Below are 527,619 nucleotides of genomic sequence, written 5' to 3'. Positions count from 1 at the left end.
GTAATCTGAAATCATATGTATACATATACGTATACATATGATACATACACACATATATAATAATTGTTAAAGTGCTAACATAATACAAAAAAATTCATTCTAGATGTCACTGCAGTAGACCAGGCAAACTTTCTTACCCTTTATGCTTGTTTGTATACCTTGTAAAGTAAAAAATTAATTTTCACCTAGAGGACTCACAGCTTTATGAAGGAGGTGATGTAAAGCAAACTTTTAAAAATGACTACAATTTTTATTCATCCATGCAACGAATATTTAACTGAGTATCTTCTATATACCAGACCCTGTGCTGGAAGCTGAAAATGTACAATGGATACAACAAACAGAATCCCTGAATTCAACGAGTTTATATTCTGATAGAAGACAGAAAAAAGGTGATAATACGGAGAAAAATGGTACTGATGAACCTATTTGTAGGACAGCAATAGAGACACAGACATAGAGAACAGATTTGTGGACACAGTGGGGGAAGGATAGGGTAGGATGAATTGAAAGAGTAGCATTAAAATATATACATTGCCATATGTAAAATAGGTAGCCAGGGGAAATTTGCTGTACAATGGAGGGAACTCAACCTGGTGACCTCTTACAGCTCAGAGGGGTAGGATGAGGTGGGAGATGGGAGGGACATTTGAAAGGGAGGGGACAAATGTATATGTATGACTGATTGATGTTGTTGTATGACAAACCAATACATTGTAAGGCAATTATCCTCCAATTAAAAAAATTTTTTTAAGTGAACCCTAAAGTTAAAAAAAAAAGATGACAAGCTATGTAGGCAATAAACAACTTTGGGATGGAGAAAAATAGAAAGGATCACTTGAGTGAGGGTGGTAAGAGAAGACATGTCAGAGGAATGAGTGAGAGACTTATGTAGATAAAACATTCTAGATTAAGGAACAAAGGCAAAGACCCCGAGACAGGAAAATGATTGCTGTGTCCCAGGAAATTAAAGAAAGTCCAGGCAGGTGAAATGAAATGATAATGAGAAAAGAGTCCTCAACTGCAATGGCCAGGGGATGCCCTTGTCAATTACAAACTGGCGCTTGCCAGGGGCATTTGCCATCTGCCTCTGTGGAGATTGAACCCTGTGCTGCTCCAGCTGTTGACCTTCGACATGCCCTGAAGGGAGTCCAGGGTGGAGAGTGAGGCACTCTGTGCTCCAGGGAAACTAGTAGAACAGGTCTTTAGAAAGTTAGATATATTCAAGAACTGCTTTCATGATCCCAATCCTTGCATCTCCTCGTATCTGTCACTGTTGCCCAGTCATGTCTGACTCTTTGTGACCCCATGGACTGCAGCACACCAGGCTTCCCTGTCCTTCACTGTCTCCTGGAGTTTGCTCAAACTCGTGTCCACTGAGGCCATGATGCCATCCAACTACCTCATCTCTGTCACACCCTTCTCCTGCCCTCAATCTTTCCCAGCATCAGGGTCTTTTCCAATGAACTGGCTCTTTGTATCAGGTGGCCAAAGTATTGGAGCTTCAGCTTCAATATCAGTCCTTGCAATGAATTTTTAGGGTTGATTTCCTTTAAGATTAGCTGGTTTGATCTCCTTGCTGTCCAAGGGACTCAAGAGTCTTCTCCAGCAACACAGTTCGAAAGCATTAGTTCTTCGGTGCTCAGCTTTCTTTATGGTCCTCATATCTAGAAAAGCACTAAATCCCTTCGTGATGATATCAGCTCCTCATGACTAGAAGAAACCTCTTGTAAAATAGGCACTTGATTGAATTGATCTCCCCCTTTGCCAAAATTTTATATTGACCTTCCCCCACTACCTCTTTGGAGCAGTACCTAAGAACTATCTGAGGTGCTGTCTCCCAGGCTGCAGTCTTCATTTGGCCCAAATAAAACTCAACTCTCACATTGTGCATCTTTTTAGGTTGACACCTTTCATGTTTTATTCCCTGAAGAGCCCAGAGAAGAAAATAACAGGAGAGAAGATCACAGAGACAGGTAGGAATTAGATAGTTCAGGGCCTTGAGAACATAGTAAGGAGCTTGGATTTCATTTTAGAAGCTATTGATAAAGGTAAGGACCCAAAAAAAGAACACATTTTGATTATGTCTTTTGACCTTAAAGACTTAAAAAAAATCCTTACCTTTTTACATATTATCTTACCTTTTTAATATGCAAATTTTCAAATATATAAGACATAGTGGTATGTTAACCCTCATATACTTGTCACCAGGCTCTACAATTATAAACTATGGCTAATCTTGTTCTTATTTCATTTATACACTCACTCATTTCCCCTTCATATTTTGAAGCACATTCTAAATACCACATTATTTTACTCATTTATCACATTATTTTACTAATTGACAGTTTGGTATGTATCTCTAAGAGAAAAAAGACTTCTTAGGATATTTTGACCCTGCCCTTTGTGGTTTTTTAAATATTTATTTCCCTTTCAATATTTATTTTATTTATTTGGCTTTATGGGATCTTCGATCCAGCATGTGGGATCTCTTAGTAGTGGCATTTGGGATCTAGTTCCCTGACCAGGTATCAAACCCAGACCCTGTGAATTAGGAGCCTGAAGTCTTAGCCACTGGACCACCAGTGAAGTTCCCCTGCCATATGATTTTTGCATGGAATAATTAAAAGTTCTGGAGAAATTGGACAAGCAATGCAGTCAAGCAATCTTTGACAGTAGAACTATCCTGGATTATTTGAGATCTCCCACTATTTTCTCATGAATGGTCCTTGATCCAATTAAAATGAATATCACTAGTAGAAATAATTTGCATGACATATACACAGAATGGGCATCCCTGGTAGCTCGGACGGCAAAGAATCCACCTGCAATGCGGGAAACCTGGGTTCCATCCCTAGGTTGGGAAGATTCCCTGGAGGAGGGCATGGCAACCCCCACCAGTATTCTTGCCTGAAGCATCCCCATGGACAGAGGATCCCTGGCGGGTCCCAGTCCATGGGGTCGCAAAGAGTCAGACACAACTGAGCAACTAAGCACAGGATAGCAGATACCCAGGATGGCTACAATTGCACACAGTGAAATTTAACCCAAGAATTGCATGTGGTGAAAATCATGGCCACAAAAGGATAGTAATAGGAAAAGATAAACAAGAGACTGAAAGAAAAACCCTGATAAGTAAATCAAATTTCCTTTGTAAAATTACTAGAATTTTTCCCCAGTGGAAATAACTTTATTAAAATAAAAGTGAAAATAGTAAAATTGGAACTGGTTTAACTCTGCAAAGTAGAGAATAGATCAGATAATTAATTTGACTAAATAGTCTGTCCTAATAAACACATTTGCCCTAAAAATTCACTGAAGTTGGTATAATTCTGATTAAAATACTAGGGCTCACAAACGCTGAGGTAACATGTCTATATATATATATATATATATATATATATATATATATATATTTTAAATTTTGTGGTGGCCACATTTTAAAAAGTTTAAAGAGGTGAAATTAATTTCTATCTTTTCTTTGTACTCTTTGATATCCAGTGTATATTTTTTAAAAGACTTTTTTTTATGTGGACCATTTTTCAAGTCATTACTGAATTTATTACAGTATTGCTTCTGTTTTATGTTTTGGTTTTTTGGCCCATGAAACATGTGGGATCATAGTTCCCCAACCAGGGATCAAATCCACACCCCCTGCATTGGAAGATGGAGTCTTAACCACTGGACCACCAGGGAAGTCTCTCCAGTGTGTATTTAATGCTTACGACATATCTCAATCCACACTAACCACATTTCAAGTGCCTAGTAGTCCATGTGGCCAGTGGCTATCATACTGGACAGTACAGGTCTGAAGGAAAGACGATTCTAGTGGAAAAAGTGGTTTAAGCAAAGGCGTGGAGTTATAAGTGTGGTAGGCAAGCAAGTTCTGGAAACAAGTGATTCCAGAGTAGATGAAAAGGAGTGTATTGGCATGTGAGAGGCGGATAGGAGGAGGGTGAAGGAGTGGAGAGGGAAGAGGGTAGAAATGTATGGACTGGAAGGACTGGACTGGAAGATTTCAAGTATTTTGATCACTAGTCTGTCCTGTTTGCTAATGGGATGCTTATAGTCATCTTTGTGAAGTCCATAAGTGCCTTCCCAGGTGGCTCAGATGGTGAAGAATCCTCCTGCAGTGTAGATCTGGGTTCAATTCCTGGGTAGGGAAGATATCCTGGAGAAGGTATTGGCTACCCACCCCAGTATTGGGGTGAGCTACCCACCCCACTCCACTCCCATGGGAGTGGAGACTTCCATGGACAGAGGAGCCTGGCACGCTACCGTCTATGGGGTCGCAAAGAGTCTGACACTACTGAGCGAACAAGCACACACAGACCATAAACCAATAACCTTCATCTTCCAAAGAGAACTTTTCTCTCTTCAGTGGTGTCCTCTTTCCTCCTCCCAGTTGTTCTTCCTACTGTCCCTTCTTCCCCTATTGACAGGGCAGAGAAAGGCAGAACTGAGTTCCAGGTCTCTAAATGATGGTCCAGGAAAAACCACTAATGCTAAGTTACATCAAGACAGACCCTACATCATGGTTTTTATGCTTTCTTTTTTTCCAAAGCTTTTTTTTCTCAAACAAAATATGGTACAGAATGCACATATACATGTAAACTAAAACAGAATTTCCCTGTTTGTAGGAGTTTGGGGGCACAAACTGACACCCTCTCTGACATACCACACCAACAGGACGAAATGTCGGTCATCTCACTGTGCATCTGTGACAGCATTCAGAACTCACACGAGATTCTTCATTTTATTTATTTATTTTTTGGCCGTGCTGCACGGCTTGTGGGATCTTAGTTCCCTGACCAGGAAACTTAACCCCTGACCCCCAGCCCATGGCAGGGAAAGCAATGAGTCTTAACCACTGGACTGCCAGGGAATTATGTATTTCTTTACTTAAAAAAAATTTAGCACGTTAACTCCATCTTTCTTTAAAGTGAACAGATTGTAGCTACATATCCAGAACTTTCTATTTTTTCCTGGACCACAGTGCACAGTCCTTAGATAAAGATAATATTCTTTTCTCTATAATCACTTTTGACACATGTATATTTAAAAGTATGCAAAATTTTGTTCCAAACTTATTCCTTATGAATTGGAGACTGTTTTAAACACCTGTGCATCTTCTAGGGCTTCTAATGGGAGCACTCTCACAGGTGAGACGGTAATTCATAGAGAACAGAAGGCCCATTTGTCCCACAAACCTCCACATGTTTATTTGTGAGTCTACGTTTTTCTGTGTCACTAGATATATGTTTATTTCCTTATTTCATTTCTTTATGACTTATCCCATAGCAAAAAGAAAATGGAAAGTTCAGAAAGCATGAAAAGAGAAAGTCACAAGTAATCCCACAATTCACATATAACCACAGTGAAAAAATCATATGCACCTTTCCATTTTTTTTGCAGATATTTAAGTCCTATTTTTACAAAATTGGTTTAAGTGAAGTTTTGAATCTTAATCGTTTTTAACTGAAGGCTAAAAAATCAACATTTTCCCATGTCATTAAGCAGTCTTTAAAACGCAATCTTTGGGATCGGGATGGGGAATACATGTAACTCCATGGCTGATTCATGTCAATGTATGACAAAACCCACTGAAATGTTGTGAAGTAATTAGCCTCCAACTAATAAAGAAAAAAAGAAAATAAATAAATAAATAAATCACATCACTAGCTGAAAAAATAAATAAATAAAACACAATCTTTTCAAAATTAATTTTTATTGGAGCATGGTTGATTTCCCTGACGACTCAGCCAGTAAAGAATCTGCCTTCAGTGCAGGAAACATAAGAGATGTAGGTTCGATCCCTGGGTAGGGAAGATCCCCTGGAAGAGGAATTAGCAACCCACTCCAGTTTTTTTGCCCGAAAAATCCCACGGACAGAGCGACCTGATGGGCTACAGTCCCAAGTGTCATAAAGAGGGGGACACAACCAAGCAACTGAGCACATACACATAGTTGATTTACAATGTTGTGTCAGATTCTGCTATACAGCAAAGTGACTGTTATACATATATATATAGCCACTCTTTCTTAGATTCTTTTCCCATATAGGTCATTACAGTGTATTGAGTAGAGCTCCCAGTGCTACAAAAGCACCATCTTTCAGTGGTTGCTAAATTGCCGGTCATTTAGTGTTTCTCACTCTTGGCATTTTGGATAGAACAATCCTTCATTATTTTTAAATATTTTATTAAACTTTTTATTTTGAGATGATTGTGGATTGACACGTAGTTATAAGAAATAATAGAGAGATCCCTTACACCATTACCCCTTACTCCAATGGTAACATCTTGCAAAACTATAGTATAATATCACAACTAGGATATTGGCATTGATACATTTCCATCAATAAGAGGATCCTCCATGTTGCTCTTTTATAGTCACAGCTACTTCCCTTAATTGTCAGTTTAAGAATGTTATATAATTGGGGACTTCCCTGGTGGTCCTGTGCTAGATTCAGTCCCACATGCTACAACTAAAAAGGTCCTCCATGCTGCAACTAAAGATTCTACATGGCTCAACTAACACCTAGAGCAGTCAAATAAATAAGTAAGTAAATAAATAAATATTTTAAAAACTAACTAAATCTTAGATGAGATTTTGGTTGGAATTGCATCAAATATATATACAAAATTTGGAAGAATTGATATCTTAATATTAGTCTTCCAACCTATAAAAAATGGTGTATATCTCTATTTATTTGTATCTTCTTCCACTTCTCTCAGTAGTTTTCAGTTAGAGGAAATTACATATCTTTCATCAGATTCATTAGATTTATTTCTCCATATCATGGTTTTTTTTTTTTAATTTTGTTTTGGGAGGCTGCATGCAGGATCCTAGTTCCCTGACCAGGAATCAAACCCACACCCCCTGCATTGAGAGCACAGAGTCTACTAGACCACCAGAGAAGTCCCCATATGATGTTTTTTAATGCTATTGTAGATATTGTTTCGTTTTACAATTGCTTAATTGTAAAACAGTTCCTCTGTAAGTATACAGAAAAGCAATTGATTTGTATATATTGATCTTGTGTTTAGTAATCTTGCTAATTCATTTATTAGTTCTAGTAGGGCTTTTTTGGGTAGATTCCATAGTGTTTTCAACATGCACAATCATGTCATCTGCAAATAATAACAGTTTTTCTTCTGTCTAATCATTATGCCTTGTTTCCACTATTAGGGGAAAATGGTCCACTATTAAGTACCATGTCAGCTGAAGTTTGGTTCAGATGCTCTGTATCAGATTAAAAAACTCCCTTCCATTTCTAATTTGCTGAGGTTTTTCAAAATCATTAATGTATAGTTTTGAATTTTGTTAATGCTTTTTTGGGGCATCTATTGAGATAATCATATCATTTTCTCCTTTATTTTGCTAATAAGATGAATTATATTTTTTTAAATGTTAAACCAATGTTGCATTCCTAGTATTAACTCCCTTGACACTCTAAATAGTTTGTTTTGTTTGAACTTTTTACCATGGGCATATATACATATTAAAAATTAATCATTAAAAAAAATGTAATGTATGCAACTGTAAATGAGCAGGGTTAATTCTGGGCATCTATCTTAAAGGGAAAATAGGATAAATGCACAACTATGTGTCTATTCCAGGATATTCATTGTTGCTTTTTTAATAATATCAAAAAAAGTATAAACAACCCATTCACCAATAAGGAAGTGGCAAATAGATTAATTTATATCCAGGCAATGACATAGTAGTCATCCATTAAAACTCATAACTTACATCCATACATGAGCATAGAAATATGATTAGGATAGTTTTTTAAATTTAAAAAGCAGATAACAAACCATATGTGTAGAGTAATCCTGGTTTTTAAATACATACACAGACACACAGACACATACCCCAAGAAAGAGATCTAGAAGAATGAAGTAGGTCAATAGAAATATTGACATTGAGAAATCTGCAAGACACATAAGTAAGTGAAAAAAATCAAACTGCAGAACAATCTATGTAGTATAATCCCATTTATGGCAAAACAAAAACATTGTATATAAATATACAGTTTTATGTGTCAGGCTTCTTAGCTGGTTAACAACACAAACAGATTGGCTAATTTAAGAAAACAACAATAGAAAGAGTTTATTGAGTAATCAGGTTCCCCCCTTAACATTAAAGAAAATGTTAAGAATTGGGTCTCAGTAAAACAGAAATCATGCTGCCCAAGGGAACTGCTGAGAAACGACCAATGGGGTAGGTTCCTCATGTTACCGCTTTTGGAATTAACACAATCCAATAGGTGTTTTCATTTTCCAAATCAATGTTCGAATTATAGAGAAAGAGATTTTTGATTGGCTGAGCTTGGGTTTGTGAACATGCCCATCCTTTGGCTGACAACCCAAGAGACTATATCCATTATGGATGGCTCTTTGAGCAGGCAAAAATGGGATGATCCCTTTGGAATACAAATACACACTTTTCTCTGGGGAGTGCACAGCCTTTCACATAAACTATGAAGACATGGCACTCCCTGAATTTGTGCAGTTCAGCTGGTATGGAAAGGAAATTTACACTGATTACTTTTGAGCTTCTATGTTATCTGAATTTTATTACAAGGAGAATGTGTCTTTGTGTTCTCTGTGCTGATTGGGGCCAGAGCTGCCTGTGGCTCCTGTCTATGACAAATGCCAATAGGAGAAAACGAGTCCCACACAGGAAAACTGACACAGACAAGAAATAAAGAGAAGAAAGAACCTGATGGACTCTACATTCTGAGTCCAGTCATGACTGAGGTCACATCCATCGCTTCCCTTTTTAAGATTTAGAAGTGTGAGCCAGTAAATCACTGCCCCCTCCCATAATTTTTCCTCTTAAATTAGTTTGAATTTGACTTACAATTAAAAGAATTGCAAGTGGGAATAAGGAAAGATATCAATGATGTTGGTATAATCACAGTAGTAAATAAGTTGGTCAAAAATAACATTGACAAAATATAGGCCAATATTATATAGAGATATAGTTATGTATATAGTGAATAGTAATTATATAGTGAAAAGTTAACCTGTGAAATGGGAGGAAATATTTACAAATCATATATTTGATAAAGGGATTAATATCTAAAATATATAAAGAACTCCTACAACTCAGCAGTGCAAAATCAAATTACTTGAGTTAAAAATAAACAAAGGAGGACTCCCCAGGCTGTCCAGTGGTTAACACTTTACCTTCCTTGCAGGGGGTGTCGGTTTGATCCCTGGGTAGGGAGCTAAGATCCCATGTGCCTTATGGCCAAAAAAAAAAAGCATAAAACAGAAGCAATGCTATAAATTCAATAAAAGTCTTTAAGAAGATGGTCCATATCAAAAATTCTTTTAAAAATAATGGACGAAGGACTTGCATAGACATTCTTCAAAGGTTATATATAAATGGCCAAAAAGCAGCATCACTAATCATCAGAGAAATGCAAATCAAAGCAACAGTGAGATATCATCTCACACCTACTTGGATCAGTTCAGTTCAGTTCAGTCGCTCAGTCATGTCCGACTCTTTGTGACCCCATGAACTGCAGCACTCCAGGCCTCCCTGTCCATCACCAACTCCCAGAGTTCACCCAAACCCATGTCCATCGAGTCGGTGATGCCATCCAACCATCTCATCCTTTGTTGTCCCCTTCTCCTCCTGCCCTCAATCCTTCCCAGCATCAGGGTCTTTTCAAATGAGTCTGCTCTTCGCATCAGGTGGCCAAAATATTGGAGTTTCAGCTTCAACATCAGTCCTTCCAATGAACATCCAGGACTGATCTCCTTTAGGATGGACTGGTTGGATCTCCTTGCAGTCCAAGGGACTCTCAAGAGTCTTCTCCAACACCACAGTTCAAAAGCATCAATTCTTCGGCACTCAGCTTTCTTCACAGTCCAACTCTCACATCCATACATGACTACTGGAAAAACCACAGCCTTGACTAGATGGACCTTTGTTGGCAAAGTAATGTCTCTGCCTTTTAATATGCTGTCTAGGTTGGTCATAACTTTTCTTCCAAGGAGCAAGAGTCTTTTAATTTCATGGCTGCAATCACCGTCTGCAGTGATTTTGGAGCCCAGAAAAATAAAGTCAGCCACAGTTTCCCCATCTATTTGCCATGAAGTGATGGGACCGGATGCCATGATCTTACTTTTCTGAATGTTGAGCTTTAAGCCAACTTTTTCACTCTCCTCTTTCACTTTCATCAAGAGGCTCTTTAGTTCTTCTTCACTTTCTGCCATAAGGCTACTATCAAAAAAAAAAAAAAGAAAGAAACAAATACTAAGTGTTGGCAAGGCTGTGGAGAAATTGGAACTTGGAAACTGTGCCTGTTGGTGGGATTGTATGACGCAGCCACTATAGAAAATACTGCAGTGATTCCTCAAAAAATTAAAAATAAAACTTCCATATGTGGATGCTCAGTCACTTAGTCCTGTCCGACTCTTTGCGACCCCATGGATTGTAGACCACCAGCCTTCTCTGTCCATAGTATTTTCCAGGCTAGAATACTGAAGTGGGTTGCCATTTCCTCGTCCAGGGGATCTTCCTGACCCAGGGATTGAACCCATGTCTCCTGAATCTCATGTGTTGACAGCTGGATTCTTTATCACTGAGCCATCTGGGAAGCCCCTTGTGGTTTTTACCATAATAAAAACATTAGCGTATCAAATCTAGACAGCACATTAAAATAATAACACTATGACCAAGAATGATTTATTCTAGGGATGTTAGAACTGTTTGACATTTGAAAATGTATTAAAACAATTAATCACATTAATTGAACCAAAAATGAAAACTATATGGTCATCTTGATGGGTGACAAAAAAGCTTTTAATAAAATTCAACAAGCACAATAAAAATCTCCAACTGAATAAGAATCATAGGGTATTTCCTTGACATCATAAAGAATGTCCAGAAAACAACAACCAATATTAATTGAAAAGTATTTGATGTTGCTATTAAAACCAAGAACAAGACTAGGATGTCATTTGTTACTACTCTTATTCTTAAAATTCTAAGCTAATTCAACAAGATATAAAAAGAAAAATGTATAAAAATCAAGAAAGAGGAGACAAATTAATTTTCACCCTTTATAGAAGAATAAATGCTCATTAAAATATTTAAACAACATATAAGATTAAAAGTAAATGTTTCTCATTATTCTGTCAATTCTTTATCTCAGAGGTAATCATCTTCAATAAACTTTTTTATCTGTATATTTCTGAGATTTATACTTGGATTTTGAAAAATAAAATTGGGGTAATATATTATTATCTTGCAAAATATTTTTTAAAGTTAGCAAAATAGTGTGGACAGGAAGATCTTCCTTATCAGGAAGATCCCCTGGAGAAGAGCATCACAACCCACTCCAGTATTCTTGCCTAGAGAATCCCCATGGACAGAGGAGCCTGGTGGGCCCCCAGTCCATGGGGTTGCAGAGTCAGACATGACTGAGGGACTAAGCACATAGACTTCCAGGTTGGTACTAGACATTTATCTTCTGCTCTTTAATGGCTTCACAGTATTTCATAGCATAAATGTACATAATTTAATCATACCTTAGTGATAAATTTTAAGTTGTTTAAATTTTTTGCTATTAAAAATGCTTCAATAAATAACTTTATGCACCTATCTTTATTCCCTTATGAAGGATAGTCTTTTAGAATTGAATTTGCTAAGCCAAAGGATATGCAATTTGAACATTTTTACAGATACTCTCAAATTATCCTTCAAAAAATACTTACAGTCACAGGGTTTGAGCACACCCACTTTTCCATATTTTCACCAACAATGACATATTATAATTCTTGGCACTTTTGCCCACCTGGTAAATTAAATCTCCCCTAAAGTCATTATGTGTATATTATATGATCATTTTCCTAGAAAAAAGCAAGAAGATAAGCTAGATAAAGTTTAGACTAGAGGGCCTGTTTGTGAAGGAAAGTACTTCATACCTGGAGGAAGTATGAATTGCACTCTGGAGGGCAATTTCTCTGCATGAGTGAAAAATATTAAATATATGCATCTCTTCTGACCCAGTAATCAAAATCCAGGATTTTTCCCCTTGGGAAATAAGGAAATGTATAAAGATTTAGCTGCAATAATTTTTACTGATGCATGGTTTATAGCTATTAAAAGTTGAAAACAACCTGAATGTCCAATAACAAAGGACAAGTTAAAGAAATGATGGTTCATTGATATAGTCACACACAACACACCTGTGAGAAGTGATATTGTAGATTAAAATAAGTTGATAAATTAATATTTTCATGTTATAGTGCTCAATGAAAAAGACCACCAAACAACACATACAATATGATGTTAATAAACATATATATAGTGCTGTATTATCAATCAGATTAATTTTGGTCAAATTCAATTTGCTCTAAAGGTAAATTCATTTTGAACCTCAAGCCAAAACACCAACCCAAATGTAAGCTGAGCACCTGACATCCTAGCTAAGTTAACAAGAATGGATGCAAATATAAAACTCAGAGATAATCTGGACATCAAAAGAAATGCCTGTTCTGGGACCTGAAAATGAGGTTTTTTAATGAAATTAACAGCTGTTTGAATAACCTCTCTCTGTTTACAAAGAACACAAACTCTGCCAGCATATCTCAGGATTGTTATAAGCGCCCCTGGGGACCCTGGGGACCCTACACTGCACCTGTCATTTAGAAGCTTATCCACTGGTTGGAAGAATCCAAACAAGATGCTTTCAGCTCCACATTGCAACGTCCTCAGCAAAAAGGAGGGCCAGTGTTTGCTCTGTGACAATTCCCTGTTTTCCCAAACCATGAATCAACCCCATTGTCCCCACCCGCCTCTGTGCATCATTCATTCTGTTCATCACAGCTAATGGCCAAAGCAGGAACACAGCAAAGAAACCCAGACTCTGGACAAAGGAAAAAACACGAGGCCCCAGTATTTAACTCTGTTTGTAAAGAGAGAATCAAGATTTCACAAGGGCCGCTTCAGAGAAATGGCTGGAAATGTGTCAAAAGGCTAACTAATTTCACAGAGAGTATCTAATTTACAAAATAATACTTGGCAGTGGACCAGCATTTTTCATCCAAAGGTGGAGGTGTTTCCAAATGTAATGTGAGTGTGTAAAGATGTTCTGGGCACCACACCTTCTTAGACTTTTCCTTACTTCCTTCACTGGCTTCCCTTCTACTCCAGTTTCTTCCTTCACTCCTTCCTATTCCTTCCCAGTTGGAAACAAATGCTAGTTGAAGCTGGGTAATACTCTCTCTTGTTCTTCTTATACAAGCTGTTGTTCACTCAGCTGGCCTAATCCTTTCATGCAATTTATTTTATAAATAACAAAAGGGGAGAGATTTTTTTGTCTCCCAGTTATAGCACCCATTGTCCAAAAAGTCAGTTCTCTTTTTATTTTTTTTTTATTTTTCAGCCATACTGCGTAGCAGTAGGGATCTTATTTTCCTGACCAGGGATCGAACCCAGAGCCCTGCATTGGAATTATGGAGTCCTACTCCAGTATTCTTGCCTGGAGAATCCCATGGACGGAGGAGCCTGGTGGGCTACAGTCTACGGAGTCGCAAAGAGTCGGACACGACTGAGCGACTTCACTTCACTTCACTAACCACTGGACTGCCAGGGAAGTCCCCAGCTCTCTTTTTAAATCCACATAAGTCAGTTCAAGGCCAGGTCTTTCTACTCTGTGGTAACTAAATTTACCTCCATTGTAATAGTTAGGACTCTTGGGTTGTAAGTAACAGAAACCCAGTTGAGCTAGTTTCAGGTAAAAGGGCAATTTTTAAAGGACAGAGAGGTGCTTTCACTGCACCAAGACAGATAGGAAGCGAGGCCACTGGAAGGGTCTGGAACCAGGAACAGTAAAGCAGTCTTGAGCGCCTACCTCTCCCCTCCCCCGACCTTACTCCTTTTCTCTCTACGTATCTGTTTTTCTTTCTCCTTTGACCCACTTAACATGTGGGTTAATAAGGCTGCTGTATAGCTCCCAGTCCACACGTTAAAATTCCAGCCAACTACAGAATGACGATCTGTTTCAGTCCAGTCCTCAATTCCCCAAAGAAACAATCTCACTATCAACAAGCGTGGCTTGTCCCCTTCTGGTACAAACAGCCCTGGCGGGGGAGGCAGAGTCAGGTGGTAGCAGAATGGCTCCTAAGGGCCCCCTCCGATGATGTGCTATGTGGGTGTGCTTCCCAGGGGAAAAGGAGTGGCTAGTGGGCAGAAGAAATGACCAAAAACATAAGCCAAATCACTTTATTGCTTTGCTCTTAAATTATTTAGTGACAGATTTTTTTTTTCTTGTTGAAGCTCAGCAATATACTTTTAAAAAAAATCTCTAATTACATTTTCATACAATGAAGTTTGCATGACCATGGCCAGTTCATGGCTGGGTTGAGACACATGACTGCTTCTCACGGGTAGTCCAAATGGCAGTCCTCCTGGATCTCAACTGCACCAAATGACTTTGTTTCTCCATTTTCCAAGGACCAGTGAGCTCAAAATGAAGTATTGAGTATAGACTTTTGCTTCCTGTGCTCCTGAGTACCAGGCAGATTTATGAAACTAACCTGGATCCTGGAAAAGGCAGCTCAGTGTTTACCACAGGTCAATAATGTTTTGAAAATAGCATCAAAAGCTTTGTCATCTTAGCTGAATGCTTAACTTCTCTGAGTCTCTTTATCTGTAAAATAGGAGTAATAACATTTTTATTTCTACTTTTCAGGGGTGACTATGAGTCAAAGAGATTATATAAACAAAAGTACTTTGTAAACTATTAAAAATAATAGTGCAACTATGTCATGTATAACTCCCAAGTATCGCTAGATGTTGGTACAAATAAGGGAAAGAGCTCTTATATACAATATAATATGGCAATTAAGAACAGGGTGGTTCTTAATTTCCAGCAAATGGTGGAAATTTGCTGGAAATTTCCTGAAATTCCACCATTCAACAAAAGGTGCGGGAAAAACTGGACATCAGTGAAAAAGACTGAGTGACTAAACAGCAACAATGCAAGAAAGAACCTTGATCTGTACCTTGAGCTCCACACCAAAATGAAATGAATCATAGACCCAAACATAAATATAAAGCTATAAACCTTCTAGAATAAAAATAGAGGAGAAAATATTTGTAACTTTGTTGTTGTTATTCAGTCGCTAAGTCATGTCTTACTCTTAGTGACCCCATGGACTGTAGCCCACCAGGCTCCTCTGGGCTATAGTCCGTGGGATTTCCCAAGCAAGGATACTGGAGTAGGTTGCCATTTCCTTCTCCAGGGGTTCTTCTCAGACCAGGGATGGAACCCTTGTCTCCTGCATTGGCACACAGATTTTTTATCGCTGAGCTACCAGGCAAGCCCTTTTGTGACTTAGAGTTGGGTAAAAATTTCATAGATAAAAAGGACAAACCATGAAAGAAAAAAATTGATAAATTATACTCATTAAAATGAAAACTTCGGCTCTTAAAGAGTCACTGTTAAGAAAATGAAAATGCAAGACTCAGACTGGAAGAAAATATTTGCAAAACATCTAATAAAATATTTGTATTAGACACAAAAAGATTTTATTCAGGTCATATAAAGAACTCTCACACTCCATAAGATGAAAACAACCCATTTTTAAAATGGTCAAATAATTTGAACAGACACTTTACCAGATAAGAGGAAAAGATGGTAAGTAAGCATATGGGGAAAAGTTCAACATCATTAGCCATTGAAAATTGGCTTGGGTTGCCATTTCTTTCTCCAATGCTTGAAAGCAAAAAGTCAAAGTGAAGTCACTCAGTCGTGTCCAACTCCTAGCGACCCCATGGACCGCAGCCTACCAGGCTCCTCCGTCCATGGGATTTTCCAGGCAAGAGTACTGGAGTGGGGTGCCATTGCCTTCTCTGACTATTCAGTAATAAAAAGGAGCAAATGCTTGATACACTGACATGGATGGATGAATTTTTAACAAATTGTTCTGCCTGAAAGAAGCCAGGCTCCAGTGATTCCATTTGTATGACAGTCCGAAAAACTCAAAACTATAGCCCATCAGTTGCCATGGTCTAGGGGTAAGGGTTTGGGGTAGACTGCAGAGGGGCACAAGAGGACTTCTGAGTTGATAAAACATGTTGCTCTATCTTGATTGTGGAGGTAGATACATGACTGTGTGTGTTGGACAAAGCTCGTGGAACTGTACACCTAAAAAATGAATTTTACTTTGTCTGAAGTATTCCTCACTGAACCTGATTTTTTTAAAAAAAGAACACAGTTGGTCAGTTCCTCAAAAAGCAAAGTCAGCATGTGACCTAGCAATTTCATTCCTAAATATATACCCAAAAGAAATAAAAGCTGGGACTAAAACAAACACAGCCACATGATTCATAATAGGCAAAAAGTGGAAACAACCCAGATGTCCCTCAAGAGATGAATAGATAAACAGTATGTTGTATATACAAACGATGGAATGTTATTCAACCATTAAAAAGGAATGAAATTCTGATTCATGCTACAATGTGGATGAACCTTGAAAACATTATGCTATATGAAAAAAAACACATACCAGAGGGACTCTGTGGCAGTCCAGTGGCTGACTCCATACTTCCACTGCATGGGGCCCAGGTTAGATCCCTGGTCAGGGAACTAAGATCCTATGGCCAAAAAATATATATATATATACACACACATATATCTCCTCTATCCATTCATTCGTTGATGGACACTTGTTTCTCTATCTTGGTTATTGTGAATAATGCAGCAATAAATGTGAGTGCAGAGGACAGGTATTGTATGATTCTACTTACATGAGGCACCTAGAAAAGGAAAATTCATAGAGACAGGAGGTAGAAAATGGTCACCAGAGGCCAAAGGAGAGTGGAATGGAGAATTCTTATTTATTGAGTACAGAGTTTCTCTTCAGAATGATAAAGGAGGTTCTGGAAATGAGAAGTGGGGATGGTTGCACAATATTGTACTTGTACTTAATGCCACTTAAAATTATACATTAAAACAAAAATTGCTTCTGTATTTCTCTGGTGGTAGAGTGGATAAGAATCTGTCTGCCAATGCAAGGGACAGAGGGTTTGATCCCTGATCCATGAGGATCCCACTTGCTACGGAGCAACAAAGCCCATGCAACACCATTGACCCTGTGCTCTAGAGCCCACATGCCAAAACTCCTGTCTCTTACATCTCCTGCATCGGCAGGCACGTTCTTTACCACCAGCATCACCTGGGAAGCTATGTAACGTATTTTGCCAAAACTTTTAAAAAAGAACACAAGTGGACTTGGGTGTGAATCCTGACTCTGTTAGGTAACAGCTGTGTCCTGTTAGGTAAGTTACTCAGACTCTCTTGTATATGTGAAAGCGGTCAGGTTGTTTTGCAATTAAAACCAAACAAACAAACAAAAAAACACTGAAATCTTGGTAACATAACAGACAAAGATTTATTTCTTATTTTTGGTGTTTATCTGACATGTAATGTTGGTTGGTGGGAGAAGTGAAGGACTCTGCTCAAAGCACCCGGCCGATGCTGAATCCACCGTCCCATCTGGACACTGACCTTTTGGGCACTACGTAAGGGGAGAGGAAAGCTGGAGAACCATGCATGGGCTCTAGTCTACCAGCACCTCTGGTCCCACCCAACTGCAAGGGACTGGGAAACGTGGGGGAGCCAGGTGGATGTTGCATAACTCAGTACGTTCATCTGTAAAATAAGCATAGGAATTTTTTAATCTCAGGTTGCTGTGAAGAATAAAATGTTATAAGTAAAGCACTTAGTACATATCGTGAACCCTCAATAAAATGTTATGTTTCAAAAAATGAAAAATAGAACTACCGTATGATCCAGAAATCCCATTTTTGGATATATATCTGAAGGAAATTAAAACAAGTTATAGAAAAGAGATCTGCACGTTCACATTTATTGCTGCGTTATTCACAATAACCAAGATAAGAGAAACGAGTGTCCATCAACGAATGAATGGATAAAGAAGATATTTGTGTGTTTGTGTATTATTCTGTTTTTGCAGCCATGAGAAAAAGGGAAATCCTGTCATTTGTGAAACAAGAATGGACCTTGAGGACATTATACTAAGTGAGGTAAGTCAGACGGTGAATGATAAATACTGTATGATATCCCTTATATATGGAATCTTAAAAAAATAAACTCGAAAAAGCAGAGAGTGTAATGATAGTTACCAAAGGCTAGGAGGTAGGAGAATGGGAGAGATGTTGTTTAAAGGTATATACTTATAACTAGTAAACAAATAAGTCCTGGAGACCTATAGTATAGGGAATATAGACAACAAACTTATACTATAAGTTTAAACTTTCTAAGAGACTAGATCTTAACTGTTCCTGTCACTAGTCACTAGAAGAAAGGATAATTATGTGATATAATAGAGGTGTTAGTTAACAATGGCAGTTGTATTGAAATGTAAATATATGAAATCAATCTGTCATACACCTTAAACTTACACAATGTTATATGTTGATTATATCTTCATTAAAAAAAATTGTTATAGTCCATCCAGTTCCAGCATCTTATACCAAGGATCAAGAGCAAGATGTGGAATTACTAGATCTGTTTTTGAAGATTTTTTTTCTTTTGATGTGGACCATTTTTAAAGTCTTTATTGAATTTGTTACAATATTGTTTTTGTTATTATGCTTTGGTTTTTTGGTCCATGAGGCGTGTGAGATCTTAGCTCCCCGCCCGGGGATGGAACCTGCACCCCCTGCATTGGAAGGTGAAGTCTTAATAACCACTGGACCACCAGGGAAGTCCCCTAGACCTGCTTTTTTTTAAGATGTCTGATACTGGACTCCACACAAATAAAAGCAACCATTTTGCCTCTGTCTCACTAGTGTTGTGTTCTAGTCAAAGCTCCTTCAGTTGCAAGGAGAAGAAATAGCTAAAGCTAGATGAAAATTTAGTGTAAAAAATAACTCAGAGAAAAGTACAAATGAGCCAGCAGCCTCGAGGAAGGGCAGGAGCCAGTCATTTTGGGACCAGTGATCCTCTGAACCCCTCTGTGATGGTTTATCTGCTTCTGTAGGTACATCTGCTCAGCCTTCTAGCTCCCTTGGAACTGTCTTACTCTGGTCTAATTTCTTCCCAACTCTGGATTGCATGTGCCCACAAACATACTACCCCATCTTTGATTCTACCTGGCGTTTCCATTAAATTGACTGTTGGATTAACAATTTCCTTCTAAGTTATTTCCTGAGAGGACTCTGTTAGGTAAAGCTGATCTTTTCCAAACTGGCCACATAAACCACAAATAGCTGACCTGCTGGTGGGTTTACTCTCTTCAGATAATGTTCCTTCTTTGGCTAATCAGCTTTAGTGCCTTACATTTTCTAGTTAGTAGAAGTGAATATTATCATAAAAATCTACCCTGTTAATTTGACATATGAAAAATGAGATTCCACTTTGATTTGCATTTTTTATTAGGAAGACTGAACATTTCCCCCTCTGTTTCTGTATTTGTAATCTCTTTTCACTTGCTTAATTTTAATGTTCTTAGTGTATTTTTCTGTTGCTCTTCCCATCTTTCCCTTGTTGATTAGTAAGACTATTAACCATTAGTCTATTATATGTACCACAACTATTTCCCCCAGTTTGCCATTTGTATTTTAACTTGGTGGTGGGATTTGGCATTAAAAAGTTTTTGGTTTTTTTTTGTAGTCAGAACTGTTAACTTTTCCTTCATGTTTCCCACCCTTAGGGTCATATTTAGAGAATCCCTCTGCTCCCCAAGATTACAACAATACTCATTTACTTTCTTCCTGGAATGTTTATGGTGTCATTTTGTACATTACTTTGCATGGGGGATAGGGTGGATATAATAATAGCTAATATTTAAGAGGCATGTTTTGTATGAAAGGCACCATGTTTTTATTTTCTAACACCCATTATCTCTTTTAATCCTCATAATCATATGAAGTTGTCACTTTTATTACCTCATTTTTAAATATGGGAGAAATGAGGCTTAAGGAGGTTAAATATCTTGCCTACAATTACACAGCTAATCAGTGGCAAAAATGGCATTCAAACCCTATGTATATTTTCTCATTTCCTCCTGGAATCATTAGTCATTTGTTGTTAAATCCAGCATTTCCTTCACTGATTGAAATGCCACTCTTACCATCTAGTAGTTTTCGCTAAGTTCTTGGGTCTATTTCTGCCCTTTCTTTTCTGTTCTATTGATTGTTCTGTCTATTCCTGTGCCAGTAACATACTGTTCTAGTGACTGTTGCATTATTTATATATTCTATTATCTGGGAGGCCAAGTCATTCTTAGATGGTCCTCTTTTTCAAAGTTTTCTTAACTTTTCTTCATTATTTTGCCTTCCAGTAAAGCTTTAGAATTATGTTGCAAAATCCTCAAGACTTTCCACTGAGATTTTTGCTGAAAATGTTGGGGGCTGGGGGATATCTTGCATGCTGAGTTGAGTTCATTAGATTCCTCAGTTCAGAGTGAACATGGTTCTGTAAGTAAGGCCATTGCTTATTTTAACCTCTCCCTAGGACTTCCCTGGTGGCTCAGACATTAAAGCGTCTGTCTACAATGCGGGATACCTGGGTTCGATCCCTGGGTCGGGAAGATTCCCTGGAGAAGAAAGTGGCAACCCACTCCAGTACTCTTGCCTAGAAAATTCCATGGACGGAGAAGCTTGGTGCAGGCTACTGTCCATGGGGTCGCAAAGAGTCCGGCACGACTGAGCAACTTCACTTTTCACTCACTTATCCTTGGTATACAACCTCCATCCTCACTTATCCTTGGTATACAACCTCCATCCTCTCCCACAGAAACACCCAGAGTCGTGTGTTTGAAATGAGCCCTTGGATATGTATGTATTCTTATAAAGCACATACTGCCGCTCTTATGTGTCTTAAATTTACATAATTGTATTGGTCTAAGGATCTTTTTCTGTTTCCTTTGTTTCGGTACTCAGCACACACTGCTGCATGTACATCTAACTCATAGATCCCCCTGCTGAGCAGCACTGCACGGGATGCACCCAAATACTCCAAGAGTGATGGCACCACGGATGACCTCAACGCCTCATTTTCACAACATAGCTTCAGTGAACATCTTTGAACATGGTTCTTTATGGACCTGAAATCTCCCGGGAGCACATCCCCCAGGTTGGGATGGCTGGTTGTTGAGCTTTTGCATCCCTGACGTCCCCAGTTCTGCCAGATTTCTTTCCAGAACATCTGCACCAGTTGGCTCTCCCAGCATGACAAAAGGATTTTCATTTCTCTGATTCTCCTAATCACCTGCTAATTTCTAACTCTCGTTTTGTCCCTCTGGTGGATATAAAATGATATCTCATCGCTTTAATTTGCCTTTCATTGATTACCGGTGAATTTGAGCATCGCTTCTTACTTTTGTGAGTCACCTACATTTCCCCTTCTGGGAATTACCCACTGACAGTATTTGCCCATTTTTCTAGTCCATTTCCTTCTCTTCCTCCCTCCCCCCATGGTCTCTTGTCTTTCACATATAGATATTTAATTCTTCTGGAGTGTAGATTAGTGTATGGTAGGTGATAGGAATCATATTTTATTTTTCTCCAAATAGTGAGATAGTTCCTCTGACATCATCTACTGAATAATTTGTCCTTTCCATATTGATTTGTGGTGTCATCGTCATCTAATATCAAATTCCCATAGATATATGAGTCTATTTCTGAGCTCTATTCTGTTCCTCTGGTTCATGTATCTAATCTTGCAGCATCACTATCATGACTTTATGACTATGGCTTTATCTTATAGCATAAAAGTTGATTGAGCTAGTTCCCTCTTGTTCTGTTTCCAAAATGAATTTAGTTACTCTGAGAAGAGTGAGTTTGTCCAATTTCTCAAAAAAAAAAAAAACCTGATGGTATTTTGCATGGAATTGCATTTAATTTATAGATAGACTTTGGGAAGAATTGATTTTTTAAAGTAATATCAGTGCATACATTTAAAATAAATTAGAACTACAAGGCTTATAATAAGGTTCAGCAATCCCTTGCTCTATCCTCGAATCTCAAGCCACAGTCCCCACAAGCCACCACTTATACCCTCTTAGCTCTTTCTTCTGGTATTTCTCTCCACATCTCTAAACAAGATGGTTACTCTGTCATTTTAAAAATGTTCCTACTTTAGAGATTATCTATTGCTTTCTTGCTATAGAAATAGGATTTTGCTCTATTTTACTGTAGATGTAGACACATAAACACATCCTTTCTCATCCTCCCAATATAGTTTTACAATTTTGAAAAATGGGTACTTGGGGCTTAACTTGTTACAACCATGTAATACAGCTGAGTCATGTAGTAATATGCCACGTTGATGTATCCTTTCTTTAACAACTTTCTCTTTTCCCTGACATTAAAACGACCTTGCTTTGCTCCGTTGGTTGGTTTTCCGCGTACTTATCACATGCTCAAAGTCTGCACCAGCTCTCAAACTGCTCTCAGAGAACAGTTTAGAGAGAGTCTAAAACTGTTCTCGGCTTAGTCAAACACAGCTGTCTTGGCGATGTTGCCTCTGAAGCTTTCCATCCTCCTGCTCCAAAATAGATTAGTGATTCTAAGGATCCACTGAAAAACTGGATGTCCTTTCAGGTCCATCCTTGGTCTCTGTTGGAGCCCCTGTTACACAGACCCACGGCATCATCGTGATGGTGGAGATCATCCTCCTGGAGCTTACTGAGAAATTTCCTTCCATGGGAGATATGTTTTTGGAGGTCATGCATATTCAAATGTTTTTATTATCCCTTCACATTTGAATTACGGTTTGTTTAGACTTTTAGTTTGGAAATCAATTTTTCATCAGAATTTTGAAGGCGTTTTGCCACTGTCTTCTATCTGCCAACATTTATGATGATAAATTTAGTATCATTCCAATGCCTGACACTTTGTGTGTGACCTGTCTCATTTCTCTTAAGATTTCCATTGTTTCCAGTGTTTCAAAATATCATGAAGATTGGCTTGAGCTTGGGTCTTTCCTCAATAATCATGAAGGGCAATTGGTCAGCACTTTTTGCTTGAAAACATCCTTTAATTCTCAAAAATTACCTCATGCTTTAATACCTTCTTCCCAATTATTATTCTCTGTTCTCATACTTCCTGAAACTTCTATTATTTAGTTTTGGACCCTTTAAACCAGCAATTTTTCTCTTTCCTCTTCTTAACCCCACCACTCCCTGCCTCCATTTTTGGAGATTTCTTTAGCTTTACCTTCCAATGCATTCTGTTCATATTTTTTTAATTTAAAGGAATGCTTCTTACTTGCTAAATATTCCTTTAAAAAATCATCCTGTTCTTATTTCATAAATGTGATATCTCTCCAAGCACTTTGGGAATGTTAATCATAGTTGGGTTTTTTGTAAAGTATCTTATCTGCAGTATCTCTGTTTCACTGGAGCTCCACCAAATGTCTGATCCTTGTCTATCTCTTTATTTCTAAGAGTGAGGCAGAGACAAGGTCATTAGGAATTCTGTGAGGAAACAGACTCACAGACGTAGAGAACAGACGTGTGGTTGCCAAGAGAGTAAAGGGCTAGATGTTTGGGGTTAGCAGATGTAAGCTCCTACATATGATGTATAAAAAACAAGGTCATTGATTTTCTATTTGGTCTTATTGCTAAATTCTATTTACCTCTGAGAACTTGTTGATTCTGTTGGGTTTATATATAGATGATTATACCATCTATAAATAATAATAATTTGGTTTCTTCTGTGGTGTATTGGTATCCTATTCCTGCTATAACAAATTGCCAAAACTTTCATGGCTTGAAGCAACTAAATTTATTATCTTATTACAAAGTTACACATTTTCCTCTATTTATTTATTTATATATAAATTCAATATATATTAATATGTAAATTCTCCATTGTTGATTTAAAAGATACATCTATTTTCATTCTCCTTTGGTTACCCGTAAATAGTCTAGTGCTGATAAATATTTAACAACTGAGGGGTGGGGGAAGCCCTTATTTGTAATGTTTTTCAATTTCCATGATGTAAATATTTTCATCATGGCCAATTCAAAGCTTCCAACGTGACATCATTGGACATGGAGAAGGGAAGAGAGGAACGACAGGACACAGTTATATATTTTTATCATGCATATTAAAATAGATGTAAATAACCTCACAAGCATAGATAATAGTAAAATGTAGTAAAATTAGTTTTTAGTATTTTTTACTTTTGTTTTTAATATAATATAACATCATAATAAGGGTATATAAATTCATTTGAATGATGTTTGCATTTAACAACTGGCTTACTCAAAATATAACCATCAACTCTCACAAGCTGGGTGAGGCAGTTCCAGCACACCGCTGTCCCTAGATTAGTAAAATCTAAGCTTATATTTATATTCCCTATCAAATTTTTGACAGATTTATTGAGGTATAATTGACATACAATAAGATGCACATATTTAAAGTATGAAAATTTATAAGCATTGACATATGTATATATCTGTTAAACATTATCGTCATCAAACCTGTTTTAAGTCACGTTACTTCCTGTGTATCTCAAAGCTGCTAGAAGTATTTTGTTATTGTTGCTGGAATGTTTCATCCAGGGATGTTTTCAAGGAGACTTTTTTATATGATGAACATCTGATGCTTGATTCTTCTACTGGCCTTTCCTGGAGTCATTCATCTATCTGTAGTCATCTGAGGTCTTAACTGGACCGAATGGTCTAAGATGGCCTTATTCATATGCCTGGCAGCTGGCCAGTAGGCAGGCTGCTGACTGGGCATCCTCAGTTCTCCTACCTATGGCCTCTTCATCGAGCCAGCGCAGGCTTGTTCACATCTTGGTCTCAGGGTAATAGCCACAGCCTAAAGTGGGTAAGCCCTTTTGCACAAGCACTTTTCAAGTCTCTGCTTGCTTCATATTTGCTAATGTCTCATTGATCAAGCCCAGACTCAAGAAGTAAAGGACTAATTCCCATTCTTTGATGGGAGGTGCAAAGTCATTTTGCAAACGGACTTGCATGTAGGGATGGGAAAAATTATTGCAGCCATCTTTGTGAACAAATGATCACTCCTACCAGCTATTCAATATATTTTTATTTAGTAAATATCATGTGCCATATGCTAGGACCCATGTATAAAAAGAAAACAGGAATATTTTCTGTCCTCAAGAAGACTTGGGGCTTCCCTGGTGGCTCAATGGTAAAGAATCCGCCTGCCAGTGCAGGAGACTCAGGTTCGATCCCTGATCTGGAACAATCCCACATGCCGTGGAACAACTAAACCGGTGTGCCACAACCATTTAGCCTGTGCTCTAGAGCCTGGGAACTGTAACTGCTGAGCCCACATGCCACAACGGCTAAAGCCTGCGTGCCCTAGAGCTGGTGCTCTGCAACAACAGAAGCCGCTGCAATAAGAAGCCCAAGTACCACGGCTAGAGAGTCATCCCCGCTCACCTCAACGAGAGAAAAGCCCACACAGCAACCAAGACCCAGCACAGCCAAAAATAAATACAATCATAAAAAAAAAAAAAGAGATGTGATTTGGCGAAGTAAACAGGCAAACCAACATCATCCTCCGGTGAAGCTGGAGTCGCAACACAGCTTAGAGGATACTATGCAAGTACATGGGAGGCCACATGATTCCCACGGGGTGGAGGACATAGGAAGGCTGCCTGGAGAAAGTGACTGGTGTAAAGAGTCTGGAGACCCTCTCTACTTTGCCTTCTCAATGAGTAGAGAGGGAGGGAATGGAATAGGAGAAATGAAGAACAAGCAGCCTTAAAAAAGGAAAGGAAAAGAAAAAAAAGGGACTTCCCTGGCAGTCCAGTGGTTCTCTCCACTTCCAGTGCATCGGTTGCAAGTTCGATCCCTGGTCAGGGAACAAGGATCCCGCGTGCTACAGGGTGCAGCCAAAAAAAAGAAGAACCAGCAGCCTTATGCTATAGCACAGGGAACTATATTCACCATCCTGGGATGAACCATAATAGAAAAGAATCTAAAAAAGAATGCATAACTGTGTATAACTGAGTCACTCTGCTTTACAGCAGAAATTAATGTAACATTGAAAATCAAACTTCTATAAAAAACAGATTAAAAAAAAAAGGACTAGTAGCTTTAGTCAGGCTTCAGTCTCCAATCATCCTCCTTTTGCACATAAGTATGGAATCATGAAATCACCATGAAAGTCTGAAGTCAAGCAGAACCAAAGAAAAACACAAGACCTTTTTTCCTGGGGCTCCCCAGTCTCTCGAAGTCTCATCAGATTACATTCTCCATAAAAGATCCTTTGTCAAGGTGACTTTCCCAGACCAGGCTTGTAGGCAGAGTGGCCGCTGCTTACAGCTTTGGGTCTGGAGACAGTCTTTGCCGCTCGTTCTCAGTGATGCCACTTGTCCTAAGTTTCTGCAAGAAGGCATTACCAACATTACAGCCATGATGCCCTACAGTTCTACAGAGGAGGGGGGTTGAAAATGTAACAGGGGTACAGAGGACATAAATACTTTCTGCTTGATAAATGATTGTTGAATTTTTTTTGAAATATTTAGAAGGAGGAATATATACCTAAAAATTATATATTTTATGTGTTTATCTCTCATCTTGTCGCCAGAGTCTAGGGGGAGCAGGAAATCTCATGATTTCCTATATTTGCTTCTTTGTTAGTTGAATGTTTTACAATCAGCAGAGCATACTGCTAGTACTTTATTTATTTATTTATTTTACTGCTAATACTTTAAGTTAAAACAATTTTGGGGGGTTCGCACGGCTGGTGGGATCCTAGTTTCCCGACCAGGGATCAAATCTGGGTCCCCAGCAGGGGCAGCACAGAGTCCTAATCACTGGATTGCCTGGAAAGTCCCATCTTAGTTTAAAAACTTTTTAAAAAGTCACAGGTCTGAAACATTTCCAACCGATACTACTATTAATACCAGTAATAACGCTTTAAATGAATCCTTGGTATGTGTTAAGCATTTTACAAGTATTGAGCATATAAATAACTCTGAGTTAGATACAGTGATTCTTCTTGTTTTATAGATTAGGAAACAGAGACTCATGATTTCCCCCAAGATATCATAGCTAAGAAGTGTCAGAGAAGAGTCTGACTCTGTGCCGTTTGGCTTAAGAGTCTATTCAAAAACACTGTGATACTAAAATACCACTCTCATCCGGGGAATGGGACAGAGATTCTTGGAAATTGGAGAGTAAGGCCCAAAGAAGTAAATATGATTTCTTTAAAGCTTCCCATTTTACCCTTAAAATGCATCAGAAGTTACTTTCTGTCTCCTAAGACAAGAAATTCATTTAAAAATAAAAGCATGAAAATCATTTCCCATCAAGTCAAGCAAATGCTCCAGGCAGATGTTCTTTGTCTGTCCTGGGGCTTCAAGTGTCCTGGACACACTACTGCATATTGAGAATTGCTTGCCCGAGGTTGATAGACACAGACAAAATCGGTTCTCTGTGTCGCTGGCATTCTCTGGTAGATCAACAAGGGCAGAATGTTTCCCTAAGATCCTGTTGTTGTTGTTGTTTAGTGGCTAAGTCATGTTGACTCCTTTGCAACCCCATGGACTATAGTCATCAGGCTACTCTGTCCATGGGATTTCCCAGGCAAGAATATTGGAGTGGATTGCCATTTCCTTCTCCAGGGGCTCTTCCTGATCCAGGGATCAAACCCACATCTCCTGTACTGGCAGGCGAATTCTTCACCATTGAGCTACCAGGGAGGCCCTAGAAGGGATCAAGCATCAGTTAACTCTGGTTTACCCAGTTCGGAGAAAAAATTCTTCCTCATAAGTAAAGCACACACCAGATGACCCATCTGGTGGCAGCTGATGGATTGGCAAACCTGTTGGCTTGGGTGAAACATTCCTCAGGCTGGCCCCAGCTGTCTCAGACTTGGTCAACTCCTCCTTGCAGCCCACAGCCCACTTTCTAGGAATTCACATACAGTGACTGCTGCAATGATACAGTGCAATCCAACAATCGGTTGTTAAATGATTAACAAGTGCAAAAGTTCAACCTTAAAAAAAAAAAGAGAGTTATATATTGGTAATGGTTGCACAACACTGTGGATGTAACTAAAACTAAAGCTACTAAACTGCACACTTAAAAATAGTTAAAATGGGAGAAGGAAATGGCAACCCACTCCAGTATTCTTGCCTGGAGAATCCCATGGACAGAGGAGCCTGGTGGGCTACAGTCCATGGGGTTACATGACTGAGCACACGTGCATGAGGGTGGAGGGAGATGGGTTGCTAGCAAAAAACTGATAGAACTAAAAAAAAAAATAGTTAAAATGGAAAATTTTATGTTATATATTTTCCCACAACAGTAAAATAATAACAAAACAAAAAAACAAAACCTAAACGTATCCACAAGTAAACAACATTTGGTTCTGGCTTCAAGGAAATTCTGGGGTTGTGCTAAGTCACTTCACTTGTGTCCAGCTCTTTGCGACCCTATGGATTGCAACCCACCAGTCCTCTCTGTCTGTGGAATTCTCCAGGCAAGAATACTGGAGTGGGTTGGCATTCTGGGGTTGAGGGGATGGGAACTATATTCCAGGTGAATATAGTTCACCTGGAATTTGCTGGGGGAGAGCAAATCTAATCCCATAATCCCTCACCAAAACCCCTTCAATGGCTCCCTATTACTCTTGGGGTAAATACCAAAAGCCTTAACTGGCTTATGAGACTCTGTGACGGTCATCTTTCTGACCTCATTTTGTGCCACTTCCCATTTTGCTTTTTCTATCCCAGCCACCCCACAGACTGTAACCTGCCAGGTTCCTCTGTCCGTGGGATTTCCCAGGCAAGAATACTGGAGTGGGTTGCTGTTTCCTTCTCCAGGGGATCTTCCTGACCCAGGGATCAAACCCACATCTTGGGTGTCTTGTGTCTCTTCCTTTCAACATACCAAATTCCTTTCCACTTTGGGGGCTGTGCATGGGATCTTCCCCTTGCTTGAAAATCTTTTCCATTCCACTCTCTTCTTGGCTAACTCAATCCAAGCATCTCTTCCTCTAAGAAAAACCCAGCATGTTACATCTTCTTCTGGAACTGCTTATCTTCCTGCAAATATAGGTGCAAATCACAGAGTTGCATTTGTTTAGAGAAAGAAGCTCTGATTTAGAGAAACTAATGTTTTGCTCAGGGTCACACGGCTGGGAAGGAGCAGAGTGAGGACTCGAACTAGACTCTGGTTCTGATGTCAGTGCCATTAACCATCGCTCAAGTCTGTTTCAGGACAAGACTGCAATGGTAAACCTCATCTCCCCTATTCCTGCCTATCAGTCTCAAGCTAGCTCAGCATCTCCCAACGCAGCCTTGGCATCTCCAGACAGCTCAGTCTAAATCAACACATAATCTTCCATTATAACTAAACCTCTGACATATGGAGAAAGACTAGGAGAGAAGAGGGGGAAAAATCAGTGCTCACATCCATTAGAGTGGCTAATATTATGGGACTTCCCTGGTGGTTCAGTGGTTGACTCTAAGCTTCCAATGCAGGAGCCGTGAGTATGATCCCTGGTGGGGGAACTAAGATCTCACATGCCACGTGGCACAGCCAAAATAAAAAAGGCTGTTAGTGAAAAAAAAGAAAGAAAAGAAAAATCAGAAATAACACATGTTGGATGGGTGTGGAGAAGCTGGGATCCTTTTGTTATTGCTAGTAGGAATGTAAAATGATGTACCTGCTATGGAAAATGATATGGCAATTCCTCAAAAAATTAAATATAGAATTACCTTGTGATTCAGCAATCCCACTTCTGGGTATATACTCAAAGAAAAGTGAAAGTGAAACTGGAACAGATATTTGCACACCCGTGTTCATAGCAGCACTAATTATAATAGCCAAAAGGTGGAAGCAACCCAAGGGTTTGTCGACAGATGAATGGATAAACCAAATGTGGTATATATGTATGATGGAATTATCATTCAGCCTTAAAAAAGGAAAGACTTTCTTCAATATGCTAAACACGAATGAACACATTATGCTAAGTGAAGAAGCCAGTCACAAAAGGACAAACATTGTATGAGTCCACTTATATAAGGCTCCTAGAGTAGTCAGATTCATAGAGACAGATAGTAGAACGATGATTGTCAGAGACTGGAGGAGGGGAGAATGAAGATGGATGGTGTGATAGTTGTGCAACACTCTGAATGTACTTAAGGCCATCAAGCTGCATAATTAAAAATGGTTAAAATGGCAAACTTTATGATACGTGTATTTTCTCTCTCTCTCACACACACACACAAAATCAGTGTTTCCCAGTAGGACTCCTGGGCTAGGCAAGAAAGTGGAGAAGCAAGAAGGGAGCTCTTTGGAGTTGGAGGGAAGTTCAAGAGGGAGGGAATATATGTAAACATAGAGCTATTCACTTTGTTGTACGGCAGAAACTAACACAGAATTGTAAACCAATTATACTCCAATTTTAAAACATTGGAAAAAAAATTTTTTTTAAAAGCAAATTTCCTTTACAAAAAAAGAAGAAAAAGGGGAGCTTTGTCCAGGTACCTGGTCCTGTCTTCCTTAAGTGGTCTGCTTCCAGCAGGGTCAAGGCAAGGACTGGGGGGGGGGGGGGGGGGGGGGGGGGGGTGGAGACAGAATGGCTAGGTGGAAGTTGTGAACTTGTCCAGGTCCCTGGGTTCTTTAGCAGAGAGCCAATTGAACACTAGGTCCTGTCTGTCTCCCTGAAGCTCTCCCACCTCCAGCTGCAGCTGGCTCACCACTGGGCCCCAGTGGGACACGCAGGGTCAAAGTGATGAGCTAACAGAACCACGCCTGGGCTCCTTCCGTCCTCTAGTCTCCGGCAGTGTCCTCTGGCCTACGGGGTCCTCCTGAGGGTGACTGTCCTGCTGCTGTGTGAGCCTCAACCATTTGATTTTTTTGTGTGGAAAGGGCCTCTGCCACGTGGCCGTCAGAGCCACAGGGATGTGTGGGGGAGTCCTTTCCCGCCCGCTTAATCATTCAGCCTGCATGGGCGAGGTGTCGCGTCCTGGTCACAGTGCCCAGCAAAAATGTGGCCCAACCAGGCTGAGAGCAGGAAGCAGGGATCCACTTGACATCACTGGGAGGAGAGGAGCCGAGGTAGCGCCACACCTGTTTTCTGATCATCGAAGGGAATTTTAAAAATTCTATTAAAATTTTTATCTATGATAACATATGTACAGAACTCAAAAGCTAAAAAGTCAAATAAAAGAAAAAGGCCTAAAGGTGAAGCAGCAGTTCTCTGCTCCCGTACTCTCATCCCAAGTCTAGCTCCTCAGACCCAACCACTTTTAATCCATTTCTGTGCTCTGTCAGTCGTGTCCGACTCTTCGCGAGCCCAAGGGCTGCAGCCTGCCAGGCTCCTCTGTCGATGGAATTCTCCAGGCAAGAATACTGGAGTGGGAAGAGGAGTTAACTCTTCCTTCACCTCTTCTCCCTCCTCAGTGTTTTTTTAAGCCAATTTTGGTTAAAGCCATACCTCGCGTCTTGATTGTTGTGATTCTAAATTCCATTCCCTGACGCCCCGCCCCGTTCCCTGCAGCCGGCAGCCCCTCCCCACCTGGACTGGTTGCCCTCTGGGCCCCTCTGAGGCCCACTTCCTGAGGCTTTCCTTTGCTGACCTCCTGGGAACTCCGAAGAGAATTGTTTTATAGCTATTTTTAAATGATTTCAAAAGGCCTACTCATTCACTGTAGAAGTTTTTTAAAAGCCCAAGAAAGAAAGATAATATATTCTTCTACTTAAACATAACCATTAACATTTTGGTGTATATCTTCACAATCTTTCCTATATTTCTCAATACATCAAAGAGGGAGAGTGCTGTTTAGAAAATAAAGGCCACGACTGTTGCATTTCTACCCCTAGGAGAGTAGCTTGATTCCTATCTGAGCGATAATTCTTCCGTGGAGGAAAATAGCTTATTGGACCCCATGAATCTACAAACATAAAAAATGCCACCTCCTCCTGCCCCACCAGAGTATGGTTAAGAAAAGGGAGAAAGTATTTAAAAAACAAACAAACAAAGTGAGCAATAAAATGGTAGGAATTAAGGACTGTAAAATTAAATTTGAAAAAATTAAGGCATGGATCAAATTGAGACGAGAGAGTTTGAGAGAGGAAAAGAGTCTAGAGCCACGTCATCCAACACAGTAGGCACTGGTCACACGAGGCTATTTAAATTTAATAAAGTTAAAAATTCAGTTCCTCAGTTGCATTTGCCATGTTTCAAGTACTCAACAGATACACATGGCTAGTGGCTACCCTACTGGTCAGCACAGAGAAGGATGTTTCCGTCATCGCAGAAAACGCTATAGGATAGCACTGGTCTCTAAACAAAGAGCAAAAACTTGGAATACATAGGCCAAATTTAGTTCATAGCAGAAAAGCATGATAGTTTAAGAGGGTGGTCTCTAGAGCCAAATCGTGTTCTGCCATTTATTATCCATATGACTTTGAGCAACCTAACCTCTGCATCTCAGTTTCCTCATTTGTAAAGTGGAGATAATGATAGTAACTACCTAATAGGCTGTTATAAAGACAAAATAATTAATACCTATAAAGTAATTAGGGGACTTCTCTGGTGGTCCAGTGGCTGGGGTTCCCTGCTCCCAGTGCAGGGGGCCCAGGTTTGATCCCTGGTCAGGGAACTAGATCCCACATGCTGCAACTAAATATCCTGCCTGCTGCAACTAAGACCTGGCTCAGCCAAATAAATAATTTAAAATAAATATATATTTTTAAAATTCAATATATTGATATTGAATATTTTAATATTTAATATATTTTTAAATATATTGTTAAAAATAATAATAAAGTGCTTAGGGAAGTACCTGCCATATAGGAAGTACTTAATAAATACCTTGATTTGCCTGTTAGTTACTAACAAATGAAGTTGAGGATTTCTAAATAAAAATCTAGGTTTCTGGCTTTTTTTTTTTTTTCTGTAATGCCTAGCAACCCTGGCTGGAATTCCTACAATGCTGCAATCAACTGGAATGGAGTAGCAATTGCCCAGTTAAGATGGAGCACAAATCTCTAGTTGCCCACATGTTCTTTTGGGGCATGTTTTACATCAGCTCCACTCAAAGCAGGTATCTTCCTCTTATTCACACAAAGGCACATGGAGGCTAGTGTGCAGCCCTGGGGGAGGTGGCAAACACATAGAGATCAAGAAGTGTATTAAGGAAGGAGAACGCACTGTTGTGTAATGTTGGATTTGGAGCTATCACCCAGATTGTAGAGTGATTCTAAACCTCACATCTTTAGTAAAAATCTGCTGCACACAGTTTGAGGTTGGCGAAGCAGTGTTTTTGGAGAAATGAAGGAATGAGGTGGTTGAGCAAGGAACAAAACTGGGGGTGAAAACAAAGCAAAGATAGAATTTTGCAAGTTTTCCAGGAGACTAATGAGCCGCTTGAAAAGTCATAGGAGTTTTTTTGAGGATGGTCACTAGAGGACATGGAACAGAGGCTGGAGTCATTCTATTTGGATAATCAGGAAAGCATGACTCTTGAAGGCTGAAAATAGAGGCAATCTCTCGAGGCAGACATCTGGGTTATAGACTCAAGCACATTAAGGAAGGAGAGCAGAAAATCAGACTACAGTATTGGCAACTTTGTAATTTCCTTTTATCTCTTAGTGTATCCTGAACCATGTCATTATTCTTTTACATCAGTAATTTTCAGGAAGGCAAGAGGTCATATCAGAATTAAACCATATAGGTGCTTCTTTAAGCCACACAGCTCTATCAGTCAGGGATCAGGTGAGCAAACACAATCACTTCCAGTACTTCCCTGATAGCTCAGTTGGTAAAGAATCCGCCTGTAATTCAGGAGACCCTAGTTCGATTCCTGGGTCGGGAAGATCCACTGGAGAAGGGAAAGACTACCCACTCCAGTATTCTGGCCTGGAGAATTCCATAGATTATATTGTCCATGGGGTTGAAAAAAGTTGGACACAACTGAGTGACTTTTACATCACTTCATATATATACATATATATATATACATATGTAAATGTGGACCATTTTAAGCAACTAATTTATTTATTCTAATAAGGAAAAGCATTTATTGCACCATTTTCAAAAGCTATTATTGCTATTCAATTTCTGATACTTACTGCAGTGCTGGGTGCAAAGTTTGAAGCAGACCATTTTTAAAGTCTTTCATTGAATTTGTTACAATATTGCTTCTGTTTTATATTTTGTTTTTGTTCGTTTGGCTATGAGATATGTGGGATCTTAGCTTCCTGACCAGAGATTGAACCCACAACCCCTGCTTTGGAAGGTGGTCTTAAACACTGGACTGCCAGGGAAGTTCCCTCCAGTGTTTAAATAGAATGGATTCAGTAAAAAATTAGCAATAACCAAATCCCTGGATGGGCACGTGGAATAGGCTCAGGGGGAGTCAGTCCGTCTGTCTTCCTTTAGAAGGGTGAGTCCTAGGACATACTTCTCTAGCTAGAATCCAAGTACCAGAAAGCTGAGACCACAGGGCTGTTGCTACTCACCCCAATCAACCTGGACACTGGAACGTGGAATTCTGCCATTGTTGCCCCCACAATTTCCTCTCAACATCTTTGAACCTGGAGACTGGATGTTGGCATCTCATGGCTTTGTTTGCCAGAAACAAACAGTCCAAAGCAACAAGAACATGGCATGACTTCCGCGTCACTTCCGCTTTTCAAATCTCACAGAAATGCATCTAAGTGACAGGGCTTAATTTGTACCCAGAATCCTTGCTGCATACAATCTGGGAAGTAAATGCAGCTCTGGTTTTTCAGCCTCTGCAACAGAGGAAGGACCACTGGAGTAAATGCTGAAGAGTCCATCAACCCTATCTAACACATGGTCATCTCTAGAGACTCATCAATGTCTCTGTTATGGAAAGAGCTATTTTTGCCTGCCCTACTGTCTACTTTCCCCAATTTTCCTTTGGAAGATCACCTCTCTCACTTTCAATCCATGTGGCTGGGTGAGGCTGATCTCAGACCTCAGTCCCAAAAAAGGTACATGAACTAGCCCTGGGCAATGAGACTATTGCATCTCCTGCTCTTGCTCAGCATGTAATCCTTTAGAGAATATTTGAAGGGATGTGATATCATATCCCTAGAGACATCGGAAAAAGAAAGGACAGTCATTTATATTGGATTGTGGAGACATATATCAGCCTAGAACCTGGAGGCAGAATACTGACTTGTTATTTTTCTGTGCTATGATTTAGCAATTGTCTGTCCTTGGTGATACAGATGAGCAAATCACTCACACGTATCTTTCAGAGTTTCAAACTATCTACAAAGAAAAGAATCTTGATTTCAAACATTCTGCCTTTAATTAAATGAAGCATTAGATCACAATCTCAGTAATATTTGAACGAGGGACTTCTGTGGTGGTCCACTGGTTAAGACTCCGACCAAGCTATCAATACAGGGGACACAGGTTTGATCCCTGGTTTGGGAACTAAGATCCCACATGCCACTCAGTGTGGCAAAAAATGGAAAAGAAATAATAGTTGAAAAATATCGTTCCCATAACACCTTCAGATTCAGCCTAATTTTCCTCCCCAACACACACACATGCACACTTATCCTAGCTCTACTTCTTATCTGCTCTTACTTCTTTCTTCCTCGTTTGGGATCTGCCTTCCTTAGCACCACTATCCACACAAGCTAGGTCATTTATCTTTCCAAGAATTAAAGACAAGGACATGAAACTAAAGGAAGGAGGAAAAAGAAATGGAGAAGAGTTATCTGTTTAAGAAGTTCCTGTTGACTGTGTGTACCTGGAGACACAAGTCTGCTTTCTGTGGGGTCCAGTCCTGTTTGGCTGAGGCCTGGGCAGTCTGTGGTGGAAACAGTTGTGAATGACACCAGGGTTCTGGCTCCAGACCTGCACAGCCAAGGGATCCTGAGTAATCTCTCTGGGGGAAGAGACAGTTAAGGAGTTTGGGATCAAAACATACACATTGCTATTTTTTTAAAATTTCTTTTCTTTTTATTTATTTTTAATTGGAAGATAATTGCTTTACAAGATCATGTTAGTTTCTGCTGTATATCAACATGCATCAGTCATAGGTACATCACTGCTATGTTTTAAATGGATAACAAACAAGGCCCTGCTGTAGACCACAGGGAACTCTGCTCAATGTTATGTGGGAGCCTGAATGGGAGAGGAGTCTGGCGGGGAATGGCCACACATATATGTATGACTGAGTCCCTTTGCTGTCCGCTTGAAACTCACAACATTGTTAATCTGCTATACTCCAATATAAAATCAAAAGTTTAAAAAAATAAAATGACTAGATTGTACTCACTTATTTTCTAGTTTTGGTGGTTCAGTCTCATACTGAGTCAGTGTTGATTTGAGGGTAAGATGACGCAAAGCACAACAGTATTCTTTAGAAATACCCCATTTGCAAAGGAGACAACCAGTACTACAGTGAAGCCAGAGTTCTGAGTTAGGAGTCAGGAAAGCTGGGCTTTGCTACCTGCTGCATCATACACTGAGTAGCTCTGGGCATGTGGCTTGGCTTGTCTGTGCTGCAGAGGGAGAGACTTGGAGCAGGTGGTATCTAAGGGCCTTTCTAACTCCGTGGCCCTATATGAGCCCACTGATCTATGGTCAAGAAGATATCACCCCTAACATTTCACTGTGAAGCAAATCAGAAGGGAAAGTGAATGCCCTCAGCTGGGGGAAGAGGTTTGATGGCCCCCTGAGCTTGTGGGACGCTTCCCTGCTGTTTGTCCCCGCCTCAGTCCCAATGTCCAGATTAAAGGGTAGGGCTGGCCAGCTAAGTGAGCAGGACTTTGAGTTCTGCTGAGTCCTCCCATGACTAGAGTCCAAGGGTTGAAGACCAGGCCTTCTCAGCGACTTATCAGGACCCATTAATGGCCCAGCCCAGGTGATTAGTTGACAATGAACTTTGGTTGATCTATTAAGTGCCCCAGAAGTGCCACTTTGGCTGGCACCCTTGTTCACGCCAGGGCCCCACAATGCAGAGGACTGTGACCTCCAAGTCTGGCTGCAGTGAAGGTCAGTTAAGGGCAACTGTCCTTGGAGATTTTCCAGGCTGAACCACTTCAGTGAGGTATCACTTGCATGAGGTATCACCACTTCTGAAAAGAACATGGAGTAAAGAAGCCTGGTGGGGACAGAACAGGGGCCTGTGGGAGGAGGCAGAGGCAACCAGAGAGGGGGAACAAGGGTGGGGGATTCCGGACTTAATGCCAGAGGAAGATCAGGGCTTGAACTGAATGAAATGGAAAAAAGTATGAAGTCCAAGGGAACTTCCCTGGCAGTCCAGTGGTTAAGACTGCACTTCCAATGCATTGGGTGCAGGTTCTATCCCTGGTCAGGGAACTAAGATCCATATGCCATGGGGTGTGGACAAAAAAAAATAGTATGAAGCCCAAGAAATTAGTGCAGATAGATTCCAGTGCAGATAGGTCATTATGTGAATAGCAAATTAAAATGTATACAATAACATGCCAAGTGGCCTAATTATGTATGCTAGCTTTCAGTGTTTATTTCCCTTGATTTTATTTTTTTTTCTTTTTTTTTCTTCCCTTGATTTTAAAAGTAATGTAATTTAAGGTAAAAAATATGGAAAAGAATAACCAAGAAAAGAAAATAATTCCACCACCTAGTGATAACCACTACTAATATGTTGGTGTGTTTCCTTTTGGTCTTTTATTTTATGCATATGTACACAATGTAAGGAGCTTCCCTGGTGGCTGCTGCAATGCAGGAGACTTGCGTTAGTCCCAGGGTGAGCAAGATCCCCTGGAGAAGGAAATGGCAACGCACTCCAGTATTCTTTTTTTTTTTTTGCACTCCAGCATTCTTGCCTGGAAAATCCCACGGGCAAAGGAGCCTAGCGGGCTACAGTCCATGGGGTGGCAAGAGTCGGACATAACTAAGGAACTACACAACAACAACACAATATAAATTTAAAAGGGATGATACTATGTAAGATTTTTTTTCTAACCTGCTTTTTTCAATGTGCACTATATCTTGAATATATTTTCCTTCTCAGTCAATACTGATTCTTGTCATAATTTTTATTTTTTATTTATTTATTTTTTTAAATTCTTGTCATAATTTTTAATGACTGCATGATGTTTGATCATACAGATATAGGTTTTTTTTTGTTAATAATCCTTTATCGTTAGATATTTAAACTATGTTTACTTTTAACTATTATACACATGCTTTTTGAACCTCCTGGCACATACATCCTGTATATCTAATTATTTCTTTCAGATAAATTCCCAAAAGTGGAGTGCTAGGTCAAACTGTGGTACATATATTGACATGTTGACAAATTTCCCTGCAGAAAGACCGTACCAATTTATTCTTTACCGCCAGGGTCTGATGCTTGATCCCCTTTGAGTTAACAGTTTTACACTTTTTGTATTAAGACATCAAATTATTTAACATTGGAATTACACAAGTTTTATCCTTTGATGCAGTAATTTCACTTCTGGGACAATGTTTAAAGGAAATAAAAAACAAATAAACAAAAACCAAAAAAGAAAAAACCAAAACATCTAAATCACATACACACAAAGGGTTTATGTAGATTGACTGATGGATAAGTGAATGACAGATTGTCAGGAGCAGGGACTGCCTGAATAAACTAGTTGTTTTGGATAATCATCATGGGCCCACACACCTTAAGCCTTCTCCTGGTCTTTACTCACTGAGGGAGGAGGGGCAGGCAATTACTCATAGTTCCCGGGATGGTACCGCCATTGTTCCAAGGGTGGACCATATGTTTATATCTTTCTCTCCACCCTGTTCTCCAGAACCTCCCCTTGTCTTCCTTAATGACCTCAGGCCTTCATTCACACCTCCTCCACCCTGTCTGTCAAAGGTGCCATGATGCTGCCCCAATATTTTTGCAGCATTATCATGAGGCAGGATGATAGTGTAAAAGCATAACTGGTATGTTCTTTCCCTCCCCCCAAATCCCTTTTAGTCCAACAGCACCATCCCTCCATTTTTTTTTTTCATCCTCACCTACCTCTGCTCCTCCATTCCTCAAGTTTCACTTGAGGACACCTAGAAAAAAAAAGAGTCCATAAAATATTGGCTCTTGGGGATCCCCTGGTGATCCAGTGGTTAGAACTCAGTGTTTTCACTGCCATGGGCCCAGGTTCAATCCCTGGTCTGGGAACTAAGATCCCGCAAGCTGCACAGTGTGGGGCGGGGAGCTGGCTTTTAAACTCAAGTATAAAACCAAAAAATGAAGGAAGAGACATGACAAACTACAGTCACCTCCACATTAGAGAAAATAAGACCTATTTAGAGAGGAAAGGCAGGTGGAAAGTTTGAAGAGGAAACAGAATAGCAGGAACTGTGTGTCTGACCCCACCTGAAGTTCAGTAAACCTCTTTTATTGTTTCTGAGGCAAGGTTTAGGCAGGCAACAAAAAAGCCTTAGTAGGCAAATCTCCCTCTGTTATGGTGCAGACACCATGGAGTTGAAATGACAGCTTTGGGTGTCTAGGCTTGGGACGGGAAACAGATTCTCCCAGCTTCTACACCCTACTCCTGGCAGGGGTGGGTGGTGGGGACCCCTGGCTGGGTTAGGAGAAGTCACATGGACAGATGAGATGTGGCTACACGTCAGCAGGTTGTCAGGATACTAGGGGGACCCTTCCCAACTCCCATGGGCACAACACCACCACTGCCCCCTGTCTGTGAGTGAGGCAGGGAGGGCTCACCTGTTACAATGGAATAGGGACAAAGCAGATGAAGATGAAGGAGAGGTTGGCCCCTCGTCGTTTATTCCTTCGTGATATTTGCATAATTCCTTCTGAAGCAGAGAGGTGAAGAACAAGAAAGAGTAGAAAGATTCTGATTATGACTGGGTTTACCTAGAAATGATTATGATTACTGATTATGTTTTTTGTTCTAGAGAACTGGGGTTTAAGAAAGAAATTTAGATGGCTGATTCATGTTAATGTATGACAAAACCCACTACTATATTGTAAAGTAATTAGCCTCCAACTAATAAAAATAAATGAAAAAAAAAATTTTTTTAAATAAATAAATAAAAGAAAGAAAGAAATTTAGTTCAGTTATAGGAAAATAAAGGAAGTTGTATTTTTCTATACTTGAGTTCATGCAACTGTGAAATTTGAACCTTCTTTTACTTTTTACAATAGTGAAAAATTGCAAAACCTGGAGTATTCAACAAAAGGGGAACAATTTCAGTGTTGTGCAATCATTTGATATTTGTATTATTATACAAGTACTGTATAAATACTGTATAATAATATAAAATGTTTATGATATAATAAGTGACAAAGCAGAATATAAAAATATATATCTTTTTGATCACAACAATGTTTAAAGGAAAAACTTTATAGCACAGGAAACTATAGTTACTATCTTGTAATAACCTATAATGGAAAATAATTTAAAAAGTAATATATGTGTATATGCATAACTGAAGCACCCTTTCTGTGCACCTGAAACTTCGTAAGTCAACTGTACTTTAATAAAATGTGTATATTAAGAAAAATTAAAATAAAAAAGAGATAAACCTCATAACATATAGTTGAAATCAAATTCAAGAAGTAAATATACAAAAAATATTAAGTGGCTGTCTTTGGATGGGAAAGCAGTTGGTAATTTTTTTTCTTCTTTCTACTTTTTCTTAATTCTCCTCCATCAACACCTTCTTCTTACAGTGAAACTTATATATCTAAATACACATACATGTGTGTATTTTTTTAAGCATGGCTTCTTCTACAGCCGAGAGGCTTAAAGAGATTGGAGAAAAGAGGGGGGAAGATAAAAAGGATTTTCCAGGCCTTGTTTAACTGTTCTGCTGAGTGACTGAATAAGTCATGAGTTGTCTCCTTCTTCTTCCCTGGGAAGTAAATGTTGGCTGATGTCATAGCCAGAATGAGCCAAGAAATGACGGGCCATGATGAATGTAAGTCTATGTTCATGAGAAATACAGGAAAATTCATATAGTCTCTGTTTTTTGTCAGTGGTTCTCAAAGTGTGATCCACAGATCAGCAGTCTCAGCTCTGATGATTAGAAGCACAATTTATCTGGCCCGACTCCAGACCTACTGAATGAGAGCTCTAAGAATGGGGCCCCATAAGGTATATTCCAACAAGCTCTGCAGGCGATTTTGATACCTGCTAAAGTTTGAAAACGGTTTTCTTCTTTTAAGTTTTATTTCCATTTCTTTTTTAAGTTGTTATTTTTTGGTAAAACTTTGAATAGTTTTGGGTTTACAGAAAAACTGCAAAGATAGCACAGAGTTTCTTTTTTTTTGTAGCACAGAGTTTCTTATGCCACCCCCTTCCCACCTAACATCTATTAGTTACATCTTACATTAAAATGGCACTCTTGGAGAACCACTTTTCTAGTGAATACTCACCAAACAGCTTGCTTTAGATTCCTCACTGGGGTAGGTATCAGTCCTCAGGCCAGAAGGAGCTAAGAAAGGTGCTTGTCAACACCATCACCTTTGTTTACATTTAAAATATGTATATTTTAATGTAATATTTGTTAATGTTTAATTGAAGGATAATTGCTTTACAATATTGTGTTGATGTCTGACAGACATCAAGATGAATCAGCCATAGGTTTCCACGTATCCCCTCCCTCCTGGTTATTTCATTTGATCCTCAATAGAAGTCTTAAAATGGGCCAAGGAAGTTCCCTACTTTACAGATGAAAAACACTGAAGCTCTGAAAGATTAAATAATTTTCCCAAGGGACTTCCCTTGGGAAAGGGCAGTCCAGTGGTCAAGACTCTGCCCTTCCACTGCAGGGGTCACAGGTTCAATCCCTGGTTGGGGAACTAAGATCCTGTATTTTGAGGGTAACAATATTAAATAAATAAATAAATATATAATTTGCCTAAGATCAGCAAAAAAACCCCACAAAATCTGATATTTATTGAACTGTTCCAATGGGCCAAGTCTTACTGATAATATATCAAGAGTGTCTCTATATGATTTCATTTAAACCTCACACAAATTGTATAAGTACTACTGCTGTATCTTCATTTTGTAGTCAGAGAAACTAAGCATAGAAAAACTACGTAGCTTACTCGTGAACACACAGCTTGAAATAAAGGAACTGTGTGTGATTCAAACCTGGGAAGTCTGACTCTAGGGCCTGAGTCCATAACCATTAAGCTATACAGTAAGTACAATGGCTTTGGAATGCATTAACTTTGCTGGGCTGAATTGAATCTCCCAGAATTCCCTTTCTGGTATGTTCCCAGTTAGCGTGGGCCACCAGGAGCTTCTTGTAGTAGATTTGGAGGGTGGAAGTGAAGCAGCAGCCACTTTGTAGCTGACACATCTTGCTGGTTACCTGCTGCCTCGCCTCATCAGCAAGAGGCAGAAGCCATGTGTGTGACGGCCTCACCTTCCCCTTCCTCTTCCTTGAGCTTCTCTGACTCCTGGGTCAGGTGTGTGCATTTGGTTCTGTGCAAAAAGCCCTGGCTTCTGCAGAATGCCTACACCATCAACATTTGAGGCAGTAAGAATCAACATGGACTTCAGAGGTCCTTGTGGGCTCCAGCTCATGTTGTAAGTTCTAGCTTAGTCTTGCTCTCCTCCACATGACAACCACTTTCCCCTTCCAACTGCCTGCTCTGTGGACTTCAAGCTCCAGCATCAGACGTGAAGACAAAAGCCTTCCAGAAACTGCTTAACCAGCTCCCAAGATTATGTAAGTCCAAATCCCGGTAATAAACCTATACAGACAATCTCTGCTTTGCATGGCAAAGCAGGACCATGAAAATGACTGTGAAAGCTGAAATCATGCATAGCAATCTTAATAGTCAGTGAGAAAAAACATCAGTGAGAAAAAGTATAATTGTTCTGTGACCTTTAATTAGTTTGATTAAAACATTAAAAACTCTACTGTCAGTTATAATTGTTTGTGTGTGTTAGTCGCTCAGTCGTATCCAACTCTTTGCAACCTCATTGACTGTAGCCCATCAGGCTCTTCTGCCCATGGGATTCTCCTGGCAAGAATACTGGAGTGGGTTTCCATGTCCTTCTCCAGGGGATCTTCCTGACTCAAGGATCAAACCCTGGTTTCTTGCACTGCAGGCAGATTCTTTACCATCTGAGCTACCAGGGAAGCCCATTTTAACTGTTTAGGAAAATGAAAAAAATAGAAGGAAAGCTAACATTTACTCAGTACACTAATTTAAAATACTAGAAACATTGAAAATTAAGATGGTTTATTTCTTTGTAAAAGATTATCAGTGTTTGCCTTCTCATATAATTTGTGATACAAGGCAGGCACATTTTCTATGACTTGGCCAATTGTTATACCCCTTTCTAAGTCTGGATCATCTTCCTACATGTTACCCTTTAAATGTTCGATGTCATGAGATAACCTTGAGACTTCCTTTTTTTTTTTTCAAGTTGCTTTATTTACAATGCCAACTTTAAAAGTCACTGAACTAAAATTAAGTGGACAATAAACTAGGCAGAAATTGCTTTACAAAAAGGGAAAGCCCAAAATACCACTTTCTATAGGGAACCCACAGTTCAATTTTATTCAGAGCAAAGAAAAGAAACTTTCAATCATACTAGAAGAAACTGGGCCGTTAAGTTTGGGAACTGTACTGAAACTACACATGCAATGAGGACAGCATTCTGCTAATACAATTGACTTGCTGCTGCATTTGTTGACTGTTTTTCTAATATTAACAATTATAAACAAAGCAGTGCAACTAGTATTTGGAATAATCCTTACAGTGTTACAGCGTTAGACACGAAATTTCACTTCTCCTCACACCACTGGTTCTCTTTGTGTACCTGGGCTTCCTCTTCTTCAGTAAAATCATTTTTGATATTGAATGTCTTTCGAATCTCCTCAGGAGTTTTCCCCTTGATCATATTAGCAACAGTCTTGCAGGTAACATCAAGCAAACCTTTGATATCTAAGTAGTTTGCTGCCAATATAAGCTCAAAGAGTGTCCCTTGGTCAACTTTCAAGAATTCTTGATCCCAAACAGGTATATCATCTGTTCGTTTTTCTTTGTTCTCATCATCCTCAGGAGGAGGAGGATCATCCTTGTGGTGGGTGCACCACTGAATGACCTTTTTTAATATTGCTGCATTAACATTTGGCAAGGGGACTGGATCATCATCTCCTTCATCATCTATTCCCAAATCTTCCAACATAGTCTTGATGGTCACAGACTGTTTTGCAATTTCAACATCAACTTCGAATATCTCTCCATCAGAGCTCTGCAACTTAATTGAAGGCATGGTATTAGGTCTCACAGAGAGAGAAGGCCGGAGGCTGAAGTGAGCAGGGAGGTGTCGTCAAACTGCAAAACCTAAGAGCGGAGAACAAGGCCAATATAACCGAGACTTCCTTTAATGGGACCAGCCAGCTAACCTCCTCCCAAATTCATAACCTACAGAAACTGTGTAAGACAATAAATGTTTATTGTTCTTTAAGCTGTTAAGTTTTGGGTAATTTGTAGTGCAGCATTTGATGCTTTTGAACTGTAGTGCTGGAGAAGACTCATGAGAGTCCCTTGGACCGCAAGGAGATCAAACCAGTCAATCCTCAAGGAAATCAGTCCTGAGTATTCACTGGAAGGACTGATGCTGAAGCTGAAGTTCCAATACTTTGGTCACCTAACTCAAAGAGCTGACTCATTGGAAAAGACCCTGATGTTGGGAAAAATTGAGGGCAGGAGGAGAAGGGGAAAGCAGAGGATGAAATGGTGGATGGCATTATCGACTCAATGGACAGGAGTTTGAGCAAGCTCTGGGAGATAGTGAAGGACAGGGAAGCCTGGCCTGCTGCAGTTCATGGAGTTGCGAAGAGTCAGACACGACTTAGCAACTGAACAATGGATAAAAACTACAATAACAATCACAATTAGACTAAACACTGCAATTAAAAGAATAAGATTCTCAAACGGATTAACAAGGAAGCATATGCTTCTTACAGTAGGCACACCTTAAATATCAGGATGCAGAAAAGATGAATATAAGATAATCCCAAAAGGTATACTACTCAACAACAACAAAAAAACCCCAAACAACCCAATTAAAAAATGGGCAAAGGACTTGAGTAGGCATTTTTCTGAGTAAAATATACAAATGACCAACAAGCTCAAGAAAATGCACTCAACATCATAACCATTACAGAAATGCAAATCAAGAGTACCAGGAGAGATAACCCTATATGCAAAACAGAAAAAGAGACACAGAAATACAGAACAGACTTATGAACTCTGTGGGAGAATGTGAGGGTGGGATATTTCAAAAGAACAGCATGTATACTATCTATGGTGAAACAGATCACCAGCCCAGGTTGGATGCATGAGACAAGTTCTCGGGCCTGGTGCACTGGGAAGACCCAGAGGAATCGGGTGGAGAGGGAGGTGGGAGGGGGGATCGGGATGGGGAATACGTGTAAATCTATGGCTGATTCATAACAATGTATGACAAAACCCACTGAAATGTTGTGAAGTAATTAGCCTCCAACTAATAAAAAAAATAAATTAATTAAAAAAAAAAAGAGTACCAGGAGATACTATCTTACTATCATTATGATGGTTACTATTAAAAAACAACAATAAAAACAAAAACACCCAGAAAGTAAGTATTGGTGAGAGTTGACTGATTTTTCAGTAAAAAGAAGGAGGGTTTCACCATGCATATGCTAACAGTAACAACAAAAAACCTGCCAAAGGTAAATTTTTTTTTTTCAAGATGCTACTTTATTTTATTTTTAACTTTTTAAAAAACCATCTTGCTTGGACATTATGCTAAATATACTTTATCCCTTCTTTCCGAAGTACAGATGAACAAGTATATATTCTTTAGCTTTTTCTTCAGAATATAGGGTCATAGTGATGAATATTAATTAATATTCATAGTGATGAATATTGTTAGCTCAGAGAAATCAAAATACTTATATTTATTTGCTTCTACACTAATTAAATCTTTCTAATTTTCTGATTTCAGGCTGTTTGCAAACACCTTGGGTATTATAAATGTGTTTTCTTAATAGCAACATTTCCCATTTTGAAATGTACTCTTATTTTTTCTATGAGTCAAAAAATGAGACTCTGAGGTATGTTAGGATTGTGCGAAAACTGTGCTGTGTGGTGTGCTGTCTGCTCAGTCGCTCAGACGTGTCCGACTCTTTGTGACCCCCATGGACTGCGTGGAACCGCCAGTTTCCTCTGTCCATAGGAATTCTCTAGGCAAGAATACTGGAGTGGGTTGTCAAGCCATCCTCCAGGGGATCTTCCCAACCCAGGGATCAATCCCAGGTATCCCACATTGCAGGTGGATTTTTTTTACCACCTGAGCCACCAGGGAAGTGTGTGTAAATTAGGAGTAAATAAACCCTGATGAAAGGAAAGATGGAAAATTTTTGTTAAGATATTAACCTATGCATGTACTTTCTCCTTCAGTCAAGCAGATAACAGGTCTTGTGCTAGTAGTCTCAGGGAGAGTTTGTGACTCCCTCTGAAGAAATGATGCCAAGCAGGGTCCTGTGGGACTCCTGGGCATGGAAGTCTTTTCATCCCCCTGTTCATGGCAAGACTCCAGCCTCCATGACCTTCTCTCAGTTCCAAAGGCAGAACAGTTGCTAATCAAAGAAGGAAAAGCAATGAAACTACCTGCAGCAAGACTAAAGGACCAGAAAAGGAAGTGAAAGTCACTCAGTCGTGTCCTACTCTTTTCGACCCCATGGACTGTATAGTCCATGGGATTCTCCAGGTCAGAATACTGGAGTGAGTAACCATTCCCTTCTCCAGGGGATCTTCCCAATCCAGGGACTGAACCCAGGTCTCCCGCATTGGAGGCAGATTCTTTAGCAGCTGAGCCACCAGGGAAACCCAAGAATACTGAAGTGGGTAGCCTATCCCTTCTCCAGCAGATCTTCCCAACCCAGGAATGAAACCAGGGTCTCCTGCATTGCAGGCGGATTCTCTACCAGCGGAGCTACCAGGGGGGCCCCTGGTTCATCAGGATTAGGAGACTAGACCACCGAAAGCCATTTGTTGTCATTGTTCAACCACTCGGTCATGTCTGACTCTTTGCGACCCCATGGACTGCAGCATGCCAGACTTCCCTGGAATGTTTGCCCAAACTCATGTCCTTTGAGTCAGTGATGCCATCCAACTATCTCATCCTCTGTCGCCCCCCTCCTCTTCCTGCCCTCAATTTTTCCCAGTATCAGGGTCTTTCCTAAGGACCTCCACACACCCTAATCTTGTAGCAACCCCACCCTTTAATATTTTGCAGAATATAACTGTCACTGCACATACACCTGCCTGACTATAAAACCTTTCCCTACTCACCGGGGGGGCGGGGGGGGGGGTCACAGTTCTTGAGGCTCTAGCCTGCTGTGTTCCCCCGTTGCCTGGCAAAGTAATAAAGTCACTTCTTTCCTTTTCCTCCATGACTCTGTCTCCACGTTTCTATTTGGCACAGAGAGCCAAGATTTTGGCAGCGGAAATAAGGATTGAGAAGAGATGAATTTCTTACGACCAAGGTTTCTTATGACCTGGGACCCTTGAACTTGGATGGGAAAAAAATTACATTTTTTATTTTCACTAACCTGTATCTGAAAAATAGCATTTCCTTCAATTATAAGTGTAGGCCACAAATTGCCTTCATTACCAGAGAAATGAGCTATTTTCAGATCTTTTTATGATTATTGCAATATGTTGAAATATTGTTTATATATATCACTACCTCAAAAGTATGAAATTATTAGATCTGCCACTAGATCTCAGTACTTCATGTGTTTTTGAGAAAACCCATATGTTACTCTATCATGAGTCTTCTAAAAAAATATTTTAATAATCGTACATCACTATTTCCCCTCGGGCTGGTGGAAGGAAAGAAGGAAAGAGCTGTGAGACTGAGACCAGGAAGGCTGGGTCCCTGGGGAGGTTGCAGCCGCTCACTGCATCCAGGGACAGAGTCCCAGGTCACCAGGTTGGAATGGAAACAGTTGACAGAGCCACTTCAACCTGTGGGGATCAATGCCTGAGGACCTGGTGGCTCCCCACCCCCACCCCAACAAAAGCCTTCCCCAAACTGTACTTGGGAGTTCCTGATAGCTCAGCATTAAACAATCTACTTGCAACACAGGAGAGGCAGGTTCGATCCCTGAACTGGGAAGATCGCCTGGAGAAGAAAATGGCAACCCACTACAATATTCTTGCCTGGGAAATCCCATGGACAGAGAAGCCTGATGAGTTACAGTCCATGGGGTTGCAAGAGTCAGATATGACTTAGCAACTGAACCACATCACCGAACTATACATAATCTGTGGGAATGGGAGACTTCCCCAAAACTGAGCTCCAGTTCTAATACAATTGAGTTTGAGAGCTGAAGTCTCTGGCAGCTACAAAGACTTCTCTAGTGACTGAAAGGCATGGCTTCAGTTACAGGACTTCTGTGCACTGTAGACAGGAATGGCATAGAAAAGGTTAATACTTTTTCTAGATCTTCAGATTGGAAGATCTAGGGCAGACTTGCTGTGTATACTGTAATTTTAAACGAAAAAAGAACTCCCTTTTGTGCTATAGTCATGTATGACAGCTGAATAATTTTTAAAAAAATAGAAGAGAAAAAACAACTTCTAATTGGATTGATGAGTGCCTTTGCTGGAATTCCTGAATAGGGCCTCTGTTTCAGACTGGGGCTGAAGTATGGCAGCCTGAATGAGTCCAGGGCTTGGAGAGGCTGTGCACAACCCCGGCCTCCATATTTGCTGCCTCATGGGTCAGGGGGTCAGACTGGGACCCCAGACATCTTTGCACCAAGTCCAGTTTCCACTGCCTCCATTAGAGTCCACGCTGGCAGCCTCACAGACCAACTCGGCTCTCTGTCTCACCTCCTCCTCCATTTTGAGATGGAGAATGTCTTAACCTCTCTCCCTTTTGAAGATAAATTTTCAACTCATGGAGTGAAAGCAGGACCAGGCCAAAAGCTTCTTCTTCCTTTCTACCTTGTCCACAAATTTCCTCCCCCAAATAGAAGACCCATTTAGGGGTGAGGAGGAGGACTAGACCTGCCCACTTTAGCTCACACAGAAAGCTTGCTTTTCCCACTCCTGTTCCCTCTCCTCAGGTCTCTTTTACCCTCAATGTACCACAACCCCTGCAGGGAGTAGGAAGTAGGATCTGAGGGAAATGTAGAGGTAGTATTCACACTTTTTTTTGTTGTTGCTATACTTCATCTTAGTTGTGGCCTGCAGACTCTTAGTTGCAACATGTGGGATCTAGTTCCCAGACCAGAGATTGAACCCAGGCCCTCTGCATTGGGAGCGTGGAGTCTTAACCACTGGACCACCAGGGAAGTCCCCAACTCTTTTGTTGTTCCCTACAACCTGACCCATCCTACAGCTGAGCCTGATGTGGGAAGGAGAGTCTCAGGCCTCAACTTGCCAAGTTGTGCCATGGAACCAGCTGACAGGTGAGGCAAGCTCTTCCCGCCCCCAGATAGTGTTAGTAGTTTGAAAAGCAACATCTTCTAAGGTTGAACACCTGGACCTTGGATGGAGCTGGGGCAGGGCTAGGCAACTGGCTGTAGGTTCCTCCTGCCACACCTCTGTGTCTCAACAAGTATCAGGGAGGCAAGGTCATGGAGAGGTACGAGACCTGGGTTCTAGGTACCTGCCAATTAAATATCCCTGGTCCATCCAGCTCTCCTCCTCACCTTCAGCTTAGTTTTTCCATTGAAGACAAGTGGGTGAAACTAGATGAACTTTAACATCCTTTCCATCTTTTAATGGTTTCACACATTATCAGCATCCCCAAAGACAAGACTCTCTTGGACTTCCCTAGTCCAACAACTAAGACTCCAAGCTCCCAGTGCAGGGGGGCATGGGTTCAATCCCAGGGAAGGGAATTAGATCGCACATGAGACAAGGAAGAATTCCCATGCTATGACTAAAAGATCCTTTGTGTTGCAATTAAGACCTGCTGCTGTTGCTAAGATGGTTCAATCGTGTCTGACTCTACACAACCCTATGGACCGTAGCCCGCCAGGCTCGTCTTTCCCTGAGATTCTCCAGGCAAGAATCCTGGTATGGATTGCCATGCCCTCCTCCAGGGGATCATCCCAACCCAGGGATCAAACCTGTATCTCTTCTGTCTCCTGCATGGGAAGGCAGGTTCTTTACCACTAGCGCCACCTGGGAAGCCCCAAAACTAAGACCTAGTGCAGTCAATTAAAGAATTTAAAAAAAAAAAAGAAGAAAGAAGGAAATCTTTGGGGACTTCCCTCATGGTCCAGTGGTTAGAATTTCATACTCCCCACGCAGGGGGCAGCGTTCAAATCCCTAGTCAAGGAAGTAAGATCCCACATGCTGTGCAGTGAAACAAACAAACAGAAAAGTCTATCTTACAGGCAAACCAATAGGATCTGTGAAGATAAAGGGCCTACCCCAGTCAGGTAGGAGGAAGATGGGGCACTGAAACCCACCTAATCCATTCAACTGCTTTGGTCAAGGCAAAACCTCCTCTCAGGAACTCTGCCCTCTTCTGACAGATGGGTGGTCTTTGAATTAGGAAATGTGGCAGAAGGAGAACAATCAAGGCCTTGGAGAGTTCCAGATGTGCTGAGCTCACAAGCAGGGAAGAAAGGAAGAGAGAAAGCGCCTCATCAGGGACGCAGAAGGAAGCCTGGAGAAGCAGACAGATGTGAAACCAGCAGATTCAATAGAGTGGCTGCTAGGGATGCATTTAGATAAGAAAAGTAGGTGGTAGGATGGCTTGCTTGTTTAGAAGAACAATGTCCCAAGTATAGTCCTGCTGTCAGCAGAGAAAAAATGCTCTATTAGCTAAGCATGGAGTCAGCCTGACCAAGTCTGGAAAAAAAAGCCATTACTTAGTGATAGACACAGTCTATGAGAAACAGACTGGGAAGGGGCAGAACAGGGGCTTGCCCTGGTCTCCGAATGGTGAGATGGAAGTGGGTTCCTTTGGTCTCTTTAGGCCTGACATCTTGCTTTCTGGTCTACAGTGCCTGTTGGAGGAGAGATGGGGGGACCCAAGAATTAAATAACCTTGAGAGAACACAGTAGTGACTAGAGGATTTCATCTTTCTCTTCATTTTTAAAATTTCAAGATGTTTGATATGGCCAAAAGAATATACGTTATAGAGTCATATATGCTAAGTCGCTTCAGTTGTGTCTGACTCTTTGCAACCCTATGGACTGTAGCCCGTTAGGCTCCTCTCTCCGTGGGATTCTCCAAGCAAGAGCACTGACATGAGTTGCTATGCCCCCCTCCAGGGGTTCTTCCCGACCCAGGGATAGAACAAATGTCTCTTATGTCTCCTGCATTGGCAGGCAAGTTCTTTGCCACTAGTGCCACCTGGGAAGTCCCAACTAAACAAATATGTAATATTTTTAAAAACAAAGAGTTAAATCCCATCTTCTCATGACCCTTCTACTTCCCACTGTACCCCAGGGCAGTAGGGATAAGACCACTTAAATTGTGGCATCTGTGTGGACCAGATGTGCATCCCACCACTGTTTACAGTAAAGAGAAACTGCAAATGGCTGCCTGTTGGCAGAGGCCCAGTTTCATTGTAGTACGTCTTTCCAGTGGAATGCTATACAATTATTAAGAGTGACTTTATGTCTTTATCATTGCATCTCCACTTTAATGGAACTGAAACTAAGTATTCAGACAAAATCTTGTGCAGGAATAGTTCAGTACTACTCACAATAGCCAAAACACAGAAACAACCCAAATGTCCATCAACCGATGAATGGGTAAATAAAATGTGGTATATCTGTATAGTGGAATATTATTGTTCAGCCATAAGAAGAAATGAAGTATTGATACCTGCTGCAACATGGATAAAGGTTGAAAACATTACCCTAAAAGAAAGATGCTAGGCACAAAAGGTCACATATTGTATGATTCCATTTATATGAAATGTCCGGAATAGGCAAATCCATAGAGATGGAAAGTATATTAGTGGTTGCCTGGGGCTAGGGGCAGAGGGAGGTGAGGAGTGACTGCTTAAGGTTATGAGGTTTCTCTTGGGGGTGATGAAAATGTTCTGGTAATGGATGTACAATATTGTGAATATAATAAAAACTGAATTGCAGACTTTAAAATGGTCAAATAGCTTTATGTAAATTTGGTCTCAATAAGGACACGTTCAATTTAACACCCAATTCAAACTGACTTAAACAATTAAAAAAAGATGTGTTTTGAGTTGAAGGTACTTAAAAACAACCCGATGTGCCCATTTAGTTCCATTCCTCAAGGGCCGCAAACCCACTTTGCTCCAAGACCCTTGCTCATAAGCTCTGGAGAGGTGCTGTGGGGACAGCACATCGTGGAGGTAAATAGATGCCTGAGAGCCAGATGGTCTGGGGTTCCAGCCCTGGTCCCACCACTAACTTACTGCCGCACCTTCTGCAGAATTCTTAGTCTTCCTCCTCTCTAAAATGGGGCAATCACAGTCCCCATCTCATTCGATGCTTGTGAAGGAGAAGAGGGAACGTCTTTGAAACCCCAGACAGCGCCTGGCCGTAATAAACACCTAGATCAGCTGTTTAATATTAGTAGAGGACAGCCTCCTGAACGTAGACGAATGGGAACGCCCCTCCAGCTCCCAGAGTGAGCAGTTTAATTAAGCCTAATAAGCAGAGCAGGTAGGAGAGGATTTCAGAGAAAAGCAACATGAGCTCATCTTTTCTGAGCGCTGTCTCAGCGGCAGGTTCTCAGGCCCTTCCGCGAGTGAGCTCGTCTCGCTACCCACCCCGCCTGCCCACCCGCCCCCGGCAGAGATGCGCTAGGGACCAGAGACGCGGGCGGCCGCGGCCCCGCCCCAGCGGCAAGGAGGGGGCAGGCTTGGGGCGGAGAATTGCGGGCAGTGGTCTGCGGCCTTGCCGGCTTTCTGGTCCCGGGCCGGGCGGCGGGGGTGGGCGAAGGCCGGGGAGAACCAGAGGCCTTCGCCCGGCGCAGCGCGGTGCGGCCTGCGGAGAAAACCGAGCTTAAGGGCCTGGAGGACGCGGGAGCTGGAGGAACTTGAGGAGGACCAGGCTGAGGCGGGAGGGAATTGGGGGATGCCAGGGCGCGGGGCGAAGGGTGCCGGGACATGGGGGGCGGGGCGGGGACGAGGAGCCGGAGGAAGCGGGGACCCGAAAGAACCCGGGGGGTGGGGGTGGATTAGAGGGTTAAGCGAACCAAAGGGGAGTTGGAATCCGCCGGCCCCGCCTCCACGAAACGCCCTTGACCGAGCTCTGCGCCTTTCCCTTAAAGCCCACACTTTGGGCTTCGTGCGAACCCTCCCTGTTCACAAGGCTATGATAACTCACTTGTCTCTTCCACTGGTCTGCGATTGTTTTCGAAGTTGTTTTTATTTCGTTTTAAACAGTGCACACAGGATCAAAACTGTGTCCCTTTTCTGCACTTCAGCAGAGACCTCGGGGCTCCTTGAGAGCAGGCCTGGTCTATTTCTACAACCCCAGTGCCTGGAACAGGGTAACCTCTCCGCATTTGGTGGTTGAGTACATAATGAATGGTTGCCTGATTGAACTGCCTTTGCTGGGAGGCATATCGCACCCCTGGGGCCCTAGAAGGAGAGGTGGAGGGACTGTGGGGGCGACCCTGGCTCAGAAGTACTAAGAGCTGCTACAATCCCTTACGTGTGTGTCGTTCAGTGGCAAAGTGTCTGACTCTTTGTGACACCATGGACTGCAACACACCAGGCTCCTCTGTCCCCCACTATTTCCTGGAGTTTACTCAAACTCGTTTCCATTGAGTTGGTGATGTCCTCTAACTATCTCATCCTCTGCCGATCCCTTCTCCTTTTGCTATCAGTCTTTCCCAGCATCAGGATCTTTTCCAATGAATTGGGCTTTTCGCATCAGGTGGCCAAAATGTTGCAGCTTCAGCTTCAGCAATAGTCCTTCCAGTGAGAATTCAGAGTTGATTTCCTTTTGGATTGACTGATTTTGATCAATGGCGAGGCAGTAATGAGCAGTGGTGTGAGGTGTGCTCCTACTTTTCTGCTCAGGAATTGAACCTGGGTAGCCTGACTGGTTGGATGGCATCACTGACTCGATGGACATGAGTTTGAGCAAGCTCTGGGAGTTGGTGATGGCCAGGGAAGCAGCATGCTGCAGTCCGTGGGGTCACAAAGAGGCTGACGCTACTGAGCAACTGAACTGAATTGAGCCTGGATGGAAACCAGGAATCCTAGCCACCAGATGAGCAAGGGTTAGAGCGTAGAAGCTATTTTCCCCTGGATCTTTGTCCCCAGTGAAAAATGCATTTATCATAGAGGCAAAAATTGTAAATGCAGGTACAAAGTTTATTACTAGAGACAGAACAAGTGGGAGAGCACATGGACAAACAATTTGTTAAGATAGAAACAAGACAAAGATGCACACCTGGAGAGAAAGGGTATGGATGTCCCCTCTAGTGAGGAGGAGCACCGTAAAGAGGCTGTTAAGTCATTTATACAGGTCAGCTCTTCTGGGCCTCTGTCTTCCTTTAGGCCAATTATCTATCTGGTTTCTTTTCCCCTGGGATCCTCTTCTGGGTGTGCACGCACCCCTCTGCCAAGATGGATCTTGAAGTGAAGGCTTCTGGAAGGAGCAAGATTCCTGATGGCCTGGCATTATCCCTTGACTTTTTACCTACAAGGAATCTTTCTGCACATGTATAGTGTCTCCCTTGTCCCAAAAGAGGGAGGAGTGGAGATCCCTTAATCCTTTACTCAAATAGGGTTTTGCCCCTCTTTGTCCTTGCTATGACTACTACCTTAAGGTGTTTGGAAGAGATTAAACACTGGCTATTTACCCTGTTTCTGTTGTTACATCCATTTTGGAGATCAAACAAGAGGCTAATTGTAAATGCCTTAACTGGAGCCCATCTATCTCTTGTTTCAGGAAATGCTAACAGTTGTTAAGTATCCAGCCTGGAGCCCACATCTTCATGCCTCCTGAAATGCAAAAAGGAGGCCAGTTGTAAATGTCTAACCTGGAGTCTCTCTATCTCCCCTCAGCTTGATTTCCTTGCTGTCCAAGGGACTCTCAAGAGTATTTTCTGGCAACACAATTTAAAAGCATCAATTCTTTGGTGCTCAGCCTTCTTTATGGTCCAATTCTCACACACCTGTTCATGACTACTGGAAAAATCACAGCTTTGACTAGGTGAACCTTTGTTAGAAAAGTGATAGCTCTGCTTTTTAACACATTAAGTGTGTGTGCTGGTGGACAATGTCAGAGCACACTCACTGTTCTTCCCTCTTCTGAGCCTCACACTATCCTTGGGGAGCAGGTATGGCCAATGCTGTAATTCTCATTTTACAGGTGAGGAAAATGAGGTTTGGAGCCAGAAGTTAGGTAGAACCCAGCCTTGCCTGCTTTCTGAGGCCAGCTTCCTAGAGCTCCTGCACCAGGCTTGTAGCTACTGATGCCAGGAGGGCTGGCATTTCTCCTGCTTTTCCTTTCGCCTGCTGCAGATTTCAGGGCTGCAGGGTGCAAAGAGGGGGCCCTGGACTGGTGACTATAGTCAATAGTAGGTGGAATGTTGGTAAAGATATTAAAGTAGAGCAAAGTTGTCATTTAATACCCGTTCAAGCTTGATTCAATGCAGGTGTACTTGCCAACACTTTATAGGGCTATATACTTGGGGAGGAGGGCGGGCTGATGAATGAGACATAGGACTGGCATTCAGGGAGCCAAAACTTGGTAGGACATTAGCTTTAATATTTATATTTATTTATTTGGCTGTGTTGGGTCTTAATTGCAGCACTCAGGATCTTTAGTTTTGGTATCCCCATTCTTGGTTGCGGCATGTGGGATCTAGTTCCCTGACCAGGGATCAAACCCAGGCCACTTGCATTGGGAACATGAAGTCTTAGCCCCTAGACCACCAGGTAAGTCCTAGGACATTAGGTTTATATACAGGATATTTAGGAATTCATGAGGTTTATCTAAAAACAGCTGTTCTCAACCAAAGGTACACAGCATACCTGTGGAAATTTTTAAGAATATCTGTGCAGAATACTGTTGTCAGTCACACCTCAGACCCACTGGATTAGAATTTCCTGGAGTGTGATCAAGGTATGTGGATTTTTTAAAAAGCTTTCCCTGGATTCTGATATGTACTCCTAGATAAGACCTGTTGCTTTAATACAGTTTTTATTTTTTTAGTGATACATGGAATTCCCTGACAATCCAGTGGTTAGGATTCTGCCCTTTGACTGCCAGGGGCCTGGGTTTGATCCCTGGTGAGGTAACCAAAATTCCCCAAGCTGTGTGGGGGAAAAAGATAAATAGTCACTGGACCTCCAGGGAAGTCCCTATGCTAAATATTATATATATATATATATATTTTTTTAATTTATTTCTCACAGCAACCCTATGAGATTTGCACAATGAGCAAATCAAGGCTTAAATAGTTTTAAGTAAATTGTCCATTATCAAAGGGTTAGTAAGCAGTGGGGGCAGAATTAAAGCCCTGGCTTTAATTTAATTTAAATCCCTGTCTGCAGAGCTATGATCTTTCTGGTTTGACCCACAAAGGAGTTGGCAATCTGTTTGATGCTAACAGAGAAATTCACCAGCAATCCACTTTCAACTTTACTAGCCATACTTCCAAGGCCATTTTCTGTTTTTACCTTTCCAGAAGCAAGCACTAGATAATTTAAAAATAAAAAGTCACTACCAACTAAAGACTTAAAACTTTCTGTAGTATTCTGTTCCACCGGGGGACCCAGTGAACCATACCTTCCAGTACTGGAAGGTACCCTGACATAGTCCCCTACTCCTGAATTTGGGCTGGCCCTTTGATTTGCTTTAACCAATTGAATATGGGAAAACACCAGTCCTGAGGCTATCTTGCAGCTTCCACTTTTGCCTTTTTTTGGAGGCCACCATGGGGGGCTTCCCTGGTGGCTCACTGGTAAAAAATATCCACCTGCAATGCAGGAGCTACAGGAGACATGGGTTTGATCCCTGGGTCAGGAAGATTCCCTGGAGGATGGCATGGCAACCCACTCCAGCATTCTTTTTTTTTTTCAGCATTCTAGCCTAGAAAATCCCATGGACAGAGGAGCATGGTGGGCTACAATAGGGTCGCAAAGAGTTGGACATGACTGAAGCAACTCAGCATGCATGCATGCAATCCAACACATAAGAAATCTGGCTACTCTGTTGGACACATTATGTAGAAAAGTCACATGGAGAAGGAGAGAATTTAAGTCTACAGGAAGAGAGAGGCCCAATCATTCCTGCTGAACCAGTCCCCAGCTGATGCTACGACCTGCAGTAAGGCCAGCAGAAAAATGGCAGGGCTAATCCCAGACTAGATTCCACAGTGAGCTAATTATATGGTTGTTGTTTTAAACTTTTTTTTAAACTGTCACTGTTTTTATTTTCAGTTATGCTTCTTTCTAGTTTTATTTATATACATACACACATTTTTCACAGTTGATTTACCAGGCTATTGACAATCCCTTTTTCTCCACAGTTAACACTAGAACATAAACATTTTCCCACATCATTTTGAAACATTCTCAGAACACTGTTTTCATGGCTGCATTACCATGTCCTACCTAACTGGTCTCCATTTACGACCGATCCAGTTCCCTTAGACAAAATATTTACAATGCTATTTTAATTTTAATTTCTTTAAGATTGATTTGTTGTTGTTTAGTTGTGAAGTCGTGTCTGACTCTTTTGCAGCCCCATAGTCCACCAAGTTCCTCTTTGAATGAGATCTGCCAGGGAAGAATACTGGAGTGGCTTTTTTAAAACAATTCTATTTATTTATGGCTGTGCTGGGTCATCATTGCTGTGCACTGGCTTCTCTAGTTCTGGGCAAGTGGGGGCTACTCTTTAGTTGCCTTACGTGGGTTGTCATTGCAGTGGTTTCTCTTGTTATAGAGCATGGGCTCTAGGGTAGACAGACTTTAGTAGTTGCGGTTCCTGGGCTCTGGAGCACAGCCTCAATAGTTGTAATGCACAGGCCTACTTGCTTCCTGGCATGTGGGATCTTCCTGGATCAGAGATGGAACTCATGTCTCCTGCTCTGCCAGGCAGACTCTTCAGCACTGAGCCACCAGGAAAACCAGGGTTATTGTTGGTGGATAACCAACAAAAATCTATTGTATAGCACATGGAACTCTGCTCAATGTTCTGTGCCAGCCTGGATGGGAGAGGGAGTTTGGGGGATATTGGATACATGTGTATGTATGGCTGAGTCCCTTCACTGCTCACCTGGAAGTATCACAGCATTTTTAACTGGCTATAATACCCCAGTACAAAACTTTTGGTGTTAAAAATAAAAAGTTTTAATTAAAATAAACTATATGTTTTGGGGTGTTTTGTTACACGACAGATAATGAAAACACTTCCTAACGTCTCCTCTAGTGACAACTGATACATTCAGTTGTGCATGAAGTTGAAGTCTTCACTGTCTCTCTCAATTGTATTATTAATACAACAGTTTGCCAGAAGTTTTCACATTAATTACTAGGACCCAGGAAAGCTTTTTTTCAAAAGAAAGAGGTACTAGGTAGGGGTCCAGAAGCTCAGCCTTTGGCCCTACTTTTGTTACTAGTTGCATGCCTTTTGAAAGTCATTTATCTTTTTGTCTCAATTGTAAAATGGGGAGACGAATGCTCACTCTACTTACCACAGGAGGGTAAAAATTAGTAAAGCCGAGTTGAAAAGTAAAACGAATTTTCAAAATATACACACATCTCAATATAAATATACCCAAACAACTCAGTCAAAAAATGGGCAGAAGATCTAAATAGACATTTCTCCAAACGATACATACAAATGGCAAACAAACAACCAACAACAACAACAAAAAACACACATGAAAAGATTATCAACATCACTAATTATTAAAGAAATGCAAATAAAAACTAAATGAGGTATCAGATGGCCATCATCAAAACATCTACAAACAATAAATGCTGGAGAGGGTGTGGAAAAAAGGGAACCCTCCTCCATCATTGGTGGGAATGTAAATTAGTACAGCCACTTCGGAAAACAGTATGGAAGTTTGTTAAAAACAACAACAACAACAACAACACTAAAAATAGAGTTACAATATGATCCAGCAATCCCACTCCTGGGCATATATCCAGAGAAAATTAATTTGAAAAGATACATGCACCCCCAGTGTTCATTGCAGCACTATTAAAATAGCCAGGACATGGACACAACCTATGTCCCTCAACAGAGAAATGGATAGAGAAAAGGTTGGGAACTTCTTTGGTGGTCCTATGGTTGAGACTTCTTCCAATGTAGAGGGTGTGCACTTAATCCCTAATCAGGGAACTAAGATCCCACATGCCTCATGGCCAAAAAACCACAATATAAACAATAGAAGCAATATTGTAACAAATTCAGTAAAGGCTTTAAAAGTGATACACATCAAGAAGAGGTAGTACTTACACACAAGGGACTATTACTCAGTCATAAAAAGAACAAAATAATGTTATTTGCAGTAACATAGATGGCTCTAGAGATTGTCATAATGAAGTCAGAGAAAGAAAAATATGATATCACTTAAATGTGGAATATAAAAATAAAGTACACATAAATTAAAAATAATGTACACATAAATGTACAGAACAGAAATTAGCATTGCAGATGTAAAAAACAAATTTATGGTCACTAGAGGGGGAGGGGGAACAAATTGGGAGATTGGGATTGACATATATACACTTTGTTGCTGTTCAGTCACTCAGTTGTGTCTAACTCCTTGCAACCCCATGGACTGCAGCACAGGAGGCTTCACTGAGTCAGTGATACTATCCAACCATCTAATCCTTTGTTGTCCCCTTCTCCTGCTTTCAATCTTTCCCAGCATTAGGCTCTTTCCCATTGAGTCAGTTCTTCACATCAGGTGGCCAAAGTATTGGAGCTTCAGTATCAGGCCTCCCAATGAATATTCAGGACTGATTTCCTTGGGGATTGACTGGTTTGATCTCCTTGCAGTCCAAGGAAAGCTCAAGAGTCTTCTCCAATGCTACAGTTCAAAAGCATCAATTCTTCTTTAAGCGTTCAACCTACTTTATCGTCCAATTCTCACATCCATACATGACTATTGGAAAAAACATAGCTTTGACTGTACAGACCTTTGTCGGCAAAGTAAAATCTCTGCTTCTTAATATGCTGTCTAGGTTGGTCATATCTTTTCTTCCAAGGAGCAAGTGTCTTTTAATTTCATGGCTGTGGTCACCATCTGCAGTGATTTCAGAGCCCAAGAAAATAAAGTCTGTCATTATTTCCATTGTTTCCCCATATATTTGCCATGAAGTAATGGGACCGGATGCCATGATCTATTTTTTTGAATGCTGAGTTTTACGCCAGCTTTTTCACTCTCCTCTTTCACTTTCATCAAGAGGCTCTTTAGTTCCTCTTTGCTTTTTGCCATATGGGTGGTGTCATCTGAATATCTGAAGTTATTGATATTTCTCCCAGCAATCTTCATTTCAGCTTGTGCTTCATCCAGCCCTGCATTTCACATGATGTATTCTGCATATAAGTTAAATAAGCAAGGTGACAATATACAGCCTTGATGTACTTCTTTAACAATTTGGAACCAGTCTGTTGTTCCATATCCGGTTCTAACTGTTGCTTCTTGACCTGCATCCAGGTTTCTCAGGAGGCAGGTCAGGTGGTCTGGTGTTCCCATCTCTTGAGGAATTTTCCACAGTTTGTTGTGATCCACACAGTCAAAGGCTTTAGCATAGTCAAGGAAGCAGAAGTAGACTTTTTTCTGGAATTCTCTTACTTTTTCTATGACCCAACAGGTGTTGGCAATTTGATCTCTGGTTCCTCTGCCTTTTCTAAATCCAGCTTGTACATCTGGAAGTTCTCGGTTCATGTACTGTTGAAACCTAGCTTGGAGAATTTTGAGCATGACCTTGCTAGCATGTGAAATGAGTGCAATTGTGCGGTAGTTTGAACATTCTTTGGCATTGCCCTTATTTGGGATTGGAATGAAAACTGACCTTTTCCAGTCCTGTGGCCACTGCTGAGTTTTCCAAATTTGATAATATAGAGTGCAGCACTTTCACAGCATCATCTCTTAGGATTTGGTCTGTATAGTCAAAGCTATGGTTTTCCCAGCAGTCACGTACAGATGTGAGAGTGGACAATAAAAAAGGCTGAGCACCAAAGAAATGATGCTTTTGAACTGTGGTTCAACCTGAATATTCATTGGAAGGACTGATGCTGAAGCTAAAGCTCCAGTACTTTGGCCACCTGATGCAAAGTGCCAACTCATTGGAAAAGACCCTGATTCTGAGAAAGATTGAAGGCAGGAGGAGAAGGGGATGACAGAGGATAAGATGGCTAGATGGCATCATTGACTCAGTGGACATGAGTTTGAGCTAACTCAGGGAGATAGTGAAGGATAGGGAAGCCTGGTGTACTGCAGTCCGTGGGGTCACAAACAGCTGGACACAACCTAGCAACAACAGCTGGAATTCCATCACCTCCACTAGCTTTGTTTGTGGTGATGCTTCCAAAGGCCCACTTGACTTCGCATGCCAGGATGTCTGGCTCTAGGTGAGTGGTCACACCATCACAGTTATCTGGGGTCATTAACTTTTTTTTTTTTTTGTATAGTTCTGTATATTCTTGCCACCTCTGGCTCACACTACTATAGAAAAAATCAATACATAACTAATAAGAACCTATTGTACAGCACAGAGACCTCTACTCAATACTAGGCAATGGCCTATATGCGAAAAGAATCTTAGAAAGACTGGATATATTTATATGGATAACTGCTTCACTATGCTGTACACCCAAAACGAACAACATTCTGAAAAAACTTGCTAGCACGCCCCCCTCCCTCTAACAGAAAGAGCCGCAAACTCCAGGTCTCGCGACAGTTTCTTCTTTCTGCAGAAACTGCTGCAGATCTCGCGAGAATTAGTTGTCCAATCACGAAATTTAATGGAGGCCCAAGATGGCGGCGCACTGGGAGCGTAACATTTGCGTTTCTAGGGTCTTCGCGCAGCGGGTGGTTAAGACTCTGGGGTTGTAGAGGTCCACACTATACTAGTCGCCTGGCAGGAACTTTGACTTCAGAGGTGAGTCACTTAATATCACTCTTACGGGTTGCGAGTCCACTTAACCTTTGTAGCACCCAGGTTCCCTATTCCCAGTTTCTGGGCCTGTGAGGTGCTGGCTTTGGGATCTAGGGAGAGAGACCTGATTGTGTGTGTGTGTGCGTGTGCGTGCGTGCGCGGGGGCGTATGTGTGGTGGGATGGGTGGGAGGAGTTGGCAATAGAATGGAGACTAGTATTGTGTAGGAAAGACCCCCTAGGCGGAGGCGGTTTAGAGAGATCCAAAACTGAGGCGGGAAGACAGTATGAGTGGGTAAGGTGAGGACGTGAAAGGAGTGGAAGAGATGGAGAACTGGCAGTGGCGGAACTATGGAAAAAGTCGGATTTATGAGAAAGGGAGACGAGAGAAAATAGAAATTAGAAGTTGCAGGGATCTGTGCAGAAGGAATTAGAAGTTCTGAGAGCAGAATATAGATTATTTTACAGAATTATGTTTTAAGTAACGAAAGATAGTTGAAGAGGACTATTAAAGAGTCGGGAGGAACCAAGGAAACAGAAGCATGGAGATGGGAAAGATTAAAGAAAGTGGAAGCGTCAGCTTACTTAAATGAAGGTCTACCACTTTGACTTTCTGCACTGGTAACCCGGAAGAAGAAAGTCCAGTCCTAGGCCTGAGCCTTTTAGAGACTCAAGATGGGGACTGCTTATCAAGAATGAGAGTTCTGTGTTTTAAGTGCCCTGGACAGTGTAAGAGTTCCATCGTGCTTTCAGTCAAAAAACACTTATTGCTTACCTACTCTCCAGGCCCTACTTTAGGCTCTGGGATATCGCAGTGTAAAAGATAGACAAAGTGTTTTCCCTCATGAAACTTACTGGCAAGGCAAAGTTTAAAAAGTAAAATATATGGAATGTCAGATGGGTAAGTTCTATGAAGAAGACTGAAGCAACTAAGGGAGACAAAGGTATTCACTCGCTGCTGATTGAAATGGGGGTACTCAGAAAAGGTATCAGGAAGAAAGTGAGGTTTGATCAAAGACCTGAACAAACTGAGGGTACCTTGCATGTGTGTATTTTTGGGGGAGGAGCAGCCCGTGCAGACCAGACAGCAAGTACAGAACCCCTGAGGCAGGAGTGTGCCAGACTTGATAGGGAAAGGACAAGGAAGCCTGCGTGACTAGAGCAGAATGAGCCAGAAAGAGAAAAGTTTGGAGAGAAGTGGAGAGTGACAACGCTGATGCCAGGTAAGGGCTGACACTCAGTTAAACTCTGAGGAATGGGGTAGATTTAGCTAAGAACCCATTGCCTGTATAGGGAGCTCTGTTAGCAAAGAAGTGGCTTTTTTTGATTCGATGTGTATCTGTTCTGATCAGAAGGGTTGAATAATGAACGAAGTGATTCTACCATATCTGTAATTTAATTTGTCCCCGTGTGTTCAGAGTGTCATGTGTGTTCCATGATGTTCACCAGACAGGGAGGAGAAAGTGGCAACAAATGAGTTTGGAGGGATAGATTTAAGTGTGCCTTGTTAATTATTTTGAGTTTCATCAGCCTAAAAGTTTTAGGAAGCCTCTGAAGGGATTTACCTAGGAATGTTCAGGTTTGCATTGGGGTGGGAGGAGGGGTATGTTGTCACTAGGATGAAGTGGATTGTTGGGGCGAGAGTGGTTAGAGAGACATCAGTTAGAGGCTATTGTAGTCAGCCAAGAAAGAGATGATTATGATCTCTGGCCTAGAGATGTGGAGTTGCGAAGGGTGAAAAATGGATGAAAGTGAAGTGAAAATGTTAAGTTGCTCAGTTGTGTCCGACTGTTTGTGACCCTATGGACTGTAGCTCCCCATGCTCCTGTGTCCAAGGAATTGTCCAGGCAGGAATATTGGAGTGTCTGTAAAGCAATTATCCTTCAATTAAAAAATAAATAAAATTGAAATTTTTAAAAATGAAATAAAATAAAATTCTGGGGAAAAAAAGGATACTTTGGAAGTATCCTTTTGGAGAAGGAAGATATTTCCTTCTCCAAAAAATGGATAGGGCCAAGAAATAATTAGGAGACAGAATATTCAGGACATAGTGTGTTTGGAATGGAGGAGGTGGGATAGAAAAGGTGCTGAAGATTTCTTGCTTTTGTGCCATGAGGAAGATCTTGGTATCATTCAGCAAATAGGGAGGATTAGAGGAGGACCTATCTGGGGTGGGTAGACATGGTTTCATTTTGGACATGTTGTGCATGAAGTGCTTTTGAGCCTTTCAAGTGAGTGGTCTGGTGGGCAGTTAACTGCATGATTTCGATTGTCTGTAATGAAAACAATTCTTTTTTGAAAATGGTTCTTAAATGTGAAAAGCTATCAAAAACCTGAGTTAGAGTGTTAACATTTATAACTATGTAAAGTTACATCTCTAACAAAGCCTGCAAAGGAAATGTGCTTATTGCTAGGCGATTCTGTTATTGTTTAGTTGCTAAGTCATGTCGACTCTTGCAGCCCCTTGGATGGTAGCGTTCACGCTTCTCTATCCATGGGATTTCTTAGGCAAGGATACTGGAGTGGGTTGCCATTTCCATCTCCAGGGGATCCTCCCGACCCAGGGAACGAACCCGTGTTTCCTTCATTGGCCGGTGGATTCTTTAGCACTGAGCCACCAGGGACACCCTAAGAGTTTACAGTAGCTGCTGTGGCTGACCTGGGGAAATTAAGGAAGGAAAGACCTTCCTGAAGCAGAGATGCTTGAATTGTGGTAGTAAGGATGAGTAGGAATTAATCAGATGAAGAGGGAGAGGAAAGAACATTACAAACAAAAAGGGGTAATCTGTGTAAAGACCCTATTGCCAGAGTGGAGGGAGAGAAAGAAGACCAACGGTGAGACTTCAGCTGATGCTGAAGCCACACTGTGCTGGGTCTTGTGTGTATGCTGAAGTAATGTTTTTTGTTTTTCTCCTAAAAGTAAAGTTTTGAACAAGTGGGCATGGGAGGAGGACACAGTGAGATTTGTGTTTAGAAATGATCACTACACGGTGGAAAAAGGCATGGAGAGAAAAAGTGTGGGTTCATGGAGACCAGTTAAGAGGCTGCTGTGGCAGTATGGGCAGACTTGTATGAGCTGCTGTAGGGGAGCCTGGGGAGAAATAGATGGATCTGAGAGACATTTAGCAGGTAAAATCCATGTGACTGTTACTTTTTGGAATACAAGAGGGATAGAGAACTATCAGGTGACTCAGGATTCTGACTTACATAGTACCATTTGGATCAATATTTGTTATGAAAAAAGTAGAAAATGCAGAATGATATAAAGAAAAGAAAAAACACCTACCATCTAGAGATATACACTAAAGTATTTTTAAAATTACCAACTGCTTAGAGATTTACTCAACTATTGCAATGACTTTTCTTCTGGTTTTTATTTCTGGCTATAAATGTGTTAACTTTTTTCCTCTGTGTATTCTCAAGGAAAACAAAATTATTGTGTTTGTTTTCGATTGGTTTTAGCTACCTAGAAATGGCAAGACTGAAACTTATAAAAGAAGTTGAAATAGAAGATGTTTTTTGGTAGAGTTTGAAATCAGGAAGTTAAAAAAAGAAAAAGATGCTTTTTGAAACTTTAGTGACTTCATGGTGCACAACCAAATAGTCTGTTCAAGACCACTGTAAAAACTAACCTCTGACTGTAGTATTCTTGGTGATAGATTATATTGCCTTCTGCCACATTGATGCTTTTATTTTTTGTTTATTTGGTTGTACCAGGTCTTAGTTGCAGCATGTGGGATCTGGTTCCCTGACCAGGGATTGAACTTGGGGCCCCTACATTGGGAGCCTGGAGTCTTAGCCACTTGACCACCAGGGAAGTCCCACTTTGATGCTTTTATTTATTTATTTATTTATTTTTCACTTTGATGCTTTTAAAGGGAATAGTTTCAGTTTTCTTCCCTTGGTTTAAAAGAAAAAGATTCATCATATGTTGCATATACGTTTTTAAAAATTGTGGTAAAATACATATAACAAAATTTACCATTTTAAACTTTCTTAAGTGTACCATTCAGTGGCTTTAAGTATATTCACAGTGTTGTGCAACCATCACTACCATCCATTTCTATAAGTTTTTCATCATCCTAAACACAAACCATATACCATTAAACAGTAATTCACCGTTCCACCATCCTCCCACCCCCAGTAACCTCTATTCTACTCTGTATGAATTTGCCTATTGTTGGCTCTTCATATAAGTGTAATAATATAGTATTTGCCCTCCTCTTTGTGGCTTATTGCCCTTAGCATAATGTTTTTAAGGTTCATACATGTTGTAGTGTGTGTCTGAATTCATCCCTTTAGGGCTGAATAATATTCCAATGTATATACTTTCCACATTTTGATTATTTGTCTACTTGTGGATACGTGAGGCTGCATCCCACCTTGTAACCATTGTGAACAACTCTGCCATGAACATTCAGTCAGTTCAGTTCAGTCGCTCAGTTGTGTCCAACTCCTTGCGACCCTGTGGACTGCAGCCCACCAGGCTTCCCTGTTCATCCCCAACTCCTGAGGCTTGCTCATACTCTGGTCCATCTAGTCAGTGATACCATCCAACCATCTCATCCTCTGTCATTCCCTTCATTAAATCTTTCCCAGCATCAGGGTCTTTTCCAATGAGTCAGTTCTTCCCATCAGGTAGCCAAAGTATTGGAATTTCAGCTTCAGCATCAGTCCTTCCAATGAATATTCAGGACTGATTTCCTTGGGGATTGACTGGTTTGATCTCCTTGCTGTTCAAGGGACACTGGAGGGTCTTCTCCAATACCACAGTTCAAAAGCATCAATTCTTTGGTGCTTAGCTTTCTTTATGGTCCAACTCTCACATCCATACATGACTACTGGAAAAACCATAGCTTTGACTAGACAGACCTTTGTTGACAAAGTAATGTCTCTGCTTTTTAATATGCTGTCTAGGTTGGTCATAACTTTTCTTCCAAGGAGCAAGCGTCTTTTAATTTCATGGCTGCAGTCACCATCTGCAGTGATTTTGGAGCCCAAGAAAATAAAGTCTGTCACTGTTTCCATTGTATCCCCATCTATTTGCCATGAAGTGATGGGACTGGATGCCATGATCTTCATTTTTTGAATGTTGAGTTTTAAGCCAGCTTTCCCCCCATGAACAGTGTGGAAAGGCTGGGAACATTCCAAGTACCTATTTGAATCTCTGCTTTCAGTTCCTTTGGATCTATACGTAGGACTGAAATTGCTGGATCATATGGTAATGTTTAATTTTTTAAAGAACCACCAAGCTTTTCCACAGCAGTCATACCATGTTCATTCCCACCCGCAATGCCTGAGGGCTCCAGTTTCTTCGTATGTTTGCCAGTACTTGCTATTTTCTCTTTTTTTCTTTTTTAATAGTAGCCATCCTAATGTGTATGAATTGATATCTTATTATGGTTTTGATTTGTGTTTCCCTAATGACATAGAACATCTTTTCATGTGCTTATTTGTTGTATACTTTTAAAAATATAGCTTCTTTTTTCTCACTTGATTAGCAAAGATGTGTTAGCTGTAACCGTTGACTTGGCAACCACAACTTTTCTAGTTGATTTTGTTTAACTAAATATGCTGATTCCCCTCCCCCCCTTTTTTTCTTTTTAAAGATGGCTCTGAGTAAATCAATGCATGCAAGAAATAGATACAAGGACAAACCTCCTGACTTTGCATATCTGGCAACAAAATATCCAGATTTTAAGCAACATGTTCAGATAAATCTGAATGGAAGAGTGAGGTAGGTAACAGATGAAGAATTCTTGATACAGTATTATTCTAGTGTAATTTGAATGGACCCTGCATAGTGGAAAGCATACTGGACTGATAGTAGACCTGAATACTAATTCTAGACTTTTCCTTAAACTTGTCACCTGACCTTGGACAAATCCCTTCTCTTGGTTTTAGCTTTTTAATCTATTAAATAAGAAGATTGGACCAAAGGCTTTTAAGTTTCCTTCTGAGTAAAAAAACCCAGAAAGCAACAACAAAAAAGACCTCTTGATGTCCAGATTATTGCTTACTCACCAGGGTAACTGCAGAAACCTTAGGATTGTGCCCTAAGACCTGGTGGGGGTCTGAGGTCCTTATTTTAAGTGTATAGCTATTTTGTTATGAGGTAGGAGAATAATAACCAGGACCTCAAAACTGATTTCACGTCAGTATTACTTAGGATGTCACTAAATTCAAGTTTAAAATTTAATTACTAAAAATTAAGAAAATAATAGGTATGATGCTTCAGGAAATGGCAGAGATGATGATAATGGTATGGGAATAACTGATGTTTGTGTTGAGAAGGAGATCTTTAAATTCTGCCATCCTAAATTCTATGTGAGTTACAGAGGAGAGTGGAAATTTCAAACCTGCCTGGGGAAAATGTGTTCATTCACCTGTGGGGAGGAAGAAGAGCAGGATTTGGGGAGAAGTGGGAAGGTCAAGAACAATAGGATCAGAAGGCTTGAGGCATTTTGCTGACCTCATCCTTCCTCCTGGAGGACTTCTTATTGAAGGGGAGGCCCCAGGGCAGGACTTAACGTGGGGGCCAAGATATCCTAGAAATCCTAAAACTTTATATATATATATATATATATATATATATATTGTTTTTCTGGGATATAATCCTTGGTTTTTGCCAGTTTCTCAAAGAGCTCTGTGACGCCACTCCCCCACCAATACGCAAGGTTAAGTCACATGCCCTAGAACTGTGATTTCCAAGCTTTAGTGTCTGTTTTACTCAGTGAAAGTTGAGCACAGCTCCATGTCTGAATGCCTGTATTACTTACCATATTACTATATTAAGCATCATAGAAAACAAACTTCAAACTGGAAATTAAAAATTTATTTAAATAAGAGTTCTAAAGATTCATCTTTGGCACCTTACTTCAGAGATCACCCTGAAGATACTGAATTGGTGTTTCTATGTGTTTAGATCACCTCTACCTTTGTTCTTAAACCTTTATTTCATAATTATGTCTGTGGAGGCTTATTTATCCTAGTAGCTTTAGAACAAATACAGTTTTGTTATTCTTTGTTTCTTCTCTATACTTATTTTTGTACTTAATTTTTTTTCTTTTGCTTTTTTTTATTATGTACTTAATTATTAAATATCTATTGATTTTTTAACTATTTTGTGCCAAGTTCTAGGAAAGCTGTAGTAAATAAGAAAGACCTGGTCACGGCCATATTTGGGGTTGACACACTAGTGGAGGAAGTGGACAAATAAAGAAGCAGTTAGCCTTCAGTGTGGCTGAGCCTGTGGAGCACACAGTGGAATCGCACAGAAGGGAAACCTGACCCCAACCTTGGGATTTAGAGGATAATTTGAAACAGAAAGGTGGTCTCAGTTGTGTTCTGAAGAATGAGCCAGGTAGAAAGAAGAGTGTTAATAGGCAGAGGGAGTGGCATGTGCGAAGAGCACAGTCATGGGGACTGGAAAAGCTGCTGGGGTGTGGACACATGACAGGAGGTGAGGCTGAGAGGGTGATGCTTGCAGTGCTGCGTAAGGCCGTGAGCTTGGAATTTATCTCAGGCTCATGTGCGGCGAGGTCTTTTGTCTTCAGAATTACCCATCCCATCCTTATCTACTGAAGTTTTAAAGCAAGCCAGTAGCATTCAGAATTGTTTCCGTTCAGTTCAGTCGCTCAGTCGTGTCCAACTCTTTGTGACCCCATGAACCGCAGCACGCCAGGCCTCCCTGTCCATCACCAACTCCCAGAGTCCACCCAAACCCATGTCCGTTGAGTCGGTGATGCCATCCAACCATCTCATCCTCTGTTGTCTCCTTCTCCTCCTGCCCTCAATCTTTCCCAGCCTCAGGGTCTTTTCAAATGAGTCAGTTCTTTGCATCAAGTGGCCAAAGTATTGGAGTTTCAGCTTCAACATCAATCCTACCAATGAACATCCAGGACTGATCTCCTTTAGGTTGGACCAGAATTGTTTAGATAGATGTAATCTAGGAGCCATGTAGAAGATGGATTGCAGGGGGAATTAAGACTGGAAGTATAAGTAAGTAGGGACTGGTTTCAGTAATCCACATTAGATATATTGATGGCCTAACTCTGTAGAGGGAGGAGGGATATAGATCACTGGATGAATTTGAGAGAAATTGATGAATAAGATTAGCAGAACATGGTAGAAATTAAGAATGAGCCAAGTGACCCCAGTTTAGCAAGAGATTAGGTGGTAGTGCTGTTTACTGCAGTAAGGAACAAGGCAGAATGAGCTGGTTTAGGGGAGATGATATATTTTCATTTGGGGGCACATTGAATCTGAAAAGTTTATGCAGTATCCAAGGTGGGTTATTGGGTAGACAGTTGAAAACGGAAGTCTGAAGAGAAGGACCCACAGTGATTTGGAGGTGGTGTTAGTGAAGGCCTTGGTCTTTGAAGTGAATTCTGATGGCTGAATAGAAGGGCGGAGGAGTTCCAAGTGTAGAGAACAGAATTTTGTGAAAGGCCTGGTATATTTGCAGAGCTGCATTAGATGGGGCTGAAGTGGATATAGGATGACAGCTTAGGGAATACTGGGAGATGAGACTGAAAGGAAGACAAAGAACAGGTCACAAAGAGCCTTTCATAGCATGCAAATAAGAATGAACTTGATTGCTCAGACTTTAAGGAACCAGAGGAAGATTTTTTAAATGGTTAGATTTTTAAGATGGCTTTAAGATTTATATTTTAAAAAAAAATCACTCAGAGCAGACCACAAGATCTGTTATCACAACATATCTGAATGGTTTAAGGGTGTCTGACAAGTAATATACATTCAATAAATATTTGTTGAATGCATGAGAATAATTCTTTAAAATCTTAACTATCTGCCATTTATAGATGCCATGCTCAAAACTTAAAATTGCCGATAAAAAATAAAGGGATGGGCAAAATCATGCTAGAAATGAGACTTCCCTCCAAATTAAAGAAAAGTAAAATAGAAGACAAAAAGCCTCAATTTATTAAAAAAAGAAAACACATTTGTCTTTTGTCTTCTGAAAGGAATAACTTTCAGAAGACTTAAGTGTTTGATGTAATTCAGAGACATTTTTCTTTGTAGTTCGAACCAAGTAGATAAAAATAAACAACAATGACCTAGGGATTTTCAGAGGATCGGTGAATGCTTCAAAGACAATTAGGCAAAAATACTCTTTAAATATGCTCTTTTTCTTGGAGTTGTTGTCTAGTCGCTAAGTTGTGTCCAGCTCTTTGCGACCCCATGGACTGTAGCCCACCAGGCGCCTCTGTCCATGAAGGGCTTAAAGCTTTAACCTATAATTTAGAACTTCACTTTTAAAAGGGTAGTTGACCCAGAAACGGTTAAGAACTACTGATAGAGAGCCTAAAGGATATAATCAATGGGTTTGACTTAATGATATGTTTTGAACTTTTGATCTGCAAATATGAACACACATTCTTTTTAAATAGCTGGCACAAGCTTCTAACACTAGAAGGGACTGAGTTGGAACTCTCTAACTCAGTCTCCTGCTTCTCTTATTTATTGAGTTCAAAGATTAGAAAGAAAAAGAATTGCAATTTTACAGATGGCTTGATTATTGTCTACCTGAAGAAACATTTGAGAATCACCTAAAATTTTTCAAATGATTACAGAATAAAATATACATATATATATATGTATTTAAATGTATGTAAATAAATAAAGAAAAATTGATAGCTTTCCAGATACTAGTTGGAAAATATAATTACAATAAAAGATCCCGTACACAGTAGCAAAGAGAAATAGGCAGACATTTGGCAAAGAAATATGTTAAGACCATGTGCATAAAACAACAGAATTGCTCTCAGGGATTTAGGGGAGACAGTGAATCTAAGGACACGGTATGTTTCTGGATGGGAGAGCTCAATAAAGTTAATATGTCAATTCTTTCCCAAATCAGAATCCTCCTGAGGTTTTTGGGAGAGAAAATGACATGATATTTCTTTTGTTCAAAGAAAAGATGCTCAAAGCAAATGTTCTAAATGGATGATGGAAAGGTGAAGGAGTGTAAACTCTCCCAGATGGGTATTTAATACACTGTGAAGTTCAAGGAATTAAAATATTAGCAAAGTATTGCCACAGGAATGGGCCCCCATTGTCTGGCACAAAGTGGCGTTCAAGTCTAAATAGCATGTGCACGTTAAATAGTGAGTGAGTCCAGCCTGCACTCTACTCGGTACTGAACCTCCCAGAGGGAGTGTAGTGGACAGGGTGAATCTGCCTTTCTTAATCAGTCTCGACTCCTATGTGTTCCTCATGATGTGAATATTACAGTGCTGTGAATGATTAAAGAGATGTCACAGTGTTATTTTGGATTTTCACTTTACATGCTTACTTTAGAACCTGACTCCTAAGTAAGATGCCACCCCACTGTGTAAAGACTATAATGTAGAATAAGAGCATTTCAGGTTGTTAAGGGTGGAACTAGACAGAAATGTTTTTGTTTTTTTTTTAAGTAATGGATTTTTATTTATTTATTTATTTTAGTAATGGATTTTTAATAGATGCAGTTGAAATAGCTGTGGGGCAAGTGCATTAGATTCCCTTTCCTATGTATTATGCAAACTAAATTCCTGATGGTTTAGTGATTTCAGTATATTTATTTTATTTAAATACTAGGGAAAAACGTATAGGTGAACTGTTGAACGTTGGGTATAGGAATAGTCTTTCTAAGTGAACTCCAAGGATAGAATTCATAAAAGAAATTTTATGGATTCAACTACCTAAGAAATAAAAACTTTTACATATCAAGAAGCAGTAAAAGGTGACAACACATATAGTCTAAGCATTTATAACATATAGCAAAGAATTAGCTCCCTTAATGTGAAAAACTCTTAGAAGACAATAAGAAAAAGGAAAAAACCTTAATATATAGCTTAAGGATAAAAATAGGCAATTTACAAAAAAAAAAAAAAAGGGCAATTTACAAAAAGAAGAAAGACAAAATGGACCAAATTAGCAAAGGTAAAATATATACTATTCATCAATGGCAAAAATGTAGTTGAATAGGCATAGTGATAAAATGCTGGTAGGATTGCAGCTTTGACAGTTCTAAAAGCGTACTTGAATGAAATAATGTATGTTTGAAGATGTTTATTCCAAAGATGTTTATAACAAGGAAAATTGAAAATAATTTATATTTCCAAAATTGTATATTCTTACAGTGTAGTCCCCTACAGTGGAATACCACGTAGCCCAGGGAATGGGTATTGCAGATTATAAAACATGATTTTGTTTCAGACTGAAACCAAAGTATCTGCAGATATGCTGTGCATAGAAAAGGACTTAAAATCATGAACCTGGTGTTCACAGTGGTGGTTTTGTGATAGGCAAAGGTAATTTTAAAAGTTTTTGCAAGGTGAAGCAAATTTGTCTGTGAGGGGTTGGAAAGAGTATGAAGCAAACTTGAGGAGAACTTCTCTTATTTTAACAATGGGAGAGTATGAGTTTATCTAAAGTTGGCAATAAGCACATAAGGGGTCTGTGATTTGGTGGCTCATATGGTAAAGAGTCTGCCCAGGTTTGATCCCTGGGTTGGGAAGTTCCCCTGGAGAAGGGAATGGCAACCCAGTCCAGTATGCTTGCCTGAAGAATTCCATGGACAGAGGAGCCTGGTGGGCTATAGTCCATGGGTCACATAGCATAGGACACAACTGAGTATCTAACTTACACGCACACGATAGAAGTAGAAGAGATGTCCTTTTTTTTTTAAGGGTAAACGACCTACCTCCTTCTGGACATCACCCCCCTTCCTGCTTATTTAGGTAAGAGTCATTTATGATTATATGCATCAGTAGCGTGTTCTTTATTTTTATAGTAGCTTTTTAACTTAACGGGCTTCCCTTGTAGCTCAACTGGTAAAGAATCTACTTGCAGTACAGGAGACCCGGGTTTGATCCCTGGGTTGGGAAGATCCCCTGGAGAAGGAAATGGCAACCCACTCCAGTATTCTTGCCTGGAAAATTTCATGGACACAGGAGCCTGGTGGGCTGCTGTCCATGGGGTCGCAAAGAGTCAGGCACAACTGAGCAACTAACACTTACCTACTTTAACTTAACTCAAGAAGATACACAAAAAAGAATGGCCAAAATACACATCCAGCTAGTGTTGATAAAGGAATACCGGACAGAGCATTAGACCTAAAATGGATTGAACTGTCATTTATTTGCTGAGCCCTGAAGTGCTCTCTGAAGGCAACCAGGGTGTGGTGTGGAAAGAGGGGCACTTCTGAATGAGTCATCCTAAGAACTAGTCTTGAGAGTGCTACTTATCAGCTGTGAGGTTTTAGATGATTTTCTTGGCTTTACTAAGACTGAATTTCCTCATCTAAAAAGGAGGGATAAAAGGGCATACTTTGGATGTTTGTCATAAAGGTTAGCAATGACATGTGCAAAGTGACCGAACACATTGGAAACACTTAGTAAAGGGTATTTATTCTTACTGTTAGTAAGCCTGGTATACTTGATAAAGTATCAAGGATTGCTGGTGTGATCTCTCTCTCTCTTTCTCTCTCTTCCCTGCATCTGTCTCTGCTTTGTTGTAATCATATCTGACCATTGCAATTAGATTTCAGTTTGTGCTTTTCCACAGTAACCAGCCCCATAGGAACATCCTGCAGTCTACTTGAGCCCTGTCAGTTGAGTCTGAATAGAGTATGACACTTAACTGATTTGTTTTCAAAACCAAAGTCCCAGCATTGAAGGGCTGTGGCATAGTTTATGACTGTACCATTTTTAGCACCCCAGTGAAGACCTAATGAATAGAAACCAGTGTTGGAGTAAGGTGGGGAGGCTTCAGCCTCTGTTGTTACCTAAGGTTCAGCCTGTACAGTGTTACAATGCTTCTTACTTTAACCATGGTTACAGAATGTATCTTTCCAAACTCCATCCATAATGGTGATACTGTATTCATCAATACCAGAGCAAGAGTCATCCTGGGGAAATCAGGCGTGAGCCTGTTGACAATAGGCTGTTTTGTTTTATGGAGCTGGATGTGTTAAGCGAACAACAAAGACTGATGGAATAAATTGCTAATTTCCACATGAGAGCTAATTTTAGTCCCTGTGCCTCCCTGTGCTCTCAGAAATGAGAATGAAAAAAGATCTTGCCTGTGTTGAGGAATTTTGAATGTCCCAGAGTACTAAAGTGACCTAGATAATTAACTAGAGAAGTCGGATGACTTCACTTCTGTCCTACAAAAAGATTTCCAACCCTCAGATTAGTGTCTGTATTTTCTTAGAAGTTAAGTAAACAACCACTCGTGTGGCTCACAAAGTCTGAGAATCAGCTCTTCATTGATTTTTGTTTATTTTCTTCAGTTAGACTAGCTTCTGCTTGATGTCTTATACTTTTTGGTGATTAGGATATAGTTCCTTATTAATAAGTTGTATGTTCTATCCCATCAAAGTAAGTACATTCTTTAAAATAATGAGAATTGTTTATATAAACAGCAACTCTGTTTGAAGGCACTAAGAAAATATTAATTATACTGCTGTTTCTCTTGCTCCAAGTGTTTCATGAAGCCATGTAATTAATGCTCAAGCTGTACAACTATCTCTTGGTAATTGCTGTCAGTGTGGGAAATACTCTGGTTTGGTCTCCGAAAGAATTGGCCCACTTTCACAGAAAACAGGTACTCAGGAATCAAGGATCTGTTTTCCTTTTTTGAAAAAGATATTTTAAAAATTATTATTATACAAATATTTATATATTATACAAACATTTCCCATTACATTAATGGGGAAATTATTTAAATATATCCTTCCTGCCTACATTTATAGTGGTAATGTTGCATACATAAAAGAAAAAAGGTCAAAAAAAAGTTCTTCCACCCTAGAGATCAAATTACTTTGTCTTTTCCTTTCCAAGCCCTGACTTACTAATATATGGTAATATTTTTGGCTGTAATTTTGATACAAGTATAACCAAAGGACTTTTTTTTAACCCCCACTTGACTTAAGCATTTTCCATATAGTTACAGAACACTTGTTGTTGTTTTGAAAGTGATATTATGTGACATGTATGCAGATAATACAACAATATGAGAATGTCCACATCAGAGGCGGTTCTCACCCTTCCAAATCGTTTTCTGTGTGTATTCATATAGAGGGTCTTTTTGTCTTATTTTTATTTTTACAAGAATGTGATTATAATGTACATATGTGCTTTTTCCCAAACTTGGGGTTTTGTTTTTGTTGTTGTTAGTTTAATATGTTAAAGAACCCTCCTCATACAAGACTGTGGGTCAGCCCAGTCTTACTGCTTTTCACGACTGAAAAGTGTTCTCTTGTGTGGATGCATTCAGTCAACTCCCCTGTTGACTGCTTTTAGGTTGTTCCTAAATTTTCTGTAAAGCTTAATTATATTTAACTGTTTCCCTTACTCTTGGACTTTTTTTTTTACGTTTCACCAAATTTAGGGTAAGTCACTGGCCTTAGCTAGAAAAATTGGAGTACTCTTAACTGTACTTGGAAAGAGCAAATGAGAGTTTGGATGACTAAGTTTTTCTTCCCTGTCATTTGCTCATCAGCTAAAATAGGAATTCGCATTTAAGAGATCAACTTGATTGATCAAGGTAGTTTCTTACTATTTTGTAAGTAGGAGTTTGGTTCTTTGGCTAATAAAGGGTTAACAGTAAAGGTCATTTATAACTGCTCCAGAATCTTTGATTTTATGTAATCTTGCTGTCTCATTGCTTATTTGACCATAGGTGTGATAAGTTAAAAAAATTCTTAAATTTTTTTGTGGGTAGGTATGAGTTGATGGAAACTCAACAAAAGGCCATACATTTGGCTTTTGTTTCTGTTTGACAATCTGTTATTATTTTTATAACTTCTTATTATATTCTAAATCTAATTCAGTTAAATTCTCCCTGTGTACTTTGGCCTCTCTACCCTCCCCCATCTCAAGAACCTTACATAGTCCAGTAAATTCCTTTACTTAAAGTCTTTCAACTAGCTTCTTCCTTTTTAGTTTTAAAAAAATTGAGATATAATTCACATATCATAAAATCATCATTTTAAAGTGTATAGTTCAGTTCTTACTAGGTTCACAGGTTGTGCAAACATCACCGCTATCAAATTCCAGAACACTTTCATCACCCCCAAAAGAAACCCTGTAACACATTGAGCAATCATTCCCCACTACTGTCTCTTCAACCCCTAGAAACCACTAATCTGCTTTCTGTCTCTAAAACTTTGCATGTTTTGGATGTTTCTTATAAATCAAATCAGAGTATGTGGCCTGTGTGCACTGGGATGTCTCAAACATGGGTCTCAAATATGATATGTTTCCTCAAAAATGGTTCTCTGCCAGAGTTGCCAGATTCAGCAAATGGCACTGTCTATCCTGTTGAACAAGCCAGAACTCTAGGAGACATCCGTAAACACATCCTCCCTCACTTTGCGTATTGGTCCATCAGCAGCAAATCTTGTAAGTTTTCTTTCGTGAATGTGTCTAAATTGCTGTCACTTTTCCCTGTCTTTGCCACTGCTGCCATTGTCCAGCCTTTTATGGCAGTAGCTCTCTAATTGGCATCTTTGCTTCCACTTGGTCCATCTTTATTCCATACTAGACCTAACTCCTTAACGTAGATTATAATTATCCTGATGTGATTAATAGCTCTTTCACTTTCAGAAGAGTCCTGAATTAATTGATAAAATTATATGGTTACCATAATTATAAGGTCCTCTGTGATCAAGCTTCTTTCTTCCTCTCCAGCCTCATTTTAAACCATGCATGCTTATCTTGCTTTCTGCATGTTAGACACAGTGGCTGTCTCTCAGTACCAGGGATGCCCCGTAAGTTCTCTCCTGCCTCAGGGTCTTTGCACTTGCTCTTCCCTTTACTTAGGACTCTAAGATGCCATCCACGTTCCCTTCTCTCAGTTCTTTCCTTTGTTAAATTTTTATTCTACTTTTAGTCCTCAGGGAAGCTTTCTTTGACCTTCCCAAGGCAGTTCCACTTACTATGTAGGTTTCATAGCACAGTGTACCTATGCTTTTATAGTATTCATCACAGTGGCAGTTTTATGTATATTTGAATGATTCTGGGAATTAATACCTACCAGACTGCCAGCTTCATAAAGGGAGAGATTGTATTTGCGTACTGCAACATCTCCAGTATTTTGCACAATGGCTGGCACATAGATGACATATAATATCTGTTGAATAAATAAAGGAATGAAGCAATCACAGCCTCTCAATTCTGACCTAAAAAAATAAAAAATTAAAAAAAAAAATTCTGACCTGGTCCATATAACTCAGTTGAGCAAAGTAGTATTTAAAAAGAGTGAAACAAAAATAAAATAAAATAAAATAAATAAAAAGAGTGAAACACTATTATACTACTTTAAAAGTACAGAGTAGCCAGGTAACCCAACTTTGTTATTCCGCTCTCTACAGTAGAGGTTGCCACCTTTCAGCCTGTGAATTGTATGAGACTTGCAGTTATTTATTGTCCACATAGATTTTAAGAATCAGAAAAATTTCATTTAAAGATACAGGTTCCTGGTTTCATTTGAAAATTTTAGAGATGTGGCAAAGGTAAGCTGCAAACCCACTTGATATTAATTACCTAGAGCTGCCTGGTGACCATCCCCTTTGAAATGGTGGTCTGTGTCATCCGGCTTAGTGCTGCTAGTGTAGCCATTGGCCTAACTGCTCGACCACAGACTGTCTGTTGCCGACCGCCACGGCCAGGCCCTGCGCCACAGCGTGGCTCAGCAGACATGTCTGCGGTTGTGACTCTGCTCGGTGTGTTAACTTGCATTCTGGCACAAGAACATATCTTGTCAAGGATTGGCATTTTGCGTAGTAGCTGCTAAATATTTCAGTTTGCAGTTCCTGATTTTCACAGTTTTATTCAAAATGCCAGTGGATAATAACATTGAGAAACGTTAGGTTAGCGATTCTGGCAGTAGGTACTGCTCTTAGAGAATACTTTTCATCATTTATTTTATAAGGTATCTAGGTTATTGTTGCTTCGATAGAAAAATTCTGAAATTTTGCATTTCAGGTTGTAAGGCTTGGACGTAGACATCAGAATGGGTTTATATTCCTTTTGTGTGTCTAGCAATGATTGGGCTAGATTAGTAATAGATTGGGCTGCTGTTGTAGAATAAAGAACATGAACTTATTTGAATGTTTTTAGTATGGTACTCTGATGTGAACTACTTTCCATGTGTAAAACTTGACTGTCATCACTGTCATTGAAGGAAGTGGAGTTCAATTCAGTCACTCAGTTGTGTCCAACCCTTTGCGACCCCATGAACCACAGCACACCAGGTCTCCCTGTCAATCATCAACTCCCGGAGTTTACCCAAACTCATGTCCATTGAGTCGGTGATGCCATCCAACCATCTCATCCTCTGTCGTCCCCTTCTCCTCCTGCCCTCAGTCTTTCCCAGCATCAGGGTCTTTTCCAATGAGTCAACTCTTTGCAACCGGTGACCCAAGTATTGGAATTTCAGCTTCAACATCAGTCCTTCCAGTGAACACCCAGGACTGATCTCCTCTAGGATGGACTGGTTGGATCTCCTTGCAGTCCAAGGGACTCTCAAGAGTCTCCTCCAACACCACAGTTCAAAAGCATCAATTCTTCGGTGCTCAGCTTTCTTCACAGTCCAACTCTCACATCCATACATGACTACTGGAAAAACCATAGCCTTGACTAGACGGACCTTTGTTGACAAAGTAATGTCTCTGCTTTTTTAATATGCTGTCTAGGTTGGTCATAACTTTCCTTCCAAGGAGTAAGTGTCTTTTAATTTCATGGCTGCAGTCACCATCTGCAGTGATTTTGGAGCCCAAAAAATAAAGTCAGCCACTGTTGCCACTGTTTCCCCATCTGTTTGCCATGAAGTGACGGGACCAGATGCCATGATCTTAGTTTTCTGAATTTGAGGTTTAAGCCAACTTTTTCACTCTCCTCTTTCACTTTCATTAAGAGGCTTTTTAGTTCCTCTTCACTTTCTGCCATAAGGGTGGTATCATCTACATATCTGAGGTTATTGATATTTCTCCTGGCAATTTTGATTCCAGCTTGTGCTTCCTCCAGCCCAGTGTTTCTCATGATGTACTTTGCATAGAAGTTAAATAAACAGGGTGACAATATACAGCCTTGATGTACTCCTTTCCTGATTTGGAACCAGTTTGTTGTTCCATGTTCAATTCTTTTTTTTTTCCATGTCCAATTCTAACTGTTGCTTCCTAACCTGCATACAGGTTTCTCAAGAGGCAGGTGAGGTGGTCTGGAATTCCCATCTCTTTCAGAATTTCCCACAGTTTATTGTGATCCACACAGTCAAAGGCTGAAGTGGAGTTGGCCCATCTTTTTCGAACACTTGACTGATTTCAAAGGAGTAAAATAGGATATTCTTGTTAGAATTAAAAATTAAGTTTTTATAGATTTATTTTTTAATTTTTTTGCTACATAATTTATCTTGTTGAACCTGCTTTTGTACTGCTTTTCATTAAGGTAGGAATACAAAGGCAGTGCTAGCCTTCTTTTTTATTTTATAATGTGAAAATTGATTGAGGCAATTGCTGTGCTATTGAGTGAAGCAAAACTGTGTTCATGGTTGCTTGCCCATGGATTAACTCTCTTTTATCAGCCTCCACAATTGACAAAATTAATATATATGTACCTCTGATGCCTAGGAATAGACCTCATTAATATCCCGTTAAATAGGCTTAATATATTTTAATGAGACTTTTTATTGCTAGCATATATTTATGCAGCAAACTTCCACTCCTGCTGTTTTATGGAAACTTGTCTTTAAAAGATCATAAATCCCCACCTAATGTAAAGTCAATCACTTTTGAAGTTATTTATCCTCCTGATTTCACTCCAGCATTTTGTTGCTGCACAATTACTTCTTCATCTCATTTAACACTTTTCCTACCTCTCAAATAGTTACATTGACACCTGTTCTTAAGAAGTTAAACATAAATACAACATATTCCTCCATATCTACCATTATCTAGAGAAATAATAACCCATCCAGTGTGAAGGCTTGTATGTGGATATTTATTAGCAGCATTGTTCATGACAGCCAAAAAGTAGAAACAATTCAAATGGCCATCAAGTGGTAAGTGGGTAAACAAAAAGCCAATGTGGTTATTCATCCAGTACATGAACTGCAATGTAGTCGTCCATACAATGGAGTATTATTTGGCCATAAAAAGCGATGAGGTACTGATACATGCTACACCATTGGTGAACCTCACAAACATTGTGCTAAGTGAAAGAATCCAGATGCAGAGACCACATATTATATGATTCATTTGTAAGAAATGTTCACAAAAGGCAAATCTCTGAAGACAGAAGTTACATTAGTGGTTGCCCAGAGCTGAGGGCAGAAATGAGGAATGACTTGCAAATACGTACAGGATTTCTTTTTGAGGATGATGGCACTGGATTGGGGTGATGGTTGCACAACTCTGTGAATACACGAGAAATGATTTTGTCTTTATAGGTGAATTTATAGTATGTAAATTACTACTCAGGAAGCCTGCTAAAATTAGTCACATTTAAAATTTAATATTTATAATATTTGTTGTATTTAAATATGTTAACCTGTTTTCATTATTAAACATCTTATACTGGTTTCTTTCCACTTTTAAGTATGATTTTCAGAGAATGCTGCTATCATATCATGTTAATTGGTAATAGTAAAAATAGCCAACATTTGTGAAACAGTTACTATGTAGTAGGCATTATGCTAGTACTTTTCACAGATTATCACACAGCAGCTCTACGTGTAGGTATTATTATCCCCATTTTACAGTGGAGTAAATGGCCTCATAGAGGCTAAATAACTTGTCCAAAGTCACACAACTAAGTAAGGAGACAACTCGGCAGGAACTGGAACTGAGGTATTCTGGTCTTGTATGCTTCATGTATGAGGATGCAGTATTTTTGGAGGAAATTTATGCTGCCTCTCATATACTGTGACTGTTACACAACCATATGTGTTTGCCACTGGCCTGAATGCTCCTGCTGCTGCTAAGTCGCTTCAGTCATGTCCGACTCTCTGCGACCCCATAGATGGCAGCCCCCCAGGCTCTGCCGTCCCTGGGATTCTCCAGGCAGGAACACTGGAGTGGGTTGCCATTTCCTTCTCCAGTGCATGAAAGTGAAAAGTGAAAGTGAAGTCGCTCAGTCATGTCCGACTCGTTTCGACCCCATGGACTGCATGCAGCCTACCAGGCTCCTCCGTCCATGGGATTTTCCAGGCAAGAGTACTGGAGTGAGTTGCCACTGCCTTCTCCGATGAATGCTCCTGCATAACTATGCGTGATCTTCTAGGAAATTCAAATGGGTGTTTGGTACTGCCTGGTTGCCATAGAGCTTTTGCAGCATAGCGCATCTTACTAATCAGTTTTACTTCTTTTTCTCCACCTTTCAGTCTTAATTTTAAAGACCCCGAAGCAGTCAGAGCTCTGACTTGTACTCTGCTAAGGGAAGATTTTGGACTTTCTATTGATATTCCACTGGAGAGACTGATTCCTACAGTTCCCTTGAGACTCAACTATATTCACTGGGTAGAAGATCTGATTGGTCATCAGAACTCTGACAAAAGTACCCTCCGAAGAGGAATTGACATAGGTACATAGCTTAAAATTCTTTCTTGGCTAACCATTAAGTTTCATAAATTTTGCGAGGTCTTTGCAAGTTCTTTGAAAACTCCTGGGTATTTGTTGTGTAAAAGAAACTGGCTACAGATGTCATTGTCCTTTTTGGTACACCTGGGCTTTTCTGCTGTCAGTCTCTCTGAGAAGGAATTGTCAACCCCAGACAGAGCACAAGGAGGTAAGAGAGTGCAGAATGAAAGTGCGGCTCCTGTTTTCTTAGCTTTTCAGATCACCATGTTTACATCTGTGTCTGTTGGGCACTATTTTTACTCTGAATTATTTGGTGTTAGTACAGAAGTCCCCATATTGGGATGTTGTTGTGATGGCCACTTAATAAAAGATCATGTGGGCCTGAATACTTTTAGAAATCTCTTAGATGATTATTCATAGAGAGTATTTAATCCAAAATTAAAAGGAAGGAAAAGGCTTTAAGATGTTCACTTAATTGTAAACTTCTACAATGGAGAAGACTGTCCTGTTTGATTCATTTGGGGAAATAAGTAGAGAAACAATGAAATGAAGCCAGGGTGGGTTTTACAATTATAAATATATGTTTGTCATAGCCAGTGTTTTCATTTTGATAGAGTTTAAAATTTGTTAATCTGTTGGACTTTATTAATTCTTTTTTTTTATTCTTTATAGAAAGAATGAAGAATTAAAAACTCTGTACTCTATTTCTAAATATAGTTACTAGGAGACAGTTTCTAGGTGATAGTAAATGTTCAACATTTTCAAGGCTCATAGTACATGACCTTTCCAGCAGCATTTACCTACCTCTCCTTTCTCTTTTAAATGCACTCCTCCATTGAGCTTCCATGACCCCAGACTCCTCTGGTTTTCTCTTCTCATTTTTAGTCACTCTTCTCCCCTTTTCAGGCTTCCTTTCTTGTATCTGGCTATTAAATATTGAGAATTTCTGAAGCTGAATCTTAACTCTTTTCTTATTTGGCACTCTACCTCTAGGCAATTTCGTCCATGTCTACGACTTTATTTTCTACCTTCATGCAGATAGCCTACAGATTGTTTATTCCTCCAACTCAGATTACTTTGCTTGAACTCTGGTCCCAAATATACTAGAAACTTGAATATGTCAAAGACATCACAGATTTTGCAATGTCCAAGACCAAACTCAAATTCTTCCTTCCTAATCTTGATCCTCTACCTTTGTTCCTTATTTCAACAGCTCCCTCACAGTCCACCCTCTCGTCCTTGATTTTTGCTTCTCTCCATTCCCACTGACGGTGTCTATCACCTTTTACCCTTAAATAGTTTTCCTTTCTTAAATATTTCTAAAATCATCTACTTTTCTTCATCTCAGTTGCCACCATCCCAGTCCGAGTCACCATCATGTCTCCCTATCTACAAAATAGCTTTTCAACGACCCTGTTCTCATCTGCTCTGTTGCCTCTCCATTCCAGAAAGTATGTATAAACCTATGTCTAATTATTACATTGACCATTTTAATGACTTTCTATTGCTTCTGTGATAAACACCCAAAACCTTTAGTAGACCTATTAGAATTTCCATTGTCTGATTCTTGCCCCTCTAGGTCTCTCTAACTCTCACCTTATATTCTTTTTCTTTTTTTTTTTTTATTTCTACATTTGTCTTTAGTTCTAATCAGACATTATGATTCTTTGTACATGTTGTTCCCCCTGCCTGGAGCTTCCCACCTTCACCTCATTATTTCTCATTTCTACTGTACGTTTCAACTCTTCCCCATACTTGTACTTGTCAAGAATATCCCCAAGAAAAAGAAATGCAAAAAGGCAAAATGGTTGTCTGAGGAGGCCTTACAAATAGCAATGAAAAGAAGAGAAACAAAATGCAAAGGCGAAAAGGAAAGATACACCCATTTGAATGCAGAGTTCCAAGGAATAGCAAGGAGAGATAAGAAAGCCTCCCTCAGTGATCAATGCAAAGAAATAGAGGAAAACAATAGAATAGGAAAGACTAGAGATCTCTTCAAGAAAACTAGAGATACCAAGGGAACATTTCATGCAAGATGGGCACAATAAAGGACAGAAATGATATGGACCTAACAGAAGCAGAAGATGTTAAGAAGAGGTGGCAAGAATACACAGAAGAACTAGACACAAAAGATCTTCATGACCCAGATAATCACGATGGTGTGATCACTCACCTAGAGCCAGACATCCTGGGATGAAAAGTCAAGTGGGCCTTAGAAAGCATCACTACGATCAAAGCTAGTGGAGGTGATGGAATTCCAGTTGAGCCATTTCAAATACTAAAAGATGCTGTGAAAGTGCTGCACTCAATATGCCAGCAAATTTGAAAATTCAGCAGTGGCCACAGGACTGGAAAAGGTCAGTTTTCATTCTAATACCAAAGAAAGGCAATGCCAAAGAAAGTTCAAACTACTGCACAATTGCACATATCTCACACGCTAACAAAGTAATGCTCAAAATTCTCCAAGCCATGCTTCAACAGTACGTGAACCATGAACTTCCAGATGTTCAAGCTGGATTTAGAAAAGGCAGAGGAACGAGAGATCAAATTACCAACATTCATTGGATCATAGAAAAAACAAGGGAGTTCCAGAAAAAAAATCTACTTCTGCTTTATTGACTACACCAAAGCTTTTGACTGTGTGGATCACAACAAACTGTGGAAAATTTTAAAAGAGATGGGAATTCCAGACCACTTGACCTGCCTCTGAGACATCTGTATGCATGTCAGGAAACAACAGTTAGAACTGGGCATGGAACAACAATAACCTCAGATATGCAGATGACACCACCCTTACAGCAGAAAGTGAAGCAGAACTAAAGAGCCTCTTGATGAAAGTGAAAGAGGAGAGTGAAAATATTGGCTTAAAACTCAACATTTCAGAAAACTAAGGTCATGGCATCTGGTCCCGTCACTTCATGGCAAATAGTTGGGGAAATAGTAGGCTCCAAAATCACTGCAGGTGGTGACTGCAGCCGTGAAATTAAAAGACACTTGCTCCTTGGAAGAAAAGTTATGACCAACCTAGACAGCATAAAAAGCAGAGACATTACTCTGCCAGAAAAGGTCTGTCTAGTCAAAGCTATGTTTTTTCCAGTAGTCATGTATGGATGTGAGGGTTGGACTGTCAAGAAAGCTGAGCGCCAAAGAATTGATGCTTTTGAACTGTGGTGTTGGGGAAGACTTGAGGGTCCCCTGACTGCAAGGCAATCCAACCAGTCAATCCTGAAGGAAATCAGTCCTGAATATTCATTGGAAGGACTGATGCTGAAGCTGAAACTCCAATACTTTGTCTACCTGATGTGAAGAACTGACTCATTGAAAAAGACCCTGGTGCTGGGAAGGATTGAAGGCGGGAGGAGAAGGGGACGAGAGGATGAGATGGTTGGATGGCATCACTGACTCAATGGACATGAGTCTGAGTAAACTCCGGGAGTTGGTGATGGACATGGCATGCTGCAGTCCATGGGGTCGCAAAGAGTCGGACACGACTGAGCAACTGAACTGAACTGTCAACTCAAGCCTTATTTTCTAAGAAAGCCTTCTCTGACTTTCCAGCATAAGATACGTTCCTTGAATATGAACTTCAGAAAACTGTGTATTTTCCAAAAAAAAAAAACAAAAACTGTGTATTTTCCTTCATGGAATTTTTTTAAAATCACATTCACTTGTCTGATTGATGTTTTTCTCTGCCACCCGATTGCAAAGTACCGAGTCTGTTATTAATACTTTAACATTCAAAGTCCTAGCAAAGTTTTTGGCACACAGTAGGTGTTCAGTAAATGATTTGTTGAATGTTGATGGATAAATACATCGTTCTTTCAGTACTCAAAATTCTGAACACATGATACGAACTAAGCACTAGGTAAAAATAATGGAGTTTAAAAAAAGTTTCTTTTATGTTCCTCTCAGAAGATTGGCTGATGGGTTATAAAAAACTTAAAAAGCTTGAGAGCCTATTTAGTACTAATTTATTTTAATTATGCCCCAAACCCTCTAAAATAGCACTTGGGGATATAGGAGGTTAATGGATTTTAGCTCTTCACAAGGGGCACTCTTGCTGAAATCACATTCATTCTAATTAGGGTTTTATATAAATTCTTCCCCCAGACTCCATTAGTTTGCTCTAATTCTATGGTTATACACTTTCCATTTTTATTTATCATTGCAAGGATTATTACCCATTTAAAAATGTCATTCAGCTTTCTGAGGGGATTAGAATGTTAGAATGAAAGTCTTTTGCTCTTAAGAATTGAAAAACTTGATTTTTTTGGCAGAGAGCAGGTCTTTTACCTTTGTTTATTACCCTGATGGCACCTGATCTTTGGACAGCTGAAAGGAGATGTCCTTTTTCTTTTTGCTTTAAATGAAATTGAAGTATGAAGAGAGGGGCCGTTGTGTGAGACTCAAGGGCCTGGGATCTGCTCTGAGTTTTTTTTTTTCTTGCAGAGCTGGAAGTGCTACATAAATTTCCTTAATTTCCTTATTCTGAGTGACTGCCTTTCCAGAATGCCTAGCAGGGTCTACATCATTGTGGATTCTGAGAGGAGCTTGAGTGGCTTTTACCAGTCCTTCCCTCACCACCTCCCACATCCCGAGAGATGCTTGCCCAGTAGCATCAGGGCCAGGATGTCACTAGTAAACATAACAGTAAATGTAGCACCACTGTGACTTAAAGAGCTTAAATGTTCCGGCCATCAGTCATTTGCGTGTCTTTTACTAGCCTGTTCTGAGTATTTAATGAGGAAGCAGTAAGAGGACCCTCTCTTTCCTCTGGGTTAGGCATTTCTTTGGCCTCTAGTTCTTCCTGCCAAATCCTTCTAAGGCTAGACTGGCACCAAAATGTGGTCCTGGAAAGTGGGCTAACTACTGTGAGCCTCTGAGAAAAACACCAGCTTTTCTTCTCTTGAATATACTCTTTAGGATCTCATTGGCCAAGATCAGTCAGTGGCAATTATTTGTGGTTAGTATATGCTTGTCCAGTCTATGTTTAGAGGTTCTACATGCAAGTTTAGGACCAAACCCTAATTGTTAGAGAGAGATTTGCCTGGAGCATTTGCCTTTGAAGGTCTCCCTTGAAACTTTAGTGGGACCAGCCAAATGACTGATGTTTTGGACCTGGATCAAATGTTTTTCCATGCTTCCACATCTGAGAAATAAATCCTTTTTACTTCTGGTTTCCTTCAAGTAAGAGCTTACAGATAGATATGTAGGAAATTGGGTGATTTAATATTATAAAAATCTTATACTGTATGTATTTTTTCCTGCTTCTGTAGAATGGGATGTGTATGTTGATCTATTTAAGATATTCCTGTGCTGTTTTAACAAATTACATTGATTTCTTTCAAGAAAATTAAGTTTCATGAGAGATTTAAAATGAAGACTTTTTATAAAGTAAATTAAATTGTTTTGACAGTTTTCAGTTAGTCCGTCTTCTATTTCTTGATCACCAGCCATACTTCATTTTACATACAGCATACAATGAGGGCAGGAAGGTGTCTCTCCTCTAGGAAATTTGAAACTAATTATGATGTAAGATTAACATATATGAAACCAGTAGCTGCAATTTGTGTATAATCAGTACCAGCTTGTTGTTCTAAGCTGTTAAGGCTATAAGGATTCTAAGAAAGGAAGAATGGTGTTTTTGCTTATTCTCACCTTCTGCTCAGGTGTGTGCAATGTGTTTTGAATTCTTATTTCACTAGGTACTGGGGCATCCTGCATCTATCCTTTACTTGGAACAACCTTAAACGGCTGGTATTTCCTTGCAACAGAAGTAGATGATATGTGCTTCAACTACGCAAAGAAGAATGTGGAGCAGAATAACTTATCTGATCTTATAAAAGGTTAGCTCTGCAGAATCAATATTCCTTTCAAGTTTTGTTTGTTAACCTGTTTTTCTAATTTAATACATCTCATTATCTTTTGCTTTAATATACAACCTTTGGTAATTTTTAAAAATTTGGTGCAGTTGTAATTGGGTTTGCTGCTTTGTTATCAGAATCAACTCAGAAACAGAGTGAATGCAGCCAATCCTCATAATTTGTTGATTCTGTGTTTGTGAATTTGCCTACTTGCTAAAGTTTGCTTACATGTGGCTATTTTTAGCCCCCAAATCAATACTAGTGGTTCTTTTGTGGTCGTTCACAGACATGTGCAAAATGGGAAAAAATTTGAATCACCCAGTGTGTGTGTTCCCTGCGGTCTTTTCTTTTTCTTTTCCCTGCTGTCTCCTTTCAACTCTCACACTGTAAACAAGTGTTCTTTTCATGGTCTATTTAGTACCACGTTTTTTGTTGTTGCAATTCTGTGCTTTTTCTTGGTGATTTTGCTGTTTTTAATGGCCCCTAAACATAGTACTTGAACTAGTGTTCCTAAGTAGAAGGCTGTGATGTGCCTTACAGAAAATACATGTGTCAGATAAGTTTTCTTCAGACATATTATAGTACTGTTGGTCATGAGTTCAATGTTGATGAGTCAGTAATGTGTATTAAATAAGGTGTCTTTAAACAGAGATACATAAAATAGGATATATATTGATCGGATGATGAAAATGTGATCAGAGGCTTGAAGCTACCTACCCTGTATTTCTCTTAGGAGTCAGTGGTTCAGTATTCACTAATTCAGTGTTTGTGGTGACTTTACTGCTAATGAGAACCAACTGTATATGAAGTAACCTGGTTACCAAGATTTTAAAAGGAAGAAAATCCCACTGTTGATTAAACTGTACCATCTTTTTTATTTCCGTATATGGAACTGTGCTACAAATAGTCAGATCTCCTTTGTGCTAAGTTGCTCAGTCATTTCTGACTCTGCAACCCCACTGACTATAGCCCGCCAGGCTCCTCTGTTCATGGGATTATCCTGACCAAAATATTGGAGTGGGTTGCCATTTCCTCCCTCAGGAGATCTTCCCGACCCAGGGGTCAAACCCTTGTCATCTGTGTTTGCTGCGTTGCAGGCAGGTTCTTAACCAAGGAGCCACTGGGGAAGCCCCTTCAAGTTATGTAAGTGCCATGAGACTGACGGGCGCCCTGACTTAAACAGTGCATTCAAGTAGAGCTTTTACGTTTATTTCTGTGCTTATTGTCTACGTAAAAGGCAGTTCTTTTTTTTTCTTTTGGCATTAAAGAGACTTTATGTCTTTCTTCGGAAGAAATAGGCTTTTCTTTTTTTTAAGTTATTTATTTTTAATTGAAGGATAACTGCTTTACAGTATTGTGTTGGTTTCTGCCATATAGCAACATGAGTCTGCCATAGGTAAATATATGTCCCCTCTCTCTTGGACCTCGCTGCTATCGCATCCCATCCCTCTAGTTTGCCGCAGAGCCCCAGTTTGAGCTCCCCGAGTCATGCAGCAAATTTACACTGGCTATCTAAGAAATAGGCTTTTCTTACCAGTGTTAAACATATCATAAGGGGAGATATTAATGTATATATTAAATATTTATGTATTTGACTGCAGTGGGTCTTAGCTACAGCTCACAGGATCTTCAATTTTTTTTTTTTTTATCTTCAATCTTTGTTGTGGCATGTGGGTCTTCTGTTGTGGCATGTGAACTCTTAGTTGCAGTTCATTGCAGTCTGTGGTATCTAGTTCCCTGACCAGAGATGGAACCTGGGCTCATGGTCATTGGGAGCATGGAGTTTTAGCCACTAGACCACCAAGGAAGTCTCCAAATATATTATTAATGAGTTTTTTAGTTATCCATTCCTCTATTACAAATTACCCCCAAATCTGGCAGTTTAGACAGTAAACATTTATTATCTCATCATTCATGTGGGTCAGGAATTTGGGTGTGGCCTAGCCAGGTGGTTCTGCTTCAGAGTCTTTCCTGAGGTTGTAGTCTGAAAGATTGGGGATAGAGATTTGCTTCCAAGATGGCTCACTTACCTGGCTGTAGGCAGGAAGCTTTAGTTCACTGCCATGTGGATCTCTCCTCAGGGCTACTTAAGCATCCTTGGAGCATGTCAGCTGGCTTCTCATAGAGCAAGTTGTTTAAGTGATAGGGCAAGGAGGAAGCCATATTGCTTCTTATGACATAGCCTCAGAAGTGATACCCTTTTACTTCTATCATATTCTTTTCAATAAAAGCAAGTCATTGAGTGAAGCTGCACTCAAGGAGAGGGAAATCAAATACCACCTCTTGAAGGGACTAGTGTTGAAGAATCTGTGGATATATTTGAAAACTGTCACAGTATTAATAATAGTTAAGTCTCTCTTTTTTTTTCCCCTAGTGGTTAAAGTACCACAGAAGACACTCCTGATGGATGCTCTTAAAGAAGAATCAGAGATAATTTATGACTTCTGCATGTGCAACCCTCCCTTTTTTGCCAATCAGTTGGAAGCCAAGGTAAAATATCTTCTCCTTTAAAGTAGTTGAATATTTAAGTTTTCCTTGTTTGCAAAGATAACAGTTTGGAAGCTGTATCAGTTAGGACACTTCTGGTATCAAGTACCTGAAAATCTAATTCAGGTTGACTTTCCAAAAATGTTTATTGGTTTATGTATCTGAGAAATCCAGCAATAGCATGAACTTCAGGAACAGTTTGATCAAGGAGTTCATCATAATATCAAAGCTGAGACTTTTTTCAAGCTCCCTTTGGCTCTGATCTGACCCTTGGTTGTTTCTGTTCTCAAGCTGGTTTACCTGTGGCAGAGTAATATGTGGGGAGGGGGAGAGGGTGAGGAGGGAGCTCTTTTCTTTCTCAAACCATTGAACAGTTGGATTTCTTCTGATTGGACCAACTTAGGTTACAGTCTACTCCTGCATTGGACTTTTTGGCCTAAGGAAAGACCGTCTTTACAGCCAGCTGTCATTTGATAGTAAACAAATAGCTGATTTAGTGTTCCAACTTGAAATGAGTATGTTGATTTTATGAAATAAAATATATTTGCTCATGAAAATGGCTAAAAACAGCTTATACGTTGGCTTAAAATAGCTCATACATTGGCTGAAAATAGCTAAGCTGTTGAAAATCAATAAAATATTGATTTAACCTAATTTTTCCTCATCTAAAGAAAAAGTTAATAGAAATATTAGTCAGAGGAAACAAGGGATGGTGTGTATGCTTAAAACTTTGAGAGAATAAATTGTTTTTAGAATCACTCAGATGCTCTAAAATACCATTTACATACCTCATAGCAAAATAAATTCCACATAGATAAAATTTGAGTTGGGGGTGAGGTGGACAGAAATTTATTAGCAATAACACATTCTAGATTGGAGCATAAAGTAAAGCAGGATTTAGGAATTTAAATTTTGGCTCTTGATGCAGATAAATTTAAGAACTAAAATAGCCACATCCTAGAGTACATTTTTAAGAAAAATACTGAGATATTCTATATACACATAAAAATACACATGCCATAAGTGTAAGCTGGATTTCCCAAAGTGAATATTCTTGTAGAACGAGCTTCCAGATGAAGAAATAGACTGTTATTGGCACCAGAATTAAATATCTTTTTACATCAGCTTTACTGAAATGTAATTTTCATGCCATCAGTTCACCTACTTAAAGGGTAGAATTTTATTATTTTTATTATATTCACAGAATTGTGCAACCATTACCCAATTAATTTTAGAACATTTTCGTCATTTGCCCCCCCCCCCCCCCAAAAAGCCCCACATCCATTAACAGTTACTCTTGGTTTCCTGCAGCCCCCTTAGTCCTAGTCTACTTTCTGTTTCTGGAGTTCCCTATTTCGAACATTTCATTAAAATGGAGTTCTAAAATCTGTGGTCTTTTGTGGCTGACTTCTTTCACTAAACATAGTATGTCTTCAGGGTTCACCCATATCGTAGCATGTGTTAGTTTCTTCCTATTGCCGAATAATATTCCGTTGTATGGAAATACCCCTTTTATCAATCCATTCATTCATCAATGGACATTTGGGTTTTAGGTACTTTTTGGCTATTTTGAACAAAGCTGCTGCGAGTATTGTTGTACAAGTGTTTGCATGAACATGTTTTCACTTCTCTTAGGTATATACCTAGGAGTGGAATTACTAGGTCATCTGGTAACTGTGTGTTTATTTATTTATTTATTTTTGTAACTGTGTGTTTAATTGTTTGAGGAACTGCCAGAATGTTTTCCAAAATGGCTGTATCATTTTTTATTATAACTAGTGTGTGGGACTTCCAGTTTGTCCACATCTTTGTCAACACTGGTTATTATCTTCTTGGTTACAGCTATCCTAGGAGGAATGAAGTGGTAGTTCATTGTGGTTTGAATGTGCATATCCCTGATGGCTAATGATGTTGAACATCTTTTCACGTACTTTTTGATCATTTGTGTATCTTTGGAGAAAGGCCTGTTCAGATCCTTTGCTCAGTTGAATTGGGCTATTTTTCTTCTGACTATTGTTGTAAGAATTCTTTATTCTGTATGCAAGTCCCTTGGAATGGGTAGCCTTTCCCTTCTCCAGGGGATTTCCTCCAAAGGATGGAGGAAATTCACCAGGGATTGAATCCAGGTCTCCCACATTGCAGGCAGGTTCTTTACCAGCTGAGCCACAAGGGAAGCCCAAGAATACTGGCATGGGTAGCCTATACCTTCTCCAGCGGATCTTCCCGACTCAGGAATTGAACCGGTGTCTCCTGCATTGCAGGCGGATTCTTTACTAACTGAGCTATCAGGGAAGCCCCTTATTAGGTATATTATTTGCAAATATTCTCTCCCATTTTGTGGGTTGTCTTTGTACTTTCTTGGCAGTGTCCTTTGCAGCTTGGTAAAAAAGTAAAAGTTTTTACTTTTTGTTTTTAATTTTTACCAGTTTATCTGGTTTTTGTTGTTGCTAATGCTTGTGGTATCATAGCTAAAAAGCATATTTACTCCTATATTTTCTTCTAAGTTTTATTGTTTGAGATATTTATATTTAAATCTTTGTTCTTCTTGGTTTTTTTAAAAATATGGTGTGAGGTAGGAGTGGATTAAATATTTAAAATTTAAAAGTGAAACCGTACTAGAAGAAAACAAAATTCAATGTTTTTATAATCTTTTGGCGAAATATTTTCAGTATATAGTACCAGAGAGAAAACGTAAAGAAAAAATGACAGAATTGTTACATTAAAAAGTACAATGTTAGTATGTTTAATCACAAAGATGGAAGGAAAAGACCCTTTAGGGAAGGAATATTGTTGTTTGAAACAATAATGTTGTTTCAAATGCCGTGGTTATATGATTTTTAAATCCTGAGTCTAGCATGGTACTTGGGAATTGAAACTATGTCTAAACATTCTTACTTAGAACTAGGTTACAGAGACCTGGTCTTAAGATGTAAAAATTTTTCACCAGGGTTTTTGTTGTTGTTGTTCTTCAGGGAGTAAATTCTCGAAATCCTCGAAGACCCCCACCCAGTTCTGTAAATACAGGAGGAATCACAGAGATCATGGCAGAAGGAGGTGAATTAGAGTTTGTTAAAAGAATCATCCATGACAGTTTACAGCTTAAAAAAAGATTAAGGTAAGTTGATAAAAATATTCTCCCGTGTGTAATTCAGAAAGAAACCATGTCACTTAGAGGAAATGAATCACTGTGGTCTGAAGAATTAATAGATAAAAATGGAATTGGTTGAAGGTCCTACAGTCTGCAGAGACCCTGTTTCTGAGGGTGCTGTCATGCCTTTAATTGATTTGTGTTTCCCATAATCATGTGTACTACATGGATAGAAAGGAGGAAAATACCATATGATTGTACTGCTCCCATTAGTGTGGTTCTGTGATGGAGCAAAACTGATTCAAATATGGCTTTTGATTAGAAAACAGATGGGTTCAGCTCTGTCCTGTGAACCAGAATAAATTTGTTGCCCAGTCCTCGAAGCAATTTGTGTTCTTGGAATCAGTCTCCCAAACAGTGACAGATGTGAGGACATTGAGCTGTCAGGAACTTAATGAAGGGAAACTGAGATCCCTAACCAGTTCCAAAGGAGAGTTAAGTCTACTCCCTTTTAAAAGCTAATTATTTCGGACAACACACCTGTCATTAAGCAACGTAAGGTACTCAGAGAGAGCTATTTGTCTTGCTTGACTTCTCACCCTGCCAAGTGCTGTTGAAATGATGGATAATGTGCTGGTTCAAACTGAAAGGACTTTCAGCCCTCGGATTTAGCTTTGTGACATAAAGAAGAATTTTTTGAAATTGTGGTAAAATACATATAATGTAAAATTTGCTTTCATAACCATTTTTTTAAGTGTACAGTTCGGTAGCATTAAGTACATTCATATTGTTGTGCAGCTAACCTCCAGAACTCTTTCTTTTTGTAAAACTAAAAAACTAAACTAAAAAAATTCTATACCTATTAACAACTACTCCCTATTCTCTCTCTTCACATAGTGGTTCCCCTGGCAACCACTGCTTTTTTTTCTGTCTCTCTGAATTTGACTGTTCTAGGTACCTCATATAAGTGGGATCATATATGATTTATGACTGGCATCTTTTACTTAGCATCATGTCATCAATATGCAGCCATCTTACAGCAGGTTTCAGAATTTCCTTCCTTTTTAGGGATGAATAATATTAATATTCCTTTGTATGTATATACTACATTTTGTTTATCCATTCATCTGTTGATGGACACTTGGGTTACTTCCATGTTTTGGCTCTCGTGGATAATGTTGCTAGGAACATGAATGTGCAAATATTTCTTAAGACCTGACTTTGAATTCTTCTGGGTGAATGCTCAGAACTAGAATTCCTAATTAGGGAAACCTTTTTTTTTTTTTTTCTTTTGGACTTACAGGCATTTGAAGTTGTTTATTTTAGTAGAAGGCCAATTCCAAAATCAACACATACCCTGATTTGTTAAATGTGATTTTATTTAAACATGGAAGGCAACTGGATTATTGGATGATCTGCCTCTCAGAAAATTGACACAATATTAAAGCCAAAGGTTAATATATTTTTGTCTTAATTGATTTCCTCAATGATACATTAGGGTGTGAGGAAGAAAGAGACTTAAGTGATACTGAGTATTGAGAAGAGTGTGAGTGAGTAAATTAAACCTGAAGAAAGTAACAGCACTGAAACTCATGACGGTAGGTAAACAGGGCCGTGTGGCCACCTCAGTGTCTGTCAGCTTTTGAGGGACCTGGAGTCACCCAGGAAAATGGGGATGGTCACTTTCAGGAGCCTTTTAGTCAGTAAATTTCTATTCTTTCCAAAGTTCCGTTTGAACTACAAGAAGTATGTTGTAAAGGAACGCCATTCTAAGGCAGAGAAACTGGTCAGTATGTTCCAGGTCTGCCTGTACCTGGCTCTGTGGCTGCCCTCAGATTGAATGAAAGGTGAATGTTTGCTGCGAAGGGTAAATGGCTAGTGCCTGATGATTAGATGGCATCACCAACTCAGTGGACTTGAGTTTGAGTAAGCTCCGGGAGATGGTGAAGGACCGGGAAGCCTGGCGTGCTGCAGTCCATGGGGCTGCAAAGAGTCAGACATGACTGAGGGACTGAAAACAACAAATTATGTTTCTAAAGAGTCGACCATTTCAAGGTTGGTGTCATATGTGGGGAAAGTTACCAGTTACAATCCACTTAAAGAAAGGGTTCAGCAGTCTTGTCTGCTCTGTTAGGACTTGGGCAGGTTGAGAGGGAAGATAAAAGGAAGAAAGGTATCAGTTCATGCCCTCTTGCATATTTTTATTGTTGACAGAAAGTTTATACCACTATGCAACTCTCAAATTTTAAAATACTGTGGAAACTGCATATTTTGAAGCTATGAAAAAAGGAGAGATTAAAAATAAGTATTTAAACTCCACCATCTTCTTCTTAACCCTCTTCGTGTTCCCGAGAAGTGCAGAAATTAAGCCAAATGTGTAACATTGCAGAGTGAAATAAGTTGTACTTGTTGGACTGACCTCCAGTGGTGGCTTTCCAGGTGCCTCACCTGAGCAGCGCTCAGCAGCAACTGCAGTTTTGTATCTGAGGGAATTTTGCAGCTGGGAGGCCCCTGGGAGAGAAGGTTATCCAGCCTATTAGTTGCACAGGTTAGAGATCTGGGCCCTAGATCTAATTCTGCTCTTATCCCCTCTCCACCACCCCACGCAGCCACTGTCGCCCAGCCTGCAGTTAGACTTCTTAAGTGCACAGCCTTTTCTTTACTGTTGAGATGTGATTGACATATTGTCATTATTAGACAGTCTTTTTATTGTTGACGAAGATTTACAAGTGCTTGTCATCTTTACCTTTCATTCTTTGTGCCTGCGACTTGAGCTTACTTAATAGCATTTTCCTTTTTAGAGACTCACTCACCTAACATAAATAAATCAGCAGACTTTATCAAACCCCTCATGGCCTGGGTTCCACTCTTATTACTGACTATAGCTGACACCCTTTATGGCAATGATTCTCTGATTTTTCCAGGAACCAGAGTTACAGAGTTACAAAGTTCCAACTTAATGCTGGTTTAACACCCCATTTTTGCTTTTTCCTTTCCATCAGCTGCCCCCTGCCAGATGGTGGGGACTTCTTGGATGTGGGTAAAATCCACTTATCTGGTGCTCATCACCAGGTGCTATGTAATAAATTTAACAATCTGGGCCTTTTGAAATGTGGTTCTTTGATTTTTAAAAGTTGTTTTCTCATTGATAAAGTGAAATAATGATAGCTACATCGTGCCTCATAGGGTAGTCATATAATTAAATAAATATATATTTGATGTAATTAATAATAATAGTAAATAATAATAATGAATAGTAAATAGGGTAATTTTAACTCTTGTCCGTTTTAGCGATCCATCAGATTTAACTGCTGTGGTCTGCTGTGTTGAAAGGAAACATTAAAAGTTCTATGTTACTTTATTCTAATGTGGGGCCAGCCTCCTTTTCTGTTTTGTTTTTTTTTTTTTTTTCCATTTATTTTTATTAGTTGGAGGCTAATTACTTTACAATATTGTCGTGGGTTTTGCCATACATTGACATGAATCAGCCATGGATTTACATGTATTCCCCATCCCGATCCCCTCTCCCACCTCCCTCTCCAACCCGATCCCTCTGGGTCTTCCCAGTGCACCAGCCCTGAGCACTTGTCTCATACATGCAACCTGGGCTGGTGATCTGTTTCACCATAGATAATATACATGTTTCGATGCTGTTCTCTCAAAACATCCCACCCTTGCCTTCTCCCACAGAGTCCAAAAGTCTGTTCTGTACATCTGTGTCTCTTTTTCTGTTTTGCATATAGGGTTATCGTTACCATCTTTCTAAATTCCATATATATGCGTTAGTATACTGTATTGGTCTTTATCTTTCTGGCTTACTTCATTCTGTATAATGGGCTCCAGTTTCATCCATCTCATTAGAACTGATTCAAATAAAAATATGGAACACTTCATGAATTTGCGTGTCATCCTTGCGCAGGGGCCATGCTAATCTTCTCTGTATGGTTCCAGTTTTAGTATATGTGCTGCCGAAGCGAGCACTCCTTTTCTGGTTTTAAAAACTAGATGCTAGTATAGTTACAAGATGCTATAAGTAGTTGCAAGGAACAACTGGAAATTTTATAACTGAGCATTTAGTTAATTTTCCAGCTGATAGACTATTCAATTCTATTGCAAACTTTCTACACACTTGCCTTTATAAAAGGGTAAGTCACTTCATTTTCCTTGTGTATAAGTTGGGATAATACCTTTTATGGTATTAAATGTTAAAAGAACATAGAGACAGCTCAAGCAAAATATGGGACAATATAGTGCAAGGTTAGGGTGAATAATGACAATAATGGATTGTAACACATTGAATAAGGTAAACAAATGAAGTACATAAGGGGTAAAGGAAAAGCTCTTTATTACATTAGAATGCCAACTAATAAATGTAGAAAGAATAATCAACTTAGAAAAGTCACCATTTTGTAGTCATTGTAGTAATTGATTCGTGGAGGAGTCAACAATGGAGAATTTGTAGAGAGGATATTTTTCATAGTTTCAAAGTATTTCCCTAATCACAAAGCATTTCTCAATTACAAAGAAATATATAGTAACTTTATAGTGGAGAGATGGAGGGGCACCACCTTGACTGGTTGATCACCTTGTGGCACAAGTTGCCTAGAAGGACACACAGCATCTCTGTGTTCTTCCAGCCCAAAGTGTTTAACCTGAATCTGACTCAGGAAATTTCAGACATACCAAACTTGAGAGATTTTGTAAGACAATTTTTCAAAAATATTAAGATCATGAAAGTAAAAAAAAAAAAGACCGCAGAACTGTTCCAGATTGAAAGAGACTAAAGAGACTTGACACGTAAATGAAATGCATGATCCTAGATTGGATCTTACATCAGGGGAGAAAATTGACATGAAGGACGTTATTGGGATAATTGGTGAAATTTGAGTATGGACCATATTCCAGATAATAGTACTGTATGAGTGTTAAAATTTCTCAATTTGGTCATCGTTCTGTGGTTAAAAGAGAGAATGTCCTTGTTTTTAAAATGTACATGCCAAAATAAATGAATAAATAAAATGTACATGCCAAAATATTTAAGGTTAGGGGCATGATAATGTCTAACCCTCAAATGGTTTAGAAAAAACACACAGAACAAGCAAATGGGGGAAAGTGCAGTAAATCGGGGTGAATAGTATGCTGGAATTATTTGCGCTAATCTTGCAGTTCCTGTACATTTGAAATAATTTCAAAATAATTTTTCTTGAAACCTGCTGTCCCAAAGGAATTACTAAATGCTGTAATGAGTGGAGTGCTACTTTCATCATTAAAATAGTATAATGGGTTCAAAGTCTCTTGGGTAACTAGATCATCCTTTTCTTTTTTTTTTCCTACTTACATTTTGATTAGTTGTCACAAGATGCCTGTTGAGAGTAGTTAGGATCTAACGGGCAGACATTTTTTTAAAAAGTGAAGCTAAGAAAGAGTTTGCCTGCCACAACTGAAGATCCTGTGTGCTACAACTAAGACTTGACACAGCTAAATAAATAATTGGTTTTTTTTTAAGTGAAGCTGAGGGACTTCCTGGCAGGCCAGTGGTTAAGACATCGCACTGCCACTCACTTCAGGGGGTGCAGGTTCGATCCCTGGTTGGGGATGTTCCCTATACCACACCATGCAGCCTGAAAGGGAACAAGAAAAGATTCATGATACAGTATTTACGTTACAGTTTGGTTCAGTTCAGTCACTCAGTTGTGTCTGACTCTTTGTGACCCCATTGACTGCAGCATGCCAGGCTTCCCTGTCTGTTGCCAACTCCTGGAGCTTGCTCAAACTCATGTCCATTGAGTCAGTGATGCCATCCAACCATCTCATTCTCTCTTGTCCTCTTTTCCTCCTGCCTTCAATCTTTCCCAGCATCAGGGTCTTTTCTAATAAGTCAGTTCTTCACATCAGGTGGCCAAAGTATTGGAGTTTCAGCTTCAGCATCAGTCCTTCCAATGAATATTCAGGACTGATTTCCTTCAGGATAGATTGGTTTGATCTCCTTCCAGTCCAAAGGACTCTAAAGAAGTCTTCTCCAACACCAAAGCATCCGTTCAAAAGCATCCGTTCTTCGGCGCTCAGCTTTCTTTATAGTCCAACTCTCGCATCCATACATGGCTACTGGAAAAACTATAGCTTTGATTAGATGGACCTTTGTTGGCAGAGTAATGTCTCTGCTTTTTAATATGCTGTCTAAGTTTGTCATAGCTTTTCTTGCAAGGAGCAAGCGTCTTTTAATTTCATGGCTGTAGTCACCATCTGCATTGACTTTGGAGCCCAAGAAAATAAAATCTGTCACTGTTCCCATTGTGACATTCCCATGTATTTGCCATTTAGTGATGGGACCAGATGCCATGATCTTCGTTTTTTGAATGTTGAGTTTTAAGCCAACTTTTTTACTCTTCTCTTTCACTTTCATCAAGAGGCTCGTCAGTTCTTCGCTTTCTGCCATAAGGGTAGTGTCATCTGCGTATCTGAGGTTATTGATGTTTTCCCAGCAATCTTGATTCCAGCTTGTGCTTCATCCAGCCTGGCATTTCACATGATGTACTCTGCATATAAGTTAAATAAACAGGGTGACAATATACAGCCTTGCTGTACTCCTTTCCTGATTTGGAACCAGTCTGTTCCATGTCCAGCTCTGTTCTGTTGCTTCTTGACCTGCGTACAGATTTCTGAGAGGCAGGTCAGGTGGTCTGGTATTCCCATCTCTTGAAGATTTTCCACAGTCTGTTGTGATCCACACAGTCAAAAGCTTTGGTGTAGTCAATAAAGCAGAAGTAGATTTTTTTCTGGAACTCTCTTGCTTTTTCTATGATCCAGTGGATGTTGGCAATTTGATCTCTGGTTCCTCTGCCTTTTCTAAATCCAGCTTGAAAATCCTGGAAATTCTCAGTTCACATTTTGTTGAAGCCTGGCTTAGAGAATTTTGAGGATTACTTTGCTAGCATATAAGATGAGTATAGTTGTGTGGTAGTTTGAGCATTCTTTGGCATTGCCTTCCTTTGGGATTAGAATGAAAACTGACCTTTTCCAGTCCTGTGGCCACTGCTGAGTTTTCCAAATTTGCTGGCATATTGAGTGCAGCACTTTCACAGCATCATCTTTTAGGATTTGAAATAGCTCAACTGGAATTCCATCACCTACACTAGCTTTGTTCATAGTGATGCTTCCTAAGGCCCACTTGACTTCGCATTCCAGGATGTCTGGTTCTAGGTGAGTGATCACACCATCGTGGTTATCTGGGTGGGTCATTAGGATCTTTTTTGTATAGTTCTTCTGTGTATTCTTGTATTCATAGTGGAGAGTTCTGACAAAGCGTGGTCCACTGGGGAAGGGAATGGCAAACCACTTCAGTTTTCTTGCCTTGAGAACCCAATTTAGGTTACAGTAAGGATTAAAAGAAATATGAGCTCTGCCAAGCCTATATGAAGTACCAATGACATATTATAAGCCTTGTCAAGTGTGTTAGTTGCTCAGCCATGTCTGACTCTTTGCGATCCCAAAGATTATATAGCCTGCCGGGTTCCTCTGTCTATGGAATTCTCCAGGCAAGAATACTGGAGTGGGTCACCATTCCCTTCTCCAGGGATCTTCCCAACCCAGGGATCAAACCTGCGTCTCCTGCATTGGCAGGCAGATTCTTTACCATCTGTGCCACCAGGGAAGTTCTATGAGCCTTAATTGTCTATAAATACTTGCTTCCTTTCATCACCTGAGGAGGTTTGTAATATCTTTCTTTTGTCTCTGTTGTTAAACTTTTCTTGGCTTCTGGTGATTATCATCTCATGTCTTAAGGACATGGATGCAACTAGAGAGTACTTCAACTAAGTGACGTAAGTCAGAAAGACAAATACCATATGATACCGCTTATATGTGAAGTCTAAAATATGGCACAGATGAACCTATTTACGAAACAGAAACAGAACTACAGACATAGAGAACAGGATGGTGGTTGTCATGGGGGAGGAGGGTGGAGAAGGGATGGAGTGGGAGTTTGGGGACTCCCCAACTCCCACTATTACAGACGGGTAAACAACAAAATACCACTATATAGCACAGGAAACTATATTCAATATCCTGGGATAAACCATAATGAAAAAGAATATAAAAAAGAGTGTATGTATGTGTATACCTGAGCCACTTTGCTGCACAGCAGAATTGAGACACTGGGGGCTTCTCTGGTGGCTCAGTGGTTAAGACTCTGCCTGACAATGCAGGACACTCAAGCTCGATCCCATACCCAGGAAGATCCCACAGGCCAGAGAGACTTAGCTGGATTAAAAAAAAAAAATTAAGACATTGTAAATCAACTATACTTCAATGAAAAAAAATTTTTTAATCTGTTCAGGAATGCTAATTTTAAAGGAAAGGTGTTAATCAACATATTTTATACTATTACTGTGTGAGCACGAATTGCTTTTAATTTCTCCATCTTACTCCTAACTTAACGAAGGCTTTTAATTCCTGCTTAATGATTTCTCCATTTGTATACTGCCTTCTTAAAGGGATCATATTTTTTTTCTTCCAAACCTTGTAAAGCTGCCAAATGAAATAGATTAGGCTCTAAGTAAATTTACCCAGGTTTGTTTAAAGTAGTTTAGGTAGAACAATTATTTATTTGTGTTTTCAAATCTGGAAAAGGATTGATGATATAAAAATAAGGATTGTTATACCTCTTTTTGAACCCATAAACAATAAAAGCAAATAAAGTACTAGTTAATGCACACTACTTCTAAAGCAGTATAATAATATTTGTCATACTTTTGTAATTAAGATTTTCATTCATATTACTTAATGTATTAGGTGAACCATATGAAATTGCCAATCTTCAACCATTTTCAACTTATAAAAATGGCAAAAAAAAAAGACAATTATTTATAGTTTTAACCCGGTATGTGATTTTAGAGGCTTTTAGATCCACTTGAGTTTTAGTGACTATAAAATTCACCTTCATAGTAGCTACTTTCGGAGAAGGCAATGGCAACCCACTCCAGTACTCTTGCCTGGAAAATCCCATGGACAGAGGAGCCTGGTAGGCTGCAGTCCATGGGGTTGCAAAGAATCGGGCACGACTGAGCAACTTCACTTTCACTTTTCACTTTCTTGCATTGGAGAAGGAAATGGCAACCCGCTCCATTGTTCTTGCCTGGAGAATCCCAGGGATGGGGGAGCCTAGTGGGCTGCTGTCTATGGGGTTACACAGAGTTGGACACGACTGAAATGACTTAGCAGCAGCAGCAGCAGTAGCTACTTTGCATATAAACAAGTAAATGTTAAATGTGTATCCCCTTAGTCTGAAATTTCTCTTTAAAAATAATGTGCAGTTGGATGAACTTCAAATGACACAGGAGTAATTATGATGCTTGGTGAAAAAGTGAAAAAAGGAGGATACAGATTATGTATTGCTAGTGTAACTAAGCTATGTTATAAAGCAAGAAATAGGCAAAGCGTTACTGCGTTGTGTACTAGTCTTTATGTTTGAAGATACAAGGTAGATCATATTTAAGTTTGTATATTTATTATTGAGGTATAACTTGCATATGGTTACTTTCTCCAATTCAAGTGTATGATTTGATGCATTTTGACAAATGTACACATCACCACCACCACAGTCAAGATATAAAACATTTCCATCACCATAAAAAAGTTCCCTAGTGGCCCTTTGCAGTCTCTTCCTACCCTACCCAACCTCTGGTGGTCACTGGTTTTTCTATCACAGTAGTTTTGCCTATTCTAGACTTTTAAATAAATGGATTTTTGTCTCTAGCTTTGTATTGTAAATATTTTTACTTTTCTATGTATTATGAGGTTTTGACTGATCTCGCTAGGGGAGATTGCCCCTCCCTGGGCTCACCGATCTTAGATACAGCAAAGGACCCAGCCTGCCTGAGTGAGCCTTGGATCTGCAAGGCAGATAGATCCCTACTCTATCTGCCCCCTCAGCCCAGGAAGCCATCTTCCTTTGCCTGATGATCCAAGGGCCAGATGCCAGGTGCCTGGGGACTCCTTCACAGCCCAGAGCCCTTGGAGGTTATTCACACTAGCTGATCCTAAACTGTACCCCATGCCTTGCCTTGCCTGTCCTGAGGAAACCGCAATAGAGGCCGTGGCCTAAGCACTCCCCTCACTCCTGTTGTCTGCTTCCTGACCACCCTAGTGTCTTCCCCATGTGACCCTGCATGGAGATTTCTGCTGGTCTCTGGGATTTGTTAGTACAATAAACTTTTTTTTCTGCGGCTGTTTCCTCATTACTGTAAATGACCCAATGCAAAACAGGCTTTCATATAACATGCATTGTATCCATAGTGTCTCCCTTTGTATTGCTGAGTATGCCATTGTGTGAATCTACCAGAATTGGTTAATCCACTCACCAGTTGATGGACATTTGGACCCTTTTCAGGTTTTGGCTAGTACAGATAACACCACTATGAACATTTGCAAACAAGTCTGCGTGGACTTAAGTTTTCCTCTATCTTGAGTAAAATACCTGGGAATAGGATTCCTGAGTCAGGTTGCCAGGCTGTTCTCAAGTGACTGTACTGATTCCCATTCTCACCAGCTATGTATGAGAGTTCCAGCTGACTCCATTTGATGCTGCCATTACTTTAAAATTTATCCATTCTATTGGTTTTATAGTGATACCTCGTTCTAGCTGTAAGTTGCATTTTCCTGATGACCAGTGATGTGGGGCATCTTTGCATGTGCTTATTGGTCATTCCTGTGTCTCTCTCTCTTTTGTGTTAGACTTTTATATATATATACATATATTTTACTGGATTCTAGAGAGCTCCTATTTACTCCTGCTCCTATACCTTCCCCACAGTCAGTATCCCTCATCAGATTGGGACATTTGTTAAAATTGATGAGCCTACTTCAACACTTCGTTATCACCCAGAGTCCATCATTTACATTCGGATTTATCCTCTGTGTTGTATATTCTGTGAGTTTGGACACATGTATATTTACAGTTATCCATCATTATAATATACATAATATTTCTACTGCCTTAAAAAATCCTCTGTGCTCTACCTATTTACCCATCCCTCCCAACTACTGATCTTTTACCATCTCTATAGCTTTGCCTTTTCCAGAATGCCATGTAGTTGGAATCGTACACTATGTAGCATTTCAGATTCTTCTTCAACTTAGTTATGTTTTCTCCATGTCTTTACATGGCTTAACAGCTCATTTCTTTTTAGTGCCAAATAATATTACATTGTCCAAACGCACCACTGCTGAAGGGCATCTTGATTGCTTCCAAGTTTTGACAGTTATGAACAAAGCTGCTATAGACATCTGTGTGCATATCTTTGTGCGGACATAAGTTTTCAGTTTCTTTGAGTAAATACCAAGGAGCACGATTGCTGGATCACGTGGTAAGAGTATATTTGGAAGACTCCTAGAGTGGCTCGGCCTTTTTTGTCTTTCGACTGATAGAATGAGAGTTTCTGTTGCTCTGCATGCTCACCAGCGTTTGGTGTTGTCAGTGTTCTGTATTTTTGCCATTCTGGTAGGTGTGTAGGGGTATCTCGTTAGTTTCTGTTTCCTTAATGACATATGATAGGGAGCGTCTTTTCAAATGCCTGTTTCTCATTTGTATTTCTTCTTTCATGGGTGTCTTGTTAGAGTCTTTGGCCCATTTTAAAATCAGATTGGTTGTTTTCATATTCTTGAGTTATAAGTGTTCTTTGTATATTTCAGATAACAGATAGGTGTTCCATATTTTCTCCCAGTCTGTGACTTGTCTTTTCACTCTCTTGACATATCTTTCACAAAGCTTAATGAAGTCCAGATTGTCAATTATTTCTTTGATGCATCCTGCCTTTGGTGTTGGTATCTAAATCATTGTTACTGCCAAATCCAAGTTCATCTAGTTTTTTCCTATATTATCTTCTAGGAGTCTTATGTTTTACATTTAGGTCTGTGATCCATTTTGAGTTAATTTTTGTAAATGATACAAGGTTGTGTATAGTTTTGGGTTTGGGGAGTTTTTTTTGCATATGATGTCCAGTTCCAGCACCACTTGTTGAAAAGATTATCTTTGCACCTTTTCATTTCTGATATTAGGAATCTGTGTCCTCTCTTTTTGTTTTTTCTTTTCTCCTTAGCCTGGCTAGAGGCATATTGAATTTATTGGTCTTTTTAAAGGACCAACTTGTGACATAATTGATTTTTCTCTATTGATTTCCTGATTTCAATTTTTATTATTTCTTCTGTTTGCTTTGGATTTAATTTACTCTTTTAGCTTCCTGAGGTAAAAGCTTAGATGATTGATTTTAGATTTTTCTTTTCTAATGTATTCATTCAGTGCTATAAATTTCCCTCTAAGTACTGCTTTCACTACACAAACTTTAACAAATTGTATTTTTTGTTTTCATTTAGTTCAAAATGCTGTTTAATTTCTCTTGAGATATCTTCTTTGACCCATGTGTTATATAGAAATATATTGTTTAATCTCTAAGTACTTGGGGATTTTCTAGCTCTCTTTCTGTTATTGAGTTCAAGTTTAATTCCCTTGTGGACTAAGAGCAGATGTTGTATGATTTTTATTCCTTTAAACTTTGTTAAGATGTATTTTATGGCTCAGAGCAGTCTATCTTGGTGAATATTCCGTGTGATCTTGAGAAGATGAATAGTTTATATATGTCAGTTATATCCAATTGATTGATGGTGTTGTTGAGTTCAACTGTGTCTTTACTTATTTTTGCCAGCCAGGATCTGTCCGTTCTGATGGAGGGTTGTTGAAATTTCTATCTCTAATAGAAGATTCATCTATTTCTTCTTGCAGCTCTATCAGTTTTTGCCTCATGTAGCTTGATGCTCTGTTAAGTACAAACACATTAAGGATTGTTATGTCTTCTTGGAGGACTGTCCCCATTTTAGCTTAGAATAATGCCCCTCTTTATTCCTGATAACTTGCCTTGCTCCGAAGTCAGCTCTGTCTGAAATAAGTATTTCACTTCTCTCTCTTCTTGCTTGCATAGTTTCTTAACACAAATTGGATGTAATTCTTATTTATAGGTAAGGTATATCTTTTTCTGACTTCTTTGAGGATTTTTTTAAGCTTTGATCTTATTCAAAGTCATACACCTCGGTGCAGTTTCTGAATATTTTTTTCTGCTCAGTGTTCTCTCAGCTTTCCAGATCTGTGGTTCAGTATCTGACCGAATTAATTTGGGGAAATTCTCAGTCATTATTGTTTCAGATATTTCTTCTGTTCTTTTCTCTTTCTTTTCCTTCTAGATTTCCATTACACAGATTTTACATCTTTTGTAGTTGTCCCACAGTTCCTGAATATTATATTCTGTTTTTTTTTTTTTTCTCTCTCTGCTTTTCACTTTTGGCAGTTTCTATTGAGGTATTCCCAGACTAAAGTCTTTCCTCAAGCTGTCTCTAATCTACTAATCAGCCCATCAAAGGCGTTGTTCCTTTCCATTACAGCGTTTTTGATCTCTTTCATTTTTCTTCGGTTCTTAGAATCTCCTTCTCTCTGCTTACATTATGCATCTGTTCTTGCATGCTGCCTACTTTATCCATTAGGGCCCTTAGCATCTTAATCATAGTTATTATATTCCTAGTTTGATAACACCCAATATCCTTGCCATGTCTGGTTCTGATGCTTTCTCTGCCTCTCAGACTCTTGTGGGGTTTTTCTGCCTTTTAGTATATCTTATAATTAAAATAGGAAGACATGATGTACTTGGTGAAAGGAACGGCTCTTATAGGTCTTTAGCAATGCCATGGTAAGGTATGGAGGAGGGGAAGCATTCTGTAGTCCTCTGAGTAGGTTTTAGCCTTTCAGTGACCCCGTCCCTCTGGGTTGTGAGCTACACACATGCTTCTCTGTTTTTTCCCCTGCTTTGGTGGGAAAGGATGTCTAGAGTAGGCTGGAGTTGAATGATAACCCCTCCTCTGGGTCAGTCAGGCTCTGATAAAACCCCAAGAGGTCAGGCTCTGGCTAATTAGTTTCTCCTGGGGGCAGACTTTTTTAAGAACAGGATGCCCTAGTCTAATTCAAAATGGTTCCTTTTCCTCTCCCCCAGCCAGAAGCATAAGGGACGGTAAGAGCCTGGTCAAGCTCGCAGATGATAGTTACTAAAGCGTGGGGTCCCTGACAAGTGGGCACCCCGGAGGTTTTATTTCTCAGGCTGTCAGGGCCGAGTCTCTGGCACCTGTTAGTTTCAGTCCAGGTTTCTCCACCTCAGCACTGGTTGTTCCTGTGGGGATGTTTGCAGGTGGGCTTCTGCTTTAGTAAGTTGTGATTCTTTGTATTTGTCTGTCTATCTCTAATTTTAGGGGCCCTATGAATACTTCTGTATGGATTTAAGAAGAGTTGATTTTTGGTTTGTTCGGCTCTTGTTAAGACAAAGTGGTGACTTCCTGCTTCTTACACATGGCTTATGGGATCTTAGTTCCCTGACCAAGGATTGAACCTTGGGCCCTTGGCAGTGAGAGCGTGGAGTCCTAACCCTGGACCACCAGGGAGTTCCTCCTTTCTGTCCTTTATTTATTTATTTTTTTTCTTTCTGTCCTTTAAAGATGTTGTTCTGTTGTCTTCTGGTTTGCATTATTTCTGATGAGAGGTTGATATTAAATATTTGTGTTTATCTTTCTTCTTTTGAACAAAAAGTGTCTCTACCCTCTCCCTGATTTTAAGATTTCCCTTTTGTCTCTGATTTTTGGTACTTTGATTATGTGGTTTGGTTTGGTTTAATTTTTATTTTATATTTTATAGTTGATTAACAGTGTTATGTTAGTTTCATGTGTCAGCAAAGAGGTTCCATTATAGGTATCTGTTTTTTTAAAATTCTTTTTCCATTTAGGTTGTTACAGAGTATTGAGCAAAGGTCTTTGTGCTATACAGTGGGCCCTAGTTGGTTATGTATTTTAAATATATAATATGGTTTTATTTTATGTTTCTAATGTGTGAAGTTCATTGAACTTTATATGTTTATAGTTTTTATCAGTTTGGGAAAAATTTTGACCTTTTTTTTCGAATACTTTTTGTCCCCCTTTGCCTCTTTTCTGAAACTCAAGTTATGTGTACAGTTTGATACCGTCCCATTGGTCACTGGTGCTATGTTATTTTTTTCATCTTTTTCTTTTTTCCCCCTCTCTGTGCTTTATTTGTTGTTTTTTTTTTTTTTTTTGCTGTGTCTTCAAGTTCATACATCTTTTCTTTTGCAGAGTCTAATATGCTGTTAATCCAATCCAGTGAATTTTTTATTTGAGATATTGTAATTTTCTTTTTTTTTTTTTTAATTTTTTTATTAGTTGGAGGCTAATTACTTCACAGAGATATTGTAATTTTCATGTCTTGTAGTTCCATTTGGTTAGTTTTTATACCTTCCTTCTTTGCCTCATCATGTCCATGTTTTGTTATGGGACATACTTCTAATAGCTGTTTTGATGTCCTCGTCTGCTAATTCCATCATTTCTTATTTGTTTGTCTATTTCTAATGAATAATTTTTAAATCCTGTTTGTGAGTTATTTTCCTGCTTCTTTAATGTCTGATAGTTTTTGACTAAATGCTGGACACTGTGTCTCTGATGTGTGGGGGGTGCTCTGTTTCATTGTATTCCTTTAATGAGTTTTGGACTTTGTTTTGCTGCTTATATTACTTGTGATCAGTAGGATCCTTTTTCAGGTCTTGTTTTTGTAAGCTTTATTAGTGCGGACATGAACAGCCTCTCGCCCCTTTAAAAGCAGCATCCTTTTCAGGATTCTGCTGCTTGCCCCCCCCTTTTTTAACAAGGGCTTTCTGCTGTAGCTAGTAGAACCACAAACTAGCTGTCTAACCACAAAACCAAGTCCTGGCTGTCTGGAATCCAGGAGTTGTTCAGCTTACTGTTTTCTGAGAGTTCTTTTCCTGGCCTCCACCCTCAACACAGACCGTTATTCTGCAGAATATTCCAGGGAGCTCCTCTGCAGACATCCAGATTTCTCTCCCTGTGCAGCTCCTCCTCCTTTCTCTTTTGCTCTTCAAATTCTTACTGCCTCAGCCTCTGTGGGCTCCAGTCTGTTTCAACAATTCAGCAGGATTTTTGGGTTCTATTTTAGTTTCCTTTCCCTGCATTGCAGCTTGGAAATTTCCTCCAGGCAGTAAGCTATGGCAATTGTGGGGCTTACCTTGTTTTTCTCTCTGAGATCATAGGTCTTCACTGCAGTTGTCAAATCCTGAAAAATTGTTTCTTATATTTTGTCCAATTTCCTTTTGGCAGTTTTCTTACTAATTAATCCGCCATAGCCTGAAGCAGAAGCATATAAATTTTATACTCTGCAAACTTTTTAGAATAATCAGAAGAGATAAAGTCTGTCCTTTTATGTTTTAACCAGTTCACTTCATCTTCATACTCCCTCTCCTGTATTTGCTATAGAGAAAACTGATTTCATGTTCTCTTGAAACTTTAGTGCAATATATATTCTTAAGTTATTTGCAGGTGAGTGCATATCTCAAAGTACAGGTCATACTGGATTTTACAGTTTGTCTTAATATGGTGTGGGGGGGTGTGTATCCTTGTTTTTGTTATTTAGTAACTAATTTCTGTCCCATGAATGGCCTTCATTCTGAGCATTGTAAGTGAGACCCCTCTCTGTTTCTACATACATATATCCCTAAATAATTGGAGAAACTAAGTGACTTTTGTTTAAGTTGCTATGGACATGTTTTCCTTCTCTAGATTTATTCTCTGTCTAAAGACATTATATACAATTCTTGGTTTTGTCACTTGTAACTTAACTCAGTATTTGTTTGCTACTCTTCTCATCTTGTTGGCTTGAGTAATGCTTGGTGTAAAAATGTAACCACATAAACAGTGTTTGACTTGGCTGCTTTTTTTTATTCTCCTAGATGGTATAGCTGCATGCTGGGAAAGAAATGCAGCCTGGCTCCTCTGAAGGAAGAACTTCGCATACAAGGGGTAAGGCTTTGTCATTACTATTCCGGTGTGTCCACTTTTGAAATGGTACTTGAAAATAGAATTTTCCTGTATACCAAAAAACCCTAAATGTGTTTTTTGTTTTATTTTTGCTTGTCCATTGCTTGTTTAGTTTTTTGAATGATGTAATTTTGGAGCTAACAGGGAATTTTTGCAAATCACCAAAATAAGGCCTTTTTTTTTTTTTTTTAAGGCCTTAAAATGGAGACTACATAGCTATGTCTAGCCAGGCTTTGGAGGCTCTCTTTCCTAAAAAAGAAAACAAAAGAACATTTGAATCGTTTCACCAGTAGTTCTCTGAAGGGCTGTGTTTTGAGTGTTTCATATATCTAACCTCGAACCCAGAACTGTAAATTGTCTGTCATGTTTCATGGGAGGAAAAAAACCTACAACTATGTTGAGATGGCTGGACGGCATCACTGATGCAATGAACATGAACTTGGGCAAACCCCAGGAGATGGTGAGGGACAGGGGGGCCTGGCGTGCTGCAGCCCATAGGGTCACAAAGAGTCAGACACTACTGGGCAACTGAACAACAACAATGATTTACTCATTGGTTATTAGGCAGCTAGGCATAGCTGTTTTTGGATGGTAGCATTCGCTAACTGATAAAAAGAAAGACCAAACTATAATTTAAAATGAGGCAGCAGCCAGAAACATATTAGTAGAACTAATAAAATGATTCGATGCTGTGTTTTTTGGTTTCAGGTTCCTAAAGTCACCTATACTGAATTCTGCCAGGGTCGGACAATGAGATGGGCTTTGGCTTGGAGTTTTTATGATGATGTAACAGTACCAGTAAGTTGAGACCTTCCTTTAGCTTTGCTGAAATCCAGTACATGGTGGGTTTTAGTAGGTCATAAATCAACTAAATCTGTACTGTCTTGTTTCCCTGAAGTTTGCCCCAAATGCTTACATCACAACAGAAAGTGATTGTAAACCAGGCACAGTCCTGGAAGGCTGTCTGTGGTGACCACAAAACCTTTCTCTCTGAATCTGTGCAACTCAGTGATTCTTAATCAGAAAATGTAAATGAGTTGGAAAAGGATCTTTTACCAATTAAAAAATTCAAATACAAACACCTTGTGGGTATGATTTTTCTGTTGGACATTCCTCAAGAATTGAAATTGAAGTCTATTTTCTTTTATCGCTGCTGTTTTCCTAGAGTAGCTGTCTCCTAGGGTTCCTGTGGATATAGAAATTGCCATTTGGGATTGCAGGCTTTTGATGTGTAAAACTCAGAAATCATTCGAGTAAAGGATCCTGTCTTGACTTTCGGATGAGCACTAGAATATTGATGAGTTTTGAAGCTGGGTGATATAGTTCATTATCCTATTTTGTCTACTTTGCATGTGCTTGACTGTGAACATTCTTCTGTAATTTTATGATCCACAAAATTCTTATTGTTCTCTGTGCTTGCTGCTATATGCAAAAGAAAAATGTTTCTGAACTGGTTAGCCGGAATAATTTTTCTAGGCTACATAAGAGGTGGTAATAGAATAGCATCTGTTTGTTCTCACTTCTCCCCTGGAAGAAGGATTGACTTCTTGTTCCCTGGAGCGGTCCACCTTAACGTTCATGCACCCGTTGCTCAGCTTGAGCTGCTGCTGCCCCCAGTATTTATGGAGGCCTCATACCTGGTCCTGTCCACCGTCTCCAGTCCCCTGTCCACACCATAGGCTTGTCCTGGGTGCTCCTCTCCCAAGGTCTTGGCCACACTTTGTCTCCAGAGTCTCTCTCAAGTGTTACAGGCTCTCTTGAGGGCTCTCTCTGTAACTCTGAGCCTCTTTCCTTCTGTAGGGCAGAGGAGTAGAGATGTGCGAAAGTATTAGGGGGCCATTTGAAGATGTTTCTGAATACGTGAGCTCAGATTTGAAACTCAGCCTTCCCTTACTATGTTCTGGAGCTAGGTGTGCTGCTGGGTTGAAATAAGTTTTCCCAGTCAAGTCTGCATGGCCTGTCTGATGGAAGCCCAGACTGCCTCTGTGCCATGCAGTAGGGTATCCAGAGGTTAGTGTTTGAAATACTCACTGATTACCAAAGATGGTTGTGCTTTTTTTGACCTCCCTTAGGGATTATCCTTTCTGTCGTCTTCTAGAATAAGAATACCAGGGCTTTCCCACCAACTGGTTAAAATCGTTAATAATGCCCTGGCTTATCCCTATGCAGACACTAACAGCTGCAGGCAAATGGAGCTGCACCTGTTTCCAAGTGCTTTCTGTTGAACCTGCTTTCCACACTTGTTGGCACCGCAGGCAGAAGAGCTGATAATGAGCTCTGGCACCCTCCGGGCCATCTCCAGGACCGGTGACACCCTTGCCCTCTTGGATTAGCAGCTATTTCAGATCAGAGTATCAAAGAGCACTGTGTTTCTGTGGTAGTAAAACCAGCTTACTTTGAAAAGGAATCAGCTAAGCCTTCTTCCCTCCCTCCCTGTCTCTTAGGTCATCCTCGAGCCCCGTTCATAGTTTCAGCCATGAAAGAATGCCTCTTGCTAAGGGCCCCAGGCTTCTGCCACACCAGAGTACTCATCCCTCCGCACCACTGCCCCCAACCCAAAGCTGTTAATAATGCATTCCCAAGTGTTTCATTAGGTGCACTTAAACTGCTACGGGGAAAACGGCAGTTTCTGATTTGTGGTAACCCAGCAACAGTTCCTTAGCACTGGTGCCCTCGCTCGGCAGCTGCTTTCCCAGGGGTAGTCCCAGGGCCCTTGGGAGGGCTTCAGTGGGCTGCCCTCTTGGTTCTCCTTCCCGCCACCTGGACCTCTCCCTGCCGTTTGAATCGGTCATCTCATTTTCTCCTCTTGCTCCTGTCACTACGGCGGGGAGGGAGGAGCATGTGCTGTAGGTGAGGAGAGGAAGCCAAGGACTGGAGCTGGTTAAGCAGAAACATTGACCTACTTCCCCGCCCCACCCCCATTCCCGCCTTTTTAGGGTAAATGTGCGAGTTACTATGGCAACTTCTGTTTCACTTATCTCAGGCCTACTGGCTTGCTTCTGTTGGTGCTGAATGCTGAAAAATTCTAATTTGCTGCTGATTCAAGTGCCCACACTAAGCCCATTGCTCGTCTGGATTTATTTTAACAGCCAAAAGACGAGTCCTACTGTTGATAAAATTGTGTCTGTTCATTTCCGACTGATGACAAATATAAGGAAGCATATCATAAGGACTGTTCCTTACAGAATTTTAACAGGCCACTGAGAATACCTCTTTGTCCGAGCTTCTTGCATTGCCCAAGGCATTATTTTAGCTTTGCTTTGCTTTCAGAAGTTTGACACTTGTTAAAAGAAAAAGGGGAAATAATGTGACTCTAGTAAATGGTGTGTACTCTTGGTCTGAGCATGCCCCAGGAACTCTGGTTTTAAAAAATGAGCCCCCTCTGCTCAACACATTTCCTCTGAGCCTGGGTCTTTCTTGTTCAGGGAGTCATAACTAGAGGGCTTTCTGGAGAACAGATGGAGGAAAGGGGTCAGATTAATTAGGTAGCCTTGTTAGTGTCAGAATGGGGTTCTTCTGACAGCGCTCCACTGCCTAGTCCACACGCTTTCAACTCATTTCAGATAGAGGAGGGGTTCTGTGTAGGTGCTCAGGGGGTGACTCTTGGAGACAGGTATCAGGCTGGTACCCAGGGCTCTCTCTCATTTTAACCAGAGCTGATCTGCTTTTGTCAGTTTTGTGTATTGATTTTATTTATTGAAAGGATTCTCCTGTTAAGACATGGTTAGAGGGGATTCTCTGGCAGTCCAGTGTTTAGGACTCTGCGTTTTCACTGCTGAGGGCGCAGGTTCAGTCCCCTGTTGGGGAACTGAGATCCCATAAGCTGCTCAGTGTGGCAAAGGGCCGGCGGCGGGAGGGGAGGGGGGGGAAGGACATGGTTCGAAAACCAGTACTGTACCAGACTATAAATTATGCTGTAAAACAGATGTGATGGTTAGGGATCTGAACTGTTTAGCAAAACCAAAGCTAAGGCTCCTTCTCTTGTTACTTTTCTTATTGTGACGTTCATTGTGATAATACCAAAGAAATAAGATACCATTTCCTATCGCTTACAATGACTAGTTTTACGAATGAGAAGTATGGATACAAAAGTTTATATGAGTGAGTACTGAAATGAATGGTAGGAACCAGAATGGTGGAGAATTAGGGCATTCAGAAAAGAAAATGGTTCAGCCTGGTAAGACTTCATGGAGGAGGAATTGTCAATGTCTGACTCATAGTTGGTGCATAGTGAGTATTTGTTGAGTGTTAAAAGGAATATGATGTAGAACTTCTACTAAGGAACAGCATTGCAAGCATACTGTTAATCGGTATAGTAGATTTCAAGCACCAGAGATAGTCTTTGTTAGGATGTGAATGCTTCACACACATTATGTCATTTTATTCAAACCTGACAGTAATCAAGTGGGTGGTATTATCCCCACTTTCTAGATGAGGAAATTGGAGACTCTAAATTTAAAGTCAGGTTGAAGCCTTGCTTAGTCTGATTTCGCAGCCTAAGCTCGAAGTCACTGTGCTGCCCGGGGACTGCCCTCTGTTCCAGTCTAACGAGGTGTTACCTACTCAGCAGCCCCTCAGCACCTTGCTGTAAACCCGTCCCAGCCACTTTCCATGTAACGGTCACCTGGATTCATCCGGAGCTCACCTTTCAAAGAAAGGATGGCTCCTCGTGGCTCCTTGTTCCTCCCAAATCTGTCTTTGACTTCCCTTCCATCCTGATCACTCCCTGTTTTCCTGATTGTGCTGCCTTCTACGGTATTAGAAGTTACACAGTCTTCTCATGATGCCAGGGTCATCGCTGACTGTCATTACAGCCTTTGCTCACAGCCCTTTGATCCTTTCTGTGAACTTCCTTCACTGCAGCCCAGCTCAATTCCAACTTCTGCATAAAGGCTTCTTAACCATGCAGCCCATAGAAATCTCTCTGGACCTGTCTATATATATTTATTTATTTGTCTGTGCTGGTCTTAATTGCGGTATGCAGGATCTTCAGTTGCAGCATTCGGGCTCTCAGCTGCTGGGTGCAGGATCTGGTTCCCCGACCAGTGGTTGAGCCGTGGCCCCCTGCATTGGCAGCACAGAGCCTTAGCTGCTGGACCACCAGGGACGCCCCTGGATTTATCTCTTTCAGTCATTTGGATTCTGCATGAACTTACTTCTGACATAGTTTGTACTGGTATTTTGTTTAACGGTGGCATGGTGGATTACCCTAAAACCATTGCAGAGTGTATAGAAACTATCTATCTTTAGGTTGAACAGGTACTTCTTTAAGTTTTTGTTTCTTTATCTGTAAGTTGGGGGTTACTGATAGTACCTACCACATCAGGTTTTGAGGATTAAATGTACTTAACACAGTGCCTGATATATATATAGTAGGTGCTCAGTAAAATATACTGTATTATCATTTCCCACCATTCCTTCTCACTGCCCCTGTATTTGATGTCCCAGTAATGCTGAGCTGCCCTGATGATTCTAAAGCAGATCTTAGAGTGTATTATTTCATCTATAACCAATTTCGCATTTATTTACAAAAGGTGTTTCATTTTACGTTGTGTTTTTAGAGGTTGCCTTTTTGTGTGTGCTTTTTAGTTTTGTTTGGTAATCGTGAAAGATACTCACATGTGGTTTCAAAATCAGATCTCAAAAATGACACTGGTGGAAGTCTAGCTTCATTCTCTTGTCTCTTTCATCCCAATCAATTCTTCTTCTCTAATTTATCCTCCCATTGTTTTTAGTTGGGTTGGTTGTTTTAATGTAAGAAAATACACATATAGTTATAGCCACCTACTTTCTTAGACAGGTAGCATTCTACATAAACTTTTTTCCTTTTTTTTTACTTTGTATTGTTTTTACATATATCTAGGAATGATTACCGGAGAAGGCAATGGCACCCCACTCCAGTACTCTTGCCTGGAAAATCCCATGGACGGAGGAGCCTGGTAGGCTGCAGTCCATGGGGTCTCTAAGAGTCAGACACGACTGAGCGACTTCACTTTCACTTTTCACTTTCATGCATTGGAGAAGGAAATGGCAACCACTCCAGTGTTCTTGCCTGGAGAATCCCAGGGACAGGGGAGCCTGGTGGGCTGCCGTCTATGGGGTCACACAGAGTCGGACATGACTGAAGTGACTTAGCAGTAGCAGGAATGATTACAGGACATTTTAAAAACAGCAACCAGTCAGATTAGATAACAACAGAAATGCCACTGGGCTGTTAATAAAGAATCCACACTTTTAGAGAGCAAAATACTTAGTCTACTTCATGGCAGCAGAGCTGATACACATGTAAAAAAGGTAAGCTGGTCTGACCGTCCGTCCCAGCACACCTCTTGTGTGTATTCCAGCCATGTGGCAGTGCTGGCCCCTTGGCCTTGTTCTTCCATAAGTAGTAGCCTGTGCTGAGTAACAGCTCACAGACACTCGGCTTGTTCCTGGAGGACCTGGAGCGGCAGCCATTCAGAATGTGGCAGAGCAGGGAAGACCCCTATGTGGTAGTCAGGAGCACGCCTTTCCCCTCAAGACCATTCTGGAAGCTGCTCTGTCTTATCAAGGAGGCCGTGGCTTCATGCTCAGCAGATCTTAGTGAATGTCCCTCTTCTTGTCCTGCAGATATGAGGGAGATGTGTGTTCTACCTTAGCCGCAGTTAGCAGCAGAGCTTCAGCAGAATGGCAGATGCTACACAGATTTGTATCAGGTTACACCTGATTTGAAAGTCTTCTGACTGGTTGTACACTTAGGTCTAGAAATTAAAGGAAGAGTGAAGATTTAAGCAATTTAAAGACAACTGTTAAGACTCTGCACTCCCAATGCACGGGGCCTGGGTTTGATCCCTGGTCAGGGAACTAGATCCCACATGCTGTAAGAATTCGCATGTTACAACTAAGATATGTGTAGCCAAACAAATATTTTAAAAGAAAAAAAAAAAGAGCTCTGCTAGGTAAAGCATATTTTTAAAATGTAAGAATTATTTTTGCCCAATTCATGGTTTCAGTGTGGTAACACTTGAGGCTCCTCCCATACTGATGATTATTCATTGAATCCTTGCAGTGTAAAAGATACAAAGCCTATATTCTCTGCAGAATTTACAACTCCCCACCAAACTGCTTTCACCCTGTAATTTCAGCTGGGCGATACAGTAGTTCATCTTCTAACACAAAATCGGTTGTAAATTCACCTTCTGGTTTTGTACATTAAACTGAATTAATCATTATTGATTTTTTAAAATTGTGCTTTAAAATGTTAAATTGTTACTTTGTCTTCTAAACTATGACAGTTTGAGTATAGCACTCTTCATTGAAAATATTTGTGGTCTGAGATTTAAAAGCATATTCGCAAATTAAGATCATCTCAGTTGGGGAAAAACAGCTTCTATTTACTGGTGTTGTGACAGCAGTTACCTGCTGTTGAACCTGTGTGGGGTTGAATTTAACTATTAATTTATTAGGACCTGCTCCTGTATTTTACTCTGGCCCTGCCTACTGAGAATTTTCAGTATGAGCAAGAAAGGATGAGGAATGATTGCTATAAGCCAGACTTAAATTAATCTTTAATCACTTATAAAAGCTTTTAGAGTTTCTAAAGTATAAATTATCTGTCTCTTGAGTGCTTACCTAGTTTCTATAATAAAACTAGGGAATTCCCTGGTGGTCCAGTGGTTAGGAATATGCGCTTTCACTGCCAAAGGTGCAGGTTCAATCCCTGGTTGGGGGACTAAGATCCCTAACCTGTGTGGCATGGCCAAGAGTAAAACTAAATCCTGAGAATGTGTGTGTGTGTGTGAAAACAATTCACTAAAAATCTTCAGAAACACCAGATTTGTTGACTGACCATTATATATGGAACATTGGAGCCAGGATGCAAGGTGAAGGAGCCATATATGAGATGGAGAAGTTTTCATTTTTGTTCTAGTGTAACAAGGCAACAAACTGTCTGTTTTGCTGTTTCTGAAAGTGGGTCCTTGAGAGAGCTCTTGTTAAGTTTGATGAGGGTGCATTTCTCTCCTTTAAGTTCTAGAAAAGCCCATTCTTACTTTTGGAGGAGAATATTGCAGGAAATGACAGGCACAGCAATATCTTCACATTGCTGGTTGGAATTTGTAAGCACAAATGATTCCGCCTCTGTCCAAAGAGAGATGAGGCGCTATCCTTCCAGCCATATTTGTAGATGCCCATTGGTGTGCTGTCAGGGATGGCCCTGCGACAGTGACCTTTCCATGGTAACAGCCTTGGATGTCAGGTAGCAGAAAGAATAATTTGATTCTTGTTTCCCATCCTCCTCCTACATACCACCGTCTTTTTTCACCCCCAGTTTAATAATCATATCTCAAGCTCCTCAGTGCAAAGTTTAGGCTCTCAGTAACTGAAGAAATTGTGTTTCTTATGTTGGGCAATTGAGTAATAACAGTGCTGCTGTGTTGGTGCCCATATGAATTTGTCTCATCTTGCCTGAAACATAAATTGAGCAAGTTCAGACCTCAGGGCTTAGAGTCTGCCATTCATTTCTCAAGAGCAGCTTTCTTACTCATACACACACCCTTTGTTTCTGGTCCTTTTCTTTTAAGCTTGTTTTCTATTCTTTAACTTCCCTTTATAAAAAATAGTTAATATCTGGTATAAAGAGAAAATGTTGATTGTTTCTAGGAAATACCATCTAAAAGTGTTCTAGTATAGAATAAACTGACTATTTTCTTGTGTATATGGGAGTAGGGAGTTGCTAGTTAGTTCCTATAAGGCCTCACCCAGTAACTGGACCTCACTGTGTGTGTATTTATGTGCTCTGTCACTGTTTCCAGGGACAGTCATAGTTCACAGCCACACAATTATCAAATACTTCTTTTTTTTTTTAGAAGATCTTCAGAGCTGACTGGGTATTGTCTCTTTTTGAGCCTTTTTATAATCCTGCTCATTTTGATCCTAACTTTAGAATTAGCCTAAACTCTTTTTTTTTAATTTTGATAAAATTTGTCTACAAGTCAGTCTCTTAAAGTGTCCATAATTTATCTGATCTTAGCTAAGAGTCTAACTTAAAAAAAAAAAAAAAAGTAACCTTTTACTTGAAAGAAATAAGCTTTAAATTGAGCAGTGTCATTTGGTGTTTAAAATGGAACTTGAGTCCCTCTAGTGGTAAGAGTGTAGTTCACTTTTCAAGCTTGAAATTTAAAGAAAGACGACAGTCTTGAGTTACGTGGAATCAGCTTTCAAATCCACTGTTCTTGTGGGTGCTCGTGTCCCCTCTCCCCAGCCAGTAGGCAGTGCATAGGTGGGCACTGGCTTGGCCCTGACATGCCTGGATTCAGCGTCCTCTTCAGCCCATGCGATCCTGGTGCCCTGGTCGTTCCTAGCATGTGATTTCACAAACTGCCACTCACCAGCTGCTCTCTTTCAACAAGTCTCAGCGCGTATCAACTCGGGCTCCATGGTGGTGATTTTAAGCCGTGCATTTTTTTTTTTTTTTTTAATAGAAAGGAACACAGTGTCCTTGGGGTCCTTGAGTTGCCTTGAAAGAAATAGTTGCACAGGCCTGTTTTGGGCATAGCAGGTAGATGAAGGACGTTTAGTAACCAGAGGAGTTACATACTGATAGAACACAGGCAGAAAGTACCTGGGTTTGGGATTCAAATCCTAACTTTACAAATACTAACCATGTGACCTCAAGCAGATTCCATCGCTGCTCTGTATCTTAGTTTTTCCCATCTATAAAATGGGGAGATGGTAAACCCATTTTGCACAGTTGTTTTAAGTATTAAAAATAAACATGCCAAGGCCTTTGTTCTTTTTTAGGGCTCTGCAGTTGGTAGCAAAGGTCATGGAGATTCCCCCAGCTGAATTCATTATAATGCATGTGGTTTGATTATTTGGATGACCTTCCCCTATTCTCCCTGCCCTCTTTTTCTTTCAGTCACCACCCAGTAAGCGAAGAAAACTAGAGAAGCCAAGGAAGCCCATTACATTTGTAGTCCTGGGGTCTGTGATAAAAGAACTAGCCCTCAAAGCGTCATCTCTGGGCCCTGAGACAGTGGAAGGCATTGTGGTTGTGACAACATGGATTGAAAAAATCCTCACCGATCTGAAGGTACCTGGTTGATAAGCACACTGAAGAAGTACTTAAAATAATCTTTTTTCTTTTCTTTTTTTTTTAAGGAGTTTTCAGAGGAGAAAAGTGATCTATAAAATTCTGTTTTTCCTCCAAACAGGTCCAGCATAAACGAGTTCCCTGTGGAAAGGAGGAAATCAGCCTTTTCCTAACAGCCATAGAAAACTCCTGGATTCACTTAAGGAGGAAGAAAAGAGACCGAGTGAGACAACTGAGAGAAGTGCCCCTAGCTCCCAAGAATGTGATCGAAGCCCTGGAAGAGAAAAAGTCTTCCCCCAAAGAGTCTGGCAGTAGCCAGGATGTGGCCCAGGGCCCCCAGGAGAGTGCCCTGGGGGGGCCTGCTCCACCAGAAGGCGAGTCTGCCACTGTGGGGGGCCACGGCCCCAGCCAGGACGCGCTTTCTCAGGAGGAAAACCCAGAACCCACGGAGGATGAAAGGAGTGAGGAAAAGGGGGACATGGAGGTTCTGGAAGGTTGTAAAGGCTCTAGTAATGGAGCCCAGGACCACGAGGCTCCTGAGCCCTTCGGCAGCCCAGTGTCTGAAAAAGGGAACCATCTCCAAGGAGTGGCTGGACGTTACTTATTCAAGTGTCTGATAAACGTTAAGAAGGAGGTAGATGACGCCTTAGTTGAAATGCACTGGGTTGAGGGCCAGAACAGGGATTTGATGAACCAGCTTTGTACTTATATACGTAACCAAATTTTCAGGCTTGTTGCTAGTTAACTCCAAAATTCTCGCACAGTTGGGAAAGTTCTGTAAAGCAGCTTGCTTTGAAGAGTGGCCTGGGGTGGGGGTGGCAAGCTGAATTCCATCATTAGCCCACTGTAACATTATGTGGAATTGTCTTAAAAAAACCAGCAGATGAGTCCATTTTTAAACAACCCCCTCCTTAAAAAAAAAAACAAAAAACTACAGGGCATTGTAGTATGGTAATTCAGAGAAAGAACTGTGGTGATCAGCATCAACAGAATGCCATTGGTAAACTCATAAGGGATTTAAACGTGACTTAAGCTGATCACCTTGACTTCAGACTGGTTTTCTGAGGCCAAAAGGATTATTTTTGCACTCTGATCCTGGTCAGAACCTAACAGTGCATCCTGCCTTCTGTGTCAGCCTTGGTTGCTTCCTGAGAAGGGGTGACTTTCTCACCCCTGCCCTCCTCCCCCTCCACGCCATGGAGGTGGTATACTAGGGCAGATAGCCCTATACCCTCTTCTAAAGTCACTTTCAAGACTAAAAACTTCGGGTATATACGATTGATGACCCCTGTGTCAGTCCTGAGAAAGGAACTAGCCTTTTGAGAGTCAGGGAGAGAAAGCTCAGTAATGCCAGGAAGAAGGCCTGATCAGGGAGCGCCTGGGAACATCGGAGACAATCGGCACATTCCTGACTCTTGTCTGTTTTGGATGTTGCTTGTTTCAGAAACAGAATTAGGTAAGCAAAACTGCCGGATGTAACTGCGATGCAGCAGAATGAAGCCATACCCGTGCCTCCAACCTATTTAAAGAACTGTTTTGTAGCAGTTTGACTGGTGTGGATTTTTTTTAATTTGTTTTGACATTTGAAGTGGAGCTAATATAAGAGTATTCAGAATTGAAAACTGTCAGTCCTGTTTGAATCCTGGGGTCGGGGAAGATCCTCTCTTGGCTTTGGATGGGTGAGTGATTGGTGACGAAAATGAGAAATGGAGCATGATGTACTTACATGTAGTGAGTTGCTTAAGAAAGTCCCAACTATTGGCAGACAAGTTATCGCTGATAAGAGATGGTTTTGGCAGGGGAGTTTGTAATCCCTTCTGTGTTTACCTGTTACCACTGGAGAATTCTGAGGCCAGGGTAACTGTGTTCTTAAAATATGTTTCTAATTGTGGTGTTAGGGCTCAGCAGGAATACCTCTGGGAAAGGCGTCTCTTTTTTGTCCTCTTGGTGTCTCGGTTACCCTCTGCTGTGCTTGACTTTAACTGCTTAATTTTATACCAGCAGCCGAGGGTTCTATTTATCCTGAAATTTTTGAGTATGGTGCCACTGCTCCTCACTGTCTGCAAAGAAGACTGCGGCGGAGTAGTTAAGCCACATTTTTGAAAGGTGGCTGTTGGTTGGGGCATAAAACTGATGACCTTGGCATACTTTGGCAGCAGCTAGACCAGTCCTTCTAGAGAAGGCAGTGGCAACCCACTCCGGTTCTCTTGCCTGGAGAATCCCAGGGACGGCGGAGCCTGGTGGGCTGCCGTCTATGGGGTCGCACAGAGTCGGACACGACTGACGCGACTTAGCAGCAGCAGCAGGAGACCAGTCCTTCAGCAAAGATACTGGAAACGGAAATAGGACCATATCATACCTCCCCGTGGCAGTGGAGACAGAGCTGCAGCAGAGAACGTATGAACCAGCCCGTGTTCTAGCCTGGTCCATGGACCTCTTGAGAGCCCAGAGCCTCCTGGGCTATTTTCAGAAGCTCTGTGGACATGTTTGGGTTTTTTCCTGGAGAGAAGGTTCCCCGACTTAAGAGGAGCTACTGACTCACTGGGGGTTAGGAACCGCTATGCTGGTTCAGCCTCGACTTTGACAGGAAAAGGAAACTTAATGCCCAGGGTCCCACAGAGTCCCAAGATTCAGCACAGGGCCTTGAATTCTGGTGGTCCAGTCATCTCCTCCATCCACCCACACCATCCTGCTCTCCTCACCTCTTATGACACATTGGAGTCGTATGCTGGACCTAAGGCTAGTTTCTATCTTGATCAAATTTTAGGATAAGTGAGTTAGGTAACAACTCTTCACTCAATAAAGTCGTCACTGTTTGCATGTTTGTTTCACTATAAAGGAATAGTACATGCTCATTAAGGATTTGGAAAGATGAAAGGAGAAAACAGCTTCAGTCACCCCTCGTCTCAACCTTCAGGAGCATAGCCACTGTTGATATTTCAGTGTTTCCTTCTAGTCACTAATCTCTCTCTGTAGATGGGGTGTGTGAGTGTGTGGGTTCCACTTTGGTTGTGTTCATTCTGTATATTCACCTTACGCTTTTTTCCTCCATGTTGTCACAGGAGTGTATTATTTATACTCCTCACTTGTTCACAATGTATTTCAGCCTTTGTTAACTCTAGTACTTAGAGATTCCCAGAGAATCCTCTGTGGACCTGGAAGCACAGAAGAGGTGTCTTATGTCTGTGTATGTTTGGACCCCAGGTTTGAGGCCTGGTGCAGTGGAAGGTGTTTTATAGTTTAAGCTGATGCTCTTAGAATTTAAGAAGTATGTGATGACAGAACCTTCCACTGCTGGAACTGTGAGTAAGTGCCATTTTTGCATTTGTGTGTCTTCAGTTCCTTCTCTGAGAAGAATAGTTTATTTCCATCTAATGAAAGAACATTGAAACATTTTTAAAAGACATTTAAAATCCTTTCAGTTATGCATATACTTTATAATTGTGTGATATGGGATAGCCTACAGCTCTGATAAAAGGGGAAAATGAAATTTTTTTTTTTAAAAGAAATAGATTACTGACCTGTGTGTCATAATGTTGAGTGATAACTGCCTAAGTGTCTGGAGGTCAAGTTCATGTTGATGGATTGGTATGAAATTCAGTCTTTGTGGTATTATCTTAAATTCTGTTCTGGTCCCTGGCTGGGCGTCTGATTTCTTGATAACCAAAGTGGGAACAGAAGCAGGACTTGTTTTCCAAGGAGGGGAATAAGCTGCTTTTGTTCTTTGGAATCTGCTTTGCTTCCAGCAGTGGGTTCCTTCACCCCACATCCTTGCCCAGCTATTCACACACCAGAGCATCACTGCTTGTCCTTGCAGGGTCGGTGTCTCTGTGGTGGAGTTTAAGCTAATCTTAAGGGAGTGTGTGGATGATATATACTTAAAATGTTAGTATGTATTTTTAAAAACATAAAACCTGTCAAAAGCTTACCATATGAGTACATCAGCTTCTAAGCTCTGACGTGTAGTAAAATTGCAAGGGGTGGAAGAGATGCAAAGGCCTTTAGAAAATTCTAGGCCTCCTCAAAGAAGCCCCTCCTTCTTACTTAAACCCAGGTGTTTTCCACTGCGGCCACACGAGGGCGTATTTGGCTTTTTTATCAGCTCCACGGTGGGCGTGGATAAAATTATGTCCTTGGTATTTTCTTGAAATATCCAGTCACTACTCAGACAAATTGGAGAAGGAAATGGCAACCCACTCCAGTATTCTTGCCTGGAGAATCCCATGGACAGAGGAGCCTGGTGGGCTACACAGTCCATGGGGTCGCAAAGAGTCGGACACGACTGAGTGACTGCCAGGCCAGACTCAGATAAATATTTTTATGTAAGCAAGTACATTTTTATGTTAAAAAACTTAGAGAGATGAAAGAAAGTAGGAGAAACTCACCACCCTGTGGTCTGGGCATAAGTTTTCAACCTTTTTATGTTTCTTTATGGTTCCAGATGATTTAAAAAATTTTTTTCTTTCCACCTGTCCTACTACTATAAAATATACCCAGGCTGTTTTAGTCCTTTGGATCAACTTTTTATTGGCCTCTAGTTAATGGGGGTGCTGGAGGGGGATGTTTCATGATTTTACATAGTAACTTTTCTAAAGCTACTATTTGTGTTGCAGGAAGAATAATAGAGCCTTAAGAAAGAAGCTGCTTTCAGCATTCCTAAGGAGTGCTCTGAGAGAAGGAAAGTCCCAAAGGTGCAGCACTTTCACAGCCACATCTCTTTTGGAGAAGTTGGCGCTCAGGAGAATCAGTTTGCTGAATGGGCATTAAGCCCAGTAAAAACCCAGAGGAGGCTTACTAGTGAGGATGGATTGGCCTCTGCCTCCTGGAGCAGGGCGTTGATGGTCTTGAACCTTCTCATGCTCCCGGGTACAAACCTCTTGGTGCTCGTGCCAGCACCATATTAAGGAAACCTGTGGGGGGCTCACCCTGCGAGCAGTGGGACCTCACACACATACCAGAGGGTTCCTGCTCTGCTCTGCAAAGACATTCAGATCCTCTGCTATGACTCACCCAAATGACTAAAACAGCAGTTTATTTTTTTTAATTGCTGGTTGGAACGGCTAATGCTGCCTTTTGGAGGCTTTGCTTTTATTGCAGGGGACCGTGTTGTGACTGAAGGCCTCGCGCCTCTGAATGCTCTCTGAGGTGCAGCCTTTTCTCTGCCCTCTCAGCCCCCAGCAGAACCGTCAACAGAACCGGCAGACTGTCAGGGACTCTGGGCTCTCTTCAGGGAAGCGGGGGATCACGGGTGCTGCTTAGGAGCCAGGGAACTGAGATAAGGCGGAGTGGGCCAGAAGGTGCAGGGGCATGGAAAACAAAGAAGGGCACGGACTTCACAGTTCATCAGAGTCTGCATTCCAGTTCCACTTACAGGGTCAGTCATTCTCACTGAGGCTTGACTTCGACATACAAAAGGTGCTGGATTCTCACTTCCAAGAGTCCTAACAGCAGTTAAGTGAGAGGAATACTAAAGCCCCTTGGAAGAGTCTATAAACAAGGGGTAGGCTCATTGCTTCTTAGTCTCTCTTGAATTTTCAGTTTCTGGTCAGAACATCTATCAAGAGACTCAGGTGAAAAAGCCAGGACCTCAAGTGTTTCAGTGCAAGTATAGATTGCCACTCTGACTGAGAGCAGAAATCCAAACTTTGGTGTAGTGGGAGGATAAACGGAACCAATACTGATTGTCAGTCCTCTATGTCAATTGTCTGACTTAATAACCTGGCAAAGAGGCATGCAGTCCCTGTGTGGTTGTGTAAATAGGTGGCAGCTCAGAGAGAGCTTAAATGACTTGCCCTAAGGTTGTTTACAGGGACTTGACCTCAGGTCCGAGATAGGAGACAGGGATTTCTTTCTTTTTTTTTTTTTTCATTTATTTTTATTAGTTGGAGGCTAATTACTTCACAACATTGCAGTGGGTTTTGTCATACATTGACATGAATCAGCCATGTAGTTACATGTATTCCTCATCCCGATCCCCCTCCCACCAGAGACAGGGATTTCATACCAGTCTCAAGATTCCTCACGAGTGCTACACTTAGGATGGAAATGGACTCCTAGGCCCCGTGGACCCATCTCTAGGGAAGGAAGTTTCAATGATACGACACAGAGAAGAGAAAATCAAGTCTTAACCAACTCTGCCATTGAGCATTCGAAGGTCATATTATTTTCCAGCCTTTGATCAATGAGCAAGTTTTAATAAAATGAAATTGCTTATAATTAGTTCTTAACTTACACTACCAAATTTTTATAGAATTTTGTATTTGGCAGTAGTACAGATAATTAAGTCGATAGTGAAACCACAATCTAGTGCAAGCACACATTGGATCAGAATCAATGTAAAATAACTGATAATTAGGTAATGACTCTTTGACAATGCATAATTGTATAATAAGGGGAAGAAGGTTTTTTTAATCTTAGGCAGCATCAAATATTTCACTTACGGAAAGCAAAGCTGATAGACTTTCAAATCTTGCTACAGAAGGGTAACAGTCATAAAAAACAGCAAGTCGCCTTCCCCAGGTAAGGGAATGGACTGTGTGAATCTGGAGAAAAGGAAAGGCTGCCTGCCATCTGGTGGGAATTCAAGGAGTGTGGCTGAGAGTGGAGGAAACAGAGCCAGGAAATTCCCAGCTGGGGGAGCCTTGGCTGGCTCCAGCAGTCAGCCCGCCCCCAGGGGAAGCTGTCCTGCGAGCACTGCTGAGCCTGGGACAGTGGGTACCCTGCCCCGCTACGTGTGTGATTCCAGTGGCTCCATGTCTCTTGCTGGGAAGTGGGCATTCCCAGTCTGGTCAGGATCCCTAATTGAAGTCTCTTTGTCCCAGGATTTGCCTTCAGGGGGTCAGATGCAGGGGCTTCTGGAGCAAATGCTGGCCTCTTTTTCATTAATGGACACTCATTCACAAAGGGAACTATTTCCTCATCTTCTACCCCAGGGGCCAGATAAGAAGGGCTGGAGCTCCCACTCCCACTGGTGGAGCACTACTGCTATCAAGTAACTTGTGTTCGATGTCTGCTGGTTACTGCCGTGCAGAAGTAGCTGCCCAGTGATGCTGGATCTTATTTCTTGAGGAAAGCCGGAAATCCAGATTTACGAGAAGTTTACTTGATGGTAAATCTTGACAACAAATTCAGTATTTTACAGAAACCTGGTCGACCATCAGTTTGTGGCCTGTTCTACCACCAAGTGGTAGAACTTAACCTAAATATTTGCTGCCTCCACTCTCCTAACTCGTTTATTTCAGCCACTGAAGTCTGGTTGCTGCTTCCCCACCTCTTTAAAGAGTTCTCACCTCGTAACAGGGAGAATCCCGAAGATTCTAGTAGCCATGGGCCTGGTTTGTGCTTTTCTCTCACTCGTGGCCAACCTTATCCACTCCATGACTTTATACTGCACTCCTGCATTCTTCACATGCAAATCTAGGCCTTTCCTGAACTTTAACTTTCCACATGCCTCACCTCCTGCCGGACATCACCCCCGGGACCATGGCTGTGCTAACTCAACTGATCTGCACCTGCGTCTCCAGTATTCACCACCATCCAGCCGCCTGTCCAGAATAGACATCTCTGCTCCTCCCTCTCCTCCACCACTAGGGTCTAAAAATCTTCCACCTGAGAAAGATCCTCCCAATTCCAGCCCAGCCTCTTCCTCCAACCCTGGTGCCACCACCTTAGTGCCCTTCTGCGTCTCTCACCTGGATTGTGAGGGTCGCCTGAACCGTTTCTGGGGGGTTGCAGAGTTAAGCAGCAAGAAAAGCGGGTTGGGGAGAGGAGTGAAGAAACAAGAAAAACTAGGATGGGAAGTAGACCCAGCGCCACCGGTCAAGTTAGTTGAGATCAAGACTCGTGTGAGGCTCTTCCTGGTTAAGCACGCCAGAACTTTCCCCTGTTTAACATAATTTCATTTTATAAAAGCGATGTTTTCATTAGAAGATATTTAGAAAAGAAGGAATAAAAGTTTTCAATTCCACTACTCAAATGGAGTTGTTTTACATTTTGTTATCGTAGCATTTTTATATACATGTATATTTTTAAACAGCAAATGTGCACTCAGCGGTCTGTGTTACTGTTTCATAAATGTTTTCATTCAGCAATATGTTGTGATAACTTTTTCCTGGTTATAGAATTAACCTGTGTGTCATAAACTTGTGAAAATAAAAGTTACCAGAGGTTGCACTGCCCGAAGACAAGCACCAGTAATATTTTCGTTTATATCCTGTTTTCTTCACATGCCATATTGTGTCGGCACTTCATGAAACCAGTTGTTCCTTATTGGAAATCGAGATTTTCTGGTTTTCACTTTTGTACATAATGCTTTAGTGAATATCTTTGTACAGAAATGTTTGTGTGTTTTCCTCCTGCTTTAGGATAAATTTGCCTAAGAATTACTGAAGCAGAAGAGATAATGTGCTTTTAAAGACTTTTCCGTATATTACCAATTTGCTCACTGAAAAAGCTATTCTCCTTTACCATTTCCACAAGTGCTTGTCTTTACCACACATTTGGTAGCACCAGAAGGCTAATTTTTAAAAATCCTTTTATCAACTGATCAGCAAGAATATTTTCATTGTTTTAGTTTTACTATGGTATTTGCAAGGCCAGACATCTTCAGGTATATATTTATGTTCATATAGTTTTTGTTTTATGAATTATAAATTACGTCCTATGTTCTCTTCTATCCAGGTGTTCATTTTGCTGTTGAAATTGCAATGGCACAGCTTGCCAGTATCTTCCTCCATCTTGTCATTTACCTTTTCCTTTTGTTTATGGTGGTTTTGTTTTTACAGTCAAGGAGCTTTTAGAAGGTTTATATAATCAAATGTGTCAAGCTGTTCCTTTCATATTCTCTTTGCCTTTATGGATAGATACCTCTTTCACCACCCTTGGAGCCAAAAAATGTTTGCCTATATTTTATTATGGCTCCTTTGACATTTTGTTTTGCATTTAACACTTGTGTTTATGTTGGTGTGTGGTGGAAGTTTTAAGGACCTAGCTGTGTTTAGTGAACGGTTTAGAGTTACCACAGAGTAACTCTTCTGAGAGATGGTTGGTGAGCTCTAGCCCTGCCTGCCCTGTGAGGTGCCTGATGGGAACTGGGACTCAAGCGGGCTGGGGGCCGGGGAACTGGTTGAGTCTGTCCTATCCCTTCCTCCAGCCTCGAAGTGGGGGGAGTCACTGGCTGGAACGAGGCTCCTGGAGGGTGTAGGGTGTCCCCAGCACTGCCCCATATAGATTCTCCTGATGGGCCCTGGTCCCTTGGTAAGAAATCCTATTGTGGGCATGGAGCTGTGCCCTGGATCAGGGTGGTCCAGCCAGTAAGAGGCCACTGCTGCAGGCCTCACACCCTCTTCTGGCTTGAGGGGCACCGGTCACTAGTGCAGGCAGCTGATACCTTGGGTTTTAAAGACTTATCTGCAGCCTTCCTTTTACCTGTGAGCTGGGATTGGCTGGGACCTAGATGAGAGTCCTTTGTGTGAGGTGCTGATTGCATTCCAGCCCCTCTGCCCTGGGAGGAGCCTTCGGGTCCAGCTGGCTCCTGACTCACATGGCAAAAACTCCGCCTGTCTTTACTAATAACTTTGCCCAGTCCCACTCCCTTGACCTGAATTGACTTACTCTCATGAAGCCGCCTCTTTTCTTCTTGCTTCAAAGGAGTAACCGAAGTCCTCGACCTTCCCCATCTGTCTTTCCCCTCTGATCAGCTTCCTCCCTCCCCAGTCATCCACAGCCCCCATCTCCCTAGCTGCACAGCTTGCCTGCCAGCCGCTTTGGTTTCTCAGAAAAGCGCAGTGTGTGTGGCTCCTCCTTATTTGCTTCTGAACTGCATTTCTTTCCTTATTACTCAGTGTCCACACCCAGGGCGGCTGCCTGGATAAAAATCTGCCCCTTTCCCCCAGTCACCTTTTGAGGCCAGACAGCGCCAGCGAGGAATGGCTAGCTCTCCGTTCGTCAGAGCAGCCTGAGGCAGTTCCAGCGTCCCGGGGGTCATCTGAGCTCCTGGATCTTAAGTTTAATTCTCTCCTTGCCTTCTCACTCACCTGCTGAGCAAAGTCAATGATTCTTTCTGTCTTCAGCCAGCTCCCTATCATCAGCCATTGCTGGGAGGTTTTCGGACCCTCTTCCCTATGCTGGGCTGTCCCACATAGGGGAGAACCAAGCCACTCTTCACCCCAGCTGACACTAAGCAGCATTGTGACCTTGGATAAAACACCACTTGGGAGATTGATTTAGGTGATCGCAACTCTCCTAGCTCTGACATCACGTGAGCCAATGAAGAGGAAGTTGGTGAACAGGAAGGTTGAACTTGACTGTATCTGTTTCTTAGGTTTAGGAGAGGTCCTTTGACAGCTCACCAGAAGTAGAGGAAGGCAGATGAGAACTTAGGTGAAAACCTCCAGCTCCAGGGAGCCCACTTTACTGCAATTGAACGCATGTCCTATAGGATACACCTCCAAGAGAGTAATTTGGAATCCTGCTCATCATTATTCAGACTGATCTCGTCAGGCATCAGGTTCAGTTTGCTAACCCAGCCTTAAATCCACTTAATTCACTTATTAGAAAAATACGATTATCTGGGAAGTAACTTTCTAAAATAGGTAGATCAGTACCCTCACAGATGCTTTTATGGTCCTAGGATCTCTTGTGCTACATCCAGCTTGGTGGGAAAGAGCAAAGCTTTACTTTTTCCATGTATCACTGTGGGATTGAGCTCAACTCTATGACCTTTTATCCCACTCTGGCTTACCAAAGGTCCCCTGGCCTTGGCTACAAGGAGAGCCCAGTGTCTGGCACACGTTTGACACACAGGATCTGTGAACATCTTGCAGCGTGTCCCTGAGTGTACTTAGTCTTCTGTCTTTCCCTCTTCATTGCACAGCTGACTTTCTCCCTTTGCTCTTGTTTTAACTGTAGTAGGTGAAAAGCTCTCCTAAGACGACGTGCATAGTTTGAGAAGTCAGGCCTGAAGGGTTAGGGCATGTGCAACTTGGGACCTGGTATATTTGTACTTTGGCTTCACACCTGTTCCCCTATCTTATTACTTTTCTGCTTTGTAGGGTCAGAGAACTGATCCTCATAGCTCTTAGATTTGTGTATATATGTAGAGCTTTGTTGGGATGAATGGTGGGGTGATGGAAGACTGTCTCATTAAGGAATGTCACTAGCTCCACATACTAAAAAACTGAGGGGGTTGGGAATTCCCTGGTGGTCCAGTGGTAAGGGGGCTTCCCAGGTGGTGCTAGTGGTAAAGAATCTACTGCCAATGCAAGAGACATGAGACACGGGTTCAGTTCCTGGGTTGGGAAGATCCCCTGGAAGAGGACATGGCAATCCATTCCAGTATTCTTGCCAGGAGAACCAATCCCATGGACAGAGGAGCCTGGTGGGCTACAGTCCATGGGGTTGCAGAGTCAGACACGACTGAAATGACTTAGCATGCATGCATGCCGGTGGTAAGGGCTGGCGCTTTCACTGGCAACGCACCCAGGTTTGATCCCTGGTTGGGGAACTTAAGATCCCGCAAGCTGAGCAGCATGGCCAAAAGAGAAAAATCAAGGGGGCCAAACTGGGCACTGGGGTGCAAAAGACTTCAGGAAGAAGAGTGGAAACAGAAACCCTCTCATGAGAATTACACAATGACAGATGCGCCAGGTTTCCTCCTGCCCCAAAGATACTAAGCACTGGAAGCCATTTAGGAACAGCTTTTTGGAAATGGCTGGGCTTTGGCCTACACCCAAAACATGCTAACCTTTCTGCTGAAACATCAAAAAGACTTTCCCCTGAATGAATACAACAATGGCCAGCTTCTACCTGAGTTCCACCCTCTTGCAACAGGAAGTTGGGCTAAAACATGAAACAGCCCTATTCATTCCTCTCCTTTTACCCTCCCCCTTACTACCTAAATGGTATCTCTCACCCCTACTGTCCATTCCCCAACTAGAGTAACCTTGGTTGATGAGAAACCCTGTCTGGCCGTTTTCAGGCTCCTGCAGGCAGCAACAAGCCCAGGAAAAGCCTCCTTTCTAAACCCTTGCTTTTGCCTAACATCCCCTGGCTGCTGTCCCCACATGACCCAAATAAACAGATGATCATGTGAAGCCGGGAAGGCTGTTTGTTTTAAACAGTGAGCATCTCCACTAATCTCCGGACCAGATGGGTTATTGGGGACAAGGGAGAGGTTGGCATTTGAATTCTGTGTTCACCCCACTTTTACCTCCTGCTTCCCCACCCCTGAAAGCAAAGCTGTCTTCAGAACACTACTTTTCAGAGGGGTGCCTTTGTGATGTGACAGAGCTGGGTCCCTGATGAGTCAGAAGAATTGGACTTCAGCCACCAGAAGAGACTTCAGGACTGTTAAGAGTGTCATGACCACTTGAGGAAGGCAGAAGGGTACAGCTGGAGGTAGCTCTCTGAGCATCCCGGGCCACTGGGCAGAATGGTACAGTGCTAGCCCCTAACAAAATGAGAACTTGGCCAACAAAGTTATCTTAAGTCACTTAGATATCTATTAGACTATTTCATGTATACATATATGTGCGTCCGTGCTAAGTCGCTTAAGTTGTGTCTGACTTTGCGCCCTCATGGACTGTAGCCCGCCAGGCTTCTCTGTCCATGGGATTCTCCAGGCCAGAACTGAGCCACCTGGGAAGCGTGTGTGTGTGTCTGTCCAGGCCAGAACTGAGCCACCTGGGAAGCGTGTGTGTGTGTGTGTGTGTGTGTGTGTGTGTGTCCAGGCCAGAACTGAGCCACCTGGGAAGCGTGTGTGTGTGTGTGTGTGTGTGTGTGTGTGTGTGTGTGTGTGTGTGTGTGTGTGTCCAGGCCAGAACTGAGCCACCTGGGAAGCGTGTGTGTGTGTGTGTGTGTGTGTGTGTGTGTGTGTGTGTGTGTGTCCAGGCCAGAACTGAGCCACCTGGGAAGCGTGTGTGTGTGTGTGTGTGTGTGTGTGTGTGTGTCCAGGCCAGAACTGAGCCACCTGGGAAGCGTGTGTGTGTGTGTGTGTGTGTGTGTGTGTCCAGGCCAGAACTGAGCCACCTGGGAAGTGTGTGTGTGTGTGTGTGTGTGTGTGTGTGTGTGTGTGTGTGTGTCCAGGCCAGAACTGAGCCACCTGGGAAGCGCGTGTGTGTGTGTGTGTGTGTACCCAGTGGGTGAAGAATCAGCCTGCAATACTGGAGAGTGGGGTTCGATCCCTGGGTCGGGAAGATCCCCTGGAGGGCATGGCAACCACTCCAGTGTTCTTGCCTGGAGAATCATGGATAGAGGAGATTGGCAGACTACAGTCCATGGGGTCGCAAAGAGTCGGACTGACTGAAGCAACTGAGCATGTGCGTGCGTGTACACACACACACACACACACACACACACACACACACACACACACACACACACACACACACACAGTCTCAGGTGGCAGATACCTTAAAAGAAGCAATGTTGGGACCAGCACTGATCTAGCCTTCCAAGGAAAGAAGCATTCATCCTGCAAAGAACTTGACTGTTATTTAATGCTCTGATCCCCTGTTGCTTTTCAACTTCGTCATAAATAAAGCCAGTGTCACCCAGTCACTTGTGTGTAATGGCCTCTCTCTGCTCAGCTACAGGTGCTGGGGCAATAACTGGAAAGATAAGAGCCCTCTGTAAACTGGTGCTGGCAAACACCCCTTTCCTCCTGTTTACTAGGTTCTCAATTTCCAGAGTCTGTGCAGACTTTCTTTCCCTGGGATGCATTATGCCCTCAAAGGAAAGGCATGAAGCCAGCAAGCGTCATCTGTACCAGCTTTATATGTGTCTAGCAATGTTAAGCGGTCAGACTCTTCTTTCCCATGTGAGCAGTGTGATACTCCTCCACCACTGTTTTCTAACTGGGGACCCTGACCCAGAATTGTCTGTATTAGAGTCGTTTGTGCGGTCTGGGATAAATGCTCCTTCTACCCGGCAAGGAGCAACTGGACTACTGAGTGGCCTTAGACAAGTCCTTTCTCATCTTTGGACCTCAGTTTCCTTAACTGCAAAATGAGAGAATTTGGGTGTTTTGTTGTTTAGTGACTAAGTCGTTTCCGACTCTTTTTGCGATCCAATGGAATGTAGCCCACCAGGCTCTTCGGTCTAAGGGATTTCCCAGACAATACTGAAGAGGGTTGCCAATCCCTTCTCCAGGGAATCTTTCCCCACCCAGGGATTCAACTCGGGTCTCCTGCATTGGCAGGTGGGTTCTTTACCCCTCAGCCACCTGGACTGACCTCAAAGGTCTAACTTGTTAACTGTAACCCCAGGCGGCCCCAAACTCTAACACAAGAAGCCACCGCTGGGCGTGCCAGTCCGGGTCCCGCCCTAGCGGCGAGCGCGGTTGTGGCTTGGCGGAGTGGCCCCGCCCCGCGGCCTCAGTAGTCCAGCCACTGCGAGGGCAGGGCTTCCGCCCTCCACGTTGTTGTTCCCGATTTGCGCCACACCCCCTTGGTCTGGGCTGTGGACGCCTAAGTCGTAACCGCCCTGAGCCCGGCCCCAGAGCAAAGGGCGGCCTCTGGGGAGACACAGTCGGACTCTCCACCCGCATCAGACGCGCGTGGACAAAGACGAGAATCTAGGGGAAGGAAGGAAAGAGACTCAGTTTTAACAGGAGGGTGGAGAAAAGTAAACAGCAGGTAGGGCACAACTGTAGAATTTCCCTCTCAGCGTCCTACGCTATACACAGTGGCCCCATCCGCACCCGCGAATGTGACCCTGCTAGACACTGGCCCTTTAAACACAGGGCTGGCGGCGCGGGGTGTCCATGTGGAGCTGCTCCATGCCGTGTTGTCCTGCCCGCCCATTGGCCCGCGGCCCGGTGACGTCGCCTAATAGGATGCGAACGCACTGCGGGGGGAGGAACGGAGACAAAACGCGGAATCGGATTTCCACTCCGCTCCCTTCGCGGGTTCTCTGGCAGCCTCCAGCCGTCAGCTCCGCCCAGGGGCGGATCCCGGGGGAATTGCGACAGCCGGGTGGTTGCAGGAATTAGGTCACGTATAGGTAGAAAGCGGAGACCAAAGGGTCAGGCCAGTCTTTACCAACCTAGGTTTCCCTGACCTGGAATATTCTTATTTGAGCTAAACTTAAGTCCTGAATTTTTCACCCTCCTTTACCTCCAGCAGGACAAATTTCGTTGTGAATGACCCAAACACGCAGCCGTTGCTCAACTTGTGGCTTGCAATCGGGGCGGGGCGAGGCGGGAGAGCGGAAATGCAGGGCGCGAACCCGGCTGGAGCTTCTCCCACCCCCACCCAGGCCACGTGTGCGCGCGCGGTCTCGAGTGGGCGGGGCCAGGCAGCCGGGGCCCCGCCCCTCCCTTCCTGAGACGCCGGGGCCCTACGGGCGGGGGCTCCGGTCCGGGCTTTGGCTGCGGCCCCGGTGTAGTAGCGGGGGCGGCGGCCGGGGGCAGCGCGGCTCCTTCCCTTGTTGTGTGTGTCTGTGCCTCCTCGCCATCTTGTTGCAAAGCCTTTTCTTGTCGGCGGGACTCCTGGGGGCCGCGGGGCGGGAGGCATCAGAAGGGAGGAAGAAGAGGGAGGGGAAGGAGGGAGGCAGTGCCGCCTTTTTTTTTTGCATCAGATTTTTTTAAATTTGCAAATTACATTTTGCAAATATCTGGGGAGACATTGATTTTTCTTCCTGTGCTCCCCCGTTCTTCTCTGCGGAGTGCGCTGCGCCGCCCAGTCCTGTCGCCCCCCGGAGGTGATCCCTCCCTCCTGCCTGCCCGCCAGCCTGACCTGTGCCCGGCTCGCGGGCCGCAGTCTCGGCCCCGGCGCGCCCCCGGCAGCTCTCGGAGCGATGAGCATAGAGACGCTACTGGAGGCGGCCCGCTTCCTGGAATGGCAAGCGCAGCAACAACAGAGAGCACGTGGTGAGCGGCCGGGCTGGGCCCCTGGGGCACCAGGGAAGGGGAGGCGAGCGACCCCGGTCCCCGAGCCTACGCGAAACCGCGCGCGGTACCCGCTCCCGGGCGGCCCGCGAAGCCGGGTAGTGCAAAGATCCGCGCAAGAGCCGCCGCCCGGGGAGGAGGTGTTGTGGGCAGTGAAATTAATTAATGAATTCATTAACATGCAGCAAGGAACCCGGCTCCGGTAGGCGCCACCCCAACTGCCTACCACCTCATGTGCACCTTTCATGGGGGTCTCTTTTCCTGTGGGCCAGCTGTGCCCTCGGTTGGGATGAAGATGTGCGAGCCGGGGGGGTGGGGTGAGGAATGGTGTTGCGTGGGGGTGGTAGACCAGCGCGTGTGTGCGTGTATGCACGGGGGTATGTGTGATGCGAACCTCGATGAGAGCGGATGGACGGACGTGTACACGGGCGAGTGTCTAGTGCACACGAGTGGGCGTGTGTGTAACGGAGTGGGGGTGGAATTACTCTACGCGGAGCAGCTCCCTGGCTTCCCTGGCCCTGTGGGGAGGGTGCGGGGGGCGCTCCCGGCAGATCTACGCGCCGCTTGGGGCGGAGGCGGCCTTTGCAGAATGAAATGACATCGCGTGTCTTATGATCCTGGCCAGCCCCGCCTGACCCCGCCTCCCAAAGCTGGGCTGGGTCGCGCGACAGGGGTTTGGGTGAGAGCCGGGCTGATTGGACATCTACGAGACGGCCCGCAGGTCGCCGGGGGCAGACCCCGGGCCCCCCTTGCTGCGCCCCACTTTAGCCGGTGTGGAATGTGGCGTGTCTACGCGTTCCAAACCCGCTCTCGGCTGGAATGTTGCGTGTGCCTGCGTTCCAAGCCCGTTGGTTACACCGGGTGGTGACGTGGACCGGCCCCGCCCCCGACCACGTGCACGGGGGACACTCCCGCTGGGGACCGCGCGGCCCAGCCCCTCCCCGCAGCCTAGCGCTCGGCCGGGGGCGGGGCCGGGGCGGGGCTGACGAGGGGCCTTGCGCCGGGTTGGGCCCTGGCTCTGGCCGCTGGGCATCTGCCTGGTAGAGCCTTTGCCCTACGTGGGAGGAGCCGAGCTCACCTGTCGGTTCTCGCCCCGACCTCCCGTTTTTGCTCCTGGGGCGAGGGAAACCCTCAGAATCGCCGAACGACAGGATATATAGAGCTCACATGCTCCCACTAACCGCCCCCCCTCCCCCCCCCCCGCCAAAACGTTCTCACCAGGACCCCCTGGCAGCACCCCTGACCGCGAAGTGAAATGAGCCGGGCAAGAAGGGGCAAACTTTGGTGCTCTCTCGATAAGGGGATTTCAGATGCCCTTATCCCCACGCGCCCTTGTTAGTGGCCCCAGCTTCAGGGTGCTGCAGAAATAGGGGCCAGGGGAAGACCTCCGTTTTCCGGACTGCTGCCAGGGTCGAAGCCCTGGATCGGCGGCGTGTGTGCAGTATCCGGGGACTGCTGCCCCCCCCCCCCCCCCTCAGCACTGCCCCCAGCCCCCGGTCGGGTGGGTTGTGGTGGAGAGAGTGCTTCGCCTCCTCTCCTCTCTGCCTATTGTTGCTTCAATGATGAGTCATGCAGGAGGTAGTAGTGTGGTGCGCGCGCGCGCGCGCCTGCAGCGTGTACCGTCGCCGCGGCGGGCGGGGGGAGTAGCAGCGGGCAGGGGCGGGGGAGCCGCGGGTCCGCCGGCCGAGTCGGTTCGTCCGGCCTCTCAAGGTCAAGAGTCACTTGAGATACGCGAGACTGAGAATGCTTGGGTTTTCGGAACTGAGGGGTCAGGACGTCGGCTCACGCGCCCCTCCCCCTTTCTTCGAGGTCCAGATCAGGGTCAGGCGGTGGACAGTGCAGGTGGCGACCGAGACTGTCCTTCGTGCGGGACCAGCGGCTCGGGGAGAAGCGTGCACAAGATTTGGAGAGACTGAGTCACCTGCTACCGCCATCCACAGTGCAATTCAGGAGTCCCTATTGTGTCCACACTGTGTACCGCCCACTGTGCTGGAGGCAGCAGGACTGACCAAAGAACACTCCCTTCACCCTCGCTTACCCCGCAGGCTGGGTGGCCGTGTGAGGGAGGGGAGAAAACGCTCACTGTCGATGTCTACTACCCTTTCCGAAATAAGTCAGTCCAGAGCTGAGAGTAAGAATCACAAGGATGACGTCTGCAGCACTTGGAAGGAACCTGGGAAGGGCTCTCTGCTGAGAAGTTGTAGCGCCCTGCCCCTCCCTCAGGTGGTGAGAACTAGAGGCAGGCAGTTAAGGCTTCTTGTTGGTAGAGCAGGTGGTCTTAAGGGATGGATGGATGGATGCTGGAAAGCCAGATTTACTCCCCAAACTCATGTACAGATGCAGCAGCCTAATCTCTAGAATTCATATTTTGCTCCTACTAGGGGTTTTGTTCTCTAAGTTGGGGTGGCGAGAAATGGAAGAGAAGTGGGGGTGCTGCTGGGGAGCTTGCTGACCAGAACTGCTTTCCGGGGCATGTGTACCGGATGGGCAGCCCTGAACAGGGATCCTCTTGTCTGGGCCCCCATTCAACTTCAAGCCTCAAGTGACTGTTTTCTGACCTAGACCAGCTATTTTGTTCACATGATGAGTCCAAGGATGTGTGTGCTCCTTCATGTTGGTACATGAGGGGAGAGAGGAAAGGGCGAGGCCGTCCTGGTGGCCAGCATGGAGGCCTGGTCATTTCTATCAATTATAGAAGTTGACTCAAATGAGACCCTCTTCTGAGCTGGTCCCACCCTGTGCCTGCCTTCTGCACCAACCTCCTTATTACATGTAGAAGGGGAGAACTCCTCTGAACATTGGGAGGCCCCTGATATGGTCTCCTCTGGCCCCAGCTGTGTGCTGGCTGAGGTCCTGGGCCACAGTGGCTCTGGGGAAGCTCAAAGCCTGTACTCTCCACTGGGGGCTGTAGCCTTGGCCTCCGGGTCACCTAGAAGGGTGGTGCTCAGTTCTCTGGGGGCAGCTTCTGGGCAGAGCCCAGGGAAGGTGCCAGTAGGTGTGTGCATGCATGGGGACGAGAAGAGGGGTGCACCTAAGGGTGCAGCAGAGCATTAAAGAGCTTAAACCCATATTGCTAAAACTTGTTTGCTCTCCCCATTTTGTTTCCCTCTTCCCAGTGCACAGGAGAAGGGTCGATACTGGGCAAGGGATGGGTCAGAACAGGCCAGGAGGAGGCAGGAGGCTTTAGTGGGCTGGATCTGGCCTGGACTGCCCCCCCTCTTCAGCGCCAGTTAAGCTTTTTCATGCTGATCCAGGTGTGATAGAGCTTGGCCATTCACCTGGGCCCTTCCTGGCACCTGTGAGCCTGGCACCTGCCTGGCTCCGGAAGAGAGGGTATATGAGAAGGAGATTGCCATCTTCTGGTGGAGCTTTGGAGTTGCCTTAAAACATGGGGAATACAGGAAAGGAAATACGGGGAATCTGAGGTTTGCCTCCATTCTGGGTTCCTAGAGCGCCTGACCTTGGGGCCTGAGGCCCTGTCTGTCCCCCTGCTTGTGGGAGAGGGGCCCACTTGCCCCGAGGCCAGTGAAAGCCCAAGTCCTGCCTCAAAGGAATGGAGGTAGGGCTGTGTTGGGCCCTGAGCTCCCGGACCTTGTCTTGGGCTTGGGGTCTGGGGAGGTGCGGAGCGGACTAGGGGTGTCCTGGGCTGGGCCTGAGAAGGTCTCCTTGACTGAACTCAGCAGGTTTCTTTCCCAGTGTGGAAAGGGGAGCGCAGAGGGGGGGTTTTCTCCAGGGCCGCAAAGGAAGCCAGCGCTGGTGGCGTAAAGGAGCAGGCCGGAGCAGGCCGGGCAGCTTCCCTTCCTGAGGGGCCAGGGGAGACACGGAAGAGGCTGCGCTTGCTGACTCCAGCCCTTGAATGCTGGCTGCTGGGAAACCACTGAGCGCTTCCCGTCTCAGAACACTTCCCCCTACTTCCTCCTGCGCCTCTTCTTCTCGGCAGGAGGGAGGGGCTCTGAGCAGGCCTGGCTCACACACCAGTGGTTGACTGGCCAAAGGGCCCCGAGGCCGCGTGTTTTCTGGGGTCCCTGGCCCAAAGACCTGTGGAGAGGGTGATGCTGTCCTCCCCTACAGGGGCACTTGGCCAACCTTGCCCCCCAGCCCCACCCCTTGTGGGTGGTGGTGTCTTTGGGGCGTGTCCGCCTTGTGCTGTCAGCTCTGTTACTCAGCAGTGTGGTGAATCGGGCAGGCGGGGAGGGCTGGCCTGCTCCCTGGCCCGCGGGGTGGTGGGGCTGCTTCAGTGGCTCCCCAGGGCCCTGGCCCCAGCCTATAGCCAGGGAACTGGAATGGTGGGGCCTGGGAGGGGATGGGGAAGGGGGGGATGGAGAGGGGCGTCTCGATCAGGAGGGGTCTCTCCCTTGGCCCTGTTCTCAGCCCACCGCTGAGCAAGCCTCCCCTTCTGGTGGGACTTTCAGCAGAGATGCTGAATTGAGGTGTGCAAGGTTGTTGGAACTCATTGCCTTGTTCAACCCCTGCTTTCCTTTCTGCTTGCCTCTTCCCTTTCTAGTCTGCTGCTGGTGGTGGTGGAATAAGTTCCAGCACAACCAAGGGCAGAGAAGGACCAGGTGCATTTGGGATATAGACCTTGATTGAGGAAACAGGCTTTGGGACCTAGCCTGGCAGTCCTGAGTCCCCGGCCTTGTCTCGTGTGTGTGGGCTGAAGGTGATGTCCCCGCCTTGCTTGCAGTGTGGGGCTCTTGTGAGACAACCGGGTGTAGGGGGTGTGTGTGTGTTTATTTGCAGTATGACCCTCAACAGATCATTTTGCCTCTTAGAGCTAATCTGTCTCATCTGTGAAATGAAGGTAATGCCTGCCCTCTAGAAGGTAGCTCCCCAGAATCTAGGATTTGAGTGCCTCTTCTTTTCTCCTGTGGGGCTTCCTTGATAGCTCAGTTGGTAAAGAATCCACCTGCAATATAGGAGACCCCAGTTTGATTCCTGGGTCAGAAAGATCGGCTGGAGAACGGATAGGCTACCCACTCCAGTATTCTTGGGCTTCCCTTGTGTCTCAGCTGGTAAAGAATCTGCCCACAATGTGGGAGACCTGGGTTCTTCCCTGGGTTGGGAAGATCACTTGGAGAAGGCAAAGGCTACCTACTCCAGTATTCTGGCCTGGAGAATTCCATGGACTGTACAGTCCATGGGGTTGCAAAGAGTCAGACACGACTGAGCGACTTGCACTTTCTCTTCTCCTGTGGTGGCCTGTGAGATCATTTGTGGACTGGCCTCTCTCCACCTCATCTACCACTCCTTTCCCTCAGCCCATCACCTACTTGACACTTCAACCTGCAGTGTGCCAGGCCCCCTCTGGCACCCTCACTGACAGCTTCTGCTCTGTCTTTCCATAGCCCCTCTTCCCACAACCTGGGTTGTTAATCCTGTGATTTGTCCTATGCCCCTCCTCCCCTGGTCTATGAGCTCTTCAATAGCAAGGACCGGGAGTCTGTTTTATTTGTTCACTGCTGTGCCTGGTGCCTGGCTGGGTGTGGGTGAGTGTATGTATTTGCGGTGTCATGGGTGCTGCCTGGCGTGGGGTCAGGATGGGTTACAGCTGGAGGACAAGGGAAGCTGGGGCGCCCAGGACGGCAGGCCCCGCTGAGAGACCGCTGTGTTCTCTCTGTGCAGAGGAACAGGAGAGGCTTCGCCTGGAGCGGGAGCGGGAACAGGAGCAGAAGAAGGCCAGCAGCCTGGCGCGGCTGGCCCACACCATGCCGGTGGAGGAGCCCCGCACTGAGGCACCACCTTTGCCTCTGTCACCACCCGCCCCTCCGCCGGCCCCCCCACCACCACTGGCCACCCCCACCCCACTGACTGTCATTCCTATTCCAGTAGTGACCAACTCCCCTCAGCCTCTGCCCCCGCCCCCACCACTACCCCCCACGGCCCAGCCTCTGCCCCTGGCGCCTCGCCAGCCAGCCCTGGTCAGCACCCCTGGACTCAGCATTAAGGAGCCTGCCCCCCTTCCCACCAGGCCGCAGGTGCCCACTCCTGCTCCTCTCCTGCCGGACTCCAAGGCCACTGTTCCGCCCACTGGCAGCCCCAAGCCCTTGCAGCCCCTGCCCACCCCCATCCTGACCATTGCGCCACACCCCGGAGTCCAGCCCCAGTTGGCTCCCCCACAGCCACCTCCATCCACGCTTGGGACCCTGAAGCTGGCACCCGCTGAAGAAGTCAAATCCAGCGAACAGAAGAAGAGGCCTGGGGGGTGAGTGAGGTGTGACAGAGTGGGGGCTGGTGGGATGGAGAGAACTGCCCACAGCTGGGGCTGTGTGTGCAAGAGAAAGTGCCCTCCCAGCTACCCTATCAGAGCCGCACCCTCCTATATCTGGATATCTTCTCACTGTGCTGGGACCATCCCCACCCTGGGGAGTGGGGAATGGTCATTGCCCTCAGTTGTTCTCAGGCTTCTCTGACCCCTCCAAAGTTGGGGCTAATGGCATCACCAGGCCTTTGGACCTCCTGGGTGAGGGCCAGGGTCCACTGGCTATTTCTCCCAATCCCAGGAGCCCTTCACAGGTGCACGGGTGAGGTGGAATATGAAGGGGTTGTGAATTATGAGCCTACCCGTGCCCTCCAGAGGGTGTATGCACCAGGACACAGGGCCAACAGTTTTCATGGCTGCTTCTCTAGAGAGAGGATGTCAGGGACAAAAAGCCTGTGGCATTTGGGGAGGGGTGGGGGCAGGGGGTGGGAAGGCCACCTAATTGGGCCCTCCTCCCTGAGCTCCCTGTCTGTCTGGATTTCAGAATCGGAACCAGAGAAGTCCACAACAAGCTGGAGAAGAACAGGTGTGTGTGTGTGTGTGTGTGTGAGCTTGTGACTCTGAGCCCGCCCCGCCAGCTACCCGGAAGGTCCCATCCTTGGTCCCCAAGCTCTTTGGACCTTCCCTCCCGCCCCTGGCGCTGGCTGACCGGCCCTGCTCCCTTTCCCCAGGAGGGCCCATCTCAAGGAATGCTTTGAGACCCTGAAGCGCAACATCCCCAACGTGGACGACAAGAAGACATCGAATCTGAGCGTGTTGCGGACGGCGCTGCGGTACATTCAGGTATGCGGGGTTGGGGGGGAGAAGCAAGGCCCAGAGCAGGGCGGGAGACCGCCGCCGCGCAGGCTGCCTGCACGCCCCGCCTCCCCCTCCCGCGGCCCCGCCCGCCTCCACGCGGGCGCCGAGCACATGGCCCGGCTGACGTCAGCGGGGCTCCCCACCCGGGTGGAGGCGGGGTGACCAGCGCGCGTGCGCGGGGGACGCGGCGGTGGTGCTCGGCTCCCCTCCCCCGCTGGGCGGCCTTACGGAGCCCCGCCATCAGCACGGCCCCCGCGACTCGGTGTCAGCCCGGAACCCGCCCCGCCTTACCGCCTGCCGCGCGCTACTGCCCAGCGAATGGGAAGGACGTAGGGCGACCAGTGCCTCCATCGCACCCGCAGTGCTGGGCGGGAACCGGATTCGGCCCGAGACTACCGTAGGGGGTGAGGGGTGCTGGGCGTGGCTCGTTTCCCATAGTGGTACCCAGGAAACACGCCCCACCCCGTCGCGCGTCCCGGACTTTTAGCCCCAAAGGATCAAGATCCTTGCATTGAACGCACATAGATGCCACCTCCCGACTTTGGGGATTAAACCTTGGGGAAGGGGAAATGCGGCACTCTGGATGACAGTAGTCCTGGGGGGGGGGGGGTGGTTACTGAACCTAAAACCTGACGTTCTGCCTCCCCCAGGATTTAAAAGAAGCCCTTTTTCAAGGGGCCCTCCTTGCCGTGTGTCCCCTGCCTTTAGCATTGGCTCCTCTCGGCCGTAAGGGAAAGGGGGGTGCCCGCCAGATAAGACCGTTGCCATGACGGCCCGAGTTTCGGTTTCCCTGGAAACCGGCCGAGGGTTCCGCGTGCCGGGAAGGAGGCTGTGGGGGTGGGGCAGGCGGCCACGCTCGGCTGCCGCGGAGCCGGGAGGTAGCGTTGAGGAGTGGGAGGGACTTAGGCCTCCCGGACTGCGGGGGCAGTTTCGGGGTCTCCCAGTCGGCGCTCTAGGGAAGCTTAGGAGATGGGCGGCGTCACGGCTCCGGTGAGCCAGGCCTCGACTGCGGGGTCACAGCCCTGAGGTAACCGGAGCCTGACTTGTCGAAGGAGGCGGGCGGAGGCGCCGCCTCGGGACTACTCCCAGCCGGCAGCTCCCTCCCGGCCTCCCGCGAACGCACGCCCTTCCGCCCGCCCTCCGGACGAGGGGGAGGGACTGGCGCGACTCCAGGCCGCTTCCCGGCACGGGAGGGGCGGGTCCGGGTCCGCGGATTGGCGGGGCTGGGTAGGGGGCGGGACTCCGCGCGCGGAGGGAGGGTGCGGCCAGTGGGGAGTGACGCAGCAAAGCCGGGTCCGCGTGGGTGCGCGCGTGCTCCGGGAGGGGCGGGGCCTCGTTGGTGGCGGGGGCAGGGGAAGGGGGGAGGGGGCCCAGCTTCGAGTTTCAGAGGATCTCCGGGAGGGGGTTTTCTGGGATGTTTCTGCAGAACTCAGGCTGGAGACTTAAGTTGCTACTCCTTCAGCTACAAGAAATCATGTAGCCTGGGAGCAAACTCCTGCCTAAATTCTGCGACATTTTCTGTGAATATCGGTTTCATCTTGTACTGCGATGATGCTAAAGTGGGAAAAAGTAATAGTATCTTTGTGGTAAGGACGTGAGGAGGATTGGCCATTTGTAAATAGTAACTTAATAGCAATTGTTGAGAAGGAAGAAGGATGGAAGGGCGAGTTCCTCTCTGTATAGATGTACTTAGGGCGGAAAGCTTTGATTGCGAGATGGTGGATTTGAAAGTACATCCAGAAATAAGAGACTCAGTAGAACCAGCAGATTGGGGATACGGGCCTGGCCTGAGTGGGAAGCAAGGTGGACCCTAGCTTTCGGTAAAAGATACTTGTCCTGGGGCTGGCAACAGAAGCAGAAATGCCGGGAAACTTAACAAAATTCTCCATAAAACTTCAACTTCATTTATTCGTTCACTCATTCAGGTTTTTTTGGACAGCCCTGTGTCTGACTGGGCGGATAAAAAGTGGGGAGCAAGGGAAAAAGTGCAGATCTCTGTCTTTAGGTTTGGTCTTGCTGCACATTACAGAATAACCAAGCAGAGGAATCTGTTTCAAGGGCATAGTCTGGACAGGGGTCACAGCATGTGTTCTGGGGAGTTGGGGAAGTTGCTGCTGAGGAAAGGGCCTTTGAGCTGGGGCCTGAAGGCCAGGGTGACCAAGACAAGTGCGGGGCAGAGAACCCAGCACAGGCCAGTTTTTACAGTAGGAGGGAGCAAGATGCATTTTGGAAGTTGAACGTGGTCAGGAGGGTTGCTGTGCTGAGATGGGAGTTGGAAGGGGGTACCAGAGAAACCACACAGGGCTTGGAGACTGAGGAGTTTGGTTGTGTGCTGAGGGAGGTTGTGTGCTTTGGGAAGGCTGTAGCCCCCAGCCAGAGCCACAGTGCCTTGGAGGTAAAGGATTTGAAGAAAGTTCTCAGAGAAGTGGACAGAAACAGGAAGTAGGGTAGGCAGGTACCAAACAACACATCCAGTCTTCTTAGAAAGGAAATGGCCTTAAAATGAAACAATAGGGACAAAAGTTAGACCTTGGGAAAACTTTCCAGGGACGTCTAGACCTGTGGAGAACTGGACTAGGTGAGAAGTGGGGGGTTTGGCTCCTGATTAATTCTCTCTGAGCCGGCAGTTAGCCGGCCCCGCTAGCGCAGAGTTCAGGACAGGCCTGAGGGCTGACTCACCCCACACCTCGTGATTGTCGTGGCCCCTTCCGACGGCCGGTCTACCACTGGCCTCTCGGAGAAGCCGGGTGTGTGTGGGGAAGTGGGGCAGTGGGGGAGCTTTCTGGCAGAAATGTTGGGGGGGAGGCAGGTTAATCTCGAAGCCAGGGTGATAGAGGAGGCTGAGTGTGGCCTGGGACTGGCAACAAGTGTAAAAAGTGTAAAGCTGCCAGCTTTCAGGTCAGTGCACGGCACAGCCGTTGTCTGGGCTATGTGTCACAGGCACTCATAGCTTGAGGCATCTCTGACAGATGAGGCCAGGAATGCAAGGAGCGTGGCGGGGGGCTGCAGGAGAGAGCATGGGGCTCAGGAGGGAGCGTGGGGAAGTCGGGCCTAGTCCGTGTGTGGAGCTGACGACCTGTTGTGCCCAGGAGGTCAGGTGAACAGTCCGGAAAGGCTGTTGCAAAACTGCCCAAAGGAAATGCAATCAGGGGAAGCTCAAGTCTAATGAGAGACTATGATTCTCCTGTGATGATGGGGAGAGATGTGGTAGAGGTGGGGACTAACACCCTCCAGTCCTCACAGGTGCTTGGCCAAGAGGTCACACGTGGCTGTGTCCTGGCCACCCGCAGTGTCACGGGGTGTAAGCTAACCATAGAACAGTGTGTACTCCGCTCACGGGGTTGGACTGGGACAGCGTGTGTTGAGATGGAAAAACAAAATGGGAAATATCTAGGGGTCGTGAGGGCCAGTGTCAGTCTCATTAAGGCTGGCAGTCTCCCTGAACACTTGGGGTGGGGGGCAGTGCAGTGCGGGATGCCACTCCCAAGACGGGCCAGCCTGGGAGCAGGCAGGTATACCCTGAAGGCGTGAGAGGGCGCTGGGCTGTGGAGGATCTCCAGCGGGTGAGACCTGGAGGGGTAAGGAGGGAATAAAGTTTCAGACAGGAGGTCACAGAGAACAAGGAAAGACAGTGCAGAAGGGAGTTGAGGAACAGGACAGGAGCTGGCCTTCCAGAGCTGCTAACAAGCATTGGGCGAAGGGAAACTGGAGACCCTTGTGATGGGGGAGCGTGCCCCAGTCTGGGTGGTGGGCATCCAGTACCTGCGGGAGGGTCAGCCCGAGAGGAGTGGAAGGGGAGATGGGGCTGATGACAAGGAGCCCTCTGGTGTTCTGAGTGATGTGGATGGCCTCAGCGTCAAGGGGGGAGGAGCCTCTCCAGGGCAACTCAGATGGAGGTTGAGGAGCTGTCCTCCCAAGAGCTGTTTCTCAGTGGCCGATGCCACTCAGGTGCAGGTGGGGAAGGAAGGCCACATCCTGGGGCCTGGGGAGTGTGGGAATAGAGCGGTGTGCGAGGCGGTGCAGATGGGCACCCCGGGGAGGACGTGCGCAAGTCAGCAGCTATTCAGGAGATGGAGGTGGGGGTCTCAGAATCTGCTGGCCGTCCTGCAAGGGTGTTGAAGTTAAGGAGACGAGTGAGTGATAAAGGGACAAAGGGCAGGATCGTCTGGGGAGCCTTAAGGAATGGGTTCCATGGAGGGTAGCTCGTGGTATCCGCATCTATAGCGACAGGATGGTGTGAATGGCAGTGCAGGCCTTGGGCACCGCCTGAGAAGTCTACACTTTCTGCCCTTCTCTGCAGAATGGAGGGAGATGCTCCCAGGAGGGTGGATGGGGTACGAGGCAACAAAGCCCCTCAGGACAGAGTCGATGTGGGGGTAGGGGAGGGACTGCCCTGAATCTACACCTGCCTGAGAGCCCGCAGTCCGTCTCCAGATGCTGGGCTTCCTTAGGTGGAGCCATGGACCAAGAGACTGGTGTGGTCTCTGGCCGCCTGGGCCCCGATCCGCAGATGAGGGTGGGTGAAGGAGATGTTGGCAGTACCATGGGCCCTGTGGCTCTTGTTCAGGGTATCCTGCTGTTACTTGCCCTGTTCTCCAGTCCCTGAAGAGGAAGGAGAAAGAATACGAGCATGAGATGGAGCGGCTGGCGCGGGAGAAGATTGCCACACAGCAGCGGCTGGCGGAGCTCAAGCACGAGCTGAGCCAGTGGATGGACGTGCTGGAGATCGACCGCGTGCTCCGGCAGACGGGCCAGCCTGAGGACGACCAGGCCTCCACCTCCACAGCTTCCGGTGAGCCCCGCCCACCCCGGATCGCCCCGACCCTCGGCCGGTGACATCCCCAGAGCCCCGGGGGCATCTGCTTCTCCAGGCTCTCATTCCCCAGCCCTTCTGACCTGTCCCTACCTGCGTGTCCCTCCACAGAGGGTGAGGACAACATAGACGAGGACATGGAGGAGGACCAGGCTGGCCTGGGCCCACATAAGCTGAGCCATCGCCCCCACCCGGAGCTGCCGAAGCCACCGCCCAGCACGGCCCCCGCGCCTCTGCCTCCGCACCCACACCCGCACGCCCAGCCTGTGGCCCTGTCTCCTGCCCACCTCCCTGGGCAGCAGCCCCCGCCACAGCAGAAGACACCTCTGCCGGCCCCTCCGCCCCCACCAGCGGCCCCAGCCCAAACGCTGGTGCCCGCCCCGGCCCATCTCGTGGCGGCCGGGGGAGGGTCCACAGTCATTGCCCACACCGCCACCACCCACGCCTCAGTCATCCAGACTGTGAACCACGTTCTCCAGGGGCCGGGGGGCAAGCACATCGCCCACATCGCGCCCTCGGCCCCCAGCCCTGCTGTGCAGCTGGCCCCAGCCACGCCCCCCATCAGCCACATCACGGTGCACCCTGCCACCCTCAACCACGTGGCCCACCTTGGCTCCCAGCTGCCCTTGTACCCGCAGCCCGTGGCGGTGAGCCAGCCGGTGGCCGTGAGCCACATCGCCCACACCCTCTCACACCAGCAAGTAAATGGCACAGCCGGGCTGGGGCCCCCGGCCGCGGTCATGGCGAAGCCAGCCGTGGGGGCTCAGGTGGTGCACCACCCGCAGCTGGTGGGCCAGACAGTGCTCAACCCTGTGACCATGGTCACCATGCCCTCCTTCCCGGTCAGCACACTCAAGCTGGCTTGAGGATGAGGCCACTCAGAGGCCCCCGGTGGGGGCAGGGAGGGAGACCCATCCCCGACTCTCCCACCCACCAGCTCCACACATTCCAGCCAGGCCCAGGCCCGCCCCACCCATACCCACCCCCAGGCCTCCTAGGGGAAGGGGGTGCAGAGACTCTGAGCCAGGGGAGGGAGGGGGCCCAGGGAGCCGGGCACAGGGCAGGGGTCACCCCGCTGCACTAGGACTTGACAGAGTGCTGAGACATGCTCTGGCCCACATGCCGCCTGTCCAGCCCGGTGCCCGCTCCAGGGCCGTCCCCGTTCCCCACCCGCCCCCTGACACCAGTGCGATGTGGACGTCGTGTTCTTCTGCCTGCCCCGCCCTGCCCGCCTTCCTCTGCTGCTGCTGCTGCTATCACTCTGTCTGGCGAGACGGCTGGGCGCCCGGGCCCTCCCCTCCCGAGCCTCAGCTTTCTCCTTCCAGGGTTCTGAAGGGGGACGTGGGGAAGCAGGACTCAAGCAACTTGGCCCTGATATCCAGGGGGACTGGAGAGGGGGGCGTGCTCTGAGTGCAGGGGACAAGTCCTAGGAGGTGGCTTGTGTGGCGTCCCTCCAGACAGGTGGGTGCCCCGGCCTGGGGCTCTCCAGGCTGGTCGCAGTCATTGTGATTGATCATAACGAGCTAGTTAAGACAGTTCTCTACCAATAGTAAACCAAACCCAAGCCCTTGTCAAGCTTCCAAGCCCCCCCAGCCGCCCTACCACTGGGCTCCTGACTTCAGGAGGGCAGATTGAGGGCAGGGGCAAGGAAGGAGGGACTTGACTATCTCCCCCAGCCACCCTGTTGACCTCCAGCCAGGTCTGGCCTGGGAGGAGGGTGCGCTGGACCCTGTCCCCATCCCTGGACTTGACTTTGGCTTCCAGAAGATAGAAAGGAGGCCTGGGCTCTGCTCTGTGCTCTGCACTCCCTGGAGGGATGAGTGCGCCTGGACAACCTCCTGCTGCCTAGGAGACAGGACCAGCGTCTGGTCTGGGTTCCAGGAACCTGGCGCTGCGTGGGTGAGGTAATCAGGAGGGTACAGTCCAGGGGCTCGGCCCTGGGGACCTGTGGGGAGCGGGCATGGCCAGGCCACGGAGGACTGTTGCTTCCGCCCCAGCTTCCCCATCCCTGGGCTCATCTTTCTTTGCCCTGATCGCCTGCTGTCTCCGGCAGGCTGTTTTGCATGTGCCCTCCCCCAGGGGGCGCTGCTGTGTGCCACCACCTTCCTGTGAGGAAAGGCCCTCATTTGGGCCGCCGGCCGGGCTGAGCTTGGGGTGGGGAGGAGCAAGGGGGCCTGTGTGTGAAGGCCACTGCTCTCCCTGCCTTCGCCTCAGCAGACTGCTTTGGCTGCTCTTTTTATGTGGGTATTTATTACAAGTGGCCTTGTGTCAGACACACTCAGTTACACACGTGCACACTCGGCTCCCCACCTGGACACACCAGTGGCCTTTCAGAGTGTGTGGAGGTGGGGGAGCCAGTGATCCTGAGTGTGAAGTTTGCAATGACAGGCTGGGGCGGGGTGGGGGGGTGGGGGTCCCATGGTTCACAGAGGAGGCTGACAAAGGTCTTGGGTAGATTGAGCCACCTCGGAACTCCCTTTCAGTTTCTGGTCCTGGAGACCTCCCTGGAGACTGTTTCTTGTCTCCCAGGATAGAGACTTACAGATACGTTAGAGGTTTCTAGGAGGCGACGCTGTCCCCCACCTCCCCCCAACACAAATGCAGCTCCCATCTCACAAGCTTGCTGCCTTTCTGCACCTGCAGCTGCTGCCACTATCACCCTGTTTGGGGGGGAGCTGGTTTTCTCTTCCTGGTGTGATGACATTGGAAAGAGCAGAGAGAGGAGGGCAGGCTGGCCCCCAGGAACAGAAGCACTGGCAAGCCGCCCACCTCTCAGGCCTGCTCACCTTGAAATTGTTCTGTTAGCCAGTTGCCCCTCGGGCCTGCACAGATACCTCATCCGCCCGCCGCCCCCGTCCCTCCCCGCCCCCTACTGCAGCAGTGGGGGGGCCTTGGAATCTAGTGCCGAATGACTATGTCCAGATTGGTGACGATGGGTGTTGTTGCTGTTGTTTTTGTTGTTGTTCGTGAACGCTGTGATGCCGTGTGCCCGAGAGGGCAGCCGCCACCCAGCCCTTCCTTGGGCCTCTCCCCTCTGAGCGCTGTGGGGACCATATCTGTCCTCACCCCATGGGACCGCCTGCCCCTCCCCTCCCTAGCCCTTCCAGCCTGGGGGACGCACGTGTGTGCATATGCGTGCGCGCGCGCACACACAGACACACACACACATAACACACATACACACACATATCTTACCTCTCATGCGTGTTTTACTTTTTGATGTTCAGAGTGGCTCACTGGCTGGGAGTCTTTACCTCGGGGAGAGGGGGAGGTTGGTTCCTAGGGGGGCCAAAGAAGGGCAGGGAATTCCTGGAAGGGAATTGGGAGGGTCACCATAACCCCTGCCCTCTCCAGGAACAGCTTCTTCTCCCCATCCCAGAGTCCCACCCCCACGCCCCCACCCCCACAAAGAGGTGGCCCTTGTTTACAGTGAGGACTCGGTCACTGTGTCTCCGTTTCCTGAAATATAAATTGTAGCGACCCCAGACTGTAGAGATTTTTATGTGTTTGGATACATCTGCTGTGTGGGAAAAAAAAACTACAAAAACCCTAATTTTGTACATATTGTATTTTTACTATGGAACTGTATTCTAGTGGCTGTTCATGCTCCAAGACGTTAGGTATTGAGACATGAATACTATCCATGTAATAAGCACTTGCCTGGAATAAAATATAAAATTGAAATAAACCTGCACTGAAACCCGAGACGGAGCTGCCATCTGCAGCATCTGGGTCGTTCTGTTGCAAAAGGAGGCAGAGACCTTGAGGGAAAGAGCCCCAGCAAGAAGTGGCGGCGTCTTTTTCCTGTTGAGGGGTTGGGGTCTGGTAGGTTCTAGGCTGGTGGGTTTTGCAAAGACGGCGAGGGACCTTGGAGTTCTGATCCCTTAGGCTCCATCCTCAGCAGGCTCTGAGAACTGCAGCGCTGGTCTTCCTCATACTTGTGCAATACTTTATACTTCCTCAAACCATTTTTCACAAATGCTATCTTGTTTCATCTCTTAACAGCTTGGTGAAGTAAACAGACCAACAGCTAGCAGATAAGGAAACAAGTTTGAGGGTGGCTGAGTGACTTGTTAAGGTCATGTGATCAGCCAGGGCCTGTCTGGAGCTGCCGTCTGATGTCAGCTGGTTCAGAGCTGTCCCCAAGTGCGTGCCACCCTGCCCCTGGGCCTGTCCCTGTCCCTCAGCTGGGGATCCCAAGCTCCAGAAAGTTCCAGGACAAAAGCTGGAGGGTCTGTGCACAGGAGGGTCTGATGCTTCCTGAGAGGGGGCTGCACTCTTGGGGTTGTAGTTAGAACAGGTCATGGGGGAGGCGGTGTGTGCGATCTATAAGGCTGTCCTTACAGGGTAAGGAACAAGAGGAAGTAGGTCAGGGGTCAAAGAGCCATGTTCTAAGCTGGGCCTTGAAGACCTTTGACCCTATAACAACAACTTTTCTCCCCAGTTTAGAAGATGTCAGCCATCTGGCCGGCCAGTAGGTGGGGAGGTAAGGGAGAGGAAGGTCAGGGAGCAGTCAGCTGGGCCGAGCCGTAGGCCAGCTCCATCCGCTCTCCCTGAAACCGCAGCCCGCTTCTCTTCCCGGGGTGGGTCTGCCTGAGGTGTGTGGGGGCGTTATCTTGGGGAAGGGCCTGATGGCCATCAATCACTTGAAGTCCCCTTCTCTGAAGACCTAATCTCAGGAAGGGCCAAGCCCAGTGCCCCTCCCCACTACTTTAACAATCCTGCCTGCTCATTTCATTTGTGAAACGTTGGTTCCCTCTGCTGGTAGCTTCAGGAAATGTTTGGTCACTTGCACTTTAGGGAAGGCCCAGGGTTAGGTAACCCTAACACACCTTCTCAGTGTCAGATGCTGTGCCCAACACGAGGGTCAGAGATGAAGACTCTGCCCCTGGCAGTGATGACCCAGTATCCTCAGGGCTTGAGTACCCTGCTCATGCTTCCTGCTCTTCCCCTCCCGACACCGAGCCCTCAGCTGACCTATTTTGGCTGTGGGGGTCCCTCTGGCCCTAAAAGCCCAGCCAGGGGTCTGGGAGTGCCAGCACTTCAGGGTTGAGCAGAGACAGGGTGGGAGTGTGTGAAGGAACCAGCCACTTCCAGGCTAGTTCTCAGGGGTCTTTGGTGAGTTTTCAGGTGGTGTCAACAGCAGAGGGAATTTTTTCTTCTTTGTTTTTAAAGGAGTCATCTACAATGCTGTGTTTCTGGTATACAGAAAAGCAATTCAGAGATGTACACACACACACTTTTAATATTCTTTTTCATTATGATTTATTACAGGATATTGACTATAGTTCTCTATTTTATATATATAGAGAGAATTTGAATCTGCTAATCCCAAACTAGTTTGTCCATCTCCCATGCTCTTTCCCCTTTGGTAACTTAGTTTGTTGTCTGTGAGTCTGTTGGTTTTGCACATAAGTTCATTCGTATCATATTTTAAGTTCTGTGTATAAGTGATAGCATATGTTATTCATTTTTCTCTGACTTCAATTAGTATGATAATATCTAGGTCAGTCCATGTTGCTGCAAATGGCATTATTTTCTATGGCTGAGTAGTACTCCATTGTGTACATGCACCACACCTTCTTTATCCACTCATCTGTCGATGGACCTTTAGGCTGCCTCCATGTCTTGGCTGTTGTGAATAGCGCTGCTGGGAACATAGGGGTGCCTGTATCTTTTCAAATTAGAGGTTTTTCTGGATATGTGCCCAGGAGTGAGATGGCTGGATCATATGGCAACTCCACTTTTAGTTTTTTGAGGAATCTGGATACTGTTTTACATAGTGGCAGCACCACGTAAAATTATGATTACATCCCCACCAACAGTGTAGGAGGGCTCCCCTTTCTCCATACCCTCTCCAGCAAATTATTTGTAGACTTTTTAAAAAAACTTATTTTTTTTGGCTGTGCCTCACTGCTGCGTGCAGGCTTTGTCTGGTTGCAGAGAGCACGGGCCGCTCTCCGCTGCAGGGGTCTGTAGTTGGTGCTCGTGGGCTTAGTATTGCTCGTTAGGATGTGGGATCTTCCCAGACCAGGAACTGAACCCATGTCCCCTGAATTGGCAAGAGGATTTTTTTTTTTTTTTTTGGCAAGCGGATTCTTAACTACTGGACCACCAGGGAAGTCCTATTTGTAGCCTTTTTAATGATGAGCATTCTGCCTGGTGTGAGGTCTCACTGCAGTTTTGATTAGCTTTTCTTGGATACTTAGTGATGTTAAGCATCTTTTCATGTGCCTATTGGCCATATCCGTGTCTTGAAGAAATGTGTATTTAGGTCTTTTGCCCCTTTTTCAATTGGGTTGGCGTTTTTTTGTTTGTTTTTTACTTGTGTCAGCTGTTTGTATATTTTGGAGATTAAGCCCTTACTGGTTGCATCATTTGCAAATATTTTCATTTTGTTTATGGTTTCCTTTGCTGTATAAAAGCTTATAAGTTTGATTAAGTCCTATTTGTTTATTTTGCTTTTATTTCTATTGCCTTGGGAGACTGACCTAAGAAAACATTGGTATGATTTGTGTCGGAGAATATTTTGCTTATGTTCTCTTATAGGAGTTTTATGGTGTCATGTCTTATATTTAAGTCTTTAAGCCATCTGGAGTTTATTTTTGTGTAAAGTGTAAAGGAGTGTTCTAACTTCTTTGATTCACATGTGCTGTCTTGCTTTCCCAAAACCACTTGCTGAAGAAACTGTCTTTTCTCCATTCTCTTGCCTCCTTTATTGAAGATTAATTGACCATAGGTGTGTGGGTTTATTTCTGGGTTCTCTGTTCTGTTCCATTGATCTCTATATCTGTTTTTGTGCCAATACCAGGCTATTTTGACTTATTGTAGCTTTGTAGTCTGAAATCTGGGAGGGTAATGCCTCTAGCTGTGTCCTTTTTTTCTCATTGCTTTGGCAATGCTGGAATTACTTTGGCAATTCTGGGTTATGGTCCATATAAATTTTAGGATTATTTATCCTAGTTCTGTGAAAAATGTCCTGGGAGACTTGATAGCGAGTCCCATTAAATCTATAGATTGCTTTGGCTAGTATGGCCGTTTAACAATATTAATTCTTCCAATGCAAGAACATGGGGTATCTTTCCGTTTCTTTGACCCATCTTCAGTTTCCTTTATCAATGTTTTGTAGTTCTTAGCACATAAGTCTTCCACCTCCTTGGTAAGGTTTATTCCTAAATATTTTATTTAATTTTTTGGATGCAATTTTAAAAGGATTTTTCTTTTTTTTTTTTTTTACTTTCTGGTATTTCATTGTTAGTGTAAAGAAATGCAACGGCTTTCTGTATGTTAATCTTGTGCTCTGCTACCTTGCTGAATGTATTTTTGTGTGGAGTCTTTAGGATTCTCTTTATATAGTGATCATGTTATCTGCATATAGTGACAATTTTACCTCTTCTTTTCCAATGTGGGTATGTTTTAAATTTCTTCTGATTGCTGTGGCCAGGATTTCCAATGCTCTGTTGAATAGAACAGGTGAGAGTGGGCATCTTTTTTCCAGATTTTAGTGGGAAAGCTTTCAGCTTTTCACCATTGAGTATTATGTTGGCTATGGCTTAGTCAAAAATAGATTTTATTATGTTGAGATATATTCCTTCTATGGGCTTCCCTGGTGGCTCAGCTGGTAAAGAATCTGCCTGCAATGCAGGAGACCCCAGTTCAATTCCTGGGTTGGGGAAGATCCGCTAGAGAAGGCATAGGCTACCCACTTCAGTATTCTTGGGCTTCTCTGGTGCTCAGCCGGTAAAGAATCAGCCTGCAATGTGGGAGACCTGGGTTCAATCCCCTAGGTTGGGAAGATCCCCTGGAGGAGGGCATGGCAACCCACTCCAGTATACTTGCTTGGAGAATCCCTATGGACGGAGGAGCCTGGCAGGCCACAGTCCACGGGGTCATAAAGAGTTGGACACGACTAAGTATAGCACATATATTCCCTCTATACCCACTTTGGTAAGAGTGTTTATCTGAACAGATGTTTTAACGGGGAATTCTGATCACTCCGGGCTACACGGTCAGCTTGGGGGGTGGGGAATGGTCCCCTTGAGGGGCTTATTTATAAGGTCCTGGTCCCAGAGTTACTGATGTCCGCTGGTTTCTTTGCCTGGACAACTCTGACAACTTTGACAGCAGGCCCTAATCCCCAGAAAGCTAGTGTCCCCTACACCAGATGACACGCCCTCTGCCTGGAGCTGTGGGTGACGGGCTGGCCCCCTGAGGTGGGGCAGGTGGACAGGAGCCTGCTGTTTAGTCCAGCTCTTTCCATCCCTGAGTTTGACCTCTCCTTCCACGACCTTCCTCCCCACTCCCGCCTGAAGCAGGCATCCGGAAGACAGTGCTCAGTGGGCAGGAGGTGCCACGGCCAGAGGGGCAGGGGCCTTTCCCACTGGCTAGAGGGGCTGGGAGGTCTTGTAAATTCCCAGTTGAGCTCCAGCTCATCCCTGTAGCCAGTCAGGAGGGCAGGCAGGGACCCACATGCATCCAGAGGCTGGAGAGGCCATTGGTCAGGACTGCTGGCTCTGGGGTGAGGTCCCCCCAAAGGTTCTCTCTGGGTACTTAAGAGTCTGGCTCTCACCTTCAACCATCCCACCACCAGCGTCCCTCACTTCTGGAAACCTTGGTTCTCTTCTTTTTTTTTTTCACCATCCTGGCCTTGTGGAGCTAGTCCTCTTTACTGTTCAGTCGTGGAGCTTACAGAATTCCCCAGCACACACAGTCACTCACTGTCCAGTGCCAGCCCACAAATAGCCACCAGAGCCTCGAGCATTGCCAAATGCTGTGTTTATTGGTCTGTTACACTGAAGAGTATAGTTTCTGAGCCAAAAAACATACACATTCTGCTCCTCACAAAACCAGAGTCACTAAGGCAGGCACACAATGGCCACCATACTTGGTGGAGGCCAAGGACTCATGAGCGACAGGTGGGCAATGGGGCAGGCTGCCCCTAAACAGGCTGTGCAGTGCCCAGGGCTGGGGAGACTGTGTGGGATGCAGAGGGGTTGCCGGGCTCTTTCCCACGTTTCTCAAACGCAGGAAGTCTCTAGACCTCAGTGATCGCTGGGCAGGCCCAGCCCCTGTGGCAGAGCGGCCTCCTGGCCCCAGAACAAGGACCATCCTGCTTGTACTGACGAGAGGGGCAGTGGGGATGATGGAGCAAGCGGTATGACTAGGCCTGCCTGGGGTCAGGAGCTGGGGCCCCCCTAGCACCTCTGTGAGTGAGGCTCCTCCAAGGGGGTTCCTGGGTCTCTAGCATCCTCAGCATCCTGAGAAGCATGTGGAAGGAAGAGCGAGCCTTGCTTCTTGCCAAGAACAGACTGGGGAGATCCAAGCACCCTCCCTTCCACCTCAGGGACTCAGCAGATGCCGGGGACAGATGGTGGGCTGCCCGGGGCTCCAGAGCCTGTTCCTGAGAGGAGGCCATGAAAGGACCGCCTCCTTAAAAGAATCACCCTGGGGTTCCTGTGCAGGTGCTTCTGCCACATTCCAGGTTGTTCTGCTGGCGAAAGCATCACTCACACACAGTTTTCAGGGATGCATCTAACGCACGAAGCAGGAGCAGGGTGCTGAGTGACACCGTACAGATACACGTGGGTGCACCGTACAGGCTTGGCGGGTGGGGGATGGTGCACGGGGTCACCTCGGGTGGCCAAAGGTAGTGGCAGTGCTGCTAAGGTGGGTTGTTCCCACCAGGGCCCATGTTGTTGGGCTGTCCCGCAGTCTCAGGGGAGGGCCTGGGCTGCAGCCCAGGTCTCCTGCATCCAGGACACACACCCAGACTGGCAGCTGTTCCTCCTGCCCCCGTTGGGGCCGGTGTGTGCACAGGCACTGGGCCTGCAGAGGAGCTCTCAGAAGAGATACAGCCCCGGGTCCCCTCAATCCACCTAGCTGGGGCCCAGGCAACCACAGCCCTCCTAAGTCTACAGGGCCTCAGGGAGGCCACAGGGAGCTGTCCAGGCTCAGGATGCCAGTGGCAGTGGGGCTGTCCCCAGGTATTTGGGAGGGGAGCAGAGTAGGTGTCCCCCAAGGCAGTCATTCCCTGAGGCTGACCCCTCCCTTCCCAGCCCTGACCTTAGGGCCTTCTGGCCCCTGTGTTGCCCTATGGGGCCAGCACTGCCTGGAGTCGGATCCCAGGCTCACAAGCACTTTGTTAGAACACAGTGGGGCAGGCGCGGGGGCTGGGGGCTGGGGCAGTCTTGGCTGCACCGCCCCTGCACCTCGCTGCGTGGGGCCCCGGGGCCGGGAGCCCAGGCTCTGGCCGGCGGCTGCCTCCTGGCCGCGGCCTCACTTGTTCTCTATGAGCGTCTGCACCTTGTGGACTAGCTCCCGGGCGATCCTCAGGATCTCCTGGGCGTCGTGATGCTCAGCCCGCTCTGGGGGAGACATGGATAACAGGCAGGGTGGGGGCAGCAGTCTGGGAGGAGCCCGGGGTCCACCCACCTGGACTCCTGACATTCCCTTACGTGCCAGGCCAGTATTCCTAAGACACCCTCTACCCTGCCCAGACCAGGCGTAGAGGCACCCCCCCACCCCCCACCCAAAGCCCTGCAGGGGCAGCCGGCACAGCTGAGTGGCTCCTACCGTTGAAGAACTTGATGATGTCGGTGAAATCCATGTTGTTGTCGCGGATGATCTCTCGGTAGGCCTCCACCAGGGCCAGGGCGATGAATAGGACAAAGTGCTCCGAGGAGATGTGCCGGGCTGCCCAGATCACCTCCCACACAGCGAACACATCCTCGTACGGCAGCTCTGGGGATGGCGAGGGGGCTGAGGCTGGGCCTGGCCGCCACTGGTCGCCTCGTGCCGAGACAGAGCTCCAGGGCCCGGGTTCCAAGACCAGTCCACCGCAGGGCCCGGTGGGGAGGGCGGCTCCCAGGCAAGGCCCCGCCCTTCCTCTTATAGGTACGGCGCACTAACCAATCGCGCCACTGGAGCTGGGTAAGCCCCGCCCTCCTCCGTGGTCGTTCCTGCACCCTGGCCTCCCGTGGAGGCCACATCACACTAGAGTAGCTCTACTTCTATAGGCTTTGGTGTTCAGGAGGACTTGGTTTGAAAACAGTTCTGAAAACCATTGCCTTTGGGTGATTTTCAACCCGGGCTGCACTGCGGATTCACCTAATGGCTTTTAAAGTCACCACACTTAGTAAGTCCGGGGCTTGGTGAGGACCTGGGCTCCTCAGAGGGGTTCCACACTGCGGTGTGGGTTGAGAACCAGTGACTCTGGAGATGTCCCACTGCCCCGACCCCAGGCATGCCCTCCAGCCCTCCTCTCACCTCTCTTAAAATCCAGCAGGAACCAGCGGTAACAGAAGTAGAAGTGGGTGTAGTCTCCATTCTGATGCATGAGTTCAAACAGCTCTGAGTCCAGGATCTGGTTTGAATGGAGAAAGGGCGCTGGACTGAATAGGTGTGGGCACTGTCCCCAGCGCCCTGTGTCCCCCACCCCCAGGCCCCTCGGGTGCCCCCCTGGCAGCTGCATCTGCTCCTCCTGTCTCTCTCCCGGGGCAGGGCTGCACCCTGAGGCCCCCATCCATCTCTCTGGGATGTCCTCTTTGGAATGATGCCATTTTCTGGGTGATTTCATCATTGACCACACTACTCGCCAGAACGCTCACAAGCATAAGCATTCATACACCAACACTCCTCCTCAACTGGTAAGGTTGAAAATGATGGGGTTTTGGGTTTTTATTTTTAGTTATTTTTTTAGTTCTACCAGTTTATTGCTACAACCTGTCTCCCTCTACCCTCATGCATGGCGTGCTCAGTCATGTAACCCCATGGACAGCAGCCCTCCAGGCCCCTCTGTCCATGGACTTTTCCAGGCAGGAATACTGGAGTGGGTTGCCATTTCCTTCTCCTGGTTTTTACTTTTTAATGAAAGAAACTAAGCTTATACGTAAAACACATTTTGGGAGCACTCCCCAGTCTCCCGTGGATAATGAACAAGCCCAGCTCTGCCCCATCACACGCCCCCGCTCGCTGCGGACCTCACCTGGATAAGGGAGCGCATGTTAGCAAAGTGGGCGTCCATGGCACCCCCATTGGGGAAGTTCTGGCTCATCCTCTTCATGAGGTGGCTGAAACAGCTGTAGGCCAGCTGGTCTGTGGGGGAGGTGGGCGTGAGGCTGGCAGGGAGGGGAGCAGAGCTGGCTCACGTTCCCCACCCCCATGCAGACCACACCATCCCCTGTTCCTTTCCCCAGCTTGGATCGGCCCAGGCCCAGTCCCACTGCCCTCTCCTCACCATTGTCCAGGACGACCAGGAGAGGTGCCAGCAGGTCACACATGCCCTGCACGTAGCCCACGTCCAGATGCTCCCACACGTAGCTGAAACAGCAGGGGGTCTCTGTGGCTGTGCACTGTCCTCCCCTCCCCTCAGGGACTCCTGGGGAGACGACCCCTAGACCAGTCGGCTACCCAGAGGTCAGCCTTTCCTCCACCCTGAAGCACTGGAGTGCTATACCGAACCATCCACAGCCACTGTTCTCCAGGCCCTCGGGGAGAGATGGACAAGCCATCACCACCCCCAACATGCTGGTGGGGACCAGCTGAGGCTTCCTGGAGAAGCATGGTTAAAGCTGAGATCTGAAAGGCCTCAAGAATGACGGGGGGCGGGGGGGACACACAGACTAGGGAGCCGATCACGAGACAGGCACAGGGCCGGGGAGCAGGGCACTGCCGGACCTAACGTTGCAGAGAGGAGGGTCCCCGCCCCCCGCCCAGCCCGGCCCCCACTGGCACCTGCACATGACGTCTCGGAGCCGCTCGAGGTTGGGGGGTGTGAAGTACCAGTAGTTGCGGTCACATCGCTGCACGTCCTTGTCTATGCGATGCAGGTTTAAGGCCACGGTGTCCAGTAATTCTATCTGGAAGAGTGGAGGGCCCTCAGGGGTAAGTCAAGGGCCAGAGGTGATGTCCGAATAAAGGAATACAGCACGGGCAGGGAGCCAAGGCCTCGGAGCACAGAGTCCTGCGTGCCTGCTGAGGGAGGGGCCCAGTGCTCCCCTCCAGGACAGTCCAGGCCACCCCGCCGTCCCCTGCCTCTGGGGCCGCTGAGAGCAATGCCTGGGGAACGAGCACATACAGTGTAGGCAGCGGCGCACACGGCCGCCAGCTCCTCCCCCGGCTCCAGCTCGCCGGCCCGCGAGGCCTTCTCCTGGCCAGGTTCTTGGGGCTCGGAGACCTGGGCTTCGGGGACCATCCCGGCGGAGCCTTCCTCCCCAGCACCGTCCTCCTCCTCAAAGCCCATCTGGCCCTCGTCTATGCTCGACTGGATGCCCGAGGTCACGGAGTAGTTGCGGGAGGAAGGCAGGCCCGAGTCTGGAGAGTCGAACTCTACCGACTGCTGCTCCACCATGGCCATGCCTGTGGGCCCCGACTCTGCCCCCGGCTCATCCTCTGGTCTGGGGTCTTCGGGTCCCAGGGGCCTTGGAGGCTCCAGGTCATCCACAGAGACAAACACCTGTTGGACAGGGCGGGCGTGAAGACAGCGGGGCTCATGCCTGCCCTCCTGCACCACCCTCAGCTCAGCCTCTCTTCCAGGGTCAGAACCAAGAGGGACACAATTCTCCTCACATCCCCACTCCCACCCTATGGCTCCCTAGCACTGCCTCCCCAGGGGGAGTGCCAAACAACCCCAACCCCTCGACCCAGCCAACCAGGCTCCGGGAAAACATGAAAACACCATCTCCAGCCCCATCTGGCCTCATGCTGGTGAGAAAAAGTGTGAAGGGAAGAAGGAGGACAGAGGCCTGGACACTCGATGGCCAGTGTGAGTAAGTGAGCCTCTACAAACACAGCCGTCGTGGGCTGCCTCGGGCCGGGACAGCTTCCACAGTGTTGTGGTGTGGCCTCTGGGGCAGCCCGGGGACGTGGCAGGCTGGAGGTGTTAGGAAAAACAAGTTCTTCCTTATTTTCAGGACTGAGCGTGCAGTAGTAGAACAAGGCAGGAAACCTCTCTAGCATGTACCTCATCAGTTAGATTAGCTGAGGATAAGCCGAGGAGAAGGAAGAAGGAAAAAAGAAACATGTTCTACTGATTGGGAAACGGTCCACACACTCCCACAGACAAGTCACAGGGAAAAGAAGAGACATATCTGGACGGTTCTGTCTCATTTTTGTATTTGGACTATGGAGGGAAGGGATGCTTAAAAGGAGTTTTCACTTTGGGCAAGAAGCACGAAGTGCTGTTGGGTTAGTGCCGGCGAGAAAGGCTACTTGTGTCCACAAGCTAAGCAGCTGGGGCACTGGTTCAGACTCGGGGTTTAACAAAACCCAAAGCAGAAAGAGAATCTGTTCATAAACATGGGATTCAGAACAAAGACCATGGAAAGGAGAGGATGCCTCGGCAGTTATATTTCTTTTTAAGTCTTGCTCCAACTTGAGTTTTCAGTTAATAGGAGTTAAGTAACAAGAATATACAGTATCTAAAGAGGCAGTCTTAAAGAAAAAAAAAAAATTAGTTAATAAAAGAATGTCCTGAAAACTGAAACTTTTCAGTTCTAGTTGGGCCCAGCAGCCATAGACTGGGACTTGATGTTTACCTACAAGTCAGGGGTGATGTGGGAAGAACCACACAGGCTCTGAACTGGCTTCTCATGGCCATCTCAATGAGATGGGACTGCTCCAAGTGCACACCCACCCCCAGTCTCAGCTCTAGGAGAAGCCTCTACAATCAGAGGAGCTGAGAGGGGGCACCGAGCCCCAGAGATGGGAAGAGAAGTCCCTCATCCTGTCACTAGTGGACTTAGGACTGGAACCCAGGGAGGCCCAATCCTAGCCTTGAGGTCTCTCTACAAAGAGGGAAAAGTGTTGAAGTATTAGTCGCTCAGTCGTATCTGACTCTTTGCAACCACATGGACTACAGACTGCCAGGCTCCTCTGTCCATGGAATTCTCCTGGCAAGAATACTGGAGTGGGCTGCTATTTCCTTCTCCAAGGGATCACACCTGCCTCTCCTGCATTGCAGACAGATTCTTCACTGTCTGAGCCACCAGGGAAGCCCCAGAGAAGGAGGGCCTCCCTAATTCCCCATAAATCCACCCTCCTCTGCTAGTCCATTAGGACAGAACACAATACGCCAAACGGGCAGCAGGCGGACCGTCATCCCATCTTTCAGTGCAAGGAAACGAGACACACGGACACGTGGAGGCGTGTGCTCCAGGGCCCCACTGCCCGCGAGCACCAGAGGTCAGGCCTACAGAGCTGGTGGCCCCGCCCCAGCCCCCAGGTCCCGTAGGGCTCACGTCATTGCTGATGGTGGAGTCTCGGTGGACGAGGCGCTGCACATGGCTGTCGATGCTGCTGCCCGAGGAGAACTTGGTGAGTGTGGCCGGGTGAGCCTCCCGCTCCCGCTGCCTCACCACCACCTCGCAGGCCTTCCACTCCGCCAACACCTGCTGGTACCTCGCTGCCACCACTGTGTCCACCTGTGCTCAGACCACAGCGTGACCGTGGGGGGGAGGGGCGCACCGGGCCCCCCTCGGCAGCCGTCCTCCTGGGACAGCCGGAGACTCTGGCCGGGCCCGGGGAGGAGGATGGCGGCGCCGCCCTGTATCTTTTGGGCTGGGAAGAGACCGAGGTTTCCGAGGCGCCCCTCCACTCCCCGGGTTCCCCTGGCCTGGCTCTCCCCGCCTGTGCCCCCGTCCTCCCCCTCACCTGCTCCATCTCCTTCTTGCTCATGCCAAACTTGTAGTGGCCAAGCAGGAATGGCCAGACGTCCTGGCGGATCTCGTGCTCCACGCCTCCGTAGTAGACCTGCCGCAGCAGCTCCAGCTCCTTGTAGTTCTGAGGGACCCAGGGAGGCAAAACTGTATGGGCCGGCCGGGCGACCCCATGCACTGGAGAGCCGGGGCTGGGGCCAGGGATGGTTCTGGGACTATCACATCCCTGCACCTCCCCGCCCCCCCAGGCCAGAGCTGGAGGAAGATCTACTTCAAGCCCTCCAGGGCAGGAAAGGAGCCTGGAGAGATGCAGAGGGTCTCCATGCAGAAGCAGAAAAGACTCCCTGTCTGGTCTCTTTCCCATGGAGACCACAGGCCTGGTTGTCTGAGACTCCACCGTGACCCCTGTACTTCACGGCCACCCATCCTGGCCACACAGGCCTGGTTGTCTGAGACTCCACCGTGACCCCCGTGCTCCACGGCCACCCGTCCTGGCCCGTCACCTCCGAGCCTGCACCACGTTTCACCCAAACGCCCATTTGGTCTGTGACAGCCACTCGCAGAGCACTGTGGGCGGCTCTCATCTTGGCCTCCTGCCCAGCCACCCCAGAGCCTGGCAGCCCAGAGCGCGCACCTTTGCATCCTTTTGATACTTGCTCCACACGTCCTTGGTGAGGCCCCCCGAGGCCCCCGGGGGCCGGACGATGCTGTGATGCACCAGCGCCGACAGGTGGGTGCGGACAGTGGACAGGTGGCGGCAGTAGGCCAGCCCTGGGGGGGCGGGGGGGAGTCGGGAGGCTGTGACCCCGTGTCCCGGTGCCCGCCCCGCCCTTGCCCCCTCCCCTGGCGGCCCCACCTCACCCCACACTCACAGCCGTAGAAGGCCCGGGACACGATCTGCCTCTTCATGCTCTCACATAGCAGCCTGAGGGGCAACCTGTGGGATCAGCCTGACTCAGGGCTGCTCCTCCGGTGGAAGGACTAAGGAGGGAGGACCTTCCGGCTCAGGGGGCTGGTGAGGAGCTTGGGTGGTACAGGGAGCAGGGTCTACAGTCCGGGAACGTGTCAAGGGCTCCCTGGCCTTGCCAGCTACTCTGGGTAGAGCTGCTGGGGGCCCAGCCTGGTCCCCAACCACCCCGGGGATCTTGGGCAACGAACTTTGCATTAATACATCTTGGTGTCCTCGTGTGAAAATGGAGAGAGCCATCTGAAGGTCAATAGGCGTAACAGGGTTAGGATGAAGTTACAGGTGAAAAAGCAGCCAGTGAAAGCATCAAGGGTGGGCACATGGCCCTCTCACAAATGCCATGCACACAGTGTTGCTGGTAACATGGCAGACGCCCAGACACCTGCTGAAGCATTCTCAGACGTCAGCCTGACGGCGGGATTCAGGTCCACCTGGGAAGAGGAGCTCCAGATACCGAGCACTTGCCCAGTGCCAGGCACCGCTCTGGGCACTCACGTGTGTTGTATACCTCATTCAGTGCTCACAGGTACCTTAGGGAACAGGCGGTATTATCCCCATTTCACAGATGAGGAAACTGAGGCTCAGAAACATAGGAGCTCAGAGAGACTCAGTGACTTGGCAGAGCCACGTGAGGAACAGAAGTGAAATTAGAACCCAGGTGTGTCCAACTCAAGGCCACCCCGTGTCAGGCAAGTGACACAGGCCCAAACTGACACACACACTCGGACACACAGGCCCACTCACCGGTCGGGCACACAGCGGCAGTGGCTGGGGGGCGCATACGGGGAGCTGCTGGTGGAGCAGGAGAGGCAGGAGGCCTGGCTGCACAGGGGCTGTAGGTGCCAGGCCGGCAGGCTGGGCCCAAAGCCCTGCATCTCGATCATGTCACCAGCATCTGAGAGTGGGAAGGGGGCCACAGTCAGGGCCTGGCCGGTCTCCTCCCCCAAGCACCCTGCCGCATGCCCACCTCTGTGCCCAGAGCTGCAGCATGAAGTCGCCCTTTGGTGGAAAACCACAGGGGTGGTGCCTGCCTGACCCAGGGTCCAGAGCCCAGAGATGGAGGTGGTGGAGGGAGAGAGAGAGAGAGGGTGCCTGGCTCTTCCCACCTGGCCTTTCTGAGCGTGATACGGTACTTTCACTGAGTCATGGATGACTGTGCCTATCCTCCCCGTTGTGCTATGAGCGATGGGACAGACACTTGTTTTTCTAGAGGGAGGAGAAAGAAAGAGAAGGAACAAGAAAAGCCTGAGCTCTCTGAAATGCTGCCAGCTGGCTTGGCCTGCCAGGATTCAGCCTGGTCCTCTTAAGCAAACTCTCAGATATGCAGGAAGATGCCTGGAACACTGCGATCTCGGAACCTTCCCATGCCAGGAGTCTCCACTGATCAAAGTCCCTGAAGGACTGCTGAGCCACCAGTCCTGGTCCACAGACCCCATCCCTCTGAGGGCTGTAGACCTGGTGGCCAGTGGCTAAGGAGGAGCGGTGCGCCCTGCCTGGGCAGGTGCCCCTGCTGCCAGCTCAGCAGCAGGCGAGTTCTCCGTACCTGCCCAGCCTGACTGCCCTCGGCACAGTGGCCTCCTCCACCACACGCAGGCGAGCTGGCAGGAAGGGCAAAGCTCCCACATAGTTCCGCCACCCAGAGGAACGTGCTGCGGAAGACAGCTCCTTGGACATGTTTCCACCACCGCAGACCAAGCCTCCTCAGCCGGCCCAGCTGGTCTGAACCAGAACTCAAGATCTTTGAGAGCAGAGAGGGCCCATGTGGGGCAGGCACCGCTCACTCGGGGGACTCTGGCAGGTCCGGTGAGCCACAAAGATGAAGCAGAATGAGGGCAGAAAGTAAAAGGACCAGGAGAAGACGCCAGGGGGGAGGGAAAGGACTGAGAAGCCTGAAGAAGACAAGGAAAGAGAGAGAGGGAGGGAGAGTGCTCTGTGTGTGTGTGATAAAGAGACTTCTTTCTGCACATTACGGCCTGGGCCCTGGGCTGCTGTGAGTCTGGGGCAGACTCCAGCTCTGGGCGTGCTCTGGCGGGCAGGACTAAGCTGACCCCCTCCAGTCCCCTCAGAGGTGGCCCTCTCTGGGCCCCGGGGGCTCTCTTTCCAGATCCATAGCTGGGATTTTTTTGATATCTGGCCCTTCAGCTCCACCCGGAGGCAAATTAAGGGAACACACTGGGTGTGGGGGCAGGGGGGGGCTGCGGCTCTGGGAGGGAGGGGTTGCAAGCCATGCCTGAGATTCTGGGAAGAAGGAGGAGGGGACAAATGCAGGTGGGATGGGGCAGGAGCCCAGATCAGGTCCCTGCAGCAGGCAGGCAGGAGGGAGGCCCGTGGTGGGGGGAGGCAGGGGAGGGGTGGCAGAGGGCCCAGCCAGGTAGGCAGCAGGCAGCAGCAGGTGGGTAGGCGGAGTAGGGGGTGCCAGGTGTAGACGGTGGGCACACAGGAAAACGAACTCATGCCCAGAAAGCAGGGCCCAACCAAGGGAAGTGTCCTGGGTCAATGCTCTTCACCTTAATTCTCCAGGAAGGAGCTGAGCCAGCCAGCATTGAACACTGCATCTCTGAATTAACCCAGTGCAAACAGCCAGAGCCCTGGAGTGACTGGGCAAGGGGCAGCAGGCTAGACAGGGAGGGTCTGCTGGGCCAGCTTTGACTCTTGACTCTCTCCTCCGAGCATGAGGAAAGTTTGAAGCGAAACAATTAGAGTGGTTGAACCCCACAGCCCCTAAGATTCCGAGTGAAAGGTGCCTGGCCTGGAGCAGAATTAGAGTGAACAGCATCTCTGCTCGGTGGGGAGGCAGCCGGGGGGGGGGGGAGGGGGGGGGAGGGAGGGGAGGGTCTGGACCCCCGCCACTTGATTCACATGCACAAGTCAAGCATGTTGCAGGCCTGGAAAGCAACGGCTAGCAGAACGGACTCAACAGTGTTGTCATTATGGACTGGAGTGGAGGTGGGGCTCCCATACCATCCCCCCAGCCACCTGGTAACACAGCTCACACACCTCCTCCCCCTTCTCAAGGGCGGGGGTCGGGGCTGTACACTGGGTGAGCCTGACCCCTGAGTTCCTCAGGAGGATGCTCAGACAAGCCCAGGAGGCCCCTGGACCCTCTGAGTTTCTCTGACCCCGGAGGCCTCGGTTCTCAGAGCATCCAGGGATGGCTTCCTCATCTCCACGACCACCAAACAGGGGCTCTACTGGGACTCCCAGCCTTCAGCCTGACTACCATTTGTGGGGTGAGAAGGGGCTCCCGACTCTCCTCACTTAGCCTTCCCACGCTGCTCCAAGTCTGCGAACCTGGAAATGAGCACGAGCACCAAGCACGGGTCTGCAAGGCAAGTCCAAGTGGCAGGCCAAGTGCAGGCGGTCAGCGTGGGGGTGAGGCTCCCCCGGGTCCTACCGGCTGGCCTGGGGGGGGGGTCCCCCTGCAGGGCTGGGAGAGGGGGAAGGCACAAGGGCAGGGATGTGGTGGCCAAGGGGGCAGCTGGCAGGCTGGGCGGAGGGTGTGCTAGGTGTGTTCGAGGCCATGGACTTGGTTGCCCTTTACAGGCGTGGTGGCCAAGCTCAGGAACTGGATTCTTTGGTAGACTTTTATATGAGGGTGGTGTTGCGTATTCCTGAATACCCTCTGTGAAAGTGGAAGTGAAAGTCGCTCAGTCATGTCCGACTCTTGTGACCCCATGGACTATACAGTCCATGGGATTCTCCAGGCCAGAACACTGGAGTGGGTAGCCTTTCCCTTCTCCAGGGGATCTTCCCAACCCAGGGATTGAACTCAGGTCTCCCGCATCGCAGGTGCATTTTTTACCAGCTGAGCCACAAGGGAAGCCCAAGAATACTGGAGTGGGTAGCCTATCCCTTTTCCAGTGGATCTTCCTGACCCAGGAATTGAACCAGTGTCTCCTGCATTGCAGGCGGATTCTTTACCAACTGAGCTATGAGGGGAGCCCCACATTCCCTGTGTAGGGGCAGGGAAAGGGGAGAAGGAATTACTCTGTGGCTGGGGGGGCGAGATAAATTAGGAGTTTGGGATTAACATATAAATATATTACTATGTGTAAAATAGATAAACAAGGACCTACAATATAGCACAGGGGACTACAGTCAATATCTTACAATAACCTATAATGGGAACTAATCTGAAAGAGAATGTATTCATATATAAAACTGAATCACTTTGCCGTGTACCTGAAAGTAACACAACATCGTAAATGGTTTAAAAAATAAAAACAAATAAATAAAAAGAATGGTAGGGAATTGTTCAAGTGGATACAAGGAGGCATAAACAAACTCGAAGATATTTTTGTAATAATCTGCCTCACAAACTGTGTGTGTGTGTGTGTTTCATAGAAATCTATTGACCTCAAAGCTCTGGCTATGCTGTCTGCAGGTGAATGTGACCATGAATAGCAATCAAGCCCCCTGCATCAGGGCAACAGAATCAAAGGGTTCTATGTCTGCATTAAGGTCTGATGGAATAGAGACGGGCTGACTTTCATCCTGGACAATGGATTGTCCTAAGTTGTTTTTTTTTTTTGGATTGTCCTAAGTTTCTTCTCCTACTTGTATAAACACCACCCTCATCTCCTAAAATGTTGGGGATTATATATTTAATTGGTCATTCTTGGAGAACAGAAAGGGCTTCCCAGGTGGGGCTAGTGGTAAAGAACCTGCCTGCCAATGAAGGAGACATGAGTCTTGGGTTCAATCCCTGAGTCAGGAAGATCCCTTGGAGCACGGCATGGCAACCCACTCTAGTGTTCTTGCCTGGGGAATCCCCATGGACAGAGGAGCCTGGCGGGCTGTGGTCGGGCATGACTGAAGTGACTTAGCACACGTACAGAGTATAGAAAAGAGATAGAGATGAAGATTTTTCCACTAGCTCCTACGTGGACACAATATATATTTTTAATGAAAAAAAGAAGAAAGAAATGAATCTGTGGCATGGGAACGCTTCCCCTCAGATCTGAGAGAGGGGGCCTCAGCCCTTCAGAACCAATCTCACGTGACCTGGGCCTCACTGGTCCCCCGGCCAGTGCCTCTCCACCAGTCAAGCTCTGCGCCAAGAGACTGGTGACCAGAGAAGCTGTGGGCACTGTCCTGTAATTTCCAGTAAAGGGGTCTTTGCAACCCTGGACTCAGGTCCCTGAGGGCGGGAACACAGCTATCTGATATCTTTGGCACAGATATTTCTAGATTTCATGCTAAAGTGTTAGCTGGGTCAACTGAGCCCTGGGTCTCTCCATGGTGGCCCCAACCCCTCCCCTGACCACAGGGTACTCCTGTTCCCATGAGCTGTCCAGCCCCTAGGCCTGCAGAGGAGGGGCCTGCTCTTCTGCCCTGTTTACGTTAAGTCTGGAGTCAGAGGCACGGGCCGTCTTTCCAGACAGTGGGAGAGAAAGAGACACTGTCTTGGGTTTATCAGCATGATCCACCCCCTGAGCGGGAACAGGGCTCAGAGAGCCATTCATTCCCAGGAGGGAACCAGATAATCAGACTTCCCACCAGGGAGTCTCTAATCTCTTCCCTCTCGGGTGGGAGGCCTCCCCTCACAGGTTCAATGGGGAACTCAGAGCCGGCTGCCTGTGGTCCTTGTCCCTCTGGCTGGCGCCTCCTTCCACCCTCCCTGATCTGCCTCCTAGGTACAAGTCCCGTAATGCCAACACTGCCATCTGAGCCCCTGCGGTGGGTGGCAGGTGGGCCCAGGGGATTGGGACGGGGCGGGAGGAAGGGGTGGATCAGGGAGACGGGGAGGGATAAAAACCTTTCATCGGATTGGGAGCTGTGAGGTTCCGCGAGCAGATCATTGAGAGCATCGCGTGTAGTTTATCCTCCTCTTCCTCATCATCGTCCACCGAGGCCGCGCGGCTGGCCGCTAGGTGGTGGTAGTTAATAGTGACTGCTCAAAGAGAACAGCAGAGACGCAGAGGCGTGAGGACCCTGGTCCCAGGGCAGGAGGGTCCGGACTCCCTCCTTACGGAGTCTGGGGTCGCCTTGAGCCTGCAGGGCGTGGAAGAGGGGACCGGAGAGCCTTTTGATGAGTTACTGGGGAAAGGATGGAAGAAAGTGAGGGCTGGGAGGCAGCTACAGAGCTTACTCTTAAAGGATGCCCTCTCTAGGAAGAACAGAAGAGAGAGAACTGATGGGGGCGGTCAGGGTAGTGAAAGACAGGGGCTCCCCGGCCCTGCACGGCCGAGGCCGGGCATGACTGTTGGCAGATGGATCCCCATCATTCTTCATCTTGTGTCATGGTCAGGCTGAACCACATCTGAAGGTCACTCTAAAATCCCCCTCTTCAAACTGAAAACCCAACCTTCTCAGGCCTTTCCGGAGCTGCTCACGAAGAGCCTGAGTCATGAGTCACCCTACTGGGCTTCTGCTCCTTGAGGTGACCGCAACTGGGAAGCGACAAGACTTGAAGAGGGCAAGTGGAAGCTGCAACAGCTGAGCTGAGCAAGAGCCCGAGATTAAGTGCCAGGTCGGCAAACACGGCTGGCCAAAGCTGCGTCTCCTCCTCGGCAGGCACATCTGGGAGGCGAGGGGCCCCACACCTCCTGCCCTCCACACTGGTCGGGAACTTGCGCTGTGACGAGGCTATGTGTTTGCAGTCTGCACAGTCTGTCCACTAATACAGGGACCACTGGTCAACAACTTGTTGGCACGAGTTAGCGCATCTCGGGAGCAGGTGGTCTGGCTGGCAATGCATGCTGTGGTCTGGAGCATTCCCTGACCTTACCCCCAAGCTCAGCGTGTCTGGCCAGGAGAGGCCCGTGGGCAATGCTTGTACCCGGTGCTCCCGTGTTGGTGATGCTCACAGCGGTGCTCTGAGCAGAGAGGGAGCTTGGAGGTCGGTAGATGCTTGTGGCTCAGCCCCCAGGGGCCCAGAGGGGTCACATTTGGGCGGGGCGGGGCCCATGAGAGCCAAGCCGACTTTCAACTCCTGGCCTCCAGAGGCCCCTTGTAGCTCCAAACCTCACCCTAGATGCCCCCGACTCCCACTATTGCCCCCACATCAGTAGCAGGTTGGGGGAGGAGCCTGGCTAGAGCAGAGTCAGGGAACAATCTGCACCCACAAATCGTCCACAAGGCAGCACTGATCCTGCACCCAGGCTTCCCTATGGGGGTCAGGCAGCAGGCTGAGGCGAAACGGAGAGCTCCCCACCTTCTATTTCTAGTCTAGCCATGCTTTTTCCCCTGGGGCAGGGCATGAAAGGATGGCCAAGAGAATACTGAACAGTGACTTCTGCGCCAAGAGACCTGAGGTTACAAAGTGTGAAGAAGATAGCTAGATAGACAAGAGGCTACTTCTCAGGGGCATGGTTTGTGGGGGGACAGGTCCCATGCGAGGCTGAGCAACAACCTGCCTGGGTCACCCCGGCCCGGGCAGTGGGCCCTGCCGGCCGCCCCCAACCCCGGCCCCAGGTGACACTGCACCCCCCACCCGGAGCTCGCCTCTCTCTTCCTCCTGAGTGAGGTTTGAGACACTCACTGTGCTCGTGTCTGTGGCCAGGGTAGATTATCCGGAACACGTAGTCGGTCGCTTGCCCCGTGCTCATGTCCTCCGCGTCCACGGACCGCAGGCTGCTGCGCTTCCGTAGCCTGGGGAACACCTTCCCCTGTAGGGGTGGGGTGGGGTGGGTGGTCAGCCTGCCCTGGGTGGGGTCTGATGCAGGAGACCCCCATGCTGCTGCAAAGAGCTCCATGTGGAGAAGGATGGGGGACTGGGGTTGGGGGGGGTGGGAGAGAACCCAGTCCCTACCTCCCCTCGCCTGGAGATACCTTCCCCTGCTGGGTCCAGAGTGGGGGCTCCAGCTGCCCTCGAGGAAGAAGGCCATTCTCCAGGCAGGACAGGAAGGACAGCAGGTGGCCCCCTTGCGGGAAGTGCAGCGGGGGCCTCTGGATGCCGTCCTGGCTCACCAGCACGAGCGTGCCACCGCTCTCTGGGGGTAAACGTGTGCCAGTGAGGCTAAGGGGAGGGCGCGGAGCCAGGGGGCGGCGGGAGGGGGACAGGAGGTCCGTGGGCCACGCGGCCTCTCCCCCCTCACCCCTGCACCCAGCACAGGCGAGGCTCACTTTGCTGGTGGCAGTGGATGCAGACGATCTGACTAAAGGGCACGACCAGGGCGTAGTCCCAGTAGACGCTGCGGAGGAATCAGGTCGGTGTCACTGTGCCCTGAGACCTGCCACCCCGCCGAGATGCCGAGAGACTATCCAGAGGATAGCGTGACTGTGGCTGAGAAGCGACCTCGGCCAGCCGTGTCCCCCGGGGCCCTGTGCTGTCCTCGTAGCAGAGAGCCTGGCAGTCGCAGATGCCCAGAACTTGGCTCAGACAAGCCTCTCCGTGCCCAGGCCTGGCTCTGTCTGAGACATTCCAGGAACCTCTCCAGGCAGCCTCTCCCTGCAATTCTTGGCATCGGGTAAGAAGTGAGGCCTGCACCCTGGAGCAGGCTGGGTCTCTCCATGCCCTCCCCGCCAGGGAACAAGCCCCCACTCTCTTCCCTGGCTCCTGGGAGGGGGTCTCAAAGCCCTCACCTCTTTTCCAATTCAGAGTCCCCCAGAGTCCCGTTCATGAGCTGGTTGGGGGTCCACTTCAGAGTGAGGCTCTCTGCAGACTGGTGCAGAGAGAGGTAGCCAGGGACGGCCTCCATGTCCTCCTTCTACGGACAGGAGACACACAGAGGACAGGGAAGATGAGGGCCTGAGAGGCTCCGGGATGGCCTGTGGAAGAGGAGCTCCAGGTGGGTTCAGGGGAGGCCAGGCCGGGCCAATCACAGGGTCTGGGCCTGGGGACCGGGAGGAAGCAGGGGCGTCATGTGCCACCTGCAGATGTGGGCACCTCCGTCCCCTGCCTGGCTGGGGCCACCACCTCTGCCCCGGGAGCCTCTTGGCTCTCAGATGTATCTGGGTAGTCCCCCTCCCTGTTGGCTGCTGTTCCTGCCCCCGGAAGGCCTGGTCTCAGTGGGCCGGAGCCGATGCCATCCTGGCTCGTGACAGCTCAAGGTTGGGCGTGAGGCGTGTGAAATGAAGCCTCTGAAGGAAGGGCTGAATGTGGCTGGAGGTCTGGGCCCCTCGGGAGGAGGGAGAGGTGGGGGGCGTTCGGCTCCCCTACCGGCTGCACCAGCACGTTGTTCTTGCCGTAGAGCAGCCGGGCCCTGGAGTTCTGGTGCAGCGACTCCACGTACTCGCGGGCGCAGGCGGCGAGCCTGTCCTCCGGCGCACTGCCGCTTGAGTGTCGCTTTCGGATCTGCGCACAAAGTCACGCCTCGGCCCCTGGTCTGGGGAGGTTGGCGTGGGGTCCAAGGACCCCGAGGCTCCTTCCTGTCCCCAGATTGCCCTCAGCCTCGGACCAGCTCTGTGCTCCTGGCATCTATGTAAGGGCCAGTGCAGGGAAGGCTCTCCCGGGCTGGCCGCTACCACCTGAATCTGCCAGGAGCACAGAGGCTGGCTGCCCTCGCCACAGGCCCGGGGGCCCATCCTGGGTGAGCACGGGGTGAGAAGAGGGACACCTACTCCTAGGGCTGGGCGCTTTGCGGGGGAGTCCTGGCGATGCGGGGGACCCCGGATACGGTGTCTCTGGACCAGCTCATCAGCAGAGGGGTCGGTCCAGTAGTGGTCGGCTGTCTTGAGCTTGGTATACTCCAAGGCACAGGGTCCCACTGTGGAGACAGGGAACACCAGCTCGGGGGTGGCCCCTTGGCACCTGCCCCGGAGCCCCCACTGTGGGCCAGCACAGGCCTCTCTGATCCCAGGCTTACCTAGAAGAGAGGCCAAGATGGGGCCAAACACAGGGTCAGCCAGTAACGCCTCCTTCTCGTAGTACTTGCTGCCAGGAAAGAGACAGACAGGGTGACCGCAGGGCTCTGGGCCTCCTTCCAGGGCCATCAAGCTCACCAAGGAGACACGTCCCCACAAGGACCTAATCCCTGTCCAGTCATCAAGCAGCAACAAGTATACAAGGGCTGAGCTTTGTGGGTGGCCTGGAGCGGTCCGTACTTTCAGGGCGCTACAGTGAATGGCACATGCCTACAGACGATGGTGGGCAGTCAGGCACGGGGACTGGGGTAGGGAGGGGGCGCTCAGGAAGGGCAGTCACCTGCAGTTCTCCACCAGGTACTGCACGACCTTGTCCAGCACTTTCTCGATCAGCGCCGTGCGCACCCAAATGTGCTTCAGGGCCTGCAGGCTGAGGGCTGGGGCCTTCCCGCTGGCGGAGCCCTGTCTCCGCAGGGTCTCCTGGTTGCCTGCCAAGGGTTTCCTGCAAAGAGAGGGATGGGCTCCAGGAGTATGAGGGCGCGGGGGGCAAGCCGCAATGCAGACTGGTGGCTCTGGGAGCCGAGTCTGATGCCACAAGACGAGAACCCAGAGGACTGACCAGGAGGAGGGGTTGGAGATGAAAGGGCCACCCCCCCACCGCCACCCTTAGTCTGGGCCCTCACCTGAGAGGCCCTCGGAAGTGGGATGAGTGGCGGCCCAGGCTCACCTGCCGTCCACCTGCTGCTGCAGCTCCTGTACCTTGCGGCAAACCTCCCCAGCCACCAGGCACGTCTTCCCCACCTTGGTGAACAGGGCTGCCATCTTGTCACTGCGCAGGAAGCCGGCAGTGCGGCGCCTCAGCTGATGCAGGAGGCAAGCCTCCACCGCACCTGGGCCACAGAGGGGACGGCAACTGAGCCTAGGCAAGACGGGGCGAGGGAGAACACCCCCTCCCTCATACCCGTGGGGAGCACAGAGGTGAGGACTGGGGGGTGCGGTTCAGGCTTAGGCAGGCCACGGAGATACACCCCGACCTCCTTCCAAAGTGCTCCCGCCCGTGCCCCTGCCCCTGCCCGCCCAGAGTGGACCCTTGGGGGCTTTGAGATGCCACTCCATCCCCGTCCCCTCCTGCCACCTGGCCTGGTGTGTCATGCCTCCTGTATGTGGCATTGTCCTGAGGCTCTGAGGACAAAGCTGCCAGGATGGGTTGGCATGGGTGACTCCACCCCTGCCCACGAGGGCAAGCGCAGACAGCACCCCCAGGACAGGGGACGAGGGGAGCACACAGCCTGGCAGCCCTCCTGGAGAGCACCAATGATGCGGTTGCTAAGGAACGAGGCTCTGGAGAAGGAGCTGAAATATTGATGAAGCCACTGCAGAGATCAGACCTGACAGCGGCTCTGAATTATTAATGAGCCCTGCAGGAGTGAGAGATTTCTCCTTCCCATGCAGGGAGGGCTTCCCTTCATTCATTCATGTTTTTAGGGGCTAGGCCTACTCTCTCTGTCTGGACGCTGCTTACAGCAGACAGACTCCACGGGAAGCAAAGAAGGGCATGGTGGGGGAGGGTGGGGAGCTGCCCTGGGCACAAAAAGATGCTAAAAAGAAATTAGTGTGGAGGTACAGGGGGAGGAGGGGCTTGGCCGTGACTGGGGCCAAGCTGATAGTTTTATAGCTGAGGAAGGAAAGGCTCTGAAAGGGGAAGAGGGCTGGTTCGCATCACAAAGTGGCAGAGATGGGAGGAGGAGCCAGGGCCCCAAACCTGGGCTGAGCCCCTTTCACCTCCTCCAGGTGTGTTGGGGGTGAGGGCTCACAGGTGGGAGGAGGTCTCCCCTTGCCTCCTGGGCTGGAGGTGGGCGTCCCAGGTGGCGCTAGTGGTAAAGAATCTGCCTGCCAATGCAGGACACACAGGTGGGTTCAATCCCCGATTCGGGAAGATCCCACATGCCTCAGAGCAACTAAGCCCGTGAACCACAACTACTGAGCCTGTGTTCTAGAGCCTGGGAGCTGCAGCTACTGAAGCCAGCAGGTCCCAAGCCCGTGCTCCGAAACAAGAGGAGCCACCGCAGTGAGAAGCCCACACACCACAATGAGACAGTAGCCTCTGTTCGCCGCAACCAGAGAGAAGCCGGTGCGGCAATGAAGACCCAGCACAGCCAAAAACAAATAAAGAAACTATCTTTAAAAAAAAAAAACCAACCTGCATCTTAAAAAGAAAGAAACCTGCACTTCGGAAATAACCACTGAAAGCAATGGCTGTCATCTCATTTCTGCCTTCACTGTTATGGTCACTGCTGTCCTGTAAGTTTGGTTTGGCCGTCTCTTGCACTGAGGTTGAGAAGTTTAGAGTGTCCCTAGGGCCAACCTGGAAGCCGGCCAGCTCAGTGAAAGTGGTCCTAGGGGAGGGGAAGTTAGCGCCCTCGCCCTCTCCTAGGAGTTCAGGCCTGGGAGACGCAGCCTTTCCCTCCTGCCATATTCATACATCTGTGAGCATGTGTGTCTGCAGACAGGTGTATCTACAGGTGTCATGTATGTATGAGGCATGTGGGGGAATCTTCGCTTTGGGGTCACATGCTCCCCTCTGTGGTAGGTCCCTGGAGGTCCTACGTAGCCCTGGGGTAGGGAGCACAGATGAGTGACCCTTTAGTCCTAGCCTCTTGGTCCTGCTGCAGCTACACGCCCACACCTGGAGGAAGGCGGTGACTGCTTCCCGGGGTGACAGTGCCCGTTCAGAGCAGGAGAAAAGCAGAGAGGAACAGGAACCAGAGTGGCAGCAGGTGGCACCAGTCCTGCAGGGGACCGAGCTCCTCGGTGATGTGACTAATTGCCGGGGTAATGAGTCATTAGCCTTCCCACCTTCCCCAGGCGACCGCTGCACGGCACGCGCGAAGCCAGGCTGGGGAGCTGGGGATGCAAGCAGCGGCCTGGCTTCACCCAGCCTGCCAGGCAGCCTCTGAGCACAGGGCTGCGGATTCTCTGGGGGTGGGCGGAGGCATGCCTCCATAATCACTGTGAGTAGGGATCGCTGAGAGAAGAACAGCACATCCGGTGCCCCCACTCACCCCGTGGCCCTGAAGTGCCTCCTGTGAAACCCGGGCAAAGTGCCAGGCAATGTCTGCAGTGGGAGAAATCCCTCTCGCCTCTCTACCTTCCAAGCAAAGTAATCAACCCTCTGCCAAAGTAACACCCTCTGCCAGCTGTTCGTAGTCCGAGTCCCCAGGCTCCTCAGTCAGGACTTGTTAGACCACACTACGCCTCCCCCATTCCCAAAGGGCTGAACCTCGAAGAGGAGTGAGTACAATGAAAGATGTTATCGTGTGCAGTGCGTAGGCAAAATAAGATCATAACACTTATAATAATTGAGAATTACTCTCCTGTGGATGGAGTCTGTGGATGGGCTTCTGGACTTCCCAGAGAGCTCCTAACTTTGCACACAGAATCATCGGTCTGCTCTCATGTGCATAGGTGGGTGGTTCTTTTATGGATAAAGAATCCTTGACTTTTGGTTTCTAAAAGGTGTCTCTGACCCCGGAAAATTTTAAAACCCCGCTCTAAGACTTCTGGGTTGAGCAGAATCACAGACATGTCTACTGACCGACACTCACAGAGATGCAAGCACAAAGACCCACCTGGTCCCTCCCTGGGCACAGTGCACCCACACTCAGAGCTGCAGTTGCAGAGCCACCAGCAATAATGTCCAACTCTCCAGCTGTCCACACTCCCCAGGAGGGCCTCTCACAGACCATTAAGCTCCCCTCTCCAGGGGAAAGGCTCTGAAGAAGAGGGGCCTGGCAAGGAGACCCCCATCACAGCCAAAGCACCAAGTCACCCGAAACTACCCCCCTGCTGACTGAGCTGTCCCGGCCCTGGTCCCCCAGCTGTGACATGAAAGCTTCAGAAGCCCTGTCCCAGGGTTCCTAGTACCACCTTCAGCCACTCCGGGTGCCCCCAAAGATGGGAGACACCATCCTGGTAGTCGTTTGGCCCATTTCATGTAAGAAAAACACATACTGATTAAGAACAAATCGACACTGTTACTGTTTTTGATGACTGGTTGGGATGGAAGCATTTGGGTGAGTAAACTGAAACAGAGAAATAGAGATGACTCAACAAGCTGGATCCTCTCACTCCCCAAGTATGGTGGCCTTTGGAGCTGCGGTAACAGAGGGGCCCAGGGTACCCTCTCTACTCCGTCTTCCTACTCCACTGACGGCAAGGCTCAGGGAACTGCTGTCAGTCATCCAGGATGAGAGTAGAAAGGGTACCCTGAAGTAACTTCGCAAGCATACACGCACGCTCACACACACGACACATTCATACAGTGTAATTACAATGCCAATCTGAAAAAGGGTGAGGATGCTCTCTAGGAGCTAAGAACAGAAAAGTCTTCAAAAGAGACCTTTGGATTACAAAAAGGGTGGGGTAAACAAAAAACACAATTTTTTTTAAGATTAAGATAAACTCTGGAAGGAGGCACAAGAAGCAATATAGTCTTGATTTTTGAGCCAGGTTACCGATTTAAAACAATAATTGCATCATGAAAGGATGCCAAAAATTCTCTCCATCCGGGAGGTGAATTGTCATACAACTCAGAAAGACTCTGGATCTGTCCGTGGGCACCCCACCCTTCACCAGCTCTCAGCAAATAGGGTCTGCAGGTTAGTTTGGTTCCCCACTCTTACAGGAGCACCCGGGCTCTGCTTAGGGCAGCCACTGGTGATCTGAGCTGCGCAGGGACCGAGAAACAATTCCGTGGGCTGAGACAAGCTCAGGTGTCTCAGGAGCCCACAAGAATGGATTAAAGCCAGTGGGGCTTCTCTGGTGGTCCAGGGGTTAAGACTCCACACTTGCATTGCAGTGGGTGTGGGTTCAGTTCCTGGCTGGGAACTAAGATCCCACATGCCACAAAGCACAGCCAAAAAAAAACAAGAAAGAATGGACTAAAGCCATGGCTGCCCAGGAAACACAGCGGTGGGCACTGAGAAGGGTCCTCAATCAGCCCCGGGTCCTCAGAAACAACCCCCGCTCTCACACGCACATCCACAATTAAACGGTGTTCAGCAGCCAAGGGGCCTGGACAAGTCCAGTACAGTTATGGGGGGCCCACTGGACGGCCTTCCAAGAATGAGGTGGAGGACACGGCGGCCAGAGTTAGCACAGCCTGACGTGGAGGCTGGGCCCGAGGCTCCGAGGTGCGAGGGGTGGATAACCCCAGGAGCAGGTGTGTTCAGAGCCCCGGCCCCCACCTCCGCCAGCTGCCATCTGTGCATCAGGCGAGTTCAGCCTCCGAGTGAGGAGAGTTAAACAGGTGGCTGGTTTGGGGCCTGGAGTTTTGGGGGACTTGACTCAGAGCAGAATTTTTAAGTCTTGGAGGGCGGAACCAAGATTTCCAGGAGAGGAGCAATCCCCTGGAGATAGAAGCCAGAGTAGGATGGGCGGCCTCCTCTCACGCGGTGGATGAAGTGGGCGGAGCAAAGAGGTGAGGCCTGGCATCACACGTCTCTCCCCTCCCCACTTCCCTGGCTGGCTATTTCCACCCAGGGATTTATAACAGCTGCCTCCACTCGGAATGAGCATTTCTATGGTAACGGGGGTACATTTTCCCTCCGCCTGCACTGGTGATGCTGGCTGTTTGCTTCAGCTTTGTATGTTGGGGGGTGGCATTCAGCCTTGTTCAAAGCCCTAAAACAAGAAAGCAACTCTCCCATCCAGACTTTCACTGGGAGGAGACAGTCCTTTCCTGATATTCCAGAATTACACAGGTGAAGGAAATGAGGTTCATCCCGCACATACCCATCTTCCTTGTCCCCCTGGAGATGCAGGTCAAAGTCCATGTGCAGAGCTCACACTGGCTGCCCAGGGAGCCAGGCCAGTGCCAGCCACACCCAGCTCGGCAAGGGACCCACTGTCTCAAGGACATCAATCCAGGAAACGTCCTTTCTCTTCCTTGCATCTTTCATTTTTCCTTATTAGATACTTTCCATTTGTATATAAGGGCTTCCCAGATGGTGAAGTGGTAAAGAATCCATCTGCAATGCAGGAGATTCAGGAAGCCAGGGTTCGATCCCTGGGTTAGGAAGATTCCCTGGAGTAGGAAATGGCAACCCACTCCAGTATTCGTGCCTGAAAAATTCCATGGACAGAGGAGCCTGACAGGCTACAGTCCATGGGGTTGCAAAGAGTCGGACACCATTGAGTGACTAACACTTTCCAGTATTCTTGCCTGCAAAGCACCATGGACAGGGGAGCCTGGTGGGATATAGTACATGGGGGTCACAAAGAGTCAGAGGCGACTGAGCACGTGTGCACATTTGTAAATAAATATTTTCTATTTTCTTCAAGTAAAAAAAAAAACAAACCACCACCTCCCTTGGCCCTGTATCCCCACTTAGGTATTAAACCATTTAGCTGCTCCCCTTTATGTAACATCTCTCAAGAATGTGGTGTATGCGCCACACAGCTGGATAGTGTGGTGACTGCTCTGACAGGTCATCTGGGGCTGTGTCCCTGAGGAAGGGCTTGGTCTTGATCTCCAGGGAGAGACTCTGGGTGCCCTTCCTCGGGGCAGTCTCTGTAGGCAGCCTGAGAAGGCGGGACAGGGCAGGGAGGGTGAACATGTGCCGTGGTCCCCACCTCCCTCCTGACAGGCGTGCCTGTGGCTCTGTCAAGGTCAAGGATTTCCCACAGGCACCGACGGATGGGGAGACAGAGTACCGAGAGCTTTTCTGTTGGGACAGGGGAGCTGCAAACGCTCTTGTTTTTCTTACAAAACCAGCCTTCAGAGCCTGCCGCAGTGGTTGTGGTCAGAGCTGAGGTTTCAGGCCTCTGGCCTTCCCTACAGAAGCTCCTTCGTGGTGGTGCAGGGGGGTCCAGTGTCTCGGATTTCTCTTTTTTCAGGTTTCTACCTTTTTTTCCTCTTTTTGGAATTTCACCATGACAGGCCACTGCCTGACTGACCATCCTACTGCCGGGAAGCCAGATGATGGCTGGTCTAGTGTGGGCTGTTGAAGGCAAGAGAGGGTAAGGTTTGTGCCCTTCTTGTATTTGCTCTCTAGAACTACCCAGGTCCCCCAGCCCAGACACTGTCTCTGGTTTAGAAGACCAAGGATGGGAAGGGAAGGAAGCAGCCTCAGCCAACAACAGGTCCTTCCTGGTTCTAGCTAGGGGTCCAGGATCAGGGAGGACCCTTCAGAAACATCTGCTTCCTTCCCTTGTTACCCCCACCTCCCCTGGGTACCGATTCTAGACCGTGAAGCCCCCACTGCTAACAGATGTCTGTACATGGATTTGGGGATACAGCCTGGGTCAGTTTGGGAATAGGACTATCTCTGTGTAGTGAGTGAACACAACGTCCTCAGTCTACAAGGCAAATTAAGTTATGAAAACTCAGTGACTAGCATGTAGTGCTGTGAAGTCAAAGTCGCTCAGTTGTGTCCAACTCTTTGCAACCCCATGGACTATACAGTCCATGGAATTCTCCAGGCCAGAATACTGGAGTGGGTAGCCGTTCCCTTCTCCAGGGGATCTTCCCATCCCAGGGATCAAACCCAGGTCTCCCACATTGCAGGCGGATTCTTTACCAGCTGAGCCACGAGGGAGCAGGAATTTAGACCCCTCCCTCCTGTATCCAACATCCAGGTCCAACACCCAGAGGGTGGGACAGATTTGCATAGCTATTTGTCTCTTCTGTAGGCTTATATGCCCAGAATCCTGTTTAAGGATGCCTTCAATACAGATGTGTTGAAATAAAAATATTTCCTGTAAAATAAGTTACATATACTTGCTATCTCTATCTTTTCTTCCATCCATCCTCTCCTCCCTTTTTAAAAACAAACAAACAAAAAAAAAACCAGAACATTTCATTATGGAAAATTCCAAACATATACAAAAGAGGATGATAAAATGAACCCCCATGTACCCATCACACATCATAAGCAAGGCTTGACCAATTTTATTTTAGTTATACCACCTCCAACCACTTTCCCCTTACTCCTAGGTTATTTGGAAACCAATTTTAGACATCATGTATTTTTTTTCCCATAAATATTTTTGTATGTCTCTAAAAGATGACTTTTAAAAACATGTGCCTAATACCTGTACTGCACCTACAAAATTAATAATAATTTCTTAATATCTTCAAATTCCTAGATTGGATTCCCAGAGTTCAAAGTTCTGATTGTCCAGATGCTCCAAGTTCCCAGAAACATGGATTCTCAGAGGGAATCCAGGAGAAGGTTCGAGGAGGCTTTATGGGGAAGGTTGTAAGATCACTTTCAAGAATAAAGCAGAAGGTCGCTGGCGGTGGTGATGACACTTACTGAGCACCTCCTGCATACCTGGCTCCATACTGTGTGCTTTGCCCCCATCACTCCTTTAACCCCTCACATCAACCTTATGGTGTAGGTTCAGAGTTGCACAAGTGGCCAGGTCACATACTTGGTGACATGGTCAGTCTGTGAAGCCAGGTCAGGTCTGTTGGACTTCAATGTCTCGGCTGCAGACCGCTGCCACCTGCCCTCAGCCATGCCCCAAGGCAGGGCCAGCGGAGCCAGTCCCCCAGAGGGCCTTCCTTCTCACCGGATCGCTTCCGGGCGCAAAGTGGGAGCCAGATATGCTGAGAATGAGCTATTTGTTCAGTGCGGGCAGGAAGCAGAGAGAAGGGATCCCTTTCACTGGAGAGAGACAGACTGAAAACTGCCTGGCGTCTGACTCTCAGAACGAGCAGCAGCATCCCAGGTGGGATGCGTCCTCCCGTCACACCTGCTTCTCTCCAGCTCATTGGTATCCCTGCCATTCCCTAGAGAAGCTGGCTGCTGCGGCGGACCTTCCCCTGCTAATGAAAGCCGCTTAGCAACAGGGAGCTGGTTAATAAAGCCCTGGTGCGGTTCCCAGCTCCAGAGACTCCACCCCTGTCTCCCATTACAGCTCATCCTCAGCCTGAAGTAACCTCAGGTGGAAGGATCGATCGCCTGGAGGAGGGCAGGGAGCCTGGGGACTGACCGGCAGGGCTGGCCCTCTCTGGCCTGGGCCCACCCCCAATGCCCGAGGATATTTACGTGTCTAAGAACCTGATCAACCAGGCCCGGAACCTCTCCGTGGCCCTCCTAAAGCCCTTCTACCCACCGGTGGTTAAAAATCCAACCTCAGCGCCCAACGGGAATGGAGCAGAGACACTGGGGAGGCAGACACTCTCAGACCTGAGCTGGGAGTTGAAGGGAGGCCCAGTGCTCCTCAGTGGAGCCCTAAATTACCCCAGACCCCTAAATAACCCTCAGAGAGTAACCACGCCCTCTGTGAGCAGACATATTACAAACGCAGAGTTCAGACCATCCACTGTTTGACCCTGAGCTTGAGTTGCTCACAAAGCACCTTGCCTTCTGGAGGAAGGGGTGGCAGGAGATACTGGCCTACACCTGGGGGTTCAAGAAGCGGAGTGAAAACAGGAAGCATTCATTTCACTCAGCAGTAAGTGTCCACCGTCAAAAAGTGTCAAAGGCCATATTAGGGAGGAAAATGCAAACTTGACATGACTTTTCAAGATAAAGGGGAGAGGGGCTTCCCTGGTGGTCCAGTGGCTAAGACTCTGCACTCCCAATGCAGGGGTCCTGGGTTCAAGCCCTGGTCAGGGAGCTAGATCCTATCTACCACAGCTAAAGATCCGGCATGCCACAACAAAGACTCAGTGCAGCCAAACAAATAAAAAAATAGATACATAAACTAAAAAAAAAGAGATGAAGAGGGGATATCAGAGAACCATCTCCCACAGTGGGGTTTGGGTCTATTCTCTGGGGAGGGGGTGCAGTTACCAGGTCTGGGGGGCTGGGAGGGGGCATCTCAGGGCAGCGCTGCAGCCACGCTCCTTGGTAGGAGGGCAGCACACAGAGACCCCGCCCCTGCCAGCCGGGTGTGCCAGCAGGGCCCGCTCACAAGGTTTCCACCCAAAGAGGCCTGACCAGCTTCTAGACAGACAGGTTTAGGAGCAAGCAGAGCAAACACACAACAAAAGCATGTTCCTTGCCAGGCCAGGAGTCTCCCTCCTCCCTTTGAAGAACAGGAACGTTCCTGGGTTTACCCGGGGCCAGGTGTTGACCCAGGGATTTTTCAGTTCCATTTCTAAGGCTCTCCAGAAGGTGATGTTTCTGGTTCAAATGTCTATATTCTAAGGAAGCTTAGGGAAGCTCTTCTAGCTCAGGCCCTGCCCTCTTCAGTCAGACACCCCCTAGCCATCCTCTGCCATGAACAGAGGGGCCAAGGGCAGGGCAGAGGGGCCCAGGACCCCAGGCCTCCACAAAGCTCAAGGGGAAGGGGTCACTCACTGCAGAGCTAATCTAGTCTCCACAGCCTTCACTGCGCTCCCGTTTCCCCTCAGAACAAAGCTGACCTCTGGATGCGGCCAGGACCACTGCAAGACCCAGGGCAGGGGACTTCCCTGGTGGTCCAGTGGTTAAGGCTCTGTACTGCCAATGCAGGGGGCGTGGGTTCCATCCCTGGTTGGGGAACTAGGGTCGGCCATGCCATGTAGAATGGTCAAAAGATTTTTTAAAACAAGACCCAGGGGAAGACTGGATCCACTTCTAACTAAAAATGCACTTCTGAACAGTTTCCCAGTGGGTGAAGGAGCCTGGCGTATCAGAATCTCCAAAAAGCCAGAAAACTGGAGTTTTCCATCAGTACATGTCTGTTCTTCCTGCCCCACCCCCCCCCCCCAACCCTCCAGGAATCCCTGGTTATGATTCTACCATGTGATGCAGGCAGGAGAAAGGGCTGATAATCACTGCTTTAAACCAACCTTACTTTGAGCCCAGGCTGGGATCCACCTCACCACTGAGCACCACCGTTAGTACAGTGTAAGGATTCCTCTTCCTGTGGGTCTCAGATGCCTGGCTCAACTTAGCTTTATTCTGCTGGCAGCCCCTCCTGCTGGTGTTCCCTTTAGTGACTGTGCACTGAGCCCAAGGCAGAGGCAGCAAACTGGCAGAGGCTTGCAGATGCCTCTTGTTGAGCCCACACAATTTTTTTTTTTAATGGGAGTTAGTTATCAGCATTTAAAAACTGGGACATTTCATACAGAAACCCAGACTGCTGACTTCTCTTAAAATAAAACAAAGGCCACGGCAAGGCCGGGACCAGCATTCCTGCAGAAGCTGAGTGGTGGCTGCCCCTTTCAAACCTGGCCAGGGCTACCCACTCCTGACCACTGCCTGCTGTCCCACATCCAGACTTTCTCATCTGACCCTGTGGGCATTTCAGTTTGTGCTTTGACCTAAGGTACCTCCTGAAATCCAGCCAAACCGGGCTCTTCTTGCTTTGGGGCTGGTTTTAGAACCCTGGATACTTGGGTCAATTTCACAGACTCTTGATCTATTTCAGTGACTGAAACTCTCCTTTTGAAGGTGGTATCTCTGCCTGCTGGAAAGAGCCATGGACTTCAAGAGGCGGCAGTGAAGGCCCCGCTGTTTCCCGGGGACCCCTTCCTGGACTGATCAGAGGTGAGCAGGCACGCTTCTTCTCACCCTAAGGGACCTGATGGTGGGATGCCCACAGCTTTCCGCCTGCCTCTCTGCCCCCGCTCCCCCACCGCCACCCACCTTCGGCACCCACGCACAAGCCGTTTTCGCTGTTTCATTGTTCTGTGCTTTTTGCCGTGTGTGCTCTGAGCGAAGCCGAGCACCATTGCCACGGTGCCTCTGGGCGACCATCAGAGCCCTTCTGGTGACCATGACAGACAGTGGCTCATGTCAGGCGGACTCAGCATAGGTAGAAGGGAGTAGGGTTCTCATACTCTTTAAAATCACTTCTTGCGAGACTAGCATGGTTTCTCCCCAGCAGGGCTTCTGCCACAGAAAAGGTGGGATCGGATTGGTCCTGTGGACCTGAGAAGGGCTATATCATCTCAAAGAATCAACTTACCCAAAAGGGAGATAGTAGGACCTCAAATCCTGCAAACCTAGCTTCAGCCTTAATGCCCAGAAGAGGAGGAAAGACAGACGTTTTTCTGAGCTCTTACAAACGTAGGAATGTTCACATGCATCATCTCAATCCCCATGAAAATTCCTTGAGGTGGGAATCACCGCCCTGTTTTTAGAGCAGCAGACTGAGGGTGACAGAAGTCAAGAAACGTGTCCAGTACAACTTGAAAAGAAGAGCATCAAGATTTGCCTGAACGCTCAGCCTGTTGCTCGGGCTCTGCTCACAGGCCGCCTCTCCCCAGTCGCCTCCCACATTTCTCTGCCTTTTTTTTTTTCACAGCTGTTACCACACCTGTTACTGCTGGATATATTCCTGTGTGCTTTTGTTTTCTGTCTGTCTGCCCACAGAGTGTAATCCCCTGGGGACAGAGAGACAGTTCACCTTGTCACTGCTGTTTCCCTGCCTGGAAGAGGAAGCGTCTGGAACCTGGGGGACCTTCAGTGTCTGCTGCTGGACGGACGGGAAGGGCGGCTCTATCGGCCCCACCATGCTGCTGTCAGGGGTGTTCCTCTCTTGATCTGCTCCTTTCATTCTTTCCCCTCAGAAATGCACAACCTCCCTTCCATAAACACCAAACACCAACCTCAAAGGCCACGGAAAACAACACAAAGATGGCAAATGGCGCAGAGCGACTAAGCCCATGCACCACAACTATGTGCTCTGGAGCCCGGGAGCTGTAACTACCGAGCCCGCGTGCCCTAGAGCCTGTGTGCTGCAACAAGAGACGTCACCGCAACGAGAGGCCCACACACCGCAACTACAGAGTAGCCCATGTAGCCACAAGGACCCAGCACAGCCAAAAATACATAAATAGATACTTTTGAAAAAGATGGCAAATGGACAAATTCCTGGAAATCCAAGAAAACTCAGTAGTGTGCAGAGAGAGTCTTGCTGCTACAAAGGCAGAAATGTTCACGCTAAGCAGGAAGCAGTGGTTTATTACAGACTTTCTCTTTGAGCGGGGAAGTCTTAGCTAGCCTTCCTTGATCCTCCTGTGGATTTGCATGCAATTGAGTGTCTGGAGAGTTGGGAATGGTTAAGCAACGCAGGTGGGATTGATTAGAAAACAGATGTAGCACAGAAAGCATTCAAAGGCTCAGGCCCATCCCCAAAGTTAATGCAAGGATAAACCAGCACCGTGGCTCCCCAACCCAACTGCTGAGGCCGGGGGTTCTTAAAGTGCGGTCTCTGGACCAGCAGCACTGGCATCTCCTGTGAACTGGTTAGAAATGCAAATTCCTGGGGCCACCCCAGAGATATCAGAATCAGAAACTCCAGAGCTGGGACCCAGGAACCTGTTTTAACAAGCCCGACAGGTGACTCTAGGCTTCCCAAGTGGCTCAGCGGTAAATCCGCCTGCCACTGCAGGAGACACAGGAGACGTGAGTTCGATCCCTGGGTTGGGAAGATTCCCTGGAGGAGGGCGTGGCAACCCACTCCAATATTCCTGCCTGGAGTAATCCCATGGAGAGAGGAGCCTGGCGGGCTACAGTCCGTGGGGTCACAAAGAGTGGGACATGACTTAGCCACTAAACACAACAACAGCAGGTGACTATGATGCTAAAATTTGAGCACTACTGTCTTTAGGGACTAGAATATAAAGCAGATTCTTGGGCCCTGGAGATCCTAATTCAGTAGATCTGGGATGGGACCCAACAAGATTTCATAAGCTTCTGAGTTGATTCTGACTTACAACCCGATTTGAAAACTACTAACCCCGAGGACTGTTCCTGTGGCCCCATGGCAGTATCCTCAGTTTTTAAACCCCTCTCTCATTATCCTCCAGTCACTCACTCACCACACAGAGCAAGGATGTGGCTGCTATCTTCATGCACAAACTTCCTGGTGACAGCCTCCTCCATGATTTGCTTCACCTGTGAATAAATGGGCAGCACCGTTATTGATTGATTGATTGATCAAAGGCCTGTGAGCAAGTAAATAGCTTGGCTTGTCCACCTGGTCTGAGTTTAGCCACTTGCAGAGTAGAGGATAGGAATGGGAGGGGTGGGGAAGCAAAGTTTCTTCAGTACAAACATTGCCAAGTGTCTTGGAAAGGCAGCCAGAAAAAGGTAGCCTGCCAGGCTCTTCTGTCCATGGGATTTCCCAGGCAAGAACACTGGAGTCGGTTGCCATTTCCTTCTCCAAGGGATCTTCCCAACCCAGGGATCAAACCCAGGTCTCCTGCATTGCAGGCAGATTCTTTACCAACTGAACCATCAGGGAAGCTGAAAAAGGTGCTATAAACCCACTAATCAATCAATTCAGATATTCCAACCCAGGAGGAAGGGCCCTGCTGTGGAGAACAAGGATGGGATGCTATTTGTTCATCCATACTTGGCTGCGGAAGGGCTTGTGGGCTGTCCTTCAGGGACAAATTGTCTCAGTACAGGCCGAAGGAAGACACCTGACCTTCCTTTTCTCCCTTCTCCGAGGGGAGGTAGGTCCATCCAGGTATCAGGGACACTCCCCACATGCTCACGAGCCTAGCCTTTTCTCTGTCTAGGTAAAACTCTATGTTTGGGTTCCTACCTGAATGTAAAAGCTTGAGAACACCTTGTAAGGTAAGCAGTCACAGCTTTCTTTAGAAAGCACTTTAAAAAGCTTTTAAATTGATGTATAATAAACATATAGAAAAGGGTATATATGCTGAAGCTCCACCTAATTTGAAGAGTTGACTCACTGGAAAAGACCCTGATGCTGGAAAAGATTGAATGCAAAAGGAGAAGGGGGCAGCAGAAGGTAAGTTGGTTAGATAGCATCACCGACTCAGTGGACAAGAATTTGAGCAAACTCTGGGAGACAGTGGAGGACGGAGGAGCCTGGCATGCTGTAGTCCATGGGGTTGCACAGAGTCCGACACTACTGAGCCACTAAACAACAACAGATATATCATAATCTCACAGCTTGAAGAATTTTTACAAACTGAACACACCTGTGAAAGCAGCATCAGCTCAAGAAACAACACGTGACCAGCACCCTAAAGTAGCCCCAGACTCTGCCATGATTCCTTCTAGTTACTACTCCCTTCCAAGGTACCCACTATCCTGATTTCTAACATCACAGAGCACATGTGTGGGATTTTGTGCTTTTTATAGATGGAATTGCTCAGTGTGTAGTTGTGTGACTCTGAGATTTGCTCATGTTGTATGGGGATGTGTATTTTTCATTCTCCATTGTGTGAACAACTCACAGCTGACTGGCATTTGGGTAGCTTCCAATATGGGGCTGTTATGGACAGTGCTGCTATGAACACTCTAGATGTGTCTGTGTGTGAACACGGGGGCTCATTTCTTTGGATTTATATTTTTAGGCAAGGAATTTCTGATGAGGGTATTTGGCATTATGAGATTTTGCTAATTTACATTCCCATCAGCAGTATAGGAGGTTCTAGTTGCTCCCAACATTGAAGCCAAGCACTTTTGATGCCCTGGGGGAACCTCTGTGTGTGTGTGTGTGTGTCTGTGTGTGTGTTAGTTGCTCAGTCGTGTTGGACTCTATGCGATCCCATGAACTGTAGTCCACCAGACTCCTCTATCCATAGAATTCTCCAGGGAAGAATACTGGAGTGGTTGCCATTTCCTTCTCCAGGGGATCTTCCCCATCCAGGGGTTGAACCTGAGTCTCCTGAATTGCAGGGAGATTTTTTACCATCTGAGCCACCAGGGAAGCCCCTGGGGGAACCTGCCAAGAGACAAATACTAATACTGAAGATTAGAGGGATGGATTACCTCAATCCCTGTCTTCAATCTTACTGATTTAGTGAGCTCTGGTCAGACCGAGTCTTTGCCATCCTTTGGACAGTGTCCTGTGTCCAGCGTCCTGATGCTGCCCTTGCTCTCCAGGCCCTCACTTCTGTTTGGAAGGTGGTAGAGCTTCTAAAGTCTGGGGAGGATGGAGGAAGGAGAGGGAGTCTCCTCCTTACTGCAAAGTGCTCATGGTTAGTGGTTTAGGTAAAGGAGGATCTGATCGATTCTGCACTCTAAACTATTAAAAGCTTCCTAGATTACTTCCCAAGGGGTGTTTGCATTAAACAGAGCATCATGTCACAACTCAAAGACCAGGAGACATCTAAGGCAGGCTGCTGGGGCAGATTTTTTTATTAGGAGGACCTATAGATGCTCTTAGTGGCTCAGACAGTAAAGAATCTTACTGCAATGCAGGAGACCCAAGTTTGATCCCTGGGTTGGGAAGACCCCCTGGAGAAGGAAATGGCAACCCACTCCAGTATCCTTACCTGGAAAATCCCATGGACAGAGCTGCCTAGCGGGTTACAGTCCATGGGGTCACAAAGAGTCGGGCACGACTGAGTGACTAACACACACACATATCTACACCCTGGGAATTTCCTGGTGGTCCAATGGTTAGGACTTTGGGCTTTCACTCCTGGAGCCTAGGTTCAAACCCTGGTCAGGGAGCTAAATCCTGCAAGCCATGCAGTGCAGACCATAAAAAAAAAAAAAGGACTACAGGTCCTTTGTGAAAAGCCAGCTTTGTCAACAATCACCCCCACTGTCTCTATGTATAGGATCAGAAAGGATATGTTTCTCTCAAAATTTAGCCCTGAAGGTTAACGGAACTAGGAGCTCAGAGAGGGTCAACTTCTATCAGGTCATATATAGAGCTGTGGCATATCCTGGACATTTCTCACATTTGTTTAAGAATCATTCTCAGAGTAGTACAGACAGCCCTTCTAAACACTGCCTTCCCTGAAATCTTTCCTATCATCCCTGACTAACCCCAAATTTGGAACGCATCAACGATCCTAGCACATGTACCCATAGTTTGGATATAGCTACATTTTTATTCTTGTTTACACTGTTCATATAAGTCTCTGTCACTACACTGTTTCCTGAGGATAATCACTGGGATTTAAGATTTCTTTTTTCCTTGGGGAGACAAGAGTTGGGGCTTAAATGTTAATTTGATATACTCCTGGACTTAAAAAAACTCTTGGACACTTCATAGCAAAAGCACAATGGAGCTTCTCAAACACAGTTGGAAAGGTGATGGCTTCAGCTGCCTGTTTACCAACAGGAAGGAAGGAACCAAATTTAGGGCACAATAGCCAGGTTATAATTAATGCAGAGCCTTAATTATGAGCCTTCCAGAATTCTATAAGAACCCTGAGCCTTCTCCAGTCCTGAAACCTCTCAGTTCAGTCGCTCAGTTGTGTCTGACTCTTTGCCACCCCATGGACTGCAGCACACCAGGCTTCCCTGTCCATCACCAACTCTTAGAACTTGCTCAAACTCATGTCCATTGAGTCGGTGATGCCATCCAACCATCTCATCCTCTGTCGTCCTCTTCTCCTCCTGCCTTTCCCAGCATCAGGGTCTTTCTTTTCCAATGACTCAGTTCTTCGTATCAGGTGGCCAAAATATTGGAGTTTCAGCTTCAGCATCAGTCCTTCCAATGACTATTCGGACTGATTTCCTTTAGAATTGCATGCTTTGATCTCCTTGCAGTCCAAGGGACTCTCAAGAGTCTTCTCCAACACCACAGTTCAAAAGCATCAATTCTTCGGCGCTCAGCTTTCTTTATAGTCCAACTCTCACATCCATACATGACTACTGGAAAAACCATAGCTTTGACTATACAGACCTTTGTCAGTAACGTAATGTCTCTGCTCTTTAATATGCAACCTCTAGGAAAGGGGAAAGGTACCAATATGGTAAACTTTTATATATCAGCTAAATATCAGTATCCCTATTTTAGAGATGTAGAAATTGAGACTCAGAAAGGTTAAGTAACTTATTCAAGATCACAAAGAGCTAGGTCCAGACTATTTCAAAGTTTATGCATTCCCATCAGACTCTGCAGTCTCCGAGATCAATAGACTTATTTATCAAACATTTATTGAGTGCCAATGATCACTGAGATCAAACCAGTCAATCCTAAAGGAAATCAACCCTGAATATTCATTGAAAGGACTGCTGCTAAAGCTGAAGCTTCAATGCTTTGGCGACTTGATGCGAAGAGCTGGTGCATTGGAAAAGACCCTGATGCTGGGAAAGATTGAGAGCAGGAGGAGAAGGGGTGACAGAGGACGAGATGGTTTTTGGATGGCATCATCGACTCAACGGACGTGAGTCTGTGTAAACTGGGAGACAGTGAAGGTCAGGGAAGCCTAGCATGCTGCAGTCCACGGGGTCACAAAGAGTCAGACACGACTGAGCAACTGAACAACAATCCGGAGCGCCTACTGTGTGCCAGGCATGGACACAGAGTTCTGGGTAAAACAGGTTTCCTGCCCTCATGGAGTTGACACATCTGGCCGACAGAGGTAGATGGGAAGAGTCCAGGGCTCCATCCAGAGGCCTCATCCATTCTCATCCACTCTGGGTTTGGAGCTCTCCAGCGTGCCTGTGCGAGTGAGTCATTCACACGGGCACCTCCCCCCACCTCCGCCCCATGAATTGAAATGGGTTTTAGGGCAGGGACAAAGTAGAGGACATTAGTACGCACAGGGAAGGACTTCTCTTTGTGACATGGGCGGGGGGGCTCCTCAAAAGAGGGGGAAAAAAAAAATCTGAGTCTTAAAAACCATTCTCAAAAAGCCCCCCTGGCCTCTGGGTAGGGAGGTGGGCGTGGAGTGAGACGTGGTGTGCGGCGAACCCTCATGCAGCCGAGACTCAGTTCCCAGAAAGGTAACCGAGTGGGGTGTAGGGCAAACCGGAGCTAAGCCCCCAGGTCACCGGTTTAGCGCGGGCCCCACCCCCTCCCCAGGCGGCGAGGGCAATGAAGGGGCAGCTCGGTTCTCCAGAAATCGCCGCCACCCCTCCCCCTCGGTCTCCCAGAGCTGCTGCTGTCGCAGGGCGGGGAGCTGCGGGATCGCGGAGCAAACAAACCCTGAAGCGCTGGCCTAGCCCCTGGGGCCGAGGGGTGCTGCCCCTGATCCGGGAGTCGGGCGGGAACCGCAGCCAGTCCAGGACCGGCCCCCGTCCGAGGCCCGCGAGCGCCCGCACCCTGGGATGGGCGCAGATCTTTCTGTCCCGTGGGCCGTAAGGACAGGAACGCGAGCCCCCGGAGGTCCGTGCCCCGACTTTACCTCCTTTTTCACGTTCCACAGCAGTTTCTCTTTGACCGCGTCCTCCGCGCTGCCCATCTTGCGGCGGCTGACCCGAGGGGAGGTGCCCAGCGGCCCCCTATGCCCCCCACGCGCCCTCGCCGCCTCCGCGCCTCTCGGCTCAGCGCCCCACGCGCCAGGCGGAGCCCCCGTCCGCCGCGCTCCCCGCCCGCCGCCGCCGCCGCCGCCGCAGCCACTGCCCGGTGCTGGGCTCCGCAGCCATCTTCCGAGCCCCGCACAGACGTCAGGAGCCTGGCCCGGCCCCTTCCCACTGCCGGGGGCGGGGTGGGGGGGGTGTTCTCAGCCACGGGGAGGGGGGGGGGGTCGGGCGGGGGGTGACTGCGCGTGCCTGGGGGCGGCGTGCCCGGGCGCGCGCCACGCGGGCCGCTGTCATGGCAACGCGCCTGTTCCAGCCCCGAGGGCGCGAACCCGCATTGTGAGCGCCGGTCGCCCGCCCTGCACAGCGCTGGGCCGGGAAGGCGGGGCGCGCCCCTGGACGCCCCCGGGCGGCTAAGAGGGGGCAAGTCGCTATTGCGGAAGCTGGCCCTCATCCAGCTGGATGTTCCGTGATTCCTACACGCTCGATTTCCCGACGGGAGGGCCCGGGACCCCCGCGCCTCAAGTCTGATTACTGGGAAGCCCGTGTTGGTCCCCTGGCTGGGAGGCAGGCAGTGGAGCGCCATCGTTTCTTTAAAACCCCCTGACGGCTGGGCGCCCTCCGTTGCAAAGCTTGTGGGAAGAGGAGTGGGAGAGCAACCGCCCCCGTCTGCAGAGGCGCGGCTGGCTCTGAGGGCGCCAGCCACGGTCAGCTGTCCCTCCTCCGAGGGGTCGCCACGACCCGTCTGGCTTTTCTCGCAGCTACTTGGGAGGTGGAGGCGCGGGTTGGGGTAACTGGGACCAGCGGGAACTGGCACGAAAACTGGATGTGAGACAAGCGCCTTCCGCACGATTTGCCTGGTAGGCTTAAGCAGCCCCACCTGGGAACTGAGGGCGACAAACGGTGGCTCAAAGTGACAAGAAACACCTGCTGCGCCCAATCGAGCAGCAGCGTGCACTAACCAAGCTAGCTGAGAGGAGGGGCTTAGCCCTCTATCGCACGAATGGAGAATCTTCCTAAGTGATGCAACATGATAGCGCAAAAAAAATCAAAACTCAAGGAAACATATCGGCCCTCCGAAACGGAAAGACCAAGCCTCGAGCCCACATCCGGTGTTTTCAAGTCTCCCCAAAGCAGACCACCAGTCCGGGAAAAGTTTACGCGGAGGTTTAGTCTAGAGGCGTGTGTAAATGAACCTCGCGAGAGATCGCGAGGAGCCCCGCCCCGCTAGGGGAGGACACGCCCCCGAGGCGGGGACCGGAAGCGATCTGTTCAGCCCGGAAGTAGTGGCGACTTGGTACACGTGAACGGCAGCATGGCGGCCCATCGCTCAGGCCCGCTTAAGCAGCAGAATAAAGCGCATAAAGGCGGGCGGCATCGGGGTCGAGGGTTCGCGCAGCGAGACGGCAAGGGTAAGAAGGTAGGGTTGGAGGAAGAAGAGCTGTTTAGTCGATATTAACTGCTTTTCTTCGTGCCCAGAATGAGTTCCTGCTTCCGGCCTGGACCCCGCGCAAAGGGTCTAAGGAGGGGAGGCAGGGGTCCCCTTTCTTGACCTGCTAGTGCTTTGCGCAAGATCAGAAAGGTCTGATATCCTTCCAGGCCGTCTAGCACCGAAAACCCTCAGCAAGAAGGTGAGAAAAGATCTCAGCAGGGTGGACCAGAGGCATCGCGCCAGCCAGCTCCGAAAGCAGAAGAAGGAGGCGGTGAGAGTACTGGGGGCTCGGGGACTGGTGTGGCTTCACAACCTTTCTAGGCGGGTAATGCCTCGAACTAGAAAACGTGACCCTGGGAAGGGGGTCAGAGATGGAGGATAACTCTAGAGCACGTGTCAGGTGTGCAGGCCCAGACTCATGCTGTAGCTTTGTGCCTACCTCCTGCCCACCTCCTTGGCATACCTGACACCTTTTAACAAGAGAGATGCTCTTTTGGATGTTGAGGATGGGCCTCTGTACTGTTGGAAATGCAGTACTGGAATAAAGTATTGAAACATTGAGGTGTTCTCTGATCCTTTCTTTCCGCAGGTTTTGGCAGAAAAGAGACAGCTTGGCAGCAAGGATGGCCCTCCTCATCAGGTACTGGTGGTGCCCTTGCACGACAGGATTTCCCTGCCAGAGGCCTTTCGGCTGCTTCAGGATAGGGACACTGGAACTGTACACTTGAATGAACGGGGAAGCACCCATAGCTTTATGCTGTTATGCCCCCGCTTGAAACATCGGTGGTTTTTCACATCGGCAAGGCCAGGTTAGAGTATGCAACAATATTTCCGATCATTATGTTTTGAGCATTAGTGGTAATACTTTGTGAGTAAAATGTCCTGATGTCAACCACCTTTTCCTATACTTTGTCTTCTATTCCAGGGGATCTGCACACTGTGTTAGACATGGCTAAAGTGGCTGATACCATCCTGTTCCTCCTTGATCCACTAGAAGGCTGGGATAGCACCGGGGATTACTGCCTTTCTTGCCTGTTTGCTCAGGGCCTTCCCACCTATAGTAAGTGAGTTGGAAGTATTGCAGGTCAAGAAAGGAACTGAATTAGCATTTATTCACCTGTAATTTGCCAGACACTATGTCTAACGCTTGATATTATTGGGGGGGTCGTAGGAGTATGTGTGGCCTTAACTTGGTCCATTATTTACAAGTCAGGTATCAAGGTGCCTTTTTCTTTCTGGACTGCTAGTTGCCCAGAGAAAGAAGATTATGAAGTTTGGTTTTATTGTGAAATTTCTTTAGGGTAACTGAGTGGTGAGTTGCCTGGTGATCTCTGGGCTCACAACTGAACTATTAGCTTGTTTGTAAATTGCAGGGGGAGATTTTCATATAGTGAAGCAACAAGTCATGAAACCTTTTCTCTTTTGCTCACAGCGTTAGCTGTTCAAGGGATTTCTAGCCTCCCGCCAAAGAAACAAGTAGATGCCAGAAGAAAGCTAAGTAAAGCAGTGGAGAAGCGCTTTCCTGAGGACAAACTCCTCCTGTTAGATACTCAGCAGGAGGCAGGGATGCTGCTCAGGCAGTTGGCTAACCAAAAGCAACGGCATCTTGCCTTTCGAGATCGGCGTGCCTATCTATTTGCTCATGCTGCTGACTTTGTGCCTAGTGAAGAGAATGACTTGATGGGTACCTTGAAGATCTCAGGCTATGTTCGTGGGCAGGCTCTGAATGTGAATAGCGTGCTGCATATCATTGGACATGGTGATTTCCAGATGAAGCAGATAGATGCCCCTGTGGACCCTTTCCCTTTAAATCCGAGAGTGATCAGATCCTCAAAGGACTCAGGCACGGCAATGGAGGTAAGTTTGGTGTTCTTAAAAACTATGTCTTGTACAATCATGGATGAGAACTAATTAACTTCAGAGAAAGTAGTATGGCTACACACTTGGACAAATATCCTAGTCCCTGGAGGTAATTGCGAAAAAAGGCAATAGTCAACTACAAGTAAGTTGATATGTTAAATATTTACTCAGTGCTTTATAGATGCTTTGCATAGCAATTGGCTCTGAGTCTGTAGATAGACACAGCTGTAGTTTCTCTCCTTAGACAACTTAATTCGGTCAGAAAAGTGGAATAAAGATTGAGAAAGTACACCTGCAGTGGAAGTTTAGAAAAAGACTGGCAAGATTCACAGAAGGGATCGATTTGTGCCAGGTATTGAGAAGGATGAATGTGTTTTATGAGTTGAAAAGTGGTGGAAGAATTTCCTAGCAAATAGAGACAACTTGAGCCTAGGCAAAGTGATAGATCAAAGGGTTTCTTTGAACTCTGAGGATAACAGTGGCTGGGAGTACTAAACAGGTAGGCATGGGATCAGATTATGAAAGGCTTCAAGAGCTAGACTTATCGAGTTAGAATGCTAGGAAACAGAACCATTTGAAAAATCCTGACAAGTTTTGGCTTTCTATTCTATTTGAGGGCTATTCTCTTCTAGATCTTTCTAATTATGTTAGATTTAGTAGATTTTTGGCTAACAGTTAATTGTCGACTGGGTTTTCAGATTTGTTCTGCAGATGCTGTAGCTGATATGGAGGAAGACCCGAAGGTTCTAATGAAGGCAGACCCTGATAGACAAGCATCTTTGCAAACAGAGGTTATCCCAGATCCAATGGAGGGGGAGCAGACCTGGCCCACAGAGGAGGAGCTGAGTGAGGCACATGGTTGGTATTGGCAGACTTCAAATTTGTCTGGCCTGGAATTGTGGGTTTTGTCTAACTGCTCACAGTGAGGACCTTAAAAGGTAGCACAGATGAGGAAGTACTGGAAGTCTGTCTTCTCTTACCTCCAAAGGCTATAGTTTGCACTTGCTCTATCTCTTAAGAATTACTTATTGTTTCCTAATGAATGGGAAAATAACTTCCGATTCACTATAAGACTTGTTTAACCATGGTAGTATTGCTAGTGCTAGTTCTGAGGCAGCTGAAATAAACTTGTAAGTGCCTGCCAGAGTTCCTGGTATTGGTAGCAATATATCCTGTGTCATAGAAGAAAGGAGGAGGTATGTAACTTAACTCATTTGGGCTTTTACAGACTTACTGAAGGAAAGTTCCAAGGTTGTAAAGAAGGTTCCCAAGGGAACATCCAGTTATCAAGCTGAATGGATTCTGGATGAGGATGGTGAAAGTGGTGGGGAAGGAGATGAGTACGATGATATAGAACACGAGAATTTTATGGAAGAGGAATCTCAGGTAAGGAAATGGGCCCTTGGGCACCCTCTGTGTATAGCCCCCAATGCAAGGCAAGGTGCCTTCCTGACCTTAAGGGGTATGTGTGGTCCGTTTCTTAGGAATAGCTTTGTAGTTGCTGGAATGAGACTCTGTTTTATAACTCAGTCTCTATTAGAGTTAATATTGGTTTGGACTGTGTATCTAGTAAACTTCAGTGTATTGGCCTTTTGTGTAAAGATGTGGGCTTCCTCAGAAACTGTGATCCTTCATTCTATAGGACGAGGGTAGTGAAGAGGAAGAAGAGGAGGAATGTGAAACTATGACTATAGGAGAGTCTGTACGTGATGATCTGTATGATGAGAAAGTGGATGAAGAGGCTGAGGAAAAAATGCTGGAGAAATACAAACAAGAAAGACTGGAAGAGATGTTCCCAGATGAAGTAGATACCCCCCGTGATGTGGCTGCTAGAATTCGGTGAGTCAACAAGTCCAAAACCAATGAATACATTTTTATTTAAAACTTACATGGCTCAGAACTATGTCAGTGTGATATAAAAGAAGAAAAAACATTGTTCTTCCTCCCAAAGGGCTAACCTTATATATGAACAGTTATATATATTCACATTCTACACTGTGTAGTACAGACTAATAATGTTACAGAAATACAATTGGGATTAATTAGCAAATGCTTCCTTTGGAGCTAAGACTCGATTAAAGTATGTAGCATTTGGAGATTTGGGGAAGTTTAGGTAGAAGAGCAAGAACAAAGAGTTAGGGGTGAAGGTGATCTTGTCCGCTCTAAAGGTGAGTCTCACCAAAACAAGAGTTGTTAGAGGGGTAAGGCTTTTATCAAGGACCCTGCTAGTCAGGTTAAAGAGCCACTCCCTAATATGCAGCAGGGAACCACTGTTAATACTTTGAAGAAGCTGGGGTTTGGTGCTGAAATACTTGTTACTGGCTCTTTTGGAGGGTGGTCCTGATTTAGGCCATTAGGTTATTTTGAAAGGTAGTTATTTTAAGCAAAAGCCTTAACCATTTTATTTATTTAATTTTTAAAAGTTAAAAAATTTTTTCCTTTTTTTTAAATTTTAAGCTTTAGGCATTTTAAGTGAGTTGAGTGAAACAGTTAAGTAGCACCATATAAATGTCACTGTGAATTTCTTTAAAATATCATCTATATTCTAGATTTCAGAAATACAGAGGCCTTAAGAGCTTCCGGACATCTCCTTGGGATCCTAAGGAAAACCTCCCTCGAGATTATGCTCGGATCTTTCAGTTTCAGAACTTTATTAATACCCGGAGACGCATCTTTAAAGAGATTGAAGAAGAAGAAGTTGAAGGAGCTGAGGTATCTGCTTTCCTTTGTCCATCCCTATAATTTGCTTATTTGCCAAGGTTGTATCTGTCCTCCTCCCCCTACTCACTCTCTTGGCATGAGTACCTTAATGAGTTTTATGCTGCCTTCAGCTAACTTAGAGAAGCTACCGAGTTACTGATCAGAGTGATACTGGGGACAAAGAGGTGTCAGAGATGTTAACTGGGAAAGCTTAATCTGGGTAGTTGAGGCATCTGTGCAAGGCAGTCTTGGAGGGTGAGCACTGGCTTTATCAATGTCTGGGAGACTGTTAACATAGTTGGAGAAATGCTTCGTCATTATTGAGACCATAAGAGTAACTGCATGATCGTATTCTGCTTTCTCCTGGAAGGTTGGCTGGTATGTCACACTTCATGTCTCTGAAGTCCCTGTCCCAGTGGTTGAACACTTCAAGCGAGGCACACCCTTGATTGCATTTTCGTTACTACCTCATGAACAGAAGGTGAGTTAGTGTCTTGTGGGAAATGGGAGTTATGGCACTTTGCAACCAGTTTTATATGACAGCCTAATGTTTTATGTGGCTGACGTTTTGCTCCTTGGGATGTAAAAGTCTGCGTTTATGATGAGGAGTCAGGAGAGGATGACAAAGAAGTCGATGATGGTTTTACCTAATATGTCTGAACCTGTCTGATGCATCTCAGTGATGTCATCTCTGTATGGTTCTGAGACTTCTCTGACGTAAGTATGTTTGTCAGATCAGACTTTAGTCAAGGATTGGCATCCATAAAAATAAGGAGGGCTTCTGCCAAGGTATGGTCTTCCCTTGTGGCTCAGCTGGTAAAGAATCCACCTGCAATGTGGGAGACCTGGGCTCGATCCCTGGGTTGGGAAGATCCCCTGGAGAAGGGAAAGGCTACCCACTCCAGTATTCTGGCCTGGAGAATTCCTTGGACTGTATAGTCCATGGGGTCACAAAGAGTTGGACAACTGAGCAACTTTCACTTTCATGCCAATGTATAGATCTTTTTTCCCTTGGTGGCCAGCAGTCATGTAGGTTGGGGTGTAAGAGAGCTCTGCCCTTTGGTCAATGTGAGTATGGTTGAAGCAAGAAGGGTCTTAAATGAGTGTGGTTTGGCGGTGTGTGGTTAGTGAGTGACTTGTAGTCATTGATTTTGTGGTAGATGTTGAACCCTTGCATGTTACACATGGGAAGGTCAACTAGTATAGCAGGGACATGAAAGTTCTGAAAGTCAGCGTATTTTTAGTTTGCGTGCTAGTTATTAGTGAAGGTAAAAGATGGATTTGTGTTTCATCATTTATACTATGCCAAAAATTAGTATAGGGCCTCCCAGGTGGCTCAGCAGTAAAGAATCTGGCTGCAGTGCAGGAGATGCGGGTTCAGTCCCTGGGTCGGGAAGATCCCCTGGAGAAGGAAATGGCAAGCCACTCCAGGATTCTTGCCTGGAAAATCCCATGGACAGAGGAGCCTGGCAGGCTACAGTTCATGGAGTCATAAAAAGAGTTGGACACAAATTAGTGACTAAACAACAACATAAATTAGTATTGTCAGTTCTTAGGGTGAACCCAGTCTGCTGGTTTGGTTTGCCTTCTTTTACTTTAGAGTGTTCTATTCATGATAAGTTCTGTTTCTCTACTTGGTCCCCAGATGTCAGTACTTAATATGGTGGTGAGCCGGCACCCTGGCAACACTGAACCTGTGAAAGCTAAAGAGGAGCTGATCTTCCACTGTGGATTCAGGCGCTTCCAAGCCTCACCTTTATTCTCTCAGCACACTGCAGGTAAGCATCAGGGAAGTTTCTGGGGTTTTGTCCATCTTACTGTCTTTTAGGGGACTTTGATTTTGCAGCAGGGGGTGGGAGTATGGGGATGGGGTGTGCAGAATACACCATTTCAAGCTCTGGTTTAGGAGCCAATGATGTTTCCATTCAAAATGTCTGAACCTGTCTGAAGCATCCCAGTGATGCAACCTCTGTGTGGTGCTGAGGCTGCTCTACCATGAGTATTTGCTGCGGAGTCAGTGTTGAATTGGGGTCAGCAACTTTCAAGAAATGACGTGTCATGGAACCCTTGGCATCTGATGTCCCAGTGGGTGAAGTCTAGGGGGTAGCCCACAGTTGGATAAAGCAGAGGTGTATGGCTTCTGAGATCTTGAGATGAGATGAGATTTTGGACAGTGATGACCAGGGATACTCCTATGACAAAAAATGATTGTCCTCTTACAGTCTTTAGAGTGGGAAGATACTTGCAGTATGTCGGGGCTTCTGAACGTTACCCACACTCTCAGCCCCCAGCAGTCGCCAGAGGAAAGTGAAAAAAGGCAGTATTAATGGATGCTCTGGATAATTTCTTTGCTCACCAACCATGCTGTCTAAATGAGGGATTGATATTGCCCTTAAAATATTTTATAACTTTCAGTATTAATTTAAAATAATATATTGTCTGTAGCTGTTTTTGTGCTTTAGTGAGAATTGAGTAATTATAAGAGAGACTCTATGGCCACAGAGCCTAAAATACTTACTCTGATTATAGAAAATGTTTGCCAATCCTTGCTCAAGACTAAGAGCTGTTGAATTAGTGGAGTGTTTTTCTGTAAAGCGCCGATTCTCAAATGAGGTAGGGTGATATGTATCAGGATCACCTGGAGAACTTTTTCAAACCCCCAAATACAGTTCAAGCTCCAAGACTCTGCCTCCTACTTGAAAAATCACTCTGCTAGGATAGGGTTGTATTTTTCAGTTGTACAGAGGCCAGAAAATGTTTGGAGAAGTAGTAGGATAAAGAAACATTAGTTGCCTTAGTTCCAGTGATACAGCTTTTCACAGGCCTCTGGATTACCTGTTGTTTCTCAAAATATGTCCTGGTTTTTATTCTTTTAATGGCAGCGGATAAACACAAATTTCAGAGGTTCCTGACTGCAGATACAGCCCTGGTGGCGACAGTATATGCCCCGATCACTTTTCCTCCTGCGTCTGTGCTGCTTTTCAAACAGAACAGCAATGGTAAGTTGAGTTCACAGAGGTGAATAGGCCTGTGGGTCCTTAATAAGATTAATTGCTTTCTGTGTTTAAATTGGGAGTCAAATGGTAACAAAAAAGGTAATGATGTTTTTTAAATTATCCCAATTTCAGGATGACAAATGGGGTTTTATCTTGCTTGCAAACCTTAGCTAATTGGTGGAGGCTGCTCAGGGTGCTCTATTTAGGGCAGGTTCTGAGGATAGGCTCAGCAGGAATATCAGTGATCTTGGCCATGAACCCAGGAGGGGCCACATAGTACATCCCCACTGGGTCTCCCCAAGCTCTCATAGGTCTTTAAATAGACTGGACAATAAGTGAAGGCTTTGACCAGAAGCCTCCTGCTGCTCTGCTTTTGCCCCTCAGGAATGCACAGCCTCATTGCCACAGGCCACCTCTTGTCAGTGGATCCAGACAGGATGGTCATCAAGAGAGTTGTTCTGAGTGGCCATCCTTTCAAAATTTTTACTAAGACGGCAGTGGTGCGTTACATGTTTTTCAACAGAGGTAGGTGTGACAGGGGATCCAGTTGCCTTTGTGGGATGAAGGTTGGGTTTATACATTATGGATAGGTGATTCATTCTGGTCTTCTGTGTGTTTCTTTATCTAAGAGGATGTACTGTGGTTTAAACCTGTGGAACTAAGAACAAAGTGGGGCCGCAGGGGCCACATCAAGGAGCCTTTAGGTAAGAGAATGTGTGATTTGGGAGCTTGTGTAGACTTCCTCAGTACTGTTAAATGACCATTGGGTTAGGAGACCACTGCTTTAAAGTTTTCTATTAATATGACCAACTCATTCTGTTTGCATTCTAGGTACTCACGGTCACATGAAGTGCAGTTTTGATGGGAAGCTAAAATCTCAGGACACAGTACTGATGAATCTTTATAAGAGAGTTTTCCCCAAGTGGACTTATGATCCATATGTACCAGAACCAGTCCCCTGGGTGAAAAGTGAGATTTCTTCAACAGTGCCTGAAATGGACATGGAGTAATGGATTCAGTGGGATTCTGTCTCACTGCTCCTAGTGAGCACTCTAGGGATGGGAGCCTGTAGGTTGTGGTTGCCCAGTTTGTGCTTTCTACTTAAGCCTACTTCAGGGCTCCTGCTCCTTTGTGCAGAAGACTTTTCTTGGCCTTGAGAAGGTGTCTCAGTTAAGTATGGATGTTTAGTTCAACTTAGTCCAAAAAAACCCATTAAATCTTACTGAAATACACATTCTCCATTAGGGTTTTGAAGGCTGTTTTAGAGGGGAAAATAGAAACTTGACAATGACCAGGAGACAAAATTTCCAAGTGTCTAGACACTTGAGTCCCTTTTCTTCCTTTTGCACATTTTAAACAGAAACAGATTGCTAGGGAGCTGCCTTTTCATCCTGCTCCTTCACCCAGGTTAGGGAGGTTAAGTCTACATTTCCACCACTGAGCACAATACAGATGTTCTTGACTTCTGCGGGAACTGTTTGAAAATGCTGAGACAGCACAGCGGCCACTCCAACACCCGCTGTAGGTTCAATAAGCAGTTTCATCCTCTCCCACACCAGCTGGGTTGCATACTGTCAGTATAGAAGGGAGTAAGAATTAGTGACATGGGAAAAGGGGGAAGGAGCCTAGTTGGTTGGCCTCCATGATTAAAGGCCAAATGGGGGCCCAGTCTGAGTTTTGCTGTTTGTGGTATGTTTGTGTTTGCCGGTGAAGGGCAGGGCTTTTTTCATTCTAACTTGCTTTACTGTCTTGACACTCATCTAGAGCACCCTCTCACATGTTAAACGACATCACCTAGTCAAGTCCCCTTGTGGGTTAGTTGCCATTTACAACAGGAGGGTTTTTGCCTAAGAAGTTGCTCCATTCTTTTGTTGTTTTCTTTCCTCTTGAAGCCTCACCTTAATTTCATCCTCTGTGACAGTGAAGACATCATCCACGAGGTCCCTTATAATAGGCCAGGTGTTTAAGCCAATGCTGGATTTGATACCATCTGCTATGGTTTCCGGAGGATAGGGGTTGGGGGTCAGTTCCCCTTTGAGTTTGGACTGGTAGCAGTCATCTGCATTCAAGGGTTCAGCAGCATATACCTTCACACTAGGTCTCAGAGCCTAGAAAGAGGAATATTAGATACCTTACAACTAGCCACAGCATTTGGCTGCATGTTTGCAGTAAAACAGATGGTATAGTTAACACATTTCTGCCCAAGAGCCTTTCTTTTAATCTATGTAATGGAAATAAGGCCTTTAAGCAGTTTAAATTGTTTTCCACTCTGGCCTTCAGTTGCCTAGATCACAGCTGGTTCTGCTGGTGACTTGGGAAAGGGGTAGCTCCTGACCTGGATAGTAAGTTGGTGAGATGGAATTCAAAGGACTGTGAGGGTGCCACTCATTGTAATGGCTTTTATGCTGTAAAGTTTTCATTAAGAAAAGGGTAGTGATGCAGAGAAGAGCCTTCCATCTCAAGTGTCAGGCGATGGTAAGAAGGAATGGCAGTTTGGGGGGAATGTTGAGCAAGTATTCACAATGTACTATAATACAAAATAAACTTCTGTGCCTGAAGTGGGGAGTCCTCCAGAAGCTGTTTTCTCACCTTCACTGTAATAGCTATTCCAGCAAGCATTCCTCCTCCTCCTACAGGTACCACCAGTGCATCTACCAAGGGAACCTGCAATGAAAAGAATATAAAGTATTAAAATAGGTGTGTGTTAATAACCAGTTTTATATGTACATAGGAAAGAACTGGTTCTGTGGCCAAACGTCAGCATTCCTGGCAGCTGAGCAGCTAAGCCGTTACCTGGTGTAGCACTTCCATGGCAATTGTCCCTTGCCCGGCTATCACTGCAGGCTCCTGGTTGGGATGTACCATAATGCCTTCTGTTTCTTCCACAATCCTTTTTGTCATATTTTCTCTGGACTGAAAGAGGACATTACTTTAGCTTACTTTATCTGTATTTAATAGAGTCCCCAACAAGTTAGATTCGGTTGTTTAACACTTCATTAGCTGGCTGCTTTTCTCAGACTTGGTTCTGGCACTGAGGATGTGACTGAACAGAGCAGCCCCTGCACTCAGGGGAGCTGCATTCTAACATGATGGGATAGGGTGGGATATAAGTAAATACATGCCTTGGAGAACAATGCATTTGAACAAGTCCTATGTCTCTCCACAGAATACTCCAGGGAAAGAGGAACAGCAAGTACAAAGACCACAGAATAGGAGTGCTTGGCTTTGAGAAACTGTGGTTGGTGTGGAGTGTTGAGGGGAGAGTAACAGTGGAAAGTGAGATCAGAAAAGTAGTGATGGGCCAGTTCATCTGGGCCACAAGTGATGGCAAGAATTTTTGTTTTGGGACTTCCCTGGTAGTCCAGTGGCTAAAACTCCATGCTCCCAGTGCAGGGGACCAGGTTTCCATCCCTCGTCAGGGAACTAGATCCCACATGCTGCAACTAAGAGTTTGCATACTGTAACTAAAGATCCCACATGCCATAACAAAGATCAAACATCCTGCATGCCACAACTGAGACCCATCTCAGCCAAGTATTGAAAAAATAATTTCTTAAGTTTGTTTAAAAAAAAAAAAAACAAGTCTGGGCTAAGAGCAAAGGTCAGGACTGGAGTTAGAAGTTTTAAACTAGGAGACCATGAGTAGATCATCTGAGTGATGGGCATGCCAACATTTAAAAAAGGAAACAACAAAGGAGGCTGGAAGCTGCGCCCAGTGAGGTAAGAGGTTTCATGTGACCATGAACCCTGGGTGGTGGTGCTGAACATTCTCTCCCTTACCTCTTCACTCTGTTCACCGTATACAATAGAGGCTCCATAGGCTTGTATTGCCAGTTTTTTACAGTTGGGAGCTGTTTCTGGCACTATGATATAAGCAGGAATCCCTGGGATGGAGAAACAACATTTAGTTAGTACAAATCAGAATTTAGGATAGAAACCTCTGTTCAGTTCGCTTGTAATCAGGGGCTGGGAAATTTATTTCCATGGCTATCACCAATCTCACTGAAAGTTAAGGATACTTTTCTACTCCTCTGATGATCCTACCCAGGACTCTGAGAAGTTAATCAAGTACCTTCTAATCTGGCAGCAAAGGAGAGAGCCTGGCCATGGTTTCCACTGCTGTGAGTAACAACAGCTCTGGGCTTCTCTTCTGGATGGGCAGAAATCAAGCCTCTGATTGCATTAAGGGCACCACGAATCTGGAAAAGAGGGATGGTGAATTAATCCATTTGTTTAAAATGTTTCTTTTCAAAAAATCTACCAGCTTTAGATTTTTCTCTTCCAACACTGCACACCCAGTAAATCGTATTGGTTTGTACCTCCTAAATATCTCATGTTCATCTTGGCCACTACCTTGGTGAGGCTTAATTTCTCAACTGGGAGTTACTGAATCTCAGCTGATCCTGCCTCAAGGATCTAATAGTTCTGCTAGATTATGAAAGTTACCCTTTAAAAACAAATGTTACCTTTTTCATTGACTGCCTATCTTTGTAAGAAAAGCAAAAGTACAAATTCTTTAAAAGCTGCAGCCTTTCTAACATAGCTAATATGTTACTTTCTAACATGTCAGTGTCCTAGCCATCTTAAGTTGCTGCTAGTTTCCTGTCAGGTTAGCTCCCACCTCTATTTCTTGACATGTTGATGCCTCTACCTGTAGTTCTTTCCCTCACTCCCTGATCTGGCTAAAAGTATCATCCTATAAAACTTGGATCAAACATCATCTGGTTCAACCTTCTTGCTCTCCCAGGCAAAATTAGGTACTCCATTGGCTTCCATGTTCCTTGTGTGTATCTTTATATCTTTTTATTTGGACTGTGCTGCATGGCTTGCAGGATCTTAGTTCCTCAACCAGGTATCCAACCTGGGCCTTTGGCAGGGAAAGCACAGAGTGCTAACCACTGGATGGCTAGGGAATTCTCTATCTCTGTAAGACACTTGTCATCAACCTACTTTTGTCTTCCCCTGAAAGTATGAGTATAGGGCAAGGCCTCCAGTACATACACCTGGTGTAGTTAGTGAAAATATGTGCTTGATGTGTGACAAATGAAGAACAAACTGACAGAAGCAAAGGGCAAAAGAAAATAGAGAAGTTTTTGTATTGTTTAAAAGTTCTCAGTTAATGGGTGCTGAAAAAGGTAAATACATGATATCCTAAAGCTACCACTTAACAGGTACTAATACTTCTCAGGCACAGTCCAAAATGTAGCTTTCAGATTTTTACTTGAATGAATCTTGAAGTTCATTCTAATGAATGAAGTTCAATTAATGGTCAGAAAATTCTGATAATGAGGAAACAAAAACCTATTTTTATGCAAAGGAGAGACCCTGACATATATTACAGAAAAAGAAAAAGGTTTTGTTATATGAGGGCTGAGCTAGGTTTAGACCTTTTTTATTCATAACATATAAACACATAGCAAGTGAATGCTTAAACTTGGCTATATACAGTGTGATCACACATGTCATGTTGCAAAGTCATGTTGCAAGGCGTTGGACACGACTCAACACCACAGGTGTCCAAGTTGACAACTGTGCTCTCTGTTCTATCATTAGAAGTTCCCCTTTTCATCCCCAAACATGTCCTAATTTGGACAGTAAGCTGTATGTGATCACCTTAATTGTAAGGAATTTTGAGATAGTGTAAAAGTGGCTCTCCGGAACACCATGATGCTAAGTAACCAGGACTTAAGCAAAGGAAAATTTTGACAACCCTTTCTTTAGCTATAAAAAGACATTAACTCTACCTACCTCACTGGGTGGTCAGGAGGATCATACACATTTATGTGAAAGTAGTTTGAAAAGAATGGTATACTATCAAAAAGGATTATTACCTTAAAAGATCCAGTTTTCTGGAAGAGTTCACATTTGAAGAAAAGATTGCGTCCTGTTATTTGATTCAAAAGGGAACTTGTTAGTACTGGTGTGAGGTGGATAAAATCTCGAATGTTGATATGAGCTTTTTCAACATCAGCAAAGGAGATGCAGTATGGATCACACATGGTTCTGTAAGCCAAGAATAAGAAGGGGGTCAAAGCAAGCCTAGACGATATGTTTAATGAAAAGATTTTGAAAACACAACAGACCCGTGGAATGTATATCCCCAAGAGTGAACCATAATGTAAACTATGGACTTTAGTGGTAATGGTATATCAATGCAGGTTCAACTGTAACAAATACATCACTCTGGTGGGCGATGTCGATAATGAGGGAGGCTATACATGTGTGTGGGCAAGAGGCATATGGCAAATTCTGTACCTTCTTAGCAGTTTTGCTGTGAATCTTAAGTTCAAAAAACTAACACTCAAAACAGCAAAGAAAATGCATAACATTGGAAAATAGATTCAGTCTGTGGTATTAATGTGGGAACCATCTTCATTACTGGGGTTCCAGAATTTCTGCATAAGGGAACATCTCTTGAAGCTGAGTTTTTTGGTGTATAAGTTTCTTCTGTTGAAGCTTTATAGGAAATAAAGTTGATTCCTGGTGATTCTGGAAGGCTTAAAGCTCAGTCCTCACCTATACCATCCATCTGTTGCTACTGCCACTGGTCTCTACTTTTTCATCATTGTTGTGAAGCTTAAATAAACTGGTTTCAAAATCTGCTACAATTTTTATTTTTAAAAATATTTCACCATTTACTAAGGGGAAAAATCACCTACAATCCTACCATCTTAATAAATTCACTTTCTATGTTTCCTTCTTTTTTTTTCAATATGCATGTAACAGTTAAAATCAAACCAAAGATAGTATTTTATCTACTCTTTTTCCATTTGGCTCAGTTTCTTCAAAGTTTTCCTAATTATAATTTCCAGTAACTGCATTAAGCTTCCACTTTTCACTATTTTTATTGTGATTCTCTTTATTTTTCCTTATTAACAGGCAATGCATGTTCAATGGAAAGAATTTAATTTGCTTCCTCTCCAAAGACAATTGCTACTGAAGTTCTGGTGTCTCTCTGTCCAGGCCCATATATATATATATGCAGACAAAACTTTTTTGACAGGTTTGGTAACTTGCTTTTTTCAGACAGTATTATGAATATGAACCTTAGCTTATCAATCGATATTTTATATGACTTTTTAAAAAAGTTTAAAAAATTTTTATTTTTTGGCTGTGTTAGGTCTTTGTTGCTGCACAGACTTCTCTAATTGCGGGGAGCGGAGGCTACGCTCTAGTTGAGGTATACGGGCTTCTCATTGCCGTGGCTTCTCTTGTTTTGGAGCACAGGCTCTAGGGCACACAGGTTTCAGTAGTTGTGGCACATGGGCTTTGTTGTTCCATTTCATGTGGGATCTTCCCTCACCGGGGATCAAACTCATGTCTCCTGCATTGGCAGGTGGTTTCTTTACCACTGAGACACCAGCCCTTATATGACTTTTTAAATCACTAGTACTTTTTACAAAAATACCATCGGTTTTACATAACTCTGTTGAACATTTAAGTTTTCCTCTTTTTTTGCTATAATGATGATGTAATGAATAGACTTGTTGCAAGATCTTTATACATGGTTTGAGTAGATTCCACCAGTGGCATTTTGCATTTTTTAATGCATACATACTCCTAAGGCATTTGACACCCACTGCCAAACTGATCAGAAGAGTTGTAGATTATGTCAATTTATACCCCATCATCACTTTCTGAGGAATGACTATTTTCCTTTATGCTTATTATTTTTATCTGTCAATTTACTGAAATATGTCTAGTAGTTTAGATTTAATTACTAGTGACTGAACATTTTTTCTGTATATTGGCCACTTAATTCTTTTGTAAATCTTTAACACTATACTGAATCATCATTTTCCTATGAAATATAATACATTTATAAAAAATTAAATTTCTATTAATGCTTGGGGCTTTTCTGGATTTTGTTCCATTGATTAGACTGCCAATTCCTTTAATAGTATTAATATATTCTTCCCTTTCTAAAATTTATTGGCTTTTCTCATATATCAGTTCTTCCAAAAGAACTTTAGAAATCCTTTACCAAGGTTGCCAGAAATTCCATTGTACAATGTACAAATGAATTGGAGGCATAACTAATATTTGAAAATGTTGAACCTCCTCATCCATTAACAATGGATGTCTTTTAATTTAGTAAAGTCCTTTTGTTCTAGGTTTCTTAGTAAAGTTGTCATAATTTATTCACTCCTTGTATAGACCTGATTAAATTTATGCCTAAGTGCAACATACTTCTGTTGCTTTTGAGAGAAGGCATTTTTTAATTTTTAAACTGCTTACTGATGATGTATATGAAAACTAACAATTTTTATCATGTAATTCAATACTTTATCAGATTATCTTGTTATATCAAATAGTTTTACAGTTTATTCTTTAAACAATCATGCCATCTGCAAATAATTTGCCTTTACCTTATAAACATACCTCTGGTAACCTTTCAGTGACTTCATAGTTACTGGTTTATATGGATTTGCCATTGCCTGTTGAATTAATTTCAGTAATTTTTTTGGTAAAATCACAATTTAAAATTTATTAGTATAAAGTTGTACATATTTCTAAGTTTTTCGTTACCTGTCATATTCCTTCAACAAATATTGAGCACCTTCTATGTGTTTGGGGATACAGTATTAGAAAAGTAGACTTGTTCCTCTTCCCATAAAGATTACAATGTATTGGTCAGGTGTCCTAATAATCCAATTAAATATATATTTGCCAACACTGATGTGTTAACTTAGGGAGGTGTGTTAGGATAGTATATAGAAAGGCTTTATTTTAGATACGTGAAGGAGGTCAATGAAGACCATCTATGTAGAAGTGAATTTTTATTTTTCTGTGAATAATTAGCTTTTTTTTTTTTGAGAAGTAAAATTAAATTATGACCTATAAGATGAATGGGCAGAGTAGTGGGGAAAAGTGTTTCAGGTAGAGGGAATAATAATAATAATGTGTGAAGGCTTTAAGGAGGGAAAGAGCTTGGCATTTTCCAGGAACTAAAGGATCAATGTATCTGAAAATGTGATCAATGGGAAATGTAAGAGATAAGGAAAGTGAAGCTGGCAGAGTCTAGATCATAAGGGATCATGACTCATGGAATTTTTTTTAAGAGTAATAAAATGCCATTGGACTTATGATTACCAGGGAGGAAAAGGAGGGAGGAAGGGTAAATTGAGAGGTTGGGATGGACATATACACACTACTATATATAAATTCAATACTCTATAATGACCTATATGGGAAAAGAATGTAAGAGTGGATATACTTTATAACAGATTTGCTTTGCTGTACAACAGAAACACAACATTGTAAATCCACTATTCTCTGACAAAAAAATGTCATTGAAGACTTTTGAGCAGGTGACATGTAAGAATTCATATTTACAAAAAATCACTTGCTACACTGTGATGAATGAAAAAGAAAGAGATAAGAGTTGGAATCAGGGAATCCAGTTATGAAATATTACAGTTGTCCACATGAAAGACAACAGGGACTTTGATGGTGAAAGTGGAGGCAGAGAAAAATAATCATTCATGATACATTTTGGAAAAAACAACTGAAAAAGGGGCGAAAGACTTGAATAGACATTTCTCCAAAAAAGATATACAAATGGCCAACAAACATGAAAAGATGCTCAACATCATTAATCCTTAGAGAAATGCAAACCAAAACCACAATGAGATACTACCTTATGCCTGCCAGGATAGCTACTATTAAAAAAAAACAAACCCAAATGGGAAAGTAACAGGTGTTGGCAGGATCTAGAAAAACTGGAGTCCTTGTGCACTGTTGGTAGAAATGTAAAATGGTGCAGCTGCTGTGGAAAACATTATGGTAGTTCCCCCCAAAATTAAAAGAATTACCATATGACTCAGCAATTCTACTTCTGGGTATATACCCAAAAGAATTCAATGAGGGTCTCAAAGACATATCTGTACACCTATGTTCATAGTATTATTTGCAATGGCCAAAAGGTGGAAGCATCGCAGTATTCATCAAGAGATGAATGGATAAACAAAATGTGGTATAAACACACAGTGAAATATTATTCAGTGTTAAAAAAAGGAGATTCTGACTTGTGCTAGAATATGGATGAATCTTGGGGATATATGCTAATTGAAATGTCAATCAGAAAAAGACAAATACCATATGGTTACACGTATGTGAGGTACCTACAGTAGTCAGATTCATAGACAGAAAAGAGAATGGTGGTTCTAAGAGGCTGTGGGGAGGACAGGGGGATGGGAAACTGTTCAATGGGTATAGTTTCAGTTGTGCAAGATGAAAAGAGTTCTGGAGATTGGTTGTACAACAATGTGAATGTACTTAACACTAGTGAACTGTACACTTAAAAATGGTCATGATGGTATATTTCAATGTTACATGTATTTTACAATTAAAAACACACACACACATACATTTTGGAGATTATAATTAGTTAGACTTCTTGGTTACAAGTGATAGAACCCCAATCTGAATCTGGTGTAGGCACAAGGTGGAGGCGATGAGAATTTATTGGCTCATGGAATCCAGAAAAGTTGAACCATGGAAAGGGCAGGAATATGGAGCATTAGGAACAAGTGGAACCAGGGACTTGGAGGTTTTCCAAGACTTTCTGTTTCTCACCTCTGCTGCTTTCTGCATGTCGGCTTCATTCTTTTCACTGCAGACCAGCTGGTTCCACATGGCAGGACACATGGCTGCTGACAGCTCCTGTGTTTTGCATTTTATGGCTTCCACACTGGAGGGGGTTTTCTTTTTTTCTTAGTTTCAGTTAAAAAAGTTCTGGGTAGGGACTCTGGTTGGCCCATCTTGGCCCAGGACCAGTGGCTAAGAGTATGAGGTCATTTAAGACAATACCATGCAATAGTTAGAAGTATTTACAGAAACATGAAAAAGAAACAATGATTTCTAGAACACAATATCAAATATGTATGTTTAAAATACATAGATACACAAAACAATATTATTATTCAAAGATACATGTATTTTCAAAGGACATATATCAAACACATTAGAGTGGCTTCTGAAGAGGGAAGGAACATGAGTGGGAACTGGAATGTAGGAAAAACGAGAAAGGCCTTGTTGACAATGTGAACCAAACAGTATGACTGCCTGAAATCTCTACACCGGAGAGAAAAATAGGAGCAAAGGGAAGGAGTAAAAGAGAAAGGAAAGGAGGAAGTACTATCAGTGAGTAAGGGGCAGTTTTTAAGAGAAAAAAGGGGAAAATACTGAAGTTATAAACTCCATACATGTCCACTACAGAGATAGACAAGATGTATCTTGATATTGGATTGAATGGGGTTACTGAGGGAGAGGGAGGTATCAAGGATAACTCCTGGGTTTCGACTTAGATGGTGGTATAATTTACTGAGATATAAGGCTGGTAAAGAAACATTTTAGGACAAAAATCAGAAATCTGATGAGCTAACTTTGCTCTTCCTATGAAGCATCTGATAGGATGTCTTTTGGATTTTTAAAAATTTTTGCCAGAAATGTGTCTATTACATAATGTCTACTTTATTTCTGAAGAATGAGTGCTTTGATTTACCAAGTGTTATTCTTTTTCCTTAATTTATGATTTTATCTTTATTTCTTCCTTCTATTTTTATTTTCTAACTTTATTGAATATGTAGCTTATTACTTGTTTTTTAATTTATTAATTTATTTGGCCACACCACACGGCTTGTGAGATCTTAGTTCCCTGATAAGGGATTGAACATGGGCTCTCGGCAGTGAGAGAGAGGAATCCTAACCACTGGACTGCCAGGGAATTCCCAAGATAACCATTTAAAAAAGTTTGGTATGTATCCTTCCACATCCTTTTTGATATATTTATATAGGAACTTATATTTGCAATAAATGGTTTTGCTGCTCTCAGAACCATACTCTGTATCTTACTCTGCAATTGGTTTAAAAAAATACATCTTAAATATATTAGCACATATTTTAGTTGTTTAAACTCAGCTTTCATTGTGATACAGGTCTAAATATGGTTGTCTTTTCATTTATTTTTACCTGGTATTTCATTAACCCTTTAAATCTGAGAGTTGAAATTAACTTTTAAATTCAAAATTTCCATCAAATTAGTAAATTTTCTTCTATTATATCTTTGATTATTGCTACTCCTCAGTCAGTTCTGTTACTACCTTCTGAACTCATATTTGATTCCCAGTTTTCTGGATCCATTCTCCATGTCTCCTTCATCTCTAATGTGTGTGTGTTCGGTCGTGTCTCTTTGTGACCCCATGGGGTGTAACTCACCAGGCTCCCTGTCCACTGGAATTTTCCAGGCAAGAATACTGGAGTGGGTTTCCATTTTCTACTCCAGGGGATCTTTCCCACCAGGGACTGAACCCGAATCTCCTGCATCTCCTGCATCAGCAGGCAGATTCTTTTTTTTTTTTTGGCAGGCAGATTCTTTACCACTGAGCCACGTTTCTATTACATTTCCCCTCTGAATTCTGGTAAATTTTTTTGAGCTGGTTTTAACTTTTGTCATATCTCATCTGCAGTTCACTGAAACGGCTACATTAATTTAGCGATCATGTTTTTCCTGGGGAAGCTCTGTTCACACTTTTCATCTCTAAAAAAAACACTGTTCCAACATCCTGTCCAATTTCACTGTGATATCAAATTAGTTTTAAACATTTTTTCCTATTCCTTTCATGTTTTTAAAGACTGCCATGCCATTTGCTCTGTCCACTCCAATCATTCCCCTTCTTTTGCTGTCTACTGACTTTTTCCATCTGTTTAGCCCTCTGGAGGGGAAGGGTCTGCCACCTAATAGTAACTGAATAAGTTGTCAGATTGTTTGCATCTTTTATACCCAGTCTAAGGAGTAATTAGTAACTATTCTTTGATGGTGTAGAGGTCCAACAGGCTGTGTGCCATTGTGAAGGAGCAAGAGGTGGAGGAAAGCAGTCTTGCAAGAGGGAGTTTCACCAGCTCTGAACACAGGCTCAGGAACAAACAGTAAAGTACCAGTTACATTTTAAAGATGAAAACAAAAACAAAAAGAAATCAACCTGAGATCCAGGTAAGTCAAGTAATTTTTCCAAAACTTGACAGTGATACAGCAAATTCCCAAATCGCCTTACCACACCTCCTGACTTATTTCCACACAACCCTTCCCTTAGCAAGAGCCATCTATACTGTATTTTTTTAAAAAAACGGAAGCTTGGGATATAAATTGCCATAAAGGAAAAGACTTTTGAGTCTCTGGTCATTATCCATTGTGTCATCCTGGGCAATTTGCTATGGTCCTGACATTCAGTTCCATCACCTTTTAAAAAAAAGGGGGGGGGGGGCACAACAGTAACTACCCTCCAAGATCTTGAAGGTCCCAAAGTAAAAGCCCGATGCACCAATCCGGGCCTGTGGCGAAGAGACCCCGGCCTAAGACGAATGGAGAAGGCCCGGACAGACTCCGAACCCCATGCCGGCACCGGTGTCCTCGACGGCCACCGCGACAGCAAAAGGAGCCACCGCCGCAAACGCTCGCCTCGCTCAGCCTGCCTCGGCCGGGCCTGACCTCACCTCACCTCCCGGGGGCCGCGCCTCCAACTCCAGCCTCAGCGCACCTTCCCGACCACACCTCTGCGCACGCGCGGCGACCGCCGGCCCCGCCCAGGTTGGCGGCCCGGCTGTTCCCTCTGGAGCGACCGAGCGTGCGTTCGGCGCTTTTCCTCCCTGTGCGGCCACCGTCGTTTGGGGAGGAGAGCGGGAGGAGAGCGGGAGGAGAGCGGGAGGGGGCGGGGAAAAGGGTGGGAGGAGGGTGAGAGCGCGCGCGCGCCGCCCGGCCGTCGTGGTTTCCTGGCTGCGCGCGCGGCGCTGGCGGAGTAGCTGCAGCTGTAGCAGCAGCCGCGAAGATGGCGGAGGGGTTGGAGCGTGTCCGGATCTCCGCGTCGGAGCTGCGAGGGATCCTGGCCACTCTGGCTCCACAGGCCGGGAGCAGAGGTGAGTCGCGCCGCCCAGCTGCTGGGCCGGGCCTGCCCGCCCCGCCTCCCTCCCCTCCTTTGCCTCCTCCCCGCTCTGTCCGCGGCGCTCCGGAGCCCCCGCCCCTTCCCCCAACAGTGGGGGCGGGGGCCGAGGGCGGGGCGGGCCCTCCCCTGTCTACCAGTCCGAGAGCCGGTGCGGGGTCGGGCTCCGCCGGCTCAGGCCCCTCCGCGAGAGCCCAGCCCGGGTTCCTGTCTCCGCCCCCTTTCTCACGACGAAGGTGACTGTTCCCCATTGCCCCGGCCCTCTCACACCAGCCCGTGGGTTGCCAGCTATCGGGGGAAGCGACAAGTAGTTGGGCGCCGGCGTCTGGCTGAGGAGGCCCCCCGGAGTGTATGGTTCCCCGAGGAGTCAGCCGCAGGCCTGCCCCGTCTCATTCCCCCTTGGAGAGTAGGGACTGGAGACCTGGAGAAGAAAAGGTTCAACAGCTTGGTATTTCCTTGCTGAACTTTTTCCCGCAAGGCAGGGTTCTGAAGGCTGCGCCACCGGGGGGATCCAGGACCTCAGAAAGCTGATTGTATTCTGGTTTGGCCTTGGCATGTGTGGGAGCAGTTTTTTGTTTTTTTAAATCTGAGAGAATGTCCAACTTGCAAATTAAAGCCTCCAGCCACACCGGGGAAGATTCTAGTGTCTCACCTCTTCTTGGTTAGTCAGGGGAGTTCGTTTAGGAATGGTAGTTCTGTTTCTGCCGGCTTATGGCCGAAGTTTGTGAAATTGGTTTTCTTTGGCTATCTGAATTGGATTATTCGGGTTGTTTTCTCTCTCCTTGCTGGAAAGTGGTAGTGGTTCTCCCTCCCCCCCCGCCCCAACTTAGAAAGGCTGCTGAGGGTGAGTTATTCTGGAGTTAAACTGCTTTACCTTTATTCACAGTGAATGAAACAGTCTTTTAACGTTTGGAAAATACTGAAGCGGTATCTTAAACTTCAGGGTTTTGGGGTTTTTTTTTCAAGTTTGTTACACCCATGGGTGTAAATACTGGAGCATGTGACGCCTGTTAGGAGCTTGTTTGCACTGGTGTTAACAGAACAATACTAGAATTTTCTATAGCATTCCATTTTGAGTACTCTATAGTCTCACTAAGTCCTGTTTCTTCCCCCGCTGGACAATTTAGTGGCTATTTACAGTTGACTCTCCCCTTAACAGCTAAAGGTAACCGATCAGAAAATTGATACTTGCTTATCTGTCATTCTGCAAGTTCCTGGAGCCTGGAGAGTGGTTTCTTAAGTCCAGTTTTCTTCTTCTTGAGTGCCCCAGTCCTTGGTGTTTTGAGAGCATGTCACAATACTTCCATCATCCTCCAGGGAAAGCTCCTTTATGGAACTTTTTCCTTCTCATATTCCATCATCATAGTAGCAGTTAGTCTCAGTATTCTAATGATGATAGTCTGAGTAGTGTTTGCTTGAAATGACTCTACTGGCTGCTGTTAGAGAGTTGGTGAGCATGAGTGGAGATGAAGAATGTGAAAGGAACTGCTTCCTGTTTGCTTCAACCGGAGGTATGCGATTGGGTAGTTGAAAGCCTTAAGAAGAGGATTGTCCTGGCCAAGTTCAGTGACTGGAGTTGCAAACTTTTTCTCCAGAGATGTCCAGAACTGTGGATTGTTACATGTATACCCCTCATTTTCTCCCTCTTCCCCCATTAATATGTTAAAAGGACTCAACCACCCCATAAAAAATGTTAGAGGCAGAAGAGACCACAGTGGAGCTGAGAGCTCTATAGCAGAAAAAAAGTCCAATGCAGAACTGGTCAGAGATCTTTTATTATGACAGTGATGAGGTAGTTTAGGGTCTTGTGGATCTGAGTATGATTTGGGTAAAAATCAAGAGAATATGATTTTTTCCCCCTTGTTTCCCTAACTCAAGTGTAGGTAGCTCCAATATAGTTAAGTTTTTAGTTTTGTCAGTTGCTGAACAAATATCTTAAACCTAGTAGAATTTCCGTTTCTGCAGAAAGTTGCTTCCTTGTCCATCGATATGAACACTTGGATGTGTAATTCTTGCTTTACTTTTAACGACAGTTTTTTTTCCTCTCCTTCCCCTTTATTCTTCCACCTTTTTCTCCCCAACACTCTCTCCAACATGGCAGAAAATATGAAGGAGCCCAGGCAGCGAAAAGATAACAGGCGCCCAGATCTGGAAATCTATAAGCCTGGTCTTTCCCGACTAAGAAACAGACCTAAAATCAAGGAACCCTCTGGGAGTGACGAGTTGAAGAATGAAGTTGTTAATGACAGAGATTCTTCTGCTGTTGGAAATTGTACCCAGCTCATTAAAGATGTCTGCAAAGACAACCCACAGCAAAATGGTCCTGTAGACTCAGAAAATATTCGGGCACAGGAGTCCTTTCCTCGGACTGTTGGACAAGAGGATCGAAGCCTAAGAATTATTAAGAGGACAAAGAAACCGGACATGCAGATCTATCAACCTGGAAGGCGTTTGCAGACTGTTACCAAAGAAGCCACCAGCCGGGTGGAAGAGGAAGAAATCCTCAACCAGGTAGAGCAACTGAGGGTAGAGGAAGATGAGTGTAGGGGAAATGTGAAAGAGGAGGTGGTGAACAAGCCAGACAGAGAGGAGGCTGAAAAGAGCCCAAGTGGTGACAGAGTAAGGGCTGCAAAGGGAGAAAAAGGAAAGAGGGTAGGAAAGGGAGAGGGGGTGAAGAAGGTGAACGAAGACTCGGCGCAGGGGAAGCCAGGTTCTGCCAAGCGCTACTCCCGCTCAGACAAACGCAGGAACCGCTATCGCACTTGCAGCACCAGCTCGGCTGGTAGCAACAACAGTGCCGAGGGGGCTGGCCTGACTGACAGTGGAAGTCGCCGCCGCCGCCAGGATCGGACCAAGGAGAGGCCCCGACTGAAGAAGCAGGTGTCTATGTCCTCAACCGACTCCTTGGATGAGGATAGAATTGATGAGCCTGATGGACCACGGAGGAGCTCAGAGAGGAAGAAGCACTCAGAAAGAAGCTGGTCTGACCGAGGGGAGGGAGAGCAGAAAAGCAATGGTAAAGAAAATCGAGGCACTCTTCGAGTCACTTTTGATGCAGAAACCATGAACAAAGATTCCCCAGTGGTGAGGCCGGCCAGGGAAGAGGTGGATAGATTAAAGCCAGACAAAGGCTTGAGCGGTGGGGGCAAAGGCTCTGAGAAGCCGGAGTCCAAAAACCTGAGACAGGAACTTCGGGGTCGCGGCCGGGGCATTCTCATTCTCCCTGCCCACACCACCCTGTCAGTCAGTTCAGCTGGCTCTCCAGAGTCGGCGCCTTTGGGACCTCGGCTTTTATTTGGAACTGGTAGCAAGGGATCTCGGAGTTGGGGCCGGGGAGGCACCACTCGACGATTGTGGGACCCAAACAATCCTGAACAGAAACCCGCTCTAAAGAGCCAGACGCCGCAGCTGCATTTCTTGGACACTGATGATGAAGTCAGCCCTACCTCCTGGGGTGACTCACGCCAGGCCCAAGCCTCTTACTATAAGTTTCAGAACTCCGACAACCCCTATTATTACCCCCGGGCACCAGGCCCCGCCTCCCAGTATCCTTACACAGGCTATAGCCCTCTGCAGTACCCGGTGGGCCCTACAAACGGTGTGTACCCAGCGCCTTACTACCCGGGCTACCCAGCTCCGTCAGGACAGTATGTGTGTAGCCCTCTGCCTGCCAGCACCATGAGTCCTGAGGAGGTGGAACAGCACATGAGGAACATGCAGCAGCAGGAACTGCACCGGCTCCTCCGGGTGGCTGACAACCAAGAACTACAACTCAGCAACCTGCTCTCCAGGGACCGCATCAGTCCTGAGGGCCTGGAGAAGATGGCTCAGCTCAGGTATGGAGTGGGGTGGGGGGGTCCCATCCTGGCTAAAGGGGAGTAGGAATAAGCTGGAGGTGTACAGAGCCCCAAGGCTGGGGAAGGTAGAAGCCTTTCAGGTAAACTCCCGGGTGTTACCTCCCTTTCACATTAATTTTTGTAAGGGAAGGGAAGTTAGAAAAAGAGCGGAGCAGAAAAAATTTGTTTCTAGTCCTAGAAATGATTGTGCTTCCCACTTTTTAAGAAGAAAAAATCTTTTAAGAGAGCATGGACTCTGGATATGGAAAAGGAAAGACTTTCTAAAGTGCCAAGAAATAAACAGCATGTACCCTGTTACTTTGGCTATTAAATTCAGGTAGAGGTATATGGGGAAGAACTACTTTCCTAGACCTAACTTGTCTTTAGAATGACATTCTGCTATGCAGAATGGAAGCTAGAGTGAGAGCTATACCTGGTGGCATTTTGGATTTCCTGCCAAGGAAGGTGTGTGATTTGCAGGAACCTCAGGTCTTGGGTCTAGCCTTTCCTGTGGTGTATTTGGAGCTAGAAGTTGCATGTATTTTATTCCAGAGCTGAACTGCTGCAGCTATATGAGCGCTGTATTCTGTTAGATATTGAGTTCTCTGATAATCAGAATGTGGATCAGATCCTGTGGAAGAATGCTTTCTATCAGGTGATTGAGAAGTTCAGGCAGCTTCTCAAGGATCCGAATGTTGAGAACCCAGAACAGATTCGGAACAGACTTTTGGAGCTCTTGGATGAGGTAAACCATCATCTTTATGTCCTCAGGATAAAGGCTTCAGCATTCTTTAGTTGGGATGAGTTTTTACCACCCACAATACTGTGTTTTATAATAGAACATTGACAACAAACTTTATATGCTCTTTTCTTGAGTTTAGGCCTACCCTGCTTCTGTTGCTTCCTTGACACTCTAGCTTAACTAACAGGTGGAGTTTGTTTTGAGCTTGGAAGCTTTCTGAATGTCTTACCTGGAGTGTGTGTTCCTGTGTGTGTGTGTGTGTGACTGTAACTTTCAGCGTGTGGGATCTTAGTTCCCTGACCAGGGATCAAACCCATGCCCCCTACAGTGGAAGCTCAGCCTTAACCACTGGACTGCCAGGCAAACCCTGTGTATGTTTTCATATCTTTAAAACCACAGAAAGGCTTATGCTATCAATTTGTCTTGGGTTTAGTTGGTAGCCACTAAGTACTGCACATACCTCCCTTAACATCTGCTGGCTGAACAATAGCAGAACTGTGAAAGGGTTTCTTGCCCCAGTTTCTGGGTAGAATGAATCAGTACAGGCTGATTTGGCTGATTCTTATTTTTTCTCTTTATAGGGTAGTGACTTCTTTGATAGATTGCTTCAGAAGCTGCAGGTCACTTACAAGTTCAAATTGGAGGACTACATGGACGGTCTTGCCATTCGCAGCAAGCCATTACGAAAGACAGTAAGCCAGCTTCTTTATGTTAAATTTATTCATTCACTTAGTAAGCATTTATTTAATGTTAGTTATGTGCTGGGTGTTGAGGATGCAAGAATGAAAGATATGGGGGAACAGATGAGTTAAACCAACAGTTATAATGTAATGTCATAAATACTGTAGTAATGGTATGTATAGAGTGTAGAGGGCATTGGGTCTGTTATAGACTGATGGGGGGGTCAAAGAAGGTTTCTTAGCGACTGTCAGATTGAGTTTTGAAACATGGCTAGGAGTGGAAGGGGCAGTTTAGATACAGGGCACAGTGAGAGGACCACACCTCGTTGGGAAGAAATCAGCATGCTGATATCCGTAATGTGCATTGGGCTGTTGGAGGAGGAAAAGTTAACGAAGTAGGAAGGGATGGATCATAAACTCTTATGTGTCATGCTGAAGAGTTTGGATTTTCTTCCTGAAAGAAGTGAGGAGCTATAGATTGATTTTCAGCAAATGGATGGCATAGATATGTTCTTGGGACTCAGCAATTAGATGAGTTTGGGCAAGACTGGAGGTAGGAGAGCTGGGTGTGGGCGTGAATGAGGTAGAGGAAGTGGAGGTGAAGAGGAGACAGATTGGAAAACTGTAGGGAGCAGCGTTGAATTGCTGGCTGGTTCAGTGTGACTGTCGAGATTGGAGGCGTGAGGAGGAGTCCAGATCCTCCCCGAATTTTGTGCCCTAGAAGAGAGGCTGGGAAGGAAGAGGTTAGTTCTGTTTTAATCAGCTTGAGTAGAGGACCTGAAAATGAACAAATGAATGTTCTGATCTGTCTGGAGCTCAGGAGAAAGAGCTGGAGTGGTGATAGAAATTCAGAAGTCGTCAATATGTAGATGATAGTTGAAGCAGAAGTTGGGAAACTGGGAGAACCAGCCCAAGAGCAGGGAGCCAGATTTTAGGGTGGTGGTGGGTAAAATGGACAAGTGCTATAAAAACCCTCACATGTTATGATTGCTGAAAAGTGTCGGTTGGGTTGGATGGCCTTACCACGAGTTATATTACTTGGAGAGGATGGAAACCAGATTGTAGTGAATGAGAAGTAGGGTAGCAGATATAATGAGAGGGTAACCCAGGCTGTTCTTGTAAGAAGGCTGTGAAGGCAAGGAGGGAAGGGAAGTTAGTAGTTAAAAGACAGTGCCAAGAGAAGTTTGTTTTTAACCTTGGAGAGACTTTAGCGTAATTATATGTTGAGAGGAAAGGGCCAAGGGAGAATAAGAGGTCAATTCATTAGAGAAACGAGTGTGATTTATGGAACAGAGGCTTCCTCTTGCCCTTCTGCTTCTTTTGATCAGTTGCCATGCAGAAGCTCTGTTACTAATCAACAAGTACTTGTTGAGTCCCTCCTACGCACCAGGTGCCATTCCAGGCACACGTAATTCAGCCTGGAACAAGAACGCTGTGGTCCCAACTCTCAGAGTTTAGTTTCATTAGGGGTGAGTACAGGTGTTGGATTAGTAACTGCAGGTGTAGTGACTTCTGCAAAGGGTGTTGTGGGGGTGTGGTGTAGGTGTACAGGGGCCTAGCGGATCATAGAGGCCTGAGGAAGTCATGGTTAAGCTAAGGCTGAAGACCCAAGACGTTAGCCAGGTGAAGTGTTAGTTGCTGTCTTGTCTGACTCTTTGTGACCCCATGGACTGTAGCCCACCAGGCTCCTCTGTCCATGGAATTCTCCAGGCAAGAATGCTCGAGTGGGTAGCCATTCCCTTCTCCAAGGGATCTTCCCAACCCAGGGATCAAACCCCTTGTCTCCTGCATTGGTGAGCTGATTCTTTACTGCTGAGCCACCAGGGAAGTTCCTAACAATATGTAGTAACAGCATATACGTGTTATGAAGTGATGTTCCTTAAGAACGTTTTTTGGTTGAGTGTATGTCTTAGGGTAGTTAAAGTTTTACTCATCTTCTCATTGAGGGACAGATGCCAAGCCCATCAGTGAGAAAACATACATGTAGTATTACCCAATCCTGGATGTTATGGGTGTTTGGTAAAGGGTAACTTACTGTTTTAGGGAATTATTATTGTCCTGCAAAGGAGATGGAGTGCAGTAACACAATACAGTGGTTTTAATAGTTTGAGGAGAGAAAGATGATGGAAGGATGGAAAGGAAAGAACAAATAACTTTTATTACTCTATTTGTATATCACTGTGTGTGGCTTGTGCAATCATAGTTCCCCAACCAGGGATCATACCCAGGCCCATAGCAGTGAACGTGCCAAGTTTTAATCACTGGACTGCCAGGGAAATCCCTGTATATCGCTTTATAATTCATAAAGTATTCTTACACATTTTCCCTCCAGTTTCCCTGTGAGATAGGTATTTTTATATTCCAATGGAGAAGTTGAGTTCCAGAGACTTAGTTGAGGTTCCCCAGCTACTACAAAGACAGGCAGAATGTTTTTTCCATTTGACTGGACTTTGTTGAGGATTGCTGGTCCCTTGTTAATGCTGCTCTGTGATTCTGACCCTCACCCTGCCCTTTGGGGTTGAAGTTAGAGTTTCTTGGGTAGATGCTGCTAACTGGTCGTTTCTCCTGAAGGTAAAATATGCCTTGATCAGTGCCCAGCGATGTATGATTTGCCAAGGAGATATTGCCAGGTATCGGGAGCAAGCCAACGACACGGCAAATTATGGGAAGGCACGCAGGTACTGTTGCTTCTTGTTCATTACTCCTCTTCCCCGTGTGGCTTTAACCTAGGCCCTGTTAAGAGCAGTGGGCCACCTGAGCTGCGTCTTGTATATACGTCCTACAGGTGCTCCCTGCTTTACCACTCTAGGGTTACAGTTTAAGTAGTAAGGGCTATCAGGTGATAAATGGGGAAAGTGTTAATGCAGAAACATCTTATTTTAAATTGTTTTTCTGTTCTAGTTGGTACCTGAAGGCCCAGCATATTGCTCCGAAGAATGGGCGCCCTTATAACCAGTTGGCTCTGCTGGCTGTTTATACGGTAAGAAATTTTGGATGGGGAGGTATTTTGCAGGCAATATGTAAGATATATGGATTTTGATAGCATCAACTCCTGGAGCTAGAACTCATCTTAACACCCAACCCAAAGTATACCCCCTTCTGTCTGCCATCCTCAAACTCCTTTTGTTAACTGTTGCTTTCAGAGGTAAGTTGTGAGGGACCTTTCACTTCAGTTGAATCCACTTTCACTACACTTACGTGTGCCCAGGGGAATGCTTATGCTGCAGCCAAACATTACTCTTTTTGACCAAGGTTTCTGCTCTGAATCTTGTCTTGTTTCCCTTCCCCAGGTTGAACTAGGTTACTCATCTCTAGAAGGAAAGGAAGGCTCCCTGTATGTCTCCCCTTTAAAGTCCTCAACTAGCTCTAAGTACATTCTTCCTCCCCAGATCATCCCCTTATTCATCTGAGCTTTTTACCTTAGGAGTCTTTTTAGCAGATGCACAGTAAATGCCAAATCGTACCTCTCTGATTTTGCTGAACTCCTCTAAATGTGGCTCTCACAGTGAGCCTTGGGATCTGACAGAGCCCCTAGTAAGGAAACTGACTTCAGGGGGAGGGGCCAATTGTAGGTACCAAAGGTTTAAATATAAGGAGCAGTTAACGTGTTCGTTGGCAGGAAGAGTTTTCTTAATGTTGTAAAATTCATTGCCCACATAAATAGTGTTTGAATTGATATTTTTATCCTTTATTCCACAAAAATTAAAAAAAAAATTCCTAACACTTTAATTATGGATTGACATTGTTAATAAGGAATGTGGTTTAAGGATACACTTCTTGCAGAATCTATGAATTGCTCTCTCTGCTTTCTACCTCTGTCCTATTCTCTTTTTGATATGTGTTGAGATTTTTATCGCCCCTCTTTGTGGCTTTTTCTCTCCCCTTTAGTATTATTTGTTAACTAGAAAATGTAAAAAAAATTTTCTCCTCAATGGCTTTAAAAAAAATTCAGATAAAATTCATCTAAGAAAATTAACCATTAATTATGGTCTGTACCTAGGGGTGAGACTCCTGGGTCAAATGGTAATTCTGTGTTTCACTTTTTGAGAATCTGCCAAGCTGTTTTTTATAGTGATTGCAGCATTTTACATTTCTACCAGCAGTGTAGGAGAGTTCCAGTTTCTTCATGTTCTTGCTGACATTTATTATTTTTCATTACTTTGAATATGACCAACCTAGTGGGTATGAAGTGATATCTCGTTGTGGTTCCCTCCTCCCTACCTGGGGACTTTTTTTTCTTCTTCTTTACTATATTTTTAAAATTTTTTGGTCAGTTTTAGGTTTACAGAAAAATTGGACAGAAAGTACAGAGAGTTCCCGTATACTTCTTCAACTCCCAGTTTTCCCTATTATTAACATCTTTCATTAGTATAGTACATTAGTTACAGTTAACAAGTCAGTGCAGGTACATTTGTTAATACTAAAGTCTGCGGCTTACACTTGGGTTCACTTTTATTATCGTACATTCTATGAGTTTGAACAAATGTAGTGACATGTGTCCAGCATTACAGGATCGCAGAGTGTTTTCACTGCCCTAAAAATAATACCCTGTGCTCCACCACTCACCTCTTTATCCTTCTTCCCTCCCCCAAGCCTCTCTCAGTCACTGATATTTTTTACTGTCTCTCTAGTTTTGACTTTTCCAGAATGTCATATAGTTGGAACCATACTGTATGTAGCTTTTTCATGTTGGCTGCTTTCATTTAGCACTTAGAGGTATTTTTGTGACTTGATAGCTCTTTTTGTTTATTGATGAGTAGTATTCCATAGTTTATCCATTCCCCTATTGAAGGACATCTTGGTTATTTCCAGGTTTTGACTATCAAATGCTAGAAACATTTTTGTGCACGTTTTCTTGTGGACATAAGTTCTCAAATTATTTGGATAGCTACTTAGGGGTATGATTGCTGGGTTGTGTGGTTAGGGTATATATAGTTTTGGAAGAACCTGTCAAACTGTCTTCCAGAGTGGCTGTACCATTTGGCATTCCCGCCTATTGCTGTGCATCCTTTTAAGCATTTAGTCTTGTCGGTGTTCTGGATTTTGCTCTGATAGGTTTGCAGAATCCTATTTGTGTTACTTTAACTTGCAATTCCCTAATGACAGATGATGTACAGCATCTTTTCATATACTTATTTGCTTTCTGTGTATTTTTGGTGAGATGTCTGTTTAGATCTTTTGCGCATTCTTAAATTGTATTGTTTTCTTGTTATTGTTGTTTTTTAAATATTTGGCTGTGCTGAGTCTTAGTTGTGGCATGCAGAGTCTTCAGTCTTCCTTGTGGCATTCAGGATATTTTAGTTGTGGCCTGTGGGATCTAGTTCCCTGGCCAGGAATCGAACCTAAGCTCCCCTGCATTGGAGGCATGGCGTCATAGCCACTGGACCACCAGGCAAGTCCCTATTGTTGAGTTTTTAGAGCTCCTATATTTTGGATACCAGTCCTTTATTAGATATGTGTTTTACAAATATTTTCTCTCAACCTGTAGTTTTTATTTTCTTAGTGTTTTTCACAGAAGTTTTTAAAGTCAATGAAATCTAAGAACTTTATCAACTTTTTTTATGGATTGTGCTTTCAGTGTTGTATCTGAGAAGGCATTGCTACATGCGTGTTACCTAGATTCTCTTCTCTGTTCTCTCCTAGGAGTTGTAGAGTTTTACATTTTACATTAAAGTCTGTAGTCCATTTTGGGTTAATTTTTGTGAAAGGTGTAATGTCTGTGTATAGATTCATTGTTTTGCATGTGGGTGTCCGGTTTTTAACATCATTTGCTGAAAAGACTATTCTTTCTCCTTTAAACTGCTTTTGCTCCTTTGTCAAAAATCAACTGACTGTATTTGTGAAGGTGTGTTTCTGGGTTCTCTATTCTGTTTCATTGATCTACTTGTTTATTCTCTGGCCGGTACCACACTGTCTTGATGACTATAGCTAGCTTTATAGCAAATCTGGAAGTCAGGTAGTGTCAGTATTGTGTAGGCTATCCTGGATGTTTTTTTATTTGCCTTTTCATGTAAACTTTAGAATCAGTTTGTGTGAAGTGGTAGCTCACTTTTGATTTGCATTTCCCTTATGTTTAATTATATTTAGCATCTTTTCATATGCTTATTAGTCTGTTCAAGTCCTTTACCCATTTTTTTTTTAATCAAGAAAATAAAAATTCTTTTAACTTATTTACTTCTTAATTGAAGGATAATTGCTTTACAGAGTTTTGTTTACTGTCAAACCTCAACAAAAATTTTTCTAACTGTAATCACACATAAAGCAAAGTTTGCCATCTTTAAAAGCGTAATGTTTCAGTAGTGTTGAGTACATTCACATTGTTGTGCAGTTAATCTTCAGAACTCTTTTCATCTTACAGAACTGAAACTCTCTACCCATTAAACAGCAACTCTCTGTTCTCCCCTCCCTCTGGCCTTTGGTGACCACCCTTCTTCTTTCTGTCTCTGTGAATTTGTGTACTCTAGTTACTGAATATAAATGGAATAAAAAAGTTTGTGTCTTTTTGTGACTGGCTTATTTCACTTAGCGTTAAATCCTCAAGGTTCATCCATGTTACAGCTCATGTCAGTTTTCTCCTTAAGGCTGAGTAATATTCAGTTGTGTATATACCATATTTTGTTTTTCATTTCATTTCTCAATGGACATGTCTACCTTTTGACCGTTGTGAATAACACCACTATGAATATGAGTGTACAAATACCTCTTCAAGACCCTGCTTTCGATTCTTTTGGGCATATACTCAGAAGTGGAGTTGTTGGATCATGGGGTAATCTGACAATAGCATTTTCAGTTTTCTGAAGAATCACCGTACCGACAGCTGTACCATTTTACAGTCCCACAAGGATTCCAGTTTATCTGCGTCCTTGCTAAAGCACACTATTTTCTGTTGTTGTGTGTGTGTGTTTTTAAATAGTAGCCAACCTAATTGCTTTCAAAGCTGTATGGCATTGTGGTTTTGACTTGCATTTCCCTAATGAGTACTGGTTTTTTTATGTTCTTGTTGGCCATCTGCGTATCTTCTTTGGAGAAAAGTCTATTCAAATCCTTTGCATATTTTTAAACTGAGTTGTCTCTTTTATTGTTGAGATGTAGCAGTTCTTTACATAGTCTGACCTTAATCAGATATGTGATTTATAAATATTTTCTCCCATTTTATGGGTTGTCTTCTCACTCTCTTGATAATGCCCTTTTAAAAAGTTTTTAATTTTGATAAAGTGTGGTTTATTTATTTTTACTTTTGTTGCTTGTGGTTTGATGTCATAGCTAAGAAACTTTTAACCAAATTAAAAGTTAAGGTTTCTTATTTATTTAGACGAAAATACAAAAATCCTTTTTTTTTTTTTTTTAACAGTTTTAATTATTCTGTTTAGGTCATTAATCCATTTTTGGTTAATATATGGTGTGAAGTAAGGGTCTAATTTATTCTTTTGCATGTGGCTATCTAATTCCCCTAGCATCATTTGTTGAGATTATTCTTTCCCCATTAAATAGTCTTAGTACTCTTAAAAGTCAGTTGATGTATGATAAATTTATTTCTGGACTCTGAATTCTCTCTCCTGTGCAAGTACTATGTTTTAATTACTGTAGTTTTGTGGTAAGTTTTTAGATTGGGGTATGTGAGTCTTTCAGCTTTGTTCTTTTTCAACATTGTTTTGGTTGTCTGGGGTTTTTTGGAATGCCGTATGGATTTTAGGATCAGCTTTTTCTTTTCTGCCAAAAGAGTCACTGTAATTTTGATAAGGATTGCATTGTATCTTTAGAGTGCTTTGAGGTCTGTTTACATCCTTACCGTACTAAATATTTGCTTGCAAAAACACAGGATGTTTTCCATTTATTTAGGTCTTCTTTGATTTCTTTCAGAAATGTTTTGTCATTTTCAGTTTAAAAGTTTTGCATTTCCTTGGTTAAATTTATTCCTAAGGTATAAATAAGGTATGTTGTTATTTTTGATGCTATTATGAATTATTTCCTAATGTCTTCTTCAGATTGTTCACTACTAATATATATAAATACAACTAATTTTTGAGTATTAATCTTGTGTCTTCCCTCAGTGGTTTGTTGCTACACTAATTAAATTGCTGTGCGTTTTTTTTCATGGACCTCTGACCTAAGTTAGTACTCTTTGTGAGTTCTTTTCCTCTGTCCCTCTTTTTCTTTCTCTGTCTTAACCCAATTAATTGTCTTTTTAACATCACTTTCTCAACTTTTCTATAGCTTTTCCTTCAGTGGATCCCAAGTATTTGCTGAGAATATGCTGTGCAGTGTTTTGCTAGGTAATTTGATATGGTTTCTGTCCTGAAAAAAAAACATTGAGAAGACAAGTGTATACAGACAATGATACAAATTACACTTGTTAGGATATGATGCAATTGATTGTTGGAGACATCATTTTCTATGGCACTAAGAAAGAAAAATGTGAGCTCAAGTAAGATGATGATAGATATTGATTGTGAGTTGTGTCTTGATTTCAGAGATGTTAAAATATGAAAAAAATCATTGTGGGACTGATCAATTACTGTAAAATCAAGGGAGTGGCATAACTAGAATAACATTAAAGATAGCTTCCATTTAACTGACTGAAACCATGTACCAGATATTCCATTAAATGTATAATTATGTGAATTTTATTCTTTTCAGGAGCCATATATGTTGGTGAATATCTTCATTTTACAGATAAGGAAATTGTTCTAGGTTGACTTTCTTAGGCGTATACCTAATCGGTGGCAGGGCCAAATTCACACTCATGCAGTTGAGCTTAGAATGTGTATCTTTAACCATGTTGGATGATTGCAAGGACTTTTAAAGAGTAAGTAGGCGCTGGGGAGAGAAGGAAGTAGTAGTCTAGGTACATTTCGAGGCAGGGAAAGGGTAAAGACATATATGATAGAAAGATAGAAAGGCTTTTGATTTTCTTTCCTTCTAACCCTCTCCCTTTGATTCCTTATTAATTGGTTATAAAATTGGACTTGAAGTGTTTATTTGCTGAATGCATTGAGTAATAGTTTCCTTTTCTCAGTAGAGTCAGTACGTTGTAGTGAAAACATGAACTTAGGAGCCAGGGAGGCCTTGGTTCAAATACTAGCTTATCAGAGATTTGGCTTTGAGACTTTATTGGCCAAGTTATATAATAATCTTCCTGAGCTCCTGACTCCTCATCGTTAAAATGGGAATAATAATGTCTACGGGGCAGTTTCCGTGGGTTTGGAAATACTGTTTCTGAAGTGCTTATCATTTGCCTCATAGTTATGCTTATTCTGTGATATTGCCATTGTTTATAATTTAAATATAATAATAATTAGTACATGCTGACAATTTTCTTTCTCTAAAGAGAAAATGTAATTGCTTTCATATTTTGTGAGGCTCTTTATTCTTTTTCCCCACTGCTGAGTGTGTGGCTTTAAGAGTAGTTCTACATGTTAGACATAGTCCTGGATGAGAAGAGAGCTCTGTTTTCATCACCATGACTTCTCCTGTGGGCAGCTTTCTCATTTTCTTGTTGGAATTCCTCACAGCTTGGGAGGGATGGTAGGGTTTCCTGGGTCGGCTGACTCAGGCTGGAGTCTGGAAGAGAACTGGTTGACTCAGTGTCTCTGACCTCTTTCTGCAGAGGAGGAAACTGGATGCTGTCTATTATTATATGCGCAGTTTAGCTGCCAGCAACCCTATCCTGACTGCCAAGGAGAGTCTCATGAGCTTGTTTGAAGAGACCAAACGGAAGGTGAGTAGGGATGCAGGCAAAATCATTTCTTCCTAGAAGAATGCATTTCTGTTACTGTCTCTGTGTCCTTTAGGAAATGACTAATAGTGTCCTCAAGGGGTGCCATGGGTCTGTGTTCTAGAGTCAGTCTCTGTGCAGAACCAAACTCATCTTTAGGAGAGCACTCCAGGGCCCTTGGGTGTACATGTTCCACAGCATCTGGTTTACAGAATAAGTAACTTTTATGAGACAGAACAGATGATATTCTGTACTTCGGAACTATGGCTAAGTCTTTACTTTTTACAGTTCTTAGTAAACAAGCTCAGGTGAGGTGAGCACTTCTCTTTATTGGCTGAATACCAGGAGAGTCTGAGCTTACATGTTTGTATGTCATACAGGCGGAACAGATGGAAAAGAAGCAACACGAAGAATTGGAGCTGAGCCCTGACCAGTGGCGGAAAGGGAAGAAATCCACTTTCCGGCATGTAGGAGATGACACCACTCGCCTGGAGATCTGGATTCATCCATCCCATCCCCGGTCCTCCCAGGGCACGGAGTCTGGGAAAGATTCTGAGCAGGAGAATGGGCTGGGCAGCCTGAGCCCCGGCGATGTAAGTTCCTGAGAGCGATGTCATGAGCATGACTAGCTGAGTAGGCGTGAGAACCTGGTACATGCCGCCATGGAGCACTGCCCAGGCATTTCCCATTCATCTCAGGGAATCAGACCACTTCAGGCTCCCTGATGTTCTCTTACGTGTCCTCCATCTACATTTCCTTTATCTTTACTATGCGTTTCCCTCTCTCACCACTGTGTGGCACTATAGAATTTAGTAAAAGTTTTTCTAGATGAAGATGAATTTAGGATTAAAAGTTTTTTGCTGCCCTGGGTTTGTAGACATCAATATGATGCTTTAGGATTCTGGGTGGGATTTTTGAAACTAGGGAGAGGGCACAGTAGTTGGAAAATTGTGAATGGCGGGTTTATTGTGCCCTGAGAACAAAATTTGTACAGTGGATGGCGAGATGAGCTGAGACCAGGTCTTGAAAGGTCATACAATAAGTAGTTTGACCTTTTACCCAGAAAGTCATGGGGTGCCATTGAGTGCTTTAAATAGGGAAATGTCAGGTGTGCATTTTAGAACTAGAACTCTGGATGTTGTGTGGAAAGTTTGGAGAAGAGTAAGACTAGAAATAAGGAGAGTAGGAGGGTGCAACAGTAATCCAAGTGAGATGTGAGAAGGAACTGAACCAGGAAATGGCTCTGGAGATGCGGAAAGCGCACAGAGTATATTAATGAGGTTGAATCCAAAGGACTTGATTGGGCATGGGAGTTGAGGGAAGTAGCACTAAGGTTTCTGACTTGAGAACTGGGTAAACTGGTCCGTTCTCTGAGATAGAGAATAAAGGTGGAATTGGTTTTAGGAAAAATATGATGAGTTTAGTTTTGGACATGTTGGAATTTCTGTAGGACATTGACGTGCAGATACTTAGAGATTAGCAAGTATCTGAAACTCGAGAGTGATCTAGGCCAGAGGTGAAGATACTTGAAGGCATCCTCTTATAGATGATACTGAAGTCTTGAGAGAGAGTTGATTCAGCTACTTGGGGAACGGACATAATGATAAATAGGTTGAAGACCTATGAAAGAAAGGAGATAGATGGCAGGGAAATGTCCTTGCAAATGATGAGAAAGGAGTAGGATCCAGAGCACAGGTGAGGGGGATAGCTGAAAAAAAAGATGAGAGATCCCTGTTTCTTGTGCTTGAGGGAAAAGAGGAATGGATAATTGGGGGTGCAGGTAAGATCATGAGTATTGTAGGAGGGAGGTGAAGAATGGCCTTTTCATGTTGTCTGTTTTGTCTTTGAAGTTGGAGGCTTGGTTGTCTGCTAAGAATGAGTCAAAAAAAAAAAAAGAATGAGTCAAAGGTGGCAGGATAGGAGGACTCATCCTTCAGGGTTTAATTTAAAATTCCCATTTATCTTCCTCTGTCTTTAGTCTTCAGCTCTTTTGTGGATGACTTGGGAAGGAGTCATTGCTTATAAATGAAACTACCAACTTCCTGTGAGCCATGGTACTGCATGGGGCCCCAGGACATCAGGGTGCTTCAGAGGGGTTGCTACTGTAGCAGAATCCCTCACTGCTACCTCTTCTAGTTTGGATGTTACCACCTCAGACCAGAAGTCTACTTGAATAGGAGACAGATTGTTCTATGGGATTAGCTCCACTATGTGTCTTTAAAATGAAAGCAACAATGACAATTTGAGAAAGTATTTTATGGCATTTTTTAGGGAGTATCCCTCATTAAAGTTGTAATTAATGTTTCATAGATCTCTGTCTTCCATTAGGTGTTTTATTTATTTTTTTAAGTAATATGTTTGTAACTTTGTATTTTTATTCTTTTTTAATTAAATTATTATTTTTTTAATTGTAGTATAGTTGACTTACAATGCCATACTTGTTTCTGGTGTACAGCAGAGTGATTTGGTTGTACATTTTTATATATATGCTTTCTCATATTCTTTTCCATTATGGTTTCTTACAGGATATTGAATATAGTTCCCTGTGTTATACAGTTGGACCTTGTTACTTGTCTATTCTATGACCATTTGAATTTGCTACTTCTAAACTCTCTATCCATCCCTCCCTTACCCCCTTCCTCCCTTGGCAACCACAGCTCTGTTCTCTATGTCTGTGAGTTTGTTTCTATTTCATAATTAAGTTCATTTGTGTCATATTTTAAATTCCACATGTGAATGATATCATGTGTTACTTGTCTTTCTCTTCCTGACTCACCTCACTTAGTATGATAAGTTCTGGGTCCATCCATATTGCTGCAGTGGCATTATTGCATTCCTTTTTATGGCTGAGTACTATTCTCTCGCACACACACACACAGTCACATCTTCTTTCTCCATTCATCTGTCAGCAGACTTTCAGGTTGTCTCCATGTCCTGGCTGTTGTAAACAGGGCTGCTGCGAACGTTCGGGTGCATCGGTGTTTTCAATGAAATTAGGGTTTGTCTGGATATGTGCCCGAGAATGGGATTGCTGAATCATGTGGCATGTGCTTTTATCCTGCGTGCATCTAGGAGAAGGCATTTTCAGCTACACATTGGAGCCATTACATTTTATTATGTGTAGTACCTTTTAAATTACGCAAATAATATATTGATGTATTTTTAGTAAAAATTTCAAAGAATAACATATATATGCAGAGTAAAATGTGGTAATTTGTTTTCTGAACTATTGGTGAAGCTCTTTGTATGTTTTCAGCCTCTGCATTATCCTGGAGTAATCATTTCCCTTAATTTCTTTTAAAGTTACCTCTTTGGGTTTGGGCTCTTAGTTCTATACTACCAGCACTGGAGAAAGAAGCCTGCAGTTTCATAGCTCTCTGTTTGTCCAGCTAGGAAACCACGCTGCCTTTTTCGCCTGTTTTCTCAGGCCCAGGTCATCTTCCCATATCCGTTTCTTTCCTACAGCGGGCCCCAAGAACTCAGTTCACTCTCTCTGTTCCCCAGAACAGGAACGTACACTGGATGAGAAGTGAGAGTTTATTCACAGACATTTGAGTAATTAGGCTTTGGAGATGCAGAGATTAAAATAACCAAAGGTGATTTCTAGCCTTAAGGAGCACTCTGTCATGTGGGGAAGATAGAAACATAAATATTTGATTATATTATAATGCGGTGTGCTGTGATAAAGGCAAGCATGAGACTCTATGGGAACAGGAATTAAGGCACCTAAGGGGCACAGTTAAGGAAGGCTAGATTGAGGAGGCAGTTTGCAGCTGAAGGATGATGTCAGGGCATTTCTACTCTTGAGGCATGAAGGCTTAGGGAGCTGCAAGTCATTCAGTGTGGCTGGAGGCTAGAATGTGAGCAGTGCTCTCGCTGGAGATGTGAGTCATCCTTTACCCCTTTTTCAGTTAATACCAAGGGTTATTTACTCTACCTCCTAAGCATAATTTTAATCCATCTACTTTTCTCTATTTCTCCTACCACTATCCTAGTCTAAGCTATCATTCATCATGTCAGTAATCCACAGATTATTGAAAGAAGTTCTTAATGGTTTTCCCACATTTATTCCTGGTCCTCCTTAGGCCTTTTTAGATTGTAACCCAAATGAACTTCCAGGTACACATTTCTGATCATGCCACTTCCCTCTTTGACAGTCTTCAGTTGTTTCTCTTTGCTCTTAGAATCAGGTCCAAAATCCTTAAAATAGTTTACTGGGCCCTGCAAGATTGGTCTCTGCTACTTCTAACCTTATTTTATACCTCTCCACTGCCCCCGCCCACCACTTTGTTCTTGTTCTTTGGCTATCCTGGCTTCTTCCTTGAAGAGTCCATCCTCTTCTCTGGCCCTTGGCTATGACACATTCTCTTTGCCTGCAGTGCTGGTCTCTCTCAATCAGCACCACTCTGACTCATCCTTAAATTCTCAGAGTAAATATCACTTCCCTTTTCCAGGGAAGCTTTTTCCTGGTCCCTGAGCCTGGCTGCTTCCGCTTTGTGATGCCAGCTTTCTAGTTAAGTAGTTATTTATTTATGTATCTTTGGCTCTGCTGGGTCTTCGTTGCTGTGCAGGCTGTTCTCTAGTTGCCGCAGGTGGGGGCGGCTCTGTAGTTGCCGTGTGCAGGCTTCTCATTGAGGTGGCTGCTGCTGTTGTGGAGCACGGGCTCTCGGGCGTGTGGGCGCAGTGATTGCGGCTCCCGTGCTCTATAGCATAGGCTCAGTAGTTGTGGACCATGGGCTAAGTTGGCTCCTTGACCTGTGGGATCTTCCTGGACCAGGGATCGAACCCGTGTTTCCTGCATTGGCAAGCAGCTGCTTCACCACCGAGCCACCAGGGAAGCCCTAATTAAGTAATTTTAGATGCAGTTTTTCTCTTGTTGGTTGAAGTCTCTGTTGTTAGATTCAAGCCTCTGTGAGAGTGGGGTCCATATTTGGTTGCTCATTGCCTTATCCCCAGTGCCTGCGTATAGAAGATTCTAAATAAATCTTAGTTGAGCAGATAAAGGAGGGGAGGAAAAGTGAGAGATGAAACTGTAGAATTAGGAAGGGCCAGGTTCTTCATAAATATTGAGGAGTTTGAGTATCTAATATTAAGGACTTTAAGCAGGGGAATCACATAATCAGATTATATAATTCTCTTTTCAACACTTTTAATGTTGAAACAGATTTGTTTCTCTTTTTTTTAATTTGTTCTTTGTTAATTTTTTTCTTTGGTTTTTAAAGAAAATTTTTTTTTTTCAATTGCAGAGATAACACCAATTCACTGTATCTAAGTCAAAAACAAAGTTTAAAATGAGAGTCACTTGTTTTCTTGCCTTCAGAGGCACCCCTATTAACTATTTGGAAGTTCTTTCAGACATTTTTCTAAAATTTTACAGGTGTGTGTGTGTATGTATACACACATGCCTGCAGACACATGAAATGTATTTTTAAGCAAAAATGGGTTTATACTATATATATCAACATACAGTTTGCTTTTCTGAATTATCCACTGGGCATACAGTCACTTCTGCTGTAAGGTAACACATGCGTTCCTAAAAATCACTGTGCTGTGCACAATTGCACAATAAAAACCACAGAGCTGATGGGGAAAATGGGGTTAGGAGAATAACACTCAAAAGCTTCCTCAGTGACATAGTTAAAAAAAAAGATAAGAACCTAATAAAACAGTTGTTGTGTTTTCTACACGTTCATTGGTTAAGAAGTATGTAAATACTATCTTGAAAAAGACATAAAGTTTACTTGTAGAAGTGGGTTTTGGAAGGATTGCCGCTTGCGAGTTATTGTGAAGTGATGGAAGGAGAGTTACTTGAAATTGGACCTGTAGGTAGAACACCAGATGGGCTTAGGCGTGGCTCAAAATGTAAGCTCACGTGGTGAACTGCAGTAGCTGGTGAATGTTTGGGGTGTGTGTCTGTGTTTTGTGTGTTCCTGTGCAGCTCCGTTCAGCTGGGTGGAGTCTTCTGTGTTTACCTGTTGTTTCTCCTGAACAAAATAAAAGTTTGTGTTAGGCTCACACTGTTCCCTAATATGTTGATCATGATGGAACAGATTTGTGTCTTCAAAACAAGGGTTACAGCAGAACTGTGTTTCCACTTGCCCAAGAATATCTTTTCTTAGTACATCCTTAGTGTGGCTGTATGATACTATATTATAAACGTGTATGCCATGTATTTATCTGTGTAATTTAAATATTCGCTTGTGTTTTACTTGCTTATTCACTTCAGTTGTCCTTTTTGAGTGATTAGCCTTGACAGAAGTTGCTCCTTTGACAACTCCTGGAGAGTTTCTAGCACAGACTGCTACAGTTGCTACAATTCAGATCCATGAATAAGAAACAGACAATTTGGCTTCAGGTGGTTGTTAGTAATGATAGTCAGCTCCAAACTAATTTGTTCTCTCTCTGCCAAGCATGAGCTTTGGCTTTCTTTCTGAGTGGCTGCAGGAGGTTAGCTTGTGGGTTGTTGGTTATCAGCCTTGAGATGTGGTTTGGGTTAAACATGCAACCTGGGGAGGGACTGCCAGCCCCAGCTGTAAGTGGCATCCTCTGAAACTGTTGCGCCTCACATTTAAACTGTGTCCCTGCCAGCTAGGCCACTCCCAGTTCAGTGTCATTAGGGTTCCGAGCATTCTTTATTTACTGACTATGCCTTGTGCTGGTTCTCAGCTCCCTTTGGAAATCAGGAAAGTGTCCTGTTTAGCAAATGAGTTGTTGCTGAGCGTGAGTTAATCTAAGGATATAAAATAATGGCATCAGAAATAGTGTTCACACTGAAAGGTGAGAGTCTCTGATGGAAATGCTGAGGATTTTCTGAGACCTGATTGCTCTGTTATCAACATCTCGAATGCAGTATAGCATGTGTCCATCTGCTGGTGAAGAATGAGCAGATGATAATGAGAGCCGTTTGTTAGATGTTTGTCTCGTAGACTTAAGTGAGTTCTGTTGTGGCATGATTTGGTTTGCTGTGCTCAGCATTTTCCTCAACCCATTGTGATTGTTGTATATACAACACCCTCGGTGCTATATGTAGAAATACGTCTTTAAACAAGTTAAATGTCATTGTATATTTGGCCAAGCTCTCACCAGACCTTCTCTTTGGCTCTTCTGAATATTTTTGGAGGGTCAGACTAGACTGAATTTCAGTAGCTACTAATACTTGTCATTAGGCCTTTCCTTATTTGAATCTCATTATTTCACCCACCAAATGATATTGTTTGCCTTGGTCTTTTTCCTTTTGCTCCTCATCCTTCTGTCACATTCCATTATTTTATTTCTTTGCATAGTATCTTTTTTTTTTCTTTCAGGATTTATTCAGATCTGGAATTTAATGCAGTTACCCCTGAATTTTTAGAGCAGAAGACTATATTCTGGGTCCAGTGCTTAACCAGACTGGTTAACCTGTCCTGTTGTGCCAGTTTTGTGCTAAGATCATAAAGATAAGTGCAACATTGTTATTTCCTCAAAGTGTTTAGAGTCTAGTGCATGGGTCAGCTAGTTTTTTTTTAATAAAAGGCCAGATAGTAAATGTTTTAGATTTTGCAGGCCATATGGTCTCTGTTATTACTCAGTTTTGCTGTTTTGGTGCCAAGGTAGTCACAGACAAAATGTAAATGAATGAGCATGGCTGTGTTGCAGTAAAACTATTTACAGAGACAGGTGGCAGGCTAGCTTTGGCCTGCAGTCTAGTTTGCCAGCCTCCAGGTGAGTGGGAGGAATGGCTCCATAAAGAGAATGTTTCCGTCAACAGTTGATTACTGTTGTTTGTGGTAGTTATGTTTTGTAAAGTCAACATAGACACTGAATGAGCAGGTACTGAATGCTCTTAAGGGAAATTCAGGGTTAGGTTCCTATGAGCCTCTGGTTACAAGATTTTCATCTACTGATTAGTACACATGTATGTTTCTATTTAAAGACACCTTATTTAATATATTGTTGATTCACTAACATTGAACTCATGACCAACAGCACCAGTCATGCCCAAACAAATTCATCTAGCACATGTATTTTCTTCTTAAGGCACATCACAGCCTTCTTGTCTTTAGGAACATTAGCATTTCAGCACTGTGCTTGGGGACCATTTTAATCAGTGCATAAAAATGTGGAAAATGTGGCACTAAATAGGCCCCAGAAAGGACACTTGTTTTAAGTGTGAGAGAATCACCTTGCTCAGTCTCAGCTGGGAATGTGCTTATCAGGCAACTCAAGTTTTTTTGCTGCTCTGTGCATGTTCACAGATGAATGACTGTGAAAGCACCGTGAGTGATGATTTCGGTGCTACTAATAAGTTTTAGTGAGTCGGTGAATTCACAAATACAAAATCCACAGGTATGAGGACCGCCTATCGTGGTGTCGTGAGGGAGTATGTGTTGGGTGCCACAGAAGCACAAAGAAGGGCATAGTCCAGTCCAAGTGGAGGCATGGGTTGTGGTGGGGAAAGGAAGGGCCAATTCAGAAGGATTCTAGGAAAAGTTAACTAAGGAGAGTGAAAGAGAATGTTCCGAGTAGGAGGAACAGCCTGAGCAGAGACGGGGCCATGGACACAGTAGAAGGTTTGCAGGGTATCTGAATCTGTGATAATTTGGAGGAGGATATGAGAAAGCTGGAGTGGTAGAAAGACTGAACCTTCCACAAGAACCACTTTCTGGTTTGGTGCTGTAGGTATACATGGGTGTGGAGGTCAAGAGGCTGGTCTCATAACATCCTTCTGGATTCTGGAAATAACATTTTGTTTCTGGAATTTCTCATTGTTTCCTTGTCATGTCTGCACTGGTAATTCAACAAAAGCAGTACCATTCCATTCATTAAGTTTGGTAGGGTGAAAGTTGACTGAATTTTTTGCCCCACAGTTTGCTGATTAAAAGGACTACTCTTTTAGATTCTGCTTTAGGCATTCCTAATGAACATGGAGAAGGTACTAGAATCTCTTGTGTCTTGGTGGTTGGGGGAAATTGCTAATGGCTTCAATTAGAAGGGCAAAGTTTTTTTCATACTTATATTTTTATTGCTTTTAAAAGTTCACAAAGCCAACACATGTTTATTGGAAAAGTTTGAACATGCTGATAAACACTGTTTTATCACCTAGAGATAACTATTATTAATGTTTTAGGGTATGCTCTTCTTGGCATTTTTTTTTTTTTTTTTTAATTAGTTGGAGGCTAATTACTTCACAACATTTCAGTGGGTTTTGTCATACATTGACATGAATCAGCCATCTTCCTGGCATTTAGATCAGAAATGTCTCATGCTCATTATCCTGGAAAATCAAAAGAGAAAAATCACGCCTAATTTTTAACCTAGAGTCTGGTTGGGAAAGTGCTATTCTAATTTCTTAGGTCAACAGAGTTATCCATATCTTGGTCTTCATCAAAGTAGCACAATTAGAGTGACAACCGTAATGTCCTCTCTCTCGTGCATAAAGAGAAACTTCTCAAGCCACATGAATAAGGAAGAGTTCAAGAAAGATTAGGCATCTAGGACTGATTATTGTTTTTGAAAGATTGAGTCTGAAAGGATACATTTCGTGGGGAAGCATCTTGAGTGAGGAATAAATTGGGCATAAAGGATTAAAGTGAGGCTCCCTGGGCTTAGGAAATTTATGACCTTGTTTGGAAAGCTGGATTCTTGTTGGGGAAATTTCTAGGCAGTTATGTTGGGGTTGGTTTCTAGGTGGGTGGGAATAGGGATTGGAAGATCTAGTAAAGGAGTTTTTAGATGTTTTAAAGACTTTTTTGAATGTATGTCTATATATAAAATATAAATTGTATACATATATAAGAGGAATTCCTGTGTGGCTCAGTGGTAAAGAATCCTCATGCAAGAACCACAGGAGACACGAGTTCGATCTCTGGGTCAGGAAGATCCCTGGAGAAGGAAACGGCAACCCACTCCAGTTTTCTTGCCTGGGAAATTCTATGGACAGAGGAGCCTGGCAGACTACAGTCTGTGGGGTCGCAAAGAGTCAGACACAACTGAGCGACTGAGCATGCAGGTATTTATCAGGTAGATATGTAATCATCTGTTGGTGGTATATCATACACACTGTTGTTCATCTTTGCTTTTTTTTTTTTTTTAATATCACTATTGGACTTAGGAGTTAAGTCCATTCCATGAGTGATAGCCTACAAGTCCATTATATCTCTTTAGGATTTGGCAGCTTGTTAGCTTTCATTAATTTAGTCCAGCATCTTACATGTCAGAGGCAGGACAGTGAAGAAGTTAACAGCTTGGGTTTTCAGAAGTCCTAAGTTCAAGTCCTAGCTTTATCAGTTATTAGCTGTGAGACTTTGGGCATGTTCTTTAATCTGACTGTGCTTTGGTTTCCTCGTTTGTAAGGGACTGATAACGATAGACTAAATGAGATAATGCACATAGAGAGCAATGAGTGGCATATTGTAACTTCTCTTACAGTGGTAGTAGTTGTTCCTGACGTGGTTTTGTTATAATGCTCTTTTAAGCTGTTAGGTTTGATGTTGCATTTTTCAGTTTCTAACCAAAGTGTACCATGAGGCTTGATAATTCACAGACTAACAGCCCACTGTCTAAATGCAGACTGTCCATCTGATCTGAGGAGTTTTATTTAATTATGGAAAATTTCAAACACACAGGAAAACCGCATAACGAGCCCTCATACCTGTCACCCATATTTTCCACATTTGTTTCGGCTTCTTCTCTGCTCATTCCCTGCTGATGTATTTTAAAGCAAATCCTAGATATCACATCACTACATCCATACATACTCCACTTCCCTACATGCCTTTAAAAAATTAACGAACGTTTTCTTAAGTAAGGGCCATTCCCATGCCTTTCCTTGGTGTCATTCAACATTTGATCTATAATTTAATTTCCCAATTTATCTATCAAATGTCTTCTTATAGTTGGTTTGTTCAAATCAAGATCTGTATTATGTTGTCTCCTAAGTCTCTCTTAGTCAAGACCAGTTCTGCATTCCCTTTTAAAAATTTTCTTCATGTCACTCGCTGGTTAAAGAAGTAGGTCAGTTGTCCTGTGGCATTTTCACATTTTTGGATTTGTCTCTGTTTCCTTATGGTATCATCTAACCTCTTTCTCTATCCCCGTATAACTCTAAATGAGAGTCAACACAAAAGCATGGTTTGATACTTTCAGCCTTTTTGGCAAGAGTACTTCACTGGTGGGACTGTGTGCCTCATTCTGTATTGTGTCAGGAGGTGTCTGATTAGTTCAATAACCAGAGTTCAGGTACAAATAGATTGTTTTATTTTAAAATTAAAATGAGTTGCCAGCTAATTCTTAAAAAAAAAATCAAGATCTGGCAACAATTCACCAGAGCTGAGCAGCCTACTCACCCTTAGTTTGTCGCTAGCCTGGTCCCTCTCCTGTGCTTACATGTTGCTTGCTTACACCACCCACCTTGCCTGTGCAGTCATTTGATTTGTGATCCATGCTCCAGAAGGGCCACCAAGGTAAGATATTACAGCCCAGGTTTTTTAGGACGTGTTTAGGTTGTTTCTCAGAGATTCCATTTAAGGTTGCCAGGCGCAGCCAGCTGGGCCTGACTTTGGGCGCAGAGAAAGGCCTTCGTCATTGGGCCATAGGTGTTTTGCTGGGGACGCTGTCACTGGCGCTGACCCATAACCCAGTGAGCAGTATGTCCTGCTGCCTGGCTGGCTTACTGTTTGTCTGCTGCCCAGTAGTGAGCCTGGGGAGTCCAAAGGTATCACTTCTGTTTCCTAATGAAATTTGTGCCTGTGGGAATTGAGGCCTACCTGCAGAGCTCTGGGACAGAGCTCTTTCCTCAGCATCCTGTTGCAGCCAAGCTTGGTGAAAAGTGAGAAGTTACACTGCCTAAGTGTGTGAACTGAAAAGCTTTAGGCTGGTTTTCGTAAAGTCTGAATGCCACCTACCAAACCAGATGGTTAGAATAAGCTTTTCTGATCTCAGGTAGTTTTCCCCTTGCCCAGGCCTTTTAGTAACTATCTGAAATTTCTGGCAGAGTGAGAACCTTGTTTGCCAAGGTTTCAGAATCATCTGCCTGGAATTTTATGTGCTGCCCCTGCCTGCACCTCCTGTGTCCATGTTTCCGTGGTGGTTTTTCCTTCAAGGCTCTGTGATAAGCTCCTTCGAGGCTCTGTGATAAGTTGATGATTTCCTTTCTGACTCTGAATACATGGCTATGCCAGGCTGGAAGGTATATGAGGTATATGGTTTTTTCTCCTTGCCTTTAATCAAGAGTCCAGCAATGTGAACATTGGCCAACAAAGGAGCACAGCTTCACTGTGGGAAACCCAGGCTAGGTGGCCTGTAGCACAGAGGTCTCATGTGCTCAACTTGTTTGATTTGCTTGAAGGCTTTTTTTTTTAAAGTATGCTGTGCAGGTGGCATTTTCTTCAGGCCCATCCTTTGTCTTGCTTTTCAGTGCCCCGTGCATAGCTTGTGCACCCGAGCTGCCGCTCTTGCTGCCACCGCTGCCACCACTGTGCAGAAGAAAGCTGTGATGTGTGGGTGGTACACATCTAATGCCTCCACATTCTCCTTACCCCCCGCCCCGCCCCGTCCATGAACACAGCTGTAGACGAGAGCATGGTTAAAAGGCAGGATGCCTTGCCTTGTCTTGGAGTGAGTTCCAGTTCCTAGTGTTGTATCATGATCCTTCAGGTTGGCACTTGTAACGCTAGTGCCAGTATGAAGTTCAAAATAGCTTTTAACCTGATTTCCTCTGGGTAGTGTGAGCATTGATTTAATTTACAATAATAGAGAAGAGTTGGGTGTCTGTGCTGGTAGGTAGATGTTTTGTCCTTGGTAACTCAGTTATTTCATTGCCCCATAATTATATCATCATAGCAGAGAATGTTAGCTTGATTTTTTGGCCTCATGCGTACAAAGATTTTATATCTGTAAGGTGGATACCATGTATTTTTTCAGGGTCGCTGGGGGTATTATCTTAGCTTCATGTCGTTGATGTGGCCCTTGCCTTTTGTAAAGTAGTTTGCAGTGTGTACCCCATGTCATTCTCCTCCACCCTGGCAGCTATTTGAAAATATTTTTCTGTGAACTGAGATTTGACAGCGTGTGATGACAGGGGTTCATCTGAGCCTCTTTCTACGGGACGAGGCTACAGCTTGGCTCTTTTTCTCAGGCCATAAGAAAGTTATCTCACCAAGTTATCTTGGTGAGAGAACTCTCAAAGAAAAGCAGAACTGGGACTGGGTTTTTTTGGATATTAATCCTATGAGTTTGCAGTGAGGAACAGTCCCTACCAGGCAAGGACTGATCCGCCTGCCTGGATCACTGCTGGACTCTCAGGCCGATGTCTGTCTTTTGTCTCTTTGTGGTTGGCCGTGAGTGGAAGTTTCTCAAAGTACATTGGCCCTACCTGCAAACCCTTAACGCCTCACATGACCTCGGTCACCAAACCACTTCAGGGCTTTATTTTTATCCTAGCCGTTTCGTTTCAAGATGTGAGGTTGGTTTCTTTCCTCTAGCAGAGCACAGTTCTCTAGGGGGACGAAACAGAGTGCCAGGGTGCAGTTGAGGCTGGTTAGACACCAAAACCACACTCTTCGTCTTTCGGGGCTTGAGACGTGACATAAAGCCATGCTGCAAACACCAGCTTCCACATGGTGAAGAAACCTGGTCAGAAACTCGCTTCATTTAGGGTTTGTGTTCCTTTAATTTATGTTTTTAGACAAGTCCAATGAGGAAGAGGTATGCCTGCCCCATTCTGCTTCAGCCAGAAATCTGATTCTAAGAATGGACACTGGCTTAAAATCCAGTATTTCCCAGCTGAAGGTTTTTCTTCTTCCCCAGGGGCGTTGATGAGAACTCTCACAACTCACCAGGTCTCAGGAAACCGGATTACCAACATATCCTGTTCGCGTGCTTGTGTGTATTCTGTGTTACCCACAGGCCACTTTCCACCCCACGTGACCTTTAGTTACCATCCGGAAAGTCAGGACCCAGATACCAGTCAGATTTTCCAGGCTTTGGTTTGGTTTAGACATTTTAGAAAATGTTAACAGTAGTAATTTTACAGAGACTTTCTCGCATGGCACGCACAGTAAATGGGAAGTTAGACATCCTGAAGGGAGGAGGAAAGGCTGCCCCTGTACTCTTTTCAGTAACATGTTTGAAAATGTGAACATTCACAAGAAAACTTGCTACTGAAATGCACAGGAAAGGAGAAGAGAATTATCTGATTGGTTAGAAGTCAAGTCCATGCCCCAGTTCTTAGGTTTCAAGACTAAATTCTGAAGTTCTTGTTGCCTTCTTTGTAAACTTGTGATGTTTATTATTGGAGTTGCTGATAACACACTGCACTGAATATTATTTTAGTCAGCATCTCTCCGTGTAAATGGACTGTAATGAGTCAGATCATCAGACTGCCAGTGGCCTGCAGACTGTACTCTGCTTAGTCCTAAGCTCAGTCGTGTCTGACTCTTGGTGACCCCGGGAACTGTAGCCCACCAGGCGCCTCCATCCATGGGATTCTCCAGGCAAGAATACTGGAGTGGGTTACCATGTCCTCCTCCAGAGGATCTTCCCAACCTACGGATAGAACCCAGGTCTCTCCCTCCTTGGAGGCAGATTCTTTACCATCTGAGCCACTAGGGAAGCCCTAAGAATTACTTTATTACCTTCCTATGTAAGGAGTTGTTTAAAAAGAAGAACATGTGACAGAGAGATGTACATGGCCCACAAGGCCTAAACTATTTAGTACCTGACCCTGTACCAACTAAAAGTTGGCCCACCACTGCTCCAGAAGCTGGACGGGTGAAGGCAGGTAGTCCAGAGGTCCTTTAGGACGTTGATTGTCAACGGAGGTGTTTCCGCCTTTTGGGGACACAGTTCACTTTTTGGGTCTGTCACCATGGGATGTTTAGCATTCCTGGCCTGTCCACTAGATGCCAGTGGCTGGCCTCCACTTTTCCAAGTAACCCGTGGGAGGGGTGGAAGTATTTTGGTTGCGAACCGTTGATTTAGCACCTACTGAGATTAGAAAAACACCTTGTTAAGGTTTCTCCCTTCATTTCCTCTCAGTCAGAGAAACAGACTTGGTGTTTGGTCCTTCACGGCATAGGAATCAACCACAATGAGAGAATTCCAGTCACTGGCGGAATAAGGAGAATTTTCAGTGTAGAATAAAAAGGTTGTAAGGAAGCCATTTAATGAGGGTGTTTGTTGCTTGTTCACCCTTCAAGATACTCATTCAGGTTGACGTATGATTTGTGAAAGGTTTGTTTTGATGTTGGCCATGCCTTGAAAAGCATGTTCCTCTCTACGTGAGAGGAAGAGTGGCCATCTTTGACCTTAACGTCCAGATGATTTTGAGATCTGTGGGAATCCGTACGGTGTACTTGAGAGACTTGTTCAAAGCCAATGTAAAAACGTAGTTTTGGCATCTCCTGAATAATCTGATATCCAGACTTAAGCCAGAACGCTGGGGTTAGAGAATTTTCCAGCCTGGGAGAGCTGACTGAGAAAAGTCCTCCTCTGGCTGCTCACCAAGTCAGACAAGGGAGCAATCAGCTGCTGATTTCCAGCCAACTGGAACGTATGTGCGGGTGTGCTATAAATCGTCCCCTAGGATCCAGCTCCTAGCCTGCGAAGAAATTCTCATTCCAAGTGAGAATGAGACCCTTCCCCTGCACCCATGTTCAAGCTGCAGCTGCTGTAGGAAGGAATGGAGGAGTGAGACGATGTTACTGGTAGTGAGTGGGAGCGGCTCACTTTCTTTCTCGCATTCTGTCTGTTGGGCGGAGGGAGAGACTGCACTGACCTTTGTGTTTTCTCCATGTTGCCTTTCTCACCAGTTTCCTATGTTTCTTTAAGTTTCTGACCATGCTCATGGGGAGATGTATCTGCAGTCCTGTGATTTGCCATCCCTCTCCACTCTTTAAGGTCCCAGGATTTCATCTGTCTGCTCTTTTTGCTGCCTTGGGTGTGATGTTTGGGCTAAGGTAGAGAATGTGAAATAGCTGTCTTTTTGGCATGTGATCTTACCCCAGTCGGCAGACTCTTTGTTTGGCTCCAGGGGGAAACTTGGGTTTTTCCCCCTCCTGGAAGCCTTTTCCTTTACTCATAAATATTTAATATTGAAGTTACTGCTCAGTTTTATTTTCCCAAGTATTGGTATATAGGCTCCCTAGACCAGAAGGAACTTAAAATACGATCGAGATGCTTTCTGATGCTCGAGTCCCTGTAAAAATCTATTTACCACACAGTTTTATTATTAAGAGCTTCATTGATTTTTCCAGTTTTATTTTCTATCTCTCTACCAATTCAAGGTTTATTGAGAGTCTGCTTTGGGAATCATGAGGCATCTCTCCTCCTCTGTTGCTCTTTCCTTGTCATTCAGGCCTAGAACATGCACCCAGGTGATGTGGTGGTCCCTGGTAGCATTGCTCTTACTGAATTGTACTTTGGTGTAAAGTCATCATTCAGTTCAGTTCAGTTGCTCAGTCGTGTCCAACTCTTTGTGACCCCATGGACTGACTGCAGCACGCCAGGCCTCCCTGTCCATCACCAGCTCCTGGAGTCTACTCAAACTCACGTCCATCGAGTCGGTGATGCCATCCAGTCAGCTCATTCTCTGTTGTTCCCTTCTCCTGCTGTCTTTAATCTTTCCCAGCATCAGGGTCTTTTCCAGTGATTCAGTTCTTGGTATCAGGTGGCCAAAGTATTGGAGTTTCAGCTTCAGCATCAGTCCTTCCAGTGAATATTCAGGACTGATTTCCTTTAGGATGGACTGGTTGAACAGTATGAACAGTAAGGTCATCAGCCTATATTAAAACAATAAAGAGGTTTAGGGAATTATTGCTGTTTGCATTACCAGGTCTCTTTGTGGAAACTGCGGGAGAAATTTTTGCTTTTAGTATCAGAGATGGTTGTGGGGTGGGTTTTTGTTTTTGTTTTTTTTTAAAACCTCATGCACATTTACTAATTTGTTAATTCAGAATAATTCTCTATTTTAGTTATTCCAGAAGTTAGAACTGAACTTGTAACTGGCTTTATAAGTGTCAAGGGTTTCTGGCATGCTTTTTTTGTCATGTCCTTATTACTGCTGACCTCTAATCTTTATCTCTCTGGCTCCTCTGTTTTCTCTTTTTTTTAATTTTATCTTGCAGTACAGTGTATACCTTTATACATGGCCCTAAATAACTTGCTTCACAGTTTCATATGGACATTTTTCTCTTTTGTCTTGCTTGTTCAGTTGTGAAACCTTTTTCTCAGGTCAGCTAATCATCTCTGAGTGGATCAGGATTTTTCCTGTCCCCATTCAGGTCATTTCCATAAATACTTAGTGAATATTTTTGTATGTTGCTCTTTATTCTAGGCACTACACCTAGAAAGGCAAATCATAAATAGTAGTCCTTTCTTCAGAGATGCAGTATAGTAAGAAAAATGGATATGTAAGTAAATACTTATAGTGAAATGTTACGCATGAATAGAAATCCATACACCATATAGAGGTAGTACAGAGGAAAAGAAATTAACTCATGATGAGCAAGGAAGGCACCCTAGAAAAGTGACGTGTCCTTCATTTTGAAGGATGAAGCAAGTTCTTCAGGGAGATGTGGGTAGCAGAATTTTCTGGCCTGGATTAAAATCGTGGTGGTTGCTTCTGAGATTCCTAGTCAGGAGTCTGTCTTTAGAACATCTTAGGCCATGGTACAGATGTCCACACTGATGCTGTCTAATCAGTCAGCTAGAACCGAAGAGTCATCACAGAGTGGATACTTCTAGGCTTTTGATTTGGCCCAAGCTTAGAAGTGAATCCTTCAAATAGTTCTTCTCTGCTTTATTTTATGCATTAGCAAAGGTTGAGTCATCCTACAGTCATGCCTTCCATCATTCTGGGAAGCTTTCTGAGCCAAGCCCAGCTTGGCTTGGGAATAAGTTATGCTTTGTGTTGTAACCATTGGCAATAAGTCCTATTCTTGCTCTTCACATGCATAGTAGGACTGCAACTACTGAATCATAAAGGGAGAGAGGATTTGGAATAATAGCTCTGCCGGTTTGCATTTTTCTGGGGTGTTTCTTTCTTGGTAAAGATACTAGAGTCTTACTCTATCTAATGAGATTTTGAGCTGACTTGTGCCACAAATCTCTGAGATATTCAGCCCTAATTTGTAAAGCAAACTCTTTGTAAGTCAGTTGACATTCTCTTTGAGGAATTTCTTCGGCATATTTTCTTTAAGACTTTTGGACAGATCTGTAAAACAGTGTCGCTTTTAAAATACTTTGAAGTGACATGTATCAAAAGGTTGGCTAAGACACTAGTGGATGCCCTCGCTGCCCCCTCAGAAGCTTTCCCTTGTGGCTGATGTAGACTTGGAGTCAGTTCTTCTGGATCATATTCCTAAATTTCTTTTTATTTCTGTGAACGTGTTTCTCAGGCTCGCTCCTTTTTTTACATCTGAAAAACGGGATCCGGTTTTGCACCATCAACAAATCTGGTGTTTAACACCTGTGTAGCTTTCTTGCACCTGGGTGGAGCCACAGACTTCAGCACGGTCACCTTCATTTTTACCACCTCAGGTTAGAGTTTGATGGGGGTTAGGACACATGGGCAAAGGGTACTGGCATGAAATAAAGGCTTTTTGTGGGACAGCGGAAAAGATTGTGGTAATTTAAAGAAAACTTTATTACGGAGTAGTATACATACAGGAAAGGGCCTACATCAAAGGCATACAGGCTGATGAATTGTCACAGACTAAGCAAACTGTGTTGTCCAGTGTAATTGGTTTTTGACTTGCTGTTTCTGTGCTTCCCTTTCCTTTGAACTCTAAAGTTACATTTTCCCTATATATTTAATAGGAACAGTGAGAGGGATAAAGCACTGTAAATAAGTTCGGAAGAAGTTCATGCTCATGATTTCCCTGTTTTCTGGTGTGCCCAGGATTGATTTTCATTGTTGAGAGAGGATAAGGAGAACACAGAGGAGAATTGCATCAAAGATAAGACATTTGAAAGTGTTTGTCATGTCTTTTGAGCCAGATATTTTGAGTCTGGGAACCAGCACCAAAAGGATATGACTGACAGAAAACTAGATGGAAGCAGGCCTTCCTCCAGTCACAGTGAAACTGAGTCTGTCACCAAAAGTGCTGTGGTTTTCAGCCTTGTTGTTGAACACTCTGGCTATTGGAGGAACAGTGACATCACAGCCTGTCTGCTCCTGGAGATGCTTGGGTCCAGCTGGGATGTGGGATCCCTCAAGTACTGTGTTGCACGTTTATAGCCTTGTCTTTGGTGTCCAGGTAAATGCCAGGCTACGTCAGCTCATGTTGTCATCTATGTGTAACCCATTTTTATTTCAGCCGTTTTCTTCCCCAGTCCACTGCTGGCTGCCAGTGAGGTGTAGAGGTGCCTCTGCTGATAAAGAACAGATACAGAAATTCACATCCAAACCTGAATAACCGTTTTTGACTTGAAACACTTTTCCTAGGAGTCGATGGGCCAGAATCTTTTCCTTATTTGGTGCCTTGCTCAAATCCAAAGCTCACGTGAGGTTGTCAGAGCTCCCTATCATGCTGGCTATTTGCTTTTTTGGTGCCCACGGCAGAATGGTTTGTGAAACCTTTTTTGTGACCACATCTTTCTTAAACTGAACCCTCGTTCTCCTCCGGGTTCTTAAACTAGGAGGTTCTTACTCCTCCCTTTCCTGAGAGATTCAGGGGTTTTCCTGTATTGTGGTAGGTGGGTAGGCTGGGGTGGGTGGTGGTGGAGGGGGTATGTTTTCAGACATTTTTTTCCAGACTTTGCACAGTCCCTTGGTGATAGTCTGTAAATGCACTTGTCTTCTTTGACTCTTGAAGAACTAATGCCTTATTAAACAGGCGGATTGAGGATTTGTCTAGAAAAATGTTAGGGTTTTTATTTTACTAGTGTTATTACTGCTATTTTACTGACATGGAGAATAAGCTTTTATTCGCTTTTCTCACTTTTCTTTTTTCTCCCTTCTGGCCGGCATTATCCTTGGGTGCAGTTGTTAAGTGCTTCCACCAACATGCATGATATGATCTGGACTAGAAGTATCTACTTCTCTTCATGTGCAATACTTCTCTCTTGGTTTGGACCACTGGTCTCTCAGTGAATGATACCTGAGGCAGTGATGGGTTTTTGTTTGGGGTTGCCTTAGCTTTTGGCCTTTAGAAACATCCTCAGTGTCATTCTTGGTTCTGCCAAAAAGGTTGCCTTTTTTTTTTTTTTTAAAAAAAGGTGAAAGATTAAGAGCTCAGAGTCTGGAAGCAGACTTGGACTGGTCACTTAACCCCTCTGTGCTTAGTTTTCTCATCTGTAACATAGAAATAATAGTAGTACTTACCTCACAGGATTGTTGTGAGGTGAAATGGGCCAATAATCATAAGGTGCTTAGAAATGTGCCTTACACAGAGAAGGTGCTGAGGAAGTTTTGACTGTCACTAAGGCAGTTGAGCATAACACTTGCTTTGTTTGGCTAGGAAATCTTCAGCTCTCCGTGTCTGAATTGTGTCTGAGTAGCTTGAGAGTCCTTTTAACTCCTGAAGCACAGAGCAAGCTCTGTAAATTTAACCTGTCCTTAGTTGGGAGCTGTTCCCAAGCTTCTGAAAGGTGCAGTCCAATAGTTAAAATCAGCTATTAGGCCACACTTCACACTGTGTGGATTATATATGTGGGCAGAAGAGTAGAGTAGGTTCCTCCAGTCCTTTGCTCCCTTGGCTGAGCCTCACTTGTGCCTCAGGATGTGTGTCTTTTCCTCCTAACATGGGGTACACCAGAAATTGTGCAAGTGGGGAATATTGTAATCTTAGAGCAAACTCACATCCATTCATCTCTTCAGCCCGCTGTCCATCACTGTTGATCATTTCTTGTCCTGGGATATAGAAACAAATCATTCACTAAAGGACATCAGTTTAGAACGGAGCTGACGACTGTGGTGGTTACTTAAAAGAAATGAAATAAAACTAAAAATTCAGTTCTTCAGTCACAGGAGCCACCTTTCACTCATTACCCACCTGTGGCCAGTGGCTACTGTATTAGTCAGTGAAGATAAGAATTGTTTCCATCACCATGGAGAAATGCTATGGGCAGAGCTGGTCTAAAGACAGACATGTGTATGTGATTAAGATGTACCGTGAGACCCAGAATCACAGAGGCATGTGAAACAGTCTCTGCGTCTAGAAGATAAGGTGTCAAGCTCAGCCTGGAGGTGGGGTTTGGGAAGAGGGGTTTAAGCAAGGAAAAGTAGGGCTTTGTTAGATATATTTAATAGAAAGGAGTGCATGCAAAGGCATTAGACAGAGACTGGGCATAGCAGCAGGGAGAACATGGTGCATTTAGGGCACCATGAATAAATCTTTGTTGCTGAGGGCAGGCTCTGTCAGCAATTAGGGAGGCAGGAGAAGCAGCCAAAGACCAGACTGGACAGGCTGTTTGTTCACCACATATTTACAGGTTATTTTTTATGAGCCTGCTGGCTGTGGTGAATAAAGTCCACAAAGTCATGGTATGTGCATACAAATTGGCAACGAATGCTGTAAAAGCCGTGTAAACCCGAGCAGTGGTTCTCAAACTTTGCTGTACAGTATAATCACCTGGGGAGCTTTTAAAGATTGTGATGCCCAGGTTTCACCCCCTCACCAGTTAAGTCAGAAAGAATATCTGGAGACAGAAGCCAGGCATCATATTTTTCAAAGATTCATAGGCAATTCCAGTGAATGTGAGGGTGGGGAACCCCCAGGCTAGAGAGGCAGGCTGGCCTCCATAGCCTCCTTCCGTGTGTCCTCAGTGGGGCTGTGTGCGATACAGTTGGGGTCAGGGAGCTGCCGGAGCAGAGGGTGTAGGAGATGACTACACAGGACTCTCTGTCGGCCATTGTAAGGACTTTGGCTTTTATTCTCATGTTAGCCGTGGTCTCTTCTTGTCCAGTCTCTTAAGCTGGAATATAGCAGATGGAGCTATTACTCAGGATCAAAACCCTTAGTTCCTGATAGTACTGTTTTTCTTTGAATACTTTTGGATCTTTCCAGATTACCTTCCGGAAAGGTGTGTGTGTGTGTGTGTGTGTGTGTGTATTTAAGTGGACAGCAGGACTCAGCCATACATACATGTATCCGTTTTCCCCAAATTGCTCCGGAAAGGGGTGTGTGTGTGTGTGTGTGTGTGTGTATTTAAGTGGACAGCAGGACTCAGCCATACATACATGTATCCGTCTTCCCCAAATTGCTCCGGAAAGGTAGGTGTGTGTGTGTGTGTGTGTATTTAAGTGGACAGCAGGACTCAGCCGTACATACATGTATCCGTTTTCCCCAAATTGCTCTGGAAAGGGGTGTGTGTGTGTGTGTGTGTGTATTTAAGTGGACAGCAGGACTCAGCCATACATACATGTATTCGTTTTCCCCAAATTGCTCTCCCATCCAGGCTGCCACATAACACCGAGCAGAGTTCCCTGTGCCGTCCAGCAGGTCCTTGTTGGTTATCCATTGTGTACATGTTGATCCCAAACTCCCTGTCTCTTTCCCCCATTCTTACCCCCTGGCAGCCACACGTTTGTTCTCTTAGTCTGTGAGTCTGTCAGAGAGAGAGATTTAAATTCTCATAGTGATGAGTATGTTATTTCCCTCCAGCATTAATATTAGTACTGGACTGTTTTTCTTGAGGTTTTTTTTTCTGTGTATTACCTGGATAATCTGTCTTACCATTAGATTCTTCAACAGTTATTTACTGAATACGTATTAAGTATAAACACTATGCTGCTGCTGCTAAGTCGCTTCAGTCGTGTCCGACTCTGTGCGACCCCATAGACGGCAGCCCACCAGGCTCCCCCATCCCTGGGATTCTCCAGGCAAGAACACTGGAGTGGGTTGCCATTTACTTCTCCAATGCATGCAAGTGAAAAGTGAAAGTGACGTCTCTCAGTCGTGTCTGACTCTTAACGACCCCATGGACCGCAGCCTACCAGGCTCCTCCATCCATGGGATTTTCCAGGCAAGAGTACTGGAGTGGGGTGCCATTGCCATCTCTGAAACACTATGCTAGGCTGTTTAAAAATATTATTGAAAGGAAATAAGAGAATTTCCAGTTTATTTCTGAAGATGACATCTGTGTTTCACTTAGTTTGAGTAAGACTTCTACATGATTCTAAAGACTGCTACTTGGTCTGGGCCACTGCTGGTCTCTGTAAATTGAGTTACTTAGAACTGGAACCATTGGGAGTAGGGACAAAGGATCATTTGAGCATGGAATGATCGTTTTCTCTGTCTTCCCTCTTTTTTTCTGTCTCTGTTGCCACTGGAGGATTACAGCAGTTTCTAAACTGGTCTCCTGGCCTCTGAACACTTTATCTCCCACCCTCCCCCACCCCCAAAAAAGCTAAAATTTCTAAACAGCAGCCAGAACATCCTTTTAAAAATAGAGCTTTGCGCATGTCACTACCCTACTCAAAACCATTCAGTGACTTGATCAAGATCAAGCTCTTTAATGAGGACTTCTGCAACTTGGTCCAGCCTATTTCTCCAGCCTCCTTCTTGCAGAATCACTCACCTGGCCAGGCCAGTTAACAGCGTGCCACTCTTGGGAGCATCACTTACGCTCTCTTCTTTTCTTTTGACACATAGATGTGACTCTTTAATCCACTTTTCCTCTGACATCTCTGACGCTTCTACTGTGGAAATAGACATCATCCTATACTTGGCCTATCATGGTGCTTTATAATTGTGTTACCCACTGAGCAGAGATTCTCTCTGCTTTATTCGTAGTTCATGCACAGTGTCATGTACCTAGATGATGGCAAGTCAGTTTTTGTTGAATGAATGAATGAATGAGTGGGGTAGACACAGGGTAAGAAGGACCTCACTCACCATCATCAATGCACTATTGACCCATTCATTTAAAAGATGGTTTGAACTATGTGCCTTTGGAAAGCTATTTTCTAGCTGCTCACCTGATCACCAAGTGGGAGCTTCAGCCCTTCCTCTTCTCTCCCACTTTGTGCAGATGCACAGTTGTCCCAGTTCCCCCATTTTTTTGGGTGGATGGGCATGAGAGTTCCCAGACTCTGAGAGAGATGAGTCAGAAAGAAGACTCATTCAGAAAGTCACTCAGTCAGAGCAGCAGTGCTGCCCTTTGGCTGAACTTTCTCTCTTTCCCTGTGCACCTTGAGCTTCTCAGTCGGTGGCACCTCTGAGCTCCAGGTCGTCAGGCCACACAGCACAGGCATTCATAAGCCTTAGTCTGGCACTTTCCCCTGATTAGGGCTGTTTTGGGAGAACTCCCGGGGCCCTCTGGCCTAAGTGAAGTACTGACTGGGCTTGGATGTGTTGTGTTTTCACCCAGCCCCTTAGCCCCATAGTGGCTTCCAAGCTGGAAGCCTTGAGACCCCCATTCATATTTCTCTCTAGCTTTCAGAGTGTTTGAGTTCAGAAGCTATGGGAGCAGCAGTCTTTGGCATTTGGTGTATTTTGTGCTATCATCACAGAATAGGCTGGTGTTTGCTGAGAAGCCAGCAAGAAGGATTCGATTTAGTTAGAACTCTGCATCTGTGGGCTTTTAGAATTGGAAGGAGCACTGGATTGGTGATTCCACGGCACTGGTAGGTGGGAGGGTAGCTGTCAGAACTTCCTGGGCGGTGGGGCTTCTTTTAAAACAGCCCAGGAGCATCATTGCTGTTCCCACTGTGTGTGTGGTAGCCCTCAAGTGTTGTGCAGATCCAAGCATTTTTTTGAGACCCCAGTGTTACAGAGGAGCCCAGGGATAAGCAAGCATTTTCTGGAAAGAACCAGATAGTATTTTAGGCTTTGGTACATACACTCTCTGCTACAGCCACTCAGCTCTGCCTTTGTAGGGGGAAAGCAGCCACAGACAATATGAAACAAGCAAGTGTGGCTGTGTTTCAGTAGAACCCTGTTTGTGGACCCCAACATTTAAATGTCGTATGATTTTCATGTGTCATGAAAAATTCTTTCAATTTTTTTCAGTGGGTAAAAAACATACGAACCACTCTTAGCTCATGGACCATGCTAAAAAACCCTTCGGCCATAATTTGCTGACCTATGATCTAGCCCAAGGGTTCCCAGTCTGGCTGTCTTTCAGAATTACCTGGAGACATTTTCAAAATGTTGACTCCCAGGCCCCTTTCTCCCTCCCCGAGGACTCTGATTCTGAAGGCCTGGGGAATCTGTATTTTTTACAGAATCCCTTCTTGTGATGTGTACATACTCAGGGGTGTGGAATTGCTGATACTCATCTCACCCAGCCTTCTCATTTTATTTATTTTTTGTCTGTATCACTAAAAACCTTGATTGCCGTTTATACTGAGTATTATTCCATTGTATGGATAGAGACCGCTTTTTATCGACCTGCTCATCAGTGGATGTGTTTTTCCGTTCTTCGGCTGCTGTGAGTAATGACCAGTGAGCATCTCTGTGCCAGTTTTTGTTTCTCTTGGGTATATACCAAGGCATGGGATTGCTGGGTCATGTGGTTACCTCCTCCTTCCTCTGCACACACTTGCATTTTAGGACGTGGCCTGCTCCCCACAGTGCTCACATGCCTGCCTGCCCTGTCACGCTGTGAGCTTGTTTCACCTTGAATACCCTGCTGAACCCAGCACCTGCGTGTGTGTGTGTTCTCAGTTGTCCAGTCACGTCCAGCTCTTTGTGACCCCATGGACTGTAGGGATTGTCCCAACTGTCCATGGGATTTTCCAGGCAAGAATACTAGAGTAGATTGTCATTTCTTCCTCCACAGCCTTCTCATCTTACCGTTGAAGAAAGAGTCTTAGAAATTTTATGTGACTCGTCGACAGTTATATATAGCAAATGAATGGCATAACCGAAATTCAAACCCAGGTCTTGAACCCAGTTCAGTGGTCTTTGTTCAGACTGTTCTATACCACTTCCTACACCCGTAAACAAATAAGCCATAAATACAGAATAGTCACAGATGCATGATTCTTTCTCTTTTCTTTAGACCTAGTGCCAGTCACCCTCCCGAGAGCCAGCCGGTACTCTGAGCTCGGCTGTCCCCCTGCTCGTTGGGTTTTCTGGAGCTGACTGCTGATTTGCCGTTTAGCCCCATTTCCCTCTGGTCTTCTGGCTCTAAGTAGGGGAGATAATGAAGCAATAGCAAGTAAATTGCTTTCATGTAAGACTTTGTTGAGGCAGCACTAAGCTGCTGTGTGAGAGTGAGAACCGTTGTTGAAGGGGTCCCTAGTTTTAAGAGGGCATGTTTTACACTTGAGTTCACATGGCTCCAATCCAGCCATTTAAGTAGGACATCACTACATGGAGCTTGGGCTTAATTAGAGCTAATTGAGCTGTCATCCTGCCCAGAACAGTTCAGGGGAGAAGAAACTGAAGGTGAGGAGTAATTCACCATACCTGCTCCACCTCTGTCTCGGCGGAGCTCTTTGGGATTTGAGGATTGATTTTGTGGTTTGCTGTGTCTTGTCCCTGCAAGGCATCTGAGTCTTGCCACCTGACTTGCCTTTGCATTGTTCGTCATCTATATCCTGGAAAGAGGAATCCTGGATGTTCTAATTAACAATTTTGTTCCTACTGTATGGTGGTTACACTGCGGACTTAACCTTCGGCTTCCACATTCTACATCCTCACTTTCTCTTTCATCTTCTTGGATCTCCCTGCCACAGACTTTTCTGCCCGAGGGAAAGTGACAGTAAGGGAAACACAGTCCTCCTGTCACCTTCATAGTCAGAAGGCCTTGTCCTAGGTTCTGGGGCATAAATGGGGAGGTGGCACGTTCATATGTTATTTGCTTACCTTTTATTCTTGGACTGCAAGTTTTTGGCTTTGAGGACCCTGTCTTGTTAGTCTGCTCTTGCTTGTGCCTGGCAGGGGCGCTGGGGTGAAGGGCAGCTTCATCTCTGTGCTGTCAATCCTCTCCACCTTGTAATCTGAGCACTTTGGGAGGTGATGACTGGGCTTTGATGGTGGGCTCTGAGAGTCCGTGACTATTTCTAACAGGTACCATTGAAACTTGGCCTTCACCCATGTTGTGTCATGTCTAAGAGTATAGAGCCCCCTTTTAAAACACAACGAAGTTTTTTTTTTAAATTTTTAATACTTGGTATGTAAAAGTAGAGACATTCCAGATGAATAAATTAGAGAGTGATAGTTTATATTTCCCCAGACCCTCGTAAGATGCATGCTGGAGTTCCTCTTAATACCAAGTTTTCTCCTACGGTCCTTAAAATGATTCACTTTTCAGATATTCAGCTTTCCGTACAGCTCTTTTGAAGGAGAAACAGCTTTTTGGAATTGAAACTGGGCATATTTCAGAGGCCTCTCCTCTGGTGATACCTTGCTGCCTCTCAGCAGCTTCTTTCTCCTTCCTTGCTCAGCAGTTCACAGAGCACTTAGGGAGTTCTGAGTGCTGATAACCAGGGCAGGCATAAGACATTTACTCCTCAGAATGCTTTAATCTGTATTATTTCATTTTATCCTTTCAGCTCTGAGTTAGGTGACATCAGTGGTAGAAATTCCATTTTATAGTTTAGGAACAACCCAAGCCGTTTTAACTCATAATCCCATGGTTAATGGCCAGGTAGACTTTACTGTGAGTGTCCTACCCACCGTTAGTGTCTCTTTCAGATGGTATAGACGACTCAGGTGTCCACAGTGAGTTGGTTTTGGACTTTGAACCAAAGAGCCAGGCACCCTTTAATAATTCTAACACCTTCTCTCAGGGCTACACCCAAGAAGCATTTCTGGTTTCTGGTGAACAGTATGTAATTGCACAAGGAAGATCTGGAGACAGATAGCCTCACCACACGAGGAGAAACGGTTCTTTCTCCCCCTGAAGGAGACCATCCGAGTGTCCTGTTAAGAACCGAGAAGTTCCAAACGTGAGGCCAGTCCAGGGTGATGTGTTGGAGAGAGGAAGCTCAGACTGAGGCCGTCCTTCCTGTGGACTTGGTGTCAGTTCAGTTCAGTCGCTCAGTTGTGTCTAACTCTGTGTCAGTTAAGTTGTCCTCAAGTTCTGCCTCAGCACTTGGTGACTTCACGTTGATATCTACCATGACGCTTAGTCCCGTTTTAATCAACGTGTAACAAATCCACTTCCTCAGAATAGCATACTTTACCTCTCTCTAGAATGTATCTACATTTTAGCTCCTTTCTGCTCAGAATGTTGGTGACAAATAGAGAGAAACTATATTTAGGGTAGCAGGTACTTTCATGCTAAAAATAAAGCAGTGGTTCTCATTAACCAAGGTCAGAGAGAATGTGTGTGTAGTTTGAGTTTGCTAAGATTCCCTTCACTATCACTAGTTGAGAAACAATGCATTGAAATCCGCTTTCTACTGGATACAGTTAAAATACACTCAGGGCAGGTATGAACTCAGGTAATTAAGTCGGAGTCACCTGCTACCCTGAGGGTAAGATCTTTGGGAAATATGTAGCTAGAATCACAGTATTAAAAGACCCCATGGTGCACTCATTTTATTGCAGGAGGCGTTGTGGGTCATGCAGTATGTTTCCTACCTAATCAGTAACGAAAATTTGAAGATAAAACTGAACTGCTGTTTTAGTTGTGCTTCTTCCCTCGTCAGCCCTTCATGAGTAAGCTAACCAGTTCTTTTCCTGAGACAGATGGCGGTTTAAGGGGAGGAGAACTGTTTTGAAATCAGAAGACCTGGGTTCAGGTTCTAACTCTGCCATGTACTGGTTTAAGTTGCTTCAGTTTTTGAGCTGTGTTGCGGCTGGGGGATAATAACTGGCTTGAATGAGATGGGTTAATACCGTTTATCCAATGACCTTGTATGTATAAATATAACTGGTTATGGATGAGTTAACCAATTAATGATTGACAGCTGGAAAAAGGAACAATTGAGTTAAAACAGGAATAGAGAGAAATATATATATTTTTACCTTTTTATTTTGAAATAATCTTATACCCATGGAAAAGCTATAAGAATAAGACAAAGAACTCCTGCCTTACCCGGTCCTCCAGTTGTTAATATTTTACCACCTGCTCCTTGGGAGCGGGCGTCCCGCTGACAGCTGAGTGTTTATAGCATGCCGAGCATGGGGGGTACTGTCATCTCTATCATGTAGAAGGGAAATCTTTGGGAGGTTCTGTTTGTTGTGTCTCCATCGTGTAAAAGGGGGAGGTTACATCTGTTACCTGAGACCCTGTAGCAGGTAAGTGGCAGAGGTTTGAGGGCTAAGTTTCCACTACCTTCCTTTGCATTCTAACCCAGGCCTTTGCCACTAACCATGGCAGAACCATTGGCCGTTAGTTTTGCAGCAGTTCCTCCTCTTTCCCTTCTGTTCGTGGAACCCAGTGTCCCCCAGGTCCTGACCCACCTCTCTATAGAGACAGGTTACCTTCCGTAAAGTATCCTTTTTAACTCCCGAATTCAGTGTTTGATCTGGTATTGCTGATTAAATGTAATTCGTTTAAGCAAAAATAAAGACTGAAAGACTGAAGATTATATGCAGTTTGTGGTTGAAGTCGCTGGTTAGGTGAGAATGCCCTCCTTTCCTCACACTCAGTTTCCGTGTGAAATTGGTGGCACTGCCACAGTTTGATTGGTTTTCTCTTTTGCAAGAGTATAAACCTTTTGGGCAGAGCATCCAGAGTGCTTGACCGTTCCTTGTCCTAAGCACCCACTCTTGAGGGATTCTTGATCCTTCTTCCTGTCTGGCTGCAAGGCCCTGAGCACATTTCTTCCAGGAGACCAGGGAGGATGATAGGGTTTGATTTTGAGATTACTCCTGATGGCTTTGAAGTTTTTTCCCTCCCTTGTTTTGCTCAGAAGACTCTCCTAGTTTTTGATAAAAGTAGATTTTCTAGAACGTTGAATTGAGATTGCAAATTTGGTGACTCATGGATGTGAGCCAGATATGGCTGGCAAATGCGTGTTTTTGGCTTGCCTAATGTTTAAAAAAACTTTTTTTTGTTAGTAGCTAACATTTAAAAGCCAGAGGATTTCACATAAAAGATCAGCTCTCAGTTTTTATTTAAAAGAAAGAGAGAGAAAGGTTTTAACTTTGGTTTTAAAAGCCAGAGAAGTACAATTTGATGAGCTAGTTAGTGGTGGGTTTCCTTACCCTTGGTTTCCAAAGAAGAATTTTGCTTTCGGGGTAGGTAGAAAAACAGCTCGTAAGAAAGAGTATGGCCTTATGCAGGATCATCATTATTCCTGTCTTGCCCTTGCCACTGTTTCATTTCCATCACATGAGGCCAGAGTGACTTCTGGATGGCAGAGGGCGACAGGCGTCTTGGTTTCTGCTCAGCTTCGCTGGTCCTCAGTGCTTCGCCCCCTGCACGCCGGCACCACTGCCAGCAGGGGGTGCTGTCTCCTCACTGAGCCCGCTGTCCTCTTGGCTCGGCTGAGCGGCAGCTGTTGGGCATGGGCCCTGGGTCTGTGTGAGAGTTTGGGCATGTTCATTTGGTTCCCATCCCTAGTGCCCACCCCTTAGACCCTGGCCAGGTTATTGTGTCACTAGGGACTCTGCTCAGTAACAGGAAACTGGGGAAAGTTTAATTGTTTTCTCCTCTCTCTTTTTCCCATGCAGCTGAACAAAAGGTTCATCCTCAGTTTTCTCCATGCCCATGGGAAGCTGTTTACCCGGATTGGGTAAGTGTGCAGGATGTTTATTTTATTTTCCTACATTACAAGTCATTTTGGAATTTAATATTGTTAGCAACTAGACTGTGTTTGTAACTGAGGGCACAGGGTGTGAATTCTTAGGGGCCTCCACCTTCCCTCCCCTTCCCTCCACTCACTCTCCTACTGTGCTCATGAAGTTTGGGAAACGTTACTCTCCCTCCCTCTGACTCCCCTTTCCCTACCTTTATTAAAACCCCCTTTAACCACAGTCTTTCCCCACCCCCCACCCCTAATCCCTCTGGGTTTCTCTTTCCTCTGCCTTCCGGCTCAGACCCTAGTGAGCTCCTAAAGGAAGTCATGCTTAGTCCATGGGTGCAGCTGCCAGGGGTCCTTCTTGGGGGAAAGTAGTATCCACTCATTTTCCCTTAAGGAGAAGGGAAAAAGAGTGGACAGTAATTTTTTTCCTCCAATTTCTCTCCCTTCGAACCATACCCCTTCTTCCTGTGCTCGGTTTCTGGCACCATGTTGCTGACCCCAGTAAATGCTAAGACTTTTCTATGGTTTCACTGGCCACCATGGATTTCCGTATTAACCTCAGGGAAGGTGGTATGTGGGAGACCCTGTTATTTAGCCCTGTAAGTCTCTGGGAAGAGACCACGTTTCGAGTGTTCTTTTGGTGGATCAGAGTTTCTCCTGACTGTGTGAAGCCAGTGCCCCTGCGCTAAGTGCTTCCTTACTCCAGGAGAGAAACAGGCGGCAGTGCCCGCAGGTCTTCTCTGCATTTTAATGCATTCTCAGTTGGAGGTTTTCTGGTGCACTACCCTTTGAGGTTCTTGTTTTAGACTCCAGTTCCCCCCCCCCCCCCCCCCGTTGTTGTATTTCCCTTTCGCTTTCTGTCATAACCTTGTAAGTCTATCTCTTAACGCTCTAGAAGGTTTCCTTAGTGGGAGAAGCTGAAAGGCTTTGTCCTGTTTGGAGGAACACTGTTGAACGTGTTGGTGAACTAGAAACTGTGCCTTTTACATACTCATGTATCATCAACCTGGGCAAGAGTGACGAGGATGGCTGTAGTCTTGACTTCGAAATGACTTGGAAAACTTGGAGCAGTGCAGTAGATGCCTGTCTGCTAGCAGAAACATGTGTGAAGTTATTCACTCAGCAAAGGAAGCTAGGTACCTCAGTAGCAAACCCCCCCTGTCCCGCCCCCATGTCAGCTCTACTCTGGTGGGAGTTTTTGCTCAACACTGCTGTAACCCTAGTGCCTGGCATGTAGTTGGTGCTCAGTAAATAGTTGTTGTAGGAATAAGTGAATCATTACAAGAAATGGGTAGATTGCAAAAGACTGGAGAGAAGGAATCTAGAATTCTGTTGGGTCATCGTAGACCCAGGCCAGTCAATAGTGAATAATGTGAAGCTGTAGTTTCAGGGTGGGTAAGATTATATTATTTCATACAATAGCACATCATATCAGAAAAAACTACTGTACTACCCTTAAAATAGGTGCTGTGATTCTTCATCTCTTTATTCTTCAAAAATTCTCATTAAAAAAAAAAGCTGTCTTTCCTTTACTACCTTTCTTGTCAGTATCTTCTCTCATTTCTTCCTTTTGCTCTCTTTGCCCTTTAAATTTTTGTACCATGTTTGCTTTAAGTCAGGATTTCTCAACCTCAGTACTACTAATATTTTGAACCTTATAATTCTTAATTGTAGGGGCTGTCCTGTGTTGAACAGCATCCCAAGCTTCTACCTGCTACATGCCAATAGCATCCTTTCCCCTCACCCCCAGGTGTGACAGTTAAAATGTCTCCAGACATTGCCAAATGTTCCCTGTGGTGCAGAATTGCTCCTATTGATATATATATATATATATAAAATCAGGTTATGCATTAGTTAAAACCCTGTTTTTCCCCCTTTTAAATTTCTCATGTTTAGATATATTTTGGAGAAAGTTTGGAAAAGAGTCACAATAATGATAAAAAAGCTAGAAATGGTTTCTGAGAAGATAAATGAATCTTTAAAAAAGAAGATAACCAAAGGTTTACTTAGAGACAGCTGTTGGGGGTACCCTAACTGTGTTTAACTATTAGAGTCATAAGCAAACAGTTTTGATTTCTGTGGGATGACAGCAAGAGAAAAATAGGCTTATGTTGCAGCTGGAGAGGTTTGGGTTATATGTAAGAAAATTTCACAGAGGGAAGGTGTTCAGGAATTTTCTTCTCTGTTGAAAAATGAGCAGATCATCTCATTTGTCAGAGGTGGTTTCCTGTGGTCCAGATTATTTTTCAAGATCTCTTCCATTCCTGCATATAACCAACTCTGTTGGCAAAAAGATAAGGCCAGTCTAGTTCCACCTTCATGAACACTGAGTTGTAGTAGTGTTCACATGAGGAAAATGCATGTAAATTCTAGGCACTTCAGCCCCTCAGTGAGTATTCCTCTTGTGCTCTCTTGGAGGTGAAAAGAGAATTGAGCCCCATATTTATTCTGGAAGGCAGAGAAACAGCAATAATTTTTCTATTGGAAATAAAAAAAACCCCCAAACTATAGAAGTCTGTAAGACCAGAAGAGCAATGAGCCCAAGCCACACACAGCAACATGGACTGCTGCCTAATTACCAAGAAGATGTGAAATGTGGGAGGCGTTGAAAACGAATTAAGAGTGCGGAGATTGTAATGGGGAGCAGCTGAAGACACATCCACTGTCCCGCCTGCCTGCTGAGAAAAGCCCCGGCAGCGTGGCCCGCCCAGGCTTTGTCTTCTCCGGGCCCGTGTTCCCTGCTGCATCCGCGTGCACTTGAGGGCCTACTGTGTGTCACACCCGTCTCCTTCCTCTCGGCAGCCGGCAAAAAAAGAAATTCCAAGTGTTTGATGGATTCAGGTGCCAAAAAGTTTGTTTTTCTCTGCCGACTAGTTCTAAGACCTCGAGAGGGAGCGAGTCAGAGCGTCTGTGGTCTCTGGTTTCCTTATCAGTAGTTTAAGCAGATGAGCTCCAAGGTCTGTTCCAGTCCCCCTGTCCTGTAGCCCTGCGATTTTTGTTTCTCATGGCTGCCCTGTCTCACGGTCGAGCTGTTTGGTTTGGTTTGGTTTTGCTACTGGTTTGCTCCTATCTTGTACAGTTTTTAAAAATGAAGATGTTAAGAAAAATTAGGGAGCCTGATTCTTTCCCGCAGAGAATATTGTCAGGCCAGCTGTGTTCCCCAGCATCTGAGGGGTTGGGTCCTGCCCCGTTAATCACCGTCTGAGTCACTCCCGGGTCTGGTCCCGGTACTGTCTGAAAGATTGGTTTCTTGAAACTGCCATTCACAGGAGACAAGGTATCTCTTGAGATCCCTTCAGAAGCGGTCACTTCAGCCAGTGAAATGCACATCCTACAAGTAATCATACAGTTTTAAAAGACAGGGCCAGAGTCCTCCTGGGCTCAGGAAACGGAATTGGGCAGGAGTGCTGTGTGGCTCCTGACAAACACTGGCTCTCCCGGGGAGAGGCACAGCGGACCTGCATTCGGACTCCTCTGAGGGGGTCAGGAAGCCGGCCATCTGTAGACTTCTGACTTGTGACAAAGAGAATAATTTAGCTTCCCATTGTAGCCTAGGTTGAAGTTGCCACTTTAGTTTTTTCCTTGCTTGCCGAGTCATGCTCTTTGCACACTTTCAAGATCTCTTGGAATTCAAAGACTCATGTGTTTATTTTGGACTTCGAATTGTTAAAAATATTATGTTTGTGTCTTGATTTACTTTTTAAAACTAGAAATGTATTATATACAAAAGCCAGAAGTATTCATCATAGGGGAAATCTTTTTACTGTATACAGTGCTCGTTGTAAAATATTTAGAAAACCCAGCAAAAAGCAGAAATAAAAAATTATTCCTATTCTCACTATCCAGAGATAACTATCCACCGTTAAAACGATGTGTATTTTTATCTTCTCTTCCATACATCACACATATGCATTCTCTTATTTATTCTTTATAAATATCTATAAAAAGGATCACATTAAACTACTTTAAAACTGTCTTCAGTTAATATATGTTAAACTTAAAAAAAATCTGATACAGTTTTTAAAAAATAGAATTCAGTTGTATGGATATGCCATTTTAATTATCCGGTGTTATTGGATGTTTTAGGCTGCGTCCAGTTTTTTTCTGTTATAAATTGCCATCTTTTTATGCTTTCTTGCCTTTTTCTCTGTTGCTGCTACTGCTGCTGCTTCTTGTGTAAAACTTTTACAATTACTACATAAGTAATATATAAAAATCTCCTTGTAAAAGTATAGTATGCTTTTCTAAAATTTCTTTCAACTCTTTCCCAACCCCTGTGCCCTCCAAAGAGATAGTGCTAGACATCAGGTTATATATTCTTCAGACCTTTTTATTGCATTTGCTTAATTACTTATGTAGCCATAAAAACCATCATTTTATTTTGTGGGTTTTTTTCCTAAACAAATTGTATTCTGTCATTATCCCAGTTTTAGTATAATTTTCATTCTGCAGTATGGGGTGGAGCAAAGAGAAAGAAATAAAACTACTTACAGGTAATTGGAGACCAAAACCAGAGAACATTTTGGTTACGAAATTGGGCACGGAAACGCCGTTATTGAGCTCTGAGGAAGAATCTTTTATCTGCGTGTCCTTCAGTTGTTGCCTCACAAAGCTGATGTTGTCTGAGAACTCCATCTTCCCTCGTATCTCAGAATTGGAGTTACTCTAACTCATACCCTTATGCATTTGATTTCTTTTTCTTTTGTCTTAATCATTGTGAACTAGCTGAAAGGTGAACAGCAAATTTTTCTTTTTTTTTTTTTACTTAAAAAAGACGATGTGGACATTTAGCCTGGTGCTCGTTTGAGACTTCAGTCTGACCTAGGGAGTGATAATGGCTGTGTTTCAATTCCCATCCCGGGAAAGAGTCTTCCTCAGACACAGCCTCGAAGCAGGACCGTCCCACGTGACACTTCTGTCATGTCGTTCTGTGCTGGCTCTCTACCGCCTTTCAACACGGAGACACATGGCTCCGAAACTCGCCCAGTGTGGCTGCTTTTCAAGCAGAGTGAACTCTGCGATTCTCGTAATGAGAAGTGCTACCCCCCCTCCCCACCTCCAACCAGAAAGAGTGCTGCACAGTGTCAAGGTTTAAAATGAAACCTTTGTTACAGCCCAGGGGGAAAAATGGATCCAGTCCAGCCCCAAACATATCACTCTCTGCCATTCCAAACCGACCAAGAGTTTTAATGGTTGTGAAACTTTTCAGAGGTGGAAGAAAATCAGTGTGTTTTGGTTGTTTTGTTGTTGGGTGGTGGCGGCAGGAGTGTGGTGTGGGGTGGCACTTGAAATGGCATGTAGGGAGAAGAAAGCAAATGCCTGGCATGTTTTGTGCCAATGAAAATGAGGACAGCTCAGCAGAGAAGGGCGCTGGAACATAAACTGTAATTGACCCGAAACTGTGGCATGACTGCTGGGTACTGGGGGGTCATTCACAGGAGTTGCCTCCAAGGGCAAGGAATGAAACTTGCCAGGCTTTCAGAAGGCTCTGGAGAGGGTGCTCACTACACCCTGGAGAAAGGGTTGAGGTTCAGGTGAAAGCAGAAGCACCCTTCCCTAGGACTGGAGACTGTGTTGTATCCTTTGAATAGGATTCCCTTCCCTGTGGCTTTCCAGAAGCTATTTATTAATCCAAGCTGGTACTCTTCCTCACCCTCCTCTCCCCCCACCCCGGTACACATGCAGTGTACCACAAGCAGTTTGTTTGTTTGTGGGGGGGTGTGAGAATGGATGAAAGATACTCTGGTGACCGTGAATTGTTCGGCATGGCCCTCAGGCCCATGTGCCTGGTTTTCTTCTTTCTCTAGCACCGAGTTTGAATTTGCTTTTTATTTCTGAGGACTTCAGCTGTGGTTTGTTCCCATTGCCAGAGGAGCTCCAGGCATGCACCACTGTTCTGTGGCCACGTTTGGCAAGCAGTGGTTTGAATGACCTCTCCTTAGGAGCGCCGGGTCACTGGCTAGATTTCTGCCTCCCTACATTACAGGCTCTTCCTGTATTGGGAGTGGCAGTTGGCCAGGGCATTATATTTCCACAGGCCTGAAAACATACAGACCCTGATGAGCAGAGCCCTTGTGAGAGGGAGGAGGACAGCAACCCAGGAAAGGCTGAAACAGGTCATCGGGGCCCCTGATCGAGGGGTTCTCCAGGGGACGTTTGGAGTCCTTACATGGAACAGTTCGTGTGCTAGTCCCTACATTGACAGCAGCAGAACTGCGTCTGAGCACCTCTCTGAAGTGAAGCTTTGAGTAGAAGAACCTTTAGATTCACAAACCTCTTCCTAGAATATGGTTTTCATACCAGAGAGTTTGGGGACTATGCTGGCCTTAGAGCTTAAAGGAAGTTTGTTCACTATTTAGAAAAACTGATGGTTTCAGAGAGAAACTTTGATTTCAGCTTGAATCCAGTTATTGCCAGAGGTTAGGAAATAGCATACCAAAGCGTAATAACTCATGGTGATTTATCCAAAAAATTGAGTTGTTTCCATCTCTAAACCCTGAACGCGTCTTTCTCTTAAATTTGTTCACAACCTTAGGGTACTCGGAAGGTTTGTGAAGGCAAAGAAACATCCTAGGTGTTAGCTGTCTGCTTTTCTGAGAAAGAAAGAGAGAGAGGGAGGGAAGGAATGAATGAATGAGTGTGTGTGTGTGTGTGTATGTGTGCGCGCGCACTGAGTGCTCTCGGGGATGTGCCTCACTGATGGGCTGGCTGTGCTTGTAGGATGGAGACATTCTCTGCAGTGGCTGAGAAGGTCCTCAAGGAGTTCCAGGTGTTGCTGCAGCACAGCCCCTCTCCTATTGGAAGTACCCGCATGCTACAGCTTATGACCATCAACATGTTTGCTGTACACAACTCCCAGTTGAAAGGTAAGGAACATCCAGTTTCTTAATCTAGACAGATAAAGATTAATCTATCTTCTTTTCTGTGCTGCCATCCCACTACACAGTCCCCCAAACACACACGCACACAGGCCCCCCAACACACATACATGCACACACACACACACACCCCCCTTCCTCTTTTCCTCCATTGCCTTTCAGATCTTTCATGGACTCTCTGAAATCTGTTTGACTCTCTAGTGCCTGGGTGGGATGGTTGGAGGGAATCATGGGTATAGAGCTTAATTTGCAAACCCAGAGATGCTGCTGCACATCTGGCTGTGCTGAAGGCAGCAGCAAGGCCTCTCGGAGGCTGCAGACCCAGAGCCTGTCCCGGGGGGGAGGCATTGCTGAAATGTTTCATTGCAGAGACCATACGCTTGGCAGGGATGGGGAATAGCTGTTTCTGGACTCATGTACCCTGTTTGTTCAATATGGAAAAGTCTAGTTCCCTATGGGATATCCCTTGTGGGAGTCTGCCAGGGAGTAAGAACAGAGAATTGATGAGCTTTGGTGACTCAAATCTGGAAGCAAAAAACTCACCAGCCCCAGAGTTTGGCAGATGTAGTGGTATGCATTCTGAGATGCTTTTCTGAACACTGGGTTTTTGTTTTTTTTTTTTTTTTTGATGCGAGGTGGGAGGTGGGGAAGGAGAAATGGGGGAGGGGCTGATTGGCAGGATTTGTAAATGTTCTGCTGACCAGGTCACAGTGGAAGGATGTTAACCGGATCCCTTCCCTTCCCTCCACCCCGCTGAGGTAAGGATGATGTGGTTTGACTTGATGGAAATCTGTAGCCTGGAGGTGACATTATTTTGTGTGTTTGTTTGCAAAGGAGACTTGGTCCATGCTGCCAAAAAATCATTTCAGACCTTCAACAGAGAGTGTCTGGTCTTAGGGTTAGAAGGTTGTCACCTGCAATCCCAAGAAGTGGGAATTGCCATACGGAGAGACTCCATTGTATAGCAGACCCAGTGTTTCTGGACGAAGTCTCACTGGTTCTTTCATGGCACCTTTTCTTAGTGATCTCTGTCACTCTGAAGTTGGTTTATTTCCCTTTCCCATTTGTATTTAGAGTTATGCTTCAGCGTGCTCCGGTGGGGTGGGAGGGGGTGTTCTCCCTGATGAGCAGGCAGGCTGCACTTTCCCTTGAGATTTGGCTCCTCCTGGGACTCCGCCAGGTCCTCTGCTGGTTTGCCTGGGTTTTCCATCACATATGAATCCTAGAGGGTGTTCTCCTCTCATGCTGTCTGCCGCAGCATTTACAATTCCTTGCAGAAGGTGAAATGCACAGGTTTAGGTGCCATTTTGAACTTGTCTGAATATGTCCAGGAACAGCACTGAGGAAGCACACAGTCCTGAGGGGCAGTGGTGGTTTCTAGGAAGGAGGAAATACAGTTTGTAAAGGGTGGTGAGGCGGTCAGTCCGGAGGGGAGGGAACTTGATCCCTTCCTCATCTCTTGAGGGTCTCGAGGGTCGGGCCACCAGGTGGGAAGCTCGCGGGCTCGGAGGAGTGGAGCCTCCCGAGGTGGCTTCCTGTTCACTTCCCTGCCTCCCTCTAGCAGCATCAGAGTCAGCGAGCCGCCTGTCACAGAGCACAGCCTCTGCCAAGGTGCTGTTTCCCCATCAGGGGACCTGGAGGTGTGAATGTAAAGGCCCCACAGCTCTAGCTTGCGGAGCCTCTGTTGTCAGCAACTTCCACTCCATGGAAAGGAAGATGTTGGCCTTTTCATAGGCCACCAATGAGTCCTTTCCTTGGAGCTCTTGTAAAGTTAAAAGTTAAGAAAATGTGGGTGAAAGGAAGGTGAGACGGTGAGAACAGAGAAAGGAGGAAGTAGTGCTTTCCCCTTGGAGGCCAGCATGCTTTTTCTCAGACTCTTCCCCATGGTCGCTCCTCACGAGGACCTGCTCGCCAGGAAGGACACGTCGCAGCCCGTGCGTGAGACCCCGCCACCGGCTCCGGCTTTGTCCTGACGCTCACCTCCGCGGGGCAGCTGGGGCCGAGAGCTGAGGTGGTCCAAGGGTGTTTCAGGGAAACACAGCCCGGGCCACAGGATGTAACACTCAGCTAGGACAGAGCGCTCTGTGGACACGCTGCCAAGTACCCGGTGTGCAGCTGAGGCGGCCGTCCAGACCCCACTGTGTGGGCTGCCATTGGGAGAGGGGTGAGCGGAGCACTCAGCGGGGCTGGCTGGTGGGAAGATGCACTTTTCCATTTCCCAGCATGTGAGTCATCTTCGCTGGGCCCCTGTGCTGTGCTCGCACGGACAGTGGCAAGAAGGGGGTGTTGTGGCTGAGCTGCAGCATCTGTGCCGGGGGTGGAGCGGGAAGGGGGTTGGGGAGAGGGTAAAGATTTAAATCCTTCACTAATCAGCAGCAGTTTGAATCACATTTTTATGAGTAAGGAAGTGATAAATCAGCCCTTGAGTGTTCAGCCCCCAGGTCCCGTCAGCCAGTGCCCTTCTGAAGGCTGCCCTCCAGGCCAGCCGGCTGGCTGTCAGAGCCGCCACCCAGCCGCGGGACCCCTGGCTGTCTGCAGCCAGGAAGCGAGGGCCTGCTGCTGCCTGGCCCTCCCAGGTGCTTGGGGTCTGTGGTGATTTGGCAGTCGCTGCAAGTTAACAGAACATCTGGGCCATCATTTTTCTTTCCATTCCTTCTTGGACATGTCCTTCTGGGTGGGTGTTTGCATATGTCAGCTCCTGGACTCTGTGGAGAAGGAACGTTCCAGCCCAGAGCAGAGGTGATCTGTGTCCCCCCACGGCAGTCAAGATCCTCTTCATCTATGCCTGGCCCTTCCCTGGAGATGTGGTACCTAGGGAGAGCCACAGGGACGGCCTTACGAAAAAGGATGTCCTTTGCTGTTGCCTCTAATTCATTTTTGTATGGGCTCGGTGCTACCCTTGTATAAGTCCTCTTTTCAAAATACCGGAAATGATACTAATAGTGTGATTATTAAAATACTTCTCAAATATGCTTTCCTTGGGGTCGAGAGACACAGAACTCTTTAAAGAGCTTCAGGCACCCCACAAGGCCCAACAGGGGAAACATTTAGATGGTGAAAGAGGCCTTTCCTAAGTTACAGTTTTCCCTGGAGCTCAAGGAGGCAGAAGTCGTGAGATTTGTCCCCCTTCCGATAAAGCAAAGTAAGTTGAGTTGTGCTACATCATTTCACCAGCGAACCTTTCAGGTCTCAGCAATGATCTTAAAACTCACAAGTTCAAGGCTATTGATAGCTTTATCTCCTCTCATCAGGTGGGCCCTCTGCAAGAAGCCTGCTGGAGTGGGACTGCAGAGAGTTGAGAATCCTTCTAGTCTACATTGAAGAGGTTGAGGACAGAGACATTCAAGGGATGTTTGGGTTTCCCTTAGCAGAGGGCCTGCTGTTTATCAGGCACTCAGTAAGCATTCACTGAGCACATGGATGAGGAAGGCCGTGATTCCAGGCCGACTGTCACTGAACAGTGTGTTCCCTTCCTGGCCTGTGTCTAGAATTGCCCTTTGGCAAGTGATGGGTGGTGGCGAGATAGGTGGTTCCCTCAGGGTGATGTCACCGCTGGTCATCGGAGAAGCGGGGCCTTCTCCACGTGCCTCAGCATTTAACACTTCAGCATCCACCCGATTGGCTGATGTGGTGCTGGAGAGAGAATGGTTGACCTAAACCACAAGCACGCCAAGAATTTTAATTTTTTTTTTTTTAATTCTGTAATGTAAGGAAATAAAGCTCTCGTTTCTTGAAGAGGAGTAATCGAAGCAGTATATGTGGTAGGGCACCCCTGGAGCCCAACTGCCTCTCCCATCTGTGCCCAATTTGCTCCAGTCTGGCCCCCTTGTTTGTTCCCCCCGTTTTCTCTCCGCTCTTGCTCTCTCTCTGCGTCTTTTTAAAAAATATGTTTTTATAATTCCTGGAATCAAAACCATTGCAGGCACACACTGTTTTATTTTACTGTATTATTGGATTATACTTCCTATAAATCATTGGATGTTATTCATTGGCCACCACTAGAATAACTTCCCTTTTCTGTCCCCTGGCCCCTTCTTTTTCCTCCTCTTTTTCCTCATCTACCAGTTCATAGAGGAGGCCTCCATGTCAGCCTTGCGGAAAAGCCCTGGTGACAGCAAGAGGGCACCCAAGAGACACTGCTCGTGTGTTCGCCGCTGGGGCTCCCTGTTCTTGGGGAACGTTTAGGGGCTGGCATTGAGCTAGGGCTAGGCTGGCATTCCTTTTGTTATCATTTATGCTCGCTTTTATGGTTTGTTAGTAATCCTGACTTGCAGGAGGGGGGTGGGTGGGGGTGCCACCTGCCTGCCTCCAGAGGGATAGAGACAAGGCACCTGTTGGCAGGGGACCCACAGAACTTGACCCCAGTGTGTGGGACGCTTGAGATGGGAGCCACTCACCTCAAGGCTGTGGTCATGTATGCAGGTTGACCCTAGTTTGTGAAGTTACAGTCACAACCAGAATTTCTTTGTCTTCAGCAAACCACCGCCTTAGAGACCTTTGGTAAGGCAGGGTGCTGCCCCGTGCAGTTCACTTCTGTCTGAGTCTCTCACCCAAGCAGAATGTATCAAGTGCCTAATCCCCTGCTTATCAGAACAGCTGTACAGGAATCCCTACCCACCAGGGAGGGGTAGGCCTGAGTTGAGCTGTGTAAACTGGCCCTCTCATCCCTGCTTGTCTGTCTCTGGTGATAGAAGCCCTTGGGCTCTTTCTCCCCAAGGACCTATGCGTAGATTTCTACAGGTAGTCGGCACTGCCTGACCTTCATTTTCAGGACTGCTCAGTTGAGGGCAGATAAACAAAGAAACAGCCAGCTTGGCCCCCAAATTATGTGAGAAATGGATTCGGAGGTCAGAAGAGGCAAGGCTTTAGGAGGCAGACCAGGGGAAGGGCGCATCCCTCTGCTGTGCTCTCTGTCCCTCTGGGGGAGATACAGCTATCAATAGGCTGCTTAGCATGGATTTCTTCCCTCAGAGTTCCCTGGAAAAGAAGTTAGAAAAGCTCAGGAAGTGAGTTTGTCAAGGGGTCTTCCTCTCTTCCCAATTCTAAATTCCAGGGTCCTTATTTTCAGAATGAATCCATTACTTTAGGCTGAGGGAGGAGAAGCAGTTGTGAAAAGCTAAAGACATGAGAAAATTCACTCGTATCAATAAAATTAAGCCTCTTACCATGTTGTTGAAATGATTTCTGGTTTTGCCCCAGGGTTACTGTGTGGTTTGGTGTCCGTGGCTGCTTTGTGGGGCAGTGGAAAAGTGCAGTGTCCCGTCACCACCTCGTCATTACTATGGGCTAGAGACCTCATCTCTGCTGCCATTTTATAGCTTCTCAATTTAATTTTTTTTTTCTTCCTGAATGGACTTATTCTGAAAGAGAGATGTTATTAAGGGGATGCTGGCAGCAGGACTCTCAGCTGCCTTTTCTGAACTCTCCTTAAACTTTTCCTGGGGAGTAAAATTCTACATATTACAGGGGGCGTGGGCCAGCTCTCTGCTATTTGTTGAATACTGGGGAACATGAGTATGTTCTGGGGGTGGGGATTAGGGGGAGTAAGTTGCACTTTGGACCCTAACCAACTAAACATTGGTCTGGGGAAGAACTGTAAGCTTTCAGAGGTAGTGGCCAGGAATGACAACAGAACAACATTGTGGTCATACCTGATGAGATTTTATGATTGCTGTATATGTATTCTCATGTGATGTCTCCCATCAGCCTCTGACTCTTTGCAATCCCATCGACTATATATAGTCCATGGAATTCTCCAGGCTAGAATACTGGACTGGGTAGCCTTTCCCCTCTCCAGGGGATCTTACCATCCCAGGAATTGAACCAGGGTCTCCTGCCTTGCAGGCAGATTCTTTACCAGCTGAGCTACTAGAAAAGCCCCTGAGACAGGTGGGACAGCTATTTTGTGTCCTATTTCGTAGATTTACAGACTAGAAACATACCAGAAAGGCTGAGTAACTTTAGGAAGGTCACAAAGGTAGTAAATTACATGCAGGTCTCAAAGGTCCAGCCTCCTGTGTCAGATGGCATACAGAAATTTCTTTGGACCTGATTGAGACAGCTCAACACAGCAAGCAATCGTTCCCACCCTGCCTCACCACCACCTCCACCCCCCAACCTAAGCAGCTGCATTTTCCCTCTACTAAATAATACAGATACCTTGGCACACTTAAATTCTGTTCTCTTCTCCTTTTCTCTTCCCCAGTTAATATGCTACTGTTGTCAGCTGTTTTAATTCTTTTTTTACTTTTAAACCTTGAAAGACAAATTGTTGTTTTCATTTATATTTTGTTTTCATTATTATCATGATTGTTCTGATGGTAAATATTTGTTTAGACTCACCTGTATATTTACTCCTTTCCTTTCATTCCTTTTTATATTTCAGACCTTCTCCCTGGGATCAGTTTCTTTTCCTTTTTTTTTTTTTTTTTGGCTGCACCTCCCTGCCTGTGGGATCTTTGTTCCTGGATCAGGGATGAAACTGAAAGCTCAGAGTCCTAATCACTGGACCACCAGGAATTCCCTGGGACCATTTTCTTTCTGCCTCAAGCGTATTCTTTAGAATTTATTTAGTGACGTTCTTTTGATGACAAACTTTTCCAATTTGTATTTGTCTGAAAGCCCTTTATTTTCCCGATTCCTCTGTATTTACTGGTAATAGAACTCTATGTTAACAGTTGTTTTTCTTCAGCCCGTTGAAGGTACCTTGCTGTCTCTGGGTCATTACTGTTTAAAAGTCAGCCGTCAGTCTTATTATCCTCTTAAAAATAATCTGTTATCTCTGGGTGATTCTTAGGTCTTTTTTTTTTTTTTTAAATAAACCCTTTGATGTTCTACAGCTTTAATGATTTTCTAGGTTTGTACTTTTTTTTTTTTTTTTGCTGGGGATTTATAGGGCTTCATGTATCTGTGAGTTGATTTCAGCAGTTTTAGAAAATTCTTAGCATTCTTTTTTTACATACTGCATCTGCCCATGCTTTCTCTTCTCCTTCTGTCTTAAATGTCTCTTAAAACTTCTCTTTCTTTTTTGACTCTTTTTTTTTTTTTTGGTGCTGCATTCCTCATAATTTCCTTAACTCTGTCCCTGAACCTTTTCTTAGCTATATCTAATCTGCTAAACATGCCCTGCTAAGAGTTTATTTCAATTATATATTTTTATTTCCAGATTTCTTCCCCCTAAATCTGGTCTTTTCCTATTAGTTTCTTATTTCCTGAACATATTTGTGAGCTTGTCTTTTATTTATTTTTTAATATAGTAAACGTTATTTTAAGGACTCTGACCAAGGGGTCCTTTTAGGTGAGGTTCTGCTAGTCTCTTATTTCTGCTGGTTGTTGCATATGTGCCTTGTTTCCCGTGTAATTAAAAAAGAATTTTTTTTCCCCTGTAATCTGCTAATTTTCTGTGGGAATTCATTAGTGGGAATTCTTGGAGACCTGGGACGAAAATGGGGAAAGGGTTTGAGTTTGCTTTTGTCCACGGTCTGGTGTGAAGAGTCTAAAATAATCATTCTAAGTAAAATGTCTGCTTGAGGGTTTTCAAACCTTTCAGGTAATGGGAATTCAGGCTGCACACCCCTGTGAGGGCTAGTGTACAGTCTGTACTTTCAGAGCATTATTTTTTTTTCCCTTCTAGTCAGCTTCAGGGTTTGATATAGTTAGTTTTCTAGCTAGCTGTCTTATCATGAGGCTGAGGATGGCTTCTGATTCACCTTTGTACTTGGGTGTAGCTCTGTGGGACCTCAGCTTTATGGCAGGTGTCTTGGGCATCCTCTTATGTCGGCTGTACCCACGAAGTCTCGGAAACCCAGCGCTCAAGTTCAGCAGGTAGCAGATTTTCTTAGGGTGAGGCCTGGCTCTATCCCACGCTTAACAGCTCTAGTTTTCTGTCTTTACTCAGTCCCTGGCCAGAGGATTCCTTTTTAACTTATTAACTCACCACTGCTTTCTAGAAGGATTTTAAAGATGCTCTTTCCAGGATAATTAGTTGTTTCATTGGGAGAGTAGACCTAGGTTCCTAGTCTGCCTGCCGTGTTGCTAGAGGAAATGCTGTTATTCTTTTTTTCTTTGAAACGTCAGACTCAAGCATTTTTTCCTAACCTCTGCCTGTGAGCAGTGTGACAGGGGCACCTGTATGTCAGGTGGTGAGAGCATGGTAGGCTGGGCTTCCAGAGAGCAGCTCCTTTTCCAGCTCCTGCAGCCTAGTTTTATGGCAGATGGTTTATGGGCTCAGAGTTTTTTATTTTTCCAAGAGATGGTCAAGGTATACACTACTCAGAGGACTAATTGACAGGTGGGGAAGAAAGGTTATGGAAGGCAGGGAGAGAGGCCTGTCGCTGAAATGATAGAAGCCATTTATTGCCAAAAGGGTGTGAGCCAGGGATCTGGACAAGAGTGCTCTCTAGTTTCAGCCATATCACACTCCAGAGCTGGTAAACTCTGTTGGCCCATAAAATCCTTTCCATTAGTCAGGGTGCTCTGTGCTCTTGTTCTTGACTGCTGCCGTCCTTAGAGCTGTTTGGTTGGATTGTATGTCCCAGTTTCCTTTTTAGAAGGCAGATTGTCATATGGTTAGGAATTTATTTACTGTAACTGGAGTTTTCTGGCTTCTCGAGTCCCCTCTTCAGATATCAGACTCCCATCTCCAAGCTTAGTTCAGAAACTGCCCATGTGATCTCTTGCCCCAAGTGCCAACAGCAGATGCAGCGATTGACACGCTGCAGGGAGTTTCCAACTGCTGGGCAGGTTTCTGAAATCCAGACACGTGCTGTTCACACGTTGGCTTCTGAAGCAAGGATCAGCGGTTGGAAGAGGGGAGGGGCTGGCAGGCCTGGAGGGAGAGAGATCTTATAATGCCTGCCCAGGGCTTAAGGCTGTGTCAGCTTTCTTCATTCCTCCTCCAGCTGGCGTTGGCAGGGCAGAGTAAATCACTGTGGAGTGGTTATGAGCCCAGCTCACTAGGGGCTTCTCTGAGGCACACCTGTGACGTCATCCCGTTATCACTGCTTGTTCTGCATAACCTCTTTCCACCTCTCCCCTGAGAGAGGGTGATGCCCAGAACTCGTGTCAGGGCAATGAACAGAGAGAAATGTTTGGTAATCATTATTTCGAGATGCCTGCTAAGGACACGGTTGCAGGACATTGACACATTCTTCAAGATTCCACACTGAAAGCAAAAACCCTCTTGCAAACATGCCCTGGATACCCTTTGTGAATCAAACTTGTTTTTAAACACGAAGAGAAAGATGATCCAGAAAGACTTGAAACTCCTAACTGTGGTCTCTCTTGTTCCCATTTCCCCTTTGTACACACACATACACACACACATAGTCTGCTTTCCAGAAAGACTTGAAACTCATAACATGTACTCACACACACACAGTCTGCTCTCCACAGTCCTCTGCTGGCTTCCCATTTCTCTCAGAGCAAAAGCCGTGATGGTCTTCACAAGGCCTTCCTGTGTGGACTCTCCCTTCTCCCCACAGCCCTCCTTGCTGTCTCTGGTCTCATTCAGACCACATCCTGACTTGCTTACTTTGTTTTAGTTACTCCGGCCTTCTTGCAGGTCCTGCGATGAGCCAGGGGCTTCTCCCACCTTTGGGCCTTTGCATTAGCAGTTTCCTGTACTTGGAAGTGCTTTTTCTCCAGCCGTCTGCATGGCCTATATCTCATCTCCTATAAGTCTGTTCAAATCTTAGCTCCACGTGACTTACTCTGACCATTCTGTTAACACTGCTGCACTCCCTCTTTGTTCTCCTATCATTCCCATCCTGCTCTGCTTTTCTTTTCCATAACACTTGTTCTCTAAACACTAGATAACTTACTTGTGTATATCTTTTTTTTTTTTTTCATTTTGTGTTTCACATTTTTCAAAAGAATTTATTAAGAAACAGGAAAAAAAGGATATAAAGTATACAATCAAAGAAATGAAAGAGTTTACAGCATGGATTCTTCAGGCCGGTGGCAACTAAGAAATATTTGCTGGGCCGACACCAAGGGTACGGAGGCCCCAATTCCATTTTCAGTCCCATTTCTCTTGGCTGCTAACCCAACCAGCTCAAACCTCCTCCGAAGAGAAGTCAGATTGCCTTCCAAAATCTCCCTGAACTACTGCCCAGTTGCCCTTACAGCCCTTCTCTGCCTGGTCCCTGATTCCTCACCTAGGCTTCAGGTGAAGTCAGCCAGACCCTGCTGAGCCTTCTCCACTCCTCCAGTCACTCTGTGGTTCCTCAATCTATTTTTGTTCCCATCCAGATTCATTTAATTAAACTACATTCATGAACCAGTTGGGCTGGCTTGTTCTGCTGCCTTTGGTCAAGTTACCTGTTTTTCTAAGCCTACATCTGAACTTGACCTTTCTCCTGTTGGGAACGACTTCTTGAGCAGTGTCTCTGGCAGCTCCCTGCCCCAGTTAGTCCAAGGCTAGTTTCTCCCCCAGACAGAACTCTGCACCCCTGTCTAACCTCCCACTTAACTTCCAGGTGGCTCTGGTTCTCAGCTAACCCGCCTGGGTGGTGGTTTAGTCGGTAAGTTGTGTCTGACTCTTGAGACTCCGTGGAGTGTAGCCTGCCAGGCTCCTCTGTCCATGGGATTCTCCAGGCAAGAATACTGGAGTGGGTTGTCATTGCCTTCTCCAACTTGTGTGTATCTTTATTATTTGTTTTCCCTCATGACTCCTCTGCTAGACTGCAAGTTCCTGCAGTTAGGGATCCCTGACTTGTTTTACCCACTGATTTATTAATTGTGAGTACCCAGTGCCTCGTGTGCTGTGAGTTCTCAACAAGCAGGTTTTGTGCCGTGCTGTGCTTAGTCGCTCAGTCGTGTCTTTGCGACCCCGTGGACTGTAGCCCGCCAGGCCTCTCTGTCCATGGGGATTCTCCAGGCAAGATTGCTGGGGTGGGTTGCCATTCCCACCTCCTGGGGATCTTCCCAACCCAGGGATCAAACCCAGGTCTCTCGCACTGTAGGTGGATTCTTTACCATCTGAGTCCCTAGGGAAGCCCAAGTAGGTTTTGAGTTGAGTTCACATCAGGAATAAAGTTGGTCAGCAGTCAGTCTAGTTTTTGTTAAGGTGCCACTTCTGAATATGTCGTTTCCAAGTGCCTGTTTTATATTCTGACATTAAATTAAAATACATTAAATGTGTCTTGGTGTTTACTGTTAATACTGGAGTCACTGTCTTCATGGCTCTGGAAGCAGAATTGCTTTGAATACAACATAAGTTCTGTCCCCTTTCGTCTCCTAAATCTTTCATCATTAATTCTCTGTCCTTTCTTCCTGCCCATAAATATTCTTTTATTTTTCCTTGTCTGCTCATTTACCATATTTTTTTACTCTCACCTTACTGGAGCAACTGTGTCCTGTTTTTTGTAAGCTAAATAATTTTTTAAAATAAGTTTTCACCTTTTGGGTTTTGTTGAGTGCTGAAGAAAAAAAAAGAAAAAAGGTGGACACCAGCTATAAACCATCTTCCCAGCAATGACATTCCTTCCTATATGTATGTGTGAATATTCAAGTTTTACAGTTGAAAGTATTCTGAGTATAAAGTGTTTGATTCTGTTTTCACTTGTTTTATAAGTATTCAGTTATAAAATTCTTTGTAAATATATTTAATGGCTGAATAATATTCTCATGTAAATTTGTTAACATTAATGTAATCATCACCCTGTTTTCACATATTTCCCCCACTTTTCTTGGATTATAAATAATGCTTTAATTAACATCTTTTAATAAATAGAAAACATGCTTTTCCTTTTATTTCATTGGACTGTATTTTTAGAAACTAACTTTTAGGTTTAAAAGGTTTGAAGCCTTTTAACGCTTTTGATACATGGTGTGTTGGATTACTTTCTTAAGAAGCTGTGCCAGCTTACAGTCTTAGCAGCAGTGTTTGAGACCGCCCAGTGACCACCTCTTGCTAGCACTGAGTATTGTTAATGTTTTATAGTCCTTAGCACAATGTCGGCATTCATAAAGTTGTTGAATAAATGATAGAAGAAAACCTATCTCTGTTTTTTTCAGTAGACTTTATTTTTTAGAGAAGTTTTCAATTCATAGCAAAAATGGAATGGAAATACAGAGAGTGCCATACTATCTCCTGCCCTAAACGTGCACAACTTCCCTTGCTATCAACATCCAGAACGAGTGGTTCATTTGTTACGGTTGATGAACCTGATCATCGTTATTACCTAATGTCCATCGTTCACCGTAGAGTTCTCTCTTGGTGGTGGTCTGTGGCTTTAGACCAGTGTTATCATACAGTATAGCTTTATTGCCCTGAACGTTTGTGCTCTGCCTGTCCATCCCTCCCTCCCTCCCTCCTCCTAACCTCTGGCACCACTGATATTTTTACTGTCTCCATAGTTTTGCTTTTCCAGAATGTCATAGAATTAGAATCATACAGTAGGTAGCCATTTCAGATTGGCTTCTTTCACTTAGTCATGGCTTGACAGCTCTTTTTTTTTTTTTAAAAGCACTGAGTAGTATTCCATTATTTGAGTAGACCACAGTTGATTTATCCATTAACCTACTGCAGGATATCTTGGTTGCTTCTAAATTTTGGCAATTATGTATAAGACTGCTATAAACATCTGAGTGCAGGTTTTTGTGGGGACTTAAGTTTTCAACTCATTTGAGTAAATACCAAGGAGTGTGATTGCTGGGTCATATGGTAAGACTGTGTTTAGTTTTGTAGGAAACTGCCAAACCGTCTTCCAACCTATCCTGTTTTCAATTGCATTTCTTTGATTATTGGTGAGAGTGGACATTTTTTCCTGTGTCTTATTAACCATATATAGTTCTGTGTGGTCCTGTTCTCTGCAAATTTTTTCATTCCTCCCTAATATTTTTCCTACCAGTTTACTTGAGCTTTATAGATTGTTAATATAGCAAGTCCTTTCTGTGTTCATTGGTGATTTTCTTACTTGTATTTGATTCTTAATTATATTTGTTTTTTTAATGTACCAAAGTTGTAAAAAGTTTTTATAGTTAAAAATGTTATCCTTTATGATTTACTTCATTGCTCTTAAAGCTTAAAAAAAAGAGATGTTTTTAGGCAGTTCTGTGAATGTATTTTCATTTCCATCAGCTGGAGGGAATTCTAGCCCCATTTGTAATTTCATTTAGTTGGTAAGAGATGTGAGGAACCCTACGTGCTTAATGAAATAACACCCGAGAGTTGTGACAGTAGATCTTCTGCATCAGAAAGTTCTGGACCAGCATAGCAGCCCATTTTTATACATTTCTCGGAGTAAGGTGGTGGTGGAGTCACGAGGGGCTGCCTGTCAGGAGTCAGACCTTTCCCCTCCCCTCACCTCCCCTCACCTCAGGTGACTGCTTGCCAGCTGGGAAGAGCTCAGGCCTCGACGGTTGGCTTGGGCGTGTAGGTGAGTGGTTGTGTGGTCTTGCCATTTCAGGGAGGAAAGAATGATGTTGCCTTTTGTGGCCGTCCTGCCTTTCACTCAGGAATGAATTGTCAGTGTGTAACAGAGTGTTAATAAGGAAGTGCCATCTTTATTTGGTAGCCAAAGCTCCGGGAGTAAACAGTCTATGGAGCAGAATTGCAAGGACTTAAGGCTGTGCCAGTGGGGGTGCACAAGCCACCAGCACATGGAACTAGACTCAGCCAGAGACGTTTGGATACAGATGTTTCCCATAATCTCTGATAGCCCTTTCCATTGGTTAGTCTTGCCTTTGGAAGCACTGTGAGTTTCCCAGGTGGCACTAGTGGTAAAGAACCCGCCTGCCAAGGCAGGAGATGTAAGAGACGCAGGTTCGATCCTTGGGTAGGGAAGATTCCCATGGAGGAGGGCATGGCAGTCCACTCCAGTATTCTTGTCTGGGAAACCCTATGGGCAGAGGGGCCTGGCAGACTGCAGTCTATAGGGTCCCACAGAGTCGGACACGACTGAAGCAGCTTAGCATGCACTCATGTGGGAGGTGTGCCAGGGCAGCATCTCTGTGGAATCAGTGCACCTGACTGACTTGGGCTCAAGGATGTGCAGAAGGAGGATAGAGGAGAATGAAATACCTTTGAAATTTCTTTGCTTTAAGGAACTCAGAGAGTTACAGGGCTGGAACAGATGTGCGTGTGCTGCCAAGTCAGGGGAGTCAGATCATCACATTTCTGTTTCCTGGGTGAGTGACTCCTAGGGGTGGGGTCAGCTGCCAAAAACATGATCTCTCCTTCCTCTGAAGGCTGTGTGGTCTCATGATTATGAACTTTGCAGTTGATCACATTTTTGTAAAATAATACATGTTATATACACATTTCAGCAGAGAAGACTGATGGATATACATCAAAACTTAATCATAATTCCCTGGGATAGATTAAAGGTGTCTTTAATTTTCTTTGTTTTCTTTGGGTTCTTGTAGTTTTCTATAGTGATTGCAATATTTTTGTATTAAAGTTATTTTTAGAAATTATAATGACAAAAAAATTGAAGTTAGGTAAAATTAGGTTCTAGCTCTGATTGTGTTATTTGCTGTATCATGCAAATTAGTTAACAGCTTCTAAATCTTGTTTTTATATCTGGTACCTTGAGCATAGAAGACATTTATTAAATATTTACTGATTTAAACCTTCTCACCATAATTGTTTGCCACTGATCGCCAGTATCTCTCTCCTTCCCTTACAGGAAGATCCTATTTCCTCTCTTTAACTTGAGGTTCAAACAAAGCAACTTTGATTTTGAGGGTTTAGTATTTTGTTTTCTTTTGACATTGCTGATTCTTCTCTCTTCTTTCATTCCAGAAGAATCAATAACCTAACAGACCAACTACAGGATATTCAGCTGTTCTAAAAAATGCAATTATTTTAGCTTCATTAGATACATAGATCCCTCAACTAGGGTATTTACTCCATGAGAACAAGAGAAGAGTGCATATTTTATGAAATCCCTAACAGTATCAAAGCTAGCTTCAGAATTAGGTACTTAATCATTAATTATCAATTGATTAACTTACCAGGGTTTGGGATTATATAAAATGAGTTTATAACTAAATTTTTTTTAAAAAAATTGATATCTTTCTTGCAGCCAAGTAAATATGCATATTAAAAAACTTACACACACACATATATATGTACTCCCCGCTGGCCCCCCCCATCCCCAGACCTGAGGCCACCCTGTGCAGGTTGTGGGATCTTAGTTCCCAGACCGAGGATTGAACCTGGGCTCCCTGTAGTAGAAGCCTGGAGTCCTAACCACTGGACTGCTAGGGGATTCCCAAAGATGTTACTTTGTTTTTAAGACATTCTGTTATGATGGCCTTATGCAGTCTCCATGGTGACAAGGCATCAGTACCTTCCCTTTGAGATGGCAATGCTACAGTGAACTGCTTTGAGAAACCAGGAGTAAGATCTTCAACATACTTCTCCTCCCTTTTTTTCTTTGCCCCAAACTATGGGGCCCTCCTCTCCCACTGAAGACAGTGGGAAGACACATTTGTAAAGACATTCCCCTTAATTAACTAATGCCCTGTAGCCCACGGCTGGTGCTCCTTCCCACGGGAGGCGGAGCACTTCAGTCAGCCATCGTGGTACCTGCTGTCAGTTTCGCCCTTGCTCTGGAGCCCTTAAAGGCGAGGAGCGTCCTGTTGGGAAGTGGTGGAAATGCCTCCACATATGTGTGCTATTTCTTTAAAAGAAAGTTGAGCGGAAGTGATGCTGTGGGGAACATCTGCACTCGGCCGAGCGGAGAGCGAGATGCGCTGCAGCTGGTGTAAGGCCCTGGCAGGCTGAGGCGCTGCTGTCTGTTGGGGTTTACTTCTGTCTACATTGAAACATGGCTTTGGGAGGGGGTTGGTGGCCCGCTGCCAGCCTCAGTTAGCCTGCCCTTCTCTTTCCTCTTTCCTCCTCACTCCCCCCACCCCAGCTCCCCTCCCTCATGCTTTAAAGTCACATTTCCAGGCCAGACGTAGAATTAATCTCTGGGCACTTCACATTGCTGGCAGCTGAAAGCAGGATGTGGGATCTTTTTTTTTCTCTCTTTCTCTCTCTCTGCGTCTTGGCTGACTTTTTTACCTCTCGAAGAATTTGGAAGGCCGTGAGACCCCCCCCCCGCCCAAGTACTGTGGAGTTTTTCAGCACGCTGATCACCCTGCTGTGGCTTCACCCTAATAGACTTCATATGTTGATGCAGTTGACATCAGTATCAAACTATTTTACATGTGATCTGGTGTATTTCCTGAGGAAATCTGCAAGATATTTATTAAGAACTAATAAAATAAACCTCTCCATGAGTTTTTAGGTAGTTTTCAATTTTTCATGTCTCTCTCGTTTCCTCTTATCAATGAGTTGCTATTTTCTCTCTCTACTCTGACCATCGCAAAAAGGAAACAAAAATAAATGTTTTAAACTGTTCCTGAAGCGACAGAGAGGGAATAGTTCTGCCGTGATGTATCAGCCAGGGCTGTATTTTTAGTGCCGCATTGTAGAAACTAAAAATATCCTGTTATAGTGGATCCTTTTTATAGGTCTGTGTGTGTGTGCGTGCGTGTGTGTGTATGTGTGTGTTTATAATGTTGTACGCACAAGTGCCTTTGTGCATCGACAGCCGCTCTTCCCATTACAGCTGGACTCCATTAGTCCTTGAAAATTAATGTAATCCCAGTTAAGAAAAAAATTAATTACTCTACCAGAGCTGCATTATATCCAAAGCTAGTGTTAGCTCCCTAGCTGGCAGCTTAGTTTGAGAGGCTCCAGGGGCCCACGGAGCTGTGGCTTTGGTGTCACAGCCCTTGCTGTCGGGTTTTTCCCATTGAGATCATTCCTCAGTCCTTCCTTCAGGGTCAGGCATGTGATGTGCTGAGAGTTAGTGCAGACCCCGCCTCAGTGAGCCGCCAGGTTGCAGTCTGGTCGTCCCCAAAAGGCGTGTCCGCCACAGGCTTCACTCACCTGCCATGGCAGGTTTTCTTAGCAGGATTCCTTAAAAACGAGGTTCTTTGGCAGCACTTGATTTTTTTTTTTTTTTTTTTTAGTTTTCTCTGGAGGAGAAATACTGTTTATCAGAGTCTCAGAGAGGCACAGGATTTGCCTTTGAGGGCTCTTTGTGGACAATTAAAAATGACAGTCATGCCTTGTTCTTGCTTTCTCTCTAAGCTTGGACTAGTTTGTCTCATACACACCTTCTGTTACAAATGAGCATGTCAGAGTTGACTGCTCGTTTCTAGTCAGACTGCTCCGCACCAGCCCTAGATGAGGGGCCGGCTGGCTCAGCGGGTGAGGAACGTTTCCAGCTCTGTAATCAGTGTTCTGGGATGGGGTGCAGGGCACGGCCCAGAAGTCGATGCAGTCGGCCTCGCCTTCACGGTACAGCTCTTGTGCAATTGCCCACATTTGTTGTTGTTTTGTGTCTTTTTCTTCTTTGGGGGCTAGATTGGGGGGTGGGGAGGCAAGGAGAGAGAGAGAGGGATAGGTGGGAAGGATGGTTGTTTATTTCCTTACTGGTCAGACTCTCCAGGCTCTCTGCTGAGAGTCCGGCCAGGATCCATCTGTCTTGGACTGCAGCTCGCTTTTTCTGCTGAGCTGGGGCGTGGGCAGCACAGGCCTGTGTAACCCGTGACAGGCCTCCCAAAATGCCATGATGGCATGGATCCTCTCGGGGCTGTTCAGAACAACAGCAGGGTTAGTGGCCTTTTGTTTCTTTTGGGGCAGGGGTTCAGCCTCTTCTGCGGCCCTCCTATCCCCTCCCTCTGGTGACTCCATATCCTCCCCCGGGCCCCCTCCCCATCCCAGTCTCGCTGACAACTGGTTGAGTCCTTGGCTTCCTGTACTTGATCCCCAGGCAGTGTACTTCAGTAAAAGTAGTAATTAGGCCTTTTACAAATTTATTTTATTAGTGAAGAGAGTTAGTAGGTAATGGGCTGTAATTCTAACACAGCCAGTTTGGAGATTAATAAAAAATTTAAAAAGAGCAGTTTTTACCAGAGGCAGTGGGCCTGTTATTTCGAGTACTCAGTTGAGCCGAAATCAGAGCAGCGTGGGACCCGTGGCGGGCTGTGCTGCTGGGAGGGTGCAGGGCCACGTTCCTTGTTGTTACAGTCTGTGCAGTGCCCGTCCTTGAGGGTGTTTTACGCTGGCATTGGAAAAAAGGAAACCTTGTTTTCCAAGAACTCTGCTCTCTCTCAGCTTGATAAGCATTTAAAAATAAAAGCTGCACAATTGAAATTGGCAGTGCATCCTCATTCTTTTGTCTCTCTGTTTATTTTTTTCCCTCATCCCTCAACATGTGTGCTACAGCCCATGGTTATTACACCCTCAAGAATGATGGCCTGGAACTCAGCAGACTTGCACCAAGGTCTGCCCGCCCTCCATTCGCCGTTTGAAGCTGGCTGAGGCATCGGGGCCCAGCACTGAGAGGCCGGGCGGATCAGCCTCCACAGCTCCATCTGTGGCACATTCCCTTTTCCCCTGAAGCTGCTGCCTGGAATTTTTAGCTTCTCCAGAATCCTGATTGTCAAGCCCAATCTTTCTTGTTAGTTTTTGCAGTTAACTTAATTGATTTGTTTACCTCTCCATTGGAGGAGCTCAAAAAGTGCTTTGGCACTAATCAGGAGCAATCCTGGCTTTTTAAATAAGATTCTTCTGAGCTGAAATTGTATAATACTGACCCAGAGAGAGGAATAGCTACTATGGCTTAGGCTAGGGTGATGGTAAGTCCTGGTTTGCCGAGTGATTGCCTGCCCCTGTTGATGAGTTACTAATAGCACACCCTTTTGCCCTCCCCAGTATCCCAGTTTAGGAGATAGATTTTAGCATCACCCTAACTTAGATGAATTTAGAAAAAGACAGGGGGAAAAAAAAACCCACTCCAAACCAAAAAAACAACTCACTACAAACTGTTAATCCTTTGTCTAGAAATGTAATGGCTTGTAAGTCAGTGCCAAACCCTGCCCTAAGCATTGCATGCGGATTCCACTGGAGTCATGCACATGTGACCTCAGAAAGAATTGCCATATCTCTGGCTCTGTGAGCAAGGACTGGCCTTCCTGCTTGAGTAGGTCCTGGTCAAGCCAACTTTGAAACACCGTGTCACTTGCTTTAGCATTTCTGGTTATCATTGCCTACTTGGTTGAGTCAGAATCTGGAGTTAGCTTTTGGTGGGGTGTGGTTTCAGGTTTGCCGATTTTCCCAGTTGATGCCTGTGAAGGCTTGGTGCCTGATGTAACTGAATAGGGTGTTACTTCAGGTTAGTAGTCCTTGTTTTTGCTTGGCTGGTTGGGCTGAACCTGGTATTACCGTTTCCCAAAGAATATTTTTGGTTTGAAAACTGAAGGTCAGCAGTTCGCAAGCGCCGCACTTGAAGCCAACTCTGTGGTCTGTCTTGTGCCACTGGGCCAGCAGCACTGCAGCCCGAATCGATTGATCTGCGGCAGTATGAGGCCACGAACAGCAACTGCCAGACAAAACTCCATCTCACCCCACTTCCCCGTCCAACCTGTCTCTCTGCCCAGATCCCCTTTCTTTTTCCTCGTATGTCTGTCTCACTCTTAGTTATGTATTTCGCTTTTTTGGGTCTATCTTTTTCCATCTCCCTGTCTCTTTCCATAACAGTTTTTAATAATGTTTTAGTTAGTTCCAGCCTTTTCCCTGAATGGATCCCATTGGAAAATGCATTTGAAAGGAAACAGTTATACACTTCCCTTCCTTTGAAACTCTGTTGGCACCTTTTCCAGTGCAGTAAACCATACAACATGTATTTTCAAAGTTTCCAAACACAGACACACTGGCGTTAAATTTATGAAAAAATATTGAATTATTCAACTGTATGGTAACTGTGACTTTCAGAGATGCTGATCAGATTTGAAATTGGTGCTGACTTTCGGAATTCCTGACAAGTTTGAGATCTCTGAAGGAAATAGAGCCACACCAGCTCTTGGGCATCTGTGATGCCTTGGCCTTGGATTGCAGGACTCAGGGTAAGGGACACAGGTGTGAGAATCCCTCCAGCCACACCTGCAGGAAAACAGGGAAAGCCAGTGAGCCATTGAATATGATGCCTAGTTATGTCGGGCACAGGAGCAGAAATAAAATTGTTTACTCTGGTCTAGGACTGGAGGTCACATAACACCTGTTTGTGTGAGATGTCATTTACTTTAGGGTGCCGTGGCTAAGAAGAGCTTGTTTATTTGTGTTCAAAGCAATGATGATATCACTGATGTCTGTAAGTGACCTCCCTCCTCCCTCCTTACACCTGTGGCCTTCTGTCCCCACCCCTCAAAAAAATGTGCTAGGATCAGTCTATTTAAATACTGTGGATTTGACTGAGGTTTGAATTTGGTCCATAGGGACAGTGAGCCTTCTCAAGGATCCCAGCTGTTAATTCAGAGGATCCCTGGGAATACGCTTGAAAGAAGCCTTTCAGAAGAAGGTTTCTTCCAAATTGCTTAAGCAGCTGAACTCTGTCTTGGCTCACTTATGTTCATGTACTGGACCGTTTCAGCTTTTCTTTGCTTACCAATCCAACAGTGGATCTGCCTCAGGGCACTCAGGTAGAGTCTGTGCCTGTCGCTGTAGGACAGAAGCTGCCTAAAACAACCCAGCAAAAGCTGAGCACCCTGCAGGCCATGTGTCCCACTCAGCTCGATTAACCAGGGTTTGTTAAGCATTTGTTGTGTCGTGTCTCGTTCCTCTTAGCTCTTCTGGTAGTATTTGCCTTTGTTGACAGGAGACTTTCCTGAAGTGCTTTTGATGATAATGACTGTATTCTCTGTTCTCCCCTTTCTCTCTGCCTATGTCTTGGGTCTTCCCTTCCTTATCCACACATGAAATAACAGCCCTTTTTATTATCTTGGCCTTCCTCTCTTCAGCCTTTCCCCATTGGTGTATTGTAAAATCCCATGGTTTTAATTGTCACCTTTCTGTGGGTCGCTCCCAAATCTCTTTCCTGCCCAAAACTTCCCTGAGCTCTAGCCCACATTTCTGACTCCTTGTTGGATGATTTTACCTGGAATCTCAAGCTTGCTAAAAATTGATTCATCCTGTTTCTCACATGTTGCAAGTCAGGTTTCCCAGGAAGCATACTCCTAAGATGGAGGTTTGCATCCCCAGGAAGTTATTTGGGGAATGCTCTCAGGACCACTACCCAAGGGGGCATGATGGAAGCAGGATGGGGAACAGAGAGAAGTTGAACTTCACTGCCAATGTAACAGAGGCCTTAGCCAGTCCTCTACGGAGCTCTGGAGCTGCTTAAAGGGGCTAACCCTTCAGAGTAGTCCCAGATTAGGCCAACGGGGCTGAATCATTATATGCCCTCCCTCCATCCACCAGTCGATGAATGTGAGTTATGGCTGGGCAGGGGGAGTGACATTGGAGACGCACCTTTCTCCGGCTGAGAGCAGGTCTGGGAGAGGGATCAGCTGAGATCTGCGGCTGCCAGTACTTGCGCCAGCTGGGAGAGCGAGCGTGTTGGTCCTGGGGGGAGTCTGGGCCGTGCACCAGGTCAGCCCCCGCCCCGGAACTGCTCCTCCGGTGCCATTGTTCTCTTACTGGTACCAGTGTCCTCCATTCATTCATACTGTCTTGGCCTCACTGTTTCTAAGTTGAGATGTAATTTACGTAAAACAGTAAAGCACAGATTTTAAGCTCTCGGTTTGATGAGCTTTAACAAATGCCAACCCCACTGTCTAGTCTTTTTTACCTTGTATGTTAAGAGTGTTTGAAAATGACAAGAACCAACTTGAAGTAGCTTAAGCAAGAGAGGAAATGTATTGCAAGGAACTTGAGGACAAGGATATTGTCCTGCAAAAGGGACTGGAGCCAGGAAAGCCTTTTTCTACACCTCTGCTTCCTTCTGCTTGCCCCCCTTCCCGGCAAATGGTAAAGGTTCAGTAAATAGTAGCTCTGTTATATCATTTTTGTATATCGTATTTTTAGTTATCTCACCCTTTTAAATGACTATGTGTTTTATTATGCATATGTCCCGTAATTTATTTAAACAGTCCTGGACACTTAGGTTGTTTGCAGGCTTTTCCTGTCCAAACTTTGTGATAGTGACATTCCTCATTCATTTCACACATTAGCTATATCTCTTAAGGTAGTTTTCACTTTCTTCTTTGGTTCATAGTTAACTATGCACGGGGGATCCTATTAGATTTCAACTCCTTGAGGGTCCAGCTTCATGTCTGACTCATCTTTGAAAGCTCGGTGCCTAGCTTAGGGCTGTTACACATAGTGGCTGCTTAGTAAAGACGGACTGTGCTTAAGGAAATGGATTAGTCCACTGCTTAGTGAGGTGCTACTCAGGACAGATCGTCTCCTTTGACCAGGCACTGTGGCAAGTGCTCGGGATTTACAGGATTCCGCCTGTAGACCCTCCCCTCGTGGGATTTCCGGCCTAGTGGAGAAGCTTGATAAATCCTGTGTTGGAGTGGCTTTGAGCCACCTGCTAGGGGCATGTTATGGATGGAATTGCTTTGAGCCCAGACACAGGAGGCCTGTCGGGGAGCACAGCACAGGTTTAACGTATTTTGGGTCTTGAAGGAAGGACTTAGATAATGGAGAGGAAAGAGGGTGGGCTTCGGAGAGGGAGGGTGGAAGAATGGCCATTCAGGGCCACAGAGGTGGCAGGTTTGCTATTTTATTTCCTCTTGGCTGTTCTCACTTGTCTTTTGGGCCCACTCTAAAGGGTAAGGCAGTGCTCTAAAAATAAATCTGTTAGGTCTTTTGAACCAAGCAGAAGCAGGTCAGTTCTGTCCTCCAAATGGAGGAAATCTCACCAAGAAGATGAAGTTGAGCTGGTGCTTAAAGACTGCCTGTTTGGCGGGGGGTGCTAATCCCAGAATTACTGAGCTTTGTTCTCAGCACCAGTGTTCAAATATAAATTTAGCTTTTAAATCGCTTTGCCCTATAGCATGCTGTTGAATTTTTGTTTTGGAAATATCCCAAAAATGTACATAAATCAAAGTTTACAGTTTAGACCATTTCCCTTTCATATCCACCCATTATGTTTATGCATGTATGTACTTAAGAGCGTATATATTTTAATGTATCATTTGGTCTTCTTAAAATAAGACTTTTATAGCATATGTCATGTTCCCATTGATCTAAGATTCTTTAGGATTTTAGGATACTCAGCCTTTCATCATCAACTGCAAGTAGCTCTTGCATTTGGTTTTCTCTGACCCTTGGTCTGTGTTGCAAACTGAGTTTTGGGCAGATATGTTAGACATCAGCGATCTCTCTACTTAAGGAAACCCTTTGTGGAGGCTTTTGAAATAAGTATTACAGTCTCCTAATTTAGCATTATTTTAACTTAGTTTTAAAGAGTTTCTTAAAGCATTATATATCTATCAATATATAGAATATTCCTATGTATGTTTTTGGAAAAACATTCTTAGACTGTGATATATAATATATTTTGTCTCACCACACAGGTAACTTCAGGATAATATTTATTGGATATCTTTTAATAGTATGTGGTATAATGCCATGTGTTATAAAGGCCTTTCCAAGATTATTGCTCCCCCACCCCCCCCACAGTATCCTTTGCACAGAGTCAGTGTTAAAAAATTATTTTAGGGACTCCCTTTGGTGGTCTAGTGGTTAAGACTCCAAGCTTCCAATATAGGGGGCACAGGTTTGATTCCTGGTCAGGGAATGAAGATCCCATGTGCTACATGGTGAGGCCAAAAAAAAAAAAAAATTATTTTAGAACTCAGTGCTGAGAAAAGATTTGTTTTTCCTGAGGAACTGATATACTTATTCCTTTCCAATACTGACAAGTATACTATTGTTGGTGTTTCCTTTTCTGCTTTGACTGCCAGGAAAATCCAGAGGCGGATTTTAAGTTCATTCATGAAAGATTGTTAACCTGCATGATTGACATATTTATATTTTTCTTCTTGGTCCTGATTTTCTACATTTAATGTTATTCACTGTAGGTGATTTTGCCCTACATTGTATATACATTGGCCTATGTTGTGTATACTGTTATATACTGTTACACTGTATATATGTATACTGTATATGCTGTATGTATATTATATTACTGTATATACTGAAGTATAAAAGAGTAAGTATAAACTAAAAAGTTTAAACCTAGTTTAAAGCAGTGTATATAGATTTCAGTCAGTCTTGTTGACAAGCTAGCCAGTCAGCCACCTGAATACAGATTCTAAAGGGGATCTCCTTTGTAGAGCTTCTCAGTCAGGGGACTAGCTGGTGCCTCATGGGTTTCTAGCCACCTTCATGGAGTGCTAACTTTCTCACTTTTCTTCCTTGGCATAATTACTTTATTTAGCTATCATTCTGTTGATCTCTTTTCTGCTTTAAAAACACATGCTCCACGGTGGGTGGGGTTGGATAAAGTCATTACTTACATGATGTAGGTTGGGCATTGATCTTGGATTGTACAGCTTTGAGGAGCTTTTTAGGGCGAGTTGCTGGAGCAGGCTGGGATGAACATGCAGATCTGGATACTCAAGAGGAATCCACCCAGGAATTATGTTTCATCATTGGCCTCAATTTTCAGTACTGGCTCCTCCAAATTTGTTTGATGGCTGTAATCTTTGCATTCTGGAAGCTTCTCAAGAGGAGTCCAAGAGATCCTTCCTATTCTGGGTACCTCTCTGCCCTCCTGTCCCAGGGTTGTTTTATTTTTGACCTTGTTTGCAAACTGTCAAACTCTTTTAAAAAATCCTTTAGGAAACTATAAAATGAAAAGAACTTGAGTTAATCTGTTAAAATGAAAGCTGAACACTTCTCTGCCCCGCTGCCTGTCATCTCAAAGGAGCCTCTTCTGAATGAGGTGTCTGCTGGCGTTATTTCTCTCTTACTTTTACCTTGGGCCCAAATTGCTCCTGAAACGTCATACCAACAAAGGTGGGTTTCATGCTGCTTGAATCAGATGCCAAACCTCTGCCTGCTCCACAGAAGTGGTGTAGCTGCATTAGTTCCATCACAGGTTTACAGCAGAAGTATTCTTCCAGGGTAGCCAGTGGGCATGCCTCTTAGGGAGCCTCTTTTGCTTCTTTCCTCTACAACCTTAAGTAACTGACTCAAGGCTCCTGAGATCTCCTGATAGCATTCCACAGGGATTTAGCTGCCTGATATGAAATCAAGAAGCTGCCACTCTTTTCTATGCCTCCTTTGCTCCCCTCAAATATTGGGGGAGAGACAAGCTTCCCCAAACCTTTGGCAAGCAGTGTAGGAGCAGAGACACTGTCCTCCAAGATCTACTTGTAACTCCTCCAAATGTGACGCTGGAGTGGCAGGCGCGCTTCCGCTGGGCCTCATTCCTGAGAGGCTTGGCTGGTGCCAGCATGCCATTCTGCTGGCAGCAGCTCAGCTTGCCCAAGAGGGGATGTGCATTGAATAACCCTGGATTCAGGCTGGAAATTCCGAGTGACGGAAATATCAGTCTGGAGATATAACTAAGGTGGAAACAGCCAGAGTACGTTTTCATTGGCAATTGATTGAATTTTCCCAGGAAATCTATTGGAATTCCATTTCTAAGATGGCATGGGTATTTCCTGGAAAAAGCTGAGCACTCATTTAGAAGTGTTTTCAGTTTTCCTTGAAAAGAGTAGAAGTGGTTTGCCATCTGTCTTGCCAAGATGTATCAATAGAGTCCCCAGGACATTTCTTGGCTCTACAGCTCCATGTTGAGGAAGAGGGAAAGCCAAGCTGCTCTCTGGAGAGGGCCTTAACACCTCTGGAGGTCATGTTCGTGCCTTCAGAAGGTAGCAGTTGTGTTACAGCGCCATAAAGAGCTTTGCAGTCAACCAGACCAAAGGTTTGATTTCGCCACTCAGCCGCTTATTAATATCAGCTGTGTGACCTTGATGACAAAAGTTAACTTATCCTCTGAAGCTTTGTTTTCTTGTCTATAAAGTAGGTAATTTCATGGCTGCATCACTTTGCTGACAAAGGTCCATATAGTCAAAGCTGTAGTTTTTCCAGTAGTCATGTATGGATGTGAGAATTGGGCCATAAAGAAGGCTGAGCGTCGAAGAGTTGATGCTTTCGAATTGTGGTGCTGGAGGAGACTCTTTGAAGAGTTCCTTGGACTGTAAAGAGATCAACCAGTCAATCCTAAAGGAAATCAGTCTCGAATATTCATTGGAAGGACTGATGCTAAAGCTGAAGCTCCAATACTTTGGCCACCTGATGCGAAGAATCAACTCATTGGAAATGAGTTTTTTCCAATACTGGGAAAAACTGATACTGGGAAAGATTGAAGGCAGGAGGAGAAGGGGATGACAGAGGATGAGATGGTTGGATGGCATCATCGTCTCAATGGACATGAGTTTGCGCAAACTCTGGGAGATAGTGAAGGACAGGGAAGCCTGGTGTGCTGCAATCCATGGGGTCTCAGAGAGTAAGGCGTGGCTTAGAGACTGAACAAAAACAACGAAGTAGGGAATGTGGATGCCAGTTTGCAGTGTTTTTCTCAGTATCAAAGTAATGTGTGCGAAACACCTTATTCAGGGCCTTTGTATGTATTAGACACTCAGTAGATGTCCAGCTTTCTTGATTAAATCAGTCTCTTAAGTTAATAAACTCTGAAAAATCTGAAGAGTTGATTCCCCTAATTTAAAAAATCTTTTTAAGAGTTTTACTGAGATATAATTGTATTTTAGACTACATATACTTAAAGCGTGTAAGTTGGATGAATTTACACACATATATATATACATTTGTGAAACCATCATGACAATCAAGATAGTGGAATAAGTTTCTTGTGCTCGCTTGTAATCTGCTCTTCCCTAACAGTCCCCTCCTGGTCCCAGTGATCTGCCGTCACTGTAGATTAATTTGCGTTTTCTGGAATTCAACAGTAAGTTCTCTCCGCTCTTCCTCACCCTCCCTCTGTCCTGCCTTTATTCCACATTGATTTTGACATTCATCAGCATTGTTGAGTGATACAGTAATTCCTTTTCGTTGCTGACTGGTCTTCCATTGTGTGGATATACCACAATTTGTTTATTTATCTCCTTGTTGATGGATATTGGTTTTATTTTTCAGTTTGGGGCTGTTAACACATAAAATAGCTGTAAGCATTCAAGTGTTAAGTCTGTGTGAACATATGCTTTCGTTTCTCTTAAGTAGGTACCTAGGAGTGGTATACCTAAGTCATTTGTTTTAACTTTTTGAGAAATTTCCCTATTTTCCAAGGTGATTGTATCATTTTATATCCCTAAGGCCGTGTATAAGGAGTTAAGTTCTCTGCATCCTCCCTAATACTTGTTATTTTCTGTTTTTTTGATCATAGACATCCTAGATGGGGTAGAGTTTCTCATGGTTTTGATTTTCCTAATGTTGAGCATCTTATCAGAAGTACATGTTCAGCATGTTCTTATTTGTCATCTGCATATGTCCTTTGCTCATTTTTTGGTGTATCTTATTAACTTGGAAGAGTTTTTTTATATATTCTTGATAAGAGTCCTTTGTCAGATATGTGTTTTACAAATATTTTCTCCTAGGGAGAAAATTTTTGTGACTTCTCTTTTTATTTTTGTCTTTTAAAAAGTAAGTTTTCTTTTTATGAAGTCCTTTTTTTTAAAAAAAAAAAAAATTGATCTTTACACATTTATTGGCGAAGGAGCAGTTTAAAATAGTATTGTAGCTCATGCTGCTAATTGAAAAAATCTTCTTAATATCCATCTGATTAACAGTCCAAAGCAGTGCAGCCCTGAAAATACATAAGCAGTTTCATTTATGAAGATAACAGTGCTAGGACTTCTGTGGTAAAACAACTCCCCCCACCCCACCTGCCCTTGTTTGAAGAATGTACATACCATTGGTGTGAGATTTATACCTTTACTTATTTTTTGAACAGCAAGAACATGTTTAAGCAGCTCACTTAGCTTCTGCAATTCGTTCTTCTTGTCATCTTTCTTCACTTTCTCATCACCTTCACTTAGTGCTGCTTGTCATGAATTTTACCAGTCTGATGAGTCATAGCCTTGCTGATGGCATTCTCCTGCTTGACTCCTTATTCTTTGGACAGAAGTTCTGTCTTCAGTGAACTTTCCTTTCTTTTTTCTTACTTTACTTTTGGTTGCCCCTGGCAGTTTCTTGCTCAGTCCAGATAAGGAACCACGCGGGTGGGCATGTCCAGCATCTCAAGCCAGGCAGCACGTAAGAACAAGAGGTTGAGAGGATTCTCAACTGAGAAGCTGTCCTCGGAATGTCTTAGTTGTCCTTTTCTGTGTAAAAGAGAAACATTGCTGGAATCCTGTGTCCAGTCTTTTTGGGTTTTGTCTGTCGACTTACTTTTGCTTACTTGTTTTAAATTTTTCGTTTTGAAATAATTACAGATTCACAGGAAATTGTAAGAAAAAAATATATATATTAATATACACACAGGAGGTCCTGTTCACCCCTCATCCCTCCTTCCCTAATGTTAGCATCTTGCATAACTTTAGTACAGTGTCAACACCATGAAATTGACATTGGTACACTCATGGACCTTATTCACATTTCACTAGTTATACATGAGCATTCGTGTGTGTGTGTGTGTAGTTGTGTGCAGTTTTACTACACAGTTAGTTTGTTTGTTTTTTAAATTTTATTTATTTAGCTGCTTTGGGTCTTAGTTGTAGCATACGACATCTTCCATCTCTGTTGCAGCCTGCAGGGTATTTTGTGTTTTGTTTTGTTTTTTAGTTGCAGCATACGTGATCTAGTTCCCTGATCAAGGATTGAACCCGGGTCCACTGCATTAGGGACTTAGAGTCTTAGCCACTGGACCACCAGGGTAATCCCTACACAGGTAGTTTAATGTAACTGCTTCACAATTAAGATGCAGAACTGTTCCATCACCACAAAAACTCCTTCATGATGCTGCCTTCTAAGAACCATGCCGCCCTTCTATCCCCAGATGCTAACCCCTGTTTTCCATCTCTGTAACTACATTATTTCAAGAATATTATATAAATGGGATCATATAGCAGGTAATCTTTTGAAATTGACTTTTTTCACTCAGCATAATTCCATGACAAACTGTCCATGTTATTGCCTGTATCAGTAGTCTTTTATGAGGCTGAGTAGTATTCCATAGTATGGATGTTACACTGTTTGTTTAACCATTTATCCAGTGAAGAACATTTGGGTTGTTTCCAGTTTTAAGCTATTGTGAATAAAGCTACTATGAACATTTGCATACAGGTGTTTGTGCAAACATAAGTTTTCATTTCTTTGGGATAAATGCCCAAGAGTATGATTGCTGGGTCATATCATAAGCATATTAGTTTTAAAAGGAACTGTCAAACTGTTTTCCAGAGTGGCTGTACCATTTTATATTCCAATCAGCTATGTATGCTGCTACTGCTAAGTCACTTCAGTCGTGTCTGACTCTGTGCGACCCCATCCCTGGGATTCTCCAGGCAAGAATACTGGAGTGGGTTGCCATTTTCTTCTCCAATGCAGAAAAGTGAAAAGTGAAAGTGAAGTCGCTCAGTCATGTCTGACTCTTCGCGACCCCATGGACTGCAGCCTACCAGGCTCCTCCGTCCATGGGATTTTCCAGGCAAGAGTATTGGAGTGGGGTGCCATTGCCTTCTCTGTCAGCTGTGTATATATGGTCCAATTTCTCTACATCCTCACCGCTTTTTGGTGGTGTTACTATTTGTCATTTTAGCCATTCTAATAGGTGTTTAGTGATGTCTCGTAGTTTTAACTTTCATTTCCCTAATGGGATATAACTGTAAATGTAAAGATGATAATGAACAACCTTTCATGTGTTGATATTTCACCTGTATTTCCTATTTGGTGAAATGTCTGTTCGTGTCTTTTGCCCATTTTCTAATAGGACAATTTGTTTTCTTATTGGTGAGTTTTGAGAGTTCTTAATATAGCCTAGATACTAGTCCTTTGTAAGATATGTAGTTTCCAAGTATATTTTTCTAGTCTGTAATTTGCTTTTTCATTGTCTTACAGTAGGGCAACAGATTTTAATTTTATGAGATGTAGCATATCAATTTTCCTTTTATAGACTATACTTTCGGCATCAAGTCTGAGAAATTTTCACTTAGTCCTAGGTCCTGAAGACTTTCTTCTGTTTTTCGTCTAAAAGTTTTATGGTCTTTTTTTTTTTTTTTTTTTTTTAGTTTTATGGTCTTATGTTTCATATGTAAGTCTTTGATCCATTTTCAGTTAATTTTTGTGTAAGGTGTAAGATTTAGGTTGAGTTTCTTTTTTTTTTTATGGCTGAGTTATATTCTATAATATGGATATTCCACAATTCATTTAACCATTCATCCACTGAAGAACATCTGAGTTTGTGGATATCTAATTGCTTGAGCAAATATATGTTGAAAAGGCAGTCATTTTTTGACTTACCATCAGGAAGAATGACTCCTCCCAGTTTGTTCTTTTGCAACGTTGTTTTAACTATTCTAGGTCCTTTGCCTTTTCCTTTAAAGGTTAAAGTTTTGTTTTAGGGTGAGGTTTGTTTTTGTCTACAAAAGTCTTTGCCCAGATTCTGATAGTAATTGTGTTAAATCTATAAATCTTTGTGGGCAGAATGGATATCTCTACAATATTGATTCTTCCGATCCATGACATGTTAATAAGACTCTCTACTTATTCTGGGTCATCTTTTATTTCTTTCATCAGCATTTGTAGCTTTCAGCCTAGGATCCTGTTCATATTTTGCTAGATTTATACCTAAGTATTTCATTTTCTTCGGCAGTGTTGGTGTTTTTAATTTCAGTTTCCACATAGTTATCTCAGAGCTTTTGGTACAGAACTGTGGCGTAGTCTGAGGTTTTCGTGTTCATAGCAAAGGAGAGAAGAAGAGTTGGAGTTTGAAACTTGAATCACAGGCATTTGAGAACCAGGTATGGGGAATTCCCTGGTGGTCTAGTGGTTAAGACTCAGTACTTTTACTGCTGAGGGCCTGGGTTCAATCCCTGGTCAGGGAAGTAAGATCCTGTAAGCAGTGCGGCCAAAAAAATCCAGAAACCAACCAAAGGAGAAAACCACAAGACGTGGAAACAGTGTACATGTGTGAGAGCAGGCAGACGGGGCTCAATCTCAGGTCTGGGACCAGTCATTTCACTTCTCTGAGCCTGTTTTCTCAGTTGTCAGAAAGGGAGAATAACCTCCTGTGCAGATCTTTTGTAAAGCTCTGTGATTATATATATATATTTACACACACACACACACACACACACACACACACACTTTGTACAGGTCTCCCTTAGTTATTATTTCTGGCCACAGTGGAATCATCATTTATGATCCACAAATGGAGAGGCAAGTGTACCTGCTGTTAAGAGCAGCAGTCATTTCTTGAACCACTTCGTGGTGCTAATTTTCAAGGATGTGAAATCTTGACATAGCTCTTGTCCTCAAGGGGCTTATAATTTTGTTGAGGAAGGATGCTCTATGTATAAAAACTCCAGGATTAGGTATTCCTTGTCCAGTCCCAAATGTGTGGTGCAGACAGTGGGTGCACCAGAGAGCTTTCTCTTCCTGGGTTTTGTTTGCCCTTTTTGTACCCTGTTCATCAGTGTGGCTTCTGGTTGTTGTTGATGAGAGAATGTGTGGAGGTGGGAGGGGGTGTGTACAGATTTAGGGGAAGGGGGTCATGTGGGAATATGTAATTAATTTTTATACTTTCCCCAGTAAACCATCGACCCTTTTTATGATGTCATGAGGGATTCCTTAATTTTGCAGCTGCTTCCTGGTTACGTCAGAGGGGAGCCTCTCACCCCACAGCCTGGAGCTGCGCTCCTACAAGAATTGGAAACAAATGAAGTGCTGAATATCTAATGGCTTCCACAGGGAGAGCCCTTTCAGACTTCCCAGGCCTCCTTCTGCAAGGTCTTCCTCAAGTATTTCTGACCCCCTGAAGTGTCTTTGTTCTGGAAAGACAGGACTGGCCCAGAGCCAAGTGGGCGGGAGCCTGGGGACTCCTTGCTGCACAGCCCCCCTCCCTCCAGGTGTTCCACAGTCCCACGTTTCTGCCCCTCTCCTGGATCTCATTTGGTGGGTGTTTCCCTTGTTGGGATCTCAGGATCCTCTGGAACCTGCCAAGATTATCAGCGAGGGTCCTTCCCTCCCCGCATCATCTCCATCTTCTCTTCTCTTCTCTCTTCTCTTGATTTTCCTTCTGCAGTGTTTCTCACATCTGTGCACGCCTTTCAGTTCTCTCCCCCACCTCTCTTCTAAGAAAGATGTTACATTTATTTGGCATTATAAAGTTTATGAAGTGCTCTACATGTAATTCCTCTTCATTCAAGCAAGTTCACGTCCTCTTAGCTTCCCAGCCTGTTTGACTCCCTGTCGCTCTTTTCCAGCTACGCTAATCCATCCTAAATGCTTTAGCTAGGTTTAGCTAGACCTCCTCACTGCTTGCTGGGTCCAGCCTGTGTTTGCTGCCCTGGCACCACAGGCCCTGTGCTTTGGGGTCCCTGTTTTATGACATGCCACATATAGTGCTTGCTGTCAGACTACGCGCCTGGTGTGCCTCTACCTGCGTGCCTCTTCAGGGCGCTCCATCTTTGTTCATCTTTTGCAGCATGGATGTGTTCTCTTCCACGAAACCTTCCGTGATACACACCAGCAGGAAATAGAGAAAGCATCTTATTTCCCCCTTCCTTATGGAATGCCGTAATATATGGTCTTGAATTACAGTTATTTGGCTGTCTGTGTAGTATTCTTGTCTTCCTCATTAGAATATCATCTTCTCATGGACAGTATCCTGTTTTCCATTGTATCCTCCACAATTGGACCAAATCAACAACTGTGGAGTCAATGGGAGAGGTCACTTGGTCGGGAGGTTGGGATTTCCTTTGTCCCGACACCTACCCGCTTGCTAAGAGAAAGTTAGTTTATAATCCTAGAAAATCCAGAAGGATAGTAGGGTCTCTGAGAGAAGACACTTTCCCTCCCATGTTCCTCTGTCTTGTCTCGGATAGATTTTAAGTCAGGGATGCGTCCTGGATTGCCTTCTCCCCAGTCAGCCTGCATTCTGCCACTGTGCATGAATATAGTTTGCTTGGCTGTATTGGTGCCTGACTTCTCTGACTCATTCACCATTCTCTCAAATGATGAGTTTTATTCCCTGGGGAATAAAATGATGCCCTGATGGCGTGGACATCTCTGCTTTTGCTGTGAGGTTTTTGTCTGGTTCCTATAAACGCGACTGCCTCTTCCACCTCCCTGTCAGCCAGCAGCTGCCACAGGGAACTGTGGCTCAAGCAGCCGCGGTCGAAAGATGCTCTCACTGCCCACTTCCTGTAGACGAGGAGGTTTTGGTGGGCTGCTCAGGAGCAGTGCCAGCTCTGTGTCTGACTGGTGACTGACTCATGAGAAAAGCAGCCTCATGTCTGAAAGATAAGAGCCAACAAATCGCCTCCAGGTGGTGTTAGTTTGGAGGTGACTGACCATTCATTTCCTCTCTCTGGGAGGAGCCGGTGGGGACGGAATCAGTGAATAAGTGGTCTTGCCTGCATTTTTCTCTGGCTGTTAGTGAAGCCGCTGAGTTGATCCTCTCTGCTGGAATGGCGAGTGGACCCCAGTGCCCTCCGAATGCCCTCTGTGGCCGTGGGGGTATCAGACTTATGTGTCATCTGTACTGTGTCTTCTCTTCATTACTCCTCTCATTCTCTTGCTAGGAAGTTGGCTATGTGCACCAGGCAAACTCTGCTTGTCCGTTGCTGCCAGATTATTCCGTGACCAGCCAAACCTCAGCCCTGCTCATCTGATTTCCTCCAGATCTCCCCCTGACCCAGGAACCGATCAGAAGTGATGGTTCTGAACTGCGGTCCCTTGGCCGGGCTCCACGGGTCCGGGCAGGTGGGCCTGCCTCGCCTCCGCGCCGCTCCCCTCTCCCCCCTCCCGCCTTGCTCCCATTTCCTGCAGGACACCGTTCTGCCATCCTGGAGCCGTCAAGCACAGCTTTGCTTTGGCAGCACCGTCGTGCACACACGGGTGGGAGAGGGGCCGTGTTTATCACTTTTCCTGGAGATTATCTGTTTAAGCACTTCTCTGACAGTTACAATAACAAGGGCAGTGTGTTGTGTTTCCCAGCAGAAGGACACTTGCTGTTGAAAGATGTATAGCACTAATTAGAAATACATAACATCCGGCCACATGGCAGCCTTCTCCCGGCCGCTCCATTTCCTGATTTCATACAACTTTGACGACAGTTGGTTTATGTTTTCCATGAATATGTTCTCAGAAAAATGAGAAGGTCTCTCCGTTAATAGGAGCGAGAAGAGTGTTTCTGCTTGAGCAGGTATTTGGCCAGAGGAGTGGCGGGAGCTGCAGTCACCTGCCCCTCTGAGAGCGTGTGGGAGGGGTTCAGACTTCAGGTGACTCTCTGGTACGAGACATTTCTGTCTGACTTCCTCAGCCAGAAGCTTCCCCCTACCCCCTTGAACAGGCCTGCTTTTGGAAAGAAGGGGAAAGGCCGTTTCACAATGTTAATGAGTTCCTCAGCTCCTGTCAGGCTCCAGCCACCTGACACAAAGCCAGAGGAACCCAGGCAAATACCAAGGCGAACAATGCTTTTTCCTTCCCCACCCCACATCACTTGTTGCCCTGGCCCAGCCCCCTCCAGGGATATATATGGGCCTCTGTGAGGGTGGGGCCAGTTTCCTAGGCCTCACCTGGGATGGGTGGGCCTGGGACCCTGGATGCTGCTTTCCTGCTCACTTGCACCAAGTGGGTCCTTCTCAAGGACTGGCATCTTATAGATTCTAGCCCACAGAAACCTAAGTGAGGCAGATAGCATCTCCTGAAGATACCATAGCACTTAATATATTTCTCACTGGAGTCACGGGATCTGAGTCACCATGGTTACTTGGGTGTAATAAATAACCCATTTGGAAGGTCCTAAGATTGCAGGGACCCTGTTTTATTTGTAACTTTGTATGTGTAGGTGCTCAGTATGTGCTTATGTACCACTGAGCCGTGGAGGAGGGCAGGCCTTCCAGAAGTGTTCTATGTGCAGAGCTGACCAAGACCCAGGCATTCTGACCCCCAGAGATAACTGTGGTATCACCACCTGCGTGATCAGCACATGACAGCGTACTAATTTGTATTAATACCTCCCCATCCTTCAGACCCAAACACAGCAGGGAGTGCTGTCAGGCCCTTTCTGGGGAGAAGGAGGGGTGAAGGGTGAAGGGTGAGGTGATGTAACCATGGCCAGGAGCGGAGCCGTCATGCGGCTGCCTTTCAGCCGCAGCCCTGAGGTGGTCAGTCCCTTCCAGACATAGCAAAGAGGCTCCAGTTGTTGCTCCTTCACCTGGTCCCCAGACCTTCCTGTAGGAGGCTTAAAAAGGAGCCAGGCTGGACTCCCCAGAGGCCTCAGGGTCGTCATTCCTAAGTAGTTGGTTCTCCCCTTGAGCCTTCGCCTTGTGCACTTTGAGAAGGAGTCTAACCCAAGGCTGCCATTTATCATAAAAATAGAAATGGTCTTGGTGAAAGTCATCTCTCTTCACCCTGTCTTATCTTTATCAAGGCTGATGAGAGTGTCTTGTTGTAGTCCTGGGCTTCTGTCAGTCCTTGGAGCTCAGATACCCACTTCCATCTCTTCTGAGGGCCTTCTATGTGCAGGTAACTTCTGCCTGGGCCCAGGAGTTCCCATGGACAGAGGAGCCTGATGGGCTGCAGTCCACGGGGTCATGGTCACAAAGAGTCTAACACAACTTAGCAACTAAACAACAACTTCTGCCTAAGATGTTCAGTTGATGAGGGGACGCTAATGTGTACTCACTGTGTCATCCGCCAGGATGTGGCCTCCACTCATCCTCTCCTAACTAGCCTTATTCTCCCATTCTGGGCTTTGTTGCTATTTAGAGGCAGGCTGCTGGCAGTGCTGGGCAGGGGCCTGGACTGGGCCAGGGTGATTCGGACAGTGCCGTTGCCTGTTGTGAGCATGGAGGGGAGAAGCTGGCAGATATCCTTGGGATGGCTTACATGTCTCCCCCTTCCCAGCTGTCCATCCTCCCTCTGCTTGGTCCTTGGACGCTCGTTTCCTGTCTCTCTAGCAGAGGTTTAGGGCCTTACCAGAAGAAGGAGGGAGGCTGGCAATCTATTCTAATCACATGGATTGTTACCACTTCCTTACTGCCTGCCACAGTTGAATTGGAAAGTTCGAGGGTGACATTTGGGACCATTGGGCATCTGGCAGGCTGGTGGGAAAACCACAAGAGAAGAGTTGCTACACTGATGCTAGTCATATGTTGGGACCTTCTGAGCAGCAGCCTGTTCCTTCTCACCCCCAGGGCTTTCTAAAGTGGTTTGGGGCTGGCTTTGCATACTCCAGTCATGTTTGCTCCTGTGGCCAAGACGGTTAGGAATAACTGTGGTTGTGTAGCATCTCCTGGAGTAAAGACTTCAATTAGGCCCCATTGAAAAGCCGAGTGTCAATGAGGGGAGAGGCAAGAGGGCTCCCTCTTGACTTCCGAGGTTAAAATGCAAGCAGGGACAGAGATCAGACGTGCAGCTCATTATGCTTTTAACACTTGGAGATTCCGAGAGTTCTCCCGTATTACAGGAGGAATTAAAAGATCAGCTGCTGCCAGAGCAAGCGAGCCTGGCCATTGATTCTGCCTCCTGCACATATAGGGGTCTCCTCCCCCGGGGCTGCAGCATGGCCTGCTGCCTTCTGCTTGTCACCTGTTTCTCTCAGGGCTGGAGGAGGTGACCATCAGGGAGGGCCGCTGACAGGGAGTGGGTACGGACAGTGGTTTGAAGGTGTGTGTGCTTGTAGCTCCTGCTAAAGGATAGGCCTGGCCACCGCCAAGCTCGCTCCTTTCCCTGACCCACAGCGGGAAGGAAGTTGGTCAGGCTCAGGAAGTGAGGGGCATAGACTGCTAGTGTCGGAAGCCAGGTTTATTTCTTAGCTCTAGAGGAATGAATAGGTGAAAATTAAAGCTAATACTTAATTAAGTGCTTATTATGTGCCAGGCACTGTCCTTTATAAAATTTGACTCATTCAGTGAAACATATATTATTTCTAAGTGTGTTCCCTGAGGAGGAGGAACAGAGAGAAGGTAAGGCTGGAATCAAAGGGTGGTGCTTCAAGAAAATGACTTCTAAATTTGTGTTTTTCTGATCTTAATTGGTGACTGTATTCCTGCCATCTATACATTAGAGAGACTGGGTTAATATGACTTCCTGTTAACTGTGGATTCATGTCATCAGCAGAGAGCATGCAGTTTGGGCTCCGACTGTGCACCTGGGGGAAGTGGTGCGAAACAGAATTTATACCAGGGAGCCCTATAATAACCATATCGGGCACTTACCACATGCCAGGCATCCTGGTGAGTGCTTCACATACGATACTTTATTTAACCTTTTGACTGCCCTTTGAGAGTGGGAATCTTCCAGCCCCAGGCTCAGGTGAGGAAAAGGAACTCAGTGACACGACCAAGGACTTCCGCCTGATGAGGTAGGGAGAAGAGCCCTGAGCCCCCAGGACACTGATGGACTTGCCTTTCCCCTCCCCAGACTGCTTCTCGGAGGAGTGTCGCTCTGTGATCCAGGAGCAGGCTGCAGCCCTGGGCCTGGCCATGTTTTCTCTCCTGGTGCGACGCTGCACCTACTTACTGAAGGAGTCGGCCAAAGGTAAGCAGACGCGGGCCCCTGGCTGGTGGACCTGCCAGCTCCTGGGTCCTGTCCAGACACACTCAGGAGGCCACGCTGCGTTCTCTGTGTCTTCTCCCTCTACTCCGGGCTCCCTCTTGCCAGCGTGCCCTCTTCCTTTTGCCTACCTGGCTAGTCCCACTTCCTCTCTGGCCCTCCTTCCGTTTTGTGGAAAGGAGAGGAGACTTCTTTCATCCTGTCTCTCTTCTCTTTCAACAGGATTTTCACTGTACCTCTCAACTGCTGTGTGTTCACGCAACTTGAAAAATGAGTTTTCCTTGATGTTCATAATTGATGTTTTGGTTTCCCCCTCTTTCTGTATGTCCCTCTTTGTTTGGTACCTGGTAGGGGCCATAACTGCCGTGGACCAACCATCTGCAGGAGACTTACTGGACCAGATCAGGGGTTTTTTCTAGCCCTTGCTTTGAGCAGTGTCCCCATGTCCTTTAAGTCTGCCCTTAGAATTCCAAGTCTGACTTCTGGGCTGTGTAAGGCAGGGCTGAAGGGTATACCTTCCCTCCAGCTTCTGGATCAGCTGTGATGAGTAGTGAGGCCCCTCTGTTGTTCCCCAGCCACATCAGCCTTATGGGAGTGCCTCTAGCCACTGGGGCCGCCTATTTAGAGGGAGGGAGGTTAATTGGAGAGAATCTGAAATTTACAGAAAAGTTTCGGAAATAATACTCTCTTACTTACCCTCACCCAGACTCCCTAATTGTTAACATTTTACCACACTTGCTTTAAGTTATCTCTCTTTCCATACACACACATATACATATTATTTTTTTTGTGAACCATTTGATTGTAAGTTGCAGACATGGTAGCTTCCCTGCCCTGCCCCTTCCCACACCAGATACTTGACTGTGTATTTCCTAGTCTCAAGGATCTTCTCTTACATGACAGTACTGTTATCACAGTCAGGAAGCCAGCGTTGATACAGTACTATTATTGACTCTACAGACCTTACTGAGTTTGTATCAGTTGTCCTAAAAAAATATTTCTTTCTGGTCTAGGATCCACTCTAGGATCAGATGTTGCATTTAGATGTCAAGACTCTTTATAGTCTCCTTCAACATGGATGGTTTCTGAGTGTTCCTTTGTTCTTCGTGCTCCTGACAGTTTTGAAGTGTGCAGGACATTTATCTTATAGACCGCCCCACTGTTTGGGTTTCTCTGATACTTCCTTACCATCAAATTCGGGTTGTTCCATTTGAGCAGGAGCCCTGGTGCCATGTCAGTGCTGTGCTGAAGGAAGGCCAGAGTGGGTGTGGGTGGGAGGCTGGAGGCCAGGGTGGCGACCCTGTCCCCAGGCCACAGGTGGAGCACAGGCAGCTGTGTGCAGGGCAGACCCAGTGCACTGGTTCTCTCTTTGTCCTGCTTTTCAGAATCCTCTTAGGTGCTGGCACTTGTCCTTCGCTTCTGGGCCCAGCTGTCCTGTGGACGTGGTCTCCCTTCCCTGGGAGCTGGCTGCCATCCCAGCGCCCCAGGCCACACACGGGGCCACTGCAGATCTAGGCCCAGCTCTTACTCTTTGCCTCTGCAGCTCAGCTGTCCTCTTCTGAGGGGGAGGAGGATCAAGATGACATCAAGGTGTCCTCCTTTGTCCCGGACCTGAAGGAACTGCTCCCCAGTGTGAAGGTCTGGTCAGACTGGATGCTCGGCTACCCAGACACCTGGAACCCTCCGCCCACCTCCCTGGACCTGCCCTCACAGTGAGTCAGCCCTGCCCGCCCATGTTCCCACAGCCCCCCTCCTGTGGCCTGCTGACCTGTGTCTCCCCTCTCCATTGGAACTTGGGTGTTCTCCTTCCATGAACACCTCCCAGGGCCCCTGAGGTGTCAGGTGGTTTCTGCCTGCTCCCTGGTCCATTCCTCCTCCTCCTCTCAGTCTCTCTCTCTCACGTCGTGGCTTGCTCTGTTGTGCTCCTTGCCCTTGCCCTTGATCTTGCGAGTTTTCACTGTGCACTGCTCATGCTCACCATCTCTGCAGCTGCCTCCCAGGTCTGGGTGGGTTTCATTGTGTGAGACCCTCTCCTTCTCTCCCTTTTCGTCCATCGCCGTGCATCTCTCAGGCCCTTGCTGCTTCTCATGCTGCCCTGCACACTCTGTCTCCCCGCCTCCCTCTCATGATGCTCTGGTGTATGTTGGGGGTGAGAGCATACATCGCTTTCCCACTCACTTCATCCCCATCCCCCACAGCACATCCCACCTCGTCTCCCTGTCTCTGGATGTTGGTGTGGGGAAAATGTGTGTCTGCTGGGTGTGTCTATGTAGATCTCTTTGTGTGTCCATATGACTTTTTTCTCTCTGTTATAAAAATTGCAGTAAAAAATATATACGACAGTTTGCCATCTTAACCATTTTTAAGTCTACAGTGCATTCATGTTGTTGCGCAGCCATATAGAGCGATTTCTTGGGTTCGTAGCAGTGTGCGAGTTGTAGCTCTGTGTGTGCCTGTTTGGGTCTGATTGTGTGTGTCTGATGGTGAGGGTTTTTTTGTATTAATGTGTGTGGGGGGGGGGGTTGTCTATCAAAGGCTCTTTTGGTGTGCCTTTCCATGTCTGTGCATGTGTGTGTGTCCACGTGCTGTGTCCACATTGGTGTCTGGGTCTCTGTCTTCATGTGTGGGTCTCTGCAGGGTTCCTGTGTCCCCCATGAGCAATCTGTTTGACTGTGTGTGTGATGCCATGTCTCTGTGTTCATATATACGTCTGGGCGCATGTCAGTCCATCTCTGCTTTGGTCCTGCCCGTGTCTCTCTCTATGGGGCTGTGTCCCGTGGGAGTGTTTATATATGTTCCTGAGCGTCTGTGCCCTGGCCTGCCTGTGTCCCTGTCCGTATTTGTCTGAGTGTGTCTCTGTGTGTCAGTTTAGGTCTCTCTGTTGGGGGCGGGGGGTAGTTTTCTCTATATGTGGGTCTTCCTGTGTCCATCCACCTGCCTCTGTCTGTTCCTCCTGCCCGTCTCAGCTTGTTCCCGCCTGCCTCTTCTCCTGCCTCCCTCCCTGCTGTTTGTGTGTGTCTGTATCAGGGGTCAGTAAGCTGTGGCCCGTGAGCTAAGAATGGTTTACATTTTTAAATGGTTGAGAGAAAGATCAAAAGTATGAGACTTCACGACTTGCAGAAAGTATATGAAAGCCCCTTTTCAGGGTCCATAAAGCTTTATTGGAATACAGCCATGCTTGTTTGTTTACCCGCTGTCCACGGCTGCTCTTGCACTGCAGTAATAGGGCTGAGCAGTTGTGACAGAGACCATACGGGCTGCAGAACCAACAGCACTTACCGTCTGTCCCGTTACAGAGAAGGTTTGCCGGCTCCTGCTCTATATCCATGTTCCTATGTATCTTGTTCTTCTGTGTGTTCGGGTCACCCTGTATGTGTGTGTTTGTGTTTGCCTAAGAGCATCCTAATGCGTGTGCACCCAGGCGCCTGTTTCTGGTCAGCTCTGTTGACTGTCCATCTCTCTCCCTTATTCTTTCTCTTTTCCTATCTTGGTCTCTCCCTCGGCATGTCTCTCTGTCCGACCTTTCTGTCTCCCTTTCTCCCCTCCTCCCATCCCTCCCTCTGCCATTGGCTGTATTGTGGTCTCTGGCAGGTGTAGTACACTCACAGCTCTTTCAGGCTCTGTGTTGGGCATATACGTGTGTGTTCGGGAGCAAGCATCCACGCTCACTGTCTTCTCATTATTGTCTAGTGCTCTTCCCTGGGAGGGGGAGAGTACTGGAAGGAGGAAGATGGATGGCTGGGATGGCACATTACATTTCTAGGGAGTGGGCAGGGGTGCTTCTCTCGGCTGTGGGCCAGCCATGCCATGGGAGTCTCCAGGCTTCTAGGTGACACACACAGGTTTCTGCAGCAGAGGTTTCTGGCCAGCAGTTAACTGACCTTTCCGTGTGGACTCTGGAGCCTGATTCATTCTTGCCTTTCCTTCCTCATATTTCTCCCTTGCTCCTCACCCCAGGAAGCCACCCCTGGACCATTCAGCCCGCCCTCCCCAGGACCCCCCAACTCTGGCTCTGTAACCCTGTGGGTGACGCTCACAGCACCAAACAAATCTCTGCATCTTTCCTGTGACCCCTCTTTAAGTTTCCAGGATGCACTCCAGGCTGAGGACCCGTGAGCCAGAGTTGAACCCTGAGCTGGTCAGCTGTGGACACACAAAGGAACAGGCTGATCTGGCTTGGGGCAGCCGGTTCTCAGCAGTGATCCCTGAAGAGTTAACATGTCAGCCTCTGACTTTTCAGGCCATTAATCTGCAGTGCCGACTAGGCAGTTTGCAGTTCTGGAAAGAAATTGACAAGGAAGGACTCTTGCTCACCAAGTATCTCCAGCCACTGCTTCTGAGCATGTGCAGGGGTCACAGTGTCTTCCTCACTTTCCCTTGGCCTGGGGGGAGGCAGACTATCTGCTCCTGGAGCGTGGGCCTTCCCTGGGTCACTCCACCACACAGCCTTAGGTGTGGTCCACCCAGGTTGTTTCCCCATATCCTGGCCATCAGGCTGGCTAAGCTCTCTGCTACGACCTGTCTCCCTTCACCCCTGCTCCCTCTCCCACCCTCTTGGCTTTTGTTTGGCCGAGGAAATGGAAAGCTCACACAGGAAGTGCTGGGCCTCATTTGCTCGAGGTGCTGAGTCTGTTTTCTCTATGGATGCTGGAGCAAATGGACCGTTGCCGGCTCATGCGAGCTGCTGCCCATCTTTGGGCAAGGGCTCAGTCTGCAGCCGGGCACGTGGTCCAGGCTACATCCACCCCCAACTGGCCTTCACCTCCAAGGCCACAGAGAGGCAGAGGGGGCTGGGACATGTCAATCAAATTTGCTCAGTCTTTCCAGACTTTCCTTCACAGGGATAGCAAATCTGACCAAATAATATGAATCTGATGGCTTAGTAAACAAGTTCCTATAGCTGTTAACTTACTGTTTGATGGGTACAGACTAGGCTGGAAAAGTCAGTGTGGTAGAGAATAGAGTCCTTCCTGCACTGTCTGCCTTTGCAGTCAGAATCAGCGGCTGGTTGTCTTTGGAATGCAAGTTTAAGCATAGAGGAGGGGCCCTGCTATCCCGGGGCCTGACCACAAGGTACAGTGGTTTGAGGGCTGGTGCCACTGGACGAAGCAGACCTGGTCTGACCATCACCCCACCTCATAGCCTTCAGATCCAAGCTGTGGAAAAGTGGAGTAAGAATTTACCTCCCTTCTTTCTGGTTTCTCATGTAAACTGCCTAACACTCACTGAATGGATGCTATAGTTGAGGGATTGGCAGGGTCTGGTGGTTCTTCTCTAGGTTACAAAATGACATCTCCCATCCACTGATCTTCCATACTGTGGAACCTTTTTCTTTTAAGGCTGTGAGGCATAACATACTCCAGATAGTTCTGTAGATGTCAGAATAGAAATCCATCCCTCTGACACACTAGGTCCCTATGCTGCTCTTGACTTTGGAAGGTCTGGGAATGTTCTCAAGAGAGTAGGAACGAAATCGCTTCCACCTAACACCTCTCCTTTGTGTATTTTCATTAGTCTGTGCCTGCATATGTTTTCTGCAAAGTCAGATTCCTCATTGATCCTAAACTAAGGTGACCAGAAAGCCTATGCTTCAGTTTTCTTCTCCTCCAGAAATGCCTACTCCCACATTGTCTCCTTGACACATTTGGACCCTTGATTAATCTTGTTCCTTCATTCCCCTTCTGCCTTTCATTGTGTTACCATCGTTCCTTGCACAGTCAGTCACTGCGAAGCATCCTCCACCTTCTCAGGGGAATTCTAAACCACATCATGAGGTCTCCCTGGTTCTCTCCTCCTGGCCCATATTCCTCCTCTTTCTGGTCACGTTGACTGTTCCTCACAGGAGCCACTTGGGCACACATGGTGCACTCGTCCTGATGGTGACAGGACTTCCCCGATGCTGCCGAGTGACAGGGGCAGGGCTTCAGAGCCATCTGTGCCTCTGCACACAGCAGCACTTGGTAGGCTGGCGTTGGCACGTGTGCACGTTGACTTCCCATTCGTGTCTGTTAGGAGTTGTAATGGGATGTCTTTGTACCCAAGATTTGGGTATGGAGGATTGTAGCAGGGTGTGGAAAGTTGCCTTGAGCCACTGTAAAAGGCAGTGTAGAGTGCTTTGGTCTGTTTAGAACAGATCACAGTGTTTGGAGGGGCCATTCACATGTTGGGGGTTGGAGGAGGAGTGGGGAGCACAGATTCTGTGCCAGGGCTTTCATGAGAGGGGAGGGGCAGCCACTCCCGACTCTCATGCCCAGGGAGCATGAGGCCGTTGTGAACGTCAGGTGGTGGAGAGGAGCAGAGCGACGGGCTTCCGCGAGCCCACGCGTAGCCCCCTTGCATCCCAGGACCTTTGGCAAGGCGAGGGCAGTGGGACAACCTACCTCATTTCAGAGGCTCCGCCAAAGCCAAATCTTCCCTCATCTTGATCTCTAGTTCTCAGTAAGTGAAAGAGTCAGGGGACTTTGAGAACATCCAAACCTAGCCCAGCTGTGGCAGTTGGTTTATTGCTTTCAGCTGGTACTTGAACCCAGGTCCTGGTCTTGGAGGCTTTCCCAGGTTTAATCCCCGGAGCTTTCTCTGCAGCTGTATGACACTGCGCTGACCCCGAATGAGGATAGGAAAATAGAACCGGTGCCAAGCCAGAGTCTCTTTTTCATTTGGAGTCTGGCTGTCTGCCCATGACCAGGGTTACATAATGGGAAACATAGCCGGGGCTCTGGAGAGCCCGCGCTTCACCAGGCTGCCCAGACCTTCGCATTCTGATGCTATATATCTTCCTAATTGTAGCTCGGATGCATTTATCACACTGTTGGATTGGAGTACTGTTAAAAAAAAAAAAAAAAAAAACCTCCAGAAATTCCTGGACTTGCTGCTTTTCCATGGCTTGTCTTGTGTAGTCTACAGAGCATGCTGGAAATGACCTGGAGGGAGCCCCCTGAGGTGCCATCACCTCGGGAGACGTGGGGACATGGAGGGAGCATGCAGTAAGCTAATTTCCGCAGGGAGCCCGCCTGTGCTGACCCTGTAGACGAGATAGACATTCCTGAGTTAAAAAGAAGCTCGTTCGCTCACCCTCATAGGGCAGCTCTGAAGTAAGAACTAATCCCAAGCCTAGTCGGCACCCCTTCAAGGACGCTTAATACGTCTTCCCAGAAGGGCATTTTAGGAGGTCACTAAGTACTAGTCCATCAGCACTTCCCTGAAGGAAGTGGTGGTGACTGTGGGAAGCCCCTTTGCTACCCTGGCTCCCCACCCAGTCTCCCTGGCTCCGGGTTGGGGCGTCAGCACTCTAGCCTGGCACCAGGGGGTTCCTCTTCCTCCAAGTGCTGAGTGTGGGGCACACGTGATCTCTCCCACGGCAGGAGCCGCCGTCCCCCGCCCCCCACCTCCTCCCTCAGGACTTCTTGTGAGAGGAAGGGGTGTTGGCCCAAGGCTCCAGTCTGACCCCAGCAGGGTACAGCCGCTGACCCCGGGAGAGTACTTTCCAGCTCCAGGCTGAGGTTATTTGGGTCCAGTGTGTGCTAAACTGAGAAGACGTGTTGGAGTGGTTACAGCTCAGAATTCAGAGAGGCCGGAACCGTGAGAATCCGCACCAGGGAGGCCACCGAGGAATCCACTCAGGCCGTGGAGATGTCGAGGTCCCCTGGGGACCACTCTTTCCCAAACACAGTGCTGATGGGTTTAACACACCATCGTCATGCGACCGAGGCCATACGTTTGAGCGTAGCTTGGGAGAACTGAAGTCGAATAAGGCGCTGACCTAGAGAGAGGTTGAGGGAGGCACAGGAGAGGTACTTGAGAAATCCTGGAATGAGGTTACCGTGACCTGCTGTTGGCCATAGGGCTCCAGCTGCACTGCTGAGAACATGAAGTTTATGTTCTCAGAGAAGTGCAGGGTGACTGGGCTGCAGATTGATTTTGCCCTATTGGGCAGAATTAATTTCAGCGGGCACTCTTCCAAGGGCCCAGGTTGACTTGTTTGTGTGAATTAGAAAGGCAGAAAGGATCTTCTTTAACTGAGTCTCGTAGTTCTCAGTGGTCACCTAATAAACAGTGACGTTCTCAGAGGATGGTATCTGGCCGCCCATGTCTTAACTCCTAGAGCAGTGAGAGCCCTGATAACGTTGTCTCCTGTTTATATCATGGTGGTATCTGGAAGATACACTGTGGTTACTGAGTCTCAGAGAGAGCTGTATAGATCTCCCCCACCCCCTCCCAGGGTCTGCCTCATCCTGCCGAGCTGCCTAGCCTGAGACCAGAACCGGAGCCTCAGCCCACTGAGAACAGAGTTGGCTTTCCAAGGGGCTTACCAAGCTATTTCAAGCCCAGGTACTGTTCTTTTGACTCTACCAGACTGTTGCATTCAAGTCCATTTCTGCTATTACCTGCTCATTTCCTCCAGTTGGGTGGGGGGTGGGGGGTGTCCTGCGCGTGGAGGGTTGTGGGCTAGAATACAATGGTCCGTCAGCAAACAAGTTTTAAAAAGAGGATATAACATATCTTAAGAGCATTTCTCTTGCTGTGGCCTTTAGTCTTTCCCCTTTGTGGCTATAGTCCACAGACCATCTCTTTTTCAGTTTTCTTGTGCCTGGCTTCTGTGCCATCTTAGCCATGTTTCCAGAGCTCCTCACCCCAGGAACCGAAGACCCAACTCGTTTCCCATCTGTACTGCTTCTCTGATCTTCCATAGCTCCAAAACACAATGCAGGGCTTCTTCTCACTCAGCTCTTTCCGGGTTTGTTCTGCAGCTGTGGCGTTTGAATGTTAGTGTTTAAACAAGCTGGTATTACACAGGAAATGGCCACCTCCACAGGCCCCTGCAGGCTTGTAACATGGGGTCATTGTACTTGATATTAATCACCAGTCAGCCTGTTCCCCCAGTAAAAATATGAAGGGGTGTGTGAGGGCTCAGTCCTCCTCAGACTTGCCAGAAGGATGGCCTGAGCCCCAGTGGGGCCTTCGTCCTCCATTCTCTGAACTGTCGTCCTGGCCTCGGGTGGAGTTAGAAAAGTTCATACCTGACCTGCTCCCTATAAAACCAGCAGATCTGCCTTCCTTTCTGAAGTTTAGGAAGGAGCCTGATAGATCTCTGTGGTATAACTTGCCTCGCACATCTCACACCTGAATCTTCTGAGCTCATTGTAGTTGAGTGGCATGTCATATGAGGAAATGCCAAAATTGAAGAAACCAGAAACCCACTGGTCCACCTGAGATCAGGGCTTCTTGGTTCCTTGTACCGAAGCTGCTTTTCAAATGCTATTTGCAGAACTAACCCCAGCCCGAAGGGTTAATCTGAGTCCCCGAGTCAATATCCCCCCAAACAACCGGCCAAGAGTGTGCATTGGTTCATTTCTGTGAAATGTGTTTCCCTAGTCACCTGGGCTGGCCTGGGCTGCATTGTATCGGCCGGCAGCTGCACCGCACTCAAACTGACAGCTACATTAAACCTTGGAATTCTGAGGCAATAAAAAGTAAATTAACTCTTATTTTTTTCCTTTCCTGGTGGAGTAAGTGAATGCCTGTCTGTAGGGAAGTGAGCAAGCCTTGGTCCTGAGTGCATACCTCTAACTAGCCACTGCTGGTCGGTCCCAAGCTAGGATCTGGTGTGCAGATTCCAGCCAGAGGTCTGCTTTCCCGGTGTGTGGTGTGTTCTGCGGGGTTGGACCACTGGGTCACCCTGCAGCCGCCGATCCCTGCTCACCAGTCACATCACAGTTGCCTGAGAGGCTCCCTTGCCGCCATTCTGAAAGCCATAAACAGACTCACATGCAGTTTCATGTTCTCTGGCTGCCTTGTGTCTGTTTGGGGGGAAGATTTTTTTGGACTCTGGGAGCTTTCCCCAAATATGAGCTGGGACCAGAACAAACCAGAGGGATTTGCCCAAGCAGATAGCGCCCTAGAAGGGTCCATTTAGAACCACTGGTGCCTTGAGCATGTCTGGAAACTCTCCTGGGGAGTCATTTCCTAAGCATTTCTAGAAGAATGGGAGCGGTGTAAAGTTCCTCACAGCCACCAGAATTGGACATTGGGCCCCTTGGCCCGGGCCAACCTTGAATCCCTAGCATTCAAGGGCTGCAGTGGGGTGAAGGTTGGAAGGCACTCCCAGCTGGGATAAAGACTAGAGCAGGAAAAGGCTAACTTTTCCCCTTCTACTCAGACAGGAAGCTCTGTGTTCACCCACGGGACTGACCTCTCAGCCCAGAGGCCCGAGCAGGGTAAGCTGAGGTGACGTTGCCCAGGTTCCAGGAATTACCTCATCCCCTTGCAGACATCTTAAGTTTGAGTTCAGACATCTCACCTAGTTTTTCAAAGTACTTCTTCCTTTTAGTATTAGTTTCCTGACATTCCCTTCTCCCCCACCCTCTGTGGGGAGTCACCGTATGGTCCATGGGCACCTGATCAGTTGTTGTGTTTATGGGGCTCAGTGAGGAAGGAGAGGACTAGCAATGAGCTATGAAGTGATCTGGAGCAGCCCCACTGCGATACCAGAAGAAAGTAGCCACTAGACTCGTACACCCGTCTGGAGGGATCCAGACAGAAATGACCTTTCCTGGGAGCATTTTGTGTATTTATTCCCTTGGTTCAGCTCAGTCTAGCTTGGCCCCTTGGGCCCCTTGACGTTTCGGGGTTGGGAACTCAGGACACTTGCTTTGTCTTTTGGCATCAGCTGCTGTTTACAAATCAATACTAGGGTTGGAACTCCCATCCACTGCATTTCTGCAGTGAGTCTCCAGGTTTGGGCACAAGGTGGGTGGTAATGGGCGAAAGGCAGATGTGGGCAGGGGTCCCTCATGGTGGCCAGCAGTCTCTGGGAGGAGTCCGTTTTGGTTTATCTGAGCCTTAGGGACAGGGAGCATGGTAATGAGAACCACATGGTACCACATATTTCTTCATCTTGGATCCAAGATGGTAGGGGTGGGAGAACGAGAGAGGGATGTGGGGCCTCCCATTGTGGCAGCCATGGGTAATTTTCTGCCGCCTCTCCCTGGCATGAGATGCTGCTGCCCACACCACCACCACCTCCCCCTGCCCCCAAGTAGTTCCTGAAGCAGCCTTGACCTGCACAGCACCAACCAAGGCCCCCAAGCCAAGAATTCAGCTGGGAGACTTTTCACCTTCTTCCTTCTCGCTGTCGTCTTTCCTGTTTATTTTCCAAATTGCTGCTCTGCAGCCGAGCAGTGCCTGTTGGCCGGAGCTCACCACTGCTGTGGGATCAGACTCAGGCAGTGGGCTCAAGTGGCCAGCAGGGCACAGGGGGAGGAAGCGGGGAGCTGGAAGAGCCTCCCTGTGCGTCTCCCATGGGCAGCGCTAACCTCGGAGGCGGCCCTGAGCGGCCCTATCACATCCGGTGCTTGTCTCTGCAGCCGGGACCGGAGGATAAACTATCAGAGCTGTGGGGCAGTGCATCATTCCTCTTATTATTTTCTTCTCTGCAGATGGGGTCGTGGAAAGTTCAGTTCCTTTTAACCCTCCAAGTTCTGTTTATTCTACAGCTGGTAGCCTGAATGCCGCGTTTCCCATTACATCACAAAGGGGCTCAGGCAGATCTCCGCACAGAAACGTGTTGCAACTGTTTATTTTTTTCCATATTTAAACATTTCTGACAGCCAAACTCAGCCGAGCCAAAAGATGGAGCTTTGTGAATGAGTCCGGTCGTCGGTGTCTGTGCAGAGAGAGAGGCTTTAGAAAGCTCTCGCCCCTCCGGTGATTCTTCCCAAACACATTCTTGTTCCTGGGCAAAGCCTGGGAGGCGAGTCATTGTGCGGTACACGTGTGTTGATTATGTGCTGTTGTGTGATTAATGGAGCTGTGTTCCGCCTGGTTCCCAGGACACTCTTGAAAACAAGATGTTTCATTTCATGGCCTTTTCCTCGTGCAGCGATTTCAGTAAATAAACCAGTGCAGGCTCCTTCCACCTGGATCCAGGCAAGGAGTCCTCACACCTCCACTCCCCTCTCTCCCCCAGCATCACCTTCAGTGCCATGGCCCTTGAATGCCCTCTCTTCTGCCATCGCCCCAAAGCTCCCCGTCTCTGGGAGAAACAGTTTCCTCAGTTCTGAGGCCCCTCCCTGGCAGATCTGGCTCATGCGCAGTGACTCCTCTGGGAAGATTCCAGGATGGAGCTTGCTCTTATAGCTCTCTTCTGCTTCTCGCCTCTTGCCACTCCATTTCTTGAGCCTCATTGTAAAGCTTTTCTTTGTTATTCTGTGCAGCTCACTCCTTTTAGAGTACAGCTTAGCATCCATAGGGCACTTGCCTGTTCCAGACACCTGGTTAAGGTAGCCTTCTGGAAAAGAAAGCCAAGTCCTGTACAGCCTAGGGCCTATAGACTTGGCGGGTCCCCAATCTGACCACAGTTTGGCTTTTAGAGCTGTGTCCCATACAGACGAAAAAAGAAAGCTCTAAGGATCCTTACCACCCACCAAAGCAGGGATGTGAGCCACAGGAGAGTTTTGACAAATGACAGTGTCAGAGAAATGAACCTCCTTTTTCTAATTTGGCTCTGAAGTTTGAACTGGGGCGAGCCGGACTTTGCCTTTTCAGGAGTTCTTACCATGTTCGACCAGGACCTGGTGATACGAGATCAGGGGTGAGCAGCCAACCCAGTTTGCCCAAGACTGAGGGTTTTCTGGCGACTTGGTACTTTCAGTGCTAAAACTGGGACAGTCCCAGGCAAACCAGAAGAGTTGGTCACCCTGTACGTTACCTTCCACTGGTGAGGGAGAAGAGGGGGAGAGTGGTGGCTGAGACAGTACTGATGTCATTCACTTGCTGAAATGCTTGGGTGGCTTTTCCTTCCCAGGAGGATCTTGGCAGGCCAGGAATGAGGTTTTTGTTGGGTGTGTTTGATTGTTTTCCTCCTTACCTATAGGAAGAGCTCTCTAAACCACTGTAGAGGACTGGGGTGGGAGGCAACAACCACGTGACTTGTTGCCTGGTGTGTCTGGTCCCTCTGGCTGTGTAGGAGGAGGAGAGATTGGCATGGTGTTGCTGTCTGTGTGGCATATACTTGGCTGGACAGAAGCAGGGGAATTCTGGGAGCCGCCTCAGGCACTGGTTGTCTTGAATGTTTGAGTAAGTGTCTCAGGCACACTGTCTGGAAAGGTGACAGGACCTGCATTAGGCAACTGATTCTCTAAATTCTTTTTCCTTTCTGGTTAGTATTAAAAGCGTCCCCCTAATCAATTTCAACTTTGCAGAGATGGACACACACCCACCCACCAGATTACTGCCACGGGCGCAGTTTTGTCTCCGAGCTCTTTGGGTTAGATTTCCTGGCAGATGCCAGCCGTAGACGGCATTTGCCACAAGCATGTCCCTGCCCACAAGTGCTTAGACGGCTTGAACTGGTCCCTCTCTAGAGCTGCTCTTCTCGTCTTCCCTCCTTTCTCGCAGGGTTGCTGTGGATGTGTGGTCGACGCTGGCTGACTTCTGTAACATACTGACTGCGGTGAATCAGTCTGAGGTGCCACTGTACAAGGACCCGGATGATGACCTCACCCTCCTCATCCTGGAAGAGGATCGGCTTCTCTCGGGCTTTGTCCCCTTGCTGGCTGCCCCTCAGGACCCCTGCTACGTGGAGAAAACCTCGGATAAGGTCAGCCCCAGGCCAAACATCCCTCCCCCGTTCACCCCTCCTCTCAATTCTCCAGACTTTTTTATTCTTGGGAAGTTTTCTGTGCAAACGGAACATGATTAAGTCATTGAGGAGGGTGTTAAGGGAAAATATCGACCTTTTAGCCGCTGACATCCAGCTCCATGTCCTGAAAAAAAAAAAAAAAGCCCTCTCGACTTCCTTTGGTGTGTGTGTGCGCTCGCTGGCATGTTGTATATACGATCATTTCCTCACTTGTTTAAATAGTGCAGCTTGTGTTGGCAGTGCTCTCACTCAGCTCCAAATGGTTTGCATCATGCTTAAGGCACCCTCCTTCCTCCCCCCTTTCATCCTTCCCCCCAGCCGCAAAACTCTGCACTAGGAAAACAGCCAGGGCTTTTTCCCTTCTCTAAGGAGGAGAGTGATAAATAGGTGACTAGAGAGAAGCAGACACCATGTGTTAACTTACAAAAAAAGCTTTTAGGAATATGAAGCATTCCCCGCTGCCTGGTTTCTATTTTTCTTCTCTGAGGACCGCGTTTTAACCTGAACTTTCTCCTTGTCTGTCTGTTTATAGAAAACAAAGCCCATTGCCTGTTGCCCTGGTGGGGACTGTGGAGCTCTTAGTCTCTGCTCAACATTTGGGTCTGCGGCCAGGTGTGGGGAGTAGAGCCGTCCTTTCCACTTCCCATTCCCGTGCGGCAGTTGCTGGGCTGGGGAAGTCGCGCCCACAGACGCCCTGGAGCAGGGTCTCCTCTGCCAAGCAGGGGATCCCTGTGACTGACCCCTGTGCAGAATTGTTGGCATCACGTCCCCTAGGGGAGAGCCTTTTGGGGACAGTCCCACAAGTGGCTTCTCAGAAGGAAAGCTTTTGAGCTAGATGAAGTATGTATAGAAAGGCAGGTAGATTTTTTTGTCGTTATTTTAATGTCAGATAGTAAAAGCTAAAATCCAAACATAAACTACAAATATGAGAGATTTTATGTTGAATATGTAACTTTTTTAATTCATCTTTGTGAAAAAAGGATCTGTGTTCCTTGTAGACAAGTAAAAAGGAAAAAAATGTATCCACAACTCCTTTACCCAGTGGTAATACAACTGTTATTTTTTCTGATTATATACAATCATATTTAACTTCCAGTATATGCACAAACTTTTCTTTTTTTTTTTTTAACACAACTAGGGATCATATTATTCATGTTATTTGTACTCTGCTTTTAAATATTTATTTGGCTGCACTGGGTCTTAGTTGTGGCGTGAGGAATCTTAAGTTGAGGCATGTGGGATCTAGTTCCCTGACCAGGGATCAAACTCTGGCCCCCTGCATTGGAAGTGTGGAGTCATAGCCACTGGACCACCAGGGAGGTCCCTGTAATCTGCTTTTTTCACTTGTATCTTTTAATGTATTCTTAAATGGAATCATGTTTGAGGATCACTTAGTATTCATTTCTATACGAAGATTTCTTTAACCAGTCTTTGCTTTATTGAATCAAGGGACTGTCCTGAATTTTTGAACTACTATAATAAGTGAAGTGATTCCTTATAGTAGAATTTTTTTCATATATTCCCTTTGGTTAAATTTATATAAACAGATAAAGGTCTGAACATTGACATATCAATGGAGTTTAAATGCAGTTAATGACTAATATTGGGAATGTGAGAACCTTTCTCTCTCTAGAGGAATACTCATTTTGTGTTTTTCCAGCAAAAAGTTGGAATAAAGTCCTGCTGTTCTAGTCTCCGAAGGGAATACTAACAGGGAGTTGTCGTGTGTGAGGCTGAGGACAGCTAACACAGTGCAGACTTTATGGAAGATGCTCAGTTGGAAGAGAAACTGGGCAACTGCAACTTGGGCCAGGGGAAACCTAGTACGTCCTGTTCTGTGATCATAGTAGGGTGGTCTTGACTCTGGAGGTTGCTTTTGGAAATTGGCTTTTGAGTTAACTGTCTTTCAGTGAAGAACACAGAAGGAGTCCTAACCAGCTTTAGATTTGCTAAGCCTTTCACTGTGTGGCATGTGGAATCTTAGTTCCCCTACCAGTAGTTGAACCCGTGCCTCGTGCAGTGGAAGTGCGGAGTCCTAACCCCTGGATTACCAGGGAAATCCATCTCCCAGCTTTAGTGTGAGCATATGATACATTTGTCTGGTACAGTAGATGATATACAACAGCATGTGGTAAGTACACGACTGGCAAGAAGAACACAAAGCCCGTGGTCCGCGCCCTCAGCCTGTGGTCGTGAGTCACAGGCTGCCCGGGGCAGTCGCAGCTCACTGAGACAGAGGTAGTCTGAAGGTAGTCTCCACTTCAAGGACTGTGAAATAGGCATGTCTAATGATGCAACATCTCCAAATCCAGACTTCTGAATTTCCTTCTCCTTCAAACCTGATCTGTCTTCAGTCTTCGCATCTTGGTAAATGGCAGCTTTGACTTTGGGGCTACTCATGTCAAAATTCTTGGGGTTATTCTTGGCTCCTCTCTTCTCACACCTCCATATCTAATCTGTCAGCAGTCCAGGTCTTCTTTACCTTCAAAATAAACACATACAGTGCTTTCTTACCACTGCACCCTAGTTCAATTCAGTGAAATGCCTTCTGACTAGTTTCTCTAGCTCCTCCCTCCTGCTCTCCAGTCTATTTCCAGCACAGTATGATCTCTTTATTTTTATTTATTTATTTTATATTTGGTCGCGCTGGCTCTTCGTTGCCGCACACCGGCTCTCTCCGGTTGCAGTGCGCAGGCTTCTCGTTGCAGCGGCTCCTCTGGTTGCGGAGCACAGCTCCAGGCGCGTGGGCTTCAGTGATTGCAGCTCCTGGGCTCTAGAGCCCTGGCTCGGTAGTTGTAGTGCACAGGCTTCGTTGCTCCCTGGCACGTGGGATCCTCCTGGACCAGGGATTGAACCCATGTCCCCTGTGTTGGCAGGCAAATTCTTTTTTTCTTTTAATTTAAATTTATTTATTTTTATTTGGAGGATAATTGCTTTACAATATTGTGTTGGTTTGGAAGAGAGGTTCCAGAGGGAGGGGACATAACATATACCTGTGGCTGATTCATGTTGCTATATGGCTGGTGAATTCTTAACCACTAGACCACCTGGAAAGCCCAGAGTGATCTCTTTAAAGCATCAGTAATATCATGTCCCTTCTCTCTGAGCTCTCTGGTGCAGCTCCTGCTACTCTGCTTGTACCCAGTACGCCCTAGTCATGTTGGCATCCTTGCTGTTCCTCAGACCAGCCGCACACTCAGGGTCTTTGCACTTGCTTTCCTCGTAGCCTGGGACACCCTGTCCCCAGAGCACTGTGTTGCCCTCTCACGCCCTTCTCAATGCCATCTTGGTTGGAGAGGTCTTCCCTATGTAAGGTGTACCCTATGTAAGATGCTACATACCTTCCTTTGCCCTTTTCTCTCTTTCTCTCCATGGCAGAGAAAAATAACATCTCTTAAATATCTAGCATGTGTCAGTCCCTGGACAAGCTACTTCTGTCCAGTATTTAAGTCCACACAAAGTGCCCACCAAGTAGGTATTAATACCTTCATTTTATAAAAGAGACAACCGAGGCTCAAGAAAGGAGCGAAGAATGATGATCAGCTCTTATGAAACATCTCCACCGCTGACCTGGAAGATCAGTATTGATATGGGGGACTCTTCAGGAACTCTTGACCTTTTGGATATCTGAAGAAGACAGACATCTTCTCCAGCTTCTGGTGTTCACAACTAAGAAATGTAAAGTATCTCAAGGACTTGGTAGCGGCAACATGAGAATTTCATTGTGGTTGAGAGTGGTCACGTTTGGTTCAGCCTGGATGTTCACTAGACAGGTGCTCACTGAGCAGACCTACACCACTCCTGTGTACACAGCAAGAGAGCTCCGGACATACAAGGCAAACGCTCACCTAGTTTGGGAGAGAACTTGTGGCACACACAAAGATGTGACAAGCAAACAAGTTAATTTGCATGTATAGTTAAAGAGGCATTGCTCAAGGAGCCCTGATTTGGCATTAACCGATCACTGTATTTCCCAAGCATATTCCAAGAAACTCTAGTTTTATAGGTTCTTAATAGTTAGGTGAAAAAAAGTTCCATAATCATGTAAATTAGAGTAACAGTATTAGAAACTGTTACTGCAGGACTTCTTGGAGCTTCTAATGTAGTGTACATTGCAAGAAGGATAGCCTTTGCTACCCTTCCCAAACTTGCTTCACCCTTGATCTTTTTGATTTGCTGAACATCTTTCAGGATTAATATTCTGCCTAAAAGAAACAAGCTGTAATAGAAAACCCAGGCATGGGATGAACAGGAGGTTGAGAAAACAGGTGGCTGTTGGGATTTTTCAAAAGTGAGATAAAGAGTATGGGTTAGGGTAAAAGCAACAGAGCGGAGCTGGCTACATGTAGACAGAAATACCACAGACGTTGAACACTAGAGCCAGCTAGGAGAAAGTGATGTTAAGTTCATGAGTGGCTGCTCGGCACCTTAATTCACAGGTTTATTATCTTACCCAGGGTCATATAGCTAAGTAAAGTTTAGAATCCTTGTCTGTATGACTTCAGAATATCATATTCTTATGAATGATTTGACATCTAGGATTTGCTTCAAAATAATCTGGGGAGGAAGGAAAGTGGATAGGACTGTAGATAGGGAAAAAAAGGCCAACTGTTGATCATGATTAAATCTGAAAAACGGGTTTTTGTTGTTGTTCAGTTGCTAAATTGTATGTCTTTTCAGTCCCATAGACTGCAACACCCCAGGCTTCCTTGTCCTTAACTGTCTCCTGGAGTTTGCTCAAATTCATGTCCATTGAGTCGGTGATGCTATCTAACCATTTCATCCTCTGCCACCCCTTTCTCCATTTGCCTTCAACCTTTCCCAGCATCAGGGTCTCTTCCAGTGAGTCAACTCTTTGCGTCGGGTGGGTACATGGAGTTTATTATATTAATAGTATTCTACTTTTATACATATATGAAAATTTCCGTAAGAACAAGTTTTAAAAGGATAAATAAAACCCTGTGTCCTTTTTGCTGCATTATACTGAATAAGCATAAGTGATTGGAAAAGTAATCAAACCATAATAATAGTAAGTTTAAGATTTTGCAGTCAACTGGTCAGGTTCCAGGCGTGCTAAGCTCTTTACACATATTTCCTCACTGAAACCCCAGTAACCCTGTGGGCAGATAGGAGAAGTGGTAAAAAGGAAATTATTTTAGGAGAAACATGTTGAGTTCATGTTATATATGTTAGTCAATATCAAAAAAGCTTAATTATCTAAAAAACATGCATGTGACTGTATAGCTATAGGTAGTACTGAACAAGGATTTATTTAGTGACAGGCTATTTCTTTTCTTAGGCTCTAAAGCTCTAGCCTTTAATGGGAATCAAATCATTTATGTCATAAGTAGATGTAAGCTATCCTCATTCTAGCTTCCCCAGGTAGGTTAACTTGTGTGATCTTCTGTGTCTTCATTCCCATGTTACGTTATCTAACCGAAGAACTCAGTGAAGAACTTTCCAACAAGTTAATGCTGGGGCAACTTTTAAGCTTGATTAAGAAATATAGATTGTATTATAAGGTGATGTTGTTTAGTCCCCTCAGTTGTGTCTGACCCTTTTGCAACCCCATGGACTGTAGCCACCAGGCTTCTCTGTCCGTGAAATTTTCCAGGCAAGAACACTGGAGTGGGTTGCCATTTCCTTCTCCAGCAGATCTTCCTGACTCAGGGATCGAACCCATGTCGCCATTTCTCCTGCATTGCACGCAGATTCTTTACCTCTGAGCCACTGGGGATGATGTTAGACATCTCACAATCATATCCCATTCATTCTTGCAGTCACCTTTGCTTTCTGTCTGGATGTAGGATCCCAGGAAACTGTCATTAATACATAACTGAGGCTAAAGATGGGATTTAAACTGTCCAACTTTTGAAACCATTGGCTTGTCCATTTCTTAAATGACAGTTTTGGCAAGTTGCTTGTTGTACACATAATTATGCAAACATTTTAAATAGAAAATATAGAAAAGCACAGGAAAATAAAAATCACCTACAAACTACCACCTAAAATTAGCTAGTGTTAAGGTTTCGTATGTGTCCTTTCAGTCTCCGCCCCCCTCCCCCATGCTTATACGTGTGTATTCTTTTCCTTTAATACTATTGGAATCATATAGTATATGCTTCTTGTTTTGTGCTTTTTTTAAAAAAAAAATCCTTGTTTTTATATATATACGCACACACACGTATACATACATACACACATACATAGTTTGGGGACAAAAGTTGCCTTCGTTTTTTGGTGATCTGAAAAATACTCATTTTAAGTGGGACTGAGTTTTTGAAAAACATGACATAATCTTCTCTAAGGATCTACATCAAGAATGAAAGGGGGGAAGAAAGTCAGTTGACTATCCTATATTTAAAATGTAGAAATTAGGACTGCTTACAATATGTATTTTCTTTTTCACACAATTGCATTTTGTTTCTAAATTTATAATTATTTCAAATTTATTTTAAATGTTTTCAGTGCTCAGTTTTTAGTCTGTTTATTCTGTGGCTTTCCCATTTTTATGTTCTTTACTTTGACTCATTTGTTATTTAGATGTGACATTATAGAATTTTTCCCAGCAAAGATAACATGAAGGCTTTTTAAAAATTAAGGTGATTTTTGTAAAATACAGTAATGTGTATATATATATATATATATATAATATATGCAAAAGAATCAAACAATTCACAAAAATATGTAGGCAAAAGTCATGATCTAGGGATAACCACTGTTAACAATTCGATATTTGTCTTTTTATACCACTTCTATGCCCATTGAAATGTATTTATAAACGTATATACATATATGATCAAAATGATAGTGTGGTACACATTCTCTTCTTTACTTTGTTCTTTTCATTAAACAATATATCAATGACATTCTTCATGGCTGCTATCTGAACACTTGTGTTTTGAAAGTGTTCTTATTTTGCCCTTGCACATGAATGGCAACTTAACTTAGGTCAACTTTTTTCCCCTTTAAAACAATAGCTATTATTCCATTGCATTAATGGTTAGGAAAAAATGAAGAGAAGTCTTACTTTTCTTCTTTTGTAGGTTTACTTCCCCGCCCCCCCGCCCCGCCCCCACCCCCGCATACAGCATGGGTAACTTACAACTTCTTAAATCTTGAATTTCAAATTATATGAGGATTTGTTTAGATGTTGGGCTCTATAGTTTAATGTTGTATGGCATATAATGAGCTCTTTAATAAGCAGATGCAGTTCTATCTTTGCATCAGAAAAGTTTTCATGTCTCATGTCTTTGATTACTAATGTGTTTGTTCTTTTCTTTGGTAATTTCTTTTCTCCTGACGTCTGTGTTAGATCTCTATTCTTTGTCCTCCACATATCTTTCTGTCATCATTTTAATTTTTTTTTGCTTTTGCCTCTACAGCCTCAAAAGGCTTCTCAAGTTTTTCCTCTCTGTAGTTGGTTCAGATTTTTATAGTGTTGATTCTATTCTTCACTGCTTCTAATTCAGTTTTTTAAATCTTCTGTTGCATTATTTGTCTCCTTATGTTATTTCCCTGTCTTATCCTGGAATCTTTATATTTTTGCCTGCCTTTTATCCAGGTCTCTTTTATCGTTTTTGTTTTTATCATTTTTTAGCATACTTTACAAAATCTGTGATTTTAAAAATCCAATCTGGGACTTCCCTGGTGGTCCAGTGGTTAAGACTCCAGGCTCCCAGTGCAGGGTGCCTGAGTTCAATACCTGGTCAAGGAACTAGATCCCACATGCCGCAACTTAAACCTGGAGCAGCCAAATAAATATTAAAAAAATTAAAAAAAAATAAAAATCCAATCTGGTGTGAGAATAAAGCAGATACTCTTTTTCATCTAACCTTTTTCCTCTAAGTGTTCGGTTACTCTGTCTCTCTGCATGCTCTGCTCCCTTTTTTTGTTCTAGGCTCTTTTCCCTGGGTTCCAGGCTTGTATTTCTGCAGTCCAGTGTTGGCCATTTATGTTTCTTTAAACAAAGGTTTACTCAATTCTGATATTTTGTCCATGACAGGTTAGGTAGATTCTCACTGGATGCCTTCTTTGTCTACAGATATTATTTAAAATCCCCTTCTCAAGTCTAAAATTGGTTGAAATATGTTTGTACTACCACGTCACCACCCTGAAGGGCATGGGGAGGAGGCCAGGTGGTGTGCATTCTCAACATGTGAATTTATTTTCTAGATGTTCTGTCCTATGTATAATGGAGCTACTTACCAGAGCTAGCATCCCATGTCCAGTTTTTGTTTCACCTCAATGATAAGGCAGTTTCTGACCTCCTTCCCAGAGCTGTGGCCTACCATGTCAAGAAAAAATTCCACCCTCTGGCCACTTCCCATTTACATTTTTTGGGGCCTCTCTAAACTGCTGATTGTGAATGGTACTAATCTGTAGCTGTGAAAAGTCTTCTAAGTGGTATTCTGCATCTGCCCCCATATCTTCACATTTTGTGGTGGGCAGAATAATGCCCTCCCCCAAAGATGGACCACATCTTGTTCCCCCAAAACCTGTTAAGTAAATTACGTTACAAGGCAGAAGGGCCTTTGGAGATGTGTTTAAGTTAGGGATATTGAGATGGGAAGGTGACCTTGGATTATCCAGGTGGTTTAACATATTCACGAAGGTCCTTACGAGGAGGCAGGAGGGTCAGGGTCAGAAAAGGGAGACGTGGTGATGGAACCAGAAGTCAGAGAGAGAGATTTGGAAATAGTATGCTGCTGGCCCTGAAGATGGAGGAAGGGACCATGAGCCTTGAAATGCCAGGTGACCTCCAGACACTGGAAATGGCAAGGAAACGGATTTTCCCACAGAGTCTCTGGAAAGAACAGCCCTGCCAACACCTTGATTATAGGACTTCTCATCTCCCAGGCTATAAAATAATAAATTATGTTGTTTTAAGTCATTGAATTTGTGGTATCTTGTTAACAGCAGCAGTAGGAAACTAGTTGATTCTTCGAAAATGAAGAATTTTGCCAGGTTCTTCATAGTTTCTTCTCTGCTTTCTTTTTATTTTGCCTTTTAAATTATGAAATATGCATATGGAAATATGTAAAACAAAAAGACTGATCACACAGTGAACAACTGTTATTACCACCAAGCATGTCAAGAATTAGGGTGAGATAAGAGTCATTAATTACCAGTTTCATTCAGCTTATTTTGAAGGTTCTAGCCAGTACAGTAAGATAAGAAAAAGTACTAAAAAGACAATTGGAAAGAAAAGACAAAAAAAAAACCACTATATCTGTAAATAATGTGATTCATATGTAGAAAATAAGATTAAATTATTCAGATTAATAAGTGAGTTTAACAAAGTTGTTGGATATAAAGTCAGTATACAAAAATCAATTCCATGTCTATATACTTGGATTGGCTCTTAATGACCTGTTTCTAGCTATCCTCAATCCACCTGGCAGTAATTCCGTAAGGTTTGTGGCAGATGGATAGCATTTTCCCATTTAACAGCTATTGACTGCTATGTGTCAGGCACCATGCTAGATTCCGTGGCCCTTGTTGTGAACATGATAGACAAAGGAGGTGTTGTGGGGAGTGGGGGGTATGCTCAGTGTGGTCCCTTCAGTTGGGATTTTGAAATTAGAGTTATTTAACTCAGAAGCGTATGCTTTTAAGTTTTTTAAAATTATTTAAGTCTTTCTTTGTTTTACAAAATAGATGTTCCTTTGAAGAAATATTAGCAAAATCAATATTAGCATTAAGGAAAAAAAAAGATCCCTTGATCTTCTTGTCTTCTATTCTGGTTGGATAGATGGAAGGACAGAGATACATGTGAAGTTTTTTGCTTTTTAACAGAACTATAATGAAACTACATATATTGTTTTGTAATCTACTTTGGTCACTTAGCAGTAGATGTATCCTGGATATAATTCCGTATTCACTTGTAATGTGAACTTTAATGACTGCATTATATTAACGTGTATGGACATACCATAATATTTTAGTCCTCAATAAGACATTTAGAAAGTTATTGACTTTTCATTTTTGTAAATGATACTATCTCAGGCAGTCTTTACTTTTTTTAAAAAAATCAGTTCATAAGGTACATTTTGGAGTAGAATTACTAGGTCAGGGCTTCCCTGGTAGTCCAGTGGTTAAGAAGTGCCTACCAACACAGGGGACATGAGTTCAATCCCTGGTCAGGGGAGATCTCATACACCACCAAGCAACTAAGCCTGCACACCACGACTCCTGAGCCCGCGCTCTAGAGCCTTTAGGCCCCAACTGCTGAAGCCCACTCAGACCCTAGTGCTCGTGCTCAGGCATAGGAGAGCAGGGCCCGCTCACAGCCACGAAAGCCCAGTGCAGCCACAAATTAAATAATCTTTGAGAAAAGAAGAAAGAATTACGAGGTCAAAGAGGGGATACAGATTTTTAAGACTTTTGATAAATAATGCCAAATTACCCTCCAAAAAAGGTTATAGCTCTGTAAACTGCAGAATATCATCTCTTGTTATCTAGCATCCTCACTAATCATGAATGGTTTGATTTTTTGTAACTAAGCCAAAGATGGGCGAAAAATGGCATCTCATTGTTTTGATTTTCATTCTTTGTTTACTAATAGGGGTTTTTTTTTTTTCTTCCTAGTGTTATGCTTACTGAGTATATGTATTGGTATCATATTTTATAAATTATGTTCTTTGCCCATTTTATGATTAGAATGCTTATCCATTTTTTCTTAATGATTTGTAAAGGCTTTTTATGAATAACTTTTGAACTTTCTTTGGTTACCCTCATACAAGAGGTGTTTTATTTTTATACTGAATAAGATAAGAGCTTTTGGAAACTTGGAAGGGAGAGCACTCTCTAGTTTTTAGGCACTACAACATGCATGTTCCTTTGTCGTACCGTGCCGGATAAGATCTCTTTTTTTTCACCCTTTGAATTATTTCTCCTTCTCGCAATTCCTTCTCTGTTGGTCTGTAGATATCTAAGGAAAAATCGCTTCTAGTCAGATGTTTAGAAATAAACTTTGAACTGTGTTTATTTCCTTCACTGTTTTGTGTTCAGTCGAAGGGGCCCTTGCTGTTGACACAAAGGGCTCTAGAGTGAGCTCTCTAGTTGTGACTCATGGGCTTCGTTGCCCTGTGGCTTGTGGGATCTTCTTGGACCAGGAGTCAAACCCGTGTGCTCTGCATTGGCACATAGATTCTTAACCACTGGACCACCAGAAAAGTCCTCTTTCTTTCTTTTTCTTTTTGCCTCTTCTCACTTGAGGTATAATACGTTGATGGGCCAGTTTGTATGATGACTCATTTCACTGGTGGCCCTTTGGCACTAATCTTTTATGTTATGTATTTCTCTCTCTCTGCTTGTTGTTACCCTCCCTCACCGTTTTTTGTGTGCTCTCTCTCACCTCTTTACTAATAGTATATAAATTTATAGAATTACTAATTACCACTTCCATTTACTTCCATCCTTTCAGATTATATCAGTGACTGCCTGATGTATAGAGGGCTTCCCAGGTATCACAGTGGTAAAGAATCCAACTGCCAATAGATATATCTATCTGTTTATCCATCCACTTGATCATGGCCATCTGGGTTGCCTTATCTTTTAATATTAGGAGTAAAGATGCTGTAAACATTAATGTACCATCTTTTGTGAACAGATGTTTTTATTTCTTTTGGGTAGATTGCTAGAAATATCAATAGAATTGCTCTGCCATATATAAATGACTTTCTTAAACTCCCGAATTATTTTCAAAAGTGGTTGCACCGTTTTACTCCCACTAGTGATGGATAAGAGTTCTGGTTGCTTTGCATCATTGCCGACATTGTATTTCTAGTTTCTATAATTTTAGCCATTCTCATGTATCTCATTTTAATTTTAGTTGGTGTTTTCCTAACGGTGAGCTTTTCACGTGTTCATTAGCAATTCATAGATCTTCATTTAAGAAGTGTCCAAATCTCGTGCCCATTTTAAAAAATTGTTTTCTAATAGGATTGTAAAAGTTCTTTCTAGACTCTGGACACAAAGCCTTATGAGATTTTGTCCTGTGAATATTTTCTTTTGTTTAAAATCATTGGACATTGCGGATAATTTGTTAAAGAGATTCTGGACTTCGTTACCTTCCTCTACAGAGTATTCTTTGTGGTCTTTTTTAAGAGGCAGTTATATTACTGCTTGATCCTCTTGAAGGTATAGGATTAGCTTTTATACATCATTAGTGCAACTATGTCAGAACCTAGGATGTTTCTCAAGCCCCACTAACTTGGTGATAGTCAGCTTCCAAGCCCTGTCTCTGCTGCCAGTTTTGCTTTAGGCTGGGTTTTAGAAAGAATTAGTGCACATTCAGGTTAGGTCTAAATCTAGGATGTGGCCTCTCTGGAATCTCAGGTGATTTTCAAGGGATGTTGTTGTTTAGTCGCTAAGTCATGTCTGACTCTGGGACCCCAAGGTCTGTAACCTGCCAGGCTCCTTTGTCCGTGGGATTTCCCAGGCAAGAATACTGCCATTTCCTTCCCCAAGGGATCTTGACCCAGGGATTTGAACCTGCATCTCCTGCATCAGCGGCGGATTCCTTACCCCTGAGCCACCACCTCTAATAGCTGTCTTTCCCACTTTTAGCCCTGGAGCGGCTGCCATCTGGTGAGCCCTGGTCATCTTGGCCTGCATAAGTACAGTCTAGCCTTCACGTACTTGTACACTGAGGCGTCTCACATGGACTTCAAGCCCCTTCTTTGCACAGCTTCTTTCTGTTCATTTCCTTACTTGCAGATTCAGCCCTTTCAGCTGCCTCAAATTCTGTTCTCTGTCTCCTCAGCTCCTCAGGACAATCGTAATATCCTTGGGATTCAGCTTTCTGTATCATGGTTGGAAAATTATCCCCAAGCAGAGGATGGAGTGATTGCAGGCTCATTTCATGAGTTTCTTTTCCTTCAGGAATCAATGTCTTGCACTGCCTGTTGAGCACTGCCTAAAAATAGTTGCCATATATATTTTAGAGCTGTTTATGGGGTGAGGACTAGTCCATTACCATCGTGGTCAGAAAAATAAGATGGACTGTCTTTACTTTTTTTTTTTTAATGTTTAGTTTTATTTATTTAGTTGTGGCTGTGCTGGGTCTTTGTTACTGCGTGGGCTCTTCTCCAGTTGGGGTGAGCACGGGCTCTTCCCTAGTTGTAGTGAGCGAGGGCTGCTCTCTAGTTGCAGGGCACGAGCTTCTCATAGAGGTGGCTTCTCTTGTTGCGGAGCATGAGCTCTAGGGCACGTGGGTTTCAGTAGTTGTGATGCACGAGGTCAGTAGTTATGGCTCCCGGGCTTTAGAGCACAGGCTTTCGACAGTTGTGCACGGGCGTAGCTGCCGTGGCATGTGGACTCTTCCCGGACCGGGATCGAACCCATGTCTCCTATGTTGGCAGGTGGATTCTTTACCACTGAGCCACCAGGGAAGCTCCTGTCTTTACTTTCTAATTAGAAAAGTAGCTGATGCTCTCTGCAATAATACTAAAATAATATAGACTGTAGAACATGAGAATATAAGCTCCTCCGTTTGAAAGGTGATTGTTATTAGCAGTTTGGTAGCAGAGTGTTGATTTTTCTAATAAATTTCAAATACATGCTATGTATATATTACCAGTATTTTTTGTTTTCAAAATACCTTGAACTGTTTCTACATCAGTTCATATAAATCTATACCATTTTTCAAGTTGCATCTTGTTTGATTGTATCGGTATAATATATTTATCTATCTTTCAGATGAGTTATGTCCAATTTTTGTTATTACATACAGTGCTGAAATGAACTTCCTTATGCTTGCATTAATTCTCTGTATACTTATAGGACTGTTTCTGTGGAATAGATTCCTACAAGTGGAATTACTTTGTCAAAAAAAAATACACATATTACCATGTTGACAAATACTGTCAAATTTCTCTTCAAAATGACTATACCAGTTGACACTCCTATTAACACTATACACGTTGTTTCTTCATGCTCTCACCAATACTCTTTATTATTATATTTCAATTTCTGCTAATTTTCTAGGTTTAAAAATGTATCTCACTTTGACTTGCACTTGTTTACTAGTGGAATAAAGAATCTTTCTGTATATTTATGGTATGTTTATATTTCTTCTTCTCTGACTTGCACATATATGTATTTATGACCATGCCCACTTTCATGTTTTTTATTATCCTGTTTGATATGCAGGAGTCCTTAATATACTATAGGTAGTGTTATATGTTGCAGATATTTTCTCCTAATTTGTAACTTATTTTGTAATCTTTATATTTTTTACAGTGTACGACTTAAAATTTTTATAGAGTCAGATCTGTCTGTCTTTTTTTGTGTGGCCACTGGGTTTTCCTGTTATGCTTTCTTCATCTTGGTATATACCGATTATTGTTCTTACTAATTGTTTAACTTGATTTCTCTGAAAAGAAAAGTTTGTGATTAGCGAGCTACGCTGTAATCTACGCAGGCCTCTTTTGGAATTTTGGCTGTAAAGTAAGAACCGCCACTTCTAACTGCTGCATGTCTTCCAGAACTGCAGTCACTTAGAACAAAGATTTTTGAAAGGTCTGATGTTTTTGTGGACAGTTTTTTGTGATATCACTATTGTCTGTGGCAGGAAAAAGGAATCTTTAGCTGCCTAAGGGAAAAATCCAAGTGTTTCTTAACTACCAGTAAACTCAGAAGTAACCAGATGAAACAAAGTAAAACCTCATTTGTAGTGAATGCTTATCTAGCAATAGTTGGGTTTTATTTTTTTGCTCATGGACACAGCCCCCTCTAAAGTGAAGAAGAGAAAAATGAAAAACTGTTCTTAATTCTAGAGCGCAGTGGAAACGTGGTTTTCATATGTGCAGCAAAAAGCTTTAGAAGGTTGGAATTGCACAATGAGTGTAGGTTGAGCAATTGCTTAACGAGGCATCCACGTTGGGGGGTTGTCCTTTGCTCTTGTGCAATTAGGGAACTCCAGAGCTGCCTGAATAGGGGATTTCCTTTTATTTCTTACATGCCATTTAAAAATTTTACTTTTTCCCTCCTTTTCAGCATTCTCTTTATTTCTTCAAATTCTTACTTATTTATGGTTTATTTTCCCTGGTATTTTGTTTCCTTCTTTTTTTTTTTTCCTTTTGTTGTTGTCGTCCTTTGTTTTTTAGGGAAGAGATTAATTAGTCTGACATCCACATGTCACCACCTCTGTGACTGTGAGTAGCAGTGAACCTGGGCCTGATTCTGCAGATGGTGGGAGCTTGGTTACTGATGGCTTGAGGTTTCTAGTTCAGCCTCTTCTCATTGCCCTACTCAGCTGATTCTGAGTGTTTGAAATATGGCGTACTGATCAGCCAGTGTTCCTCGACTGCTCAACACTAGAATTTCACAGACTTTGTAATGAGTTTTCAGAGGGTTTTGCCTGCTTTGCTTTTAATGGCGACTGACACCTCCCGATGATGATCAGCTGCAGACTTTACTAGAAAGTAAAGCCAGACTTTAAGCTTGAAAGCCTGGGAGCCAACCAATGAGAGCCAGAGCTCGACTGGACTTGTTTCTCTCTTGGCAAAAGAAAAGGCCTCGTTTCCTCCGTTCTTCCCTTTAGCCTGTTCAGTCACACTCATGTTAGATGGTACTTAGCATGCTGCTTATTCTGATTCTCTTCCCCACCTTACCTTTGTGCTGGGAATTTTGGAATCTCTTCACTATCCACTCCGCTCCATTCCAGAGGAACAGGAGAGGTAGTGGGGTCAGAGTGCCAGAAAAGCAGAAGTTAAGTATGTGGATTTCATAGCCGCATGTATGAGTGTTTGTGGGGCAAGGAACTTCTAATGGAAAACATTTGTGTTGCATCGAAAACAGAGTGAGGCCTGGTTAGAGTCTGTCTGCTCTGTCAGTCTGTTCCCTACAGCACTAGTCATTGTTCTCCTGGGAGTCTCCGGCGTATTGTGGTTTCTTCTGCTCTTGCCTAGTCCCCTAATCTTGCCAGAGTTTTGTGTCACGGGTGGCCCCATTCTCAGTTGGGAGTAAGACTGCAAGCATGGTGACTAATGGCTTCAAAGGCCCTCAAGCCCACGTATTGGCTTGGAGACCCCTTTTAGGGAGAGCCTGACCGGAGGGAAGGTCTCAGCGCAGACAGTGGGAGAAGCATGCTTAGACTCACACAGACGCCCTTTTCGTCCCTGCTTTTACTGCTAGCAAAGCACAAACCAGAAGAATGGAGACCAGAGGCAAAGACTGGCTGTTTGGGCTTGCCGTTTCATTTGTAAATACTCAGAAGGGATGCACCTGGGTGCCTCTGACAGGCTGATGTCAATCAGGTGGCCTGGTGGAGCCCCTTTGGGAAATACAGAAAGGAAAGTGCTAATTCCCCCGAGGATAGTGTCAATCCAAGAGACAAGGGACCTGTAACTTGAGCTGTTTCTTTTTTCCCCCTCCAGACCCTCTGAAATTCACATTTGTTCTTTTTTTTTTTTTAAAGAAAGAAAGAAAACAATAAAAAGGCATCAGCTCAGAGTTCTCTGGGTCCCCAAGAAGGCACTCCACCAATGTGGTTTTCCCATTTTCAGGTTTTTGGCTGGTGAATAAGATTGAGCAGAAATGCTCCTTCCCCTGATAACAATACATTCACATGCAGGATCAGGAGCGTGTGGATTAAAACCAGACGGTGGATGATTAATATTTTTGCTTATAGAGGTAGACATGGCAGCTTCCTCCATTTAAATGAAAAAGCCCTTTTCTCTGCATTTGTATGTGTGCATATGCTTACAGGCCTGTGCTCTTCGAAAGGAAGGTAGGAGCAGAGAGTTTCTAACTTAGCTGTTATTTCCAAGTACCGTTTTCCTTCCTCTAACCTGAAGCACCAGAGAAGTACTATAAGGAATAATCTGTGAAGCAGAGGTGTGAAGATAAGCCACTAAAATGAAAGTGGAAATGTAGTCCCTTCTTCAAGCTAACTGCTTTCACAACTCTCCAGGTACCGCTGTAACTAACACACACCTTTATCCACTCGACTTTCTAACTCCCCGTGGTCCTGTGACCACCTTATAATAAGGAGTATAATCTTTCTTTCAAAAGATTGCACCTTTGAAGATGCCCGTAATTTCATTATTAGATCATCATGATATTAAAAGAAATTTTATTATTGCAGTTATGTTGTAGTTTAGTAACAGGTATAATCGTAAGATTTTTTAACTTCACTCACTGGCAGCATGACAAAGATTTCTTCGAGAATTCTTGTAATTAGATCTTGGCAAGTGTTTGTTTACTATTTTAGAAAATAACATTTTGGAATTTATTTTTATTTGGGTCTGTGCTCACTAACCCATTCAGGCTGAGAGGCTTCCAGTTAACTTAAGCCTCTGATTTTCCTCATGATTTTTAAACTTGTATACACTTTGCCCTTTGCAGAAACAGAGACCTCTGCCCAAATGAAACAGGAAATGAAAGGGGAGGAGGAAAACCAAGCTGGGACTTGGTATCTTTTAATCTGTATATGGAAGATTGCATTGTCTCTGTAACTGTGAAAAGTCTGGGGTACAAATGGTATAAAATTCCTTGTATTTCAACAGAAATACAGGTCTTTTTAAAAAAATGTTGTGGCCATACCATGTAGCATGTGGGATCTTAGTTCCCTGGTCAGGGATTGAACCTGTGCCCCCTGCCTTGGAAGCACAGAGTCTTAACCACTGGACCACCAGGGAAGTACCAGTATAGGTCTATTTCAATGTTGTCTCCATTTCCAAGGTGAAAGTGTCAACCCTGTCACAATCTAGCTACATTACATCCCCAGGTAAGCCCACTCACAGAGTGGAGTGGAATTCCTCAAGTTCATCCCCTTCCCCAGAGACCAAGATTTGTTTGTTTACATACATGAAAATCCACTCTTTGTTAAACAGTTTTGACAAACATACAGTCATGGAACCATCACTGCAATTAAGATACGGGTTATTTTCATCACCCCCAAAATACTCCCTCATGCAATCAGACTTCCAGTGCCTGGCACCCTCTCATGTTTTACTCTCCCTATGACTGCCTTTTCCAGAATGTCATATTAAAAAACCATACAGTGCCCATTTAACTTTGTGTTAAGTCGCTTCAGTCATATCCGACTCTTTGTGACCCTGTGGACTGTAGCCTGCCGGGCTCCTCTGTCCATGGGATTCTCCAGGCAAGAATACTGGAGTGGGTTGCCATTTCCTCCTGCAGGTGATCTTCCCACGGATCAAACCCACATCTGTTGTCTCCTGCGTTGGCAGGTAGAGTCTTTATCATTAGTGCCACTGAGAAAAACAGGTTCTCCTATTTAACTTTAGGGTGTACAATAATGTAAAAATCTTGTTTTAGTCACATAAATGTCCATTTTATTTATTCTGTTTCAGATAACCACCTAAAGATTTCTTTATTAATTTGAGATAATCCCTTTTAAAAATTTTACTCTGTTGGAAATAGTAGCTAGACTTCCTCTTTTTTTGTTGTTGTTGACATTAATTATTCTAATACTCTTATTAGCATTTCTAAGACCCATTGAGGGGAAACAAAGACCACAAATGAAGCTTCCCAAACCAGATTTTCTTATCTGTTTTAAGCAACAGAAGTTTCTTAGGTTAGTTATTTTTTTCCACCATTAATTTGATTTTTTGTTTTATAGATACCAATAAAACAGCTATTTATAATGAGAAAAAAACATACAGTAATTAGCTTTTTGAGTTGGCTTCAGTCACATAGCATAAAGCATTTGAGAGTCATCCGTGTTGTCTCCTGTGTCACTAATTCACTTTTGTTGTTGTTGCGGAGTGGGATTCCATTGTATGGATATACCACAATTTGTTCATCTGTTTGCCAGCTGATGAGCATTTGTCTTGTCTGCGGCTTTTGGTACCTGTAGATAGAATGACTGCAAACATTCATATATAGGTTTTTATGTGAACTTGGGTTTTCATTTTTCTTGAGTAAATACCTAGGGATGAATGGACGGGTCATTTGTTAAGTGTAGATTTAACTTTGTTAGAAATTACCAGACTGTTTGCAGAGTGGCTGTACCGTTTTGTATTCCCACCAGCCACATAGAAGAATTCCAGTTTCCCCACATCCTTGCCAGCACCTGGTACTGCTGTTTTGTTTTGTTTTTAAAGTCATTCCAACAGGTATCCCATTGCAGTTTTAATTTGCGTTTCTCAAATAGCTAGTGATGTTGAGCATCTTTTCTTGTGCTTGGCAGAGTGTCTTCAAATCTTTTGCCTATATTTAAGTTGGAATGTTTGTTTTCTTTCTGAGTTTGGAGAGGTTTTTATGTATTCTCATTGCAAGTCCTTTGTCAGATATATATATGTTGCCCGTATTTTCTCTCAGCCTGTGGCTTGTCTCTTCACTTCAGAGACTTAAGATTTTGACTGATTAAATGCTGAGTGTTAGAGGTTTCAGGCTCTCTTGGTAGAAGAAAGTAAGGAAATTGAGACCTTCGTCAGCAGAAAGATGTGAGGACCACCCCTTTTGAAGCTGTTTATTTAAAATACAAGAGGGGGGAAAGGAGTGCCCCAGGACTGAGTTGTGCAGACAGATGTCTGAAGCTTTCATTAATTCCTTCTCCTCTCTCATGTCCCCACCTGTGGTGTGGATTCTGGGCTCTTGGCTTCAATGGGGTTCTTCAGTTCCTCCCATCACTTCAGCCCCACTGAGGCCCCTCCAGCCCCACAAACACCAACAGAACGCCCGAGAGGGCAGGCCAGCTTCTCACCAGAGTCTATTCCAGACTGAAAGAGTTTTTGATAAGTAATCATTCCCAAGCCCTAAAGTGATAGCCTCTGAGGAGTCACCCACTTTGAAGAGCTTCTTTCATCTCCAGCTGGCCTCTTTTCCAAACAAGCATCGGCAGCGCCTAAGCAGGGCTCTGCCACTCAGGCTTCTGGCATGAGAAGCAAATTGGCAGCAACAGGCCACCCCCTGGGGCAGTGGAATTCGGTTCTCAGAACATACATTAAATGTGGATGAGATATTTATTTATCGTGGGGCTCTTTCATGTTGCATGGAATTCCTTCCACAGGGCAGCCCGCTTAGGTATGGAGGAGAAAATATGTTCTGCCCCTTTGGACAGAAGTCAAGAAAAGGTTCCATGTGGAATCTCGTCCCTTTTTTAATTGCTGACATTCTTAAGGTGTTTTTCTGGGAATTCCCTGACAGTCCAGTGATTAGGACTCTGCACTTCCACTGCAGGGGGTTCATCTCCTGGTCGAGGAAGTCAGACCCCGCATGCCACGTGGCACAGTCAAAAAATACATTTTTGAAAAAGGTGTTTTTCTTAAACAGCATTGCCACTAGCCATACTCTGCCACTAGCAGAGTTTCTTTATCCACATGGATCACTGATGCTGCATGTGATGGTCAGAGGAGGGCTGCTTTAGTCTTAGAGGTCTGCCCATTTTTCCAGGATAATGCAGTCTGGTCAAGGCTCTCTGGCTTCTGACCCCAGTAGGAGTGATGTGTGTAGAGAAGAATTTCTGACCCTTTACTAATCTCAATTATTTGAATGCCTTTTTGTAAACAAAGCATCTTTTAGGAAAGCGCAAAACTTTTCCTGCTCATGTAGATACAAATTTCCCACTTTCCTAAAGGACAAACAAATTCAATTAAAGATAAAACTGTAATGTGAAATAAAACTGTAATGAAAATTTAAAAACAAAGGGAGGGGTTAAAAACAAGTCCTGCCATAAATCTGCAAGTATGGAATCTGAGGGAAATGATCCCATCTGGAAAACTCTACCAGCAGTGCTGTGGCTGGTTTGTGGAGCAGTGTGGATCGTGGAGTGAAAAAAGACCCCGCAGTCTTGAAAGATGACAGCCTCCTTAATTGATGTCCATTTCAGCTGGTGCTGTGCCAGCTTATGTTGGCCCCAGTCCAGCGTGCCTGTAATTTGGGAGCCAGGTGTGAAGCATTTTTGTTCCATCTTGTTCCCCAGCATCTACAGAAGCCTCACGCATCTCACTTGAGGCAGCAGCACTCTGTAGGAAACAGATGTACAGGTAGAGGTGGAAGGAAGTGTCACAGCTGGGTTACGGATATTACCAAAAAAAAAAAACAAAAACACACCTCCTTCACACACAAGTGAGATCTGGGCTTGAGAGATAGGGGGAAGAGTACTTCACAGCCTCAGTATAAGGTGTGACTCCCAAGTATACTAATTACCCTGATACTCATTTGTGGTTTTTAAAGACACGTCTTGTTACTTTAAGGAAATGGCACCCCACTCCAGTATTCTTGCGTGGAGAATCCCATGGACAGAGGAGCCTGAGGGCCTCAGTCCATGGGGTCACAAAGAGTCGGACACGGCTGAAGCGACTTAGCATGGCATTCATTCTCTTACTTTAGAGTTACATCCTCTTCTTGTGGATAGAGATCTGCCTTCTGGAAAATCAACTTAAGATTTAATTCTGGGAACAGCAAGTGCAATATAAAGGCATCTCAAGATGGCCATCGGAGTTGGTTTTGATCACTTCCATAGAATCAAGGAAACAACCCTCTGAAAGGTCAGCTGACCCCTTGAGAGGTAGGGACACAGCTATGTTCCTTGGGGGATCCTAATGAACACGGTGAAGACATCTGTCCGGGGCATTCAAGTTGGAACCTTGACGCTCAAGAGCATGGCTGCATCTGGCCCAGGAAGACGTTTTTCCCAGAATCCAACCTGTCTTTTTTCTAGCCCTCAGGCTAACCTGAACATTAAAGAACAGGCAATTCTGCCTTTCAGGATTACAAAACATAAGCAGGATTCTCCCTGTAGGAACATTAGAGTCCTGTGGCTGTGTAACTAAGTGCTAGAATTGATACTCTGCCACTGACTTGGCATTTCGGTATAAGGCAAGTTTGAGCCTTCTAGAACTGAGAGTCAACTCTGTTTCCTGGGGGCCTAACCTGTAAGCAGACCACTGAAGTAGTACTTTGGTGTTCCTTCTTTTATCTCAGAATCCCACACAGATGGAGCCGAGGATCATTTTTGGCCTTGAGAATCAGACCACGCAGTCAAGGAGTAACTGCCAGCCTGCCTAGGTTGTGTTTTGCTCTGAAGGGACCAGGCTCACAGGGCAGCCTTTGGCTCACTGATCACTTTAATTGGTTCTTCCTTACATCTGGTTAATACCAGAAGCTGGAAAATCCTTATACCAGCCTTTTCGAGAGGGTGAGGAGCTAGGAAGGGTGGCTTTCTTCTAATTAGAATCTTACTCTTTAAAAGAGTCACATCCCATTTTTTAAAAAATGTAACTGTTAAAATATATATAGTATAAAATTTACTGTTTTTAAAGTTTACAGTTCTGTGGCATTAAATCCATTCACATTGTTTTTGCATCCATCACCATCCTCCGTCCCAGGACTTTTCATCTTCCCCAACTGAAGCTCTATATGTTGAACACTAAAACTCCCCATTTCTCCCTCCTTCCAGCCTCTGGCAACTGCCAGTTTACTTTCTGTCTCTGAATTTGACTACTCTCTGAGCCTCATATAGAGTGTTGTCATACAGTTTTTGTGTTTTTGAGACTGGCTTATTTTACTTAGCATAACGTCTTCAAGGTTCATGAGTCACTTCTATCCACCTTTTGGCTGCTGTAAATAAATGCTGGATGATACAAATATCTATTCAAGTCCGTACTTTAACTTCTTTTGGGTATATACCCAGAAGTGGAATCACTGGATCATATAGTCATCTTGTTTAATTTTTTGAGGAATTGCTGTACCATTTTCCACAATGATTATACTGTTTTACATTACTACCAGCTGTGCACAAGGCTTCTAATTTTTCCATATCTTTGACACTTGTTATTTTCTATTTACTTGGAGTTAGCCGTCCTAGTGGATGTGAAGTGGTAATTCAGTGTAGTTTTGATTTGCTTTTCCATAATGAGTAATGATGTTGAGCACCTTTTCACATACTTATTTACTGTATGCATTTAAAAAAACATAATTTCTGCTTTCTCACTTGATTGGCCTTGGGATGTCTGAGCATTAACTTTTTCCCTTTGAGGCAAAGGAAGGCAGGATGGAATAAAAGAAAGGACCATGGAAACTCCCTGGTTAGGACTCAGCACTTTCACTGCTGTGGCTCAGGTTCAATCCCTGGTTGAGAAACTAAAATCCCACAATTCAAAAGGCCAAAAAAGAGAAAAAAGAAAGAGTCAGTGTGGGCTCTGATTCTAACTCTGCCACAGGCTGGTTGTTTTGCCTTGGACAGTTTATAACCTCTCTGGGCATCTGTTTCATTTTCACTAAAACTAGGAAACCTACAACTGTTCTATCCAACTCAAGAGCTTTTGTGAGGTTAAAAGATCAGGTTTGTGAAAGAACTTGGTAAAGATTTTGTAAAGGTGGAGAAATGTGTATTCAAATAATTTGCCTATTTTAAAAATTGTATCGTTTGTCTTTTCTTTAGTTGTAGTAGTTTTTTAAATGTTCTGGATAAAAGTCCATTATTGGATATGTAATTTGCAAATATTTTCTCCCATTCTGTGAGTTGACTGTCTTTTCATTTTCTTGAAATTTTTAATTTTGATGAAATTCAGTTCATCTATTTTTTTTTTTTCCTTTTGTTATTTGTACATTGGTGTTGTAAAAGCTTTTGCGGGTGGCGGGGCATGCGATGCGGCAGATGGGATCTTAGTTCCCTGACCAGGGATTGAACATGTGCCCGTACGTTGGAAGCATGGGGTCCTAAGCACTGGGCTGCGGGGGAATTCCCATAAAAACATTTTTAAACAATAAAAACTGGGAAGTTGTATCACCAAAACACCCTAATAAAGGAAGTTCCTTCTGCCTCAAGTACATACTTTAGAAAACTATCCCAGATGCAAGAAGGGTTGGTTTGCCATGATAGTAATTATAAAATTAGATCAGATTACAAAAGAAACATGGAATTGGGAGGCCCTTTAGAACTGACATCACAGTCAGTCTTCTACCTAATTAAGAAATTGTCTCCCAGAGCCCTCATAGCTTCTGCTTCAGATACTTCCCAGAGTTTACTGTGTCATGAGACAGTCACTATTAAAAAGTTCTCTCTAAAACTGAACACAGTTTGCCTTTCCGTAACTCCCACTTACTGGTTTTAGACTCTCTGAGAGTCACAGAGCCTTTCTTTTTTTTCCTTATGTCTGACACATCTTAATATACTTGAAATTTTCCTTAAGTTTTCTTTTCTCTTGGGTAAACATTTCACCAGTGCACTCAAGTAGATTGTTAACCAGCATGATCAAATAGAATTTCTTCTGTTGATGGTGCATAAAAAATTTATTTCCTTACCATCCTATGTGGTAGCTGCTAGCCATGTGGGACTATTGACTATTTGAAATGTGACCAAGAAACAGACATTTTAATTTTAGTTAAAGTGAAACAGCCACATGTGACCAGTGGCTTCTATAGTAGACACTCCAAACCCAGGTCATTCTTCTTGGGCAGATTCCTCTATATCCCTAGTTGTCAAATTGTGTTGCTGGACCAGCATTGTGAGTTGCACCTAGGAACAGGTTTGGTGGGTAACGTTTTAGGTCTTCCTCCAGACCTGTGAATCAGAAACTTTGAGGGTAGAGCCCAGCAATCCATAGTAACCAGCTCTTCTGGTGATTCTAATGCACTGACAAGTTCTACTTCCCAAGGTTTCTATTAAAAAAACCTAGTGCTCAGACATGGTCTGACCAGTGATTCTTTCTACCTGCAGAAAGTTTCAGTGGCTTAAAAATAAAGTTTGAATGCTACAACATAGATAGCACATTGACTGTATGTCATAAAATAAATAATACGTGGTCATGAAGAATTTTTAAAAATAAAGTACCAGCTGCCGTTCAGAAGAAAAAGAGTTAATGAGAACTTTCCCCTGAATCTCACACATAGTCTTACAGCGCTGGAGTTAGAACCGTGGCTGGATTTGATTCTCGAGCTGGTATGCTTTCCAGTCTATCAGGCTGTTTCATGAAATAGAGCCCACTCTGTTCGGTTCAGTGTCTCCAGAAGAGAAAAATCTAGATTTTTGGCATGTATTTCACCCTCCCCCCTTTGGGGGGCGTTCCTGCCTGCTCTTCAGTCACTTCCCCACTGGTTGGGTGCTTCTGTAGTCACACCGATACCCTGGGAAGATCTCCCATTTTTAGGGTTTAACATACTTCACCTATAAAATTATCTTGCTTTAATATTATTTTTGTCCTCTTAAGCTTGCAATCTAGAAGAGGAGCTGACTTGTTTTGTTGCTGGCCTTGAGCCAGATGTCATAACTTTAGGCAGTGCCACGCTACATATCTCCAGCAGTTTGAAATGGAGAACGGAGTTAGAGATAAGATCAGCAGCTTTAGGTGATGGCATTGTTTCAAATAAACCATGCATGACCCAAAGCTTCCACTTCAAATGGGGAATGAAATTGCTTCATCCTTTGACAGCTTGCTCCATGAAAGAAATTTATCTTCACTTAATTGCTTTAGATCCCAAGAGGCTACATACAGTAATTTCTAGGAGATAATTATATCAGAATTTTAAAATATGTGACTGTGAACGTGAATAAGCAACTGCAGTGGACAGGGAGGGACCAAAGGTCCTGCTAAACTTGCTGGTAGGTTTCTGTTCTCATTCCTGGAGTCCCCTTGGGTCCTAGACCACTTACTCTTTGAATCTGCTGGTGGAGAGGCTGGCCTCCACAGATAGTCCTGTGCTGTTAGGGTTAAATCTTCCTGTCTACTCCTCACATAGCTGGGTAGCATTTTGCTCAAACTCCTCCCGAAGCTGGGAGGGATCAGGCTGGCTGGCTGACTTCCGGCTGCATGTCTTCAACTAGTCCTGCTGGGCACAGTCTGTCTACACTGTGGGCCAGAGCCACTGGGGGTTCCGGTCAGTGGCAGCTGAAACCAGCAAACTTGTTGATTTTAAAACATGACTATTTAGATGTTAGAGATAAACTTCCTGTAGATGGGGACAGGCTCCTTAATCTAGGCATGTTTGAATTTCCAGGCCTCCTTTTCCTGGCCTTTCTATTTGAGTCTAAAGCATCCAGTCTGGCATTTTCACTAATCCCAACTACCTGCCCTTACCGCACGTTTTTTCTCTCATTTCTGAAATTCCAGCCTTTTCCCCCCATCACCTCCTATGAAATAATTATGTTTCCATGTTGTGATATAACAATCCTCAGAAAGACTGGGGGTATTTTCTGAATGTGGACACAGTGGTCTTGGGTCAACTCGCACCTCTTCCTGCCTGCATCTACCTTTAAGACTGCGTACCGGGACTTCCTTCGTGGTCTAGTGGTTAAGAGTCTGCCTTTCAATGCAGGGGTAGGGGGACTAAGGTCCCACATGCCACAGGCCAACTGAGCCTGTGCACTGCAACTGCTGAGCCCACACACTGCAACTAAGGCCCAACATGACCAAAAGTGAACAAATCAGTAGTCTTTGTTTTAAAAATAAAAAAGACTACACACTGAACTCCTTGAAACCACTCTCTTCTGGACATCCCCCAGGTGTCTTGTGTAGTGCTGAGGATTTCACAGGGGCTTGATAAATACTTGCGTAGTGAGTAAGAGCCAGTGGGCCATAGCTGGATGACACCGTTACGGGCACTCCTGCTGTAAAGACCAGAGAACTGACTTGGAAGTCTAGGGAGGGGACTTTCAGATTCTGTGCTGAAATCAATGAATACCTGAGCCAAAGTAAGAGGGAAGGAGCTGCTGAAATCAAGGTGGTTCAACTCGAGCAAGAATCCACAGAAATAGAAATTCCCACCTTCCGTCAAGTTCTGCCCAGACCAGTCCTGATGGAGCATTCTGCTCCCTGGGGTCATTCTCCAGGCGTCCTTTGTCCCTTCTTCTCACTTAATCAAGGTCACCCATACTTCCCAGATCAGTCCGAGGGGAGTGTTGCCTTTCCTTTTAAACTCCTCCCCTAGAAGCCTGTCAGCTACAGTGAGTAAGCCAATTTGCATTTGAAAAAAGGTCGCACTGGTTTGCCTCTGAGGGAAATCTGCAGCGAGTACTGTCACATCCTTTCTTGGATTCACATCAAGGAGTTTGAAGAAATTACACTTTTTTTCACATCTAAAACACAAGCACCTGGGCAGCATCCTGGAGGGGTCATCAGGGTCAGGGTGTTTGTTCTAACGTGTGTCTTTCGAGCTAGAAAAACATCTGTCTGGTACCCTCTTCTTCTAGAGCTTTTTCTCTGCCCTGTCTATCCTCCTGGTCATAGAGAAACCCTAAAAGAAGTTGCCCACTCCTCAGCTGAGAGTCATAGATCGTAGTTAAAAATGTCCAGGGCTGTCCACACAGATGGAGCAGGCCAGTAGATTGTTGATCCCTCAGTCCTTTGTGGGATTGGGTTAGCATTGTGGAAAACGTATTCTGTCCTTCTCTGAGTTAAATCACCTGTGGTATTATTTTAACCGCCCTCCCATCCCCATCATGAAGATACTAATTCTTCAAGTTGACAGATTGCTTATTTTGACAGCTTTATTTGCTGTACCATGCCTTCTGTGGTCAGTAATCTTGCTTTAGGCCATTTCTTTTAGTTTGATCTTCTCCTTGGAGCAGAATTTGCGTGTTTCTCCTCCTCTTTTATTTAATTAAAAAGGACATACTAGACTGAGATTGGATACATAAGAACTTATCAAGAAGGATAATTGAACTTAAGATGTCTTTAGACCAAAAAGAGGGTCTGGGCTTTGGGGGGAATTAGTCATCTCTGGAGCTTTTTGTTTTTGTTTTTTTTTTCTGGTGGATTCCCTGAATCTAGTTATTCTGGTGTATTCAGTAAACTTTTGCCCTAAGGATGTCTGTCTCACTGAGGACTGTGTTTGTATGTATTTTGAACTAATCTGTGTATTCTTCTGGAAAAAAGATAATTGACCCAAATCCCAAATAGGGAAATGGGTTCTCCCCAAGAATTTACTGGCTGTCAGAAGTAGGCTGAGAGAAAGCATTTTCGCGTAGGTATTGAGAAGAAATGGGATAGATCAAATAGAAATGAGGAAATGATATTCAATTTGCTTTTCTTTCCTAGAGCTCACTTCATAGGTGGCACTGTCCAATAACAGGAGTCTAGCTATGTGTATCTATTTTAATTAATTAAAGTTGTTAAAATTTAAGTTGAATCTTCAGTTCTTTAGTCATACTAGCCATCTTTCAAGTGGTTAATAACCCGCATGTAACTAATGGCTACCGTATGGTCAAAAGTAGCTTTGGAAAATTTCCATCATCGCTGGAAGTTCTGTTGGATAGCTCTGCTGTGTGGTAAAATCAAGAGGTATAACTTGATTATTAAGGTTGGGGGTAATGACAGGAAGGATGTAGAGAGGGAGATACTAGGATTTGAAGGCCAGAAGTCATCTAATTAGAAATGAATCGGGATCAGAGATTGTGGACTCCAAAGAGTGGAAAATTACAAGATTCCTGTCAAGATAGTTTAGTAATTAATGTTCAGTCACTCAGTTGTGTCTGACTCTTTGCAACGCTATGGACTGTAGCCTGCCAGGCTCCTCTGTCCATGGGCTTTCCCAGGCTAGAATACTGCATGGGTTGCCATTTCCTCCTCCAGGGGATCTTCGTCACCTGGAGATCAAACCTGAGTCTCCTGCATTGGGTGGATTCTTCACCACTAAGCCACCCGGGGAAGCCCCAGTAATGTATTTAGCAGGATTCATGATACAAGGTATTACCTCACCAAAGTGGTCCATTTTCACCATCTTCTGAAAGAAATTTCCTGCTCTCATAAGCACAATGTCTTTTCTTAGATTCTTTTTTTAATCCTTTTCTTAGTCTTTATTTTGGTGCACACCGCACCCCTTTCCCCAATCATTATCACCTGCTTTTCCTTTTTGAATGCCTCTCCCATTTTCATTGATAAAATATCAGCATTCTGCATAGCGCTGTTTGGATGTGTTGTTTCACTTGATTCTCACAACTCTGTGAGGTATTGCCCACATTTTACGGGTGAGAAAACATAGATGTAAAGAGCTTAGTTTATTTGCGATCATATAGTAATAATAGTCCAGAATCCAGATATATCATTGTGTATTGAGTGAATATGAACCACCAGACACAGAGGCATTACCACATAAGGTTTTATTCTCTTGTGTCACAGTCCAGAAATAGGCAGTCCAGGGCTAGTGTGGGCACTCCACCACGTGGGCAGGTGCACGACCTCTTCTAGCTCACGACTACAACATCCCAGGATGTGGCCCCATCCCAGGTTGGCTGCTTAGAGCATCAGCAGGCAGCATCACAGGGGAAGAGGACAGACTGGGTCCTCCTCACACTTTTAAAGAGACTTCCTCAAGATTTTACGTGAAACCTCTCCTTAGTCTCAGTCACATGGCTACCCTAGCTGCGAAGAAGGCTGGCAGTATAGTCTCCTGGTTGGCTAGAAATGTACCCAGCCAAAAATCAAAGTTCTTTCACCAAAGAAGAGGAGGAGACTGCAGCTCCCCTGGTGGTTCAGGAGTTAAGACTACAGGCTTCCACCGCAGCGGGTGCAGGTTTGATCCCTGGTAGGGGAACTAGGATCCTGCACGCCATGAGGAGCAGCCAAAAAAAAGAGGAAGAGCCGAGGTGTTGGGAGATAACTGGCGATCTCTCCTTCAGCAGCAGTTTGATTTTGTGGTCTAGTGCTTTCCCTCTGTTTCTTGTTGTCTCTATTTCATTAGCTGATGGTTTAGTCATCCAGGCCCCCAGGGCTAACAGTTTTTCCAAAGAACTAAAACGTAAGCTCTCTCTCTCTCCCAGTTGAATAATTACACTAAAAGCTACTGTTAATTGAGGACTTGTTATGTCTTAGTTATTACTCTAAGAGCTTTACATGTATTCAAACATTTAATCCTCACAACAACCCTTAGTGGTAGGTACCATTATTAGCCTCCATTTTATATTTAGGGACACTGAAGTGCATAACCATTAATTGACCTGCCCAAGATTATGCAGGTAGTAAATAGAGTCAGAATTCAAGCCCAAGAAGTCAGGCCCCAGAGCCCATCCTCTGAACCACTGCTACTCGACACAGCCTCTTGGGGAAGTGCTGTAATTGCCTAAAAGTAGTCAGTGGCCTTCATCACACCACAGACATGCCTTTCTCCTCTTTGGGATTATTCATAAACTGTGTCAAAAGCAGTATGTTTGTTGTGTTGTCTTGCTTTTCCATTCCCTCTTCCCTGTCTTCTGTTCTTTTTCCAAACCTGAGGCTGAGAAAAGAGATTGTAATATGCTTTAGGATTTTAGAAAGTTCATCTCCCTAAACTCCTGTTGGAACTTGCAAGAGAAGATTTGCTAGGTAATTAATTAGGTGTCTGTAGAGAATCCAGAGGTTCAAAGTTTCTTTATCTTGTTAATAGAAATTTTGTCTCCAAATATATTTTAAAATTTTCTCTTCTCTCCCACTCCCCCAGCTTCAGTGGTGTAGTCCTAGCTGTGGCTGGTGAGGGTACCACCCATTTATCACTGTGTCTTCCCCGTGTATGCCCCACAAAGACTGGCCCTTGAACGTATGGTCAGTAGATAGCCTGGGCTTCTCTGCAGGGTCTGACATTTCCCCTTTACTTCCTCTGGCAGGCTTGATATGTACCATTCTCCTAATACTAAATACTCATTCAGACACAGTCTTTTACTTCATGGACCTAATGTTCTAATTGAAAGGAGACAGGCAGTTAAAAAAAAAGGTAAATAAGTTAAATAAATTCAGCTTGTGTTAAATACCATGAAGGAAATAAACAGGGGAGTTTGATAAGAGACTAATAGTACTCCACCCTGTGCAAATTAGAGCTGTCTGGATAATCGATCCTAATCTCTACCCAGCTGTTTTGTTTTGTTTTTTCTTAAAGCAATGATCCTTACATTAAAAATACAATAGTTAACAAACACCTGGGTACACTCCACCCAGATTTAAAAGAAATAATACACCATAGATAACAGTGGGAACTCCTTCTATATCCTGTTGGACCCCATTTCTCTTTTTCCTTTCCTAAAGGTAATCACTATCCTGAATTCATTATATCTGTATATGTTTTTAATGCATCTATATCCATTAACAGCACAGTATTATTTTGCACATATAGACTTGTGCACAGATAGACACATGGTGCACTCTGGCCATCATCTGCTGTGCTTTCCTAACACTGCAGCATTTAGATTTATTTATGGTGCATGTTTCTTTCACTATAATTAATAATTAATATGAATATACCACAATTCATTGATCTCTTTTCTTATAGATGTACAATTTTTTACTACTACTAACATCACTGCAGTCTCTTTTTCCTAATGTATGAGTTTCTCTAAGAAATATATTGGAAACAGAATTGCTGCGTTGTAAGGTATGCTCACCTTCAGCCTTGCTAGCTGTTGCTGTATTGCTTTCTAAGTGATCATACCAGTTTACACACCCTATGAAGGTAAATGAGTTCAAACTTTTCCACATTCTCATCAATACTAGGCAGTTCCAAACTTTTTAATTGTTACCAAGTTGTTGGGTTTTAAGTATCTTGTTTTAGGTTTTCTTTGTTACTAGAGGAGTTAAACATTTCTTCATATGTTTATTAGCCATTTTAATTTCCTCTACTTTGAATCCCATGTTCACATTTCTGGCCACTTTCTCTCCTTATTTTGATTGGTTCATATAGATGTGGGGGTCTAGATATGAATTTTCTGTCCACCGTGTGTATTGGAAATCTCCATAAAACCCTTGCACAGCTTTCATGGCTGTTTTGGATGTTGTATTTTCTAGTTGATTATTAATGGTATAAATATGAGTGCTGTTCTTTTCTATTGCTGTGTCTGCCAACCCTAGTATTATGAGTTCTAATAATAGATGACAGAATAACAGAAATTCTTAGTTTTTTTCTGACTTAAATAGCAGTGCTTCTAAACAGGTATTATTACATCTGCTATTTGCCATAGATTTCTGATAAATATCTTTCATCAGTTTAAGTATGTTCCCTTCTATTCCTGGTTTGCTGAGGTTGTTTTTCATCGTAAATAAATGAGTTAAATTATAGTAAATATTTTCCTTCATTTGTTGATGATCATGTGGTCTGTGTTTTTTGACCTGTTAGCATGGGGATCTACATTAATAAATTTCTGACGGAGAACTGTCATTTCCTTCCTAAAATAGTTCAGTGTGTTCTTATTCTTACTATCTCATCCCCCAAATGAACATATTCTAGACTAGTTTCATGGGAGATAAATATTTTGATTTATCATTGAATCTGAATATAACTTTGGGTAGTACTATCATCTTAACAATATAAAGCCTTCCAACCCATGAACATGGGATGTCTTTCTATTTATTAGAACTAAATTTTTATTTGTATTTTAAGTAATTTAAATAGCCACATGTGGCTAATGACTATTGTATTAGACAGCACAGCCCTAGAGACTCATCTTTAGATTTTTTAAAATTAATTTTTATTGGAGTGTAGTTGGTTCACGATGGTGTGTGTGTTTCTACTGTACAGAGTGAATCAGTTACACATATACACACATCTAGTCTTTTCTTAGATTCTTTTCCCAGATTTTCTTTCTAAAACACTGGACAATGGTGACACCTGCAGAGGCCTTGTAGTACCTGAATCATCTTACGGCTCAAGATGCCTGCACATATGAAAAGCATGGATAGAGAGGCCTGCCTCCATGAGGGCATAAGTCTCTCCCCGAGGTGATCGTGTACGCTCTCCCCCCATCCCCAACCCCACCCAAGATAGGAGATAATCACAAGTCATGCAGCATCCTGTCTCCTCTGTTTTCCTTTTGGAAGTGTCTAGTTTGCTCCAGAACTAAAAAGAACGTACAACTTTAAAAAAATTAGCAAAAGACAAACTGCCTCTGGCAGAAATGGAACTCCTTCTTGCCTTTTCTTATTTCCATATAAACAGAAACTATGGTACCCAAAGTGGATCAAATGTTTTAAAATAAATTTCCTTTCTAAATGAAAATGGTGATTACTTTAAAGCATTTATACCTTGTTCATCTCTCTGATGCTGTTCTCATGGGAACAACAACAAAGAGCAGAAAATGCCTTCAGGTGCCAATTAACTAGTGTACTTCCAATTCCATTTTTCTTGAGGGTCAAGAGTCCAAGAGATCCCTGCACATTAGAAACAAAAAACAAATAATACTAGAATTAACCAATCAATTAGGTAATTAGTTAAACAAACTAGAGAACCCCCTTTCCGTGTCCATTCTCTCTTTCCTGCCAGGAAAGAAGTAATGTTAGGATGCAAAAGAGTTGTGTCCTTAGTACTGTCCACAGTGGTCTTCCTGCTCCCCTGCTGAGCATCTCTCTAAAGACTTCCTAGGGAGATCTGCAGATCCTCTCGGAGTAAACTGGAAAACTCAGTAAATAACATTGGGGATCTTAGAGCTTAGAGCCTATCACACACTTTTCTGGAATAAGGTACCTTTGGCCTTGGACAACCAGGAGTAGGTGTCTTTGTATAAACATTTTATTACGATTGTCTTGGAGAGGACCCCTCCAGTCAGCTTCTGGAGCAGAAATGGGACCTGTTTGTCCTGCTGCTGCTGCTAAGTCTCTTCAGTCGTGTCCGACTCTGTGCAACCCCATAGACGGCAGCCCACAAGGCTCCCCTGGGATTCTCCAGGCAAGAGTACTGGAGTGGGTTGCCATTGCCTTCCCCGTTTGTCCTAGCCTGCCCATAACCACTCTCCATCAGCCTCTCCTGAAAAGAGGCTGGAACATTGCCCGTGTGTTCAGAATTCGTCTAGCTCAGGAGCAACCCAGTTCTCTATGCTTTCTCTACCTTTCTGCCCTCTAGCCTACACCCTACCCTCATTGTCGTCTCTCTCCTTGTAAACGGATAACTTCTTTATTGTAGCATTTGGTTTTCCCACAATAGAATTGATCTATCACCACTCTACCCAAATTCTTGTGCTAACCACTTGGGTGTTCTGGTGTCAAAACTCAGTAGTGTCCCAACTGTCCCACCCAGCTTCCTCAGCTCTCCTCTTTCTCTCCTGGGCTTTTGTGCTGGAATGATATTCCTCTTGGATTTCAGTGTGTGCAGTCTTCTTTGGGTGGAGCCTTGAGCTGTTCACAGGAGTGCTGGTAATGTCTGGCCTTCAGTGCTGCCAAAGGCAAAACTCTGGCCGCTTCTCAGTTTAAAGCACATAGTTGGATTGCTGGGGCAGTGTTAGATGGAGGGTGGGGTGAGCAAATACCACTCTCTTCCTACTGTGTTTTCAGGAAATGATTATAAAGCAGCTATAAGTGCGATTGAAGCCTACAGAATGGATTGGCAACCTCCCCCAACCATCCAAAGAAGAAAAAAAAAGACACACACTCTCTCTCTTTCTCTCTCTGTCTCTCTCTGTCCCCTCTCTCCCCTCCACTCCTCGACTCCTCCATTAGGCTTCATCCAGGATCCACACCCTCATTGTTCTGCTGGACTTAACTTGGTACCCTTTCAGAGCAAAGAACCTTTGTTAAAGTATCTCCGTTCTCTTCCCTGGGAAAGAACTCAAGCATAATCTGCTGAACAAGGGCTGAACTTTCCCTTTAGGCAAACTGTGGGTTCCACTTCCCTGTCCTCTCCGCTCCCGAGAGCAGTGTGGGCAGACGCCTGTGTAGATGGAGGAGTAACCAGTGCCAAGACTTAATCCCTCAATTAGGGAGTAGGGTTTTCAGAACTGGTAGTCAAATTGTTTGCAGAGACAGTTGTCAGTGAACGGCATCTCTGTGCCATCAGCACACCTCCATTCCTTTCTTCTAGCCACCTGGTTCCCTGTGCAGCCCTCTCTCCCGGTTCCTCCGTGAGGTCTAAGCCACGTGGCTCTTACAAATCTTGTCTGGAGTCTCCTAAAGTGGCAGGCTTGGCTGTGCAGGCTGCGGCATCCCAGAGTCTGCCCCTCCTCTCTCGGCAGCTGTTTGCCACTGACCGAGGTGGCGACTGAGCCTGTGTGTGTGGCCGGAGTCAGTGATGAGCCTCCCACCCAGTCCTGGGGAAGCCCTCCGCCAGTGTGGTTCCTGTGGCAGCAGCCAACACGCCAGAGCTCCTCATACCTTCGGGGCTGTGGTGTAACAGCCAGCTTCATGCGGTGGCATTGTTTAGTGTTGGTTGACTTGACTTCTCTGTCCCCACCCGCTGTGTTTCAAGGCATCTGGCCGTGGCCCAGGAGAGAAGAAGCTGGCACTTGCAGAGTGGCTTCCTGCTGCCTCTCTTGTAGTAGGAGCCAGGACCACCTTCCATCCCTGCCTTCCTACCCGTGTGGCAGAGGCAAAGGGCCCCTCTGTGCTCAGCCTCCCGTTGTGGGGTTTCAAGTTGCCTAAGATCAGGATGCGGCTATCTGCCAGGTTATCTGCCCAGATAAACATTTATTGTTTACAGGGACGTGTTTCAGCTGCTCTGACGGATCCCACTGGTGAGATCTTCTAGTTTCTTGAGGTTTGAAGCCAGTGTGTGGGGCTGACGTCCAGACAGAGAACTGCTGGAGCTGGCGAGGTTCTCCGTGACCGGCCACTTCTGACATCGTTCAGCCATGGCCCCCTCCCCACTGGCTGCCAGAGCCAAATTTATAGCTCTCAGTTCCCAGCCCTGCCTTCTGGGTATTGAAACTGCCTCTACTTTTTCAACATTTCTAGCCTTTCAAATTTGAAGATTTGTATCAGAGCCACTGTTATGACATAAGCAGCTGAAGACGTCTTCTAGGTGGCAAAACCAACATTCTGACACTTATCCTGTTTTCCTTAATAGCTACTGAGACAGCCATTTAGTGAAGGCAACAAGGATAAAGATAGGCAAACAGCCATGTCCACTGCATCCAAATATACATTGTCTTTTTGTTTTCTAGTGATAGAATTGGTTTTCAATGTTTTATTATATTGCAAGGTTGAAAGAGTGTTACAGTGAGCTCATGTATCAATATCTGGATTCTGTCACTCATTTTATAATATTGCTTTGTCATCTGTCTATCCATCCATCTCTCCATCTGTCATGTTTATTTTTGATCTGTGTCATCAATATATTTTCTCTAAATCCTTCAGCATGAATGTGTGTCATTAGAGTTCAGTATTTGCTTATGGTTTTTTCTTTTGAGATAAAATTTACATACAGTGATATGGACAAATATTAAGTGTACCTTTGCTAGGTTCTGACAAATGCACATACTTCTGTAACCCAAGGCCTATCAAAATTTGAAGTCTTTTTATTATGCTCGCTTAGCTCCACCTTTACCCCCAGAGGTAGTTCTTTGTCCTGACTCTTTTTTCCCATGATAGATGAGATATGCTCTTTCCAGAACTTCATAAGAATGGCATATAGTTTTTTTAATAAGGCTTCTTTCATTTAGTAGAAAACTTTGAGATTTCTTTATGTTGTCATATTTATCAGCAGTTCATTCCTTTTTGTTTCTGAGTGGTTTTCCATTTTATGAATATATCACAGTTTATCTGTTCTCTGATGGACGGACAGATGGCTGTTTATCCACCTTTTTGTGGACATATGTTTTCTTTTGAGTAAGTGCCTAGGATTGGAATTGCTGAGTTACAGAGTAGAGGTGTGCATTTTATTGGAGATGGTTAGACCTTTTTCCAGAGGTGATTGCAGCATATTCCATTCCACCTGTATGCAGGAGTTCCTGTTGCTTCACATCCTCATTTGGAGGAGAGGGACAGTGTATCATTTTGGCTTTTAATTTGCATTTTCCTGCTTACTAATACAGAATTTACATGCTTTTTTCACATCCTTACTGGCCACTTGTATGTCTTCTTCATCAAGGGTCTGTTTTAGATCTCTTGTCCATTTTCTTCAATTGTGTTGGTTTGTTTTCTTGTTGGGTTACAAATTTCTTTATGTACTCTGGATACAAGTACTTTGTCAAGTATATATGTTTTGTAATTGTTTTCACTCAGTCCATGGCTTGCCTATTTATTTTCTTAACAGTGTCTTGCTGAACAGAAGTTTTTAATTTTGATGTATTCTAATTTATCATGTTTTTCCTTTATGGCTGTTATTTTATGAGAACTTGAAAACCCAAGTCATATACACTCTCTCCCCCGCCACCCCTCCCCACATCAGTTTCTCCTGTTATTAACATTTTGTATTAGTGTAGCTCCTTTGTTGCAGCTGATGAGCAGATAAACTGGTACATTAGTATTAACAAAAGTCCATAGTTTAGGGTTCACTGTCTGAGCTGTACAGTCTTGGGTTTCGACAAATGTATAATGACATATATCCACCATTACAGCATGGCACAGAATAGTTTCACTACCTAAAAACACCCTGTGCTCCACCTGTTCATCCCTCCCTCTATCGTCTCTAGCCCCTGGCAGCCACTGGTCTTACTTCTTTCTTTGTAGTTCTGCCTTTTCCAGAGTGTCATATAGTTGGAATCATACAACCTTTGGAATCATGTGTAGCCTTTTCAGATTGGCTTCTTTCACTTACCAATATACATTTAAGGTGGTTTTTATGGCTTGATAACTCATTTCTTTTTGTTTCTGATATTCCATAAAATAATATTTATCCCTGAATAATATTCATGGAAGTGGTATGAACGTATCACCATTTGTTTATGCATTCACCTACTGAACATTTTGGTTGCTTACAGGTTTTGGCAATTACTAGTAAAGCCAGTATAAACATTTTTGTGTGGAGGTAAGTTTTCAGCTCACTTAGGTAGATACCATATGATTGAGCAACTGTAGTTTTTGGTAAGACTAGGGCTTCCCTGCTGGCTCAGATGGTAAAAAATCTGCCTGCAATGCAAGAGACTCCGGTTTGATCCCTGGGTCGGGAACATCCCCTGGAGAAGAGAATGGCTACCCACTCCAGTATTCTCGCTTAGAGAATCCCATGGACAGAGGAGCCTGGTGGGCTACAGTCCATGGGGTTGCAAAGAGTCAGACATGACTGAACGTCTAACACTGAGTTTCATGGCAAGATTATGTGTAGCTTTGTAAGAAAATGCCCAGCTGCCTTAAATGTAGCTATACCATTTTGCATCCTGCCAGCAATGAATGAAAGTTCCTGTTGCTTCATAGCCTCACTGATATTTGGTGTTGTCTGTATTTTGGATTTTAGCCATTTCAATAGGTGTATAGTGGTAGTTCATGATTGTTTTAATTTGCCATTTTTAAATGGTTTATAATGTTGAGCATCTTTTCATATGTTTGCCACCTGTATATTTAGTTCAGTGAGCTTTTGCCCATTTTTTAATTGGGTTGTTTGTTTTCTTGTTAAGTTTTAAAAGTTACTGGTTGGTTTTTAAATGTTTGAACAGCTGTATTACTTAAATAAATCCTGTTTGCTGTATTGGATTTGCCAGTGTTTGGGTAAGGATCTTTGTGCCTGTGTTCATGAGGAATATTAATAATGTTGTTATATCTTATCAGGTTTTGGCATTAGTTATACTGACCTCATCAAATGACTTTGGAAGTTTATTCTCTCCCTCCATTTTCTGAAAGAGTTTGTGTAATATTGGTGTTAAATCTAAGTTGGTGAACTTGTGGCCATAAAGTGGTTTATAATAATGTCTTCTTGTTATTTTGATGTCTATAGGATCTGTATGTAGTGACATATGGGTTATTTAGAAGTATGTGACTTAATTTCCAAGTATTTCAGGTTTTCCTGGATATCTTACTGTCATTGATTCCTAATTTAGTTCCATTGTGATCAGAGAGCATACTTCACATTATTTCAGTCCTTTCAAGTTTACCGAGACTTGCTTTATAGCCTCTCACATATTTACCTGGAAGACCATAACCGTACGTACAATGAAAAGAATGTATTCTGTATGTTGGGCATAGTGTTATATAAACATCAGTTAGGTCAAGGTGGTCGATAGTGTCGAGATCTCTTGTCTTTACTCTTATTTTGTCTTGGTGCTGTGTTCATTTCTGAGAGGGGAATGTTAAAATCTCTTAATATGATTGTGGGTTTTCTGTTCTTCCCTTTAATTCTGTCAATTTTTGTTCTCTATATTTGGAGATCTCTTGCTAGGCACATTATTATGATTATTATAGCTTCCTGATGAACTGACCATTTTATCACTGTGAAATGTCCCTCTTTCATCTCTGATGAAATACTTTGCCTTAAAATCAGTTTTTTTCTTGATATTTATATAGCCATTCCAACCTTCTTATGTTTTTTGTTTGCGTGGTATATCTTTTTCTATCCATTTACTTTTAACCAGTCTGTATCTTTATATATAAAAATCTCTATTGACGGGATGTAGTTGGGTCTTACACTTAATCAATAATGAAAATCTCCTCCTTTCTAGTGGAGTATTTAGTTTATTAACACTTAATGTAATTAACCCGATGGTTGAGTTTTAGGTTTACAATTTTGTTAGTTGTTTTCTGTTTGTCCCTGCTGGGTTTTTTGTTCCTTCTTTTATTTCTATTTCTATATATATATATATCTTCCTTTTGTACCTACTTTCCTGTCTTCTTTTATATTACGTGATTTTTATTAAGAATTCCACTCTAACTTATTTGTTGGGGTTTTGGGTATTTCTATTTGCTGTTTTTTAGTGGTGGCTCTGTAGAGTATAGTATATGTCCTAAACTTTTCAGACTACTTAAAAGTTGCTATCGTACCACTTCACATAAAATGTAGAAATCTTGCAAGCATACAGTTCCAGTTACCCATTGCTCTGTCCTTTATTATTATAGTTGTTACATGGTATATACTGTATACTATTAACATACATGTGTATATAATATACTGTATACATTATAAACCCAACATGACAGTGTTACAGGTTGTGTTTGGTTTTTGGTTTTTTACTTCAAAGACATGCAAATTTTATTTCTACTAACTTAAATGTTAGCAAACATTTGAAATACAATGCTAAATTCTTGTGCTGATAAGGCTGTTTGTATATGTGTGGTAAAATATATGTAAGATTGGGAATTCCCTGATGATACAGTGTTTGGGACTCCGTGATTTCGCTGCTGAGGACCCAGGTTCACTCTCTGGTTGGGAAGCTAAGATCCCGCAAGCTGCGAGCAATACAGCACACATGTATGCATGTATGTGTATATGTGTGTGTGTATACTTGTGTGCGTGTGTATGTATGTACCTACATGTGTGACATTAACTTTACCTTGTGTCTGTTTTCTTCTTTGTGGCATGTGCTTTTGATGTCATGTTCAGAAATCATCCCTAAACCCAACAATGTAAAGATTTTCTCCTATGCTCTAAGAGTTTTGTAGTTTGGGCTCGTAAGTTTAAATCTTTGACTCATTTTGAGTTAATTTTTATGTATGATGTTAGGTAAGGAACCAACCTCATTCATTGGAATGTGGATATTCAGTTTGTAAAACGTTATGATTTTGCATTAAACAAATCTATGTGTCTTTTTAAATTTAAGAAGGTAGAAAATTATTGTTTGTATTTATCCAGATACTTACCATTTCTTTGTGAAGAGCCAAGTATCCAAGCAGTATCATTTTCCTCTGGCTTGAAGAGCTTTTGGCTTTTCTCATAAGGCATATGCTACAAATTCTTTTAGTATTCTTTTATCAGGAAAAAATGTGTTTATTTCACTTCCTTCTTTAAAGTTGTCTTCACTGGGTATAGAAAATTTTCAGTACCTTAAATATAGTCATCTATTGTCTTATGGCCTGTATAATTTCTGATAAGACATCAATTAACATTTATTCAGATTGGAGTTCTCTGCACATAGTGGGGCATTTTTTCTCTGGCTGCTCTCTAGATTTTTCTCTGTATCTGGTTTTCAGTAGTTTAACTGTGATATGTCTAGGCATGATTTTCTTTGTATCTCTCCTGCTTGGGGTTCACTGCTCTTAAATCTGCAAATTGTCTTTCACCAAATTTGGGGGACTTTCAGGCATTATTACTGAAGTTATTTTTTTCTGCTCCCATCTCTCCTGAGATTTATGTACACATATGTTAGGCCTTTTGCTGTTGTCTCCCAAATCAAGGGCTTTATTTATTTTTTTCCTCTTTACCTTGAGTGATTTCTATTCTGACTTCAAATTTACTCACTTCTTTGTCATCTCCATTTCCTTTTAAGTGCATCCAGTGACTTTCTTATTTCAGACGTTGGATTGTTGGGTTTGTTCTGTTTTGTTGGCGTCCTTTTTTTCCTTCCAGTTCTAGACTTTCCATTTGATTATTTTTCAGTTTGTTTCTCTGCTGAGCTTCCCTATGTTTTCATTTATTTCAGTCATTTTCCTCTATTTCATTAAATGCCACTATAGTAACTTTGTCGCTAACCTTGCTGTTAATTTTAACATTTGTGTCATTTCTAAAGTAGTCTCCATTTCCTATCTTTTCTCTTAGAAATAGGTCACATAAAATAATGTATGATATCACTTATGTGTAGAATCTAAACAATACAACAGGACTTCCCTGGTGATCCAGTGGTTAAGACTCCGTGCTTCCACTGCCGGGGCCATGGATTTGATCCCTGGTCAGGGAACTAAGATCCCACACTTGCCATGTGGCACAGCCCAAAACAAAAACAAACCAGTGACTATAACAAGAAAGAAGCAGACTCACAGATGCAGAGAATAAACAAACTGTTGCCAGTGGGGAGATGGAAGGGAGGGGACAATATAGAGGTAGGAGATAAAGAGGTATGAATTATTAAGTATAAAATAAGCTACAGTGATATTGTACAAAGGGGAATATAGCCAATATTTTACACTATAAGTGGAAGATCTTTGAGAGTTATGAATCACTGTGTTGTGCCTGTAACTTATACATCAGCTGTGCTTCAGTTAAAAAATACTTTTAAAAAAAGAGTAGGTCACATTGCCTTGTTTCTTTATACATTGAGTGACTTGCGATTATTTTGTCCTATAATGGTAAATGCCATGTGGATTTTGTTTTGCTCCTCCAGAGAGGGTTTTTGCTTTCGTGTATTAGGCATTTCGGTTGGTTGGACTCAAATTGCCGTAGGTCAAACATCCATTTTGTTTGTCTGGTTTTATTGTTGTTACTCTTTGTTTTTTACATTTAATCTACACATACATGGTTCAGAAGTCAGGCCAGAAATTTGAATATTGTATATACTCAGAATATGGGGCTGCTTCTCTGTGGCTATACAGAGATTTGAGATTTCAAATTTACTGACTTCTGTATCATCTCCATTTCCTATTAAGCACATCCAGTGACTTTCTTATTTCAGGTGTTGGATTATTGGGTTTGTTTTGTTTTGTTGGCTTCCTTTTTTTTCTCCCAGTTCTAGACTTTCCATTTGATTCTTTCTCAGTTTGTTTCTCTGCTGAGATTTCCTATGTTTTCATTTATTTCAGTCATTTTTATTTATCTCATTGATAAAGGAAATACCAATGAGATATTTTGATTTTTAAAATTAATTTTTATTGGAGTGTAGTTGATTTACAACGTTGTATTAGTTGTTTTTTTTTTTGTTTTTTTTTTTTTAAATAGCCAGAACAACACTTGGAATCAAGTAAATATTTTTTCCAATGGGCAGTAAATACAGTGAGCAAATTCAGTTGTCCCTTTTTATTTTTTTTATTCCTTTTTAAAGTGAAAAATAAAATGGGTCTTTGAAATGTTGAGAATTACCACTGTAATTAATAAAATGATCTTGAAAATGTTTAAAAGAGGAATTCTCAGGTACTTTTGAGCATTGGCATTTTTGTCTTCTTAAGGAGACCTTTTTCATATCCTTTGCCTGTTTTTTTATTGGAGTATTTTTCACTCTTCTCTTTTTTATTTTAAAGGCCTTTCTGACAAGGGTTTGAACCCTTTTCAGTCATTTACATTGAAAATATATTCTAGAGTTTGTCACTTACCTTCCATTATTTATGGGATTCTTCTCAAATGTAAATGATTTAAATTTTACATAGCCAAATCTTTCATTTTCCCTTTATGAAATTTGTCTTTATGCTTTAAAAAGTCTTCCTAACTTCAAATGAATGTTCATATTTTATTCTCATTATTTTACTTTTTGAAAAATTGTTATTGAAAAACTGAAAAAAAAAAGAAAAACTGAATTATATTCAGCTATCACATCAAATTTTCTTACTAATTCTGTTCTTAGCTGATCATTTATTCATTAATTTATGTGATTTTCTTCCTTTTTTAATTTATTTTCACTGGGTTGTAGTTGGATTGCAATATTGTGTTAAATACTGCTATTCAGAAAAGTGACTCAGTTATACATCCTTTTTCATATTCTTTTCCACTGTGGTTTATCACAAGATATTGATATGGTATATCACAAGAATATATAAGTTCCATGTGCTATACTATAGTACCTTGTTGTTTATTCATTCTGTATATTCATTCTATATAGCAGCTTGCATCTGCTAATCCCAAACTCCCATCTTTCACCTCACCCACCAGTCTATGTCCCTGATTCTGTTCTGTTTCATAGATAGGTTCATTTGTGTGTCATATTTTAGGTTCCACATATAAGTGATGTCATATGGTATTTGTCTTTCTCTTTCTGACTTATTTCACTTTGTATGATAATCTCTAGTTGCATCCATGTTGCTGCAAATGACATTATTTTGTTCTTTTTTATGACTGTGAGTAGTATTCCATTGTATAGATGTACCACATCTTTATATGTGGTGTGTTTTAAATTAATGTTTTCTAAATTTGACTGGTCCTTTTCTTATTGGGATAACCTTATTCAGGTTGCATTTTTGTGGTCTGCCACTTTTTGATTTGCTGTTTTTTTACTTAAGGTATTTATATTCATTTCCATAGTGGGCCTGGCCTCTCTTTTCTGTCTTTACTGCTTTTTTTCTTTGGGTATTGGAGTATTCTGGTGTACTGACCCAGTGCAAAGAAATGGGAAGCAGCTTTTCTTTTTCGGTGACCTGGCAAGTATATAGAGTGTCTTACTTACAGAGTCTTTTTTTTTTTTACAGAGTCATTTTTGACTGTCTCTCATACTTTACCTTCAGCCTCTCAGCAGTCTTTTTACTCTGCCTTTGAAATATGTACAGAATCCAGCCATTTAACAATGATTTCTACTAATACCACCCTAATCCAAAATGTTGCTTTCTCTTGTTTAGGACTGTTAGTGTAGGCATGTTGTGATCTTTTCTCCCCTTCAGCCTAGTCTCAACACAACAGCCAGGGTGATCTTAAGATGTAAGTTGGATTAGCTAATACCACTGCTCCAAGCCCCTCTAGAGGATTTCTATCTCACTCAGAAGAAAATATCAAGCCCTTGCCAAGGCTTACATCCTTTCTGACCTCATCTCCTACCGCTCTCCACTTACTCTTCACTGGCCAAACTGGCCTCCTCATTCTTTAATCATGCCAAACAACTCAGGCCTCTGGGCCTTTGCACTTCTGTTCTGCTGTTACCCAACTGCATAGTTACTTCCTAAAGTCCTTCAGATTCCTGTTCAAGAGCCAGCCTTATCAGAAAGTTCTCTACCAGTAATAAATGGTAAAGAAATGGACAGTCTACCCCAGGCACTCTCTGTCCCTTCACTGAACTTTTATTTTTCTTCTTAACACTTTCCATCACCCCCCTGACAAGTTGGATTTTGTTTTGTTTTTGCTTTGCTTGTTTATTATCCTCCACCAGAATGTAAAAACTTTGATTTTATTTACTGTATACTCCCCAGTGCTTAGAGCAGTGCCTGGAGAATGGCTCCTGTTCCATACCATGAATAAATACTTATTGACTGAATAGGTGAATAAACTGAAGGAGCTTACCTATAAAGGCGCCTCAGCCTCTAGTAGTTTTGAAAATTCAGAAAGCCTCTGACACCTCCTTTTTTCTATTTCTTCCCTTAGTACATGTTTTTTTTTAAGGCTTTTTTAGCTCTTGAGTCAATTTTTTAGGCAGAAAAAAAATTTTTTTAGGTAAGATTATTAAGCTATAACAAGTACATATAATAAATAATTTGACAGTTTTAAGTGCTTGATTCAAAGTATGAGTTTTGACAAAAATATGCGGTAGTGTAAACATCACCACAGTGAGGATATTTTCATCACTTCTTGTGTCAATTTTCTTGACTGACCTTATCCAGAAATATCATTCGTTTCTCCAAAATCTTCACTTTTTTTTTTCCTGTGTTCTCTGATTTTTTTTCTTAAAATGTTAGCTGTTTACATTTCTTCATTTTCAAAAACTATCTCTTACATTTATTGTCCTCTAATTTATTAACTTTTATCTTTTTTTTCTTTAATTGTTCTTAAACTTGTTTTTTTCTTCTGCTTGTGTTGAATCTTCTGTGTTTGCTTGTTTCTCACTCGTTTGCTTAAAAGCTTTATGACTTTGAACGTGTGGTTACTAATACTTTGGCTCTACTCCAGTCCATTTAGATATGTACTCTTCTAATGGTCATTTTTTAAGTAATCTTTGATTATCATTTTTATTTCTTTCTCTTTGATTCTAAAGTTACTTGGAAGTTTTGTTTTTAAAGTTGGATTTCTTAAACTGTTATTAATTTCTACTTTGGGATTTTTTTTTTAGAATTTATTGAGATAAAATTTGTATAACATGAAAATTAACTATTTAAAGTGAGCAATTCAGTGGCATTTAGAACATTCAGTGTTGTACAACCAATACTTCTGTACTCATAGCATTTTAATTCCAGTTGTTTATCTCTGATTTTTAAAATAAAATGCATTAGGTTCTTTTTCTCTACTTATCAAGTGGAAAAATTACATAGGATATAACTAGCTATCAGTTTAGTTAGGATCATGATCAGCTGCAAGATGCAGAAGACCCCCCAATAACAGTAACTTAAATAAGATAGATTTCCCTCTCAAGTGGAGGAAGCCCAGAGGTTTTTGGATTTGACACTTCCATGGTGTCATGGACCAAGTTTCTGTTTTTTTGCTGGGCCTTTTACTTGGTTTTCATTTCCAACAACCTCTTAAAGTCTAAGATAGCTATTGGAATGCCAGCCACTTCATCTGCCTGCAAGCCTGTGCGAAGTAGAAACAGTTAGAGAAGGAATGCAATTTTTAAAAAAGTTTTAATAAAGGCCTTCCCTGGGAGTTCATACACATTACAGTCTACATTCTACTGGCCAGAACTGAGTCACTTGGCCAAACGTAGTTGCAGTGTAGACTGGGAAATATTTTTATTCTATTAATAGGTAGACTATGAAAAAAAGTGTTAGTCACTCAATTATATCCAGCTCTTTGCAACACCATGGACTGTATACACAGCTAAAAATCAAGGGCTCTATTACAGAGGAAGAGAAGGAGAACAGATAATGGGAAACAACTGGCAGTTTCTGCCGCACACTCCCATGCGTAAGTGCAAGACTTCCTGCTTCCTCCTCTCACCACTCCTCCGTTTCCTAGTTTGTATAGGTATCATAGGTATCAGATTTTAGTTTATCTGAGAACGTCTTTCTTTTGCCCTTCTGCATGAATAGGGCAGTGTGGGGCACAAAAGTATGAGGCCAGTCAGATTTGTGTGGGGTTCTTTTGTTTAGTTTTGTTTTTTAATGCTGCTGGGATTGTTTTTGGAGAAGGAAATGACAGCCTGCTCCAGTGTTCTTGCCTGGAGAATCCCAGAGACAGGGAACCCTGGTGGGCTGCTGTCTGTGGGGTTGCACAGGGTCGGACACAACTGAAGCGAATTAGCAGCAGCAGCACTAGCAGCATTGTTTTTTCTCATTGTCCTTGGAAGTTAAAGACTGAACCACGGTATGTCTTGGTCACAGGTGGCAGATGTCTGATAGGTGTGTTATCATTCTGTGCCAAAGACAGGCATTACTAATTGATTACAGCACTCTTTCCCACCAAATACAAATTTGTATTCATTAGGAAAAAAAACCACAAAGCCCCCCCTTTTTTTTTTGCCATCTCTAATGAAGGTGTTGGTTTCAAATTAAATTTTTTAACATGAACTTTGAATATGGAGAAGGAAATGGCAACCCACTCCAGTATTCTTGCCTGGAAAATCCCATGGACGGAGGAGCCTGGTGGGCTATAGTCCATGAGGTCACAAAGAGTCAGACACGACTGAGTGACTTCACTTTCTTTCACTTTTGAATATTCAGGCTCCAAATCTCTCTGTTACTCGGGAAAGTTTGCTTTTCCTTTTTTCCCCTCTTTCCTTTCTCATTTTTTAAGTTATTGCTCTTTTCCTATCAGTCTTGATCTTTCTGAAATAGCTTTTTAAAGATTTACTCTCCCCTGCCCATTATTTTCATCTCTATATTTTCTTCTGTGTTACAGAAGAGGCTCAACCAAGTCACCCATATCACTAATTTGCTTTTCTTTTGTTGTATTTAACTGCTGCTTATAGCCTTACCTATAGTTTTTCCTAATCATTTATTTTCTCATATGACTGCCTTATCTAGATTGAAATGCAGTTTACTCTGTTTTTGTGTGTGTGTGTTGTTGTTTTTTACTTGTTTATTGAAGTTTAACCTTCATTAAGTAATATGCACTACTTTTGAGTTCAGTACCTTTTTACATATGGTTATACCCATGCTAACTGTGACCCCAATCAAGATACAGAATATTTCTAGAATCCCAGCAGGCTTTGTTATGCCTCCTCTCTCCTCTCCCTTAACACAGGTAACAATTATCCTGACCTTGTTCACTCTTTCTTAGTTTTGCTTGTTTTTGACGTGTGTGTAAACAGAATTATATTGTATTCAGTACATACCCTTTGTTTCTTTTGTTCAACACAATCTATGAGAGATTCATTCAGGCTATTACACGTAAGAGTAGTTCATGCTGCATTATTGCTGTGTTGCATTTTGTTGTATAAATACACTACAGTGTACCACTTCTCCTGTTGATTGACATCTCTTTTACCATTCTTGGTTATTATGAATAAAGCAACCGTGGACATATACTCTTTTTCTCTTTGATGTGTACCTGGGATTGGGCTTGTTAGGTTGTAAGGTAGATGTGTGTTTAACTTCAGTAGACACTGCCAAGCAGATTTCCAAGGAACTTGTACTAGTATACATGACCATCTGCAGTATAAGAGAACTTAAGTTGTTCCATGTACTTGCCAGCTCTTGGTTTTAATTTTGATTTTGGTTTTCATTTTAGCCTTTCTGGTGGGTGTACAGAAATATCTCATTGTGACTGTGATTCACATTTCCCTGGTGAATAATGATGTTGAGAACCTTTTCTTCTTCTTTTGGTCACTTGGATGTCCTCTTCTATGGAGTGCCTGTTCCTAACTTTTGCCCATTTTTCCTTTCAGTGAGTGGCTTGTCTTTTCTTACCAATTTATAGAATAATTTTTAAAATACTCTGAATGTAAGTCCTATGTTGGGTATACGTGTATGTATTAAAAATACCTTCTCTCAGCCTTGGCTCATATTTTCACTTTTAATGGTGTCTTTTGATAAACACAAGTTCTTAATTTTTATGAAGTCAAATTTACCAATTTTTTTCTTTAATGGTTAATACTTTTTGTGTCCTATGTAAGAGCTATCTGCCTACAAGATCATGAAGATATTTGTTCTTTTCTTGTAGAAGTTACATTATTTATCATTCACACTTAGGTCTGTAATCCATCTCAAATTAATTTTTGTTTATGGCATGAGGTAGAGAGAAGGTTAATTTTTTCCATACAGGAGCATTTTCCCTTGATTGAGCACCACTGACTTATTACATAACACACATGACTTTATATTGGGGTCTATCTCTGGACTTTCTATTCTGTTACAGTGATCTGTTTATCTGTCCTTGTGTCATTACTGTTGAAGATTAAATGAAAGTTTCCAGAGTTTTTGCAATGACTGTTCTAGAGAGATACTCACTTATTCCTTACATTGGTATCCTTCTATTCAATTTAGTACCTTTTCATATGTTAGGTGATTTTTTTTTTCCCCATCCTTTTTTAGGCAGTCTGTACTTGTTCATATTGAAATTTCAGCTGGGGGTCTGTTAAGACTTTCCCATCCTCATAAAAAGAAAAGAGGAACATTTGATTTACCCTGCTGGCGTTAAACACTTCTAGAGTGGAACCTAAAGCTAGAGCTAGTCATGGCAAGGAGCTGACCCTTCTCTTTGCTATAATAGACCAATCTCGTGTTCTCATTCTGGGGTTCTTGCCTCTTTAAGAAGCCAGACTCAGCTTTGTCTTCCTCCTGCCTCACGTGGCCAGCCACAACAGTTGTGATCCAGCAGCCACTAAGTTTCTTATGATACCCTGGTGAATCCAGCTGTGCCCTCCTGAGTGGACCAGAACCTACTTTGTCTCTTAGCCTAATGTCTCCAAGAAAAGGACATCAGTGGGGTATGGCTGCTGAAGTCTCATCTCTGTACTTATCAAGCAGGCAAAGGGTTGAACATCAGTTGTTCTTTTCCTCATTCCAGTCCCATCTGCAGTTTGTCTTACAGAAAATTCCTCATAGTTTCTGGTATGTGGTTGCCTAGTACTGATATATACTTTCTTTTTTCTTTTTCCTTCAGTTATTTCAGTGGGAAACTAGAAGGGTGGACAGAATAACTAGATGCATGTACTTAAAGCCATTCTAATTACAAGTCAGTGTTAGATTTTTTTTTTTTTTTTAATGTGTTTCTTTGCGGGGCCAGGGCAGGGTGTGTGGTCTGTCGTATGGTGTGTGGAATCTTAAGCTTCCTAACCAGGGACCGAACCTGTGCCCCCTGCAGCGGAAGCAGAGTCCTAACCACTGGACCGCCAGGGAAGTCGCCCTTTAAATGAGCGTCTAGCCTTCCAAGTTGAATACTTTGAAAGTTCACTGATTTTCTGAAAGTAAGTGTTGGTCTCCCTGTGTTTGGTCTCAGCTCTGCAGCTTGGTATCTCCCCTCACTGCCCACAGCCGGCGAGGTGAGTAGAACCATAGCCCAAAGGCCCAGTCGGCGGCTGCAGAAGATGAAGGCATTGGCAGACACCCAGAATGAAGTCGGAGGGCTTGTTTTGAAATTCACGGGTTTTCGACGCTCTGCTCACATGCCTTTATTTAATAAAAATGCCACCTCATGTTTCTTGCCAGCTTGTCAGGAGAAACTGACCCTGGGTGGGGGAATGACCCAGAATGTTGTGCTCTTGTCAAGCCAGAGCCCTTTCCCAAGCCAACTTGTTGAAGACCCAGCTAGGGAGCAGGGACTGTTTCCTATAGTCTTTGTAAGCCTAGTGCTCCTTATGATACTCAGGAATTGCTAAGTAGATAAGAATACATATTTAGAAGCTTAGGGCACTTTACACCTAGCTTTTTTGGTTTGTTTTGCTTTCTAATGTAGCTAAGGTTCATAGATTTTCTGTGTTTTATTTTTATTCTTCATTCTCTTGTGGGAAAAAAAACAGAGAAATTTTATATTTTCTACCTTGTAATTCAAATATGAGAACCCGGAACAGGAACAGCCCCCAGTAATATTTTTTGAGGCGGAAAGCAGTAATAGGAAAATATAACTCAGAGGACCCTGAGCTTCAGTGGTAAAGATACCTCCTTTCTCCAAGAATTAGGCCTGATCAGGGTTCAGCCCCACTCATATGGAATGCGAGGGGATAAATCACAACTAAAGACCTTGGCACTTCTGTAAGAAATTTAAATAACAGGCAGACATATAGAGATTCGTAAATATGTACTTGGTGCCAGCTAAACCACAGAGAAGATACTGCATTTGTGGCCCAGGGAAGTTAAATATTTGTGGTCAACTTAAAATTCAACATATAACTCTCATCTGTGATGGAAACTATCCAGAAACTGCATGGAGGGCGTGCTAGCTGCATGCTCTCTCAAAGGCCTCTCCTCTCACCCGGCCGGGCTGGAAGAGCAGGCCCCTGCCCCTTCCTTCACACTGCGTAGCTGGCAGTCCTTGTTAGGAGAGAAGGGATTCCCTGGCGCTCTGGGTACCTATCCCAGAAGGTAAGGCCATCTCTGCTTTGTGGCTCACTCCTTCACATCTGATCAAACAGCACTTGATCTAGGAGCCTTCTTCTGTCCATCTTAGATTAAACAGCCACTCTCTCTGCTAGCTTGTTGCTCTCTGTCCCTCTTGCCCTACTTTATTTTTTCCTAGTTCTTCCCACTACTTGTCCCTGTATTTGCTTGTTTCTCATTTCCCAAGAATGTTAAGCTTCATGACAACATGAACATAATTTTATTGACTATTGTATCCCTCTTGTCTCAAATAAACCCTCCTATGCAGAGCAGATGCTTAATAAATATTTATTGAATGAATTCAGTAGAATACTTGAAAATGTTTGGGGAAGTACAGTCCGGGGAGCCAAAGAGTTGTTGTCCCCTGATCCCTGGAATAGGGCACTGTCACAGCAGCAGCTCAGACTGTGAGATCAGCCGGAAGCCCCTCAAACGCCCTCCAGTTGTGTGGCGTCTGCGTAAAGTCCCTGATCGGGAGATGGGCCCTTGCAGACAGTGAGCGTGCCTTCAGCTGTACCAGGCGCCTCTTGCCATAAAACCCAGGTTACAAGTGGAGATGGCATTGACACAACTTAATTTTCGTTAAAAGTGTGACAGTGTTTTGTTTCTGGCCTTCAGTTTTGTTGAGGACCCTCCTGATGTTGTTTGCTCTGGTGTGGCAGTCGGGGCAGCACGCAGACTGGAGCACATACATGTACTGTTCACTTTCTTTTTTACGTATATAATTTTACTTACGTTGGCCGTGCTGGACCTTCACTGGTGTGCGGGCTTTCCTCTGGCTGCGGCGAGCAGGGGCTGCTCTTCACGGCGGCGTGCGGGCTTCTCGCTGTGGCTTCTCTTGCTGTGGCGCATAGGTTTGGCAGCGTGGGCTTCAGGAGTTGCGGCTGCCGGGCTCTGGAGCACAGACAGGCTTGGTCGTTGTGACTCATGGGCTTAAACACAAGGCATGTGGTAAAAAACAAAAATCAAAATGAAGAGTACAAATGGCTGAATTTTAAAAACAACCTTCCCACCTCTCATTTCTACAGCCTCTGCCAGCCTTGTTGCCAGTTTCTGGGGTGGCCGGCAGAGGTATTTACGTACATACTGCCACACATGATGCCACATATGGCTCTATTCCTTTTACATATATCGAACCCGTGTCTCCTGCACTGGCAGAAGATCGAACCAATGTCTCCTGCATTGGCAGGAGGATGCTTTCCCACTGAGCCACCAGGGAAGCCCTCGCATTCTTTTTGGATATGTCAGTGCAGTCCCCCTGGCCCAAGCCTGTTGTCATTTGAGACCCTGCCTGATTGAGGGGTCTGTGGCTGCTGAGCACTCCTGGCGTGTCGGACCTGATGGTGGCTGATGGACTTTACTGATGAACAGTTTTTCTTCTGTCTGCTTTTCCTTGCTGCTTTTGCTGAGTCTTTGAGTCATCCCAACACTGAGAGATTCCGTTGCAATAAACACGGCTAGTTTTCTGGATCTATTCCAGAACCTTACTGTTGATGATCTTTAGCATTTGGTATGAAATGTGCTGCACAAATGATGTTGACTATCTCTCAGATGTGCTGTTAAGTGGTTTTTTTTTTAATGGCAATGTGTATATCACCATTTATATAAATATATGTAAAAGGTGTAGAACCATAGTTAATCATATGTGGCAGTATGTGCATAAATACCTGGGTAGGCCACCCCAGAACAAGGGTGGCAGAGGCTGTAGAAATGAGAGGTGGGAAGGTTGTTTTTAAAATTCAGCCATTTGTACTCCTCGTTTTGATTTTTGTTTTTTACCACGTGCCTTGTGATTCAGCCGTTACTGAACAGCTTCCATTTGTCCTGGTACTTCAAACCCAGGTGTCACCATCTCTTCAGCAGCTCCTAGAAGAGATGCTGTCATTGAACTTCTCTTCTGCTTTGTCAGCAGTAGGAATGACTTTAGCCTACGTAACAGAATTCAGTGACGGGATTCAGTTCTAGCTCTGTGTCGTCCATTTTAAAACAGTTTAGGCTGTGAGTAGGCTTCGCTGGTACAGGCTGGTACAGAAATTTTGTGTCTCTGTCTTACCAGCATGAAGCACTGAAACTATACTGAGCAGTTTATAATAGTTTGTATGTCTCTCCGTGTGTGTGTGTGTCAAGTAAACAGCATTCAGAGTTGCTGGCTCACTGTCTCTAAACCTGTTCTTAGTCTGATGACTTGGAAAGACTTGGTAAAGAATCAGAAATAGACTCCAGGAGCAGCTTTTTTGGTCTTTTTCTCAAATCCTGTGAGGAGAATAGATCAGATGAGACACCATCAATGCTAATGCCATTTTACCAGAATGACCTGTAGAGAGGTCTGATTAAAAGTCTCGTTACGAATCATAATCTTCATTCTGCTCCATTCAGATCATAAGAAAGCTGCATGTAAGTTATTCATTCCCTCTGGGCTTGAGTTTACACTCTGTGAAATGGGAATGCTAGTAGTCCCCTAGCATGGATTACATGAGATAACATATGTGAAAACGCCTAGATTCTAAACATAAAAGTCTCTCTCTGTGTGTATATACACATATATATGAAATTGAAAGTGTTAGTCGCTTAGTCGTATCTGACTCTTTGCGACCCCATGGACTGTAGCCCACCAGGCTCCTCTGTCCATGGAATTCTCCAGGCAAGAATACTGGAGTAGGTTGCCTTTCCCTTCTCCAGGGGATCTTCAGGACCCAGGGATCGTACCCGGGCCTCCTACATTGCAGGCTGATTCTTTACCATTTGAGCCATCAGGGAAGCCCATATATATATTCTTTATACTGATTGAAGGAGCGGTTAAGACGACTCCAAAGAAACGACCAGGTACAATCCAGTCCTGCATCAGATTCCCGTATATCCTCCCCATGTGCCATGCAGTTTATGTGTTTCTGTTGCTGTTTTCTGTAATTCATAAGGATTCCCCCTGATCCTCCATCATCTTACTTTTCCACTCTTTGAGCTCTTGCCATTATCTTGTAGCTTTGGGTGTCAAAAAACTGTTAGATTTGCCTTTTAGACTAAGTTGCAGGCCCAGGCCCTGCAAGAAATTAGGCAGAACTCAGGTTGTTTTTCAGATGGCAAAGCAGGGGCGCTTAACAGCTGTGATAGCCCAGGAGTCTCCCATCACAGACACCTGCAAGTGAGGGTTTGTGAGCCCTTCAAGGATAATGGCAGACACCACTTTGGAAATAAAGTCGTGCTGTCCTGGGTGCCCCAGCACCTCCCGTGCTGGCCTCCTTCGGCACTGTTCCTCTGCAGTCCCACCCTCCTCTCGGCCCTGGCACATAGTCCCGTGAACATGCCACCTGCCCTCTCTCTCTCTCTGGCCCCATCCTTTGGCCGCCCGATTTATTTTTTCCACATCCTCACTCTCTTCCAGTTCCAAGCTAAATAACCCTCACAGATGGCTTGTTCCATCAAAGCTGTTTAAGAACACAGGACAGTGAACTGAGGTCCAGAGGAGCTGCCAGAGCCCCAGGCTGCCCGTCCCATGGAGGCCCCAGACAGCTTTGTCGTCAGCTCCCTAGAAGTCCACAGGCAGGGAGCAGAGACTGGCAGTTTGGGTGGTGGAGTGTCTCTTGAACACTGTAATCCTCTACAGCTAGCAACTAGTTCTCACTTAGATTTACAAGTCAGAGCCTGGAGCCGGCTACATCACATACTCCATTTTCCACAGGAGGCTGAGCACTTTGCTGTTGGCATCTCTCCCCCACTTTTTTACAGCATGGAAACCCAGCAGGAAATGGCAGTCCCATTTGTGTTTTGGATCATGGTCTGAGTCCTTACTGAACCTCTTGTGAACTCCTGGAGAGGCCTAGATCCCTGCTCTGCCTGACCTGAAGGGCAGTATTCCCAGCTGTCAGCACATCCTTGGGAAGCGGGTGAGCCTCAGATGCCTGTTAGAAATCCTGCCGAGGAGAGAGAATCCAGAATTTCACTCTTTCTTTCCTGTCAGCAAGGACACGGAAGTTTCCTGTCTGCCTTGTCATCAGCTTCAGAGCATTTTCTCCTGCATGTCCCCACGTACCACGCAGTGGTCCGCGAGCTTCTGCCCCAGGCACTGCCTCAGCACCCGCCTTCCCTCCGTCATAATCAGAGGGGTCCGAGCAGTTCTGTCCTCGTGACAAGGCGGCCTTTTCCTTGCCTCCCAGTTATTCCAGTGAGCTTTGCGACCTCTCTGGTCACGGTCTCCCTCTCTCTCCCCTCCTTCTCCCACTTTCCTCTCCGACTTCAGCCTTTGTAAGTAGATTCCTCTCTGAGGTCACTGAGGAAGGGCAGCGTGTGCCTTTTGCTGTGGTACAAACTCCTTTCCCTCAGAAAGCGGAGTTCCCTGGAGAGCCCCCCTCCCTTCCTCCGTTAGAAGCCATGCTGGTAGCTTATCTGCTTGAACTCGGGCATAACAGGGCAGGGAACGGTGATGTGTGTGGAGCGGTCCGGCCAGGCGGAGGGAGGTTAAGTCTCAGCTGGAGAGAGCAGGCAGTTGAAGAAGCATCCCCTGGAAAGAACAGAGGAGAAGGAAAGGGAAAGTTCTGTGAGAACTCAGTCAGAAATCAGCATCTCCTCCCTCAGCCCGGCCTCTCTACTGAGAAGGAAGCTATTGTTCTCTCTCTTCTCCTCCTTGTTGCTCCAGGATCAAGGATTGCTAGATGAACCACGCGCGCTGTTGCTTTCACTGTAAAAGTCTCTCAGATTGACAGATTTGTGGAGCCTGTGGGTACCAGGAAGGAGCTTTGACTTCCTTTGTCCTGTCCCCAGGCTTTCTCATGGACTTGTTTCTCTACAGTCCATCCCGAGCCCAAGACTGCAGAGAACTTTCTGGGAATACTCACATGTGGGTTTTAACTTGGCATTCCATAGTGACAAGTTTCCCATATTCATTCAGCTCATCAGCTGACCAGGTGCGGTCTTACCTGTGCTGTAAATGAGCTGAATGATAGAGCAGGTAGCCCGACAAGGTTTTGATTTGAGTGTCACTACTCTTGCCTGTAGCTTAGCCAAGGTCCCATTTGGTTCCTGTTCATCTGCATGTGAGTTCATCAGAATTGTTTCTTTTGTTCTGGGAGTGGGCCATTGGGCTACTGCTGAGCTGGGGGCGGGTGGGGCGATATATCCTTGAAGCAGTAGGTCCCTTTCTCCAAAAATACTGTTACTTCCTAAGAGGCTACAGAGTGTAATGGGCTTTGGAGTAAGACACGTGCTGTGCGTGCTAAGTCACTTCGGTCATGTCTGACTCTTTGCGACCCTACGGACTGCAGCACACCAGGCTTCTCTGTCTGTGGGATTCTCCAGGCAAGAAAAGAATACTGGAGTGGGTTGCCATGCCCTCCTTCAGGGAATCTTCCTGACCCAGGGATCGAACCCACATCTCTTGCGTCTATCTCTTGCATCAGCAGGTGGGTTCTTTACCCCTAGCACCACCTGGGAAGCCCGGAGTAAGACACAATGGGTTTAAATTCCAGCTTTGCCCCTGACTGGATGTTTGTTTCCTCCAGGCTTCAGTTTCTTCTTCCTCTTTCTGTCTCCCAGGATTACTGTGATAATCAGATGAAATAGCGTAGTGCCTAGCAACCATCAGCCACCACTTCATCTCCAGCACAGCTTTCCCAGTAAAATAGGCTATTTCCGCCACCGAGATGTTGTGACCCATGCAGACTGCAGAAGTAAAATGCTGACTTGGTCTGCATGCTGCTGCCCTGAACCTCCTTAAAGGGCTTCTTACATGCTCATGAGTTTTTGTTTCTAGAACGTGCCCTGCCCTGAGTTTGTTCAGTTGTTTTCTTTCACTTGTGAGAACGTCTTTTCATGATCAGTGCCCAGGGGCTTTAGAATGTCTGGACTGTGGTTCTCCTGGACGGGAAGCCTGTTTCCTCAGTGCCCACCAGAGGCAGACTGGTCCCCTGAGACCACCCCTTCTCTGGACTTCCCACCTTGGCTTTTCTTAAGCCTCCCTTCCCGGCCTCCGCCCTGGTGAGAGTAGTCCAGGAACCTTGTCCTCCGCCTCCTACAGGGCACAGTGGCTTGGCTTGTACCCTCCCAGCGGCCTGGTGGGAGCTGTGGGGTGTCAGAGACGGCCATGGGAAAGAAACGGCTCACAGGACGAGCCCAGTGCGTGCGCCAGCAGCTCCCACTGCCTGCTGGAGCCGGCTCAGTGAGCCGCTGACAAGAGTCTTCAGAACACTAAACAGGTGATTAAAACATCAGTATAAGTCTTTCCAAACTTCACAGAAAGCCAAAAAACTTAGCTTGGACACCACCAGAAATTTTCCGCTCTGGAGCTTTATAAACTGGTCTGATGTTTCTTCCTCTGCTCTGTGGCCAGAGGGGAGCTCTGTGCTAATGATTCATAAAACCCTCCGAGTCTCCCTGAGGGGCCGACCATATGAGAAGAACCTGTACCATCTTTTCCCATCCGGAATTATCTCCCGGCTCTCAGTTAGTTCAGATTCTGAACCTTCAGCCCTTCCTTCCAAAAGGCCAAACCCAGCTCTTGGCACCATCCCTCGTGACAGAGCCAGGCTCCAGCATCAAGGTCAGTGGCAGAACCGTCTTCCTGTCCTTCCCAAGATGACTGCCCAGAGTCAGAGAAACCCCTGAAGATGGAAAGAGCCCTTCGGAATCACCTGCGTCTCTGCACACAGGGTTGGGTGGCTTGCCCACCGTCACGCAGGAGAGCATGCAGTGAATGTCCCTCCTGTCCTGTAGCAGTTTGGCTGCCCCAGAGAAGTACAGCAAGCCCGAGAGCTCTGTCTTCACAAGACCAGCGGCAGGAGGCTGCCCCGTTCGGATTTTTTTATGATGGGCCCTTTCCCCTGCAGAGGCTGTAAGAGTCTCTGGCTGAAGCACAGGTGATGCTTCGGGCCCATTGAGGGCTGGGGCGGCTGGAGCGCTTCGAGCGGGGGCCCATTCCCAGCTCCTCCACTTACCAGCCACCCGGCCCGGAGCACGTTCCTCCTCTGTGCCTTGATTTCCTCGTCTGTAAAATTGAGGTTCTGACAGCACCAACCTCGTGGGGCTGTTGAGGGGATTAGATGAGGCACCGTGCCTGGCTCTGATGGGTAGAGCCGCACGCAGCGGGTTTTGTTTTGTTTTTGTGCCTGGGAAGCCCCAGTGGTGCTCTCGTAGGAAGTGGGTCTGGTGAGGTGGCAAGAATGCTGGCCTAGGAAGCCATTGCATCTGGCTTCACATCTCATTAATTTTTTTCTCATCTCTAGTATCATTATCTGAATGTAATAGTTACTGCTTCATAGGGTGCTGAGGGTTTCTAGATTAAAGACTGCCATGAAAAATGTAACCTATTTCTTTGTACCTTCACCGGAGTTGCATTTGAAGAGTGGACTAAGCTTGTGACTGCCTCCTCTTAGTCTTCCAGCCTTTAAAGCAGTGATTCTCCAACTTCAGCATTCCTGAGTGTTAATAGCAGGAACACTTACTTAAAGTACACATTCCGAGGCCGTGTCCCCAGAGGTACTGATTTATTTAGTCCAAAGTGGAGTCCAGGAATCGGTATTTTTAACCAGTTCCCTGTGTGATTCAGTGCAGGTGGTTTTTAAAATGCTTTTTAGCACTCAGGGGTGAAGAAAGGGGAGCTAATATTTATTGAACAGCTTGTGTATGCCAGGCATTTGGCTTACTTAAACCTTATCAAACTATAAATAGACTTCAGTTCCCTTTAGTTATTACCCACGTTTGTCCTGTCTCCAGCCATGAGGCCCTGTGCCACTTGGGACTCAGGCCTCTAGATGTAGAACCTGAAAAGGCAGCTTGAAGTCGCCTCAGGCCTCAGCCCCAAACTCAGGGAAGTTCTCTTCACTGTATTTTTAATATGCTGTGGGGATTCTCGAGATACAGGTGTGATGTTTTCCTCTGAGCATGACATCAGTGCTTTGAAGAGAATGAGTCTCACCTCTCTCTGAGGTGTGTTGTGCCTTGCCCTGGGGCAGCAGCCTGCAGTGAAGGCAAGGCAGGACGTGCCCAGAGCTTGGCTTCTCGAGGTTTCTTATTTCAAACTAGAAACTCTGTAGGTAGCCTGTCAGAAGAGAGCATCATTCCTTCTAGAGCCTGAATCTCCATGGGGAGCACCACCCAAAGCAGAAAGGAGCATCTCTGAGTCTGTCCAGGGTGTCCTGTTGTGCAGCACAAGGAGCGCAATTCATGGTTATGCAGTGTGGCCGGCACCCCCGCCCCCACCATCGTGATGGCGCCCGGAGCTGTCCTCAGGTCCCAGAGCTGCCGTTAGCCTCCCACAGTCGGCCATCCACGTCATCCAACTACCCATAGTGTGTATTAGATGCAGCAGATAGATTTTTCTTTAAATACACACACACACACACACACGTACAGATTACATGCCTGTCCTCAAGAGCCTTCCTTAAGAGAGAAAACAGGATAGCCTAATGGGAGAAAGATACTGTGAAGCATAAACAGATGAAATTTATGGATGTCATGAACTTGAGAGGGAAGGTGGCATTCTCAGATGACAAATGAAGGACTCAAAGAGAACTTGATAGGGTCCAATGAAAGAAGTAAATAATTACACAAAATCCAATAGGAATAAACCTAAAATCCTATTTTATCCAGAAAGTCAGCACACACAGCAAGTAATGTGCAGGACAATACTGAATAATGGGGTTTTTATAGCGTGGGAAGGCCTCAGTGAAGGAATGTGATAAAGGGAAATAGTTAGTGGAGGGCTTGCACGCAGTGGGGGGAGATATTATTTAGCCACATACGTGAAAACACTTTGGGGATTTGTTGATTAAAAGCTCACAATGTGTCACTTGGGCAAAGTGGTGAACAACAGAACATATGCTTTTTCAGCCGATTTGCAGAGTTGAGGTGTCCAGAATAGAACAAGGAGGAGCTAGCTGTGTGTTCTGTTCTCTGCTGCCAGACCGCACGTGGGCACTCGCTGCAGGAGACATTCGTCTCAGTGAAAGTCTTAGTGAGAGAATCCCCAGGATGTTGAGGAGACGGTTGAAGTGAGGAGCAGTGGAAGGAAGTGGGACTGTTTAGCCTAGAGAAGGTGTAACAGAGCAGACTTCAAAAAAATTGGAGGCCAGTCAGACAGAAGCAGAGTTAAGAACTTTGTCGTGGCCCCATAGAACAGAATTGGAAGCACAGGGAGGCAGATCTGGACGTGAAAGGGATAGACATTTCCACTAATGAGAACAGTCCAAAGGTGGAATAGGTTCCCTAGAAGGGAGTGAACCCCCTTGTAGACTGAGAACAGTAATGGACCTCTCATACAGCATGGTCAGGACTGAAAGTTGATAGGAAGAAGAATCTGTTAAGTAGGTCATAAGAAAAATTACTTACATATGTCTTCAACGTGAAGCGATAATGGCTTTAAGAGGATCTTGAGTCCTCTGCACCTGACATAGACGGGAAAGGGTTGGCTCGCTGGGAGACGTAGCGGGGGTTCCAGGGCGGCTCTGAGTGACTGCTAGCTCACTTTGTGGTGCCAGTACAGGTGTGGAGGGCTCCCCATGCTGTCGGAGGAGAGGAGGGGGACATGGAGGCCTCGCCTGTAGGTGCCGAAGGGGCATCTGGGGATTTGGAAGAGGTCAGTGCCAGGTTACTGTGGGATCCCTCCGTGGCCTGAAAGTTCTGTGAAGTCAAGGACTGCATCTACCTTGTTCTGTCTTTTTTAAACCATGTATGGTTTGTTTGTTTGTTTAATATTTATTTATTTGACTTCCCTGGGTCTTAGTTGTGGCACTCAGGATCTTCAGTCTTCTTTATGGCATGCAGTGTCTTTAGTTGGAGCATGTGGAATCTAGTTCCCTGACCAGGGATCAAACCTGGGCCCCCTGCATTGGGAATGTGGAGTCTTAGCCACCAGACTGCCCAGGAAGCCCTGCCTTATTCTCTTCTTGCCCAAAATGCTTGGCATGATCCCTGTCACATAGCAGAGCCTTAGGGAAAATGTGTGGGCAATGGGCCAGCAGGCTGGACGATAACTTCTTTTTTTTTTTTTTTTTTGGACTATAACTTTTTGAAAAGAAAGAGTTTGTATCACACTTAAAGGAAGGTGAGGGAATGAATTGATTGCATGAAAGTAAAGGCCTGTAGGTCGAGGCAGTTTGGGGAGTAATTTTTAGTCTCAGAGGTACCAGGGGGCAAATGGCATGCAGGGCAGTGTTGAACAGGGGTACCTGGAGTTGGGGGTTAGGGAGAAACGGAAAGGAGGGAGCGAAGCGATGTTTGGTGGGGAGACCTTGCACGGACCGTGGGGAGCGTTGAGAGAGACGGGGATTTCACCTGGTACCAAGGCTGAGCCCGAGGGATTTCTCCGTCCTGACTTCTTCAGGCTCTCTCCGCCTAAAAGGGATAAAGGAGCGTGTGCCCGGTCTCTACGAAGGGCTTTTGCTTCTCCCCAGGCTTTCTCTTCCGCTTCCCTTGAAGGAGAAGAAGAGAAGTGAGAATTCTACCCTTTTGGGTACGGTCAGTTATTGGTGTGGCAGGTATCTCTCTCCTGGGAGCTTGATTCTCCTGCTCTGAATGTGCCCCACCCCCTTCTACTGAACCCTCAGGGTCTAGAATGGGGCCTCGTGCACACAGTAGACACTTAGTAAGCATCTGTGGAGCTGAGCGGTGATTGGGTATGTTGAATGCTGCAGGCCTCAGCATTCACCCCCATACACATAAATAAAACCAGAAGCAAACTGGGTGATGGAGCCTGCACACGAATCCAAGGGGAGGCCTCCTGATGCTGACTGTGTGGCAGGCAAAGAGGCAAGTGGCTCAGAGTGACCAGAGCTCCAGATACCGTGCTCCTGGCCCAGAACTAACCGGCAGTGTAGAAGCCGACTGCATGTGGATATTTGCAGACTGAGACAGACTCAGGGCTTTCCTCCCCAGGGGCTGAGCTTGTAGCCTCCCCTGCTGGTTCAGTGAGTGAGGGCCCCAGCGCTGGAGCTCCAGGTTTCAGAGCAGCTGAAGCCAGCCAGACCTGAAAGGCTTGTGTTGGCAGTGCCAGTATCCGCCCAGCCCCTGCCAGTGCGGGTGGCTGCTCTCAGAGCCTCTGCAGGGGAAGCCGATTGGATTGCAGCCCGAGCTACTGCTGCCTATAGCTTGCTCCCTGCAACGCGCTCACTGCTGAGAATGCACCTTGCTCATCCAGTTGGAGCTTAGAGCTCCAGGGGAAAAAAAAAGTAGTTTCTTTCCACGAGGGAACAGTTCAAGAAGAGCCAGCTCTCCTCTACCCAGGAGAGCCAGGACTCCTCTCTCGCTTTGGTTAGAATGTCCAAGCTTAGGAAATTCAGGTGGGTATAAACTGTTTTTCTTGTGTTGAGAGACCTGGAGCAAGGATGCAGCTTGTCTCGTGTAGCGAGGACATCATTAACAGAGGCAGATCTGCCACCCACACCCCAATAGGAGGGGACCAAAGGGTTAAGGCAGCTGTGATTCACCACAGGACCTTATTTGTGATGTGTGCATTAGTGCTTGTCCTAAAGCCCCAGCCCTCGGGGCCCCTCTGGAGTCCTATAGAATGCATCCAGGCCTGTGGTTAAGTCCAGAGTCCTTGTAGAAAGCAGGAAGCGGGGGCCACTGCAGGAAGGCTGGCCCTTCCCTCCACCAGCTGCCTTGTCCAGTCACCTGGATCCAACACCTTAGCTCAAAATAAACTGTTTCAGCAGCTTCAGCAGCCAGGTGAGCATCCCAGGGCCTTTCCCCTCAGCCCTGAGCCATGTGCCCTTACCTCTGAGCCTGGCTTCCACACGTCTCCGTGGTGTCAGACAGAGTCCCCCTCCTGCCTCTGAGCAGAGCAGGGCAGCATAGAAGAAAAAGCATAACAGCCACTTATGTATTTAGCACTTTCTGAGCCTAGGTACCTTGCTGGATATTTGAGATGCATTATCTCTCTCAAACAGCTTTGAGCCGGGTCTCAGAGGCATTGAGTAACTTGCCTAAGGACACACAGCTAGAAAGGGTCCATCAGCACTTGAATTTAGACCTCCAACTATGAAGCCCAGGCTCTTGACCAAGATGCTGTATAACCTCAACTTGCCTCTTCCCAAAATGGACCTGGTTTTCCTTCTGTACTTACCTTCTTGCCACCAGGGTACACTCCACTTCTCCTCTGTTCTCCCACCTCTCCTCCTAGTGTGAACATAATCTCTGTCTCCCCCACCCTTACCAAGTCTTCCCACCTAACCATTTGCCAGTTCCCACCCACCCCTCGCACGCACGCGCACACACACACACACACACGGAGGTATGGGTAGGGCTCGCAGGCTGCCGTTCACTCTGAACAGGCATCTGTGCCCTGCCAGCTGATTGTGACCCATCGACCCCTCAGCTGGTGCAGACCAACCATAGCACTAGGGCTGGCTGAGTCTGGACACTGGGATCAAAAGAGACTGAGGGCCAGGCCTGTGCTGGAAGCAGTGGGGTCCTGCTGCAGCAGGGATGGGGAGCAAGTGACCTGCTGACCGAGCGGAGGCCCTGGGACAGGATACTCGGGGCTTGTCGGGATCCGTGTCTGACACAAGGATCCAGACCTTTTCTCCTTGTCCACTATGTCATTCAGCGCCTGCCAGGTTCTTCCCTCCTCTCCCCTCTGACCTGTGACCCTCTCTCACAATGCAGCAGTACCCATCCGTCCTGATTCAGCTGGGCTGGGAGTATCTGTCTCCCCCTCATCGTGAGCAGCTGCCTCGGTCTTCAGAGGGATTGTGCATCCTCAAAGCCAACTTCCCTCCCCTAGGAACGTGAATAACCCCTTTCCTGTGTCCCTCCAGCTCCAGAGGATTCCCTGTGTCTGAACTTTCATTGGCAGACCTCTTCTCAGACTGACCCACCCTTGGCCGCTGTAGAATCATCCTTCCAGGATGACAGACCCACACTTTGGTCTCCGGTGAGGATGAGTCGTGTATCACTAGAGGTTCTCAGTTTGTGAAAACGCTGTAGTCTGTGTTCAGTTTCTTGTAGCCAATCGTGCAGGCTTGGCTCATTAAAGATGATAATTAACCCATTGCTAATTGACCTCAGCAGCCAGCCGGGCGGGCCTGTGTTTTACCAGCCTTGGTCGTGGATTTATAGGCTATGTTAAGATTTCTTAATAATCTCAGCAAGACTTCACTTTTCTGTCTGCATCTTATTTGCTCTAAGGACATTCTGTGAAATTAACAAGCTATAAAGTTTGATTGAAGGTTTCAACAAATGTGAAAGTAATTGGCTCCATTTAGAGAAACAAGAAAAATAACCTGTAAACTTGAGTTTGTAGGGGAAAACCCGTGTGATTTTTCTCTGTAACCAGAGGAGCAGTAGTAAGCAAGACTTTTTAAAACCAGAAAAGAAAAAAAAAATAGAACTGGCTGATAGAGCAAGTTTAAATTCTGACCGCCCCAAACCAGAAGTTTAGAAAAAGGAGTTTTGCAAAATGTAGCCAGCCACTCCAGTGTCTGTGCCTTCCAGGAGGCCTGTCTGGAGAAAACAGGGGTCCAATAAAGATGCAGCGAGTCCCTCATTCCCTGGAGCTTGCATCCAGAGGCCTGGTTCAGCTCTCTGACCCCGCCTCCTGTTCCCTGGCTGGATCAGGGCTCTTCCCCCTTCCCCATGGCTGGTGTTAAGTCTCACAACTTAACGTCCATCTGTGGTACCTGCTGCTCAGTTCCTCGTCTCTCCCTCTCCCTCCACCACCTTCCATAAGACAGCTTAGATCTCTTTTTCTGTTCCTTCAAGGCATTTCTGCACAGCCTGTGCAGATGCTCTGCCGCGTGGCCATGGAGACTCACCGGCTTTCAGACAACACTGTTCATTCTCTGCTCATCCACCGCCCCACCCAAGATATGCCCCAGACTGCCTTCCCTCTTCTCTCTTTACCCTGGTGGTTTCTTCCTGCTTTCCTCAAGACCTCACCTTCCTCCGGGCACCAGCCTCCGCTTACCACATGCATGCTCACATTATCTCTCTCGAAGGAACTGAGCCCGGGACAGGCCGGGCTCCCATATCGCCCAGCCACATCTCACTTTCAGTTTTCCTTTCTGCTGGGTTCTTTGCGTGTGGACCTGATCCGGGTGATAGCTGGAGCCCTGAAGCTCGAGGTTTCAGTTCCCACCGGCGGGGCACGCTGCCCCAGACTGCCTTTGGGGGAGGGGAAGGGGCTTTCTCTGGGTGCCCTTCTTTGAGCTCTTCCCTGACCCGGAGCCCCAGTTTCCTTTCCTTCTTTCTTTTTAAATTTTATTTATTTTTGGGTCTTTGTTGCCGTGCGGGAGTCTCTCTAGTTGCGGCTAGCAGGGGCTGCTCATGGCGATGGCTTCTTTTGAGAGCCCCAGTCTCCTTTCAGAGCTGACTGGAGTGAGACATGAGAGGCATTTTGTCCAGTAACTTTGGAGTTCCTCGTGGTCTCCTGCACCGTGAGTCCCTCCAGGAGGACGATGACTGCCCCTAGGAAGTTGCAGGTCTCAGGTTCCCCGGGTGTTCCCTGGCCACCAGGCCTTTTCCTCACCTCCAGCCCTGGACCAGCCCCACCTGTTAACAGCCCAGATCTTTCTCCTATAGAGAATCTAGAATTTGCCCAGAGCTACAATGTACACACCATTTACATTCTCTGTTTTTCATTGATATAGAATGGAAAAATGTACTCACGAACAGAGCTATTGTGGGGATTATGTCATAGACTGCATCTGGGCTCCTTCCTTTCTGAGCGGGGAGCCCAACTTTAACCCCTCTCCTACCAGGAAATCCTCCTTGGCCAGACAAAGCTCGCCTTGGAGTTGGCTCTTTGTGGGTGGTTTAAAGGGCTTCTTCCGTTGTGACAGCCCTTTTTATCCACATTTAAACTTTTCTTGCCCAACTCAAGTGCTGGAGGCTCTGTATAGGAGGAACCTACCCTGCTGGGCTGGTCCCTCCCACCTGAAAGCAGAAGGCTTCAGCAGACAGGCCAGTGGGCTGGAGACTGAAGGGGTCTCTGGACCCCTGGACAAGCCCTGGACTTTCTGCATCTTGGAGTTCCCAGCTCCCTGATCGCCCCAGCCCCACTCCTTACCCCCGCAGTGCACTCTGAAACCTAAGGAGACTGTACAGCCTTGGCTCTCCTCCCCTGTAGTTGGATCACAAAGGCGAGGACATTCTTCCAAAAGGCTGGGTGACTTCTCTTTCTCCAAACTTGAGGAATTCTTTTCCACACCCCACTTAGAGACCCCGTTGGATCAGAGCTCCTTTGAGAATCATCCAGGAGTTCCTTTGCCCTCGGGGAGGAACTGATGGCCACAGCAGACAGAATCCCCCGGAAGCCAGGTTCCTTCCAAACAGAGTTGAAAACTAAAATGGGGAGGGGGGGAAGCAGCGGCTGGGGAAGGGAGGTGACACTGCTTTTGTGTGTGTGTCCACGTAGATGACAGTTCCCCGCGATCCTCTAAGGATGTGCTGTGGGCCGGCTCAGGATGTCTGCATTCCTGGAAATCCCCGTCTCCAGGAGCCCCACATCCACACATGTGGCCTTTCTCCCTCTTGGCCAGGAATGCTGCTTTGTTCCCCAGCCACTCGGCGTGCCCTCCGGCCCATGCCCTTACAGCAGGAATTGTCCGGCCCGCCTGTCAGCACACACACCCCTGGGCACACTCTCGTCTCCTGGGCAGGTTTCGGCTGCACACTCAGTGGGAGCGCCAGCACACCCCTCACCCCAGGGTGATGCCAGGGACCACCGTCAGGCTTTTCCTCTGTCCTTCTCTCACTCCTTCACCCCCACCTCCTCTCCATTCAGTGACAGCAGTCTCACATCGAAAAGGAAAGTCTTGGCTCCGTTACATAATTCTCCATAGTGCAAGCAGTAGCTGGGGCAGAAGGTCAGAGGTCACAGTGGGGTCAGGTGGCTGACACACACTGTAACGACAAGGTGGTTAAAATTAGACCACAGAGAGGAAACTGGCAGTCTTGTGGAAATGCAGAAGTTTCCTCTGCAAGTGAGAGGCTGGGGATGCAGGGAGGCCGCTGTGCGTGCTGGCTGCCAGGCTATTACTCATTTCAGCTCTGTTCTTTAATGCCTCTTAGCCCCTGCTTCTGTATTTCTAGCCTTCCTCATCCCATGTGTGAAGACACGCGATGGAACCCGCGGTGACCTGCCCTGGCCCGGCATGCACTTCTTTCCTCCTTGGAAGCACAGGACGAGGCACCCCACGCTCATGACAGCTATCCTTCCCTCAGCCGCTCCCGGGTAGCCGAGCACCTTTCAGGCCAGCCTCCCAGGTGGTCGAGGTATTCAGCCTTCAATTCAGGCCTCAGTTACTTCCCAGGCCCTTGGTGGGGCCAGCAGAGGCACTGTCAGCCCTGAGCCGTGTGCCTCCATCCTGGGCCTCCATCCAGGCTGAGACGTGGCCGAGGATGGAGGCACAGGGCTGACAGTCGTGTGCAGTCAGCCTCCCCGGCCAGCCAGCTGCCGGAGCGGTGCTCGTCTCCACCGGCTCCTGGCGGACTTGGGTCATGCCTGCCTCATCTCTCCCTCTGGCACTCAGCCCGGCTTCCCTGCGCCTCTCAGCCCTTCCTATGCACCTCCCAAGTGCCCTGCTTGTCCCTGGCACCCCTTGCCAGGGAAGTGCAAGAGGTAATCTCTGCCACCAGGGGGTCGGGGGTTATCACCCAGGCATGGGCGATGACAAAGACACCTGTGCACCACTGAGCAAACAATCTAAGACAGTCTCCGCGTTAGTTAGCGTACTGTGCGGCGCAGCCAGGGCAGTCCCCGTCATGTGATAGGATGGGAGGCTTGAGGTTGGTGGCAGGTGGGGGGCCGGAGTCATGGTCACGGAGGGGCTGCCGCCCTGTGGCATGTTTGGCCACTGCAGTGTTTCCTCGTGGGAATGGCCTTTACTACTTGTGAGCTCCAGATCCAACGGGGGCCCCTCTCCTCCCTTGGTGAGTGCCCTCCCAGAAGGGAGGAGAGGACCCCAGAGGCCAGGGAGGAAGAAAAGGGCACAAGAAGGTGCAAAGCAGGTAGGTTTGCAGGTCTCGCAAGAGAAGGACCCCAGGCGGGGTGACTGTGGAAACTTTATCTCAGCCACTTACAAATGTGATGATTGCTCAAGACACTGATTTCATTTCAGCTAAATCAGCCCCAGCTTCTCTGACAGCACTGGCTTATGTGCTGATGTGGCCACAGGGGAGCGGGACAGCCCAAACCCCTGGAGGAGGAGAGCGTGGTGGAACACCCTGCTCCCACCTGCTCTGCCTGTCTCCCTTCTGCTGACTACAGTTTCCTGCCGGACCCCCGTCTCTTGAGCACGAGAAGCTCTTAGGTGGGGCAGGAACCTGTCAGGGGAAACCTGAAATGATCTGGCTGAAATGAAACAGCCAAGAAAGCCCTCATCATTCATTTCTCACTCAGGCTGAAAGTTCTCCCCTCAGGAGTCTGGCAAGAGTGGAGCTGGGAGCAGCATGGAGAGTGACAGTGAGAGCACCAGGACTCCGAGTTCTGTGACCATCAGCATCTTACCCTCCGCCCCTCCTCCTGTCCAGCTAGATACCATATCAGGACTTAGGTCACAGAGAGGCAGAACCCCAGAGGACAACGATCACTGGTGCTGGGGTTGTCCGCCACCCTAGAGATGACCTGAGGGGAGATGCTGGTGACTCAAGGATCTGGGCCTTTGGCCTCATCTCACATACACACGCTCCTGCTCACCCTCTCCACGCACCCCCACCTCCCAGGTGACACATTTCTCGGGTGCCCCTAAGCCTCCAGTCAATGTCTCTCATCTTCCCTTTCAGAAAGTGCTGTTTTTCTTCTCTCCCTCTCACCCCGTAGGTTATTGCAGCCGACTGCAAAAGGGTCACAGTGCTGAAGTATTTTCTGGAAGCCCTTTGTGGACAAGAAGAGCCTCTGCTGGCATTCAAGGGTGGAAAATATGTGTCAGTGGCACCCGTCCCAGACACCATGGGAAAGGAAATGGGAAGCCAAGAGGGAAAACAACTGGAAGATGAGGTACAATGCGGGAAGAGCCCGCTGTGGCCGAGGGACGGCTCCCCCCAGCCCTGTGCTGCCCAGGGTTTAGCGTTGACCCTTGGTTATTTATAACTACCCGGAGCAGTGGCGATGCTGACGTGACCAGCCGGCCCCTCAAGAGTGCACTCTGCTGGTGCCCCTTCCTGCCATTCCCACCCCAGTGCCTCCATCTCACTCTGCTACGAGTTCCAGATGCTTCTTTTTAATGTTGCATTGGAGGAGAAGGGAGGGAAGAAAGAGTTTAATAATGTGCAGCTCTGGAGGCTTAGAGAAGGGGGTCGGGGGGGTGGGGAGTGTTAGGGTTCAGGCCGAGGATCAAGTTTATGGATGTGTGGAGCCCAGCGCAGCGCAGGCCCGAACTGCAGCCTCCACCACACGCACAGGAAGAGCTGACATTGCTGGCCCCGTGTGGAAAATCACCCCCTCCCTTGCTCCCTCCCGCCCTCCCTCCTGCACATCCTGATGTGATTAAGGAATTCTCCTCTTGTTTGTTTGCCCTTGGTTGTTCCTGTAGCCCTTGCCTCACTCCAGACAGTGTGTGTGTGTGTGTGTATGTGTGTGTACCAGCCCGAGTGCCCGCCCCTGCCAGACCCCACTGGCGTTTGCCTCGCCGTGGATGGAGGTTTCTTTCTGGGGGTGACTCTTACTGTGGTTCTCTGTGCAGGGGGTTTGTGTGTCGGCTTAAGTTGAACACTGCTGCCAGCTGCCCCACCATCTGTGGGTTGTGAGTTGATGTGAGGTGGGACACTGTGGGTGCGTGTGTGCATTTACTGCCGCTGCTCGCTGCCCTGCTGTGTGCCTGGGTGTGGATGACTGCTGGGGGTGCACACAGAGCCCACTTTGCCGGATGCTCGTCTCTTCCCTCCTCTTTGCCCCCCACCCCACCAGTGTTAGAGGCAGAGGGGGCTTAGGCGGGAAGGAACGTGGGACTCAAGGAGGGGACGGAAGCGACTGCAGCCAGAGGCCAGGTCAGCCGTCGGCCAGCACAGTCATTTGGCCTGCGGCGGTCTCCAGCGCCCGGTGGAGCAGGGCGGGGTTCAGGGATGAAATCAGCAGCAGGCCCGGGAAGCCAGATGTCAGCTGGAAGCTCTCGCTGGTGATCTGAGGCAGTGATAGAGTGGCCACCTTTGCTTCAGAGTCTTCAGAGCAGCACAGTCTTGGACGGGCTTCATTGGAATAGCTGGAGAACCCCACCCCACCCCTGATGACACAGGGCTCCACTTCCAGGCGAGAGGTGGTTCCAGGGATGAAGCTGAGCCCATGATTCCAGGCCCTCCAGATGAAACCTGGGCAGGGAGTAACGGGAAAGAATGAGCTGTCAGTATGGGAGGAGCCAATGGGCTTACTAAAGCCACTGGGGTGTTCAGGCTCTGGGCAAGGCAGAGCAGTGCCACCCAAAGCCCTGGGCACCGTGGAGGGAAGCCTGGGTGGGGTAGCGCCCCAGTGGGCTCTCACCCATGTTTTAAGGCTGAGGCAGGCAGTAGAAGGTGAGCAAGGTAGCTCTCCAGGGTACTGCAGGAGATGTCCCCTGGCCCCAGGAACCTGCAGGACCAGATTCAAGGAGGCAGGCGAGCCCAGAGAGAGGGGCTCCTCCCCTCCCACAGGAAACAGTCCAGCTCCTGGCCCAGGTCTTGGCTGTGCCACGCTGTCTCCCTCCCTCTAAGGCTGCTTGACCCGACGGAGGTTGTGACCCATGCCGTGCTGCCCACTTCTTCCTTTTCCCACGAGCCTCCTGGGTTCCTTTGTGTTAGTGGCCCCTGGGAAACCCTGCTTACCCTGGTCTGTGTAATTTCACAACCCTGCACTTCCTCGTTTGGTGTGAGAGCTGAGCCAACCTCAGACAAGCCTCACTGACCCCCTTTTGACCTCAGTCAGGCTCAGTGCGAGCCCCATGATAACCCTGTGTATCGCTGATCAGAGCAGGCAGGGGCAGTGTCTCCCACAGGCCGGCCAGGGACTTGACTCCACTCACCCCATCCAGGTTAACCCCTAAGACAGGAAGTAAATGTGCAGAGAGAGCCTTCCTCCTTCCCAAGGCCTGGGCTGCTCTGGAATCGGGTGACACTGCGGGAGCCTGCAGGTTCTCAGATGAGTAGTGACTGCGGACAGCACCCCAGACCCCTGAGACCTCTTAGGTTAGTGGCAGTTCTGAGATCTCGTCTAGTGGCCCTATCCTGAGATCTCGTCCCTCTCCACCCTGTAAGACTGAGTCACTTAAGGTGATCGAGAGAGGAAGGGGGGAGCTGTCTATTCAGACATCATTCTTCATGAGCAGAACAGAGTCCATTTCCTTAAGGATGCTGCCGACACACCTAACTCCCCACCCCTCAATTCTCCTGAAGCAAAGTACTGCCTACCCACAGACACACTCTGCTCACCACTTTCCGCAGTGTGTCTATCGGAATGCCGTCGCAGTGGGCAGTTGGAGGAAAGGGCAGCCTGTGTTGAGCAGGATCCCTGTGGGCCTGTGGGAGCACACGCTGGGCCGCCGAGGCTGGCCCTGAGCTCCATCTAGGTCCGGGGCTGCACCTGCACCGCTGGGGGTCGTTGGTAGGAGCGCAGACTTTGGAATCAGACTCACTAAGGTTTGAATCCCTGTTCTGCCGCTTGCTTGCCTCGTGACCCTGAGCAAATTGTTTTAACTCTCTAGACCTCCATTTGTTCATTTATTAACTAGGGGTGATGATAGCATCCATTCACAGGCTGTTGTATTAAATGAGTTGTTAATTAAATTAAGTGAGTGAAAAATGCTTAGTCGGGTACCTGGCTTCATAGTAAGCACTCAGTAAATGACAGCTGTTACTGTCATAATCATCATCATTATTATCATCCCGTTATCATTCAGACCCAGGAATCTTCTGCTCAACCACCCCCTGTTACCCGTGTTAACGCTGTCCCTCCAAGGGAGCTCTCTCAGGCAGCTGCATGTTCTCCACTGACCAAGGCCAAGAGTGAGGGAGTGAGAAGTGGAGCCCAGGACCACCCGGGGAGTAGTGGCTTCTAAGAGTCGAGGCTGAGAGCAGGGAGGTGCCATCCCTGGGGAAGGCGCCTCCAGCCTGGCAGGAGATTCCTTAAGCTAGCCTGCCTTCTCCCAGTCTGTCCTGGCCCCTGGAGGGCCAGGACAAGGTCGTGTCATGTGAATTCCTATCATGGGGCCCCCAGCCCTCACACCGCCAGCCTGTGGTCTTAAAAAAAAAACCAGGGCAAGGTCTGCTGAGCTGCAGCATCTGCTCCCTGACGCTGTCTGGGGCAAGGGCGTGTCCACGCCCAGATCCCAGCTGTTGGCCAGAGTGATTCCTATCAGATCATTAGCATGAATTACACTTCAGTTGGGTGGTTTAACTTTCTCTGTCGTTTTCCCCTTTGGTGAGTTTCAAAATGAAAATAGGCCCAAAGTTTGATTTTTGGAGTATGTGCAAAGAAGAAAGGACTGTGAATGTAGGCATGGAAGTAGATACAGTGTGGATCTGTGAGTGTGCAAGAGGAGGACCCTGGAGTGCACAGGAGAGCCAGGGGAAAACGTGACACTTCCCCGAGCTGAGGGGAGCACACACCGTGGGGCCCTGTGCAGGGAATGGTCAGAGAAGCCCTAGTTGAGATGCGGGAGGGACCAAAGGGTGGGTCTGGTCAGTGCTGTGGGCTCACGGTCTCCTCTCTCTCCTGACGTGCGCCCCCACTGAAGGAGGAGGATGTAGTGATTGAAGACTTTGAGGAAGACTCGGAGGCCGAAGGCAGCGGGGGCGAGGACGACATCAGGGAGCTTCGGGCCAAGAAGCTGGCTCTGGCAAGGAAGATAGCGGAGCAGCAGCGTCGCCAGGAGAAGATCCAGGTGGGGCCCGGCCAGGCACGCGGTTCTGGTGTGGGTGGTGGTCTGCTCAGGGCCCAGGGGAGATGGGAATGGGGGTGAGCAGGACCCTCTTACTGGGACCTGACTGGTTCCGCCACCTGTGTTGTTCTTCTGCCGCTAAATTCTGGTTCAGCGCCTGCAGTCCCCCTCCTCCTGGGATCCAAGGCAGGGTCAGGTTCTTCTCCAAGAATCTGCTGAAAGCTCCTCCCCCTGTGATGATCTGTGATGCCGCACAGACCCGACCTTTCACACAGTTTCGGGGGTTTCCCAGTTCCCCTGAGCCTCGTGCAGACACTCCTGGAGAAACCAAGGTTCTCTATTGAGAACACCTGTTCTCAGGGGTGAGCTGGTGTCATGGCCACCGTCTATGTGCATGTATTCCCACTGTAATGGCCGAGCCCCTCTGGATAGGACACACTAAACCCTTCAGAGAGAAATTACTCCCATCTCCACACCAGGATTCTCACATCAGCGGGCCTCTTGTGGACCCATGCTGTCTCTGCCCGCAAGCTTTTCCTTATGGTTCTCCCAGGTCCGACTCTTGTGGTGTAAGCTCACTTCCTCTTATCTATTCCTCTTATCTATCAGGGCAGACAGGGAAGGGCTGGCCACGCTCCTGCTTTAAGGCTAGCTGCACACATAGGGAAGCGCCAATCCTCTTCAGGGATGTCTGTCTTCAGCCCTCTCTTCACCCACCTCTGGCCTTTGGCATGGAGTGCAGTGCATGTGGTCAGGCCAACCTGATCAGGCTGGGCTCCACCACTTACCAACCATGTGTCTTCTGGCACATGGTTTAACTTCTCCTAACCAGTTTCCTCATTTGCACAATGAAAGTAGTGACAGCACCTCCCTCGTGGAGTGGCCGGGAGGCCTGCAGGAGCCGGTGTACGCGCTCAGCGCGTGTCACACAGGGTGTGCACATGGCTGACAGCGGACTGATGGTCTCATCTGTCGGACGGAGCCCTGCCCTGGGAAGAGCTCTGTCTGTTGGGATCCATGGGCCTTTAGACACATGTGTACCAGTCGACCTGTTGGAATTAAGTGTGTGGTACCTCTACAGCACCACCATCACGGTGGTGTGGCCACTGCCTTCCTCTTTCTGTGATCTCTGTAAACCTCTGTCCTGGCCCTCAGAGCTTCACCCTCAGGCTGTCTTTCTTCCTGACTTGTGGCTCTTTTCTTCCTCACCATCAGTCGTCCCAGAACTTTTCTCCATACCACCACCTCCATTTCTTGACTCTCACCCCAACAGGCATAGAGTCGACTGTATCAGAGGTCCCCAAGTACCTGTCTTTGTTGGTTCTTCATCACACTTGACTTCCCTGTGGCTTTGGGCCCTGAAGCCACCTCCCTGCAGCTCACAAGGACCCTCGTATTCTGTCTGTTGACCACACCAACCTCCTGGGCTTCTAGACCATTGTTCTTTACTTGGTCTCCTCCTTCCTTTCTCTTACTTCTTAGTCTCAGCATGCAGAGTTGACAGTCAGCAGATATTTTTGTTCAATGAGTTCATGAATGATACCAAAGAGAGCGTCATCTTTTTTTAATTTTTAAAATTATTTATTATTACTTTTTGGCTGTTCTGGGTCTTTGTTGCTGAGTTTGGGCTTTCTCTAGTTGTGGCGAGTGGGTGCTCCTCTCTTCACTGTGGTGCTCAGGCTTCTCCTTGCAGTAGCTTCTCTTGTTGCAGAGCATGGGCTCTAGGGCAAGGCTAGGTAGTTTTGGTTCACAGGCTTAATTGCCCCGCAACATGTGAGATCTTCCAAAATCAGGGATCAAACCCATGTCCCCTGCTTTGGCAGGTGGATTCGTAACCACTGAACTATCAAGGAAGTCTGAGAGCATCATCTTAAAGTTCCTCACTAGCTTTTAAGCCCTCATGTCTTCTTTTTAAATTTTTTTTAGTTTTATTTATTTATATTTGGCTGTACTGTGTATTCATTGCTGCACAGGTTTTTCCTCTAGTTGCAGCAAGTGGGGGCTATCTACTTGTGATGCATGGATTTGTCATTGTTGCGAAGCACAGGCTCTGCAGCATGCAGGTTTTAGTAGTGGTGGCACATGGGCTTAGTAGCTGCAGCTCCCGGGCTCTAGAGCACAGACTCAGTAGTTGTTGTAGCGCACAGACTTAATTGCTCCACAGTATGTGGGATCTTCCCAGCCCAAGGATTGAACCCGTGTCCCCTGCACTGGCAGACAAATTCTTTACCACGAAGCCACCAGGGAAGCCCCCTCGTGTCTGATTTCTTATCAGATCCTGTCCACTCATTCATGCCCTCCTCTCCTCTCCATTCCCATCGCCACAGCTGCTGCTGTAGCCCAGGGATTGACTAGATTGGAGCCAGCAACCCTGCACTGCACAAGTCTGACAGGGTCCTATTTACCTTGGAGTCTGTGAATGGCAGCTCCTGGAGTTGTGGTACTGGGTCTGCGAGCCAGGCTTACTGCCTGCAGTGTATCATTATACATAGTTTCATCGTTCCCTTCCCAAAAGAGCCACTCCCCTGCCCAGGAATCGTCAGCACCTTTGCTTGGCTAATAAAGTTGAATTCCTTACTGTGGCATCTGAGGCTGTTCTCAGTCTGTTTTCCCAGCCTCTTCTCTCGTTCCCCGTGAGCCCTCACAAGCTGTGTGATGTTGGGCAAATGCTTTAACTTCCTCGAGCCCGTTTCCTCACCTGTCAGACAAAAGTGGTGACAGCACCTCCCTCAGAAGACAGTGCACGCAAAGTGCCCGTCCATCCAGACACTCCGGCCCCGCTGCCTGGACAACACTAACCCTCCTTCCGCCCACCGTCTCCAGACAGCACTCTCCTTCCCCACGCTCACCTCTTGGTTCCTGCTGCTCCCTCAAGCCCAAGTACCCTTTCTTCTGCTCCACATTTCCTATTACCTATTGAAATTCTAGTCTTCCGTCAGTCCCCAGACGAAACCCCATCTCCCCAGTGAAGCCTTCCCCGACTCCCCCCAGGAGGAGTCATCTCTCTGCTCAGTGTTCCTGTGGCACTGATTTATACTTCACTCGTGAAACGTATATCGCGTCTCAGATTACACTTATTGCTGGGCTTGTTCCCCCACCGCACCGTGAACTCCTTGGAATCAGGTCCTGCATCTTCCGCTCAGTGTGGTAAGCAGTGCTGAGCACCTACCAGGCTGGTTACAAGGGGACATGCAGGTGAACCAAGAGAGTCCCGTCCCAGAGTGTCCACTGGCGCGGAGAAGTCAGTGATGTGACATGGGAGCGAGCCCTGTTACCAAAGGGGAGCGCCGGCTGCTGGTGGAGCACGTGCCGGGGGGCCTGGCCTTGTCCCGAGCGCCGTGGGCAGCCCGGCCTCACCAGTGACGAGTGGTGCCTGACAGCAGTCTTGTGCAGGACTTGACTTCCGGGGCCTGTGGCCGCTCCTGCCTGGGGGCCTGTCTGGCCCGTCGGCTCCCTCGGAGCAGTGTGCTCTGGTCCAGGCACCGAGGGCCTGCTGCGGGCCGTCAGGCTGGGCGGCTGGGGCCCCTTTAAGAGCAGGCCCCACATGCGCCGCTGCTGGCAGCCTGCCTCCTGTCAGCCCTCTTCCTCCAGCCTCACAGCCACAGGAGGATTTCTCAGCAGAGAAAAAATTCCCCCCTTCCCTTCTCCCCGCCCCCCCTTTAATGCCCGGGGCCCTTCACTTCCATAATTCTTCATTTTCCAGCCTTGAACTTAAGCCAGACACATCTGTCTGGCCATATGCGTGAACCCTGGAGTCTGTGCCGAGGTGGCTGTAAAACAGGGCCGGTGAAGGCCCTTCTGGGAGAGCACACACATGTGTGTGCCCTCGGGCCATTGGCTCCCTGCCCAGAACTACGGGGCTGCAGCGCTCCAAACCCATGTTAACCTTTTCTTATTTTTCCTCTTTTTGTTTAATTTAAGGGGGGAAAATCCCAAGGAAAAGGTATAAATTGTCCTGGGAGTGGGGGAGAGGCTCCTAGCTGGAGAGGCCATTATTGTTGGCAGGTACCTGGTCACACTAATACAATAAGGAAGAGGGGAGCATCGGGTGAATTAAGATCGGGGAGATGGGCTGTAAATTACACGGCTCTGAACCCCCTCCGTCTCCAGGGGTGTTAACCAAGAGGTGTAAGGCAGGTCCCCAGCTCCCAGCGCCTTTTACAGATGCAGCAAAACAGGAACCACACATGTTTGGGGAAGGGGATATGAAGATGGGGTTGGAAAAAACCCTCCCGGCCCCCATGCTGGCTGTAAAGCCCAACTGAGATCTGGGGCCAGAGCCACACCCCCGCTTCCCCGCTCCCACCTAGACCCCTGGGCCTGCGCTCAGCTGCGGGATGGGGGGAGGCGAGGCCTGGCCTCCTCCGCAGCCTGTCCCTCCCCGCTTCCGGCGTTGCACAGAGGCTGGTGAGCGGGGCCGGCTGGAGGTCAGGAAAGGGGTGTGGGCAGCTCTCAGGACCTGTGCAGCTGGAGCCTTGGCGCCCAGGCGGGGCCCTGGACACTGGGGGCCAAGTGCGCCCACCCAGGGAGGGCTTCGAGGCCACCCTCTTGGCTCAGCCCAGCCTTCGCCCGTTGCCCGAGACGGCTCTGCATCTTGCCCTGGTTGTGCCCACCTTGCTGCCTTCTGCCGAGATCCTTTTGTTCCCATTGCCCTTCTTGGGAGGTGTCAGAGACCAGAGCAGGGGGCCTGGTTTGTCTGGGAAATTGGTCAGAAGTGTTTAATTCCTAACCAGGCCCCCGGGGCAAAGCAGTCACTGAAAATCCTCCTCCGGGCTCGAGGCGTGGCCTCTTGGCACCTCACCCTGGCCCTGTGAATCCCCCGCCTCCTCTCTGCCTCCACGAGGCTCTGCTGTGATTTGTGCTGCTGTCGGGCGGGGTCAGGTTTCCTGAGCAGTTGCAAACATCCCACCTGAAACATAACAGGCTCTTCCTCTAGCCACAGCTATTGTTTCTCTCGGCGTTATGGCCGCAGCCTTGCTCCGTAGCCAGCAATGACATGTGTTCTGAAAATAGCTTCGCTCCCCGTCCCCTTCCCGCCCACCCACCCTCCTGAAGATGCGGTCACTCCTTTGTGACGGCCCCAGGAGTTTCATGCTAAATATAGCTGCAGCCCATTCACACTGCCACCCAGCTGCGGGGGGCGGCGCTGTGGAACAATGGGGCATGCACAGAGCCCCCACACCTGTATGGAATCCAGCGGAAGGCGGACACTCAGCCCTGGCTCCTAACTGTCGGAGACGGGGCGGGAGCCAGCGCGCTACCCGGCCAGGGGCACGTTCACGCCAGGACAGGAAGGCACAGCAGCCCGTGGAGCTGGGCAAACGCCCATCCCAGAGCTCGCTTCAGCCGCTCGCACCTCCCTGGCTGCTGCAGCATCCACAGGGGGCTGTCCTCCTGAGAGAGGTCAGGCTTTCTGGCCGAAATACCCTTGGGCTGCTGCTTGGAGCAAGCCCAGGGGTGGCATGCTTGGCCCTGCCACTCCCTGTCCATCTTGAAAGGGCAGCAAGAAGTAGCGGGCAAGTCATCATAATTATAACTTTGAAAAAGATGGCAAGTATATGTTAAGCTCTGTGGTACCGACTCTGGATATTCAGAGAAGGGATCCTAAGCAGAAATGTTCCCATGAGCAACCCTCCTGCAATGAAGATGCTAAGGGAAGCCAGTGACCTGGGCTGCTTTGTGGAGCAGATGCAGAATCTGCACCCGTGGGTTTCTTCAGCTCAAGAAGGAACGCCTGGGAGTTCCTTGGTGGTCCAGTGGATAAGACTCGAAGCTTCCACTGCAGGGGGCGTGGGTTCAGTCCCTGGTTGGGGGACTAAGATCCCACATGCTGCACAGGGTGTCCCCCCAAAAAAAGAATGTCTGCCTGTAATGCCAGTGGTTATCTCACCAGCTTTTCCTATTTTATATTTCATTTCCATTTTTCCACCTTTTTAAATTTTTTAAAAAATACCTCCACTTAACTTTAAATACTTAAATACTCCACATAACTTTACATAGTTTAAAAAACAAAGGAAAAACAAACCACCAAGAGCGCCATGAATCTCATAACAGAGGTCAGCAGTCCACTGCCTCACCGTCCCCAGCTCTGCTCCCTAGTGGTTGCCCCAGATAGTCACCCCCACTGGATGTATAAGAGGTGAAAAATGGACTTGGGCAGGAAGAACAGAAACTGAAATTGGTTGTTACTAATATCAGGCATCTAGCTAGATACTTTCAGACACAGGATGAGCGTGGAAATTCGCTGTTACCACACTTCTCATTTCTGGTGAAGACATTGGTCTGGCCAGAGAGGCCCAGGGATCAACAGTCCCATCAGCCTGTGGCTGCAGTCCCTGTGGAGCCCTGAGCAGAAGGAAGGCCTACTCTTGACCTGGCGCTGCTCTGTGACCCGAGTTCCTCCAGTTCCACGACTCCCGTGTGAACTAACGGCGGTACCTTTATTTGTAACTCTCAGTGTCTCAATTTCTAAAAGGGTCAGCCTCCCCCAGTCATCCCCAGCACATCGAAGGAGGAAGTTAACCTGTGAGGGAGCCCTTTCTGGGGACCCCGGCCCGGTAGCTTCCTCCTCAGATGTCGCTGTGGACCAGCCCCCTCCCAGGTCCCCACCAGCCTGCTTGCTCCAGGGTGCCTCTGGGCTTCAGAGAAAGTTGGTTACTGAGTGCCTTCCAGACACAGAGTTAAGTTCTTTCCTTCTTCACACTGGGTGACTTCATGGTCCCTGTCGCCCCTGGTCTGATCCAGCATGTCCACGCTTTCCCTAGGGTTCCCAGCTCTGCATCAGAGGACCACTGCGGCCCAGCCTTCGCCGCAGCAAGAAGGGTTCCTAAGGACCTCTCCTTCCGGGTCAGCACACTTGACTCCGGGCCAGGGCCAGTCTGTCTGAATCACAGCATTCCAGTTGCGCCCCCCTCACCCCCACCAGAGGCTTCTGCAGCTTTTTGCTCATACAAACAAAAATAAATCTCACTACCGGCCTCTGAACTCCGCGGCAGCATGCTTCCCCCTCTCCCCGAGCGTCCCATGGCTCTGAGTGGGGACTTGGCACTCGCCCCACCGACATCACTTTTTCACTCCCTGCGCATCCTGTGTCCTTCTCTCACCGTGCGACCCAGGGATCAGAGTGGGACGTGACGGCCGGCACAGGCGCCGTGCACAGCTGCCAGGAATCTGACGGGTAAAATCTGGAAAAGTTGGGAGGGCAAATGCTAAACACACACACATACACACACACACACACACAGCGCCACTCAGAGGGCCGGAAACACCGACACCCACAGACAAGGGCCTGCGATTCCCAATCCTTCCTCATCTGAATTCTCTTAAGGGGACTGAATTCTCTTAAGTATCATGACCCAGGCATGACCCCCCCTCCAGAGGCCTACTGGTACCCCAAAAGAAGGGGGAGCAGCTTCATTGAATCTCCTGAGACCCAGGAGGGCATGTGGGGAACAGGAAGCAGGCATGCAGTGAGTCACTGGGCAGAAACCAGGTTAAGGGAAGTCGTCCGCGGGTGTCCCGGGACCGGATGGTGGCAGCACAGCCCAAGACCACCCTCAGCAGCTCAGTCCCACCCACCCCTGGGGACCCAGCCCGGCCGCCACCTCCCCACGACGCTGTGGCCTCTGTTCACCTTTCTGGCCCTGAGCCAGCGCTCAAGGAACTCAGACGGCGCACGCTTCCCTGGACCTTGTGCCTAGATTTTTCTTCCATCCTGTCATCAAAACACCCAAGCAGGCTCAGCCCCCCGCCTCCCTCGGCCACCTGGCCTAAGGGCCCTCCCAGTGAGGAAGGATGGTCCGAGGTCTTGGGAGCTTATTGTTCCCTCAGGGTAGAAAGGGCAGCCAGTGCCACTTCCTTAGGGTCAGCCTGAGGGCCAGAGGGTCACTTCTGGAGGCAGGAAAACTAAGATGTGACGGGTCCGAGTAGGGGAGGTGGCGGCAGAGATGCCGTGCTTAGGCGAACCTGACATCAGGGCTCATCCTGTCCCTTCTCACCGAGAAAGACAGAGGTTTGGGGGCCCAGGATACCAAGAGAACGTTCCTGGCAGTGGACAGGCTGGTGGAGAACTCAGGCCTGGGAAGAGGAGTGACGGGAGGAGAGGCTGGAGTCCCACCCGTGAGCACAGGCTGGGGTGCTCATGGAGCCTGAGCGGGACCGTTTCTTGTCCTCACAAAATACCCACGCCATCACACATGTTCTCTGTCGACTCCCTCACAGTGAGAAGTAATATTTAAATGCCCAGGCTGAGTTCGATGGAACGTGTGTCACCCTCTAGCTGGCAGCCCCAGGGGGAGGGCTGGGGACCCCGGTTCCTGGGAAGGTGGCCCACAGGCCAGGTGCTTTCCCTTCCCGAGTGAGAGCCCCAGGAGACTTTGCAGGCGAGCCCGGGCCGCGTTTCTCATGCCTGCCAGCGCCCTGTGCCTTCCACCAGCTGTGGTGGCGGTGGCAGCAGCAACTTACTCAAAGGGAGAGGTCCCCAGCAGGTCACAGGGGAGCCACCCCCGGCACTCGGAGGCATGCCCTTTCAGTTTTACTGTCACTGCCGCTGAAACCTGAACACCTTCCTCACTGACTGTTAGTGGCCAGGGCCCAGCCCGTGGGCCCCATCTCAGTTGGCACGCACATCTGCTCCCCTGCTCAGGGCTCGTGTCTGTGTGCCTGCAAGTTGGTGTGTGGCGGGAGGCCACAGGAGGGCAGGGCAGGGCTGGGACCTGCGTGCCGGGCCCCTGCCAGGCTTGTTTTGGTGCCCTCCAGCTCCACACACAGAGGGCACGGGGTCTGGGCAGATGCCCACAAACCAGCTTGCTTCCTGGCCATGGTCCCCAGAAGATGAAGCAGCCGGAGAGTGGCCAGGCCCCGTAGTGACAGGTGGACCCAAAGCCTATCTCCCAGGGCCTCCACCACGCTTGCCCTGTCAGACTTGAGAAAATTGGGCTTTTCCAGATGGGTATGGAAGCTGCCGTAAAAGATGCGAACGTATGAGACTGACAGGCTCCAGGCCATGAGCTTTCCGAGGTGTGCGGCCCAGACCACTGGTGCTACCCGAGGGGTTTTTTTAGTGATGCGTAGGAGACACACTAACTCTTGACTGCGGAAATTCAGCTTGAACTGGTAAACATGCTTGGGCGCTCAGACTCCTGATACCACGTATGTTATTTGCTGAGCCACAAAAGTGAGTTGATTTGAAGTCCATCTAAAGAAAAACACCAAGTAAACAAACAGTATAGACTGTACAGCGTTGTGGCAAAGCAGCGAGGTTGGATCACAGACGACCCCTGCTTAGGGAGCCCCGGGCTGGTCGGGGGAAGACAGCCTTCGTTCTCGTCCATCCGGATGTCATTCTCTGCAGACATGTGACTTGGGAAGTCATCTGTCCCGCCGTGTGGACTCCTGCCACTCTGGGTACCAATTATTAGTTGTCAGCATCACTTTTTTTGCATAGGTTTTGAAGTGGTTCTTTTTTCTTTCTTTCTTTCTTAACTACCCAGTGAAGTAAATGGAAATGACAAATTCTGTCTGAGTATATGTGTACGTTTAAAGTATCTGAATTAAGAAGTACCTCCTGTGTTCTCAGTAGCGTGTGTGAAACCACTCTCGTGCGCCTCGTTGATTTTTAGCCCCAGGCCTGCCTTTCAGAGCCCCGTTATTTTGAATGCCATCAGGGTCCCTTCTCAGTCCCACATGGGGTTTTAATCACACCCAGTTCCCCAAGCCATTTGGTCTCCCTGGGTTTGTCTCGGGCCGGCCTCCAGGGGGGCTGGCTGTCCCTCTGGAGCGGGGGGCGAGGCTGTGGGGGCAGGGCGCTGACACACACGGTGGAGTCGGGGCCCGGGCTGGCCCGCCGCTGGCCTGCTCATTCACCACTCGTCGTCCCCGTAGGCTGTCCTGGAGGACCAGAGTCACGTGAGGCAGATGGAGCTCGAGATCAGACCCTTGTTCCTCGTCCCAGACACCAACGGCTTCATTGACCACCTGGCCAGCCTGGCGCAGCTGCTGGAGAGCAGGAACTACATCCTGGTGGTACCCCTCATCGGTGAGTCAGGGCCGGGCCCGCCCTGCACATGCGCAACGAGGCCCCTCTGCACACACGCCCCGGGGCCCGGCAGACAGAGCCCCGCCATGTGTGTAAGACGGGATTTGCAGGGAAGTTGGGAATGCGTGGGGCAAGGAAGACTGTTTAATAATCAAAGCAGTTCGAATTATTATGGCTGATCCGTGGCTTAAACTGCTTGAGCAAATGGACTCCTGTGTCCCAGCAACCAGAGGCTGCCCAAGCCCAGCCCTTGTTTTTATCCTTATAAAGCTCGCAGTAAAACAGCAAAGCTGGTTCCCGTTATTGGTAAACACTCAGCCCTGGCAGATAACGGCAGTGCTGCTGGGTGGTCTGGCAGGGAGGCTGGGAGGATTTTGAAGTGGTTAGATGCCTTTGGTCTGATGGGCTCGTAGCTTTTCACGATCATTCTGTTGGTTCGAGGTAGCGTTCTTCTGGCCAGTGTCACCCTAAGGCCAGGCCAATGGAGGCCCTCCAGCGCAAGCCCTTGGCTCTCGCCTGTGGATTCCTGCCACTTGGGCCCTCACCACTGTCTGGTCGCTGTTTGCTGGTACAGGGTCAGCATCTCAGGGCCGCTCGCGTGCTTCCACCCTCAGGCCGGAGGAGCCCAGCTGGGCCCTCTCCAGGGACTGTCTAAGGCACCCCTGGTTCTCAGAGCCCTGTGGTGGGTCAGCTTTAGGAGGGGCCCCGGCTCCTGTCTGTACAGCTCACACAGCCGATAGCGCCGAGAGCTGTCCTCTGGAGGGAGGGGGTCTGGGAGACGACTGGGAAGCCCAGGCTGCCTAATGTCCCCTCTCAGCAGCCACTTGGAACAAGTTTGGAAGCCCTGGCCTCTGGACGGTCTGCCAGACTGGCCGTCTGCCTGCCAAGCCACCTCTGACATCCATGCCAAGATGTTCCACTGGGCCTTCCCTCCCAGTCCCCAGTGCCTGAGTGCCAGATGAGGGTGGAAACAAAGGGCAGGAAACATCCGCCCCTGCAGGGGCTGTAGAACCCTGGGGGGTTGTGGGAAACACGTTAGCACCACCTGAGAATGTTGGCACTGAAGCGGCCCTCGGCCCGCCTCCACCCTCCCTGTCTTCCTTCCCCCTCCCCATGTGGCCTGGCCAGAGCCTCTTCAGCCCAGGCCCTGAGACCCACGGGAAGGTTTTCTGTTCTTCAGAAGTAGAGCAGCTCATCTCCCCAGGACCGAGTCAGACCCTCACATTGTTGCAGCCACCCCTCTGCCCTCGCCGGGTCCCGGGTGGGGCGGCTTTCAGGAGAGCAAGTCCCAGTGCCCACCTGCCTGGGAGATTTTCAGGGGTAAGAAAGGGAATTGGCCGCTCTTTGCTGGATGGTCAGGAAATGGGGTAACTGAGAGAGGCGGCCATGTCTCAGGTTGCTCATCTACGTCTTGGAAGGAGCCTCAGACACCACCCCAGCCCAACGAGTTCTTGGTCACCAGCACTGATGATGCCCCTACCATGTGCTCAGGCTCCTTGTTCCCGAGGGGGCCCATGAAAGGTAGAGCTGCAGCCCTTGGCCTTGGCGAGTTTATGGGTCAGTGGGGGAAGCCGGATTATGTGGGGAGGGAGCAAATATATAAGAAGACCCAGCGGAGATGGTAGCTACAGGATAGTCAGCCCCCAGGGCACCAGGAAATGCCAGCTCTGTCACAGGAGAGCAGGCCCCTGCCCTGTGCCCAGAGCACAGAGGGTTAAGCCAACAGCCTCCCCACTTGTTTCTTGTGCTCTTTAACCTGCTCCGTGCTCCTTAGGCCTGACCCCAGCGTCGAGAAGCCCCGCCTGGTGCAGAAGCACAAACAAGCTTCCCCTTTGAAGCCTGTTTAATTTGGAAGCAGGAAAGCAGATTTTGGGATAGAACACCAGTTTTTCACGTTTGATGTTCTGTTTGGTGTACCATACACTCAGCCACCACTACTCCGCAACCTCAGCCATACGTTGTGTGGACACTGCAGCCTCAGGTTGCTGAAGGCATGGGGGGGGGGGGGTGGTGTGTGTGTGTGTGCATGTGTGTTCGTGTTCCCACATGGGCGCTTTCCAGAAAGTGTCTCTGAATACCCAGACAGTGAGTGCCAGGCTCACCATGGAACAGCGTGCTCACGCCGACTCCCCGAGCCATGAATCACTGTGCTGAGGAGAGGCCTCAGACCCCAAACTCTCCCGGAGCCCCCAAGGAGTGCATATTTCCCACTTGACCTCAGGCTCTTGGCTGGAATTTTGGAAAGAATCTTCACCAGAAAATGAAGCCGTGTCCCAGACACATAGGCAGGCAGGCAGGCAGACACACACACACACACATACACACACACACACACACGTGCAGTATCAGAGGAGGTAGAAGTGCCAAGGGGATGGTTCAGGGGACTAGCAGGGTCCCTGCATGTGAGACCATGACCCCACTTCCCACCCCGTGACCTCCCCGCGCTCTGCCAAGAGCAGGCAGAGAACTGGGCCCCTCTTGGATGGCTGTGCGGGGGCCCGGGCTGATGAGGGAGGGTGCCCCTCTCTCTAGCTGCTGCATACCCCTGCCTCTCCCGAGGGACCCTCTCAATTTGATTCTGTAACTGAGGAATGTGATGGAGAGGCCCGGTTTCTTCTTCTGGATACAGCAGCTCCAGAAAATCCCTGTAAATTCCTCCCAGGAGAAGGGTGGGGCCCAGGGGAAGAGGCAGAAAAAGGAGAGAACACTTGGAACATCAAGGGCACTTCTTGCCCTCCAAGGGCCCCCGGTTTCAAGGGAAGACTCCTGTGGGGCCACGTGGCCTCCAGGGTCAGGGAGGAGCTACCTGGGAAAGCAAGGCCTCGGGTGCAGACAGACAAGACAGACGTGATTGCTGAGTCAGATTCCTTGTGGGACTGTGTCTCCTCAGTGATCAATGAGCTGGACGGCCTGGCCAAGGGGCAGGAGACAGACCACCGGGCCGGGGGCTATGCCCGCGTGGTGCAAGAAAAGGCCCGGAAGTCCATTGAGTTCCTCGAGCGGCGATTCGAGAGTCGGGACTCTTGCCTGCGGGCCCTGACCAGCCGTGGCAATGAGCTCGAATCCATCGCCTTCCGCAGCGAGGACATCACTGGCCAGCTGGTAAGACCCAGGGCAGAGCGGGAACGCTCGAGCCAGCCCTCAGAACAGGGGCCCCAGGAGGGAGGGGCTGGAGGCTGGCCCCGCAGTCTGGACCTCCTGCCCCCAGGGGCAGCCGCCATCGAGGCCCAGGAGGGGGCTCCTCGTCCCCCGGTCACTCTCGGGACAGTGGGACCTGGCCAGGCAGGGCCAGGGCGTGGATGGGCGGGACACCGAACTGTGACCCCACGGCACTCACCCTGTCTTCCTCCAGGGCAACAACGATGACCTGATCCTATCCTGCTGCCTCCACTACTGTAAAGACAAGGCGAAGGACTTCATGCCTGCCAACAAAGGTAGCGCGCTGCCTCCACCTCGGGACCTTCCCTTCCCTCCCTGCCTCCTACCTGCCTCAGCCCCAGGGAAGGGTACCTTCCCTAACTGTGGCCTGGGAAGTGTAAAAATCAGGGATGAGGCCTGAGGCCAGCCCAGTTCCCTCACACACACACCACCCCGTGCTGGAAGTCAGACCCCTCCCCCGGCTCCCCCAGCCTCAGGTGGACCCTCAGCCAGCTAAGGACGGGCCTCGCCCAGGAAGCTGGGCTTCAGGCAGTGAACTTTGCTGCTTGCTCTGCATGCATCCACTTCCTTTCTTGGGTCCTCAGTGAGTTCTCTGACAGCAAGAATGTCTTTATGATTCACTGTAGCTTATTCCAGCCATGGTCTCCTGAGCCCAGCTCTCTGCCGCTCTGAGGACAGTCCCTAGCAGTCCCTAGGGCCCCACCTCCCTGTCCTTGGCCATGCTCACCCTCTCAATTCATCTGTGAATGTTTACCCTGTATCAGGTGGAGGTGGAAGTACTTTCCCAACTAGTAGTGGTCCTTTTCTTCCCGTCTCTCTGGTTCTGTGACATAGCACTTTGGAGGCAGGTGAGACCTTGCAGATGAAGCCCTCAGCCCGGTTTTCAAAACGCTTTTGGTGAGCCGAAGCCCGTCAGTGGGGCCAGAGACTCTCTTTGGGGTGCTTGAGCACCTCACCCTCATCCCAGAACCATCTCTTGCCTGAGCTGGCCTCTGAGAGTCAGCGAGGCTCAGGTGTTCTGCTCCTGGCTCCCAGGACTCCAGACATTTCTTCTTCTGGAAGGAATTCCTAGGCTGTCCTAGCTCAGTGGCATCTGCACAGCTGATAATTCTCACCTCTTGGTCTCTTGTCTGCATGTCTGTGGCCTTCTTGTCCTCTTCTCTGCATTGAGGTTGCCCAGCTCGTCTCTGCTCGCTTTTCCCGCCCTGCTGCCAGGCGGGCCCGGGACTGTCTTCCCTCCAGCCCTCCGCCCACCCGCTTCAGCACCGCGCATGCTGCCCACACCCCTGTACCTGAGGCGGGTGACGCACCCACAGCTGCTGTTCCTCAGAGGGGTCCTGATACCTGGTGCGCCTGCACTGTCCCTAAGGGGCGGATCCGGAGCATCCGAGTGGCAAAGAGGAGCCTGGCTGAGCCCAGCGCGGGGGGTGGGGCTCTGCCCCCAGGCCGCTTCCTAGAGGGGCACCTTCTGAGGGCGAGGCCGGCAGGACTGCAGAAGGCCTTGTTGGGAAGTACGGTTCAGATACCGCTGTGGCCCCACCCAGCCTCAGAGCTGTTTCTTTCTCGGCAGAGACACATTTTGGCTTTGGCCCTAGTCTCCCCACCCCCCACTTCACCCCCAACAGCCTACAGGAACCCATTGGCATCCTGGGGACCGCCCCTATCAGAATTACATCAGCAACGGCTGGTGTAATCAAACCCCATTTGTCAGTGTGAATTCTTAGCAGATTAACTTGTCAGATTCACAGAGAAACCATCACCAAATGTTTATGTGTAAACGATGTTGAATTTTAAAATCATGTGGATTATGGCGGATGGGGCCTGACAGGATGACAGTCTCTGGTTTCTAACAAAGTGAAGTTACCAGTGTCAAAACAGAGGATGTTTATTGTTCAAAATGTCTCAAAGTATCCACAGAAACCCCTGCAGACCCCTGCCAGCAACGCCGGGCCTCGGTTGGCCGCCACGAGGCCTGGGACTCTCCTGGTCTGAGTCCCAGGGCAGGAGCAGTGGGGCCATGGACAGACCTCGGCCGCCCACTGCAAGCCCCGCAGGGCACTGCCCGTCACCCTGCCCCGCCCCGCCCACACCCCCAAGCTGCCCGTCTCAGAGCATCTCCTCGGCCCAGGGCCGCCTTCCTCGCCCTCTCAGCCCGCCAGGGCCGCTCACCTCCCACCACACCCTCCTTCCGCCGCTCCCCTTCTTTCACCGCCATCAACCCCGAGAACCTCTCCTCCCTCTTCCCCCAGACTCCTCCCACGGCTGACAGCCAGCTCACAGCCTCCCTGCCTGGAGCTGGCAAGCCTGAAACTGCTCAGGTCCGACACGGATATTTGCAGTCCCCCAGCCCCGCCAGGCCCCCGTGGTCAGGAAGCCCTACAGGACATTTCCTGGGCCTCGCTGCCTGCCTGCCTGAGGATGAGGAGTGGACCTGCCACCCGGGGGGCCTTAATGGGGGTGGGGATGTCACTTGTGAGAGTCCTTGGCCCCAGTTTAAATTCTCCCCGATACATTAGTATTAAAAGGTTAAGGAATTAGGGGGAAAGACATCCTGCTTAAAAAAAAAGTCATCTAAAAAGAATGAAGGCGCTCTGTTTGTGCTGACATAGAAAGATCTTTAGAATTTCAGTGAAGTAAGTACGGCTAGTATGACTGTAACATTACAGGAAAAAAGCTTATGTGACAAGTATCTAGACTTGTAAATGTGCATAAAGAAATCTGGAAACATACACAGCTTACTCTGGGACAAGACAGAGACATGAGGAAGATCACGGGAAGGACAATCAACTTTTACCTTCCTTGTTCTGTGCTTAAGAGGTTTATGCCACAGACATGGATTACTTTTGTTTAATGGTGGGAATCTTTGGGCTCTAGCCTCAGGGCCATCTTGGCTGGCCTCTGCCGGGGGACCCTTGCCCTCCTCTCCTCAGAGTTAGCACCCCTCCTCACATCCTGGGAGCCCTGGATATGTTTCATATTCCATCTTGCATTTCCTACTTCTGAATACCTCAAGCATCAATCTGCTGGCCTTGGAGCAGGCAAGATGATGCAGAAGAGTCTTATGAGCCCAGAACTAGCCCTGCAGTCAGAAGGGACAGGAGGCTTCTTCTCCTGCCTCAGCTCAGAGTCCTGAGAAGAGGGGTCTGCGGAAGCTGGCGGGCTGGGGGGCTCAGCGGGCATGAGGTGGCCCAGTACCATGCGGGAGGCAGGGGTGCATAGCAGAAGGCCAACCCCAGCCCGTGACGGTCCTCCCTCGGCCCACAGGGGAGGGGTGCCCTCTGCTCATGGTCTGTGAGGGGAAGGCCCTGTGGGAGGGCCAAGAAATGGTTGGCCTTGAGCCCCCAGGCCCACTTTCCCCTCCAGAAGAGGAGAGGCAGCCAGGGCCTCCACGTCCTGCCCTCAGTGAATCCCCGTGCTCTCTCATGCCCACAGAGGAGCCCATCCGGCTACTGAGGGAGGTGGTGCTGTTGACGGATGACCGGAACCTGCGTGTGAAGGCGCTGACCAGGAATGTGCCTGTGCGGGACATCCCGGCCTTCCTCACATGGGCCCAGGTGGGCTGAGGGGGCACAGCTCCCCCCTCACGGAAGCGTTCCCGAGAAGGCCGCCAGGCGCCCGGTGTAGCACAGAAGATGCCCATGTGCCTGAGCCACCAATCCACCCAGACAATAAACCATCCTCTTCCAACCCACGCCGTGGCCGTGCTGTGGGGGAGCTGCTCCTCACAGAGCCCCTCCTAAGGGGTGGGCGGAAGTGCTGGGACCCTCCTGGGCTGCCAGGATTTAGCAGGGAGGTGGCTGGCTACAGTGATGGCAGGCGGGCGAGCCAGATGGGCCGCCCCATGCCCAGCCTTTCTCCCTCCCTCTGTCCAGGTCAAGGGCCGACGGAAGGCCTCTTAGCCCGAAGATGCAGCCACTTTCTCAGCTGGAGGTGGCACAGGGTGGGGTTAGCATTTCCATCAGATGCAGGTGAAACCATGGGTCCCCTCAGTCTTCAGAAGCCCTGACGCAAAAGTGTCCAAGAGGCCTTGGTCATGCTGTGAGGAGAGTGCCCAGGAGGTCTGTCTCCCTGAGGCCTGGATGCCCCCAGGAGCCCCAGTTGGGTTCTGAACAGCAGCCCCAGGCCCTCTGCTCTTCTCCCCCCACCCCGCTGTTCTTCTCCCTGCCCTGCCACCTGGGGCCCCTGTGCTTTGCCACCTGCTCTCCCCTCAGTTGGTCCTGGGTCTGTAGGGAAGGGCTGTCTGCCCTCTCAGGCCCGTGCCTCCTGGGTTGCCTTTGCCTGCTCCCTCTCCCCTCAGTGGCCTTCCTTTTGCTCTCTTCCTACTTCACAACATTTCTTCCCAAGTCCCCCTCCCTCTCTCCCTCCTGAACCATCCCACTCCTCCTCACCGCCTTTCTAGTCCATCCCTCTCACCTTCCTGGCCCCTCAGTCCCTTGCTGTGGAGCTTCTCTGACTCTCTTCTGTGGTACCTGTGGCAGGAACCTAATGTCGCTTTCCTGCCCCTGACCTCCTTTCCCAGGCCCCTGTGCTCTGAGAAACCCTGAGGGTAGGGCAGGCCAATGCCCAGGAGGAGCACTGCCTGACCTGGGGCATGCACCCCGTGGATAGCTCCGCCCTAGAAGGCACAGGGGCCCTCTGGCTGTGCTTGGAGCTCTTTGTTGCTTCTAGCTGGCACCTGTGTTCAGTCTCCTGCCGGAGGCTTCCTGCTGGCACTATGTTCTCCCAGGCCAGGGTCAGGGCTGGAGGAGGACTTAGGGGAAGACAAGGTTTGGAGGCGAAGCCAGGAGTCAGTCTTAACCGGACCAGTGAGGGAGTCCCCCCAGAGGCCCCTGACTGACTACACAGCCTGCCCAGACGGTGGGAGCAAGGCAGTGCCCTCCCCAAAGCCCAAGACTATGCCAGAAAGACGGGCAGCAGGAGAGCCACAGCCAGTGATTTGAGGGTACAGGGCTCAGAAGACTGGGCTTTGGGGTATAGGGTCCCTGGCCTCTCCTTTGAGATCCCTTCTGCAGGATGAAGGTTAATGACTAGGTGGGTGGGAGACCCCATCCCTCCTTTCTGTTCCATTTGCAGCCCTGGTTTTGTTTCCTGAATAAATTTTTAGTTATAAAACATACCTGAACTGTTGCTGACCTGTCTCGGGGGCCGGGGAGGGAAGGGCCAAGCCACTGCACCTGTCTGAGGGTGCTGCTTCTGGCCCCATCACCCACCCCCGTGCGCCCTACCCAGCTCCTTGTGCAGGGCAAAGAGAGCCGCTGGGTCCAGGGTCCTTGGTTACTGCTTTATTGCTGTTTGGTTCGAGTATAGAAAATGGAAGCGGCTCTGGAAGAGCCTGTGTACAAGGTAGGAAATATACAAACGAGGAGGAGGGAGCTAAAGAGACCACGTTCCAGCCCAGCCCAGCCTGGGCTCGGGGTGGGGGGGCCGCCCAGGGCGCATGCAATAAATATGGTCCGGGGCCCCAGGGAAGGGAGGGGGGACCACCGCGGGAGTGGGAGACCGGGTAGGCCAGGGCTGTCTCAGCCCTCTGATTCCAGAGGGCGGGAAAGGTTAGCCCTGGGGCTAGTGCCACTTGTGCAAAATGAGGAACTTCACATTATCCGTCCCGGGGCGGGCGGGGGCTGGGGCGGGGGGGCCCTCCGGCCGGCTCAGTCCCCTCCCCGCTCCCCAGCTCTGCCCGACGCTCCGACCCCAGCGGGGAGATTCACAGTGAGAATGGGTGTGGTCGCAAGGGCCGGAGGTAGGGCTGGGAGCGCCCCAACAGTGGCACCCCTCCCCCCCCCCCAAGAGCAGCACGGAGCCGGGGGGGTGGGGGCCAACGAACCACAGGAAGAGGCGGAGAAGGGCCGGGGGTCTCCTTTGGTCAAAGCTGATATCAAAAATATAAATCTCCCTTCCCCCAACCCACCCCCGTCCCGGGGCTTCCTCCCCCACCCCCACCCCCGGGCTAAGGCACAAAGCAGTGAGGCCAGGTGAGGCCGCCGCCCCTGCGGCGACGCTGCCGGGGCTGCTACTGTCGTCCGGGCGCGGGGAGGGGAAGGGGGCACCCGCCTGCTGGTGGCCGCCGCCGCCGCCTGGGGGCGCGGGCCGGGGCCACGCGGAGGCCAGAGGCGCACTAGGTGGGAGAGAAACGGTCGATGGTCCGGCCGTCGGGGCCGGCGGCCAGGTGCGCGCCCTGGCTCAGCACCTCGGCCGCCTTGTCGGGGCTGAGGCCCAGCTCCGCGGTGAACTTGGCCAGCGGGTAGAGGCTCTCGAGCGCCACCTTGGGGTCGTGCAGGAAGTGCGTGGTCTGAGCCAGCAGCTCGGCCGCAGCCGCCTTGTCCTGCTGCTTCAGGCTGAGCTGTTCGGCCGTGAGGCGCGCCACAGCAAAGACGCCCTCGGGAAAGTCGAGCTTGCCCTTGCCGTCGGGGCCCGGGACGCCGGGGAGCCCCCCCAGCCCCGCCAGCGCCCCGGCCGCGCCGGCCGCGCCGCCCACAGCGTGCATCTTCATGTGACTGATGAGGTTGCGCTGCTGGGCGAACTTGCCGCCGCACACCTGGCACTCGTAGGGCTTCTCGCCCGAGTGGATGCGCATGTGCTCGGTGAGGCGGTACTGGCGCGTGAAGCGCATGCCGCACGCGTCGCACGCGAAGGGCTTGAGGCCCAGGTGGCTGCGCATGTGGCGCGTCATGGTCCCGCGCTGCGTGAACTTCTTCCCGCAGATGGTGCAGGGGTAGGGCCGCGTCAGCCAGTGCGTCTTCTCGTGCTGCCGCAGCGTGGCCGGGTCCTTGTAGCTCTTGTCGCACGACGCGCAGCGGTATGGCCGCAGCAGCTCGCCCAGGCCCCCCGGGGCCCCGGCCACCTTGTCCCCACCGCCGCCAAAGGGGGGCCCGAGGCCGGCGGCGCCCGCGGCCACCTCCGCCGCCTCGGCCCGGCCGTACAGCGCCTCCTCCTCCTCCACGTGCGCCTCCACGTGCGCGTTCAGCTGCTCCGAGCTGGGGAAGCCCTTTCCGCACGGGATGCACACGTACAGGTTGTCGCCGAAGCTCTCGGGCTCGCCGTAGGCCAGGTGCGGGCACGGGTAGCCCTCGAGGTGGCCGCCGGGCGGGCTGGGGTCCTCGCTGCTGCCCGTCTCCTCGCTGCTGCTCTTGTAGTCGTCGCCGTCGCCGCCCGCGCCAGGCCCGTCCAAGCTGCCCGCGTAGCGCGGCGGAGGCGCCAGGCCGAGCGGAGGCCCCCCGGGCGAGACGGACGGGTCCCCGCCGCGCTCCTCGCAGCGTTCGCTGGGGGAGCCGCGCTCACGGCCCAGCTCGTCGCCGTAGCTGCCCAGGCCTGGCTCGTGCTTCATCCAGCGGTAGAGGAGGCTGGGCCCGTCGGGGCGGCCGGGGGGCTCGGATCCCGGGCTGCCGCCGCCACCTCGGAACGGATCCGGAGGCGGTACGGCCTCCTCCAGCTTCTGGAAGGGCAGTGGCGGCAGCGGCGGCAGGGTGAGCGGTGGCTCCTTGTAGGCGGCGGGGCCGGCGCTGGGAGGGCTGTCTGGGCGCGGGGGAAGCTCTCGCTCCCCCGGCGGTCGCTCGGGAGGCGCGGAGCCCGGCGGGCTTTTCTTTGACAGGTCCAGGCCGCAGAGTGGGGAGCAGCGGCGCTCCGGGGCGCAGAGCGCGGCGGCCGGGCCGGGACCCGAGGCATACAGCTCGGCGCAGTGCGTGTTCACAGCGGCCTCAGGGCCCGACGGCGGCTCGGCGGTGGGCGGCGGCGGAGGCCCGGCGGGGGACGAGTAGCAGGCCTGGATGACGGGCGTGGCGGCCCGCAGGCCCCGGCCCGGCCTCCCGTAGGGTGCGTAGCCGCCGCCGCCGCCGCCACCGCCCCGCAGGTGGCAGTACTTGCCGTGGCGCTTGAGGCGTTTCTTGCACAGCGCCACGAGGTCGGGGATCTGCAGGTAGCTGGCGGCGGCCAGCACGGCGCCCAGGCTCGGCTCGGCCCCCGGGGCCACGGCAGCCGCCGCCGCAGCCTCCGCGCCATCCGCCAGGCGGCCGGTGTAGATGAAGTCCAGCACCAGGCGGAACACGGCCGGGCTCACCATGTCATGGTCCAGGTTGAGCAGGTTGTCGTGCACCACCAGGGACTTGAGGTAGGCGCTGCTGGCCGCCAGCACGTTTTTGTGCGCGCGGAAGAGGGCGTTCTGCACCACGATGATCACGTCGCACAAGAAGCCCTTGGTGCGCTGGTTGTTGAGCTGCAGCAGCAGCTGCCTGGAGTGGCCGGGCGCCTCCATCGTGTCCAGCATCGTCTGCCCAGCACACTCTCCTGCGGGGACACACACCGGCTGGGTCAGAGCCGCACCGAGCCCTCGCTGCCTGCACCCAGCCCGGCGCTTCTCCCCGGCACTTCCCCTTCCCCTCAGCTGGGCAGGGGCAGGGGCATGGAGCACGGCGGCCTGGGCACGGGCGGAGAATCCGCGGCCTCCAAGAATGGGCGCCTGGGCCGGCCGGCCTGGACCAGAAGAAGGAGCCGAGACCGGCCGGCGGAGAGGAGGCCAGGCTGTCCGGCACCCCCAGGCCCGGATGCAGCCGGGCACTCTGCCTGGGTTCTGGGGGCTTCCGAGGAGAAAACTGTTCCGGCGAAGCGACCCTTGTGGAAACAGTTACCCGATTTGAGGAAAATGTCCGCTTCAGGAAAAGTCATTCAGGGCTGAGAAGTTTGCCCAAGTGGGATACAAGGGAGCCGAGTGAAAAAGCACCTCCCGCCTCCAGAGAAGTTGCCCCATTGGGGGAAGAGGTCCGGAGGAGGGCAATGCGGTGCCCGCCGTGGCGCCGCCCTGGCCGGGGGCTGTCAGACCCTCGGTTGGGGCCCCGGGCGGCGGCCGTGGCGCGGGAAGCGGAGGCAGCGGCTGCCGTGGCGGGCAGAGCACGAAGGCCGGCCCGGCGCGGGGAGGGCGTTATATCGGGGCAGGAGGCTGAGGCAGGAAGCAGGTGGGGGGGAGGGGGGAGCCACGCAGCTCCCAGGGGAGGGAGGGGGCAGCGCCCCGGGCGGGCACGGAGCACAGCCGGCTGCGGCCCTGACCCTGGCCTGCGCCCCACCCGCGTCCCGGACCCGGCCTCGGCCTCCGCTCTGCATTCGCGGGCTCGGCGCCTCCCTCCCCGGCTCCCCTCGGCCCCTTCTCCACGGGAACTCCGCCGCCCCAAACTTGGGGAAAAGTTTCCCAACTTCAGACAGGCCGGGATGAGCGCGCCAGCCCCAGTCCCTCGGCTCCCAGCTTTTCCTCTCGGCCCCCAATTTCGGCTGCCAAGCGGCCGCCGGGCCTGAACCGAGCCCTGAGCTCCCCGGCTGTACGCTCGCCCGCCCGACCCCATTCGCTGCCTAGTCCCCAGGGCCTCGCGCGCGGCCCGTTACCTGCGGCCGCAGCCCTGCCGGGCTTCCCTCCCCGCGGCGGTGGCAGCTCCTAGTCGGCGCCCCACCCGCCCCGCTGCCAGGCGCTGCGCTGTGCCAGGGCAGCGCCCCTGCCAGCCCCGCCCGCCAGCTCCCCTTCCCTTCCCCTCGCCTCTCCAGCCCATGTGCGGGCAGAGCCGGCCCCGGGCCGCTGACCCCGCCGTGAACCCGGCGCAGAGCAGCGGCCCGGCGGTCCTGAGTCCTCTAGGGGTGACACCCGGAGCCCTGAACGCCAGCCGCGTTGGGGGCGCCCGCGCCGGAGGATGCGCCCCAGGCGGCCTGCGCGCGAGGACCGGGCTGTTCGGGTCCCCTGTCCCTCCCCGGTCCCCAGCCCTAGGACCCACCTGGGGGGCATGTCGGAAGCCCCGGGCCCGGCTGCCGGCGGATCCAGGGGGGGACGTGGCTGCGCTGCGCTGCCCTCCGCCCGCCGGGCCCCCGGTCGGTCTGTCCTGCTGGTCCGTCCTCCCCGCGTCCTGGTCGCGTCTCAGCCCCGCCGCGCTTTCCGCACACTCTTATCTGGAGCGGCCCGGGCCGGCGGGCGCTGCTGCAGCTATGGCGCCACCTCGCGGCCGTGCGGGACTTTGCGCGGCACAGCCACGGCCTCCTTCCTGCGCACCTGGGATGGAGGCTCGCAGATGCCGAACTGGACTCAGGAGGGGGGCCTGTTCTCAGATTCAGCCTCCCAGACGTGCCCACCTGGAGGCCCCAGCCCCGGACCTGCGAGCCCCACAAAAACTGGGGTTATGAGCTGAATGTTCCTGTGTACGTATTTCTAAATTCTGACATTGCCCCAATTCAGATAAGTCCGGCCTTCAAGGGAGGAGGCTTTCGAAATCCCAAGGAAGAAGATAGACAAGCTCTTAAGGGGCTGTCATTAGATATCCCTGGATGGCACTGTCCATTTGTACACCGCCCCCCCCCCCCAGTACACCCAACCTCACTCAGCCACGTGGGATAGGTATGCACAGAATAGACCCGTTTGCACCCAGACCCCCTCCAGGCATTTACACCCGTGAGAGCTCATGTTTGCAGACACACACCTGTCCCCTTCCGGAGTCCAAGACCCGGCTTTCTGTCATACTCAGGGTACTGCCATATAGAGCCCTCCATGACCTGGGCAGAGGTGGTACCCAAAACCCCACCCTGAACTTGCAGGCCTCTACAGGGCCCCCAGGAAAGGTGACTGGAAATGGATGGACAGCGCTTTTTGGGGGTCCCACAGAAGCGACCCAAGCCCCCAGATTTCCCGTGTGAGCCGTGTTGAGGGACGACCAGCTTGAACGACCTCGTCGAGAGAAAAGTCACAGGAGGGCCTGGAGCCCGGGATCCCCCGCAAGGTCCTGCACCCCACGTGAAGGTCCAATTCTTGCAGGTGACGCCCCCTCTAGGAGGGAGGGAACCTGGCGCTGGAGCGCGGGCGCTTGCACAGCTAACTCCGGAAGTGTCCCCGCGCCGCCCCAGCACATCAGGCCGGCAGCTAACGTCTGTGAGGCTGAGTGGGCCACCGCAGCCCACGCTCCGCCTCTTCCCCGCACCTCCTGACCCCCGCCCACACGTGGAGGGTAGGAGTGGGTCCCCAAGAACGCCTGCAGCTTCTGATTGGCTGCGCCTCGCTCAGCCGCCGAGCGCGAGAGGCTGGGGCGCAGAGTTACCATAGTAACCGATGAGGTTCGCCCAGATCGCGTCTCTCCGAGGCCTTGGAGAGCTTAGCAACCGCGCAGGGCCGCTGGGCCGTGGGGGCCGCATTCACCAACCTCCCTCCGCCCCGCGCCATCCTCCGCCCCCACGCCCCCGCCAGAGATAGTGGCTGAGTCATTCATTGAGGGGCGGCCGGCGCGGCCACCCGCGGTCCCAAACAGACACCAAGGTCTCGGGCGCCCCCCAGAGGCTCCCTTTTCTCAGCTAGGAGGCGGCTCCTGGTCCCCACAGGTTCTTCTGACTTCCATTGCTTCCAGAGTCTTTACCCTGTTTCCCCTCTGTGTTCTGGGTACATCTGATCACAGTCCTCTTTTCCGTCTCCCTAACCCCTGCCTTAGGGTGCTCACTAGGGAAATAGTGACTCAGGTTCCAAGAATGAAAATTGTGGGCTCCGGAGCTGACAGCCTCCGGGGGAGGTGGACATCCATCGACATCTTGGCGGAGAGATGTGCTGCCATACTGAGGTGGGAAAGTGTATAGAATGCTGGGCAGGGAGGCAGGAGACTCCTGTGAAGTGCTCTTAGATCTGGGCTTTGATGGATGAATAGGAGTTCTCCCTCAGACAGGAAGACATTCCTGGGGAAGAGAACTAGTGGAGGCCCAAAACTGAGAACTCCAGGTGGCCAGATGGTAAAGGGTATGCAGGACCTCTTTGACCCCATTTCTGCTGTCATCTTTCCTCCCCCTGATGAGGCCAGATCCTAGCCCCACAAGGATCCAATCAGCCCGGTCTCCGTGCAGTGGCGTCTGTCCACTGTAGACCCACCCCAGGGTCCCCTGTGCCACTGCTTTTTTCTTCAACAATCTTCCCAGATTCCTGTTCCCCCAGTCCCTCCCCTCACACTGTCCTTACATCTGTATGGAAGGGTCTGACATACCTGCCCCCAACCTAGCTGCCTTTAATCTTTGACCTCTCCCTCCCTCCCTAGTTCCACCTGTCCTGGCCTGGCATTGCCTTCCCTCCACCCTAACCCAGCTCCTCTCTCTGAACACACTCCCCTCCCTCATTTAGAACTTTCCTCAATTGATTGAGCTAGGCTCCGCCAGGACCATTCATTCATTCATTTCCCTACTCCTGTCCAGGAGAACTTCGCCTAATATAGCATGGACTCTTCTTACCAATTCTGACCTACAGGAACTCTTACTCCTCCAGGAAGGGGTCTCAGCCCAGCTACCCTCCCCCCAGACTCTTCTCTGCTGAGCTGCCAAAGTCCCTCCTTCCACAGATGGGTCCTAAATGAGGTTTGCTGGGAGTCAGGCTCTGAAACTGTGGTCTGGTCTTCCTCCCTTCCACTTACTGAGGCTTCCTTTCTCTCCCTTCTCCTGCCACCTTTCCCCCACCTCCCCCAGAGAGCACCCTCTTGCTCATTTCTGGGGAGTCCAAGCCACCCTCCTCAACTTTTCTCCCTTCCCTCGGGTCTCTAGCTCCTGGATTCCCATTGAGCCTTTTCTTCCATGCCCAGCCTCCTCCTACAATCCCCTGGACTCCCCTCTCCTTCCCTCATGTTCCTGACACCACCGTTTTAGGTGATGTCACAGGCCCCTCCGGGGGTCCAGCTTTTTTTCCTCACCCCCCCGCCCCCGCCCAAGGGTGATGACACCGCAATAGCCTTGCGGGGTATAACGCCGCCACCGCAGGGCATCCAGTGATGTCACAGAACCGTCGAGTCCAGGAATTGAGGAGTCGGAGTGGGGGCTACTGGGTGAGGACCCTGGAAAGCCGGGGGGTGGGCTGGGGTTGAGCCCCCAGATGTCTCAGAGTGAATACGTTTATAATGGGCCTGGCCACACTCCCTGCACTGTCCTCGCGCTGGCCCCCAGCCCGCAGTTCCGGAAAGTTAACCCCTTGTAGACCCGTACGGGGGGGGGGGGGGGGCGCGAGCTCCCCTCCCCGTTCCTGCTTCTGTGCGCCCTCCTCCCCTTCCCAGCTCCCCATCGCCTCAGTCCCCACCACCCCACCCCACCCCCCCCCCCGCCTCGCCACTATAAATAGCCCCTCTTCCCGTTTCCTAAATTCCCTGCTGACGTCGGCAACGCGTCAGTGTGTAGGAGCCGCGGCCGCATGAATGAGCCGCCGCACGAGTACTACGCGCGCCTATAAAAGCCGCCGCGCCAGCCCGGCTGCGGGAGGCGAGCGGGCGCGGGCGCAACACAGCCGACAGGTAAGCGGGACCGACCGACCAATGGGCGACAGATGGACGATGCACGGACATGGACTGGAAGGTAAGGAGGAGACCGACAGGCAGCAGGTTAGAGGGGCCCCAAAGGGGTGGGGTTGGGGACAGGGTGGAGGGGACAAGGGTCCCCTCGCAACTGCTAGAGCTGGAGCCAGAGGCGTACGCAGAACCCCGAGCAGCACCTGCCTGCGCCCGGATGGAGACGCAACCACTTCGGAGGAGCATCGATTAGAGGACCGACCTGAGTCCCTGCGGCTTTTCCTGGGGCTCCTGCGCCATCCTCCCAAGAAAGTGGGACGAAGGTGCTGGCTCCCCAGGAGACGCGCCCCTTCCTCTCCTCCCCGCAGAGCGGTGACTCAGCCTCGCTGCCCCCGGTCTGCTGAGCTGGGGCGCCGGCGAGAGACAGACGCCCACCTACCCGCCCCCCTACCGCAGCTTCTCGGGATCCCTCCCCTCATTCAACCGGGGCGCCCCCTCCCCGTCCCGTCGAGCTGGTCCCTCAGCGCCCCCAACTTCCCGCCTCTGCATGAGGAGCTGTCCTCTCAGGACCAGGCGGGGGCGGGGCCTCGGCCTGACTGTCCCGCCCCGCCCCCATCACCCGCCCCTCCCCCTCCCCGCAGCCGGAAGTGCCTCTCCGCAGGGACATCTTTGACGTCACAGGGTTTTGACGTCAAGGGCCGCGTGCCTGTCCGCTAGCGCCGGGGCCGAGAAGGGTTGGAGACGCGGGGCAGGAAGAGCAGCAGCGCCCCCAGCTGCGGGCGACGGAGCCACCCTGCCCGGGCAGCGCGCCGGCACCTTGGCTCTAGACTGCTTACTGCCCGGGCCGCCCTCAGTAACAGTCTCCAGTCACGGCCACCGACGCCTGGCCCCGCCCCAGGACCGCGGACCCGGCCACCCGCCGCGCCCCCGGCCCCTCGGTCCCCGAAGATCCCTCAGCCCCGCGCTCGCTACCCGCGCCGCCGCTGTCCGCGGTGCTGATCCAGCGCGGGCACCGCCATTGGACCGTCCCGTCCCCAGTCCCCAGGGGCAACTGAGGGGCTGCCGGCCCACACGCACTTCGCAGAGCCCCAAGAGCCCAGAGCCCCGTCCCTGCAGCGAGCGCCACCCCCCGCCCGCACCGCCGCCGTCCCCCCACCGTCCCCCCACCCCGCGGTCCTGACGTCAGCCCAACCGGAGCTGCCGTGGTGCCGTCAGCAGCGCGCGCCCCGCCCCCGCGTCTCCAGGGCAACCGTGGCTTTCGATTGTTACTGTGGGAACCGGAGGTAACAGTCTACAGCCATGGTCGCCCCGCAGCACGCCCACGCGCCGCGCCACGCAGCATACCTCCCGGCGGGATGGGGGAGACTCGGAACAGGAGGAAGCGGAGGCGGCGAGTCGAGAGCCCATGTGTCTGCGGGGGTGGCGGGAGGTGCCGCACAGGGAGGCGGGCTACTCCGGAGCCGGGCATCCAACGAGTCAGAGAAGGAAGCGGAGTATGGTCTGCGGAGTATGTCTGGCTGTCCCCCTCAGTGACCATCCTGTCCTCCTAGCCGAGGTACTGCAGCCAAGGGATCGTGAGAGAATGGGGAGTTCTGGGATTTGGGTTCTTTTTACCTCCTTGGAGGGAGGGAGGGAAGCTGCAGGCACCTGGAAAAATGTTTGCATCCTGGGAACCGAAGGGGGTTGATGGAGGAAAGGTTTTCTAAATGCGCCACGACCTCATTCTTCCGGGAACCCCTAGCTGAGTAGGCAGAGGGCAAAGGGTAAACCTTGAACCCATTGGCTGATGGAGTCACAGCCTTCCCTCCCTCCTCTTCCCTCCGAATCTTGAAGGATAAGAAGGGTCCCCGACCCTCAGGAAGCGTAAAGCTTGTAAAGTTAACCTGTCCGTAAATTGTTGTGTGAACATACCTGCATCCTCACCTCATTCTATCTCTAGGTGCTGGGTTCCAATTTTAGACTGTCTCAAACTAGCCATAAAGAGGGAAAGTAAATACCAGAGGAGCTGAAGTCCTCTTGGGCTAGTGAAGTGTAAGCAATGACCTCTTCAAAAACATTCTGCCTGTCACTTGCCGCCACCACCATCACCCACTTCGGGGCTGACTGTTGGATACTGGGTGCAAGACCACCAAGGGACAGTGTTGGGAATGATTAATGCAACCCAGTCCTGCCACCCATTAATACAATTTTTCTTGACCTCTCCATGTCCCCTTTTCTAAACTGTTTCTAACACAGTTGGTGATGGTTTCACAGCTAATCAACACCCACACTTTCTTTCTTCCACCCAAGGACACTGAGGGCTTAGATGAAAATGCACCTGATTCTGGTATCCCGTGCACATCGGTGGGCAGACTGTGTGCACCTGGCAAGAGTGCACAGGGAGGCAGGAGGTCCCACCTGGCATCACCAACTGGCTGTTAAGGGGCCATGTTATTTCTGAGCCTTCTGTAAAACGAGATAGTGATCCCACCTTTTTTGGCAGGCTTGTTGTGAGGACCAAATAAGATCATGTAAGTAAAAACCTTTGAAAACTGCAGAATGCTATTTTGATCTTAAGTATTCTCTTAGGCTACTATGTCCTTGGAAGGGGGTGGTGGTGCTGGGGAGACCCCAGCTCTGGGCACTGAGAATGAACAGGGGAGTGAAGGGTACACATTTCTCTGGGCAGAAGCTCTAGGACTGAGGCTGTTGAGGGTTCTCTGCTTAGGGACTCTCTCTCCCAAGAACTTTAGGAACTAAGGTGGAGTGAGAGGTAGAAAAGATAAATGGCAGGGATGTTTTGGAAAGAAGAGATGAAGCCTTTTGCAGTTTGAATCCATCTGCGAGTGGTTGGGGCGGGGGGCGGAAACCAGAGGACTGACTCTACAGTTAGGAGTTCAGGATCTTGAAAATCATTCAGGACAGCACACCCCCAACCTATTTTATGGATTAGGAAGGTGAGGCCCTTGCAGGACACGCTGTCCAGTAGTGAGTGGTGGCCTCTGCTTATTTTCTGTGAAGAAGCAGAGAAGAAAACGACTAGTCAAGGTCAAGAGCGGCAGTTCTTGGATCTGGATCCAACTCTGGGGAAGTTAGCCTCTCAGTGCCTCGTCTCAGTTGTAAAACTAGGTTAGCATCTACCTTATGAAGCTGTGAGATTAAACTAGATAACTAAAGCTTCTGCTTAACACAAGGCCTTGCATAGTTAACACTCAATAGATGATATACCTCTTCCTGTCTTCTGGACCTCATTATCCCTAGTTGAAAATGTTAGATCAATGTTTCTTAGCCAGACCTTGCTTTCCTCTTCCTAGTGGAGTGCCTGAGAATCTTTTTTTTTTTTCAAATTACACATATTTACCAGAGACTTACACTCTACTAAGACAGTGGTTTTCCAGCATTTCATTGCATGACAGTGACCAGGATGGTTTGTCAAAATGCAGATTCCTGGGTCCTAGTGATTAGCTCAGTAAGTCTGGAGTTGGTCCCAGGAACCCAAGGTTTAACATGATCCTGATGCAAATGGTCCATGGAATTGGTGTGGAGGGGAATAACACCCTAAGATTCCCCATTGTTCCTGGAGGGCACTATGGGGGATGACATATCACACTTGTTGGGAACACGTGGACCATATCATGTTTCCTTCTGTGCTGTGATTAGTTGTCTGACTCTTTGCAACCCCATGGACTGTAACCCACCAAGCTCCTCTGCCTGTGGGGATTCTCCAGGCAAGAATACCCAAGTGGGTTGCCATACCCTCCCCCAGGGGATCTTCCCAACCCAGGGAAGCCCAGCAATTTTGATCCTCAGGGGAATTTCCACCTTCTCACTTCTGCTTCACCAGATCCTGCTCTGGTCTTCAACCTCACCCTTCTAACTAAACACTGCCTTAATATTCACTCCCCAAATGTCTTTCCCTCTCTCCTTCTCCCAGTAATTCCAAGTAGCAGCAACTGTGGTATGCAAGACATTTTCATCTCTTGAGGCCTTGCTAAAGAGGGAAGCCTGTGATTGCCTGGAGGGCTTGTGAGTCAACTGCAGACTTATTGCTTTTTATTCCCAACTGCTTACTTCCAGAGAAGAAAGGAATCTGAATTTTTGTGTGACATTCCTAAAATTTTAACTATCACAAACCCATTTTTTTCCCTAAAATTCTATGGGCCAAATCCCACAGGTCTGTAGGAGTAATTCAGAGCATTTCAGTCTCTTCCAAGGAAGGAGTCCCTTTAAAACACCAAGACCAAGGCAGTAGCACTGTGGCAAAACTTTCTTCCCCCCGCCCCCCTTTCTGCCTAGGCATTTAACTCTAGCTTTATTTTTAATATTGCATGGTGCCTGCTAAGTGGCTTCATTCATGTCTGACTCTGTGCAACCTTATGGACTGTAGCCTACCAGGCTCCTCTGTCCATAGGATTCTCCAAGTAAGGATACTGGAGTGGGTTGCCATGCTCTCCTCCAGGGGAATCTTCCTGAAACAGGGATCGAGCCAGCGTCTTATATCATCTCCTGCATTGGCAGGCAGTTTCTTTATGACTAGTGCACCTGGGGAGCCCCTGTAAGTCTCAGAAAGCTGCTATCCATAGTGAAGAACTCAGGATTTCAGGTGATTTAAGGCTCTTAGTCTGGCTGCCTCAGGATGGGCTAGGGCATTTGTGCTGCAGTTCCCTAACCCCAATTCCTGCTCAGTTACTAAACTACTTGGAGCAGCCATGCTTGTGGGCCAGATACGGCCTGTTGCGATCTTCCAGAAAAGGAACTGATGAATCTGCAGAGGCAGGGCAGCCTGGGGAAGAAGGCACTGGAAGTGGAGGGAATGGTTAAAGCGAGCAGTCTTTAGAGTGCCTAAGAATAACTAACTGCTTAGGCCTTGGCTGTGACCACTACAGAGTAGCATCCATCTCCAGCTCTGCAAACAGGGTTAAGTTTGGAAAAAGGTTACCTCTGTGCTGTCTTTGTTTCTATCTAGGTCTAGTACCATCCCATCCTTCAAACTCATAGTTCAGAGAAGCTGACAGCTATGGTGGAGAAAACAGAGAATACATGAAGCCTGATTTTGACAGGCCAACACACAACTCTTAGGGATCAGGATCAAAGGAGCTAAAACTCAGTATGGCCCAGGCAGAGCTTTGCCAACTGGTCTCTTCCCTAAACTTCTCAGATGTAAATTCTTCCCTCCTTCAGGGAGGCGTCCTTTCCTTCAGCTTGGGACTTAAGACTTCCACCAAAAATGTGTATGTGCACATATGCGTAAGCTTGTCCTAGGGGTTCACAACTGCAAACACCTCCCAGCTTGGTGCTACCCTGGAGGCTGTGCTGATGCCTAGGAATCCATGTTTTAAAAAAACATAAAACGGGTTTTCCTGTGTATCTTTTCCAGGAAAAAGATGCTCAAAATCCAAATCACTTTATTGTGTGGCAGTCAGTGCTGCCAGTCTCTCGTTTTCCTGTCACCCCCCACTCATTCAGGATGCCAAGGTCAAAGTCCATTGAGGCCTCCTAATCCTCCTCCCCCTTTTTTCTTTGAGTGCAGAGCTGGGCTTATATAATTTGAGTCTTAAGTACTGATATTTGTCTCTTAATTGGAGATGGTGAGGTGCCCTAATAGCAGGGGAGATTTCTACGTAGAAAAAAGGCAGGGATTACAGAGGCTGCATCAAGGTCATAGGGAGTGGAACGGAAAGGGGATGCAGAGGCAAAGGCCTTTGTAGAGCTTTCAGTTTGCAAACTGGTCCAAGAACTTGAGGTAGGCCTGGCGCTGGGGTGCGGCTGCTGGAATGAAGTGGCCACCAGAGTGGGTAACGGTGATAGCTCCACTGAATCGGCTACACAGCTGCACACTCTCCTGAGAGGGGATGACACCGTCAGTGTCCCCAAAAACATGGAGGGAAGGCAGTGACAAGGGACCCTGCATGATGGGTTCCATGAGGCCAAGGCCCCGCGGGCAGAAACCAGATACGAGGATGACAAACCGGGGCAAAGGGAAGTGGGGATCGCCGGCTTGGCCAAGGGCACACACAAGAGCTGCTAGCGCGGCCCCCTGGCTGAAACCAAGGATCCCATCGAAAGGCCCCAGCTTGTTCAGTGCCTGTGCCACCGTTCCCAGGGCTTCCTCCAGACCTCTGCACGCCGTGGGCTCTTCCAGGGCCAAGAAAACGTCTGCCTCCTGTTCGGAAAACCACCAGCCTCGAGGCTGCTCCTCCGGAGGGCAGGGTTCTAAAGAGATTACGGGAAGAGTACAGAGTTAAGGCAAGGAGAAATCTAGGGGGAAAGAAATAAAGGGAATGAGGGAAACAGAGGTGGTTGAGGCAGAGTAGAAAGTCTGGGGAAAATGAGGCGGGGAACAGACTGACCTGGAGAGATGAGTAGAAGTCTGGGAGGACCAGGCAGGAGTTTGAGCAAGCGGCTAGGTTGGCAGAGATGGCATGTAGGGGCAGAATGAAGTGGGAGGATGGCAGGAATGTGGGGAGGGACAAGGGTGGCTGTGTGCAGGCAGGTGTTACGCGGACGAGGCAAGACAGAAGACTCTGGGCGCATTTCCGGGCAGGGCTCCTCTCACCGGAGTCTGGCTTGGCGCCTTCCGACGCCGCTGCGTCCACGACCGGGTGCGGGCCGCTGAGGCACACGAGCTCTGCGCGGCCCCGCAGCGCCTTCCGCAGCGCCCCGGTCTTCTCACGGAAGCCCCGCTCGCTCTGCCGAAAACCCGCCAGACACAAAATCCGCAGAAGCGGCTGCGCAGCCATCATGCATAGCGCGTGCGCGCCAGAGGAACAGGAAGCAGCCTTTCCCTGGGCGGAAGTTGAACCGAGGGGCGGGACCCAATACAGCCACTACCCTGGAGGCGGGCCTCAGAGCAAGCGGATGTTGCCATGACAACGGGAAGAGGGTGCGGCAGGTCCAGAGGTAGGCCTGATACCTGGGAACCAGGAGCGTCTCAGGGAGCGATCGGCGACACCTCCTCGTCTCTGCAGCTGCAAAGCTCGCAAGCCGCGGCTGGAGAGGGGCGCGCGGGCCCCCCCTGAACCTGGGGTGGCAGACTTAGGTCACAGTCCCGCTTCTGCGACGTTCCCCACCCCGCTGTCGTGCATTTCCCTTAGCGGCCGCAGGGCGGCGGCCTCGGCTCGCGCCGCCTGGGAGGCCGCGCCCAGGCCCCTTGGTCTTCCTTCGTGTCCCTTCCTACCTTCCCCAGGGCCGGCCGGCCTGGGACCTGGAGCAGCCGATCCCGCCCGTGGTTCACCGTCCACGGCCCCAAGGAGCTGCTGGCGTAGAAGTCCATAGGGTAGGGCTGCTGCCAGGATATGTCCCTCAAGGCCACCGCCGCCTGGGGGAGAAAATCCGGACAGTAACATTTGCCAACATTTTTCTACGCAGGATTATTTAATTCAGTCCTCACGATGACGAACGAAGGTCCTATTATACCCATAGCATAGAAAGGAAATGTGAGGTTCAGAGAGCGGAAGGGACTTGCACAAGGCCACACAGCTAGGAAGTGCCTCCGCTGTAACTTAAGTGCAGCTCCACTGAGGACCCCTTCCAGGACAGAACTAAGGGTAAAGCCCATTCTCCCCCAGGGGTTTTCAGAACCTAGTGTTACCTCATAGGGCGTGAGCAGCGGCTTGGGGAAGGCTGTACCCCAGTCGATGGACAGGCGTGGACATGCCACCTGCACCCACCTATAAGAAGGGAAATCAGGTCAGATCCAAAGGCGGGGGAAGGGGGGGGGGGGCGGGGGGGTGCTCTCTGTTCCTGGCAGCATGCTGAAGAACATGACTGTGTCCCCAACACACTCAACGGAGCCTACTATTAATTCGAAAGTAAAGACTGTCACCAACTGCTGTTTAGAATAGCACTATGGTATTTTCTCCTGTTTCCTCCACTGTGAGCTTTTTTTCGGTTTTTATTGAATTTGTTACAATATTGTATATCTTATGTGGGATCTTAGCTCCCCAACTAGGGAATTGAAACCTGCAGCCCCCCACACTGGAAGGTGAAGTCTCAACCACTGGACCACCAGGAAGTCCCTGACTATGAACTTTCTGAAGAGAGGGCTTGGGCAGCATGTTCACGATCAGACCCCAGGATAAAATTTACTGCCTGGTCCAATGCAGGTGCCAATCACCCCTTAAACTCATCTCACGCAGAACGACTATGATATAGCTGTTGCCTGTGAGCCCCCAAGCCAGACAAAGTTGGGTTGACCCATAGCCAAAAGTAGCCCCCGCGAAATGAGTGCTCTCTAAACATTAAAATTTCATGGTCATGGAAGCACTGACTCCAGCCTGCAATAGGAACTGGGCAGAACCCAGATTCTAAGCTTCCTTAGCCAGTCATCTCTAGATAGATTAAGGTGGGGAAACGTACACATCCACCTCGGGAAGGAGGCTGAGCTTGCTGGGGAAGATCTCGGAGAGCAGCAGCCTCACGAAGGGAAGTCCCAAGGCTTGGAGCCGAGATTCCAGGTGCTGTTGGGAGAAGGAGGCAGAGCTGGGGTGATCAAGTGGCCAAAGTAAATCCCTTGGCCTCCTGATTTTCTCAGCCGGGTTCCCAGCTAGTCCCCTTTCCCAGAGCCCACTGACCTCCAGAATCTTGGGACTGCCTTGGCGGCCCAAAGTGCCCAGGATGAGACCCCAGGATTTAGCTGAGCGGGCAGTGGCTATGGCTTCCTGGCGGTTGGCCTGCATGCGCTGGTGGTCATAGTGCTCTCTGGACAGGACCTTGCTGTAAGGGTCGTATCTGGAGAAAAAGCTGTCAGGGTCACTGGGACAGCCACTCACAGGACTTGTGCCATATACACAGCTCCCTCATGCAGCCCCTTGGTCTTCGGAACCCTCAGGCTCCATGCAGGCACTTAGGAACAGAGGCAAGAGCAGAGACTGCTACTGGAAGATCAGTTCCACGGCTGGAGCAGGCACGAGAGAGGGTTCTAGGATCTGGGTGTGGATCCAGTGGATGGGGAGGTGCTGTGTAGCAGCAACCCTACATCTGGTACCTAGATTCAGAACCTCAGATCCTCAGGGCTGGGGGCTTTTAAGTGGTCCCAGGGTGAGGAGGTTTGGGGCTGACTGAGGGTCTCAGGGGCAGGGGACTCCACCCGCTTCCCAGCTGGTTAGCCCAGTCCAGCCGATACCGGTAAGCGGAGATGTTGGGGTTGGCGATCATGACAGACTCCAGGTGGAAGCGGCCATCTCCAAGATACCTGCAGCAGGGAGAAAGGGGGCCATGAGGGTGGGATGGGGCACCAGAAGCAGGCAGCGGCTTGGAGGTCCAGAGGACTGAGTTCTTGGCTGGCTACACTGCGGTGTATGTGAACTGGGACAAGTCATCCTTTAAAACCCCTCCTCCCACATGCAAGGCCCTGGATGTCTCACATGTAAAATAGGAGTCTGAACTGGAGGACCGTTAAGGCCCCTCTAGTTATGTAATGCAGAATCTAAGAACTGCCCCTATCCCCAACTGAACCTTCTAGGGGAAGAGGAAGGAGCCAGCCAGGGTCATGAGAAGGCTCTAGAGAGCCTAACGTGGAGGTGGGAGGACAGACTGTCCCTCACCTAGCTCAGTACGGATGTGGGAAGTGGTGTTCAGGGTGTCATCTGGGCCATAAATGAGCTTTCAGGGTGTATATATAGTTTGACTACTCTTTGCTCAAACTAGCTCTTGGGTCCAGTTACTGAACTGTAATAAGAGCCAGTGTTTACTGGGCTTATACCTTCCATGTACCAGGCCTGGGCTAAACACCTGACATGTATGAGTTTACTCAATCCTAACAGGTAATCCTCCAAGCTACCCATTTCACAAAATCCCCATTTCACAAAAGATACTAGTGAGGTTCAAGGATGTAGAGAAATCTGAATCCCCATTTCGCAAAAGATACAAGTGAGGTTCAGAGATGTTAAGAAACTTGCCCAAAGTCACACAGCTCTCTTAAGCAGTATACCTGGGACTTGATTCTAGGCTTAAACACCAGGCTGTATCAAGCAGGGCTAGGAGATGCTGTCCTTAACTGCACCTTCCCAGATCATGGAGAGGCCACAGCATGGAAGACAGTCCACGTGGCAGCTCCTTCTCTCTTGGGAGACCACACCGAATTGTGATGAATGGCCAACAATCACTCGGGGTGTTCCTCCCTCCAACAGACACCCGAAGCCCCCAGGGGCAGGCATGTATGAGCTCAGAGTTATGTATGCCCAGGCAAGAGGGAATGCCCATCAGGGAGCAAGGCTGCCAGGGAAAGGGAAGGCCCTGATGTGGGCCTCTCTGGGGGCAGGGATGTCCTGTGTGGGTGCAGCAAAGCTTGTGGGAGCAGCATCAGCAGCCCCGGAAGTGGGACTGAGTCAGGGGAATGCCCCCCCTTCCCTGCCATTAGCTGAGAATGGGGCTCCCCTCCCCAGTCTTAGCAGGGGGAGCTGTCGGCTCCGAGGCTGGCTGCATTCACACAACATTAAGCATTTCCATTACCTAAAATAATTAGGCGGCAGGAGACACGTTGCTCCTGCTTGTTAGCTGTCCAGATGCTAAATTAATGGGGCTGCAGCCTGGGCGTGCCCATCCATCTTCTCCAATTATATTCCCACCATTTTGAGCCCCACCCTTGCCCCCCCCCAACCCCCGCCGCCCCCCGGCCAGCATCAGGCCCTCATTCCTGCCCCACCCTGGGGATAGTCTTCTGGATGTTGGCCAGAGCACTGGAGAGGGAGTCGGGGAACCTGAAACTCTCTTTGGTCCCCATCTTGCAGGGTGACCTTGAGTGAATGGCTAAGGAGTCTGAGACTCAGTTTCCTTTCCTGGACGATGAATCTCAGCGTTCAGAGGAACCTAGGGAACTTTTCCTATGTCTCTATGACTGGCCCCCCATTTTCCACTTACACCACAGCTTCCACCTCCTTGGGTAGGCAGGGGGACGTGCAGCCCAGAATCTCCCCAGGGGACAGGGGCTTGCACTGTGGGACACTCACACGATACTCAGCTTTCAGCTCTTGGGCAGCTGCCTGTAGGGAGAATGAGGGAAGGGAAGCAAGTGGACAGGGAGGGAGAGCCAGGCCCAGAGGACCAGCCTGGAGCACCCGATGTGGGGACCCAGGAGGAGCCCGGAGACCAGCCCACTTACCTGCAAGGTTGACACGAACTGAATGGTGCTGACCAGCGCGAGGGCGCTGCCTGGGGGAAAGGTGAGGCGGACAGAGTCCAGGAGGTGGGCAGTGTCTATCCGGATGTCCACAAAGACGTACAGTACCCGGAAGTCTTGGGCCGAGGTGTCCATGGGAACTGGGAGGAGGGAAGAGTTCAGGAGACTGTTTTGGAGGGCAAGAGGGGCAGAGGACAAGCAGCTTCAGCCTGAGGACAGACAGGGGGTTTGGGGAGGTAGGGAGGGTAGAGTCACGGGTCTTTTAGAAGCTCCATCTCTGCCACTCGACTAGGGGGTCCAGCGTGCTCTACCACCAACAGCCTTTCAAACACCCATAACTGGGACAGCAGCATGGTTTCCAAGGCAACCAAGTCCAAAGGCAAGCTCCACCCATGGAGCAGGAAGGCCAAGGCCATCCCAGACACCAGGAGGGACCTGGTGCGTGCCAGCAGCAGCAGGCACTGCAATGGAGATGAGCGTGCAGTTCTGCCTCCCAGCCGGGTCTGGGTGTCCTGGCGGCCGTACCCAGGCAGCTGTGGCCGTAGTGCACCAGGAAGTCAGCCCCCAGGGCTCTCGCAGTGAAGTCGTCCACACAGCAAGCCCCGTAGGTCACATCGCCCATCACCATCACTTCGGCCTCTGTGAACCTGTGGGGGTGGAAATGATGGGACAGTGACACAAGGAGTGAGGTGGTAGAGAGACCTGAATGTGGTGTATCTCAGGGCCCAGCTCTGCTCTCCCTGCCTCTCCCAATCCTTTGGGTTGGCAACTGCCACTTCTGCCAACAGAGTAGGAGGGGCCCAGCTGCTACCTCCCCCAGGTCTGGCAGCAGCTCCTGGAACTCTAGCTGTATGCGGATGGACTCTACAGCACCCTGGTTCCTCTGCCCGGACTCCAACTGCAAGAAGGACCCCCCAGGCCTCAGCCTGGCATACCCACGGGTCAACCACAGACCTCTGCTGCCCTGACTCATCCCACCCAGAGCCAGGTGCATGCACATACAGGCAAAGACACACATTTCCACGCCCTGGCACTGTGACGCGTGCTGGATGCAGATCACCTCCCAGCCGCCCAGAACCCCTGCTGCCTCCCCACCCTTAGTCAAGGCCCTCTGTGCCAGGATGGGGGAACCCACGAACAGCTCCCCCACAGCACATGGCGCCACCCACATGCCTCATGCGTCAGGAAGAGTGGGCTATGGCCAGCGCACTGCCATGGGATCTGCTGCCAGGCCTGAATCACTGGGGGATGGGGGCGGGTGGGGAAGACCCCACATCCCCTAAACTCACCACAGGAAGGGGGTCAGAGGCCCAGCTCTTCCCTGAGACCCACCCCTGGGGCATGGAGTCCGGCTCAGGGACGGGGAGGTGGGGGGGGGGGTCTCCCTGTTCTTCTCCTGGGGGTGTGGTGGGGAACGCTGAGCTGCTGCCAGGCACCGCCCCCTCCCCCCCCACCACCCCTTTCCCCAAATCAGGCTGTGCACAGAAGCAAATTATTCAGCTCCTTAGAATGCAGCCCAGGCGTCTGAGTCAGCCGGAGCACTTAATTTTTTATAGATTAAAATGTATGCAAATTGGCCCAAGCCCCAGAGAGCATCCCCAAGGGGCAAGAGGGTGGGAGCAGGGAAGTGAGTCTGTGGCTGCGGGATTTGAAGCAGGGTGGGGGGAGGGCGGCAGCAGGGAAGTGGGAGGTTCCCATCACAAGATGACCTCCCCTTTCTTCTTTTGCCTTCCCTGTTCCTGTACTGGTTCCAGATGGCTGAGCGCTCACCCCCCTCCTGAGGATGGCTCATTGTATTGAAGAAACTTAGACGAGGGAGGTGGAGGAACTGAACACCATCTCCTAGGCGCTTCTCCTGCTGCCAAGCCCCTCCTTGCCCCACTCCTCCAAATGTGCCAGAGAAAAAGTCCCCCCATAGCCAGACCCCACGCTGAACACCCAGCCCATTCCAGGGTCAACTCTGGGGGTTCTCAGCTTCTTCCTCAGGCCCCACCATCTGCTCTGCGCCCAGCTTTGAGGACAATAAAATTGACTCATTTCTCCCTCCCAATTTCTTTTTTTTTAGGGAAGGGGAAATTTATAGAGACAAGGAAGGATTGTAGCAGGCTAGGAGTTTAGATTGCGGTTTTTCCCTTGGTGTGTGTATGGTTGTGGGAAGGAACACAGTAAGGCAGAGGTCCAGAAAGGGAAAAAAATGATGCCAATGGCCAGAGCCATAATGGACACGGGGAAGGTCTCGGTTCAGCTTCCACAGTGCCCCAAGGCTCACCTTTCCAAGATATCCACAATGGTACAGGCGAAGAGGAGGAGGCCTTCGGGCATTTGTAAGGCCACTGCAAGATAGAGCAGAGACATGCGAGCAGAGGGCTGGGAAAAGACTGGGATGGGGACACCCCCTGGCTGGGTCAGACCACCTCTCCAATCGCACTCCAGCTCAGAGCTTGGGGGGGCTCACCCTTCTTGGCCTGGGCCTGTTGGATCCTCCAGATGGTCTTGGGAATCTCAAAGTTATAGTTGGAAGGCAGGACTTGGATGGCCGCCTGCAGCTGGGGATTGTTCAGGATCTCACCCGGGATCTGATTGGCCAAGCGGCCCCGAGGGGCTCGATCTAGGATAAATGTGAGAGGCCTGAGTTGGTGCCTGGCTTAAATCACAGCCAGACCTGATGGAGCTGTTAATGCCACCCAACTTTTAAGGCCCAGATCCCAGAAGTCAAGGGGATTGGCTCAGCCTTCTTCCCCACTGAGTTCATCCTGAAGCTGGAGAGATGACCCATTAAGTGAGGAGGAAATCTGTGTAACTGATTTCCATGTTATGAGATTATTGGGAATTAAGGACTTGAAGGTGTGGCTCACTCACCCTGAGAGTAGAGCTGGCACCAGGTGACACAACTGAGGGGCAAATGGGAAAAACATCCACACAACTGTTCCTCGATAGAGAATAATCCTGAGACAGCCCAAGAGCCCAGCCAGCCCAATCAGTCTGGGAAAGCGTCCCTCTGCTCCCAGACCCTGAGAAAGCCTTGAAGTTCTGAGATCCTAGATATGAGATCTGGAAACAAACTGTTACAAGTCCTAGTTTAAAAGACTTCCTTCCTTACTCCAGTCCCATTGACTTATGTCTACACTGGTTAATTCTTACTTCTTCCCTCTCCTCATTCAAAAGGTAAATAAGCACCATACATTTAACTGCCTTAAGTTCCCTTGTTCCATCATTCTACCCCACTTCCCACTCCTGGAAGGCTGGAAAGAACACACTCCAATCAGGACTGTGGGCAAACAGGTGAGGACAGAAAAGTGATCTTGCCCTTCAAGGGCTTGTAGTCTAGAGGGCGAAATGCAGGGACACAAATAATTACAACCCCCCACCCCCAAGATTAAAGGAGAAGAAACACTGTAGTCCTTTAGGAAGGCCGCAGCCCTTACTCGGCATCCTACTTCCCACAATTCAGTTTAGCCCAACCTGGGCATCTCTTTGGGCACCAGACAGTTCAAGAGTGTGAAAAGGCGAGAAATGGACTCATTCAGCGAATATTTATTGAGCCTGTACTATTTGCCAGAACTTCTACCGGAGATCCTGCTAGACTGACACTTCAGCCTCTGTGTGTGGGTACCTGTTTGGGGCAGCAGTAGACATAGGGGTGGTGATGGTGATGGTGCAGTGGAGCAGTAGAATGACAGGCTGGGACCCTAAGTCCCGATCTGAATGTAACCACTGCTATGGTACTTGTTGAGTTGTTTCAAAGGCCTTGGAACACCAGTCAGTGTCTCTGGGCCGGCCCTCACAGAAGCTCCTCTGACAGGCCCAAGTCCCTAGTGGTTGCAGGGGTGTGGGAGCTGCTAGTCCTAGCAGCTCAATTTGTCCCAAAGGCCAGTAGGCTCCTCCTTTTTTACCATTTGGCTGTGACCTTCTGTTTACGTCAGTATTCCCCGGTAGACGCTGAGATCCCTAAGGGCAGGGATGCAATCTAGTCCCCGCACCCAGCACGGGCCTGGCATTCGGGGGCGCTCCGTAAGCGCCGGATTAATGAAACCTCTTACGTGAAGTATTCCCTGAAGGCAGACTCGAGGAATGCCCCGTCCAACACGCCTGGCTCCTTCCCTCCCCGTCGGGTCCGTCTCATCGTTTAGTCCTCATGAGTCTGTCTGCCCTCCAAGGAAGGGAGGCAGCGTTTCCGGCTTGAGAACTACAAGCTTCTAGGAAGGGCTGCTCCCGATGGTGCCCTAAGGTCGCATAAGAAAGACCGGTCCCCCTGGACTCCAGCGACAGTGACTCGGAGCGAGTGACTACGAGACCTTCCGGATCTGGCGGAGAACGGCACCGCCGCCGTTTAAGTGGGCTGGTCGTGTCCCTGACTCAGGGGCCCTACCCCGAGATGCGAGGTCCGGAGGCCGCAGCGTCGTAGCACCCACCTCTGCCCGGGCCGTTTCGGCTACAAGACTCTGCGGCCTCGGCCGCCACCAGCGCCGCCATCGCCAGCGGACCCACGTTGGGACCAAAAAGACAGCGCTAGAAGAACTCAGAGAGCGCAGACAGTGCGATCGATCGCCGATCTGCCAGCGAGGGGCGGGGATGTGCCGGGCGGGGACCGTGAAGGAGAAAGATAGGGGCGGGGCCAGAGTGGGCCGCTCGTCTCAGCCCGGAAGGTCGGGACTCTCGGGAGCCCCTAGTGGTCCTCGACTACGGCGGTTGCGTTCTCCCGGCTACCCAGTCCCCTCCTCCCCTTGCGAGCAGCCTGATCCTGGCTCTCCTGGACAAGTGCCCTCCTATTTGCAGACTCCCTGCCCTAGTTTGGGGGGCGCAGTCTTGTAAATGGAAACACCGCCGGGTCTTCCTTCAGCTCCCCTATCTCCCCTCCTGATCAGCCCTGGACACCTGTGGGCGGGGCCGCATTCCCTGCCTCAGAGGACCCCATTGTCCCGACAGGACAGAACTGCGCCCACTGAGCCAGCGTCAAGTTGAGTCTTGATGCCGATTTCCGGAGCGCTGGGATGCCCTTACATCTCTAGAACCCACAGTGTGGAAGGTTCACTGTGAAAAACTGCTACCAGGGGAAGGACCCCAGCTTGAGGATGCTTTCCTGGTAGAAAAGGGAAGTCCAAGGACTTGACTGCCTAAACCTTCGGGATTCTGGCCGACGTTTACCCTGCCTTGGCTGCCCCTCCGGCCTAGGTAGCCGGCCTATAAGCTCCTGGAATCCCAAAGAGAAGGCAAAGTGGCCAGTGGGACAGCCTTGACCTTTAGAAGAGCAGACTACCTGCAGGACTGGCTTTCAGCAAGGTCTGCCACCAAGCAGTCACCCCTCAGGGCCGTTTGCTCACCCAGCCCTCTGGCACCGTCTTCCTTTCTGCTCTGTGTGAACACAGCTGGCCCTTTAAGGCAGCTCTGTGGCCTCGGGCTCCCCTGGAGGCCCTCCCTGCTTGGAAACTCCTAATTAAGGCGCAGGGAGAAGTGAAAAACAAGCAGCCAGGGACAGGCCCTGCCTGGGAGACTGCCCAGAGAGGAGGGCTGGCCGGGCAGGCTGGGAATGAGCAGCCAAAGGGCAGACCAGAAAAGGTCAGTGCTCTGCCCCTCAGACCCCCAACGGATGCCCTTAGGATGGTCACAACCTCGGAGAGGAATGTGGCCCAAGGAACATCCATCCCATCAGCGTAACGAGAGTCCAGCCTGCGCTTTCTCAATATCTCAGGTTTTCTGGACCCCCAGTGTGGAGAATCTCAATTCTGGGGTCCCCTTGAGTCCAGCCCCTCCACATTCAGGACACGAAGGCCCAGTCTGTGGGCACCCTTAGCTCTGGATGCAGCTGAGAGTCCCAAGAGGGAAAGACTGGCTCCAGTAGACAGTGATGGCATTTCCCTAGTGGACCCCACACCCCTTAGGACCTTTCCCTCAGCAGAAGTGGGGCCCACTGGTAATAGAAGGCCCCCATCCTCTTATAGCACCACCCCACAGCCTGTGTCCTGAATGAGTTGTGCAGCCCCCATTAGGAAACAAGCCTGTGCCTGAAGACCCCGCTGTGCAGGACATCGGGGGCCGTCATTCAACTTAGGCCGAGAACACCTCCATCTGTCCGTGGGGGTCTCCCTGCCAGAGTTACTCAGCAGTCTGAGTAATTACTGCCTGACAAGAAGGCGGGCACAGCGCACCCCCACCTTACAACACCCGCCTACAGTCGCCCCCACCCCCTGGCTGGCCTCCAGAACAGCACCCAGCCCTCCAGAGGCCTGAAATAACTCTGCTTCTCACACTCACGCCCAGCCCCAGCCAACTTTGCCTAAGATACTGGAGATTGCGGGGCAAGGGGTCATGGGGAGGCGGCTTGGGAGGTGGAAGGAGGATTAGCATACCCTGATGCAGGCTCATACTTCAGCACTGATCTACTGTGAGATGCTTCGCAAATTGCTCAACCTCCCTGACCTGGGTTTTACTGGCGGAGGGCCTCTGCAGCTCTCAGTGTCCTCAGAGTTCCAGCTAGTGTCTGCCTGGCAGGGCTCAGACAGGATGGCTCAGTCTGGTCCTGCAGCTGGTGGAGGCTGAGAGAATGCCTTACCTGGGGTTTCTATTGCAAGATGGACCAATCTTCTTAAACTTCAGCACAAGCTTACTTTCTCGCCTCTAAGCCATCTACACATTCCTTCCTGCCCGTCCTAGTCTTTCCCCTTCTCAACCTGATGAATTCAGCCCTCAAACCAATGGCACCTCTTCTGTGAAACCTTTTTGGATGGTCTTTCAGCCCCTTACAGAGCTAGCAAAGTCCCCTCCCACACTTTATCTCTTCCTAGCACATTCTAAGATAGCTTATGGGTCTTCCCCTACAGAAGCTTGCCATAAGCTTCTGAAAGTCCAAGTCTATGTTATTGTTGTTATTGTTCAGTCATGAAGTCACATCTGACTGTTTGCGACCTCATGGACTGCAGAATACCAAGCCTATGTAGTTAGCACAAACCTCGGTGTTGCTGAATGCATGTATGGATGAATGAATGATACTGGTCTTCTTTTTGAGCTTCCTAACATGTCAAGTTTGTCTCCAAGGTATCACACGACTCTCTCACTTCAGTTAGATCTCTGCTTAGATGTTACCTGCTCAGGGTGCTTTCCCTGATCGCCTCTTATCAGCTCCAGAACACCTTATTTTTTCTTCTTCCAAGCAAGATCTCATCTGGACTTTCCTAAATTGGTCCCTGATAACCGTAAATTTCACAAGGACAGGGACTTTGCCTTTTTCATTGACTGAATCCCGGAAGACTAAAGCTCTATACTGACAGTCCCTCAATAAATGTGCCTTTAATGGGTGACTTAGGCCACTCTTTTCCCCCGTTCAGGACCCCTCTTATCTCAGGCCAGTAGGGGGTGCCGGCCTCCACCCGGGACTGGTCTGGCCTTAACCTTCTCTAAGCTCAGCCCAGCTGGTTCCCAGCTGGACCTGCTTTTTAGGCGGCGCCTCCTCCATTTTCCACGAAGCCCCCGGAGGGGTCTGTATAGACCGAGGGACAACAGAGCCCCCACCCCCCCCCACCCCCCAAGCAGAGATAGCCTGGCTGAGCCCCACATCGGTCTTCCCTCGCTAGGATATGCAGCTGGGCCTCCCCAGTGCTTGTTGACAGGTCTAGATTAGCCAGGGAGCACATCGCACTCGCCCCCCCACCCCCCACAAAAAAAGAACAGTGTCCTAGGACTCGGGATGCGATGCGGCTGGGTTTGCCGGAGCTGTCCTGGGCAAGGAGGAGCCGTCGAGCCTCCGAGGAAGAAGTGGAGTCGGCCAGGGAGGAGATGGGCAGGGGTGCGGACTTGTAATCGGGGACTCTGGGCGGCGGTCCTCGCATCCCAGCCGGTGGGCAGAGCGCACGCTACCAGCCGCCTGTTTCGGTGACCTCCATCCGCGAAGGGCGCTCGCCCGGAGGGGGTGGGGCTGCGGGTGCGAGCTTCGGGAAGCCGGAGAAGCCCGGGAGGGGCTCTCGAGTGGCCCGACGACCGGCCCGGGGACTGGGGCAGGTACTTGGACGGACGCGGGCCGAGGATCGTCCCTGGGGGCGGGCGCGGCGAAAACACCTTGGGAGGCGGCGCCGCGCGGCTGAGCTCCGCTGCCCTGGGAATAGGACGGCGCTTGGCATCGCGAGCTGAGAGCACTTTCATAAATTTTGTATGGGAGGCGCTCCGTGAGCGGGGGCGGGGAGCGCAGAGAAAGAGGGAGGGAGCTAGCGAGCGGGGGAGGGAGGGAAGGAGGAGAGGTGGGGGAAGCCGGGGGGAGGAAGGGAGGCGCCCCGCTCCGCCGATCGCACGGTCCTGCAAACGCGCGCCGGGCGCTTTCCCCGGAGCTCCGCGGTGCGTGCGAGCGCCCTTTTGCAGCAGCCGCGGCGGCGGCGGCGACCCGAGGGGGCGGAGAGTAGGGGGCCGCGGCCGGGGGTACCAGGGGGCGGCGTCCCCCCTCAAAACCGCCTGCAAAGTGCTCGGGGTTGCAGAAGCAGGCCGCCGGATCCGCGGAGAAAGCAGCTCGCCCCGGGGGCTGCCGGGCAGAGCCGCGGTTGCCGGTGGGCGCCGGTGCCCTCGGCGCGGGGCTCGGGCTCACCATGCCCCTGCGGGGCCGGGCCGCCGGGCACCAGCGGATCCCCGGCTTGCCCCCGCCTCGACGCGCACGGATTAGCTGCAGCCGGCGCCCGAAGATTTGAATACGGACCCCGGGAGGGAGAGCGCCTAGGCCGACCTCGGAGTGGCGGCCCCGCGGCCAACATGCTTCGCAAAGGTGAGTTGGAGCCGCAGGGGCAAGTTGGAGTTGGATGCGCACGGGGCAGAGCCGCGAGCCTGGGAGCCGCCCGAGAGCCGCCCGGCGCTGGGGCTCCCGGTCTGGGAAGCAGCTCTGGGAAGGCTAGAGGGCTTCGCGGGACTCACCCGCGGAGGGAGTGCTGCTGGGGGAGCGCGGCCCCCGAAGGGGGCTAGTATCGAGACTCGGGATCTGCTCCCTGAACCCAGCCGCCAGGCCTAGAGATCTGGTTCGGCGAGGTCATTTGGAGACCACAGTGAACTACCTGTGATGGAAGGGGAGCCGGCCTCCTGGGACCTTATCTTTGCCGGTATAAAGTTTTTCACTTGCAGCCTCCATCCCCCCTCACGGACCCACGCCGCCAGCTTCCGCCGCTTAGGCGGGGCCGGGGCCGGTTCCGACCCGCGCTCCGGTGCAGCCGGCGGTCAGGCGCCGCGCAGCTCGGGCGCTCACTCACCGCGCGTCCCGGCTTCCCAGGTGGGGCCCTGATGCGGGCACCTTCCCTGCACCACGCTTTGGTGGTCCCCAGGGATGGGCTCTGGGCATCCAGCGGCCGAGGGTTGGTGTTTAGCGCCGGAGGTCCGGTTCCTCAAACTTTCCTTCTGCCTGGAGCGGAGGGATTGGAAGGCGGAAGCCGTGCCAGGAGAGTGCGCTGCCGGTGCCAGGCTTAACTTGAGGACAGCTGCCCCGCCACCCCCGCCCCCGACCACCTCACCACGACCCTCGGGCCGCCGGGCTCCTAGCCGAGCGCTGCAAAGTTGGCGCGGGCGCTGGGGAAGTCCCGCTGCGCCCCCACGTGGCTGTCGCACGGGGAGCCGTCCCCAGGGCCCAGGGAGGGCAGGTGACCACGCCGTGAGCCCGCGGGCTCCGCCACCCGCTGCCCGGGCCTCTGCGTCGTCTACCTCTCTCACCTCCCAGGTCCGGGAGGGCTGCGGCGCCCCGCCGGGACCCCCTCGTCCCTGGCCCGAGCCGACCGACCGGTGAGCCACCCGCGCCTGCGGCTGGCTGCCCGGGCCCTGCGGGAGCCGGCTGAGGTGGGACCTCAGGTAGCGGAGGGGCCTGATCCCTGAGCTCAGCGCTCCAGCCTTAATCCGCCCCTGTTTCCATGGCAACAGACCGAGGTGGCGTAAGCACGGAATTCTGACCTCACAGTAGGATGGGAAAGGAGAAAATGGGCAAGGGGAGGTGACGGGAGGAGGGGGAAGCGAAGTCCAGGGATGGGCGGAGAGGAGCAGATGTGGGGGTGATGGAAGAGACCCCATAAGCTCGTGGGACAGGTGCGTGAAGAAACCACGTCTGCGCTGGAAGCCCTAAAGGCTGTGTGGTGGTCCCACCTAGCTCAGGCCGTCCGATGAATCTGGGTCGCCCCACTGTGTGAATAGCCACCAACTTGTGTGACTTGTATCCTCCACGTGGGTCGGTGCAGTGCAGGGTGGGGGAACGCTGACTGCCTTTCACTGTGGGTGGGAAGTCTCTGCCGCTGGTTGGAGACACCACTTCAAGGATCCACTCCAGTTCCTTTCCCCAGCTAGAAAGGGACCAAAAGTGTTTTCAGCACCCGCCAGTGCTAGCCAGAGTATGTCTGCACAGAGAAGGTGCCTTTTTTACAGAGCTGGGCGGCTTGGACCTGGATCCTGCAAACTTGCCCCAGTGGGGAAGACTTCCTGGGTAGTTCTGAAGGCCGCCATGTCTGGGCTGCAGGTCTGTGATGGAGATAATAGAGAGCAGCTGACATCTCATTTCCCTTTTGGTCTTTTGTCAGTTTACAGTTAAAAATGAGCCATGAAGCAGCCCACGCATTTTATTTATATGGTTGAGGTGTCCAGGGAGGCTTGAGCAGCCTCCAAGAGCCTTTTCTCCCATCCTCACTGGCCAGAGACCCAGCTTGGGATGAACCCAGTGCATTCTGGGGCCTGCTCCCCAGCGGGAAGCCCCTTAGCCTGCCCAAGAGATGGCCACTGGAGGCTTGGCAGTCACGTGTGTTTGCCACTTGGGCTATTTTTCCCTTCCTGCATAGCTTGGTTGGTGAGAGAGATTCTACCAACAAAGAGGTTTTCACCTGGATTGGCGGGAAGGAAGCAGAGCAGAGAGGTCCTTTGCTGCTCTGGGCCATTGAGTGGGCAAAGGGCTTTTATTTTGGTCCTGGTCTGGGCAAATCTCTCCCTTGGCCCCTGATCCTGGTCACCAGGACTGGTCTCTCTTGTGCACACATAACACAGGGCACTCAGATTCTCTGTGTGGATTCTAGGTATGTGCCCAGAGACAAAGATATGCCTAGGGCTGGTGGCAAGAGAGGTGGCCATTGAAGTTTCTGCTTCTCAAGTGTTCCCAAAGGCTCCTGGCAAAAATGTCATAGGATGAAAAAAAAAAAAGGTCATAGGATGGATTCAGGTATTTGTTGCAATTTCCCTGCCTGTTGATGCAGAACCCTACGTGGGGTCCTGGCCCTGGGGGGAGTTTCATAGTTTAATTATGATTTGGAAAAGGGTTTGAAAGATGAAGAAAGAGTAGCCTTTCCTAGATCCTGGGATGAGAGGGGACCGTGAGCCCTACCTATCATGCAGAGAAACCCCAGAGGAGGAAGAAGGTGAGAGTAGGCATTGGACCACAAGAGTCATGTCTCTGATTTCCGGCTGTCCTATGACAGTTAATATGATGTTGTCCCTGGGCAGGACATTTTAAGAACTGGGGGTGCTGCCTGCATCTCTTAATGAAGACTCTCCTGGCTACAGCCCCACCTCTGTGAATCAGAACAGCCTCAGTCCTCAGTGAATCTTGCTGCTGACTGCGCTGCTAGCTGAAGGCTTCAGCAGCTGCCCTGCTGGCTTTTCCATCTCCCAGCCTAGCCTGGCAGAACCAGGATATAAAAAGCAAATCTCTGGTCAGAGATGAGAGGCAGGCAGGGCAAGCGAGGCCCCGAGCCACTCAGCAACATCTAGGAAGGGAGAGTGGCCTGCTGGGGTTTTGCTTGGCCAGAAGTGGCCTGCTTAAGGTCAGGATCTATGGTTTTCATTTTTAGAGCTATAAAAAACAGAATGCAAATCAACAGCCTCTGGGCCAATACAGAACCTTTCCTTAAAGTTTTTGTCTTGTTAAGCAAGGAAATAGAGTGCCAAATAGGCTTTGTTAAGTGGCAGTCTAATTAATAATTTAAAATCGTGTAGCTGTCTTTCATTAGAATTTATGTGTACATCAACCACAAAATCAGTCAAACACACTCATTTATAAGTTAATGCCATCCCTGAATAATTCAGCAAGAACTAGATCAAGGCCTGCAACCCAGTAAGATGCATTTTGTTCTTTTGGTTTCCATAGCCAGATGGGCTGGCCTGGTGGCTGGATTGGGTCTCCTTTGTGGGAAGAAGGGAAGGTAGGAGGAAGAAGGGACCATGGGGTTGTCAGATGCTTGGTTGATTTGCATTCAGAGGTCCCCTAAGGAATCAGAGAGTCTTCATGTGTCCAGGTATGAGCAGGCTCCCCTTAGAGCTGTTAATGTGTAGCCCTCTTTAGCCCCAACGGTGAAGGGAAGTAGAGAGTGTTCCACGGACAGCCGAGACATTCCCCTTTCTACTAGAGAAAGTGTAGAGAGGGGAATTACAAGAGCCCTGTATAGACGGCTGAGATACAAGCCTTTTCAGCCCAAATCTAGGTACAGAAGTGGAGTTCCAGTCTTCCCAGCACAAGTCTGTCCCATTCAAGTAAAGCAGCCCAATGAAACCAATGACACCAAGACAGTTTTCTTAACTGGGAGCTTCTGGACTGCTTTTCCCCTCAAAGTTCCTGGTCCTTACACCAGCAAAGAGAAGCCAGGATGAGGAATTTTAAGGAAACACCAGGTCACCTCAAGAGAGAAGAGACAGAGTTGCTAAATAAAGTCCTTGCATGCATTTTCTCACCAGTGCCAGGATAAAAGCAAGGAAAGAAATGCAATGCTCCCCGTTTGTGAGCTAAGACAATGTAGAAAATGTGTTTTGGTTCCGCCCCTGTCGTGCCAACACGAGGCCAACTCCTCACCACAGTTTCCAGGTCTAGTTGCTGCCGAGGAACTGTTCAGGACCCAAACTCCCAGCGTGGACACACTGGCTCCTTTACTGCAGGAATGAACCCGAGTTTCTGGTCTCGGACTCAGGCTGCTAAGCTCGACCCCCACCGCCCCGGAGGGTTCAGTGGCTCTGTTTTAGGAGACCAGGTGGATAACCAGAACAGAGAGTGGACTTGACACGGGGAGAGGTTCTCGGCCAAGCCTGGAGCGAGGAAGTCTCATTACGAAATGGGAAAGACAGGGGAGACTGGTAGGAGTTTTTGCCCCCTGACCTGTGGCAGAGTTGACAGCAGATGGGATCCGGGAGGGAGGCTTGTCGGGCGGTGAGTCCAACTCCAAGCTTTGAAGTCAGGGCCTGAGAAAGGTCAGAGCAGAAGTTCACTCTCTGGAGATGAGAAGGAGGGGGCAGGCCTGCTGAAGGATGTCAAGAACGGATCTGCTCGGTACCATCTGCAGCGAAGTAGTGGTTAAGGTTAAAGCAGAGAGGAGATGACAGGGAGGGAACAGATGGCCGAGGAAGCAAAATAGCTGGCGAAACGGGAACAGAGCCTCCAGGGACGGCAGAAGGCAGGACCTCCATGCAGAATGCCGGAAGCGGCCCTTTCCTCGGGGTGCACTGGCCAGGCCACCTGGGTAGAAGTGAGTCTGAGAGAGGAGTGATGCAGGCACCCCAGGGGGAGGGCTTGCTCGAGGCTTGGGAGAAGACCGCATGTGTGCTTAGATGCTCAGTCATGTCCAACTATGCCGCTCCATGGACTGTAGCCCACCAGGCTCCCCTGTCCATGGGATTCTCCGGGCAAGAATACTAGAGCGAAAAAAAAGAATACTAGAGCGGGTTGCCACTTCCTATTCCAGGGGATCTTCCCTGACCCAGGGGTCAAACCCACGTCTCTTGCATCTCCTGCATTGGCAGGCAAATTCTTTACCACTAGTGCCACCTGGGAAGCCCAAGCGAACACCTAGGAAGACGTCAACTCCAAGGCGAGGGGGGTCTAGAAGCAGGGACCTCCTTGGATGTCGTCGGACTGGGGTGAAAAGGTACAGTTGACTCTTGAGGTCCATCACTGGAGCAAGGGGAGGCCACTGTGGTCCAAACATGCCTGGCCAAGGCTGCTAGGAGGAGGTATGGATGCGAGCAGGGAATGGGCAGCAGAGAATGGACTGTTCTTCCTCACCTGCCTTGAATCCGATTCCGCCGGTCCCTGTCCACATGCTGACAATAGTTGCTTATAATTAGTGATGGGCCAAACTAAGTGGACTCCATGCCTAGCCTCAGGCAGTCTCCACAACCACCCTTCGAGATCAGTCTGTGCTCGTCCCTGCCATACAGATAAGGAAACCGAGGCGTAGACCAAATGAACTCCTTGAGTCTGGGTGATCCCGCTGGCACAGAGTCAGGATGCCACCCCAGGTCTGTCGGCCACCACACTCTTTGCCTGGCTCTCTTAGCCTCTCAGCGCCACCGCCTCACATGCCCATCTGCCTTGATTTATATGACATTTGTTTTGCGAGGTGCCGGGCACTGCTGAATCTGAATCACTCATGTCTCATTACAGAGTTCCCTGGTAGTTCCCGTGCACTCTTCTTCTGGTGTTCCTCCAGGAACGTGTCTGGTTAGGACTTGGGGCTCCTGACACCCCGAACCCCTCTCTCAATTGTCCTCCTACTCTGTCCCCCCACCCTTCTCTCCCCTGCTGCTTCCTGCACTGCTGTCTTCATTGCAGACAGAGATCAGACAATGAAGCATCCTGCCCACTCTCAGGCCCTTCAGGAAGGTGGGGCCCTGGCTTATTAGGGGGCTGGGCACTCTGCATGTGTTGCTCTCCACGGCTCCCCTTCCAGGCTGTCCTGGTGGGGCGACTAACACAGCCATACCCCAGACTAGTTGGTGACTGGGGAGTAATAGCCCCAGGAGTTGGCATTTGGCAGGCTGGATGAGGGGAGGGGGTCCCTCCACCTGCCCCCCCTCCTCTGGAGAGTTCCCATGGCCCAGCCCTGACCGGTCAGCTGGGTAGTAACTGCGGGTCCTCCACGCAGGTTTTCTCCTGCCCACTTCCAGCCAAGGATGTGTACCTGTGAGACCCGTTCTTCCTGCAGTTTGGAAAAGAAAAGAGAAGGCAGAGAGCCTAGTGGATTTCATCTTGGGCGCAGAAGAGCACATTCCCCCCTCTCAAGGAGGAGCGCCCCTCTCCTTGGTGGGGCGGGACGGGGTGTCAGAGCTAACAGATTTAGTAGGGTGCTTCAGAACCTGTGATTATGGTCTAATCAGTTGGTGAAGTTGGGATTCAAACCTGCAAACATCCCCTGCTAGGTGATTCAGAAGAGGTGCTGCGGAGGCCTCCAGGCCCGCCCAGCAAGAAAGTTGGCACAATGCTGTGTGTGCGTGCATGCAGAACCATACCTGGCAAGCGTGCAACAGGTTCACGGAGTGCTTGCCAGAGATCCCCGGTGGCAGAGCTGAGCTTCCCGGGCACCTAGGTTGGCACTCCCACCACTGGGACCCCTGGCAGCATGAGTGGCTGGTGAGCCAATCAGTGGGGGGCGCCCTGGGAGTGGGCGGGCGGGCCAGCACTGTGGATGCCACATGTCGGGAACAGAGCTCCAGTGGGTACGTGGCTCGCCCACCCACGCAGGGGAGTGGGCACGACTTGTCATCATATGTCTGCCAAGGGACAAAGCACTAGAGCCCTCAGAGATGAGGCCTCCTGGTAGCTCCCTGGGCTGACTGCACAGGGCAGTGGCTCTGTGGTTGGGGTGGATTTGCAGGAAATGGAGCAAAAAATTCTTCCCCGAGTCAGGAGGAAAGCAGAGTTCCCAACTCTTAGCCCACGGAGGTGGCATGAGAGTTGCTACTGCCTCTGAAATTGTTGGAAGCAGGGTTCGCCATCTCTCTCTCCGGGCACCTGAGCCAATGCGTGCATCATGAAGGGGGCTTTTATGCAGAGATTCATGAGGCCCTAGGGGGAAAATTGGCGTTCTTCTTAGGATGATTTATTTATAGGGCGATTGGATGATGGGGATACGGAGGCTAAGGTGCCTCCATTAGTGAGGATCACACAAGGCAGGAAGCCTTGCTCTGCTTTTGACATTTCATGAGGCGACTCCTACCAGGGAGCTGCTTTTTCTTTTAGAAGGTTTTACCTTTAATGTTCTATTCATGGCCTTGTCTGAGCGGGCTGGGAGGAGGAAGGAGCAGGCGGCGCGGGGGGCTTTGGGGGACACAGGCCAGGGTCGGTCACTCCGTGGCCAGCGTGGGGCAGCCAGGGCAGGCTGGGCATGGGGCGAGGGCTGTGGTCATGGACTGGCAGCCCGCTGGCCAGCACGCCGGCCATCTCCGCGGCCTGTGCTGCAGGCAGCCCGCCACGTGGTGTTTACTCTGCTGTCTGTCTCTGTCTTCACTGGCCGCCAGACTCCACCGGTAGCAGCAGCCTTTCACAATCCTGGCTCTGGCCTGGCCAAGGCCCTTTTCTCGCTGTGGACTCTGGGGCTGTGGACAGGATCCCAAACTTGGAGCCCCGGGGCTGCATGTGCTTCCGTCTCTGTGACTGACTCACTAGGACCCCAGACGCTGAGCCTCAGTTTCCCCATCTGTCATATAACTAGGTTGATGGTTTGGCAAATGTTTTTTGGCAGTAGGAGAGTTTCTTCAAATGACGTCCAGTGTCAGAGCCCAGAATATAAAGCAGAGAGCACAGGTGGCCCTGGTGATACCTGGCTCAAGGGGCCTCCTCCTCTGGCATTAGTGCTGCCCTGGAAGCTCCTCCAGTTTGGGGGCTGGGGAGCCCCCTGTGGTCCCCCCCTAGCGAGCAGTTCAGGCAAGAAGGCCACTGGCTGTGTCGTGTGCTGTGCGTGGACCCAGAGGACACTGCACGGCCCACAGGCCTGGGTTGGAGCTCGCTCCCGTGCAGCGGGACTTGGACCCCTTGTGACCACTTAGCTCGCTGGGAGAAGCTGTCTGCACTTGGAGTCCGCTTGCCCTTGCCTACTGCTCACCCCTCAAGGAGAAGAGATTCAGTGGTCACTCCTCTGCTGCCCCTCTGGCCTGATTCTGACCCTACCGGACACTCTCCTCATCTCACCTGACCTGGTGGCCCTTGACTCTGTTGGCCGTAGTTTCCCTCGACTTCCCCCATGGCGGCTCCCCTGGTCTTTCTCCTGCTTCTGTGGCTGCTCCTTCTCAGCCTTCCTTGCCAGCTTCACTACCTCCTGCCATCCTTCCAGTGCGGTGCCCCCTGGGGGCATTGCCCTGGGCCTGCCTTCTGGGGATGTCAGCTCAGCCCTGGGGATGTCAGCTTGTCTACAGCTGCAGGGTCCATTTACTGACTGCTTCCCCTCCACGTCTTATTGAGAGCTAAGATGTTACTTCTGACCTCCAGGGCCATCCATCCAGCTGACCCCCCCACCCCCAGATGTCTCCACTGGCATCCGCACAGGCCCCTCAAACCTGGCATGTGTGAAACGATGCTCCTACTTCAACCCTGAGCTCTGAGCACCCTTACTTCTTCCCCATTTCTCCCATTTCAGCATCTACACCACCATCCTGGCAGGTACCATCAGTCAGAGAACTGGACCCACGGATGAGCCCCTCACATCACCCCACCTCTCCCCACGAGTCCATCGAGCAATGATGCCCCTTTGCCCTCAGCATCCTTCACACCTCCCTTCCCTGCTTCCACCCTAGCCTTTGCCACCATCCTCTCCCGGACCACACCAGCAGCTCCCCTGCCCTTACTCCTGCCTTCACCCCATCCAGGCTTCACATGGTGGTCAGAGTCTACAGTGCCACAGATCTTGTCCTTCCCTTGTTTAAAAACCTTCAGTGATTCCTTGCATTGGCGGTCAAGTCCTCCTCTCTTGTCCCAGCGACAGCCCCACTAAACTCTCCTCTCCCCACTCCCCACTTTGAACTCTGAGGTCCAGGTCTAATGACCTTCGTTCAATCCCCCGATGGAATTGTTCTCTCTCTGTCTCATCTCTAAAGATTTGCACAAGCACCCCCTGCTGCACAGAACACCCTCTGCTGCCTTCTTCCCCTTCACACTCATCCTTCAGGATTCAGCCTACACATCCCTTCTGCTGGGAAAACGTACCTGGGCTAGGGGAGTGGTCCTCGGTGGCCCACTGTTCCCTGTACTCCCGGTCACAGTACTCAGTCTGTTTTATTGCAATTATCTTTATATCATTAGCCTTCCCCACTGGATGGCAAGTTCCATGAGGAAACAGCTTCCTCTTTACCCCCCTCCCCGGACCCCTCCAGATCTGCTCTCCACTCTTCTCCACGTGCTGTCTGTCCTGGGAGCTTGTTTTGTTGAACTTCAGCCATGAGCTTCCAGCCAAGTTCAACCGATGGGTGGGTCACGATGGACTCTCTGTGTCCCTCCATCACAGGTCGCCCAAAATTTCTCCCAGTAGTACAGCCTGAGACAAGGGTTTAAGCGCAAGTCTCTATTTGGGAAGGATCCTAGGGAACACTCGGAGATGAGTGGAGAAGTGAGACAGAAGGGAAGAAGCCAATAGCAGGTGTGTTGTCTGAGCTCTGAGCACCCTCACCCCTTCCCCATTTCTCCCATTTCAGCATCTGCACCATCATCCTTGCAGGTACCATCAGTCGGAGAACTGAACCCACGGATGACCCCCTCACCTCACCCCACCTCTCCCAGAACTCAGACCCACTGGGGAATTTCAGATACAGTCTAGAATATGCACCTCAAAGTTATTTCACCCCAAGGGGAGGGAGCTGGGTGTTTATACACAACTCCAGTCCCTCACTGGGTGAGTGTTGTTCCCCTGAAGGGAGCAAAGAAAGTTTCTCTGCTAGAGAAGGCCCTCAGGCAAAGGAATGCAGGTTCTGGCAGTTGGATGTCTGTCTGGTTTGTGCTGAACCAGTGAAAGTTCTCCCAGCAGCTCTGTCTCCACGCTCAGTAAGAGCTCCCTCCCCTCACTCAGTCCCAGGGATGGAGGGTTGGAGGGATGGGAGAGCTAGGGTTAGGGGAGGGGGTGCCATGGGAGGAGGGAGGGGGCTGAAAAAGACACTATCTATTAGATTTTCCTGGGGCTTCCCTGCTGGCTCAGTGGTGAAGAATCTGCCTGCAATGCAGGAGACCTGGATTCGATCCCTGGGTTGGGAGGATCCCCTGGAGGAGGGCATGGCAACCGACTCCAGTATTCTGGCCTGGAGAATCCCCAGGGACAGAGGAGCCTGGTGGGCTACAGCCCATGGGGTCGCAAAGAGTTGGACACGACTGAGCCTAAGCACACAGCACACACACCCCTGTTCTCATCATCATGATGTACTCATCAAATTACTCAGTCTGACAGTGCTCTGTTTTTCCTACCAGGACCCGACTTAGTACAGCATCCTGCAGAAAATAAAATGTAGCACGAGTATGACATTGGGTAAACAGTATTGAATCAATAACTAATGTCGTGTCTTTATGAGTTGACTGGCAATGTTGATTGAATGACTGTACACGTACGTTGGAACACAAGGAACCTAGTATCAAAACCCAATTTTTAAATTGCTCTGTAACTGGAAGAAAAATTAAATCATGATAACTTAGGGCTTAAAAAGAAAAGAAAAGAAAACTTCGTATCAGGAACTAGGAGAAGATATTTTTTCTTTCCTTTTTTCTTTCTATTAATTTTTTTAATGTTAATGTTTATTTATTTATTTTTGGCTGTGCTGGGTCTTCGTTGCTGCCCAGGCTTTTCTCTAGTTGCGGTCAGTGGGGGCTACTCTCTAGTTTCGGTGCATGGGCTTCTCATTGCGGTGGCTTTTTTGTTGTGAAGCGCAGACTCTAGGGAGCAAGGGCTGCAGTAGTCGCAGCACATGGGCTCAGTTGTGGCCCCCGGGCTCTTGAACACAGGCCCAGTAGCTGTGGCGCCTGGGTGGGCCTAGCTGCCCCTCAGTATGTTGGATCCTCCTGGATCAGGGATCGAACCTGTAGCTCCCGCATTGGCAGGTGGGCTGTTTACCACTGAGCCACCAGGGAAGCCCTAATATTATTTTTTTTAGTGAGGAGGGTGGAGAAAGGTGTCTCACAATTTTCTCTGTCCAATGCTTCATTAACAGCAGAAAAGGCAGGTAGTATTAGCCCCAAGTTACAGATGAGAATACTGAGGTGCAGAGTGGCCACTGAGCTCGTCAGGGCCCAGGGCTGTTGCTGCCTCACTCCAGCCCTGCTCCACTCCTCTGCAGGAGGAGGAAGCTAACAGGCAGAGAAAGACTGGGCAACCGGGCCACAGAGGACTTCCAGCAGGGCAAGAGCTGCGCTGGGGGAAGAGGCAGCACTCTCACTCAGAAAACTTTAGGGCTGGACTTGGCAGGTTTGTATGGAACAACATTTGCACTATTGATTCCGTGGCAAATGAAAAACCTCTCGTGGACATTCTGGGCTTCAAAGATCTGAAATGTTTAAATGAGGCTGGACCGAACATGAGGAGATAAAATTGCTAGGCCAAGCTGAGCTCAGATGGTGCCTGGGGTGAGAACATGCTGCCTGTTTTGCCTTCTCTCCCGTCTGTGAAAATGACTTTTACTTTGAACCACTTCCTCTCCTTGCAGGGAGGGCTCCCGGGTTGCTGCCCAAGCCTGTGGTTGATACCGAATCTCTGAGCGGGGGAGAGAGGCTGGGACAGTTCAGAGGGCCACGCTCAGGAGAACACGCCAGCCCAAGGGGGACCTGCACCACCAAACTGGGGGGCGGCAATTGGCCCTGGGGCTGCCTCGAGGTAGCAGTGGTTATCATCTCCCTGTAATTGGCCCACTGCCCCTGGTGGGCTGGTATTTCTGCCTTCAGTGAACAAATGTGATTACAGTGATTCAAGATAGCTCACTGGAAATGGGGAATTATTGCAAAGAGATGCATGGCCTGGACTCCAGAAACCTCCATGAAAGGGGGTCCCTCCAGGAAGGAGCAGCCTCTCTATGATCCCCCTCATGGACTCTTCTTCCACCCAAGCCAGCTATTACTGCCCCGACCCCACTGTCTACACTCATAACTTTTCATCTCTCATAAAGCCCAATATGGCCACCCAGGGTGGCTTCTTCCTCCTCTTCTTTTTTGAAAATTTACTTATTTGGCTTAGTTGTGACACATGGAATCTTTGATCTTCATTGCAGCATGTGCAATCTTTTAGCTGTAGCTGTGGGATCTAGTTCCCCAACCAGGGATCGAACCCAGGCCCCCAGCATTGGGAGCACAAAGTCTTAGCCACTGCACCACGAGGGAAGTCTCTGGGCTGCTTACTCTTCAAGATGGCCTTTCACCCGCCTCCTCCCACCACTTAATTCCCCCACATCCTTGGTATTCTCAGCTTTATTTATTTATTTAGGCCATGCCACGCAGCATGAAGAATCTTAGTTCTCCCACCAGGGATTGAACCCCTGCCCCCAGCAATGGAAGTGTTGAATCCTAACCACTGGCCCACCAGGGAATTCCTATTGGTATTCTCAGCTTTATTTCCCAGAAGGAAGACCCCAGCTGAGCCAGCCATGTTTTCCATGTCAGACCATGTTATAGATTGTGGTCACCCATAGATTATCTGTCCATAGATGAGCTGAACACCTTTTATCCTGTCAACCAAGAGAGGTATGGGAGAGCTCCCTCCGTTTGACAAACACTAAACATTTATTGAGTGCCTGCCTTCTGCTCGTCTGGCCCTGAGGATGAAGCAGTGAACAAAAACCAAGTCCACTGTTCTCATGAAACTTCCATTCTAGTGGGGAGAACAGACAATAAACAATCAACCAGGACTTCCCTGGTGGCCCAGTGGTTAAGAATCTGCCTGTCCACACAGGGGAATCAGGGCTCGACCTCTGGTCTGGGAAGATCCCACATGCCTCGGAGAAACTAAACCGTTGTTGTTGTTGTTGTTCAGTTGTTCAGTCCTGTCCGACTCTTTGCGACCCCGTGGACTGTAGCTCGCCAGCCTTCCCTGTCCTTCACCATCTCCCAGAGTTTGCTCAAACTCATATCCATTGAGTCAGTGATGCCATCCAACCATCTCAGCCTTTGTCATCCCCTTCTCCTCTTGCCTTCAGTCTTTCCCAGCATCAGGGTCTTTTCCAGTGAGTCAGCTCTTCACATCAGGTGACCAATGTATTGGAGCTTCAGTGTCAGAATCAGTCTTTCCAGTGAATATTCAGGGTTTATTTCCTTTGGGATTGACTGGTTTGACCTCCTTGCTGTCCAAGGGACTCTCAAGAATCTTCTCCAGCACCGCAGTTTGACGATATCAGTTCTTCAGTGCTCAACCATTTTTTATTGTCCAGCTCTCATATCTCATATATGAATACTGGAAAAGCCATAGCTTTGACTATATATGGACCTTTGTAGGCAAAGTGCACAACTACTGAGTATGCGAGCTTCAACTACTGAGCCCATGCACCCTAGAGCCCATGCTCTGCAACAAGAGAAGCCACTGCTCACCGTAATCAGAGAAAGCCCACATACAGCAACGAGGACCCAGCACAGTCAAAAAATAAGTAAAATAAGTGGAAAAAAAAAAACACCCAACAACAAAACCACCAACCAACTATATTCTGTTAGGTGGGCGTAGGTGTTTAGAAAAAGAAAAGTAACAGAGGGTTCATTAAAGAACAGAGGGTGACCAGAAGAACAGAGAGTGGCTGAGAAGTCTTTCTGATAAAGTGACATTTGAACAGAAGCCTAAGGGAAGTGAGGGAGGGCTCTCTTTCACTACCAAAGCTGCTTCTGCTTGGGAAAACCTCTCGAGATGGAGGAAAGCAGCAAGTCAAAGGCCTGAGGCAGGAGTGTGCTTAACACAATACCTGCTGCCTTGCGGGCTGGAGCTGTGAGCAGGGCACACTTTCTGAGATGAGCCCGTGGAATAGTCTCAGGTTCCTTGGGAGAGGACCAGAGCTTCAGGGTCAGCCCAAGCCCATCAGTCACTTGGCCAAGGGGGAGGAGCCAAAACCCAGACCAAAGAGACAGCTATGGCAGATGGGGAGGAGGAGTGGTGGGTCTCGGGCTCCCCCTTCCCACTGAGGTCAGACACTGCTCCTCCTTGGCTCCTAACGGGGTCCAGGCACGAGGTCCGAGGTCAGGTCCCATAAGACCTTGCTTTTTACACAGAACTTAGTTTTCTGTAACGTCTTATCTTTTTCACCTGCTGCCTCATTTATACACCAAACTTCTCTCCCCAGAGTAACATTTTTGAACTTCGCAACTAATGCAGACACATGGCAGAAAACAGATTTGCAAAAGGAAGAAAATCACTGTAATCCCACAACCCAAAGGGTGGGAACGCTTACCCCTCCCAGGCTGTTTGGTGCATCCTTCCTTCTATCGCATGAAATGTGCCCCGTCTTGATGAATTAACAGTAGTTCTCAAACGCCTTTCTATTGAATGGCTGCAGAAGGTGCCTCATCTGACTGCTATCCTCTGACTTGTGTGTGGAGGCTGTTTGCTGCTTTTTGCTGTTAGAGACCATGCCACAGCCTACATCTTTATATATGCCTTGGTCCATGTGCTGTGTGGGCTTCTGGGGCAGGAAAAGGAGAGAAGGGTGAAAGGTCAAGGGCTTCCTAGGGAAGCCATCCTGGGAGGTCAGTAATGTCCCTTAGGTAGGCGGGCTTGACACTCCCCCAAGCAGAAGACAGCCAGACCCTAAGTCTTTTGGTTGTTCGGAGAGAAGGGTGTGTGTGTGTGTGTGTGTGTGTGTGTGTGTGTGTGTGTGAGTGAGTGTGTTGAGGCCATGGACATGGCACAGGTCTCCAGTGAAGGGGGCTGTGAGCACATCAGTGGGGGAAGATGAATAGAGGGCATTGGTTTTCCTTGCACTTGGGGTGGCTTGTGGCACCAAAAACTCCTGAGGGTGGAACATGTGAAAGGGTAGGTCCCTAACTTCCGATCTGGACCAGGGAATTGATGTGATTTTTATAGATTTGCAGGTTCTTTGGTGCTAGAAGAGACCTTATAACTCAGAAAAACCGACGCCCCGAGAGCCCTGGTGGTTTGCCCAGAGTCACACAGCATCAGGTTGCTGTGTCCCATAGCTTGTCCACGGCATACTGGCTGGTAAGATTGGTCCCACGCCCCTCATCTGTCCAGGAGCCCTAGGCCCAGCCTTTCCTTGTACCTCTATTTCAGAGGATCCCTCGTTGGTGACCTCTCCAGCTATGCTAGTGGCTGTCCTTGCTGGGTGGAGGCTTGCTTCTGAAAGTCTGGTGGGGAGAGCTCAGTCCAGGGGTCAGCAATCGAGCCCTTTATCTCCAAGTAGGGATCAAGCATGTGGGATCTGGTCAGACCCAAGTTCAAGTCCTGGGAATGATCTTATTTCTCTGAGCTTCACTTATTCCATCTGTAAAGCCAGGCTACTAAGAGTACCTGTCTTGGAGGGTTGTGAAGCTTACGTGAGATGATGCTGATGAAGTCTGTGGCACTTTACTATGACCCAGAATGAGCGTTCAACCAATGTGGCCAGAGTATGAGTAGCATGAATGGTAACCCTGTGCCCTCCTTCCTGTGGGCCAGAACTGACCGCCCTTTGAAGCTTTGCCTCTCTGTGTCCAGGGCTGAGTCCACGTGAGTGGACAAAATGACACAGGCCAGACCTGGTGGGAGGAGGAGTCTCAGGGATGGGTCACCTCGTTTGGGGAAGACTGGCCATGTCCTCAACTCTCTGTCCCCTCTGCCTAGAGTCTGGGAGGAGCCCCATAAGGCAGTGCAGGGGGCAGGGCTTTGCAAAGCATCCCCGTGTGGTTTTCGCTGGCTCAGGAAAGTAAGAAGAGGTTGAAAGCCTCCCCAGAAAACTGGGACATCATCCACCAGCCACCGGCTCACAGCCCTGACTTCTCCTCAGCTCCTTCTTCCTTCCCCCCAAAGCAGGTTCTCCCTGATCAGAAAGGAAAACGTCTTCTTGCCTGCTGCTTCTCAAAAGTATCCCTGGTCTGCTCACATTTGCCTGCTGTCTTCGTATATCGAGCTGAGTAGCTGGGAGCTGAGGCTGTGGAGCCAGACAGGCAGGAACCAGGGCCCTGCTCTGCCATTTACTAGCTGCCTGACCTTGGGCAGTTGCTTTTAATTCGCTGGGCCTTGATTTCTTCATCTGAAAAGTGGGGCTAATGCCAGTTGCCTCTCGGGGTTCTGAGAATTCATGACAAGGTAGGAGGAAAGGGCCTTCCCGGCAGGTAGCAAGTCCTCATGAGATGTTGCTGCTCTCCCGTCTTCATCAGCTCCATCTGTTGGCCAACAGTCCTGTACCGAGGCCAGGCTCTGCGAGTCTTCAAGTACCGAAATGAATGTCATGGTCCGCTTGCCAGTGGCTTTGCCTCTTGGTCTTTTTCCTCATTGTAGATCCCCTTCTCCTCTCCCTCTTTATTTATTTTTTTTCCCCTCTGTTTAAGGGCCCCATCTGGCCCTGATGTGAAATCCGCAACAAAAGAGGCTAGGGGTGTGTACCTGCCTGGGGGATCAGGCCTAAGTTTGCCCTACAGGATGCCTGGCATCTTTGCACCAAGCTGGTGACCTGCCCCTTGTCCCCTTTTCAATAGGCTGATTCAAAAGGCTGATTCGGCCCTGGTGAGAGAAGGGTGTGTCTGGGGAGCTGGCAGTGCCCATGGGCAAAGCCCTCAGAAGCCTCGGGCAAGAGCTGTCACCTCCTTCACAGAAGAAGCAGAATCGATTTCTCTCTCTCTCTCCACTCCCTCGAAAAGAGCAGCAATGAGGGAAGGGGCGGGAGTGGGGGCTGAATTGGTGGAGGGTTTGCCTGAGAGAGTAGGGGGCACGAAGGGAGTAGAGAACAGCTGGGGACACATGCTTGCCTGGGCCCAGCCCCTGCAGCCCCAAATGAGGGCACAGATCTTTCTCGTCCACACCCTCTCCTCCACTGAGAAGGGGTCTGTCCGGCTCCTCCCAGTACTTGGGGGTACAGAGGCTCCCTGGTCACAGGCTCTTCCCAACCCACTGGGAACTGGCCAGGGAGTTTTTTTTTTTTTTTTTTACTAACAAGCTCGCCACATTACAAGCATTACAATTTCAACAGAAATAACCAAAAAAGAAAAAGAGAAAGAAAAGGGAAAGAAAATAGTCCTTGCACAAATGCCACTGCAGTGTCTGCCAGGACCTAAGATCTGGTACTATCTATTTTTTAATAATTGAGGGTAATAAATATGTATTTCTTTCTCCTCACCCCCCCCACCCTCCACAGCTTGTCAGCTCCCTGCGTCTCTCCTCTGATCAGACCAAGTCTTCCCCAAGCAAAAAAAAAAAAATCCTTTAAGCAAAAAGGATTAAAGCCTTGAAAGTAGGTCTGCCTGAGCTCTTCTCCTTCTCCTCCCGCCCCCTCCCCCAGGGTTGGTGGAGAAAAGCCCCTCAGGGGACAGGAGGGGTGAGCAGGAGGCGGGCTCATGCTGCAAGACCCTGGTGGGGGCCTCAGGAGCTGAGGGTCACACCAGCTCCCTCCCTGCGGCCCATTCAGTTCCAGCTTCAGGCAGCCCAGCCCAGCCCAGCCTTCCACTGGTCTCTGAGGAGGGGCTAACCTGAGAACCAGGGTCCCCCAGTCCCCCACAGTATAAAACATAGAACAGAGGGCTTCAGTCTCTGTTCCAGCTTGGCTTTGTGACCTGGCTTTGTGCTTTACTGTCCTGTGTGACCTTAGAGTGAGCCCCTGAGCCTCAGTTTCTCCATCTGTAAAATGGGAATAAATAGTACCTACCTCACAGAGGACGGAATAAAATAAAGATAGCCCAGTGCCTAGCACATGGCAAATACAAAACAAAATTATTATTTTCATCCAGTTCTTCTCAGACACAAAAAGTGTTAAAAAGCAAGTGTTAGTCACTCAGTTGTGTCCGATTCTTTGAGAACCCATGGACTGTATAGCCCGACAGGACAGGCTCCTCTGTCCATGGGATTCTCCAGGCAAGTATACTGGAGTGGGTAGCCATTCCCTTCTCCAGGGGATCTTCCCGACCCAGGGATCGAACCATGGTCTCCCGCATTGCAAGGCAGATTCTTGAAGAGAGCAGTCTGTAATCTCCCCCATCCTAGTAGCTTTCCAGTTTCCAAGGGCCTGCTAGGCACAGTGGTTTTTCATGCATCACTTCTAGAACCCCAAGAAGAGGGGGTTAAAACTGAGGCTGGGTGGTGTGGTTAGGAGCCTTGCCTAAGGTTGGTGGATCAGAGGAAATAGAACTGGAACTCCAAGTAGGACTTGCATCCCATCCCCCATTCTGGTCCTGCCAACCTTTCCTCCAGCGCATGTGACTTCTGAGAGGGCACCCAGTATCCCTGACTCTGGGCCCAGGTACCAAACCAGGAATCAACCCCAGGAAGATCTGGCCTGGCCGGGAAGGGAGGGCCTGGGCAGGGGCAGCTGTGGCCTTCCTCAGCAGCCCCGCCTTCCTCCCCTGCAGCTGCCAGCCTTTGCAGTTTTGCTGAGGCAGCAGCCCCACCAGGCCCAAGTGGGCCTCCCTCCCTCTGAGCTGGGCACATGCACGCAGGGCTGGCTGCAGGTGGCAGGCTGCGAGCTTTTGCACCCACATGGGCCCAGAGCCCCTGGCGGGCCCTAGTGCTCTGTGCTTGGCCACTGGGCCTTGAGGGCCCCCGTGCCCACCCCTGGGGACAGCCCTGCCCTGGCTGCTCTGGGCCCCAGGCAGGAGAGGAGAGGCAAGGCCGCCAGGCCGGAGGGCAGGAAAAGCGGGGAGGGAGGTGGCTATTTATAGCCGGCTTTGCTTTTGTTCCTTTTCCAGCAATGCTTCTCTTTAAATAGGAGCAGGGCTGGAGGCTGCAGCTCTTCCCCAGTTGCCTATATACAGTCAGTGCGCATGTGTGTGTGCCTGTGTGTGTGCGGGTGTGCAGGGGGACACACAAGCATAGGGATGAGATGTCGGTGGATATTTCAGTGCATGTGCATGTGTGTGTGTGTGTGCATGTGTGTGTGTGTGCGCGCAGGGATGGGATGAGGGGACAGTCAGCTCTGTGGGCACATTCACCAACTTGTGTGGAGGTGGAGAGGGGTGTTCTTTGTGTGTGAATGTGTGTGTACTAGCACATGCACATGCATGTGTAGGGATGGGGCAGCTCTCTGTACGCATGTGTGTTTTTATTAGTGGACACACGCGTGATGGGTGCCGCGGCCACTCTTTAGTTGTTTTGTTGTGGGGGGGGTGATGTGCACACATACACATGTAGAGATGGGGTTGGGGTGGTCTGGGAATTTGTGGGTGTACCTGCACGTATAGAATGTGATGTGAGCAGGACTTCGTGTGTGTGTGTTAGTCACTCAGCCGTGTCCGACTCTTTGTGATCCCACGGAATGTAGCCCCCTCTGTCCATTGAATTCTCCAGGCAAGAATACTGGAGTGGGTAGCCACTCCCTTCTCCAGGGGCTCTTCCCCACCCAGGGATTGAACCTGAGTCTCCTGCATTGCAGGCAAATTCTTTACTGCCTGAGCCGCCAGGGAAGCCTGGAGCAGTCCTTTAGGGTGGGTCTATGTCCTATAACAGGATTGTGGGGGAGTAGTCACCGTGTGTGTCTGTGTGCGCGTGCGCATGCGGGTAGAGGGCTGGAAAGAGATGACAGCTCTTATTGTGTGTACAGCAGACTATAGGCTCGCTGAGGGCAGGGACCCTGACTACGCAGCACTTTGCCCCCGCCGCACCTGTTCCGACTGGGGAACACTAAACGGATGACTAGCAGTTGTGTGTGTGACCGAGTAAGCCTCCGGGAGGGTCCTTTCTGGCTGCAGAGCAGTGTGCCAAACCCGCGCATCCAGCGAGCAGTGTTAGAGCACCCCCAGAGCTCCCCGAGGCCCAGACTACTCCCATTTCTCTCCGTTTCTCCGAAGCCCGCCAGGCGGGTGCTGGGAGCTCGCCAGGGCGTTGGCGTGGCGCCGCCTTCTGTAGAAAAGTAAAGCTCGACCAGATGCTGGGCGAGCCTGGTGAGGAAGGGCCCGGGCTTTCGGGCGGTCGTGGGTGCCCAACCTGGCCCCGCGTCTCCTTCTCTGCTTTGGATTTCACATCTGTGCAATGGGCTAGTGCAGCCGGCTCAGGGGTGCTGGGGGGATCAGACCCGGGAGGACTGAAGATGCGGTTTAGCCCAGACCGGCGCTCCGGCAGCGGTCTCCGATCCCGGTTGGGGTCTGCGGGCTGGACGCAGGTGGGCGAGGGAGCGAATCGCCGAGCGCCCGGCCCCTCCCTGGCCGCCGGCCTAGGCGTCCTCGGGGTGGGAAGCGTTTCCAGGGCGGCCCGCCGCTCCCTCGCGGTAACCCAGATCTGTCACCGCGGCCCAGCGGCTCGGCAGCAAATCCCCGCCCCTAGAGGGGTCGACCGGGGGCGGGGTACTCGGGGGTCCTGGGGTCCCGACCCAGCCCACCCAGGGAGGCTGGGGTGCGGGGCGCCGAGTGTGAGCCCAGCCCCCGCCCCCGGGCCCCGCCCCGCCCCGCCCCGCCGGCAGCTCGGGATCGATGCGACAGCCCTCCCGCCCCTCCCCCAAAGGCCAAACAAAACATAGTAAATATTTAATCCGGGCCAGGGAGCCGGGAGGCCTCCCCACCTCCCTCGGCAGCCGTCTGGCTCCTCTGCCAGCCCCGGCCGTTCTCCCCGGTAATGAGGCCTGAGCAGCAAGGATCGATCGCGGCCCAGGCGGGGTGGGGGTGGGGGGCCCGAGGCCTCTGGTGGCATCACTGTCCGTCCCCCACTCCCCTCCGCCATCCCAGACCCAGGAGACTCGAGCCAACCGGGCGCCTGAGCTTGTCCAAGAAAGCCGGTGAGGGCGGGTTGGGGCGGGGGGTGGGGGTGGGGGGCGCCGCGCCCCTGCCCACCCCCATCTCAGGCCTGTGTGAGCTTGGGTCCTGGGGGAGGAAGAGATGGGCAGAGGAGAGAAACAGCCCGGCTGAAGAGGGGCCAGTAAGAGTGGGGAGACGCCCAATCCTGAGCTCCTGCCCTCAGGCTCCACCAAGGCCTGGTGGTCCAAAGCCTGCAGGGACCTTGAGTGAGGCCTGCTGGGGGAGGTGGCAGGGCAAGAATGGCCAGGGTGACCAGCTGGGAGAGGCTGGTGATGTATCTTTATGGTGCTGTCCTCCTGGGTCTTGCCCTGGAGGATACCTAGAGGGGGTGATGACATCCTTGCTACTCATTCATTCATGCAGCAGTTCATGATTGAGCTGTATGCCAGTCCTAAGCTACCAGTAAGGGGACGCACAGGTTGGGAGTCTGCAGAGAGATTGCATTCCAAAGGAGGAAACAGTTAATGAGTCCACACATAAGGTGATTTCAGAGAGTGGTTGGACTCAGTGTAGAGAATATGCTGTGAGGTGATATTGTGCTTGGCCGGGAGAGGACCAACTTTAGCTAGGGTGGGCAGGGAGCTGCTGACAAACTGGGACATAAACATCCCAGGCAGTTTACAGCAAGTGCAAAGGCCCAGAGGCAGAAATGGGTGCGGCTGCTAGGACTGGAGAGAAGGCCGGGGGAGGCTGGAGTTGTAGTAGTGAGCCGGAAGGAATCTGGCAGTGGCGGATCCCGTAGGATTTTTTTGTAGGCCACAGGAGGAGTTTGGATTTTATTCTAAGTGCAGTGTGAAGGCATTAGAGGTTTTAAGCAAAAGAACGGCATGAGGCATGATCTGGTTTACATTTTTAAAAGCTTCTGCTGGCTGCGGTATGGAGAAGAGAAGGTAGGGAATTAGGGGTGGAGGTTGACGGGCCAACTTGGGGAGGGGGTGAAGAAGCAGACAGGAAGGAGGCTGGTGTTCTGCCTGGATCAGACAAGGGCTGCAAAGTGACCATTTAGACACGTACAGAAGGCCCTGGCAGGGCCTCCCAGCAGCTGGAACAGCCTGTTCCTGGACTCCAGGCTGCTTAAGTCCCGTGGGGCCTGAGCAGAAGCCGATTGCCTGGATTGCCCCCATCCTCTGTCCTCGACCCAGACTCCACAGAGGGCAACCCAGGAAGTTTTTTCAAGGAGCATTAGAAAATGTTGACATGTTTTTTGAAACAATTTCAGATCTGATATCTTGGCCAGATTGAGTTTGTAACCAGCTTTATTGTTTAAGCCTGCTGGGATTTCATCAAAGGCGTCTGCTGTTTACCCAGAACCATTTCATTGGAGAAAACAGCAAACAGACCTGCATTTCTATCTGATTTCACTTTTTCCCTTTTCTCATGAAGTTAAGCGCATGTGAAAAGCAAGGCTGATAAGGCAAAGCAGCTCGGCTCAAACCCTGAGGAGGGGGCTCAGAAGGAACACAGCAGAGGTTTATAATAGAGCCCAGGAAAATTAGGGGTGGCTGGCCTGCACTCTGGCAGGCAGAGAGATACTTCTGGCCAGAAGCTAGCTCTCTGCAGGGTAGGGAGGAGAGGGCCACAGAGGGGGTGATGGAAGGTGGGGAGAGTTGCTGTCCACTCCCAGCCTGGCCAAGATTTCTAGGCCCTCTCCTGGTGTCTTTACTGGTTTCCAGATCACTTCAGGGACTGGCAGCAATAAAAGACTAAACATTAGCTCCCACTTGAAAATCAGGGGTGACCTAACCTCGGACATGGGTTCAGTGAGACAGACTCCCGCTTTCCTGGGAATGGGCCAAGTGAGGAAACAGATCAAGAGGCAAATGGGAGAGACTTCCCTGGTAGTGCAGCGGTTAAGACTGCATGGCCAATGCAGGGGGTGCAGGTTTGATCCCCGGTCAGGGAACTAAGACCTGACAAGCCTCCAAACTTGACCAAAAAAAAAAGTCAGATGGGAGCCAGAGTGCCAGGAATACGCTTTCTTCCCCATCCTCTGCCAGCACTTGCAATGCAGCTCCTTCTCCTGCCAGGTGGCTTGAGCCAGGGCAGAGCAGGGCCCAGGGACTGTGGTATCAGGCTCAGCACCCCCTGTGCCTCCCCGAGGAATCTACACTCGTGTTATTGCCACCTGCCTAATAGGATCTGGTGCCTTTAAGCAGGTCTGTGGACTCACCAAGTGTTTCAGACCGGTGGGGGAGATGCCGGCTCTGCAGCCTGTTAGGAGAAGGTATTCTGAGAAATTTGGGTTCATGTGCCTTGTTTGGTTACTTGAGCAACAGCTAGTTAAGCACACGGGTTGCTTGGCATACAAGCCATCTCTTATCACTTGTACATTAGTCCCACTTGAAGGTCAATTGATCTGAACCAATTAGCAAGAGGATAAGGACTTGTGTATCTTCAACCAAGGGGAGATCTTGGAACAAGTCATCTAAGAGGGCTGATAGAGATTCCGAGTGCCAGGCTTAACCAATGTGCTGTCCCACCTTCCAGATGGTGCTTCCATCCACAGCAAGAGTCAGCCCACCTCGTCTCTGGGGTGAGCCTGTGGGGAGGAGCTTGAGGGAGCACCAAGGTCTTGTCCTCCCAGAGCCAATTCTAGGTCCTCCTGCTTGTGGAAGCTCCCCTCCCCCACCCTCCTTTCACAGATACACAGTGAGAGTTCAGCAGGCTGAGTTCCAAGCCAGTGGGATCAGGGCATCATCCCAGGCTTCCTGTGAGAGTGGGCAAACCACCCACTCCAAATACAGGGCCTGCACCCAGGGCCTTGGGAATATTAGCCGCCATCTGCAGAGGGTCTACATCATCTCATCTTTATGAGCCCTCCTCCTGAATACTTCTCCCCCAAGCCAAACAAGTGTTACCCCCTTTCCTAGACAAGGGTGCTGAGGCTTGGAAGTGGGAGGCAACTCATCTGCTTGTGCTGCCTGAGCTATCTGAACCCAGGCCTGGCTCACTCTGGAGGCTAGATCTTTCCGCTTGGCCGCAGTGACTGCAGCCTTCTCCAAGGTTAAGTAGGGGCAGGGTCTTCTTGGGAACTGGGGAAATAGGAGGAACAAACTCACCAGCTGGCAGGGGTGAGGCTGAGGAAATTCAGACTGTGGGCAGCCTTTGCCCTCCTTTGGTCCTAGGAGGGGTCAAGTGGGTCTCCCGCTAGGAGAATTGGTGGGTGTTATTGTACACAGTGGGCGTGGGCACGGGGGGACCCTGCTGTCTGCTTTTGAAGCATCCTGTCTCCAACCCCTGGGCTCAAATCCCTGGATGGCTTTCTCAGTGTCCCCATGAAAGATGGAAGGAGGGCAACTCCATCCTCGATACCTTATCCTTGCACTAAGCGTCCAGAGGCAGCAGTCTGCTGTTACCCCAGGGACTGGAAGTGTGATCCACGAGTGGGACCAGGGAGCAGCAAGTGGACTTTGCTGCAAAGAGGTTTTTAACTTCAAGTGTCCCCAGAAATGGGCCGGATCAAAGGAGACATGGGGGTGGGGAGTGGAGGGGAAGTGGGGACTGGGAAGGCTTTGCCATTATTCCAGTTCTGCTCGATCACAACAGTTCTTGGAAATTGCCTCAGATCTCACAGCATTTTCCTCTTAATAGCCTCGATCGTGGTGAATCCTTGGCCACTGAGGGTAGGTTTGATTTTTTGGAAAAGGCCAAGAAGAATTTAAAGCTGTATTATGAATAAACAGACAAGACATTTTCAGAATGTGGTTTGTTTTGTTGTTGGGAATTTTTTTTTTTTTTAGGTTGAAAGCAAGGTGGGACTCAAGAATTGAACCACTTTTGGAATTCCCTGGCAGTCCAGTGGTATGGGGCTTCCCAGGTGGTGCTAGTGGTAAAGAACCCGCCTGCCAATGCAGGTTAGATGTAAGAGACACAGGTTCAAGCCCTGGGTCAGGAAGATCCCCTGAAAGAGGGCATGGCGACCCACTCCAGTATTCTTGCCTGGAGACTCCCCATGGACAGAGGAGCCTGGCGGGCTACAGTCCACAGGGTCACACAGAATGGCACACAACTGAGCAACTTAGCCTAGCACACAGCACAGAAGCTTTATTGTTTTAGCCAGTGGTTAGGAGTCAGGGATTCCCTGGTGGCTCAGAGTCTGCCTGCAATGCGGGAGACCCACGTTCGATCCCTGGGTCCCCTTGAGAAGGAAATGGCAACCCACCCCAGTATTCTTGCCTAGAAAATCCCATGGACAGAGGAACCTGGCAGGCTACAGTCCATGGGGTCTCAAAGAGTCGGACACTTTCCTAGGACTCCATGTTTTCACTGCCGAGGGCCTGGGTTCAATCACTGGTAGGGGAACTGAGATCTCACAAGTTGCATGGTGCAGTCAAAAAAAAGAGAGAGGGAGAGTGAGGGAATTGAAGAAAGAAATCTCCAGAAGTATTTCAAGTGATGGCAGTACTTTGAAACCAAGGTGTGTGTGGAGGTGCTGGGATCTGAAGGTGACCACTTCAACAGAAGGGCCAGGGAGGGGAATTGATCCTCTATGGAAGCACTGCATGTGCCAGACACTTTACATACATTATCTCAGCTGCCTGAAATCATTTTTGGAATAAGGCCGGTCTATAAAAAAAATTCATCAATAATCCATTATCTTGTGTACTCTGTACTTCTCTCTGTAATCCTGTTAGAACAAGTGCTTAGCCCATTTCACAGGTGAGGAAACTAAGGCTCAGGGAAGTTAAATGACTTAAGAGCTTGTAAGTGTCAGGGTCAGGATTCAAACCCAGGTCTGACTGGCCCCAAACTCAAGGCTGATTCTTTTTTGGCTGTGTAAGTTCTGGCGTGCCCAACGCACTCCTCCTCCCCGCCGGCCCCACCGCCAAACACAGATTTAGTTTCATTATGTCAAGGTGACGTCATTTAGGCTACATCCACCACTTTAAAAAAGAAAAGCAGGTCATAAAGGAGTCATATGCTTGGCCGAAATGCTGACTGTGTGCGGTGGCAGGCGGCGTCAGCAGGCGTCAGGGGACGCGTGGGTGACAGTGGCAAGGCGTGAAGTATGGTGTTTATTAGGCACTGGCAAAGGCCCGTGAGTTCCAGATGCCAAGTTGTGATAGGGAAACTGCCTGTCTCGGCTCCAAACTCGGAGCAGGCTCCCAGGTCTGAGCCTTTGAGTCAGCTGGATGCTTGGACAGACCGACCCTCACCACTGGCAAGAGAGGGCCCCCTCTCTCTTGTCGTTATTATTATTATACCAGTGATAACTCATGCTGATGGAACACTCCTTATGTGCCAGGCATTGTGCAAATGCCTTACCATGATGGATTGATCTCTCTGTATAGTTTCTCTCCCTCTTTTTTCTTCTTCTGGTCTTGCCTCAAGGCTTGCAGGATCTTTTTTTAATTAATTAATTATTTTGGGCTGCACTGGATCTTCGTTGCCGTGCGTGGGCTTTCTCTAGTTGAGACAATGGGGGCTACTCTCTATTTGTGGTATGTGAGCTTCTCCTTGAGGTGGCTTCTCTTACTGCGACTCAAGGGCCCTAAAACGTAGGCTCAGTAGTTGTGGCCCAGGGGCTTAGCTGCTCCACCACATGTGGAATCTTCCTGGACTACAGATTGAGCCCGTGGCCCCTGCATTGGCAGGCGGATTCCTAAACACTGGACTGCCAGGCAAGTCTGGCTTGTGGGATTTTAGTTGCCTGACCAGGGATCAAACCCACATCTTTAGTGCAGAGTCCTAACCATTGGACTGCCAGGGAATTCCCTCTCTGCACATTTTTAACCTCTTTGACTGGAGGGGGGGTCTGCATTCTCTTAGCTCCCAGTTGGGTCCTCAGCCATGCAAGTTGGCTCCTCCGAATCCAGTGAATAAATGAAAGTCGCTCAATTGTGTCCGACTCTTGGCAACCCCACAGACTATAACCTGTCAGGCTCCTCTGTCTATGGAATTCTCCAGGCTAGAATACTGGAGTGGGTTGCCATACCCTTCTCCAGGGGATCTGCCCTACCCAGGCATTGAACCCAGAATCCAGAGAACTCTTTCCCAACGTGCAGTCCTAACCCTTGCTCTGATATGGCCACATGGCAGTGAGGGACCTGGGGCCCTGTGCAAGGAAGGGGTGCAGGTAGAGGCTCGGTACATGGCAGCTCCTCTCCCGGAGAGAGAGCTCCAACTGGACTTCTCAGCCACAGTCAGTCACATCTATCTAAATATAGCAATTCCACTTCCAGGAAATTATTACTGATTCCCTTGCACCTGTGGGCAGAAATGCACATATAGGAGCGTGCACGTTATCATTGCTTGTAATAGCAGAAACGGGAAGCAACCTAAATGTCCATCAGTAGGGGATCGATTGGGTAGATTACAACAACCCCATACAATCGGATTCTGTACTCTAAGGAATGGGTGACTGTGTAGCGCTGATATGGGCTAGATGCCAAGATGCATTGCTAAGTGAAAAAGCAGTGGTAATATACTGCACTCCCATTTGGATTTTAAAAAGAAAGATATGCTTGTATGTGATAGAAATTTTCTGGAAAGACCACAAAAGAAACTATTAACAGTGGGATGCCTCTGAAGAAAAATACTAGGGAGTGGAGGTCTGGGAGAGGAAAGGAGACTTGTTTTTCATTGTATTCCCTTTTGTGTTTTTTGGGAAAAAAAATTTTAAACTGTGTGCATGCATGATCTTTTTGATTAAAAAGAAAGTATGTAGGGGGGAGGGGGAATTTTTAAAAAATCCCCAGGTTTTATCTGGCTTCTCAGGTATTTTTTCTTCCCTGTCTCTGTGGCCAGGTCCTGCCGTTCTGACTCACAGGCCGTTTCTTAGCTCCTCTCTCAACCCCAGTCCATGCCCACCCCTCCCCCAGGATCCATTACCACCTCTCACAGGTACTTAAAACCTACCTTTTCGCCTCGAAATACAAATAACTCTAATCTAGAGAGAAGGTTGAGCTTCATTGCACTTACAGAACAGACAGAAATCAGCTGGCTCTGAGATGCTCGATAAATGTTTGCTGAATTGAATTGAATCTGTGACTCGGTTGGTTACACCGAGCAAGGCACTAATTGGCCAAGGTCAGCCATCCAAATCCCACACAGGTTGGCTCTCTGGATCCAGAGAGGGGCTCTTTCCCTTCATGCATTCTGAACCCTGGCTCCATCGTGATCTGGGGGCGCTTTTCATGTATACCATTTCTTCTCCTAGAGACACAGCTCAGAGTAACTTGAGGAAGCAGGATAGAACAATGGTGTAATCTATGAGGAGGTCCAGCTCTGGAACGATTCTGACTCAGAAGAGCATCTGGAGAGGGCCCCCAAAACTCTATGATGACATTTTTTTTCTTTTAAGTATTAGCCACTTTGATTTTTTTTTTTTAATATTTATTTTTAGCTGCGCTGGGCCTTTGTTGCTCTGTGGGGGCTTTCTCTGGTTGCAGCGAATGGGGGCTTCTCACTTCGCAGGCATTTGTAGAAGTGAAAGCTTCAGTAGTTGGTTGTTTTGGTGGACTACATTTTTCGTGTTTATGTTGAATGTAACATAAAATGTACCATTTTGAGCGGTTTTAAAGTGTGCCGTTTTGTAGCATTAAGTACCTTCACACTGGTTTGCAACCCATGATGGCCGTTTTTAATGGGGCATGGTTGTTAAAAAGTAGAGAAAGGCCACCAAATTCATGGCCACTTGATTTCTGCTTAAGGAGCTCATCCTTGCTCGGGATTGGCCTGTGTCCCACATAAGTCTTCCAGATTCCAGCTTCTGAAACTGCCATCCAGGGGATTCCTTCTCTGGTCTCTGTAATCATCCACAGGCATTGACAGTCCAGTAGAACACCAGAGCAGGGAGGGGGTCATGGAAGACTCTAGAAACAGAGATATAGGTATCATAATTTGGTGACATTTCTCCTATTATTTCTTTTTTTTCCCCGTCTCAAAAATTCTCTAGCCTAGTGGAAGGAAAGAGTATATACCCCTTGCCCATGATCACTTTCTCATTCTTGAAATAAAATCCCCGCCCCCAGCGATTCTCCAGACCTGGCCAGCGTGTGATGCCCCAACACCTCTCTCCAGACTGTGATCCAGCAGCTTGCCGCAGGCTCCGCCTCCCTCACAGTAGAGACTTCTTGTCCCCATAAGGGTTGTTCTGATGAGGAAGCGATTGCCTGCAAGCGCAGTGAGTCAGAAAGTTTGATGTGCCTTCCAAAAAAAAAAAAAAAAAAGAACCCCAAGCAGCTATAATCTTTGGCCACATTAATAGAAGTGTCCAAATCTAGGACACTGAGGGGCCTGCTTTGCTATCTGCTGAGCACCCACTGAGTCATCCACTTTTTCATCATCTTCCACCAGTCCAGCCCATCCCCTGCACATTGCTCAAACGTATCCCCCTCTCTCCATGTCCCCTGCTTCTACCATCTTAAACCAGGGCCCTGCATCTCACGCTTGGACTATTGCAGTAGTCTCCTGATTGTGTTCTAGCTTCTTCTCTTGTCTCCAGGCTCTGTCCTACAAAAAGGTGATGTTAGGGAAAATGATCTGATCATATCAATTTGATTGTTTAAAATCCTCCAGTGGCTTCCCACAGCTCTGGGATCAGAGCTTTCAGGGCTTCGTGTAAACTGAACCCTCCTGTCTATGCCTCTGATCACACCTCACACAACTTACCCCTTACTGATTTTCTGTCCCTCACTGTGTCAGTCTCCATCCTGGTCAGGATCCTCCCACAAGCAGATGATGCTGCCTGTAATGTTGCCTCTGCCCCACCCCCTCACCTGGGTAATTCCTTCTCTTCCTTTAGAGCTCAGCTCAAATGACCCATCCTCAAGAAGCGGCCCTGAGCCCTCCAGACTACAGCAGGTTCCCCAGTTACAGGCACCCAGGGCATCCAGCACTCATTCATTTGGTCTCTGAACAGACATGTAATGACACCTGCCAGATACTAGGAGCCCGGATGGTGAGGACACCGTGGTGAATGAGACAGGCAGAGCCCTGCTGTCATGGAGCCCACATTCCAGGGCGGGTGAGGGACGAGAAAGCAATGGCAGGCTGATGAGGACTGTGGAGGTGAGCACAGAAAGTGGCCATGGGTAGTCTGAGATAAGGCGCTCAAGGAAACCTTAGGAGGAAGTGACATTGATCAGAGAGCCAGGTGGATGATGGACAGAGTATGTGGATGCTGGGGCAAGAGAGGGACTGGGCTGAGGGGAAAACCAGAGCAAAGACCCTGAGAAGAAGTGTGCCTGGCATGTTCCAGGAACAGCAAGATGGCCCCAGCGGCTGGGCCACAGGGACCAGGGGAAAGGAGTGGGCAGAGTGTTCAGTTCACGCGAGACCTTTTGGGTCGTGGGGGGATCACGGCAGGGTATCCTCAGTGTGATGGAGACCCATGGAGAAAACTGGCTTATATTTTTTTTTTTTGTCCGGTTTCATTCACTTTATTATTCTCTTTGTAAAATTATGTTATAAAATTATGTGGTGGCTACAGCTGGGGCCTGGGTCCTCTGCACGGAGACTCTGGTGTGGGTCTTCACAAGATGGTCAGTAAATTCCTGATATGGAGACTTGGTGAACACCGTCTCTTTCCAGAGATCAGGGGTGAGATAACTGTAGGTCTTGGAAATGGCATCAAAAGTGGCCTTGGCGAAGTTGCCCAGGGTGGCGGTGCAGCCCCTGGCAGAAGTGTAGCAGTCATCGATGCCGGCCATCATCAGCAGCTTCTTGGGCACAGGGGCGGAGACGATGCCAGTGCCTCTGGGGGCAGGGATGAGGCGCACCAGCACGGAGCCGCAGCGGCCAGTCACCTTGCAAGGAACCGTGTGGGGCTTGCCGATCTTGTTCCCCCAGTAGCCTCTTCGCACGGGGACGATGGACAGCTTGGCCAGGATGATGGCCCCACGGATGGCAGTGGCTACTTCCTTGGAGCACTTCACACCCAGACCCACATGTCCATTGTAATCCCCGATGGCAACAAATGCCTTGAACCTGGTCCGCTGGCCAGCACGGGTCTGCTTTTGTACGGGCATAATCTTCAAAACTTCATCCTTGAGGGACGCTCCCAGAAAAAAGTCAATAATCTCAGACTCCTTGATGGGCAGAGAGAAAAGGTAGATCTCCTCCAGGGACTTGATCTTCATGTCCTTGACCAGGCGGCCCAGCTTGGTAACGGGGAGCCACTCCTTGTCCTCGGCCTTGCCTCCGCGAGCTCCGCGGCCTCTGCCCCGGCCCCGACCCCGGCCACGACCCCGGCCCCGGACGCCACTACCGAAGCCTCCGCGGAAGCCACCGCGGCCTCCCATTCCAGGGCCCCCCGGGCCTCCGGGCCCTCCCGCAGCACCGGCGTCATCCGCCATTTGGTGTTTTCACGAAGAAGAAGAGCTATATTTTTTTCTTTTCTTATTTTTTTTAATTGGAGGATAATTGCTTTACAATATTGTGTTGGCCTCTGCTATACATCAATATGAAGCAGCCACAGGAATACACCTGTCCCCTCCCTCATGAACCTCCCTTCCATGTACCTGTACATCCTGAGTGAGTGAGTGAAAGTTGCTCAGTCACGTCCAACTCTTTGTGAGACCCCATAGACTATACAGTCCATGGAATTCTCCAGGCCAGAATACTGGAGTGGGTAGCCTTTCCCTTCTCCAGGGGATCTTCCCAACCCAGGGATTGAACCTAGGTCTCCTGCATTGCAGGCAGATTCTTTTCCAGCTGAGCCACAACAAAGGAAACCCAAGAATACTGGAGTGGGTAGCCTATCCCTTCTCCAGGGAATCTTCCCAACCCAGGAATCAAACCGGGGTCTCCTGCACTGCAGGCAGATTCTTAGGTTGTCACAGAGCACTGGGTTGAGCTCCCTGTGTCACAGAGCAAATTCCCACTGGCTATCTATTTTACATATGATAATGTATATGTTTCCATGCTATTCTGTCAATTCATCCCACTCTTTCCTTGAGGGTTGGGACACCCAGTTTAGAAAGGCCAGAAACTCAAACTGTTGAAACAAAAAAAGAAATCTCCCAGGCTCATAAAACTGCAAGATTCATCTTCAGGTGTGACGTGATCACCAGGACTTGCTTTCTGCTTCTTAGCATCTTAGCATGACTTCTCTTGCGTCGGTACATGCTCAAAAGGCCCAGCAACTCCAAGTTCACGCCCCCCTCCCTCTCAGAAAGAGAAAGCGTATCTTTCTGAATCTGACGTCACAACCCTGGTTTGGCCCTGAACCAGTCACTGAGGCCTGGGAGAGTGTGCTGAAGGGGGACTGTAACTAGAAGGTGGGGACTGTGTCATGGGTGGCCAAAACCCCACAGAAGTTGCAGTCTGCAAGTGATTTGCTAAGAAAGGCCTTTTTCTTTTTTGCACTTGATGATGTCCTCAGAACCCCATTTGTCCTTCTTGTCACCATGGCAGCCCCGGAGTCACCCCACTTGTCTTGTTTGACCTCCTCATTTTGCAGGTGAGCAGGCTGAGGCTTAGCAACTTTCTCAAGGTCACACACCGTGACTGCAGTGGAGCCAGGATTGGCATCCAGGCATCATCTGGTGGGCAGACCCTGAGTCTGGGGCCAGCCTGCCAGATTTGAATCCTGGCTCTGCCATTTGTTAGCTGTGGCCCTGTATTCTTTTCCTAGGGCTGTCATGACAAGTTGCTACAAATAGAGTGGCTAGGGAATTCCCTGGCAGTCTACTGGTTAGGACTCTGTGCTTTCCTCATATGCGGGCCCAGGTTCAGTCTCCAGTTGGGGAACTAAGATCCCTTAAGCTGTGTGACATGACCAAAAAAAAAAAAAAAAAACCAACCACACACACAGGCACTCACAAAGAAACAAGCAACAAAGAATCCTAAATTGAGTGACTTAAACAGCAGAAATGTATTCTCACGGTTCTGGAGGTAAAAAAAAGAATCTGAACTTAAGGTGTGGGCAGGACTGTGCTCCTTCCAAAGGCTCTGGGGGGCAGCTTCCGGTGGTGGTTAGTAGGCCTCGTGGCTACTCCAGTCTCCGCCTCTGTCTTCACCAGGCTTCTCTCTTCTCTGTCTTTTCCTCTTCTGTCTCTTAGAAGGACGTTCGCCGTTAAATTTAGGGCCCATCTGGGTAATCCAGCATGATCTCATTTCAAGATCCTTAATTACCTCTGCAAAGACTCTTTCCAAATAAAGTCACATTTCCAAGTTCCAAGGATTTGGATGTGGACATATATTTTGGGGGCCATTCACTGAATGGTTTTTCCGGTAGTCATGTACGGATATGAGAGTTGGACCATAAAGAAGGTTGAGCGCTGAATGGATGCTTTCAAACTGTGATGCTGGAGATGACTCTTGAGAGTCCGTTGGAAAGCAAAGAGATCAAACCAGTCAATCCTGAAGGAAATCAACCCTGAATAGTCATTGGAAGGACTACTGCTGAAGCTGAACCTCCAATACTTTGGCCACCTGATACGAAGAGAGGACTCATTGGAAAAGACTCTAATGCTGGGAGAGATTGAGGGCAGGAGGAGAAGGGGTGACAGATGATGAGATGGTTGAACGGCATCACTGACTCAATGACCATGAGTCTGTGAAGCAAATTCCAGAAGATGGTGAAGGACAAGGAAGCCTGGCGTGCTGTAGTCCATGGAATTTCAAAGAGTTGGACACGACTTAGCCACTAAACAACAAGATTGAATCCATTCCAGGGACCTTGGACAAGTCACTTAACCTCTCCGAACTTCACTCTGTCATCTGCAAAATGGGAATAATACCACTTCATAGCGTTGCCTTGAGGATTAATATGAGATAATCTTTGCTGGGTCCTTCACAGAGGACTGAGCACATAGTACTCAGTAAACTTTAGTTATTCTGAACCCAGGTCCAGTCTGGTCTTGTGGGTGTCTCTGAAGTGGCTTTCTTTACAGGTAGACTTAGGTCGGCCTGGGTTCCCTCAGCTAGTAGCAGTAGAGACAAGTCAAGTAGTTGGTGTCTTTTTTTCTTTTTAGTATTTATGGATTTGGCTGTGTCAGGTCTTAGGTTGCAGCATCTAGGCTTTCCTTTGCGGTGAGCAGGCTTCTCTCTAGTTGTGACATGTATCCTTAGTGGCAAGTGAGATCTTAGTTCTCTGACCAGGGATCGAACCCACGTCCCCTGCCTTGGAAGGCAGATTCTAAACCACTGGTCCACCAGGGAAGTCCCTAGCTGGTGTCTTGATGGAGACACTTTGGCCAAGTTTAAGCCGAGTGTCCCCTGCTGGCTCTTCAATTGGGGCCTGTTCTGTTGTCCAGGCTCCCCCTTCCTGAGGCCTGCAGCTGAGAGGCGGAGTGGTTTGAGGAGGTCTCCTGTCAATCAAACTCTCACCCTGGCTCCAGGAGGCCGGCCTGGAACCCTATGATTTAGAATGATGGAATGTAAATTGCAGAGAGTCCACGCTTCCCATTCAGCTGAGGTCCTATCAGCATCTCATTCCCCTTCCCTGGGACTCCTCTAGGTCTCATCTGGTGGATTCTGTCCGCAGAGCACCTCCACGGCAACCACGACGACGGTTTGCTTCTTACATCTATCACACCTGCACTGTGACAATGTAATTTTTATCTCCGGTTGTTTATTTCTCAGATGGAACTACTTGTAAATTCCAAAAGGAAAATATATCCCCGTGTGTGACAGAACCAGCCCAGGGCGGTTAATCTGTGCTTTTAGGCTGGGAAGGCAAACCTGGGTGATGCTGCTCCATGTCTAAGTGTCCAACAATCAACCATGGCCATTAATTGTCCCCCGACAAAGCAGTGGCCCCAGGAGGAATCAGGTTCAATAGGATCTGATCCAGCTGGATGGGATTGGGGTCTTCATTCCCCATCTGTTGGGTGGCAAGCAGACCCCTAGGGACAGAGAGAGGGAAGCAGGTGGCTTGAGGCCAAGAGGTAGGGGGAAAGACCAATATTTCAAGGCCTAGTTGACAGTGGGTGTGAGAAGGAAGGGGGACTAAGGGCATCGGTGTGGCCATGGCAAAGGCACAGGCTTGTGTGGTCCCAGCAGATTCAGGTTCAAATCTGAACCTCACTACCTACCATCACTTTGGGGGAGTTCCTTTACCCCTCATGCCAACAGAGGGGTTTCTAGTCTGTAAAATGGAGCAAAGAATATTTGCTCCATAGAGTAACTGAGAGAATTAAACAAGCAACGTAAGAAAAGTTCTTACTGCATGGAATGGGTGGTTTGGTTCTTTTTTTTTTTTTCTCCCTAAAGGCCTGGGGCAGTGCTCAGGCCGGCAGAAGATGAAAGTCACAGAAATAATCAGAATTCTAGAAGGAATTAGAAGGAATTTAGAGAACACCTCATGCAAAGTTTAGTAGAGGTTTGGCTAATTGAAGAGACATAGAAGCTGGCTGGAACCCAGTTTCCTGACAGTCACCATGCTACATCACCACATCACACTGCCTCCATTGTAGGGGCTTCAACCTGGGCCTCCCGGCCTCCTGCAGGGCCAACCAGTGAGCCTCAGGGGCCATAACCCCCTGCAAGGATATGCACTATTCTGTGTGTGAGTGCATTTTAATGTCTCCAGAGTTTTCATCAGATTCTCAAAAGGTGCCCCCACTCAAGGATTTCCCTGGTAGCACAGCGGATAAGAATCTGCCTGCAGATTGAACCATGCAGGGTACATGGGTTCAATCCCTGGTCTGGGAAGATCCCACATGCTGCGGAGCAACCAAGCCCATGTGCCACAACTACTGAGCCTGTGCTCTGCAACAAGAGAAGCCACCACAATGAGAAGCCCATGCACCACAATGAAGAGTAGCCCCTGCTCGCCACAACTAGAGAAAGCCTGCACAAAGGAACAAAGACCCAGGGCAGTCAAAAATAAATGAATAAAATTTTTCCTAAAAAAAGAAAAAGAGAGTCATGTAATATTAAAAAGTTTTCCCCATTCAAAAAGATTGAGGGCTTTTTTGAACTCTGATATTGACACTATTTGGGGGTGGAGGTAGGGGTATTGCCCAACCCTCCCACCTGCATTTGATGTTCTACGCAGCTTTGATCATGATCAAAATCTGACTGTGATCTGGGGGTTTCCTTGGTCTCAGGGCCCCGCCATCCCTTCTCATTCTACCCTGGTTCTTACTGTTCTTTCCCTGGAAAATCAGCTTACATGTGCCAGCTAGGAGCAGGGTGTGTGTATGTCAGGGGATGGGTTCCAGGTTTTGACATTCTGGGCTGGTTCCAGATTTTGTGGAGTTTACACAAATTAGACTCCCCTTTTTATGAAAAAATATAATAAGTCATGAGAAACTTCCCTGGTGGTCCTGTGGTTAGAAGTCTGCTTTGCAAGGCAGAGGATGCAGGTTCAATCCCTGGTGAGGGAACTAAGATCTCACATGCCAAGGAGCAACTAGGTCCATGTGCCACATCCATTGAGCCTGTGTACTCCAGGACCCACAACTAGAGCCCTCATGCCTCAAGGGAAGATCCCACATGGTGCAATGAAGATCCCATGTGTTGCAGCTAAGACCTGAGGCAGACAAACAAATAAATCATTGTGGTTAATCTCTAAGTTGTGTCCGACTCTTCTGTGAACCCCATGGACTATAGCCCAGCAGGCTTCTCTGTCCATGGGGTGTCCCAGGTAAGAATACTGGAGGGGGTTGCCATTTTCTTCTCTAGGAGATCTTCCTGACCGATCGAACTGCATCTCCTGCATCAGCAGGCAGACTCTTTACCACTGAGCCACCAGGGAAGTCCAAATAAATGAATAAGTAAATATTAAAAAAAATAAGTCATGAATACAGAACTAGGTGCAGGGCCTTGGGAGGGCTGTGTATGCTTTGTTAGGATCCCTGTAAATCTGCCTCTCCTGGTGTTGTTACTGAATAAGTGTCCTCAAGAGAATATGGGGTCTCAGCATAGCTCACCCACCAAAGGTCTGTGGCCTCCCAGGGATGCTGACCCAGTTTTCTGGATGCTGCTCCACTGGGTGCTTGAGACGGATGTGTGAAAAGACCAGCCTGCCCTCAATGAGCTCCCAGTAACAGAAGACCCAGTTTACGGGTAAATAATGACCCGCTGGCCACTGCAGCTCCCCTGCTTTTGCTTTGCTGCCTTTCCCCAGTGCAGCAAGTAGGGGGGCCTCCCCGGCTTCACTTTCAGGGTTATCCCACAGATAGAAAGGGTCCTGGCCGTCCGCTTCTGAGCAGGAAGAGGAGAGGGCTGTCTGTAGGACCTCCAAGGAGGGGGTCCCAGTGTCTGTGGCATGGCCTCTTCCCATAGTTTCTGTTGAGATGAGCTGAGTATGATGCTTTGTTCAGGCCCAGGTTTGGGGCAGGCCCATTGGAAGATGGAGGGTTAGGGGACATAGAAGCTACCTTCATCCTTTTTTAAAAAATAAATTTATTAATTAAATTTAATTTATTTGACTGTGCTGGGTCTTCATTGCTTTGCAAGGGCTTTCTCTAGTTACTGCAAGCAGGGGCTAGTCTTCATTGCAGTGCACAAGTTTCTCCTGGCAGCGGCTTCTCTTATTGTAGAGCACAGGCTCAGTAGTTGTGGCAACATGTGGAATCTTCCTGGTCCAGGGATAGAACCCGTGTCCCCTGCACTGGCAGATGGATTTTTAACCAGTAGGCTACCAGGAAAGTCCCCTCCATCTTTTTTTTAAAATATTTATTTATTTGGCTGTGCTGGGTCTTAGGTGCAGCATGAGGGATCTTCGATTTTTGCAGCCTATGAACGCTTCGTTGCGGATGTGGGATCTAGTTCCTTGACCAGGGATCAAAGCTGGGCGCCCTGCCTTGGGAGTGCTGAGTCTTAGCCACTGGACCACCAGGGAAGTCCCTTCCCTCCATCCTTGCCTTATCTATTCACCTGTATTTGCACAACATTGAAGATATGATGGCAGGAAAGATACTGTTGGGAGCAAGAGGCTGACCCCAGAGGACCCGGATCTGGCTCTTGCTTTGCCAGTTTGTACTTGTGGGCTTTGTGGAGGCCTCTGAACCTCTTTGCGCTTCCAGTTCGTCATCTAGAAGGTGGATAATAACACCTGCCTTGCTGGAGTGTTGAGAAGGTTAGGGATTTCACACATGTAGGGCTGAGCACAGTGCTGACCCTGAGGTCACTAGCTCTAAATTTTCACTTACTGTTATTGTTTTGGAAGAGCCATCCCTGCCCCCTTTTCTCTCTAGCATCTTGGCAAGTTTCCTTTTCTGCTGGGTCCTAGAGCTTCCTGGGAGAAGACTGTTCAAGGCCAAGGCATGGATGGATCTCCCAGGGCAGTGCCTTGGGCAGTATTGGTTGCAACAAATTGGAGGAGGCCAAGCTGGAAGGAGTCGGTAACTCGGGCGGGGCTGGGTCACGATGGGCAGATGAGGAAGCTGCAGGAATGAGGGATGGACAACCCATCTCCCTACCCTGCCCTTCCAGCCTATGTTCCTAATGTGCTCAGTCACTCAGTCAAGCCCGACTCTTTGTGACCCCACGGATTGTTTAGCCCACCCTGCTCTTCTGTCCAGGGAATTTTCCAGGCAAGAATACTGGAGTGGGTTGCCATTTCCTCCTCCAAATCCCTCCAGGGGATTTTCCAGATTTCCAAAACTGTGTCTCCTGCATTGGCAGGCAGGTTCTTTATCACTGAACCACCTGGGAAGCCCTCCTGGACGCGCAGAGCTGAACAAAGGGAAAACCAGAATTTTCATTTGCCGGTTTCCTAAGAGGGTAGTTTCTGCCTGGTACCACGGGTAGGTGACTTCCAGGAACCTGCTGGCCACTTGCTCCCCGGTAGGACCACAGCCATTCCCTAGAGGGGTCCCAGGAGAATCATTGGGATCACTTTGTCCCACCCGTGCCTCCCTGCCCTTCTTGCCCAGGGTGGCTTCAGAAAGCAGCATGGATCCAGAGACAGAGGCCATTTCTGGCCCTCTGGGAAACTCTGCTACCCTTCCGATAAGTATTTAAACAGGTTGTTGAGCGGGCCCACTAATTAATCTTTTGTTTTTGTTTATTTTAATTTTTTGCTATGAAAGTAATACACACCATCTGTGGAAAGTTTGAAAAAAAAAAAAAAGTACAGAAAACTCTAAAGAAGCAGGAAAAAAAGCCCAGACACCAAAGCAGAGTCAAGCACAACTGTTAACATGTTAATATGTTGGCTGAAAAGCAGAAGCTTTTAAAAACCCCATGTAAACATCAGTGTCAAAGGCTGCCTGGGACTGCATGGAATTAATCTTTTTAAGAAAACACATCTGAACCAAGTGCATTTGGAGTGTAGGGGATTTGCAGGCACCCCCCTCCAGGCTGGGGAGTGTGAACAAAGTCTGGGTATTCAGCCCCTGGGGTTCAGCAAGTCTTTCCAGGAGCCTCCCACAAGGCGGGGTGGGGTTTGCCTCAATCTCAGAGATTTCCTTCTCTACATTCTTGCCCGGCAGGAGCGCTTTCACACTTGGCCTCTCCGCCTGCCGCCTGGGGTCTGTGGAAGGCAGTGAAGGGTAGAGGATGGAAGAGAGGGATTGGTGGGGGGGTGATACTCTCCGTAAAAAAGAGCTATCCACTGGCCAAGGGGTGGAGTCAGCTGGCCTGCTTCCCCCTTTTCTTTCCTGGTGGTGGTGGGGTGGGGGGAGCGCCCAGTCCTGCCGAACTGCAAGTGAGCAACACCTGCCCTGAGAAGAAGAGTCCTTAGTGCAGGCTGCAGAGGACCCCATGGAGAGTGCTGCCTAAGAGGGAGAGTGAAAAGGCAGAGCCAGGAGCGGGTGGAGCTAGGCAGAAAACTTGATTGCCCCCGCCCCCTGCCCCTTGACTCAGCACTCCTTTTTATTTATTTATTTAGGCTGCGCTGGGTCTTCTTGGCTGCGTGTGGGCTTTCTCTGGTTGTGGCGATTGGGGGCTACTCTCTAGCTGCCATGCATGGGCTGCTCATTGGGGTGGCTCTAGGCGTGGACTCAGTAATTGTGGTACACAGGCTTAGTTGCCCCTTGCGTGGCGTGTGGGAATCTTAGTTCCTGGGCCAGGGATCGAACCTGTGTCCCCTGCATTGGCAGGTGGATTCTTAACCACTGGGTTACCAGAGAAGTTCTTCAGCATTTCTTTAGGTTGGTTGTAAATGGTGCCAGGAGGCAGCAAATGCAGGGATGCTGGCTGGGAGGGGCCACCATAGGAGGAGCGAGGTAGCCAGCCCACCTTTCATCATGGGGACCCACCTCTGAGAGGCCATCTGCACAGGTTACTGAAAAAGGGGTGGTGATTAGAATGCCATGTGCTGAGTGGGAGGCACCCCCGCATCAGTGACTTATGCCTGGTGTCACCAGCTTCTAGGCCCTAATGGAACTATTTTTCTGGGACTTGAGGGCTGAGAATTTGCCAAGCACCATGGTAAAGGTTCTATGTTTATTACTGAACCAGGACAACAGCCCTAGGAAGCAGGTGTTCCCCGCCCCCCACCCCCCCCCACCCCCCCCACCCCCCCCACAACTTTTACAGATCAGCAAACTGAGAGGCAATGTGACTTGCTCAGGGCTACACAGCCCCGTTGGTCACCGCTGGAATTCAAACGCAGGTCTGCTTTCAAACAGCCCTCTTAGCCACTATTCCTACTGGTTGTTGGTGCTGGGAGGTCGGCTGCAGAACCCATCTGGAGAGTGGAGTCAACCAAAAGAAGTCCACCAAAACCCTCCTCTGAAAGCTTCTGCTCCCTTAGTACCTTCTCTGGGGACAGAAGAAGGTGTATTTCTGTGCCAAAAGAGAGCCTAGATCCTGGAGACGGAGGTCCCACCCGTTCTCATTCTCGGGTTTCTCTGAAATGCCGGCTTTGGGCTGGGCTGGGGTGGGAGGCCAGTCTGTAGCGGGTCAAGGCGCTTGGACACGGATTCTGATGTCGGTGACCCAACCTGGGCTAGAGACAGCAGTGGAAGCCGCAGCACGGGTGTCTGTACCTGGCAGCCGCCCAAACCGCGACCCCCTGAGGCCATAGCGATTCCTCTCTCGCGGAGGGGGCAGCAGGAGGACAGCAGGAGGGTGGCGGCGGGCGCGAGCGGATGCGGGATGCGGATGCGGCCGCTGGCCTGCTCCCGGACCGGCTCCCACCTTGGCCGGCCCGGCGGACGCTGGTTGGCTCCTTGGGAGCGCCGCTCACCCAATCACACACCTGCACAGTTGCCAGGCAACTGGGACTGAGTTGTAACACCTCGGCGGCCAGAGCCAGGATTCTGTTTTTATTTTCCAGGCTCTTCCAAGTCTCTCCTTAGAAGTTGTAGAAAAATGGCATTCGGTTTACCTCCTCAGAGGGACCACACCCTCCCCTCAACCTCCCAGTTTCCAGCCCCCAGCCCCCAGGCTGGAGGTCTTCCACCAGACTTGCCCAGAGATTCAGGCGCCATGGTTCCCTCTTGGGGCCCAGGCATCCCAGGGAGACAAGCAGGCAAGGGGCCTAGGGAGCTCCTCACAGCACCCTCATTTTGGGAAAGTCATCCTCAGGGGAGCTGGGGACTTCTGCCTGAGGCAGGGTGGCATATCCAGGGAGGACTCCGAAGGCAGGAAAGAGCAGGCTTCAAGGTCGCTGGCCTCCGAACGACCTTGGGATGGCCTTGGGGTGGGCGTGGGGCATGGCTTGGGTCTGCTTCTGGCTTTACGTACGGCTTATTATCTGGGTGTTTCCCAAATTTCAATTTTTGCTTCACACCTTCTCAGCGTCTCACCCATCTGTGAGCCACCTGCACTAATTTTTCATTTCTTTTCTCTTCTGTATATTGACCCACTTTAGCTTAAATAGATGTATTTAAAAGGGAAACTTGATAACACCTCTGTAAATGGAGACAGTACCACTTGCCATAAATAGAAAGTAACTGCAGAAATAATACAAAAAAACAAAATGTTATTAAATTTTAGCACATGGAGTCTGATCTGGGAAAGCCATAATGACAACAAAACAATGCTTATTAATGCTTACTCTGTGCCAGACACTAGCTAAACACTTTACATGGATTAACTCTTTTGATCAGATATTATTCATGTTCCCATTTCACAGACGGTGAAACTGAGGTACAGAGAAGCTAAGGGCTTTGGCCAAGGGACATATAGACACTAAATTATGAACTAAGGTTCAAAGATGAGTCCTTGGTGGTCCAGTGGCTGGGACTCTGTGCTCCCAAGGCAGGGGCCCAGGTTCAATCCCTGGCGAGGGAACTAGATCCGACAGGCTGCAACTAAGAGTTTGCATGTTGAAACTAAAGATCCCTGCAATGACAATCAAAGATCCCATGTGCTGCAACTAAGACCAGGCCCAGCCAAAAAAAAAAAAAAAAAGCTGAGTCCCATCCAAAACCTGTGCTGTCTCTGCAGAGTGATACCTCTGGTTCTCTGCCCTGGTAACTAGGTGGTGGCCCTTTCCAGAATTAGGATGATGCTTTGCACCCCAGGTGCAGTGGTTTTTTTCTTGGTCCAGGACATATAGCCTGCTAGGTGCTCTTTTTTTTTTTTTTTTCCCTCATTAAACTTTTTTTAATGGACCTCAAATTCTGTGACAGATTTTTGATCAAGTTGTTTTCATTAAAAAGTACTGATTTTAAAAACTAATAACTTAAACTGCCCCACACAACCACATATTCAGCCAACAGTCCTATGCAGTGTCTCGTTTTACAGCTCAGGGAACTGAGACTCAGAAGGCCAAGCCACTTGCCCCAAGTCACACTGTTGCTGAGTGGCAGGGCCAAAATGTGAGTCCTATCACCCTCTGCGGTGCTGACTCCATCTTGAACTTATTTGTAGCTCCGCTTCATGCACCTGCAATGCAAGAGATGTGAGTTGGATCCCTGGGTTGGAAAGATCCCCTGGAGAAGGAAATGGCAACCAGCTCCAGTACTCTTACCTGGAGAATCCCATGGACAGAGGAGCCTGGCGGGCTACAGTCCAGGGGGTCGCAAAGAGTTGGTCACGACTGAGCACACACACACACAAATTCATGTAGAAAAATGAATCTAATGCTTAGTAAACCCTATAGCAGAAATAAGCCTTCTGCCTCTCACAGGAAATCAAATCCCCACCTGGGAAACTAAGCATTTGTGGAGCCCAGGCCAGGCTGTGGATAGACACCTCCTCCAAGCTGAGTCTTGATCTCTGGAACCGTGGCCTTCTATTGGTGGGTGAAGACCCCCAGGGCCAGCCCCTAGGCTCTGGGCCTCCCTACACCTCAGCAAAACCCTGCTCCCTGGCCAAGGATGTTTGTTTGCTTTTCTTCTCTACCTCCCATCATCCCCTATCAAAATGAGCAACTGCATTTCTCACTCCAGCGCTGGCTCATTCTTACCTGGAAGAGAAAGAATAAGGGAGCCTTTGGAGAGAGAAGAAAATCATATGTTATTTTTAAAAGGCATTCTGAGTAAGTGTTGAATAGAGTTCAAGAAAATTGCCTTAAAGACCTGCTCTCCACAGGGAAGGTGTTTCTCCTGGCTCCCTAGTATTTGCAAACTTAATTGCACATTTGTATGGGCCACTGTTTTTATTTCTTCCTGGTCTCAGAGGTGGGCTTTGAAGATTGTGCTCTCTCTGTAATGGTTTTCTTTATCTCAGATAAATTTTGCACACCTGCAAGGTAGAATGGCTTGAAAGAATCTGTGTCAGAATTGGCTCTCGATTTAATAAATCTGCAAATGAAGGAGGGTTTGGTGAGCTGATGTGGTGTCAGCCCACCCTGAGCCTCCTGTCACAGGGGTGCAGCCTGGTCCCACTCCGCCAAAGGGGCTGTGCTGAACTGCAGAGCCTCAGCCCACATCTCTGCTGAAACCCTCTCTCTACCCGAAAGCTGAAAGCCAGGTGGTGTGGGGGAAGACCCGTTTCTGTGTGGGTGTTTGGAGACTTTTAAGCCAAGATGCTAATAAGAGGCTTTTAGGTTAATTGTAAAACCACAGCTCCCCTCTGCTGAGGACTTCTCAAACCTCCCGCACCGTATTTTCTCAAAGAACTAGAAGGTTCATTTTGGGCTCTGGACCATGTGGGGAATAAATGAGGGGTGAGACCTCAATGCTTGGAGTTGATGGGAGTGCCAACACCCAGAGCAGGAGGGAGCCCCAGACTTGTGCACAAGCCCCTCTGGGCCTCTTTGGCCTCCACCCCATAGAAATGTGCCACTTTCCAGAGGGTGAAGGTGCTAGCCCTTCCCCGACCCCACCCCTGGAGTCTAACCTATTTGTTCCCAACTGTGACCACCTGCCCAGCCGACAGGTGGCATGGGGAGGGCAGGCGATTAGTGGCCGGGAGGAAAGTGCTTGCTGGGTATTTATCCTCCATCCCTGACCAAATGTCTCAGCTCTTGCCCTCTTCACACAGCTTCTGTGTTCTGGGTTGACTTTCAATCCCCTCCCCTCTGTCCCCTCTTCAGGCCTAGGGGTGGTGACACTGGTGGTTCCTTGCCTGCTATTTGCCATCCCTGAGGATTGCCTCGGCCCTAACCACACTTTGGTCAATTGTCCCTTTATTGGACTGTCCTCAAAATACCTAATGGTACCCAATGGACTCAGTGGTCCTGGGCACGTCATTACCTCTTGGAGCTTTGGTTCTCTCACCTGTAAAATGAATTTTATTATTCAACAGTTTGCTCGTGTGGTTGTAACAAGTGCAAAGTGCTTGACCCAGGGCTTGGAGGACAGTAACTGTAGCCCTCGGGGACAAATGATGTGTGTGGGGGGGACTGGTCAATCATCTCTGTCCTTGGTAGTTGTCTGTCCTCGACCTCTGCCTGTGGCGGTCTTACATCCTGCTGTCAGCTTTCCATCCACAAGCCAGGGCCTGTTGACCGATTGCCTGGTTTGGGAGTGGGGCACCAGGAGAGCAGACTCTCATGGAACTTGCTGCTGCCAAGTTTCTTCAGTCGTGTCTGACTCTGTGTGACCCCATAGATGGCAACCCACCAGGTTTCCCTGTCCCTGGGATTCTCCAGGCAAGAACACTGGAATGGGTTGCCATTTCCTTCTCCAATGCATGAAAGTGAAAAGTGAAAGTGAAGTCGCTTAGTCATGTCGGACTCTTAGCGACCCCATGGACCGCAGCCTACCAGGCTCCTCTGTCCATGGGATTTTCCAGGCAAGAATACTGGAGTGGGGTGCCATTGCCTTCTCAACTCATGGAACTTGGGAAGCTGGTATTTCTTTCTTTTTAGATTTTATTTATTCATTTTTTTTCTAATTTTGGCTGTGCTGAGTCTTCTTGCTGTGTGGACTTTTCTCTAGTTGTGGTGAGTGGAGGGCTATTCTCTAGTTGCAGCGCACAGGCTTCTCATTGCAGTGGGTTCTCTTGCAGAGTACGGCCTGAAGGATGCATGGGCTTCAGTAGTTATGGTGCACGGGCTTAGGTGCTCTGAGGTATGTGGAATCTTCCCCGACTAGGGATTGAACCCATGTCTCCTGCTTTTGCAGGTGGATTCTTAACTGCTGAACCACCAGGGAAGTCTGAGAAGCTGATGTTTCTTTTGTCCTGTTTGCTCCATAGAAGCTGTGCATCCGACCGATACATGCACATTCTTTTCAGTCTTTATTTATTGTTATCAGGAAACAAAACAGTCACAGATTTCGTGCAACATGGTGTCCCCTGAGAATGCAAAAGAAAGAAACAGATGATACCAGATATTCCTGCTGGAGCGGCCAGGTGTGGGTTGACCCTGGACTGGGCTCTAAAATTGTATTTCAGCAGCTGCTTCTCTGCGGAAAGGAAACATGTCTGGGTCTCGGCAGTGCCTCTCTGACCTGGTCCACTCTGGAGTCCCATTCAGCCTTTGGGGTTGAGGGTCCAGGAATCAAAAGGAGAGCAGAGGAAATGGGCCTGGGGAGGAGTCTGTGAACCGTTAGTGTTTATGAAAGTGTCTATCTAGGAAGGTGAGAAAGACAGGGAGGATGTGTCTCTGCTCTCAAGAGGATCAGAGCTAAGTTGGGAAAATAGCAGTTACTCAGGAAGTGATGAGAGCCCCCAGTGGGAGCGGGATAAGCCAGCACTAGTCCAGGGCAGGCTGTCAAGGAAAGCTCTCGGGAGAAGGGGACTTGACCTTTGGTTGAGGACAGAATGGGGAGAGAGTATTTCAAGGGAGGCCAGCTCAGAGTCTGGGGTAGCCCGGCTGAGGCAGCAGCTAGGTGTGGCCTGGGAGTAGCCGGAAATCCAGGTGTTGGGGGTAGCGAGGGGGACTCAAGGAGTGGGGCTGGCTTATTCAGAGCCTTAAAGACAGGTAGGGTACTTAGATCAGGAAGTAGGACTTTGGAAGCCCTTAGAGCAGGGATTCTTAACCTGGGGTTCCCAGATGGACTGCAGAGCATCCCAGAAACCCCGAAACTGTAGGGTGCAGTGGTTGAAGGGTCTGGGCTTTGTCTTCAGACCTTCCTGCACTGAGTTCCAGTGCTGTTTTCTAGTTACTCCTTAACCTTTTTTTCTTCCCAATTAATTTTTCTTGGAGTGTAGTTGGTCCACAATGTTGTGCTAGCTTTTACAGCACAGTAAAGAGAATCAGTGACATATATACATACACACATTCTTTTTTAGATTCCTTTCCCATCTAAGTCAGTACAGAGCATTAAATAGAGGTCCCTGCACCATACAGCAGGTTCTTATTAGACTACTGTTTTCAAATAAGCGTTGATCTGTTGCAGATGATGAAATTGTTCTCACTTGCAAATGTCTCTGAGTAGTTGTTTCTTGTCACTGTCCATTTTTTCTAATCAGGGACTAAAGCACACAATTACCACAGGGGTCTGTGAAGTTTTTCTTGTTAAGAGGAGGCTTTAGTTTTGAAAGGCATAAAGCACCTGCAAGTAGGAATTAATATGTGTGCGCTCACACACTCAGTTGTGTCCGACTCTTTGTGACCCCATGGACTGTAGCCCACCAGGTTCCTCTGTCCATGGGACTTTTCAAGCAAGAATATTGGAGTGGGTTGCCATTTCCTTCTCCAGAATCCTTTAAAAAAAAAAAAAAAAAGAGTTAGTGTTTGTTTTTATTTATTTGACGGCACTGGGTCTTAGTTTCAGCATGTGGGATCTAGTTCCTTGACCAGGGATTGAACCCAGACCCTTTGCTTTAGGAGATCAGAGTCTTAGCCAATGGACCACCAGGGAAGTCCCACTCCTTAACCTTTTTGAGCCTCGGCTTTCTCATCTATGAAATGGAGCTAAATGGTAGTGTTTAGCCTGCAGTATGTTTGGGGTAATAAGTCCAGATCATGGACATGCTGCATTGCACACGGTCACCGGCTTGCTCTGAAGATCTCGGTAAAGGGCAGCTGTCATTAATATGCTGCAGAACTGTGAGTGACTTCTCCAGGGAGAGGGTCTCCTACAGCTTTCATGAGATTCCCTAAGGGGTCCCTGATTCAAAAAATGTTAAGCACCACTCACTGCTTGAGAGGTTTAAAAATAGCGGCGTGCCGAGCAGCAGAGAGCATGTTTATGTGAATGACACAGGGTGGTGTGGGCCTGGGGGGAGGGCCTCCAGTGCAGAGCCTTTCTGTTCATCTCTTGGACACGCCAACCCTCTGTCGGTTCATACCTGATCGTCAAGCCTTGCTGAGCCCTGATTCAGCCAAGCCCCTGTTCGATACCAAACACACAGAGACCAAGAGCAATGTCAGTGAGAAAGAAGATGTGTGGAAGCCAGTCTCCAAAGGTGGCCCCCGTGCCTCTTGTTATCATAGCCTGGAAGGGTCCCTTCCCACATGGAATCGGGCTGGTACACAACTGGATTTAACCAGTCAGATGCAGTAGAAGTGAAGCTGTGCCAATTCCCATTCCCAGTTCTTGATCAAAGCCAGCGTATTCACTTTCCCAAGTCTGAAGACGATTTTGGGAGACCTGAACCATGGTTTAAGAAGTCTGCACACCCCCTGGCTCCTCTGGAAAGATCACAGGCAATGACCACATTGAGAGGAGAAGCCCCAAGACCATATGGAGGAGAGAGGGGTTCACGAGTCCTAACATCTTAGTTCTGAGCCCAGAGGACCCAGGGCTCTCCACCATCGTCTGCAAGCACACGAGAAACCCTGAGTGAGAACAACAGAAGAACCATCCCACAGAGCCCATTCAGCCCACAGACCCATGAGGTCATGGGTTTTGTTTTAATGGCTCAAGTTTGGGATAGTTGGGAATAAAAGCACCAACCGAATGAGAACATGTAAAGGCAGTTTATTCAGAACTTGCTTTTTGAAGTAACAATCACTTACGTTTTGGCAGAGAGTCCGAGGCAGGCAGAGGAGTGGGAAAGTTTTAGAGTGGAAAAAAAGGAAGGCCTCAATTGTGCCCTGATTGGCCTGGAGAAGCTAGGGATGGACTAATTAGAAGCAGGGCATCCTTGGACTTCCCTGGTGGTCTAGTGGTTAAGAATCCACCTGTCAATGCAGGAGATACACGTTCAATCCGTGGTCTGGGAGGAAAGATTCTACATACCTCGGGGCAACTAAGCCCGTGAGCCCGTGTGCCACAACTACTGAAGCCCGAGCGCTCTAGAGCCCATGCTCTGCAAAAAGAGAAGCCACTGACCGCAACGAGAAGCCTGCACACTGCAACTAGAGAGTAGCCCCTGCTCACCGCAACTAGAGAAAGTGTTGAGCGGCAACAAAGACCCAGGGCAGCTCCAAATAAATAAATATTAAAAAAAAAAGTAGGGTATCCTCTATGTGTGGTTAGGAGCATATTTGGTTTTCCCTGCTTGATCTTAAATTGCAAGTGGGGACAAAAATTAGGGAAGTTAGTCAAGTTCTTGTTGATTGGGGCTGATTGTCACAGGGGTTACTGTTTGGCTTCCTGGACTGTTTGCTAGAGATGCGGACTGATTTCCTACAAGTCTGACTTGTTGGTAGCAGGCTGCCTTCTTGGGCTGGTTACTGTAGGTAAGGGGACAGTTTCCTGGGCTGGTTACTGCAGACTGAGTGTCAGAGTTCTGTTTTTCTATGTGGTTTGGCATTATCTATTTGTATATTCAGTCTCTCATATGACAACAGATTCCTGCAAGTGAATTGATGATAGTGAAGCTGTGTGGAATGAACAGAGCTTTCTAGGTGAGCCCAAAACAAGGAAAATCACACTTAGTTTGCACTGAGTCTGAAGAACAGGTGAGAACTTGCAGGTAGATGAGGGAAGGAGGGACATCTCAAGGGGAGGGGAGCATAACCCAAGGCCTGGAGATGGGAGAGACACTGCACCAGGTGGACCAGGTTGGGCTTATGACAGGAGTTGAATGCTGGCTTAGGATCCAGAGCTTTGGACAAAGAGGGTCACAGCCATTGGAGTGATAGGGTCAGAAGGAGGAGCTGGAAGGGAGAAAGGAAGAAGGTAGGAGATGAGCAGGCAGCTGCTCCCTTGGGAAGGAGTTTTGAAGGTGGAAGCTACAGGGGTGAACTGAACTCAAGGGAAGAGAAGAGAAGAAATGCAGAGTCCAGGTTTTGTGCAGACTGAGTCAGTGGTCACTGAGAAGGTGACTCACGGAGAGGGGAGGAGGTTTGGAGGGGGGTGCTACTCGTTTGGGGAATGCTGAGTAGCAGGAGTCTGGGTGATCCCAGGGGAGGTGCACGGAGCCTTTGGAGATTCGGATTTGGAGCTAGGAGTCAGCTAAGGTGAGGGGATGAATTTGTGTGGGTTCTGTGGAGAGAATGGGAAGAGGAAGAGGTGCACGTGGGGGCTGAGAAGGAGTGTCTGGAGTAGACCCGAGTTGGTGTTGACCCTGGAGAGAGCTGTGTTGAGGAAATTGGGGGTGGAGGAGATTTCAAGGGGCAGTTGATCCAAGAGAGAGACTGAAAACGGTTGGATTTGGGCAGAAGCAGGGAGTCTGTGCGTGAGAAGCAGGTGGAATCCCAGGGCAGGGTCTGGAAGTGGAGGAAGTGGGCTGACTGTGAGGAGAGAGACTTTTCAAGTGGTTTGCCTCTGACTGGCCTGAGTCTGGAAGAAAGAGGCGGTGGCCGCAGGGCGATGTTGGTTTGGCAGGGTTTGTTGTTCAATGGGAGAGGCTAGAGTGAGTCTCAGGGCAGAGAGGGAGCAGTCGATAGTGGGGGCAGGGAACTGGAGATGCCGAGAGGGTGCCCACCAGACAAGGAGGCAGCTGTCGGAAACCACGGCCTCGGGCAGAATCGGGCTGCAGCTAGGGCTGTGCAGGCCCACAGCGTGTTTTGTTTGGGGTGGAATTTGCTGCTAAACAATGGCATGTGAAAATTCTCATTCCCACTGTCTGGAAAAATCAAAGCGCTCCCCTCTCCTCCTTTCCACAGGCAGCAGTGGTTGGAGCCTGGGCCTCTCCAGATGGGCCTGGCTTCCAGGTGGCCACCTGTTCATCCTACCTGCCCTTCTCACGCTTTGTGGTTCCTGTTTGGCCCCAGGAGACATTTCTCAGGTGGCTCTAGTCATAAAGAACATGCCTGCCAATGCAGGAGACCTAAGAGACGCAGGTTCAATCCCTGAGTGGGGAAGATCCCCTGGAGAAGGGCACAGCAACCCACTCCAGTATTCTTGTTTGGAGAATCCCCATGGACAGAGGGGCCTGGTGAGCTATAGTCCACAGGGTCACAAAGAGTCAGACTGAGCACAGCGCAGACATCTGAACTGAAACCTGGGGGCGAGCAGAGGTGAGAGGGCAGACCGGAGCCAGCCTCAGCAGGAGGTCTGACGTGGGAGGGTGCTGAGAAGGTCAGGAGGCAGGCCGGGAGGCCAAGGGTAGCGATTTAGGGAGAGTGGGAAAGGTTTGGAAAGGCCACTGAGGAGAACGGGAGAGGAGGCTGTGAAGGTCACGTGGAGTGAGGCTGGGGGGCAGGGACCTGCAGTCCAGCCTACACCCCCGGGTGATGGACAGAAGCTGGAGGGAGGGGAGGGGAGGGCGCGAAGGAGGCCGCTCTGTCCTTCAGGAGCCTCCACACCCATTTCCGCATCCTTTGGCTCTGTTAGTGGGTCTGGGCTGTCCCCAGGAGCCTGCCATCTTCTGTCCTGGGGACCCTCCCAGGCTGGGAGCACGCTGGGAAGCTCAGCATGGCACCGGGAGGGACTCAAGTCCAGGGGAGCCCTGCGTTGGAGTGCTCCCGAGACTCCGCATCAGAGCCATCTCCGATCCTCTGCGGCAGGCCCTCAGGAAACACACGTCCCCTCCCTACAGCTGTCCTCTCTTTGAAGTCCCTTCTGTCTGCGCCTCTGTGGCTGGTTCTCTGTCGCCTGGGATGGGGCTTGCTCTTGACAGGAGAGGGGGGGGTATCATCCCCGAGCCTCCCCAGGTAACAGCTCTCAGCGCACACCTCGAGATGAAAACATCCCGTCCGCACCCTCTGCAGGGATGCTCCAGTCTCTGTCGTGTGGGGAACAGTGCGCGCTTGCACACATGTCACCGTATCACGTAGAGCCGGAATGTAATTAGGTGATGTTGGGGAAAATTCCATCTGTCTCCTGGGAATATTGGAATAATGAGCCATCACAGAGGACCCAGGAGGCTGGCGGGGGGCTGCTGACCTGAGCCGAAGGCTCGGATCATTCATTAGCTCTCGAGGTGCTCCTGAGTTGTTCCTCGTTCCGGCTGCCTAAATGAGCTGGCCCGATCCTGAGCAGAAAGCGGCAGATTTAGTGGAAAGCCTGAAAGGGTACTCTGGGCTTTGAAACAAGAAAACGAGCAAGTTGTGTGTTTCTGGGCTAGGGGGAGGCAGAAGCCACGATCATCCATGGTGGCATGCAGCCGTTCGATAAACTGAGCCCAGGAGGGGGCGGAAAATCATGGGGTAAAGGAGCCAGACTTTCTGGAGTGTGGACTGGGTGTGTGGCTGGCAGGGCAGTGGGCAGGAAGGCCCGCCAAGGCCTGAGGTTGGGCTGAGAGGGGCCCAGGGGTCTTCACTGGGAGAGCCACCTGGGAGAGGTGCAGGCCAACCCTGCTCTGAGCGAATTCCTCTGCACCCTTGAGGGGCAGGCAGACCCACTCAGAGGGCTCCCAGCCCACCCTCCCACATAATGCACTGGGTATCCCTGCCAAGAGGGGCTTCCCAGGTGGCACTAGTGGTGAAGAACCAGCCTGCCAATGCAGGAGACGTGAGAGACTTGAGTTCAATCCCCAGGTCAGGAAGATCCCCTTGAGGAGGGCACGGCAACTCACTCCAGTATTCTTGCCTGGAGCATCCCCAAGGACAGAGGAGCCTGGTGGGCTACAGTCCGTGGGGTTGCAAAGAGTCGGATGTGACGGAGCATGCAGACACAAGGGCAGATTCCACCTGGAAGTTTGAGGGGCAGGAAGCACCAAGATACAGGCTTGCCTCTGACTACGGAGTGAGTTCCACATGGATTGGTTTTTCTTCTTAGCTCAGAACCTGCTCTGATCTTAGAGGCGGGGGTGATGGGAGCTATGGGGCACCAAGGGACAGAAAAGGTTTTGCACAGCCCCGGGGCAGCAGGGGGCCTTCGGGATGGTGGGAGGCTGTTTTCTGGCAGAGGCAGCCTGAACAGGCCTGGCTGGCCAAGAGGAGAAAGGGTGGGGGCACTGCAGTCCACAGACAGGTTAATGGCTCCTGCCTTGCACACAATTGAATTTGCCCTCCTGAGCCTCCCGGCTTTGGGGAAGGGCCTCTCCTCTTGGGAGCTCAGCTGGACTCCCAGAGCCACAGGGCCTAGGTTGGCAGGGCCTGATTGGATCAGGAGAAATAAAGGACATGGGACTCACAGACAGTCCAGCACCCAGAGGGGCCATTGGCTCAGCCCCATCTTCAAAACGCAGTTGCAAGTGTCTGTAATATACATCGCCATCTCCTCCCACCTTCCCATGTCTCTGAAAGGTAGCTGCGAATGACTCAGAATCAGAAAACTTGGAACCAGTCTGTTTTTCTCTGCATCTGTGCGGGTGTCCAGCCCATGCCAGGACCAGGCTGGGGGAGAAGAAACATGAAAAAGACTCCATCTTTTCTTTCTTCTCAGTACCTTGCATCTTGTATCAAACCCAACTCCTAGACATATCTTGTGTCTCCTCGTTGTGGGAAGCTAGTGAAAGAGTTAGGGCAGGAGCCCCCAACCTGTGGGCTGCAGACAGGTACCTCCTGTCAGGTCAGCAGTGGTGTTAGATTAAAGTACAATAAACATAATGTGTTTGAATCATCCCAAAGCCATCCCCTGCACCCTGGTCCAGAGAATAACTGTCTTCCATGAAAGTAGTCCTTGGTGCCAAAAAGGTTGGGGACCAATGAATTAGGGGACAAATTGCACACCAGAGGAGACGTCATGGACTCCAAACCAGACAGGCTGTCTCTTGCCTCCAGGCCTTTGCCCAGGTGGTTCCTTCCAGCTAGCATGAAAGCCAGGGGGAGCTTCTACTCGCCCTTGGAGGCCGCCTTTCCACTGTGACCCTTCCACTCCCCGGCAGCATAACTGGCTCCCACCCTCACCCGTGTCTCTAAGAGCATTTTCAATGCTCCATCATGGCGCTGATGCTGCCCTCATTAACTTAATCCACAAATAATTGTTCAGTGCCTCCCAGGTGCCTGGCACTGTCCTGGGGGTTGGGACATGACAGGGAACAAGCAGATGAGAGGAAAGACAATAAACATGTAAACAAATAATTAAGTGAGAGGACTAAGAGGTCAACAGCGAGATGTACTTCTGCGATCAAGAGGGACTGGGGTGGGCGGGGGCATCTGCTTTAGACAAAGAGGTGATGCTGGAGCTGCGGCTTGAGTGCTGAGAGGGAGGTGGTCCCACAAGGGCCTGGGGCAGCGTGGTTCATGCAGGAACAGTCAGCGCTAAAACGCCAAGGCAAACATATTGTATCATTCCATTTGTATGAAACTTCCGGTATAGGCAAATCAGAGATGGAAAGCAGTTTAATGGTTGCCGGGACTGGGGGTGGGTGTGGGGGGAGGCAGGATGGGAATGACTGCTAATGGTTATGGGGTTTTCTTTTGGAATGTTGAAAAGAATGAGCTTGCTGGGACTTCCTTGGTGGTCCAGTGGCTAAGACTCTAAGCTCCCAGTGTAGGGGGCCCAGATTCAATCCCTGGTCAGGGAACTAGATTCCACTTGCCGCAAGTAAAGAGCCTGCATGCCGCAATGAAGACCAAAGATCCCACGTGCCACAAATAAGACCCAGCACAGCCAAATAAATAAATACATAAAAAAAAAAAAAAAAAAGAATGAGCTTGCTGTATTCTAGGAACCGAAAGGCCAGTGTGGGAAAAATGGTAGAGGACGGGGCTGAAGATGTGATGAGAGGCGGTCATGAGGAAGCGCTGGGTTGGTAAGAAGCTTGCATTTTATTCTGGTGCTGTGGGGGAGCCACTGGGAAGTCTTCAAGCAGGAAAGGAACAAGATAGCACTTACCATTTTTAAAGATGCTGGTGGCTGCGTGTGGGCTGTGGGTGGTGATGGGACCTAAATAAAAGCAGGGAGATTGGATGGAGAGGCCGCTGCTGGGGCCCGGGGGAGATACGGTGGTGGCCTGGGACAGAGTGCGGGGGGTGGGGATGGCGTGATGAGAACCAATTTAGGATTTATTTTGAAGGTAGAACTAGTGGGACTTGATGGATTAAAGGCAAAGAGACTGAGGGCTAGGGAAGAATGGAGAATGCCATTTACATTTTCAACTTGAGCAACTAAAAGGATGGGGCTGGCGTTTACTGAGATGAGGAAGCCTGGGCGGGGAACTCCTTTGGGGCACAGAGTTTGAGCAGCTTATTAGATATCCACGCACAATGTCAGGGGAGCTGTTGGGTGGACTGCTCTGGAGTTCAGGACTGAGACACATGTCTGATCTTCATCCCCATGGAGACAGTATTTAAAACCTGAGCCTGGGTGAGCTCCCCCGGGGATAGGTGTGGGTATGGAAGAGAGAAGATCCCAGGGCTGTGCCTAGGGAGTCAGGCTATGTAGAAGTCAAGCCAAAGAAGACCCCCCAGCACAGCAGACCAAGAAAAGCAGCCAGCGAGGCAGGAGGAAAAAAACGGCAGTTCTACCTCTGCAGTGAAGAAAGTGTTTCCAGAAGAAAGGGCCCACACTGTTCAATGAGTGCTGCTGAGGGGATGAGTAGATGGGGACAAAGGAGTCATCTTAGGATTTAGCAGTGTAATTAGAGGTCGAGCTTCCTGTGAGTCTGACTTCCCTGATAGTTGGTAAAGAATCTGCCTGCAATGCAGGAGACCTAGGTTCAATCCCTGGGTTGGGAAGATCCCCTGGAGAAGGGAAAAGCTACCCACTCCAGTATTCTGGCCTGGAGAATGCCATGGACTGCTGGGTCCATGGGGCCACAAAGAGTTGGACGTGACTGAGTGACTTTCACTTTCACGTTTCCCTGTGAGTCTGAGCACCCAGCACATAGTAGATGCTTATTTAAAGGTTGGAGGACTTGAAATGAGTGTGTTCTGGACTATGCAGCATAAACTGCCCACAGCATCAGAGTTCGAGCTAGAAATCAGGTATCTATCAAGGGGAAGTGGCTGAGGAGCATGGGCCACCTGTGAGCCCATTGTCACAGGGAGGCTGAGGCAGGCAGGGAGGCTGGGAGGCTGGTGGAGGCCCAGGAGCCCAACGAGCACAGGATGCTGGCTTGCCCATCCGCACATTTGGAGAGGGCCTTCCCTCCCTGTCTCCCCTTTTCCTTCAGGAGGTGATTCATATTTCAATATATTCCAGCTGAAAAAGGATCCGATTTTGAGCAGGTGGTAAGTCAGTACACGGAAATTTGATATATTTTGACTAATGCAGTTTGAAATTTGAAAACTGCAGATGATTTTATTCAGGATCCATTTTTATACCAACTCATTATTGGGGGGAAAAGGCAAGATTTCAGGTTTCTGGGGGAGGATGTGTGAACCCAGGCCTGTCACCACTAAGCTTCTCAAAGCAGGCTTGACCTGGCCGGCTGGCTTGCTGCCTGCCTCAGCTGCCTCGTGTTCCTGCTGGAAATGCTTTCTTTAGCTACCCCTTTCAAGCATCCCCCTGGGGTTACTAGCCCAATTTAATCTGACCTTCGGCCCCACCTCTGTTGCACCAACTCTGGCAAATCCCTAGAGTTGGCACTTAAGTTTTGTGATAACAGTCAATGGTATTACACAGAATTTCCACTTCTTTCCCCATCTGCCTCCTCCATTTCCCCAGCCTTGCAAGTGCACCAGGAGAGGAAATAAATAATGAAGATGGGGCAGGTTGAGGGTGGGTGGTGAAGTTATTGGCAAGGGAGCTGAGACACTGTCCGTGGGATGTGGGTGAGGGTCCCTGAGGCGGCAGTGGTCTCAAGGAAGAGAGAGAGCTGTCTTTCCATCGTTCAATGCCAGATCCATCTTCGTCTGGATCTTGGTTCCACCATCTCGGGTGAATCACTGCATTTTGTTGAGCCTTATTTTTCTCAGCTGTAAAATAGGGCTATGAATACCTTCCTAATAATTTTTTGGGGGAGGACTTCCCTGGTGGTCCAGTGGTTAGGAATCTGCCTTGCAACGCAGGGTACGCAAGTTCGATTCCTGGTGAGGGAACTAAGATCCCACATGCCAAGAGGAATCTAAGCCCACATGCCACAACTAAAGAGTTAGTGCACCGCTACGAAAGATCCAACACGACTCAACGAAGATCCTATGTGCTGCAACTAAGGCTGGATGCAGCCAAATAAACAAATATAAATAAATAAACAATCTTTGGGGGGGGGTAGCTAATGAGTGGGCTTCCCCGGTGATGCAGTAGTAAAGAATCTGCCTGCCAATGCAGGAGACGCAAGAGATGAGGGTTCAATCCCTGGGTCGGGAAGATCCCCTGGAGGAGGAAATGGCAACCCACTCCAGTATTCTTGCTGGAAAATTCCATGGACAGAGGAGCTTGGCGGGCTTCAGTCCAGGGGGTCGCAAGGTGTCAGACACGACTAAGCGACTGAGCACACACACACACACACACACACACACACACACACACACTTCTAAAGAGTATATGTGGATATTCCCAGGATGGTAGATCTGTCACACAGAAGGGATTCAACACGCATTAATCTTTGCTTCCCCACCCTAGAGGTCTCCTCTTTGTAGGAGGCACACAGCTTTTGTCTCCTGAGTAGCTCACAGCCTAGATGGGAAGGCAGACAAAGGAAAAGTTCAAGTCTCTGAAAACCCCATGGTTGGTGACTTCCTGGGCCCTGAACGTGAGGCTCTATGGACTAACCTTTCTGGGTGACTTGTCATAGTGTATCAGGAGGACTGATAATGAATCTCTGATTTAGGGAAAGAGTAAAAAAAAATTTTTTTGGATAAAGTGTTATGCATAAGGATGTTCATTTCAATATTACTTAGTTTTAGCTTAACTGACTCTTAAAAGAATCGATAGGTACGTTCACACGGTAATAAATCGAAAACTCCTGACAGGTATACAAGTGAATTTCCCTCCACACCAGTCCCTAAGCTTCCAGGAGAGTCTCCCAGGAGGCAACTGATATTACCAGTTTTGCCATGATAATTTATAGCAGCGCAAAACGGAAAACAATCTAAATGTCTCAGAAAAATAACTTACGGTCTGTCATACAGTAGGATCCTCTGTAGTCTCTGAAAACCTGACCTGATCTTTTGTCACTTGACTGTGTGTTGCCTCTGACATGCAGCATCTGCTGTTCCCTCTGCCTGGAATGCCCGCTCACCCCAGTGGAGTCCTTCTCAACCTTCAGACTCCCAGCCCTCCCACCCCCACGGATGAGGGGAGCCCCACAGTTCTCCTGGCTACCTGGATCTCTCTCCTTATACTCCTCCTTCAGTTCAGTCCAGTCGCTCAGTTGTGTCCAACTCTTTGCAACCCCATGGACTGCAGTACCCCAGGCCTCCCCGTCCATCTCCAACTCCCGGAGTTTACTCAAACTCGTGTCCATTGAGTCGGTGATGCCATCCAAGCACAGGGTGTGGTTAGATATGGCTATGGCCCTTCAATGAGTGTCTGTTTTCCCATCAGACTGTATTCTCCTGGAGGGTGGGGTCAGTCTGCCTGCTGGGCTCCCCAAAGCTGCCTTAGAGCAGAAGAAACTCACAGATGGAGGCACCTGGAGAGCAGCTGAACGAATGAATAAGTTAGGCAGAAAACGCAGGCTACAGAGCTGCATATATAGCATGATCCCAATTTTATTGCTTTAAATAAAATTTTTATTTAAATTTTATATATCCCTACGTAAATGAAGGAAGTCTCGTAAGAAGGTACAGCAAGGCCCCATGGATGATCGTCAAGGATAATGGGATTGTGGTGATTTTTCTCCCTTTTTAGTTCTATACATTTCACATTTTCCACAATTGGCAAGTATTATTTTAAAGCTAAAACAAGTGAGGAAGAGTGACTTTAAAGAAAAACCTTGTAGGGGAAAATAGGTAGGGTTTGGGGACACAGGGAAGCTCCCTGCCATCTGGACTAAAGCTCTCTGGATAAGGGTCAGAGTCTCCCCTGTGCTGGTGGCTGGCCAGACGAGGGTCCCTGAAGAAAGTTCCGGGGGCTCCTCCAGCAGGGAGGAGACAGCAGTTCAAGGCCTGGGACCTAAGATTCTCAGCTAAACTCAGCAGGGTACTTTTTTTCTGTATGATTTATTTCTTTTATTGAAGAGTAAATGTACACAAATATAAGGTATAAAGAATAAGAAAGTTAACATCCCTGAGCCCGCTGCTCAGTTTAATACACACAACACCGCAGATCCATTTGAAGCATTTCCTGCCGAGTGTCTTAAGGAGCCAATCAAGAGAGATTCTGCAAAAGGGTCAAAAGAGAAAGGTCTGTGAGGTGAGGCCTGAAATGCCTGGTAAATTACCCTCTTCGGCATGAGGTCTCTCCTGCTGCTAAAACTTACTGTAAAATATATATTGTATATATTTGGACTTTCCAGGTGGCTCAAGTGGTATAAATAATCCGCCTGCCAATGCAGGAGATGCAGGTTCGATCCTTGAGTCAGGAAAATTCCCCTGGAGGAGGAAATGGCAACCCACTCCAGTATTCTTGCTGGGATAATCCCATGGACATAGGAGCCTGGCGGGCTACAGTCAATAGAGTCACAAAGAGTCAGATATGACTGAAGTGGCTGAGCACGCACGCCTGTGTTTACCCGTAAAAAGCCATCTCAGCCAACTCTAGCACCTGGTTTCCTTGCTTTGGGCTAGAATCACATCAGCGAAATCATTCATTCATTCACTCACCAGACATGCTTGGATAAGCTCCACACACCTGGCATTAGTTGGGGGGTGGTCCCCTTTGACCCCAAGGAAACTTAGGGCACTGCTCCCACAAGGAGAGCAGGAACTGGGGGAGCAGGGCCAGAGCACGGAGGGCTTGGGAGCCATGCCCAGCAGGAGGGACCTCACATCTGTGAGGATCCTTATTTGCAAGCAACAGACACCTGCCTTGACTAATTTAAATAAAAGGGCAGTTTTTTTGGAAGTATACTGAGTCCTTCACAGAATCTCCCAGAGGTCTGGGGACTCCACAGGTAGGAACAACAGCCCAAGTGAAGGCAAAGACACCTCCAGGGAGCACCTCTAAGGTTCTCACCGCAGCCTCTGCCCGCATTGGCTCTGCCACTGCTGCCATCCTGGCAAGCATGGGTCCTGCTCAGCCCCCGTGTATCTGCCTCATTAACTCCAGCTCAGAAGTCTGGGGTAGTCGTGTCGAGTGGCAGAGCCCTGACCCTGGGTCTTGGCGGAGCTTCAAGAGAGGCTGGGAAAGTGAGGGCTGGACCTTTTCAGCTTCCACGGGGAAGGAAAGGCTCATCTACATAAACTGGAAGATCTCCCAAATACAGGAAGAAGGTTTAGCTGCTGGGTGGCTGACAAGAATGACAGATGTCCACAACATACTTTCCTGAAGGCATCTGGGGAGGACTGTCAGTTCATGGAAGCCAGGAACTGGGTCTTTTATCCCCAGAGCCCTCTTGGCATGATGCCTGGTCAGAGGAAAGTGGGGGAGTAAATATTTGCTGAGCTAACGTACCGTCGGGGCTTCCAGGTGGTGCTAGTAGTAAAGAACCCACCTGCCAATGCAGGAGACATAAGAGACGCAGGTTCCATCCTTGGGTCTGGAGTAGAAAGTGGCAACCCGCTCCAGTGTGCTTGCCTGGAAAACTCCATGGACAGAGGAGCCTTGTGGGCTACAGTCCATGGGGCTGCAAAGAGTCGGACACAACTGAGCGCACACACACACACACACACACACACATACACACGGCACACACACAGTGTGATGTCAGCAGGGGAGTGGCCTGAGCAAGTTTCATGGGAGGGGCCAGGCAGCCCCACCTGTGCAGTGAAAGGTAAGGGGAGCTCGGGCAGAGCCTGGGGCAGTGGCCGTGGAAGCCTGGGTTTGCAGGCACTGTGTCTCCTCATCCCCACAGACCTTGTGTGTGACCAGGGTGGCTTGATTTCTCACCACACAAAAGGCCTGTTTCATTCCGTTTTCTTCCTCCTCAAGCTCCCACCCACTTCCCTCCCGCTGCTCTCAGCTGATGACCCCACTTACTTCCGGGAGAAAATAGAAGCCCTCAGAAGCTAACACATCCTCCTCTCTTCAGGAGGAACAGCTGCGCGGGAGGTGTTCCTTTGGACCTCTGGATCTTGGTCTCTTTGGTCCTCTCACTCCTAAGGCATCAGTTTCTCTCTCCCTTTCCTCCTGGATCACCCCCAGGAACATGCAAACAGGCTCTAGTGTCTTTTCTTCCATCTTAGAAAACAAACAACCTCCCTGGACCCTACACCCCTTCGGGTCCTGCCCAGACTCTCTGCTCCCTTCGCAGCCAAGCTTCCCTAATGGGTGGCCTCTGGGTGCTCCCAGCTGCTGACCCCAGAGTCCCCTGGGAGCCTTCATCCTTCTCCTACCGATGACAGGCTGGGCCCTCTGAAGGACCTTGACCAGTGAAGCGTGAACCGGAGTGACATGCACCCCTGGAAACAAAAGCCTCAAATGCCAGTCCTCTGTCCCCTCTGCCAGGAGACCAGCAGTGTCCTGGGTAGAGGGTGAGCTCTCCACCTGCGTCCCTGAGCAGAGCGGCGGCTGCCCTGCCTGAATGAGAAGCCAGTCTCTGTTGTCGTGGCCGTGGAGATTCTGGGTCCCTTGTCACATCAGCGTGCCGCAGCCTGTCCTGACTGATGTAGTGCTGCCTCCCTCCTCAGCTCCCATCCACTCGTCATCCCATTCCCGCATGCTTCTGCCCCTTCCTTTCTACCAGCAATGAACTTTCCAGCATCAGCTTTCTACCAGCATTGAACTTTTCAGCATCACCCATTACCTCCACGTTGTCAAACACACTCTCCAGTCCTCACAGAAACTCTCAGCCACTCTCATCACGACTGATTCCTCCTTCCTTCTCGAAACACTCTTGGCTTCAGTCACGCCACACTTTCTGGGCTTCCCTCTGACCTCATCGCCCATTCCTTCTCCTTTACACACCTTCAGAATTGCTGTGTTGCCACAATCCTCCATCCTCTATCTTCTTGCACTCTTTTTTTTTTTTTTGGCTGTGCCATGCTGCATGTGGAACTTCCCTGACCAGGGATTGAACCTACACCCTCTGCATTGGAAGTGCAGCGTCTTAACCACTGGACCGCCAGGGAAGTCTTGACTCTAAATTCTCTCTTAACTCTCAGGGGTGACCTCATCCATTCCCATGGATGGAAATACCATCTCTATGCCGATGCCTCCCAAGTGTGCATCTTACCTCTGGGCTTCAGTTTTGTACAACCAGCTTCCAGCTAATCATCTCTCTAAGACATACGGCTTTGTTCATCCTAAGCGGAGCTCTTCACGGCCCCGATGCCTGTTTTCCTAGGCTCCTCCCATCTTGCTGTATTCTTGCCCTCTGCAGCCTCCTGTCTTGCTCACAAAGGTCCATCCGTATGTCCTGTCAGTTCTGCAACCCAGATGTTTCTCAACCTGTGCACTGCTGTCTGTCTCCACGGCCCCTACCCCTTCTGAACGCTTCATGTCTCATGGATGACAGCCGTAGGCCTCCCTGCCTCCCTTCTTGCTCCCACAAAGCCATGATCCCTCCAGATCTGATCAGGTTGCTACTGCTTTAGTTTCCTGCCAGAAACAGAATCAGATCCAAACTCTGTTTATTTATGGCTGTGCTGGGTCTTCCTTGCTGTGTGCCGGCTTCCTCTAGATGCGACAGGCAGGGCCTACTCTTCAGTGTGGTGCTCCGGCCTCTCATTGCAGTGGCTTCTCTTGTTCCAGAACGTGGGCTGTAGGCGCACAGGCTTCAGTGGTTGCAGCACATGGGCGCAGTAGTTGTGGCACGCCCGCTTTGGAGTGCAGGCTCAGTGGTTGTGGAGCACAGGCTCTGGGTTACACAGGCTTCCCTAGTTGCAGCTCCCGGGCCCTAGAGCACAGGCTTAATAGCTGTGGCACACAGACTTAGTTGCTTCGCAGGCTGTGGGATCTTCCTTGACCAGGGATTGAACCCATGTCCCCTGCATTGGCAGGTGGATTCTTATCCACTGTGCCACCAGGGAAGTCCCAGAACCAAACTCTTGACTGAGCCTTTTAAAGCCTTTTTTGACCCCATCACATGTCTCTCTCCCCTCATCCACACCAAGTTCAGTTCTGCCCCAGGACCTATGCACCTGCAGTTCCCACTGCCTGGAAAGCTGTTCTTCAGCTCCTTCTTAATCTTAGGTGTCAACTCAAGTGTCACCCACTGCTCAGAGAGGCCATCCATTCATCTGTCTTAAACACCCTTCCTGTGTCCCCAGTGCCCCTCACCCTGTGTCAGTTTGGGCGTTTCTGGTTGTTTAAATCATCTCCCCTAGATTGTAAACTCCACGAGGGAAGGAGTCACATAGCTCACTGTTGTAGCACTGAGCATGGAGCTGTTCCTCTCATGAATGAAAGAACTGGAGGATAGATTCAGAACGGGGTGATCGATAAACAGGACATGCTTTCCGAAGACCTTTCACAAACAATAAGACAGGGACTCAGAACAAGGGGTCCTGGTGGAGAGCTCTGCACCCGCTTCTCAAAGGCTGGGTTCCATCTTCTGTTTTCCTTCAGGGATTGGTAGAACACTCCCGCAGCTCCCCTCTCTCACACGCCCTCAGGAGCTCCCTAGGAAGGCATCTCAATGGACACTTGCCCCTGAGGACTGTCCTACCCCCGCAGAGGTTCCCAGCCCAGTAATCACACCATGTGGGTGTCAGGGGGCCTGTCTGTTTGCAGGTGGGCCTACAGTTTTCTGGGGTTTGTGGGGATAGACAGTTGGTTCCAGATAGAGGAGACAGGGCCCAGAGTCTTCTCTGAAACCCCTGGGAAGGGCTGGCTCTCAGAGGCCCTTGTCCTCAGCCTTGGAGTCCTGGTGACCACAACCCAGGTTCTGGGGCCCACAAACTGAGAAGCAAATTTGAGTAGCAGTGAACACATAAGCCCCGGGATGGCTTCTCAAAGTGAAGATAGAGCTCATATGACCTGGGCTTTGTGCAGAGAGCTGGCAGCTCCAGGTGTGCGGGGATGGACTGAAAGAGACAGGCAAGTACAAAGGTCAAGACCTCATCCCCCACCTGCTATGCCCTGGGGCAGCCAAGGCCTGGCAGGAACTTGAGGTTGAGCCCTTACTTGGTATCTAATCCATCAGGTGCCTCTGCCAGGCCTCTGGGGTCTGGGAGCACTAGGGTGTGTGGGGTGAAAGCCAGGGTCCAAGGGGTGGAGGATGGGGAGGCAGCAGCTTCCTCTGATGGAGTAGCAGTAATGGTAATGCAGTCCTCAGCCTTGGGGATGCCCCGCCCCGCAGCCGGTCTGGGTACGAGTTCAGAACACAGCATCAGTGAGTGCTGCCAACACCCAAGAAGGCAGGGGCTCTAAGTCCCCATTCCCGAACTGAGAAACTGAGGCTGTGGAGGTTTACTGACCTGTCTGAGCTTGTCCAGCTGAAATGTGCTGCCTTTGGGACTGGTCCCAGGCCCAGGCAGTTCATGGATAAAGAGCTGCCTGTGCCGGCCTCCAGTGTACCCCTCCACCTCTCCATCCCACGCAGGGGCCCCCGCAGCGAGGAGGTGGTAGAGACGGGTAGGCAGAGGATAGAGGAGGCTGAGTTTGCTCCAAGAAGGCCTCCTGAGAGGTTGGCGGCCCAATTAGCACGGCGTTCCCAGCCAGGCCCGCTGGGGGGACTAGCTGCGGCAGATGAAAGCTGAAAGGTTATTCCAATAAGGTGCCGCCCACTTCCCAGCTGAGAGTGATCCTGGTGTGCTGGAGGGGCTTGGAGTGGGTACCTAATTCAGCGTGTCAGGAGGAGAGCGGGAGCTATAGGCAAAGCCAGAGTGGGCGCTGAGATAAGACGGGGATGTCACAGGCTTCTCCTCGGAAGAGGGCCCTGCCCCCTCCCTGGGGTGGGGTTCAGGAACGCTTAGGATGAAAGGGTGGGTGGCCAGCCCCCTCGATGGTCTCCAGAGACAAAGGCGTGCTGAAGTATGCACATGTGGGCACGCAGGAATGTGCACACAACCATGTCCACACACATAGATACATACATGTAGATGTTCAGAAATACACACCCACAGAGGCTCTGTCTAGGCCCCAGGCTGCAGCCACAGGGCCTGAGGTGTGGGTCTGGAGAACAATTGTGCCTCATGCCTGCCCGTTGACTCGCTCCTCATCCTGTGGTCAGAAGTTTTTTGGGGGGCCTCCACACTCCTAGCCCCCAGATAGGGTGATTGACATTTGTTTGGGACTTTCAGATATTTGCACTAAAAGTCCTATGTCCTGGGAAACTCCTGAGACCCAGACAAACCTGTGCTGGTCACCCTGCCCCAGGCCCCAGGCAGGCCTGGTGGGTCCCCTCCCTCTCCAAGACCTCCTCTGTCACCTCTGTGCTGGCCAGGGCCCCTTGAAAGAGAGCTACAGCGGAGTCTCTGCTCACCCCGGAGGCCCGTGTACTAATCAGAACCATTATGTTTATTGAGCACCTACTGTGAGCCAGGCTCTGGGCCTAGGGTTTTCTTCCTGAGTACCTACTGTGTGTCAGGCACTGTTCTAGGCCCTGAGGGTACAGCAGCGAACACTAGACAAAATCATTTCTCGTAGAACTGCCCCTCAAGTGAGGGAAGACAGAAAATAACATCAATTTTTAAATGACGGGAATTTATTAGGAAAGAAGAAATATTATGGGGAAAAGTAAAACAGGGAAGGGGTCATTTAAAATAGGCTGTGGGGGGGAATTCCCAGGCTGTCCAGTGGTTAGGACTCTACACTCTCACTGCCGAGGGCCTGGGTTCCATCCCTGGTTGGGGAACTAAGATCCGACAGGCTGAGTGGTGTGGCCAAAAAACATAAATGGATTGCAAGTGTTAGTCACTCAGCTGTGTCCAACTCTTTGCCACCCCGTGGACTGTAGCCCACCAGGCTCCTCTGTCCATGGGATTCTCCAGGCAAGAATACTGGAGTGGGTTGCCATGCCCTTCTCCAGGGCATCTTCCCATCCCAGGTCTCCTGCATTGCAGGCAGATTCTTTACTGTCTGAGCCACCAGGGAAGCCCCTAAATAAATCAACAAATATTTCAAAGGCTGCTGGGGAAGGCCTCCCTGAGCAGGTGTCATGGGGAGGGGCTTGAACAGAGAGGTGAGGGCAGGAGCCCTGCACGTGTCCCAGGGCAAGCTTCCAGCAGAGGGGACGGCACGGGCAGAAGGCAGGAGGCAGGACGCACCTGGCATGGAGAAGACAAGAGGAGGGAAACCCAGCTCTGCCCCGGCTGGCTTCTTTGTCTCCAGGAGTGACCTGGGCTTGGGTGTGGCTCAGAGGGGTAGTGCCGCGTGGCCGGAGGCGCCAGTCACTCTGTGAGCACAGCCGGCCTGGCCTGAGGCTGTTGTTGGCAGCAGAGCCATCCTGTTAGCATCGATTGGCTTAGAGAGGAGCGCCAGGCCAGCTGGGGCAGCAGGGGGGCCAGGAGCCAAGCCCCGTGCAGGGGGGTGGCAGGCTGCAGACGCAGAAGGACTGACCACAGGGCTGACCGGTCTCTAAGCCTCCAGAGCCCCATGGAGCTGCCTGGCTGCTACTGGGGATATCAGCCCACTGGGCTGGCGCCCTGCATGGGTGTGGGGAGGGGCAGGTGCCAGAGTCAGGCCCGAGACCTTGGGGCCGGGGAGGGCGGACCAGCCCTCAGACGAGGATGCCCCCACTGTCCTGCTGGCCCGTGGTGTGGCCCTGGCTGGCCCCTCCCCTCCGTGCTTCCCACCTGTGGGGTATCAGGAAGGTACCACGTAAGGAACATGCTACTCAGTTCTGGTACAGGGTTGGGTCCCATTTGGTTAGCTCCCTTCCTGTTTCTGGGGGCAGGGAAGCTGCAGGGCCCCTGAGACAGAAGCAGGGGCCCTATCAGTGGTGCTTGTCCCAGTGGGGAGCTCTCTGGCCTCCCCAGCCCTGGGTAGCCCTCACTCGGCTTAAGCCGTAGTTACAGCCTCTTAGGGAGTTCAAGCTACTTAGAGGCTAAGAGAAGGGCTAAGAGAAGGGCTAAAACGGCCTGCTGCCTACTTCCCCACCTCAGTACCTTGGCACGTGCTGCCCTCTGCCTGGAATGCCCTTTCCACCCAGCCCATGAGGTCCAGCCCCTATGGAACCTTTCACAGGCACAGCTTATGAATGGGCTGCTGAGTCTGGGCGAGTGGCCTGCCCAAGCCCTGGCTACTCACCGAGGCCCTCACAGGTCCCTGCTTAGCAGGTGAGGGATTTGGGGATTTGAGGGAAAGAGGACATGAAGACTGGCTTCCCAGGTGGCACAGTGGTAAAGAATCCACCTGCCAATGCAGGAGATGCAAGAGATGTGGATTCAATCCCTGGGTCAGCAAGATCCCCTGGAGGAGGAAATGGCAACCTGCTCCGATATTCTTGCCTGGAAAATTCTATGGACAAAGGAGCCTGGTGGGCTACAGTCCATGGGGCCGCAAAGAGTCAGACACGACTGAGCACACACTGACACACACACACACACATAGGACATGAAGACAGTAATGGCTCTCCTTTTCTGCACATCCTTTGTGTGGGCAGGGGAGCAAGAAGACTTCATGGAGGAAGCGGCACAAGGCAGCAAGTGCCTTCCCCATGCACACACCACGGCGCCTACTCTGGGCCTGGCACCTGCTGGACAGTCTGGTATTGAGACCCCCATCTGCTTCTGTGTGTGTACTCAGTCACTCACTCGTGTCTGACTCTTTGTGACCCCATGGATTGTAGCCCACCAGGCTCCTCTGTCCATGGGATTCTCCAGGCAAGAATACTGGAGTGGGTTGCCATTTCCTTCTCCAGGGGCATCTTCCCAACCCAGGAATTGAACCCACCTGCCAAGTTCTTCCCAGGCCCCTGCCTACCCTGGCACTCTGCATACTCCAGGACTCTGGTGGCAAGTGTTGAATGGAAGAAGGAATGAATGAGGCTGCAGATCTGTATGTGGGGGGCTAGGAGGTCTGGGAGCAGCCGAGTAGACAGTCAGGTGGATGCCCCTGGAGTAGGCGGGGAGCAGGGGGAGGAAAGGGGGTCAGGGGAAGAGACAGCTGAGGACGAGGGCCAGAGGAAGTCCAGAACTTGAGTCCGCATTTTACTTTCTCCAGCCCCCTCAGGTAGAGTGACCTCCTTGCTCCCCAGGAGGCGGCAAGGAAGCTGGTGGGAGGAAGCATAAGGCTACTCCGTGGAGACTTGTATCCATGCTAATTTGCAATCTTAAAACGCACAGCAAAGGCACCAGTGTCATTGTTAGTACATTAATCAGTAATCAGTGGGTCGGGGCTCCCATGGGCCACACGAGCGGGCACGGGGGCACAGGAGGAGCTGTGGCGAAGCAGTGCCAGCCTCCCCGGGAAGAAATAGGCAGGGTGATGATCCATGACCAGGGCACATGCTGGCTCGGGCAGAGGAGGCGGGGGAGGCTGGGGGAGCTGGTCCAGGGCCTCGGAGATGGGACCAGCTTCCAGGTTGGAGAAACAGACACAGTTGAGACCCACTGCAGTGCCCAGTGGGATGGGGCAGGGGTCACTGGCCCAGGTACCCTGGCATCTGGATGGTACCAGAGGATGGAGAGCAGGTCTAAACATTGCCTGGGGTCCCTGCCTCCTCCTGGGCCCCTCTCAGGGGAACAGCTCCTCTGAGGCTCCTGACCCGAGTGCCGCCTTTATACCCCTTCCCCCACCCCCAATATCTGACCCCTCCCACCTGCCAAAATGTGTTCATATGCCAAACGCTAAGGCCACACCTACATTTTTGGACTTTTGGCTCTTTTACCCAAACCAGGGTCTTTGCCCAGCTTCCCCTGTACCCCAACACCCCCAGGGGCACCTGCATGAGGGAGGGTGTGGCTTTCATGGAGCACCCCCAGCTTCTCTGAGGATGATTTCAGAGAACCCCCCACCCAGGGCCTTTCAGAGACAGAGGCACAGTGGCAGGCAGAAGGGCTGTCTTCCCCACCCCAGGTCAGGGGGCAGGAAACCTTCCCCCCTACCCGCCCACCACACAGGGTAGTTCTGAGGCTCTGAGGAGCGTGAGCAGAGCCCTCTGTAAACTCTATAAGCTGCACAAATGTCGGTGGTATTAACACTGAGCCTGCCAGGGTTCAGCCTGCTCCCACTGCGGGCCGCGCTCCCTGCCTGACTTAAAGGAAGGAAGTGCCTTGTCTTTGCAGGACCCCAGGGGGTAGGGGTGGGGGTCTTTTGTGGCCCTGTCCCCTTCAGCACAATGAGCACCCTGAGCTAGGAAGGGGACCCTGGACTCCCTTGGGGTAGCAGGGTGGGGGCGCCACCCTGGGGCCATCTGGGCCGGGCAGAGGAGCAGAGCTGAGCGAGGGGAGATGGGGTGGCAGGCTGTGTGGAAGGTACAACCAGTGTGTGCTGGGCCCTCCTCCCAGACCAGGTGTTGGAGGCTCAAGGCAGTGGGCAGGATCCCTGATTATCAGCCTGGGATTGGGGGCCAGGCTCCTAGAGGGTCCTCCCACTGCAGAGTCTCCTGCAGGGCTGGGACCCCCTGGCCAGACCTAGGTGGGCAGTAATGGACTGGAAATCAGACGCCACTCAGGGAGTGCTGGTGTAGCAATCCTCTCCTATGCTTGTTACACACAGGGAAACTGAGGCTGAAAAGGCCCCCCTGCCTGGGGCCGGGGCTGCAGACTGTTCAATGGTGGCGATGACTAAAGCAGGGCAGGAGCCACAGAGAGCGTGGCCCAGCCCAGAATGGGAACTCACAGCTGCTCTGCCACCATCGCCACAACCGCCGAGGTCATAATTGCTCTGAAATCGCAACCCAACACAATTATGCAGAAACCGAATTATGTGCGATGATTTGTATGTGTTAGAAACGTTGTTGAAGCCGGGTGATTACAGGGGGACAGGAAGCAGCTGCCACTCTCTGGGAGCCCATAACTCCCAACAGCTGGGAGCTGTCACTTATTTACGACGCAGTTTCTAGGAGGAAAGAAAGGGTGTCGGGGGTGGTGAGGTCCGCTGGAGCCGGGGCAGGCGGCTCTGGGGCAGCAGCTGGCCCGAGGCTGGGAGTAGGGGCCAGCCCGAGAGTGGCCGGGAGGGCTGGTTCTCTCATCCAACATGCCCTGGGCACAGCTGGCAGCCGGAAGAATCAGCCGAGCTGCCCCAGGCACCCAGCTCTCCCCAGAGGCCTGATCGGCCAAGCTGGAAGGGAAGGATCAGGAAGCCAACCCCGGCAGGGACGAGATGACGGCCTGGCCCTGTAGGGCGGGGGTCTACAGGCCTGGAGCCGGTCCCCACAACACTGGCGCGCCTGCCAGGCTGCCTGGGGCAGCTGCGACCCTGGAAAAAGGCAGGTAATGACGATCATCCATAATGAGGCTGCTGCGATAATGAGTGCGTGGCTGTTATCCGACCACAGGCTGGACACATCCGAAAATAAATTATTTTAAGGATCCATTAACGAATGCCTAATTAATGCCCAATTAGAGAGAAGCTTCAGAGGAAATGCTCGGGACAATCGAGAGGCAAGGCCTGATTTGCAGTGGTAGCCTGGGATCTCCAGAGAGGCAGGGAGAGGGAGGGACCAGACAGTGGAACGCAGTGGGGGGCAGTCTCTCTGGCTGCTCCTAGGACCCCAGAACCATCAGTCCTGGTGCCTCCTGCAGTCGTCCTCTCTCTCTGTCTCTCTGTCTTCTCTCTCTCTCTCTCTCTCTCTCTCACACACACACACACACACACACACACACGTGTCCTTTGCAAGGAACAACTATTATTACTTAGAAATGAGGAAACTTACGTCATGGGGCACAATGCATGCTTGAGGACGTGGAAGGCACTGTAAATGAGAAATCTTTTAAGATAAACTTTGGTGACATGCCTGCACACTTTGTTTGTTATTAGGAAAAATTGAAATAAAAAGACTCTTCAGGAGCCCATATGAGATATTTACTTTGTTAGAACAGGAGCCTGCCCCACTATCTGCTCATGCAGATAAAGGCAAGTTAGTGACAGAGCTGGGACCCCGGGGGGGACAGGACCCCCGAGGCTGGCTGCTGGGTCCATGGGCGGTGACCCCAATCCTAGCCAGGATGACAGAGCCTAAGGAGGCGGGGCTCAGAAGCTGGGGGCGGGGCTCAGAAGCTGGGGGCGGGGCTCAGAAGCTGGGGGCGGGGCTAGAGCTTTGCTAGGTGGAGCTAAAGAAGTCCGCCCGGTGTAGGGGGACCGCAGCCTCTACACCAACCCACCTCACAACCCCGGCTGGAATAGAAACCCCCAGAAGAGGTGGGGCGCCAGGGCATGGGAAGCCATCAGGAGTCAGGGGCTATGACCCCAGCCCCCAGATCGCTGAGTGCGGCTAAGACGAGGACAGAGCCCCGCCGACCAAGGAGGCGCACATATCCATGGAGTCCGACTTCTCCCACCTCCTGGGCAGCCCCCCGTGACCTGGCTGTGCTCTCTCTCTCTCCCCTCCAGGGTGCTGTGTGGAACTGCTGCTGCTGCTGCTGGCCGGGGAGCTGCCCCTGGGAGGCGGCTGCCCGCGAGACTGCGTGTGCTACCCCGCGCCCATGACGGTCAGCTGCCAGGCGCACAACTTCGCCGCCATCCCCGAGGGCATCCCGGAGGACAGCGAGCGCATCTTCCTGCAGAACAACCACATCACCCTCCTCCGGCAGGGCCACTTCAGCCCCGCCATGGTCACCCTGTGGATCTACTCCAACAACATCACCTTCATCGACCCCAACACCTTCCAGGGCTTCGTGCACCTGGAGGAGCTAGACCTTGGCGACAACCGGCAGCTGCGGACGCTGGCCCCCGAGACCTTCCAGGGCCTGGTGAAGCTCCACGCCCTCTACCTCTATAAGTGTGGGCTCAGTGCCCTGCCGGCCGGCATCTTTGGCGGCCTGCACAGCCTGCAGTACCTCTACCTGCAGGACAACCACATCGAGTACCTCCAGGACGACATCTTTGTGGACCTGGTCAACCTCAGCCACCTGTTTCTCCACGGCAACAAGCTGTGGAGCCTGGGCCAGGACACCTTCCGGGGCCTGGTGAATCTGGATCGGCTGCTGCTGCATGAGAACCAGCTGCAGTGGGTCCATCACAAGGCTTTCCACGACCTCCGCAGGCTGACCACCCTCTTCCTCTTCAACAACAGTCTCTCTGAGCTGCCAGGTGACTGCCTGGCACCTCTGGGGGCCCTGGAGTTCCTCCGCCTCAACGGGAACGCCTGGGACTGTGGCTGCCGGGGGCGCTCCCTGTGGGAATGGCTGCAGAGGTTCCGGGGCTCCAGCTCGGCGGTCCCCTGCGTGTCCCCCGAGCGTCTGCACGGCCAGGACCTGAAGCTGCTGAGGGCCGAGGACTTCCGGAACTGCACGGGGCCGGCGTCCCCGCACCAGATCAAGTCTCACACGCTCACCACCACCGACAGGGCCGCCCGCAAGGAGCACCACCCGTCCCCCCACGGCCCCGCCAGGGACAAGGGCCACCCGCACGGCCATCCGCCTGGCTCTCGGTCGGGCTCCAAGAAGCCGGGCAAGAACTGCACCAGCCATAGGAATCGCAACCAGGTCTCGAAGGCAGGCTCCGGGAAGCAGGCCCCGGAGCTGCAGGACTACGCCCCTGACTACCAGCAGAAGTTCAGCTTTGACTTCATGCCGACGGCGCGGCCCAAGAGGAAGGGCAAGTGTGCCCGCAGGACCCCCATCCGTGCCCCCAGCGGGGTGCAACAGGCCTCCTCGGGCAGCTCCTTGAGGGCCTCACTCCTGGCCTGGATACTGGGGCTGGTGGTCACTCTCCGCTGAGGACATGGGGTGCTAGCACCCAGCACTGCCACATGCCCACCAAGGAACAGGATTTCTTTTCTGTTTTTACACGTGGAGGATCTGCTGGGTTTCAGGCAAAGGCTGGTAGAGGCTTCGGCTGCTGTCTGGGCCCTGGCCGGTGGATTATAAACCCAAAGTGTACAGCCCCAAGCAGAGGGGGGTTTAGTGCATCCCACCCAGCTGTTCCCAGCCAGCCCCCTCGCCGAGCACCCACGGACAGCATCCACCCAGCAAGGCAGTTAAAGCCGCGAGGTGAATCCTTCATTAGTAACAATGGGACAGTGCCCCACAGGAGTTGAGCTCTGCGGAATCCTGGTCATTTGGAGATGTCGGAAGGGGCCCCGCCACCCCTGGAGGAAGCTCGACTCAGCAAACAGACGAGAGGCTGGGTCCGCCAGCTATGTGCGGGCACATGAGCAGGTGGCGTTTTGGCTCCTGCCTGAGGCCACTTAGTCACCCTGCCCTGAATCCAACCATGTGCCACCTTCAGTCCTTCCTTTGGGGGTAACACCTCTCATTCATTGCCTGATGTCTCAGGCAACCCTGGCAGACCAGGCCCAGCTGCTGGGCTCCAAGAACCAATTACCAAAGGCAAGATCATCAGAGGCTGAAATTTAAAACTTCATTGTGTGCAATGGGGTTCTCACAGGAGGTGCAGTTTTATAACTATGTTCACTTATATATATATACACACTCTACATATATATACACAAATGCACAGGTCCTTCCCTACTCCCTTACCTAACTGTATGTCTTATCATGTTTATAAACTATACGCAAAACTATATCTGCGGAACTAAGGGTTGTATTGGTGATTTCTAGCAAGAAAGGAGTTCTAGGATTTTTGTCTAGAATCCCAACCTGGCAACAGTAGTCCCCGTGTAACCTGGGCTTTCCCGGGCCTGGGGCCAAGAGACAGTGGGGAGGGTCAGGGAGAAGGGGAAGCCGCAAGAATCACTTCAGGGGACCAATATTCTTAGATATTTAGAGCATCACCTATGTTTTTATATGCAACACAAGACCGTCTGCCACCCCAGAGCACCCAATCACTCCCAGTACCGCAGCTGTCGGCATCAGGGTGAGAAGCTAGAAGCAGCTTGTTGGACATCAGGGAGCCAGGCCCTGGGAAGGGGCTGGAAGGAGAAGGGGCAGGTAGGAGATTTGGGTTTCTTAGGCTGGCGGGCGAGGCAGCATCCACAGTGTTAGTCCAACAGGCTGGGCAGTGTTGTCAGCCTAGGGCTTTGCCAGCAACAGTCTGGACGGGCCAGGGAGACTCTGGGCATGAGCCCAGGCCTCCAGTGTGGCTCAGCTACTGAAATTTTCCTTGAGGCTCTTTGGTGGGCATCCCAGCAAGGGTCCTGGGTAGGGTGGCAGGAGGGTGGCATCGGGCAGCCTTAGCAAAAGGGGAACAAAGAGGGCATTTCAAGAACCATCTCAGGCACTTTTGCATTATGGAGCCCCATCCCTCCTGGACCCTTTGAATATGCCCCGGGAACAGGGAGAGGTCAGGAAGGTGGCCAGACTCGGGTCAGGAGTGGGGACGTGCAGGGAAGGGAGCAGGAAAGCCCAGAGACAGCGGAGAGGGGCTCAAGTCAAGGTCAGCCATGCTGCTGGCTGGGGTCCGATCGGGCACAATTGTTTTTGGCTTTGCACAAGCCCGAATTCCCCACCAGAGAGGCTGTGTGTCAGGTGCAAGAAACATTGAATCCAATTAAGAGAGAAAAATAATAATAATAAAAAAATTCTCTTGGAAAGAACCCTGTTTCTCAATTCCTAACCCCGCATTCCTAAAGGAGTGGCAGATCCCAGGCTTTCGTGGGGGTGGGCGAGCCTGGCTAGGCTCAGCTCTGAAAACACAAGCACGTTTGTTGGTGGGAGGACCTGTTTGGAGCAGGGGCACACTGACTCACTGGGACACGTGTGCCTGCACATGCACACACACACACGCATGCACACGTTCTCGGTTCTTCACTCACAGACACAGGACGTGATTCACTTGCCATGCTCTGGCTGCACTGGGTCAGCACCATTTCTGTGGCTGTCCCTGGAGCAGGCCGGCCCTGGATCACTCCTGGCCTGTTCCTAAGAGCTTCACCCGCAGCAGCTGAGCTGTTGATTCTTAAGTGGGCTCCGGGGGGTGGTTGGAAGGGAACTGCCAGTTCCCAGGACCCAGAGGGTGTTCCAGGGAGCCAGGGACTGACCCATGGAGTAGTGGATGTGTGTGGGGTCTGGAGGTTGCACCCACCTCCCTGGCTTTGGAGAAAGGAGCAAGTTCCCCTAAATAGAGGAAAGAGGCTGTGTTTCCAGGCCTGGACAAATCCTCCTAATTACAGGGCTGGAAATGTGCCCTAAAGGGAGTCTGGTGGCGGCAGAACAAATTATCTGCGTTTGCTCCCAGTGGTCTGCCTGCTCTTACCCAGGCCGGTGCCAGGGCCTAGCTGTCCCCTTTAGAACCTGAGGATGCTGTTATGTTGTTGATTTCATTTCCAACTTTAGACAGCACAGCCCTCGGCGGGAAAATCAAGGGTCCAAGCACTTTATTAAATTTTTTTTTTAAAGACTTCGTAAGTCCTGTAATATGGGAGTGAAATGTCAGGACAAGAAATGCTAATGTTTTATAAATGATCTGCTTCTGTCGAGCATGGCGCAGTCTCTGGTTGCCGACTGTTATTAGAGCCGAGGCAGAGAGGCCCAGGATGCCAGGTGAATTTCAGCAGCTTGCTCCTCTAAGAGTAGAGGGAATAAAAGCAGCTGTATGGTGGATGACATCACTTGTCACTCAGCGGCTCATACACTACGCAGGCACAATGACATCCTTGTGCAGAGCACTGGAGCAAGCTGACACGTTGGGAGCTAAGCCAAGGCCCCTCAATTCACCAGACCCGGCATCTCTTCTGGGTGGTTCAGGGCAGGGAGGGCTGGGTTCCTGCCTGGAGAGCTCCATCCTCCTCCCAGAGGCTAGGGCCATCCCCTACCCCTTTGTTCGTGGTGGAGCCGGCCCCTCTGCCATCTTTACTCATTGCTGTCCCCAGGCCCCAGGAGGGAGCCATCTGCTCATCTGCCACCAGTGGTCTCAGCGTTTCTCTCCACAAGTTCCTCCCCAGACCCCAGAGCTTGGCCAGCTCCCTACCCTTCATTCAACAAGCTTTAAACAAGGATCTACTCATGCCAACTAGTGGCCCAGGCTCTGGGGACATAAAAGTGTGAAGACATGGCTCTGCCAAAAGGACCTCAGAGCCTAGATGTGGAAACAAGTATGGGATGGGTGAAACCAGAGTGGGGTTGGTGTCTCTGTAAGTGCACCCCATTACCACCACGAGAAACTCAGGCTGGGTGAGGGCTGTCACGGAGGGCTTCCGGGAGGAGGTGACACTCAGATGCGTCTCAGAGGATGAGGAGGCAGCCAGAGAAGAGGGTGGGGAGTATTCCAGGCAGAGGGCTTGAGGCATGCAATAGCACCATGTTTGGGATATCTGCAACCAACTGTGAGTTGAAGACTGGGAATGCTGTTTGGGGGAGGTGCGGGAGGTGAACCTGGGGAGGGAAAGGCCCAGGGATCCTACTTGGGGAACCTGATTCTACTCCAAAAGTGGAGGTGTGAGCCCCCCACCTTGGGGGTCCTCATCCCTGCTCCAGACCCTCAGTGCCTCTGCAAGCATGTGGCCCGCACCCGTGGCACGCTTGCCAATGTTCCTCAACAGTGGATTTCATCATCGAAACCTTGCCTCTTCTGCTCAGCCAGATCCTCCCCTCGTGCCAGCAGGCTGGAGCGCTCCCTGGAAGTGTGCCTGGGCCAGAGTCCCATTCCCAGACACCTGCTGCTTCCAAGCTCGGAAATATCCCAGAGCTGTTTTATCTCCCAGACTCCCTCCTTCCCCATCCACGAAGGGCTCAGCCCTCAGCTCCTCTCCTTACTTCCACAGGGCTACCCAGACACCCCCGCATGTGCTGGCTCCAGCAGACCATCAGTGATCCCCAGAACTCTCCCCAGACTACACCTCCTGTTTTTCCTCTCCTGCTGGGGCTGTTCATTACCAGGAAGCCAAGAATCCCATTTAGCAAATGTTTACTTGTCACCTAACTAATCACTCAGCACTCTGCCACTATGGCAAATGGGGGGTTCCAGAAGGCCTGTTGACAGGTTTGAGGGGGCTGGGAGGAACCAGAAAGGCTTCTTGGAGGACAAGCTGCAGCGTCCGGGGTCAGAGAGAACAGGTTTGCTCTAGGAGTGGGGCTCCCTGGAGTCAGCTGGGAGCCTCAGGGATTTGGTGGCTCCCAGCAAATCTGCCCTTGAGTACCCACCACTCAGACTGTCCCCACCAGCCCCTGGGTGGACCCAACTCTGGGGCCCAGCTCCTCAAGGGCCTTTTCCACCCTGACCTGGAAGAAGTCAGCCTTGCTTTGTGTATCTTTGCTGGATCAGCAGCGAGTGTACCTTTTGATGGGGTTCCTCTCAATATCTAAAGTTCAGCCTCTTGACACAACCGTGGTCGCATTACAGCTCACCTCCTCCCAGCCTGGCTCTCTGGTCTAAGTAGGAATTTAGCCCATCAGCTATTACTCCCATCCCATGTTACCAATTCCCCACCATCAGCTTGTAATGGGCCAATTTTCTTTTACCTTCTGTCTACTTGGGAAATATCTCAAGAACCTTTGTGCATTAAAATATCCTTTTCACTCTCTACTTGATATCTCTTTCTGCTCCTCTAATTGTCCCTTTTAACTCACTGTGCTTTCAGTGTAAATCTCCCCGTCTCCCCTCTTTGCAGGCTGTTAATAAATACAAGCTCTAAAGAAGTATACATAAATATCTATTGTTGGCTAAATAACTCACAGTACAACCAAAAAGCCAGGAAGAAAGGGAGGCTCAGCGTGAGACATGCCTACCTGTGCTATCTCTCTCAGTCTGTCTCTTTTAAGAGGGCCCCTAGAATCAGGGTGGGTTATGGTCTTAAAATGTCCACTGGGCGAGGCAGCAGAGGATGCCCCAAGGGAGAGCGAGCCCAGGATAGCTGTGAGTCTGTGTTAGCATGCTCCAAAAACAATGCAGGAGGGGTGAGGTGCTACCCTTGTGTGGGTAGCAGTGGCTAATTTAAGTGGTATTTCAGTGAGTTGGCCCACAAGGCCCCTTACCTCCAAAAGAAGTGGGTCAGCCTCCTCCAAGGTACGCTACCCGCCTGCACAGATGTGGCCTGCCCTGCATCGCTCTGCTTTCAGCTCTTATTTCTCATTACAGCTCTTGGTTTCTAAGCACCAGGAGGGTGGGGAAGGCTGTGCCTTTTGTGTCTTGGATTTCTGTGTGGCAGCGTGCACATTAATGGCATGTCTGAACTGCAGAATTTGACACTGCTGCTGCAGAGTGGGCTTGGGTAACAGTGCTGTCCAAACTGGTTGAGGCTCCACCCCACCCCACCTCCTCCTTCAGCCAGGCATCTTGGGGAGCCCCTGCCAACCACAGTTTCTGCAGCTCCCTCTCAGAAAATAGAGGAAGCGAGAGATGTATTAAACTCTTCAATCTCTGTAAGTACCATTTCCCAGGAGACAGACTCTAAGGAAGAAGGAAACACAAATGCTCAGGACCTAGACAGGCGGGAGGCCTCCGAGGCAAGAGGCTCTGGATCACTCAACCCCCCAGCTTCAGGGACGGTCATGGGCAAGACAAGGATGCCTTCCGAGTGGCAGCTGACCAGAGATGGAGACATGGCAGCATCCAGGTGTCTGCTCACTGTTCCAGCCAGAGAGAGAGATGCAAGGGACAGCCACCAAATAAGATGTTCTCAGGGACCAGGGCCGGCAGGACAAACCCACCAAGGGAACTGTGGTGAGGGGATGGGGTCCCAGATTGGACTGGTGGAGTCCAGGCGAGACCCCAAAAAACTCACACATAGTGTCACTTGAAGAGAGAACAAACAACCCTCTGAGGCATCATGAAGCCAGAGTCAGAGGCAGGAAAGATGCAGACAGACAGACAGGAGGGTGCAGTAGGGAGAAAACCACATCTCTCAGGCACCGTGTCCCGTCACTGTCCTTGTGCATCCGAGCATGGGACATTCACATGCTCGCACATGTCCCACAGATTTGATGCCCACCACATGCATTGATAAGGAACTTACCTTCCAGCCACCAACATCGCCCTTTGTTTGACTGAAAAAAAAAAAGTGAAAATGTTATTCACTCAGTCATGTCTAACTCTGTGCAATCCCAAGGACTGCAGCCCACCAGGTTCCTCTGTCCATGGGGATTCTCCAGGCAAGAATTCTGGAGTGGGTAGCCATGCTCCCTCCAGGGGATCTTCCCAACCCAGGGATTGAACTGGGTCTCTCCCACTGTGGTCAGATTCTTTGCTGTCTGAGGTGCCAGGGAAGATTACAAGGAGCATAGTCAGGAGCAGGGTGGAGGGGTTTGTCATGTAGACACCACTCCCCGCTGCCCAGGGAGGGTGGAAGGTGGGGCGAGTCCTGCCCTACCCACACGCTGGTGACCACTCTTCAGGGACTGGTAGGCATGTGACCAGAGACAGAATCTGGTCTGAGCCCTGGGGGGCAGCATTTCCCACTGAACCTTGACCCTGAAAGGGCTTGTGTGCCTCCCAGCCCCACGGAGGCTGCAGGGGACTGAGTCCTGAATCTCCTGGAGGCCATGCCCGTGGGCATGTGGCGGGTGCCTCTCCGCATTGGCATTCCGCCCCCATGCTCAAGGTCACTGAGGTCTCCAAGGTGTTTTTATTCTTTATGCCGGCGTCTGAGCCTCAGAGGCCCCGAGGTCCCTGACCCCTCATCGTGCCTGCCGCCCAGCGAGTCTCTCACTGTTTTATCTGTAGCATTCAAAGTGCCACCGAGTGTCTGGCACTTTGCAAGTCTAAGGCACAGGCTCTTCTGAATTTCCACACCATCCTCCTTTCCCGATGCCACTCCAGGCTCACCTCCTTGTCTGTGTCTCTGCCGGCTGTGAACCGAGTTCATCGGGAAGGCGACTCAGACCACCCTGGGGGCCTTACGTGCCCTCAGTTCTGTGCCCACAGAGGCAGGCAGGGTGGAGACTGGATATCTTGGGTGGAAGGTGCTGTAGGAGAGGCTGCTGTGGACTCCACACCCCCAAGCTGTCCCCGATTGCCTAGACCTGTCCTGCGGTGGCCCTTCCCCACTCCCTAGACCAGATGAACGTCCCTCCTGGCCTCACAGGTGATGCTCCCGGGGTGGGAGGGGTTCTCCCTGCAACCATTCTGCTGTCTTTGGAGCTCCTCTCTCCTTCCCTACCAACCCCACACTGGGCCCAGCCTGGCCTTGGCCTCCCAGAGGCCAGTGGACACCCGCCATCATCAGAAGTGGCCTCCTCTGGCCCACTCCCCTCAGCCTCCTCACTCAGGGACAGCTTCTTCTCTGAGTCGCTGACCCACTTCAGCCATGAGACCCAGCAAGGCAATGGCCCTGTTTTCTTGGGAATCTTTCCTCCTCATTTGTTTTTCTCTCCTAAGACCAGTGACGAATGACAATGAAAAAGCAACTTAGAACTGGGTGGAATTTCAGAGTTTTTTTTAAGTCCCCTTGTAGACACAGCCTCAGAGTTAGTTGGGAATTGTCACCTCTGAGGGGACTGGATCACAATCCCCATTTTGCAGATGGAGAAAATGAGTCTCCTGGTAATAAAAATCCATGCTTTTGAGCCCAAGACTGGGGTCTTCCTCAACACAGCTCTGGGTTTCCTTCCCTGAGTGGAAGATCCCCTCCCACATGACCCAATGCTAAGAGTGGGACCACCCTGGGTGGGGTGAGACTCAACTCTTTCTTCCCACCCTCAGGAATTTTACCCTCAGAAGAACTGATTTGCAGAATCAATCAAAAGGCAGAATTTTTTCCTACAGGTTCTCTCTGCATTCCTGACCCCCTAAACTTTCCCAAACTGGGTCACTGGGATTGCCAGTGACTGGAGGAGCTGGCAGACACCCCCACAAGTACTGGGGTACAGTAACAAAGATCTCCCACGCTGGCAGGGTTATTTCTCCAGTTTCTTTCTTTTTTTATCTTTTTAATAATTTTATTTATTTATTTTTGGCTGTGCTGGGTCTTCGCTGCTATGCGGGTTTTTTTCTCTAATTGCAGAGAGTGGGAGCTACTCACTAGTTGCGGTGAGCAGGCTTCTCGTTGGGGTGGCTTCTCTTGTTTCGGAGCATGGGCACACGGGATTCAGTAGTTGCAACATATGGGCTCAGTAGTTTTGGGTCCCAGCCTCTAGAGCACAGACTCAGTAGTTGTAGCACATGAGCTTAGTTGCTCCACAGCATGTGGGACCTTCCCAGACCAGGGATCAAACTCGTGTCTTTTGCATTGACAGACGGATTCTTCACCATAGAACCACCAGGAAAGCCCCTCTCCAGTTTCTTGACAGTGGTATCTGGGTCCCCATTTCTGAAAGGACCCCACATATTGACAGTAGAGTAAATCCAATAGTAAAGGCAGAGAAAGAACACCCAGCCCCATGTTCCTTTCCCCTGCAGCACACCTCCCGCCTTGCGACAGGAAGACAGTGGGTAAGAGCCACTCAAAGTCGACAATTAGACCTGTGAGAACAACGTGGAGGCCCCTGTGTACAAACAGGAAACAGGTGCCTTCCTAGCTGCTCCTCTCAAGTGCCTGCGTTTTTACAATTTTTTGTGCTTTCAGCATTTTTTAATTTTTTGGCCGCACAGCACAGCATGTGGGATCCTAGGTCCCCAATCAAGGATCAAACCTGCACCTCCTGCGGTGGAAGCAGAGAGTCTTAACTACTGGACCACCAGGGAAGTCTCTTCAGGATTCATTTTTTCAAATTCATTTACTTATTTGGCCACACCGGGTCTCAGTTGCGGCATGTGGGAACCAGTTCTCTGATCAGGGATCAAACCTGGGCTCCCTGCATTGGGGGCATGGAGTCAGCCATAGGACCGCCAGGGAAATCCCCCTTCAGCAATTTTGATCATTTATTTTTGGCCTCTCCTCAGAGCTTTGTTGAGACTGTTTTGAACATTTAGATTTTCTTTTCGTTGTTTTTGTTCATTTGGAAAATTAACTTACCATCACAATATTTTCAGTCAAATATAGCTGCTTTTTGCTTGTTTGGAGTATTTTCATGAATTTTGAAAGTTTGGTTCCAATATTAAATCATCTAATAGCAAATTGGCTAAAACATGAACAGGCAATCACTAACTCAAGTAATAATTTATCATAGATGATAGTATAGTTTTTTATAATTTATCTTGGTGAAAATTTTTTCCATCTTTAAAAAACTTTTTTTTTTTTTTTTTCGATAATATAGGTTCACAGGAAGTTTCCCATCCCCTATCCCACCACAAAAGGGTACAAGGAGGTCCTGTATAGACTTCATCCAGTTTTCCCCAATGGTAACATCTTGTATAACTTCAGGTTATTTTGCTTTTTCAATTCTAAATTTATTTTCAATTCATGCTATTTACAAATTTAGATAGAGTTTTCTATTTAAACAACTTTGACTAGGAAAAATAAAGTTTTCAACTTTATTGAAACTTTATTCAACTTTAGAGACAATGATATAAATGGTTACACTTTTGCTTGGATGTTTCTGAATGAAACATTGGGATTTTAAGTGTAAATATGTCATTGAAATGAGAAAGATGAGAGAGCTTTGTCAAGATTCAGGATTCTGAAACAGAGTTGGGGAATGAGGGAGTGTGTCCATAAACTGTGTGGTACTGATGCAAGGCCCTCTGGGGATGCGCAAGTTTCTACACAGAGCTTTTCATCAGAACCTCAAAAAAGTTAAAAACTGGGAGTCTAATTAAAGCGTCAAGTAATCCTTGTTGCACTCTCCACCCTGGCCCACAGGTGGCGCTCTGCCTTCCAGATGACACCCCTGGCTCTCAGCAGCATTGGACAGACCAGGCTAAGGCGGTAGTGGAAATAGTCCTCCTTGACCAGCTTGGCTTTGACCAAATCGTCTACGTCACACAAAGGAAATGAGGGGAGTGGGCAGGGAAGATTGAGAGACTATCAGAATAAAACGGCAACAGCCTTTCAAACCCAGGTTCTTGGACTTCCCTGTTGGTCCAGTGGTTAAGACTCCATGCTCCCATTGCAGAGGGCACGAGTTCAATCCCTCCCTGGTCAGGGAACTAAGATCTCACATGCCAAACCCAGGTTCTCTGCTTCCTCTTCATTCCAAAAGATGTGGCAACTGCTTCTGGGAAACAGCGGTCTGAAGACAAGGGGAGCCTGTGATTGCGATATTAGTGATTTGCGATATTAGTGATTTGCGATGACACATTAATGTAGAGAACTTTTCATTAAACCAAAGTTATTCAGTATAAAGATAATCCTTTCTTCTGAAATTGAGTCCTGGTGTTGTCTGGGAGATGGAGAGGGGTGTCCTGAAAGGACCCCTCCTTTTGTGAACTGATAGAATTAGTGCCTAGGGGCTCTTGTTTCTCCATGTCTCTCTTTGGCCATCCCAGGGAGGCCCTCCAAATTCTTTCTGGAATTTTCCTGCTCTGGGGAATCGCAAGACCCTGAGAATGGTGGTTTTGGAGGAGTCAGACAGTGCAGTCCTTGCCTTATACCTTCCTAGCCTCAGCCTCATCCCACTGAAGCAGTGAGGTCTCCTTACCTGCCCCAGCCCCTCCATGCAGCCTCCTCTCTCTTTATTACCTGCCTCTCCATTATTTGCAGACAATTATCTGCAATAATTAGCCAATTACCCTTAAAGACAATTATACTCTTCTATCAGCAAACATTGATGTTCTTTTCTTGGGCCTTTTAATGAAACCAATATAAAGGAGACACTTCATCTACATAGAGTCAGATGGTCCCCTTTGAGGAGGGTTTGAGTTCAACATTAAAATTTAAACATTGTACCTGGGGGCTGGAGGCTGGGGGCTGGGGGTAGAAAGGGGTGGGGCGAACTTGATCCCACTTGAAACAAGAGAAGCTGCTTGAAAAGGTAAGGAGCCCAGGGGACCCGGTACAGTGTGCTCTTGCTCTCCCCAAGCTAATGAGATCTAAAAGTACCCATGCGATGAGCTCAGCTCTGCAAGTGAAATCATTCAGGAGCACTGCCCTCATTGCTGTGCCTCCTGCTGGTGACTGACCACAGCTTAAATCGCCCCCCGGCCAGCCCTGGGGACCTCCAGAGCTAATCGCTTCAGGAAGCTTGATTGAAATGTGCGCCTCACCCTTGGCTGCTCATAAAAGCTTTATCCTGGGCAAAGGCTGCACTGGAATGGATGCTGGCATCTCCCAAGTCAGGAGGCCAGAGATGGCGAGGCAGGATCCAGGCTCACAAAAAGAACTCCATTGCGGCTGTTGTGTTAGAAAGGGTGGGGGGAGGCTGCAACTTTATCTCCTTGTAAGCGCCCCTCTCTTTATGGGTTGGGCCCCACCCACTGGCTATTTGTACATAAGCCGTCATGGGCAAAACACCAGCAAGATGCGATTTTTTTCAAAGTTAGAAGAAAAAAAACAAAGCCTAAAGTCTGTTCCTGCTGCGTTTCTAAAGAGCTGTTTTCTTCCGCGGCTCTATAGCGTGGTGGCTCTAATCTGAAATTTCTTTTTAATCATAGCAGGAGTCCCAATTAGCGTGTTGGGTATCTTTCAAGTAGAACTGGGAGTTCCATGACCACAGAGAGCAGAGGAAATATTACGTGTGATGCCTCCGAGGAACAGGGCAGAAGAGGCCGAGGCGACGGGCCTATGTACACATGTGTGAATAAACATGTGGATTTTCAGGCTGCCTTCCCACTCACAAGACTGACTGCGCACACCCCGGGGTCCCCGAACCCCAACACTATACCAGGATCAGAGAGTGGCTCTCAGTGCCAGAGACCCAACTTCACCTTGTCAGTGAGCCAGCGTGCAAACACACGGTATATGTGCCTGGACTTACCCTTCCCAGAGAATACGGGGCAGGGGTGGGAACCCAGCCCCACTTACAAAGCAGCCGGCGCAGAGTTTGGGGTGTCTCCCTGCTCTCCATGGGAGGAGTCGTACCCCCTGACTCAGCTGGCACCAGGGCCCAGCTCCGACCTGAAACCGCCAGTGACCTACTTTCCTTTGTTGTTGTTTTTGGAAGTGCTGATGTCAATGCAGAATTCAGCAGAGGCTGAGTGAGAGAAAAAAAGAGATGGAGAAGCAAGGTAGGGAGGGGAATAAGGGAATGAAGGGAAACGATGGAAGAGGGGGAGGGGCGCCAGACTGCGTCAGACGGCTCTAACGGTGGCAGGTCCCTGCAATGGTGCTAAACACATACTATTGCGTCCCCGCAGGGCCTGCCCAATATAGCACGGATCGGTGTGGGCCCTGACGCCTCAGGATAAGGGAACAGGGCCCAAGCTGCCTAGAGCTTCCTCTCCCCATCGTGGACATGCAAGGGGCGGAGGAGATGCCGGGGCAGGCATACCCAGGTGTGCCTTTCCTCACAGAAGGAGCCATGCGTCTCCCCGGGTGGGGGCCTGAAGATGCGGAGTTTACATCCATCTGCTGAGCCATTCGTGAGGCTCCAGCCGGGGCCACCCTGACGTGCGGGACCCGGCGGAGGCTCTGCACACTTGCTGGTGCTGGAAGAAATTGGTCTTTGGGGACAGAAGGCAGTTTCCTCTGCTCACCTGCTCCTTGGTAACACACAAGACAGAACTCCACCGGCAGCTCGCCTGCTCCCCCCACCCCCGCCCGTTCTCAGGAACCTGGGGAGAGCTGCAGGGTTTGGGGTGAGAAGAGCTCCGGATGGTCTAGTGCATAGCAATAGCACTGCGGAGAACTATTCCAAAGAACTTTCCCTTCTGGCATCTGAGATCTGAATCTCATCCCTTCCTCACTGCCTGGCTTTTCCATCCTCCAGCCAGGGTTGAAATCCAGGCCTGGGAAGACAGAGGCTTATGCACTTTCCACCCATTTGCAAACCCCAGCAGCCAGCTCCACTACCTCAGCACCACTGCTGAGCAAAAACCCACAGCCAAAGCATCTCACTTCTTCTCCTGCACTGAGCCTCCCCCAGGACACTTGGTCAACAGATTCTTAATGAGAAAATCATTTCAGATCCACATTTTCAGGAAACCCAAGGCCAGAAGCCCGGTGATTCCACCGATACAGGCGTTTCCCCTTCCACGTTTCACCTGGGTGCCAAAGGTACTCCATTCCGGTGGGGCTGGGGGCTGCAGGGGGTGGGGGTGGGGTGGGGCGGGAAATCCCATCCTCTGCTCTCTCTCACCTGGACCTTTGGTCCCCAGATGAGCTCGGGCACATGATTAAAATTTTTCTTTCCTGCTCCATAAGCTCATACATTTTTCAGGCAAAGAAATATACAGGGGAGACAAAACCCTCATACGCTGAAATTAGCCCCCGAAAAATAGGTTACCTGACAATTACTTGCTTCTAAGTGGAGCATGATCTAGTGGAGGAAGTGCTGGAAGGGCTGCTGGGACCCCGCCTTCGACTCCCAACTTACTGCCTCTTAACCTCGCTCAGTCTCTGGATTTAGAGGAAGGATAATAACTCTCTCCACCTCCCGCCCTCGGTGGGCTGGTGAAGGCGTCATGAATCAACGTCAGGAGGCCGGGTCCAGGACGCCGTGTAAGTACACAGCATCGCCAGCCACCTCTCGAATCTACACGGAGCTGATTTATTTACTTCCCAAGAAAGAGACAACAATCATCCTATTTACACTTTGCGCTGCAGCTTCCGCGTCTCCCTCTGGCCCCCCTCCCTCTGCTCCCTCAAAGGACTCCATTAAAGACAAGTTGCCTTTCCACCCAGGACAGCTCCTCCCTCCCAGCCTCTCTCTCTTTTTGGCCTCACGGATCACAACCTTCTCTCCCAAATCACAACCTCTGGCCACCAAACACGCTGCCCCGCTGTGCACGTGAGGCCACCGCATGTCCACGGGAAGATGGGAAATGGATTCCATGGGCATGAGAGGCTTCCTCGGAAGTCAACTGAGGCTGATGAGCAGAGGGGCCTCCTTAATGGTCCAGTGGTTTAAACTCTGTGCTTCCAATGTGGATTTGATCCCTGCTTGGGGAACTAGGATCCCACATGCTGCATGGCACAGCCAAAAAAAGAAAAGCCAAGCAGAGGTTAGTGGGCGGTAGCTGGACGTGGTTTAACTGTTCCATCACTTCAAGCATACCTGGTACTTGAGTTCCTCATGACCACCCAGGGCTGCAGACAGGGAGCAATGTGCCTGGCATGGGCCCTCGGTGGGAGACAGTCATCATACACCTTCAGCTGCAGCTGATGCGAATAACATTTGATTTTCCCTTGCCTTTTTCACTTTTGACAACTCCATTCTCAGCAGCACTCAGAACTTAGTACTTTCACACAGACAGAAAAGAATATTGAAAGGAAAAAATAGGAAGAAGAAAGAAAGAGAAAAAGACGGTTTGAAAGGTTCTCATTAGTCCCAGGAAGGAGAAAGGCCGCCTCCGGAGACATCCAAGCCAGGCGTGGAGAATCCAAGTCGGCGTGTTGTTTGACGTTCTGTGGCGACAGGGTCCAATGCAAGGGCTCCTTGGGTACCACCTGCCAGGAGACAGGATAAATGTATCCTCTCTGCTCAGAGCACAGCCGGGGGACTGGTTCCCTAGCACTTATGTGTGAGGAACATGTCAACAGAGGTCCCGTCAAGAATGATGTCTCTATTTCCATGCTAATGCTGGGCTGCCCTGGAAGAAAGGCATCTTTCTGAAAAGCAAGATGGGCCACCACAGCTCAAGGAAGCAGACCCAGGGGTTCCGGTGTTCTCTCCCAGGAGAAAGCAGGAGCTCAGGTGTGTGCTGTGATGAGTGGGATGGAATAGCCCAGCATCCTCACCCCTCCTGTGTGGTCTGCCTGCAGACCCCTCCCAGACTGATCAGCCGCTCCTGGAAAACAGTGCTGGCTCCTGCCTGTCTCCAAAGGAATGTCACTGCCAGGCCTCCTAGCTTATCTCCCTAGTGCTTTTGAGATCAAAACCCCAAACTCGTTAACTGCAAACTTTGCTGAGGGAACAATACCCACCGAGGTGAGGAATGTGATGCCAACTCTCTCATTAAAGCGTCTTTCAACATGAAAACTCACTGCCAATGACAATGGGCACTTGGCCGCTGCCAGCTCAGAATAAGATGCTGAAGAAAGGAGAGGAAAACAGCTGTGTCCAGGTCAAAACAGATTAAATTTATGGCTGGCAGACTGTGGCTGAAAGCTGTTTATTACATGCTTGGTGCTACTTTTTTTTTTTAGGTGATTTTCAAAAATGTTATTTCTGCTGGTGGTGTGCCTTTTTTTGCAAGGGGCTTATGCCTTGTGGCGATGGCCCTGTGTTTCTTCATGCCATGGCTCAGAATTCAATAAGTAATAAAACCCCAGCCACTAAGAATACAACACAATTGTACCCGGTGCAGAAGGAATCAGATCCCAGGGAGCATTTGGAGATAAAGAAGAGACAGTTTGAGCTGAGGAGCCTCACAGAAAAGCCCCAGGAGCAAGGGAGACAATTGTTAATGGGATATGATGGACTTTTGGGTGGTTGGGTCCAGGGTTCCCCTCACTGCCCCACTGCAAAGAGCGTGAGAGAATTCAAGATGGCAGAACAGCAGCTGCATAGGGTTGTAGAGCTGCCGAAACAAAGAACCACAAGCTGGGTGGCTCAAAACCACAGAAATTTATTCTCTCCAGTTCTGGAGGCCAGATGTTTGAAATCTAGGGGTCAGTAGGCTTCTTTCCTCCTGAACACTCTGAGGGACAAGCTGCCGCACACCTCTCTCTAAGTTTCTCATAGCTGCCAGCAATCCTTGACATCACTGACTTGAGGCAGCATTACTCCAATCTCTACTTCCATCTTCACATTACCTCTTCTGTGTGTCCTCAATCCTTCTCTTCTGAGGACACTGGTCATTGACTTAAGGTCCACTCTAGTTTAGGATGGTAATGCCCCTGGTGGCTCAGATGGTAAAGAATCTGCCTGCAGTGCAGGGGGCTGGGTTCGATCCCTGGGTGGGGAAGATGCTCTGAAGAAGGGAATGGCTACCCACTCCTGTATTCTTGCCTGGAGAATCCCATGGATATTCCTGGCAGGCTATAGTCCATGGGGTCTCAAAGAGTTGGACACGACTGAATGACTAACACTTTCACCTTCTAGTTTAGAATGAT

At 47.3% G+C, this 527,619-nt stretch overlaps 12 protein-coding genes, 2 long non-coding RNA genes and 7 other non-coding genes across 35 annotated transcripts; 10 read left to right on the top strand and 11 right to left on the bottom strand.

The window, feature by feature from the left end:
* Nucleotides 1-43,481: 43,481 nt before the first annotated feature.
* Nucleotides 43,482-44,299, bottom strand: LOC133055920 (S-phase kinase-associated protein 1-like). The gene has a single exon (XM_061140998.1). It carries the CDS (start codon nt 44,226-44,228, stop codon nt 43,737-43,739), a length of 492 nt encoding a protein of 163 aa, XP_060996981.1. The 5' UTR covers nt 44,229-44,299; the 3' UTR covers nt 43,482-43,736.
* Nucleotides 44,300-61,916: 17,617 nt separating this feature from the next.
* METTL16 (methyltransferase 16, RNA N6-adenosine) lies at nt 61,917-129,248 on the top strand. Of its 2 annotated transcripts, XM_061143099.1 has the most exons (10): nt 61,917-62,052; nt 67,657-67,784; nt 82,439-82,638; nt 88,340-88,480; nt 90,873-90,988; nt 93,958-94,100; nt 110,912-110,981; nt 111,708-111,797; nt 120,898-121,071; nt 121,193-129,248. In XM_061143099.1, the coding sequence occupies exons 2-10, from the start codon at nt 67,657-67,659 to the stop codon at nt 121,814-121,816; spliced, it is 1,686 nt and encodes a 561-aa protein (XP_060999082.1). In that variant the 5' UTR covers nt 61,917-62,052; the 3' UTR covers nt 121,817-129,248. The 2 variants fall into 2 exon arrangements, with proteins under 2 accessions (XP_060999082.1, XP_060999083.1); XM_061143100.1 differs by lacking the exon at nt 67,657-67,784.
* Nucleotides 97,948-98,054, bottom strand: LOC133058031 (U6 spliceosomal RNA). The gene has a single exon (XR_009693157.1). It is a non-coding gene; the product is annotated as a U6 spliceosomal RNA (small nuclear RNA).
* Nucleotides 129,249-136,491: 7,243 nt separating the features above from the next.
* MNT (MAX network transcriptional repressor) lies at nt 136,492-152,532 on the top strand. 2 transcript variants are annotated; one of them, XM_061143098.1, is made up of 7 exons: nt 136,493-136,939; nt 138,767-139,183; nt 142,580-143,159; nt 143,701-143,742; nt 143,888-143,999; nt 148,614-148,806; nt 148,939-152,532. In XM_061143098.1, exons 3-7 carry the CDS (start codon nt 142,663-142,665, stop codon nt 149,691-149,693), a joined length of 1,599 nt encoding a protein of 532 aa, XP_060999081.1. In that variant the 5' UTR covers nt 136,493-136,939; nt 138,767-139,183; nt 142,580-142,662; the 3' UTR covers nt 149,694-152,532. The 2 variants fall into 2 exon arrangements, with proteins under 2 accessions (XP_060999080.1, XP_060999081.1); XM_061143097.1 differs by lacking the exon at nt 138,767-139,183 and having other exon boundaries at nt 136,492-136,939.
* Nucleotides 152,533-157,585: 5,053 nt separating this feature from the next.
* Nucleotides 157,586-194,363, bottom strand: SGSM2 (small G protein signaling modulator 2). Of its 2 annotated transcripts, XM_061143094.1 has the most exons (24): nt 194,213-194,363; nt 188,963-189,038; nt 175,922-176,084; nt 175,535-175,696; nt 175,197-175,264; nt 174,952-175,097; nt 174,551-174,685; nt 173,974-174,098; nt 173,515-173,582; nt 173,221-173,381; nt 172,931-173,057; nt 171,206-171,340; nt 166,192-166,342; nt 165,353-165,417; nt 165,115-165,251; nt 164,476-164,604; nt 164,064-164,246; nt 161,903-162,280; nt 161,560-161,684; nt 161,063-161,145; nt 160,811-160,920; nt 160,093-160,189; nt 159,400-159,567; nt 157,586-159,191 (listed from the first exon to the last, which is right to left on the bottom strand). In XM_061143094.1, exons 1-24 carry the CDS (start codon nt 194,267-194,269, stop codon nt 159,103-159,105), a joined length of 3,138 nt encoding a protein of 1,045 aa, XP_060999077.1. In that variant the 5' UTR covers nt 194,270-194,363; the 3' UTR covers nt 157,586-159,102. The 2 variants fall into 2 exon arrangements, with proteins under 2 accessions (XP_060999077.1, XP_060999078.1); XM_061143095.1 differs by lacking the exon at nt 171,206-171,340.
* Nucleotides 184,752-184,824, top strand: TRNAG-CCC (transfer RNA glycine (anticodon CCC)). The gene has a single exon. It is a non-coding gene; the product is annotated as a tRNA-Gly (tRNA).
* Nucleotides 194,364-195,611: 1,248 nt separating the features above from the next.
* Nucleotides 195,612-204,545, top strand: TSR1 (TSR1 ribosome maturation factor). Of its 2 annotated transcripts, XM_061143087.1 has the most exons (15): nt 195,612-195,739; nt 195,927-196,030; nt 196,349-196,568; nt 196,685-196,819; nt 197,192-197,616; nt 198,318-198,477; nt 198,848-199,005; nt 199,262-199,458; nt 200,169-200,331; nt 200,690-200,800; nt 201,965-202,097; nt 203,202-203,318; nt 203,700-203,840; nt 203,945-204,019; nt 204,147-204,545. In XM_061143087.1, the coding sequence occupies exons 1-15, from the start codon at nt 195,643-195,645 to the stop codon at nt 204,323-204,325; spliced, it is 2,415 nt and encodes an 804-aa protein (XP_060999070.1). In that variant the 5' UTR covers nt 195,612-195,642; the 3' UTR covers nt 204,326-204,545. The 2 variants fall into 2 exon arrangements, with proteins under 2 accessions (XP_060999070.1, XP_060999071.1); XM_061143088.1 differs by lacking the exons at nt 195,612-195,739; nt 195,927-196,030 and having other exon boundaries at nt 196,349-196,399.
* LOC133058193 (small nucleolar RNA SNORD91 family) lies at nt 200,943-201,037 on the top strand. Its single transcript, XR_009693298.1, has one exon. It is a non-coding gene; the product is annotated as a small nucleolar RNA SNORD91 family (small nucleolar RNA).
* On the top strand, nt 202,221-202,315 carry LOC133058192 (small nucleolar RNA SNORD91 family). Its single transcript, XR_009693297.1, has one exon. It is a non-coding gene; the product is annotated as a small nucleolar RNA SNORD91 family (small nucleolar RNA).
* An 11-nt stretch (nt 204,546-204,556) lies between the features above and the next one.
* On the bottom strand, nt 204,557-216,964 carry SRR (serine racemase). 3 transcript variants are annotated; one of them, XM_061143092.1, is made up of 9 exons: nt 216,810-216,964; nt 213,894-214,097; nt 209,147-209,318; nt 207,388-207,514; nt 207,096-207,199; nt 206,109-206,228; nt 205,905-205,979; nt 205,214-205,423; nt 204,557-204,886 (listed from the first exon to the last, which is right to left on the bottom strand). In XM_061143092.1, exons 2-9 carry the CDS (start codon nt 213,920-213,922, stop codon nt 204,686-204,688), a joined length of 1,038 nt encoding a protein of 345 aa, XP_060999075.1. In that variant the 5' UTR covers nt 213,923-214,097; nt 216,810-216,964; the 3' UTR covers nt 204,557-204,685. The 3 variants fall into 3 exon arrangements, with proteins under 3 accessions (XP_060999075.1, XP_060999074.1, XP_060999076.1); XM_061143091.1 differs by having other exon boundaries at nt 216,815-216,964; XM_061143093.1 differs by lacking the exon at nt 213,894-214,097 and having other exon boundaries at nt 216,815-216,964.
* Nucleotides 205,955-209,917, top strand: LOC133057052 (uncharacterized). Its single transcript, XR_009692965.1, has 2 exons — nt 205,955-206,012; nt 206,482-209,917. It is a non-coding gene; the product is annotated as an uncharacterized LOC133057052 (long non-coding RNA).
* A 66-nt stretch (nt 216,965-217,030) lies between the features above and the next one.
* Nucleotides 217,031-411,636, top strand: SMG6 (SMG6 nonsense mediated mRNA decay factor). Of its 3 annotated transcripts, none has more exons than XM_061143085.1 (19): nt 217,031-217,229; nt 219,354-221,088; nt 221,641-221,833; nt 222,412-222,522; nt 225,082-225,188; nt 225,412-225,490; nt 232,118-232,228; nt 232,606-232,818; nt 262,723-262,784; nt 269,514-269,659; nt 307,083-307,199; nt 308,758-308,926; nt 320,610-320,811; nt 389,302-389,478; nt 393,182-393,328; nt 403,208-403,361; nt 406,252-406,463; nt 406,714-406,795; nt 409,953-411,636. In XM_061143085.1, exons 1-19 carry the CDS (start codon nt 217,142-217,144, stop codon nt 410,081-410,083), a joined length of 4,236 nt encoding a protein of 1,411 aa, XP_060999068.1. In that variant the 5' UTR covers nt 217,031-217,141; the 3' UTR covers nt 410,084-411,636. The 3 variants fall into 3 exon arrangements, with proteins under 3 accessions (XP_060999068.1, XP_060999069.1, XP_060999067.1); XM_061143086.1 differs by lacking the exon at nt 217,031-217,229 and adding an exon at nt 217,347-217,488; XM_061143084.1 differs by lacking the exon at nt 217,031-217,229 and adding an exon at nt 217,533-218,763.
* On the top strand, nt 300,463-300,535 carry TRNAK-UUU (transfer RNA lysine (anticodon UUU)). Its single transcript has one exon. It is a non-coding gene; the product is annotated as a tRNA-Lys (tRNA).
* TRNAG-UCC (transfer RNA glycine (anticodon UCC)) lies at nt 338,429-338,501 on the bottom strand. The gene has a single exon. It is a non-coding gene; the product is annotated as a tRNA-Gly (tRNA).
* Nucleotides 373,316-386,775, bottom strand: LOC133057051 (uncharacterized). 2 transcript variants are annotated; one of them, XR_009692963.1, is made up of 4 exons: nt 386,148-386,775; nt 381,816-381,952; nt 380,871-381,043; nt 373,316-376,050 (listed from the first exon to the last, which is right to left on the bottom strand). It is a non-coding gene; the product is annotated as an uncharacterized LOC133057051 (long non-coding RNA). The 2 variants fall into 2 exon arrangements; XR_009692964.1 differs by lacking the exon at nt 386,148-386,775 and adding an exon at nt 385,447-385,514.
* Nucleotides 411,637-411,787: 151 nt separating the features above from the next.
* On the bottom strand, nt 411,788-416,421 carry HIC1 (HIC ZBTB transcriptional repressor 1). The gene is made up of 2 exons (XM_061143089.1): nt 416,267-416,421; nt 411,788-414,800 (listed from the first exon to the last, which is right to left on the bottom strand). Exon 2 carries the CDS (start codon nt 414,778-414,780, stop codon nt 412,636-412,638), a length of 2,145 nt encoding a protein of 714 aa, XP_060999072.1. The 5' UTR covers nt 414,781-414,800; nt 416,267-416,421; the 3' UTR covers nt 411,788-412,635.
* A 9,037-nt stretch (nt 416,422-425,458) lies between these two features.
* Nucleotides 425,459-436,243, bottom strand: DPH1 (diphthamide biosynthesis 1). Of its 6 annotated transcripts, none has more exons than XM_061143078.1 (14): nt 435,287-435,427; nt 433,330-433,482; nt 433,144-433,207; nt 431,400-431,521; nt 430,857-431,014; nt 430,616-430,737; nt 428,880-428,948; nt 428,329-428,497; nt 428,114-428,214; nt 427,347-427,425; nt 426,933-427,073; nt 426,669-426,776; nt 425,873-425,968; nt 425,459-425,597 (listed from the first exon to the last, which is right to left on the bottom strand). In XM_061143078.1, exons 1-12 carry the CDS (start codon nt 435,345-435,347, stop codon nt 426,687-426,689), a joined length of 1,329 nt encoding a protein of 442 aa, XP_060999061.1. In that variant the 5' UTR covers nt 435,348-435,427; the 3' UTR covers nt 425,459-425,597; nt 425,873-425,968; nt 426,669-426,686. The 6 variants fall into 6 exon arrangements, with proteins under 6 accessions (XP_060999061.1, XP_060999063.1, XP_060999066.1 ...); XM_061143080.1 differs by having other exon boundaries at nt 428,329-428,485; XM_061143083.1 differs by lacking the exon at nt 435,287-435,427 and adding an exon at nt 436,132-436,243 and having other exon boundaries at nt 433,144-433,482.
* OVCA2 (OVCA2 serine hydrolase domain containing) lies at nt 425,469-426,495 on the bottom strand. The gene is made up of 2 exons (XM_061140742.1): nt 426,312-426,495; nt 425,469-425,968 (listed from the first exon to the last, which is right to left on the bottom strand). The coding sequence occupies exons 1-2, from the start codon at nt 426,493-426,495 to the stop codon at nt 425,469-425,471; spliced, it is 684 nt and encodes a 227-aa protein (XP_060996725.1).
* Nucleotides 436,244-439,190: 2,947 nt separating the features above from the next.
* RTN4RL1 (reticulon 4 receptor like 1) lies at nt 439,191-513,249 on the top strand. The gene is made up of 2 exons (XM_061143077.1): nt 439,191-439,614; nt 510,144-513,249. The coding sequence occupies exons 1-2, from the start codon at nt 439,602-439,604 to the stop codon at nt 511,469-511,471; spliced, it is 1,341 nt and encodes a 446-aa protein (XP_060999060.1). The 5' UTR covers nt 439,191-439,601; the 3' UTR covers nt 511,472-513,249.
* Nucleotides 469,800-470,747, bottom strand: LOC133057043 (small ribosomal subunit protein uS5). The gene has a single exon (XM_061143076.1). It carries the CDS (start codon nt 470,724-470,726, stop codon nt 469,845-469,847), a length of 882 nt encoding a protein of 293 aa, XP_060999059.1. The 5' UTR covers nt 470,727-470,747; the 3' UTR covers nt 469,800-469,844.
* Nucleotides 500,761-500,833, bottom strand: TRNAG-UCC (transfer RNA glycine (anticodon UCC)). Its single transcript has one exon. It is a non-coding gene; the product is annotated as a tRNA-Gly (tRNA).
* Nucleotides 513,250-527,619: the final 14,370 nt, after the last annotated feature.

The sequence above is a fragment of the Dama dama genome, chromosome 5, assembly GCF_033118175.1.
Source record: "Dama dama isolate Ldn47 chromosome 5, ASM3311817v1, whole genome shotgun sequence".
Lineage (NCBI taxonomy): Eukaryota > Metazoa > Chordata > Mammalia > Artiodactyla > Cervidae > Dama > Dama dama.
Note: the sequence above shows the minus strand (reverse complement) of the source record. Positions and strands in the feature narration are given on the sequence as shown.

What these genes read in the sequence shown, in the direction of transcription:
- MNT (XM_061143097.1), top strand. Translation starts at nt 136,867, where the DNA reads ATGAGCATAGAGACGCTACTGGAGGCGGCCCGCTTCCTGGAATGGCAA. An exon ending in CAGAAGAAGAGGCCTGGGGG is followed by an intron (nt 143,160 to 143,700) that starts GTGAGTGAGGTG and finishes TCTGGATTTCAG; the next exon opens with AATCGGAACCAGAGAAGTCC. An exon ending in CGGCGCTGCGGTACATTCAG is followed by an intron (nt 144,000 to 148,613) that starts GTATGCGGGGTT and finishes CCTGTTCTCCAG; the next exon opens with TCCCTGAAGAGGAAGGAGAA.
- METTL16 (XM_061143099.1), top strand. Translation starts at nt 67,657, where the DNA reads ATGGCTCTGAGTAAATCAATGCATGCAAGAAATAGATACAAGGACAAA. An exon ending in CTTATCTGATCTTATAAAAG is followed by an intron (nt 88,481 to 90,872) that starts GTTAGCTCTGCA and finishes TTTTTCCCCTAG; the next exon opens with TGGTTAAAGTACCACAGAAG. An exon ending in ATGATGATGTAACAGTACCA is followed by an intron (nt 111,798 to 120,897) that starts GTAAGTTGAGAC and finishes TTTTTCTTTCAG; the next exon opens with TCACCACCCAGTAAGCGAAG.
- LOC133055920 (XM_061140998.1), bottom strand. Translation starts at nt 44,228, where the DNA reads ATGCCTTCAATTAAGTTGCAGAGCTCTGATGGAGAGATATTCGAAGTT.
- SRR (XM_061143092.1), bottom strand. Translation starts at nt 213,922, where the DNA reads ATGAAGCCGACATGCAGAAAGCAGCAGAG. An exon ending in ACATGCAGAAAGCAGCAGAG is followed by an intron (nt 209,319 to 213,893) that starts GTGAGAAACAGA and finishes CTTGGCTTACAG; the next exon opens with AACCATGTGTGATCCATACT. An exon ending in ACGGTGAACAGAGTGAAGAG is followed by an intron (nt 206,229 to 207,095) that starts GTAAGGGAGAGA and finishes GTCCTCTTTCAG; the next exon opens with TCCAGAGAAAATATGACAAA.
- TSR1 (XM_061143087.1), top strand. Translation starts at nt 195,643, where the DNA reads ATGGCGGCCCATCGCTCAGGCCCGCTTAAGCAGCAGAATAAAGCGCAT. An exon ending in GAAAGCAGAAGAAGGAGGCG is followed by an intron (nt 196,031 to 196,348) that starts GTGAGAGTACTG and finishes TTCTTTCCGCAG; the next exon opens with GTTTTGGCAGAAAAGAGACA. An exon ending in TTTCACATCGGCAAGGCCAG is followed by an intron (nt 196,569 to 196,684) that starts GTTAGAGTATGC and finishes CTTCTATTCCAG; the next exon opens with GGGATCTGCACACTGTGTTA.
- SGSM2 (XM_061143094.1), bottom strand. Translation starts at nt 194,269, where the DNA reads ATGGGCAGCGCGGAGGACGCGGTCAAAGAGAAACTGCTGTGGAACGTG. An exon ending in CATCCACTGCCACCAGCAAA is followed by an intron (nt 173,382 to 173,514) that starts GTGAGCCTCGCC and finishes GTTTACCCCCAG; the next exon opens with AGAGCGGTGGCACGCTCGTG. An exon ending in CCTGCTGGATTTTAAGAGAG is followed by an intron (nt 159,568 to 160,092) that starts GTGAGAGGAGGG and finishes CGCCATCCCCAG; the next exon opens with AGCTGCCGTACGAGGATGTG.
- LOC133057043 (XM_061143076.1), bottom strand. Translation starts at nt 470,726, where the DNA reads ATGGCGGATGACGCCGGTGCTGCGGGAGGGCCCGGAGGCCCGGGGGGC.
- HIC1 (XM_061143089.1), bottom strand. Translation starts at nt 414,780, where the DNA reads ATGCTGGACACGATGGAGGCGCCCGGCCACTCCAGGCAGCTGCTGCTG.
- SMG6 (XM_061143084.1), top strand. Translation starts at nt 218,673, where the DNA reads ATGACTCTACTGGCTGCTGTTAGAGAGTTGGTGAGCATGAGTGGAGAT. An exon ending in ACTGAAGGAGTCGGCCAAAG is followed by an intron (nt 307,200 to 308,757) that starts GTAAGCAGACGC and finishes TTGCCTCTGCAG; the next exon opens with CTCAGCTGTCCTCTTCTGAG. An exon ending in TGGAGAAAACCTCGGATAAG is followed by an intron (nt 320,812 to 389,301) that starts GTCAGCCCCAGG and finishes CTCACCCCGTAG; the next exon opens with GTTATTGCAGCCGACTGCAA.
- DPH1 (XM_061143078.1), bottom strand. Translation starts at nt 435,347, where the DNA reads ATGGCGGCGCTGGTGGCGGCCGAGGCCGCAGAGTCTTGTAGCCGAAAC. An exon ending in CCCAACATCTCCGCTTACCG is followed by an intron (nt 428,498 to 428,879) that starts GTATCGGCTGGA and finishes TGACCCTGACAG; the next exon opens with CTTTTTCTCCAGATACGACC. An exon ending in CTCCTTCCCGAGGTGGATGT is followed by an intron (nt 427,426 to 428,113) that starts GTACGTTTCCCC and finishes CCCTTCTTATAG; the next exon opens with GTGGGTGCAGGTGGCATGTC.
- OVCA2 (XM_061140742.1), bottom strand. Translation starts at nt 426,495, where the DNA reads ATGGCTGCGCAGCCGCTTCTGCGGATTTTGTGTCTGGCGGGTTTTCGG. An exon ending in AGGCGCCAAGCCAGACTCCG is followed by an intron (nt 425,969 to 426,311) that starts GTGAGAGGAGCC and finishes TAATCTCTTTAG; the next exon opens with AACCCTGCCCTCCGGAGGAG.